Consider the following 558,615-nt stretch of genomic DNA (forward strand, 5'->3'; position numbering starts at 1 on the left):
TTAATCTCAACCCTATCCTTCCTGCTGGAGGGGGTCATCATCCCTATCCTTATATTTCCTGCAGAAAAAAAAAAGGGAAGATTTCCACCCTTATCCTTCCTAGAAGAGGGGGCTGGCAGGAAGGACCCCCCTCACCTGTCAGATACATTGTATCATATTATATATTGGCACCTCCCCCAGACTCCTCCCCCTCATCTATCATATACATTGTATAATATTGTCACTTCTCCCAGACTCCTCCCCCTCATCTATCATATACATTGTATCATATTGTGTATTGTCACCTCCCCCAGACTCCTCCCCCTCAGGTACATAATACCAGGAACCTCAGGTGACTCCTCAGGTACATAGTGACCATTCTTTTCTAGGAAATCCAGGCAGACAATTGTTCTACCTGTGCTGTGCGGAAAGATCCGGATCATTCTGTATACTCACACAAAAGAAAAAAAAACAAACAAAAAAAAAAAAACTTAAAGCCGACCTCCTTGCCTTCAGTCTCTTTCACAGTTGTAGCGGCTCCTCTCCGGGACTGAAATGGCTCACTCTGATTTCACCGCACACTGCGAGCTTCTCAGAAACAGATTGCAGGAGTGAAAGTCAATTCACAAAAAAAAAAAAAAAAAAATGCACATGGTAAATAAGCAGTGGTCCCGGAATGTGGAACGGGCAGCTGCCAGGATCCTTCACAACCAGTAAACAACATAGAGCGGTTGTCGTGTCCTTAACAACCAATAGTCTTCCTCTGTCAGCGGCTTCCCCATCAAATGGTAGCAAAGAAAAATTAAGCAAAAAAAAACAAACAAAAAAAAACACACCACCTGAGGTCCCCTTTCCCCCAATCCATACCAGACCCTTATCCGAGCATGGCACCACTCCCTTGTGACATCACAGACCCAGGATCCCCCGGCTGTGACATCACCAGGTGGCATTGCCCCTTAATTGTTTAAGAACTGTCAGAAATGTTGAGGACATGTGGCCTGGTATGGGGGGGGGGTTCTCACTCACCCCCCCCCCCTCCTTTCCTGACCTGTTGGGCTGCATGCTTGGATAAGTGTCTGGTATGGATTTTGGGGGGGGGGGGATACCACCCCATTTTGTTTTTAAATTTTGGCATGGAGTTCCCCTCAAAATTCATACCAGACCCAAAGGATCTGATAAAGGATTGGGGGTGGGGCATGGCATTTTCATTCTTATTATTTCATTTCCGGCAATTTTTTTTTTTTTTTTTTTTTACAGTCAGCTGTCAGCAGGGAACCCCGCTGACAGCTGATGACTTCATCGGTTGTTAAGGACGTGGCGACCGCCCATACACCAGTAAAAACGCCATCATTACTGGATCACTTCTTAATTACCGCCTGCATTTAACTATTTATTTCCTTCTGCGAATGGAGTTTTAACACCTTTTACTAAGTGTTTTCAGCCTTTTCCCGTAAATAAAGCAACAAAAAAAACAAACAAACAAAAAAAAAAAACGGTACAGTGAATTGACAGTTGCAGGATTGCATGCAATATTTAGGCAAAATGTGTCCGGACACCTAAATATCGCATGCGAGTTCCGTTTGAGAATGGAGCCCATGTGACTTACTTAAGGTGCTGAGGAAGTGCCCCAGTACAGCGAGGGGTGTTTCAGTGCCTCTTGGGACTTGTAGTTCTGCAACAGCTGGAGGGCAACATGTTGAGTACGCATGACATAGATAGATACAAGGAAACATTGTTTATAAACATTGATCAGACAGGAGATGGAGAGATACAGAGTAATAGGAATTGCACCAGAACACCGCGGACAAGCAAAAAGTTCTAGTGAACATGCGAACCCTATTAAAGTCTATGGGACATGAACATGAAAAATCAAAAGTGCTAATTTTAAAGGCTTATATGCAAGTTATTGCCATAAAAAGTGTTTGGGGATTCGGTATTTGCCCCAGGGGGACATGCATCAATGCACAAAAAAGTTTTTAAAAACTACAGTTTTTTTCAGGAGCTGTGATTTTAATAGTGCTTAAAGTGAAACAATAAAAAAATTAAATATTCCTTTAAAGATTGCGCCTGGGGGGGGGGGGTCCCCTTAGTCTGCCTGTAAAGTGGCGCATCTGTGCAATGTGTAGAACAGTGCCGCAGCAAAATTACATTTCTAAAGGAAAAAAATGTAATTTAAACTCCCAATTCTGATAAGGCCCCCCCGGCCGCAGACCCTGACAACCAATGGAAAGGGTTGTCAGGAAGAGGCCCTTTTCTCCATCAGTATATATATATATATATATATATATATATATATATATATATATATATATATATATATATATATACACACACACACTAGACCACCTGCATGCCACTAACTAACCTGCCTAATCTAGCTCAAGTTCTCCTCTCCACGTTATTACACTATACACGGCCGCTGTGTAGGCAACCTTATATAGTGTGGGCCATAGACTTACCCCCCCCCCCCCGACCCATGATTAGCCAAAGGCACCCTGCCTTTGGCCAATCATGGCTCTCACAGCAGATCGCGCTGTGATTGGCCAAAGCATGCAGGTCAAGTGCATGCTTTGGCCAATCACAAGCCTTCAGTGCATTATGGGGTGCTCCGCGATGCTCGAATTTGCTGCAAACAAACGAGCACCCGATGTTTGACTCAACGGGGCCATTCCTGCAAAGTAACATTGTTCATAAACATTGATCAAATGGGAGATAGAGCGATACAAAGTAGCAATGTTTATAAACATTGATGAGAAGGTATATAGAGAGATACAAAGTAACATAGTTTATAAACATTGATCAGACAGGAGATCGAGAGATACAAAGTAACATTGTTTATAAACATTGATCAGATATGATATAGAGAGACACAGAGAATGTATATTTGTATGTGGCATTCTCATATTTTTTTAAAACTAACTTTGGTCAAAGTAGAAAAAAAAAAAAAAATGTCATTCTTTTATTGTTTTTTAACACTTTTTTTGTCTATTGATTTATTTATTTTTTGCAAGACCAAAACAAAGCCTTGTGGTCTCCCTCCCCCCAAAATAAAAAAATAAAACAACCAATACATATTGGTTACACATGTTGTCTTGAGAAACGACAAATTTATTGGCGAATACATGGGTCCACAGCATAAATGTAACAATCGCTCAGCTCCATAGGGGATGTACAGAGAGGGGAGAGAGGTGAAGGGGTTAATTATGTAGGAATAGTCAATAATGTAACAAGTGGCTCTGGTTGCATCAGGCATGGGTGACACGGGAAGGGCAGCCCCCGAATCTTACTCTTCATTGGGCGCCAGGGATTAATGCATTAGAGCCAGTCTATTGCACACCGGTCAGTGCTGAGTACACAGTGAGGGGACGACGGGGTCCGGAGCTCTGACAAAGACACAATGGGGGGGAGGATTTACTAAAATCTGGTGCAGCTGTGCATAGAAACCAATCAGCTTCCAGGTTTTATTGTCAAAGCTTAATTGAACAAGCTGAAGTTAGAAGCCGATTGGCTACCATGCACAGCGGCACCAGATTCACAGTGCTCCAGTTTCCGTGAATCTCCTCCGATGCAGCACATACATTTTTCAAACATTTAACAATGAAATATGTACATTTTTTAAGGGCAAGGTTTTGCTACAAAAGGATAATTAATAGCAACAATAATTAATAGCAACAATAATGTAATAATTGTAATTTTTTATTTTTTTTTGGTGTATCCTCACAACAGGAAGTGAGTGAACATCTCTTCCAAAAGAAGGAAATCCCATTTATCAGAACGTGTCCCCCATTGGAAGATTTCCCCTCTGTTCCTCTTCTAGTGACAGCTATAAGACCCCTTTCACAATGGGGCATTTTTTTTTTTTTTTTTTTTTTAGGCGCTTTAGCATTAAAAAAGCACCTGTAAAGCGCTTGAAAGAAGCCTCATCTGCAATCCCAATGTGAAAGCCCAAGCGCTTAAACTAGCGGCGCTTTACCAGCGTTTTTCAAGCATTATTGTGGTGCTTTTAACCCCTGCTAGTAGCCAAATAAAGGGTTAAAAGCGGCCACAAAGCGCCACTGCCAAAAGCGCTTTCAGGCGTTTGGCAGGCACTTCCCATTGATTTCAATGGGAAGGGGAGCTTTAGAAGCAGTGTATTCACCACTCCAAAAACGCTGCAAAGAAGCTGCTTGCAGGACTTTTTTTGACGCCCTGCCAGCACAGCGCCTCAGTGTGAAAGCACTTGGGCTTTTACATTGGGATTGCAGTTGCGGCTTCTTTCAGGCACTTTTTTTTAAAGCTAAAGTGCCTGAAAAACGCCCCAGTGTGAAAGCACTTGGGCTTTCACATTGGGATTGCAGATGAGGCTTCTTTCAAGCGCTTTATTTAACGCTAAAGCGCCTGTAAAAAAGCCTGAAAAATGCCCCGGTGTGAAAGGGGTCTAAAACTCTGAAAACGCCATCACTTTTCTGTACCAGAGAGGGCGGACGTCCCCAGCAAGAGCAAAGAGTATTAGAGTTGCTGCCAAGGGCAAAGCCCATAATGAGGTGTTACTCTTTGATAAAGCAGAACAAACAAGCAGCCAAACTTATAGAGAAAAAAAACGAAGTCAGTGACTACAGTAGATGTTACACTCATGGAAGTAGTCACTAGTCGTAGTAGCGATGTACAACAGCGCACCACACGGCACACAGTCCGCTTTATTATTAGGTACACCTGTATAATTGCTTGGTAACACAAATTGCTAATCAGCCAATCACATGGCAGCAACTCAATGCATTTAGGCATCTAGATGTGGTGAAGATGACTTGAAGTTCAAACCAAGCATCAGAATGGGGGGGAAAAAAAAAAAAACAAGGGATTTAAGTGACTTTGAGCGCGGCATGGTTGTTGGTGCCAGATGGGCTGGTCCGAGGGGAATTTGGTGGAACTCAGATCCACCACCTCTGGCTCAGATCCTTGGGGGGGGGGGGGGCTGCTCAGCACAATCACTTGTAAACACAGAAGTCCGGTTTCTGTGTTTACAAGTGACTGCTCTGCACTCTGTCTGTAAGCCCCCCTGAGCTCTGCACTGGTATTTAATGCCCCTTTAAGACCCTCCTACTGTTCTTGAAATTTGACTGTCCACACCCACTATAGTGTCCAAACCCGGCACTAGCAAGGTGTACCTAATAAAGTTGGCAGTCAGTGTATATAACTGGCCAATAACAGCACAGTACTTGATGAACGCCATCACTCCTATAAAATGGGATTTTTGTACTCACCACAAAATCCTTTACTTCAGAGTCTATTGAGGAACACAAATCGTTTTTTTTTTTTTCTGCAGGTTATACGGCTGACTTCAGGATGATTGCAGAATCTGTAGTCCAGCCCAGTATATTAGCGAGGACAGTGCTGGTGGGGAGATGGGATCGGTGGCAATGCTTGTTGGATAGAGTTGCCACCTCATCCCTTTAAAACCAAACACATATGAATTACACAGGTTCTGAGGCTAATTTAATGCAGATAAGGCACCAAGTGAGTTTAATTACCACCTTAACCACTTCAGCCCCGGAAGGATTTACCCCTTTCCTGACCAGACCACTATTTGCGATTGGGCACTGCGTCGCTTTAACTGACAATTGTGCGGTCGTGCGATGTGGCTCCCAAACAAAACTGACGTCCTTTTTTTCCCACAAATAGAGCTTTCTTTTGGTGGTATTTAATCACCTCTGCGGGTTTTATTTTTTGCGCTGTAAACAAAAAAAGAGTGACAATTTTGAAAAAAAACGCATTTTGTTTTACTTTTTGCTATAATATTATTATTATTATTATTACAATAAAGGTTTTATATAGCGCCAACAGTTTGTTCAGCGCTTTACAACATGCTATATAATAAATATCCCCCGAAAATATATATATAAAAAAAATTTCCCTCAGTTTAGGCCGATACGATGTCACTGGCAGTGAAGAGGTGAGGAGGGGTTAAGTGTGTCCTGGGGAGTATTTCTAATTGTCTGGGGGATGGGCTGTGTGTGACACGACACTGATCACTGCTCCCGATGACAGGCAGCAGACGATCAGTGTCCTGTCATTAGGCAGAACAGGAAGATGCTGTTTACATTGGCATCTCCCCATTCTTCAGCTCCGTGACATGATCACGGGTGTCCCTGCGGCGATCGAGTCCGCAGGTCCCGCGGGCATGGTCATGGAGCCTGCGGCAGGTGCACGCCGCCAGCGGGAAATTAAAAGTAAAGTATCGGTACGTTACTTTGCCCAGCCGTGCCATTCTACCGACGTATATCTGCTGACAGCGGTTGGCAAGTGGTTAATCAGCCACAGTAATGAATTAATATGTGAGAGAGAGAGGGGGTGAGAGAGAGGGTCAGAGAGAGAGAGAGGGGTCACATAGAGGGGGTGAGAAAGAGAGGGGGTGAGAGAGAGGGTCAGAGAGAGAGGGGTCACATGGGGGGATGAGAAAGAGAGGGGGTGACAGAGAGGGTCAGAGAGAGAGGGGTCACATGGGGGGGTGAGAAAGAGAGGGGGTGAGAGAGAGGGGTCAGAGGAGGTGAGAGAGGGGGATGAGAGAGAGACCCCCAGCCCTGTCTGCAGTGCCTCCTCTGCTCCCCCTGTCTGTGGGTAGGTGATGCCCAGTACCTTCCATAGGACGTTCATGCTGGTCAACGCCCATTCTCCTTCTGGGTGAGGTGCTCTGATCTTTCCAGGGGATCCATTTTTATATAATAGACCGTGGACTGTCCCGGGCAGGTAGCAGTTCCTGTCTGCCTGTGCCTCCCGTTGGTTCTCGGAGTCCCCCGATCCATCTGTCCTTCAGCCGCTGTCAGAGCTGGAAGTGGAGAGGAGGGCAGGTAGCAGTCCCTGGCTGCATGCTCTTCCCACCGGTCCTTGGGGTCCCCTGATCCACCTGTCCCATGGGCCGGTGACAGAGCTGGGAGTAGAGAGGTGATTGGAGGAATCCAGGCTCTCTTCTCCCTCCCGGGCTCCTGCTTCACCCTACTCCCACCGCCACCAGTCCAGGGCTCCAAATGACAAGGGGCTCAAGGGGCAGCTGCTTTGGGCCCCTTGACAATAACTGGTCCCACAGAAGCTGCCCCTTTTGCCCTGCATTAAAGACGGCCCTGGCCACCCACCCATGTTAGTTGTACTGCGCGTGGGGGGTAGCTGCAGGCCAGGCAATGTACTGCTATGTTGCAGCCTCTCTGCTGGGTTTGGATCACGCATGCGCAGCCCGTGCCGTGGTTGAACATGGCACGAGTTTAGCAGCTGATTTTAACTGAAGTTAGCTGATCGGCTGTGGCCAATCACACACAGAGCTCTGTGTAAAGGGAACAGCGATCTGCATGCGCACAGAAAAGCCCCTTTCACAGAGAGTGTATCTCTCCGTTGATCCCCGTTGAGCAGGCGGATGACAGATCCGTATACAGTCCTTACATTCAGAGCCGACACGGACACAGTCCTCTCCCTATGGGGGGCTGGATGTAAATGGACCGCCTGTCTGTTTACACCCAACTGCCATCCAATCTGATCTACTAGACCAGGGGACTCCAAATTTTTCAAACAAAGGGCCAGTTTATTGTCCTTTAGGCTTTAGGAGGGCCATCTTGTGCCCAGCGGGGGCAGAAAATTCCAAGGGCCCAGCATCAGTGAGAATAAATATGGCCTCAGGGTTGGTGGTCAATAGGAGGAGGAGTAGTGACCCTAATTAGTCGCAGGAATAGTATAGGATTGGTGGAAGAAATAGTGGTCCGTTGTTGGTAGCAGTGGGACGAATAGTGCCCCAAGGGCCAGATAAAAGCTAGCAAAGGCCACATCTGGCCCTCGGGCCGCAGTTTGGAGACCCCCTGTACTAGACAGAATCCCCAATCATCTGTTTTTGGTGGACAGGATCAAATTGTGTTCGGACACATGTCCATTTACATCCACCGCTCCATAGAGAAGAATGGAGGTTCCAATCGGGTCCACCTGAAAAACTAAAAGGCGGACCCAATTGGAACGTTTGTGTGAAAAGGAAGACATCCTGGAGATTGGGCTGTGGACGTTCATTAGGCCATCCACACAATAATGCAGCACCACAGCCATGAGTTCCAGCTGTTGAAGGACAGAAGGAACCAAAATGATGGAACCCAGGTCCCTGGACATATGCTTGGCTCAGATACCTAGGGTTTGGCATATGGACATAGCTTCTTCAATAGCAGATCCTGCATAGGGAAAGGGCTTTGGAAAGAGCTTCTAGCCTGTTAATCTCAGGATCCCATGGGCAGGTGACAGGCAGGGGCGGACTGACCATTGGGCCACTCGGGCACTGCCCGAGGGCCCCGAGCCACTAGGGGGCCCCATCAGGGTTGCCAGCCTCAGTAAAACCAGGGACAGTATGTAAAAATCTGTGTTTTTTTTTTACATCTGTCTCTGAAATGTCCCTTAAGCCCCATACACACTATCAGATTGTCTGGTGATTTTTTCCATCAGATTTACCAAAACCATATAATATGAGGTCAAACCTTAGAGGTTTCAATGTGTATGCAATCAGGCAGGCCCTTGTACTACATGGTTTTGGTAAAACTGAATGTGTATGGGGCTTTACTGACATCCTTTTGGTCTTAAAATCCCGAGATTATAGCTCCCCCACCTCTCTAGTACCTTCTCAGCCAATAGAAAACATGTCTGTGTATACTGTGTGTGTGTATACTGTGTGGGCCCATAATCTTGGATTGCCTGGGGGCCCCATCATCTCCTATTGCCCGGGGGCCCCATGAGTTGTCAGTCCACCCCTGGTGACAGGGCCTCTTTATGAAGACATCAGAGTCTATTTAGACCCTCTAAGGTCTCCCTTGCCCTCCACTGCTAATCACACACAGATCATGCTTGGTTAGATGCCTCCAGAGCTACAGTAAGGTTCAATAGTCACAGAGGAGATCAGGGAATGGATATTCCCGACCTCCTTCAACTCTCCATCCTTAAACCATGGGTTTGCTTCTGTCAGGACAGAAGACGCCCATCTCCTAAGGACAATAGCAAAAAAAAAAAACGGCTATGTCTTACAGCCTTGATTGCCATTGTCTCCTGAAGGTGGCAGCGTAACCCTACCTCTCTGAACACCATCCTGTGTCTTGTAATGGGAGAGGCAAAGAGTCTGTGACCCCCACGGGAGATCCCATATTGGCTTTTGGAATTTACAAATGCAGCAATTTAGAAATCAGATGAAAGGTTTGGCTCTAGAAAACACTTTTTGATAGATAAAAAGTGCATTTTTATATACATCTATATAGATCAGACCAAAATGAGGGATAAATGAGGAGGAATGAGGGACAGAGGGACATTACTCCAAATCAGGGAAAGTCCCTCGAAATCAGGGACAGTTGGGAGCTATGCAGAACAGACAGTCTTCAATATGACTGACTGGAAAACCAATGTGGATGAATGTCAGGCTTACCACTGCCACCTAATGGTAAATTTGGAGAAGGACAGTTGTAATTGGTCTACCACTGCCACCTAATGGCAAGATTGGAGAAGGACAGTTGTAACAGGTTTACTACTGCCACCTAATGGTAAGATTGGTGCCATTACTGAGTTTAATAATTGCATTTCTTTTTATCACTCATTTTAAAGTGCTTGTTAGGGATGTCCCGATACCACTTTTTTAAGACCCAAGTACAAGTACCAATACTTTTTTTTATGTCATGTGACAGTTTTAAAAGAAAAATACAGACTAATGATAGGTGGCACTGACTGATTGCTGTCACTGATACGTGTTACTGATGGGCACTGATACGCGACACTGATTGGCAGGCACTGATTGGCAATTGCTGGCCTTGCATAATAAATGACTACATTTCCCATGATACTCATGCACTCTGCAGTGTAGTGGAGCATCATGGGAAATGTAGTTCCAAACCATCTGGGGTGCGAAGGTTCGCCATCACTGCTATATAGCATTGCAAAATCCTTCCTTTCCTCTCATCATCCATGTCATTTATCATATACAGTAGTATGCTGCGGCGCCCATCTTGGTACACCCTGCACTAGACCGCAGTAAGCAGCAGCGGACATCTTGTTACACCCAGCCCAAACCATATGGGCTGGGTGTAGCAAGATGTCCGCTACTGGCTTACTGCGGCCGAGAGCAAGGCGTACCAAGATGGGTGTTGTGATGTATAACCTCCGAGGGAGACACAGAAGGTCACTTCCTTTACCGAATGTGACAGCTCCGGTCTCAGATTTTTGACTGAATATGTGGCTTACCCCTAGTTCCACTGCTGGCAGCCTAGTTGCCTCGCTCTCCGCTCCGCCTGCTGACTTCTGGGGCCACCAAATTCCCAGGTATCCGATTAGACATCGGACGCATTTGTGTGAGGAAAAGTACTTGTAGAAATGCTCCGTATCGGTTCCGATACCGATACTAGTATCGGGACAACCCTAGTATGGTATGGTAGAAAACAGGTTAATACCGCGCTAAAGTACAACACAGAATAAAATAAAATAAAATAAAATATAGCTGCAACAAAAACCATCAAATATCTCTGTGGTGTAAGTGAAATAATAAAAAACATAAGTTGCACTAAAAATTAAAAATCACAAATGAAGTGACATATAGTGCAAATGAATGAATTAATAAATAATGAACATTCAAAATAATTCATAAACGCAAAAATAAATATAGAAAAATTGTTAGTGAGTACAAAGGACAACAAATTGATGAATGGATGAGAAAATGAATGAAAAATTAGTCAGTTGAGATAGTAAATTCCAGAGGTTATCCACCTTCACCAGAAGAAAGGAAGGAGAGGTGGAAAAGGAGAAAAGATCTTGCATGTGAGAAGATCCCACTCTGTAAGTGGGAACCCTTACCTGAACAGGTGGACCCCCCTCAAGAGCGAGGTCGTATGCGCAGGCAGATTAAGCCCTCTGTGGGGACTGGCACCTCCGAAATCCTCCTATTATGAACGGGAGCCACTCAGCGGGGTGTGATGGAACCAAACAAGCAGGCACATGCCCCAGGAAGACGTAAAGGGGTTACGAAACATGTAGGGCGGTGCTATGCGCTGACGCCATCATGCCACATGTGACCCCGGAACACGGGTCTTTGTCTTTGAAGCTTGCCGGCTGTTTTTATTTGCATTTGTATTATTGCGTTTTTTCCCCCTTTTTAAAAAAAAAAAAATTAAAAGGCTCCTTTTAAACATTATTTCACAGTTGGAGTCCCTCCTTTTTTATCTTTTTTACACTTGCGGCTTTGGGTTTGGGTGTATATTCCCAGATTGGAGTGCCTGCTTGTCTGGATCCATCATATCCCGCTGAGTGGCTCCCGTTCATAATAGGAGGATCCCGGAGGTGCTGGAGACCTATCTGTCCTCGCAGAGGGTTTAATCTGCCTGCGCATACGACCTCGCTCTTGAGGGGGTCCACCTGTTCAGGTAAGGGTTCCCACTTACAGAGTGGAATCTTCTGCTCAGATCGAGATCCTTTCTCCTTCTCCCCCTCTCCTTCCTTTCTTCTGGTGAAGGTGGATCACCTCTAGCGCTCGTATAGCTGAAATTTCTCGTTAGTTTCGATAGAGTAGGGAAGCGTTAAATCTGACCTCCGAACAACTTACAACACAATCTCCTGCGCTTGGGGGCTTAGTCTATAAATATGTGGTGCGACCAGCCCTTTGGATTTGTATGGAACGTCACTGGTCCTGCTGCCCTCCTCAGAACAATGGGGTATCCTTGGAACTGAAACATATAGAGAAGAAAAGAAGGGCGCACCGACCTTGTGCATTACGGTAAAATGTATTAAAAAATGTAACGGCAATAATCATACTCGCATGCAGACGAGATAAAAGGGCTTGTAAGTACAACAGCTAGTTGAATCGTTTCTCTAAAACCAGCAACCTGGACTGGACATTACGGAGGAACAGACAGCATCACAAAAACTGTTTACGCGTTTCGAGGGAGGGCCCTCTTCCTTAGAGTCAAAGCACGCCCATCACGGTGGGGCTCCACCATGCGGACAAAGCAGAGATTTATTCCAGCATATAGTGTCTCATATCTACCCTTTTGTTGCAGCAGAAGTGCTCCCCACCCCCGGACATGACGTGGCAGCCCCACACTACATGCAGGGAGCAATGCAAATGCAAAATATTAAATATAAAATACAAAATATCAAATGGAAAATCCTACCACCACCAGATACACTATTGTATTTAGTGTCATAGTCAAGTAAGTCATAACCTGCTGGTAGAGCAATGTCTCCCAGCTATGGATATCTCATCCTTATGCTATCGGGGGGGGGCTACCAACAGGTTATGACTTACTTGATTATGACACTACATACAAAAGTGTATCTGCTGGTGACTGGATTTTGCATTTGATATTTTGTATTTTATATTTAGTATCGTATTTATCGGCATATAACACACACTTTTCCCCCCTTAAAATCAGGGGGAAATTGAGTGTGCTTGTTATACACCGAACGGCTGTCTTGTAGGTGAAGGAGGGAGTGAGCGTTGCCGAAATAGACAGAGCCAAAACCCGCTATTGGACCGGTGTTATGTCCATCATAAGAGCTGGGCCAATGGGCAGGACTGGGCGGGACTGCGAGCCGAGTACACAGGAGATCCGGTGTTCTGCCGTATAGTGTCCGGCCATCATATAGCGTCCGCCCCGTACTGCACATGCGCAGTACGGAGCAGACGAAGCTTCGGAAAATTTCCGAAGCTGAACGGCGCCTGCGCCGTGAGTGGAGGTGGTAACCCCACCATCCAAGCGGACATAGGATTGTGAGTATTAAAGGGCCCCTCGCGGGTGAGCTTTGCTCGCCACGCTTCGGGCTCGGCCTCGCTGCGCTCGGCTGTTTTTTTATTCGTTACTCCTGAAAGGGTTGAGGGGGACTCAGAGGAGTGCTGCAAGGGACAGTGATGCAGGTCAACAGCATCAGAACCCTGGTGCCCAACATGAAGGCCTCTGCATAGCTATTGGGCACCAGAGTGTCAACCGGGTACTGGATGGAACACTGTGTCCATCCCTGCAAGTAAAAGCAGGCACTGTACTGTGGGCAGAGTAGAGAGAGTGACTGATATGTGTGATCAATTGATTGCCAAACTGGGGAAGGGGGGACAAGGGGTTAACTTTGACTACCATGACCACTAATGCTGGGGGGTGGGGTAATATGGATTAAATGTTATTGCCACTGACCAGTGTGTGTGTGATTAATAGTACTAAACACAAATACTGAGGGCTAGAACTGCGGCCACTGACAACAATGTTGGGGGTTATCATTGCATCCAATGACACCAATGTTGGGGGTTATTATTGCATCCACTGACATTGATGTTGGGGGTGATTATTGCATCCACTGACATCAATGTTGAGGGTTATCATTGCATCCACTGACACCGATGTTGGGGGTGATTATTGCATACACTAACACCAATGTTGGAGGTTATCATTGCATTCACTGACACCAATGTTGCGGGTTATCATTGCATCCACTGACACTAATGTTGGGGGTTATCATTGCATCCACTGACACTGATGTTGGGGGTTATCATTGCATCCACTGACACTGATGTTGGGGGTTATCATTGCATCCACAGACACCAATGTTGGGGGTTATCATTGCATCCACTGACACCAATGTTGGGGGTTATCATTGCATCCACTGACACTAATGTTGGGGGTTATCATTGCATCCACTGACACTGATGTTGGGGGTTATCATTGCATCCACAGACACCAATGTTGGGGGTTATCATTGCATCCACTGACACCAATGTTAGGGGTTATCATTGCATCCACTGACACTAATGTTGGGCGTTATCATTGCATCCACTGACACTAATGTTGGGCTTTATCATTGCATCCACTGACACTGATGTTGGGGGTTATCATTGCATCCACAGACACCAATGTTGGGGGTTATCATTGCATCCACTGACACTAATGTTGGGGGTTATCATTGCATCCACTGACACTGATGTTGGGGGTTATCATTGCATCCACAGACACCGATGTTGGGGGTTATCATTGCATCCACTGACACCAATGTTGAGGGTTATTATTACATCCACAGACACCAATGTTGAGGGTTATTATTACATCCACAGACACCGATGTTGGGGGTTATAATTGCATCCACTGACACCAATGTTGAGGGTTATCATTGCATCCACTGACAGTAATGTTGGGGGTTACTATTGCATCCATTGACACCAATACTGGGGGTTATCATTGCATCCACTGACACTAATGTTGAGGGTTATAATTACATCCACAGACACCGATGTTGAGGGTTATCATTGCATCCACAGACACCGATGTTGAGGGTTATCATTGCATACACTGACACTGATGTTGGGGGTTATCATTGCATCCACAGACACCAATGTTGAGGGTTATCATTACATCCACAGACACCGATGTTGAGGGTTATCATTACATCCACTGACACTAATGTTGGGGGTTATCATTGCATCCACTGACAGTAATGTTGGGGGTTACTATTGCATCCATTGACACCAATACTGGGGGTTATCATTGCATCCACTGACACTGATGTTGGGGGTGATTATTGCATCCAGTGACATCAGTCAGAGACAGTGATAAAGAGGCTGCATAAACCTCAGTAGAGTGTCCCTTCAAGTATAAAAGAAAATGGCATCAAATTCAATATCATTCTGTGCTCCAAACGCTGTTCTGAGACCAGAAGTGTCACAGCTGGTGGGTCTATGTTAACCCCTTAGGGGAAGAAAGGATAGTCATGCACCTGGAATTCCCAGGCTTACTGCTGTTGGTGCACCCTCCCCTCCCCCCACATAGACAGGGGATCTGTGACCCCACTGGAGAGATCCCCCCTACTTCCTGTCAGAACTATAGAGACCGATCACGCGAGAAAAGCTGAACTACGGCCAGAAAGAAGACAAATTCATGATTACATCAGTAGTAATGTGTAATGGATCAGTCAGTCTTAGCTACATTAATATTTATCCGATCATCAATGTCACGACCCCATGTTCGCACTGCAAAACGCACCCCAATTTAAAATGTTAGCGAAGTAAAAGAGACGCTGACACCGGATTGGTAGAATCATTTTATAAACATGTCACATTTACATATACAGAGGAATTACAGAACATACAATATGACTGAGTGCAAAAACAATGTGGAGGAATCTCAGTGTTCCAGGACTGGGACTGTAACTGGATTACCACTGCCACCTAGTGGTAAGATTAGAGGACAGTTGTAACTGGTCTACAATTTGCCTAATGGTAAGATTGTAGTTGTAACTGGATTACCACTGCCACCTAGTGGTAAAACTGGAGGAAGACAGTTGTAACTAGATTACCACTGCCTAATGGTAAATATTGTAGTTGTAACTGGTTTACCACTGCCACCCAGTGGTAAGATAGGAGAAGGACAGTTGTAACTGGTCTACAATTTGCCTAATGGGATTGTAGTTGTAACTGGTTTACTGCTGCCACCTAGTGGTAAAACTGGAGCAAGACAGTTGTAACTGGATTACCACTGCCATTTAATGGTAAAATTAGGACTGTTGTAACCGGATTACCACTGTCAACTGGTTGTAGAATTGGAGGACAGTTGTAACTGGATTTACCACTGCCAGCCACTGGTATGAATGGAGTAGGACAGTGGTAGCTGGATTAGCACTGCCACCCACTGGTATGAATGGAGGACAGTGGTAACTGGATTAGCACTGCCACCTAATGGTACAAATGGAGAAGGGCAATTGTAACTGGATTATCAGACACCTCGTGGTAAAACTGGAGGAGAGTTCTAATCAGATTTTCAATCTCATCTGACTGTAATATCAGAGGAGTATTCTAACTGGGGACACGACTGCCACCTAATGGAAAGATTGGAGAAGAGTTAGAAGTAGGTTATCACCATCACCACCTAGTGGCAATATCTGCGGAGGAGTGTTTTACATGGGATTACCAGCGCCACCTAGCGGTGAGATTGGAGAAGACATGCTGGAACTGGATTGGATAAGGAACTTGAGAAGGTAAAAACTAAAAGGAGCTAAAGATTTTTATTTACTTGCTCGCTACTTTTGAAATGGTTTGTATAGCTAAAGCTTCCCTTAGTTTTGGATAGAGTAAAGAAGGCTTTCTCTTCAGTCTTGCACAGTTGTATCAGCTCCTCTCCTGGACTGAAATAAATGGCTTGCTCTGCTTTCACTGCACGCTGTGAGCTTCTCACAATGTGCATCAGAAGCTGCACCAAGTCAGATAGAACCCCGGCTCTTTCTTAGCTCTAGCACTTTCCTCCCCAGCTCGACTGTCCCTGAGCCTGCCCCCTTCAGGGTGGGCTATAGAAGTGAATGGCTGCCCTTGTGCAAATGCCAATGCTGTTCGCCATCGCATAGGGCGTAATTATTTAAAATGTGACACTTCTGTACTTGCTAAAATAGACCGTATGTGCACACACGGGTAAATGCTGACCCAGAGAAGCCAGGGCATTTACACAAGTACAGAAGTCTACAACCATACACTTTTGGCCGGCTGTACACCCCCCCCCCCTCCTTTTTTTTTTTTTTTTACGTCCGTGTGCATGTGGCCTAAGGCTACATTCAGACATCCACGTGGGATGTAAACAATTCCTGGAGACCACGGGCATCATATATCAGTAAATTTGCATCTGCTGGGGGGCAGATCTCTACATCTTATACATATTGATAATTGGAATAGCTCTATAGCCAACTTCTATAGGGCGTTTATTTAGCGCCAACGGTTTATGCATACCGTACATTCACATCAGTCCCAGTCCCGACCATCTTCTATTTCAGTGCACTGAATGATGCTATGGAGATATAGAAGGTGGTCACCACCACTCAAGGGAGACAAGAGGAGTCTAACCATTTGTGGACATCAGGGTATACTACACACGCCCCAAAAAACAAAACAAAAAAACTTAAAGTGGAACTCCACACAAAACCTAACGCTAAACCTACTCCAAGCCCAATCTATCTAACCCTGTAAACAAAAGATACTTACCTATTCTGGAGGCCACTCCAGTCCAGTCTCCAGCAGTAGCTTCTGTGTAGAGAGAGAAAAAAGCCGACAATGGCTGGGAAATGAATAGGCGCTGTGCCCCAAAGACTTACTACGGGGCATCCATTGTAGGCTGCCCCTCCTCTACACAGAAGCCACTGCTCAGCCTGGGACCGGACCAGAGCAGCTTCAGGTTAGGCAAGCATAGCAATCATTTCATTACAGGGTTAGATAGATTAGGCTTAGATTGGGGGGTGGAAGTTGCTTTAGCGTTAGATTTTGAGTGAAATTTTAATTTAATGAACAAAGTACTCAAGACGTACGTGGTACGCTCTGTTCTACCGCAATTCAAATTGAATTGCTATTCAACCCTAATTACCTGCTTTTTTAAATTTTTTTATTTCCACGATATAGGTGGTAATGACTACTCAACAGAGACAAGAGGAGTCTAACCATTTGTGTACACCGGGCGTACTACAAACATCCCAAAAAAACTTAATGAAAGTGAATAGGACGTATGCGTTATGTGCTGTTCAACTGCTGCTCCCAGCTGTCAAAATGAATTGCTATTTAAACCTAAGCAATTGCTTCTTCCCCTTCTCCCTGTTATTTTTTTTTTTTTTTAGGTACACGATATAGAAGGTGGTCACGACCGTTCAAAGGAGACAAGAGTCTAACCATTTGTGGACACCGGGAGTACTACATACGTCTAAAAAGAGATGAAAGTACTCAGGACATATGTGGTACGCTCTTGTTCTACTGTTGCTCCCGGATGTCAAAATGAATTGCTATTCAACTCTAATCAACTACTTCTTCCCCTTAACTGTTATATATTTTTTTTATTTCCATTTTTTTAACCATTCATTTTAAATTTTTCTTTCAGATTTCTTTTTTGCATTGCATTGCATTAAAATAAAATTTAAATAGGGCCTTTATTTTATTTCTAAATAACGTTGCAACAGTTTGTACGTGAATCATTTTTTTTAGTGTCATTCGAAACAGGACAAGTTATGGACAAAAAAAAAAATGTATACTGTTTATCTGCAGTAACATTTTTTTTTTTAATTTTTAAACCTAATGATCAAAGTAAAAAAACAATTTCAATGGATTGCACAAAAAAAAATAAAAAAAAAATCACTGAGAACTGACGAAGTGTCCTCAAAATGTTGCCAGTATCCAATCACTTGAAGGTACGAGCCGTTAACGCAGTGTCTGAAAATACTCAGATATAGTTTTACCTTTTGTCCCACCAGCCCCTCCCTATTAGATTGTAAGCTCCCGGGAGCCCTCCTAACCCTCTTGTATTGAATTGTATTCTCTCCCTTTGTATTTTAAAGCGCTGCACAAACTGTTGGCGCTATATAAATCATGTATAATAATATAGTTATCCTTTAGGTTATTTATTCTTAAATTTTTTTTTAAATTTCCAAAATTTGGCATTTCCGATGGAAGTTTAAAAAAAAAAAGGGTACATTAGAAGTGTATCATTTTATATAGGAATTATACAATGACCAATATACATTAAGCTCTATTTATAAAACATCAGATGGACGAATGTCACAAGCATTCATACAGGCAACACACATTTTTGTGATCATTTCCTATGATTGTCAGCTCCATCTACTGGCCAAAATGAGACTTTATTTTAATATCTCCATTTGAAAATATACCACTTTTTTGATTGGAGCCGACAATCATAGGAGAAATGGTAGTACAGTATTTGAGGAAATATGGGGACGTTTGTGCAGCCTGTACGAACGCCTGTGATATTGGTCCAATGTTTTATCACTAGACCCCCTTAGTGTAGGGTAGTGCTGGGTACGACACAGATTTAAGTTGAAGCAACTCTCCGCCTTCTTCTATCTCTTATGATGAGATCTCCCCATCGGCATCCACGGGTCTACCTTACGGCAGTAGACACTAGAAGGTAGTCAGTTAGCGGCACTATCTCCAGATTATAAATAATTGGGGTCTCCCACCGGTGACAGAAGGACGTCTTCATTATGGGGTGGGACAGACTACAGAGAAATCCCACTAATAGTCTTTGAAAGAAAAAAATGGGACTCCATCACCCAGGCAGTGCCCCAGCTAGATTGAGATTATTGGCTTTGGGTAGAATTGGTCTTACAATCAGAGGCACCGTTGTCCCCATTTTCTGTCCACAGATTAATATACCAAATGCACAAGAGGAAACGTGTAGTGCATGCATGACAGGTATTGTAAACATGGAGGCCCACCCCCCCCCCCGCGCGCTTTGGGACACGTACACAAGGGCACAATAGAGGGGCAAGGCGATTGATTGGCAGAGGGGGTGCCCGCTCTACGGGGTCTCCAGTATCCCATCCTCGGTCTCCAGCTCGGCCAGCTGCCTCCTCAGTGCATTGACTTTGACTTGCAGCTCCTTGTTGTACTCAATGATGTGGATCATCTCTTCGTAGGCGTCCTCCAGGTACTTAGAGGGCCGATTCCAGCGCAGGAACACACCTGGGGGGGTCCAAGAAAAAGCATTACTTCTTAAAAGGGGGCTTACAGATTCCGACAAGCCCCCTTCCCACAGACCCCCCACAACCACTGCCCAGGAAGAGGTTAATTTGTGGTGGTGGTGGGGGGGCGCCAAAGCACCCCCCCCCCCCATGTTCAGGGCATGTGGACTTGTATGGTCCAAAAGGAGATGGGGGGGTCCCTTTCAAGATCCTTACCAGACTCAAAGGGTCTGGTATGGTCTTTTTTTTTTTTTTTTTTTTGGGGTGGGGTTTACCACCAACATCATCACATCAACAGAGCAAAAGTCAGAAGATCCAACTTGGATGCAAATAACATTCAAATCAATGGGCTGAGATCGTGCCCAAGTCGGACCAAAGTAGTGCAGGAACCCAAGTCGGACCAGTTAAGACGGCTCTCATAAAGAACCATTGATTTTGACATATCATGCGGTTTGTGCACTCAAAGTCACAGAGCATGTCGGACCAGTGTGAACCGGCCCTTAACAACAAGTCTGCCCCCTGCTGGCATATTGATGTAACTCCTGCTTATGGCACCAGCTAAGTGCCCATTCCTGGCTGCCCTAAGATTCACAAAGCGCCATTTTAACCTCTATTGAGGAGCTCTGCTCTCAATATTACCCTCTCCCATCCTGAAACCCCATGTGACATCACAGGGGGTTAGGCTATACTTCTTAAAGAAAAACCTAAACCTCCCCCATGTCATCCCAACCTCCCCCACATTATATTACCTGTATTACTAGGTTATCTTCAAAGTTCTGTGTTGTTCTGCTGCAATCCACGGTTAGGGTAACATAACCCGTGTCCAACGCCGCCATCTTGGTCCTCTTCAACTGGCTGCCCCTTCTGTGTTGGGGACCCGCACTCTGTGTGCCTGGTCCTTCTACCTCCTGGAAGTTGTAGGCTGCAGGACCAGGGACACGTCATCCTAGGCCACAATGGCAGGGGTGGGCCTGGGCTTTAACTCCCCCATATGTCCTTCTGATGAATACAAATTGCCAATTTGATGAGCTGTGACCTGGATGACATGTCATAACAGCAAATGATATAATAAATAAAATAAAAATAAAGGAAGAGTGCCAGAGGGGTGTCTGAATTCATTTACTGCTGGAAACCATATCAAACTAGGAAAATAAAAAAGGCATTCAACGTGTTTCAGGGCAGACAACCCCCTTCATCAGGGCTAGAACAAGTCAGAATCATAATCTTAATATAGAAAATAAATTCCATAATCATTGTCATTTGTAACATTTCTATTATTTTAAACAATGCTCATTACATTGGTTCTTTATATATATTAAGATTGTCTTGCTCTAGCCATCATGAACAGGACTGATTGCCCCACCCAAAACGCGTTGGATGTCTTTTATCTTTCGCTTTTGATATTGTTAGCAGCAATAAATAAGTACTGACTAAAACAACTCTCTGATGAGCTTCTTGTTGATTTAATTTGGTTTTATTTAATTTGGGAGGTCTTGGTACCAACACCTCCTGAGTGACGGACATAAGATCAGAGTCCAACACATCACATCTAAGCCATCCTGAACATCCCTGCACCATGGCAACTTGGAATGCAAAGCGAGGTGGGGGCTCCCCTGGACTGTTCATGCGCTGGATTTATTCACAGTGTCGGTTGAGGGGGAAATCCAGGTTATAAATATAGTCAGGAATTGGACTGCTGTGAGCAGCCTTCATCTGAAATAACCCCTGTCAGTCCCTATTGACAATAATTCGACTGCTGTAGCAGCCTTCACCTCTAATGACCCCCACCAGTCCCTATAGTACGGAATTGGACTGCTGTGAGCAACCTTCACCTGAAATGACCCCTTATCAATCATTATAGTCAGGAATTGGAATGCTGTGAGCAGCCTTCACTTGAAATGACCCTGCCAGTCCCTATTGACAATAATTGGACTGCTGTGAGCAGCCTTCACCTGTAACGACCCCTGCCAGTCCCTATAGTCTGGAATTGGACTGCTGTGAGCAGCCTTCACCTGAAATGACCCTGCCAGTCCCTATTGACAATAATTGGACTGCTGTGAGCAGCCTTCACCTGTAACGACCCCTGCCAGTCCCTATAGTATGGAATTGGACTGCTGTGAGCAACCTTCACCGGAAATTACCCCTTATCAATCATTATAGTCAAGAATTGGTATGCTGTGAGCAGCCTTCATCTGAAATGAACCCTGCCAGTTCCTATTGACAATAATTGGACTGCTGTGAGCAGCCTTCACAGACGTCTCATATGCCAGGCGCTCCTTCACTTCTTGAAGACCTGGAAGCGTACAAGTTCTGTGGGAGGGCACTATAGGAAAGACTGACATCCCTAGACACCCCCCCCCCCCATGCTTTCCATGTTATGAATAGCTAGGGGCAGACCAGGAGGCATGGCTGCCTACTAGAGCACATAAGAACCCTGTACTCCATACAAACACAGGGGCCGAGTAGGCTAAACTGACTACAGGAAATGCATTTCTCTTATCTGTGTGCAGGAAGAGTGGATTCCGGACTACAAAGATCCCCCTGGACTTGGAAAACCCATCATCATCATAAATGAGATCTGCAGTATCCATACCTTCCCATAACTGAAGGCTCTGGGGGGCCACCGATGGCCAGATCACCAGCCCATTGGCTTCGAATAAGGGATTGGTGAATTTGTGGAGCTCTGTTGGCTGGTTCATCCAGGACCAGAGGGACAAAGTCTTCTGCTGGAGCTTCAGTTTACTCCTAGAACACAAAAAATAGGTAAGAAGATTCAGTTTCGTGAAAATCACAATTTTTGGTCTGTTCATATTATCACCGGATCATCTCCATTCTGCTGTACATTCCAGCACTGTCACATGACCGCCATACGACAGCTCTGCTTTCCTGAGTGACCAATCACCAACGCTGTCAAGTGAGGGGGGGGCGAATAAGTCGCATGTTTCTCCAGACTGATGAACTCATCTCTGTCCCACTCTGTCTCTCCCCCTCCTAGCATGGTTCTTGTTCGCACATGTGCACTGTAGCATGCCTGATTGGCTCCTCCCACAGTCTGAGCTCTGCTGTACAGGGACTGCAAAAAGGCTTCTAACAAATCACATTCAAGTACATATGTTGATTTTATTTTAAAAAGTCCTTGTTTATACCTGTGGCCGAGGGGGTTGAAAAAAAAAATAAAAAATAAAAATAGGTGGTTGCGCTGTGGTTTTACCAACCCCCGACTCCCAACTTTAACCTTTCAGGCTGGCCAGCTGGGATGGTACGCATGTTGCGACTCTGGCGCTTTGCAGCAAAATTTTTACCTTAGTATGGAGATGTCCCTGTGCCCGCATATCCATAGTGGCACACTCCGATGCATTTTGCTCCGACCCTCAGAGCTTAGTCATGGAAAACTTTTACCCCCCCCCAAACCAGGTTTTGCAGGCAGTCCTGCTGCCAAATGGGACCACACCGCATCTGCTTGCATTTCACACAAACGCGGAGTGCCCCCATTCACTTGAACGGATCCCGTTTGGCAGCAGTACTGCCTGCAAAACCTGATATGGGGTAACATTTATGCCCAGGGCCGTGAAGCAAAGCATCGCTGCCAAGGCTTGTGTACCATCCCAGCTAGCATGTACAGTTGCATTTTGGGGGTTGATATAACCTCAGGCTTTCAATGCGTAAAACAGGCACCCATGAAGTGAAATATTACCGCACCAGCCGCTGGTCAACTGCCTTCTGCAAAGCAATCCTCTGCAGATTCCTTTTCAGATGGCAATGAAAGTTTGAACAAGTCCTGAATGATTTATGAACCCCTTTATGATCACCCAACACATATATGTGGCAACAGAAGGGTGGGCTTTGACACCCACATGTAGCACATATGAGTCACTGGGCGGCAATGTGTGCCCTCCTAGCACAAAGACCACACTAATACAACTCTTGGTCTTGACTAAGTATTAGTAGCCATCAGAAAAGGCTTCCGATCACATGACCACTGTTATCGCTGATCCTTCCCACCCACGGCATTCACAGAGGACGCTGGGGCAGGAAGGGGTTAATCAACATAAGCCTGTACAAACTGGAGTTTAATTCTGTTTAAAAGACAAATAAAACGGGGACAGACGGATTTACGTCCATTTCCCTGGCGGACTGGACCTGGGCACTGACCTCTCATACTCGTCGTTGCAGAGGAAGGACCCGAACTGAGAGGCGTAGGCGTGCTCGAAGAGCGTAATGAGAAAGCGTTCATTAAACTGGAAGGAGCACGGGAACTGACGGAGGATCTGCCACACGCAGTCCAGGAACAGCAGGAACGTCGGGGCCTCCCACTTCTGCTTGCTGTTGGAGTAAGCGGACTGTGCGCAGCGATGCCGGAATGGATGACCCGCCTGAAGGAAGAGAGCGGTTATTATTAGAAGGGTTGTATTTTAGGTTTAGATACGCTTAAAGGCTTCTTTAATACAATTCAAATGTAAACTTTACCCTTCTCCAACTGTTCTCCAAGAACTTTACTAAAACCTCAATAGCCTTGGTAGCTTAGTGTTGATCCCTTATAGCTGGTATTGGCATCTACAGAGGTTTCCAAACACAGAAATAATTACGTCTAAGCACCCCTTCTTGGAATCCAAGTACAGTGCATATTCCCATCCTCCAAGATACAGCAGGGATGAGCGAGCAAATTTAAAAATGATTTCCACAGATGTCCTCCACAAATGAGGATTCCGGGCCCTTCCTCAGGTTCTCCATTTTTTTTTCTGCCAGAAACCAATGGTTATAGGAATGGTGGACTGTAGAAAGGAGAACCATCTCCTGTAAATACCCCCTTCAAATCAAGGTCCATCTCTTTCCATAAATACCCCTTCAAAACCATGGTGGTCCATTTCCTTCCATAAATACAACCACCACCCCCCCAATCCGGAAGGTCATACTCTTCCTATAAATACCCCCTCAAATCAAGAAGGTCAATCTCCTTCTATAAATACCCCTTCCAAACCGAGAAGGTTCATCTCTTCCCATAAATATTCCCTCAAATCAAGGTCCATCTCTTTCCATAAATACCCCCTCCAAACCATGGTGGTCCATTTCCTCCCATAAATACAACCCCCCACCCTCAATTAAGAAGGCCCATCTCCTCCTATAAATACCCCCTCAAATCGAAAAGGTCCATCTCCTCCCATAAATACCCCTCCAAATCAAGGAAGTCCATCTCTTCCCAAAAAAAAACAAAAAAAACAAAAAAAAAAAACGTCCAAATGAAGGAGGTCCAGTCCCCCCTATGAACTCAAGGAGGTCCTCCCATAAACAACCCCCAAAACAAGGAAGTTCAGCTCCTCCCCATAAATACACCCTCCAAATCGAGGAGGTCCAGCTCCTATTACAAATATCCCTCCTCCCAATCAAAAAAGGTCCATCTCTTCTCATAAATGGCTCCTCGAATCAAGGAGATCCACCCCCTCTCATAAATACCTGCTCCAAATCGAGGAGTTCCATCTCCCCCTTTAAAATTCAATGAGGTCCATCTCCTCCCATAAATCCCCCTGCAATCCCACATAGAAAAACCAAGAAGGTCCAGCTCCTCCCATAAATACTCCTTTAAATCAAAGACATTCATCTTCTTCCATAAATACCCATCCCCCAGTTTAAAGAGGTCAATCTCTTGCCATAAATGCTTACCCCAAATCAAGTAAGCCCATGCCCTTCTAAAGCTCTCCCCCTCTAAAACCAAAGTCCACCTTTTCCCATATTCCCCCACCCCCTCAGGGAGGTGCATCTCCTCTCATAAACCCCTTCAAATCAAGCAGGTCCACCTCCTCCAATAATCCCCCCCCCCCCTTCCAAACCAAGGAGGTACATCTCTCCTTCATGTACATGAAGGAGGTACATCTCTCCTTGATGTACAGTTCTTCCCAAAAATCCCCCCACCCTCAAATCAAAGAGGTGCATCTTCTCCTATAAAATGCCCCACCCCACCCAAATGAAGGAGGCCCATCTCCCATAAATACCACACATGCAACATTTAAAATGGAATAACTTGTATAAAAATAGACATACTCCACATGTTCCCCCTCCCCAAATACCTCCGAATCTATACACTACCCCACTCACCTGTAACCATTCCTTCTCAATCAGGGCCTCAAAGCCACGGATGGTTCTGCATTTGGGGTCCAGGATGATCTGGGCTAAAGACGTCACCTGTAATGTGGAATCCATGCCTTCCGACCCATGGACCAACACCGACGCCCCCTCCCTGACACAAAGACATACAAAATGTACAATTACTTTAACAACAATCATCAGGGCAATTATGAAACAGTTCACTGACAAATCTGTACAGCTGTCTGATATGGCAGTAAGGCTATTTCAGTTATCAATGGGGGTCGTCAATCTCTCGTCACTACTGAATGCACATGAACATCAATCGCTGAACATCATTCAAGCCCGTCCTTTACACAGGTACTAGCACCCTCAGCCCGACTCAGTCTAAGCCATGCCTCCGACGTGCCATAGTCAAACCATTTCCCTTTGAGCCCCAGCCAAGATACCAGACTGAGAGTATGGACTTTCTACTCAACGTATTTCTATAATGTACATATTAGTATTACATACATACATATACATATACATATATATATATACATATATATATATATATACACACATACATACATACACACACCCATTCCTGTCGGATGTGTTCTAATCCACTCACCGATCGATGCACTGTGCCGCCAGGCAGGCAGTGGTTAAAATCTCCTTGATGTGGCTCAGCCAGTTAGAGGCCTCCACCTTGCTAAGCCAGCGATCCATGTTATGCGATTGATCATTGCAGGCCTCTACCAGTTTGATCAAACTTTCCTGCAGGATGTTAAACCTGAAACATAGAGAGCAAGTATAATATATACAAGATAAAATACAAAAAAATATATTATATATTATATATATATATATATATATATATATATATATATATATATATATATATATATATATATATATATATATATATATATATATATACACACACATACATATACACACATACATACATACGCGTTTTTTCCTTGTGAAATGACCATTGCATCCCCAACCGAACGGTTTGCACACATTTTTAAACTGCTTTCTGTGCTTTAACAATACAAAGTCCTATTTAGGTTTGCATCGCTGCTGAACAACAGTTACAACAAAAGTAAAAAAGTAAAAGTGGCAACATCTAAAATAGAATTTTTGTATTCACCGTCAAATCCTTTTCTTAACCACTTCAATACAACTATACACCTTTTCTTGCCCAGACCAATTTTCAGCGCTCTCACATTTTGAATGACAATTGCGCGGTCACGCGACGATGTACCCAAAACAACATATTTATAATTTTTCTTCCCCACAAAGCTTTCTTTTGGTGGTATTTGATCACCCCTGGGTTTTTTTTTTATTTATTTATTTTATTTCATAAGTGTTTTTTTTTTAATTTGTGCTACCAAAAAAAAAAAAAAAAGAAGAGGAAAAAAAAAAAAAAAAAAGTTTCTTTTACAAAACTTTGTAAATAAATTTTCTCCTTCACTGATGAGACAGCACTGATTGGCGCTGATGAGGTGGCACTTATATGCAGCATTGATTAGCAGCACTAATAGCTGGCACTGATGGGCACTCATTGGCAGCACTGATGGGCAGCACTGATAGGTATTACTCATGGGCACAGAGTGCCATCCCCAATTGGCAATGATTGCCATCCCTGGTGAGCTCTAGTGGGCTTACCTGGTGGTCATGGGTGGGCATCCTTGCTGCCCATGGGTGGGCATCCCTGGTGGCCAGGGCTGCACTGATAATCAATGCAGACCGCCCCCCCCCCATCAGGAGAGCAGCCGATCGGCTCTCTTCTACTCACGTCTGTCAATGCGAGTAAAGGAAAAGACGATACACAGCTCTGCTTTACACTGTGATTGGACACAGCTGATCACGTGGTAAAGAGTCTCCATCAGAGGCTCTTTACCTAGATCAAAGATGCGGTGTGTCAGACTGACACACCAGACCAATGATTTCAGCTTACACGTGGACACCACGTGATGCCCAGTCTGAATAAAACCACTTCCCGGCTGTCATTCTGCTATAGGCCAAGCGGGAAGTGGTTGAAATAGTTCCAAGAGTCCACTGAGGAACACAGGAATTAAAATACAGTCAGGTTAATCTGCCAACTACAGGACAATTGGACAATGGCAAAACAGAAAAACTGTAAGGTAGTCCTCAGTATAACCCACCTCAACCAAATAAGACTGGTCAACAGTACTAAGGATGGAACAAAGACACCGGCGGTAGGACCTGTGTCTTTCAATGAGTGCCAAGAAATGAATTTTACGGCAAGTACAAAAATCCCATTTTCTTTTCGGTCCATTGGGAGACACCAGCATTCATACACAATGGTAATGTAGAAAAGCAATCCATTTAAGGGTTGAGCAACACAGAATACAACAGACCTCATTAGGAGGACCGGGGCGAACCCGCAGCGATGCCTAAAAGGAACAACACCTGAGTGTGAAGAATGAATGAATGAATGGAGGATAGGCCCACTACTAGATAGGGGAGCCTACTAAAGACAAAATGGAAGAACACAGGATCAGATGTTCCAGACCAAGATGTGAAGGTCACTGCAAGTGGAGAATGACCTCAGAAACAAGGGAAACATATAGAACACGGGATAAATCTGATATCTCAGACCAAGATGGAGAAGGTCACTGCCAGAGGGGCATTACCTTACAAGGAAGTGAAAAACGAAGAACACAGGATCAATCTGATGCTCCAGACCAAGATGTGAAGGTCAATGCCAGTGGAGAATGACCTCAGAAAGAAGGGAAGCATATAGAACACAGGATCAATCTGATGTTTCAGGCCAAGACGGAGAAAGTCTCTGGCAGAGGAGAATGACCTCACAAGGAAGGGGAAAAAATGAAGAACACAGGATCAATCGGATGCTCCAGGCCAAGATGGAGAAAGTCTCTGGCAGAGGGGAATGACCTCACAAGGAAGGGGAAAAAAAAAAAACAATGAAGAACACAGGATCAATCTGATGTTCCAGGCCAAGATGGAGAAGGCCACTGCCAGAGGGGCATGACCTTACAAGGAAGTTTAAAATGAAGAACACAGGATCAATCTGCTATCCAATCTTTTGTTGGTGTCAGTAGGAGGAATAGCGTTCCATTGTTTTATGTCAGTAGGAGAAGTTATGCCCCAAAGTTGGAAATCATAGTGCCTCATCGTTGGTGTCAGTGGGTGGAATAGTGACCCAAGGACCAGAAAAAAGGCAAGCAAAGACCGCATCCAGTCTACGGGACATAGTTTGGAGACCACTGGTTTAACTCTTCACCACCCTATACAAAAAAAAAAAAAAAAAGTTTCCACTTTCCACAAAACTAAACCTAGAAAAAAAAAATAAAATAAAAACATGCTTCTTAAAAATGTTATTCAGCGTATTTACATCTAGATAAAAATCTAATTTATAAAACAGAAAGAGCAGCATTGATGTAATCTCTGACTGAGCAATGACAGGAAGGAAGGCACTCTTATCGTAATCTCCAGTTCTAGGAAGGTTTGGACACCTCAGGAGACATTACGTTAAAGTGTACTTTAAGGGTAAAGTGGAATTAAGCCCTAAAAAAAAAAAAAAAAAAAATAATAATAAAATGCCCCATGGGAGCTGTATGGTATAATATAATCGTATGCACAGCATGTTGGCACACTATGGTCAACTTACCTAACCAGTAATCCCCTCCAGCGATGAGGTGTCAGTGCTATTCCTTTCCAGGCTTCAAACTCTTCGCTGCAATCAGGGTGGCCACAGACATATACTGTATATTGGATGTCACAATAATGGCTGAGAAGGGGTCACGGGGCTCAGCTGAACCTACCTTTCAATGGATTTGTGGATTCTCCTCCATTGTGGGTAGTAGGCTTCCTGCTCGAAGCCACCCCCCCGGGCTCTGGCTTGCTGGGCCACATTCAGAGTGCGGGTGTCGATGATGTAGCCGCGCTTCCCTGGCCTTAACGTGGCGTTTATAAGCTTTTCGTCTTCCTTGCAGCGCCTGTTGTTGGTTCCGGTGAGAGGCTGACTGCTGCGCATCATCACCTGGGGAGGAGACCATCCGCAAATGGGTTAAAGCTGAACTCTAGCCTTACCAACCCCCCCCCCCCCCCCCACACACACACACACACACACACACACACACACACACACACACACACACACACACACACACACACACACACACACACACACAATTTCCCATTTTGAAACCGATTCATTTACATTTTTATTAAACTTGAACTTCTACAAAATATTTCCTAAAAGCTGCAACTACCACCTTCAGCCTTTCCTACCAGAATAACACCAACCATGATCAAACCCCTCCCCTTCTGATCAGTACTGTTGCTGGGCCGCCTCTCACAGCTATTAGCTTTCACTTCCATTAATCAATTTTGCTCTTCCTCATGTGATCTTTAAGGCTGGCGTCTGTCGCTGTGCTACTGTTTCTGAGCTTTAAATGAAAGAACACATCCCAGGCATTCTCCTCCCCACCGCCTGCTGTAGACTTTAGCTGTGCAATCTGCCGATCAGTTGCTAGAATTCATGGTCCGGCACCCATATACTGTAGATCAGGGGGGCCGGACGCATGGATGGATGGAGGGGGGGGGGGGGGGGCAGCACCCGTGTGCCCCTACTGGATGGGCCTCCACTGCCTGTCACCTATGTCCAGTGGCATTTTGCATTTCTCATTTTACATCACGGAGTTCCTCTAATGATCCGCACTTACAGCATCATTCACATTGTTCATGTGGTATAGTCTTACAGTCTTAGTGATCCGGTATGTATTGTCCTTTCTATAGCACTTCATTTACTGGAGATTTATAAAGTGAAGAAGCAGAGAGAAGATTGCGGTGAGTTTGGCCATTTTCCGAGAGAAGGAGACGGCCTCCGCACAGAGAACCCAGACATGAGTACGGGGCTGTGATTGATGAACTGATCTGCCGTGTGCCGAGAGCCGCTCTTCAATCAATTAATTTACTGCTCGACAACCAAACATCCCCAAGGGAGTTTGGAGTGATCTTATCCTGTTATGCACAACCTTACCAAGGACAAACGTCCACCAATTACAGTGACCTGAACTATAAAAATTAAAGTGCCACTAAAGGATTCCCCAGTGTCTCACACAGCCGATGACTGCCAGCATCAAAAGGCCTCAACTCGGCCCTGGCGAAGGTGCACTAACAAATAGGAAGCCGTAGTCCAGAAGACCCAGTCAAAGCACAAGATGCAGCTTCATCCTGTCTCCTCCAGGGCCATACATACAACATGTTTCACCTCATCCCCAGGGCTTAGTTATAGTGATATGACTAAGCCCTGTGGGTGGGGCGAAAACACGTTTCAATTTAATCATGGAGGCTCAGCATTACCCAGGGCAGTGTGCATGAAAATATAAGTTCAGAAAGAGTGTAACACTGCTCAGACTGTGGATAAAGATTTCCCCGTGGGTGCTGGCCCCGGCTCACCACAATCAATAGTAATTGAAAAAAAATAAGAAAATTGGTCTTCGGAAGGAAGAACTTCTGTAGAATAGTTACTTTATTGTCAAGGTGCCAAAGGACATAGACAGGATGTTACTGGAACATTGGTAGACTGGTTTCACAGATAACTCGTGCTTGTTCACAGCCATATATAGCCTTCCTAGGAATGTCAACGCCTCCAGACTGACAACCACCCATCAATGCACTTTGAGATTTACATAACTCCTGCCACTGCTTGCATCAGGGCTGAAGGTTCTTGAGAGAAGTCCACTTTTCACAGCTATTAACTTTCTCTGCCATGTGGATGTTGATCTTCAGCGCTGGCGCCAAATCACTGTACTGTTTCTCTTGAGCGTTATATGAAAAAAAAATAAAAAATACATCTCCGGCATCCCTTTGACCACTGGGTGCTGCAGAGAGGATGAAGCACCGACAACAGCTGGGATTGTGGGGGCCTATGGGTGACGTCACCACTTCCACTGATCAGTTGCCCGACTGCTATTCTATTAAAGTGTAATCAAGCAACTCATCAGCAGATTACACAGTTTAAAGTAAAATTCAAGTCTCAGCCTAACTAGTATTAAAAATGTCCCCTCTACGTGGCTTCCTTGCCCTCACCCCTATTTGGCGGAACGCAAACTATGGTGAACTTTTTAAGCTCAAGGGATTTGGTAACTGGAGTGGGAGTGGTCTTCAGTATCTCTCGCAACTGTATAGTGGACGGGTACTGAAGTCCTTTATGGAAATACAAGCGGAGTTTGACATCCCTCGTAGGGATTTCTTTAAATATTTACAGTTACGTCATGCGTTGCAGACACAGGCACGGAGTATGCAGCTCTCCCTAACAGACCATCCTGTGGTGAAGGAGATATTTATGCAGATTGACCGTAAAGGCATGATCTCTAGGGGGTATGCTATGCTTCTTGACGCGGTGCAGGACCCGGCACGTCTTCCATGTCGGCAGAGGTGGGAGGCGGACCTGGGGCCCATGGACGCGGAGACCTGGAACCTCTGCTTGTCCTCCGCTCCGTTGGTGTCGGTATCGGCCTCCCATAGGCTCTCCCACCTATATTTACTACATAGGACCTATAGAACCCCAGTTAAACTACACAGTTGGGGTGTTAGAGGGTCTCCCCTTTGCCCTAAATGTATGCGGGACCATGGGGATCTTATGCACATGTTCTGGAGGTGCCCGAAACTAAAACGATATTGGGCGGGAATTTTTGACACTATATCCTCAGTGTTCTCTGTTGGTATCCCGCGGTGCCCGGTGGTCTGCCTGCTGGGGGCCCTGGATGAGGAATCATTGACACCCTCGGCCCATACAGCCATTATCAGGTTACTATATGTAGCTAGAAAATTGATAGCGAGACTATGGATGACCCACAGGGTTCCCACCGGGCGGCAATGGATAGAACAGGTGAACCAGATGCTGATCAGAGAAAAGATAACATACCAACACAGAAACGCACCGCACAAATTTAATGCCATGTGGGGGGGGTGGCTTGAGGTCCCGGGACTAGCTCCCCACCAACTTATACAGGACAGACTTTTACAGGGTTAACTGAAGGTCCTAGGACCGGTATGTGGAGGTACATAAAGGGTCATGTTTCCAGGATGGGTCTAATTTTATGTCTCTCCCTTATCCGGTAATTGTACGGGGTGTAGGGAGACACCAATGGGACTGTGTGCTGGGCTGTGGGCCGTAGTATATATGTAAGGTACCTATGCGGCTGTTTCTTGATGCGGAGTGGTCTATGAGAGAACGATACTTTTGTTATTACTTTTGGTTCCTTTTTTCTTTTTCCTTATCTCCTTTCTTCTTTAATTTTTTGGTTTTATTGATATTTTCCATGTCTCAACAGTTTTCAAACCGAACCTATTTGTATCTCTATATTCTCTGTATACTTTTGGATGTAAAAACCAATGCTACTGTAAGACTGTACTTTACTCCTATGTTTGGTTTGTACCATAAGTGCTTTACAATAAAAACTTATTTGATTTAAAAATGTCCCCTCCCCTCGCCAAAAACCCATGCTTACTAACAAAGTAAAAAAGATGTATATATTTATTTTCAGCCAACATTGGTCCTGTCATATGAACTCCCCTTGTGTCAGTCAGTGGTGGCTGCAGGGGATAGGAGAGAGCAACGAAACAATGGCTGGGAATTCCAGAAGTGCTTACCCAATCAGCTCACACATCTCAGCTGTCGCCCATGCTCCCTCCTCTCCCCTGCAGCTGCTGCCGGCAGCTACAGGGGAGCCAATCATGTAACTGGACCAGAGCAAGCTGAAAATAAGTATATACATTTTCATTACATAGGTTAGTCAGCAAAGATGTTAGGAGAAAGGGGACATTTTTACATTAGTTAGGTTTAGGCAGAAAGTTGACTTTAAGCCTGCACAGCCCAGTCAGGATTCACATCTAAAAGGGATGCCAGAGGGATGTACTTTCATAGAATGCTGATGTTTACATGAACAGGCCCCTCCCAACAAACTTGCCTGGCCGAAAAAAAAAAACCCTGCTCCACCTGGACGCGATGTCACCTGCCACCGGGACCTGGAGCGAGTGGGAGCCTGGGGAAACCAGAACACCCGTAATGGCTACCTGTCTCCAAATCCTCAGGATTAAGAAAGGACCTTTGGTAAGCCAAAAGCCCGGGCTAAGATAAAAAGGTTCTCTGGAATACACCCCCCCTCCCCCCCCTCGATGGGTAGGGGGTGTTCTGGAGCATCGTTAATGGTGAGATGGTGAAAGTATCCTGCCTTCTAGGTTTAAAATCGCTGTTACTCCTGGGAAAGTGGGGGGAGCCACACTCTCTCTCAAGGTGCTGTCCTGAACGACGATTTGGGAAAGAGGCATTTCTTTCCAACTATTTATTTGGTGCAGATGTTTTAATTGCACGTTAATACAAGCAACACCATCATATAAAATCATAAAAATGTAAAAAGAGCCAGTTCTGGATGTGCAGTAGAATACTCACCATACCGTTCTTCCGATGGAAATAGCTGAGAACCGGGAATCTCCCCCCTTGCCGAAAGGCGGCTACTTTCCGTAGGGATTCATCATCGATAGATTTGGGTACAATGACGATGGGAGGGTACGACGGGCACACAGAGAAATCTTTATTTACGTAGCTCAGCTGCCATTCATCGGTCTGTAAGGGAACACAAGGTTATATTGTGAAGCTGCACAACCCACCTACAAAACTGTTTTCCTGACCTTTTAGAACTATGGAAGGAGAGGAACCCAAAGCCTTGGCTACTACTACCACACATGCAACACTTCTTCAGATATTTATGGAGAACTCCCCACCACGTGTACTAAAAAAATGTATACTATATGGATAAAAGTAGGTTGACCCCCTCTCCAAATGATGGAGTTCAGGCGTTTCCAGTGAAGGGTGCCGGTAATACTGCATGATACATAAGACATTGTAGACCTTCATGCTCTTCCAACCTTGTGGTAACAGTTTGGTGAAGACCCTTTTGTCCCAGCATGACTGTGCCCCTGTGTACACACACAGTGAGCTCCTAAAGACATGGTTTCACCAGTTTGGTGTGCAGGAACTCAAATATCCTTCACAGAACCCTACTGAAAACCTTTGGGATGAATCTCAACATCAACTGCAGGCTTTTTTTTTTGGTGCCCAATGTGAGGCTAGACAATACCGGACCTTACAAGCAGGCACAAATTCCCAAAGAAACACTCCAAAATCTTGTTTAAAGTCTTTCCAGAAAAGTGGAGACCGTCTGGATCCAAAAGAAGGTCAGCACTTCCAAATGAGGGACTGTTGGGAACTTTGTGTTTTTGGGGAGACATGGACCCGAATCTGAAGCAGTACTAATCCAAAAGGTCCCCCCAGGCACACACCTACAAAAGAAAAGAGCCCCCTCAAAATCCAGGGCCCATAATCAGTAGGGAAGAGGCTACCCTGCAGTTCCCTTCAAAAGCCCCTGCTGGGTCTGTCACACTGTTAAGGGGGGGGGGGGGGGGGCCCAACTCCTTATTATTGACCATAATTATGGCATGAGGGGTCCAACGAGTTCCAAGCCCTGACTTCAACCCTAATGAAGACCTTTGCGATGAATTGGAACATCCAACTGTGGGCCAGGACTTTTTTTTTTTGGTGCCCAACGTGAGGCTTGACATGCAAGCCTGGTCTTATCCAGCAACAATACCCAACTTCTCAAATGGGCACAAATTCCTACAGACATGCTCCAAAATTAAGGGTGCACCGAATGGAAATTTTGGTGCCAAAACTGAAACATGAAAACATAAAAAAAAAAAAAAATTATGTTTTTTAGAATTGTATTATATTCGCCAATAAATACTAATTACCGTATTTATTGGCGTATAACTTGCATTTTTTTCCCCCTTAAAATCAGGGGGAAATAGTGTGTGCGTGTTATATGCTGAACGGCTGCCTCGGAGGGGGAAGGAGCGCCGCCTAAATAGACAGAATCTCCTGTGTACTCGGCTCTGCTCGCAGTCACGCCCAGTCCCGCCTCCTAGCATTGACATCCCACCATTGGACCAAATTTTGTGATGTTATGTCCATCATAAGAGCCGGGCCAAGGGGCGGGCCTGCAAGCCGAACCGAGTACACAAGAGATCCGGCTCTGTTTATTTCAGAAATAACAAGGCTGCAGATGCGCACTGATCATGCTGCAAAGAGGGGCAAGACTGCAGATGGGCACTGATCATGCTACAATGAATGGCAAGGCTGCAGATGGGCAATGATCATGCTGCAATGATGGGCAATGATCATGCTGCAATGATGGGCAAGGCTGCAGATGGGCAATGATCATGCTGCAATGATCATGCTGCAATGATGGGCAAGGCTGCAGTTGGCACTGATAAGGCTGCATTGATGGGCACTGACCCTTATTTTGCTTCAAAAATTCTTTTTTTTTTAAATGTAAGTTTTTTTCCCCCTAAAACTGCGCTCTTGAAATTAAGGTGCGTGTTGTATGCCGATAAATACGGCAACATTGTCATTTTAAATCAATATGAATTGATTGTTGGCCATTACTGGCACCTTTAGTGCTAGAAACGTCAAGACAAATGCAGTCTGCAGTCTCCGACCATCTCTTGCATCATTTCCTCAGTCTCCGACCATCTCTTGCATCATCGGGTCACAGAGCTGAAGAACGGGGAGAGGTAAGTGTAAACAAACCTCTCCCCGTGCTTCCTAGTAAACCTGTCACTGATCGTCTGTTCCCTGTCACAGGGAAAGACAATCAGTGACGTCACGCCAAGCCACGCCCCCCTACAGTAAAAAAAAAAAAAAAAAAAACACACAACACACACTTAACGCCTACACTGCACCCTAGTGGTTAACCCACTTCACTGCCAGTGACATTTTTACAGTAATCAATGCATTTTTAAATCGCACTGATCGCTGTATTAATGCCAATGGTCCCAAAAATGTGTCAAAATTGTCCGGCGTGTCCGCCATAATTTCACAGTCACAATAAAAATCACTGATCGCCGCCATTAGTAGTAAAAAAAAAAAAAAATATTAATAAAAATGCCATAAAACTATCCCCTATTTTGTAGACGCTTTAACTCTTGCGCAAACAAATCAATAAACGCTTATTGCAATTTTTTTTTACCAAAAATATGTAGATGAATACGTATCGGCCTAAACTGAGGAAAAAAATAAATATATTTTGTTTATATTTTTTTGGGGGGATATTATAGCAAAAAGTAAAAAATATTTAATTTTTTTCAAAATTGTCGCTCTATTTTTGTTTATAGCGCAAAAAAACAAAAAAAAACACAGAGGTGATCAAATACCACCAAAAGAAATCTGTATTTGTGAGAAAAAAAGTACGCCAATTTTGTTTGGGAGCCACGCCGCACGACCGCGCAATTGTCAGTTAAAGCCTCACAGTGCTGAATCGCAAAAAGGGGCTTAGTCCTTTAGCTGCAAAATGGTCCGGGGCTTAAGTGGTTAAACAAACTGCTAATAGTATTAGTAAAATTTCCATTCGGGGCATCTTTAGCTGACACGATACAAGAGATGCTCAGAGACTGCAGACATGATACAAGACATCAATGCAGCCTCGCCAGCGCCATTGAGATGCAGCCTCCCAGTACCTGTGGAAGCAGAATTTCCCGGCCGCAGTAACAATGTCCCGCCTCCTGTGACCACGTCACACCGATTCATTGTCCTGCTATTGGATCGGTGTGCTGTCTGTCACCAAAATCTTGTGGAAAGCATTCTCTAAACATTGGAGGACATTCTTTTCCCTTACAGGTGTTAAACCCCCCCCCCCCAAAAAAAAAAAAAAAAAAAGTCAGGGGGTTTACTCCCGCTTTAAGGCTTGGAATGCAAACCTGGTCTTATCCAGCATCAATACCTGACCTCACAAACAGGCACAAATTCCCACCAACACTCTCCAAAATCTTGTGGAAAGTTTTCCAGAAAAGTGGAAGCTCTCTGGTTCCAAAAGAAGTCAGCACCTCCAAATGAAGGACCGTTGGGAGCTTTGCTTACCGACTGTAAGAATGTTGCACCAAAATCTTGTGGAAAGCCTTCTCAAAACAACCGAGGCTGTTAAAGTAACAAGGGGGAAATCCATATCAATGGCCATCATTTTGGAATGAGATGTCCAACGAGCTCAGGGCCCTGACCTCAACCTTAGTGAACACATTGGGGTGAAATGGAACCCTAACTGAAGCCAGATCTTCTCATCCAACATCAGTACCTGAACTTACAAATGGGCTAAAATTCCCATAGACACTCCAAAATCTTGTGGAAAGCCTTCTCAGAACAGTGGAGAACGAGATGTCCAATGAGCACAGAGCCCTGACCTCAACCATACTAAAACGCCATTGGGATGAATTGGAATGTCGATTGTGAGCCAGGTCTTCTCATCCAACATCTGTTCTTCGACTACACTTCTGCTTGATTCCAACCTGCAACCACTTGTTACCAACCTTAGGCTTGTTTACTGACTATGCTTCTACTCTCTCCCTACATGCTATATCTGCTACTGGACCCTGGCTTGCCTATCTCCTGGTGTGGCGATCCTGAGGACTGCGACCTGCTACTAATGCGCAGCAAAACCCATCTCCACCATCAGGAGCTCTGGTGAATACTGTTTAGTGCTTAGACCCCACACCTCGAGAGAGCCCATGTCATACCCCATGGTGACCTGTTTCTATACCTATCCTGGTGGTCAGTGGGAGGCTCTCTACTGCTATGGCTACTGGTCTCCAAGCCAGACTATGAAATGGTCATTGGCCGGATAGATTTTAGTGTTTTTTAAGATTGGCCGAGAGTACCCTTGTGAGATTTTCTTTTATATCTTATTATTCCAGACTAGGAAGGGAATAGTCAAATTAGTACATACCACCTAAATATTTTATGACTCCAGAGAGCTGAAAATAAAAAGCACCTAAAGTGCTCGTCCACCTGTCATAAACTCAGATCAGTTGGCTATTACAACCATTAAGGAGCAGATGACAATATCTAGGTAGCTTAATTAGAGAAAGTGATAGTAAAACTGGAATGACCATGAACTTAACCTGTCCACGGGAAGGCACCTCGTTGTCCGGGGTCACATGACTTGAACCCTGCGCTAGGTAAGCGGTGTGAAGTAGATCTGCATTCTGGGCTTCCATGTCAACAGAGCCTTTTTACTCACGATGAAAACTTTTCCCATAGTCCATGAAGACCCTGGCCATGGTCCACATCAGCAGAGCCTTTATTCATGATGAAGACTCTGGCCTTGGTCTAGGTCAGCAGAGCCTTTATTCACAAGGAAGACTCTGGCCATGGTCAATGTCAGCAGAGCCTTCATTCACAATGAAAACTCTGGTCTTGATCCATGTCCGCAGAGCCTTTATTCATGATGAAGACTCTGGCCCTGTCTATGAAGACCCTTGCCACGGTCCTTGTCAGCGGAGCCTTTATTCACAATGAAGACTCTGGCCTTGGTCCGTGTCAGCGGAGCCTTTATTCACAATGAAGACTCTAGCCTTGGTCCGTGTCAGCGGAGCCTTTATTCACAATGAAGACTCTGGCCTTGGTCCGTGTCAGCAGAGCCTTTATTCACAAAATGAAGACTCTGGCCTTGGTCCGTGTCAGCGGAGCCTTTATTCACAATGAAGACTCTGGCTTGGGTCCATGTCAGCAGAGCCTTTATTCACAATGAAGACTCTGGCCTTGGTCCGTGTCAGCAGAGCCTTTATTCACAATGAAGACTCTGGCCTTGGTCCGTGTCAGCGGAGCCTTTATTCACAAAATGAAGACTCTGGCCTTGGTCCGTGTCAGCGGAGCCTTTATTCACAATGAAGACTCTGGCTTGGGTCCGTGTCAGCGGAGCCTTTATTCACAATGAAGACTCTGGCCTTGCTCCGTGTCAGCGGAGCCTTTATTCACAATGAAGACTCTGGCCTTGCTCCGTGTCAGCGGAGCCTTTATTCACAATGAAGACTCTGGCCTTGCTCCGTGTCAGCGGAGCCTTTATTCACAATGAAGACTCTGGCCTTGCTCCGTGTCAGCGGAGCCTTTATTCACAATGAAGACTCTGGCCTTGGTCCGTGTCAGCGGAGCCTTTATTCACAATGAAGACTCTGGCCTTGGTCCGTGTCAGCGGAGCCTTTATTCACAATGAAGACTCTGGCCTTGGTCCGTGTCAGCGGAGCCTTTATTCACAATGAAGACTCTGGCCTTGGTCCGTGTCAGCGGAGCCTTTATTCACAATGAAGACTCTGGCCTTGGTCCGTGTCAGCGGAGCCTTTATTCACAATGAAGACTCTGGCTTGGGTCCATGTCAGCAGAGCCTTTATTCACAATGAAGACTCTGGCCTTGGTCCGTGTCAGCGGAGCCTTTATTCACAATGAAGACTCTGGCCTTGGTCCGTGTCAGCGGAGCCTTTATTCACAATGAAGACTCTGGCTTGGGTCCATGTCAGCAGAGCCTTTATTCACAATGAAGACTCTGGCCTTGGTCCGTGTCAGCGGAGCCTTTATTCACAATGAAGACTCTGGCCTTGGTCCGTGTCAGCAGAGCCTTTATTCACAAAATGAAGACTCTGGCCTTGGTCCGTGTCAGCGGAGCCTTTATTCACAAAATGAAGACTCTGGCCTTGGTCCGTGTCAGCGGAGCCTTTATTCACAATGAAGACTCTGGCCTTGGTCCGTGTCAGCGGAGCCTTTATTCACAATGAAGACTCTGGCCTTGCTCCGTGTCAGTGGAGCCTTTATTCACAATGAAGACTCTGGCCTTGCTCCGTGTCAGCGGAGCCTTTATTCACAATGAAGACTCTGGCCTTGCTCCGTGTCAGCGGAGCCTTTATTCACAATGAAGACTCTGGCCTTGGTCCGTGTCAGCGGAGCCTTTATTCACAATGAAGACTCTGGCCTTGGTCCGTGTCAGCGGAGCCTTTATTCACAATGAAGACTCTGGCTTGGGTCCATGTCAGCAGAGCCTTTATTCACAATGAAGACTCTGGCCTTGGTCCGTGTCAGCGGAGCCTTTATTCACAATGAAGACTCTGGCCTTGGTCCGTGTCAGCGGAGCCTTTATTCACAATGAAGACTCTGGCCTTGGTCCGTGTCAGCGGAGCCTTTATTCACAATGAAGACTCTGGCCTTGGTCCGTGTCAGCGGAGCCTTTATTCACAATGAAGACTCTGGCCTTGGTCCGTGTCAGCGGAGCCTTTATTCACAATGAAGACTCTGGCCTTGGTCCGTGTCAGCGGAGCCTTTATTCACAATGAAGACTCTGGCTTGGGTCCATGTCAGCAGAGCCTTTATTCACAATGAAGACTCTGGCCTTGGTCCGTGTCAGCGGAGCCTTTATTCACAATGAAGACTCTGGCCTTGGTCCGTGTCAGCGGAGCCTTTATTCACAATGAAGACTCTGGCCTTGGTCCGTGTCAGCGGAGCCTTTATTCACAATGAAGACTCTGGCCTTGGTCCGTGTCAGCGGAGCCTTTATTCACAATGAAGACTCTGGCCTTGGTCCGTGTCAGCGGAGCCTTTATTCACAATGAAGACTCTGGCCTTGGTCCGTGTCAGCGGAGCCTTTATTCACAATGAAGACTCTGGCCTTGCTCCGTGTCAGCGGAGCCTTTATTCACAATGAAGACTCTGGCCTTGCTCCGTGTCAGCGGAGCCTTTATTCACAATGAAGACTCTGGCCTTGGTCCGTGTCAGCGGAGCCTTTATTCACAATGAAGACTCTGGCCTTGGTCCGTGTCAGCGGAGCCTTTATTCACAATGAAGACTCTCGCCTTGGTCATGTGACCTGGAGCTAGCACGACCCTGGACTCCATGCTATGGCAGGCAGGTAAGGTTATGCTGATTGTATTGCCATTACCTAAAATCCCTAACTTTTTTTTTTTTTTTAAAGGGCCTCATTTTTAAGTTTTGAATGAAGAAGTGAATCTGAACTTGAAACATAGGAACCTTGCAAAGAGGTATAACTCAATGATATAGCAGTCACCATGTAGGAAGGAACCCATTCTGTGGAGAATTCACATGCGGTACTCCAACATGTTCAGAAAAGTAGTGCACAGTTAATGACATGGGTGCAAGAGATTTTGTTATGGCAACATATGACATAACTGTCAGCAGATCGGACCTTTATCTTCTCCTACACAGCCACTTCCTCCCATCACTTCCTTATCGCTACTCAGCTTATACACTCAGGAAGACGATACATTTGAGAGTATGCCGTACCAAAATATAGACGCCAACCATAAATATTAACAACCCCACCCCATATATTTTTTTTAAGTTTTCCTCTTACCTGTATTCCTAGGTTCTCTTCAATCACATTCCCCCACACAGCAAATCCAGAGTTAAGCTGATGTGATCTGCTGTTCAGGTGACATACATTGGGTCTCAATGCCGCCATCTTGGTCCTCTTTAACTGGGGGCCTCCTGCAGGCAGCCAGCCAGCTACCAATGATGCGCCTAGCCCATCCACTGGCCACTCTGTGTGCTGATCCTGCAGTCCCAGGAGGCTGCAGGACCAGTGACACGTCGTACATGGCGCAAGCCAAAATGGTTTGGGCCACTACCACTTTCGTAATCCTTGCCTAGGTGAGGATGGCGTCACTTGCCCCCGTAGAGTCATGTCACATGTCCCAGGAGGCTGCAGGACCATTCCCCCCGAGAACCACGCAAGCTCCGTGCTGCGCAGTGGGGAGTCAGCTGTGGTTCCCAAGCAAGCCAGAGCCGACTCCCATATCCAAGATGGTGACACTTGGTGAATACAGCGCTGGATTCCAGACACTGCTAAGTACCTTTCAAATGTCAGCAGCTACACCATTTGGATCCTAGTCTGAACCCTCATGAGCTTGTTTACCAGATAGCTATCACCTGTACTGGGCCAATCAAAAGCCCAGGTATCCCTTGCTGAGTAGACACCCATTTTACACGTGTGGCTGTGGGCACGGAATGTCCCAGGCAGCAGATGACTGGCACAGACTAGGATCCAAGAACTCCCAAGCTCACCTCTAATCTTAAAGTGTATACAAACCCCAAAAACTAAAATGTTATATGCTGCAGCTTATCAGTCCTTACATGTAGTGGTTTTATTTTTCTTTTTTAGGCCTATGATCCTCTTTATTTTTCACCTGGTGATCCCGCCAGCAACACTCTTTCGGCCATACAGTGACCATGCTTACCCACTCCATCTGTGTAGGAGCAGCGTTGTCACCCTAGGACAGTGAAGGCAAACCTTGGCACCCCAGATGTTTTGGAACTGCGTTTCCCATGCTCAACTACCCTTCAGAGTGCACGAGCATCATGGGAAATGTAGTTCCAAAACATCTGGGGTGCCAAGGTTCGCCCTCACTGCCCTAGGACAAGAAATGTGCTAGGATTAACAAACATGTTCCTTCTCTCTTTTTTCATAAAATAGGGTGGAGGATGTCCTGTAGACCAGTGTTTCTCAACTCCAGTCCTCAAGGCACACCAACAGGTCATGTTTTCAGGATTTCACTCAGATTAAATGGCTGTGGTAATTACTAAGGCAGTGAAACTGATTAAATCACCTGTGCAAAATAATGGAAAGCCTGAAAACATGACCTGTTGGGGCGCCTTGAGGACTGGAGTTGAGAAACACTGCTGTAGACCACTAAAGAGAATTGAGACAGATATCAGTTAATTGCATATGGTCACAAGGACACTGGATTTCTGGCAGGATCAAGAGGTATTTTCTGTACTTGCTGAAATGTTCTTAGTCTGAAAAAGAAAACTAACACAGCCAAAGCATCTAAGGACTAGCAAGCTGCAATATAGGACATTTTCTTCTCCTCCAACTCACTTCCTTAGTTCTGATGAGCTTCAGTAGATAGAAGTGCTGGGATATCTTTCTGAAGACGTTTGTGTAGCTTCTTCAAGCCACTTCTTCTAGGGGTGCGCCGATTGGGTTTTTTGGTGCCGAAACCGATAACAAAAATGAAAAATACACTAGGCCGAAAACCGAAAATGACAGTTTTTGAAAAATACATTTTTATGCAGGAGATGGTCAGAGACTGCAGACGTGGTACAGGACATGGATCAGAGACTGCAGACGTGGTACAGGACATGGATCAGAGACTGCAGACGTGGTACAGGACATGGATCAGAGACTGCAGACGTGGTACAGGACATGGTCAGAGACTGCAGACATAATATAGGAGATGGTCAGAGACTGCAGACACGATACAGGAGATCAATACAGCCTCACCAGGTTCCTTTAAATGCAGCCTACCAGTGCCCATCATGCAGCCTGCCTGTGCCTCACCAGTGCCCAGCAGCTTACCAGTGCCTATCATGCAGCCTGCCTTAGTATGTCAGACAGGGCGGTGCTCTATCTATGGAGGAAAGCTGTAAGCAGCACACAGCATTAAGGAGCAGCTTGTCGGTGTGATCAGTAGGAGGAGCATTATCAGTGTGCAGCACCGCGGGGGTTGAGAGAGCAGGACTTGTTGTTTGACATGCTGTTAGAAACAGTGACCCCCCGCGGTGCTGCACACTATTAATGCTCCTCCTGCTGATCACACCGACAAGCTGCTCCTTAATGCTGTGTGCTTATGACAGCTTTACTCTATAGATAGAGCACTGTTCTTGGCTTTCAGCCACCTCGTCGAGGAGGAAGGGAGGGGGAGGAGAGGAGAGGAGACGAGACGACTGGACTGGGGCTAAACGGAGACAGGGATGCTCCATAACTACATGCCCGTACTGGGCGGCACCAGGGGCGGGCCCCATTTTCGGCACTGTTATCGGCGCGATTTCCTTTTTGGCAAAATGCTGAAAAAGGCCATTTTTGGCCGATATGTTTCGGTGGCCGAAATTTCGGTGCATCCCTAACTTCTTCATTTCTGATGAGCTTCAGGAGGATATTCTGGCATTTATAGCCCCACAGGGAGCACAGACACCTTCATCCAATCACCGTGAAAAGACTGAGGTTATTGTCCAAAAACAGGAAGGGGGGGGGGGGTATGGAGGTTGTGGAACTCCCCTGTTTTAGTTCCATCATCCTATCCTTGGTGTCAGAAGTTCTATGTTGGAGTTAATAATTTGATTTGCATTGCTGAATGTGTGAACCATGTTCTTAAATACCAGTCCCAACATGAAAATGAAGTAACTTGGTATACACAGTGCAGCGTAGTAAGGTATAAATATACATCGAGGAGGCAAAACAACCCCTCAGTAAACCAACCGCCCAACGTAGGGGGACAAAAATTCTACAAACCAAGACACAGCAATCTTCAAACTTTACAGTCTTTACCGTCTTTCAGACTTTAGAGGGGCTGGACTATGTCCAGAGGGAGCAGAAAATATCCCGGGGGTTCAGTAGGAATAAATAATGACCTATCGTTGGCGTCAGCGGAAGGAATTGTGCCACACTGCTGGCATCAGCGGAAAGGAAGGAATTGTGCCACACCGCTGGCATCAGCGGAAGGAATTGTGCCACACCGCTGGCATCAGCAACAAGAATTATGCCTCATTGTTGGCGTCAGTGGATGGAATAGGGCCCATGGGCCACAGTTTGGAGACCTATGTCCTACAGCTTGAGAATGATGAACCTTCTTTTGAGGACAACTCAAAAGAAGAGGTCATCTATGTCAAAGTGGAACAAACATTGCGAAACAAGGGGTGGGGGGGGGGGGTGGTTTCAACGCCATCTGTCTTTCACATATTACGCCGGTTTAACATCAATTCACAACTTTAGCCACGTAGGATTAGCACCTGGGCAGACTTCCTAAAAACCAAGGATGAGATTATGGAACTAGAACGTGGTAGTCTGAGAACTTTCACACCTCCCATCCTGTTCCTGGACATCATAATTTGCCTTTCTATGTCGGTTGGTGGCTGGGCTACCTGTGTGGATATAAGTGATGGAGGAGGAGGTTTGTAGAAGCTACGAAATATGTAGTCATTACAGAACAAGTCCAGTTGAATGTGACCAACTACTACTAGATCCACCATGACCTGGATAAATGAGAACCTTCACAGAAGGCAAAGTACCTCTGAGCTGAGGAGTTCAAATTCTTGTTCAGGCAGGAAAGCGTGCCAGCCATCTTCGGTGACCTCGAACATTGGCCGGTAGAAGAAGGGGTACATCAGGGAGATGGTGTCCAGAGTGGATAAGGCCTAGAGAGATCACAAAGCACATATGACCATTTCAATCTAAAACAACCTCCCACCACTTTATATATAGGCCCCATACAAGAGTATTAAGGGGGGGGGGGGTCAATAACAGGTCTTCACCTCTATGGAACTAGCAATGTTGATACTTTCTTCCATCCCTGTGATCTCCAGCTGGATTATACGCAAGTCCTTACATTTTACCGTGATGGTCCCAGAGGAGCCGACAAACCTGGAAAATGACAAATATTCCACTTTGATCTCAACAACAGAGTCACGTGTATTAAAGATGCCATCAGCACCATCCCCCGGAGCTTCTTCCAAATGAGGGTAAATCATGCAAACAACCCAAGGAGGTCCTACGCTGAGGTCATATTTATAGAAAATTTGGAGAGAATGCTTCTTACATTAAAAGCACGCAGTGGGAGGAGCCATCTATGACATACTGGCACCGCCCCCCTTCACAGTGCACACAGGAGGCCGCGGTATAACGCAGCTGCTGTGAATCAGCTTCTAGGCCTGAAGATTTAAACCCTGAAAGAAGTGCACACAGAGACCCAGACAATGACCCATACCCTATAACCCTCCCCTCCCCCCCACAGACTCATATGATGACCTCCGCCCCCAACAGACCCCCTCTCCCCCATAGACCTAGATGAGTACCCCTCCTAACCCTCTCCTCGTAAAGCCAGGTGATGACCCCTTCCCCCTTGACCCAGATGATGACCCCTTCTCAATAGGCATCCCCTCCCCCAAAGACTCATATGATGACCTCCACCCCCAATAGACCCCCTCTCCCCCATAGACCTAGATGAGGACCCCTCCTAACCCTCTCCTCGTAAAGCCAGGTGATGAACCCTTCCCCCCACACACACACACACACCTATATAATGACCCCTCCACCAAAGACCTAAATGATGACTTCCCCCAGTAGACTCTGCTCTGAGGATGACGCCCCCCCCCCCCCCCCCCAATAAGGAGACTGTATAGAACGGCAATTTTTGCAATTTTGTGTGCCACATCCAGTATTTGAGAACTAACAAAATAAGAACCCCTAATGGTGGACTTTTAAGGCACATACAATAAATATAAATATATAGAATATAAAAAAAGATTATTTATAATATTATTAATAATCATAAAAACGTATAAAGCGAGAAAAAAAATGCATTAAAACAGCATGGTGTATATATATATATATATATATATATATATATATATATATATATTAATTACATTTTTTTAAAATATATTATTATTTTTTAATAATATTATATATATATATATATATATATATATATATATATATATATATATATATATATATATATATATATACACACACAGTACAATTTATAGTGGTTTTGCACCCTACGCGTTTCAGAACGCCCACGCCTCCTTCCTCAGGGGTAAGTGTTTAGCAAAAGGCTTTTCTATTCAAGAAACAAATATTAGAGAGTGAAGGCAGATCTCTGTATCCACATATATATTATGCGAATTTCTATACATTACACTACCGTATTCAGGGGGGTAAAGTATTAAACAGATATTCCATGATGTTTTTTAATTAAAAGCAGCAGCAGAGGGCAAGACAGGCGTGTCGAGTGGTTTCTCGACATCAAAAGCTCCCAAAGTGATCGGTATTTAGCATTTAAGCCAAAGCACCTTCAAATATGATGCTGCAGGTGAAGAGGGCCCAGCATTCTCCCGACCCCACTATATGGGCGTGAAAAAGATCAGAGGAAACTCTGGGGCAGAGCAGTCGGTCCTGTAAGTAATAAAAGAAGGGGCGGGGGGGGGGGGGGGGTACTAATCTTCAGGAGAAGGAGAGGAGGAGGTTATTGTGTAACTATAAGAATAAATTCAATTATTTTAGTATCCAGCATATATTTATTAATTGAATTTCTTAAACGAGTTTAGTGATGATAACAGGCAAATACCTGAAGGCAGTAATTTAAACTAAATTGTTATTTGTTTCTTGAATAGAAAAGCCTTTTTGCTAAACACTTACCCCTGAGGAAGGAGACGTAGGCTCTCCGAAACGCGTAGAGTACAAAAGCACTATAGGTTATTGTTATATATATATATATATATATATATATATATATATAAAACCATGCTGTTTTAATGCATTTTTTTCTCGCTTTATATGTTTTTATGATATCTACAAATAATAAATCTTTTTTATATTCTATATATTTCTATTTATTGTATGTGCCTTAAAAGTCCACCATTAGGGGTTCTTATTTTGTTAGTCCTTTTCCCCCACAGACTGAGATAATGAACCCCTCCCCTCCATAGATCTCCCCTCCCCCCACAGACCCAGATGATGAACCCCTCCCCAGAGATTTCCCCTCCCCCTACAGACCCAGATGATGAACCCCTCCCCTCCATAGATCTCCCCTCCCCCCATAGACCGAGATGATAAACCCCTCCCCCCCACAGGCCCAGATGATAAAACCCCTCCCCCCCAACAGACCCAGATGATCAACCCCCCCCACAGATCTCCCCTCCCCCACAGACCCAGATGATGAACCCCTCCCCCCACAGACCCAGATGATGAACCCCTCCCCCCACAGACCCAGATGATGAACCCCTCCCCCCCACAGACCCAGATGATGAACCCCTCCCCCCCACAGACCCAGATGATGAACCCCTCCCCCCACAACCCCAGATGTTAAACCCCTCCTCTCCATAGATCTCCCCTCCCCCACAGGCCCAGATGATAAACCCCTCCCCCTAGACCAAGATGTTAAACCCCTCCCCTCCATAGATATCCCTTCCCCCATAGACACAGATTTTAAACCCCTCCCCCATAGATCTCCCCTCCCCCATAGACCTCCTCTCCCCCCCAAGACCCAAACGTTGCCCCCTCCCCCTCACCTCTTCTCTATGGAGTCTATATTGGAGTGGAGCAGCCACAGCTCCTCACTGTTGTCCTGTCTGGAGCTCAGGATCAGATGGTGACCCGTCAGGCACAAGGTCCCGCCCACTGGCGGGTGGAAGGGTCGGTGCAGGACCACCTTGTCCACCCGGGGGGTCTTAATCAGCTCTGCGAACTCCATAGCGGACACCGGAGGATCACCGGGACCGGAGAAAAGCCCGGACCCAGGAACCCGCACTGCGCATGCGCCGCCTCTCCCACAAAGGCGCGCTCCCGCCACTCCGTGACAGCTGATCAGCGTGCGTCACCTTGTAACGTGCCCGCTCCCGTGTCTGACAGCTGAAACTGCTGCGCATGCGTAAACGATCAACACGTTCTCGGCAATGCGCATGCGTAGTTTAATATTTCCCACGCTGCGCATGCGCAGTTGTGGGCTAATGCCCGAGCTCAATTTCTTTTCAAACATTTGCTGTTTGGCGTCAGCTGTTATCATTTTATGATTATTGGGCCGCCGATGGGGATCATTGATCTGTTTTTATAATGATCTCAGTGTCGAGGTTTCTGTATAGGCGGCGGATGCATCGTGTTATTCATAGACTGTGCCGCCAGATGGCGCTGCTGTCCATCCTGTGCTGCCGGATGACGTCATGGCCTGCAGCCCCCAGGCATGCAGCATGTGGATGGGGGGCTGCAGGGAGGAGCCTGTATAAAGAGATCACATTATTTTATCAAGTGCAATGACCAATAGCAGCCAATCAGATTTCATCATTTCCCACATGTGGCAATTGAAACCTCACATCTGTGCATTGGGAACAATCACAGCGCAGGAAAAGGCATATTCTTCTCCCTACAGACAGACTATTGCACCATCCTTTTCTAATGGCACCCCAACACACCTTGGTAATGCACCAAAGTGCATGGTAAAGATAGCTTAATAGGCTCTGGTGGGACATTAAAAAAAAAAAATTCTCATATACTCCCATAGATCCAGGAAATGACCCCTTCCCCCTATTTAGACCTCCCGTCCCCCAAAGACCCAAAAGATGACGACCCCTATTTTACATATAAGATGACCCCCTCCCTCTCACATAGACTTCCTCTCCCCCATAGACACAGATAATGAACTCTCTTCCCCATTGACCTAGAAGATGACCCCTTCCAAAATATACTAAAGAGATTACCCTCCCCCATGGACCCAGGAATTTACCCCCCCCCCCACCCCCCATAGACCCAGACAATGACCCCTCCCTCCGCAGACCTCCCCACACCCTATAAATCCAGGAGATGATCCACTCTCCCATAGACCAAGTCACCAAGGAGATTACTTCCCCCCCCCCTCTTAGACCAAGGAGAAGACTTCTCCTCCCAGTAGACACCTCCTACAAACCCAGATGATGACCCACTCCCCCCATAGACCAAGGAGATGTTCCCTCCCCCCTTAGACCAAGGAGATCATCATCTGGGTTTGTAGGTGGAGTCTATTGGGAGAAAAAGTCATCTCCTTGTCTAAGAGGGGGGAGGAGAAGTCATCTACTTGATCTAAGGGGGGGGAGAAGTAATCTCCTTTGTCTATGGGGGGAGGGAACATCTCCTTGGTCTATGGGGGAGTGGGTCATCATCTGGGTTTGTAGCTGGTGTCTATTGGGAGGAAAAGTCATCTCCTTGGTCTAAGGGGGGGGGGGGGGGAAGGGTGAAGAAGTCATCTCCTTGGTCTATGGGGGGAGGGAACATCTCCTTGGTCTATGGGGGTAGTGGGTCATCACCTGGGTTTGTAGGAGGTGTCTATTGGGAGGAAGAAGTCATCTCATTGGTCTATGGGGGTAGTGGGTCATCACCTGGGTTTGTAGGAGGTGTCTATTGGGAGGAAGAAGTCATCTCCTTGGTCTATGGGGGGAGTGGGTTGTCATCTGGGTTTGTAGGAGGTGTTTATTGGGAGGAGAAGTAATCTCCCTGGTCTAAGGGGATTTCTCCTCCCAATAGACACCTCCTACAAATCAAGATCATGACCCACTCCCCTCATAGACCAAGGAGATGTTCCCTCCCCCTTAGACCAGGGAGATGACTTCTCCTCCCAATAAACACCTCCTACAAACCCAGATGACAACCCACTCCCCCCATAGACCAAGGAGATGACTTCTTCCTCCCAATAGACACCTCCTACAAACCCAGGTGATGACCCACTACCCCCATAGACCAATGAGATGACTTCTTCCTCCCAATAGACACCTCCTACAAACCCAGGTGATGACCCACTACCCCCATAGACCAAGGAGATGTTCCCTCCCCCCATAGACCAAGGAGATGACTTCTTCACCCTTCCCCCCCCCCTTAGACCAAGGAGATGACTTTTCCTCCCAATATACACCAGCTACAAACCCAGATGATGACCCACTCCCCCATAGACCAAGGAGATGTTCCCTCCCCCCATAGACAAAGGAGATTACTTCTCCCCCCCCCTTAGATCAAGTAGATGACTTCTCCTCCCCCCCTCTTAGACAAGGAGATGACTTTTTCTCCCAATAGACTCCACCTACAAACCCAGATGATGACCCACTCCCTCATAGACCAAGGAGATGACTTATCCTCACAATAGACACCTCCTACAAACCCAGATGATGACCCACTCCCCCCATAGACCAAGGAGATGTTCCCTCCCCCCCATAGACCAAGGAGATGTTCCCTCCCCCCCATAGACCAAGGAGATGACTTCTCCCCCCCCCTTAGACCAAGGAGATGACTTCTCCTCCCAATAGACACCTCCTACAAACCAAGATCATGACCCACCCCCTCATAGATCAAGGAGATGTTCCCTCCCCCTTAGACCAAGGAGATGACTTCTCCTCCCAATAGACACCTCCTACAAACCCAGATGATGACCCCCCCTCCCCCCCATAGACCAAGGAGATGTTCCCCCCCCCCCCCCCATAGACCAAGGATATGAATTCTCCTCCCCTCCCCTTAAAAAAGAAGACAAAAGACACCCCCTACAAACCCAGACGATGACCCACTCTCCCATAGACCAAGGAGATGTCCCCCCCCCCCATAGACCAGGGAGATGACGTCTCCTCCCCCCTTAGACAAAGGAGATAACTTCTCCTCCCAATAGACACCTCCTACAAACCCAGACGATGACCCCTTTCCCATAGACCAAGGAGATGACCCTAACCACCCACTTATTCTCATTTTCCACGATTGCGACTTATCATGCAATTGGGGACTGCAAAGTCAAATGACAAGTTATACCCCATGATTTCCAATGAGTACCGTTAAAATCTGTGCAACTTCAAAGTAGTCCCTGCAATACTTTGGTCCCGCTTTGATGCAACTTGAGGTCCATAGACCTCAAGAATACACAGGCATTGCTTCAAGTAGCATCAAATCATGCAAACTTTCAGCTTCGCAATAGTGGAAACATAGGGTTAGACCTCCGCACACCCCCTTAGAACAAGATAATGACCTCTCTTGCCCCTCCCCATAAACCCAAGAGATTTCCCCTTCCCCCCATGGACCCAGGAGTTGACCCCCACCACAAACCCAGATGATGATCCCCTCCCTCCACAGACCTCCCCATGCCCTATGAATCCAGGAGCTGACCCACTCCACCACATAGACCAAGGAGATGACCCTAACCACCCACTTAGACCTCCCCACAGCCTCATAGACACAGATAATGACCTCTTTCCCCCCATAGACCCAACAGATTTCCCCTCCTCCCCATGGACCCAGGAGTTGACCTCCCACAGAGCCAGTTAAAAAAACATCCCTCCATAGACCTGCCCACACATTGGGGATCCAGGAAATGACCCAATCTACCATAGACCAAGGAGATTACCCTAACTACCCACTTAGACCTCCCCACACCCCCATAGACCCAGATGATGACCTTTTCCCCCCATTTACCCCAAAAAAGACCCCTCCCCTTCAGATAGACTTCTCTTCCCCACAGTGGACCCAGGAGATGACGCCTCCCCCACTATAGACACCCCCTATAAACCCATATGATAACTCCTCCCCCATAGACCTTGATAATGACTCCTCCCCTTTTAGGTCTCCCCTCTCCCCATGGACCCAGGAGGTGACGCCTCCCACCACTTGGACTTCCCCACGCCCTAAGGATCCAAGAGATGACCCATTTCTCCATAGACCCAGATGATGACCCCGACTCTCACATAGACTTACCCTCCCCCATAGACCCCATCTCTAAACCCAGATGATGAATGCTCCTCTATAGATCCGCCCCCCCCCCCCCCCATGAACCAGACAGATGATTCCCTCCCCACCAACAGAGCTCCTTTATAGACCCAGGTGATTTCTCATCCCCATAGACCCAGAAGATGACCTCTGCCCCCCACCCCTATAGACCCAGATAATGACTGTTTTTCAGATGAAATCAGACCGAAACAGAAGTACAGTTAAGTCACACTTGTTTAATAATAAAAGTAAAAAGAATAAACGTAGTCAAAACATAGCCAGAGTTCAGTAAAAAGGAAAATGCTCATAGTACTCTCTTACACCAGCATGTGTATTAATGCTGGTGTAAGAGAGTACTATGAGAATTTTCCTTGACAATGGCAATAAAGAATCTATTTAAAAAAGGATACATTTGAGGATGTAATAATGAATACATTGATTGGTGTCTTCTAGAAGTGTTTCGTACTTGCTAGATATAATGGCACCTGTGTGCATCTGCAAAAAGCTGGCGTGAACATGCCCTCAAGCATTGGCACAGGCACAACAAATGATGCCTGTTATATTTGTAATATAATTATCTCCTATGGTTGCCTGCTCCATCTACTGGTCATAGTGCCATTTTTTTTGTTTGTTTGTTTATGGTGTATATGTGGTTGTCATATATTTTAGGGATCTAATTGTTTAAAAAAAAATCATTGGATGAATGTGACAAGTGTTCGCCCAGCCCTAACCATTTCTGACCATATTTTTCTTAATACAATGATTTCATAGAAGTGTCAGATCCATCTAGTGGCCATAATACAGTATTTTCCTGAATTGAGGTATTTCAGAAAAAAATATCACATTATGGCCACTAGATGGAGCGGACGATCTCAGGAAATCACTGTATTAAAGCGGGAGTCCACCGGGACTCCGCGTTTTTTTTTTTTTTTTAAAAGCCAGCAGCTACAAATACTGCAGCTGCTGACTTTTAAAATAGTGACACTTACCTGTCCAGCGCGCCCGCGATGTCGGCACCCGAAGCCGATCGCTAGGTCGTCTGTCGGGTCCTGCCGCCGCCATCTTGGGTATGGGAATCAGGAAATGGAGCCTTTCGGCTTCATTTCCCGGTTCCCTACTGCGCATGCACGAGCCGCGCGGCGCAATCCGGACGGTCCCCGCTGCCTCTGGGAACTGTGCGTTTCCCAGCAGGCAGCGGGGCACTTGCGCAAAGGGGCGGGCAGTTGCGGAAAGGGGCGTAATCTACGCCCCTTTCCGCAGACAGCTATCCCGGAAGTGGGTGCAGTTACCTAGATTATCCAGGTAACTGCACCCCCCTCCCCCCTGAAAGGTGCCAATTGTGGCGCCGGAGGGGGGGGGGATTCCGATGAGCGGAGGTCCATTTTAGGGTGGACCTCCGCTTTAAGATGCATACAGTCAAAATTCATCAAGACTGGGGGAATGCTTGTCACATTTGTCCAACATGTTTTCTAGGTGCCATTTTCTAGTGCTATTATATCTAGCAAACACAAAATGCTTGGTACTGCAGCACCATGTGTTTTAGTATGACCCAAATTTAAAAACCGTTTGCCATAGCTGAATTGGTGATTGCTCTAGTCCTCAGTCGGGACTGGAGCTCTCAGTGACAGCTAGCAGCCAAGCACAGTGCTGACTCCTAGCTGTCTGACAAAATGCCATCTATGCCAATGTTGGGCTGCTGGCTACACTGAAGGGGATATGCAATGAGAGGTGGTAAGTTTACCTGAGAGGTGTAGGCAGGGCCGTCTTTAATATTGACTGGACCCTGGGCAAACATTTTCTTGGGCCCCTATTCCATGCAATTTCGCTCTCTGCATGCTTTGAGACATAAAATAAATAGTAGCCAGACTCAAAATCAGTTTACTGAATCAGATCAGTCAGCGATTGCAATTGGTTGCCAAAGGTTACAGTGTATCATTACCGCTCACTGACTGCCTGCTAGAGATTACAGCACACATTATGGCTCTCTGTTATTTTCTAGAGGTTACAGCACGTGTCTTCTGCTTGTTGATTGGTTGCTAGAGATAACTGTACATCAATACTGCTCACTGATTGAATTCTAGAGGTTACTGAACATCTATACCACTCACTAATTGGTTGTTAGAGGTTACTGCACATTATTACTGCTCACTAATTGGTTGCAAGAGGTTGATGCCTAGCATTACTCCTCACTAGGGATGAGCTTCGTGTTCGAGTCGAACATACGTTCGACTCGAACATTGGCTGTTCGTCCATTCGGCGAAGTCCGAACATTTTGGTCCGTTCGCGCCAAATTCGTGTGGCGCTCACGGCCCACAATGCACTGCGGTGGCGCAGTGCATTGCTGGCTCATTATTGGCCAAGCATGCACTGTGACCCCGCATGCTTGGCCAATCGCAGCGCCAGCAGCGAGGAGAGCCATGATTGGCCACAGGCAGGATGCCTGTGGCCAATCATAGCTCAGGCTGTGTAGTGCACGCCCCACACTATATAAGGCCGCCAGCGCGGCGGCCTTGTGTAGTGTGTTGGCATCTGAAGCAGTGGGTGTTCTGTGTACCTTCAACACAGTACACACCGATTGTTTTCGGCCGATTTTCGATCTTGCTGTTGTGTAGTGGTTATTGTCTGCGTGCCCTGACCGCAGTATACACCGCTATATTCACCTCACCTATATAGCTAGTGATCTATCTTTTATAATAGAGCTTGCAGTCAGTAGTGTTAGGAGATAGTGCGTGCTGTCTGCATGCTCTGTACCCAGTACATACCGCTATATCCACCTACATAGCTCTTCTCTATTTGAGCCCACTTGCCATCTGCAGGAGTTATTGGAAGTTGTGTGTGCCTCCAGCACAGCACAGTATACATCTGTATATACCCCTTTATCTCTGGTGTTCTATAATAAAGGCATCTGCAGGAGTTAGTGGGTGTTATGTGCCTCTAGCACAATATACACTACCCAACTGCTTTTTTACCCAACTCCCTTCAGGCCATTACCATGTCTGGAAGGCCAGCAAGCAGAGGCAGACAGGCGCGAGCCGATAAAAGAGGGCAAGCAGGCTCTGTGTCTAGAGACAACAGTGCTGGTCATGGACGCGGTGCATTGTCATCAGCACGTGGCCATGGGACACGCTTGTCCTTCTTTTCGGCAGCTGGACATGTTGAACCGCAACATGCCAATGACTTGGTAGAGTGGAGGACCAAGCCCTCTTCATCCTCCTCATCCTCTCTCACCCGGTCTCAGGGTACTAGCAAAGCAGCTGCCAACACATCGTCGTCCCTCCTCTCAATGTCATCATCAGTGACTCCTTCCCTAGACCCACCACGTCCTCCTGAGGAGTCTCCTGAACTCTTTGAGCACAGTGTTGGGTACATGCTCCAGGAGGATGCCCAGTGTTTGGTGGGCTCTGATGATGACACTCAGCTAGAGGAAGGCAGTAGCGTGAATGCAGAGAGAGGGGATGCTCAAGAAGGACAGCAATCTGGCAGTCATGTTCCACAAGCTGCAGCATACTGCCAGGTTTGCTACAGCGATGAAGAGGGAGGGGATGATAAGGGCACTGACTCCACGTGGGTGCCTGGAAGGAGAGAGGAGGAGGAGGAGGAGGAGGAGGAGGAGAAGGAGGCACATGTCCAACGAGGCAGGATGCCCTCCGGGGGCCAGCTTAGGGGCAGCACACCGACTGAATCACACCGCAGAGCTCCGCCTGTGCAGAGCGCTGCCTCTGCGCGTTATTCTAAAAGTTCTTTGGTGTGGGCCTTTTTTGAGACGAGTGCATCAGATCGCACCGCTGCTATTTGCAACATATGTCTCAAGCGTATCTCACGTGGCCAAAACATCAGCCGCTTGGGCACCACATGCTTGACCAGACATATGTTGACCTGCCATGCAGCTCGTTGGCAAGTGTACCTCAAAGACCCACACCAAAGAACAAAGCGGACCTCTCCTTGCTCCTCATCAGCTGGCATCTCCAACCCCACTAGACCTTCAGTCCTCTCTGAAACCTGCTCTGAGAGGAATGAAGGTGTAGAATTAGGTGTGTCACAGCCAAGTGCTTTCCGGGAACTCTGCTAGCGGTACACCCACGTCCGATTATAGCAGGCAAATGTCCCTGCCCCAGCTGCTGGACCAGGGAAAGAAGTTCACTCCCAGCCATCCACATGCCCAGCGGTTGAATGCTAGCTTGGCTAAATTGCTAGCACTTCAACTGCTGCCTTTTCAGTTGGTAGACTCGGCCCCCTTCCGTGAGTTTGTACAATGTGCGGTTCCTCAGTGGCAGGTCCCCAAACGCCACTTTTTCTCACGGAAGGCGATTCCGGCTCTCTACCGGCATGTGGAAGGAAATGTCCTTGCCTCGCTGGATAGGGCGGTCAGCGGTAAGGTGCATATTACCGCTGACTCATGGTCCAGCAGGCATGGACAGGGACGTTACCTGTCTTTCACGGCCCATTGGGTCACTCTTCTGGCAGCTGGGAAGGATGCAGGACAAGGTGCAGTAGTGTTGGAGGTTGTTCCGCCACCACGCCTCCAAAATGCTACTATTGGTTGTGACACACCTCTCTCCTCCACCCCCTCCTCTTCTTCTTCCTCCATGGCCTCTTCCAGTGCTCTGTCCTCAGAACCAGCGGTGCTCCGTAGGCGTTCCAGGGGCTACGCAAGTACGCAGGCAAAACGATGCCATGCCGTGCTTGCGCTGGTTTGTTTGGGGGACAGGAGCCACACTGGGGCGGATGTTTTGTCAGCTCTGCAGGGGCAGGCCGAGAGGTGGTTGACGCCACGCCAGCTTAAGCCAGGAATGGTGGTTTGCGACAATGGCACCAACCTCCTCTCCCATGTGCCCTGTGTAGCTCACGTCCTTAACCTGGTGGTGCAGCGGTTCTTGGGCAGGTACCTCGGCTTACAGGATGTCCTGAAGCAGGCCAGGAAAGTGTGTGCATTTCCGCCGATCATTTAATGCCTGTGCTCGGCTGGCTGAGCTCCAAAAGTAGTTGAACCTGCCCAAGTGGGGCATGATCAGGGATGCATGCACTGTCCTGTCACCGTTTGAGGAGGCCACAAGGATGGTGAGCAGTGACAGTGCATGCATCAGTGACACTGTACCTCTTGTCCACCTCTTGGAGCATACGCTGCGTGGAATAATGGACAGGGCACTTGAGGCAGAACAGAGGCAGGAAGAGGAGGACTTCCTTGCCTCTCAAGGCCCCCTTTATCCAGACAGTGTTCCTGCTGTGCCACCCATCACACAGGAAGAGGATGAGGAGGAGGAAGAGGAGGAGGAGGATGATTGTGTCAGCATGGAGGTGGAGGCTGGCACTCAGCATCAGCAGCAGCAGCAGTCTTGTAGGGATGATTTACAGTCCCAAGAAACACGTGGACTTGTACGTGGCTGGGAGGAGGTAGCTGTGGATCATGTTGTCCTTAGTGACCCAGAGGACTCCGGACCGAATGCCTCAGCTAACCTACGCTGCATGGCCTCCCTGATCCTGCAAAGCCTGCGGAAGGATCCTCGTATTCTTCGGATCAAGGAGAGGGACCATTACTGGCTGGCCACTCTCCTTGATCCATGGTACAAGGGTAAGGTTGCCGACCTTATCTTGCCATCGCAGAGGGAGCAGAGGATGAGACATCTCCGGGAGGCCTTGCAGAAAGGTCTGTGCAACGCGTTCCCAGAGACTGGGAGGTTACAAACTCCTGGTCCTGGACAACGTGTTGCTGAGGCATCGGTCAGAAGGAGCAGTGGAGAAGGTGGCCGTCTGACTGATGCTTTCAGACAATTTTTTAGTCCGCAGCCCCAAGGTATGATCGGTTCCAGCACCCATCGCCAGCGTCTGATTTACATGGTGCAGGAATACCTAGGGGCAAGGTCAGACCTGGACACCTTTCCCACCGAAAATCCTCTGGCTTACTGGGTCTTGAGGATGGATCACTGGCCAGAGCTTGCACAGTATGCAATTGAGCTACTGGCCTGTCCTGCATCCAGCGTTCTTTCGGAACGCACCTTCAGTGCTGCTGGTGGCTTTGTTACCGATCACAGGGTGCGCCTGTCCACCGAATCAGTTGATCGACTGACCTTCATCAAGATGAATCAGTCTTGGATCACCCACAGCTACCAAGCACCTGAAGCTGATGTAACAGAATAATTTTTTTTGAAATATCACATCCCTTCAAGACTGCCTATGCTGATGCTGAGTGACTGTCCTGTTATGTTGATTGTCTATCCTCTTCCTCCTCCGCTGATATGTTGGAAGAACATTTCTGGTTCTGGTTGATGCCATCAGCCCAATTTTTCTGCCCCTGTTTAACAGGGGCGTTTAAGTACAATTTTTGATGCAATGCTTTGCAGCAGGGCTAATTCCTGCAATCAAACAAGAGTATATGGGAGAGGTTGCAGTGTGGTGGCACCAGCACCAGTGCCTAAGGCCCAATTTTTCTGCCCCTGTTTAACAGGGGCGTTTAATTAAAAATTTTGATGCAATGCTTTGCAGCAGGGCTAATTCCTGCAATAAAACTATAGTATATGGCAGAGGTTGCAGTGTGGTGGCACCAGCACCAGTGCCTAAGGCCCAATTTTTCTGCCCCTGTTTAACAGGGGCGTTTAATTACAATTTTTGATGCAATGCTTTGCAGCAGGGCTAATTCCTGCAATAAAAGTAGAGTATATGGGAGAGGTTGCAGTGTGGTGGCACCAGCACCAGTGCCTAAGGCCCAATTTTTCTGCCCCTGTTTAACAGGGACATGTAATTACAATTCTTGATATAATATTTCACAGGAGGGCCCCTTCCTGTGCCCACCCAGAGTAACGGTGAGGACTTATAGTGTTGTGGCACCAGCACCACAACCACCAAAGGTCAATTTTTCTACCACTGTTCAACCATGGCATGTAATTACAATTCTTGATATAATCGTTCACAGCAGGGTTGTGGCAAAACCAACACCTTGTTCCGCCATTTCTGCAGAGCATATAGGGCAGGCCCCTACTTTCAAACATCCAACTTACAAACATCTCCTACTTGCAAACGGAAGGAGACAACAGCAAGTGAGATGAAAAAAGATGGACGACAAAACAAACAGGGGTGATAACCCTTCCCTATGTTTTCCATAAAGCTTAAAAATCGTTTTTTTGACTGGAGCTACACTTTAAAAATGTACCAGTTGAAAATTACAAACAGATTCAACTTAACACAACAAACCTACACAGTCCCTGTCTTGTTTGCACCGCCTGTATACTGCTGTTCTGAGTATATAGGGCCTGGGGGCCACACGCATTTCCTTTTTTTAATATGGGTACGGGGTTCCCCTTAATATGCGTACAAGACCTAAAGGGGCTGGTAATGGGCAGGGAGGGCTACCCATGACATTTTTCTCAATGATTTTCAACCATATTGCAGGAACCAGATATAACATTAAAACCGCAAGCAGTTTTAAATGGTGTTATTTCCGTTTAATGTCATTTTGTGCAGGGACTGTTCTAAACATGGGAAACACGTGGCACTTCACAGGCATACTACAGACACCCCCCAGGCACCATATTTAAAGGAATATTTCACTTTTTTTTTTTCACTTTAATCGTCATTAAAATCAGTGTTCCCGCCAAAACGGCCATTTTTAAAAACATTTTAAGCATTGACCCATGTCCCCTGAGGCAGGAGGCAGGTCCCCAAACCCTTTTTAGGACAGTATCTTGCATATTAGCCGTTAAAATTAGCACTTTTCATTTCGAACGTTCGAGTCCCATAGACTTCAATGGGGTTCTAAAGTTCGTTCGAATTTGGGGTCCGTTCGAAAGTTCTGGTGCGAACCGAACCGGGGGGTGTTCGGCTCATCCCTACTCCTCACTGATTGGTTGCTAAAGGTTACATCACATCATCTCCTCACTGCCTGCCTGCATATTCACATGCATCAAAATTCAGGGTGTTGTGACACCATACTATTTTGAAGAATCCATCTCCAATGTGCTTACTTTTGCAAAACATGATGTTAAAGTGGAGGGCCACCCTGAAAACAAAAAAATATTAAAAATTACAAAAAAATCAAAAAAAAAAAATCAAAAAAATCTTTTTTTTTTACTTACCAGAAATGCCTGTTGCTAGGCACATAATCCTAATCTTCCTCTTCCTCCTCCGCGGAGATCTTCTGTCTTCTCTCCTCGTCGCGGCGTCTTCTGGGTAATGGGTCGCGCTGTGTTCTGGGAACTGTGTGTTCCAGAACACAGCGCATCCCATTCAGAATCAGAAAGTGCTGCGGGACTCGCACATGTGCAGTAGGAAACGGGCAGTGAAGCCATAAGGCTCCACTGCCTGTTTCCCTTAGAGGGAATGGCGGCGCCGGGACCCGAGAGCTGAGGGACGGGTCGGCCTCGGGCGGCCGACATCGCGGGCGCCCTGGACAGGTAAGTGTGTTTATTAAGTCAGCAGCTGCAGTGTTTGCAGCTGCTGACTTTTTTTTTTTTTTTTTTTTTTTAAACGGCCCTCCGCTTTAAGCTTAACCACTTGACCACTGGGCACTTAAATACCCTTAATAACCAGACCAATTTTCAGCTTTTGGTGCTCTCACATTTTGAATGACAATTACTCAGTCATGCAACACTGTACCCATATGAAATTTCTGTCCTTTTTTTTCACACAAATGGAGATTTCTTTTGGTGGTATTTCATCACCGCTGGGTTTTTTATTTTTTGCGCTATAAATGAAAAAAGACCGAAAATTCTGTTAAAAAATGAATTTTTCTTTGTTTCTGTTATAAAATTTAGCAGATTAGTAATTTCTCTTCAGAAATTTTGGCCAAAATTTATACTACTACATATCTTTGGTAAAAATTTGTACAAATTGGTGGATATTATTTGGTCTTTGTGAAAGTTATAGAGTCCACAAGCTATGGTGTCAATATCTGAAAATTGATGACACCTAAAGTACTGACGGCCTATTTCAATTCTTGAGACCCTAACATGCCGTAAAAGTACAAATACCCCCAAATGACCCCTTTTTGGAAAGAAGACATTCCAAGGTATTTAGTAAGAGGCATGATGAGTTTTTTGAAGTTGTAATTTTTTCCCACAATTCTTTGCAAAATCAAGATTTTTTTTCCTTTTTTTTTTCACAAAATTGTCATATTATCAGTTTATTTCTCACACACAGCATATGCATACCACAAATTACACCCCAAAACACATTCTGCTATTACTCCCGAGTACGGCTATACCACATGTGTGAGATTTTTACACAGCGTGGCCACATACAGAGGCCCAACATGCAGGGAGCACAATCAGGTGTTCTGGAGCACCCAGGACAATTCTGACATTTCTCTCCTACATGTAAAAAATCATCATTTATTTGTTAGAAAATTACATAGAACCCCAAAACATTATATACTTTTTTTTAGCAAAGACCCTAGAGAATACAATGGTGGTCGTTGCAACTTTTTATCTCGCATGGTATTTGCACAGCAATTTTTCGAACACGTTTTTTGGGGAAAAAAATTGTTTTGTGCTTAAAAAAAACAAAACAGTAAAGTTAGCCCAATTTTTGCATAATGTGAAAGATGAAGTTATGCTGAGTAAATAGATATCTAACATGTCACTCTTCAAAATTGCACACGCTCGTGGAATGGTGCCAAACGTCGCTACTTAAAAATCCCCATAGGTGACGCTTTAATTTTTTTTACTGGTTACATGTTTTGAGCTACAGAGGAGGTCTAGGGCTAGAATTATTGCTCTCGTTTTAACGTTCACGGCGATACTTCACATGTGTGGTTTGAACACCGTTTTCATATGTGGGCGGGACTTATGTATGCGTTCGCTTCTACATGTGAGCACATGGGGACAGGGGGAGATGTCTATGGCTGGGTATTGCAGGGTATGGCTGGATATTGCAGGGTATCGCCGAGTATGGCTGGGTATGGCAATTTATGGCAGGGTATTGGCGGGGTATAGCAGAGTATTGGCGGGGAATTGCAGAGTATTGGCGAGGTATTGCAGAGTATTGGAGGGGTATTGCAGAGTATTGGAGGGGTATTGCAGAGTATTGGTGGGTATTGCAGAGTATTGGCGGGTATTGGCAGGTATTGCAGGGTATTGGCCGGGTATTGCAGAGTATTTGTGGGTATTGCAGAGTATTGGCGGGTATTGCAGAGTATTGGCGGGTATTGCAGGGTATTTGAGTATTTGCGGGTATTGCAGAGTATTTGCGGGTATTGCAGAGTATTTGTGGGTATTGCAGAGTATTTGCTGGTACTGCAGAGTATTTGCTGGTACTGCAGAGTATTGGCGGGTATTGCAGAGTATTTGCTGGTACTGCAGAGTATTTGCTGGTACTCTGGAGTATTGGCTGGTATTGCAGAGTATTGCCAGGGTATGGAGGGGTTAAATTCGGTGAGCAGTGATGTGGGCACTGCAGATGCAGCCCACAGCGCTGCTGACACAGATCTCTTCCCCCTCCGCTGTACCGATCGGTACAGAGAGGGGAGGAACCGGCATCATAACATTTGACGGAGCGATCACGTGGTAAACGCCCGCGTTGAGCGGACGTTTACCTTGATCCGTGATGCAGATGCTCTCGAGTGCGCACCCCAGGGCGCGCGCGAGAGCAGAATTCTGGGAGGCCGTTAATTAACGGCCTCTCAGAGTTAAACAACCGCCCTGTAGCCGTTAATCAGCTATGGGCCGGTTGTTATGTGGTTAATGACCACAATTGTAGGCAAGACTTTCAAGCATGCTGCTTTACCTCCCCAGTGGGCAGCATTTAGCAGAAGTGATGGTGGATGTAACCTCAGGGGGACATGATATACATATGAATGCTGCCTCTATTTAAATATCAATGCAGGTTATTTACATATAAACATAGGGTCTGCAGGTGAGTCATCTGTACATGGCAATAGGGTAGCAGCAGCAGAAGTTTACACTGAGATATCGGGACACAGCACGGGACTAAAACTTCAAGGGATAAGGGAATTTAAACTGGGATAGTTGGCAAGTATTAGGCGGCTGATTTGAGCCCCACTACAATGATGGGGCCCAGGGCAGCTGCCCCTTTTGCCCTGCTTTAAAAACGGTCCTGGGTGTAGGTTGACAGCCTAGACCTAGAGATGGTCACACATGGAAACAGGGTTTCCCCAGGGCATGGAGTCCAGGGGCCAGCTGGTATTCACCAGGGACTCCCTCACAGAGGTTTGGGCTTCACTGTGTGCTGATCTCAGGTTTCAACGCTTGGATCATGCGATAAAAAAGACTTTCAGTATGCCGATGTGCAGCCGCTTTCCTTCACAGCAGACATGGATAACCAGGAACAAGCCAGAGGCCAGGATGGGCAGCAGACACAGGACATTTGCACTCCAAAAATTTTTTGTCTAATTACGGATACATTCGTTCATTGAAGAATTGAATTTCATCATATTCGTTACTTTGAACTGGTTTGTTTTCAGAACTTGTTTCATATATATTCATTGGTCTAGGTGGATTCCAAAAATCTTCCAGTTTTTTCTGGATGATTGCTATATATTCCATATATTATCGTATCACGTGGATTAGAATTAGAAGAATCCGATATTTTTGGACAGTGGCATCCGAATTAACGAATGAAACAAAATTCGAATCCATTCGTTATCCGAATCCAAATTATTGAACACGTACAAAAATTGAATTAATTTCCCATGGGCCCAAACTACTATCACATCATGTGATGTCATCCGATGAAACTAACAAAACTAATGCATTCGTTGGTTTCATTTATAATTTTTTTTCTGGATTCGTTGAAATTCGCTGTTATGTCCATTCAGAAATTCTTAAGCCCCGTACACACGAGAGGGATTAAGTCTGACAGACCTCCAAAGGAGTTCCGACGGAGTTCCGACGGAGTTCTGGCGGACTTTTCGACCGAACGGACTTGACCACACACCATCACACCAAACTCCGACGGAGTCGAACGTGATGACGTACGACTGGATTCGACGTAGGAAGTTCATAGACAGTAGCCAATAGCTGCCCTAGCGTCGGTTTTAGTCCGTCGGAGTAGCACACACACGAGCGAATTTTTCGAAGGGGACCGGGTCCGGCGGAGTTCCGTCGGGAAAATTTGAAGCATGCTTCATTTCTAAAGTCCGTCAGACTTTTGCGAAGCTAAAGTCCGTTGCAGCCCACACACGATCGGATAGTCTGACGGACTCGGTCTGACGGACTTTGGATGTTGAAAAGTCCGCTCGTGTGTACGGGGCTTTATACATCCGAAGCTCTGAAAATGAAATTTTCGTCTGAAAAATGATTCGTAACGAAACAAAATGCACATGTCTAGCAGACACAGATGGTTCGGAGCAAGCCAGAAGTCAGAATGGGCAGTAGGCACTGGTTACAGGTAACAAGCCAGAAGTCAGAATGGGCAGTAGGCACTGGTTACAGGTAACAAGCCAGAATTTAGAATGGGCAGTAGGCACTGGTTACAAGTAACGAGACAGAAGTCAGAATGGGCAGTAGGCACTGGTTACAAGTAACAAGCCAGAATTTAGAATGGGCAGTAGGCACTGGTTATAAGTAACAAGCCAGAAGTCAGAATGGGCAGTAGGCACTGGTTACAAGTAACAAGCCAGAAGTCAGAATGGGCAGTAGGCACTGGTTACAGGTAACAAGGCAGAATTTAGAATGGGCAGTAGGCACTGGTTAGTTACAAGTAACAAGACAGAAGTCAGAATGGGCAGTAGGCACTGGTTATAAGTAACAAGCCAGAAGTCAGAATGGGCAGTAGGCACTGGTTACAAGTAACAAGACAGAAGTCAGAATGGGCAGTAGGCACTGGTTACAAGTAACAAGCCAGAAGTCAGAATGGGCAGTAGGCACTGGTTACAAGTAACAAGACAGAAGTCAGAATGGGCAGTAGGCACTGGTTACAAGTAACAAGCCAGAGGTCAGACAGGCAGCAGACACAGATGGTCAGGATAGGCAGTAGGCATGGATAATCAGAAGTGAGTCAGAAGTCAGGATGGGCAGCAGACATGAATTACCAGGGACAAGTCAGAGGTCAGGATGGGCAGCAGACATGAATTACCAGAGACAAGGCAGAGGTCCGGATGGGTAGCAGAAATTAATAACCAGGAACAAGCCAAAGAGAAGAATAGGCCGCAGACATAAATAACCAGAAACAAGCCAGAGGTCAGGATGAGCACAAACACAGATAACCAGGAACAAGTCAGGATGGGCAGAAGACATGGGTAACCAATAACAAACCCAAGGTCAGGAACAGCAGCAAACACAAATAAGCAGTAACAAGCCAGAGGTCAGCTCAGGTGGCTGTGACAGAGAGGAGGTGGCTCAGATAGTTTAGGACCAGGGAAAGAAACAAAAGGAAGTGCCAAAGACAGGACAAGGGTCAGGGCAGGCAGAGGAAAAGTGTGGTCAGATACGGGTCTGAGGTCCCTTAACCAAAGAGATGAGAACTTGGGGACACTGGAACTCAAGAAAACAGACTTGAAGACACTGGGGGATGCAGGAGGCACAGAGTTCAGGGGTTACAGGTGACAGTGGGGTCAAAGGTTTATAGGGGCACTGAGGTTCTTGGAGAACATGAACACAGGGGTGAGGGTCTCTTGTTGAATCAGGGTGTTTGAAACACAGAAAAACTTCAGTTGAGGAATAACAGTCCCCGGAGGCACTGGAGTCACAGAAATTCTCTGGGTCATGAGGAAACACTGGAGCACGGGCCTGCAGATAGAAACCCAAACCATTGCTCAGGCCCCAGGTGGCATTCTGAGCACAGTTAGATTGGGAGGCTGGAGGGGAGGTGGCCATGAAGTAAGCTATATCAAACAGCAGGTGAGATGACACCTATAGCTTTTAAATGAAGTACCAGATCAGCTGCAAAGCTAATTTGTGACACACACCTACTGTGAAGCATGGAGGTGGATCTCTGCTGTTTTTTTGGGGGGGGGGGGGGAATTGATGGAAGATAAATGGAGCTTATTAACAGGAACTATAGGAAAATGATTTTCAATCATCAGCCCAGAAGTTGCATTTAGGGAGCACTTGGGCTTTCAAACATTACAATGATCCCCCATATATGGCTCATCTCCAGATGAAAACAGCCAAGGTTCTGGAGTGATCATCATAACCTGTGGACCTCAACAGCCTCTGAGCCACTTTAGGGAGATCTTCACCTTCCTCTAGATCCTCAAAGCAATGATTCACTGTTTTCTTCTGGAAACACAAAATATTTGATTAATAGACCCTGGCTGTCTCCATAAAGAGAACCTGTCACCTATATTGTATGCACATTTGCACTAGGCGTCACTTCATGTTCACACTTGCCACCACTGCATCACCATGCACAGTTCCACTGGCTGCCGTTGCACCACTATGCACATTCACACTTTCTGCCACTGCTCCATCATGCACATTCACACTTGCCATCATTGCACCACCATGCATATTTGCACTTGCTTACGCTGCACCACCATGCACATTAACACTTTCTGCCACCTCATCACCATGCACATTCACACTTGCCATCTCTGCACCACCATGCATGATGATGTTCGCACTTGCCACCACTGCATTTCCACACTTGCCACCACTACGCCACCATGCAAGTTCACACTTTCCGCCACTGCACCACCATGCACTTGCCCCCACTCCAAGGCCATGTATGGTCGCATTTGCCACCACTACAACCCCATGTATGTTTCCACTTGCCATCACTGCACATTCACACTTGCCACCACTGCACCACTATGCACAGGCGCACCTGCTGCTATTGCACCACCATGCACATTCACACTTGCCACCACTGCACCAATATGCATTTTCGTACTTGTCACCACTGCAATATGCATATTTATACTTGGCACCACTGCACCATCATGCATGGTTACACTTGCTGCCATTGCATCAGCATGCACATTCACACTTTCTGTCACTGCTCCACCATGCACATTCACACTTACCATCATTGCACCACCATGCACAGTCTTACTTGCTTCCACTGCACCACCATGCACATTCACACTTTCTGCCACCTTACTACCATGCACATTCACAACTTGCCATCTCTGCATCACCATCCATGATGGTGCTCGCACTTGCCACCACTGCATGTCCACACTTGCCACCACTACGCTACCATGCAAGTTCACACTTTTGACCACCTCACCACCATGCACATGCACTTGCCCCCACTGCAAGGCCATGCACAGTCACACTTGCCACCACTACACCCCCATGTACATTTGCCCTTGCCATCACTGCACATTCGCACTTGGCACTACTGCACCACAATGCACAGGCGCACCTGCCACTACTGCACCACCATGCACAGTTGCACTTGCTGCCGTTGCACCACCATGCACATTCACACCTGCTACCACTGCACCACAATGAATGTTCACACTAACTGCCATTACGACACCATGCACATGTGGCTCTACCCCCGTAGGGGCCGCTAGTAACCGACTCTCCTACTACTGCACAGCCAGGCATCACGCATTTTCCCACTTGCAACCAGACACAAGAAGTCAGTCCAGCAACTTGTTTTTTGTTATTTTTATTAGGGCATAACAACTTGGATGGGTGAAGGGATTCATGGGATGCCCAGCAGATGATGACCACAACAAAACTTGGGGACAATCTTCCTTTCTCTCTGTACAAAAAAATCCTGAACTGCTTCCTAAGTTCTGTACAAACTCACAGTCCTTTGTAGGCCAATACCAAAAGTCCATTACAGACTTAGGGCCCTGGGCCCTTCAAGAACGTAGCACAAACTTGAGGTAACTTGCACAACTTACTCTGTAGATCTGATCCCAGTTCCACTACTCAGCAGGTCCTTCTTGGAAATTTAGCACAGAATGCTGTAGAATTTAATAAGCAAACGCCCTTAACAGGCTAGGAACCCTGTGGCCCCCTGGTTGGAATTTAGCACCGTTTGTTGCATGTAGGAGTTTCTCTTCTCTCCTGAAGGACTGCTCCCAGTTCTTCAGCAACTACATGCAGAACATCTCTCTTCTCCCCTGTAAAACTGCTCCAAGCTCCACAGCCTGCAGACACTTAGCAGCCCCCCCGGCTGCTCTGGAGATCTCCCAGGATAAGGATAAAGGGTTAACACAGCGCCTCCCCTTGAAAGCTTGCTACGTGTGGCAGTTGTTCCCCTTGTTGATCCCTGGGTGTGCTCATGTACACTGCAGCCAGGCGGTAGTCCCAATCTCACCGCACTGCAGAAGGCATCCTTCCTGAGACAGCCCAAGCCCCCAGACCTAGAAGGCCCCTTAAGGCCACCGACAGACTCCTCAGCACTCCATCTCCATCTTCCTCCTGACCCGACTCCCCCTGCCAGCTTGACTCATCCATACTTAAAGTGGAATTCCACCCATTTAAAAGTCAGCAGCTACAAAAAGTGTAGCTGATGATCTTTAATAATTGGACACTCACCTGTCCCATGGTCCAGCGATGCGGGCGTATGAAGCACCGCTCCTCTTCCCCTTCACAGCCAGTGGCACAGTGGTGTAGTGGTTAGCACTCTCACCTAGCAGTAAATAGGGTTGCTGGTTCAAATCCCAACCACAACACTACCTACCTGGAGTTTGCATGTTCTCCTTGTGCCTGCATGGGGTTCCTCCCACACTCCAAAGACATGCAGGTAGGTTAATTGGCTTCTCTCCAAAATTGGCCCTAGTATATGAATGGGGACCTTGGATTGTGGGCTCCTTGAGGGTAGGGACTGATGTGAGTGTGCAATGTACAGGGATAGGGACAATTGTAGACAATCACGCAGGTTGAACTGGATGGACTGGTGTCTAACTATGTAATAGCTGGGCACACACTGCACATGCATGGTGAATGGCAGGGCAAATGTGATGTGTCCCAGAAGATTGCAGGAGGGGAGGGGGGAGAGGTCAACTTCCTTCTGGTCCTGCAGAGCCCCAGGAGGAAGTGGGAGCTGGATGCCTTGAAAAAGAGGGTATCCACCCCCCCAAAAAAAAAATAAAAAAAAATGATGTGGCATCTTCTTTGAGTGGAACTCTGCTTTAAGGGCTGGCTCAACCGCCCTACCAGGCCCACTGCATGGGGATTGGCCAAGCTCCTGAGTATGCAGAAAAGACTGCCAAGTCAAGCTTTATTGTCATTCTACTACACGTAAGAGCATACGGTAGAACGAAATGTCGTATCTCACAGGGCCACGGTGCTACATACAAATTAAACATAATTATAAATAAATATACAAAGAATAAAAATACCAATAAAAAAAACCTATACACATCTGGGAACTACGTAACTGTACATATACTATGTTTCCAAAAGTCTTTGTAGCAGCAAGTGTTTATAAAAGTGTCTAGTGCATATTCAAGATTAAAGAGGGGACGTGAGATGTTCCTGGTCACCATTTATAGGTTGTAGAAGAGGTTTCAAGTTGAGGGCACTCGCAGCCTGGGGGTTGGAGTTGAGGGCACTCACAGCCTGGGGGTTGGAGTTGAGGGCACTCACAGCCTGGGGGAGAAAACTGTTGAGCAGTCTGACAGTCCTGGTTTTTATACTCCAGTACCTTCTACTTGATGACAAGAGCTGAAATAGACTGTGGGAGGGATGGGTAGGATCCCTCACAATACTGGTAGCTTTGCTGGAGCATCGTGTATGGAAAATGTCCAGGATGGACGGGAGAGAGACACCAATAATTTTTTCACCTGTCTTTACTAGCCGCTGGAGGGCGGTTCCCATACCACACAATGATGCAGCTGGTCATAACGCTTTCAATGGTTCCCCTATAGAATGTAGTAAGGACGAGTGGAGGGAGACTGGCCTTTTTAAGGTGGCGGAGAAAATATAGGCGCTGTTGTGCCTTCTTGGTTAGTGACGTGATGTTAGTTGTCCAGGTAAGATCCTCTGATATGTGCACTCCCAGGAATTGAATACTGCTTACTCTCTCCACAGTCAAGCTGTCGATGGTCATTTCTCCTGAAATCCATCACAACCTCCTTTTGTTTTGTTTACATTAAGGAACAGGTTGTTTGTACTACACCATTTAACCAGTTGTTCCACTTCCTCTCTGTAGAACCTTTCATCACAGCCTCTGCCCTCCAGTTTCCAGAACATTCTCCTACTTTCCAGAACCAGGGGGAGGCACCAGAGACCTGCCTGCATAAGTCATCCAGCCCTGAACTCAAATTGACCCTGACCCAGATCTCATGACTAAAGGCTTATACACAGTATCGGATTTTCCGCAGACAAAACCTCGGACTTTTGTCCAAAGGCGTGTGCCTGGATTTTGTCTTGAATACAAACGGAAAGGAATTGTCGGCCAACAAACACGAATGTAGTGCCGTGCTACGCAGTTTTTCAGCTCTTTAGCGCCACCCTTTGGGCTCCTTTCGCTAATTTTATGTTAGTAGAAGTTTGGTGAGTGTTGATTTATGCTTTTCATTTCATGCTTTTCAGTTCGCTCTTTTCAGTTCATTCCTGAATGGACGTTCGTCGACCAGACATGTTGCGGAATCGGAGGAGATAACGTGTTATTTATTATTGGCCTTGGGGTTATTGTTTTGACCCAAGTCTAGTCCAGGAACAGGAGGAGGAGGAAAAAATTGGTTGCCTTTTTTTATTTATTTTTTTACATTTTTTATTTAAAGATTGCAGGATATACAAAAATAAACTGAAGAAAAACATGGTTCCCAGTTTTTCTGTACCGAACAGAACATAATGCACATTATACAGTATAGGTACATAACTATACAGCGTTAGTACTACAATCTGTTAAAGCCATGAGTTGCTGACCCAGAACCCCCTCACTGTCCTCCCTTGTGGCTGTTCCAGTACGGCAAGAGAAACCTCCAGTTCGCTCACATCCCGGGCTGCCCCCGGGTGGTAGCATCTACAGTAGGCATTTTCCATTGGGGGGCAGGGTTTAACCAGTATTAGTGATGGACGAACTTCCGACGGGACGTTTCGCGAACGCGAAATGCGAACGGACCCAAACGTTCGCGAAACCGACCGTTCGCCGCGGGCCCCATTGACTTCAATGGGAGGCGAACTTTGCAAACCTTCATGTCGAATTTGCGGCCACGTGGTAATTATTAGGGGGTAAAACGTAGTCCCACCATCTGGACAATGACATAATACATGTATGAGGTGAATTTGGGATCGATAACTACAAGCATTTTTATTTTATTTGGGAAATTGTTCTAACAATTCAGGACTATGGAGTTAATGAAGGCAATGGAGGAGAGGGAAGGTCAGGGACCAGGGTAGGCAAAGAAGAGGGTGCAGGAGATGATCACCAGCAGCGTGACATACCGGAATGACACATGCACCGTGATAGAGGCATCTGACAGCAGCACCGTAATACAGAGCACTGACAGCAGCACCGTGACATACAGCGCTGACAGCAGCACCGTGACATACAGCGCTGACAGCAGCACCGTGACATACAGCGCTGACAGCAGCACCGTGACATACAGCGCTGACAGCAGCACCGTGACATACAGCGCTGACAGCAGCACCGTGACATACAGCGCTGACAGCAGCACCGTGACATACAGCGCTGACAGCAGCACCGTGACATACAGCGCTGACAGCAGCACCGTGACATACAGCGCTGACAGCAGCACCGTGACATACAGCGCTGACAGCAGCACCGTGACATACAGCGCTGACAGCAGCACCGTGACATACAGCGCTGACAGCAGCACCGTGACATACAGCGCTGACAGCAGCACCGTGACATACAGCACTGACAGCAGCACCGTAAGCAGCCCCAGGAGGAAGTCAGCACAGCACAGGGATGGTGTGATCCCCTCATAATAAGAACCCCCAGGAGGAAGTCAGCACAGCACAGGGATAGTGTGATCCCTTCATAATAAGAACCCCCAGGAGGAAGTCAGCACAGCACAGGGATATCATAAGCAGCCCCAGTAGAAATATGACACCGCTCAACCTCTTCAAAGAGGAGGGTAGGGGCATATAGTACGGTGTGCTTTTTTGGGTCAAGGAAGTGAGCCAAATGAATTAAGAAGGTCTGTGTGCTTGATTAAAAAAATAGTTTATAGACATATACATGGTCTACTGGTCACATGTGTTGAATTCCTCCGAGATCCATGCCTCATTCATTTTTAGAAATGTGAGGTAGTTAACACTGTGGTGAGCTAGGCGAGTACGCTTATCGGTCACAATCCCCCCTGCTGCGCTGAACGTCCTTTCGGACAGGACACTGGATGAGGGGCAAGCCAACAGTTCGATTGCAAATTGGGCAAGCTCTGGCCAGAGGTCAAGCCTGCCCACCCAGTAGTCTAGGGGTTCATCACTCCTCAGAGCGTCCACATCGGCCGTTAACCCAATGTAGTCGGACACCTGACGGTCTAGGCGTTCCCTGATGCTGGATCCGGATGACACCTGTCGATGGGTCGGCTGAAAGAATGACCTCATATCCGAAGTCACCAACACATCTTCAAACCGGCCTCTTCTTGCAGGCGCTGTTGGATTGGTACCCGCAAATCCTTCTCTGGGAGTGGGAATTGCTCCTCTGCCAGCGCACGCAAAAGCAGAATGCAGCATTTCTCGAAGCAAGGCCTGGAAGTGCTGCATTCTGACAGCCCTCTGCGACGGCGGTAACATTTCCGCCATTTTGTGTTTGTACCGGGGGTCTAAGTACGTTGCCACCCAGTACTGGTCCTTGACCCTCATGCTTTTTATACGGGGGTCCCTATTAAAACACTGGAGCATGAAGGCCCCCATTTGCACTAAAGTGGAAGCGGTGTGGTGGCCTGGCTCCTGCTCATCATCCAGGATAATGTCGTCCTCTTCATTCTCCTCTCCCCATCCTCGCACAACAGGGATCCCAGAAAGGTTTAAAGCATGCTCTTCTTGCTCCTGCTCATCCGCCCCGGCACCATCCTCCTCTGACTCCTCATCAGACTCCTGTTGTTGACTTGTCTCAGATAGAGTAGCCCCCCCTGGGAATTCATCCAGCATTGCGACTTCCTCATCTTCCCGCTCCTGCTCCTCCACAGCCTGATCAATGACACGACGCAATGCACGCTCCAGAAAGAAGGCATAAGGTACCATGTCACTGATGGCGCCATGGCTGCGACTGACCAGTTTGGTGATCTCCTCAAATGGCCGCAGAAGTCTGCATGTGTCGCGCATGAGCAGCCACTGGCGCGGTGAAAAAAAACCCAGCTCCCCAGAACCGTTTCTTTCGCAGAGTTCATACAGGTAGACGTTAACTGCACGTTTCTGCTGGAGCAGCCTATCAAGCATATAGAAGGTTGAGTTCCATCGCGTCGGGCAATCGCAAATAAGACGTCTGACCGGCAGATGGTGTCGCCGCTGAATGTCAGCAAGGCGAGCCATGGCCGTGTAAGATCTTCTGAAATGGGCCGAGATTTTCCTTGCCTGCCGCAAGATGTCCTGGACCCCAGGGTATTTGACAAGGAATCGCTGCACGACCAAGTTTAAGACGTGTGCCATGCACGGCACGTGCGTGATTTTGCCCTGTTTCAATGCGCTAAGCAGATTGGCACCGTTGTCACACACCACTTTACCAACTGTCAAATTGAGCGGTGTTAGCCACTCATCTGCCTGTGAACGCAAAGCTGAAAGGAGTGCCGGGCCAGTGTGGCTCTTTGCTTCCAGGCACAACAGACGCAGCACGGCATGGCAACGTCTCACCTGGCATGTGGAATAGGTTCTGGGGAGCTTGGGCGGTGCAGTGGAAGAGACGCTAGCAGCGGAAAAGGAGGAGGCAGCTGAGGAGGAGAGGGAGGAGGATGGAGTAGGAGGAGGAGAAGAAGAGTCAGGCCTGCATGCAATCCGTGGCGGTAAAACCAAATCTACACGGGTGCCACGGGTTACATGCTTGACGGCCGTCAGAAGGTTCACCCAGTGGGCAGTAAAACTGATATACCTTCCCTGCCCGTGTTTGCTAGACCACGTGTCTGTGGTCAGATGTATCTTGGCACCGACACTGTGTGCCAGAGATACATTCACTTGCCGCTGAACATGGCCATATAGCTCTGGGATGCCCTTCTCTGAGAAATACTTCCTTCCTGGGACCTTCCATTGTGGTGTTCCAATGGCCACAAATTTGCGAAAGGCCTCCGAGTCCACCAGTTTATATGGCAGTAGTTGGCGGGCTATGAGTTCTGACAAGCCAGCCGCCAACCGTTGGGCAAGAGGGTTATCCGGCATCATCATTTTTTTACGCTCAAACATTAGGCCCACGGAAGCCTGCCTTTTTGCAGAAAAATGTGAGCTTGGCGTGATGGAAGGTGGAGTGGAGGACAATTGTGAGGAGAGAGGAGAAGGAGAAGTAGAAGACGAGGCTGGACGGTGAGAGCCTGCAGTGTGGCTTTGTGTGTTCCGTTGCTCCCACTGGGCTCGGTGATGGCTGCTCATGTGCCTTCTTAAGGCGGTCGTCCCTAGGTGAGTATTGGGCTTACCGCGACTAACGCGTTGACTGCAAAGATTGCAGATGGCAACGCTATTGTCAGCAGCGGACACGTTAAAAAAAGCCCACACTGCGGAGCCATGTGCCGGTGTCCTGGGAGCGCCAGATGTGACCGTACATGGTCGATGACTCGCTCCTGATACATTTGCAGTCTGCTTTGTCCCTGCTGTGCAATGTAAGTCATTGCTGCTTCTCCTCCCTATCTGCTGGTCCATATCTCCCTCTGAACTCCCCTCCTCTTCCTCTCTTGTGGGCACCCACGTGACATCACTAGACACGTCATCATCAACGTCACCTTCCCCACCGCTATAAGTAGAGATCTCGGAGTAGGCAGCAACACCGGGGACCAACCTCCTCCTTGGGCTGATCTGGGTACTGGCGTCAGACTGCTGAGTAGCGCTTGTTGCTACCTCCTCTTCCTGATCCAATACCAAGAGTGGCTGCGCATCAGAAATGTCCTCTTGATATGGATCGGAATATAATTCCAGTGACTCAAGCGGAAGGTATGTGGTGGTGGTGGTGGTGGTCGTGTTGTTGGTGGTAGTGTCTTTGGGGGTGCACATAGCAGAGAGTGAAGAAGAGGGTGCAGATCGAGAGGATGAGGAGGGTGCAGAAGAGTAAGGCTGAGCGAGCCACTCAACCAAGTCTGGTGCATCCTTTAAAGTAATTGAACGCACCTTCTGCAACTTCCCACTTTGGCTCAAGCCTGTTGCTCCTGCCCTACCCCTACCACCCCTGCGGAAGGGCCTGCCTCTTCCTCTGCATGTCATTTTTTAAATGACCCTGTGACAAAACTCTTAGTCCCTATACCGCTGAAGGACTGCTGCAGTATAGGTGAGCGGTCAGCAGTGGTGCACGTCAACCCTATCTATTGTGGACCTATAGCGGTCCTTACAGAACAGCAGACTGTACCGCACTCAAGCCTATGTACCGTAGCACCCTATACCAAGTTACCAGTCCTTATAAGAACTTTTGTGGACCAAGCAGGTTGTGTATTAGTGTTTAGCAGACTGTACGTCAGTCCCTATACCGCTGAAGGACTGCTGCAGTATAGGTGAGCGGTCAGCAGTGGTGCACGTCAACCCTATCTATTGTGGACCGATAGCGGTCCTTACAGAACAGCAGACTGTATCGCACTCAAGCCTATGTACCGTAGCACCCTATACCAAGTTACCAGTCCTTATAAGAACTTTTGTGGACCAAGCAGGTTGTGTATTAGTGTTTAGCAGACTGTACGTCAGTCCCTATACCGCTGAAGGACTGCTGCAGTATAGGGCAGCGGTCAGCAGTGGTGCACGTCAACCCTATCTATTGTGGACCGATAGCGGTCCTTACAGAACAGCAGACTGTACCGCACTCAAGCCTATGTACCGTAGCACCCTATACCAAGTTACCAGTCCTTATAAGAACTTTTGTGGACCAAGCAGGTTGTGTATTAGTGTTTAGCAGACTGTACGTCAGTCCCTATACCGCTGAAGGACTGCTGCAGTATAGGGCAGCGGTCAGCAGTGGTGCACGTCAACCCTATCTATTGTGGACCGATAGCGGTCCTTACAGAACAGCAGACTGTACCGCACTCAAGCCTATGTACCGTAGCACCCTATACCAAGTTACCAGTCCTTATAAGAACTTTTGTGGAACAAGCAGGTTGTGTGTTAGTGATTAGCAGACTGTACGTCAGTCCCTATACCGCTGAAGGACTGCTGCAGTATAGGTGAGCGGTCAGCAGTGGTGCACGTCAACCCTATCTATTGTGGACCGATAGCGGTCCTTACAGAACAGCAGACTGTACCGCACTCAAGCCTATGTACCGTAGCACCCTATACCAAGTTACTAGTCCTTATAAGAACTTTTGTGGACCAAGCAGGTTGTGTATTAGTGTTTAGCAGACTGTACGTCAGTCCCTATACCGCTGAAGGACTGCTGCAGTATAGGGCAGCGGTCAGCAGTGGTGCACGTCAACCCTATCTATTGTGGACCGATAGCGGTCCTTACAGAACAGCAGACTGTACCGCACTCAAGCCTATGTACCGTAGCACCCTATACCAAGTTACCAGTCCTTATAAGAACTTTTGTGGACCAAGCAGGTTGTGTATTAGTGTTTAGCAGACTGTACGTCAGTCCCTATACCGCTGAAGGACTGCTGCAGTATAGGGCAGCGGTCAGCAGTGGTGCACGTCAACCCTATCTATTGTGGACCGATAGCGGTCCTTACAGAACAGCAGACTGTACCGCACTCAAGCCTATGTACCGTAGCACCCTATACCAAGTTACCAGTCCTTATAAGAACTTTTGTGGAACAAGCAGGTTGTGTGTTAGTGATTAGCAGACTGTACGTCAGTCCCTATACCGCTGAAGGACTGCTGCAGTATAGGGCAGCGGTCAGCAGTGGTGCACGTCAACCCTATCTATTGTGGACCGATAGCGGTCCTTACAGAACAGCAGACTGTACCGCACTCAAGCCTATGTACCGTAGCACCCTATACCAAGTTACCAGTCCTTATAAGAACTTTTGTGGAACAAGTGAGTTGTGAATGTTTAGCAGACTGCAGCAGAAGGGCAGCAGTCAAGTATAATATCCTTTCTATATTTGGAAGAAAGAATATTATACATGTACAAGCCTATTACTGTACCACTGATACCAGTCCTGAAAAGAACCTTTGTGGAACTAATAATAACAGCAAGTCTTTAAAATTACCCTCACTGCCTGACAACACTGCTTCCTTCCTGTCCCTATACAAATTGGCAAAAAAAGAGAACGATTAGTGGTTACTGGAACAGCTCTTTTGTGGACCTTGATAGTAACAGCTAATGATGATGATGATGATGATGATGATGAAAGACTAATCTGGCTGTCCCTGTAGCATACACCGTCCTTTCCCTTTCTCTAAACTAACAAAAGACACTCAGGCTGCTGCAAGAATCAGCAGCACAGCAAACCTATCAACACCTAACACCTATACCAGTCCTGAAAAGAACTTTTGTGTACCAAATAGCTAGTGGTTTATCTCTCCCTACTCCACACAGGAACCTGTCCCTATCTTAACAGAAGAAAGAATGTAAAATGGCCACCGGATCGGGTGTATTTATAGGTTAGGGGGAATGTACAAGTGTCCATGTGCTGTCATGTCTCAATTGGCTGTCCTGTATCACATGATAAACGTGTCACCAAAGGTTAAAGTTCTTGTATACATTAAACACGTAAGTCCGCCGCGGCGAACGACGGAAAAAGGCGTTCGAACGTGCGGACCGCGAATGTCGGAAATTCGCCGCGAAACGACCGCCGGGCGAACCGTTCGGCCATCACTAACCAGTATGTCACTTGCGAGTTCTAATTTTCGGTAAGGGAGGTGAGGGGACAATATTAGAGATCTCCGGCAATCACAAGAATTTTTCACTTATGTGGGATAAGGGTATTAAAGGGTCGGAAGAGGGGAAGGGCAGGATAGGTGATAGGAAACCAATAGAGTAAGAGGGAAGAGAGAGGCAGACAAGGGCAGGTAAGAGGGAGTGGAGCAGAGGAGAGGGATTGGTTGCTTTTTTAATCATGACCAATTCTGTCAACTGCCTTTGCTGCGGGGGCTCCAGGAGAATAATCTGGATGATTATTGGAATTATCTCCAACAATCATCTGGATTATCCAACTCTTGGCATTGCTGATCCTCTATATTAAGAAGCAGGACATATGCATGAGGCTTTTATTTTATTTTTTGGTTGAATAATAATGTTATATTTTCTATATTTTTGGATGCATAGAATGCACTTTTTGGTTAAGTTCTATTGGCAGATAGCATGTATAATTTTATTTGTTTTCTTTTTTTAATGCACAATAAAAACATTTAAAAAAATACAATGTAAAATTGACAAGGGACACCAACACAGTTGTATCTTTGATCGGGATAATGGAGTTGTGGTAACTTGACCAAAAAAAAAACTAGTAATATTAGTAATATTAATATTAATAGTAATATTATTCTTGATATCACTAGAAAGAAAAAAGCTTTTGAAAATTTGTTTGCAGTAACTCCATCAGTATCACCAGCAAAGCAGCTTCATTATTATCATATTAATGAAGAAGAGAATTGTGCGCTGCATTTCGAGATTTCATAATTTGCCACGCCACGAATGTTAATTCTCCATTATGAACGCTAGTTTATAAGACCGACCGCTTCCGGCTCATCCTTGCTTCCGAGCATGCGTGTTTGTACTTTGGACTTTTGTCCGATGGACTTGTGTACATACGCTCGGAAAATCCGACAACAGAAATTTGTCAGCGGAAAATGTTAAAACCTGCCATCCAACAATTGTCCACGAAAAATGTGTCAACAGAGATTTGTGTGTTGAAAAATTTTAAAACCTGGCATCCAACATTTGTCCGCGGAAAATCCGACAACAATGGAGAGTACAAACGGTCGGATTTTCCGCCAATCATCGAAACATTTCCGGTCGGAAAATCCGATCATGTGTACGAGGCTTTAGACTTAACCATGAGCAAGACTATGTTTTGCCTACTCTAGCAGCACATTAGAGGGTGCTACACGCTTTCACACTTGCCACCACTGTACCCCCATGCATGGTTGCATTTGTTGCCATTGCACCACCATGCATGCTCGCACTTGCAGCAACCACACCAGTGCACACTTGTATTAGCTTATTTTGCAAATTACTTTAACTGCCATTTTGCTTATTTAAAAAAAAACAAAAAACTATTACATTTGTAAACGATAACCCTGATGAGTTTGTCCCTGTGTTTGCTGCCATGCGCTCAATGTGGTGAAGGAGGAGTTCAGCAATGTTTAGTAGTTGGAGCAGATTGTGTTTGTTGGCTCATTCTGGTGACTGGGAAGGGTTCACAAACTTTAACTCGTAACTGTGAAAAGGAAAAAAAAAGAAACGTGTTTATCTCAATGTAACTTATCCAGCAAAAACGTCGCAGTAAATAGTGCATCGAAATAAATAACTATTCAGCCTGTATGCATCTTTCTGTCGGCTCTCCAGAACAAGACTAATAGACCTATTTATCACGCTTTGTGACTCGCCGTTAAGTGGGAACGTTCGTCCCAGGTGATCCGTTTTGAATACGTGTCATAATATCTGTTTTGAGGGAATTTACTATTGATTTGTACAAGGATGTATGTACTGTAGTGGGAGCCTGGTGGAACCAAGAGTCTGCTTTCTGAGTGTGCCCAATATATATATGTGTATGTATGTATATGTATATATATATATATATATATATATATATATATATATCTATATATATATATATATATAGATATATATATAGATATATAAATATAATTAAGTTAAAGCAAAAAATCAAGAGTAGACAAGCAATTTTTGGGACTTTTAGGGGACTTTATCAGATCCAGACTTATTTAACTGTTAAAGTTCATACAAATGTATTTAATCAAATATACACATACATTGTCCACTCTGTTTTGTTACTATGGTTCCATATACACACCGATCAGCCGTTAACTTTATGACCACCCACCATAACCCATTGAAGGCGTGGACTTCACTAGACCTCAGCAGGTATGCTGTGGTATCTGGCACCAAACCATCAGTAGCAGATCCTTTAAGTCCTGTAATGCCGTGTACACACGACCAGACTTTCCGTCGGAATGAACTGTGGCGGACTTTTCAACGGAGTTCCACTGAAACGGACTTGCCTACACACGATCACACCAAAGTCCGATCGTTTAACGCGATGACGTACGACGGGGCTAGAAAAGTTCAATAGCCAGTAGCCAATAGCTGCCCCTGCGTCGTTGTTGGTCTTTCGGACCTACATACAGACTAGTGGTTCTCTTGATAGGAACTGGTTCCGGCGGAAAGATTTGAAACATGTTCTATTTCTAAAGTCCGTCAGGTTTTTCGACAGAAAAGGTCAGATGAAGCCCACACACGATCGAATTGTGCGACGTATTCGATCCGGCAGAACTTTGCTGTCAAAAAGTCTGGTCGTGTGTATACAATATAAGTAGAGAGGTGGGGTCTCCATGGGTCAGACTTCTTTTTCCAGAACATCCCACAAATGTTTCGATTGGATTGAGATCTGGAGAATTTGGAGGTCAAGTCAACACCTCAAACTCGCTGTGTTCCATCCTCAAACCATTCTTCAATTCATCAGAGCAGGCCACCTTCTTCCATTGCTCCATGGTCCAGTTCTGATGCTCCTGTGCCCATTGTAGGTGCTTTTGGCTGTGGCCAGGGGTCAGAGAGGGCAACATGGCCGGTTTGCGGCTACACAGCCCCATACACCAGTGGTCAACAACCCTGTCCTCAGGGCCCACTAACAGGCCAGGTTTTATGTATTACCTTGGGGAGATGCAGACTAGAATACTGCAATCACTGAGCAGCAAATTATATCACCTGTGATGTATTTCCGTTATCTTGCAAACCTGGCCTGTTAGTGGGTCCTGAGGACAGGAGTTGATGACCACTGTCATACACAACAAACTGCAATGTTCTGTGTGTTCTGACACCTTTCTATCAGCACCGGCATTCATTTTTTTTCAGCAATTTGAGTTACGGTAGCCCTTCTAATGGATCAGTCTACACAGGCCAGCCTTGGCTTCCCACATGCATCAGTGAGCTTTGGCTGCCCATGACCCTGTCACCAGTTCTCCTTCTTTGGACCATCTTTGGTCACTATAGACCACGAATAGCCCACAAGAGCTGCAGTTTTGGAGTTGCTCTGACCAAGTCAGCCAGCCTTTACAAATCAGCTCTTGTCAAAGTCACTTAGATCCTTATATTTGGCCATTTTTTTTCTGCTTTCAACACATCAATTTTGGGAACAATATTTTCCCTTGCTAATATATCACACCAACTTTCAGATGCCCTTGTAACGAGAAAAACAATGTTATCTCCTTTACCTGACAGTGGTCAGAATTTTATGGCTGATCGGTGTATTTTATTCTTCCATACATTTAATATTAAACATTATTGTTCACGTGACCTCCGTGGCTCCCCATTGAGGATGAGTCGAATTACTCTGATTTTGGTTCGAGCAGCGTTTATCGAACATCAGATGCCAAACCTGAACCCCATTAAAATCAATTGGAGCCAAATCTGTCAAATCAAAAATGGCCATTTTCGGAACAAATAGGCAAAAGACCTTTTGGGGTAGATTTAGTAAATCTTCTCCCATGAGTCTGGTATGGATTTTATATCTGTAATATATGTAATATTAAGGGTCTGTTTTGCTGGTTGGAGCATAGAATATCTTTATGAACTTCATTGGGCATTGGGATCTTTAAGAAAAGGGCTGGTCCTGTTTTATATATGGATTTTAAGAAGGTCCCCTATAAAACCCATACCAGAAAAAAAAAAAGTGTGAGGTCCCCCATAAAACCCTTACCAGACACATGAGAAGGAGCCTCAAAACAAAAGAAAACATGTGAGGCCCTCCTATAAATCCATAGACCCAAGTCCAGTCCCAGGAAACCTCCAGATGAGCATGCACAACCCCTTCAAGCTATACCAGGGCACATGCCCTCAACATGGGGACCATGGGAACCCCCCGGCAAAGCACCTTGTCCCCTTGTTGTTGAGGACAAGGGCCCTAATCCCCACAACCATGGCCCAGTGGCTGCGGAAGTTTGTGGGAAGATGGCTTATCAGAAAAAAAATAAAGGAGGCCCCCAGATGCCACCACCCATCCTTCCTACGTAAATGATTAAGGGGTACATAGTCCCCTTACTCATTCACCCAAAAACATTTAAGAAACCCAAGTGCTTTATTAAAAAAAAAAAATTAAATCCCTCAAAAACGTCCCTCAGTCTAAAGCCTCGTACACATGATCGTATTTTCCGCAGACAAGACTTCAGACTTTTGTCCGAAGGCGTGTGCCTGGATTTTGTCTTACATACAAATGGCAAGAAATTGTCGGCCTACAAACAGGAACGTACTATGTGGTTTTTCAGCTCTTTAGCGTCACCCTTTGGGCTCCTTCTGCTAACTTTGTTTAAAGCCCCATACACACTATCAGATTGTCTGCTGATTTTTTCCATCAGATTTACCAAAACCATATAATATGAGGTGAAACCTTAGGGGTTTCAATGTGTATGCAATCAGGCAAGCCCTTGTACTACATGGTTTTGGTAAACCTGAAGGAAAAAATCAGCAGACAATCTGATAGTGTGTATGGGGCTTTAGTAGAGATTTGGTTAGTGTTGATTCTCGCTTTTCATTTCGCGCTTTTAAGTTTGCGCTTTTCATTTCGTGCCTTTTATTTCACGCTTTTCATTTTGCGATTTTCATTTCAGGCTTTTCATTTCACTCTTTTCATTGCACGCTTTTCATTTCGTGCTTTTCAGTTCGTTTCTGAACGACCATTCGTCAAACCAGCCATGTTGTGTAATCGGAGGAGATAACATGTTATTTATTATTGGCCTTGGAGTTATTGCTTTGACCCAAGTCCAGTCCAGGAAGAGGAGGAGGAGGAGGATTTCTTGGACAAAAAATTGGTTGCTTTATTAATCGTGACCAATTATGTCATATGCCTGTGCTGCGGGAGCTCCAGAAGAATAATCCGGATGATTTTCGGAATTATCTCTGGATGACAGACCACTGCTTTCACCAACTCTTGGCATTGGTGACCCGCTATATTAAGAAGTAGGACACATGCATGAGGCTTTTTATTTTTTTGGTTGAATAATGATTTGATTTGGTATATTTTCTATATTTTTGGATGCATAGAATGCACTTTTTGGTTAAGTTCTATTGGCAGATAGCATGTCTAATTGTATTTGTTTTCATTTTTAAATGCACAATAAAAACATTGTGGAGAATAATACTTGGCTATGTGTTTTACTTCAAATGACAGTTTGGGAGTAGGCAGTTACATTTAAAAAAATACAATGTAAAATTGACAAGGGACACCAACATAGTTGTATCTTTGATCTTAAAAACTACGAGATAATGGTGTTGCCCAAAAAACAAAACAAAAAAAGAAAAATAAAAAAAAAGAAAGCATAATAATATTATTCTTGATATCACTAGAAAATAAAAAGTCTTTAAAAATGTGTTTGCAATAACTCCATCAGTATCACCAGCAAAGCAGCATCATTATTATCCCATTAAAGAAGAAGAGAATTGTGCGCTGCATTTTGAGATTTCATAATTTGCCGCATCACGAATGTTAATTCTCCATTACGAACGCTCGTTTACAAGGCCGACCGCTTCCGGCTCATCCTTGCTTCCGAGCATGCATGTTTGTACTTTGGACTTTTGTCTGACGGACTTGTGTACACACGCTCGGGAAAATCCGACAACAGACATTTGTCCGTGGAAAATTTTAAAGCCCGCCATCCAACATTTGTCCGCGGAAAGTCTAACAACAATTGTCTGGTGGAGCGTATAAACAATCGGATTTTCCGTCAACAGCCTGTCATCACACAATTATATATATATATATAGAAGTATTCTTACAGCTTCTGTATATGATGTTCAACTCCTGCCAAACAGGGGTCAAACAGCCATAAGTTTGGGTATTTGTCCAAACGGCCATAAAGCCAAAGTTTGGTTGGAACGCCTTTCATACTTCCCATCAGGAAATTTTTATTTATAATACTCCACAATGTATATCCACAGTACAATATACATGTCTAATTGGCTAATAGAAATATAGCATCTGAATGGGTCAGTATGTGGAGCACCACATCCCTCTATGACACACATCAAAGGGTGTGGAGCAGAGCTGGCTGAGGCCATCACATACACTGTACATGGGTCGGGCAGGTTGAGTGGGGTCCCAAACATTTACCCACATCCTAAGTACACTATATTGCCAAAAGTATTGGAAAACCTGATGAACTTTAATGGCATCCCAGTCTTAGTCCGTAGGGTTCAATATGGAGTTGGCCCACCCTTTGCAGCTATAACAGCTTCAACTCTTCTAAGAAGGCACCTTCCATGAGTGTGTCTATGGGAATGTTTGACCATTCTTCCAGAAGTGCATTTGTGAGGTCAGCCACTGATGTTGAACGAGAAGGCCTGGCTTGCAGTCTTCACACTAGTTCATCCCAAAGCTGTTCTGTTGGGTTGTTGTCAGGATTCTGTGCAGGCCAGTTAAGTTCCTTCACCCCAAACTTGCTCATCCATGTGTTTATGGACCTTCTTTAGTGCACTGGTCCAAATCATTTGGTGGAGGAGGGGATTATGGTGTGGGGTTGTTTTTCAGGGGTTGGGCTTGGCCCCTTAGTTCCAGTGAAGGGAACTCTTAAGGCGTCAGCATACCAAGACATTGTGGACAATTTCATGCTCCCAATTTTGTAGGAAGTTTGGGGATGCCCCTTCCTGTTGCAACATGACTGTGCACCACCATATGCCGCGTACACACGATCGGATTATCTGGCAGATTTGGTCCGGCGGACTCTGGTCAATCTGCCCCTGTTGGTGCTCTGGCGGACTTAGAAAGAAGTCTTGACTCAAAATTGTCGCCGGACTCGGCAGTCTGGAGGACAATCCGCCCGTCTGTGTGCTAGTCCGCCCGACTTTTGAAATGAACGGACTTGCCCTCACACGGAGTAATGTCCGTTCATTTTGAACGTGACTCCAGGTAGCCGGGACTAGTGAAGGAAGTGAATGTTGCCGCCTCCATCGGCGAGATTGACACCTCGCGAGCCCCGTCACCTGGTATGGATTTAAAGGGGAACCCCTATGCCAATAAAACGGCGTGGGGGTCCCCCCAAAGTCCATAGCAGACCCCTATCCGAGCACGCAGCCAGTCAGGAAAGGGGGTGGGGACGAGCGAGCGCCCCCCTCCTGAGTCATACCAGGCCACGTGCCCTCAACATGGGAATCTGCTTTGGGGAAAGGGGGGCCCTGTCCCGCTCTTCGGTTCTTCTTGCTGGGCCCTTGCTATCTTCTTGCAGCTCTTTTACTATCGTTGGCCCAGTCTTGTCGCTGTCGCCTTCTTTTTCTGCCTTCTTCTTCTTCTTCCTCTTCTCTTCTTCTTCTTCCTTCCGATGTTGACACAACGCTCTCTCCGGCTGTAATGGCAGGTTGGCGCGTTGTGCGGCGACTTATATAGGCATAAGGGGCGGGGTCACCAGGTGATGTCACCTGGTGACCGGGCCCCTTATGATGTCACGGTCCCGGAGGACCCCCGCCATAGTCCGGTTGTATGTGGGCATGTGTGGGCAAGTCCACTTGTTCGGAAAGTCCGGCGGACCTCTGCTGCAAAGTCCGACGGATTGTCCGCTGGACTAAGTCCGCCAGATAGTCTGATCGTGTGTACGCAGCATTAGACACGCTCCTAAAACTTGTGGACACCATTCCCAGAAGAGTTGAAGCTGTTATAGTTGCAAAGAGTGGGCCAACTCAATATTGAACCCTACGGACTAAGGCCTGGTTCACAACTATGCATTTTTTTAATGCATTTTCAGTTTGGCATAAACACACTACAGTCCATTTAACATGGTTTCCTATGGCTCATGTTCACATCTGTGCATTTTATGGAAAGGGCCCATTACTTTTTTTCTGGTTTTTGGTTCCATAGACTTCAATGGAACTGGGGGTTCCTTGAGTAATGAGCATTTTCTGTCTTTCAGATAAGTTCCCACTGCCATCAACCAGGGTTCCATGGAACGATAGGGTTCCTGCAGTGGTTGCTGGGGGTTCCTTGAATAATGAGCAATTGCTGTCTCTCAGATAAGTTCCCACTGCCATAAACCAGGGTTCCATGAAACCAAACCATAGGGTTTCTGCAGTGGTTGCTGGGGGTTCCTTGAGTAACGAGCAATTGCTCTCTCTCAGATAAGTTCCCACTGCCATCAACCAGGGTTCCATGGAACCATAGGGTTCCTCCAGTGGTTGCTGGGGGTTCCTTGAGTAATGAGCAATTGCTCTCTCTCAGATAAGTTCCCACTGCCATCAACCAGGGTTCCATGGAACCATAGGGTTCCTGCAGTGGTTGCTGGGGGTTCCTTGAGTAATGAGCATTTTCTGTCTCTCAGATAAGTTCCCACTGCCATCAACCAGGGTCCCATGGAACCATAGGGTTCCTCTAGTGGTTGCTGGGGGTTCCTTGAGTAATGAGCAATTGCTCTCTCTCAGATAAGTTCCCACTGCCATCAACCAGGGTCCCATGGAACCATAGGGTTCCTGCAGTGGTTGCTGGGGGTTCCTTGAGTAATGAGCATTTTCTGTCTCTCAGATAAGTTCCCACTGCCATCAACCAGGGTCCCATGGAACCATAGGGTTCCTCTAGTGGTTGCTGGGGGTTCCTTGAGTAATGAGCAATTGCTGTCTCTCAGGTAAGTTCCCACTGCCATCAACCAGGGTCCCATGGAACCATAGGGTTCCTGCAGTGGTTGCTGGGGGTTCCTTGAGTAATGAGCAATTGCTCTCTCTCAGATAAGTTCCCACTGCCATCAACCAGGGTCCCATGGAACCATAGGGTTCCTGCAGTGGTTGCTGGGGGTTCCTTGAGTAATGAGCATTTTCTGTCTCTCAGATAAGTTCCCACTGCCATCAACCAGGGTCCCATGGAACCATAGGGTTCCTCTAGTGGTTGCTGGGGGTTCCTTGAGTAATGAGCAATTGCTGTCTCTCAGGTAAGTTCCCACTGCCATCAACCAGGGTCCCATGGAACCATAGGGTTCCTCTAGTGGTTGCCGGGGGGTTCCTTGAGTAATGAGCAATTGCTGTCTCTCAGAAAAGTTCCCACTGCCATAAACCAGGGTTCCATGGAACCAAACCATAGGGTTTCTGCAGTGGTTGCTGGGGTTTTCTTGAGAAATTAGCAATTTCTGTCTCTCAGATAAGTTCCCACTGCCATCAACCAGGGTTCCATGGAACCATAGGGTTCCTCCAGTGGTTGCTGGGGATTCCTTGAGTAATGAGCAATTGCTCTCTCTCAGATAAGTTCCCACTGCCATCAACCAGGGTTCCATGGAACCATAGGGTTCCTCCAGTGGTTGCTGGGGGTTCCTTGAGTAATGAGCAATTGCTCTCTCTCAGATAAGTTCCCACTGCCATCAACCAGGGTCCCATGGAACCATAGGGTTCCTCTAGTGGTTGCTGGGGGTTCCTTGAGTAATGAGCAATTGCTGTCTCTCAGGTAAGTTCCCACTGCCATCAACCAGGGTCCCATGGAACCATAGGGTTCCTCTAGTGGTTGCTGGGGGTTCCTTGAGTAATGAGCAATTGCTGTCTCTCAGGTAAGTTCCCACTGCCATCAACCAGGGTCCCATGGAACCATAGGGTTCCTCTAGTGGTTGCTGGGGGTTCCTTGAGTAATGAGCAATTGCTGTCTCTCAGATAAGTTCCCACTGCCATCAACCAGGGTTCCATGGAACCATGGGGTTCCTGAAGTGGTTGCTGGGGGTTCCTTGAGTAATGAACATTTTCTGTCTCTCAGATAAGTTCCCAGTGCTATCATTGATCTTTTTAGCTATTTGTAAGGTGGGTCATTCTTGCCAGTGCCCATAAGTGTAAGGAGAATTCTTCCCACTGATCACACTAATGAATCATGAGTTGTAGATATAGTCATTTTTAGCAAGGGTTCCGCAAGACCGGAAAGTTATATCAAGGGTTCCTCTGTGTTGGAAAGGTTGAGAAAGGCTTCTCTACGCGTTTCACAGTATATTTTTTCTTCTTCAGGAGGACTTCAAGGGATATGAAAATTGAAACAATTATATAAAATAGCACATACTCAGTACAATTGTTATATACTATATTTCCAACCTCAACATGCAACATATTATGTATAGGTTTACAATATCCCATGTCCTACTCGATAGGATCAGGCTTAAATCCAAGTTTGGTAATGCACCAGGACGTCAATTTCCCGACTGGGCACCCCTAAGAAAATCGGCAACTTAACAGCAGTTTACGCCAAATAAGTTGATAAAAAAAAAAAAAGTTCAGAAGTTTAAATTGCTCCTCGCTGCGGCTCCCTGCACCCCCTTATGCGTCGCTTTAGTAAATATCCTCAGATGCCCCTTAAATTTCGGCACGCTAATTTCATTACACAGTCTTGGAAGTTTAAATGGTTTTTTATTCCTCGGGGTTTTATTGTGTTTAAGCCTTTATCTAGCCTCCTGCATTGAAAAATCTATTTCGGTAAGCACAAAAGGCTTGTGCAGGGACAGAGTAATGAATCAGCCAGACAGTGGCGATTCTGTCAGCGAGATTACCGTAGGCAGCCAGCCCAGCGTACCGGCAGGAGAGGGAGCCGCAGGGTCAGCGCCGCTGAAAAATGGACATCTCTTCTCATAAAACACAAATGCTGATCTGTAGTAAAGTTCAAACAAACATGGCAGACGCTCCTAAGTTCTGTTTACTTCCTTCCTTTAAGGCAGGTAAAATGCAACAGCAGAAGCAAACGGTGGCCACAGACCTACGGCTACAATTTAATGATGCACTCAAGCCTAAAAAAATATGCCATACCATCTCCTGTCTGAGCAATGTTTATAAACAATGTTACTTTGTATCTCTCTATCGCCTGTCTGATCAATGTTTATAAAAAATGTTTCATTGTATCTTTCTATCTCCAGTGTAATCAATGTTTATAAACAATGCTACTTTGTAGCTCTCTATCTCTGTCTGAACAATGTTTATAAACAATGTTACTTGGTATCTCTATCTCTGTCTGATCAATGTTTATAAACAATGTTATTTTGTATTTCTCTATCTCCTATCTGATCAATGTTTATAAACAATGTCACTTTGTATCTCTCTATCTGTCGTCTGATCAATGTTTATAAATAATGTTTCTTTGTATCTCTCTATCGTCTGTCTGATCAATGTTTATAAACAATGTTTTTTTGTATCTCTATCTCCTGTATGATCAATGTTTATAAGCAATGTTTCTTTGTATCTCTATCACCTGTCTGATCAACATTTATAAACAATGCTACTTTGTATCTCTATATGAACAATGTTTATAACAATCTTACTTTGTATCTCTATCTCTGTCTGATCAACGTTTATAAACAATGTTACTTGGTATCTCTGTCTCTGTCTAATCAATGTTTATAAACAATGTTACTTTGTATTTCTCTATCTCCTGTCTGATCAATGTTTATAAACAGTGTTACTTTGTATCTCTCTATCTCTCATCTGATCAATGTTTATAAACAATGTCACTTTGTATCTCTCTATCTCTCGTCTGATCAATGTTTATAAACAATGTTTCTTTGTATCTCTCTATCGTCTGTCTGATTAATGTTTATAAACAATGTTTCTTTGTATCTCTCTATCTCCAGTGTAATCAATGTTTATAAACAATGCTACTTTGTATCTCTCTATCTCTGTCTGAACAATGTTTATAAACAATGTTACTTGATATCTCTATCTCTGTCTGATCAATGTTTATAAACAATGTTACTTTGTATTTCTCTATCTCCTATCTGATCAATGTTTATAAACAATGTCACTTTGTATCTCTCTATCTGTCGTCTGATCAATGTTTATAAATAATGTTTCTTTGTATCTCTCTATCGTCTGTCTGATCAATGTTTATAAACAATGTTTCTTTGTATCTCTATCTCCTGTATGATTAATATTTATAAACAATGTTTCTTTGTATCTCTCTATCTCCTGTCTGATTAATGTTTATAAACAATGTTTCTTTGTATCTCTATCTCCTGTCTGATTAATGTTTATAAACAATGTTACTTTGTATCTCTCTATCTCCTGTCTGATCAATGTTTTTAAACAATGTTACTTTGTATCTCTCTAGCGCCTGTCTGATCAATGTTTATAAACAATGCTACTTTGTATCTCTCTATCTGAACGATGTTTATAAACAATGTTACTTTTTTTCTCTCTAACTCTGTCTGAACAATATTTATAAACAATGTTACATTGTATCTCGATCTCTGTCTGATCAATGTTTATAAACAATGTTACTTTGTATCTCTCTATCTCCAGTGTAATCAATTTTTATAAACAATGCTACTTTGTATCTCTCTATCTCTGTCTGAACAATGTTTATAAACAATTTTAATTGATATCTCTATCTCTGTCTGATCAATGTTTATAAACAATGTTACTTTGTATTTCTCTATCGCCTGTCTGATCAATGTATATAAACAATGTTTCTTTGTACCTCTCTATCTCCTTTCTAATCAGTGTTTATAAACAATGTTACTTTGTATCTCTATCTCTTGTCTGATCAATGTTTATAAACAATGCTTCTTTGTATGTCTCTATCTCCTGTCTTTGCAGCTTCTAATGCACATTGTGAGAAGCTCACAGTGTGCAGTGAAATCAGGGTGAGCCATTTCCGTCCCGGAGAGGAGCCGGTACGACTGTGCAGGACTGAAGGGAAGGGGGGAGGTCAGATTTGTGCCCACTTTTAAACACAACACACACATAGAGGTCCATGTATAAATTTTTTTTTAGCGCAAGCAACCTTCACTGTAATTTGCTTAGTCTGCTTAAGTCTCATTATCGCCATCTAGTGGTCATAAGGTGGCATTTTTACAGATCGGGCTACTTCAGGAAAAGCACCGCATTGTGGCCACTAGATGGCAGTGGGGAGCCTGGGAAAAAAATGTACGGTGCAAAACATGGTGAAGATTCTTTGCACCTGGGGAATGATTGCACATCGATTATTTCTAATACATACACCCCGTAGTACAGGCGCTCTTCTGCAAAAAACGAATGACGCCCGGTAGACTGTTGAATATGAAGGACTCAAAGGGGGAAGGCTGGAGTTCAGCTTTAAATGCGCTCCAGTGTTTCTTTTTTATTTTTCTTAAATTTCCTTTGCCGGTATAGCATGTAACAATTTTTTTTTCCTTTTTTTTTTTTTTTAGTTAAACAAAAAAAAAAAAAAGCAAGCAAGTTTAGTTGGTAATTAGCGGTTGGCGGAGATAATACGGGGCCGAGTCCGGCTCCTCGTCTATTTAGAAAGGAGTCGCACATCAAATAGCAGAAGGAAACATCAGTGCGCCTCACTCCCAGCTCCCAACAGCTGCCATTATGCTAAATTTAGCTCATTAAACACGCCGCTGTCCTCAATTCACATTTCTCTTCTCTTTGATATGAAAACTAGGAAGCCAATTAGAAGCTCTCCCAGCGATCGCTCCTCTGCGCCGTCAGTTTCAGAAGGAGGCCACTAGATGGGGGCAGCGAGGCGTGCCGGAGAATCAGTATTCTGCAGGCGTTCCGTTCTAGCTGGGAGGGAATGGAGTGGAATGGAGGAGAATGGAGGGGAATGGAAGAGAATTGTGGGAAATGGAGGATAATGGCAGGGAATGGAGGAGAATGGATGGGAATGGAGGAAAATGGAGGGGAATGGTGGGGAATGGCTGGGAATGGAGGAGCATGGAGGGGAATGGAGGAGAATGGCGGGGAATGGAGGAGAATGGCGGGGAATGGAGGAGAATGGCGGGGAATGGTGGAGAATGGTGGGGAATGGTGGAAAATGGAGGGGAATGGTGGGGAATGGAGGGGAATAGAGGAGAACGGAGGAGAATGGAGGGGAATGGAGGAGCATGGAGGAGCATGGAGGAGAATGGATGGGAATGGGGGGGAATGGAGGAGCATGGAGGGAAATGGAGGAGAATGAAGAAGAATGGGGGAAATGGAGGTGAATGGGGGAGAATGGCGGGCATGGAGGGGAATGGCGGAGAATGACGGGGAATGGACGGGAATGGTGGGGAAAGGCGGGGAATGGAGGGGAAAGGTGGGGAATGGAGGGGAATGGGGGGAATTGAGGGGAATGGTGAGGAATGGCAGGGAATGGAGGAGAATGGAGGAGCATGGAGGGAAATGGAGGAGAATGGAGGGGAATGGGGGGGAATGGAGGGGAATGGGGGAGAATGGGGGGAATTGAGGGGAATGGTGGGGGATGGAGGGGAATGGCGGGGAATGGAGGGGAATGGTGGAGAATGGGGGGAATTGAGGGGAATGGTGAGGAATGGCGGGGAATGGAGGGAAATGGAGGAGAATGTAGGGGAATGGGGGGGGGGATGGAGGGGAATGGGGGAGAATGGCAGGCATGGAGGGGAATGGAGGAGAATGACGGGGAATGGAGGGGAATGAAGGGGAATGAAGGGGAATGGTGGTGAATGGAGGGGAATGGTGGAGAATGGGGGGAATGGTGTGGAATGGAGGGGACTGGAGGGGAATGGAGGGGAATGGTGAGGAATGGCGGGGAATGGAGGGGAATGGCAGAGAATGGAGGGGAAAGGCGGGGAATGATAGGGAATGAAGGGGCATGGTGGTGAATGGTGTGGAACGGTAGAGAATGGGGGGAATGGAGCGGAATGGTGGGGAATGGAGGGGAATGGCGGAGAATGGAGAGGAATGGAGGGGAATGGGGGGAATGGGGGAATGGGGGGGGGAATGGTGGGGAATGGCAGGCAATGGCGGAGAATTGAGGGAAATGGCGGGGAATGGAGAGGAATGGTGGAGAATGGAGGGGAATGGCTCTGCACTGGAAGGGGCCTCATCTCTGGCAGTACAACCCATTCCATAGGATTGGGGCCCCCCACATTTCCAGTACAGGGGCCACATCCTATATTATAGAAAGAATCACCGACCACAAAACAAAATTACTTATAAATGAATGGAGACGTTTTATTTGGAGCGTTGTTTTGGGGAATGGAGGGGGAATAGAGGAGAACGGAAGAGAATGGAGAGGAATGGAGGAGAATGAGGGAAATGGAGGGGAATGGGGGAGAATGGTGGGAATGGAGGGGAATGGAGGAGAATGAGGGAAATGGAGGGGAATGGAGGGGAATGGAGGAGAATGAAGGGGAATGGAGGAGAATGAAGGATAATGGCTGGGAATGGTGGGGAATGGAGGGGAATGGGGATAATTGAGGGGAATGGGGGGGATGGTGGGGAATGGCAGAAAATTGAGGGAAATGGCAGGGAATGGAGGGGAATGGTGGAGAATGGGGGGAATGGAGTGGAATGTTGAGGAATGGGGGGAATGGAGGGGAATGGTGGGGAATGGAGGGGAATGGTTGGGAATGGAGGGGAATGGTTGGGAATGGAGGGGAATGGCAGGGAAATGGCGGGGAATGGAGGGGAATGGTGGGGAATGGCAGGGAATGGAGGGGAATGGCGGAGAACTGAGTTGAATGGTGGGGAATGGTGGAGAATGTAGGGGAATGGAGGGGAATGGTGGAGAATGGAGGGGAATGGAGGGGAATGGTGGAGAATGGAGGGGAATGGAGGGGAATGGTGGAGAATGGGGGGAATGGAGTGGAATGTTGAGGAATGGGGGGAATGGAGGGGAATGGTGGGGAATGGAGGGGAATGGAGGGGAATGGCGGAGAATGGAGGGGAATGGAGTGGAATGTTGAGGAATGGGGGGAATGGTGGGGAATGGAGGGGAATGGTTGGGAATGGAGGGGAATGGTTGGGAATGGAGGGGAATGGAGGGGAATGGCGGAGAATGGAGGGGAATGGTGGAGAATGGAGGGGAATGGTGGGGAATGGCAGAGAATGGAGGGGAATGGCGGAGAACTGAGTTGAATGGTGGGGAATGGTGGAGAATGTAGGGGAATGGAGGGGAATGGTGGAGAATGGAGGGGAATGGAGGTGAATGGTGGAGAATGGAGGGGAATGGTGGAGAATGGAGGGGAATGGAGGGGAATGGTGGGGAATGGCGGAGAACTGAGTTGAATGGTGGGGAATGGTGGAGAATGTAGGGGAATGGAGGGGAATGGTGGAGAATGGAGGGGAATGGCTCAGCACTGGAAGGGGCCTCATCTCTGGCAGTACAACCCATTCCATAGGATAGGGACCCCCCACATTTCCAGTACAGGGGCCACATCCTATATTATAGAAAGATTCGCCAACCACAAAACAAAATGACTTATAAATGAATGGAGACGTTTTATTTGGAGCTTTGTTTTGGAATCAGCCCCTGCTCAATATTCAGGCTGGTTATTTGAATTCTCCCTCCCTAAGCTCTAGAAACTTCTTCCAGAGGCAGGGGGAAGCAATCAAACTCTGTGAAGCTCTGAACAGATCCGACCAATTTCTGCTCCTGGGATTACAGCAGTCACCAAAAACTAAATTTACCCAGCAGCCCTACTAGGAGGGCGCTACATGTGGAAGAGGCTTTGGGCCTAGGACTGAGCATTTCTAGGGTGAGCTGGTCCAACTCGGTGGCGGCTTCTAGAAGAGTGAGGGAAGATGGTTGCAATTGGGTACCCAAAGTTCTGCACTGTCAGGGACTACTGCCAGGATGTTACTTCATATCACTGGTGTCCTGCACTGCAAGGTTCTGTCGGTATGTTGGGTGAGGTGTATATCGGAAATGGATACAGTAAAGTGTTGAAAATGAAATTGGAGTGGTCATTGCTTTATTTCGAATTGCAGGCCTTTGGCTGGGAATGTAGTGACCCCGGGCCTCTGGCCAGGAGAAATGTGCACAAGATGGTAGGCCAAAGACAGGTATGTGTTTTCTCTATCCCAAGAAGAAATAGGACGGGACTGGGACAGCTTTGCACCAACTGCTGTTCATTTCAGGTCCCTTACACACACTTCATGCCAACCATGGCCAGCCATAACACTGGTGGTAGAGATCGGCTCATTCTACAACATGGGTTCACAACAAGAGAGAGGGGCACAGTTCAAGACCCTCACCCTTGGCACTGGACAACCTCGGCCAAGTACTGGTCAGAAGGATGTAACAGAGTCCCATCTGGGGAAGGCAAAAATGTCCCTGTGTTGGCAATCCACAGGAAAAATACATAGGCCTTGGTGGTCAGTGGAAGGAAAAGAATGACTGTGGTCAGCACGTGGAAAAAATCTGCAACTTGGTGGGTGGAAGAATCCCCCCTCCTAAGGTAGGGGCGGTCAATGGATTAAACATACTCCCCCACTACTACTAGACATTGATGGTCAACAAGGACCCATTCATACTATGTAAGGCAAAGTATGGGCACCCGATGCGTCCCCAGGAACCGCTGACGTCACCAAGAATTCATGGCCGTGTAACCATAGGGGCGGGGACAGAAGTGACATCACTGCCCAAATATGTATGGCCATTGGCCATATTTTGTCAAGGCTTTTAACACTTTCCAAGCCCCCTCACTTAATTATCATTTGGCTATGAGTACCATGGGGATCAGTCATTTGCGCCTGGTTGTCAATTTATTATTCGGCGGGTGGCAGGTATTATGATTGATGATGGGTTTGCAACGAGGGGCATTTTTTTGGCGATGTTTTTATTTTATTTTTTTATGAAGGACTTGTCAAACATTTGGGTAGCTTTATTTTTAGGGGACATCTTTTTTGTACTATGTACCCATTCTCATTTAGGTGGTGAATATCTGGGGGCCCCTTCTATTATTAAAGGGGGCTTCAAGATTCTGTTAAGCCCCCATCTATAGATCCCCACAACCACCAGCCAGGGTTGTAGGGAAGAGGCCCTTGTCCTCTTCAACATGGGAACAAGGTGTTCTTCTGGGGGGTTCCCCATGGAAAGGCATCCCCCCCTAACTTGAGGAACTGTAGCCTTATGGTTTGGGGCTCCTATATGCTCAGATTAAGGGTCTGATATGTATTTTTAGGGAGACCTCATGCATTTTTTTTTTTTTTTGCCGTGGATTCCCTCTTAAAATCAGTACCAGTATTTTTTGGCCTTAGGTTAGTCCAAAACCAGACTCAAGGGGTCAAATATGCATTTTCGAAGTGTGATTTACAATTTATATGATATTTATTGTCATCCTTATGCCTGCTAGCACAGAAAATTGATATATTTTTTAATCTGACAGGTTCAGCTCGCATTGATTTAATTTGAGTTCAGCATCTGAGCTTTGAAGTTCACCAAATCCTGTTCAAACTGAAACCAGTGCAGTTTGACTCATCACTAGTGGTCAGTGGATCTAATCTCCCCCCCCCCATTCCCTCTTCCTTATGGGCATTAGGGGTCAGTGAAAGTCCCCACCCTCTTTAAAAGCCACAGATCAGCAGACCCCCCCCCCTCTTTAAAAGCATTGGTAGTTAGTGGGGGTTTCCCTCACCTATTTGAAAACATTGGTGGTCATCAGTGGCGTCCCCTCTTCCTATTAAAGGTATTTGTGGTCTGTGCTGCCCCCTCCTCCCTAAAAGCATTTGTGATCAGCGGCAATGCTATCCCCCCAAAGACATTGGTGGTCAGTGGTGTTTCCCGTTCCTCCACTAGGCATTTCTGGTCAGTGGTATTTCTCCCCTGAAAAGCATTAGTGGTCAGTGGTAGCCCCCTAAAGGTATTGGTGGTCAGTGGTATTTCTCCCCTGAAAAGCATTAGTGGTCAGTGGTAGCCCCCTAAAGGTATTGGTGGTCAGTGGTATTTCTCCCCTGAAAAGCATTAGTGGTCAGTGGTAGCCCCCCTAAAGGTATTGGTGGTCAGTGGTTTTCCACCTTCCCATTAAAGGCACTGATGGTCAGTGGTGTTTCTTCCAGGCCCCCTAAAGGCATTGATGGTCAGTGGTTTTCCACTTTCCTATTAGATGCATTGATCGTCAGCGGTGTTTTCTCCCTGCCCCCTAAAGTCATTGGTGGTCAATGGTATTTTCTGCCCTCCCCTAAAGGAATTAGTGGTTAGTGGTTTTCCATCTTCCCATTTAAGGCATTGATAGTCAGTGATGCTTCCTCCCTCCCCCAAAAAGCATTGGTAATCAGTGGTGTTTTCCCCCTTCCTTTAAAGGCATTGATGGTCAGTAGCGTTTCCCCCTTTCCCTCCTATTTTCCTCCTATAGGAATTGGTGGTTGGTGGTGATCCCCTTCCCCCCAAATGTAAAGGGTAGTCATTGGCTTTCTCCCCTTCCCATTAAAGGCATAGATGGTCAGTGGTGTTTCATCCCTCCCCCAAAGGCATTGGTGGTCAGTGGTTTCTCCCTCTCCCCTTTATAGGCATTGGTGGTTGATGGTGTTCCCCTTCCCCCCAAAGTTGTGGGTGGTCTGGTCAATGGTTAGTAGTGTTTTCCACAAAGGCATTGGTGGTTGGGGGTTAGTGGTGTTTTCCCCCTCCCCCAAAGGCATTGGCAGTTAGTGGTGTTTCCCCTTTTAATGGTATTAATGGTTAGTGATGTTTTCCCCTCTAGTGGCACCCTTTTCCCACATTGGTAATCAGTGATGTTTCCCCCCTGTCCTTCCTCAGTATCATTGGTGGTCATTCATGTTTCCCTCTTCAGTAGTATTAATGGTTATTGATGTCCCCACCAAAATCAGCCCCGTTTCCACCATGACATTGGTTGTCAGTGATGTTTTCACCCTGTCCCTCTTCAATATCATTGGTGGTCAGTCATTTTTACCTCTTCAGTGGACTTACTAGTTAGTGAGGACACCCCCTTTACCCATGTTATTGGTGGTCAGTGATGTTTTCCTCTTCAATGGTCCTACTGTCTAGTGATGCCCCCCACCCAGTGGCACCCACTCTACCCATGGCATTGGTGGTCAGTGATGTTTTCCACTTCAGTGGTCTTGCTGGTTAGTGATGTCCCCCTATTGGCACCCCCTCTATCCATGTCATTGGTGGTCAGTAAAGTTTTCCTCTGAAATGGTCTTACTTCTTAGTGATGCCCCGTTGGCACACCCTCTACCTATGGCATTGGTGATCAGTAAAGTTTTTCCCTTCAATGGTCTTACTGGTTAGTGATGCCCCCATGGGAACCCCTCTACCCATGGCAGTGGTGCTCAGTGATGTTTTCCCCTTTAATGGTTTTACTGGTTAGTGATATCCCCCTAGGTGGCACCCCCTCTACCTATGGCATTGGTGGTTAGTGATGTTTTGCCCCTCAATGGTCTTACTGGTTAGTTATGTCCCCCCCCCCCCCCCAGGTGGCACCCCTCTACCTGTGGAATTGGTGGTTAGTGATGTTTCCCCCCTCAATGGTCTTACTGATTAGTTATGTCCCCCCTGGTGGCACCAATCTATCCGTGGAATAGGTGGGCAGTGATGTTTTCCCCCTCAATGGTCTTACTGGTTAGTGATATCCCCCTAGGTGGCACCCCCTCCACCCATGGCATTAGTGGTCAGTGATGTTTTCCCCCTAAATGGTCTTACTGGTTAGTGATGTCCCCCCAAGTTGCATCCCCTCTACCCATGGCATTGGTGGTCAGTGATGTTTTCCCCTTCAATGGTCTTACTGGTTAGTGATATCCCCCTAGGTGGCATCCCCTCTACCCATGGCATTGGTGGTCAGTGATATTTCCCCCCCGGGGTGGTCAGTAGGTGGCAGCAGAGAACATCTGACTTACCCGTCTCCTATGCTGTGATGTCACCACTGGAACTATGCTCCTACTGTCAGTTTGGAGATCGCTCTGTCCAGCAATATGTCCATAGGTACAGAGAACGTTGTGGCATTCATATCCGAGACACTGGTATTTTGTAAATGGCGCCACGACAACTAAGGACTGGTAATCTGCAATATATCACAGGCAGGGTGCTATGACATTTTCAGGAAATACTATATGTGCAGCACCCAGCCTCCCCTCCTACCAGCCATGATCTTTCTGTATTGCTTAGAGAAGCACAGAGACCCAGTGATGCCATCTAAAATTTGGTATGTAATGAAAACTGAAAGGTTTTATTTGCATTAGGATGACTCCTGTGTGGGTCTGCAGCCAACTGTACACCCAGTTCATAGCACAGAGGCAGGTACACAGCCATGTAGCTGCACGTGCTTTGCTCTTAGCAAGCACAGTATGTGTGTCAAGCTGGTGTTCCCCTTTAATCTGCACCCATCTGCAAGCTCTTGCTGCGGCAGAGGCAGACACAATGTATTTAATCAATTAGTAATCCAGACTCCGATAATGAATACACCCCAGCCAGCCAAAGGCTTTGAAATCTGCAATTAAACAGTTAGTGATCCATTCCAGACAAGTCTAATGAATGGGATCTCCAATCAGATCTTCCGGAACACATTGTGCTGCCGCGGCGCTCTTTTCCGCGCTCAGCAGACTGTGTTATTATGTGTTTAATTCTCTCTTCTGATTTTCTATCTTTAGATCCCCGGCCACAACACCAGCCTCCTCCTGGAAGCTTCCTCCCCCCGTTACGCCGCCAGATTGTCGCCTGATAGTGACTGAGCCCCTCATTTACACAAATGCGTTGTGGTAATGCGCATGTTATTGCACGTTGCAGTAACACATATTATGCGCCATTTCATTTGAATGATGCCCCAAAACAGCAACGCACAACTCCCAACGTTGATAGCATTACATTGCAAAAAAAAAAAAAAAGGAGTTAACATCCGATATTTGGTATTTTAGGGTGCGTTAGCAGCTCATTTATTTTGATGAGCTGCCTTAAACACTTGCCGACCGAAGTTTATATCGGTATTTTTTGCTAGAAAATTACTTTGAACCCCCAATCTTATATATATATATATATATATATATATATATATATATATATATATATATATATATATATATATATATATATATATATATATATATATATATTTTTTCCCCCTGGAGAAAAAAATGACGACCGTTACAATATTCTATGTCACACAGTATTTGCGCACCAGTTTTTCAAACTCAATGGTTTGGGAAAAAATATATTTAATGAATTGTATTGCAAAAAATACACAACGCTTAACCCGATTTTTGATAAAGTACAAAAGATGATGTTATACCGAGTAAATAGACACACAACATGTCATGCTTTAAAATTCCGCAGGCTCATTGGATGGGAGAAAACGATGATACTTAAAAATTTCCATTTAAAAACTTTCAAAAACTGTTTAGTGTTACAGAGGAGGTCTAGCACTAGAATATACTTGAAACATTTCCATCACATAGCATTACTGTCCCTGTATTTTTTTTTGTATTCCTATTACAAAGAATGTAAACATTCCTTGTAAAAGAAATAAAGGATGACAGATCCTCTTTATGGAGAGATCTAGGGTCACTAAGACCCCAAATCTCTCCTTTACCTCTAGAAGCAAAAGATAAAAAAAAGAAAAAAATTGATCTTTTGCTTTAAAAAAAAAAAAAAATTGTTCCGCCACAGACAGCGCTCCCACCTTTCAAGACCATAGAGGCGATCAGAGGCGATCTGGTCTCTTGTAACCTCTATGGCTGTGCAAACTGTTGAATCGTTTCCTGGCTGAGAAGCGGAAGGAGGGGGGGGGGGGGGCTGGCGAACCCTTCCACCACTTCTGAAAGTGATCCAGTGGTTAATTAGTCGGACTGCTTTTATGAGAAATCCAATCACTGGGTGAAAAATAAAAGGTTATGGCTGTTGGTTGGGTACGTATTTCGGCCGGCAAGTGGTGTGACTCCACTTTTGTTGAGAAAAAAAGCATCCCCCCCGAGTGAGCTATGTACCTTGCAGTTATTTTACCAAACTTTGTTGCAGATTCCTACCTTTTATCATTACGAAGAAATAGCTTTTCGTTTGGCTGTCCATGTGCAAAGTGAATGTGAATGGGAGTGACTTTATAATTATCAATCAGCTTGTCAGGACCTGGATCACCTGCTGGTGGCACTGTGCTTCCCAGAGCGGGAGGTTGTAGTTCTGGTGTCCACCAGCAGGGGTCTCCTAGCAGTAGTAGAGGATGGACTAATAACCCTCCCAGCAGCCAGCACCAGGTGGAGACTGATTACTGCAATCTGCTGGCTGCTGGGAGGGTATTTAGTCCCTCCACTACTATTATACTTTGCTTCAGTGTCTTGCTTTGCTTGCCACATACTGCTTGCAATTTATCCTGCTCCTGATCCTGCCCTGCATTTTGTACCCTGCTGCTTTATGTCTGCTCTTCTTAGTTCCTGATCCCAGTTCTAGTTCCCCCCTCCTTTCTGCACCTCTGGTATTACCCTGTTTATCTGTGTTCCCCATTTTTATACAACTTACATATAGTTAGTTAGGCTTCCTATTATTTAGGTTGTTAGGCATTTTCATTATATAGTTATGGATCACTTGTATCTTCACATTTGCTTTGTTCCCTGTTTGCTGGTGTTTGGATGGCTTTTGGTTTCACTGTTAATAAATCTTACTTAATGCATTAACAGTCTGGTCTCAGTTTCCTAAATGTAGCCATGCAGATCTGGCCTTCTCTGCTGCTGATTCCTGACACAGCTGCAGCACCTGAGGAAAGTGGCAGAGCCTGCAACCCTTTAGACATGATTTCCCTTTGGAAGTATCTCATCAAAAATTAAACTTTTGTTGCAGAGGATGCCCAAATCTGACTTGTAGTCCAGACTTCTTGGAAAATCTATGAGCCAATCACACAAATCTGTGTACAGAAAATCTCCAGGTAGCCATGTTACATTGCATTTTGCAGAAAATTACAGCACTGCAGACTGGAAAGGAAAAATAATTTTTAATAACACTTAATTACAATATGACTTGTGTACCAATTGTATGTGATGTGTGTGTATATACAGTATCTCACAAAAGTGAGTACACCCCTTACATTTTTGTAAATATTTTATTATATCTTTTCATGTGACAACACTGAAGAAATTACACCTTGCTAGATGACCATTCCTATCAGCTTCTGAGTATCTCGCCAATAAGGAACGGGCGATTGTATAAGGCCCCACTCCACTAGAACCACATCCCCAGTGTAGTGACAGTGATGAACAGGGGGACGATGAGGAATCTACAGGAGTGGGGCCTTATACAATCGCCCGTTCCTTATTGGCGAGATACTCAGAAGCTGATAGGAATGGTCATCTATCAGCAGATGACAAAAGGGGGAAGCCACAACTGGCTGCCAAGTTTAACACCCCCTTTAAAACCCCCAATGAATCACAGAACAACTCTTTGTGTGAAACATTGAACCATAACGCAATGAGTGGGTCAAGGGGGAGAAGGCTCCCCAGTTCCAGGGATCATATACCATCAGAAGGGATACTTTTTTCCCCTCTGACGGAAGAACCTCCTGGATATAGTAACCCCCCATTTACTGGCAGCGAGCCAGCATTCTCCCCAAAACGGCAGTCAGCTAGCAATTCTGCTGCGGCAAGCAATATGGGCCGTTCTACTACAGAGTACACGGCCTATGTACCTTTATACCCCCAAGTAACTAGCACCCCACAGCAAGGACCTGTGTGGAGGCAATCAAATGGGGAAAGGATATCACCCAATGTGGGCACACCTGCGTATCATGGGACTGTTAATGCCACCCTTCAGGGCACTTTGCAGTTGGATAAAGTGCCCCCACCTGGCAGAAATAATATTCCCCAGTCTTATTGGGATTCTGCGACAGAATCCAAAAACACCAATCCACAACTGATTTCTTTTTCAGATGACATATCTGTCTATCCGGTAAGAGAACAGGTGGTTTATGACAACAGTGGGAGATCCACGGGAAAGATGACACATCATGTGCCATGGACTCCCTCAGAGATGAAGGGATTTCTGAGTGTTATCCCCCATCCAAGGACAGATCCTATTAAATTTTCCAAAGAGCTGCTGGACATCCAGGCCAGCTACAATGCAAACTGGAGTGATATGCTTCAAATAATGAAAAGGGTTTGTGGAGATGGGGACTTCGATGAAATCCTTAGTAAGACTAATATTCCACGGACCCTGTATGTTGACTCCAGCTAGCAAGGGGATATACTTACTAAACAATTGGCACAGTTAATTAAAACAGTCTATCCGCCCCAGTCGTGGACCAAGGTGTCAGGAGTGATCCAAAGTCCAAAGGAAGATTGTATGACTTATTACAATCACTTTAAACAAGCTGTGGAATCAGCTGGTGGAGACATCACTAACAGTGCCCTATCACCCGTATTGATACATAGCTTTATTACGGGGTTGAGAGGAAACATCCGGGAAAAACTGATGACGGCAAATCCAGACTGGAGAGATAAGCCCCTATCCTCTTTGTTGTCACTTGCAACTGCTATTGAAAGGAACATAGCAGATTGGGAGTCACAAAAACCTCAAAAGATCTGCATTGTCTCTGATCAGTTGAACAGTGTAGATCCGGGACAGAAACCAAAAGAGAAACCGGTTTGTTTCAACTGCCGTAAGCCTGGTCACTACAGGAAGAATTGTAAAGCTCCAAAACAAAATAGGCCACCACGCCAGGAGAGCGAATCTGAAAAAGACCTCAAGTGATGGGGAGAGCTCCCGGTGTTGCCTGTAATCTCGACAAATGAGGAAGGTAGTGCTTATGTACAAATGCAAGTAAATAATCAGACCCTAAACCTATTAATAGACACCGGGGCAGCTCGTACCATTTTAAAATCCAGTGAGGTGAATCTTCCCGTTCAAAATACCGTGAGAGGGGTTGGACTAGGGGGTATACCATATCCCCTATTTGAAACCACTCCCACAAAAGTTCGAGTTGGACCCTTTCAAACTGAAGCCTCTCTGCTCTTGAGCGATTCAGTTCCTTGCAATTTGCTGGGAAAAGATTTGCTCTCACAAATGAGAGCACAAATACAATTTACTGAGGATGGAGTGGAAGTAAACATCCCTTCCGATCCTGGCCAACACCAAATGGTAGAAACCTGGGATAGCATCATTGCTTTGTGTAAATTGGAACAGGATGCAAGCTCTACCGAGAGCTTGCCAAATGATTTAATCAAAAGCACCAATCCAAAGGTTTGGGCCAAAGAGGGGAACACGGGACTTATGATCCGCTGCCCCCCTGTTAGGATCAAACTAAAACCAGATGCTATCATTCCTAGATTACCTCAGTATCCCTTGAAATTGGCTCAATTGGAGGGAATCAGAGACCAAATCAAACACCTCCTTAAAGAGGGTATATTGGTGAAAGTGAGTTCACCAGCTAATACCCCGTTGTACCCTGTGAAAAAACCAGGCCGGAACGTTTACCGGATGGTACAAGATCTGAGAGCAATTAACAAAATCATCCAAGAGGATGCTCCAGTAGTACCAAACCCTCACACTATTCTATGTAACATCATCCCTTCTAATCAATATTTTACAGTTATGGATTTGAAGGATGCTTTTTTCACGGTACCACTCCATCCCGACTGTCAGTACCTCTTTGCCTTCAGTTTTGAACTGCAGCAGTATACCTGGACTAGATTACCCATGGGTATGGTATCTAGCCCTAATGAATACAGCAAAGCAATGAAAGAATGCCTGGACAGGTGGCACTGCCCTGAGGGTATCACTCTCCTTCAGTATGTGGATGACTTACTGATTGGAGACGACACAAGAGAGGCATGTAGAGAGGCCACTATCTCCTTGTTGAATCACCTTGGAGAGGAAGGATGCAGAGTATCCCCCGCCAAGTTACAATACAACTTGGACCGAGTTGTGTTTTTGGGGCATTGCATCTCCAAAGGAAAAAAACACTTGACACAAGACCGAAAGAAGGCTATTCTGAATAGCAAAATGCCACAAAATGCAAAACAATTGAGGGGATTCCTAGGGTTGGTTGGATATTGCCGACAATGGATACCAGAAATGTCCAATGTTTGTAAGCCCCTTTATGACTCGATAAACATACAGGGGAAATTGGAACTCAGTGAAGGGCAAATACAGGCTATACATACCTTGAAAGCTGCAATCAGTGAAGCCCCCGTTTTGGGCCTGCCCGATTATACCAAGGGATTCCGGCTTTACTGTCATGAGTCCAGAGGCCATGCGGCTGGAGTCCTGACACAGGAACATGGAGGACATGACAAACCCATTGGCTACTACAGTTGTCAGATTGACACCGTAGTCAATGCAATGGCACCCTGTCTGAGGGCGGTAGCAGCAGCTGCTGAGATGCTGACTAAAACGGCAGACATTGTGCTAGGGAACCCGTTAGAAGTTTATGTACCCCATGAGGTTCACGTGGTCATGCAGAACCTAACCACAAAACACATTTCGTCAGCAAGATTGACCAGATATGAACTGGCACTTTTAACGCCCACAAATATAACCCTAAAAAGGTGTGTAAAATTAAATCCAGCTACATTGTTACCAGAGACATCGCAAGATGAAATGGAAAACCATGACTGCAGTGCAGAAATGGAGGATCACTATCTGGAAGCACAGAGAGTAAAAGACACCCCCATTCACAATGCTGACCTCACCGTTTTTGTAGATGGGTCCCGCTTCTATACTGAAGACGGGCACCCTGTTACTGGTTATTCCGTAGTCACCAAGGATACAATCCTTTTCCAAGGAAAACTACCTGGGCATCATTCCGCCCAGGTAGCAGAGCTTATGGCTCTCATGCAAGCTTGCATAGTAGGGAAAGGAAAAAAACTCAATGTCTACACTGACTCAAGATATGCTTTTGGCATATGTCACGATTTTGGCCAACTATGGAAACTGAGAGGCTTCCTAACCACCTGTGGAAAACCTATCAAGCATGGTGAGCTTATTAAGAAAGTCCTTGAGGCACTTTGGTTCCCAGAGGAAATAGCAGTCTTAAAATGTGCAGCACACACCAGGGGCATGGATGAAGTCTCACTTGGGAATGCTAAAGCAGATACCGCTGCAAAGGCAGCTGCATTAACTGGTACTGAGTCTGTGGAAATCTTCCTGGTCACACCTTGCTCTGACAGTCCTGATCAGATAGATTTGACTGTTCTGGAGAAATTGCAAGTGCAAACAGATGAAAAGACAAAACAGAAGTGGCGAGACCAGGGATGTAGAGAAACAGCTGGACTTTGGGCCCATGAGGATGGTAGGTACTGTGCCCCCCCAACATTGTATCCATATTTGGCTGAGGCATCGCACGGCCCCTCCCATCTGTCCAAAGGAGCCATGGTCTCCACAATCACATCTCACTGGGTGGCCCCGGATTCACCACTGTTGCAGAGAGATTCTGTCAAGCATGTGAGACATGTCAAATACATAATCCTGGGAGGCTTGTCAAAACCCCAACTAAGCATTTGCCCAAAGCCCAGTATCCCTTCCAGAGACTGCAGATTGATTACATTCAACTGCCAAAATGCCAACAATTCCAATATGTCCTAGTGTGTGTAGACATGTTTTCACGATGGGTAGAAGCTTGGCCGGTAGCCAATGCCACTGCATCCGTCACCGCAAAGAAGCTATTGCAGGAAATCGTGTGCAGATATGGCCTAATGGAGACCATAGAATCGGATCAAGGGAGCCATTTCACCGGCCAAGTGATGGCTGAGGTTATGGAAGGACTCCAAATTGAACAAAAGTTCCATACTCCCTATCACCCTCAGGCATCCGGGAAGGTGGAAAGGTATAATGGAGTGATCAAGAATAGACTAGCCAAAATTTGTGAAAATACGCGCTTAACTTGGGTGCAAGCTCTCCCTCTGGTATTGAAATCCATGAGACATACTCCTAGGGGTCCGGAAAAACTATCTCCATTCGAGATATTGTTTGGGAGACCTCCAATGACAGGATTGTTTTTCCCACAAGAGATGACATTAATGCATTGTTCCTTAAAGATGTATGTGCAGGAATTACATAAGCAGCTCACCAAGTTGCATGCCCAAGTGTTCTCTTCTATTCCAGACCCCAATTTTGACGGTAAATCTCACTCCCTACAGCCTGGAGATTGGGTGGAGATCAAGAAATTTCAACGAAGAGGACTGGAGCCCAGGTTTGAGGGTCCCTACCAGGTATTGCTGACCACCCCCACCTCAGTGAAGATAGAGGGAAAAATCTCTTGGGTGCATACTTCTCATTGCAAACAAGTTCAAAAGGAGGTTTAGGACGCTGGGAGGGATGGGCACAACTCCCCTATTGTTGGGTTTACTCAGCTGGTACACTTTTGTTTCTGCTCAAGAACCATTAGCTCCTAAGAAGGAAATCCAAAAAGAACCTGTACCCTGGACCCCACCGGAGGAGTATAGTAAATGGGTAATAAAACCCGAGGGGTGGAGTCACACACAGATCCATAAGGCCGAGTGCAAGCAAGGACAACTACTCCCCCATTACCCAATGTATTTTCATGGGTATATACTGATTCATGCCATAGCAGGGATGGGTTTTGATGGGACCTTCCTAGAACATACCACCGGCATAGATCCCCACCCTTACAAATTTCATACAGCCTTTGGGGACATTGATGCAGGTTATTTACTAGATAGGCTTTGCAGTCTTGCATACTGGAAGACCAGTCCCGATGAGCGGGAACGAGTACAGCAGGTAGTGAAAGAGAGCCCTGATACCATATTGTATATAACATATCACCAAGATGAGGACATTGACTTATGTGAAGGAGATGGGGATCCCAAGGATGTGGAATGCCTGATCCCAGGAATTTTTCCTGAAAGATCAAATGACAGTCAGTCAACCAAGAGGATGTTTGTAGACCTTGATACTGAAACCTATGAAATGTCCATAACAAATTTAACTAAGGGGTTAGAGTTATGGAGGATAAAATGCAAAAATAGCAAGGTGTATCCCGTAGATCCCACTGGGGAGAACTATGAAGGGTGGTTTATTGTTTACATCATCTTCAATCAGGGGGAAGAGAAAGAACATAAAAGGTACTATTATGATTTTCCAGAACTTGTTCAAGGGTCCCTAGCGGACAAGTGTTTCCACCCTGCTGAGGGAACCCTTGAGATTCTGATTACAAAAAATCCCACCTATAATAGGAAGACACATCCACTAAATTACCTGTCAAAGAAAAAGGTTGTTTTGCAGTTGAATTGTAGTAACGCCCATCAAGCCAGGTGGTATGAACGAGCAAATGTGACTCTCTCTACCAAGTATACCAACACGGTAATCTTAAAAATTAGGACCGATGCTACAAATAAACGGTATGAGGTCCTGGATTTGCAACCAAGACTGTCCATACATGCCTTTGTATTGCAAGTAATGAGGGAGACTTGTGACCCCGACTTAGAGGGTCATTATTTCATTGACACCGCTTATTGGCCCCCAACTCAATCCTTGGCTTTTAACAGTCCAAACCCATGGAAGTGGGACGTCCTATGCAATGGTGTGGATCTGCCTAGCGTGAATGAGTGGATGAATGGAAGGCCAATGAATGAAGAAATGAGAGGCTTGCATATGACTGTAGACTGGCAGGATCCCCAAGGATATGATCTGGATTTAGACTTACATCTAGATGGCCCTTTTGTATGGCCATTCTGCAATGCATTTGACGAAGGTTGTTGGACCTTCATGCAAATGACAAAGCTTAAGAACGATGACATATTCCCTGGGGTAAGTACCCCCGTTATTGACCCAAAACGTTGGTATGCCTGGAAAGGGCGAGGAAAGATCTGTGTGACCGTTGTACGGGTACCCAATGAGTTAGTTGTTCTTGTGCCGGCAAAAATTAGTTCAGACTCCTGTAAGGCTCCTATAGTGAAGGCGGCAGATCTAGTCATCCCTTTACTCTCCTCCCACTGGACAGTATTAACAGACACACAATTTATGTTATATACATGGAGGATAACCTTATCGGATTTCCGGGTGGATAAGTGGGATAAACGGTGCGCAGCCTTCACAAAGAATCAGGTATACATGTTGAAGGGGTGGTTGCAATCTGGATATTCAGAATATTCCCACACTAGAGTAAAGAGAGACCTATTAGAAACGGCCTTAGGAGCAGGGGGTGTTGCCCTGGGTAGCCTCAACACTATGGATTTAGAAGTACTCAGAAACAAGTTAGGAGGGTTGGCACAACATGTGGGGGAAGGGGTTAAGGTACAGCTAGATGTGAATCATATTCTCGAAAATCTACAACATGCTCATATCGATGCTACTGCTTGACTATCTGAGGTAATGAAACAGAAGTTCACAGGATTGATAGCGGGTTTATCCAAAGTACAGGAAAGCATCCAACTTGCTTTATCTTGCACCCAGGTACAATCAGAACTGTCCCAAGACCTCAGAGTAATGATTGCTTCCTTTTCAGCAGGACAGTTTCCACTAAATTTGAGAAAACAAGCAGGTAGGGTAGTATCCCAGTTTGCTATGAGTCATATGGATTGGTGGATGACTCAATTCCATGGCTGTAAAAACTTGACTTGCACTGTCTCATCCCTGATTCCGGTTGCAGGGACTGAACATCGTGCTTATACCACAGTCAACTTGGGTACTATCCTATCGGGCTCTACCGTATTACACCCCCGAGTCCATCATAATCTGATGGTTTATGAGTCCGGACAACCTCAAATGATTGATACTGATGGGTGCTGGAGAAAGGAAGGGGTGGTGTTATGCCAAGGGAAGCAGGACAGAATCCTGAGACAACAATGCTGGCACAAAAAAGGGTCATGTCTTATGGATGCCGAGGAAATGTCCCAACCTTTTGTAAAATACTTGGGGCAAGGGTATTGGTGCTGGTATCAAATGTCCAGTGATGCCCTCTATTCTGCATACGGGTTGAACTGCACTCAGCGGGGCACACTACCTCAGGGAGTGTACTGCACATCTTCCCCTGTCCTTGGAATAGATATAGCAGGGACACAAGGGCGGACCCCTATTACCCCAGAGCAAAGGCTTGATATCAAACCTGATACCCCCATACATTTACAAAAACTTCCTCTGGGATTTGGGGCTGAGTTAAAAGCTTGGCTAGTTGATTTCGGACAACAGGATGAAATATTAAATGTGCTGAGAGAAACTGAGAAACAAGCCACCATACGTCTCACTCATGATCAAAATAAATTGATCCAAGTATCCCATGCTTTAGACGCAGACGCTAAAGTTTCCTGGTGGGAAAGTCTATTTGGGTACAGCCCTAATGCTACAGCTTTCCTAAACATTTTGCTCCACCCTGTTGTTGTCCTAATCTGTGCAGCCTTATTACTTTCCCTGATACAATTAATAATGTGCATTACTATCAGGAGAATGAACACCAAAGCTATGAGAATGTGTACCTCAACCAGGTATCTTCTCTCAAGGCCACTAAACTCCTAAACAAACCTCCGAGAGAACCTGATCCAATCCAGGCCAGTACAGGGTATTGTGTGCATTTAAAAGAGGACCCTTGAACTATAATTTTTTTTCTCTTTTTATTATTTTGGGAAAAGCCTCTAAGAAAATTTGAGCAACAAACTGCAGTCGGGTTTGACTAAATTCTAAAAGTTTTTTTGGCAACCATTGTTTTATTCTCTCCTTTTTTTAATATTCTTTTTGTACCCGACTTGTAAATTTTTTAGTGACAGTGATCCGGTTCACCTGTTGATCACTAATATGGGAGAGGAGTCACCTGTTTTTATTCTTTTGTTCCTCTTTTTTACATTTTGTGCTAAGTTGCTGCGATAACAGTGGCAATGTATCATTTTTCAGGGCACCTTGTAATAATTTTTATTGTTCGTTTTTTATGAATGCAGATTCAATGTTCTTTGACATCTGGGTCGAAGTAGCATTAAACCTGTATGTGTTTTTATTCTTTTTGCTTATTTTATTTTCTTGTTCCTACTTTCTTTACTTCATCTTATCTTTAATTACTTTAAGTGATGATACCAGTCAATTAGCTGATAATGTTCTTCTATATCTTTAAGAGTAAAATGTATTAGTCTTCTGGAACTCTTGTTTGAATAGCAGAGATGAGCTGTAAATTGGAAGGCTTTACCATTTCTGCCTTACTTAATGTAATTCTACTTCCTGCTTTAACCTGAAGCCCTGCGAGCAGGTGTGGTGAACCCAGGGACCTGGCAATAACAGGCAGTGTTGACTATCCCTACCATCAAGGGCCATGGATGATACTGGCTGTTGCTTGGACTCTATTCCCTGTGGGGAGCCCACTATACTCATCCACAATGCACCCCTTATAAGTATTTGGTCTCAATGGCCAACCCGCTGCTCCTGTCTGGCATTCCTCCACTATCTGTACACTGACATTCTACCTTTTTTGTTGTTTTTTTTGCATTCATGCACGACTGTCCGGAGGCTCACCCAACCCCCCACCAGAAGACATCCTCGAGACAAGTCATCTCTTGAGACAAATGTGCAACAAATAGGACTCTCCTGAACTGCCCTTCACCATGCTGAAAAGTGCTGTCTCGTGGTCCGATCCAATTGGAGCAACCGTTACAGGACCAGATATGTCAGGATCCCACTCTCAATGTTGGAGTTCCGCTCGTCCAAGGCAGAGGGGCGATGAAACATTGTAATACAGACACTCATGGTTTGGATGTGAAGTCTCAAGGGCACCAGGATTTCTTTTGGCTGTCTCAAGCCTACATGGAGGAGTTCCGGCGTGTTCAAGAAAGAAGGAGGCCGTGGTGGTGGGGAAGGATTGGGGCTTCTGGGCTGTTGTGGGTGGGTACAAAATCACTGAACCAGGGTGTCAGTTCAAGAATGAACTTCAGGGGGAACTGTGATGGCTATTTTGAAATATAATATTTATATCAACGAGTTTAAAAGAAACCATTCTGAAGCCCTTCTAATTAAATCTCCATGCCCCGTTATATGTGTGTGAATATGTATAGATATGTGGATATATATATATATGGGGATATAGGATGGTATGTATATGTATATGTATGTATGTATGTATATATATATATATATATATATATATATATATATGTATTTGGGAAGTGTTCCGGGTTATATGTAAGATGGCCAGCTCATGGGAATCATTGTATGACCTCAGGTGATCCTTTGTCCTGTCTTGTACCTGTGTAGACAGTAAGGCTCCATCTCAGCAGGGGACATTAACATGCTAATGTCGGAACTGTTTGGGGTTCAATGATAAAAGCAAATTGTTAGACAATCCGTCTCCGGTCATTCAGGCCTGACCTAGGCATGGTTCTGTGGCTTGAGAATCGACCAGTCAGAGGTCGATGCCATGTCAGAGCCAATGGGGCGTTCCATCTGCTGATTGGCCGAGAATGCATATAAAATAGGGAAAGAACTAGTTGAGCTGCCCTTTTTGAATTCCAGACCACCGGAAGTCCATGTAACGTATACCTGTATCTCCCTTTCTCTCTCTCTCTCTCTCTCTCTCTCTCTCTCTCTCTCCCTCATCATCATGTCTTTTTGCCATTTTTAATTATTTCTTCCCTAGGACTTATCTTGAACTATTGATAAATATATAGAAAGTGTATGTCTGTTGTAACCATATGACTTAAACTATCTTGGCAGCCTAAGCAACACTGTACTTGTAACATCACTTGAGTTATATGATAAGTTCTAATTATTCTAAAGTTTCTTTTCTGTATAAATAAATGTAATATTGTTTATCTTTTCGCCTTGTTATCGTTCGTTGTTATTCTTATGTAGACAAAGGTTTAATCACTTATTTTCTTGTATCGTTAGTCATTTAAGTGAAATATAAAAATCGCCATAACAATTATATAGTTATGGATCACTTGTATCTTCACGTTTGCTTTGTTCCCTGTTTGCTGGTGTTTGGATGGCTTTTGGTTTCACTATTAATAAATCTTACTTAATGCATTAACAGTCTGGTCTCAGTTTCCTAAATGTAGCCATGCAGATCTGGCCTTCTCTGCTGCTGATTCCTGACACAGCTGCAGCACCTGAGGAAAGTGGCAGAGCCTGCAACCCTTTAGACATGATTTCCCTTTGGAAGTATCTCATCAAAAATTAAATTTTTGTTGCAGAGGATGCCCAAATCTGACTTGTAGTCCAGACTTCTTGGAAAATCTATGAGCCAATCACACAAATCTGTGTACAGAAAATCTCCAGGTAGCCATGTTACATTGCATTTTGCAGAAAATTACAGCACTGCAGACTGGAAAGGAAAAATAATTTTTAATAACACTTAATTACAATATGACTTGTGTACCAATTGTATGTGATGTGTGTGTATATACAGTATCTCACAAAAGTGAGTACACCCCTTACATTTTTGTAAATATTTTATTACATCTTTTCATGTGACAACACTGAAGAAATTACACCTTGCTACAATGTAAAGTAGTGAGTGTACAGCTTGTATAACACTTTCAATTTGCTGTCCCCTCAAAATAACTCAACACACAGCCATTAATGTCTAAACCGCTGGCAACAAAAGTGAGTACACCCCTAAGTGAAAATGTCCAAATTGAGCCCAAAGTGTCAATATTTTTTGTGGCCACCATTACGTTCCTGCACTGCCTTACCCCTCTTAGGCATGGAGTTCACAAGAGCTTCATAGGTTGGAGTCCTCTTCTACTCCTCCATGATGACATCATGGAGCTGGTGGATGTTAGAGACCTTGCACTTCTCCACCTTCCATTTGAGGATGCCCCACAGATGCTCAATAGGGTTTAGGTCTGGACACATGCTTGGCCAGTCCATCATATTTACCCTCAGCTTCTTTAGCAAGGCAGTGATCGTCTTGGAGGTGTGTTTGGGGTCATTATGTTGAAATACTGCCCTGTGGCCCAGTCTCCGAAAGGAGGGGATCATGCTCAGGTTCAGTATGTCACAGTACATGTTGGCATTCATGGTTCCCTCGATGAACTGTAGCTCCCCAGTGCTGGCAGCGCTCATGGAGCCCCAGACCATGACACTCCCATCACCATGCTTGACTGTAGGCAAGACACACTTGTCTTTGTACTCCTCACCTGGTTGCCACCACACAATCTTGACACCATCTGAACCAAATAAGTTTATCTTGGTCTCATCAGACCACAGGACATGGTTCCAGTAATCCATATCCTGAGGCCGCGTACACACGGGCGGATTGTCTGCCCAACTAAGTTCGTCAGACAATCCGACAGACAGTCCGTTCAACTTTTGAATGAACGGACTTGACCACACACGATGAACAGACAGTCCGCTGAAAACTTGTGCGATGACGTGTACAGCACGTACGACGGGACTAGAAATACGACGTCCAATACACTGCAATGCAACCTTCGGCCGTGTAAACCCTTTCTGAGCATGCGCCATACTTAGTCCGTCCAACTTGCCTACACACGAGCGGACTGTCCGCTGAAACCAAGTTTGGACGGACAAAACCAAGTTTGGACGGACAAAATTACGGAAATTCCGAAAGACAAAGTCCGTCAGACTGTCCGCTGAAAAAGTCCGCTGAAGCCCACACACGAGCGGATTGTCCGCTGAAACACAGTTCAGCGGACTAAGTTGGGCAGACAATCCGCCCGTGTGTACGCGGCCTTAGTCTGCTTGTTTTCAGCAAACTGTTTGCAGATTTTCTTGTGCATCATCTTTAGAAGAGACTTCCTTCTGGGACGACAGCCATGCAGACCAATTTGATGCAGTGTGCAGTGTATGGTCTGAGCACTGACAGGCTGACCCCCCACCCCTTCAACCTCTGCAGCAATGCTGGCAGCACTCATACGTCTATTTCCCAAAGACAACCTCTGGATATGGCGCTGAACACGTGCACTCAACTTCTTTGGTTGACCATGGCGAGGTCTGTTCTGAGTCCTGTTAAACTGCTGTATGATCTTGGCCACCATGCTGCAGCTCAGCTTCAGAGTCTTGGCAATCTTCTTATAGCCTAGACCATCTTCATGTAGAGCAAAAACTTTTTTTTTCCGATCCTCAGAGAGTTCTTTGCCATGAGATGCCATGTTGAACTTCCAGTGACCAGTGTGAGAGCGATGAAACCATATTTAACACACCTGCTCCCCATTCACACCTGAGACCTTCTAACACTAACGAGTCCCATGACACCAGGGAAGGAAAATGGCTAATCGGGCCCAATTTGGACATTTTCACTTAGGGGTGTACTCCTTTTGTTGCCAGTGGTTTATACATTAATGTGTTGAATTATTTTTAGGGGACAGCAAATGTACACTGTTATACAAGCTGTACACTCACTACTTTACATTGTAGCAAAGTGTCATTTCTTCAGTGTTGTCACATGAAAAGATATAATAAAATATTTACAAAAATGTGAGGGGTGTACTCACTTTTGTGATATACCCTATCTTTGGTGTCATTGGGAGGAATAGTGCCCCATCATTGGTGTCAGTGGGAGGAATAGTGCTCCATCATTGGTGTCAGTGAAAGGAATTGTGCCCCATCATTGGTTTCAGTGGGAGGAATAGTGCCCTATTGTTGGTGTCAGTGGGAGGAATAGTGCCCCATCATTGGTGTCAATGGGAGGAATTGTGCCCCATCATTGGTGTTAATGGAAGGAATTGTGCCAGAATATTGGGGTCAGCTTGAGGAATAGGGTCCCATTGTTGGTTTCAGTGGGAGGAATTGTGCCCCATCATTGGTGTCAGTGGGAGAAATAGTGCCCTATTGTTATTGTCAATGGGAGGAATTGTGCCCCATCATTGGTTTCAGTGGGAGGAATTGTGCCTCATTGTTAGTCTCAATGGAAGGAATTGTGCCCCATCATTGGTGTCAGTGGAAGAATTGTACCCCTCTGTTGGTGTCAGTGGGAGGAATAGTGCCCCATTGTTGGTTTCAGTGGGAAGAATAGTGCCCCATTGTTGGTGTCAGTGGGAGGAAATGTGCCCATCATTTGTGTCAGCAGGAGGGATTGTGCCCTATTATTGGTGTCAGTGGGAGGAATTTTGCCCCATCATTGGTGTCAGTGGGAGAAATAGTGCCCTGTCGTTGGTTTCATTGGGAAGAATAGTGCCCCATTGTTGATGTCAGTGGGAGGAATTGTGCCCCATCATTGGTGTCCATGGAGGGATTGTGCCCCATTGTTAGTGTCAATGGAAGGAATTGTGCCCATTCATGGTGACGGTGGGAGGAATTGTGCCCCATCATTGGCATCAGTGGGAGGAATTGAGCCCCATTGTTAGTGTCAATGGAAGGTATTGTGTATGCAAAGTTCCTTAAAACAACATGTCTGGGGGATGTCCTGATCCTGCCTGGGAAGTGGTGCATCTGTACAATGTATCCAACCTACTACAGCAACACTGACATCTACAAAGAAAAAAGTTAGTTCAATCCCCTCTCGACTGCATAACATGTACAGTAAATGCAGTGTCCAGGAATTGGGCATTATGGGCTCTTGAGTTTGTGCTGGAAGTGCTCTTGATCGCACGCTGCCAGTACTGTCTTAGGCCGCGTACACACGCGGGGACTGTTCGCCCAACCTTGTCCGCTGAACAGTGTTTGGGCGGACAGTCCGCTCGTGTGTGGGCTTTCAGCGGACAGTTTTAGCGGACAGTTGGACGGACAAAGTCTTTCGGAAATTCCGAAAAACTGTCCGCTGAAACTGTGTTTGAGCGAACAGTCCGCCCGTGTGTGGGCCTGTCCGCTGTACTTTCGAAATGAGCGGACTGTTCCCGCTCGGAAAGTCCGCCCATTTCGAGCGCGTGTACAGGTAGGCGGGGCCCGCGAAGGAGACGTCGCGGGCTCCGCCGCCTGGAATGGGCTTAAAGGGGAACCCCAACGCCGAAAAAAATCGGCGTGGGGGTTCCCCCAAAGTCCACACCAGACCCTTGTCCGAGCACGCTACCCGACCGGCCAGGAAAGGGGGGCGAGCGAGCGCGCCCCCCCTCCTGAGCCGTACCAGGCCGCGTGCCCTCAACATGGGGGGTGCCTTGGGGAAGGGGAGGCCGCGCGGCCCCCCCACCCCAAAGCACCTTGTCCCCATGTTGATGAGGACAAGGGCCTCTTCCCGACAACCCTGGCCGTTGGTTGTCGGGGTCTGCGGGCGGGGGGCTTATCGGAATCCGGGAGCCCCCTTTAAGAAGGGGGCCCCCGGATACCGGCCCCCCACCCTATGTGAATGAGTATGGGGTACAATGTACCCCTACCCATTCACCTGTGAAATAAAGTACAAAAAAAAACACAACACATGGAAAAAGTATTTTATTGCACAGCTCCGGGGGTCTTCCGTCTTCGGGGGTCTTCTCGCCGGACTCCTCCGCTATGTGTGTGTAGCTCTTTTGCTAGCGGAGGAGTCTGGCTTTCTTCCTCCCCGCCGCCGGCCTCTTCTCCCGACTTCGGGGGTCTTGTCCCCCTCTTCGGTTCTTCTGCCGGGCCACCGCGCCTTCTTGTAGCTCTTTTACAGGCGGTGGCCCGGTCTTCTGTCGCCGCTGTCGTCGCCGCCGCCGCCGCCGCCTTCCGTTCTTGTTCTTCTTCTTCTTCTTCTTCTCCTGGAGATGTTGACTCGACGAGCTCTCCGGCCGGAATGCCAGGGACACGCTCCGCTGCCACTTATATAGTGACAATGGGGCGGTGTCACATGGTATATGTCACATGGGTTGGTCACATGGGTTGATGTCACATGGGGACTATGACATCGTAAGGGGGCGGGGTCACCATGTGACCAACCCATGTGACATATACCATGTGACCCCGCCCCATTGTCACTATATAAGTGACCGCACAGCGCGGCTCTGGCATTCCGGCCGGAGACCTCGTCGAGTCAACATCTCCAGGAGAAGAAGAAGAAGAAGAAGAAGAAGAACAAGAACGGAAGGCGGCGGCGGCGGCGGCGGCGGCGGCGACGACAGCGGCGACAGAAGACCGGGCCACCGCCTGTAAAAGAGCTACAAGAAGGCGCGGTGGCCCGGCAGAAGAACCGAAGAGGGGGACAAGACCCCCGAAGTCGGGAGAAGAGGCCGGCGGCGGGGAGGAAGAAAGCCGGACTCCTCCGCTAGCAAAAGAGCTACACACACATAGCGGAGGAGTCCGGCGAGAAGACCCCCGAAGACGGAAGACCCCCGGAGCTGTGCAATAAAATACTTTTTCCATGTGTTGTGTTTTTTTTTGTACTTTTTTTCACAGGTGAATGGGTAGGGGTACATTGTACCCCATACTCATTCACATAGGGTGGGGGGCCGGTATCCGGGGGCCCCTTCTTAAAGGGGGCTCCCGGATTCCGATAAGCCCCCCGCCCGCAGACCCCGACAACCAACGGCCAGGGTTGTCGGGAAGAGGCCCTTGTCCTCATCAACATGGGGACAAGGTGCTTTGGGGTGGGGGGGCCGCGCGGCCCCCCCTTCCCCAAGGCACCCCCCCATGTTGAGGGCACGCGGCCTGGTACGGCTCAGGAGGGGGGGCGCGCTCGCTCGCCCCCCTTTCCTGGCCGGCCGGGTAGCGTGCTCGGACAAGGGTCTGGTGTGGACTTTGGGGGAACCCCCACGCCGATTTTTTTCGGCGTTGGGGTTCCCCTTTAAGCCCATTCCAGGCGGCGGAGCCCGCGACGTCTCCTTCGCGGGCCCCGCCTACCTGTACACGCGCTCGAAATGGGCGGATTTGCCTCCTCCTTACGTGGGCGAGTCCGTTCATTTCAAAAGTTGAGCGAACTGTTTGGCAAACAGTTCGCTGAAACAGTCCGCTCGTGTGTGGGCAAGTCCGCTCATGCAAATTTTGAGCGGACTGTTTGACAAACTGTTTGCCGAACAAGGTTGGGCGAACAGTCCGCGCGTGTGTACGCGGCCTTAGCCCTTGTACACAAGGTCGGAGAATCCGTCGGAATGTGTCCTATCGGACCGCGTTGTCGGATAATCCGACTGTGTGTGGTATGCATCGGACTGATTCCGTCGGAATATCCATCGGACCCAATTTTCCAACTTGTTGGAAATATTTTCCGACCAACTGGTTCGATCGGACATACTCCGATCATGTGTAGAGAATTTTGATCGGACCAAGTGCCACGCATGCTCAGATCAAATTCCTACATCAAAGCTATTGGCTACTAGCCTGAACGTAGTCCCATCGTAACGAAATTACGTCATCACGTTCTCAATGATCAGATTTTTCAACAACTTAGTCTGACCGTGTGTATGCAACAGTTTCGGACAAGATCCGACGGACAAAATCCGACGGATTTGGTTGTCGAAATCTCTGACCGTGTGTACAGGGGCTAAGACTCTAGAAGCATTATTTTGATGCACATCAGCTCCACAAAATGAGATGTTTGATGTATCTGTAAGAGAGGCTTCATGGTCGGTTAGAATTGGCGCCAAGAGCACAAGTCCCTACCTCCGCTCCTGTCCAGCTCCCCTGCTGAGTCGAACCCTCTGCCATCTTGTGCCATATCCCATTCCAGAGGCCTCCACACAACATATCTGGCCCTTCATCTTCACATCCCCAAAAGAAGGAATGGCCACACAAAAAGTAGTTTGCTGCACTCTACTGATGGAATTCTGGATATGGCATAACAGTCACATTACATCAACATACAATCTGGAGACATTTGACATTACACATAACGTCTCCTGACGAGCACGCGCTATGTGTTTTTTTTTTCAGTTTAATGTTCCTAAAACCACAGTTGGGTTTTAGGGTTAATTATGTAAAATGATGGTTTCAGTACCAGTCTAGTTGGATTGCATTGGGTTCTCCTTGGCCACAGGTGTTGCTGTCACCACTGGCAAGTGTGAGAATGCAGTTTAGCTAAGCGTATTGAGTGCCATTCTTTCTCGGAACCAGCCCATTGGGAGTGTCATCCTGCTGTGCATTGCATTCTGGGAGAGGGTATTTAAGGTACTGACATCACGCGCTTCTGGGTTCCGATCCAGAAGATCTTTCTGTTTGGTCCTGGTCCTCCTGACCAGCCCCCATGGCCTGCGGTGTGGATCCATCCAATTCCGAGTCTCGGGGCTGGATAGCCCGAGGCAAAGTAACTGACAGGAGGATTCAAAGGTGGTCCAGTGCCGTCTCATCTGTGGAGAGGCCCAGCAACTGGAGAAGTACCCAGGGGAGGACTCTTCGGGAGAAGGCCATGCATAGGGCTGGCTTCTCGGAGGGAGCCTGGAGGCTCAACTGAAGGACACTAAGTGGATCTACACTCCTATGGTATCGCTTGACCGGCTGCGAGATACTGGTACCGTATGATAGCTCTCTAAATTTACCTACATCCCTCAGTTACATCCAAGTCTGTGGCAGAGACTTTAATTCAAGTGTTCTACATCCAAGTCTGTGGCAGAGACTTTACTTTACGTAAACACTCTATCGGCTGCTAGGCCTAGTGAGAGGAGGTCTATCCGGTAGCTGTGAGAATCCAGTTGTGAACGGTAATTCTCTGGATTTCTATAGCGTGAGACTTCCTATCTTTTGCAGTTCCAAAAAAAGTACATGAACTTCCTTCCTAACCCTCTACCCTTCATTGAGAAGCTGTGTTACTTGTCTTTTCAAATAAATATCCCAAAAAGAGGATTCAGTGTCAGTTCTACAATTCTTTGGGCCATCTACCTCGGGAAACCCCTAGACACACACGAAGTCAAGAAGGTAACGGTAAGCCCAATAAAACCAGCAGCTCCTTCGGGGGTCAGTGCTACACAGTCAATCACATTTAGTGGATGATCCACACCTTTAGCAGCCATCTCCCTTACAGTCTATACTCCACCTGGGGGTCATTAGTACTCATAGGACTGTGCTCTCTGTAGTCACCTCCTCCATAGGTACATCTCTCCCTTGACCTCCAGAGAAGCAGCCTCACCCATAGAACTCTTGGCCTGGCAATCTGCCCTAGCCCCCACCTCCATAAGGGACAGAGTGTATACAGCCAGCTCTTCATGTGTGCAGGTCTACTCCTCCTGCCCTGTCCAGAGCCTACCCATGCTGGTTACATCCTCATAGGTGTGAGGTGTTTTGCTCCCATGCCCTGAGTGTGTGTGTGCGCTCCTCCATACCCGATTGGGTGCTGACTCACCCCTAACATCACTGTAGGGGGCTCACCCTAAAAGGGGCCTAGCACCTGATAACACTGTCTGCTGTAACCAGACAGTATTATGGTACAGAGCCATCTAGCGGCAAAATAGCTAACTGTACCTGCCTATATATCTCTGTTTTATTGAAGACTCTAGCAGAAAATACTCTAGGTCCCACATGGCCTGCCTTTTAAAACAGAAGGGTGACATCCTCCATGCCTGTGCTCCAACCGAAAAACCAGGCACACAGCCTTCTCTAGAAAACAACCTTATCCCAGCAGTGGTAAGGCTGAAGGACCACCACTCACTAAGAGGGAGAGTTGGGCAAACACCCTTCCAGAGCATTGCATCCCTGTTGGTCAGGGAGGTAGTCAGTAGCGGTGTAGACAGACAGCAGGCAGGGTCAAAAGCAGAGCTGATATCAGGAGACAAGCTGAGATCACACCAGAAGGTAAGCAGAGGTACACAATATTCACGGTCTAGCCTTGTAAAAGTGGAAATCACCAGAGACATTCTGTTGCCATAAACGAACCGAGGTCAAGTGGGAATCAGCAGATGCAAGCCATGGGCTGTAAATGGCACTTTGAGGCCAGGCTCTTGGTCTGTGGCTGGTTAGAAAAAGTCATGCTTTAGCTTGTGTACAAAGTCTAACAAAAGCACCAAACAAAAGGTCTAGGAGCTCAATATTTTTTAATATTGGTATCAATTCATAACAAGAAAACATAAAAACAGTCAACCCATCCTAAAAACCTGGTGGAGATCAAATTGGAGAAGGGGCTTCTCTTGAACTTCTTGTCCAACACCTGGGCAGTGGTGAAAGGAGGTGTGAGGAAACAGAGTGACACGAGCACCGATGCACTGGGCGGCCCCAGCTGTTGGTTGCATTAAACAGACAACCATGGATCACCAGGCAGTGACCAGGGACTGGAACATGGTGGCACTTGATCAGCAGACAGGAGCAAAGCCAGGACACAAGCCAAAAGGTATTCAACATCCAGTACCATCAGACAGAGGCAAAGTTAGGTTAAAAAAACGGGATCAGTTCACATCTGAGCAGCGATCTATAGGGACATAAGGCAGAAGCAAAGTCAGGGTAAGAGCTGAGTTCACAACAGGTAGGCAGGAATCCAAAGGAAGGTCAGAGGCAAGCTGGGTCAGGCACGGGTAGGCAAATACAACAGGTCAAGGCATAGGTCAAACAGAAACTAGCTGGAGACCACCCATCAACCTGTTCATGTCAATCCAGCTTAAATAGGGTGTTTAGCGTTGTTGACAGTTCGAAAACGTGCACGTGTGCGTGTGCACACGCACACTAATATGTTTGCATGTGGATTCTAATACATGTCTTGCAGTGAGCCTTTGCTTGTATTTTTCTTTTAACCATTTTCGAGAGCTCAAAGATCTCCCACATCTTTATGACTCCAAACAGACAAAAAAATGGCTGTAAACATATGAACTCTTATATTGGTTCAATGCATATTATATTTAAGAAAATAATATTTAAATAGAAATATCCAAAAAAATAATAATAATTCAGAGTAAACAGAAAACACTTACGAAAAAAAAAAAAGGAGTCTACTATTACCGATTATAAAACGAGAAGTCTACAGATTGCTTAACAGAAGTAGATCTCATTAAAAATAGATAAGATTCCTTTAATTTATATTTTTTATTTTATTTAAAATGAAATTAGAACATACGCAACTATTTAAATAGTAAAATGTATTCGAAGTGAATGCAGATAAATAAAAAATGAATTAAACAACAAAGACCTACTAAACATTGATAATAAATCGCATAATACATTAAACAGAACCAAGTTATCAGCAAAGCAATTTTTATAACTTATTTAAATTACACTTATAAAATTGGTTTATGAATAGTAATAATAATAATGATACATTTAATAATAAACAAGATGAGTAATTGTTTAATACTTTAGCTTGTGTCAGACTAATTAATAAACAAGCTGTTTGCCAAGTGACAGGTTCTCTTTAGTTTTCGGTTATAAGCAGGAGATCTTTCATTATTCCAGGGATTCAGCAGAGAGGGTTCCAAGGCAGAGCCTGTTCTGTGCGTCTGAACAATATGCCAAGTAAGATTTGTGCCGAGCCGCATAATCAGTTGTATTCCGACAAATTAAAATTCAGCCTACTGCTTTGATAAAAGCGTTGGAAATTCTTTCAGATACAAGCAAACTGTTATCCAATGAGCCGATCGCAGGCAGAAAAATTTAACACATGAGATTCTTGAAGAGTCTAAACACATACAGTTAGTTAAAAAAAAAAAAAAAATATATATATATATATATATATTTTGGCTGTTGCAAAATTAAAAAAACCGATTGACTGAGTGTACATGTTAAATTGGGCCTTGTATGAAAAGGACAGATCTGCTTATCTGGGAGCACCTTACTGTCACAAACAATAAAAAAACAAAAACAAAAAAAATATTTTTTAAATTGTATTTCTAACATTTTTTTTTACACGGTCCCTTTCATTTTTATTTTTTTTTTATAAACTTTATTGCTGTCGCAGGGGATGAATAGCTTTATCCCTTCAAATAGACCCCAGATCTCCCCTCTGCAGTCATAACATCTGATCAAAACATCAAACCTGTCACAAACAATAAAAAAAAATATATATACATATATATTTTTTATTTTTTTATTTCTAAAAAATTTTTTGCACGGTCCTTTTAATTTTTAGTATTTTGTTAATCAGCTTTATTGCTCTCGCAAGGGATGAACAACTTGATCCCTTCAAATAGACCCCAGATCTCCCCTCTGTTGTCATAACATCTGATCAAAACATAAAACCCGTCACAAAAAAAAAAAAAATTATATATATATATATATATATATATATATATATATATATATATATATATTTTTTTTTTTTAATTTATTTATTTTTTTTTTTTATTGTATTTCTAAAAAAAATATTTACGCGGTCCCTTTCATTTTTATTATTTTTTAATCAACTTTATTGCTCTCACAAGGGATGAACAACTTGATCCCTTCAAATAGACCCCAAATCTCCCCTCTGCCGTCATAACATCTGATCAAAACATCAACCCTGTCACAAACAATAAAAAAAATTGGCTACAGGACCATTTATTTGCTACTTCCTTTTAGTGTTCTCTAGAATTCTATTGTATCTCTTGTTAAAAAAAAAAAAAACATATGTATTTTCTATGCCTCTTAGCTCCATCTAGAGACAACAATTCTAAAGAGCCATTGGTTACACTTATTTGCTCATTCCCTCCAGCGTCCTCTAGAATTGCTACTTTGTATCTCTTGATGACCATTTCAGCCCCGGAAGGTTTACCCCCCTTCATGACCAAGCCATTTTTTATTATTTTAAGTGAAAGTTGTGTGATCGTGCAACTGTACTCGAATACAATTGATATCCTATTTTCCTACAAATAGAGCTTTCTTTTGGTGGTATTTGATCACCTTTGCGGTTTTTTCATTTTTTGCGCTATAAACAAAAAAAGACTTTACACGGGATGAGAAAGGACACAGCTGATCTGCTCCCCCTTCTCCCCCCTTCCCTCTCCTGTGTGCTCCATGGGAAATGTGAGCTAGTTTGCTTCACACACTGCCCGCGGAGCACACAGGAGAGGGGAGGGGGGAGAAGGGGGAGAAGATCAGCTGTGTCCTTTCTCATCCCGTGTGAGAGAGGACGGACGGAGAGGGAAATAGAACTGTCAATGCCGGTGTCGCTGTGCTGATGTTCCATGAGAGACACTCTCTCCACTCAGAGCCGTGCTGTAATGAGAAGGCAGACGGCACTGATGGGCACTGATAGGATTCACTGATGGCCACTGATAGAAGGCACTAATGGGCACTGATAGAAGGCACTGATGATGAGCACTGATAGAAGGCCCTAATGGGCACTGATAGAAGGCACTAATGAGCACTGATGGGCACTGATAGAAGGCACTAATGGGCACTGATAGAAGGCACTGATGAGCACTGATAGAAGGCACTGATGGGCACTGATAGAAGGCACTGATGGGCACTGATAGAAGGCACTAATGGGCACTGATAGAAGGCACTGATGGGCACTGATATAAGGCACTGATGAGCACTGATAGAAGGCACTAATGGGCACTGATAGAAGGCACTGATGAGCACTGATGGCCACTGATAGAAGGCACTGATGAGCAGTGCCCCAGGACAAGGTCATCTAGAGCGCAGGGCGACCATGCCAAATTGCGCCCCCCCATATGTATGAGCATTATGTGTAAGCGAAAAAAAACCTCCCCTTCCAAAAAAAAATTATACTAATAAGTATGCTCAATTCCTAAGCAAGAATTCCCCCTTCTCTCAGTACAAATCCGCCCCCCTCCTGAAATTGCCTTCTGAGCACAAATCTTTGCCCCCTATTACCCCAGCTCAAATTCTCTCTACCCATATGGCCCTAGCACAAATCCCCCCCCCCCCCACAAAAAAAGTTCCCCCTCCTAGCACATATCCCCTAACCCTCAAAGCAAAAATCCTCTCCCCCACTCCAAATTCCCCCTTCCAGCACAAAGTCCCCTCCCCCAATATGGCACAAATTCCCCCCAGCACAGATACCCCAAACCACCCCTACTGGCACAAATCTTCCTCACCTATCCCCCTCCCAACACAAATCCCCCCAAATCACCATTCCTAGCATACCTCCCCATATTTGCCATCCTAGGACATTTCTTACCTGCTTCCTCCCCCCCAAATTCCCCTTCTCAACACAAATCCCATCCCCCATCTCCTTTGGTGCCCCCCCCCCATTTCACATGATACCACAGTGCCCAGGGCAACCGTCCCCTCCTGCCCACCCCTTGTCCCAGCCCTGCTGATGAGCACTAATAGAAGGCACTGATAGAAGGCATGTATGGGCACTGATAGGTGACACTGATAAGCACTGATAGGAGGCACTGATGGGCATTTATGGGCACTGATAGGAGGCACTGATGGGCACTGTTAGGATTCACTGATGAGCATTGATAGAAGGCACTGAATGGAGGCATTTATGGGTACTGATAGGAGGCACTGATAAGAGGCACTGATGGGCACTGATAAGAGATACTGATGAGCACTGATAAGAGGCACCAATGGGCACTGAAAGGAGGCATTGATGGGCACTGATAGGAGGCACTAATGTACACTGATAGGCCGCACTAATGGGACTGATAGGCAGCACTGATAGGAGGCACTAATGTGCACTGATAGACTGCACTGATAGGTGTCATTGATGGGCACTGATAGGTAGCACTGATGGGCACTAAGGAACACTGATAGGCAGAACTCAGGAAGTATTGATAGGCACTGATGAGCAACATTGAAGAGTACTAATAGGTGGCACTGATGGGCACTAATAGGCGGCATTAATGAGCACTGATAGGTAACATTGTAGGTGGAATTGATGGGCTCTAATAGGTGGAATTTATGAGCACTGATAGATGGCACTGATGATTGGGGCACTGATTATCAGTGTAAACAATTTACTTCTTGATAGTTAATTGCAGTCCTTTCCTAACACAGAGTGGGAGGAAAGGGCTGTGGATAACCGGCAAGTCTGTTTACATGTGATCAGCTAATCACATGGCAAAGGGCAGCTGTGATTGCAGAGGATGCATGTCCCAGGGGGCATGCGGGAAGCACGGTTTTGGGAGTATGTCCATGGACACCCTCCCAAAATTGGATGCCCCGGGGCTCGGATGGAAGGGGGGCAGGGGGCCCATCATGGTTTCTTGCACCAGGGCCCTGAAGGTTCTAGTTACACCTCTGGTTGGTATGCTGACGCCTTAAGAGTTCCCTTCACTGGAACTAAGGGGCCAAACCCAACCCCTGAAAAACAACCCCATGCCATAATCACCCTCCACCAAATGATTTGGAACAGTGCACTAAGCAAGGTCCATAAAGACATGGATGAGTAAGTTTGGGGTGGAGGAACTTAATTGGCTTGCAGAGTCCTGACCTCAACCAGATAGAACACCTTTGGGATGAATTAAAATGGTGACTTTGAGCCAGACTTTTTTGTCCAACATCAGTGCCTGACCTCACAAATGCACTTCTGGAAGAATGGCCAAACATTCCCATAGACGCACTCCTAAACCTTGTGGACAGCCTTCCCAGAAGAGGTGAAGCTGTTATAGCTGCAAAGGGTGGGCCAACTCAATATTGAACCCTACGGACCAAGACTGGGATGCCATTAAAGTTCATGTGTGTGTAAAGGGAGGCGTCCCAATACTTTTGGTTATATAGTGTAGATCAGAGTACAATCTCGGCACATGTAAGTGCTGGTAGCCAATGAAGATGGCCGGGGGAGAGATGGAGATGCCGGTTGAGGAAGATCAATGGAAGTCACAGTGCTGGAGGAGAGGTAGCTTAATACAACCCCACAATTTTTTGGAATTAGGGTCATATATAAGTGTGCCATAGGTGTTGGACCTTATGGGCGAAGCTCCAGCGAGACCGAACGTTTAATTCAGCTTTAAGCAACAAGGTGCCTCATTCCCTTATATCCTTCCAATTCATCCGCACTTTTCCCGTATCCTTCCCTGACCTTACACATCAAGCGGTGGATATTACACACGCACCCATACACCACGGGCAGATCTGATGGAATTCATTCAGTGCTCCTCGCTCCTTCACACTTCATCAAACAATCACCAACTGCAAACATTTCAGCATCTTGTTTCCCTCTGCCGGGTGATGTGTTGATAAGCACTGGAATTAGCATTGTTTTGTTACACTGTCTGCTAGTCTGCGTCTGCGACTCACATCACATTAACCTCTTGAGTCAGGGATGTGAGGAGCTCCAGCCACGAGAACATCCAGATGCATCCTAATTTCCTTGCCGCCCCATTTGTGGCACCAGGGGCCACATGTGGCCCTTACAGTGCGGCCCTTAGGGCCACTCAAGGCATTAAAGTGATATTAAACACTTGCCTACCGAGCAATTTTACCCACTTCCTGCCCAGGCCAATTTTCAGCTTTCAGGGCTGTCACACTTTGAATGATAATTGCGCGGTCATGTAACGCGGTACCCAGGTGATATTTTTTATCATATATTTACACAGAGCTTTCTTTTGGTGGGAGTATTTAATCACCACTTTTTTTATTTTTTGCTAAACAAACGAAAAAAGGCCCAAAATTGTGAAAAAAAACAATACATTTTTCATAGTTTGTTATAGAATTTTGCAAACAGGTAATTTTTCTCCTTCACTGATGTGCACTGATGAAGATGCACTGATGGGCACTGATAGGCTGCACTGATGGGCACAGATAGGCTGCACTGATAGGCTGCACTGATGGGCACTGATAGGCTGCACTCATGGACACTGATAGGATGCACGGATGGGCACTGATAGGCTGCACTGATGGACACTGATTGGCTGCACTGATGGCACTGACAGGTCAGGTGGCACTGATGGGCACTGATAGGTGGAACTGATAGGCACAAATGAGGCCGCATTGGTGGCACTGATGAGAAGGCAGTTATAGGTGGTACTGATGGGCACTGGTAGGTGGCACTGATGGGCACTGATAGGTGGCACTGATGGGCACTGATAGGTGGCACTCATGGACACTGATAGGCTGCATGGATGGGCACTGATAGGCTGCACTGATAGGCTGCACTGATGGGCACTGATAGGCTGCACTCATGGACACTGACAGGTCAGGTGGCACTGATGGGCACTGATAGGTGGAACTGATAGGCACAAATGAGGCAGCATTGGTGGCACTGATGAGAAGGCAGTTATAGGTGGTACTGATGAGCACTGGTAGGTGGCACTGATGGGCACTGATAGGTGGCACTGATGGGCACTGATAGGTGGCACTCATGGACACTGATAGGCTGCACGGATGGGCACTGATAGGCTGCACTGATAGGCTGCACTGATGGGCACTGATAGGCTGCACTCATGGACACTGATAGGCTGCATGGATGGGCACTGATAGGCTGCACTCATGGACACTGACAGGTCAGGTGGCACTGATGGGCACTGATAGGTGGAACTGATAGGCATAAATGAGACAGCATTGGTGGCACTGATGATAAGGCACTGATGAGAAGGCAGTTATAGGTGGTACTGATGGACACTGGTAGGTGACACTGATGGGCACTGATAGGTGGCACTGATGGGCAGTGATGAGGCAGCACTGGTGGCACTGCTGAGAAGGCACTGATGAGGTAGCACTGATAGGTGACACTGATGGACACTGGTAGGTGGCACTGATAGGTGACACTGATGAGGAGGCACTGATGGGCACTGGTTGGCAGCACTGAGGAGCACTGATTGGCAGCACTGTTGGGACTGCACTGATAATCAGGGCACTGATTATTAGTGTAGATGTCCCTTTCACACAAGCCGGTCATGCTGTCAGAGTGAGGAAAGAAAAGCCAATAACCAGCTTATGTTTACATCCATGATCAGCTATTATTTGACACAGCTGATCATGTGGTAAAGGGCCGCTGTGATTGGCCCTTTACCCCGATCTGTGATCAGCAATCACAGAGTGCACCGCCCATGCTCCGCAGGGGCATGCGGGATGAATGAGCACAGGAGGACATCATATGATTGCCTCCCGGCAAAGTAAGCCTACGCCGTAGCCGCCATTCGGCAAGAAGTGATCAAGCTGGCCATAGATGGGTAGAATGCAAAGATTCAAAGAAAATTTTGTTAATTTTTCTAATCATTAATGGAGTCGAATCAATGTTCGTTTTCAACCACAGGGACAAGAAAATTCTTGAATGAATGAATTTCTAACTGTGTATGTGGTTTTCAATCGCTAAAGTCCATTCATTACAAAATCAGATGTTAAAAGCAAACAAAATCTTTCGAATGATATTTTCATTTTCAAGCATTTTTGTACCAATTTTCATAAAATTTTTATCTTTCCACGTCCAGCTTTAATCTTACCAAGGTGAATGAAAAGACTCCATAGACTGGCTTCTATCAGGTAAATGCTTTGCTTCATTTATTTTACATTATCTCACTTTTTTTCTGCACTGGCCATTAGGGATGAGCTGAAACTCCCCGCGTTTGGGGAACATGAGTAAAGTTTGGGTGCCGAATCTGAACCTTATTGAAGGCATTGGGAGCCAAATGTTAACAATCCTTTCTGCCCATTTTCTAGACTAATAAGCAAGCGGTTGTCAAAGAAATAGCATGGGGGTCTAGGCACTGCTTTGGGGGGGATATAGACCAAAGTTAGGGGTTCGCTATTTACAACATATGTCTGGGCTCCTGTTAGGACTTAGATCACCTGCTGGTGGTTCTGTTGTTCCCAGAGCCGAAGGGTGCAATTCCAGAGGCCCCCAGCAGGTGTATAACATGTAACAGCAAGCTTATGCTAGTCATTAGGCTCCACCTGATACTGGCTGCTGGGAAGGTATGTAATCCCCCCCTTAAATGATACACTATACAGTCAAAAGTATTGCGACACTTGCCTTTACAGGCACATGAATTTTAATGGCACTCCAGTCTTGGACCTTGCTTTGAGCACTGGCCCAAATCATTTGGTGGAGGGGGGATTATGGTGTGGGGTTATTTTCCAGAGGTTTGGTCTTGGCCTCTTAGTTCCAGTGATGGGAACTCTTATGCCCCGTACACACGAGTGGACTTTCCGGCAGACTAGGTCCGACGTTCTTCCTGACGGACTTTCGGGCGGAGTTCCGGTGGACTTTTCGAACGAACGGACTTGGACACACACGAACGGACAAAGTCTGTTCGAAAGTCCGTTAGTTTTGAACGTGATGACATAAGACGGGAATAAAACAGGAAGTTTAATAGCCAGTAGCCAATAGCTGCCCTTGCGTCGTATTTGGTTAGTCGGACCAGCATACAGACAAACGGTTTTCCCAATAGGAATTGAGTCTGTCGGACAGATTTGAAACATGTTCTTTTTCTAGGTCCGTCAGATTTTTAAGATGATCGGATTAGCCCACACACGATCGGATTGTCCGCCGGACTGATTCCGTCGGACCTAGTCTGCCGGAAGGTCCGGTCGTGTGTACATGGCATTAGGGCGTCAGCATACCAATACTTTTTGAACAATTTCATGTTCCCAACATTGTAAGAACAATTTGGGGATGGCCCCTTCCTGTTCCAACATGTCTGTGCACCATTGCACAAAACAAGGTCCATAAAGACATGGATGAGCAGGTTTGGGGTAGAGGAACTTGACTGGCCTGTACAGACTCCTGACCCTGAACCCGACAGAACACCTTTAGGATGAATTAGAGTGAAGACTGAGACCCAGGCCTTCCCGTCCAACATCAGTGACTGACTTCACAAATGCACTTCTAGAAGAATGGTCAAACATTCCCATAGACAAAATCCTAAACCTTGTGGACAGCCTTCCCAGAAGAGGTGAAGCTGTTATAGCTGCAAAGGGTGGGTCAACTCAATATTGAATCCTACGGACTAAGACTGGGATGCCATTAAAGTTCATGTGTGTGCAAAGGCAGGCGTCCCAATACTTTTGGTGATATAGTGCATCTGCGCCTCAGTGTTCTGCCAGTGAGCTGTGTCCTTGCTTGATCCTGTGCCTTCTATCCTGTGACCTGCTTCCAGTTCCCTGCAGTGTTGTCTGGTGCTAAATATCTTGGGGGGGGGGGGTCAAACAAACCTGCCCCCCCCCCAGGAGACGGACATTGGCAATCAGCGGCCTTGCCTTAGGAGGCCGATGCAGCTCCTCGCTCCAGCTTGCCAAGGGAAGAGTCAAGGTCGTTGCTTCTCCTCCGCCCAACAGAAATTGGGTCCTGAGATCCGATTGGCGGAGATTCCTATGACTGCCTGGCCAATCGGGTCTCGGGACCCATTTCCTGATTGGCTGGGAATAGAAACAGGAAGACAATAGCGAATATTAATTCACTATTATCACACAATTGGGTGGGCTCAGGACACAGTGCTCTGTTCCCCGAGCCCACACATATTTGAAGCCAAATAGAGTCTCAGGCTCTAATCATGTGCTTAAAAAATAAACATTGGAATCCATGTGTCTGGTACCCTGAATGTAGGTTAGAGGCCGGGCACATAGATTAGGAGGGCAGCACCCCTGCACCCCCTAATGGTCGGGCAGCCACTGGTACCCTGTATCTTGTATTCTGCGTCCAGTGCCCATGGTCTCATTCTTGATTTCTTGTGGTGTTGCCACTGACCTGACCATCCCTGATGGATACCTGCAATTGGTAATGTAAGGGTTACACTGACCTACTACAGCAACACTGGCATTTACAAAGATAAAAGAGTATTTAACCACTTGCCACCCCATCACAATAGATTTACTGTGACAGAGTGGCATCTGCAGGCTCAGCAACGTAAAAAAAACACTGCAAGCCTGCTTCCGGGTTTGGGGCATGCTCACCCCCCTGGTAACCTGTGCTGCGGTTGGACACAATGGGATTTTGTCTGCTGGGCCCAGCCAATGATTTGTGTCCGAGACCTGCTGATTGGCTGTAGCCAATCACAGCACAGAATCCTGCGTGTACAAACACAGGACTCTGTACACAGATTAGCGATCTGGCTGTTTCTTCTCCCTGCAAAGCAGGAAGAAAAGAGTCAAATCTCTTGGTAAAAGCAGAACATATTACACTGGTTAGGCACACAGTTAACCCTCTGATTAAACCTAGATCTTAACCCCTTCCCAGCCAGTGTCATTAGTACAGTGACAGCATACAGTATTAGCACTGATCACCGTCACTGTTGATGTCAGTGTCAGTTAGTGTACCTCCCACCCAGTGTGAGCTAGCGCCAGATTGTCCACCATACAGTCCTACTATAAGTCACTGATTGCTGCCTATTACTAGTATAGTGTCATATCTGTGTAAATTCCTATATATCTAGGTATACCATAGTTTATAAACGCTATAACTTTCGCACAAACCCAATATTATACACTTTTTGGGATTTTCTTTTTACCAAAGACAGGTAGCAGAATACATTTTCCCTACATTTTGAAGTAATTAATTTTTACGTTTTTTTTATTGAATATGTTTTATAACAGAATGTAAAATATATATATATTTTTTAATCAAAAATTTCTTTTTTTGTTTAAAATTAAAAAAAAAAAACACAGTGGTGAGCAAATACCACCAAAAGAAAGCTTTATTTATGTGAAAAAAAATATACAAATTTTATTTATGTACAGCGTTGCATGATTGTGCATTTATAGAATAGCGCAGCGCTAAATAACAAAATAATTCTCTGGTCATGAAGGGGGTAAAACCTTCTGGAGCACAAGTGGTTAAATTGTCAGCAAATGACAGTTTCCAGCCTCTTCATTCTGTTGGTAAACAAAGCAACCAGGGAATTCCATTTGAGTATACCAGACCTTTTATTCTAAGGCCGCGTACACACGGGCGGACTGTTCGCCCAACTTTGTCCGCTGAACAGTGTTTGGGCGGACAGTCCGCTCGTGTGTGGGCTTTCAGCGGACAGTTTCAGCGGACAGTTTGACGGACAAGGTTTTTCGGAATTTCCGAAAAACTGTCCGCTGAAACCTTGTTTCAGCGAACAGTCCGCTCGTGTGTAGGCTTGTTCGTCAAACAAAGTTGCGCGCATGCTCAGAAAGGATTTTCACGCCGAAAGCTATAATGCAGTGTATAGGACGTCGTATTTTTCGTCCCGTCGTACGTGCCGTTCACGTCATCGCGCACGGTTTCAGCAAACTGTTCGTCCGTCGTGTGTGGCCATGTCCGTCCATGCTAAGTTTGAGCGGACTGTTTGCCGAAACTGTTTGACGGACAAAGTTGGGCGAACAGTCCGCGCGTGTGTACGCGGCCTTATAGTTATAGTTATAGTTAGTTATAATTAGTAAGGTTGAATAAAGACACCAGTCCATCCAGTTCAACCTGCGTGAGTGTCTACAATTGTCCCTATCCCTGTACATTGCACACTCACATCGGTCCCTACCCTCAAGAAGCCCATAATCCAAGGTCCCCATTCATATGCTAGGGCCAATTTTGGACAGAAGCCAATTAACCTACCTGCATGTCTTTGGAGTGTGGGAGGAAACCGGAGTACCCGGAGGAAACCCACGCAGGCACAGGGAGAACATGCAAACTCCAGGCAGGTAGTGTCGTGGTTGGTCTAGATGTGGTCTAGATGAGCGTCTGACATACAGTAGATCAGGGGTGCCCAACCAGTGGCCCGGGGGCCACATGTGGCCCGTGGAGCCCTCTGATGTGGCCCGTGACCTCCTGCTCTGGGATAGAATAGAAAGAATATGTCAGGACCTGTTCTACTCCCACTGGCTACATTCCTGCCCCCCTAAAGTCCAAACTGGCCCTTTGTTTAGAAAGTTTGGAGACCCCTGTTCTATACCAGACCTGTGATCTCTGACCACCCCCCATACCAGTGGTCTCCAAACTGCATGCCTGGGGGCCAGATATGGCACTTTGATTGCCCTTATTTTACCCTTGGGGCACTATTTCATCCAGAAATACCAATAATTCACAATTCCCCTCACTAACACCAATGAAGGTGCACAATTCCTCCCAATGACACCAACGATGGGGCACAATTAGGCACAATTAGTCCCATTGAAACCAATGATGAGACACAATTCCTCTCACTGACACCAATAATGGGGCATTGTTTATTCCCACTCATGTTGGGGCCTTTTTACTCCTACTGGCCACAATCCGGCCCCCCTAAAGTGTGAAAGACAGTGAACTGGCCCTTTGTTTAGAATATTTGGAGACCCCCGTCCTATACCATGCCTATACCATCCCACTCTGGCTATTAGTTTGTCTGCAGTCTCTGGCCATCTCCACCCAATGAAAGTAACCAAGAAACCAATAATTAAACCCTCAGTGGATGGGTAAGGACCTGTCCACATAATTTTTTTTTTACTGTTTTTACTGCTCATTAACATAATACACAATAATGCATCGAACACATTGCAACATATTGTGGTGCCATTCAGTCTGACCACAACAACAAAGGGTATTGCAACCAGCTCTCACTTTCATATGTGTCACCCCCAAACTTTGCTTATCTCCAAAAGTCCACTTCTTTGCCGACACCCCCTTCTTGGCACCACTTGCACAGGACCTGTCAGCACTGGCCAAAAAAGTTTTGTGAGGTTGCTCCTTTTTTGTGCTGCTGTGTAGGACAGGGGTCTCCAAACTGTGGCCCATGGGCCAATACTGGCCTATGACAAGGTTTTATCTGCATTTGAATGGCGCTGGTGAGGCTGCATTGATGGGCGCTGGTGAGGCTGCAATGATGGGCGCTGGTGAAGCTGCATTTGATTGCAGCCTGGGTGAAACCTGGCAAGCTAGCAGTGGATACCTCTGCCAGCCAGCCAGCTATGACCTTGTCCCAGAACTCCCTCTTCTCCTACTGTGGTTGGTTGCTAAGACTGACGGCAGTGATGCAAGTGCACTTCTTCAAGGTATGGAGGTGGAGAGTTGGGCCAGATAGCTAAATCTCCAGCAACCTCCCCTTAAGACTTGCACAGTTGTACAGGCTCCTCTTCTATACTGAAGTGGCTTACTCTGATTTCACTGCACACTGTGAGCTACCCACAAGGTGCATTAAAAGCTGCAGCAAGTCGATTATTGCCCCCCCCCCCCCCCAGTCTGAGCACGGGGAGACCCTGTAGCAGTTTCCTGCCTGGCCAAGCACGGGCTTACTTTCAATGTTCTGGTATTACCGCAGCTAAAAATGGGCATCTAAAAGTACACAGGACCAGCTATCCTACTATTCTTTTAGCTTACTGGTGATGTTTATCCTGACGAGAGGGTAGAGTGGGAAAATACATCAAAATGCGTAACAACTCTTCTGGTGTGAAAGAGCCCAAAAACTGCGCACAATGTAAGCGGGTGGGAAAAAAACAGAAGCCTCAAATAGAAGTCAAAATTATGCAGCATTACAATGAACATGGGAACACACTGAATATTTCACAAAGAAAAGAATTGTATCCATTAGTTAGAAATAATTATTAAAAATACTAGTGAAAATCACTGGGGGCAAGGGGGGGTGGGGGTACATATTTCTTACAGACTTTGGAAGCTCCACATGGCTATCCATGCACTTCAATAGACCTTGGGAGAAAAAGGAAAAAACAAATGTCACCTGCAATGTAGGGCATTCATACTTACCTCTCCCATTGCCTTGCCCCAATCGTCAATATCTTGAAGAGATACCAGTGGCCTAAAGAATCTTTGGTATCCAACATTTCCAGGAGTGTCAGATGCCTGATTCTTATGACCTCCCATTTAAGACACCATGGAACAAAAACAGAAAACAAAGTGCCCCCCTGTTAGGGCATTTATACTCTTTATACTCTCTCATTGCCTTTCCCCTGTCAAGAACGCACTGTTCATGGTTCTGCAGCAAATCTAAGGTGCACCGGATCACAGAGGCGAAAAGTCAGGCTAAAAGGCATCCAGCGCTTAAGAGACGTGCGCCAGTGCGCATGCGCATGCGCAGATTGTGGAGATCACGCATTCGCACAAGTAACTATGCCTTGGCGCCCAGTGGCCTTAAAAAAACTGTTGCATACACAAGGTCGGACAAAGTTGGTGAAAAATCCGATCTTTCAGAACGTGATGACGTAATTTCGTTACGATGGCACTATATTCAGGCTAGTAGCCAATAGCTTTGATGTAGGAATTTGATCTGAGCATGCGTGGCACTTGGTCCGAACAAAATTCTCTACACATGATCGGAGTATGTCCGATCGGCCCAGTTGGTCGGGAAATATTTCCAACATGTTGGAAAATTGGGTCTGACGGATATTCCGACTGAATCAGTCCGATGCATACCACACACAGTCGGATTATCTGACGACACAGTCCGATATATCGGGACACATTCCGACGGATTCTCCGACCGTGTGTACAAGGGCTTACAGAGAGGATTCCCCTATCCACATCAAATGTGTAGAAGAGGAAATTGAGTCATTTACTTTCAACCACTGGTTGAAGAAGAAAAAAGACTTGTCTATGGGCTACTTAAGTCTTTAAGGGTAAAATACATCAGAGAGGGACAATTATTTATATTGCAGCATGTGTTGTTCACCTGAATAAAGTTTGATGAAAGAAAGTGACTTGATCAGCATGTGGCCCTTTTTTTTTCCTATATGGAGTTTCCATGGAGCGAGGAAGGAATCCCATGAGGGGTGGGCAAAGGGGAAGACTAGAGATTGGAGAGGTGAGGTCTTCTTTGAATTGTATTGACTGAAAAGAGGTTCTTCTGTTACATTGTTCCAGCTCTTTGATGCTAGCATAGGACTACTATAGGCTCATGGCCTCCAAGAACACTGCATGTATGAGGGACAGACCCTCTAAGCTGAGAATCCAACACTACGGCCTTCCAACAGGCACACAGGGGAACCTTCTCTCAACTAACGACCTCTTCACAGAAGGAGGAGGAAGAAGGCCTTTTCTAAGTCAGGGCTAGAAGGGAGTCTCACTCATAAGCCCAAGGACCTTCTACATAAAGGCAATGAAAGAGAAAGAACATTAAATGGTTTGACTATATGGGGTCTATAACTATATGGAGGATATTAATGAAAAAAGACCATCTGTAAGTCATGTACTGGAATCATAAGCCCAGGCATGTACTGGCCATCGGGACTACCGGGAGTTTCCCGGTGGGCCGATGGCTCAGTGGGCCACTCTGATTTAAGGGGGCTGGTGATGGGCCACTCTGATGTAAGGGGGCTGGTGATGGGACACTCTGGTGTAAGGGGGCTGGTGATGGGACACTCTGATGTAAAGGGGCTGCTGATGGGACACTCTGATGTAAAGGGGCTGCTGATGGGACACTCTGATGTAAGGGGGTGCTGATGGGACACTTGATTTGTAAGGGGGTGCTGATGGGACACTTGATTTGTAAGGGGGTGCTGATGGGACACTTTTATGTAAGGGGGCTGCCCATGGGACACTCTGGTGTAAGGGGATGCTGATGGGACACTCTGATGTAAGGGGGCTGGTAATGGGGCACTGTGATGTAAAGGGTGCTGAGGGGACACTCTGTTGTAAGGGGGCTGGTGATGGGACACTCTGATGTAAGGGAGTGCTGATGGGACACTCAAAATGTAAGTGGGCCGGTCTGGATGAAATCCAGGGCCAAATTTCTGTCCCAGTCCAGCCCTGCATATGCCTCATCAAAATACAGAGAGAGAGAGAGAGAGAGAGAGAGAGAAAAAGGGGGGGGGGGAGATTTTGGGGGAAAAGAAAAATACCAGATACAGAATAGAAAAAAAAGTAGAGTAAAGTACAAGTTTATTGTGTACAAAATTATATATACACAAATTTTTTTAATAAATGTTGTATAGAATAGCTTAAAAACACAAAAAGATATTCATATGAAAGTTATAATAAACACAGTTGAACTCTAGACCATATGATGACTATATATTTTGACTTCCAAAACTGTGAGATCGTCATATGGTCTAGAGTTCAGCTGTGCTTATTATAAATTCCATATATCTTTTTGTGTTTTTAAGCTATTCTATGTGACATTTATGTCATTTTTTTGTGTATATATATATAATTTTGTACTCAATAAATTTGTACTTTACTATACTTTTTTTCTACTCTGTATCTGGTATTTTTCCTTGCCCATAAAATCCCTAGGGGCACCCCCTTTTTTCTCTATAACTATATGGAGGACAGAGCCATTGCAAATAATCCTTGTAATATGTCTAACATGTGTATTTCCTGTGATTGTTGGCTCCATCTATTGGCCATAATGTAGTATTTTCTTGAAATACCACAATGAGGAAAATACTGCATTATGACCAGTAGAGGGAGCTGAAGATGATAGGAAATAGCTGTGCGAAATTCTGTGGCATTCATACAGCGATTTGTTTTATAAATAGACCTCTACAAGTAACCACTTTTAAGTGGAAAACACATGAAGGTTTGAACATTGTTGCCTATTTGTGCCTCATGAGCTGTCAATAAACCTATTATCGAGCAGATGAGTAGAGTGGACCTAATTTTTTTCTTGAACATTTACTCCAGGGGGGAGTATTTAGGCAAATCAATGCAAATGAGTGTGCCAACATAGGAGCTGTCAACCTGTACTTATGGAGTCCTGGGAAGGATCGCAGATGCAGGGCAATCAAGTGGGGTTGTCACCCTTTTTTAGGAAGTGCTATACAGCTACGGGCAGGGGCGGACTGACAACTCATGGGGCCCCCCGGGCAATAGGAGATTATGGGGCCCCCAGGCAATCAGAGATTATGGGGCCACACAATATACACACACACAGTATACAATCACAGTATACACATACATGTACACACAGTATACACAGACATGTTTCTATTGGCTGAGAAGGTACTGGAGAGGTGGGGCAGCTATAATCTCTGGATTTTTAGACCAAAAGGAAGTCGGTAAGGGACATTTCAGAAACAGATGTAAAGAAAACACATATTTTTACATACTGTCCCTGATTTTACTGAGGCTGGCAACCCTGATGGGGCCCCCTAGTGGCCCGGGGTCCTCGGGCAGTGCCCGAGTGGCCAGTCCGGTCAGTCCGCCCCTGGCTATGGGTTCTCTAAAACTCATCAGGTATGTCTATACACTTATTCGGCATACACACGATCAGAAATTCGGCCAGCAAAAGACCGATGAGAGCTTTTGGTCAGAAAATGCAATCGCGTGTATGCTCCATCGGACTTTTCCTGGCCGAATTTCAGCCAGCAAAAAGATTGAGAGTATGTTCTCAATTTTTCGGTCAGAAAAAGTTCCTATCCGAAAATGTGTTTGTGTGTATGCAATTCCGACGCGCAAAATCTCATGCATGCTCAGAGTCAACTACGAGACGGAAGCTACTGGCTATTGAACTTCCTTTTTCTAGTCCCGTCGTACGTGTTGTACATCACCGCGTTCTTGACGGTTGGAATTTGGCATGACCGTGTGTATGCAAGACAGCTTGAGCGAAATCCCGTTGGAATTCCGTTGGGAAAACCATCAGAGCTTTTTCCAACCAATTAGCTACCCCAACAGGATTGTGTGAGAGCACTCTAGTTTTCATTTTTGAGTATAGGTGTCCTTTAACGCAGTTATGTATTAAAAAAAAACAAAAAAACTATTAATTCTAATGTAACTAGTGCCTGCATGTGAAGTGGTGTAAGCCTTCTTGTTGCCTAAATAAAACTCAGACAAGGTAAAAATGGTAAAGAAGAACGAGAGAGAGCAGGGGACCAATTCAGTCTTCTGCTGCTCCTTACATAGTTACATAGTAGGTGAGGTCGAAAAAAGACACAAGTCCATCAAATCCAACCTATATGTGTGATAATATGTCAGTATTACATTTTATAATAGTTTCTTGAAACTACCGTTGCCCCCCCCCGCTGAGACCACAGCCTGTGGAAGGGAATTCCACATCCTCGCCACTCTTACAGTAAAGAACCCTCTATATAGTTTAAGGTTAAACCTCTTTTCCTCTAATTTTAATGAGTGGCCACGGGTCTTATTAAACTCCCTTCCGTGAAAAAGTTTTATCCCTATTGTGGGGTCACCAGTACGGTATTTGTATATTGAAATTATATCCCCTCTCAAGCGTCTCTTCTCCAGAGAGAATAAGTTCAGTGCTCGCATCCTTTCCCCATAACTAATACCCTCCAGACACTGCTCAGTGACAGGCTAACAGGATTGCCGACCTCCCACAACTTTTTTTTTTTTTACTGAAAGAACATGGAAAATCTACTGACAGAGCAAATTTGTTACTGACAACCTGAAAAAAATAATTTGACATGTCAAGTTCCAAAGGCAGCATTGTCTGTTAAACATGCCTGTTGAGCTCAATGGGGATGCACAGCAGCCACAAGCCAAATGCTTGGCTTGCGGTTGTCACACAGTATTTCAATGTAAAATTCCCATTCAGCTGTGAAAAAAAAAAAATACATTCAAGAGGCAGCAGTATCACCTCTTGCACTAACAGTGGGAGGGTCTTAAAGAGCCATTAAATACTTGGAGTGTGTGCTGAGTACAGAGTGCAGGGTTCAAGTGTGAACTACATACAAAAAGCAGGTTTTAGGGGTGAGAACCCCTAAAACAGAATACAGAGTGCAGGGTTCAAGGGTGCACTGAATACAGAGGGCAGCGTTCAGGGGTGTGCTAAATACAGAGTGCAGGGTTCAGGGGTGTACTAAATACAGAGTGCAGGGTTCAGGGGTGTGCTAAATACAGAGTGCAGTGTTCAGGGGTGTGCTCCATACAGAGTGCAGGGTTCAGGGGTGTACTGAATATAGAGTGCAGGGTTCAGGGGTGTACTGAATATAGAGTGCAGGGTTCAGGGGTGTGCTAAATACAGAGTGCAGGGTTTAGGGGTGTGCTAAATACAGAGTGCAGGGTTCAGGGGTGTGCTAAATACAGAGTGCAGGGTTCAGGGGTGTACTAAATACAGAGTGCAGGGTTCAGGCGTGTACTGAATACAGAGTGCAGGGTTCAGGGGTGTGCTAAATACAGAGTGCAGGGTTCAGGGGTGTACTGAATATAGAGTGCAGGGTTCAGGGGTGTGCTAAATACAGAGTGCAGGGTTTAGGGGTGTGCTAAATACAGAGTGCAGGGTTCAGGGGTGTGCTAAATACAGAGTGCAGGGTTCAGGGGTGTACTAAATACAGAGTGCAGGGTTCAGGGGTGTGCTAAATACAGAGTGCAGGGTTCAGGGGTGTGCTAAATACAGAGTGCAGGGTTCAGGGGTGTGCTAAATACAGAGTGCAGGGTTCAGGGGTGTGCTTCATACAGAGTGCAGATGTCATGGTTATACAGTGATATGCGTCTGTTAGCTTACCCTCTCCATGTGTTTCTTAAGAGGCCAGCCACCTCCAACTGGTGGTTTTTATAACCTCTCCTCTAAGCATGGCTCCACCCCAGGCCCTATCAGGGAACCCTATATTAACTTATGCACTGCAAGCCAGCGGTGCTGATCAACCATTGTGTATTCACTGTGTGTTTGGCTTCCTGGTTCCTGCTTGCCGTGTGCTCTTCATTTGTCTCTGTTACCGACCTTGGCGTGTTCTCGACTATTCCTGTCTGCTTGTGACCTTGACCTTTTGGCGTGTCCCCGACCATCCCTGTCTGCCTGTGACCCTGAACCTTTGGCGTGTACTCTGTTGTTCCTGTCTGCTAGTTGCCCTGACCTCTGCCTTATCCCTTTACTATCCTTGTTGTTCCAGCCTGCTGCTTCCTTCTCCTGTAGTCTACCGTGAGCGTGAGCTGTGAGACCCTAGGACCGTGCCCTGGAGCCAGACTGCAGCAAAGTCCATCCTATCCTCACCACTGGAGGCTCTGGTGAACACCTGCTGGCTCTTAGACTCCATGCCCTGGGGAATCTATTCTCTTCCTCCCACTGGGATCTGTGTTAGTGATCCAGTAGATCTGCTTCCTGAATCTCCCTGGGTACAATCCGCAGCAGTCAGTCCTAAGGTCCACTACCTAGTGGTGCACTTCCGACTCCTACGGAGTGCACCTGTCATCTGGTCTCAGGTGACCTGACAGCAGGGTTCAGGGGTGCGCTGAACACAGAGTGTAGGGTTTAGGGGTGCGCTGAACACAGAGTGCAGGGTCCAGGGGTGCGCTGAATACAGAGTGCACGGTTCAGGGGTGTGTTCCATACAGAGTGTAGGGTTCAGAGGTGCAGTGCGCTGCGTACAGCATGCAGGATTCAGGGGTGCGCTGAATACAGGGTGCAGGGTTCAGGGGTGGCTGAATACAGAGTGCACGGTTCAGGGGTGTGCTCCATACAGAGTGTAGGGTTCAGAGGTGCAGTGCGCTGTGTACAGAGTGCAGGATTCAGGGGTGCACTGAATACAGGGTGTAGGGTTAGGGGTGCACTGCGTACAGAGTGCAGGGTTAGAGGTGCGCTGCATACAGAGTGCAGGGTTAGAGGTGCACTGCATACAGAGTGCAGGGTTCATGGGTGTGCTGCATACAGAATGCAGGGTTAGGGGGGCACTGCATACAGAGTGCAGGGTTCATGGGTGTGCTGCATAAAGAGTGCAGGGTTAGAGGTGCGCTGCATACAGTGCAGGGTTCACGGGTGTGCTGCATACAGAGTGCAGGGTTAGGGGGGTGCTGTGTACAGAGTGCAAAGTACAAAGGTGCCTCCTTTTTCCACTCAAATCCTCCCTCCCCCAGTACAGTGCTCTGCTCCCACCCCTCCTTGACAGCACCTGATAGAGAACTATGGCTGCAGAAGAGCAGGATAGGTTACTCAGGAGGAGAGTGTAGTGTAGCTGTGGGGCACATAGGGCCATGGTTACAGGCTTCAGGAGTTGTTGCCGCCAGACAAGCACCAGGTTCCAACTACCTATCTACGCAGGCAGAGCACAGTTGAGGTCACTCCGCAACCAGAACTAGAGGAGCGGGGTCGGGAAAGTATGCCGCCTGCTCCTCTAGCCCTCTGGCTCCAAACTCTGCCTGATGATGCTGCCATTAAGGACTGTTTTTTACTGACATAAAATTTCTATCAGTAAGTTTACTGATGATGGGCAACCAGTCAGGCTAGAGGAGGGAGCAGATCAGGATGGACTTGTGTCTTTTTTGGACCTCACCTACTATGTAACTATGTAGGTTGTTCAGCTTAATTGCAGTAGAGAAAAGGTCAGCTCACCAAGTGAGTAGAGCTGTATATCTTTCAAGACTGGATGAACAGAAATACAAACCCTAGGTAGGTAGGACGGCTCCTACATCTGTATTTCACAGAGCATTTAGCTGTTTGCCCAGAGCTTTATTCCCAGTTTCTGGTCAGGCCAATCAGGCGAATAAAAATGTAGCCAATCGGCTATTCTCCCAATTCAGTCATCACCAGGTGACCAACGCCATCCACAGCGCCCGCCACGCATGTTCAATCCCCCCCCCCAATAAATCAAGCTTTCCAATTTCATTTACCGATAAGCAGGACACACAGAGAAATATTAATTAGTTTCTCTTGAACTTTCTCCAAAGAATTTTCTAAAAACCCTTTCGAAGTTAATTAGTCCCCCTCCCCCTTTTCTACAACGCGACGCCGATTCCGTTTGTATCTTGGTGAGAAAATATTGCTGCCGCGACAATATGGCAAGCCTATCTCTACCTTTTCTTTTGGAGCTTCAAAAAAAAAAAAATTAAAAGCTTTACATTTCCTAGATGTTGAAGTTATCCAAATCCGTATAATAGCTCTTTCTATCGGGAGGAGAAGTCTAATTATTTAATTTATTCCCATGTCTTGTTGGCGTGTGCCGCTATGAGCTTTTTTCGAGATAAAAAAGCTGTGCATTTTTGAATAGATACGGCACTGTATCGGTTTTTTTTTAAATGTTTTTTTTTTTTTTTTTTTAACTTTAAAGAAATTACTACGGTGGAAAAAAAAAAAATAGAAAATGAAAATTGTCTCGACGCAACGTTGTCTGACTAATCTTTCCATCTTTGGTGGCGGTCTGAACTAGATCACAATAGAGGGAGGTCAGAGAGTAATCCAGCTCTTCACTGGCAGAGAAAGGCTGTGAGGACTCCTGAGGCAACACATCAAAAAGTTCCTCTGCAAGCCAAGCCGGGCTGTTCTTCCCGCGGAATTCTATTCAGTGATACGCGGAGTAATAAGTGCCATTGTGTCAGCTCCGTTATTGTAGGGAGAGAGACAGTACACGGATTGTGTGTCAGAGTTCTGTTCTCATTCATTATAATCACCTCCACTGTGTTAAATAAGATGAACTGGGGGTAGGCTGGAGAATCGCTTCACTACGGTGGTGTCACACGAGGACAAAGATGGGCTTTGATGGGAATTACCATATGGGAAAAGAGCAGTTCTAGGTGAATAAAGGACTAAAGAGAAATTGTCACCAAGAACATTCTGCAAGAACGATGATATTATTGTACTAGGAGTGCAGAATTTACCATTAGGTGTTTTTTTTTTAGCTGGAACTTGGTGGAACTCAGTTCCACCACCTCTGTCTCAGGCCCTCTGCTCCCTGCTGACCACTAATACTTGAAAAAACAGAAGTCCGGCTTCTATGCTTACAAGTGGCATGCAGAGGTGAGTGCTAAAGAGGGGTAAACATGAGATGTGGATGGGGGATGCAGAGGTAAGCAGCCGTGGAAGAAGGTCCGAATTCTGCACTCTGTGTGTAGCGCACCGCTAAACTCTGCACTCTGTATGCAGCGCACCCCTGAACTCTGCACATTCTTACATAATGCACTCCTGGTATTTAAAGCGGTTGTATAGCCAAATGTTTAACTTTGTCCAAATTGTATAGCCAAATGTTTAACATCCTCCAGGACTGTGACATCATAAGGGGCGGGGTCACTATTTGACATCACCCGGTGACCCCGCCCCTTGTCCCTATATAAGTCGCCGCACAACGCATCCCTGCCATTAAGGCTGGAGAGAGCGTCTGTCAGAAACCATGAATCAGACCGAGACAGAAGTACAATTAAATCACACTTGTTTATTAAATAAAAATAAAAAGGTAAATAGAAAAAGCGTAGTCAAAGCATAGCGAGAGTCCGGTAACCGGATCGAGTAGTCAGCCAGGCCAGAGTTCAATAACCAGATCGGGTAATCAGAAGGCCAGAAGTTAGGGATCCAAGTAGAGCAACAGCAAGCAGGAAAAGGAGCCCGAAGGGATGTCAGCAATCCAGTCTTTGAACAGAGCCGCAGGAGATGGTTTCTTGTGATGTGACCAAGGCGAAGGCAGAGGTGAAGTGAGCTGGACAGCTTTAAGTAGGCAGGTCAGACAAGCATGATCAGGAACCGCTGGTAACTGTGGAGAGAGATGAGAGCTGGCAATTAGCCGACAGCTGAGCAGCCAGCCCAGAGAAGGAAGGGCTAAGCCAGCCCTGACAGCATCGTGTCAACATCGAAGAAGGAAGAAGAAGAAGAAGCAAAAGAAGCAGAAGGCGGCGGTGGTGGCGACAGCGACAGTGACAGAAGACCGGGCCAACGATAGTAAAAGAGCTGGAAGAAGAAAGCAGAGGCCCGGCATGAAGAACCGAAGAGCGGGAGAAGACCCCCCGAAGAGCGGGACAAGACCCCCGGATGGCGGCGGCGACGAAGGAGGAAGCCGGGCTCCTAACCTAGTAAAAGAGCTAGCAGAAGATAGCGAAGGAGTCCGGTAAGAAGACCCCCAAAGACGGAAGAAGAGAAGAGAGTTAAAAACCTGTGTTGTGTTTTTGTTTATGTACACTTTTTTCCCCAGGTGAATGGGTAGGGGTACAACGTACCCCGCCCATACTCATTCACATAGGGTAGGGGGCCAGAATCTGGGGGCCCCCTTATTAAAGGGGGTTCCCGGATTCTGATAAGCCCCCCGCCCGCAGACCCGACAACCAACGGCCAGGGTTGTTGGGAAGAGGCCCTTGTCCTCATCAACATGGGGACAAGGTGCTTTGGGGTGGGGAGCCATAGGGCCCCCCTTCCCCAAAGCACCCCGCATGTTGAGGGCACGTGGCCTGGTACAGCTCTCGAGAGGGGGTGGCGCTCGCTCATCCCCACCCCCTTTACTGACCGGCTGGGCTGTGTGCTCAGATAAGGGTCTACTATGGACTTTGGGGGGACCCCCACACCATTTTTTTGGCGTAGGGCTTCCCCTTTAAATCCATACGAGGTGACGGGGCTAGCAAAGTGTCAATCTCACCGATGGAGGCGGCGACATTGACTTCCTTCGCTAGTTCCATCTACCTGGAGCCACGTTCAAAATGAACTGACTTTTCTCTGTGTGTGGGCAAGTCCGTTCATTTCAAAAGTCTGGCTTGAGTCAAAACTTCTTTCTATGCCCGTTGGACTTTTGGGGACAAAAAGTCAGCCGGAGCCCACACACGGGCGGACTGTCCGGCGGACTCTGGTCCGCCAGATAATCTGAATGTGTGTACGTGGCATTACAGAGACTGTGTAACTGATCCAGCAAGAGACAGAAGCCACTCCAGAGGGAGTAAAAGTCCAGGATCTATCCTTTTTTTTGTACAGAAAATAGGAAGTTAGCCCTGCAAGTTGTCTTTCCCAGTTAAGTTGGGCATCTCATATAGCCCTAGATCCCATCCAAGTAGTTTACCCCAAATAAAAACTACAAAAACAAGCCCATGGACTGGTTGCAGACTTTGGATGAAAGTTGGAAAATGCATGTTGCTTGGCTGTGCTGAAAAAGGGGAACCCAAAAACCCAACAGCCCTCTGGGGGGGGGGGGGGTAGAGCTTCATGTGTAAGCAGATGCTGTAGCGACCATCGGCTGGAACCAGAGATAGTCAAAGCAGAAGAATGTCACCAGCACACCATGGCTCTCCAATGTGGGTCCAAAGCTTTATTCAGCGATTGTTACAGCAAGAACAACGTTTCAGAGCCTTCCAGAACTCCTTCATCAGGCATGTGACATCACAGGCAGGTCACACACCTGATAAAGGGGACCTGCAAGGCTCTGAAACCTTGCTCTTGATGTAACAATGTGATCGCTGAATAAAGCTTTTGATCCACATTGGAGATCCATGTTGTTCTGGTGACATTCTTCTGCTCTGATGTATGTAGGCACTCTGATCTAAGGAACACTCTGATGGCAACCTGATGTAAAGGGGGACTCTGATGGGGATCTGGAAGAAAGGTGGGCTCTGATGGGGACCCGCATGTAAGGTGAGCTCAGATGGGGACCTAGAAGTGAAGGGAGACTCCTAAGATGCGCGGGGGCTCTGATGGGGACCCTGAAATAATGGGGGGCGCGGATGGGGACCCTGATGGGGACTGTGATATAAGGGGGACCTCAATAGAGACACTGATATAAGGGGGACCTCAATGGTGACAATGATGTAAGGGGGCACTCTGATGGGACACCAGATGTAAGAGGGCACTCTGTGAATAACCTGATATAAAGGGGGACTCTGATGATTACTCCTGATGTAAAGGGGGGACGCTGATATGGACATCTAATATAATGGGGCACAGGTTCTGTTTATTTACCCTGATCTAATGACAGCCTAATACATACTAATGTTTCCCAGATTATGACACAACTGTCAGTAACTCAAACACAGTGCTAACATTATGCCCCATTGACTTTTTTTTTCTGCACACCCAGATAGGCTAGATATGGCCTTGCTGGGATCAACTGGAAGCTCTTTTTGCCACAAGTAGCCCTAAAAGCTCCACTGTAGTTGCCGACCTCCTTCCACACTATGTGATCACTGGATTAAAAAAAAAAAAAATATATATATATATATATGCCCTTTTTACTTACCTTAAGCCAGGGTCATGTGACACTGCCGCCCAAGGTCTTCTCCTCTGCTGTGCCTGCAAGATGTAGACACTTCCTATTGGATGTCCAGTGGTTAGGTCCTCCAGAAGAGGATGACATCATCACAGAAGGGCAGTAGAGGACCACCGGTAGTGGGCTTCATTTGCACTGCTGGATTGGCAATATTTGGCACTGGCGGTTGCTAGGGACCTGGAAGGGGGCCTTAGATAAGCATATCCGGCTTCACAAGGTAAGGGGAAAAAAATCCATAGTAGGATAGGTTAGAGAGGGGTAAGAGGGAGGTATGGAATAAAAAAAAAAGGTTTAGCTGTGAATAGGGCTTTAGGGAAAAGTGGCTATAGAATAAGGAATAAAAGAGACTTAAGTGATATTTTATTTACAATCGGCAAGGAAAATCCAACACGTTTTTGGGGTTGTGGGAGCCCTTCTTCAGGGCTATAAACATATAAAACCTTGAATATGATCAATGTCTAATCAATATTAGAATACTTATTAAGTATTTGCATGTAAGAATTAATACACATAAATAATTTTTTGAAAGGGAAAGGGGAAACTGAAGAATTAAAATAACGAATAGCCTTTAGTTCCTTTACAGATTTGCTCTAGAACTATTGGGCGGCACAGTGGTGTAGTGGGTAGCGGCACAGTGGTGTAGCGGGTAGCGGCACAGTGGTGTAGTGGGTAGCACTCTCACCTAGCAGTAAAAAGGATCTCTGGTTCGAATCCCAACCACGATACTACCTGCTTGGAGTTTGCATGTTCTCCTTGTGCCTGCATGGGTTTCCTCCGGTTACTCCGGTTTCCTCCCACACTCCAAAGACATGCAGGTAGGTAAATTGGCCCTAGTATATGATCGGGGACCTTGGATTGTGGGCTCCTTGAGGGTAGGGACCGATGTGAGTGTGCAATGTACAGGGATAGGGACAATTGTAGAAACTCACTCAGGTTGAACTGGATGGACTGATGTCTTTATTCAACCTTACTAGCTTAGTAACTATATTTGACTAAAAGCAATAGAAGCGCCACTCAACGTATAAGAGTCTAAATTGATATTTTATGTAAAATTGGCAAGGAAATCCTACGTGTTTCGGGGTTGTGTGGGACCTTCCCCAAGGCTAGAAACATATATAACCATGCATATAATTAATATCTGATCTAATCGATATTAGAATTCTTACTGAGAATTTGCAAGTAAGAATGAATACATACAGTGCATCCGGAAAGTATTCACAGCGTTTCACTTTTTCCACATTTTGTTATGTTACAATCTTATTCCAAAATGAAATAAATTCATTATTTTCTACAAAGTATTCTACAAACAATATCCCATAATGACAACGTGAAAGAAGTTTGTTTGAAAACGTTGCAAATTTATAAAAAATAACGAAAAAAAAAACCCCATGTACATAAGTATTCACATCCTTTGCCAAGACACTCAAAATTTAGCTCAGGTGCCTCCTGCTTCCATTGATCATCCTTGATATGTTTCTACCACTTGATTGGAGTTCACCTGTGGTAAATGAAGTTGATTGGACATGATTTTGAAAGGCACACACATGCCTATAACTGGACCCACAGTAAACAGTGCATGTCAGAGCACAAACCAAGCCATGAAGTCCAAGGAATTGCCTGTGGACCTCCATTTACAGGATTGTATCGAGACACAGATCTGGGGAAGGGCACAAAAAAATGTCTGCAGCATTGAAGGTCCCAATGAGCACAGTGGCCTCCATCATGCGTAAATGGAAGAAGTTTGGAACCACCAGGACTCTTGCTAGAGCGGGCAAACTGAGCGATCGGGGAAAGAGGCCATTGTCAGGGAGGTGACCAAGAACCGATTGTCACTCTGACAAAGCTCCAGCATTTCTCTGTGGAGAGAGGAGAACCTTCCAGAAGAACAACCATCTCTGCAGCGCTCCACCAATCAGGCCTGTATGGTAGAGTGGATAGACAGAAGCCACTCCTCAGTAAAAGGCACCTGAAGGACTCTCAGACCATGAGAAACACAATTCTCTGATCTGGTGAAACAAAGATTGAACTCTTTGGCATGAATGGCAAGCGTTATGTCTGGAGGAAACCAGGCACCGCACATCAACTGGCCAATACCATCCCTACAGTGAAGCATGGTGGTGGCAGCATCATGCTATGGGGATGTTCTTCAGTGGCAGGAACTGGGAGACTAGTCGGGATCGAGGGGAAAGATGAAAGCAGAAATGTACAGAGACATCCTTGATGAAAACCTGCTCCAGAGCGCTCTCTGGACCTCAGACTGGGCAAAGGTTCATCTTCCAACAGGAGAATTACCCTAAGCACACAGCCAAGATAATAAAGAATGAATGAATATTTATATATATTACACGAAGAATAAATATATGAATTTGCAATTTCTTAATAATATTGATTAGACAAGATATTGATTATATGCATGATTATATATATTTTTAGCACTGAGGTAGGTCCCACACAACCCCCGAAATGTGTAGGATTTCCTTGGTGAGTAAAAGAAAAAAATCACTCTGGCCACTTATACGTTGAGTGATGCTTCTATTATTAAGTTATTATATATATATATATATATATATATATATATATATATATATATATATATATATATATTTTTTTTTTTGAATAATAAAAACATCACTCAACGTATAAGAGGCCAGAGTGATTTTTTTTATTAATCACCAAGGAAATCCTACACATTTCGGGGGTTGTGTGGGACCTTCCTCAGGGCTATAAATATATATAACCATGCATATAATCAATATTTTGTCTAATCAATATTATTAAGAATTAGCAAGTTTGCAAGGAAGAATTAATACACACATATATAGGATCGAAAATTTTCCTACAACAAAATCCAATAGTTTAAATTCCGATCGTGTGTAGACAATTCCGACAGACAAAGTGCTACACATGCTCAGAATAAATTATGAGACTAAATCTATTGGCTGCTGCCCTCTTTATAGTCCCGTTGTACGTGTCCTACATCACCGCGTTCTGAACGATCGGATTTTCCAACAACTTTGTGCAAAAGTATGACAGAGTTCCACCTTCCTGGAAGTATGGTTTCCATGTTATACTGTAGATGTGAGCTTTTATTGGTAGAACAAGTCTTTGTGAAACACTGTTGCTATTTATTGCAAGTGTTGTGCCCCATACACATGATCGGATTTGCCGACAACAAAACCATGGATTTTTTTTCCGAAGGACCTTGGCTCAAACTTGTCTTGCGTACACACGGTCACACAAATGTTGGCCCAAAATTCTGAACGTGGGAACGCGGTGACGTACAAGACGTATGACGAGCCGAGAAAAAGGAAGTTCAATAGCCAGTTCAATAGCCTTCTGCTTGATTCAGAGCATGCGTGAACTTTTGTGCAACGGACTTGTGTACAACACGATCTGACTTTCCGACAACAAAGTTTTCTTGGCGGAAAATTTGAGAACCTGTTGAGAACATTTGCGGGCAGAAATTCCCTTGTCCTCATAAACATGGGCGACCAAGTGCTTTCCCGGGGGGTGGGGGGGGGGGGGGGAAGCAGGGTGCATGCTTAGATTAGGGTCTGGTATGGATTTCCTGGGGGAGGAGGGGGGCAGATCCCATTCAAAAGGTCCTCCAATTTTTGGGGGACCTTTGAATGGCTGTTTTTGCCCTTTTTTTTAATAGAAGCCAGAAGAGAACTGTCATTTGTTGGTCATTTAAAACCATTTTCCTTTGTAAATGTGCAAAGGAAATTATACATTGATGCATGACAATGCATCTGTCTAATGCTACCAAAAAAACAACAACGCACCTCTACGCACACGCATAGATCTAAATGGGCCCTAAGTATGAGGCTTGGTTCTTAATTCTCTGTTTATAAACATGAAAATGAAAGCATTGATTATTCCAGGGATTCGGCAGAGAGGGTTCCAAGGCAGAGCCTGTTCTGTGCATCTGAACAATATGCCAAGTAAGATTTCTGCATAATCAGTTGTATTCCAACAAATTAAAATTCAGCCTACTGCTTGGATGGCGGTGTTGGAATTTCTCTCAGATTGAAGTAAACAGCAGAAGACAGCCCTACACACTGTCTAACAAGGCATTTGTAGGAAAAAAATATTTAACAAATGAGCTTCATCGAGAGCCTAAACACATATGGCTGAAAAATATGTTACTCTATGCCAGTTATCACGAAACGCGGACCCGAGAGGTGGGACGGAACATATGTATATTGCCTGCCAATAGCACAGGAGCCAGCCAAGAATTGGCACCTACCCTGATTATATCTGACCCACTGCTGTTTATTATGAATCATGTTATTATTTATTTGTATTATTAATATTAATATTAATAATAATAATAATAATTATTATTATTATAATAGCAAAGGAACCAGCCAAGAATTGGCACCTACCCTGATTATATCTGACCCACTGCTGTTTATTATTAATCATGTTATTATTTATTTGTATTATTATTAATAATAATAATAATAATAATAATAATAATAATAATTATTATTATTATAGCAAAGGAACCAGCCAAGAATCGGCACCTACCCTGATTATATCTGACCCACTGCTGTTTATTAATAATCATGTTATTTTTTATTTATATTATTATTATTATTATTATTATTATTATTAATAATAATAATAATAATAATAATAATAATAATAATTATTATTATTATTATTAGTTATTATTATTATAGCAAAGGGACCAGCCAAGAATCGGCACCTACCCTGATTATATCTGACCCACTGCTGTTTATTATTAAACAATTTATTATTTATTTATATTATTATGAATTAGTATTTTTAAAAATAATAATATTATTAATAATAATAATAATAATACGTAATATTAATAATAATAATTATTATTATTATTATTAATATTAGTATTATTAATATTAATATATTAATATATATATATTAATATTAGTATTATTAATATTATTATTATTATTATTATTATTATTAATATTAATTAGTATTACGCATTATTATTATTATTATTATTATTATAGCAGAGGAATCAGCCAAAGATCGGCAACTACCCTGATTATATCTGACCCACTGCTGTTTATTAATAATCATGCTATTATTTATTTGTATTATTATTATTATTATTATTATTATTAATAATAATAATAATAATAATAATTATTATTATTTATTATTATAGCAAAAGAACCAGCCAAGAATCGGCACCTACTCTGATTATATCTGACCCACTGCTGTTTATTAATAATCATGCTATTATTTATTTGTATTATTATTATTATTATTATTATTATTATTAATAATAATAATAATAATAATAATTATTATTATTTATTATTATAGCAAAAGAACCAGCCAAGAATCGGCACCTACTCTGATTATATCTGACCCACTGCTGTTTATTATTAAACAATTTATTATTTATTTATATTATTATGAATTCATATATAAAAAAAATAATAATAATAATAATAATAATTATTATTAGTTATTATTATTATAGAAAAGGAACCAGCCAAGAATTGGCACCTACCCTGATTATATCTGACCCACTGCTGTTTATTAATAATCATGTTATTATTTATTTGTATTATTATTATTATTATTATTATTATTATTATTATTAATAATAATAATAATAATAATAATAATAATTATTATTATTATTTATTATTATAGCAAAGGAACCAGCCAAGAATCGGCACCTACCCTGATTATATCTGACCCACTGCTGTTTATTATTAAACAATTTATTATTTATTTATATTATTATGAATTCATATATAAAAAAAAAAAATAATAATAATAAGTAATACTAATATTAATAATAATAATAATAATAATAATAATAATTATTATTATTATAGCAGAGGAACCAGCCAAAAATCGGCACACAATTTATTATTTATTTATATTATTATGAATTCTTATTTTTTTTAAATAATAATATTAATAATAATAAGTAATACTAATATTATTATTATTATTATTAATAATAATAATAATAATAATAACAATAATAATAATAATAATTATTATTATTATAGCAGAGGAACCAGCCAAAAATCGGCACCTACCCTGATTATATCTGACCCACTGCTGTTTATTATTAAACAATTTATTATTTATTTATATTATTTTGAATTCATATTTTAAAAAATAATAATATTAATAATAATAAGTAATACTAATATTATTAATAATAATAATAATAATAATAATAAGTAATACTAATATTAATAATAATAATAATAATAATTATTATTATAGCAGAGGAACCGGCCAAAAATCGGCACCTACCCTGATTATATCTGACCCACTGCTGTTTATGAATAATAATTTTATTCATTTTTACTTATTTGTAATAATAATAATAATTATTATTATTATAGCATAGAAACCAGCTAAGAATTGGCACCTACCCTGATTATATCTGACGCACTGCTGTTTATTATTAACCTTTTTTATTATTTATTTGTATTATTATTATTATGATTATTATTGTTATTTCTATAAGTATAGGTATGTCTAATTAACACGTAGTTCGCATTTTATATTTTCTTTATAGAACTATGCAGTATGACATATTTTAAAGAGAAAGTAAACCCCGCCAAAAAAAATCGTAATTTTCTAATACTACAATGTTGTTTTACATTGCCAATCAAGAGATCTATAAATGACTCCAAAATCAGTGTAATGCCGCGTACACACGACCGGACTTTTTGACAGTCCGTCAGACAATTCGATCGTGTGTGGGCTCCATCGGACCTTTGCTTGCCAAAAATCCAGTGGACTTTAGAAATAGAACATGTTTTAAATTTTCCCACCTGAACTCCGCCGGACCGAGAAATCCATTCGCGTATGCGCTAGTCCGATGGACAAAAACCGACGCTAGGGCAGCTATTGGCTACTGGCTATGAACTTCCTTATTCTAGTCCGGTCGTACGTCATCACGTTCGAATCCGTCGGATTTTGGTGTGATTGTGTGTGGCCAAGCCCGTTCATTCGGAAAGTCCATCGGAACTCCGCCGAAAGACCGTCGGACCTAGTCCCTCGAAAAGTCCGGTCGTGTGTACGTGGCATTAGAAGTACCTTTTTTTGTTGTTTGATTGTGGAGACTCTTCCGGGTATTGCCCGCGCCATTCCTTGTTCTGTTTTTCTGAAGCCGATGCGGACGTCATTTCCGCCCTTAGTTCGTATCCCTGCAGAAATCTCGCGCATGCGCCGCAGCATCGCAGCCAAGCCTCAATCTCGATTGCCGTTACTATAGCAAAAGAGCATTCTGAACCAGAACAGATTAGAATCCTTCCAGCATCGTGAGACTTCTCCTCTGTGCCGTTCAGAGGGGAAGCTCACACATAGTCAGTTACAGACATGCCGGAAATAAACAAACGGCACTATATACATGCAATGCATATACATGCATGAAAGTACACACTGCGCCAATCGCGCATGACATCATTGAAGATAAACTGACAAATTTCATGGAAAATACACAAGTAAGTGCACTTTCACAGGCAGCGATTAGCTGCCTATGTTATCTAGTATAGCACTAACCCCCGAAGGAGCTGCTGGTTAGATCTGGGCTTACCGTTACCTCCCGTTCTCCTCGTTGTAAATCTAGGGGTTCCCGTGGTAGATGGCCTAGTAACTTAGAGACAGGCAACAGATCCACTTGAATGGATTTTATTTGCAAAAATGTAGACAATGTAACAGTCTCTTGAATTGGGATCAGAGGGTTGGAAAGGAAAGTTCAGGTACACTAATGCCGTGTACACACGATCAAACTATCCGGTGGATTTGGTCCTGAGCCGTACCAGTCCACGTGCCCTCAACATGGGGGGGTGCTTTGGGCCCCCCCCACCCCAAAACACCTTGTCCCCATGTTGATGAGGACAAGGGCCTCTTCCCGACAACCCCGGACATTGGTTGTCGGGGTCTGCGGGCAGGGGGCTTATCGGAATCCGGGAGCCCCCTTTAATAAGGGGGGCCCCAGATACTGGGCCCCCAGCCTATGTGAATGAGTATGGGGTACAATGTACCCCTATCCATTCACCTGGTGAAAAAAAATGTAAAAAAAAAAAAACACAACACAAGGGTTTAAAATAATTTATTGCACAGCTCTGGTGGTCTTCTTCCGTCTTGGGGGTCTTCTCGCCAGACTCCTCTGCTATATTCTGCTCTTTTACTAGCGGAGGAGCCCGGCTTTCTTCTTCGTCGTCGCCGCCGTCCGGGGGTCTTCTTCCGACTTCGGGGGTCTTGTCCCCCTCTTTGGTTCTTCTTGCCGGGCCTCTGCTCCTTCTTCCAGCTCTTTTACTGGCGGTGGCCCGGTCTTCTGTCACTACCTTCTCTTCTTCTGTTCTCTTCTTCTTCTTCCTTGAGATGTTGACTCGACGCTGTCTCTGGCTGTAATGACAGGGATGTGTTGTGCGACGACTTATATAGGGACAATGGGCGGGGTCACCGGGTGATGTCCCCACCCATTATGATGTCACAGTCCCAGAGGATGCTGCTGAAGGTGGCGACATTGACTTCCTTCGCTAGTCCCGGCTACCTGGAGCCGCGTTCAAAATGAACAGACTTTCCTCTGTGTGCAGGCAAGTTCGTTCATTTCAAAAGTACGGCTGGACTCCCGCCATTGTGTGTGGGCAGGTCCGCTCGTTCGGAAAGTCCGGCGGACTTTCCGGCGGTTTGTCCGCCAGACTAAGTCCGCCGGATATTTTGATCGTGTGTACGCGGCATTAGTGTCAAAGTCAAATTTGTGGAAGAACTTACTTACTTTGACTGCATCCAGAGAATAGCCATTCGCAGCTGGATGATCACTCAGGTTGGACAGTCCCTCTCTCACAAGGCCTAGCAGCCAACAAGGTGCTTACTTTAGGAACAAGTCTCTGCCACAGACGTTGTTGTAGAACAGGGATATGCAATCAGCGGACCTCCAGCTGTTGCAAAACTACAAGTTCCATCATACTCTGACTCTGGGTGTCATGCTTGTGGCTGTCAGAGTCTTGATATGCCTCATGTGACTTGTAGTTCTGCAACAGCTGGAGGTCCGCTAATTGCATATCCCTGTTGTAGAACGTACAAGATAATGTCTCTGCCACAGACGTTGTTGTAGAACACGTAAGAAAACTAAACTTGAAACACTTGTGGGATACCTGGATGTTTCAGCCAGCTTGGCGATATCCACAAGACCGGATTCTCTCGGGTACCTTAGCCCTTCCAGGCTCTTGCTAAGAAACCAACCCGTACATGGTCTTCTTCTGAAGAGTCCTCCCCTGGAATGCTTGAAATTACTGGGTCTCTCCCGAACCGGAGACGGCACCCAACCACCTCAGAATCCTTCTTTTAGTTTCCTTGCCTCAGGCTAGCCAGCCCTGAGACATCAAAGTCAGGTGGATCCGCACCCCAGGCCACAGCCTTCCTGGGGGCTGGTCAGGAGGACCAGGACCATGAAGTCATTACAGTCCATGAAGTCATGACGTCCACATCTTAAAGAGGAAGTAAACCCTGATGAGTTTACTTCCTCTTTCATTCCCTGTAAAGGCAAAGCATAATGGACTACTATGCATCGCATAGTAGTCCATTATGTGTCACTCACCTGACACAGGAGCCAGCGAAGTCACCGCTGTCCCCTGTAGTTCCGAGCGTCCATCTTCTTGGTGGGTCTCCGTGGGTCTCGCTGCTCTGGCGCTGTGATTTGCCGGAGCAGCGAGGACGTCACTCCCGCGCATGCGCACGGGAGCCGAGACTCGCGGCATTGCCGTCATCGACGATGCCCTACTCAGTACGCCTGCGCGCCGCTGTCTACGGCGCATGCGCCGTAGATAGCGGTGCCCGTCTTCAGGCAAATATCTCCTAAACCGTATAGGTTTGGGAGATATTTCTTGGACCTACAGGTAACCTGTAGGTCAAAGTGGTTTGTAAGGGTTTACAACCACTTTAAGTACCCTCTCCTAGAAAGCACAGCGAGAACGCCACTCCCACTGGGCGGGTCCGAGAGAGAGTAACTTAAAGCGGAGGTCCACCCTAAAATGGACCTTCCGCTCATCGGAATCCTCCCCCCCTCCGGCGCCACAATTGGCACCTTTCAGGGGGGAGGGGGGTGCAGTTACCTGGATAATCCAGGTAACTGCACCCACTTCCGGGATAGCTCTCTGCGGAAAGGGGCGTAGATTACGCCCCTTTCCGCAAGTGCCCGCCCCTTTCCGCAAGTGCCCCGCTGCCTGCTGGGAAACACACAGATCCCAGAGGCAGCGGGGACCGTCCTTATTGCGCAGCGCGGCTCGCGCATGCGCAGTAGGGAACCGGGAAATGAAGCCGAAAGGCTCCATTTCCTGATTCCCATACCCAAGATGGCGGCGGCAGCACCCGAGAAACGATCTACAGATCAGCTTCGGGTGCCGACATCGCGGGCGTGCTGGGCAAGGTAAGTGTCACTATTTTAAAAGTCAGCAGCTGCAGTATTTGTAGCTGCTGGCTTTTAAAAAAAAAAAAAACGGGGAGTCCCGGCGGACTCCCGCTTTAAGCACCTAACCAGACCATAGTTCCATGCCTGCCAGAAGAGACAGCACCCCCTGTGGCCAGGTTGAACATCTTACGGTCCAGTCAGATGGATGCTGAAGTCTAATTTAGACAATTGTACCCAAAACAAACTGCAGTTTAGGCAAAATTTAACTTTGGAAAAACCGCATAGCGCGTGCTCTTCGGGAGCCGCCGCTACACTAGTATCTGATAACATTAAGTTGACTCAGAAAGTTTACAACCACTTTAAGTTATTCATATTTTATAATTACCAATCTGCAGCCAGCAGGTGGCACACTTTGAACCAAGATTAAAGCGATCCTTTCATATTAATTTACAATTCTGGTAAAAAGCTCCACCTTTTGTCGGTAAAAAAAAGCCATCTCTGAGCTCCGGCCAGTGACTTTGCCTAGGCTGAGATGATGTAATCAGCCTGCTGCAGGCAGAAGGAAGCATTTCTTCAGTCTCCCCTCCCCACCCAGTGATCATACTGAAAAGTGAGAGGTTGCAGCATGGAGCCAAAAACTGAACAAGCACCAGGATTTACTTTGTGTCATCTGTGAGTTGGCAACTCAGTCCAAGAAGTAGACAGTGAGAAACCCCCGAACAAAGATGGCTCTGTCCTTCTAGAGAGAAAAGCAGGTAAAGCCATTTCAGGGGTATAGTAAATACCTGGAAGTCTTATTCATTAAACTTTAAGTACTTTAGGTACTGCCCCCCCCCCCCCCCAACCTAGTACTAACAAAGTGTACCTAATAAAGTGGCTGGTGAGTTTACTTGAAATGAGCTATAAAATATGTTACTTTTAAGATCTTACGTACTTGCACGTCACGTCGCGCGTTACGTAACGCCTCACATGTTACGTCACACATTAACTTAAGGTAGCTCATTGAAATGAATGGCACCCTGGCATGTTTTTTTTTTTTTTTTGTAAAGCACGCTACAATGCAGGTACATCACATTAGTGCATTGGAATGTCATTTCGAAATGAATGACTTCACAACGCATTGATGCACGTTACATGCGTAACCCCAACATGGAAGTCAAAATAGGCCCTCAGGCTCGATTCACATCTATACATGTTGCTTTTTAGCGTTTTTGCAGTGCTTTTTGCCTCGAATTGCGTTTTGTGTTTTTTTTTATTTTTTTTATATTCAATGTATATAGGTGGTTGCTAAGAACTGGGATGGGAAGCCGGGCTGCCATGTTCATAACAAGTGATAAGTCATTAGCTGTTAGCGGGGTCCCCCGCTGACAGCTGAATGTAAAAAATAAGAATTTCCGGTAAAAAAAAGTTGTGAAAAAAAAAAAAAACAGCATGCCCCCCCCCCCCAGGTCCATACCAGGCCCCTCGGGTCTGGTATGGATTTGGAGGGGACACCCCCTACACCAGTTATTATTTTTTTCATTGGGTCCCACCCAAAATTCATTTCAGACAAAAAGGGCCTGGTATTCAGACTAAAAGGGCTTGGGGGGGACCCCATGCTGTTTTTTTCTCTCACAATTTTGGGTTTGCCGGCAATTTATTTTATTTTTTTCACCTTTAATGGCCGTACACACGATCCGAATATCGTCCAAAAACTGTCATCCGGGGAAGAATCGTATGATTTTAGGATCGGGTACTTTCGAGAGCCGATCAAGACAGTTCATCCGATATTATTCGATTGGACAAGCACGGAAATTTTCCTCGTACGAAACCAGATCGTACCATTTTCCTTTAGACAGTATAGTTGTGATCAGAAAATACAGTACAAATACATTACAACACATGACATCACTTACGTTTTTTTTCTGTCGTATGAGATTTTTCGTGACTTTATTTACCTATTCAATTTCTCCTTGCGACTATTAAAATGGTGTTTCACCCCCCCCCCCCAAAAAAAAAATGATGAAAATTCCTAAAAAAATAAAAAAATGAAAAATGTGGACATTTTTTTTAAACTCACCTCTAAATGCCTGTTGCTAGGGGGTCCCTCATAGTCTGCCTCCTTCAGTGCCCAGGCACCTGATGTCACTTCCCCTTGGCGCAGTCAGTCATCTGGGACACGTGACAGGTCCCAGATGACTGGGTGGCGTATCACGGCGCGAGGCGCCGCTTGAGCATGCGCAGTGGGTGCCCGGCTGGGAAGACCCAGCCGGGTGCCCACAGTAAGAATGCTTGTCCCGCCGAGCGGAGCGGGGAACGAGCCGGGCTTCATTCCCCCACATCGCTGGACCCTGGGACAGGTAAGTGTCCGATTATTAAAAGTCAGCAGCTGCAGTATTTGTAGCTGCTGACTTTTAATTTTTTTTTTTTAAGGGGCACCCCACTTTAAGCGAAAAAGGTCATATGATATTCAGATCGTGTGTACGGGCCTTAAGCTGTCAGCGGGGAACCCCACTGACAACTGATGACTCATTGGTTGTTAAGGACGCAGTGGCTGGCTTCCTGGTCTGCTTCTTAGCAACGGCTATATACAGAGAATATAAAAAAAAGAAACAAAACACAAATCGCTACAAAATTGCGGTAAAATCGCTGTAAAAACTCTGTACTTTTTTTAGATGTGGGTCCATTGAAGTCTGTTATATGTAAAATGCTGAGGGGGGGAAAAAGTCTTTGACCCTTTCTAAAAACGCAGAGGCACAAAAATGCATTGATGTGAACGTGTTCCATGGGAACCCATGTTTAACTGCTTCAGATCCGCGCTATAGCCGAATGACGGCTACAGCGTGGATCTGCTTTGCCGGGAGGCCGTCAATAGAGTTCCTCCCATTTGCAGGCTCGCCACGCCCCCTTGAAAAGACTCAGGTGATCACAGGTAATCAACTGTCAGCCAATGACAGCTGGTCACGTGGTTTAAACAGAAAATTAGTAATTGTTTTTTTTTCTTCTCACGCTGGCAGCGTGAGGAGAAAAAAAGCAGATCACCGGTTTCTGTATGAAGGTACATCGGTCCCGAAGAGGAAGAGGTGTGCCCACCAGTACTGCCTGCCAGTGCCATGAATCAGTGCCCACAGTGCCACGAATCAGTGCACACAGTACGTAAGTGCCAGCAATAAGTGCCACCTATCAGTGCCCACAAGTGCCACCTATTAATGCCCACCAGTGGTGTCAATCAGTGCCTCATCAGTGACACCTATCAGTGCTGCCTATCAGTGTCACCTACCAGTGCTGATCAGTGCCCATTACTGCCACCCATCAGTGCCCTTCACTGCCACCCATGAATGAATGAATGACTTGTATAGCGCTGCATATGCGAACTGAATCACCTCAAGGCGCTTGATCCGACCTGCGTTGATCCTTCTTAAAAGAGGTGGGTCTTGAGTTTTTTCCTGAAGGCCTGGTGGTTTCCTTCCAAGAGGATGTTCATGGGCCATCAGTGCCAGCTATCAGTGCCACCTATTAGTGCCATCAGTGCCACCTCTCAGTGCCCACCAATGGCACCTATCAGTGCCTACCAGTGCAACCTCATTAGTGCCCACCAGTGCCGCCTGTTAGTGCCCATCAGTGCTGCCTTATCAGTGCCCATCAATGTCGCCTTATCGGTGCCCACCAGTGCAGCCTATCAGTGCCCATCAGTGCAGCCTATCAGTGCCCATCAGTGTAGCCTCATCAGTGTACACCAATGAAAGAGAAAAATTACCTGTTTGCAAAATTTATTAACAAAATATAAAACGGTTTTGTATTTAAACCAAAAAAAAAAATCGGTCTTTTTTAATTTTTTTACGGAAAATAAAAAACCTAGAGGTGATCAAATATCACCAAAGCAAAGCTCTATTTGTGGGGAAAAAAATGATACAAAGTTAATTTGGGTACAGTGTTGCATGACTGTGCAATTATTGTTTAAATAGTGACAGTTCTGAAAGCTGAAAATTGGTCTGGGCAGGAGGGGGGGGGGGGGGGGGGGGGGGGTGGGGTTAAGGTGCCCGGTAAGCAAGTGGTTAAAAAAAGTCCTGCGTTTCTGCAAAAAACATGAAAAAAAAACGCATTGGTGCGAATGGAGCCTCAAGGCCAACTGCAGGCAAAACACAAAACTCACCAATAATCATATTCTTGTGCCACACTGATCAAAAGGCCGCTATGCAATCCCCCGGGAGGGTGATCTACCAGGTGCAACAGAAGATCTATTGCTCCCTAGAGAATGAACCGCCGTCTGACCACAGGTGGCAAGCGGCCGTCACTGATTTGTCCCTGCAACAAGCCTGACCACAGCCCATGATCTTCTTTTCTTGCACATCATGAAAGAAATAACCACTCGCTATGGTTAATATTTCAGGAGAAGAGCTAAACGTTAATAATAGCCTGGCCAAATTAATTGCTTTTCTAACGGTTAATTAAATAGACGTCAGTAAGTCATCGGCCCTTGACGACAGCAACCGGGGGAGCCCCGGCACAGCCAAACTGGAAGGGTCGCACGCCTGCACGGGCATCGGGATGGGCCTGCCTGCTTGTTATCCGATTTTCCAAGCATAATCTAGGAGTGAGATGGATTATAATGAGGAGTCTCCTCCCCCTCCTCCAGGGACCCCGGTGGTGACGTCTGCAATGGAACTTCACTTCAAAGGAAACATGAATCTGCAGAAAATGCTGATTCGTTAAGAGACTCCGGACGCGAGCAGATTCCTCTGTGTGCTTCACGTAATAATATTTTCAGCTGAGATCCTGTTTGCTTTTTTTTTTTTTCTAGGAACTTCTCTGGGCATGTGCAAAAAGTACGGAAGCTTCCAGTAGGGTCACATGAAACTATCAGACCTATGATATATTTAAAGCCTGACTTCAGCCAAATGTTTAAAAAAATTAAATAATCCCAAACTGATGTTAAAAATAAAACTGCAATATTCACCTTCAATCCAAAGATGCCACTACTTTTTTCGCCACAAGATGTACTCAGCCTAGGCAGACACCGTGAGTGTGGGGCGTCATGGGCCCGCCCCCCGAGGGACGCTACAGCGCCACTAACTGCATCATCCAAGACCACCCACCACTGGGAGAAAAGATGGAGAAATGTAGAGGTGTACATTTTATTGGTAGTATTGGTTAGTGTTCTAATTACTTTGTCAAAGACTGTGTCACATGATGTGGCGCAGTAGCTACAAAAGTGCCGAACTGAGGAAATTCACTACAAGTATTTTGGTCATTGAAGAAAGGATTTAACTGGCAGTAATTAGCCAGAGTACACAGCACAAGGTTCCGCCTGTCAGGAGCATAGGGTACATGTTGATAGGCCAGAGTACACAGCACATGGCTCCGCCTGTCAGGAGCATAGGGTACATGGTGATAGGCCAGAGTACACAGCACAAACTCCGCCTGTCAGGAGCATAGGATACATGGTGATAGGCCAGAGTACACAGTACATAGCTCCGCCTGTCAGAAGCATAGGGTACATGGTGATAGGCCAGAGCACACAGCACATAGCTCCGCCTGTCAGGAGCATAGGGTGCATGGTGATAGGCCAGAGTACACAGCACATGGCTCCGCCTGTCAGAAGCATAGGGTACATGGTGATAGGCCAGAGTACACAGCACATGGCTCCGCCTGTCAGGAGCATAGGGTACATGGTGATAGGCCACAGTACACAGCACATGGCTCCGCCTGTCAGGAGCATAGGGTACATGGTGATAGGCCAGAGTACACAGCACATGGCTCCGCCTGTCAGGAGCATAGGGTACATGGTGATAGGCCAGAGTACACAGCACATGGCTCCGCCTGTCAGGAGCATAGGGTACATGGTGATAGGTCAGAGTACACAGCACATGGCTCTGCCTGTCAGAAGCATAGGGTACATGGTGATAGGCCAGAGTACACAGCACATGCCTCCGCCTGTCAGAAGCATAGGGTACATGGTGATAGGCCAGAGTACACAGCACATGGCTCAAAGTTTGAAAACCATTTATCATTTTCCTTCCACTTTACAATTATGTGCAACTTTGTGTTGGTATATCACATAAAATCCAAATAAAATACATTTCCATTTTTGGTTTCAAGGGGTATGAATAATTTTTGGCACATTTCAATTGGCAAAAGAAATTGAAAACCATTTATCATTTTCCTTTCACTTCACAATTATGTGCCACTTTGTGTTGGTCTATCACATAAAATCCCAATAAAATACATTTACGTTTTTAGTTGTAACATGACAAAATGTGGAAAATTCCAAGGGATATGAAGGTACTGTAGCTCCACCGGTCAGGGGCATAAGGTACGTGGTGACAGGCCAGAGTATACAGCACGTGGGTCCACCTCTATGGAGCATAGGATACATGATGATAAGTCAGGGTACACAGCACATGGCTCTGGCTGTCGGGACCAAGGTGTAACTGGTGATAAGCCAGAGTATACAGCATGTCACTTCCCGTCAGGAGCATGGCGTACAAGGTGATAGACCAAAGTAAACAGCACATAGCTCTGCCTATGAGGAGCATGGTGTACCTGGTGATAGGCCAGTGTACACAGCACATAGCTCCGCCTGTGAGGAGCATGGTGTACCTGGTGATAGGCCAGTGTACACAGCACATAGATCTGCCTGTGAGGAGCATGGTGTACTGGTGATAGGCCAGTGTACACAGCACATCGCTCCGCCTGTGAGGAGCATGGTGTACATGGTGATAGACCAGAGTAAACAGCATATAGCTTCGCCTGTGAGGAGCATGGTGTACCTGGTGATAGGCCAGTGTACAAAGCACATAGCTCTGCCTGTGAGGAGCTTGGTGTACATGGTGATAGACCAGAGTAAACAGCACATAGCTCTGCCTGTGAGGAGCATGGTGTACCTGGTGATAGGCCAGTGTACACAGCACATAGCTCCGCCTGTGAGGAGCATGGTGTACCTGGTGATAGGCCAGTGTACACAGCACATAGCTCCGTCTGTGAGGAGCATGGTGTACTGGTGATAGGCCAGTGTACACAGCACATCGCTCCGCCTGTGAGGAGCATGGTGTACCTGGTGATAGGCCAGTGTACACAGCACATAGCTCCACCTGTGAGGAGCATGGTGTACCTGGTGATAGACCAGAGTAAACAGTACATAGCTCTGCCTGTGAGGAGCATGGTGTACCTGGTGATAGGCCAGTGTACACAGCACATAGCTCCGCCTGTGAGGAACATGGTGTACCTGGTGATAGGCCAATTTACACAGCACATAGCTCTGCCTGTGAGGAGCATGGTGTACCTGGTGACAGGTCAGTGTACACAGCACATAGCTCCACCTGTGAGGAACATGGTGTACCTGGTGACAGGTCAGTGTACACAGCACATAGCTCCACCTGTGAGGAACATGGTGTACCTGGTGACAGGTCAGTGTACACAGCACATAGCTCCACCTGTGAGGAGCATGGTGTACCTGGTGACAGGCCAGTGTACACAGCACATAGCTCCGCCTGTGAGGAACATGGTGTACCTGGTGATAGGCCAGTGTACACAGCACATAGCTCCGCCTGTGAGGAACATGGTGTACCTGGTGATAGGCCAGTGTACACAGCACAGCTCCGTCTGTGAGGAGCATGGTACACCTGGTGATATGCCAGTGTACACAGCACATAGCTCCGCCGGTGAGGATCATGGTGTACCTGGTGAAAGGCATGTGTACACAGCATATGGTTCTGCCTTCCAGGAGATTTAGGTTCATGGTGGTAGGTTAGAGTCCCTGTGGAGGGATTCACCTGAAGTTAAACAATACTGGGGGCATTAAATGTGGGAACAACATGGAAATAATTGGGCATGAGTTCCATGTCATTTCATGAAGCATTTCATATCTTAATGCTTTTTTTTCATCCAAACGATGTTCCCCTGTAGGCTTTTTATTACCGTTCTTCAATATCAATGGCATAAAACATCCCATAGTTAACCCTTTACGTCCCAAAGTGAAGGCCACGTGCTTACCTGATACAGCTCTAAATTCAATCGTTTACACCTCAACTTTATCCCTCTAATCCAGATCCAGCTGTAACCCTTAATGTGCCGGTATGAAAATCCCAACCCGATGTCTAAAGAAAATATTTCAGTAGTTGTTTTGGGGGTGCTGAGGGGCACTACTTAGGGAAGTTGTGGTGGAGATGCAGTGGTGGGGATGGGGGAGTGGATGGTCCCCCCATTCAGGAAGAATGGCAGAGAAAGCATAAAACTGATGGTCAAGACAAATTGCTTATGGCATGATACATGTTCCCGCAACGCCTAGAAATATTTGTACCCACTACCGCTGATAAATGCTTCCAGGGAGGAGGGCCACTGGGCACTCTCCTGAATAAATAATGGGAATGCCTTACCACCAAGAGGTTCTGGACTGATTTGTACCAATTAGAGTACACAATACTGGGCGTACGGGTGTACGAAAATCACCTAATGAATCATGGTTGAGCCTGCAACCATCAGAACTCACAGTTTCTTCTTCTGATGTTTCTGTTCTCTGTGGCAAAGCAAGCCCTGACAAAGGCATGGCGGTCCTCCATCCCTTCAATCTCACAAGTTGAAGCAGAAGATAACATAGTTTAATTGATCCACGAGGAAAATGGCTGCAATTCTTAAGGATAAAACTGAAAAATGTAGATGTGAAACTGCGCTAAGTGCCCAACTAGTGAACAATAACTAAATAAATAAATAAGTAAAAAAATCTGTATCAATAAATAAATGAATAACTAGACAGCTGCGCTGAAGAAACACAGAATACAAGTGTTATAGCGATCAACTAAACCATCTGTTGCACTGTCTGAAAACTCTCCTTATGCCGAGTACAGGCGACTGGACCTTTCGGCAGACTAGGTCTGACGAGATAAGTCCGTCGGACAACCCGATCGTGTGTGGGATAATCTGATAATTTTTCTTTAAAAAAATACGACGGACATGTTTTAAATCTGTCCGACGGACTCAATCCCTATCGGGAAAACCGCTCGTCTGTGTGCTGGTCCGACGGACCGAATACGACGCAAGGGAAGCTATTGGCTACTGGCTATTGAACTTCTTTTTTAGTCCCGTTGTACATCATCACGTTCAAAACGAACGGACTTTCGAACGGGCAAGTCCGTTCGTTCGGAAATCCGTCAAAAGTCCATCGGGAAGACCGTCAGACCTTTTCTGCTGGAAAGTCCGGTCATGTGTACGCGGCATTACTCTCATATACACAAATATTGTGTTTAAAGGGGTTGTAAAGGTTCGTTTTTTATTTTCTAAATAGGTTCCTTTAAGCTAGTGCATTGTTGGTTCACTTACCTTTTCCTTCGATTTCCCTTTTAAATTCCTCGTCAGTAAGCTGTTCTGAATAATGGTGTGAAGTTTATTGAGGAGAAACAGGAAGTGAGAAATTCAAACAAAGAAAAAAAACATTTAGAAGGGAAATCGAAGGAAAAGGTAAGTGAACCAACAATGCACTAGCTTAAATGAACCTATTTAGAAAATAAAAAACAAAACTTTACAACGCCTTTAACCACTTCAGCCCCGGAAGGATTTCCCCCTTCCTGACCAGGCCATTTTTTGCGATACGGCACTGCATCGCTTTAACTGACAATTGCATGGTTTTTTTGGGGGGGGGGGGGGGGGTTGGTTTTTATTTTTGTGGCTTTGTTTGTATTGTGTTAACGTTGTTTTCATATAAAATAATAAAAAGGATTTGATTTAAAAAACAAAAGACAATTGTGTGGTCGTGCGACTTTGTACCCAAACAAAATGTATATAATTTTTTTCCCCCACAAATAGAGCTTTCTTTTGGTGGTATTTGATCACCTCTGCGGTTTTTATTTTTTGAGCTATAAACAAAAAAAGACTGACAATTAAAAAAAAAAACATTTTGTATTTTTTGCAATAATAAATATAAAAAAAAAAGTTTCTTCATCAGTTTAGGCCGATATGTATTCTTCTACATATTTTTGGTAAAAAAAAATCGCAATAAGCGTATATTGATTGGTTTGCGCAAAAGTTATGGCCTCTAAAAAATAGAGGATAGAGTTATGTCATTTTTATTATTATTATTTTACTAGTAATGGTGGCGATCTGTAATTTCTATCGTTGCTCCGGACAGATCGGACACTTTTGACACTATTTTGGGACCATTGACATTTATACAGCGATTAGAGCTAAAAAATAGCCACTGATTACTGTATAAATGTCACTGGCAGGAAAGGGGTTAACACTAGGGGGCGATCAAGGGGTTAAATGTTCTCCCTAGGTGTGTTCTAACTATAAGGGGGATGGGACTGACTAGGGGAGGAGACCGATCAGTGTTTATACTTAGTATGAACACACGATCGGTCTCCTCTCCCCTGAGAGAACCGGGATTTGTGTAATTACACATGTAGTTCCCGGTTCTCGCTCTGTCACGAGCGATCGCGGGTGCCTGGTGGTTATCGCACGCGCCGGGCATACGCATCGGCTCCGAGGACACACAACGTGTTAAACGAGCAGCGTACAGCTACGGCAATTTGCGCAGCCGTGCCAACCTGCCGCATTGTAACTGCGGTGGCTGGTTGGCTAGCAGTTAAAGGCCACACATTACGTGTTAAAACAAACAAGTAACATTGCAACAATGTTGCATGAAATTAAAATAAAAGTATGGGAATTTTTTTTTTTTTTTAAATCATACTTACCTAGGTGGATGCAGCATTGGTCCGATTCTGAATCTGTCCCCGCAGGCTCTAAGACTGAGAACTGTACGATCAAACACCACTGATCACTCGGTTCTGCTCCATGATCAGAGAGCTGGTGACTATCAGTCATCGCTGTCTGCTCTGCCCCCCCCCCCGCTCACTGGAGCACTGGGCTGTGGAGAGGGCAGGAATGGCTGGCTCAACCTCTCAGCGGCTCACTGAGAGGCTGAGCCAGGTGCCCGTCCAGGCAAAAAGGGGGGTCCTGACCAAGGGCGGAGATAAGTGGGGGCAGGAGGGGCAGTATCATGTTGTGTTGGGAGAGGGAATTTGGGGGCAGCAGGAGGTAAGAATTGTACTAGGAGGGGAAATTTGGGTAGGTGTGCTAGGAGTGGTGATTTGTGAGGGATGGGGAAGAGGATTTGTGCTGGGGGCGGGGGGATTTGGGGGGGGGGACGTTGTGCTTTAAAAAAAGTTATATGATAGGGGAGAAGGGGGGATTTATTGCTAGGAGGGGCAATGTTGGGGGGGATTTGTGCTAGGAGGGGAAACGTATGCTAGGATGGAGGATAGGGGAAAGGGAGTTTGTGCTGGGAGGAGGGATTTTGAGTATGGGTGGGGGGATTTGTACTCAGAGGAGGGGCAGTATCATGTGTGGTACGGGGGTACCACAAATAGATTTGGGGGGATTTATGTTGAGAGGGGGAATTTGGGGGCAGCAGGAGGTAAGACTTGTCCTAGGAGGGGAGGGGGGGGGGGAGTTGTGCTATAATAAAAAGTTATATGGTAGGGGAGAGGGAGGATTTGTGCAAGAGGGGGGAAGTTTGGGGAGGGGGATTTGTGCTAGGAGAGGAAATTTATTTTAGGATGGAGGATAGGGGAAATGGAGTATGTGCTGGGAGGAGGGATTTAGAGTGGGGGGGAGGATTTGTGCTCAAAGGAGAGATTTGAGGGGTAGAGGACTTGTACTAGGAAGGGGGGATTTTATTTTGGGGTGGGGGGGGGGGTTGTGCTGGGAGCATACATGGAATGGGAGGATTTTAACTGTGGGGATGAGGAAGATTTGTGCTGGGAGGGGGGATTTCAGCATTTCAGTGGGGGGGGATTTGTACTAGGTGGAGGGGGAATTAATGCTTAGGGGGTAAGCATGCAGAGTAGTCCTCGATTTTGTTTGGTGAGAGGGGATTTTTGCTGACACATCGTGGGCGCGGCTGGGGCGCAATTTGCCAACATCGCCTTGGGCTCTAGATCACCTTGTCCCAGCACTGCTGCCGACCATATGGTCACAATCTTTCCCGAGCCTGGAACAGTTCCGTGACGTCAGCCGACAGCGGGGTGAAGCCTGCTGTTTGCTGAAAACGGGTCCTAAGAGTGCAGAACAGACTGCCCTCTTGTGATGCACAGGAGAAGTACAGCCAAGTGAGCTTTGGTTGTACTTCTCCTTTAACATTCCATGTATTTCATTGGGATTTTATGTGATAGACCAACACAAAGTAACAAATAATTGTGAAGTGGAAGGAAAATGATAAATGGTTTTCAATTTTTTTTTACAAATATAGGTGAAAAGTGTGGTGTGCATTTGTATTCAGCCCCCTTTACTCTGACACCCCTAACTAAAAATCTAGTGGAACCAATTGCCTTCAGAAGTCACCTCATTAGTAAATAGAGTCCACCTGTGTGTAATTTAATCTCAGTATAAATGCAGCTGTTCTGTGAAGCCCTCAGAGTTTTTTTTAGAAAACCTTTGTGAACAAACAGCATTATGAAGGACAAGGAACACACCAGACAGGTCAGGGATAAAGTTGTGGAGAAGTTTAAAGCAGGGTTAGATTATAAAAAAATATCCCAAGCTTTGACTATCTTACGGAGCACTGTTCAATCCATCATCTGAAAATGGAAAGAGTATGGCACAACTGAAAACCTACCAAGACATGGCCGTCCACCTAAACTGACAGGCCGGGCAAGGAGAGCATTCATCAGAGAAGCAGCCAAAAGGCCCATGCTAACTCTGGAGGAGCTGCAGAGATCCACAGCTCAGGTGGGAGAATCTGTCCACAGGACAAATATTAGTTGTGCTCTCCACAAATCTGACCTTTATGGAAGAGTGGCAAGAAGAAAACCATTGTTGAAACAAAGCCATAAGAAGTCCCAATTGCAGTTTCCGAGAGGCCATGTGGGGGACACAGCAAACATGTGGAAGAAGGTGCTCTGGTCAGATTAGACCAAAATTGAACTTTCTGGCCTAAAACCAAAACGCTATGTGTGGTGTAAAAGTAACATTGCACATCCCCCTGAACACACCATCCCCACTGTGAAACATGGTGGTGGCAGCATCATGATGTGGGGATGCTTTTCTTCAGCAGGGAAGCTGGTCAGAGTTGATGGGAAGATGGATGGAGCCAAATACAGGACAATCTTAAAAGAAAACCTGTTAGAGTCTGCAAAAGACTTAAGACTGGGGCGGAGGTTCACCTTCCAGCAGGAGAATGACCCTAAACATACAGCCAAAGCTACAATGGAATGGTTTAGGTCAAAGCATATTCATGTGTTAGAATGGACCAGTCGAAGTCCAGACCTAAATCCAATTGAGAATCTGTGGCAAGATATGAAAATTGCTGTTCACAGACGCTCTCCACCCAATCTGACAGAGCTTGAGATATTTTGCAGAGAAGAATGGGCAGAAATGTCCCTCTCTAGATGTGCAAAGCTGGTAGAGACATCCCCAAAAAGACTTGCAGCTGTAATTGCAGGGAAAGGCGGCTCTACAAAGTATTGACTCCGGGGGGCGCCATACAAAAGTACCCCACACTTTTCACATATTTATTTGGAAAACAAATTTGAAAACCATTTATCATTTTCCTTCCACTTCACAATTATGTGCCACTTTGTGTTGGTCTATCACATAAAATCCCAATAAAATACATTTACATTTTTGGTTGTAACATGACAAAGTGTGGAAAACTTCAAGGGGTATGAATACTTTTTCAAGGCACCGCGAGAGTGATGCCACGTACACACGATCGGAATTCTTGTTGGAAAAGCCTTGGATGTTTTTTCCAACAGAATTCCGCTCAAGTTTGTGTTGCCTAAATACGGTCACACCAAATTCCGACTGTCAAGAACGCGTTGACGTACAACACTACGACAAGCCGCAAAAAATAAGTTCAATGCTTCCGTGCATGCGTCAAATTTTTTTCCGAGCATGCGTCGGAACTTTGCATGTCGGAATTGCCGCTGACGATTGGAATTTCCGATAGAAACTTATTTTCGTCGGAAAAATTGAGAACCTGCTGCTCTCAATCTTTTTCTGGCCGAAATTTCCACCAGCAAATGTCCGATGGAGCCTACAAAGCTCTCATCGGTCTTTTGCTGGCCGAATTTCCGATCGCGTGTACGCGGCATAAGGAGAGTTTTCAGACAGCACAGCAGATGGTTTCATTAAACTCTTATGCCGCGTACACACAATCGGAATTCTCGTCGTAAAAAGCTCTGATGGTTTCCCCGATGGAATTCCGACGGAATTCAGCTCAAGCTGTCTTGCCTTTACATGGTCACATCAAATTCCGATCGTTTATAACGCGGTGACGTACAACACATACGACGGGACTAGAAAAAGGAAGTTCAATACCCAGTAGCCAATAGCTTCCGTCTCGTAGTTGAATCTGAACATGCGTGATTTTTGGCGTGTCGGAATTGCATACACACGATCGGAATTACCGATAGAAAGTTTTTCCGTCTGGAAAATTGAGAACATGCTATCAATATTTGGCTGGCGGAAATTCGGACAGCTAAATTCTGATGGAGCATACACACGGTCGCATTTTCCGATGAAAAGCTCTCATCGTTCTTTTTCTGTCCGGAATTCCGATCGTGTTTACGCGCCATAAAGGATGCAATGGGGTAGATTTACTAAAACGGGAGCACTCAGAATCTGGTGCAGGCAGCGGTGCACAGTAGCCAATCAGCTTCTAACCTTAACTTGTTCAATTAAGCTTTCGCAATAAAACCTGGAAGCTGATTGGTTTCTATTCAGAGTTGCACCAGATTTTGCACTCGCCAGCTTTAGTAAATAACCCCCAATGTATAAATTTGAGTGGCTATGACCCTGTAGGTAGAACACTATCTCCCTAAGGACTTTATTTGGTCCCTGCTGGCCCTTGGTAGTGGATTATCCCCACAACTGGCCCCCATGGCCAGCAAGGATTCACTCCTTGGCTTCCTCCCTACTCCCTACCCTGATACCCCTCCTAATGCCCTCCCTACCAAAGATCTTGTTTTCTTCTCCCTTTCTCCACCTTGATTATTCTTGTAACCTGTTCCTCACTATGCCGTCAGCTCCATTAATATGGCCCCTTCTCTATGGTTGTACGTTAAGCAACCCAAGAGAAACAAGAGTTGGACACTACCTTCTATTCCACCAAATGACCTTTCCTCTACAGAGGCACCTCACTCTTGAGTATTACAAAAGGCCTCTGTTTGTCAAACTTAACCACTACTAGGAAAAGCTATGTGCTTATGGTTTGGCTTGACACCGCTTGCCCAACTGAGCAATTTGTTGGTGATGTACCATGGAATTTAACATAACACTGGGCGCTGGGTTCACCCAACAACACAACCTGGAATTCCCATCTTGCACAAACTCATATTATCTTACAGGTGCTGCATCTACTATTTAAAGTAGAACAGAAGTTACTACTTTATGAAAATGAAACAGCTGTAGTACCAATGCACCTTGATAAATGCATAGCATCACGTTTGTCTCCTCTCCATGCTCCAGATTTCCAACAATTGGCGTCGAAAACTCCCTTCCATTTCCCAGTTTTAACTTGTGTCCCACTCTAAGTATTGGTACACCTGCCTTTACACGCACACAGGGGCGGACTGACCATTGGGGCACTCGGGCACTGCCCGAGGGCCTCATGCCACTAGGGGGCCCCCATCAGGGGTGCCAGCCTCAATAAAACCAAGGACAGTATGTGTCTGTGTGTGTATACTGTATGTGTGTATACTGTGTGGTCCCATAATCTCCTATTGCCCCAGGGGCTCCATAATCTTCTATTGCCCAGGGGGCCCCATAATCTCCTATTGCCCCCATGAGTTGTCAGTCCGCCCCTGCATGCACATGAACTTTAAAGACATCCCAGTCGTAGTCCGTAGGGAGGAGGCAATTTTGAACCCCCCCCTTGCATACGCACAATTATATACACCCCAGCCTGGACCTTTTAGCATAGACCAAGCTTTACCTCTTCATATCTAAATTTATTTAGCATTGGCTATGTTGGGGTTCAGCATGAGGGGGCACTTCTTAGGCGTGGGCGGCCACCTTGACCCCTCCAACACATAATCATGTACACCCCAACCTGGACCCTTAAACACAGCCCTAGCTTTAACCCTTAATTTCCAAGTCTAAATTTATATTATATTAATAATATTGGGGTTCGGGGGAGCCTTTCCCAGGGAGGAAGGCCATTATGAACCTTCCTCTCTACACACACAATCATATACACCCCAACCCGGACCCTTTAAAATAGTCCCATCTTTAAACATGCATGTTCCAATCTAAATCTATATTTCATTGGTTTTTTGGGGTTGCGTGTGGGGTCCCTTTTTTGGGAAGGAGGCCATTTTGACCCCCCCCCCCTTGCTTACACGCAATCATGTACACTACAAAATTAACCCTTTAGCACAGAGAAAGCTTTAACTCTTCATTATATTGTATTAATAATGTTGGGGTTTGGAGAGGCCCTTCCCAGGGAAGAAGGCCATTTTGAACCTCCACCTCTAAACACACAATCATATATAAGGGGGGGGGGACTTCCTAGGGAGGGAGGCCAACCCCTCCTACAAAAACAACCATGTACACCCCAACCTGATTTCTTTAATGCAGTCCCATCTTTAACCCTTCAGGTCCAAGTCTGGTTTTATTTTGAATTGATAATGTTGGGGTACTGGGGAGGACACCTCCCAGGGAAGGAGGCCATCTTGAACCCCCCATACACAACCATGCCTTATGCATTTCATTCATCTACATAATTGACCCTTCATGTCCCAGTTTGAATTGATATTGCATTTTTGTATGTTGAGGTTCGTGTAGGCCTTCCCAGGAAGAGAGGCCATCTTGAATCCCCCCCCCCCCCCCAGACACAACCACGCACACAACATCCTCATCCATTGCATTCATCTACATCAGCCTTTCTCAACCTTTTCAACACAGAGGAACCCTTGAAATAGTTTTGCGGTCTCAGGGAACCCCCTGCTAAAAATTAGAGATCTACAACTCGTGATACATTAGTGTGGTGGTCAATGAGAGGAATGGTCCTTACACTTGTGGTCATTGGGAAGAATTACCTCCTTATAGATAGTTAAAAAGATCAATGGTGTCAGTGGGAACTTATCTGAGAGGCAGAAATTGCCCAATGCTGAAGGAACCCCTAGCAACCTCTGGAGGAGCCCTAGGGTTCCACGGAACCCTGGTTGAGAATCACTGATCTACATCATTGACCCTTCATGTCGCAGTTTGAATTTATATTGCATTGGGTATGTTGAGGTTCATGTAGGCCTTCCCAGAAAGAGAGGACATCTTGAACCCCCCTTTCTCCTTACACACAATCATACAACCCTTTAATATAGACACAGCTTTAACTCGTCATGTCAAAGTTTGGATATATTTTGCATTTGTAATTTTGGGGTACAGGGGGGAACCCTTCCTAGGGAATGGGGCCATCTTGAACCCCCCCATACACAAACAACCATGTACACCCGAACTCTTCACATTATTTTGCATTGGTTATGTTGGGGTTCAGTATGAGGGAGACTCGTCTTATGAAGGTAGGCCAATTTTGTATGAAGATGATTACATACAATGACTAACCCGATCCCTCTAATACACCCCCATCTTTAAGACCCCCATGTCCTTGCATTTATAATGTTGGGGTTCAGGGGGTATTCTTAGAGAGGAAGGCCATTTTAAACCCCGCTCCCCCTGCTAAACATAATCATATAGAGCCTATTCTGAACCTATTTCATACAGCCCCATAATTAACCCTTCATGTCTCTGTCTGGATTTATTATGTACGGGTTATGTTCAGGGGGACCCTTCTCAGAGAGGAAGGCCATCTTGAATTCCATACATAACCATGTATATCCTGATCCCTGAACCTGATCCCCTTAATAAAACTCACTGAACCCTTTCATACAGCCCTATCAAAAATTATTTATGTCCCAGTCTAGATGTATCATATATTGGTTATTTTGGGGTTCATATGGGGGGACTTTCCACCTCAGAAAGGGGATCCTTCTTAGGAAGGGAGACCATTTTGAACCCTTGCTTACACTCAACGATGAACCTGATCCCTACCATACAGCCCTATCATTAACCTCTGTTGTCCCAGTCTGGATGGATCATGTATTGGTTATTTTGGGGGGGAGGGGGGTTCAGGTATGGAGGGGTACTGTCCCAGGGAGATAGGCCATTTTGAACCCCCTAGCCCCTCCTACACACAATGATGAACCTGATCCCTATCATACAGCCCCGTCATTAACCTCTTATGTCCCAGTCTGGATGGATCATGTATTGGTTATGTTGGGGAGGGGAGGGGGGTTTGGTATGGGGGAACCCCTATTCCAGGGGGGCATTTTTAACCGCCTCACATTCTTACATACAATGATGAACCTGATCCCTATCATACAGGCCCATCATTAGCCTCTTATGTCCCAGTCTGGATGGATCATGTATTGGTTATGTTGGGGGGGAGGGTCAATATAGGGTAACCCCTATTCCAGGGGGGGGCATTATGAACCCCCTCTCCCTCTTACTCACAATTATGAACCTGATCCTTATCATACAGCCCCATCATTAGCCTCTTATGTCCCATTCTTGATGGATCATGTCCCACTCAGATAGATTATATATTGGCTATGTTGGGGGGGTTCAGGTATGGGGGGACCCCTATCCCAGGGAGGGAGGCCATTTTGAAGCTCCTCCTCCTGTCTTACATGCAATGATGAACCTGATCCCTATCATTCAGCCCCATCATCAACCTCTTATGTCCCAGTCTGGATGGCTCATGTATTGGTTATGTTGGGGGGGTCAGTATGGGGGGGCCCTATCCTAGGGAGGGAGGCCCTTTTGAAACCCCCTCCCCCTCACACAGAATGATAATACCTGATTCCTATCATACAGCCCCATCATTTACATTTCATGTTTTAGTCTGAATGTATTGTGCATTTGGTATTTTGGGGTTCATTGTTGGAGGACCCTTCAAATGAGGGAGGCCATTTTTAACCCCTCCTCCTCTTACACACAAGGATGAACCTGAATCCTTTCATACAACCCTATCATTAGCTTCTCATGTCACAGTCTGGATTTATCACGCAATGGCTATGTTGAGGTTCGGGGGGGGGGGGATTTGCGCCCTTCAAGGGGAGGAACGCCATTTTGAATCTCTTCCCCCCTTACATGCAACCATAAACCTGAGCCTTATATAAAGCCCTATCAGAAATTCTTCATGTCCCAGTCTAGATGTATCATGTGTTGGTTAAGTTGGGGTTCATGGGTGGGGGGGCGACCTATCTTAGGGAGGGAGGCTATTTAAAAACCATTCTCCCCTCTTACACATAATGATGAACCTGATCCCTACCATACAGCCCCATGATTAACCTCTGTTGTCCTAGTCTGTATTGGTTATCTTGGGGAGTTCAGGTATGGGGGGAACCCTAATCCAGGAAGGGTGGCCATTTTGAACCCCCTCCCCCCTCAAACACAATGATGAACCGGATTCCTATCATACAGCCCCATTATTAGCCATTCATGTCCTAGTCTGCATGTATCATGCCATGGTTATTTTGGGGTTAAGTGTTGGAGGACCCTTCTAGGGAGGGAGGTCATTTTGAACCCCTCCCCCCTCTCTTACACACAAGGATGAACCTGAACCCTTTCATACAGCCCTATCAGAAATTCTTTCGGTCCCAGTCTAGATGTATCATGTATTGGTTATGTTGGGGCAAATGGGGGGGGGGGGGCTTTCCATCTCAGAGAGGGGGACCCTTCTTAGGAAGAGAGGCCATTTTGAACCCTCTCCCCCCTCTTACACGCAACAATGAGTCTGATCCCTACCATACAGCCCTATCATTAACCTCTGTTGTCCCAGTCTGGATGGATCATGTATTGGTTATGTTGGGGAGGGGGGTTCGGGTATGGAGGAGTACTATCCCAGGGAGATAGGCCATTTTGAACTCCCTCACCCCTCCTACACACAACGATGAACCTGATCCTTATCATGCAGCCCCATATTTAACCTTGTATGTCCCAGTATGGATGGGTGATGTATTGGTTATGTTGGGGGGAGGTGGTGTCAGGTATGGGGGGACCCCTATCCCAGGGAAGGAGGCCATTTTGAACCCCCTCCTACACACAATGATAGACCTGAATCCTATCATACATTCCCATCATTAACTTCTTATGTTCCAGTCTGGATGGATGATGTATTGGTTATGTTGGGGGGGTCAGGTTTGGGGGACCCCTATCCCAGGGAAGGAGGCTATTTTGAACCCCCTCCAACACACAATGATAAACCTGAATCCAATCATACAGACCCACCATTAACTTCTTATGTTCCAGTCTGAATGGGTGATGTATTGGTTATGTTGGGCGGGGTCAGCAATGGGGGTACCATGGTTGGTTATGTTGGGGGGTGTCAGATATGGGGGACCCATATCCCAGGGAGGGAGGCCATTTTGAACCCCCCTAGACACAATGATAGATCTGAATCCTTACCATACAACCCCACCATGAACCTCTTATGTCCCAGTCTGGATGGGTGATGTATTGGTTATGTTGTGTTGGGGGGTTCAGGAATGGGGGGACCCTATCCTAGGGAAGGAGGCCATTTTGAACCCCCCATACACACAATGATAGACCCGATCCCTAGCATACAACCCCACCATTAACCTCTTATGTCCCAGTCTGGATGCATGATGTATTGGTAATGTTGGGGGGGTCAGGTATGGGGGGACCTCTATCCTAGGGAGGTAGGCCATTTTGAACCCCTTCCTACACGCAATGATGGACCTGATCCTTACCATACAACCCCACCATGAACCTCTTATGTCTCAGTCTGGATGGGTGATATATTGGTTAGGTTTGGGGGGTCAGGTATGGGGGGACCCCCATCCCAGGGAGGGAGGCCATTTTGAACCCCCTCCTACACACAATGATGGACCTGATCCTTACCATACAACCCCACCATGAACCTCTTATATCCCAGTCTGGATGGGTGATGTATTGATTATGTTGGGGGGTTAGGTATGGGGGGACCCCTATCCCAGGGAAGGAGTCCATTTTGAACCCCCATAGACACAATGATAGACCAGAATCCTATCATACAACCCCACCATGAACCTCTTATGTCTCAGTCTGGATGGGTGATATATTGGTTATGTTGGGGGGTGTCAGGTATGGGGGGCCCCATCCCAGGGAGGGAGGCCATTTTGAACCCCTTCCTACATACAATAATGGACCTGATCCTTACCATACAACCCCATCATGAACCTCTTATGTCCCAGTCTGGATGGGTGATGTATTGGTTATGTTGGGGGGGGGGTCAGCAATGGGGGGGCCCCATCCCAGGGAGGGAGGCCATGTTGAACCCTCCCACACACAATGATAGACCTGATCCCTATCATACAACCCCACCATGAACCTCTTATGTCCCAGTCTGGATGGGTGATGTATTGGTTATGTTGGGGAGGGGTCAGCAATGGGGGGGCCCCATCCCAGGGAGGGAGGCCATTTTGAACCCTCCCACACACAATGATAGACCTGATCCCTATCATAAACCCACCATGATCCTCTTATGTCCCAGTCTGGATGGGTGATGTATTGGTTATGTTGGGGAGTGGGGGGGGGGGGTTGTCAGGTATGGGGGGACCCCTATCCCAGGGAGGGAGGCCATTTTGAACCCCCTCCCTCTTTTCTCACCCCTCCCTCTAGGGAAGTGACGTCAGCGGTCCGGAAGACGGCGGCCCCCCCCAGGAGGAGCGGAGAGAGGGTGAAGGAAGATGGCGGCCAAGTCGGACGGTGTGTTGGGCTCCGGCTTCGCTCAGCTCCGGGAGCCCGGGGCCGGGGTGGAGCGGGAGGAGGAGGAGGAGGGGAGCAGTTCCATCCATATCTGTCATTGCTGTCACACGTCGTCCTGTTATTGGGGCTGCCGCTCCGCCTGCCTGCGCTCCCTGCTGAGCCGGAGAGGGGCCCCCGGGGGCCCGGCGGCGGCGGCGGTGGTGGGGGCGGCCAGGGAGCGGGCATGGCTGGACTGCCTGTGGATCGTATTGGCCCTGCTGGTGTTCTTCTGGGATGTGGGCACCGACCTGTGGCTGGCGGCGGACTATTACCGGCGGAGGGACTACGTGCCGTGCGCCCTGACCCTTCTCCTCGTCCTCGTCCCCTCCGTCCTCGTCCAGATCCTCAGCTTCAGATGGTTCGCCCAGGACTACAGCGGAGGGGGGCTGGGGGCTGTGCAGGGGCTCAGCAACCGGGGGCCCCCCATGATGGGAAACACTCACCACCACTACCAGCACTACGGGCCCCCCCGGCGGCTCTGCAGACTCTCCGTCTGGGCCTGGCAGACCGTCATCCATGTCCTGCAGATGGGGCAAGTCTGGAGGTAAGGAGGGGGGCAATTCTGGGGGGACGGGGCAAGTCTGGATGTAAGGGGGGGGGTAAGTCTGGAGGTAAGGAGGGGGGCAAGTCTGGGGGGAGGGGGGGGCAAGTCTGGAGGTAAGGAGGGGGACAAGTCTTGGGGGAGGGGGGAAAGTCTGGGAGAGGGGGGCAAATCTGGAGGTAAGGAGGGGGGCAAGTCTGTAGGTAAGGAGGGGGGCAAGTCTGGGGGTAAGGGGGGCACTTGGGGCAAGTCTGGAGGTAAGGGGGGACCAGGGGAGGGAGGCAATTCTGGGGGACAGGGCAAGTCTGGAGGTAGGGAGGGGGGCAAGTCTGGAGGTAAGGAGGGGGGCAAGTCTGGGGGGAGGGGGGCAAGTCGAGGTAAGGAGGGGGACAAGTCTGGGGAGAGGGGGGCAAGTCTGGAGGTAAGGAGGGAGGCAAGTCTGGTGGTAAGGAGGGGGGCAAGTGTGGGGGTAAGGGGGGACTGGGGGCAAGTGTGGAGGTAAGGAGGGGGGCAAGTCTGGGGGGAGGGGGGCAAGTCTGAAGGGAAGGCGGGAGGCAAGTCTGGAGGTAAGGGGGGACTGGGGACAAGTCTGGGGGGCAAGTCTGGAGGTAAGGGGGACCAGCGAGGGGGCCAAGTCTGGAGGTGAGGGGGGCAAGTCTGGGAGGATGGGGTAAGGGGGCAAGTCTGGAAGTAAGGGGGATTGAGGGAGGGGGGCAAGTCTGGAGGTAAGGGGGGACCGGGGGCAAGTCTGGAGGTAAAGGGGGATGGGGGAGGGGGAAGTCTGGAGGTAAGGGGGGACAGGGGGCAGGTCTGGGGGTACAGGGGGGTGGCTGAGTGAAGAGGCAAGTCTGGCAGTAAAAGAGGAGAGGAGCAAGGCTGGGGCAAAGGAAAAGGGGCAAGTCTTGGGATAGGGAGGAGAAATCTAGAGGAAAGGGGAGGAAGAGAAGGTGCGGGTAAGCGGGGGGGGGGGGGGGGGGTGGTAAGTCTGGAGGTAGAGGGGTGAGGGAAGGAGACAAGATGGGCTAAGGGAGCGAATGGCAGAAAGGAGAAGGGTAAGGGAGGGGGAAAAGACTGGAGGTAAGGTGGGGGCAAGTCTTGAGGTAAGGAGAAGGAAGGTCTGGAGATTGGGGGGGGGGGGGGCTTAAGTCTGAGGTAAGGGGACGGGTGCAGTGGCAAGTCTAGAGGTAAGAAGGACAAGTTTAGAGAAGGGGGGGGGCAAGTCTGAAGAAAAGAGGGAGGGGACACGTTTGGAAGTAAGGGCCACATTTGAAGAATAGGGGAAGCAAGTATTAGGAAAAGAGAAAAGGGGCAAGTCTAGAGGTAAGGGGGGGGGGGCATCTGTGAAGCAAATGGGAGAGGGGCAAATATAGAGGTAGCGGGAAGGGGATTGGGGGTACTGGGAAGAAGACACCAGTAATGGGGTGTACTGGAAGAAGTGGCATGGTAATAGGAAGGTACTGGGAAGAAGGCACTGGTCTTGTGTATTTATTAGGAAGTAGGCACACTGGTAATAGAAGTACTCCGAGGAATTTATATAGTCACAGTGTTTTGAAGGGAAGAAAGTACTGGGGATAGGCCAACTCTTCCAGGTGGAAGGACGGCTCTAGTAATAGGACAAGACATGGGAAATAACTTTCTAGTTAAGCAAAGTTTAAGGGAGAGACTGTCCCACTGATGTGGGGTACAGGGGAGGACTCCCCCCACTGATGTGGGGTACAGGGGAGGACTCCCCCCACTGATGTGGGGTACAGGGGAGGACTCCCCCCACTGATGTGGGGTACAGGGGAGGACTCCCTCCACTGATGCGGGGTACAGGGGAGGACTCCCCTTGTGATTTGGGGTACAGGGGAGGATTCCCCATTGATTGGGGTACAGGGGAAGCCTCCCTTATTGATTGGGGTACAGGGGAGTCCTCCATTGATTGGGGTACAGGAGAGGCCTCCCTTATTTATTGGGGTACAGAGGAGGCCTCCCTTATTGATTGGGGTACAGAGGAGGCCTCCCTTATTTATTGGGGTACAGTGGAGTCCTTCTCCATTGCTTGGAGTACAGGGGAGGCCTCCCTTATTGATTGTGGTACAGGGGAGGCCTCCCTTATTGATTGTGGTACAGGGAAGGCCTCCTCCATTGATGTGGGGTACAGGGGAGGCCTCCTCCATTGATTGGGGTACAGGGGAGGCCTCCATTGATTGGGGTACTGGGGAGGCCTCCATTGATTGGGGTACTGGGGAGGCCTCCTCCATTGATGTGGGGTACTGGGGAGGCCTCCTCCATTGATGTGGGGTACTGGGGAGGCCTCCTACATTGATGTGGGGTACTGGGGAGGCCTCCTCCATTGATGTGGGGTACAGTGGAGTCCTCCATTGATTGGGGTACAGGGGAGGCCTCCTCCATTGATTGGGGTACAGGAGAGGCCTCCTCCATTGATTGGGGTACAGGGGAGGCCTCCTCCATTGATTGGGGTAAAGTGGAGTCCTCCATTGATGTGTTGTACAGGAGGAGGGGAGGACTCCCCCAGTGATTCTGCTTTTGGAGAATGTGGAATTGTCATATAATGTACATGTTGCACTTGCTCTAGTGATGTGGGATCACAGGTAGAATACATACTCTGTGTAATATAGAAATGTTTTAAATTCATTTTTATTAAAATAAATCCTATTTATGTCCTGATTGTGTTGGAATTCATAAAGTAAACTGCAATGCACTGTCGGGTGGTCGGGCAATGATATGCAGAAGTAATTATCAGGCAGCGATGTACATTTGTCTGGTGGTCGGGGAATGATATGCAGAAGTAATTATCGGGCAGCGATGTATATTTGTTGGGTGGTCGGGCGATGATATGGAGAAGTGATTATGGGGCAGAGATGTACATTTGTCGGGTGGTCGGGGAATGATATGAAGTAATTGTCGGGTGCCGGGAATAGGGATCCGGTAATTGTCGGGTGCGGGGAATAGGAATCCGGTAATTGTCGGGTACTATTAATAAGGTGTCAGCTGAAGTAGTTGTGTGTTACATGTCTTATAAGATTTTTGTTGGTAATATTTGGGTGCAGTCATGTCATAGCAGGGACTGTATGTGAATTTCTGTCCTGGTAAAGCTACAATATAATGCAAGGACAGGGGGATTGGGGAGTGAGGCTGGCATGCTTAATCCGTGTATAAGAAGAGGAATACAGTAATTTTGGGAAGGGGGGGGGGTGTCTTATATTGAGGTACTGAAAATCATCTGCATGGAGTGTGTATGATGTGTTGGTAAATACAATGTAAATAATTATCCGGAAGATCCTATCCAGGGGCTGGGAAGATCACACTTGGAATATGGAGTGTTGGATAGAAAGCACTGGCAAGGTGTTGGTTCAAGGAAGAGTCCACTTACTGTGAGGGGTTGCTGGGAATCACGCACTGTTTTTTTCTGGGTGGGGGGTTTAGGGGAGGGAAATGATGAACTGGCATTAGGGAATAGAGGATGTGGAGCTGTGTTATTTGAAATACAATGTCATGGTTGTGTGCCAGTCCAGATAATGATCTGGCAATGCATTGGGAAGGGGAATGCAGAATGTATTGTGATAATAATGCAGATGGCTGTGGGTTGCAATATATAATGCATTGCTAATCCTGGAGTATAATGATATATTGCAATGTACAATGCACTGCACATCCAGGAGTATAATGATATATTGCAATCCTGGGGTATAAAAATATACTACAATATATAATGCACTGCTCATCCAGGAGTATAATGATATATTGCTATGTATAATGCACTGCTAATCCTGGGGTATAAAAATATATTACAATATATAATACACTGCTCATCCAGGAGTATAATGATGTATTGCAATGTATAATGCACTGCTAATCCTGGGGTATAAACATATATTACATTGTATAATGCACTGCTAATCCTGGGGTATAATATTATATTGCAATGTTTAATGCACTGCTCATCCTGGAGTATAATTATGTATTGCAATGTATAATGCACTGCTAATCCTGGGGTATAATAATATATTGCAATGTGGGATTACATAGTATAATAGATGACAGCCCCAGGGCTGTGGAGGACAGTGCTGTGATAATATGCTGCTTAGACCATGCATCGGCAGTGTAAGGGGTGCAGGGAGTGAATTTACATTGATTTCTTCTATGATATTGGGAGATAATGATCTGTTAACCTTCTCTTATTGGGGATGTGGCCCTCGCTGGGTTTCTGGGGGCCACACTGGATAACCTTCCTGTACTTGGGATTACACTGCAAGGCTCACTCTGGCCCCCCAGCACATCTCCTGATCGCTTTGTATTTCCAGACACGCTGCACATTGGGGTGGAGGGGGGGGATGATGGGCTGCGTAGGCTGAAACGTTTGCTGCAATGTCAGGAGCTGGGCTTGGTGTGCTTGGCAGCCAGGTCAGGTATTGTGTGGGCGCTGGGAGCTGTCCTCAGTGCTGGGCTGTAATGACTGTACTGGGAGCTGTAATCCTAATGGGCTGCAGTGACTGTGTGCTAGGAGCTGTCATTGGGGCTGAACTGCAGTGACTGTGCTGGGCTGCAATGACTGTACTAGGAGCTGTACTGCTTCTGGGCTGCAGTGACTGTGCTAAGAGCTGTCCCTGGTGCTGAACAGCAGTGACTGTACTGGGAGCTGTCCCTGGTGCTAAACAGCAGTGACTGTACTGGGACCTGTCCCCTGGTGCTGAACAGCAGTGACTGTACTGGGAGCTGTCCCTGGTGCTGAATGGCAGTGACTGTACTGGGAGCTGTCCCTGGTGCTGAACAGCAGTGACTGTACTGGGAGCTGTCCCTGGTGCTGAACAGCAGTGACTGTACTGGGAGCCGCCCCTGGTGCTGAACGGCAGTGACTGTACTGGGAGCCGTCCCTGGTGCTGAACGGCAATGACTACTGGGAGCTGACCTCCATGCTGGGCTACAATGACTGTACTTGGAGCTGTAATGCTTCTGGGCTGCAGTGACTGTACTAGGAGTTGTAATGCTTCTGGGCTGTAATGACTGTACTGGGAGCTGTCCATGGTTTTGAACTGCAGCGACTGTTCTTGAGAACTTGCCATGGTGCTGAACAGCAGTGAGTGTACTGGGAGCTGTCCCTGGTGCTGAACTGCAATGACTGTACTGGGAGCTGTCCCTGGTGCTGAACTGCAATGACTGTACTGGGAGCTGTCCTCCATGCTGGGCTGCATTGACTGTACTAGGAGCTGAACTGCTTCTGGGCTGTAATGATTGCACTGGGAGATGTAATGCTTCTGGGGTGCAGTGATTGTGCTTGGAGCTGTCATTGGTGCTGAACTACAGCAACTGAACTGGGAACTTTCCCTAGTGCTGAATGGCAGTGACTGTACTGGGAATTGTCCTGGTTTATTGACTGTACTAGGAGCTCTCCCCAGTGCTGGGCTACAGCGACTCTGCTGTGAGCTCTCCCTGGTGCTGAACTGCAGTGACTGTACTGGGAGCTGTCCCTGGTCCTGATTAGCAGTGACTGTACTAAGATCTGTACCAGGTGCTGATCTGTAGTAACTGTACTGGGAGCTGTCTCTGGTCTTGAACCATGGTGATTTTACTGTGAGCTGTCCCTGATGCAGTGACTGTATTAGGAGAAATACCTGATGCATCGACTGTACAGGGAGCTGTCTCTGGTTCTGAACTGCAGTGACTGTACTGGGAGCTGTCCCCAGTGCAGTGTCTATACTGGCAGCTGTCCTCGGTGCATTAACTGTACTGGGAGCTCTCTTCGGTGCTGTGACTATACTGGGAGCTAAGCCATCCCTGGCGCTGAACTGCAGTAACTGTGTAAGTGGAGGTAGTAATGCAGCATACACAGCCTTCTGCCGTCCAGCACCTGGACTTCTCTGTCTTCTATTTCAGCGACCTGTTTAGTTGCACCCAACTGTCTTTGAGCTCAGGACGCTTGCTCAATAGTCTATCTTGCTTTATCACTTGTACTACTATGTCTACTACACCTTTGACTTGCTTTATCTTCTGTCTCCCATTGATTGGCGGTGTTGGTGCTTGCTCCTGAGCAAACTCTGTTCTCCTATCCAGTGTCACCGGTTTATACACTAAGTCCTAGTTCTGGCTCCTGGGGCAGTATCTGTATTGGCCCTTGCGCTACATGGCTTCTACTTCCCAAATCCTTGCTTTTAAAGCTTTGCTATCTCCACACTTTACAGCTTTCAGCTCTGTGGCCATTTCTTATTGGTGTCCTCAATTCTGATCTCCAACTTTCTTCTGATGCCCTACATCCTGATCTTTGACTGTCTCCTGATGCCCCACACCTTGATCTCTGACTGTCTTCTGATGTCCTACACCCTGATCTCTGACTGTCTTCTGATGTCCTACACCCTGATCTCTGACTGTCTTCTGATGTCCTACACCTACATCTCTGACTGTCTTCTGATGTCCTACATCCTGATCTTTGACTTCTCCTGATGTCCTGCACCAGTGATGGCAAACCTCTGGGGTGCCAAGGTTTGCCATCACTGTCCTACACCCTGATCTTTGACTGTCTTCTGATGTCCTACACCCTGATCTCTGACTGTCTTCTGATGTCCTACACCCTGATCTCTGACTGTCTTCTGATGGCCTACACCCTGATCTCTGACTGTCTTCTGATGGCCTACACCCTGATCTCTGACTGTCTTCTGATGGCCTACACCCTGATCTCTGACTGTCTTCTGATGTCCTACACCCTGATCTCTGACTGTCTTCTGTAGTCCTACACCTACATCTCTGACTGTCTTCTGATGTCCTACATCCTGATCTTTGACTTCTCCTGATGTCCTACACCAGTGATGGCAAACCTCTGGGGTGCCAAGGTTTGCCATCACTGTCCTACACCCTGATCTTTGACTTCTCCTGATGTCCTACACCCTGATCTTTGACTGACTTCTGTTGTCCTAAACCCTGATCTCTGACTGTCTTCTGATGTCCAACACCCTGATCTCTGACTGTCTTCTGATGTCCTACACGTTGATCTCTGACTGTCTTCTGATGTCCTACACGTTGATCTCTGACTGTCTTCTGATGTCCTACACGTTGATCTCTGACTGTCTTCTGATGTCCTACACCCTGATCTCTGACTGTCTTCTGATGTCCTACACGTTGATCTCTGTCTGTCTTCTGATGTCCTACACGTTGATCTCTGTCTGTCTTCTGATGTCCTACACGTTGATCTCTGACTGTCTTCTGATGTCCTACACGTTGATCTCTGACTGTCTTCTGATGTCCTACACCCTGATCTCTGACTGTCTTCTGATGTCCTACACCTACATCTCTGACTGTCTTCTGATGTCCTACATCCTGATCTTTGACTTCTCCTGATGTCCTACACCAGTGATGGCAAACCTCTGGGGTGCCAGGGTTTGCCATCACTGTCCTACACCCTAATCTTTGACTTCTCCTGATGTCCTACACCCTGCTCTTTGACTGTCTCCTGATGTCCTTACACCCTTATCTTTGCCTGTCTCCTGATGTCCTTACACCCTGATCTTTGCCTGTCTCCTGATGTCCTTACACCCTGATCTTTGACTGTCTCCTGATGTCCTTACACCCTGATCTTTGCCTGTCTCCTGATGTCCTTACACCCTGATCTTTGCCTGTCTCCTGATGTCCTTACACCCTGATCTTTGCCTGTCTCCTGATGTCCCTACACCCTGATCTTTGCCTGTCTCCTGATGTCCCTACACCCTGATCTTTGCCTGTCTCCTGATGTCCTTACACCCTGATCTTTGCCTGTCTCCTGATGTCCTTACACCCTGATCTTTGCCTGTCTCCTGATGTCCTTACACCCTGATCTTTGCCTGTCTCCTGATGTCCTTACACCCTGATCTTTGCCTGTCTCCTGATGTCCTTACACCCTGATCTTTGACTGTCTCCTGATGTCCTTACACCCTGATCTTTGACTGTCTCCTGATGTCCTTACACCCTGATCTTTGACTGTCTCCTGATGTCCTTACACCCTGATCTTTGCTTGTCTCCTGATGTCCTTACACCCTGATCTCTGACTGTCTTCAGATGTGCTAAACCCGGATCTCTGACTGTCTTAATTTCAGATATCTATGTTAATTATTACTAAGGGGATGCTATACTGTACTATATCTCTGCTGTCTGTACCGTACTATCATACACATACATGTCTCAATTTTCTCTTTTCTCTCGAATAATACTGTGTATGTTTTACCTCCTACAAGGCTCTCAAACTGCTCTATTTAGTAAAGAGATTGCTCACTTTTACCGCACTCTATCATTGAATTGCTTTTATGTCCGCCTTGCTGCCACTTTTTTTTTTTTTTAAAGTGCCTTAGTCATATATTATATACAGTTACTCTCATCTTTTATGGATTCTGCTGATTCTCCCAGGATATGACCATAATATCTGCTATCTGTAAACTAAAAGAGCCAGTAAGTCCCCCCACCCTGCCACCCACCAGACATCCTTCTGCCTAGCAAGGAGATCAGTCTGTGATATAAGACACCTTGCCCAGGCTGCAGAATGTCATTCTGTCTGAAACGAAAGGAGGAGAGGTTGGCCCTGTGCAGTATTCCTAACCGTTCGGTTGCCCGCTGTTTGAGGAATTCCAGATTTTTAAAGGTTAATGGTATTATCACCAGGGTCTGAGAGTGGAGCTTCTAAACAGATGCTGTTAAAAAAATAAAAAAAATAAAAATCCCCTAGCTGTTCATCGGTGACATGCTTGCATTGGTGCGATGTATTTCAGGCTGCAGGCTTGCAGCTGGGCGATGGATTCTAACGAGGGATGTGGGGGAGGTTAAGCACTGTGAAGGTAGGAGCCACTGCAGCTGGTGACAGCCCTGCCCCCTCCCCCTTGCTCTAATATGTATGTTTTTTTTTTTTTTTGGCCGAAGGAGATTAAAGGAACCTGTAAATGTCTTATTTTCTGTGTTGTTTAATTCATTGCCACTCTGCATTTTTATGTTCTTCATTTCCATCATAGAATATGTACTTGCTATAGGCATCGTACACTTTTTAAAGCTTTATATGCATATAAAACACCTGTGTATCAAGAAGATAAGAGAGAAGAACCTGGATGTCTGAGGCACCACATATTCTTGTATTTAGATTGGAAAAAAAGCTTTTTTTTTATATCGTTGTGTATATACGTAAAAATTGCAATAGCTTTATTGATATAAAATGGCAATAAAACAACATAGGATAACCTTCTATGCATGAATTGCAATAAGGTATGTCTTCCATATGTTAAGTCTCCCCATTTGTTCCCATCATTGCAGATAGAGGCACATAGTAGATTATTTGTGACTGTCTGTCCAGCAAGCCTGATCCAGGCATGCCCAAATTATTCCCTTATATAAGGGATGGCACAGGGGGTGCTCAAGGACTGAGGAGGGGGCGAAAAGACCCCCAGGCATTAGGACAGGAGGACTTGTGTTCACAAATGAGAGGACTCCAATATGGCTGCCATAGGTGTGTGCATCCTGTTTGATGCCAATTCCCCCTGCTTCCTTTTGCCCCCTATCTCCCCCTATCTCCCCCTTGCAGTGCTGCCAGCTTCTCTCTTCTCCTCCCGCACCGGCTGCTGCAGGGAATGTTTCAGGGTGGATGAATGAATGAGCACAGTGAGTGATCCGTACTGATTGCTCCTGTGCTCATAAGTGAAGCAGAGTAAACCATGTTTACAATGCTTCACTTTGTGAATGAACAGGAAGCTGCTCAGCACAGAGCACTCCCCATTCATTCACTGTCCAGTACAGCTGAGGCTGCAGAGAAAGGGACTGGAGAAGCTCTGTGCTCAGTCCCTTTCTCTTTGTTTAGATCCTTGATATTTTACTAAAGCCCCCCCCCACAGCACTCCTAAAAAGATAATATAATATATATTTATATTATATTATAATATATATATTATAATATAAAAAGTAATAATAATACTGTCAAAAATAATAAAAATTTTTTTAAAAAATAAATAAATAATAAAAATAAAAACTGACACCAACCTCTGCCCTACTGACACCGTCCACTGCCTTACTGACACCGTCCACTGCCTTACTGACACCGTCCACTGCCTTACTGACACTGTCCACTGCCCTACTGACACTGTCCACTGCCCTACTGACACCAATCTCTGCCCTACTGACACCAATCTCTGCCCTACTGACACCGTCCACTGCCCTACTGACACCATCCACTGCCCTACTGACACCAATCTCTGCCCTACTGACACCGTCCACTGCCCTGCTGACACCGTCCACTGCCCTGCTGACACCGTCCACTGCCCTACTGACACCGTCCACTGCCCTACTGACACCAATCTCTGCCCTACTGACACCAATCTCTGCCCTACTGACACCGTCCACTGCCCTACTGACATCGTCCACTGCCCTACTGACACCATCCACTGCCCTACTGACACCATCCTCTGCCCTACTGACACTGTCCACTGCCCTACTGACACTGTCCACTGCCCTATTGACACTGTCCACTGCCCTATTGACACCGTCCACTGCCTTACTGACACTGTCCACTGCCCTACTGACACTGTCCACTGCCCTACTGACACTGTCCACTGCCCTACTGACACTGTCCACTGCCCTACTGACACTGTCCACTGCCCTACTGACACCAATCTCTGCCCTACTGACACCAATCTCTGCCCTACTGACACCGTCCACTACCCTACTGACACCATCCACTGCCCTACTGACACCAATCTCTGCCCTACTGACACCGTCCACTGCCCTACTGACACCGTCCACTGCCCTACTGACACCGTCCACTGCCCTACTGACACCATCCACTGCCCTACTGACACCAATATCTGCTCTACTGACACTGCTTTGCTGATATCTGCATGTGTGTTTGTGCTGTGGGGCGCACACCCTAATGCAGTAGGCTGCGCACACTAATAATGGCCGCTATCAACTTTATCAGGTATGACCTAGAGCTGCATTATTCTGGCCAAAAATGACTGCTGCGCAAATACAGTGTGACATAAAATATTGCAACAACCACCATTTTATTCTCTAGGGTCTCTACTAAAAAAAAAATATTAAAAAATTATATATATATATATATATTTGATGGCTGATTGCAGCAGGGAAAAAATTGTGATAATGATTTCTTAAAGATTAATTGTGCAGCTCTAGTATGAGCAAATAATCCCCTATGTAAGGCAGACACAGGCGGTGCTCAGGGACGATGGGGGGGGGGGGGGGTTCTTTCACAAATTGGTTGATCCCCCAATATGACCGCTATCAACCTTACGAAAAATTACCAAAAATCCCCTATATAAGGCAGACTTTGGGGGTGATCAGGGACTGTGGGAGGACATTAAAGGGCAAGGGAACTTGCTTTCACAAACTGGAGTACCCAAATATGACTACCATCACTTTTTCAGATCCCCTATTATAAGCGATGAGATGGGGCTTTCAATGACTGGGGGGGAGGGGGGCATTATGGAAGGGAGATTTGCATTCACAAATTGGAGGACCCGAAGACGGCCGTTATCAACTTCATCAGGTATGAAAAAATAATCCCCTACATAAGGCAGAGACAGATGGTGAACAGGGAACAAACTGAACGACCCCCAATATGACCGGCATTAACCGCTATCAATTTTATGAGAAATTACAAAAAAAAAACTTCTATATAAGGCAGAAACAGGGGGTGCTCAGGGACTTGGGGGTGGGGGGGGGACATCCCCAGGCATTAAGGACAAAGGGGATTTTCTTTCACAGATTGGATTACCCCAAATATGACCGATGATACCTAGATGAGTTTTTGGACCCATGTAGGCCATAAAGAAAAAAAAGTTTCACGCATTTGTGGTATCTCCATACTCAGGAGACAACTTCAGAAAACTGCCCCTGCATCTTACTAAATATCTTGGATTGTCTACTTTCCAAAAAGTGGTCATTTGGGGGGTATTTGTACCGTCTTGGCATTTTAGGGCCTCATGAAAAGAGATAAGCTGTCAGTATATCAGGACTGATCAATTTTCAAATTTTATATAGATATATATATATATATATATATATATATATATATATACAGTGGTGTGAAAAAGTGTTTGCCCCCTTCCTCATTTCCTGTTCCTTTGCATGTTTGTCACACTTAAGTGTTTCGGAACATCAAACCAATTTAAACAATAGTCAAGGACAACACAAGTAAACACAAAATGCAATTTGTAAATGAAGGTGTTTATTATTAAAGGTGAAAAAAAATCCAAACCATCATGGCCCTGTGTGAAAAAGTGATTGCCCCCCTTGTTAAAACATACTATAACTGTGGTTGTCCACACCTGAGTTCAATTTCTCTAGCCACACCCAGGCCTGATTATTGCCACACCTGTTCACAATCAAGGCATCACTTAAATAGGAGCTGCTTGACACAGTAAGGTCCACCAGAAGATCCTTAAAAGCTACACATCATGCCGAGACCCAAAGAAATTCAGGAACAATTGAGAAAGAAAGTAATTGAGATCTATCAGTCTGGAAAGGGTTATAAAGCCATTTCCAAAGCTTTGGGAATCCAGCGAACCACAGTGAGAGCCATTATCCACAAATGGCGAAGACATGGAACAGTGGTGAACCTTCCCAGGAGTGGCCGGCCGCCCAAAATTACCCCAAGAGCGCAGCGACGACTCATCCAAGAGGTCACAAAAGACCCCACAACAACGTCCAAGGAACTGCAGGCCTCACTTGCCTCAGTTAAGGTCAGCGTTCATGCCTCCACCATCAGGAAAAGACTGGGCAAAAATGGCCTGCATGGCAGAGTTCCAAGGAGAAAACCACTGCTGAGCAAAAAGAACATCAAAGCTCGTCTCAATTTCTCCACAACACATCTTGATGATCCCCAAGACTTTTGGGACAACATTCTGTGGACCGATGAGACAAAAGTGGAACTCTTTGGAAGGTGTGTGTCCAAGTATATCTGGCGTAGAAGGAACACTGCATTTCATAAAAAGAACATTATACCAACAGTAAAATATGGTGGTGGTAGTGTGATGGTCTGGGGCTGTTTTGCTGCTTCAGGACCTGGAAGACTTGCCGTGATAAAAGGAACTATGAATTCTGCTGTCTACCAAGAGATCCTGAAGGAGAATGTCCGACCATCTGTTCGTGTACTCAAGCTGAACTGAACTTGGGTTCTGCAGCAGGACAATGATCCTAAACACACCAGCAAGTCCACCACCGAATGGCTGAAGAAAAACAAAATGAAGACTTTGGAGTGGCCTAGCCAAAGTCCTGACCTGAATCCTATTGAGATGTTGTGGTATGACCTTAAAAATGCCGTTCATGCTCGAAAACCCTCTAATGTAACTGAATTAGGACAATTCTGCAAAGATGAGTGGGCCAAAATTCCTCCAGGACGCTGTAAAAGCCTCATTGCACGTTATCGCAAACGCTTGGTTGCAGTTGTTGCTGCTAAGGGTGGCCCAACCAGTTATTAGGTTTAGGGGGCAATCACTTTTTCACACAGGGCCATGATGGTTTGGATTTTTTTTCACCTTTAATAATAAACACCTTCATTTACAAATTGCATTTTGTGTTTACTTGTGTTGTCCTTGACTATTGTTTAAATTGGTTTGATGTTCCGAAACACTTAAGTGTGACAAACATGCAAAGGAACAGGAAATGAGGAAGGGGGCAAACACTTTTTCACACCACTGTATATATATATATATATATATATATATATATATATATATATATATATATATATATATATATATATATATAAATACATACATATATATACATAAATACATACATATATATACATACATACATACACCAACCATAGTTTGTGGACACTATAACTTTGACACAGACTAAATAATATACACTGGTTTATTTACACTGGGTTACCTTTTACAAAATACTATAAATGTATCAAAATACATTTTGGCCTAAATGAATTAAAAAAATATTAATTTGCAAAATCTTATAACCAAAACTAAGAAATTTTTTATTTTTTTTAGTTTTTTTTCTGTATTTTTGCTCTTATATAGCGAACGATAAAAAAACCCCAGTGCTGATGAATTGCTTCCTACCCTGGGATATTACAAAATGATGACTGGGTGGCAGCCCTGTTATCCTAGAAGGGCGTCATATGACATCCACCCAGAATGGCGCCCATCCGAGAAGGACGTCATGACAGTGATGGCAAACCTTGGCACCCCAGATGTTTTGGAACTACGTTTCCCATGATGCTCATGCACTCGGCGGTGTAGTTGAACATCATGGGAAATGTAGTTCCAAAACATCAGTAGTGGCAAACCTTGGTACCCCAGATGTTTTGGAACTACATTTCCCATGATGCTCATACACTCTGCAGTGTAGTTGAGCATCATGGGAAATGTAGTTCCAAAACATCTGGGGTGCCAAGGTTCGTCATCACTGTCATATGGCATCCACCCAGAATGGCGCACCACAGGCCATGCTCCGACGTGATCTGTCACCTGCTGTGTCCGATGGACAGATCAGTCTACCAGCCTGCTGCCTGTACCAAGTGTTCTATCGAGTTGAGGTCAGGACCCAAACTCACTCATCCATGTCTTTATGGACCTTGCTTTGTGCACTGGTCCAAATCATTTGGTGGAGGGGGAGGATTATGGTGTGGGGTTGTTTTTCAGGGGTTGGGCTTGGCCACATAGTTTAAGTAAAGGGAACTCTTAAGGCGTCGGCATACTAAGGCCATTTTGGACAATTTTATGCTCCCAACTTTGTGGAAACCGTTTGGGGATGGCCCCTTCCTGTTCCAACATGACTGCACACCAGTGCACAAAGCAAGGTCCGTAAAGACGTAGATGAGCAATTTTGGGGTGGAGGAACTTGACTGGTCTCCACAGTAGAGCTGCACGATTCTGGGAAAAATGAGAATCATGATTCTTTTGCTTAGAATGAAGATCACGATTCTCTCACGATTCTCAAAAACTGAGAATAAATAAGAAAAAATAAGGCCCAATACAGGGCCATGGTGAGAGTTGTAGTCTTTCCATAACACAGAATCAGCCATGATGGGAGTTACACTGCTCAGGACTATACACTGAGCGCTAGAGGACCCGACTAAGGGTTGTAGTCCCCCCCACAAAACGATTGTGCTGGGAGCTGCAGTCCTCCAGCATGACTGATTTTGGCTTATGGGGGACTATAAAACCCCCCAGCATGATTCTGGTTTATGGTGGACTACTACCCTTAGCATGCCCCTATTTGGGGGGACGGGACATATAGCACTGAGGACTGCAACTCCCCAGCATGACTTATTCTCTATGAGGGACTACAATTCCCAGCAGGGACCTGTGTATAGTAGTGAGGACTCCTACCCATACATGAATAGACATTCATTCAGTCCATGCTGAATCAGATGAATTTCAATCCATGTATGGCCCCGCCATAAATCCAAGTCTCCTCTAAAGTGTGATCCTTGTTTAGACAGCTTTTCAGAAACAACTGACAGGCAGTGAGGAGGTGCGCGCTCACTGTGGTTTCCCGGCCACTGTACCCGCCCACGCCCAGGCAGTGACACGCCGCATCACACGCTCCAATGACTGACGTCAGTTCCGATATCCGCCATTTGTGTTCCACTAAACGAAAATCGCTGATTATCCAGACGCTAGATCATGTGGGGGGGGGGGGGCTGAATCGAGATCGTGATCGTTTCACGATTAATCGTGCACCTCTACTGCACAGAGTCCTGGCCTCAACCAGATAGATCACCTTTGAGATGAATTAGAGTGAAGACTGCAAGCCAGGCCTTCTTGACCAACATCAGTGCCTGACCTCACAAATGCGCTTCTGGAAGAATGGTCAAACATTCCCATAGACACACTCCTATACCTTGTGGACAGCCTTCCCAGAAGAGTTAAAGCTGTTATAGCTGCAAAGGGTGGGCCAACTCAATATTGAAACCTACGGACTAAGACTGGGATACCATTAAAGTTTGTGTGCGTGTAAAGGTAGGCGTCCCAATACTTTTGGTAATATGCTGTATCTTGTACTGACCTATGGCTGTAAATGATATGGTGTTTAATTCTAATGAGTGGCAATATCTAATCATTTGTAGCGCACTTTACGCACACGCAGTATGATGCGGTTTCTGTTTCTTAGGAAAAGGGCAGAAGGTAGAAGGCATCTTTTGTGAATCCAGCGGGGTTCTCTCACCTCTTTCACCCTCCGTTTCATACTTGGATGGAGCAGCAGTTACATGCTGAATATTTTGGTCAGGGATGGTTGGCTTAAACTCTGGCTTGCAAATTTCATTATGGATTCTGTGTTTCATTTAATAAACTGTCTCCCTCCTGTGCACATCGTTCGATGGATATAGTTCTAGCTTAGAGGTATTCTGTTAAAAAAAAAAAGTAGAGTAGAAATTTCCCTCACGTAGTTTCCTGCTGACCAGGACAGGATTAAGAGAAATCTCCCCAGCGGGTAAAAAAAGCGGCCATATATCTAGTCTATAACTCAGTTAAGAACAGTTTTCACACGTTAAAAGCAAACATTATATATTTTACAAAAGCAGAGGCCCTGGAGAATAAAATGGTGGTTGTTGGAATTGTTTGTTTTAGCGACGCATTGAAATTTCGGCCTCCCCAAATAGGGTTATTATTGACGTTTTGCAAATGAAAAGGTGCCGATAATGGCCTCCAAAAAATGCGCGCTTTTGCTGCAATCTTATCGCCATTTTTGGCAGCATTTTACTGCGTTTTTTTTTTTTGCAGGGATTATACCGCAGTGTGTTTTTCATAGATCATGTGACTCAAAAACTGCATCAAAAATGCCCCCGTGTTGTTGCGTTTTCAATGAGGAGGTGCATTTTTGGTGCATTTTTTTTATTCATTTTTTTACATTTTTTTTAACTGAGCAAATATGCACCAAAAAATGCAGCAAGCAGGATTTTGAACAGCGCAATGGAAGAACAACGGACCAGTGTGAAGACATGCATATTATTCTTTTTTAAAGGGATGCATTTTTCTGGAGCTTTTCTTGCGCCTTTTTTCTTTTAAAGCAAAAGCACCTCAAAAACTGCTCAGTGTAAGAGCAGCCTATCGGCCAAAAAGGTGCGGATAATGGAAATTAATATTTATATAAATATTCATTTAAATTCACGATATTAATTAGAAAACTGATTATAATACAAATATATATTTAAAAAAATAAATAAAAAGAAAAAAGAAAATGAGCCAGCCGAGCATCGAACCGTCAATGGCCCGGCTTTAGTTCCCACCTTCAGTAATTTTCCCCTCTGTTTCCAAGGAGAACAATCTCACTTCTGGGCTGTTGTAGAACAATAAAGCTACCCTGCTGATTTGCATTGTCACATTAGTCCAACACAATACAGCAGAAACAAAACTTAACACTGCTCTGATTAACTTCCCTTCCCTGTAGGATTGCACCGATACTAGTATCGGTATCGGTGCTGATACCGAGTATTTGCACAAGTATCGGTCCTCATGCAAATGCACTGATACCTGAAGCTGATACTTTCAGGCTCGGTTCTTTGAGCTGTCAGCGGGTCTTCCCTGTTGACAGCTGAAGTGTTAAAGTGTTGGTGTTTGCCAAAAATATGTAGAAGAATACATATCGGCCTAAACTGATGAAGAATATTTTTTTTTTTATATATATTTCTTTTTTTTTTGGATATGTATTATAGCAAAAAGTAAAAAGAAATGTTTATATACGCCTCGGAATGGGCTGACAAAAACCCATGAGCCAGGACGCAATTTCTAGTCGCCATGGCGACCTGACGCCTGGAATTTGACTAGCTATGTCAACATACACACACATGTGTATATATATATATATATATGTATATATATATATATATATATATATATATATATATATAATTTTTTTAATTTTTTTTATTGTCGCTCTTTGTTTATAGTGCAAAAAATAAAACCCACAGTGGTGATCAAATGGCACCAAAAGAAAGCTCTATTTGTGGGGGAAAAAAGTACATCAACTTTGTTTAGGTACAGCGTCGCACGACCGCGCAATTGTCAGTTAAAACCACAGTGCCGTATCACCAAAAAATGGTCTGGTCATTAACTACTTAAAGACCGCCTCACGCCGATATACGTCGGAAGAATGGCACGGCTGGGCACAATCACATATCTGTACATGATTCTTTAAGTGCCCAGCAATGGGTTGGGAATGCGCCGCCACCGGCACGCTCCCAACCTGGTCCTGAGCTCCGTGGCCGTGGAACCAGCGGACCGGATCGCCGCTGGTGTCCCGCGATCAGGTGACAGAGCTGAAGCACGAGGAGAGGTCTGTGTAAACAAACCTCTCCCTGTGCTTCCTAGTGTGGCTGTTCCCTTTTATAGGGAAGGATGATCAGTGACGTCACATGCCAGACCACACCCCCTACAATAAAAAAAAACACATAATGTCATACATAACACCTACACTGCCCCCTAGTGGTTAAATCCTTCACTGCCAGTGTCATTTACACAGGAATCGGTGCACTTAAATCGCACCGATTGCTGTATAAATGACAATGGTCCCAAAAATGTGTCAAAAATGTCCGATGTGTCCGCCATAATGTCGCAGTCACAATAAAAATCGCTGATCGCCGCCATTACTAGTAAAAAAATATATATTAATAAAAATGCTATAAAACTATCCCCCATATTGTAAACGCTATAACTTTTGCGCAAACCAATCAATAATTTTTTTTTTTACCAAAAATATGTAGAAGAATATGTATTGGCCTAAACTGAGGAAATTTTTTTTTTTTATATATATATTTTTGGGGGATATTTATTATAGCAAAAAGTAAAAAATATTGCATTTTTTTCAAAATTGTTGCTTTATTTTTGTTTATAGCGCAAAAAATAAAAACCGCAGAGGTGATCAAATACCACCAAAAGAAAGCTCTATTTGTGGGGGAAAAAAGGACGCCAATTTTGTTTGGGAGCCACGTCGCAAGACCGCGCAATTGTCAGTTAAAGCGACACAGTGCCGAATCGCAAAAAGGGGCCTGGTCCTTTGGCTGCAAATTGGTCCGGGGTTTAAGTGGTTAAGGGAGCAAATCCTTCCGGTCCTTAGGTGGTTAAAGTGTGACATGCTTGGTATCAATTTACTCAGCATAACTACATCTTTTATATTTTCATTTACAAACAAATTTAGGTTTATGTATTGTGTTCTTTTGCTTTAAAAATCCAAAAAAAAAATTTTCCCCAAAAAGTCGCGTTTGAAAAAACGCTGTGCAAATACAGTGTGACAAAAAAAAAGAGCAAAACCCACCAATTTATTCTCTAGGGCCTCCGCTTTAAAAAAAAAAAAAAGATGTAATGTTTGCGTGTTCTAAGTAATTTTTTAGCGAAAAATACAGATTTTTTTCACATGGTTTCAATGCAGAAACAGCCCCCATTGACGTCAATGCAAAATCACATCTCATTGACTTCAATGCAAAAATGCCAACCGCATTAATTAAATTTAAAATTCGTGTTTTATTTTTTTTTAAAACAACTGTCCGTTTCGGTTGCAGCCTGAATTTTTGGTTTCGGTCCAGAATTTTAATTTTGGTGCACCACTAGTACGTATGTGAGATGATGGTCTTAGATTGTACGCTCTTGAGGGCTAGGATTAATGTGAATGTGCAATATGTAGGTAAATTGATGGTTCTATATAAATACCTGTAATAAATAAAATATATCTGTTGATTAGTCAGACTTGATTTCCCAAGGGATAGGTAGCACTGGGGATGACTGATGACCGAGTACACCCATCCCCACCCACCCCCATATAGGTACAATCTTAGATTATCGTCTCTTGGTCATTGGGCCATACCGGAATGCCCACCTTCTACTTAGTGTCTGTAGGTAGCTAAAAACTGAACTTCAGGCATATATAAAAATATAAAAAACCCAATCACCAAGAAATGTGGTGACAATAAATGTTGACTGTCCAAGAGCCGGATGGGAAGTGTGAAAGTTGCGGTGCCATCCTGTCCTAGTTACATAACCCAGTGGGACAACGTTTCCGTTCTTGTCCAGGGATACCATGTGTATCAGGGTGTTAGAGGATGTCCCTAGGACAGGGAGTGAGGGGCAACCCAAACAGACAACGATACATAAAATCTGACCAATGTATCCAAAGCCTAATGCCCATCTCCAAGCTAATTTTAACCCCTCTAGCCCATCCTGAGCCTCTTACTTTGTGAGGAAAGATATATTCACCTAAGTCCACCATCCCAACCCCTCTCTGGTTCTAGATGCAGAGAACCACTAACCCAGTGCTGGTGATGCGGGTGTGCTGGCCCTTCCCCAACAGTCCCCTCAGACTGACACACTGTGGACTTCTTTGGATCCTGAGAGGATATGGCCACTGGACAGCCATTACACCGTAACATGGATACCCAAAGATGGAAACCCAGGACTGAAACAACACTTGACTGTAGGTGACTAGAAAGGGCATTTAGTTGGGGTGGGTGGGGGAAGGCTAGAACTTAGCCAAAAAAAGTTCTTGCTGAAGTTTGAGATGTGTATCCAAAGGTAATGCTTAATAGTGGGGAAAGGTTGGAACCCCTCTCAGGTTTTTATTATATATCACCATTGGGTAGATTCACTCTCTCTCTTTCTCTCTATCTGTCCATGTGACCATTGTCACTGCCAACGAAAAGGGAAATATATATCAGAATATTGGGGTGATCTTCCAGTAGGGAGGGACACCTGTTCTGATGACCACCAGAGAAAGATTAACCCTCAATTCGTATTTGTGTGTATGGGACAGGAAACGAAAGACATTCCCAATTCAACACAGGTGGCAAAATGGCACCTCGCAGTGGTTTTAACCATTCGCTGTTCTATCAAAAATGTAATAAAAAGTTCTGGCTTTAGATATACTTTTATGATTAATGTTGGGTATCATAATTTGGTTTTGGTAACCTCTGTTCCCTGATCTCCCTAAGGTCCCCTTTCACAGCCTAGCTTGTGCCACCATTGAAGCCCCATCTACCGATTTTAGTATTGTTTCTTGTCTGTAAGACAATCCATGGCTCTCATTTCTATGTTCATTAAAAATGAATAAAGTACATGTGTTGTCTTCACTAGAGACACAGCGTGCTGACCTCTCATTCACTGGCTCACTTGTAATGATTTGACAGCTCAGTCAACATGTATGAGGTTACAGAATAAACAGACTCCAGCTTGCCATAGATGGCATAGCTGTCCGAATATCGGATCATCCAGAAATCCTTCCATGGATGTCCATGATCTTAGTAGCCAAGCGTGCATGTTTATGCACTGAGCAGGAATCTTGTGAAAGGGCATTTATCCAAAATATGACTTTCCAATAATCAGATGGCAGCTACTGATAACTCTAAGCCCTTGTACATACGGTCGGACATTCCGACAACCAAATCCGTCGGATTTTGTCCGAAACTGGTGTTGCATACACACGGTCGGACAAAGTTGTCGGAAAATCCGATCATTCAGAACGTGATGACGTTATTTAGTTACGACGGGCCTACATTCAGGCTAGTAGCCAATAGCTTTGGTCTAGGAATTTGATCTGAGCATTCGTGGCACTTTGTCCGATTGGAATTCTCTACAAACGATCGGACAAAGTCCCATCAGACCATGTTGTCGGAAAACTTTATAGCCCAGCTCTAAAACTTTATCGGTCAGATATTCCGACGGAAACAGCCTGATGGAGCCCACACACGGTCGAATTATCCGACAACATGGTCTGATCGGACATTTTCCGTCGGAATGTCCGACCGCGTGTACAAGGGCTATGGCAATAGTAAGATCAAAATGTAAAAATACATGTAAAGCCACCCAAGGCTGCCATTAGAAATCACGGGCCCAGTACAACCTACCTGACAGCCCTCCCCATCCTGAATTATAAAAGTTTACAATTTTTAAAATGATATTTGTACAATTTTTAAACATTTATTTACTCTCTTTTTACAATTTGAAGTTATATTTATTTTTTATGTTTTGTTTACATTATTTTTTTTGGGGGGGGGGGTGTGTTAGATGAAATATCAGGCCCCTGTCCACTGTGTCCAAATCAGAAAAGGAAGGGGTTGGTAAATGACATATTTACCGCCCTTTCCCCCCCACTCTCCATCCACCTGTGTGCCCACAGCAGCTGGCGGGGGAGGGAGGCCAGCACAATGCTGTGTGTGTGTGTGGGGGGGGGGTGGACACACAGGGAGGAATCAGATGTGGGCAGCTCAGGGAGGGGGATTGGTGCGGCAGGATGGGTGGTCAATAACAGAACAATGCACTTTGTCTGTGTCTCTCTCTCCAGCAGCTGAAAGCTGGCAGGAGGGAGAGGGAGTGAAATTAGCTTTCAGCTGCTGGAGAGAGAGACACAGACACAGTGCACTGTTCTGTAATTGCCTTCCGGTCCTGCCACAATTATCCCCCTGCTGCGTGGCCCCCCCTGTATGCCCGCACCCCCTACAGGAGCACCGGTTGTACCCCCTTATCGGTGGTCCTGAACCTATCCTACCTTACCTTTTGCAAAGTGTAATCCCTATCTCAAAAATATCTGAACTCCCGACTATGGTACACATACAGTATCTCACAAAAGTGAGTACACCCCTCACATTTCTGTAAATATTTTATTCTATCTTTTCATGTGACAACACTGAAGAAATGACACTTTGCTACAATGTAAAGTAGTGAGTGTACAGCTTGTATAACAGTGTAAATTTGCTGTCCCCTCAAAATAACTCAACACACAGCCATTAATGTCTAAACCACTGGCAACAAAGTGAGTACACCCCTAAGTGAAAATGTCCAAATTGAGCCCAATTAGCCATTTCCCTTCCTGGTGTCATGGGACTCGTTAGTGTTACAAGGTCTCAGGTGTGAATGGGGAGCAGGTGTGTTAAATTTGGGGTTATTGCTCTCACTCTCTCATACCGGTCACTGGAACTTCAACATGGTACCTCATGGCAAAGAACTCTGAGGATCTGAATTTTTTTTTTTGCTTTACATAAAGATGGCCTAGGCTATAAGAAGATTGCCAAGACCCTGAAACTGAGCTGCAGCACTGTGACCATAAAGCGGTTTAACAGGACAGGTTCCACTCAGAACAGGCCTCGTCCATTGGTCGACCAAAGAAGTTGAGTGCACGTGCTCAGCATCATATGCATAGGTTGTCTTTGGGAAATTAGAGGTATGAGTGCTTCCAGCATTGCTGCAGAGGTTGAAGGGGTGAGGGGTCAGCCTGTCAGTGCTCAGACGATATGCCGCACACTGCATCAAATTGGTTTGCTTGGCTGTCATCCCAGAAGGAAGCCTCTTCTAAAGATGATGCACAAGAAAGCACACAAACAGTTTTCTGAAGACAAGCAGACATGAAATACTGGACATGGAATACTGGAACCATGACATAGGACCAAGATAACATTATTTGGTTCAGATCGTGTCAAGCATGTGTGGCGGCAACCAGGTGAGGAGTACAAAGACAAGTGTGTCTTGTCTATAGTTAACCATGGTGGTGGGAGTGTCATGGTCTGGGGCTGCATGAATGCTGCTGGTACTGGGGAGCTGCAGTTCATTGAGGGAACCATGAATGCCAACATGTACTACTGTGACATACTGAAGCCGAGCATATCTCTCTCTCTCTCTCTCTCTCTCTCTTTATTTATATATATATATATATATATATATATATATATATATATATATATATATATATATAAAATCTATATCGCTTGTCATATTCCAGGCATCATGTCGTCATGGCGACTAGAAATTGTGTCCTGGCTCATGGGTTTTTGTCAGCCCATTCCGAGGTGTGAGCAATTCCTATTGCTTGATGCCCCGGGACAAGCAGCTCTGGGCGCCGGGCAGTTGGTTGCCGACAGCACGATTGACTAGTTCCAGGAGGGTGTCTATTGATGTTGTTTTAGCTGATCACAGATCGAGGTAAAGGCCCAATCGCAGTGGCCCTTTACCATGTGATCAGCTGTGTCCAATCACAGCTGCTCACATAGTAAACAGCCTTGGCGGTTATCAGCAGTACTGTCACAGCGTGGGAAAAGGAAAGCCAGTAACTGCCAATTCTGACAAGCACATTTACACTGATAATCAGTGCCCTATTTATCAGTACAGCCCATCAGTGCCCATCAATGCCTCCTCATCAGTGCCGCCTGCCAGTGCCCATTAGTGCAAGCTCATCAGTGCCCATCAGTGCAGCCTATCAGTGCCGCATATCAGTGTCCATCAATGCCACCTATAAGTGAAGCCTTATCAGTGCCCATCAATGCAGCCTATCAGGGCTCACCAGTGAAGGAGAAAAAATAATAATTTGCAGAAATGAATGAACAAAAAATTCAAAATGTTTACTTTTTTTTTTAAGCAAAAAATAAAAACCCAGTAGTGATTAAATACCACCAAAATAAAACTCTATATGTCTCAAAATAATGATAACAATTGAATTTGGGTACAGTGCTGCATGGCCGCGCAGTTGTCATTTGTAAGTGAAAGTGCCCGGTAGGCAAGTGGTTCACATTTAAGAAAATAAAATAAAAAAACTTTAGCTCTGCTGCTAACCTGCAGTGGAACTAACATTTCACCCACCTCTGATCCCACCTCTTCCCAAAAAGGACTTCCCAAGGACTGGTGACAGAAATCCCGAAACCATCCCCTGAAACCAAAAATGTTGCCCAAATGTTCCCACCTATAGGGCAACCTCCTAATAATAAAAACAAAGAATATAAGAACGTAATGCCAAAAAGTATGTAAATGTAAAATGTGCCGTGCGTATCCTAAGTGTATGGAGATCCCCAATACCCACACACAATGTTTTTATTACGGAGTGCTGCGCTTTGTTCGGAGTGTCCTTTTATGGAAGAGAAAATCTCAGCGGTGGTCCAGGTTTGTCCTCTTGTTAAGATAAAAGTCACGTCTGTGTTCCTTCTGTGCAGTATATATTTTTTTTTCCTCCCCATAAAAATATAAAAAGCCCCAGGTTATTTAACTTACAATCAAACGCACGGAATACCCACTCATTTAGACGTGCAGCTTTATATCCTCTGCCTCAGCGAGAGTCCCCTACTTAATATTTCATCACCAGCCAGAATCAGGCGAGAATATTTGATGTTTTGAAGCAAAGGGCAATTATAATGCTAAATGGAGACAAAAGGCTACGTTCTACATACGTGCACGCACAGGGCTACAGATCAATAGCGAGCGAGGATGCTGAATTCATCAACTGAGCTCATGTGATTACTCTGCTTTCTTAAAGGAAGTCTATCATCTTCTTTTAGTGAAGTCATGGAGCTTAGGAAGGAAGCTGTGTTATGCTTCCAGGGAAGACACTATGAAACTAACGTTACTATTATAAAATGGACCAGAAAGTACTGCTTCCTATGTACTGATTTGACTAAAAGTCTCCCTAGGCATGGTGGCATTCTTGCAGATTGTTGAACTTTTTTTCTAAGCATGGTAGCATCCTTATAGATTGTTGTCTCCTCTAGACAAGGTGGCATTCTTACAGATCATCAGAAGTCTTTCCAAGGCATTGTGGCATTCTTACAGGTTGTTGAAAGCCTCCCCCAAGCATGGTGGTATTCTTGCAGGTTGTTGAGGGTCTTCCCCAGGCATGGTGGTTATCTTGCAGGTTGAGTCTTCCCCAGGCATGGTGGTATTCTTGCAGATTGAGTTTTCCCCAGGCATGGTGGTATTCTTGCAGGTTGAGTCTTCCCCAGACATGGTGGTATTCTTGCAGGTTGAGTCTTCCCCAGGCATGGTGGTATTCTTGCAGGCTGAGTCTTCCCCAGGCATGGTGGTATTCTTGCAGGTTGAGTCTTCCCCAGGCATGGTGGTATTCTTGCAGGTTGACTCTTCCCCAGGCATGGTGGTATTCTTGCAGGTTGAGTCTTCCCCAGACATGGTGGTATTCTTGCAGGTTGAGTCTTCCCCAGGCATGGTGGTATTCTTGCAGGCTGAGTCTTCCCCAGGCATGGTGGTATTCTTGCAGGTTGAGTCTTCCCCAGGCATGGTGGTAATCTTGCAGGTTGAGTCTTCCCCAGGCATGGTGGTATTCTTGCAGGTTGAGTCTTCCCCAGGCATGGTGATATTCTTGCAGGTTGAGTCTTCCCCAGGCATGGTGGTATTCTTGCAGGTTGAGTCTTCCCCAGGCATGGTGGTATTCTTGCAGGTTGAGTCTTCCCCAGGCATGGTGGTATTCTTGCAGGTTGAGTCTTCCCCAGGCATGGTGGTATTCTTGCAGGTTGAGTCTTCCCCAGGCATGGTGGTATTCTTGCAGGTTGAGTCTTCCCCAGGCATGGTGGTATTCTTGCAGGTTGAGTCTTCCCCAGGCATGGTGGTATTCTTCCAGGCTGAATCTTCCCCAGGCATGGTGGTATTCTTACAGGTTGTTAACCTCCCTGGCGGTATGATTATTTCAGATTTTTGGTGCTGAAAGTGGTACCATTATCTTGCATGGAAATTTGGTGTTTTTATATTGTAGGCCTGGAATTCTTAGGAATAATTCACTTAACTCTGTCCAAACCAGAGTCTAGTAGAAATCCCAGGTATGATAACGTTTAATGTAATCAAATCAAAACCACTGAAATTTGCTCAGTTGCAGAATTGTCACTGTCATTACTTTTCAGTGTTTGTTTGATGATGGATCTCCCCACAAATCACTATTGCTCAATTCTGCAAGTGATTCGCTGTTTTCTAGCTGGTCTAAAACCACTTTTGATGTAAAGGGACGGTTTTGGTTGCTATGGACAATCTCCAGTTTCCAGCCAGAGAGAACAGTTTTTATAATATAAAACTGCATGCAGGGCACTGGACAGACCACTAGGGACAAAAGGGATGTGAAATAATTTCATACAGTAATTTAATCTGTAAGATTACAGTATACTGTATGTATAGTGTGTGTTTCACTTTTTGTATTTGGCGTCGTTCTCCGTCCCCGTGCGTCGCAATGCTCGCAGGGAACGAAGCCCGGCTCCATAATGAATCGAGTGGAGGACGAGCCGCTCACACTGTGGGGAGACCGCAGGATCCAGGGGACAAGATAAGTAAGTTGTTCCTGGATCGGGGTTACCGCTTTTGGTTCTGAAATTCCACCCGGAGCCAGACTCGGGCATACCACCAGGGAGGTTAAGTCTTATCCAGGCATAATGGCATTCTTACAGCTTGATGAAAGTCTCCTCCAGGCATGGTGGCATTCTTACAGGTTGTCTAAAGGCTTCTCCAGATATGGTAACATTCCGACAAATTGTTGAAGGCCTCCCAAACATAATGGCACTTATACAGATTGTTGAAAGTCTCCTGCAGCCATGGTGGCATTAGTGCAGATTGTTTTGTGTCATTGTGGCCTACATTGGTCAAATGTCTTATTGAATGTACCCGGAAGATTTGTCATATGAATGTTTGTATGGAAATATACCAGTATATGACCAGCTTAACATATTTCATTGTAGGAAAGATATTTCTTCATCAAAAAGGTACACAAAGAAGAAGACACTAGATAAAAATGACTATCTCATGTAATGAAGTGACACATCTAATTAATCATGAAGGATATAGAGAAGTAGAAATGAAAGAGTAGGGAACAACAGTAGAGCATGAATCAAATACTCCACTTGTAAAAAAAAAAAATGATGTGAGACCTAGCTGTGGAAGAGTTCCAAGGCATACCACAAAGGAATCTCTACCTCATGGGGGACCTGTGACTTTGTAGACTTTTCTGTGTTTTATACCATCCAGCTGCTATAGAACAGCAGTGTATAATCACTGAAGGTTTTTATGGATGTTACTAGAGCAAAGTGTGTTTTACAGTTGTGAGACGCATATAAAAAATAAATTCCCAGGCGTGAATGTTTTTGCAGATGAAGCATTCGCTCAGTGGCTAGAACTTGTGCCAACACGTATCGTGAAGGCATCTCCACCTCCTTCGGGACCAGTGACGTCTTTCTGTAGACCTTTCTGTGTAACATCCATCTGTTGCAGATCAGCAGATGGTAACCATAGAAGGTTTATATGGGTGCTAGAAGAGCAAAGTTTGTAGTAGTGCTTGATATATCGAGTGAGACGCATCTAAAAACAAAACAAAACAAAAAAACACTTGCCAGGCGTGAATGTTTTTGTAGAAGAAGCATTCGCTCAGTGGCAAGAACTTGTGCCAACACGTATCGTGAAGGCATCTCCACCTCCTTCGGGACCAGTGACTTCTTTCTGTAGACCTTTTCTATATCGAGTGAGACACATCTAAAAAAAAACTTCCCAGGCATGAATGTTTTTGTAGAAGAAGCATTCACTCAGTGGCTAGAAATTGAGCCAACACGTATCGTGAAGGCATCTCCATCTCCTTCGGGACCAGTGACATCTTTCTGTGTAACATCCATCTGTTGCAGATCAGCAGATGGTAACTGTGACAGTGGGGTCACTTTGGACACAGGGTGAATAAAAGAAACCCCTGATATGGTCTGTGATAGCCATATTCAAGGCTGTATAATACATTGTATACTGTATGTGGGGGTTAAGTGTCATTGTTGTGAGGAATTAAGTTGTTTTGCATTTCTATTGTTCATTTAAGTCTATCCTTGTGTGTAGTGTAAAGTGCCAGACAGACTGGCTGCTAACCCTTTGTGAAAAGATGTGTATTGGGTGGGATTGTTTGAAGCATAGCAGACGTCTTGGGATGTGTGGGTGGAGCTGGGCTCTTGTTCATGTTAAAGCATATGCCGTGAATTGTGTATAAAAATACAATGTTGGTTTTTAATAAAGTCATTCCTACTACAGCAGAGACAGAGTGCGTCTCGTCTTTTTGCCAGAGGGATCGGCTCCTATAGGAAAGGGTCGTTTAACTGTGGATATTGGTACCGATTGGATGTGTGTCTCGGAGAGGGAACATCGCAAACGGCGTTAACCCCCTTTATATTAGGGGAGCCGTTACAGTAACCATAGAAGGTTTATATGGGTGCTCGAAGAGCAAAGTTTGTAGTAGTGCTTGATATATTGAGTGAGACGCATCTAAAAACAAAAAAAAAAAAAAACACTTGCCACGCGTGAATGTTTTTGTAGATGAAGCATTCGTTCAGTGGCTAGAACTTGTGCCAACACGTATCGTGAAGGCATCTCCACCTCCTTCGGGACCAGTGACTTCTTTCTGTAGACCTTTCTGTGTAACATCCATCTGCTGAAGATCAGCAGATGATAACCATAGAAGGTTTATATGGGTGCTCGAAGAGCAAAGTTTGTAGTAGTGCTTGATATATCGAGTGAGACACATCTAAAAAAAAACTTCCCAGGCGTGAATGTTTTTGTAGAAGAAGCATTCGCTCATTGGCTAGAACTTGTGCCAACACGTATCGTGAAGGCATCTCCACCTCCTTTGGGACCAGTGACTTCTTTCTGTAGACCTTTCTGTGTAACATCCATCTGCTGAAGATCAGCAGATGATAACCATAGAAGGTTTATATGGGTGCTCGAAGAGCAAAGTTTGTAGTAGTGCTTGATATATCGAGTGAGACACATCTAAAAAAAAAAACAACTTCCCAGACGTGAATGTTTTTGTAGAAGAAGCATCTGCTGAGTGGCTAGAACTCGTGCCAAGACATCAACGTCAGCTGCCAACGTGCGACAAATGAAATTATTCTTACTGTAACATTAGCCATAGATGAAGCAAATTGGTTGTTTGTCCTATTCTACGGAGACACGACTGGGTGATAATTCTCCTTGTTTTTTTGTATTCCGATGGCGGAGCAGATGATCGGAGGAAGGTTGGAAATAAAACCAGTAATTACTTAAGCCATTTATACTATTAGACTTAGCCATTTCTCTTTCTATTCACACACAATAGAAAAAAAAATGTTTGTTTTATGTCGGAGCAGCTGGTGGTGTTGGGTGACTCGGCTCAGCTGATGCAGTTTAATTCTACTCGTGTTTGTAGGCAGCCCGTTGAACGGGTTTGCAGCTGTTTAGTGTCTTAATGAGCTGGAGATCAGAGTTGGACCTGGAAAGTGTAAAGTTCAGCCGTTACATAGAAAGAGAAAGAAAAGTGAGTTACCGGTTTATCCGGAGCTACACGCATTACATAGTAGGTGAGGTCGAAAAAAGACACAAGTCCATCAAGTCCAACCTATGTGTGTGATTATATGTCAGTATTACATTGTATATCCCTGTATGTTTTGGTCTTTCAGGTGCTTATCTAATAGTTTCTTGAAACTATTGATGCCCCCCACTGAGACCACCGCCTGTGGAAGGGAATTCCACATCCTTGCTGCTCTTACAGTAAAGAACCCTCTAAGTAGTTTAAGATTAAACCTCTTTTCTTCATTAGTTTTAGACCAAGGGGGGCTTTCCAACTTTGAAAATATAGGGGGGACCTTAACCACTTAAAGACCAGGCCTTTTCTGGAACTAAGTTGAAATCAGTATTTTTTTTTTTTACACAATATTTACTCCAATTGTTTTGTATAATGTGAAAGATGATGTAATGCCAAGTAAATAGATACCTAACATGTCATGTTTTAACCACTTAAGGACCGCCTCACGCCGATGTACCTGTATGTTGCTTTTTAAGTGCCCAGTCCTGGGTCGGGAGCAAGCCGCCGGCGACCCGGTCCTGAGCTCCGTGACCGCGGGACCAGCGGACCTGATCGCCACTGGTGTCCCCCGAACGGGTCACAGAGCTGAAGAACGAGGAGAGGTCAAACAAACCTCTCCTCGTGCTTCCCTGTGTGGCTGTCACCGATCATCTGTTCCCTTTTATAGGGAAGGACGATCAGTGACGTCACATGCCAGGCCACGCCCCCTACAATAAAAAAAAAAAAACACATAACATCATACATAACCCCTACACTGCCCCCTAGTGGTTAAAGTGGAAGTAAACTCATCGATTTAAGCAGTTAAAAAAAAAAAGGCATGCCGGGGATGCTAACTGCACATTGGCTGTGCTCTCAGCCAAACTATCAAACCATCCAATGGCTGGTGTCATAACGAATCACATGTGCAGCACCATAGCAGTTGAAGATTAAACAGAGGCAAAGATGGCAGCTTCCTTGGCTGAAAACGATAGGGGAGTTTACTTCCACTTTAACTCCTTCACTGCCAGTGTCATTTACACAGGAATCAGTGCATTTAAATAGCACTAATTGCTGTATAAATGACAATGGTCCCACAAATGTGTCAAAAATGTCCAATGTGACCACCATAATGTCGCAGTCACAATAAAAATCGCTGATCGCTGCCATTACTAGTAAAAAAAAAAAAAATTAATAAAAATGCTATAAAACTATCCCCTATTTTGTAAACCAGTGTTTCTCAACTGCAGTCCTCAAGGCGCACCAACAGGTCATGTTTTCTGGTTTTCCATTATTTTGCACAGGTGATTTGATCAGTTTCACTGCCTTAGCAATTATCACAGCCGTTTCATCTGAGGGAAATCCTGAAAACATGACCCGTTGGGGCGCCTTGAGGACTGGAGTTGAGAAACACTGTTGTAAACGCTATAACTTTTGCACAAACCAATCAATAATTGCTTATTGCGATTTTTTTACTTTTACCAAAAATATGTAGAAGAATGCGTATCGGCCTAAACTGAGGAAAAACATTTTTTTTATATATTTTTTGGGGATATTTATTATAGCAAAAAGTCAAAAATATTGCATTTTTTTCAAAATTGTCGTTTCTAGCGCAAAAAATAAAAACCGCGGAGGTGATCAAATACCACCAAAAGAAAGCTCTATTTGTGGGAGAAAAAGGACGCCAATTGTGTTTGGGAGCCACGTCGCACGACCGTGCAATTGTCAGTTAAAGCGATGCAGTGCCGAATCGCAAAAAGGGGCCTGGTCCTTTGGCTCCAAATTGGTCCGGGGCTTAAGTGGTTAAAATTGCCCATGCTCATGGAATGGCGACAAACTACGGTACTTAAAAATCTCCATAGGTGATGCTTTAAAATTTTATTTTTTTTTACAGGTTATCTGTTTAGAGTTAGGCCCCTTTCAAAGGGGGCGGATGAAAAATGGACATCAATGCAACTCTATGGAAAAACTGATGTAAACGGATAAATGTAGTTATAGAGCAAGTCTAAAGGAAAAAACTCAATTTGAAAGCGCCACATCCCTCTTAAACTAGATAAACACACTTTTTAAGTGCATACATATACAAAAGGAGAAATATATAGAGAAAAATATAAATTTTATTCAATTAAAAATAAATAAATCCATAAACAAGGATAAATTGATCAGTAACAGATACCACTATACGTGTAAAGTGTTATCTCTACATGTTTCGCCTGTTAAGGCTTCCTCAGGAGATTCTTATGCAATGAACACTGTAGGTGTGGACTGATCACTACAATAAAAAAGATGTAAATCAAAACTAACAATTATACAAAGTAGATACATGTAAAAAACAACAAAAAAACTAATTGAATACATAGTTTAATATAGGACCGTGTGCTAACAAACAAAATGCATGCTCTGATCCGATACTAACCTTAAAAAGATCAATGATCATTCAAAACCGTGGAAAAGCAAGGCAGGACCATTTGACAGCATCATAGAGAGGGATAACATGTTTGGGAAGATCTAATAATCCATCTAGGTCAGAAGGTATATGTATATAAAATCAATAAATGTTAATGTTAAATAAGTGGTTGATCCTGCTAGGTAGTCACTGGCCCTCCCTCCTTGTCTTTGTCCCCTCTGCAGACTGAGATTGTGTAGACCAGCCAGTGCTCCCCCTAGTGCTTGCATACACACGGTCACACAAAAGTTCTCTGAACGCGGTGATGTACAACACTACGACGAGCTGAGAAAACAAAGTTTAATGCTTCCGAGCATGTGCCGAATTGTTTCTGAGCATGCGTAGGAATTTTGCGCGTCGGAATTTGTACAGGCGAGCGGAATTTATGATCTGAACTTTTTCCGACCGAAAAATTGAGCACCTGCTCTCAATCTTTTGCTGGCCGAAATTCCGCCAGCAAAAGGCCGATGGAGCATACACACGATTGCATTTTATGACCAAAAGAGTTCATCAGGCTTTTGCTGGTGGAATTTCCGATCGTGTGTACGGGGCATTTGTGAAGAAGACTACGTTACCCAGGGGTCCAGTTGGTCCATTACAAAATAGGAAGTTGATAAATGTTGGAAGTAGCACAGTGGAAGGACCCCTTATCAGATTTGCACTATTTTCCGGGTCTTGAGAGTTCAATAGAGGTCACCAAGGACCAGCAAGGTTTTTCCTGATAGGATTGTTTCACATAGTGCAAGGTGTGTTTAACCCTTGGCGGAAGCACTATGCACATAGAGCAGGGCTTGACAAATTTGCTTGGAATCTAGGAGCCAGCTAAAAAAGTTAGGAGCCAGGTCGGTAACGGCAATCCAGACCTGTCCCTGGCCTGACATGGAGACGAGTGAGGGGAGGATAGCGCGGCCCCCCCACCTGTCTCCATGTCATTGCCCATAGCTCTTAGAGGGACATTTTTTATTTATTTATTTTTTTTTTCAAATGACAATTTTTTTATTTTTATTTTTATTTTTTATTGCATTTTAGTGTAAATTTGAGATCTGAGGTCTCTCTGACCCCAGATCTCATATATTTAAGAGGACCTGTCCTGTTTTTTTCAATTACAAGGGATTTTTACATTCCTTGTAATAGGAATAAAAGTGACAATTTTTTTTTTTTAAAAGCACCGTGAAAAAATAAAAAGTTAAAATAAGAAAAAAAAAAAACGTTTTAAATGCGCCCTGTCCTGCCAAGCTTGCGTGCAGAAGCGAACGCATACGTGAGTAGCGCCCGCATAGGAAAGCGGTGTTCAAACCACACATGAGGTATCGCTGCGTTCGGTAGAGCGAGAGCAATAATTCTAGCCCTAGACCTCCTCTGTAACCCAAAACGTGCAACCTGTAGAATTTTTTAAACGTCGCCTATGGAGATTTTAAAGGCTAAAAGTTTGTCGCCATTCCATGAGCGGACGCAATTTTGAAGCGTGACATGTTGGGTATCAATTTATTCGGTGTAACATTATTTTTCACAATATAAAAAAATTGGGCCAACTTTACTGTTATATTTAATTAAAAAAAATAAGACTTTTTCCCCGAAAATGCGCTTGTAAGTCCGCTGCACAAATACGGTGTGACAGACAGTATTGCAACGACCACCATTTTATTCTCTAGGTTGTTAGAACTCCTAAACACACACACACATATATATATATATATATATATATATATATATATATATATATATATATATATACATACACACATACACACACACACACACACACACACACATTTTTTTTTTTTTTTTATTCTAAGTAAAGGTGAGATGGGTGGGCAGTGAAAGCTTCATTAGCATCGCTGGCTGTCATACCAACAGCCACCACTAGATGGCGCCAGATTACAGAACTAAACATAGGACCACAGAAGGCCTCAAAGCCGCGGCCTCAATTACCGGCCGGCGGCGGCGCAGCCCGACACGATCACGCCAGGGGGGGTGGAAGGAGACAGGATACCCCCGCTGTGCTGCCCCAGGCGCCAGATCACAAATTCTAGTCGCCAATGCGATCTGGCGCCTGGGGTTTGTCGAGCCCTGACATAGAGGCTGTGTGAAGTAAAGACATACTTTGCATCTCTCTGCATGTTTATAGAAGAACATTTCACTTATATTATTGGACTTTTATTTTCTTAAAAAATTTTTTTTGGGCACATCACATTCATCAATTTGGGGATTTGTTGTAGCGCTGTTGCTTTTATATTTTATTTAGACCAGCCATTGCCACATCTACTGAGCATGCTCCAGTTTCAGTTCCCTTGTAAGCTGTTAATTTCCTCCTTTTTTCCTTATTTGTGCAGCACAGTGGCTCAGTGGTTAGCACGTCTGTCCGGCAGCAGTAGGGTCGTTGGTTCAAATCCCAACCACAGCAGTACCTGCCTGAAGTTTGCATGTTTTCCCTGTGCTTGCATGGGTTTCCCCCCACACTTCAAAGAAATGCTGGCAGGTTAATTGGCTCCTGTCTAAATTGGCCCTACTATGTGTATGAATGTGAATTAGGGACCTTAGATTGTAAACTCTAATGCTGCGTACACACAACCAGACTTTTCGACGGACTAGGTCCGACGGTCTTCCCGACGGACTTTCGGCGGAGGTCCGACGGACTTTCTGAAGGAACGGACTTGGCCACACACGACTGGACTTAGTCCGTTCATTTTGAACGTGATGACGTAAACGGGACTAAACAAAGAAGTTCAATAGCCAGTAGCCAATAGCTGCCCTTGCGTCGCATTTGGTCCGTCAGACTAGCACACAGACAAACGGTTTTCCCAGTTTCTAGTCCATTGGACTTGAGTCCGTCGGATAGATTTGAAACATGTTTTATTTCTAGGTCCGTCTGACTTTTGGGAAAAAAAAGTCCGCTGGAGCCCACACAGGATCGAATTGTCCAGATTACGGTCCGCCGGACCAAGTCTGCTGGAAAGTCCGATCGTGTTTATGCGGCATAAGACCTAAGATTGAAAAGGGCTGTGCAAACTGTTGGCGCTATATAAATCCTAAATGAGCTACTTGAGGACTGATGTGAATGTACACTATATATATAAATTGATGACACTATACCTGTAATAAATAAATGTGCATTTGCATGAAACGCGTTGGGACAGGAGCTACATGCTAACGCCTCCCCACCACTTCCATGCTTGGCGGCTTTCTTTGGAAGTGAACTTTTTTATTTGTCACTGGCATTTGGATAAAGTCTTTTACTTTTTTTAGGTGGAATCTATATAATTTAATAAATATACTACACTATATGTGGTCCCTGCTCCGTGTAGTGAGCGCTTTTTTTCCAAGACTGTATCAAGCAAACCTTCTTACTGTCCCCAGTGGTGAGAAGCGGTACTGCATGGGTATCCCCATTGTAAGAATGGGGCTGGTTGACCACGTGTGAAGGATCCTGTTGGCACAAAACGCACATGTTGCTGCTTTCCTCTGTCCGTGTTGGTGAGTGCATTTTAGTTCTGTTGCTCACGTGTTGTGGAGAGGAATTTCATTAGTTGGCGGTAAACAGTTTCTTTGCCGTGATATCAAATATTTTGGACTATTTTGCATTGAACTTTATTCACACTGATTTATTTATTATTATAATTTTTGAATATTGTGGATTCTGTGTTGATAGCATATGCGGTTAAGTTGGTAATATTCTATATTTGGAGGAGCTGCGTTACTTTCTTTGTTGGTTTGTTTGGCTACTGTATTATTATCCACGATTATACACAAATTAACTGTATATTTTACCTATTGCAAGCTGCCCATTTCTTTTCTTTAGCGTTGACCCCCTTTAATGTTTTCAAATAAATGTGACAATAGTCACACATGTGGGCGTGGACACTCTGGATAAATGAGAGCTCACTCCCTTCCCTCCTCCTTTCATGCCCACCAAACAGTTCTACGCTATGGGAGCGGGATATTACATGTTGATTGATGGAGGAATCGCCTCCCTGTATTTCTAAGCACATGCAAACAATAGGCATGGGCTAGGGGGGTGTGAAACAGGCTGTGATTGGCAGAACCTCCCCCCCTAGTTTCAAATACATAATTGTATAACTATTTAAAACATTTATTTTGATATTAATTATGTATTTTTCCTTTATATTTCTAAGGCTTTTATTTTTTTTGAACATGTGACCGGCAGCAGAGGACTAAAAGCTCCTCCCTACTGATGTTTCCCCGCAGACGGGCTGGGAAAGAGCTGGGTCATGTGACATCTGTATATCGATTATGAAAAAAGGTACTTAGATTTTTTTTTTTGTATGAAAATAAATAGTGACATCATCCATATACATAAAGATGAGAGATGATGTAAATTAAAGTGTGTGATTAGTATCCCTTTAAATGCGACCCCTGATGTCACCAAAGGGCCCCATGTAATCTCCAGGACTACTACCTCCAGTACTTCCAGAGTTCCCAGTAATGACACGGACCATGCCTTTCCGACCAGAAAAGTATTTAAGGTCCTGCCTTTAAAGTGGCTGGTGATGCGTCTTATCACCAGCTACCTGTAAGCTAAAAGTGCTATGCTACCTGCCAGTTGCAGATTTGTTGCTGACCTGGATTTACCTTATTACGCTCTTGCCTGCCACCTACCTTGACCCTTGCTTGGACCTGACTACTATCTTGCTTGCCACTTGCTTCAGGCCCTGCCTGGACCTGACTGTTTTCTTGCCTGTCACTTGCCTGGTCCCAACTACTCTCTTGCCTCGACCCCTTCCTTGGCCTGATTACTCCCCCCTTCCACCCCTCCCCGCCCATGTGCCTGCCAAGGTGGCTTATCACCAGCTACCTGAGAGCTAAAAGCACTAATAAACATGTCAATTGCAGATTGTTGCTGACCTGGATTTACCTGACTACACTCTTGCCTTCAACTTGCCTTGACCCCTGCCTGGACCTGACTACTATCTTGCTTGCCATTTGCTTGAGCCTTTGCATGGGCCAGATTATTCTCTTGGCTGCCACTTGCCTCTGCCTAAACCAAACTACCCTCTTGCCTGCTGCCTACCTCGACCCCTGGCTGGGAGTCTGTCACTTGCCTAGCCCCCTGCCTGAACCAAACTACTCTCTTGCCTGCTGCCTACCTCGACCCTTGCCTTGACCTGACTACTATCTTGCTTGCCAGTTGGTTCAGCCCCTGATTTGAACTGACTATTCTCTTGGCTGTCACTTGCCTCCTGTACCTGCTTAAACCAAACTACTCTCTTGCCTGCTGCCTACCTCGACCCTTGCCTTGACCTGACTACTATCTTGCTTGCAAGTTGCTTCAGCCCCTCACTTGAACTGACTATTCTCTTGGCTGTCACTTGCCTCTGTCCCTGCCTAAACCAAACTACTCTCTTGCCTGCTGCCTACTCCAAACTCTGCCTGGGCCTGAGTGCTCCCCCCCTCCCGTGTGTGCTTGCCAAGGTGTCTTATCACCAGATACCTCCTATAAGCTAAAAGCGCTATCAAACCTGTCAAATGCAGATTGTTGTCGACTTGGATTCATCGGACTACACTCTTGCCTTCCACTTGCCTTGACCCCTGCATGGACTTGATTACTATCTTGCTTGCCACTTCCTTGAGCCCCTGCTTGGACCTGACTAATCGCTTGGCTGCTGCCTACCTCGACCCCTGCCTTGAGCTGACTACTATCTTGCTTACCACTTCAGCCCCTGCCTGGATCCGACTATCCTGTTGGCTGTCGCTTGCCTCAGCCCTTGCCTGGACCAAACTACTCTCTTGCCTGCTGCCTACCTTGACCCCTGCCTTGACCTACGGTTGCCTACCGCTGTATCTTATCTTCAGCTACCTGAGAGCTAAAAGCACCATAATACTTGCCAGTTGCGGATTTGTTACTGGGCCAGGTTTAGCAGACTATGCTCTTGCCGGTCACTTGCCTTGACCCCTGCTTGGACCTGACTTATATCTTGCTTCCCACTTGCCTTGACCCCTGCCTGGACTCAGCTACTCTCTTGCCTGCTGCCTGCCTCAACCCCCCACCTGAACTTGACTATTATCTTGTCCGCTACCTGCCACGACCCCTGCTTGGACCCAACTATTATCTTGCCTGCCACTTGCCGTGACCCCTGCCTGAACCTGACTAAACCACTTTGTCCTCCATAAATCTTCAAATCCACATATGTTAATATATATGCAATAATATTCCATAAAGTGACTCTTGTGATGAGAAAATCCTGGTTGATAAGAGGGGTGACTGTACACACGGGCTCCCGCCCCCTGTGAAGCTGCGCTCACCTCAAGCTGTGTGACCGCACAACTAAGTTTGGTCCACATAAACTGTTGAGCCGCTCCTGGGCCCTGGGTAAGATATTTTCAGCAGGATCCCACAGTGAAATCCAGGGAAGATATCCTCAAGGTTAAAGATAAGAAAGAGGCTGGATAGTGCATTATCGTTTTGTTTATAAATTTATTTAGAAAAAGAACATCAGGGTTCTCCATAGTGCTTCCAGTGCACCAAACTTTAAAAAACATTAGCCGCTTGCCGACCAGCCACCGTCATTATACCGCAGCAGGCCGGCGCGATCCTGCGAGCCGTCGTAGCTATAAGTGGTATAGCAGGTATGCGCACGCCCCCCTGCACTGCGGGTGTGCCGATGCTCTTGGCCGACGGTTGCGATGAGAGAGATTGTGAGTTCCTAATAGCTAGGAACCACAATCTGTCATCCCCTCTAGTCAGTCCTCTCCCCCTACAGTTAGAACACAGTCAGGGAACACAGTTAACCCCTTGATCGCCCTCTAATGTTAACCCCTTCCCTGCCAGTGTCATTTATACAGTAATCCGTGCATTTTTATAGCACTGATCACTGTATAATTGTCAGTCGTCCCAAAAATGTGTCTAAAGTGTCCGCCATATTGTCGCAGTGACGATAAAAATCGCTGCCATTACTTAAAGCGGTAGTAAACCCGCACATTTTTTTTTTTTTTAAACCTGCAAAGCAAAAGGCATAATGAGCTAGCATGCACCGCATACTAGCTCATTATGAAATACTTACCTTAGAACGAGGCCCCGACATCTGGCCCGATCCACGCCGAGGGAGCTGACATGCTTCCGGGTATCGCGGCTCCGGCGCTGTGAGTGGCCGGAGCCGCGATATCGTCACTCCCGTGCATGCGCGCGGGAGATTTCAGTCCGGCCGCTCGGCCGCTGCCGGATTTTGACGGCGAGAAACCCCTTGTGCGCATGCGCCGCTGCAGTCAGCGGCGCATACCGAGGGGAATATCTCCTAAACCGTACAGGTTTAGGAGATATTTTTTTTACCTACAGGTAAGCCTTATTATAGGCTTTCCTGTAGGTAAAAGTTAAAAATGTGGGTATACAACCACTTTAAATGTCATAAATGTATCCCCTATTTGTAGATGGTATAACTTTTGCGCAAACCAATCAATATTTTTCAAAATTGTCGCTTTTTTTGTTTATAGCGCAAAAAATAAAAACCGCAGAGATGATCAAATACCACCAAAAGAAAGCTTTATTTGTGGGGGAAAAAAAAGCATGACCGCGCAATTGTCAGTTAAAGCGATGCAGTGCCGAATCGCAAAAATTGCTCTGGTCATTGAGCAGCCAAATCTTCCGGGGCTGAAGTGGTTAGGTAGCAAAATCCTCTCCCAAGTGGCTTCAAATTTTGTGTGTGCCAGTAGTTTGCTCAGACTATTGAGACTGTTTCCTCCACCATCCTGGCCCCTCCCCTACGCATGACGACACAGGGCTAATCGCATGTCTTCCTCAGGGGGATCTCACGGCACTTTACACTCCTTTTTGAATCACACACCTGATGCTATATATATATATATATATATAATAGAGAGAGAGATAGATAGATAGAGATCTATCTATCTATCTATCTATCTATCTATATATATATATATATATATATATATATATATATATTAGATAGATTCATATTTAAACCTCATTATCCGCTTGCCAACTGCCTGATTTAGAAGTATGGCAGCATCTGATACTTGATCCAGCACCTCTGGATAGGGGGCGCAAGCCCGCCCTCCTGGCTGTACTGTGATTAGTCCCAGCCAACGATTGACCACCAGCACCCGCTGATGGGGTCTGTCATTCAGAGAAGGGAGCTCTGTGATGTAAACAGCTCTGGATAGTGACAGGAGATGTTATTGTTTTTTTTTATTCTCTGCGAAGCAGGAAAAAAAACAACAAGATCTCATAGTAAAATCAACACACATTACACATTGTTAGGCACATATTTAATACCTTGATCGCCCCTAGATATGAACCCCTTCACAGCCCAGTGTCATTAGCACAGTGACAGAGTATAGCATTAGCACTCATCACTGTATTGGCGTCACTATTGATGTCCAGGTAGTCAGTTATTGAACCCTCCCCCCCAGCCAGTGTCGGTTAGTGTCAGATTTCCCGCCATACTATCACAGTCCCACTATGAGTCGCTAATCACTGCCATTACTAGTGTAAAAAAAAAAAAAATACTAATTCCAGTATCTATACCAAATGCTAAAACTTTCACACAAACCAATTATTTTACACTTATTAGGGATCGACCATTATAGTTTTTTCAGGGCTGATATTGATTTTTTTTTAGCTGCCTTTCAGGCCAATGGGCGATATCCAGTGCCGATATTATGTAGATTAAAATTTTTTACACTGTCGTTTAAATTTTTTTATTTTTTTAATCACTTTTAATACAGTCATTAGGAATGTAAACATCCCTTGTGACAGTAATAGGCAGTGACAGGTACTCTTTATGGAGGGATGTGGGATCTATGAGACCCCAAACCTCTGCACTTGAAAGTATGCAGAACGTCAAGATCAGAGTATTAGTGCACAACTGCTGGGAGGGTTGTTTGCCCCCCCCCCCCCCCCAAAAAAAAAAACACCAGCCGCCACTGCCTTTGGCCCCATTCACATCTGAGCATTTTGTAACTTGAAGCCTGAAGCTACAAAACGCTGGAGGAGAAAAAAAATCGATTATTCTCAATGGAGATGGTTCACATCTCCACTCCAAGTCGCCTGAAGCTCAAACAAGTTCCGGACCCTTTTTTGTCACTCGAATTGGGCAGATTTGGGCGTTTTTTCTTCTTTTTACATTGGTGACCTTTTTTCCCTGCACAAAATCGCGGCAAAACGCCATAAAAAACGCTGCAAACTCGTGGTAAAAACGCAGCAAAATCGTGGTAAAAACGCAGCAAAATCGTGGTAAAAAACGCAACAAAAAAGCCACAAAATTGCGGTAAAATTGTGTGATTTTCTGCCTGAAAACGTGTGAATGAGGCCTTCAGGTGACAGGAAACTTGCCTGAGCCACACAGAAACCCTCCAAAAAATAAGAAAGGAAAGTTGTTTTTATTTATTTTTTTATTTATACAATTTCCAAAAAAGGTGGAAATGCACTTTAATCCTCTGAATGTTCCAGATAATATTATTATACGTTGATTAATTCACATGAAACCATGAACTGGTATAATGGCGGCTCCCATCCATAAGAAGAAGGAAGGGTCCATCTATCAATGTGTGAATACCTTCTAGTCCAGTCCTCTTCCTCTCCCTCTGCAATCCTTCTAGAAAAATACAGTAAATCTTTTATTATACATTGTTTCCTTTCTCTGGAGGGAGAAGCCCGCTGTTTTATTACCCATTTTTAGCTTTCTATCGATTTTCTGCAAGTTTACCGTTTTCTGTTTCCTAAGAAAATCATTCCTGATGTATCTGAATAGGCCGGCTGGAGGCTTCCTTCATCATGAATCATACCTCTATCTATTTATCTATCTATCTACAATTTTTCTATTTACTGTATCTACATGGCCAATAGAGGGAGCCTTTAGAAATACGAATGTGAAATCAAAATATGGAACAGCAAGCAAATAAAAGATGACTTTTGGATGAATATTACAACAAGAGCTGGAAATGTATACTTCTGTGAACAGTTAAGTGTAACCAGGCGTTCTGACGAGGAGCAATAAGAAAGGATCCTGCGTGGTGTGTCATGGCCGGTGTAATCTACACGTATGCTGTAGTCATTTGTCTTTTGCCTGTCCTTCCTCAAGGACATTTTAATACTACGCTTACAGATTCCTTTGCAGAGACCTCCAGATAATTGTCAGCAGCTCATTCCACACTGAGAACAATATGGCTTCCTCTTGTCAGTTCTGCATCGCCTGACGCTCCCTTTTCTGCAGAGCGCGCAGCATTGTGGATGAGTCCCTGTAGGCTGACTTCCCCATACATGTCATTGATTTAATACCACCTTCAGGATCATTATATACTGCTATGTCTTTAAAGCAGAACGCCAGCCTTCCCTTAAGTCATGCAGCATTGCTCCTCTCCTCCACTGAAATGGCTTACTCCGATTTCACTGCACACTGTGAGCTTCTCATGTGCGTTAGAAGCTGCCGCAAGTCAGATACAGGCAGCCCCATTTCCTGGCTGATGGCTCTCCAGCATCAAAAGGCCCTTTCCTTCCCTGCCTGACTTTCCCTTGGCCCACCCCATTTGTTCATTGGATTTCAGGTATTTGAACTTTGAAGGCTCAGCATCACATTTTAGGCATTATCTTGGACATCTGCATGCAAATGCAGTCTGCCTAGGAATGCCCACTCCTCCAGACTGCCCATCAAGGCATTTGGATATTTGCATAACTCCTCCTACTGCTTGCATCAGGGCTTTCCTCCAGACATGGAGCTCATTCTGCTTCTTTCATTAAAGAAAACTCGATGGGACGCCATCCAGTGGGCCATCCAATGCAGGCCATGGTGCATCAGGGCTTTCCTCCAGACATGAAGCTCATTCTGCTTCTTTCATTAAAAAAAACTTGATGGGACTCCAATGTAGACCATGGTGCATCCGGGCTTTCCTCCAGACCTGGAGCTCATTCTGCTTCATTCATTATATAGAACTCAATGGGACTCCATCCAGTGGGCCATCCAATGCAGGCCGTGGTGCATCAGGGCTTTCCTACAGACATGGAGCTCATTCTGTGTCATTCATTATATAGAACTCAATGGGACTCCATCCAGTGGGCCATCCAATGCAGGCCGTGGTGCATCAGGGCTTTCCTACAGACATGGAGCTCATTCTGTGTCATTCATTATATAGAACTCAATGGGACTCCATCCAGTGGGCCATCCAATGCAGGCCGTGGTGCATCAGGGCTTTCCTACAGACATGGAGCTCATTCTTTGTCATTCATTATATAGAACACAATGGGACTCACTTCCAGTGGGCCATCCAATGCAGGCCATTGTGCATCAGGGCTTTCCTACAGACATGAAGCTCATATTCTGTTTCATTCATTATATAGAACACAATGGGACTCCATCCAGTGGGCCATCCAATGTAGACCATGGTGCATCCGGGCTTTCCTCCAGACATGGAGCTCATTCTGCTTCATTCATTATATAGAACTCAATGGGACTCCATCCAGTAGGCAGTAGGCCATCCAATGCAGGCCATGGTGCATCAGGGCTTTCCTCCAGACATGGAGCTCATTCTGCTTTATTCATTATATAGAACTCAATGGGACTCCATCCAGTAGGCCATCCAATGCAAGCCATGGTGCATCCGGGCTTTCCTCCAGACATGGAGCTCATTCTGCTTCATTCATCAAATAGAACTCAATGGAACGCCATGCCATGATCTGCATTTTATGACTAGGCCATCCAATGCAGGCCATGGTGTTGACCAGTCTTATTACTGTCTCCCAAAGGGTACCTATGCATGGAGGCTGTTGCAAGATCTTTTTTGGTCTCATATCTCTCTAGATGGCAGTCATCCTCAGCCAATAAAAATAATTTCAACCAATGAGAAAAGGAGGTCTGGTATCTTTTTAACTGGGTACACTTACTGTACATAGGCAAGCCATAACCAACTTCCAAAGGTAGGGTTAATTTATATTCCGAGTTTTCACAGCTGCTGTCTAGGGATTGTTAGAGCTGTGACAGGAAAGAGGGAGCAGTAAAAATAATGATTTACTTATTTTGCATAGAAACCAAACAGCTTCCAGGTTTTATTTATTTATTTTTGTCAAAGCTTAATTGAACAAGCTGAAGTTAGAAGCTGAGTGGCTACCATGCACAGCTGCACCAGATTTTGCACTCTCCAGTTTTAGTAAATCAACTCCATTGAGCTCGCATACAGTACAGAGAGGTCTACACATGCTTACCAGATACACAATATGACCATCATAACCATGTGAAATAAGGTTGCCCGCCCCCCCCCCAAGTCCCCTTTGCAGCTATAACTTCCTCCACTCTTCTGAAAAGGCTTCACTAGGAATTTGTGGACTTTTTCTGGGCATTTTAAGGTCAGTTACTGATGTTGGATGAGAAGACCTGGCTCATCATTGGCATTCCAAATTACTCCAACCGCATTCAGTAGGGTTGAGGCCCAAAGGTGTTCAGTAGGGTTGAGGTCCAAACGTTTATAGTATGATTGAAGTCTAAAGGCGTTCAGTACTTTCTTTAAATACCCAAAAAACAACAGATCCTTTATATTTCTTTACCCCCCTCGATGGTCTCGACCTTACAAAACACTTAAGATGATCTTTCTACCTAGGATACTTTATTATTTTAGGACTTTACCAATTGCGGTCCCAAGGGGAGATATACAGCGATTACAAACAGATGTCCTTTGTTTTATTTGGGGCAATACGAAACCTCAAATGAATAAACTGGCATTGCACGTCTCAAAACTATCTGGTGAGCTTGGCCTTGCTAACTCACAAGCTTACTATCAAGCTGCTAAAATAACTCAGCTTTCTTACACAATGGCCAAAGGATCTACACCCCTCTGGACCTCTATTGAGGCTCTTTCGTGCCACCCTTTCGCCATAGGTTCCCTACTGTGGCTCCCTAGCCGTCTTCGCCCTCCTATTTTGTGTCCTACCCTGTCTCATTCACTAGCGGTCTGGGATAGAGTACGACATCGCAAACCTCTGTCCTCCCCACATACTGCACTAGCTCCCATGTTCTTTAACTCTGAATTCTCCCCTGGAATGACTCCAATGCCATTCCTATGGTGGCTCAACAAGGGATTTTTTAGGATAGGAGACTATCTTAATGGGGATGAACCATACTCGTTGCAATATTTTAAGGACAGATTCCAGATGTCCTCTGGCAGAGTATTTAGATATAATCAGATTGTTTCTATTGCATGATCTAAACTAAACTTAGGCTATTAGATGGACCCCTTATGCTTACAATTTTTGAACTATATTGTCAAACGAAGGGTCTCTTATGGGGACTGATATCTACAATATATGCTACTCTTACTGACCCAACTGCTAAGCTCCCTTACATGACTCAATGGGAATGGGATTTGAATACCACTTTGGAATTTTTCGAATTGGCAAGATATTTCCTATGTTTTATCCAAAATATCCATTAATACAACATTAATTGAAGCAAATTATAAAACCCTTTCTACATTGGTATTTGATCCCAACCAGATGGAGCAATTATGCATCTGTCTGCATCACCCACCTGCTTTAGAGGTTATGGCCAGATGGGTACAATGTTCCATGTTTGGTGGCAGTGCCCTGTAGTTACTAGATTTTGGATCTGAATATTTAACCTGGCGTATTCTGTGACAGGAGTTAATATAAGTAGGCCCCCGGGAACCAACGCTTTTTCAAAAGTTTCCTGATGAGGTCCCCAAAAAAATTGACAAAACAAATTACATATATGTTCTTGGCAGCTAGCATAACTATTGCTAAATACTGGAAGCAGTCGATGATTCCCCTTGATCACGGGAAGAATAAACTTAACTGGATCATGGTTAATGATAGACTTACCTGTATCCTTCGCAATTCTAAGAAATGTGATGCAACATGGGATCCGTGGATATGTTTATTTATCTACACCTTAAAGCATTTCTGGCTTCCTTCTCTCTCTTCCCTTTCCTCAATTTACTTCCTTTTTTTTTCTTTTACTCTATTCGATTTTAGCTGATTTGTTTTTGTTGATAACTGCAAGATGCTTTGACAGAACATGTATTTCTATGCTGATATGAGATTAGTAGAAATGTGCACAGAGGTTCCCTTTATATTGGCCTCTTTCCCCTCCCCTTCCCACCCTTTCTAAATTCCTTACCCCTCCCCCCCCTCCTCTGTTCCTTATGCCATATTCTTTCTCCCTGTGACAGTCATTCCTAATATTACATGTTAAAGTAGCTTGATGGGACAATATGCAACCGGTCTCTAGTTGATCGGAAATATATTTCTTGACTCTACAGTTAATTAAAAATTTTTATGTTATATGGTCATTTTTATTGGTACTCTCACCAAACACATCTTATGTTGAAATTGCTCTGTCTCTTATTCAAATGTATTGTGTTTATGACCAATTTGAAGGAAAGGCATTCTCTGTGGGTGCTCGATTTTCACCTTTGTTTATGTTATTGTTTGATTGTGCCTTAAATGACATTGTTACTTCAATAAAAATATTGAAAAGTAAAGGTGTTCAGTAGGGTCGAGGTTCGAAGGTGTTCAGTATGGTTGAAATCTAAATGTGTTTAGTAGAGTTAAGGTCCAGAGGTGTTTAGTAGGGTTGAAGTCCAAAGATGTTTAGTAGGGTTGAGGTCCAAAGATGTTTAGTAGGGTTGAGGTCAAAAGGTGTTCAGTAGGGTTGAAGTCTAAAGGTGTTCAGTAGGGTTGAAGTCTAAAGGTGTTCAGTAGGGTTGAAGTCCAAAGGTGTTCAGTAGGGTTGAAGTCTAAAGGTGTTCAGTAGGGTTGAGTTCCAAAGGTGTTCAGTAGGTTTGAGTTTCAAAGGTGTTCAGTAGGGTTGAGGTCCAAAGGTGTTCACTAGGGTTGAGGTCCAAAGGTGTTCAGTAGGGTTGAGGTCCACAGGTGTTCAGTAGGGTTGAGGTCCACAGGTGTTCAGTAGGGTTGAGGTCCACAGGTGTTCAGTAGGGTTGAGGTCCACAGGTGTTCAGTAGGGTTGAGGTCCACAGGTGTTCAGTAGGGTTGAGGTCTAAAGATGTTTAGTAGGGTTGAGGTCAAAAGGTGTTCAGTAGGGTTGAGGTCCAAAGGTGTTCAGTAGGGTTGAAGTCCAAAGGTGTTCAGTAGGGTTGAAGTCCAAAGGTGTTCAGTAGGGTTGAAGTCCAAAGGTGTTCAGTAGGGTTGAAGTCCAAAGGTGTTCAGTAGGGTTGAAGTCCAAAGGTGTTCAGTAGGGTTGAAGTCCAAAGGTGTTCAGTAGGGTTGAAGTCCAAAGGTGTTCAGTAGGGTTGAAGTCCAAAGGTGTTCAGTAGGTGTTCAGTAGGTGTTCAGTAGGTGTTCAGTAGGGTTGAAGTCCAAAGGTGTTCAGTAGGGTTGAAGTCCAAAGGTGTTCAGTAGGGTTGAAGTCCAAAGGTGTTCAGTAGGGTTGAAGTCCAAAGGTGTTCAGTAGGGTTGAAGTCCAAAGGTGTTCAGTAGGGTTGAAGTCCAAAGGTGTTCAGTAGGGTTGAAGTCCAAAGGTGTTCAGTAGGGTTGAAGTCCAAAGGTGTTCAGTAGGGTTGAAGTCCAAAGGTGTTCAGTAGGGTTGAAGTCCAAAGGTGTTCAGTAGGGTTGAAGTCCAAAGGTGTTCAGTAGGGTTGAAGTCCAAAGGTGTTCAGTAGGGTTGAAGTCTAAAGGTGTTCAGTAGGGTTGAGTTCCAAAGGTGTTCAGTAGGGTTGAGGTCCAAAGGTGTTCACTAGGGTTGAGGTCCATAGGTGTTCACTAGGGTTGAGGTCCACAGGTGTTCAGTAGGGTTGAGGTCCACAGGTGTTCAGTAGGGTTGAGGTCCACAGGTGTTCAGTAGGGTTAAAGATGTTTAGTAGGGTTGAGGTCAAAAGGTGTTCAGTAGGGTTGAGGTCAAAAGGTGTTCAGTAGGGTTTGTGGTCCAAAGGTGTTCAGTAGGGTTGAGGTCCAAAGGTGTTCAGTAGGGTTGAGGTCCAAAGGTGTTCAGTAGGGTTGAGGTCCAAATGTGTTCAGTAGGGTTGAGGTCCAAAGGTGTTCAGTAGGGTTGAAGTCCAAAGGTGTTCAGTAGGGTTGAAGTCCAAAGGTGTTCAGTAGGGTTGAAGTCCAAAGGTGTTCAGTAGGGTTGAGGTCCAAAGGTGTTCAGTAGGGTTGAGGTCCAAAGGTGTTCAGTAGGGTTGAGTTTCAAAGGTGTTCAGTAGGTTTGAGTTTCAAAGGTGTTCAGTAGGGTTGAGTTTCAAAGGTGTTCACTAGGCTTGAGGTCCAAAGGTGTTCACTAGGGTTGAGGTCCAAAGGTGTTCACTAGGGTTGAGGTCCAAAGGTGTTCAGTAGGGTTGAGGTCCACAGGTGTTCAGTAGGGTTTAAGGGGTTCATGTACACAGGCAGCTCCTAAACGCAACTCCAGTATAGCCTATGTGTTCGTGTACACATAGGCTTTCAGTAAAAGTTTATCAGCTGCCGCGTTTAGGTGAGGTTAAACCTCCCACTCCTGAACACAGAAGAATTCAGGTTCGTTCAGGATAGTAACACTTTGACTGTTGGTGGTAAACGCAAAATGTGGCATAAAAAATTAAAATGACAAAAACATGTGTGGTCAGGGTAGGCTAGTGTACATGTAGCCTAAAGAAGTTAAGTAGAGTCGAGTTCTGAAGGTGTTCAGTAGGATTGATGTCCACAGGTGTTACGTAGAGTTGAGGTCCAACTATGTACTGTAGAGTTGTTCCAAAGTAGTTCAGTAGGATTGAAGTCTAAAGGTGTTCAGTAGGGTTGAAATCTAAAGGTGTTCAGTAGGGTTGAAATCTAGAGGTGTTCAGTAGGATTGAGGTCTAAAGGTGTTCAGTAGGATTGAGGTCTAAAGGTGTTCAGTAGGATTGAGGTCTAAAGGTGTTCAGTAGGATTGAGGTCTAAAGGTGTTCAGTAGGATTGAGGTCTAAAGGTGTTCAGTAGGGTTGAAATCTAAAGGTGTTCAGTAGGATTGAGGTCTAAAGGTGTTCAGTAAAGTTGAGGTCCAAAGATGTTCATGTCAAAGCTATGCACAGGACACTGAAGGTCCTCCACAACAAACTGGTCAAACCTTTTTTATTTATTTTTTTATTTTTTAAATAGCTTCAAGGTTCAGGTCTGGTTACTGACTCAGACTATACATGTGCAATTCGTTAAGTTCAGAATTCATTTTTTGAAATTTTGGAAATATTCAACATTAAATGAAAACCCATTTAACAAATCTTTTTATGAAAATTTGTAAATTCTAAAATTTGTAAATCCGTAAATGCGAAAATTTTAAAATAAGAATGAAAATCCGAAAATTCCAAAGAACGAAACTCTGAAAATAAGAACGAAAATTGGAAAACCTGAAATAATAACTAATAGTAATAACTATTAAATTATAGGCATGGGAACTAACCCTCAAACTTGGCTGTCAGTGAACAGCCAAATCCGAAAGGAAACCCCAACACCCACAATCCAATAGTTAGTTATTACTAGTTTTTTTTTTTTTTTATTCTTTATTTTTCTTTAAATATTAACACTAAACCATGTCTTTAAGGAGCTCGCAGACAGATTACACCACGATTAGTTACAGACCGAGGAAGGACTTCAGTAGTGCCCTTTCTGCACCCTCAGGCTGCTGATTGGACTGTAAAAGAGTTGTCACAGACTGATGAGGTCCTTCTTCGGCTCTCTTACTACTATGTTCCCTGTCAGGCTCTCAGTCCTTTTTTCTTGCAAGAAACTGATATTAAGTCAAAATCACCTACTTACACGGCTTTCATTAAACACATTACATGATTTAATAATGAATACAGAACTGCATTAATGTATATCTTTTATACTTGCATGGAGTTCAGCTTTAATTATGAAATGCATTTAGTTGCAACAGGCCCCCCCCCTTTAAGGTTTTGCAAAGGGATGATGGGTTCACTTTGAGATGACTTAAGACCAAAATCATGGCTAGGAAATGACTCTAACAAGTGTTCTGTGGTTTCTGAGCCTAACACTTACTGACAGTCACATTAGTTAGAAGTTGTAATGATGCCTGGGGCTTCGTTGAGCGTGTGATAATAGGATTGTTCAGGACATTAAAGCAAGAGTCTTTCAAGTGGAATGTTATCTGCTGCTCTGTGTATTGCTGGTGTGTCACTACCGATTTATCCCTAGAGGTTATGGTGGTCTTCGGTTGGGAGGAGGGGAATTAAATAGCTGCAGTTGGTTGAAAAGGCTCATAAACCCATTACCGTCAGGCTTAGTAGCATTCAGTGGCCTTTCATTGCCCTTGTGGCCAACGTAACATTCAGACAAGTACAAGATGGATCAATCTATATCTGGGCTATAAGCCACTATTGGGTTTTGGGGCAAAGAAATGGTTTGTATGACTCAATCATCCAAACAAAAAGATCTAAACTCAAAAGCAAAAATGTTCTGTGCAGTCTTTGGATAGATCAATCAACCCTATTCATTTAAAAGAAAATGTAAATAGTATATAAAGATACCACACTTTTTAACATCCTTTAATACCAAACTCCAAATAAAAGTCCCACAATGTAAAAATCCATCATCAGTCACATCATCCAGTGATGGGTATCCACATCAATCATGAAAATGATATACACCGGGAGACTCGCCAAAAGAAAAAAAAGCACACATCCGATCCCATCACTACACTCACTGCGAGTAAGAGTTGTAGTCCCACTGCTAAATGTAAACAAAAGTAGGGACATACCTGGTGATGTCATTGACCAAACAGGGACGTGGCCAATTGGGTCAACATTCTTCCTCCAGCTCGATGCATATGCCGAGGAGGTACAAGCTCTCAGAGAGCTGAAGGAAGTGTCAATGGACTACGAGCATAGCAATCACCATACTTGTGTTCTATTGAGAACTACAAGTTTGTCTGTCGTGGGGACAGATGGGACTATTCATTCATTTAGACCTTCACAAAGGTGCTCAGTTGGGGGGTGTCACATTTGCGCTATGTTATATGATACACTCTAAATCAGCAATTCTCAACCAGGGTTCCGTGGAACTCTAGGGTTCCTCCAGAGGTTGCTAGGGGTTCCTTCAGCATTGGGCCATTTCTGCCTCTCAGATAAGTTCCCACTGACACCATTGATCTTTTTAACTATCTGTGAGGAGGTAATTCTTCCCAATGACTACAAGTGTAAGGACCATTCTTCCCACTGACCATCACACTAATGTATCATGAGTTGTAGATTTCAAATTTTTAGCAGGGGTTCCCTGAGACCGGAGAACTATTTCAAGGGTTCCTCCATGTTGAAAAGGTTGAGAGAGGCTGCTCTAAATATATGGGTATAACATGCAATATGGTAAAAAAAGGTGGAGCTAGCCTTTAACCACTTCCCACCCTTAGGATGTACCCGTACATCCTAGGGTTTCAGTGGTTATACCGGGGTCATGGCTGCAGCTGTGTCCCTGGTATCTTTTTTTTCAGCAGCGGATGCTGAATAATGTAAATGTGATCGGAGTGGCTATAAAGCCACTGGTTCTCTTTTACATGTAGTGGAAGATCCCCCCCCCCCCCCCCACTGCTGTCTTCCTGGGCTCTCCCGTTCCACCAGGAGCCAGGTCTTTTAAACTGGCGGTTTTACTGGCTGACCATATAGTCATATACACAAAGTTCCCCCTTCCTCTCTATGATCTATGAAACCGGTAGCAGCGAGCGTGTTGTCACATCCAGTTTCAGTTTGTTGTTTACAAGCCATTACTCGCTTGTAACAACATCTGATCAAACTCATCTCGGTTTGATCAGATGCTTTTGAGGGCAGAGGAGAGATCTGGGGTCTAATAGACCCCGTATTTTTCCATAAAGAGGACCTGTCACGACCCATGCTATCACAATGGATGTTGTTCATCCCTTGTGATAGCAATAACTTTGATTAAAAAAACGAGATGTAAGAAAATGAAAAAATGGAAAGTGTTTCTTTCCCCTCCGTGCAAATGTGAACTCACACGTCAATCCCACAGGTAAGTGATGATCGCACCACACATTGCTTCAAATGTCATAGCAAGAGCAATAAATCTAGAGTCAGATCTCCTGTGTAATTGTAAACTTCTAACCTGTAGGCTTTTAAAGCAGTGCTTATGTAGATTATTAAATGTCGGAATTTGTTGCCCTTCCGAGGGCAAACACAGTTTTAAAGCATGACTTGTTAGGCATCTTTTTACTTGGCTTAACATTATCTTTTACGTTTTACCAGGACATTGGGTATTATATTGTGTTTTGTTCACTAAAAGTCATTAAAATTAATTTTTTCCAAAAAATAGCATTTGAAAAAACGCTGCGCAAATATTGTGTGACATAGAATATTTTGCCTGCAGAAAATATGTAATGTAAGCTCTTATGAGAAGGGCTCTTAACCTTTGTGTATTTTATTGTATTGTAACTGTGCTTTTTCCCTTTTTATTGTAAAGTACTGCGCAAACTGCTGGTGCTATATAAAACCTGTATAATAATAATAATATTAATACTGTTTGGGGAATCTAAGTAATTATTTAGTAGAAAAAGAAATGTCAGAATTGGTTTTAGCAGCTAGTAGTTAAATATCCTTATGGTAAAGGGACATGCCATGTTGCTCTGCAAATCTTGGCAGGGATCCTGAGAGTACCATTGGAAGTACTAGCAGGGATTTTGAGAGTACCATTGGAAGTCCTGGCAAGAATTCTGAGAGTACCATTGGAATTCCTGGCAGAGATACTGATATTACCATTGGAAAGCCTGGCAAGACTTTTGAGAATACGATTGGAAGCCCTGGCATTGATTTTGTGAGTACCATTGGAAGTCCTAGCAAGAATTCTGAGAATACGATTGGAAGTCCTGGCAGGGATTTTGTGAGTACCATTAGAAATCCTGGCAGGAATTCTGGAAGTACCATTGGAAGTCCTGGCAGGATACTGAGAATACCATTGGAAGTCCTGTCAAGAATTCTGAGAGTACCATTGGAAGTCCTGACAGGGATTTTGTGAGTACCATTGACAGGCTGGGCAAGAATTCTGAAATTACAACTGGATGCCCTGTGAGGGATTTCAGGAGTACCACTGGAATTCCTGACAGGAATACTCAGAGTACCATTGGAAGTCCTGGCAAGTATTCTGAGAATGCCATTAAAATTCCTTGCAGTGATTTTGTGAGTACCATTGAAAGTCCCGGCATGGATTTTGTCAGTATCATTGGAAGTCCTGGCAGGGATTTTGACAGTACCATTGAAATTCCTGGCAGGGATACTGAGAGTACTATTGGAAGTCCTGGCAAGAATTTTGAGAGGTCCACTGGAAGTCCCAGCAGTGATGTTGTGAGTACCATTGGAAGTCCTGGCAAGAATTCTGAGAATACCATTGGAAGTCCTGGCAGGGATTTTGTGAGAATCAATGGAAGTTCTGGCAAGGATTCTGAGAGTATGGTAACAAAGACCAACCAAATGTAATTTAATCAGGTTTGACAACGTTTGAACACATCTCTAGTAATAAAATAATCGAAATGAAAACATTAGGCATTTGTTTTTCTTTATTCTTTGAGCTGTAAAGGAGAGCATACTTGCTTTGTTCATGGGCTGTAGGCTAAAGTATATTTATTGGCTTGATTTTCCTCTTACAGGGTTAAGACTGAAATTCCTCGGGTAAAATCAGAGCTGGAATCCTTGCAATGTAATTGCCCGGGCTTTACGTAACCTTTCCAAAGGCATTTTAATTAAAGAACTACTTTCACCATGTTACGCTGCCAATTAGTCCCTTAATCCAAGTGAAAGTCAAAGAAAGGCGGTGTGCAAATGTCAGGCATAGGGACCGAACGGTCTATTTTCTGCAAGCCAAGGCCTGAAGAAAGCCAGAAGGATATATATTTAAAGCAAATGTGAGAATAAAATGTATTATTATTCACAGGAGCAATCCAGTAAGGGTCAAATTTTCCAGTGTAATTAGGAATCCAAAGGTGAAATCATTCAAGGAGATTGAGATACCCCACCTATAGTTATGTAAGAAGGCCAGTGTGGTGGCCTGAATTTATGGGAGGAGCCCAGAGGGTATTTAACCAGCCCGCTCGCCTGTGGTCTTTGTCGGTTTCCGGTGCGCGGCACTACGTCACTAGGCCGACGGCTCGTGTTTCGTTTCCATTCGGACAAAACGTCTCTCTCGTGGTTTTCTTTCCCGTTCGTTTGTACAACGTCGCCGGCTCTGTACAATGTCGCCAGCTCGACTGCCGCAGGTAAGGGTCTCGATTGACCTTCCTGTACTATTTTTAGTGTCGTTAAAACCTGAAATATCGAATCGTTTGTTGTGATACCGGTTGTTATCACTCAATACGCTCCAATTTCGCAGCGCCCTTCATTTCACGGGCGTCATTTCGGTAGATATTGCTGGTAGGAAAAATTGCTCTGTTTTAGTACTTGTTATAGTCTCGTTACCGTGTTCCACAGTCAAAATCGTTGCCAGTCGCGTCTCACGGCACAACGACTCCTACCTCTGCCATGGCTGGCTCACGTAGGTCATTTCATCATTTCACTCATTTTGTTACGCACGGCGCTCCGATTCGAATCCAGTCGCATCCGCTAAATGCGCAGATTCATTCCGGTGTGCCCCTAACTGCTTGGCCACATTTCAGTACATGCTCCAGAGCTCGTTCGTGGCTAATCGATCGGGTCTCTGTCATGGGAATTCATTTCACTGTCACCTAGTACGTTCGAATCGAAACCAGTCGCAGTTCTCGAACGCACAGGTTCGATCGACGTGTCCCAGTTACGTTGGCCTCATTTCGGTACATGCTCCAGAGCTCGTTCGTGGCTAATCGATCGGGTCTCTGTCATGGGAATCATTTCACTGTCACCTAGTACGTTCGAGTCGAAACCAGTCACATTTCTCAAGAAAACGCACAGGTTCGATCAACGTGTCCCAGTTACGTTGGCCTCATTTCGGTACATGCTCCAGAGCTCGCTCGTGGCTAATCGATCGGGTCTCTGTCATGGGAATCATTTCACTGTCACCTAGTACGTTCGAGTCGAAACCAGTCGCATTCCTCAGGAAAACGCACAGGTTCGATCGACGTGTCCCAGTTGTGTTGGCCTCATTTCGGTACATGCTCCAGAGCCCGCTCGTTGCTAAGCGATCGGGTCTCTGTCATGGGATCATTTCACTGTCACATATCACGTTCCGATACGAATCCAGTCGCGTCTACGATGCACCAATTCGTCCCGGCGTGCCCCAGGTATTTTCGGCCTCATTTCTGTACATGCTCCGGAGTCCCGTTCGTCGTCAGTCGCAATCGCGGCACGACCGATTCGGGCCTCTGTCATGGCATACTTTTGTCACTCATTTCACTGTCACTTACCGCGCTCCGATTCGAATCTAGTCGCATCTGTGATGCACCGATTCGTTTCGGTGTGCCCCAGTTGGTTACGGCCTCATTTCAGTACATGCTCCAGAGTCAGGATTCATTGTTGGTTGCAGGTTTCGGTTCTCTGATTCATGACTCTGTCATGGGAAATCAATTTCACTGTCACGTAGGACGTCCGATACGAATCCAGTCGCATCTACGACGCACCGATTCGTCCCGGCGCCCCAGGTATTTCAGCCACATTCCAGTACTTGCTTTACAGCATGCACGATTAACGGATAGTCGCAACAGCGGCACGACCAACTCATGCCTCTGTCATGGCAATCAAAAAAAAAAAAAAAAAAAAAAAATTTTCACCGCCACGTACCGCGCTCCGTTTCGAATCCAGTTGCATACATGCACCGATTCGTTACGGTGTGCCCCAGTGCTTTAGCCTCATTTCAGTGCATGCTCCAGAGTCCGGTTCATCATCAGTCACAATCACGGCATGACCGGCTTATGCCTCTGTCATAACAGGTTTTTATTAAATGGACCGTAGTATACAGTGCCCCGTTTCGAGTCGGTCGCATCTGACATGCAAACACATCCCCAGGCACAGACTTCTGGCAATCGTTGCAAGCACGCATTCAAGCATAGACTTCTTGCAATCTTTGCATACACGCATCCAAGCATGGACGCACACAAGCGTAGACTTCTTGCGATCGTTGCAAACACGCATCCAAGCGTAGACTTCTAGCAATCGTTGCAAGCACGCATCCTAGCATAGACCTCTTGCAATCGTTGCTAGTACGCAGTCAAGCATGGACGTCTTGCGGTTGGTGCGAGTACGCATACAAGCCTGGACTTCTCGCAAGCGTTGCAAGCTCGCATTCAAGTGTAGACTTCTTGCAACCGTTGCGAGCACGCATTCAAGCATGGACGTCGTACAGTCGTTGCAAGTTCGCATTCAAGCGTAGACTTTTTCAATCGTTGCAAGCACGAATCCAAGCATAGACTTCTTGCAAATCATTGCAAGCATGCATCAAGCATAAATCTTCGTGCAATCGTTGCGAGCACGCATTCAAGTATGGAAATCTGGCAGTCGTTGCAAGCACGCATACAAGAATAGACTTCTTGCAATCATTGCAAACACGCATCCATGCGTAGACTTCTTGCAGTCATTGCAAGCATGCATCCAAGCGTAGATTTCTTGCAATCGTTGCAGGCACGCATCCAAACATAGACTTCTTGCAATCATTGCAAGCACACATTCAGGCATAGACCTCTGGCAAATCATTGCTAGCACGCATTCGAGCATAAGACCTCTTGCAATCATTGCGAGCAGATGTCCAGGCACAAACTTGTTACAATCATTGCTAGCAGGCAGTTCCGGCTGGCTCAATAGATTGCTTTGGGAAAAACCTGGATACCTTCCTAAATGTACATTGTAACGGGGTACTTATTTTATAGGTAAAGTTGATCCAGGGAAAATCCGATTGCCTCTCGGGGGATCAGGAAGGAATTTTTTCCCTGCTGTAGCAAATTGGGCCATGCTCTGCTGGGGTTTTTTGCCTTCCTCTGGATCAGCTGTGGGTGTAGAATTGGGTGTGTCGGGTTGTGCGATATTTATTTGTTTGATTTGTGGTTAGGACTGGATGGACTTCTGTCTTTTCCGACCTGGCTACCCATGTATCTTACCATAACTTCTTGCAATCGTTGCAGGCACGCATCCTGGCATAACTCCTTGAAATCGTTGCAGGCACGCATCCTGGCATAACTTCTTGCAATCATTGCACACACGCATCCTAGCATAACATCTTGCAATCATGGCAAGCACGCATCCTGGTGTAACTCCTTGCAATCGTTGCAGGCACGCATCCTAGCATAACATCTTGCAATCGTTGCAAGCACGCATCTTGGCATAACATCTTGCAATCGTTGCAAGCACGCATCTTGGCATAACATCTTGCAATCGTTGCAAGCACGCATCTTGGCATAACATCTTGCAATCGTTGCAAGCACGCACCCAAACACATGTTCAAGCACAACTCCTGCAGTTTTCGCAAAGCACATGCGATAACACGAATTTCTCACAGTCACTATGAACACATTTCCAGTGACAAACTCCCACGCAATTGTCGCAAGCACACGTTTAAACACTACTTTTGCAATCGTGCCAAGGCTCGCGACTTAGCATAACGTCTTGCAATCATTCTTTTGCAAGCACACATTCTCAGTGGCACACAAACTGGCTACACGTCGTTTTCAGCAGCACTTAGTTGGCCACTTGTCTCCTGTGGCTTTTCTTACAAGCCACTCACCGTTTCCTGTCTGTCGGTCTCTCCCTTAGGATAGTTGAGTTCAACTTCCATCCAGCACCTGGATCGTGTTGACACACGCAACTGGCTTCTTCCTGTAACACGCTCAGGCTATACCTAGCCAGCGCTCAGCATTTCTCATCCTTACAGGGCCCGGAGAGCCACCTGTCTTTATGGCTTATACAGCAAGATCCCCACTTCGAGGCATCCAGAGGCATCACCCATAGCCAACGGAAAACGCTCGCCCATCACAACTGCCATCTTTAGGGACATGAAATCCTCGCATATTCTCCAGTCTAGTCATCCAAGCGGCCATCTACCTGGCCCTTTGTGATTTTCCATGGCCTAGCCAATTTATTGTTGGTAGCACTGGCAGCCAGGTTCTACACAGACACTACTTGACGAATGTTCAAATCTGCAATACGGGCCATTCCCCAGGATCGATCTTTATGTCACGCCTCCTAGTCCTCCTCTCACGGACACAGGACCCTTCTTAGATCCTTAATTTGGATGCCATGGCAATAGCAGACCTGTCAATGTCGGAAGGTTCCTTACTGCATGGATTGATGTATCGGTGTTTAGACCGTCTACGATGCCCCTGTCGCCCCTGGTAGTGACAGATGCCACAGCCTACACAGGCTTCGCGGAAATTTTTGGCCACCACTGGTTTACAGGACCATGGCATCAGGGATACTCCTAAAACCCCGGTTTACCTGGACTTCCTCCCTCTTCAGGCTATACCCGGTCATGACAGCCTCTCGTATCTGGGGTCATGTCAGGACAGGACAGGCTGTGGCTTTCACCACCGACAACTGGGCCGAGGCTCATCTTGTTATTGAAGCCAGGTCTGGACCGCTCTCGGTTGTGTCCTTCCTGCGCAGACCGCTGCAGTTAGCCCAGTGGCACCAGTTTAATGTCCATTGTATGTTCATTCCAGGCCTTCAGCAATCCCGCAGGCCAAGTTCTGCATAGTCGTTACTTGGCTCGCTACCAACTTCATTTCATCCTCCTCCTTGCAGTGTCTAAAACCCAGAAATCTGACTCCAGGATGGACGTCCATTTCTATAGAGAAGCAGGGCTTGGTATCAAGTAACCGTACTTGACTACCTACTGTCACTCCTACCGGAACGCGTAGACTCTAGTTCCCTATTGCTTTCGTGCCAACACTTGTGTACCTGCCAGTTTCCCAAACACATGGGGTTCTTCTACACAGCCTACACCTCGTCCCCGGTCCATACCGTGGACACTCTTTAGTATTTGAGCACCCTTGGCAGCATGTTGGCGTGGGTCCCAAGTCACGTCATTGAAAGACTAAGCAGTTGGGACCCTGCCTACCTCGCCCGGTACATTCCCAATCCTCGGGTGGAAATGGCACAAGCGTTCACCAAACTCGCTCAACTAATTAAGCTAAAACTAATAAAACTGCACCCCTACCTGAATGTTTTGCCCCCTTATTTTGGTATACCGACCATCAGACCAGGGCACACTTCAGGTCCATTTCATGTGGTTAATCTTATGGTAGAGGCTACTTGATCATATCCGTATCGGCCATAGGGCTTTGACCATAAGTAAGAAGGCCAGTGTGGTGGCCTGAATTTATGGGAGGAGCCCGGAGGGTATTTAACCAGCCCGCTCGCCTGTGGTCTTTGTCGGTTTCCGGTGCGCGGCACCCACCCTCCCTTCCCCTTTTCAGGGCATTTCTCAAATTCATTTCTCTTCACATACATTAATTTCTAATCTAGGGTATGCCCCCTTATTTTGGTATACCGACCATCAGACCAGGGCACACTTCAGGTCCATTTCATGTGGTTAATCTTATGGTAGAGGCTACTTGATCATATCCGTATCGGCCATAGGGCTTTGACCATAAATAACTGTTTTGAACTTTCAGCTTAAATCGGCTCTATACATTTATATGCTTCATGATAAAATTTGCAGTCTAATGTCGCGTACACACGATTGGAATTCTCATCAGAAGAAGCTCTGATGGTTTTCCCGATGGAATTCTGATGGAATTCGGCTCAAGTTGTCTTGCCTACACACGGTCACACCAAATTCCGACCGGCAAGAATGCGGTGACGTACAACACTTATGACGGGACCTGAAAAAAGAAGTTCAATAGCCAGTAGCCAATAGCTTCCGTCTCATAGTTGAATCTGAGCATGCGTGATTTTTGGCGTGTCGGAATTGCATACACACGATCGGAATTTCCGATAGGAAGTTTTTCCTTTGGGAAAATTGAGAACATGCTATCAATTTTTGGCTGGCGGGAATTCGGACAGCTAAATTACGATGGAGCATACACATGGTCGCATTTTCCGATGAAAAGCTCTCATCGGTCTTTTTCTGGCCGGAATTCCGATCGTGTGTACGCGGCATTACAGTTCCTTTTCTTTAAAAAAGCAGCCAACAACCTGAGTAAATAAGCCTGTCCCCTGTCAGCAAAGAAGGACTCTTGGTCTGTGTGTGGAAGCAGTGGTCTCTCTGAAGAACTCTGATACTCTGCCCCCCTCTCCTGCTGAGTCAGAGCTAGAACTCTTTAATCAGTAAAGCTCTTGCTCCGTGCTGATTGAAGAAGAGCTCTGGCCGGACATCTTGCAGAGAGACCACTGACAGCACGCTGGCAGGCAGCAGGCTTTTCTACTCAGGTTGTGGCTACTTTCTGTGGAACACAAACTGTAGGACTTTTTGTACACTTTTTTTGTTTTGAAGTACTTGGAATGTATTTCGCTGATTTTAACCATTTCCCTACCCACCCATAGTCAAATGACACCTACAGATGGGATCTCCCATCCTGGGTGGGCGTCATATAACAGCGCGCACCTGCGGCGTCCCTCAAGACCCAGTGCGTGTGCCCGGCGGCCGCAATGTCCGTCAGGCCCCCGCGATTGCCCGGGAACACAGCAGGACCGTGGATCTGTGTATGTAAACACACAGATCCACGTCCTGTCAGTGGAGAGGAGACAGATGGTGTGCTCAGTACAGAGGAACACCGATCGGTCTCCTCCCCTTGTGTGTCCCCTCCCCCAACAGTTAGAATCACTCCCATAGGGAACATATTAACCCCTTCAGCGCCCCCTGGTTTTAACTCTTTCCTTGCCAGTCACATTTACACAGTAATCAGTGCAATTTTATAGAACCGATCGCTGTGTAAATGTGAATGGTCTCAAAAATTTGTCAAAAGTGTCTGATATGCCCGTCACAATGTCGCATTCACGAAAAAAAAATCGCAGATCGCCGCCATTACTAGTAAAAAAAAATGCCATAAATATATCCCCTATTTTGTAGACATTATAACTTTTGCGCAAACCAATCTATATACGCTTATTGCGATTTTTTTTTTGTACCAAAAATATGTAGAAGAATACTTATCGGCCTAAACTGAGGGAAACATTTTTTTTTTTAAAATGGGATATTTATTATAGCAAAAAGTAAAAAATATTGTGTTTTTTTTTTTTTCAAAATTGTCGCTCTTCTTTTGTTTTTTAGCGCAAAAAAGAAAAACCGCAGAGGTGATCAAATACCACCAAAAGAAAGCTCTATTAGTGGGAAAAAAATTACGTCAGTTTTGTTTGGGTGCCACGTCGCACGGCCGCACAATTGTCAGTTAAAGCGACGCAGTGCCGAATCGCAAAAAGTGCTCTAGTAAGGAAGGGGGTAAAATCGTCCGGGGCTGAAGTGGTTAAACTAAACGTTCAGTTGCGCGTTAAACCCTTATGGATTTCCGGCATATTGTAAAAATATACAAGTAGCTTTATTAGCCGTTAATTATTAATAAAAGCATATAAAATCAATAACTTGCGGTTGGCGTCCCGCTGAGCTTGGTTACTTAACATAGTAGCATAGGAGTAACATGATTGTATTATTAATATGATAAACTGAGGTTCATAAATAGTAATAAAGGTATAAATTCTCTGCCGGTAACTATGTAGAAAAAGTCCAAACTTCTGTGTCTGTAATATCGTGCAAATCTGAGACTCCCTAGACTGATAAATGTGCATAGTCTTGTATCATTGGGGGACTTCAGCGCTCAAGGGATGAGCCAATGGTTTGGCTCAAACTGTGGCTATTCAAACATATGCCTGAACGCTTGCCTCTTCGGCCTCCTGTTTGGCCGTGCATTATATATAGAGGAGGTATAATGAGGGGAAAGGAGAGGGGTTGAGGTGGGAGCACTGCCCTGAGGAACATGTACCAATACAAAAAATTCTAATTTAAATACAACATTCAGCAAGGAGCAGTGAACATTTACAAAATAAAAACAGTGTTATAAATTGTTGGCAAATGACATTTCATTCCCAGCGTCTTTTAAAAAAAAAAAAAAAAAGCCCCCACCCATTGACTCCCACAACCGCCGGCCAGGGTTGTGGGGAAGAGGCCCTTGTATTCATCAATACGGCCAGGTACCACCACAAGGTTAGGGCGTGTGGCCCTCGCAGACCCCTTAAGGGGTATTTTGTGTGTTTTTTTTTTTTTTTTTTTTTAATAAAATAATCTGGTAATTAAATGTTATTTAAACTATGTAACTTTTGTAGAGTCTCACCCAAAATATATATCAGACACTGGTGTAGATTTTAAGGAGGTACCTTACACAACCTCCACAAAAAAACTGAAAATGCATAAAGCCACCCTAATAATCTATACCAGACCCATAATGCAAGCATGCAGGATGGCTGGCCAGAAGAAGTAAAGGGAGGAGAGTGCCCCCCATCCTTTCTTAACCATACCAGGCCACATTCCCTTAACATGGGGGGGGGGGTACCAGGCCATATTCCCTTAACATGGGGGGTACCAGGTCATGTTGATGAGGACAAAAGTTTCTTCCCCAAAACCCTGGCTGGTGACTGTGGGGGTCTGCAGGTGGAGGATTATCAGTAATCGGAAGTTCTCTTTCGTAATAAGGGGGCCCCCAGATACCGCCTTCATGTGAATGAGTAGGGGAACATAGTACCCCCTACTCATTCACAAAAAAAGATGTAACTTAGAGATAGACACCCAAATGTTTGATAAGTCCTTTATTAAAAAAAAAATCCCCAAAAATGTCCCTCGTTTTAATTCTCTTGCCAATCATGATGCCTGTGGCCTGCTGATTCCGTAAAAGAAAAAAATAATTCTGACAATGCTGTGCACACAACCTATTCCAATAGTACCACTAGCAGTATGACACCTCCCCAAGCTGTCATCAGTTATATCCGGGAAGGGGCAGGGATAGTGGTGACATCATTACCCAAATATGGCCAGTGGCAGTATTTGGGCAGTGATGTCACTGCTATCTCCTCCCCGCCCCTTTTTCCTTACGTAGATTGGAAATCCTGATCATGTAAGGCAATGTGCCGTGATGTAACTGGTTCCTAAGGACATGGTGGGTGCAAGCACCTGCTGCTTTACTAGGAACCAGTCATGGTGAGACCTGTCACTGCTGCTTTCACTCCTTGCGCAGGGTGACCGGTCTTGTCTCCGCCCCCCCCCCCTCCTGGCCTTTTCTATAGTGGGTGGAGCCTGCTGTGTCCCTCCATCAGCACCGCTTCCCAGACAGGCTGCATACAGAACAGTGATGATACCACTACTACTTTTACATGGTAATATCCAGGTTTGGAAAGGCACCTGTTGCACGCAGAGGGGATTCATATCAATTGTGGCTATTGCAGAACACATTTAAATGACAGTTTGTGTTCCTGGATTTTATTTCCAGGTACTGTACAGTGGGTCTGTGTCAGAGTGGCCTTTGTATGGAAAGTGTACTTTGTAAGGAAAGGTGCTTACAAGGGTCTTTCCCCCCCCCCCCCATATATCACAGCAAGAGGACCTGCAGAGGATCCTGACACAAATGCACCATTGCTTTTTAATTTATATGTAAATGCCGCAGTTGAGAGCACACACACGCGTGTGCAGGGGTGGGGGTAGGGAATGTGTCGGCACCAATTTATGCAGATAATTTCATTTGCTTTTCTCCATTATGCAATGTGCTGGCAGCTTTTCAGTGTCGTTGAGAATTGACTATAGAGCTGCAGTTTAAAGAAAACCAGTCATGTCCCGACTTATGTGACAGCCAAAAGGTTGAGCCTTAAAGCCATTTACTTTCACTCTAAATCATTTGTTTGGGCCAGCTTGGCTTGGAGTAGTATAACTGTGTAGGCTTAGACATAAGAAGGCAAGACGCTGAGCCACTTCACCATTTAAAGGCAGCGCCAATCAAAAGAGTTGTCTTTTCACTGGCCGCGGCACCCAAGGTCAAGCCTAGCAGTGCCGGTGGCTGTGCTCCAGAGAGCAGACCCAGCATTGGAATAGAGGTAAGTTACATCACATTTTGGAAATCAACTTTGTACACAGCCCCCTTACCCCTGATCACGGTCGCCTTTAAAAATCATAGGGCTTAGCACAGCCTACATGACAGAGCCCCCCTCCCTTGCCCCACTTGGTGTAACTGCAATGTCAATGCGGAGCAGTGCATAGAGAAGTGCAATGAGCAGCATGCAGGGCAATAAGAAATGGCAGTGCAGAGCTGTGGAGTGTATGGTATGGAAAGTGTAGGGCAGTATGTAGTTGCAGGGCAGTGAGTGAGCAGTATGTAGTGGCAGGATGGTGAGTGAGCAGTATGTAGTGGCAGGGCCATCAGTAAGCAATATGTAGTGGCAGGGCCGTCGGCTGTATGTAGTGGCAGGGCCGTCAGTGAGCAGTACGTAGTGGCAGGGCCGTCAGTGAGCAGTATGTAGTTGCAGGGCGGTCAGTGAACAGTATGCAATTTCAGGGCGGTCAGTAAGCAGTATGTAGTTGGAGGGCAGTGAGTGAGCAGTATGTAGTTTCAGGGCGGTCAGTGAACAGTATGTAGTTTTAGGGCGGTCAGTGAGCAGTATGTAGTTACAGGGCTGTCAGTGAGCAGTATGTAGTGGCAGGGCCCTCAGTGAGCAGTATGTAGTGGCAGGGCCGTCACTGAGCAGTACGTAGTGGCAGGGCGGTCAGTGAGCAGTATGTAGTTGCAGGGCGGTGAGTGAGCAGTATGTAGTTGAAGGGCGTTCAGTGAGCAGTATATAGTTGCAGGGCCATCAGTGAGCAGTATGTAGTGGTAGGGCGGTGAGTGAGCAGTATGTAGTTGAAGGGCGGTCAGTGAGCAGTATGTAGTTGCAGGGCTGTCAGTGAGTAGTATGTAGTGGCAGGATGGTGAGAGAGAAGTATATAGTGGCAGGGCCATCAGTGAGCAGTATGAAGTTAAAGGGCAGTCAGTGAGCAGTATGTAGTGGCAAGGCAGCCGGTGAGCAGTATGTAGTGGCAGGGAGGTCGGTGAGCAGTATGTAGTGGCAGTGAGGTCAGCGAGCAGTATGTAGTGGCAGGGAGGTCAGTGAGCAGTATGTAGTGGCAGGGCGGTCGGTGAGCAGTATGTAGTGGCAGGGAGGTCGGTGAGCAGTATGTAGTGGCAGGGAGGTTGGTGAGCAGTATGTAGTGGCAGGGAGGTCGGTGAGCAGTATGTAGTGGTAGGGTGGTCGGTGAGCAGTATGTAGTGGTAGGGTGGTCGGTGAGCAGTATGTAGTGGCAGGGAGGTCGGTGAGCAGTATGTCATGGCAGGGCGTTCAGTGAGCAGTAGTATATATATATATTGAGTGTGTATATGTGTGTGTGTGTGTGTGTATATATATATATATATATATATATATATATATATATGTAAGGCGTATATGTATGTGTGTGTATATATATATATATATATATATATATATATATATATATATATATATAAAAATAATAATTAAATGTTAAATGAAAGAAAACTATAAAGTATACACGATGAGAATTGTATATAATACAATATATAAATAATATAAAATAAATATATAAAAAAATGATGCTTAATAAATAAATGAATAAAGTGAGACAAATACAAATATATACAGTATATCTGTCTGGAGTTTATTGATCATCTTCCAGCGATGTGTCCTGAATTGATCCCATTGGCAGTGAGACAGCTAAATTGGATTCTCTCACTTTGTTTCGATTCACTAATGCTAAGGTTCCAGCACAGCACAGGGATGAAGGTGGCCAATTTTTCCTGACTGGCGTCTATTCAGCTGGCTGAAATGTTGGATTCAGCTTTTTTTTTTTTTCCTGTACTGCAATTCTGGCAGAGCAGCCTTTTAGATGAGAATGTGTTTTCCTGACACCTATCCTGTACGACATCCAAGATTCATCGTTCATGGGGAGAAGGTACTGCAGGACGTGGGAGGATTTTGCAAACATTCATGCAGTTTTGTCGGTTTCTGTTGGGCCCCATTAAAGCACACATGCAAAAAAAATGAAATGCTCCCAAGCCAAACTGTACATGAACCTGAATGAAATGCCCTTTAAAGCCATGTGATGTATCCATACTCTCCGACGTTGTGGTCTACAGAATCTAGAGATACTTAACCTTGCTCATAGTATGCATTTCACCTGCCCACTTTCCAGTTAGGCACTTTATGGTTTTTGTCCTGTCCATACCCCACCACTAACTATGTGGGGTATGGCCATTGTGCCCACTTTATGGAGTTAGTCCGGCCCACACCCCTCCTTTAAATATGTGGGCCAGGAACCTCCAACTCGGTGCCTCCATGCTTGCTACTGAAGCATTTTTGAATTAACTGTACATGTTCAGTAACTCAAATAAGGTTGATGCTGTGACCCAGAACAACATTGACATGACAGAGGGCCAAGATGATGGGACCGTTGCCACCTATTGATATACCTGCTAATCATGATAATATGGAGCTTGTGACCCTTTCCCCTACTTCCCATGAAGCGGCCCTGAGTCCCTAAGCACTGTTATTTGGTAGCACAATGAGACTCCTCACCCCTGTCTCATCATATCACCTGTTGTATGTCTAAACACTTCCCCTCTGGCTCCCTGTGCGTGAAACATGTTTGTTTGTTAGCATTGTGAGGGCACTGACTGACCGATAATTTCTCATATTTGCTCTGAATTGCAAAGGTAATACAAAGAGAGTTTAGGTAGTTGTGCCACTGGTATTTTTCGAACTTTATGGGTTAGTCCCATCCATAACACACCTCCTAAATATGCGGGGACGTCCCACCTCATCTTCTTTATAGAGTTGGTCCTGCCCACACTCCTCTAAAAATGTGGACCAGACATGGCTAGCCCACAATGGACGCCTTTTTGAGTTACTACACACGTGCAGCATCTAAATCAAGGTTTATGCTGTGATCCCAGGACACGCCCCCAGATATAGCAGTGGCATGACAGAAAGCCAATATGCGGGACTGTCCCAGAAAATGTCAGGACAGTTGGCGTGTTTGGATATACCTCCCAATCCTAGGACATGCCCCTAGACACAGCAATGGCATGACAGGCTACAAGATGTGGGACTGTTGCAGAAAATGTCAGGACAGTTGGTATCGATGGATATACTTGTTAATCCCAGGGTGTGCCCCCAGACACAGCAGTGGCACAACAGGGAGCCAAGATGCAGGACTGTCCCTGAAAATTTTGGGTCAGTTGGCATCTTTGGATATACTAGCCAATCCCAGGACATTCCTCCAGACACAGCAGTGGCACAACAGGGAGCCAAGATGCAAGACTGTCCCTGAAAATGTTGGGATAGTTGGTGTCTTTGGATATGCCAGCCAATCCCAGGACATGACCCCAGACACAGCATTGATATGACAGGGAGCCAAGTTGCTGGACTGTCCCAGAAAACGTAAGGGCAGTTAGCATGTTTGGATATACCTGTCAATCCAAGGATATGCCCCCAGATACGTCGTGCCATGACAGAGAGCCAAGATGCAGGACTGTCCCTGACAATTTTGGGTCAGTTGGCATCTTTGGATATACTAGCCAATCCCAGGACATTCCTCCAGACACAGCAGTGGCATGACAGAGAGCCAAGATGCAGGACTGTCCCAGAAAATTTTGGGACAGTTGGCATCTATGGATATACCTGCCAATCCCAGGACATGCTCCCAGACACAGAAGTGGCATCACAGAGAGGCAAGATGTGGGACTGTCCCAGAAAACATCAGGATGGTTGGCAACTAAGGATATACCTGCCAATCCCAGGACATGCCCCCAGACACAGCAGAGGCATGACAGAGAGCCAAGACTGTCCCAGAATACGTTGGGAAGGTTGACATCTGTGGACATACCTGCCAATCCCAGGACATTCCCCCAGATACAGCAGTGGCATGACAAAGCCAAGATGTGGGACTGTCCCAGAAAACGTTGGGATGGTTGACATCTATAGATATACCTGCTAATCATGGGCATGTGACTCTCTCCTCTCCCTCCCGTGTCCTGCAACTGTTGAATGCCTAAACACCACCTCTCTGGCTCCCATTGCTTGAAACATGTTAGTTTGTAGTTTTGTGATACCACTAGAGTTCCAATTGACTGACAATTTCTCACAATTGGTCTGAATAGCAACAGAGTTGCAAAGATAATATGCAGAGAGTTTGGAAAGTGATTTTGTACTATTTATTTTACAATTAACCCAGAGTTCTGCTTTGAAATAAGTCTATATAAACATGTGTAAACATATTAGAATTTTCTTGGAAACCAGAGAATAGGTGTCTAGCATTAGCAGGAAAAGATGTGTTGGTCGCAAGGAGTGGAATGGGCTGTTACAGGCGCCGTGCCCTGCAGGGATTTCAGTGTCAGTATGCAGGAACTTGTCCGAGTGATAGAAAATGGAGACTGCAATCTCATTACTCTCCTTACACAGAAGTTACGGTGCCCTCAGGATAGTCACCTGCCTTCCGATTTTACGGCAACTTCGATCCATTGTTAAATTAGTGTTTTTTTTATGGACTTAGCCAAAGTCGGAGTTAGCACCATAATCTTGATGGTTTGACTAACGTCATAGGGGACCCCGTTCTGTAGCTGCATCAAAATTCACATCTAAGGAGATGTTTAAGGGGAAAGTAGAGTGTAATCTTCAGCTTGTGCGTATTTTGTAGAGTTATTATAGAAGGGAATAAATTCCTGACATGTCACAATATACAACAACAGTTCTAAAAGGCTTTTACCATTATGGTCATGATGCATGACGGGTGGGCCCTGCGTATTTAGAGGTGAAGTCTGGGCAGGATGAAATTTAAAGTTTGTATGGTGAGTGGTCCCTGCATGTTTAAAGGTGTGTCTGGGAAGAATGAACAAGCAAACTGTGTGTGATGGGTGGTCTCCGCATATTTATAGGTAGAGTCTGGGCAGGATCAGCTCCTGAAGTGTTCATGATGGATGGTTCTCACATATTTATAGGTGGGGTTTGGGTTGGATGAACTCATAAAGTGTGCACGATGGATGGTCCCAGCATATTTAGAGGTGGGGTCTAGGTAGAATGAACTCATAAAGTGTTTGTGATGGGTGGTCCCTGCAAATTTATATGTGAAATCTGGGCAAGATAAACTCGTAAAATGTGATTGATGGGTGGTCCATGCAAATTTAGAAGCATGGTTTGTCAGGACAAGATCAAAAGTGTGCGTGACAGGTGGTCCCAGCATATATAGAGGTGGGGTCTGGGTAGGATGAACTCATGAATTGTGCATGATGGGTGGTCCCTGCATGTTTAAAGGTTGGTCTGGTCACAACGAAGACGTCAAGTGTTTGTGATGGGTGGTCCACTGGCATAAATCGAGGTGGGGTCTGGGCAAGATGAACTCATAAAGTGTTTGTGATGGGTGGTCCCACAACCTTTAAGCGGTGGGGTCTGGTTAGCATGAACTCATAAAGTGTTTGTGATGGGTGGTCCCAGCATATGTTGAGGTGGGATCTGAGTAGGATGAACACAGCATGTTTGTGATGGGTGATCCCAGCAAATTTAGAGGTGGGGTCTGGGTAGGATATACTTATATGTATATATGAGTGGTCCCAGCATACTAAGCAGTGGGGTCAGCATATTTAGAGGTGGGGTTTGGCAGGACAAACTAAAAAGTGTGTGTGTGGTGGTCCCTGCATATATAGAGGTGGGGTTTGGCAGGACAAACTAAAAAGCATATGATGGGTGGTCCCTGCATATATAGAGTTGGGGTCTGGGTAGAATGAGCTTGTCAAGTGTGAGTCATGGGTGGTCCCAGCATATTTAAAAGTGGGATTTATCAGGACGAACTTGAAAGTGTGCATGATGGATGTTCCTGGCATAGATATAGAGGTGGGGTCCTGGTAAGATAAACTGATAAAGTGTGTGTGTGTGATGGGTGGTCCTGGCATATTTAGGTGGGGTTTGAGGTGAGGTTTGGCAGGACGAACTTAAAAGTGTGCATGACAGGTGGTATCGGCATATTTAGAGGTGGGGTCTGTGTAGGATAAACTCATAAAACATTCATGGTGGGTGGTCCTGGCATATTTTCAAGTGGGGTTTGGCAGGTCGAACTTGAAAGTGTGTGTGAAGGGTGGGTGGTCCTGGCATAAATAGAGGTGGGGTCTGGGCAAGATGAACTCATAAAGTGTTCGTGATGGGTGGTTCCATAACATTTAAGCAGTGGGGTCTGGGTAGGATGAACTCAAAGTGTCTGTGATGGGTGGTCCCAGCATATTTTTAGGTGGGGTCTGGGTAGGATGAACTCACAACGTGTTTGTGATGGGTGGTCCTGGCATAAATAGAGGTGTGGTCTGGGTAAGATGAACTCATAAAGTGTTCCTGATGAGTGTTCCCAGCATACTAAGCAGTGGGGTCTGGGTAGGATGAACTCACAATGTGTTTGTGATGGGTGGTCCCAGCATATTTAGAGGTGGGGTCTGGGTAGGATGAACTCACAATGTGTTTGTGATGGGTGGTCCCAGCATATTTTGAGGTGGGGTCTGGATAGGATGAACTCATAAAGTGTTCCTGATGGATGGTCTCTCTTATTTTTTGTTTTGGATTTTCGGTGGTGGTGGGGTTGTGGTGGATCCCTGCATATTTATAGGTTGGGTCTGGCCAGGATGAACTCATAAAATGTTGGTGATGGGTGCTCCCAGCATATTTAGAGGCAGGGTTTAGTAGGACGAACTTGAAAGTGATGGGTGGTCCTGGCATATTTAGAGGTGGGGTCTAGGTAGCATGATCTCCTAAAGTGTGTTTGATAGATGGTCCCAACATATTTAGATGTAGGGTATGGGTAGGATGAACTCGTCAAGTGAGCGTGATGGGTGGTCCCAGTATATTTAATGGGATGGTTTCGTAGGACAAACTTAAAAGTGTGCATTATGGGTGATCCTTGCATATTTAGAGGTGGGGTCAGGGTAGGATGAACTTTATGAACTCATGAAGTGTGGCAGAACAAGCTCAAAATTCTACATGATTGGTGGTGCCAGTTTATTTAGAGTTGGTGTCTAGGCAGGGCAGATTTGAATGTGTCCGTGATAGGTGGTGCCAGCATATTTAGAGGTGGGGTCAGGGTGAGACCAACCCCTAAAGTGAGAGTATTTTGGGCATGCCCATCCAGAAAGTGGGAAAATAAAATGTCCATCATGTGTCACGTTAGTAAACTTAATAACTTAATAGTTTGCAAAGCAAACTGAGGATTATTAGTGAAAGCTGTGCCAAGCTGTAGACACAAGAGGATTACAGGGACATTATCATTAGACGAAAACAAAACACACAGAGAGCTGCTAAACACCTTTGCTGAAACCTGAGAACAATCCTGCTCATTCGATCAATGGATATTTCTCACCAGTTTACATAACTGTTATTTTTTTTTTTTTTTACAATTGGATAATTATAATGCACATTTTAAAGGTGCGTTCCAGTGGAAAATGAAAACAAAAGCCTTTAAAGCTGAACTCCAGGCAGACAGATACAGTAAATACGCACAGAATAAATGCATATCTGGGGGGCTGCTTCACTTGCCAAAGGATTTGTATTTTTTTCCATCCAGTCCTGAGAATTGCACAGCACTGCCACACAGCGCAGTCCTGTCTGGGTGGGCAGGGGGCCAGGTTATTTTTTTTTCTGCTGCTGTACCGTTACACTTACAGGTGATGTACAACACTACGACGAGCCGAGAAAATGAAGTTCGTTGCTTCCGAGCATGCGTCGAATTGTTTCCGAGCATGCGTAGGAATTTTGCCCGTCGGAATTGCTACAGACGATTGGAATTTCCAATCGAAAATTGAGAACCTGCTCTCTATCTTTTGCTGGCGGGAATTCGGTCAGCAAAAGTCCGATGGAGGATACACACGGTCGCATTTTCCGATCAAAAGCTCTCATCAGTCTTTTGCAGGCTGAATTTCCAATCGCGTCTACGCGGTATAAGAGGTGGAAGGACATACACGGTGTACATGTGTACTATATACTGTATGGCCTGTGTACATTAATGATGGTTTTGTTTTGTTTTTTTGTTTTTTTTGGTGTGTGTAGTACAATAAGTCTCCACAATTGGTTAAGTTGCTTTAGGCTCCTGGAATTTATTCTCATCTAATGAAGACCTTCTCCAAAGGACTGGGGTCTTTATTTTTATTTCAGCAAGACAATTTTGATTGATGCGGTGTCTGTTCGCCAGCAGTAAGGAGCCCCGGCGTGTCAGTGAGATCTGGCGCAGGGGAGAATAAGTTAGGCCTTTAGAGCAGACACGTCCCCAGGGAGTGGAGCAGTTGGCTGGAAGCCTTCCAGCTGTGCGGCTCCCTGTTACAAATGTGGGCTGTAAGTGCGGCCCACTGATCATTCTGTCACCTGGGAACAGAAAGCGTTCCGGGGGCCGTAGAGACTCCACTCCACCACCAGCAGCTCCCAGCTGACTAGATGAAAGTGTTATTAAACTCCCCATGCCCAAAGCCCATATATTACACAGGCATGATCACATAAATTGCTGGCAGTGTGTTTTTGTTTGAAGCCTTTCACACTTTTGTAATTATTCTTTAAGGACTGGCTCACCGGTGTCTCTCCCTTTTGGGTAAATACATTGCATTGCAGGGTCTCTACTGTAGCCACCTTAATGTGCTACTTACTGGGACTACAGCCTGATGTGCCAAAGTTCCAGACAGCCCTAAAGCCCTTGACTGCAAGCCATTCCCCGATGGTCCAGACAGCCCTGAATCCCCTGACTGCAAGCCATTCCCCAATGGTCCAGACAGCCCTGAATTCCCTGACTGCAAGCCATTCCCCAATGGTTCAGGCAGCCCTGAAGCCCCCTGACTGCATGCCATTCCCTGATGGTCCAGGCAGCCCTGAATCCCCTGACTGCAAGCCATTCCCCCGATGGTCCAGGCAGCCCTGAAGCCCCTTACTGCAAGCCATTCCCTCGATGGTCCAGGCAGCACTGAAGCCCCTGACTGCAAGCCATTCCCGATGGTCCAGGCAGCCCTGAAGCCCCCTGACTGAAAGCCATTCCCCGATGGTCCAGGCAGCCCTGAAGCCCCCTGACTGAAAGCCATTCCTCGGTGGTCCAAGCAGCCCTAATCCCCCTGACTGCAAGCCATTCCCCGATGGTCCAGGCAGCCCTAATCCCCCTGACTGCAAGCCATTCTACTGATGGTCCAGGTAGCACTGAAGCCTCTGACTGCAAGCCATTCCCAGATGGCCCAGGCAGCCCTGAAGCCCCCTGACTGCAAGCCATTCCCAGATGGTCCAGGCAGCCCTGAATCCCCTTACTGCAAGCCATTCCCTCGATGGTCCAGGCAGCACTGAAGCCCCTGACTGCAAGCCATTCCCCGATGGTCCAGGCAGCCCTGAAGCCCCCTGACTGAAAGCTATTCCCCGATGGTCCAGGCAGCCCTGAAGCCCCCTGACTGAAAGCCATTCCTCGGTGGTCCAGGCAGCCCTAATCCCCCTGACTGCAAGCCATTCCCTGATGGTCCAGGCAGCCCTAATCCCCCTGACTGCAAGCCATTCCCGATGGTCTAGGCAGCCCTGATGCCCCTGACTGCAAGCCATTCCCCGATAGTCCAAGCAGCCCTGAAGCCCCTGACTGCAAGCCATTCCCTGATGGTCCAGGCGGCCCTGAAGCCCTTGACTGTAAGCCATTTCCCTGCTCAGGATTGCACTGATAGCTCCCAAGTCTGTCCATGCAGTGGGAAATGAAGTCCCAATATGGGCAGTCATGTGTTACAGCCATACACACTTGATCAATTGTGATCAATGATCAATTGTTTTCAGATAGATCTCCTCTGATAGGAATAATCAATGTACAGTTGAAAACCCATCAATATGCCATGTATTGGTGATTAAGCTAGTTACAGTGAAACACGTCAAAGAGGAGTGGCCCTAGGTTTGGAACAATATGAAGAAAGCCACCACAACAGTAAATATCAGCTAGTGCAGTGATTCTCAACCAGTGTTCTGTTGAACCCTAGGGTTCCTCCAGAGGTTGCTAGGGGTTCCTTCAGAATTGGCCCATTTCTGCCTCTCAGATAAGTTCCCACTGACACCATTGATCTTTTTAGCTATCTGTAAGGAGATAATTCTTCCCAATGACTACAAGTGTAAGGACCATTCTTCCCACTGACCATCACACTAATGTATCATGAGTTGTAGATTTCTAATTTTTAGCAGGGGTTCCCCGAGACTGGAGAACTATTTCAAGGGTTCCTCTGTGTTGAAAAGGTTGAGAAAGGCTGAGCTAGTGGTTGTCCTTTATTAAATAATGTAGAATACATCCATAAAAATCCAACACGTTTTGGCCGTTCAGGTCTTAATCGGCCGTGAGTAAGGCCTGAGCCGAAACGCATTTCATTTTATGCCTGTAAATTACTTTGTTTACTAAGAAGCAACCACTAGCTGATATTTATTGATGTGTCGAGGTTCCCAGAGACCGTTCCACATGAGCACTGGGTTTTAGGCCATGGAGCTGTTGAGATATTCCAGCAGTGGTTGTAACACTACATTTGTCTCTCATAGGTCTGGAATGGTGCTGTGTGTTTTCCTCAATTAATCGTTAATTTTTTTGATCGATCAAAATACTCACCTCTCCGCCAGCTTCCAGATCTTCGGGAAGTTCTGTCGGAGATCCGGTGACATCACGGACATTGACATCACCGGACTCCTCCCCCCCTTCCCCAAGTGCCTCTGTCTGCCAACAAAGGGAAGGGGGGAGGAGTCTGGTGACGTTGAAGTTCTGATTGAACGTAACACGTACAGGGAGGAGCTACACATGACGTCACCTGCTGCCGCCCTACGGAACTAATACGACTGTCAGCTTTACATGCTGTCTTTTTATCATCTTTATGTGAGTAGTTTGTGTTTGAACAAAAAAATGTAATCTTATACTTAAGCGGTGATCACTTAGATCTTTTCTTTCTACCCACGACCTGGCATCCTTGTTGAGATCTAAGGAGACGTGAGAGAAGTTTATGGTCCGTGTTAACCCTTTTGATACCTGCTTATATGACCACCTGTTTGCACAGGGGTCCATGCCATAAGGTGAGAGTGATTAGTTAGACCAGAGGTGGAGGGATTGTCACGCTACTGTGGAAAAAAAAAATGACTTATGTCATTTAAAATGTATTTGTGTGAACTGTGAAGTTAAGTCATGGATTGTGGAAACTAACTAGTGTCGAGTGATTGTATATAGTGTATACCACATTTACCACTGACTAATGGAGAGCTGCAATGCAAGGAGATCAGCTAAAAGTAGTTGGATCTGTATGTGCATTATAATTAATCGAAATTAGTCGAATAATCGATTAAAAAATAAATTGATTAATCGAACATGAAAATTTTAATCAGTAACAGCCCTATATATATATATATATATATATATATATATATATATATATATATATATATATACACTTCACCTTTAAGCTGCCATTTCCCAATCAATGTTGGAGCATGGTAATCTGTGAATGTGTATCATCGATGGAAGAAAGAATTCCACGGAAATAGAGGCAATCTTTGTGACTCAGTGGAGAGTAAATGTGATATTAATATTATTTATCATGTCGCCTTTCCGCTGGCTGTCAAGTCTTTGGAGGTTCAGTTGTAGCTGGAAGGAAGATTTTGACAGACCTCCAGGAATCGGGGGGCGCCGTACTCTTTCGCTTTCACGCATCATCCCGGCAGTACCCCAGTGACAGGAAACAACTCCCGGGAATAATACCAGATCATACATTAGAATATCAAGTCATAGTGCAAGTGTCCAGGGAAGCTTGATACTTTCTATTAGATGAGAGCTTACTCTACGCCGACTCCGGAAAGATAACTCTTTGTGATATTTTGTCTTGGGAGTCATAACCTGAGAGGAAAAAGAAGACTCCAAATAGGGATGGATAATATTGAGGTAGTCCTTACATGTGATCCTAGAATGGACTTCAGTTCGTTCAGTATCTTAATCCAGTTCGCAACACAGGATATAGGATCTTATTTGTGTACAGGTCTTGCCTCGTCCATATGATTGGTAGCCATGAGAAGATATGACCACTATTGCTACAGTCCAATACTGTCTACAACGGTAACCACCTTTTGAGTTTACTGGTATAAATTGATGTTAGATAATGATGCATAGATATCTGCTATCTCTGTAGAGCGCCATCACCTATTAACAGGTGCCATGATGATGCTCCAGTATAACAGTGTGATACATAGACATAGCCTATCTGCTGGGAATATAGAACCCCATTATATAGGAGAAGATGGCCAACCATATCATAATAAAGTCTCTGTGAAGCAGAAATAGAAGTGTAAACTCCATATAAAGGTAGTGAGGTATTCACTTCAACTCAGCTGCCAGAAAATACACAATGATACTATGCAGAGTGTGCCATGATAAAAAAAAAGTCATGAAGATTATAGGTCACCAAGGTCCAAGAGTCACCTCAAAAAGAAAAATTCATATCAAGTCCATCCAGCAGGGGCAGTCAAGAAATATGGCCAAGGAAGACCACAAGGCCAGAGTCCTAAGACATGTTTTGGTGCCCTGTGCGGCAGCTTTCTCAAGAAAGCTGATGAAGGTATCTACCTTGAGTCTCCAGCATATTGGGGTTGATTTACTTAAACTAGAGAGTGCAAAATCAGGTGCAGCTTCCAGGTATTTTTTATCAAAGTTTAATTGAACAAGCTGAAGTTATAAGTTGGTTGGCTACCATGTGGAGCTGCACCAGATTTTGCACTCTCTGGTTTTAGTAAATCAACCCCACAGTCTCAACAAAAGCTTTTGATGCATGAATATTGATGGATTGTTTTATATTCTACAACAGCTATTATAAACGAGGGTACTGTGGAACCCTAAAGTTCCTACCGAGCTTGCTAGTGGTTCCCTGAGCTGTGGCTGCTTGACCTCCCATATGATGATCTATGGATATTGATGGATTGTTTTATTACCTAGAGCAGCTATTAACCAGGGTTCCGTGGAACCCTAAAAGGTCCTCCAGAGCTTGCTAGTGGTTCACTGAGCTGTGGCTGCTTGACCTCCCATATGATGATCTATGGATATTGATGGATTGTTTTATTCCTTAGAGCAGCTATTAATTAACCAGGGTTCTGTTGAACCCTAAAAGGTCCTCCAGATTTTGCTAGTGGTTCCCTGAGCTGTGGCTGCTGACTAGGGATGAGCCGAACACCCCCCCAGTTTGGTTGGCAGCAGAACATGCGAACAGGCAGAAAATGTGTGCGAACACCATTAAAGTCTATGGGATACGAATGTGAAAAATCTAAATTTCTAATTTTAAAGGCTTATATGCAAGTTATTGTCATAAAAATTGTTTGGGGACCTGGTTCCTGCCCCAGGGGACATGTATCAATGCAAAAATATGTTTTAAAAATGGCCGTTTTTTTTGGGAGCAGGGATATTAATAATGCTTAAAGTGAAATAATAAAAATTAAATATTCCTTTAAATATCATATTAGACACTGTGTACACCACCAGAAAAGTAGTAGAAACTGTTCACCCTGTATTAGATACTGTGTACACTGCCTGCACTGTATTAGAAACTGTACAATGGCCGCACCGTATTTTATACTGTGTACACCACAAGTGTAGTAGAAACTGTACACACTGAATTAGATACTGTGTACACCGCCTGAAGTGTATTAGAAACTGCACTATGGCTGCACTGTATTGTGTACTATGTACACCACCAGAAGTATAGTAGAAACTGTACACACTGTATTAAATACTGTGTACACCACCTGCACTGCAGTAGAAATTGTACTACGGCTGCACTGTATTGTATACTGTGTATACTATCAGAAATGTAGTAGAAACTGTACTCGCTGTATTAAATACTCTGTACACTGCCTGAAGTGTATTAGAAACAGTACACCATGGAATGCACTGTAGATATAGGCTACACTGGATGCAGAGTGTGTGTGTGTGTGTATATATATAATATATATATATATATATATTTTTTTTTTTTAATACACTGCCTGCACTGACTGAATATCGAGTAAACACTGAATATATATAGTCTATGCTAAATGCAGAGTGTGTATATGTTTATGTAGATAGATATATATATATATATATATACATAACACATATGTATATAATACACTGCCACTAACTGAATAACCTACCTGCTTAATCTAATTCAATCTATGTCTACGCCAAAAACACTACACAGGGCCGCGGTTTAAGCAGCCTTTCATAGTGTAGGGCTAGGACTTAGTCCCCCTGAGCCATGATTAGCCAAAAGGACCCTTTGGCCAATTATGGCTCTCTCAGCAGAGCACTCTGACATTGGCCAAAGCATGCTTTGGCCAATCATCATACAGCAATGCACTGTGATCTCGAAGTGCAGTATGGTGCGTTCCGCGGCTGTCGAATTTCCCACAAATGCCCCATGATGTTTGCTGTTCTGCGAACGGGTGAACACCCGATATTTGGGGCAAACACCCGATGTTCGAGTCAAACTTTAGTTCAACCCGAACATCGAGCTCATCCCTACTGCTGACCTCCCATACGATGGTGTATGGATATTGATGGATTTTTTTATAACCTACAGCAGCTATTATCAACCAGGGTTCTGTGGAACCCTATAGTTCCTCAAGAGTTTGCTAGTGGTTCTTTTAGCTGTGGCTGATTGACTTCCCATATGATGGTGTATGGATATTAATGGATTGTTTTATAATCTAACGCAGCTATTCTGTGGAACCCTAAATTTCCTCCAGAGGTTGCTAGGGGTTCCTTGAACTGTGGCTGATTAACCTCCCATATGAGGGTGTCTGCATAGTTCCAGGTCCAATGCCACTTGGCCAATCCAGGAGCATGGTACCAATGATCCGCTTAGCAGCCTGCTATTCTGACCACTACTTTGAAGGCTGTATTGTTTTAATGTCTAATGTAAGAGGCATTGTTTGCCATTGATCCCTCATGATCTCAATTTAGAAGGGGTTCCGTGTGATCTGAAATTTTTTAGGGGTTCCTCTGGGGTTAAAAACCTTGGGAAAGGCTCATCCAGAGGTTGCAATTACCTTTTTTTACAATACATCATATCTACCTTACTCTGATATTTGGATCTTGGTTTTTATTTTTTATTTTTTTATTTTTTTCTATTTTCATTGCTTTCATGTTCTATGATATATTCGAGATACAATTTACTTTGTCTGTTCTGTGCCCATCTCCAGCATTCACCACCTGTCATATAGAACCAACTGTTTTCTGAACTCGCTTATTTCCAGCGGTCAAAATATAGATAATGGAGTTTTTCATTTTAAATGTTTTTAAGTATTTTAGGGAGTTTAGTATGTTTCTCTGCAGAACAATTGGCTAATTACATGATATCTTTTGGTTACAATTTATTTTTTTCTGATTTTTTTTTTATTATTACCGTATTTACTTGTACTTTGAATCTAGGAGAAATACCAGAAGCACTTTTTCTTCAGTTTTGCTATTTTGTTTTAAGTCACAAAGAAAAAGCCAGAAAAAAAAGAAAAGCTATCATTTTAGAATGAGCAGTAAGGTATAACACATGTCATTAGCCATAATGCCTGTTATTTTCAGGGTTTTGACTGATAGTTGCAGGAAACATTCATGATAGCCTAATAGTTGGATTCCAATGTCAGGCGTATGTGGGGTATGTCAGGGGTATGTGCACCCTAACAATAATCTTGTCGTATTTCCTCCCATTTGGTCTGTTTAATAAACCATCGGAAGCTTTTTGTTATTTATTTATTTTTTTTGCACTCGTAAGTGCAAAAAAATACCCGTTGATCACAGAAATTCAAAGATGTGCTGTGTTCTTCTTACGTTTCATGTGTTATCTCAAAGAGCCCTGCTTATTCTTGTCTTGAGATCATCGGCAGGAGTTATTGTGCAAATCAAAACTTCACGCAGATGCTATTGGTTCCATTGCCTATGAGTCAATTTGGTCTTTTGTGGAGATTTCGAGTGCTAAAGCTCAGGTCGATGACTTTCAGAATTGGTCAACAAAGTGGGTCTTCTTATTGAGCTCTGTTCGAATCCTATTTAGTGAGTATGAGTAGACCTCGGTCCTTCTTTTGAGTCAGATTGTGTTAGAGCTTGAGTCTCCTATAGCTCTAACCTCAATGACCCCAGTGGCTCCTACTGCCCCACTGGTCCGATACTCAGCCCCCTGGTAACACCCGTTGATCATGTTGGAAATTCAGAGTTGCCATGTGTCTTCCTCAAACTTCCTGTATTATCTCGAAGAGTCCTCTTAGTTCTTGCTTCGAGATCATTGCCAAGAGTAAGCCTGTAAATCAATCCATCACACAATTGCTATGGGTTCCAGTCCCTATGAATCAGCTTGGTCTACTGTGGAGATTCAGTCTGCAAAAGCTCTGGTCGGTTATTTCAGAATTAATTGATAAAGGGGGGTCTTCCAATTAATATCTCTTCAAATTAGGTTTACTAAAGATGAGTAGTCTTTCATCTCTTATATGAGCCAGATTGCAGTAGAGCTTAGGTCTCCTATGGCACTAACCCCAATGCTTTGGCTCCTGCTTGCCCCACTGATATGCTACTCATCCCCCTGATATGGGGCTTGGAGTCCCTCTAGTGTTATTCAATTCCATTCCTATTCTGAAGCTTACACATTAAGAGGTAGTTTTGGGAGGGATGAAATCTCTAATGTTGGGTCCAGATTTCGTGGACAACCAGAACACCGCTTAAGCAGATGCATGGACTTTTGTTAAAGATGTACAACCACACGGAATAGGCGCAATGGATAGCACACCTAGACCATTAAAGGTCTAATGAGATAAATTAGTATTGTTAAACCTATAGAGTCTCATTAAACTAAGGTATCATTTAGGACAATTTAGAAAAAAAATGTCCAAAAAGTCCATCCACCAGGCCAATTCTCATCATTGGAGCAGAAGCTGGCTCTAATAAACAAGAAAACAAAAGGAACAGGAAAAGCGCCTTTCAATGTAGACTTTAGTACAACTTTATTAACTCACAAATTAGGCCACTCACATTGTAGAAACAACAATAATGTTACTATTCATATTTATTGTGTGCTATCTTAGCATTATGATTTTGCGCGCTGAGTGATGTTGTCCCGCCACTATTTGAGCCATGCTTCTGTTTGAGTATATATACGGATCCATCGGTTTCCTTCCACTAGCTTGACAAGAGTGCGCATGCCCACAGCCGACATCGCGAATGCTCAGAAACATGCCACTGCTTCTTCCCCCTGGCAGGGCCGCTGATAGAAATCATGGGGCCCCGTACAGCCTACCTGACGGGGCCCCCTTCAGCTCCACCCCTGGCCCCGCCCATGGTCCCTCCTTCAGCCCCGCCCCATCCCAGCCCCTCCCCAGACCCCGCCTTGAAACAACGTGCAGGTTTGTCTACAAGCAATAGGCATGGCTGGCACTGTCTGTAGCACATTACGGCATTGGCGGCATGGGTGACACTGTCTGTAGCACATTACGGCATTGGCGGCACAGGTGGCACTGTCTCTGCAGGCAGCACATGCGTTATGGGCCATAAAGCATGTGCTACCGGCAGACAGTGCCGCCAATGCTGTAACGTGCTGTAAACAGTGCCAGCCGTGACACTAATGGCATAACGCATGTGCTACTAGCTGACAGTGCTGACATAATGCCATTGGCAGCATGGATGGCACTGTCTCTGCAGGCATCACATGCGTTATGACATTAGCGTCATGGGTGTCACTGTCTGCAGCACAATATGGCATTGGCGGCATGGGTGACACTGTCTGCAGCACATTACGGCATTGGCGGCATGGGGGGCACGGTCTCTGCAGGCAGCACATGCGTTATGGCCCATAATGCATGTGCTGCCTGCAGAGACCGTGCCACCCATGATGCCAATGCCATATTCTGCTGTAACAGTGCCACCCATGCCGCATGCGTTATTGCCCATAACGCATGTGCTACCTGCAGACAGTGCCACCCATGCTGCCAATGGCATAATGTAAAGATGCTGCTGCAGTAGTAGTAGATCTTGAATCCACCCCCCCCCCCCCTCAGCAAGCACACACCTGTGTTCTGTGTTAGCTGTGCCCCAGGAGTCACTTCTTCCTTGATCCTGTTGCTGGTGGCTGTCTGGACTGGAGTGCGAGTGTCCACAAAAGTTTCCAGTCAGATGCCAGATCGATCTGCTTCTTTTTTTTCTTCCGGTACCCGCGCTCGTCTCTCTGCTTTTTCTCCGCTTCTCTCTGCTTTTTTTGGCCGAGTGAAGAACATAGCAGAAGGGGAGGAATCGCTCCGCGCCAGGGAAGGCAATATAGAGGACGCGCTGGCCGGAACTTGAGCCAGCATGAGGAGCGGGCGCAGAGAGGACATTCTTCCGTGTCCGAAATAGAGAAAATAGTCCCTCCCCCTGCCTATTGAGCTATCGGCCTAAAAAAAAATGTAAAAAGAACGGCAAGGGGTGGGGGGGGGGGGGGGTTTGGGGGCGAGTGTTCAGTTGGTTTGGTGTAGTTGATAGTGTTCAGTCAAGGTGGCTGGGGGATTTTTTTTTTTTAACATTAATTAGGTCTCTGTTTAGGTTGCCCGGGCCCCCCTGCTGGCCGGGCCCAGTACAACAGGGCCAGTGTACTGGCCTATCAGCGGCCCTGCCCCCTGGTGACATCATCACGCCTGCTCTGCGGTCCACGTTGCATTTAAGCCCTCACTCTGGATGGTGGATGATCTCGGCTGGCTTCCTCAACCCAGACCCCATGGTACCTCGCTGTTTAGGTTTTTTTGGCTTCTTGCTGGGAGTTTTATTGATGAGACTTCTTGTTTTTTCCTACAATGTGAATGGCCTAATTTGTGAGTTAATAAAATTGTACTAAAGTCTTTTTCCTGTTCCTTTTTGTTTTGTTTTTTGTTTGTTTTTTTGTTAGAGACGTGCTTATAGTTTAGGGCAGGGATATTCAATTAGAGGACCTCCAGCTGTTGCAGAACTACAAGTCCCATGAGGCATAGCAAGACTCTGACAGCCACAAACATGACACCCGGAGGCAGAGCATGATGGGACTTGCAGTTTTGCAACAGCTGGAGGTCCGGTAATTGCATATCCCTGTTTTAGGTCTTCAACCCAAGCGGACAGTGGAGGCCCCTGCAAAGGAGTCAGAAGGGCTCCACCTAGAACACAGGATTTGGTTTGCATATGTAGCGCTATACAAGTTATTCATTTGTTCATTCATTCATTCTGTCTGGGAATTACACCCCCTTCACACTTGTCATACTACTTTGGACCTCAAAGTCGCATTACATTCATGCACCATGTTTTCCAATGATAACTATTCATATATGGGCGACTAAGGCTCCATTCACATGTGTGTGACTTGTCATGCAACTTTGGACATCAGAGTTGCATGACAAGCCATTCCCCATGTTTTCCAATGATACCCACTCGTATATGTATGACTTAAGGTTGCAGTGACTTCAAAGAAGTTCCTGCTCTACTATGGTCCTAATTTTATGCAATTGAGGGCCATAGACTTCAATGTTAACCCTTAAAAGTTGCATGAAAGTCATACCTGAATGTTATACAGGGCAACAGTTGTCCATTATCACTGGTCAAACCCAAAGTTGAATCAAAGTCACACCCATCCAAAGTTGTGTCTAAAGCCCCATACATTTTCTGCTGTTTTTTTGTCTTCAGGTTTACCAAAACCATGTAGTGCCAGGGCCTGCCTGATTGCATACAAATTGAAACTCCTAAGGTTTGACCTCATATTATATGGTTTTGGTAAATCTGAAGGAAAAAATCTGCAGAAAATCTCATGGTGTGTATGGGGCTTAAGTTGCATAAAAGTTGCACTCCAAAGTTGGGGCAACTTTGGAGTCATCCAAGTCTTAAAGGCGCCTTAATGTCGTAGCGCCTTCAAAATAGTTCACGCACTACTGTGTTCCGACTTTCATGTAACTTGAGGACCAAAAACGTAAATGTTAACCCTCAAAAGTTGCAAGAAAGCCATACCTTAATGTTTTACATGCAACAGAGGGTCAGATTTTGCAGCGAGACAACAGTTAATATCCAAGTCGCACCCATTCAAAGTTGCGCCAAAGTTGCACTCTAAAGTTGGCGCAACTTTGGATTTGTACAAGTGTGAATGGAGCCTTAGGGGCAGAGCAGCAGTGCTACAGTAAGCCAGGCTGATGAACATAGAGAAATGCTAAAAACCCCTGCGAGGGGAACCCATGTGTTGTAATTGAACTTGAGGGAGGTCCATTTTTATAATACTGGTTTTGTCTTTAATGCTTTTTGATTAATAAAAAAAAGGGCAAGAAAAGGCTGCGTCCCTAATGCTCTACTGTTTGAAGCTGGTTCTCGCACAACTTATAACCAAAGTCTGGGCTTGTCTTTGGCTGGCTCCTTATAGCACACTCCATTTAGTTGCGGCAAACCTCCACCAGTCAGGCCTAGGTCACGGTGTGAATAACACTTCCTCTCCCAGACCTCACCATCATTACTAATATTCTGCTGGTGATGATGGAGATCCGTGCGATGTGATAGGCCGGGTCACCTTCAGTTGTCTATTCTTCATGTGTGTACACCGGCACACTGGCTCTGCCGTCATTTGTTCCTGTGACAGTTTGTCAATATTGAGCCTGTGCAGAGTCATTGCAGATGATTTCAGCGATATTGGCGGGTTACAGCTAGAGATCATCCAACATCCTTGGAGCCTAGGTGTCAGAAATGCTTTGTGATGGCAGGAGAGCACACCAACAATAAAATTGTGCAAAATTTTAGGAGCCAAAGGGCAAACCTGAAATGAACAGACTGCTAGTGGACCTTCCATTCCTGATCATTTGTGGACAAATATTAAGAATTTACAAAAGGCACCAACATCCTATTTTAGCGGTTTAAAAAGAGAAAAAGAACAAGATGGACTTTTAAGGTTCCAAAAGGGACACCCAAATAAAATCAATACATTTTATTATGCCACCATGTGTAAAAGCATAAAATACAAAACCAGTATTATAAAAATGGACCTCCCTCAAGCACCTCCCACAGAATGACAAACACCCAATACATCAAATGAACAGATAATTCATAACTGAAAGTAGAATAACAGATGAGGTCTTCCAATGGTAGGTAATCCTTGCTCAGTTTCGATCTTGGGAATACCCTGCTTCTTCCGGAGGTGAGGGTAGCCAAAAGGTCCCTGTCCATTTTTACAAAACCGTGCCCTCAAAAACGGGAATGTTAGAAGATGCATAGGGGGGCCATTAACGATTAATGACATTGAGGGGTGTGTGGAGGTGGGGGAGTTCCATTAACACTTAATGGCAATGGGGGGGTCACATTAACAATTCCATTGAGGAGTGCATGGGGGTGGGGGAGTTCCATTAACACTTAATGGCAATGGGGGGGGGGTGCCATTAACAATTAATGCCATTGATGGGTGCCGTTAACAATTAATGGTACGGCCACATGTCTGCTAAAGGGAACATGTTTCTGTGCATGTCGGAAAAGCATGCAAGTTTGCAAGGTGTGAATCTAAATATTGAGTATTCAGTTGGGCTTTAAATTCCATATAATCCATCCCACCTAGAGTCATCTTTTAGTGCCACGTAGGACTAGAGCATGTTACTACATGGTCTCGTGCTCCCTATTTTTCTAAAAACTAAGGGGGGGATGGGGAGGGGTGCCTGGAAATAGGGTTTCACCTTTTCTTCGAGTCTTCGAGCCAAACATGAGCACTGTAGTGGTGCATGGCATTTTTTTTGTAGTATGTACTATAAGATTGTAAAACGACCAAACATGAAAATAGCACGAACTTTATCAAAACATGGCAACCATGGCTGATCTTCACGCTCTCCCCTGAATTCCGCACCCTTAGGGATTAAACTCCTCAGCAGCTTTTGACACTCATCACGGTGGGAGCAAAGCTTAAGCCGACATAGAACCTTTCGAATTAACGGAGTTTTATGAATGATAGCAATGGGCTGATCACACCCCACACCCCCCCTCCTTGCCCCCACCCCCCCCCCCCCACACCCTCCACACCGTTCTCAATTGTCCCCAAACATCATGCGCCACTTTACGTCTTCAATTGTGTTCTTACTCCAACCTTGCCACTAACCGAATCTGAACACAGTGGAGATGTACTTATATGTTATATTGTTTACAGATTGATTGCATTGCTATTTGTATTCAGACTTTGACTGTAAACCTGATCTTATTTTCAATAAAATCTTTGATTGAGAAAAAAAAAAAAAAAAGATTGTAAAAGACCTGGGACACCTTTTGGATGCCCCAAGGAGAGTAGTAATGCTCTCTAGCCCCCTTCCAGCACAATTCCCCCTTTCCGCCAACTCTTCCCTTCTAGCACTATTCTTCTCCCCTTCCTAATTGCCCCCAGCACATATCCTCCCCACTCTGACCAAATCACTCCTTCCAGTACAAATATTTGTTATGTGCTACTCCCAGGCCACTGAAGACCCCCCCCCCCGTATATTTCTACATCCCAGAGTGTGCTCCCCTCCCACCCAGAGCACTCCCCCTAGTGCAGGGGTAGGGAACCTTGGCTCTCCAGCTGTTTTGAAACCACAAATCCCATCATGCCTCTGCCTCTAGGAGTCATGCCTGTGATTGTTAGGGTTTTGCAATGTCTCATGGGACTTGTAGTTTCAAAACAGCTGGAGAGCCGAGGTTCCATACCCCTGCCCTAGTGCAATCCTTCCAGCATACTCCCCCCAGTGCAATCTACCAAGAGTAAATCCCCCAGTATAATTTGCCCCCCTAGTTTAAAACCTCTGAGTGTAAATCACCCCCCCTGTGCAAATTCCCTCAGTGTAACAGTGTACTCCCTCCAGTATACTCCCCCCAGTTTGGCAGCCAAGTTTAAATCCCCTGTATAATATCCCCCTAGTGTAAAAAAAATCCCTCCAGTGTACTATTCCTAGTGTAATTAACCAAGGATAACCCCCCCAAGTGCAACCCCCCCCAGTAAAAATTCCCCCCAGTGTAATCCTCCAAGTGTGTACCCCCCCATTAATCCCCTCAATGTGTCTGTGTAATCCTTCCAGGTGGCAACCCTACTTGGAACGTTTGACCTACAGCTGCAGAGTGGGTGCACTAAAGGCTTTTTTCTGCATTTTTGCAAGTGTAGCCATCCTCTAGTGCTAGAAATAGATGCAGGCTTGGCTGGTAGCCAAGCCTGTGTTTTTGTTTCTTGGGTTGGCAGAAATCTAGGAAAAGACAGATGACTCACAGGCAGCATCGCTGCATTCCCCCCCCCCCCCCCCTCTTTCTAGAATGCACTAGAACCTCCTGGAAAGGAGGAGGGGAGGTAAGGTGGAGCTGCCTGGAATATGCTGAGAGCCCTGACCAATCCCCAACTTGGGTTGGCAGGGGGCAGGCCTCCTCAAATACTCAGGGGAGTCGGGAGGTACGCCTGAGAGGACTGGCTGCAGGCAGTCTGGGATGTGTGCAGAGCCAGTAAAGAAGACTCTATGGTGGTACGGGCAGTGAAAAGAGGCAGCTGCAGCCAGGAGGGCTGACAGGGCCTGAAGAGGTGGTGCTGGGGTCAATAGCCATGTGGGACAGCTAGCACTAGGACTACCATATTTTGCTACACCATATGGGCCCTCTGGCCCTGCCTGCAAAAGGCATTTGCTTTGGGCCTGCCTGAGCCAGTGTCAGGCCTGAAATTCAATGCTAACTGGTCCCAGGAATAGTAGTTCTACAAGCACGTCTGTGCTGGAGATAGAAGAGAAGTGGTGTGTATATACCGGATGTTTATAGTTAAGTCCCTGAAGAATTCCTATTGATCACATGGGCATCCCGTATGTACCCTATCCCCATCCAAGTTAGATACCTTCAATAAAAACAACAAAAAAACAAGTACAAGGGCCATTTCTTGACTGCTGTATGTCTGGAAATTTGTGTGCCTGGCTTTGCAGGGTGAGAAATGGACCAATCACTAGCAGCCACTATGGGGATACTGCTACAAAAAGGCAGTTTTTTTGGTCATTGAAAAAAAAACAGTTGGTCTTTCACCTAGTTCTATGATAGGGCTAGAGCCTCTTTTCGAAAGATTTTGTGATGTTCCAGTGGGGTCCCAGACAATGGATGTGATGTTCCAGTAGGGTTTTCAGACAATGGTGAGATGTTCCAGTAAGGTTTTCAGACAATGGTGAAATGTTCCAACAGGGTTTTAGAGAATGGTGAGATGTTCCAGTAGGGTTCCAGACAATGGTGAGATGTTTCAGTAGGGTTTTCAGACAATGGTGAGATATTCCAGTAAGGTTTTCAGACAATGGTGAAATGTTCCAACAGGGTTCCAGACAATGGTGAGATGTTCCAGTAGCGTTTCAGACAATGGTGAGATGTTTCAGTAGGGTTCCAGACAATGTTGTGATGTTCCAGTAGGGTTCCAGACAATGGTGAGATGTTCCAATAGGGTTCCAGACAAAGGTGGGAGCTTCCAGTAGGGTTCCAGACAATGGTGAGATCTTCCAGTAGGGTTCCAGACAATGGCAGCGGCTACTGCTGCTTTATTTTAAAAAATGTATTTAACTTTTTCACAAAGTAAAACTACACATTTCCTTTAGAGCCCTGGTGCCCAACCTGGGGCCTGAGGGCCGCATGTGCCCCTTATGGAGTAGGCCTCAGAAACCAGCAGTGGGAGCATCTGAGCAATCTCTGACAATCCAATATAGAACACCTAGTAAATATTAAGTGTGGACCCCTATGGATGTCAGGGGCCCTCTTTGAGGCCCCCTATTGCTAGTAAGTTGACTGCCCCTGCTTTAGAGGCAGCTGTGTAAGAAGAATCAATGACACAATATCTTGGTTTCCTAAACCCTAAAAAGAAAAGGAAATAAAGCAGCCAGGATCTGGCTAGCTTGGGGTTAACCTTCTCCTTCGATGCCAACTCCTTCCCCACAGGCGCAGCGGTATATTTGCGCCCCCCCCCCCCCCCCCCCCGAGTGGCGTTCCGGGGCATGAAAAAGTGGAGCACCTGCCCTGAAGAGGTTACAGGAATAAGAGGTCCTTTTATTAATTCTAACAATGCAGCGCAACAAAACAAGAGATAAACACAAGTGAGCCCCGAGCACGAGAGCGGTACCCCCCCCCCCCACCCCCACCCCCAGCCCTGAGATTAAAACAACCTGGGTTACCGTGGTAACGGAGACTGCGGGAAAATTACAGGCAGGTGAACACGCGGCAAGAAATGTTAATGTCGAAGACAAAAAAAAAATAGAAAGGAGGAAGGAAAAAAAATAAAAAAGAAATCTCTCAACGCCACGTGAACCGTCAGGTGATTTCATGATTTGATTGCCCTGATAATTTGTACAGCGCTTTTCTGCTCGCTGCTTTTCATGAGGCTGGACCTCATCATGCCTATCAAACCTGGAGGTCGCCTGCAGACTTCATTTCATCAGCTTCCCCTTAGTTAATAAATCAGAATCATTTCATAATTTGCTAAATACAAATAATAATTACAATTTAAACACATTAAACATTTTAAGAATTAAAACATAAATAAAACAGATTACAATTTTAAAAATTGAAAAAGATAAAAAAAATAAAAAAAGATGTAAAATATGCCGAAATCAGCACACTGTGTTGATACAACAGGAGCTCGGCTGCACAACTAGAATACAGTCACAAAATCACCATCACTTTGTAGCAAAGTTTTATGTGAAAATAAAATGCAAATTCCTGCTTAAGTAAAATGAATGGTAATACTGTATACACTCACCAGACACTTTATTAGGTACACCTTGCTAGTACCGGGTTGGACCCCCTTTTCCCTTCAGAACTGCCTTCATTCTTCATGGCATAGATTCAACAAGGTGTTGGAAACATTCCTCAGAGATTTTGGTCCATAGTGACATGATAACATCACGCAGTTGCTGCAGATTTGTCGGCTGCACATCCATGATATGAATCTCCCCGTTCCACCACATCATAAAGGTGCTCTATTGGATTGAGATCTGGTGAGTGTGGAGACCATTGGAGTACAGTGACCTCATTGTCATGTTCAAGAAACCAGTGGTGAGATGATTTGAGCTTTGTGACATGGTGCATTATTCTGCTGGAAGGAGTCATCAGAAGATGGGGACACTGTAGTCATAGAGGGATGGACATGGTCAGCAACAATACTCAGGTAGGCCGTGGGGTTTAAACAATGCCCATTTGGTACTAAGGGGCCCAAAGTGTGACAAGAAAATCTCCCCCACACCATTACACCAACAGCCTGATCCATTGATACAAGGTTGGATGGATCCATGCTTTCATGTTGTTTACACCAAATTCTGACCCCACCATCTGAATGTTGCATCTGAGACTCGTCAGACTAGGCAACTTATAAAGTGCCAGAATAATAATATGACATAATATATCCTGTTTAAAAAAAATTGATGTAACCGCAAATAGTGCAAAAATTAATATAAAATTAAATTTAAAAAAAACATAAACGGTCCAAACAGGAGGGAGAGAGACAAGGAGATGAATTTCAGTCCATTAAAGTGACTCCATAAAACACCCTTCAGGTATATAGCAGGTGTACCCAGAGAGAGAGGTTCATCCACCACCAGATTCAGTAAGGCTTACCAGCTAACAAGATCTCTTTTTAGGGAGATCATACGAGCTTGCAAACAAGACAATCACTCCTGGTCCCTTTAATAGGCTCTGCTGGTGTCTCCAACTCCTGTACCCCTTTCTCAGAGCGGTGGTGGATGAACCTCTCTCTCTCTGGGTGCACCTGCTATATACCTGAAGGGTGTTTTACGGGGTCACTTTAATGGACTGAAATTCATCTCCTTGTCTCTCTCCCTCCTGTTTGGACCGTTTATGTTTTTTTAAAAATTAATTTTATATTAATTTTTGCACTATTTGCGGTTACATCAATTTTTTTTAAACAGGATATATTATGTTATATTATTATTCTGGCACTTTATAAGTTCTAGCGCAGCTTTTCTTTTGGGTTATGGTATTCTGCATACCTTGTGTGTAGTGGTTATTTTGAGTTACTGTTGCCTTTCTATCATCTGGAACCAGTCTGCCCATTCATTCTCCTCTGACATCACCAAAGCATTTTCCTCCACACAGCTGACGCTCACTGGATATTTTCTCTTTTTCGGACCATCCTCTGTAAACCCGAGAGATGGTTGTGCGTGAAAATCCCGGTAGATCAGCAGTTTTTGAAAACCTCAGACCAGCCCGTCTGGCACCAACAACCATGCCACGTTCAAAGTCACTTAAATCCCCTTTCTTCTCCATTCTGATGCTCGGTTTTAACTTCAGCAAGTTGTCTTCACCATGTCTAGATGCTTAAAGTACATTAAAGAGGGATTCCACCTACAAAAAAAATATTAAAAGCCAGCAGCTATAAATACTACAGCTGCTGACTTTTAATAAATGGACACTCACCTGTCCCGGGTTCCAGCGATGCCGGCAGCCGAGGCCGATCGATCGCTCGGCTCTCGGCTTCTGCCGCCACCATTCTAGGTGAGGGAATCAGGAAGTGAAGCGAATCAGCTTCACTTCCCGGTTCCCTACTGCGCATGCGCGAGTCGCGCAGCGCAATAGGAATTGTCCGCGCTGTCTCTGGGACCTGTGTGTGTCCCAGCAGACAGCGCGGCAGGACAGGAAATGGCGTAGACTCCCACGGGAGTCTATGCCTGGAAGTGGGTGTAAATACCTGTCTTTGACAGGTATCTCCACCCCCTCCCCCCTGAAAGGTGCCAATTGTGACACCGGAGGGGGGGAGGGTTCCGATCAGCGGAAGTTCCACTTTAGGGTGGAACCCCGCTTTAAGTTACTGTGCTTGGCTGATTAGCAATTTGTGTGACCAAGCAATTGAACGGATGTACCTAATAAAGTGATCGGTGAGTTTATAGGTGTGGTGGACAGGTGTTCACCAACTTTTGGACATACGGTGTATATTACGTCCCTCTTCACAAATCTCAGGCTAGCTTTGCTCAGAGGTCCAATAACTGGTTGGGGGCAGATTTCAAGTGGTCCCTGTTGCTTGGTGGCCAAGTTGAGCGAAAATTGGCTTATTATTGAGAGAATTCAGAGAGTGAACCTACAGATATGTGTTTATTTTACCGCTGATAGCAGGTATTACCCAGAGACAACAGGATCGGTTCATGACATTTTCCTATCTCCCTGATCTAATGATTTGTAGCATTCAGGCTGAACGCATGTTCCGAGTTCTCAGAAAATGACAAACTCAACCACCCATAATCCTTCAAATGTCACCGCTGCGAACGCGCTGCCTCCATGAGCTTGTACGCTTGGCATGTTTTTAACGATGTATACAAATGCCACTTACCAGTTCTTGATTTGAGGCAACATTATTATCTGTATTGTACAATAATCTCGGGGTCATGGAGTGAAAAGAGGAGATGATTAAAAAATTCCAGACAGTAAAGTCAGTTATTGCCGTAGCTTGTAAAACCTTTTATGTGTTCGTTCTTTCTGTTAGTGTCTCCCAAGCTATGGAGGGGGGTTAGAAACTCTGATTGTCAGTGTGCTCTGCTTTCCCTTTTGATAGGTCTCCCCATTTTGTCCTGGAGATGTAGAAGAAGCGGGAGTGCCACACTGATGGTTAGAACAACCAAACTCCAAAGAACACTTTAATACAGAGCTTCATCTTACTCCCATCAGCACTTTCGGCCCCGATGAAGGATCTACCCAACCCTGAAACGTGTTGGCTTTTTATAAAATGGGGGTTTCAGAGCCTGGTCTCCAGCCAAGGCTCACCAAGAACAAGGAAAGGAGCAAGACTATCTCGGTACAAGAAGGATTCAATGGAATGCATAGACAATCGTAAAAATTTAAGAAAAATGTATTAATACATTATATATAACAGTAGAGTTAAAACAAAAGTGAACTCTACTGTTACGTATAATGTATTAATACATTTTTCTTACATTTTTATGATTGTCTATGCATTCCATTGTATCCTTCTTGTATTTTACTGAGATAGACCACTTGCTCCTTTCCTTGTTCTTGGTGAGCCTTGGCTGGGGACCAGGCTCCCAAACCCTGATTTCATTAAGTCTTGGATGATGGTACAACCGCTGTTCTAAATTTTACACTCACTGACGTTACCTTTAGAGGCCACCCAGTCTTTTCAATATCAAATAGTTGTTGGACATTTTAAGGTTAAATAAATGATCTCCTGGATTCCTGTGTCCTTCTACGCAGGATGTGGGAACCTTGCAAGAAGACCTAAATAAATTAATGGGGTGGGCAGCTACGTGGAAAATGAGGTTTAATGTGGAAAAATGTAAGCTAATGCATTTTGGTGGCAAGAATATGCATGCAAGTTACTCGCTAATTATTTGAGAACCATTATGGAGGAAAAACTCAAATTTTTTTGTTGCCACCATCCCAAATATATTGTATATAAAGAATATAAAGGGATTTTAAGGGTAAACTTTTGAAGACAAAATATATATATATAAAAACTAGAAAAATGTATTATTTCACAAAAACGGTGTAATGGTCAAAGATAACAACCATACACAAAGTGATACATAATATCCATATATAGTATATAAGAAAAGAGCAAGTAATGCTGCGTACACACGACCGGACTTTTTGACGGACTAGGTCCAACGTTCTTCCCGACTGACTTATGGCGGAGGTCCGACAGACTTTTGGCCACACATGACTAGACTAAGTCCGCTCAAAAGTCCATTTGTTTTGAACGTGGTGACGTAAACGGGACTAAACAAGGAAGTTCAGTAGCCAATAGCTGCCCTTGCGTCTGATTTGGTCCGTCGGACCAGCACACAGACTAACGGTTTTCCCAAATTTTTAATCCGTTGGATAGATTTGAAACATGCTTTATTTCTAGGTCCATTGGACTTTTGGGAAAAAAAAGTCAGCTTGAGCCCACACACGATCGAATTGTCCGCCGGATTCCAGTCCGCCGGACCAATTCTGCCGGAAAGTCCAGTCGTGTGCACGAGGCATTACTCGCTAGGGGGAGAACCTCTGGGGAAATTTAGGATGGAAAAGGACTCTTGGGGTCCTAGTAGATGATAGGCTCAGCAATGGCATGCAATGCCAAGCTGCTGCTTACAAAGCAAACAGAATATTGTCATGCATTATAAAGGGGATCAACTCCAGAGATAAAGCGATAATTCTCCCGCTCTACAAGACTCTGGTCCGGCCGCATCTTGAGTATGCCGTCCAGTTCTGGGCACCAGTCCTCAGGAAGGATGTACTGAAGTTGAAGAGAGTCCAGAAAAGGGCAACAAAGCTAATAATGGGACCAGAGGACCTCGGCTATGGTGGAAAGGCTGCAAGCATTGAACTTATTCTCTCTGGAGAGGAGATGCTTGAGAGGGGATATGATATTGTTGTACAAATACCATAGTCTTACATATGTGTTCGTTTCTGCGTGTGAGCACAGAGGGACGGGGCACTTTAAAAAAAAAATTAAAAAATTCTCATTAATTTTACTTTTTTATTTTTTACACCGTCCTTTTTTAAAAAAAAATTGGGATCACTTTTATTCTTATTACAAAGAATGTAAGAATCCCTTGTAATAGAAAAAGCATGACAGGACCTCTTTAATGTGAGATCTGGGGTCAAAAAGAACTCAGATCTCACATTTACACTTAAAAGCAATAAAGAAAAAGTGTTTTTTTTACATTAAAAAAAAGGTCCCTTTAAGGTTGTTGGACGGAAGTGACGTTTGACGAATGGCACAAAGTCAAGCGGGGGGCCATCATCCCCTCACTTGACTTCCTGCCCATCAGGAAAAAGGATCGGATTGTCTCCGCCGTTACCGACAGCTCTGGTAAGCGGCGGGAGGGGGGGGGGCACCTCTCCCATCGCCGATAAGTGATCTCACGGCAAATCCGCTACTGAGACCACTTTTATTTTAAAGCGGACCGCTCGCTGTTTAAATAAATACCGGGGTTATGGCAGCTATCTGCTGCCATAACCCCAGTATTTAACATCAAAATAGTGACGTATATATCGACAGTGGGCGGTCAGGAAGTGGTTAAACATCATCATCCAATATGAACCAAGAGTAGACAATGTTGTAATCTTAAATTATGTCAGTGTTGTAAATTTTTCTATCTTCACGTCATCCACGGCTATATTTATTTTTGTGTATATAATGATTGAATCAGAGTTAATTTCTACAGGCGGCGGAGAAAGAGGATTGTTTGCTTGACTGAAAATGGAAAAAAGGCAGCAAAACACAATCCACCGCGGCAAGGGGGACCCTGGAAGAACCTTCCCAAGCTGACCGGGGCTAACCAGCATAAAACCCGCGCTCGGGGCCATCCACAGACGGAGTGGTGGCCGGCCGGCACTGACCGCGTCCATCCGCGGCTTCCCCGGGCAGGCAGAACCCTCCAGAATCCGTCCCAGACCTGTTAAAGCACTAGGCTTTGGTATTTCCTTAAGCGGACCTTCAACCATTCAATATTGATTGCAATTTCACTTATTCCTTTCCTCCAACCACTCTCGTACACAATTGCAAACTATTTTCATTTTCTGTGTATCGTTTACCCCATTTTTTGATTCTTCTGTCCTCCTACTTCCTCACTTCTCACCTATGGGGAGGGTGACGTACCCTTATGCCCCCTACACACGTTCTGAGTTTTCGTCTTAAAAATCTTGGATGGTTTTTCCGAGGGAATTCCGCTCAAGCTTGGCTTGCATACACATGGTCACACAAAAGTTCTCTGAACTTCCGACTGTCAAGTACGCGGTGACGTACAACACTACGACGAGCCGAGAAAATTAAGTTCAATGCTTCCGAGCATGCGTCAAATTGTTTCCGAGCATGCGTAGGAAGGGAAGTGTTACCTATAATTGGGAGTGAATATAATTACCTGCACGTTGCGGGAGTTTTTTCACGTTGCCATGCTTTACTTCACCTGAATCTGTTGCCATCTCCTATGTACCATGAATGACTATCTAAGCAGATTGGATCAGTATTGTGCATTTTATGCCGTTTATCTCCAGTGATGTTGTATCTCCTTGTTCTCAGTGACTACTTACCTGGATTAAGCTTTACATTTTTTAGCTGTCTTTGAGCCATTATTTAGGAATGGGGGGGGGGGGGGGCTTTGCATTGGGAAGGGTGGCCTTGCTTATTGTGGGGGGGGGGGTTTTTTGCACCTTTTTGACCCTCGGTCATACAAGGGGTATTTTTGTTTGGATTTAAGAGGAATATTTTTGGGGAGGGTTGGATTATATGGGGGGTCTTGGGTCATTGAGCCAATAAATTGTTGTACATCGCTTCTTTTATCAATAAATTATTTTTGTAGTTTAACTCTTTAGGGTGTGTAGAAGTCTTTGCCCTTGTACACACAGTCGGACATTCCGACGGAAAAATGTCCGATCGGACCGTGTTGTCGGATAATCCGACTGTGTGTGGACTCCATCGGACTGTTTCCGTCGGAATATTAGGCGCATAAAGTTTTAGAGCTGGGCTATAAAACTTTCCGACAACATGATCCGATCTGACTTTGTCCGATTGTGTGTAGAGAATTCCGATCAGACAAAGTGCCACGCATGCTCAGATCAAATTCCTAGACCAAAGCTATTGGCTACTAGCCTGAACATAGTCCTGTCGTAACGAAATAACGTCATCACGTTAAGTACGATCGGATTTTCCGACAACTTTGTCCGACCGTGTGTATGCAACACAAGTTTCGGACAAAATCTGTTGGACAAAATCCGATGGATTTTGTTGTCGGAATGTCCGACCGCGTGTACAAGGGCTTCGTGTTTTTTTGTTTTTGTTTGTTGGTATAGTATAATACTGGTTACACCCCATGATATTTATTCGGTGAGCTTTACATATATATATTGGGCAAGATTCTCACCTACTCCATATTTGTTGCATATACAGTCTCTGGTTGGGTCTGAAGCAGATTTGGTGCTGTGTCCAGGAGATTGGGACACAAATGGTGGTATGTCTGCAGTTCAGCCTCCATGATGGTTTCAAGTGGTTGCTGGCAGTAAGGCTTCCCCATAGGAATGAGGAGCACAGCATGAAAGACCGAGTGGTTCCAAGAAGGGCCAACATGGTTGTGCTTGCTGGATCGGGGCTGAAGGTAAGTATAATGCCCCGTACACATGAGCGGAATTTCCGTTGGAGAAATCTTGGATGGTTTTTCCGACGGAATTCCGCTCAAGCTTGGCTTGCATACACTTTTGACCGTCATTTGTATCGTTTACCCCATTTTTTGATTCTTCTGTCCTCTTACTTCCTCATTTCTCACCTATGGGGAGGGTGACGTACTCTTATGCCCCCTACACACGCTCTGAGTTTTCATCTGAAAAATCTTGGATGGTTTTTCCAACGGAATTCCACTCAAGCTTGGCTTGCATACACACGGTCACACAAGTTCTCAGAACTTTTGACCGTCATGTGTATCGTTTACCCCATTTTTTGATTCTTCTGTCCTCCTACTTCCTCATTTCTCACCTATGGGGAGGGTGACGTACCCTTATGCCCTCTACACACGTTCTGAGTTTTCGTCTGAAAAATCTTGGATGGTTTTTCCGACGGAATTCCGCTCAAGCTTGGCTTGCATACACACGGTCACACAAAAGTTCTCTGAACTTTCGACCGTCAAGAACGCGGTGACGTACAACACTACGGCGAGCTGAGAAAATGAAGTTCAATGCTTCCGAGCATGCGTCAAATTGTTTCCGAGCATGTGTAGGAATTTTGCATGTCAGAATTGCTACAGATGATCGGAATTTCCGATCTGAACTTTTTCCGACCGAAAAATTGAGAACATGATCTCAATCTTTTACTGGCAGGAATTCGGCCAGCAAAAGTCAGTTGGAGCCTACACACGGTCGCATTTTCAAAAACCGCTGGCCGAATTTCCGATCGTGTGTACGCGGCATAAGACTAGATGAGCAGCACTCAGGGAGGTGGTACTTTAGTATATCAGCACCACTATTACTCTATATTGATCCATCCCAGCAAAATGGGAAATATATATATATTTTTTGGTTTAAGATTTAAGTGGAAGTCTACTTTTACCTTTCAGTGGTCGTAAAATGGTACCAATATTTGAATTGCATTCAAGATGTTTTGTGGGCTTTGCTATAGTAGGACTTTGAGGCTCCCCCCACAGAAAGCCTCTCCACATTCGCAGCTCTCAGGTCACGACTTGGCTTGTAACTGCTTTTTATCACTCATATTAGTAATAATGTATTACTTTCCATGTGCGGCAGTTATAATAGGATCTCTCAGAGCATCAGATGGCTCACATTACAGTGTTATGATTGCCGCTGTGTTCTAGATCAATAGATAGGCAAGGTTAACAGCTGCACTCGAGGAAGTATCACGGTCTTCTTCCCTTTCGCCGCGCAGTCACCTGACCCCGTGTCCTCCGAGCAGAGGAGGTAGCAAAAGTAAATGTCTTTGTCTCACGGAGAACGTGGAGGAATCTGAGGAGGCACAGAGGAACCACGAGAGGTATTGGAGCCGTTCACACCTGTGTTCACCTGCGAGAGACAACACGTTCTAATACAGGGGCCTACAGACTTTCCCTATGAGGGCCACTTTGTGTATTTTACAAACATTCACAGGATGAAAAAAATCCCCAGTAGAGTCCCCCCAGCCCCCCCCCCCCCTTTACATCAGGTTCCCCATTAGAGGCCCCTTTGCATCAAAATCCCCAAAATAGTCCCTCTTACCTCAGAGTTCCCTCTTACATCAAGGTCCCCATTACAGTCCCCATTTACATCAGGGTCCCCATTACAGTCCCCCCTTACATCAGGATCCCCATTACAGTCCCTCTTTACATCAGGGTCCCTATTACAGATCCCCCTTTATTTTAGTGTTCCCAATACAGTCCCCCTTTACATCAGGGTCCCCATTAGAGTCCTCCCTTACATCAGGGTCCCCATTAGAGTCCTCCCTTACATCAGGGTCCCCATTACAACCCCCCCTTACATCAGGATCCCCATTACAATCCCCCTTACATCAGGGTCCCCATTACAGTCCCCCTTTACTTCAGGGTTCCCATTACAGGTCCCCTTTACATCAGGGTCCCCATTACAGTCTCCCCTTACATCTGGGTCCCCATTACAATCCCCTTTTACACCAGGGTCCCATTACAGTCCAGGTCCCCATTACAGTCCCCTATTACATCAGGGTCCCCATTACAGTTCCCCTTTACATCAGGGTCCCTATTACAGTCCCCCTTTACATCAGGGTCCTCATTAGTGTCCCCCCTACTTCAGGGTACCCATTAGTGTCCCCCCTTCAGGGTACTCATTAATGTCCCCCCTCACTTCAGGGTCCCCATTACAGTCCCCCCTCACTTCAGGGTGCCCATTACAGTCCCCCCTTACATCAGGATTCCCATTACAGTGCTCCCTTACATCAGGGTCCCCATTACAGTACCCCTTTAAATCAGGGTCCCCATTACAGTTCCCCTTTACATCAGGGTCCCCATTACAGTTCCCCTTTATATCAGGGCCCCCATTACAGTCCCCCTTTACATCAGGGTCCCCATTACAGCCCCCCTTTACATCAGGGTCCCCATCACAGTCCCCCTTTACATCAGGGTCCCCATTACAGTCCCTCTTTACATCAGGGTCCCCATTACAGTCCTCGCAGACACCAGGTTCTCCATTATAGTCTCCCCCTTACATCAGGGTCCCCATCACAGTCCCCCTTTACATCAGGGTCCCCATTAAAGTCCAGGCCCCATTACAGTCCCCTATTACATCAAGGTCCTCATTAGAGTCTCCCTTTACATCAGGGTCCCCATTACAGTCCCCCTTTACATCAGGGTCCTCATTAGTGTCCTCCCTTACTTCAGGGTACCCATTAGTGTCCCCCCTTCAGGGTACTCATTAGCGTCTCCCCTCACTTCTGGGTCCCCATTACAGTCCCCCCCTCACTTCAGGGTCCCCATTACAGTCCCCCCTTACATCAGGATTCCCATTACAGTGCTCCCTTACATCAGGGTCCCCATTACAGTACCCCTTTACATCAGGGTCCCCATTACAGTTCCCCTTTACATCAGGGTCCCCATTACAGTTCCCCTTTACATCAGGGTCCCCATTACAGCCCCCCTTTACATCAGGGTCCCCATTACAGTCCCCCTTTACATCAGGGTCCCCATTACAGTCCCTCTTTACATCAGGGTCCCCATTACAGTCCTCGCAGACACCAGGTTCTCCATTATAGTCTCCCCCTTACATCAGGGTCCCCATCACAGTCCCCCTTTACATCAGGGTCCCCATTAAAGTCCAGGTCCCCATTACAGTCCCCTATTACATCAGGGTCCTCATTACAGTTCCCCTTTACATTAGGGTCCCCATTAGTGTCCCCCTTACTTCAGGGTCCCCATTACAGTCCCCCCTTACATCAAGATTCCCATTAAAGTCAGTCTTTACATCAGGGTCCCAATTACAGTCCTCCCTGACATCAGGGTACCCGTTACAGTCCCCCTTTACATCAGGGTCCCCATTAGTGTCCTCCCTTCAGGGTCCCCATTACAGTCCCCCCTTACATCAGGATTCCCATTACAGTCCATCTTTACATCAGGGTCCCCATTACAGTCCCCCTTTACATCAGGATCCCCATTACAGTCCCTCTTTACATCAGGATCCCCATTACAGTCCCTCTTTACATCAGGGTCCCCATTACAGTCCCCCTTTACATCAGGGTCCCCATTAGTGTCCTCCCTTACTTCAGGGTCCCCATTACAGTCCTCCCTGACATCAGGTTCCCCATTAGATCCCCTTTTATATCAGGATCCCCATCAGAGTCCCTATTACATTAGAATCCACAAGATGGCCCCCCCATGCGTCAAAGTCCCCCTTACATCAGGGTCCCCATCATAGTACCTCTTATATCAGAGTCCCCTATACATCAGAGTTCCTATCAGAACCCCATTTACATTTGAATTCCTATCAGAATCAGTTTTCCTTTACATCAGGATCTCAATTAGAGACCCTCCTTACATCAGAGTCTCTATTAGAGTTCTTCCTTCCATTGGGGTCCCCATCAGAGTCCTCTTTCCATCTGAACCCCCATCAGAAGAGACCCCCTTACATGTGAGTCCCTAGCAGAGTCCCCCATTACATCAGAGTTCCCCCTTTACATTTGAATCCCTATCAGAGTCAAAGGGGTTGATCTACTAAAGGCTAATAGACAGTTGCCCTCTGAAAGTGCAGTTGCTCCAGAGCCTAGTAAATAAAGTAAAACTTCACGTTGCAAAGAATACCCAATCACGTGCAAGTAAAAAAAATCAAAATAACATTTTTGCTTGCACATGATTGGATGATAGAAGTCAGTGGAGCTTCTGCACATTTACTAAGCTCTGGAGCAGCTGCACTTTGCAAAGTACACAGTCTATTTGCCTTTAGTAAATCAACCCCAAAGCGTTCTCTTACATTATGATCCCCGTTAGAGTCCACCCTTACATCTAAATGCTATGCGGTTCAATACATACTCCTGACCCCCTACTCTCTCTATACACTACTCTATACCCTACTCTCTCTATACACTACTCTATACCCTACTCTCTCTATACACTACTCTATACCCTACTCTCTCTATACACTACTCTATACCCTACTCACTCTGTACACTACTCTATACCCTACTCTCTCTATACACTACTCTATACCCTACTCTCTCTGTACACTACTCTATACCCTACTCTCTCTGTACACTACTCTATATCCTACACTCTCTATACACTTGTCAGGTCACCTTGAGGCGAGGTGACAGGTGCACACCGTAGGGATCAGGAGTGCACCGTAAGGTTGTGGACCCTACGGCTGACTGTTGCAGACGGGGGACAGATCTCACTGGGGTAAGAGCGTAAGATTCCCTGGGGCGCAGAGTCTAAGAGCCAGCAGGTGTTCACCAGCGCCTCTGGTGGTGAGGATTGACTTGGCTGCAACTGGCTCCAGGTCGCGACCCCCAGGGTCCCCCAGCTCACACCCACAGTAGGCAACAGGAGGATAGGGATGGTGAGGGACAAAGCCAAGGTCGGGGCCACAAGCAGACAAGAATAGTCGGGTACACGCCAAAAGGTCAGGAATACAGGCAAACAAGGATAGTCAAGACACACCTTATTCTGTAACGGAAACCAGTAGCAGAGCACATGGCAGGAAACAGGAAGCTAACTCACAAAGAAATACACAATGGTTGATCAGCACTGATGGCCTGCAGTGCACAGGTTAATATAGGGCTCCCTCATAGGGCCTGGGGTGGAGCCATACTTAGAGGAGAGGTTATAAAAACCACCAGGTGGAAGTGGCTGGCCTCTTAGTCTGAAGACATGAGGGGAGGTAAGCAAACACAGGAAGATCACTGCATAATCATGACAACACTACTCTCTCTGTACACTACTCTATACCCTACTCTCTCTATACACTACTCTATACCCTACTCTCTCTATACACTACTCTATACCCTACTCTCTCTATACACTACTCTATACCCTACTCTCTCTATACACTACTCTATACCCTACTGTCTCTATACACTATGTTGTGTGTTACATAGCCCTATGTTACATAGCCCTGACCCCTGCACGCTATATGTTATGTTATACATACATAGTCCTGACTTCGACACGATATTCGCTATGTTGTACTTTACATAGTCTGGAGCACATATTAAGTTGTGCCCTACATTACATACCCCCGACCAATGGGTGTATCACCCAAACATTTCCTATGTGTTTTTTAGTCCTTAATTGTTTTAATAAAATATTTTGGCTTAGAAGTCTATATTCTGTGTTCAGAAAAGCATACTGTATGTAATGGAGTTTTTTAAATCGGTCTTTTGTTCTGAGGTTTATACTTGTCTTTTAGACTCTGGACATAGTATTGAAGTTGAATTACCCACAAAATTCAACTTAAATACTATGGGGGTTATTTTACTAAAGGAAAATCCACTTTGCACTGCAAGTGCACTTGGAAGTAAAGTCACTGTGGACCGAGGGGGACATGCAAGGAAAATAAAAAACAGCATTTTAGCTTTCACATGATTGGATGATAAAATCAGCAGAGCTTCCCCTCATTTATGATCTACCCCTTAAATTTAGAGCGACTGCACTTCCAAGTGCAATTTCAGTGCACTTTCAAGTGCACTTGCAGTGCAAAGTGGATTTGCCTTTTCGTAAATAACCCCCTTTGTCCAGAGTCTAAAAGACAAGTATAAACCTCAGAACAAAAGACCCATTAAAAAAAAAAAGGCCTTTTGCATATATGTGCCGTAGGTACTAGTAGGCTCAGACTCTAACCATGCCCTTTAAATCAATTCCAATTTCCAGTGAAATTTAGCCACACCTAATTTTGGCACTACCTGTGCCACCTATGCTCCCTGTGCCACACTGGCGCCCCTCTTATTGAAGTCGGGGGGTATGTTTGAGACTGACTCCTAAATATTTTCCTCTGGTTACAGTTTTTGCCATCTCTGACCGGTAATTATGTTTATTGCTTGCGTTTTTTTATATAAACATGATTTGTGAGAGTTCAGCCTGCGGGTGAATTCGGATGCGCTTAGGGTAATAGGTGGGCGTACGGTCCTTTGTGACTCTGTGCCCAGCTACAGTCCTGCTGTCCTTGCGTTCCACCATTAGTTTGCCGGCTCTGTGTGGCGCCCTTTAGATACCGTCTTCCTTTCACCGGGATCCCGTTTATTCTGAACGCCCCTAGAAAGGAATAATAGGGATTTTGTTACCATAAAATAGATGAAAACAACATTAATTATCTGTTTACCTTTTCACTGCCTGGCGTATATATATTTTTATCCACAGATACCCTATATTTCCAAAAGTATTGGGACGCCTGACATGCACATCAACTTTTAATGGCATCCCAGTCTTAGTCCGATCCAATCAAGCTTCTAAATTGCAGTCTCTTCAATGTCAGGAGTTCTGCCTAACAACTCTGATGGCTTTAGCCAAGAGTTGTGAAGGGTATATACAGTATATTGTCAAAGGTATTGGGACGCCGGCCTTTACACACACATGAACTTTAATGGCATCTCCAGTCTTAGTCCGCAGGGTTCAATATTGAGTTGGCCCACCCTTTGCAGCTATAACAGCTTCAACTCTTCTGGGAAGGCTGTCCACAAGGTTTAGGAGTGTGTCTATGGGAATGTTTGATCATTCTTCCAGAAGAGCATTTGTGAGGTCAGGCATTGATGTTGGACAGGAAGGCCTGGCTCGCAGTCTCTGCTCTAATTCATCTATTGGGTTGAGGTCAGGACTCTGTGAAGGCTAGTCAAGTTCCTCCACCCCAAACTCGCTCATCCATGTCTTTATGGACCTTGCTTCGTGCACTGGTACGCAGTCATGTTGGAACCGGAAGGGGCCACCCCCAAACTGCTGTTACCACTAAGTTGGGACCATAAATTTGTCTAAAATGTCTTGGTATGCCGACGCCTTAAGAGTTCCCTTCACTGGAACTAAGGGGCCAACCCCAACCCCACACTCCCACACCATAATCCTTCTCCACCAAATCATTTGGTGGTGGGGGGATTATGGTGCGGGGTTGTTCTTCAGGGGTTGGGCTTGGCCCCTTAGTTCCAGATAAAGGGAACTCTTAAGGCGTCAGCATACCAAGACATTTTGGACAAATTTATGGTCCCAACTTAGTGGGAACAGTTTAGGGATGGCCCCTTCCGGTTCCAACATGACTGAGCACCAGTGCACAAAGGTCCACAAAGACTTAGATGAGCGAGTTTGGGGTGGAGGAACTTGACTTCCATAAGGCAAGGTCCATAAAGACATGAAGCTAGAATATAACCGTACCTCCCAATATTATGAGATAAGAGAGAGAGACCCAGACATTGTCATATCTTATTGTCATGATACATAGTCCTTAGCTCTGCTCTTCTGTACCTTCCAGCATTCAGTGGGAAAGAGGCCTAGGGGTCATCCAGTGGGGTGTAGGTTGGGAGCACGGCTGACTCTCATGAAGTCTATAGAGTCTGTATTTTCATTGAAACGTTCAGAAGCTTCCCAGGGCACTTTAAGTGCATCCAAACCCAAGAACAAAAATGCCATGTATTGCAGCTTACCAGTCCTTTGATGTGGTGGCTGCATTCGTTTTATTTTATTCAGGCCAAATACATTGTCTGCAAATACAGAAAATGCCTCTCGATCCTAACAGAATTCCAGTATTCCTGGAGTAGTTGGAATAGCAGGTGAAAGGATGAGAGAGCCAAGGGTTTGTATCAGGTCCAGGAGAAGTTTAAGGCTCAAAGGATACTGACGCGTTTCGATGTCAGGCTGGCCACTTGCGATCTCTCCAATTCCCATTATGTATTTCTTGCTGTCCAGGACATACAGTATAACTGCCAGCACACAGGCACTGATGATGGGGGTGCAGTGAGCCCCTGAAATGCATTGGCTTCATCCCCTGACCTGTATTAAACTTCAAATGGACATTCTTTAAAAATGTTTCTGAGTAAACCGGAAGTGATGTCATATGATCGCTTCCGGTTTACTATTATGAACAGCCAATCACGGCTAATCCAAGAGAGACGATTCTAAAAAATTATACTGGAGCAGCTGCAGGCATCATCTGAGTATAACTACCATAGGGGTGTGTCGCTGGAAGAGACATGGTTAAAGTGCTGGATATGCTTTCACGTGTGGCTGCTGCGGATCATCCACTAAATGTGATTGACTGTGTAATGTCAAGTGACTCCGGAATGTATGTCAATGTGATGTGACTGGTGTGCCATTCCCATCAGTAAAGTGCAGCAACCCTATTCATGTGTAGACAAGGTCGGGAATGTCACATGAAGGCCTCTGGCATGGAGTGGGGCAAAATATGGTGGAGGGCGCAGCCTCAGCAAGAGGGATAGTGTTCTCGCATAGACCAGAGATCTCTCCATTAAGAGTACCGGTCACTGCCCATTGCTATCACAGGGAATATTTATATCCCCTGTGATAACAATAAAAGTGATCCAAAAAAAATTAACGTTGTGTAATTAATTTTTACGCAATAGCGTAAAAATGATAAAAAAAACTAAAACAAATTAAGTATAATTTTTTTTAACCCATTTAAGATACAGGCCTTTTCTGGAACTTTTTGTTTACAAGTTTAAATTGGTATTATTTGCTATAAAATATGATATATATAAATAATAATAAATATATATTTTATATATCTATATCTCTCTCTCTCTCTCTATATATATATATATATATATAAATAAATTAACGTTGTGTAATTAATTTTTACGCAATAGCGTAAAAATGATAAAAAACTAAAACAAATTAAGTATAATTTTTTTTTTTAACCTATTTAAGATACAGGCCTTTTCGGGAACTTTTTGTTTACAAGTTTAAATTGGTATTATTTGCTATAAAATACGATATATATAAATAATAATAAATATATATTTTATATATATATATATCTATATCTCTATCTCTCTCTCTCTCTCTCTCTCTCTCTCTCTCTCTCTCTCTCTCTATATATATATATATATATATATATATATATGTGTATATATTTATTATAGATTCATTTTTTTGATCGGTACTCACCTCTCCGCCGGCTTCCGGGTCTTCAGGGAGTTCCGTCGGAGATCCAGTGACGTCACGGACATCAACGTCACCGGACTCTTCCCTCCTTCCCCAAATGCCTCCGTCTGCTAACAAAGGGAAGGGGGGAGGAGTCTGGTGACGCCGAAGTTCTGATTGAACGTAACGCGTACGGGGGAGGAGCTACGCATGACGTCACCTGCTGCTGCCCTACGGAACTAACACGATTGTCGGCTTTACATGCTGTGTTTTTATCATCTTTATGTGAGTAGTTTGCGTTTGAACGCAAAAAATAAAATCTTATACTTAATCGGTGAGCACTTCGATCTTTTCTTTCTACCCATGACCCGGAGTCCTTGCTGAGATCTAAGGAGACGTGAGAGAAGTTTATGGTCCGTGTTAACCCTTTTGATACCCGCTTGCATGACCACCTGTTTGCACAGGGGTCCATGCCATAAGGTGAGAGTGATTAGTTAGACCGGAGGTGGAGGGATTGTCACGCTACTGTGGGGAAAAAAATTACTTACGTCAGTGCTACAGTTTGAATTTAAAATGTATTTGTGTGAACTGTGAAGTTAAGTCATGGATTGTGGAAACTAACTAGTGTTGGGTGATTGTATATAGTGTATACCACATTTATCACTGACTAATGCAGAGCTGCAATGCAAGGAGATCAGCTAAAAGTAGTTGGATCTGTATGTGCGTTATAATTAATCAAAATTAATTGATTAATCGATTAAAAAAAAACATTTGATTAATTGAACACGAAAATTTTAATCAGTAACAGCCCTAATTTATTATATATATATATATATATATATATATATATATATATATATATATATATATAATATTTTAGCAGAGACTCTAGAGAATAAAATAGAGATTGTTGCAGTATTTTATGTTGCATTGTATTTGCACAGCGTTTTTTTAATTATTAAAGAATAATAATAATTAAAAAAAACACTAAAGTTAGCCCAAATTTTTTGTAGAATGTGAAAGATTTTGTTACGCCGAGTAAACAGATACCTAACATGTCACGCTTTAAAATTGCAAATGCCCGTGGAATGATGACAAACTACGTGACACGGTGTGACATAAAAAAATTGCAACACCCACCATTTTATTCTCTAGGGCCTCTGTTTAAAAAAAAAAATAAATATATATATATATATATATATATATATATATATGTATATATATAAATGAAAAATGCTTGGTCTTAAAGTGGATATGAAAGTAAAAACGACACTGTGTTAAAAATGACACTGATATCAATTTGACATTGATAACATGAAATGAACGCTTTAATGCGACATAGGGGGTTATAGCCTTTGCTATGTTTTTTTTTTTTTTTTCTAAGTTGATCTTTAAAACAAGCAGCGGGCTGGTAAAGGACATCTGCCCTCTCTGCTGATCCGGAAAATGCATGACTCAGAAACTATTAATGTGTATGACAGCGCTGGAGATGCAGGAATAAAATTTCAACAAATAATAATAAACGGGAATGAAAGCGGCGCGATGCTTTAGCGAGGTCATATATCCGAGAACAGTGGGATTAGCTGGAGGGGAGGAACGGATTCCGCGCAAACCGCGCACTCCTAGGACGCCCGTGACATTTTGCCAGGCTCTAGGGGATCCTTGCCATCTATCACAACGCTCGTAGGGTACACGACCTTCTAGTCCCTCTGTCCTCATTATCGGCGTCACATCGTTAGCAATCAGCGCGAGACGGCGTAAAGCCAAAGTGTAATGTATTCATATAATACCTTCCCTCGTTCCCCTCCCCCCACCCCCAGCCTGATCCACATGCAATTATAATTTTTCAATCAAATCTTTTTATTTTTAACAAATACCTCCTTTCTGCTATTGAGTTTGTTTTAGGCGAGCTGTAAACGCCACAGCACCCTGCCTCAGACATTCGGAGCGTTGTGTGAAAGAACATGTCCATGAAGCTCCTTTTAGATGTGCATGCTCTTGCCTCCTGGTCACTAGGCGTTCGAGACTTGTCTGTGAGCGTTTTTTATCCCTGTGGATGGATCCATAAAAGGAAGATTTTATTGCAGCTTTCTGGTGTGCTGATCGATTTGTATGAACTTAACCAGTGGCGGCTCGTCCATTAGAGGCGGACGGGCGCTGTCCCCCCTATCCATGCTTGACCCTAACACTAACCCTTGACCCTAACAGTAACCCTAACACTAACCCTGACCCTAACACTAACCCTTAAACCTAACACTAACCCTGCTAACTTTAACCTTGTTGTTTTTTTCTTTATTTTTTTCTTTAATTCTTTATTGTTTATACTTGATTTTCTTTTTTATTATTATTATCAAAGAAAAACTGTCCCAAAATAATAATAACAAAATATATATATTTTTTAAATTAAGCTGAATATTTCTTGCTATTATCGTAATTTTACCATCAAAGAACAACCCCAATATAAATTCTAAAAGTATGAAATACTTGAGCGCTGCTATGCAAGTAATACAAATGGGAAACCAGAACATCTGAAGCATTACATAGTGATCTCACACCAGCATCAATTATAAAACATTCAAAGAATTGGTTGGAAAATAAATTCTCCTGATGATTGCAGCGATACCACATATGTTTTTTTCTTTATTCTACCCAAAATTGCTGACCATGACCTTTGACTCTCAACCTTGACCCTAACACTAACCCTGGCAACCTTAACCTTGTTGTTGTTTTTTTTCTTTAGTTAATGCTTTATTGTTTATACTTTATTTTTTTATTTTATTTTTTTACAAGCTTTGATTTGTTTACACTTCTTCTCCTGCAAGAAGTGATAGAGACGCAATGTATCTTTCTCTTCATTCAGAACAGCAAAGAAACCCTGGGGTGGGCTCACAGTGACCACTGCTATATTTTTTTTATTCTTAATTTGTACTTGATTTGCGTTATTTATTTATTTATTTATTTATTTATTTATTTATTTATTTTTTTACAAGCTTTGATATGTTTACACTTCCTCTCCTGCAAGAAGTGATAGAGACGCAATGTATCTTTCTCTTTATTCAGAACAGCAAAGAAACCCTGATCACTGCTATTTTTTTTTTTTTATTCTTTATTTTTAATTTATGCTTGATTTGTTTTTTTATGTTTATTTTTTATTAATATTTTTTTTATTTTATTTTTTATTTTTTTATTTTTTTTTACACACTTTGATTTGTTTACACTTCCTCTCCTGCAAGAAGTGATAGAGGCGCAATGTATCTTTCTCTTCATTCAGAACAGCAAACAAACAGCGGGGCGGGCTCACAGTGACTGATAACTGCTAATTTTTTTTTTTATTATTATTCTTTATTTTTAATTTATACTTTTTTGTTTTTTTGGTTTTTTTACACTCTTTGATTTGTTTACACTTCCTCTCCTGCAAGAAGTGATAGAGACGCAATGTATCTTTCTCTTCATTCAGAACAGGAAAGAAACCCTGGGGTGGGCTCACATTGTTATATTTTTTTTTTTATTCTTTATTTTTAATTTATACTTGAATTGTTTTTTTTATTTAATTTTTTTATTATTATTTTTTAAATGTATTTATTTTTACACGCTTTGATTTGTTTACACTTCCTCTCCTGCAAGAAGTGATAGAGAATGTATCTTTCTCTTCTTTCAGAACAGGAAAGAAACCCTGGGGCGGGCTCACAGTTTAATTTATATTTGATTTGTTTTTTTTGTTCTAATTATTTTTTTTATTTTTTTTTACACGCTTTTGATTTGTTTACAATTCCTCTCCTGCAAGAAAAGAAAAATACATTGGGGGTTATTTACGAAAAAAGCAAATCCACTTTGCGCTGCAAGTGCACTTGGAAGTGCAGTCTCTCTAAATCTAAGGGGAAGATCTGAAATGAGGGGGAAGCTCTGCTGATTTTATCATCCAATCATGTGCAAGCTAAAATGTTTGTTTTTGTTTTTTTTTTGTTTTTTTTTTCCTCGCATGTCCCCCTCTTATCTACAGCGACTTTACTTCCAAGTGCACTTTCAGTGCCAAGTGGATTTTCCTTTAATGAATAACCCTCCATTGTATCTTTCTCTTATTTATTTATTTTTATTTATTTATTTTAGGTACTTACTCTTCACTCAGAAGAGAAGGGAAACCCAGGGGCTAGACATTAGTTGTGCAATCTGTTGACCAGTTTGTCCAGCAGCTGATCAGCAGATTGCACAGCTAAAATCTGCACCATCTATGGGCCGCACATCTAAAGGGATGCTGGGGGGGGGGGGTTCTTTTATATAATGCTCAGAAATGCAATGACTGATGCCAGCCCTAAAGAATAGACCTACACATGATGGAGAGCACAAATGATTGATTTCAGAAGAGTGTGGGGGAGGAGGGGGGAAATGTAGGGACCATTTTATTTCCCAGGGCCTCTGCTTATAGAAAATATATTATTGGGGGGGGGGGGGGGCACTGGGGTTTCTCGCAACAAAAAACAGATTTTAACCTGTGTGTAAAATATATAATATTGCCCTGCTAGGCAAGCGATTTAAAAGGGGGTGTGGCCTTAATCGGAAAGGGGGAGTGGCCAGGTATAATCAGTTATCCTATGGACCAATTTATTTCTTTTTCCTATGTAGAGTTTGCTTTGGATGGATTCTTGAAATACAAGGATTGTGGTAGTCAGCGGTGTAGCCGGGCGCGCTTTACCTGGTGATTTTATTATTATTATAATTATTTTTTTTTACAATGCATATTAATTGTTGTTTGCGGCGTTTTTACAACTGATAAAATATGACTGTGTTTTCTTAAGTATGCTATTAGCCGCTAATGTTTCCTAGTGCTGTATTTTCAGCACCTCACCTTCCACAAGTGCCAAAAAGACTGCAAGAAAAAATATCACACGAGTGATAGCGAGTCAAGCAAATAAAGCTGCGTGTTAAAGCTGGAAACAGGCCGAAAGAAGCGATTTCATTTTAAATCTATTCCTCAAAAGCCGCAAAAGGATATAAATGCACTTCGGGTGCACCAGACACCTTCGTGAACCCGGATATGATCTTTCTAGAAAGTAGCAGTGACATCATCACTGTGCTGTACACAGCCTATGCGGCGAGCAGAGCTGTGGGAGGGGCTTAGCAGACCCCACCCACTACAGGCTGCCTGTAGAAAAGTACAGGAGGGGGGGCGGAGACGAGACCAGTCACCCTGCACAAGGAGACAGAGCAGCAGTGAGCGGTCTTTATTACAGAGTGCACTAGGACAGCGGTACCCAACCTCCCTGTCACCAGGGACTGGTCTAACCGTCCAAAACTCCACTGACTGGGGTGTGGGTGTACTGCCCGTCACCACATGGGGGGGGGGACTGGGGGATTAGGGGGCTGGGTTGGTGTGGGTGTACTGCCTATCACCTCCCTTGTGGGTGCTACCTGTCATTGGGTGGGGGGGGCTGAGGGTTTAGGGGGCTGGGCTGGTGTGGGTGTACTGCCTGTCACCTCCCTTGTGGGTGCTACCTGTCATTGGGTGGGGGAAGGGTGATGAGGGTTTAGGGAGCTGGGTTGGTGTGGGTGTACTGCCGGTCACCTCCCTTGTGGGTTCTGCCTGTCATTGGGTGGGGGGGAGCTGAGGGTTTAGGGGGCTGGGTTGGTGTGGGAGTACTGCCTGTCACCTCCCTTGTGGGTGCTGCTTGTCACTGGGTGGGGGGGGGAGGGGGTATTTTGATGCAGACTGTCACCTCCTGGTGGTGTGCACCTCTCTTGTATGTGTGCCACCCCTGTCACCTGTGGGTGGGGGTTGATGCTGCAACCTGTAACCTCCATGGGGGTGTGTGTGTGTGGGGGGGGGGGGGGTTTGTGCGCAGCATGTCACCTCCAGGCCGGCAAGGCTTCTTTTCCTCCTTCCCCTCCATAGGTAAGGTGACCAGGGAGACTGTTGTGGGAGAAAGGGAGCGGGCACCCTCTGGTCTCGCCTGCTGCCCACCCACTGCCACACGGCCCCAACAAGCCTGGCCCATGGCCCGGGGTCTGAGGTCCCTTGCAATTAGGTGACAATAGATGACATGGGATGCTCTGAGGTACACTGGAGATACGGGATGAAAAAATGGAGGGGCACTGGGGTCACAAGATAACACTGGCCTCTCCGGGCTCTGGGAAAGTCATGGGTTGCATTGGGGTCATTAAATAATGTTGGGGTGCACTGGAGCATTCTAGATGATACTGAGGTCCACAAGAGGTCACTCAGAGCTTCTAGATGACGTGGGATGCTCTGGGGAGCAGTGACGATACGAGGTGCATAGGGGTCACAAGATGACAGAGAATCACCCTTAGGGTCACTAAGTGAAAAAATGATACTCTGGCGTGCACTGGAGTCATGGGGTACACAGGAGGTCACAGGATGCTTTGGGGTTCTCTGGGAGCATTGAAGGCACAGGGTGCACAGCAGGTCACTAGATGATAAAGCATGCTCTGGGGAGCACTGGAGTCACTGGGTGCATAGGGCATCCTGGGATCAATAGTAACAAAAGATTTTTGAGGTGCATTGGAGTCATGGGGTACACAGGGGGCCACAAGATAGCATAGGATGCTCTGGGGTATGCTGGAGTTGAGGGTCGCATAGAGGTCACTGGATAATAAAGGATGATCTGGGGAGCATTGGAGTCACTGGGTGCATAGGTGGTCCTGGGGTCACGAGAAAGAAAAGTTGCTTCAGGGTGCATTGGAATCATGGAGTTCATTGGAGTCACTAGTTAATAAAGGATGCTCTGGGGAGCATTGGAGTCATATGGTGCACAATCACCCTTAGGGTCACTGGGTGACAAAGGATGGTCTGGGGTGCACCAGAGTCATGTGACGCATAATCACCCATAGGTTCACTAAGTTAAAAGGATGCTCTGGGGTGCGCTGGAGTCACATGGGGCACAGGGACCACAGGATGATAAAGGGTGCCCTGGGCACAGGAGGTCACAGGATCACAAGATGCCATGGGTGCTGTGGGGTGCACTGGAGGCACAGGGTGCACAGGGACCACAGGATAATAAAGTATGTTCTGGACACAGGAGGTCATGGGGTAACAAGATGCTGTGGGTGCTGAAGGGTACACTGGAGGGACAGGGTGCACAGGGACCACAGGATGATAAAGGGTGCTCTGGGCACAGGAGGTCACAGGGTTACAAGATGCCCTGGGTGCTGTGGGGTGCACTGGAGGCACAGGGTGCACAGGGATCACAGGATAATAAAGGGTGCTCTGGGCACGGGAGGTCACGGGGTAACAAGATGCCGTGGGTGCTGTAGGGTACACTGGAGGCACAGGGTGCACAGGGACCACAGGATGATAAAGGGTGCCCTGGGCACAGGAGGTCACAAGGGTTACCTCATGGGGCACAGGAGGTCACAGGGTCACAAGATGCCCTGGGTGCTGTGGGGTGTACTGGAGGCTCAGGGTGATAGGGTCACTAGATGATAAATAATTCTCTAGGGAGCCCTGGAGTCACTGGGTGAATAGGTGGTTCTAGGGTTACAAGTGACAATGATGCTTTAGGATCACGGGGAGCACAGGAGTCACCAGATAATAAAGGATGTAATGGGGAGCATTGGAATCACATGGCGCACCATCACCCATAGGGTCACTAAATGAAAATGATGCTCTGGGGTGCATTGGAGTCACTAGGTGCATAGATGGTCCTGGGGTCACGAGTAAAGAAGCATTGGGGTGCATTGGAAACATGGGGCACACAGGGGTCACTAGATGACAAAGGATGTTCTGGGGAGCATTGGAGTCATACAGTATGGTGCACAATCGCCCTTAGGGTCACTAGGTGCTAAAGGATGCTCTGGAGTCACACAAAGCACAGGAGGTCACAAGGGTGCAGAAGGTGTCCTGGAGTCACTAGTTACAAAAGATGTACTGAGGTGCATTGGAGTCATAGGGCAAACAGGGGTGCACAGGAGGTCAAACGATAACACAAGATGCCCTGGGTGCTGTGGGATACACTGGAGGCACAGTGTGCATAGGGGCACTAGATGATAAAGAATACTCTAGGGGGCCCTGGAGTCACTGGGGGCATAGGTGGTCCTGGGGTTACAAGTATCAAAAAGGCTTTGGGATGCATTAGGATCACGGGGAGCACAGGAGTCACCAGATGATAATGGATGCTCTGGGGAGCATTGGAGTCATGTGGCGCACAATCACCCATAGGGTCACTAAGTGAAAAGAATGCTTTGGGATATGCTGGAGTCAAAGGGTGCACAGGAGGTCACAAGAAGACACAGGATGCTCTGGGGTGCATTGGAGTCACTAGGGCCATAGGTGGTCCTGTGTAACAAGTAACAAAAGATGCTTTGGGGTGCATTGGAACCATGGGGCACACAGGGGTGACTAGATGACAAAGGATGTTCTGGGGAGCACTGGAGTCATGTGATGCACAATCGCCCTTAGGGTCTCTAGGTGATAAAGGATGCTCTGGGGTGCGCTGCAGTCACACGGGCACAGGAGGTCACAAGAGTGAAGAAGATGTCATTGGGTCACTAGAGACAAAACATATTGAGGTGGATTGGAGTCACATGACACACGGGTGCACAGAAGGTCAAAAGATAACACAAGATGCCTTGGGAGCTGTGGAGTGCATAGAGGTCACTAGATGATCCTTGGAGTCACGTGACACACAATCATCCATAGGGTCGCTAAGTGAAAAGAATGCTCTAGGGTTCACTGGACTCACGTGGTGCACAATCGCCCATAGGGTCACTAAATGAAAAGCATGCTCTGGGAGGCCTTGGATTGACGCGCGGGGCACGCGGCGTGGTACGGCTCGGGGGGGGGGAGGGGGCGCTCGCTCCCCACCCCCTTTCCTGGCCGGCCGAGTAACGTGCTCGCATAAGGGTCTGATATGGACCTAGGGGGGACCCCCACGCCATTTTTTTAGGGTAGGGCTTCCCCTTTAAGTCCATACCAGGTGACGGGGCCAGCGACACTTCATTCGCTGGTCCAGGCTACCTGGAGCTGCGCTCAAAATGAATGGACTTTCCTCCGTGTGTGTGTGGGCGAGTCCATTCATTTCAAAAGTACGGCGGATAATAAAAGTCACGTGTGTGGGCAGGTCCACTCGTTCGGACAGTCCGGCGGACTTTACGGCGGTTTGTCTGCCAGACTAAGTCCGCCGGATAGTCTGATTGTGTGTACGCGGCATAAGTGTAAAGGATGCTCTGGGAAGCCTTGGAGTCACGTGGCGCACAATCAGCCATAGGGTCACTAAGTGAAAAGGAATCTCTGGGAAGCATTGGCGTCACGTGGTGCCAAATCACCCATAGGGTCACTAAGTGAAAAGGAATTTCTGGGAAGCATTGGCGTCACGTGGCGCACAATCATCCATAGGGTCAATAAGTGAAAAGGATGCTCTGGAAAGCCTTGGAGTCACGTGGCGCACAATCACCCATAGGGTCACTAAGTGAAAAGGAAGCTGTGGGAAGCATTGGCGTCACGTGGCGCACAATCACCCATAGGGTCACTAAGTGAAAAGGATGCTCTGGAAAGCCTTGGAGTCACGTGGCGCACAATCACCCATAGGATCACTAAGTGAAAAGGAAGCTCTGGGAAGCATTGGCGTCACGTGGCGCACAATCACCCATAGGGTCACTAAGTGAAAAGGATGCTCTGGGAAGCATTGGCGTCATGTGGCGCACAATCACCCATAGGGTCATTAAGTGAAAAGGATGCTCTGAGGTGCACCAGGGTCAGGAGTCACACAGGGGTGCACTGAGGTCACTAGATGATGCTGGGGTGCACAGGAAATCTCGGGGTCTTGGGTAAAGTGTAGAGATGAGTTGCTCAACCACCGCCCCATACATCATATCGCAGTTTGAAGCTGCCCCATTCAGCAAAGCTGTCTCCTGATTGAAAATGGCGCTGGCACTCTGGGTGAAACCTAAACGTACTGGCAAGTATGACAGCTGCAGTGCACTGTGGGTCCTATATTGACAGGCGGTAAAATTTGCAATCTACTTAAGTCACTGACCCAAATCTCAAACCCGGCGATTTTAGAAACCTTTGATCCCAGCGGATCAACATGCCAGCCTGGCAATCGGCATTTTCAGAAGCGGCGGTCATCAATCGCCGCTTTCTTATCTTTTCCCAATACCGGCTTTCTGCTTTAGGAAATACAATTCACGCTAACCGTTCATTTCCTGTTTGCAAACATCTCCTTTAAACTGGCAGCTGAGTAATTGTTTGCTTCCATCAGATGTGTTTATTTACCCCTAATTCAGCGCAAACGCCTGTTGGTTCCCATGGCATCTGCTAAAGTTCGGCCACCCTCTGCCCCTAAATAACTTCACGCAGGCAGGCGATGTCTCACCAATAACGGATACAAGCGGCGTACAGTATATCTGTCAGTGAGTTTGTGTAATTGCCAGATGGCGCGGCAAATCATAGCTTAATGCCTGATGGTAAGCGAAACGTCACGCTTCTGCCTAGCTGGAGATGGCGGGATAATGGTAATTTCACAGAGATATTTAGGTATATTGCACAGAGATAAAATTCATGAACATTGCTTCGCTCTCGGGCAGTCGATGACTCCCGAAAATAAATAACCATCATTAGGGAACCCAAGAAATTAGAAGGTAGCGAGTTATGGTCCGGAAACCTGCGATCCTGTGATCCTGCCTTCCTAAAATATTCAAATAGTAAATAGGAGCAGTCTAAGCACCGTTAGATTTAGACCCCATTAACACCAACACTACCGAGGCAAAAAGTCACCTACACTGGTATGCGGATGGAGTTGGGACCTGTAATGATAGTATTCAGTATATGAATTTTTTATTTTTTATTTCACATGCCTTTTATTTAAATTGTCTTTACGTGCCAAGCTGTCCAGCCAAAGTGACGTAGGAGGTATGCCCACATAACCTTCCAAAACATTTCTAGCATTAATCTTGCTTGTCCTGCTTCTCTCCCCTTTTTACCACTCCCCCTTTGCAAACAAATCTATATATTGCTCATTTACATGCAGGCTAAGCTGCCCAGCAAAAGTGGCAGTTACAGGGGTTTGGACAAACTATAAAACACCTTAGACGTAGGATTCTAGGATGAATAGGACATGGATTCTAAGATGAATTTTGTATGTCCTGCTTCCCCTCTGCAAACATCATAAGAGATTTCAATATACTACATATGTTATACATTTACATGCAGGCGTGCAGCAAAAGTGGAAGTTACAGGCCTTTGGACAAACTATAAAACACCTCAGACGTAGGTGGTATGCCCCATATATATTTCCACAAGGATTCTAGGATGAATTTTGTATGTCCTGCTTCTCTTCCCTTGCTCCTTCTTCCCCTCTGCAAACATAAGAGATTTCAATATACTACATATGTTATACATTTACATGCAGGCGTGCAGCAAAAGTGGAAGTTACAGGCCTTTGGACAAACTATAAAACACCTCAGACGTAGGAGGTACGCCCCATATATATTTCAACTAGGATTCTAGGATGAATTTTGTATGTCCTGCTTTTCTTCCCTTGCTCCTGCTTCCCCTCTGCAAACATGATAGGAGATTTCAATATATTATACATTTACATGCAGGCGTCCAGCTAAAGTGGCAGTTACAGGCCTTTGGACAAACTATAAAACACCTCGGACGTAGGAGGTATGCCCCATATATTCTTCAACAAGGATTGTAGGATGAATTTTGTATGTCCTGCGTCTCTTCTCTTGCTGCTGCTGCTGCCCCTCTGCCAACATGACAGGAATTTCTATATATTACATATTTACATTCAGGTGTCCAGCAAAAGTGGCAGTTACAGGGGTTTGGAAAACCTATAAAACACCCTGGAAGTTGGAGGTACACCCCTATATACTTCAATGACATTTCTAGGGTGGATCTTGTAATTTCTGTGTATTAGACATTTACATACAGGCCAAGCTGTCCAGCAAAAGTGGGAGATACAGGCCTTTGGACAAACTATAAAACACCTCAGACGTAGGAGGTATGCCCCATATATATTTCTTTTAGGATGAATTTTGTATGTCCTGCTTCTCTTCCCTTGCTGCTGCTTGCCCAAACATGACAGGAGATTTCAATATATTACATATATTATACATTTACATTCAGGTGTCCAGCAAAAGTGGCGGGTACAGGGGTTTGGACAAACTATCTTGTGTGTCCTACTTCTGTCCCCCTGCTGCAAATATGACAGCTGAGAATTGCTGTCCAGCAGAAGTGGCAGTTACAGGGGTTTGTATAAACTATAAAACACCCTGGAATTGGAGCCGGAGGGACACCCCTATATACTTCAATCACATTTCTAGGGTGGATCTTGTATGTCTGCCTTTGTCCCCCTGCTGCAAATATGACCGCTGAAAAGTGCTGTCCAGCAAAAGTGGCAGTTACAGGGGTTTGGACAAACTATAAAACTGCTAGGTGTCCTCGGCTTCTATTCCTATAATCAAAACCTTTCTTTCTCAAGATGGTATAACTGCTTAAAAAAACATTAGCTGGAGTCCTGCTTTAATTTTATCAAAGACCCTGGACGTTTCAGGTACATCCCGATTAACCTCAGCAGCGTTTCTAGGATGTATCTTGTACATCCTGCTTCTCTCCCCGGGCTGATGCTCCCCTGCTGCAAATATGGCAGCTGAGAGTTGCTACCCTGTTTCCCCAAAAATAAGACCTAGCGTGATTGTCGGTGATGGCTGCAATATAAGCCCTACCCTGTTTCCCCCAAAAATAAGCCCTACCCTTAAAATAAGACCTACTTTAACTGGGGCTTATTTGGGGGGTAGGGCTTATATTGCAGCCATCACCGACAATCATGCTAGGGCTTATTTTCGGGGGAAACAGGGTATGCATTACACATTTACATTCAGAACAAGCTGAAGCGGCAGTTACTTCAACAAGGAGTTTGGAGAAACCTTTAAAACACTGCTAGGGGCTAACAGTCAAATTTGATTCCTATGGTTTAAACCAGCGATCCTCAAATTTACGGCCCTCCAGCTGTTACGGAACTACACATCCCATGAGGCATTGTAAAACACTGACATTCACAGACATGACTAGGCATGATGGGAATTGTAGTTCCTGAACAACTGGAGGGCCATAATTTGAAGACCCCTGGTTTAAACCTTTCTTCGACGAGAAGGTGTTGCTTAACGGAACTTGGTTTTTAATTTGTCACTCGCTTACCCACCTGTGAACTTTAGATGTAGGAGGTACACCGCCGATAATCTTAACAGTGTTTCTAGGACGTATCTTGTACGTGCTGCTCCTCCTTACTTGCTGATGCTCCCCCACTGCAAACATGACAGCCAAGAGTTGCTTCTGACAATTAAATAAAAGTTTCGGTCTCTACTTCTATGTCCATCCGTTGGGGCAGGACAGAACGTACTTGTCGAGAACTGCAGCACATAGGATTACTCCACCTGAGACTGGCAGGATTACTGTGCATGGCATGGGGGGGGGCTGGCTCTGTTAGGCAGGCTGTATGGGGCCCTATGGTTTCCAGTGGTGGTGTCAGAAACCATGAAACAGACTGAGACAGAAGTACAATCAAATCACACTTGTTTATTAATAAAAATAAAAGGTAAATAGAAAAAAGCGTAGTCCAGTAGCCAGATCGGGTAGTCAGCCAGTCCAAAGTTCATTAACCAGATCGGGTAATCAGCCAGGCCAGAAGTCAGGGATCCAAGGAGAGCAACCGCAAGCAGGATAAGAAGCCAGGTGGGATGTCAGCAAGCCAGTCTTGAAACAAACAGCAGGAGATGGTTCCCTGTGATGTGACCAACGCGAAGGCAAATGAAAAAGTGAGCAGGAAGGCTTTAAATAGGCAGGTCAGACGAGCATCATCGGGAACAGCTGGTAACTGTGGAAAGAGAAGAGAGCTGGCAATTAGCCGACAGCTGAGCGGCCAGCCCAGAGGAGGAAGGGCTAAGCCAGCCCTGACAGGTGGTCCTGATTATTTGCAAAACATCGAGAGAAGATTTGTCCTGGAATTTGCATTTGATTGAAGGTAACATGTTCCCATATGTCTCCTGCACAGCGATGTGATATAATGTTCAGGTCAGTGGTGGAACTCTCAGGGTCGGAAAGGTCGCACTTGCGACCAGGCCTTGGCCTTCCACCACCGTAGACAGCAGGAAGGGGGCCTGCTGAAGAACATGTGAAAAGGTTCCAGCTATTGGACTGTAATAAAGGGAGTAAAGGGACCCGGGATTAGTGGGAAGAGCCCCAGGCTCAGAAGGAAGGGCCCTGGGCTTAGAGAAAAGGCCCAGAGAGTCATGGGGACCCTTCATGGTTCCTTGCACCGGGGCCGAGAAAGGTTCTAGTTACACCTCTGGTTCAGGTCTATGGATAGATAATGTTTATGTCTGCTCTTGGAGGAAAAAACAGTTGTTCAGCTTTGGGTTTTTGCTGCACCCCTGACTGCATCTCACATCTATGACCAGATTCACCCTCAACTGCAGGGGGTTTATTAGTGAATAGGAACTTTCAGTGGATTACAGTCAGAAGACGAGACTAAAGTGAACATCACTTGACATCATGCAAGCTACTGGTGGCTTTTATCCTGAAGGGATAGCGTTCTATGTTCACCTCGTTGACGATGAGCTATAAAACATTTGTCCCCTTTTTTTAGTTATGGCTAGTGTGTAATTTTCCCGTCATTCTCCCGGTTATTTTTGTAACAGCGTTACTTCACCTCCTCTGAAGATGCTCCCCTTGGTGATGGGCACTTAAAGCTCCATCACTCGGCTCTTTCTCTACCCCGCTGGTGAGGGAAGAGGATGAAAGGCTCACTGAAGACATGGGGTGGGGAGGAGGTGTACACGATTTGCCATGGGTCAGGAAAGGAGCTCTATCTTGAAACGTGGAAGCATCTTGGAATTTGTTAACCCTTTGGAAAGCTCAGGCTTCATGTAGAGAATATAGGCTAGAATGTGAACTCGGTGATTCTTTCTTAACATCAGCAGCTCTTTTTTATTATTTTTTTTCTACACCGAATGTTTCACGGATGTTACACAGTAGTTCCTGGCATCCAGCCACCCCATGCAACTGCCAATCTGGCTGAATCAATAGACGTGACCCTATTTGCCTGTCCTATGAACTATTGAGTGCAGGTGGACAAATTCATTTTCTTAAAGACATTGCTTGACCAGTTTGGTTTGAAGGAACTTGATGGACAAGATCCTACCTCCCTGCCTTGTACACACGGTTCCGACCACAAAATCCATCCGATTTTTTCCGACGGCTTTTGTCCGAAACTTGTGTTGCATACACGCGGTCGGACAAAGTTGTCTGAAAATCTGATAGTTCTGAACGAGGCGACGTTCATTGCATACGACAGGACTATGTAGAGGCTAGTACCCAATAGCTTTGGTCTCGTAATTTGATCCGAGCATGCGTGGCACTTTGTCCATCGGAATTCTCTACAAACAATCGGAAAAAGTCCGATCTGATTTTTTTTGTCGAAAATTTTAGATCCTGCTCTCAAATTTTTTCTGTCAGAAATTCAGACGGAAAAAGTCTGATAGAGCCCACACACGATCGGACCTTTTTTTTTGTGTACAGGGCATAAGAACTCCAATGTCAGGACCTGCCACACTCAACATCTAAGCAGCATGCATGTGGTACATTCTATTATCAAAATATGTGGACACCCCTATAGACTGCTCACTTCAAGTGTACAAAGCCAAAGAGATGGTTTGATTAGTTTGGTGTGGAGAAACTCAATGGATAGGGCCTGATCTGCCTGCCTTCTAAGAAGTCCAATGCTACACTCTACCTCTGAGCAGCACACACATTGTACACTATATAGCCCAACCGTGTTGACAGCCTTACAGATTTTTCAGTTCAGGTGTACAATACCAGCTCCATAAAGAGATGGTTTGACCAGTTTGGTGTGGAGGAACTCAATGAACATAGCCCTATCTGCATGTCCTCAAGAAAGTCCAATGCCAGGACTTGCCATACTCTACCTCTGAGCAGCACACACATGGTACACTATATGGTCCAACCATGTTGACAGCCCTACCACAGTCCATATATGATCAGCACATCGATATTACAAATAATGGTCAAAATAATTGTACACTCCTACAGATTATTGAGTTCAGGTGTACAAATCCAACTCCATAAAGACATGGCTTGTCCAGTTTACTGTGAAGAAACTTGACCCTATCTGCCTGCCTTGTAAGAACTCTGTCAGGACCGGCCACTCTCCACATCTGAGCAGCACACATGTTGTACACTGTATAGCCCAACCGTGTTGACAGCCCTACAAGTGATTCATTTCAGGTGTACAATGCCAGCTCCATAAAGAGATGGTTTGACCAGTTTGGTGTGGAGGAACTCAAAGGACATAGCCCTATCTGCATGTCCTCGAGAAAGTCCAATGCCAGGACTTGCCATACTCTACATCTGAGCAGCACACACATGGTACACTATATGGTCCAACCTTCTTGACAGCCCTACCATGGTCCACATATGATCAGCACATCGATATTACAAATTGTGGTCAAAATAATTGTACACTCCTACAGATTATTGAGTTCAGGTGTACAAATCCAACTCCATAAAGACATGGCTTGTCCAGTTTACTGTGAAGAAACTTGATGGACAAGACCCTATCTGCCTGCCTTGTAAGAACTCTGTCAGGTCCGGCCACTCTCCACATCTGAGCAGCACACATGTTGTACACTGTATAGCCCAACCGTGTTGACAGCCCTACAAGTGATTCATTTCAGGTGTACAATGCCAGCTCCATAAAGAGATGGTTTGACCAGTTTGGTGTGGAGGAACTCAAAGGACATAGCCCTATCTGCATGTCCTCGAGAAAGTCCAATGCCAGGACTTGCCATACTCTACATCTGAGCAGCACACACATGGTACACTATATGGTCCAACCTTCTTGACAGCCCTACCATGGTCCACATATGATCAGCACATCGATATTACAAATTGTGGTCAAAATAATTGTACACTCTTACAGATTATTGAGTTCAGGTGTACAAATCCAACTCCATAAAGACATGGCTTGTCCAGTTTACTGTGAAGAAACTTGATGGACAAGACCCTATCTGCCTACCTTGTAAGAACTCTGTCAGGACCAGCCACTCTCCACATCTGAGCAGCACACATGTTGTACACTGTATAGCCCAACCGTGTTGACAGCCCTACAAGTGATTCATTTCAGGTGTACAATGCCAGCTCCATAAAGAGATGGTTTGACCAGTTTGGTGTGGAGGAACTCAAAGGACATAGCCCTATCTGCATGCCCTCGAGAAAGTCCAATGCCAGGACTTGCCATACTCTACATCTGAGCAGCACACACATGGTACACTATATGGTCCAACCTTCTTGACAGCCCTACCATGGTCCACATATGATCAGCACATCGATATTACAAATTGTGGTCAAAATAATTGTACACTCCAACAGATTATTGAGTTCAGGTGTACAAATCCAACTCCATAAAGACATGGCTTGTCCAGTTTACTGTGAAGAAACTTGATGGACAAGACCCTATCTGCCTGCCTTGTAAGAACTCTGTCAGGACCAGCCACTCTCCACATCTGAGCAGCACACATGTTGTACACTGTATAGCCCAACCGTGTTGACAGCCCTACAAGTGATTCATTTCAGGTGTACAATGCCAGCTCCATAAAGAGATGGTTTGACCAGTTTGGTGTGGTGGAACTCAATGAACATAGCCCGATCTGCATGTCCTCGAGAAAGTCCAATGCCAGGACTTGCCATACTCTACCTCTGAGCAGCACACATATGGTACACTATATGGTCTAACCATTTTGACAGCCCTACCATGGTCCACATATGATCAGCACATCGATATTACAAATTATGGTCAAAATAATTGTACACTCCTACAGATTATTGAGTTCAGGTGTACAAATCCAACTCCATAAAGACATGGCTTGTCCAGTTTACTGTGAAGAAACTTGATGGACAAGACCTTATCTGCCTGCCTTGTAAGAACTCTAATGTCAGGACCGGCCACTCTCCACATCTGCGCAGCACACACTGTATAGCCCAACCGTGTTGACAGCCCTACAAGTGATTCATTTCAGGTGTACAATGCCAGCTCCATAAAGAGATGGTTTGACCAGTTTGGTGTCGAGGAACTCAAAGGACATAGGCCTATCTGCCTGCCCTCTAGGAAGTTCAATGCCAGGACCTGCCACACTCCACATCTGAGCAGCACACGCGGTACACTATATGATCCAACCATGTTGACAGCCCTGCAGATGATTTAGTTCAACGTATGTTCAACGTGTACAACGCCACCTCCATAAAGGGATCGTTTGACCAGTTTGGTGTGGAGGAACTGAACGGACATAGCCCTAAATGCCTGTCCTGTGAAAATCCAATGGCAGTACCTACCACACTCCACACCTGAGTGGCACACGTGGTACACTATATGGTTCAAATTATGTTGACAGTCCTACAGATAATTCAGTTCAGATGTACAATGCCAGCTCCATAAAGAGATGGTTTGATCAGTTTGGTGTGGAGGTACTCAATGGACATGGCCTGCCAGGTCCTACCACACACTCCACGTATGAGCAGCACATACTGTACATATTACAAATTATGGTCAAAATACATAGATAATCCTACAAATTATTGAGTTCAAGTGCACAAAAGCTATCATCTTCATAAAGACGTGATTTGACCAGTTTTATGTGACCAATCTTGAGTGCCCTTCATAGAGCTGACCTCAACCCTACTGAACACCCTTAAAGTCCTTTATCCTTAGCGTAACCAGCAGTGTCTTTTTATGTTATAAATGAGCGCCTGGGGTCGCATGGAGTCCCGCTTTTCATATAGAAGTCTTTTATTTGTGTGCCGTCTTTTGGAAAGGTCACATATCACCCTGGCTATGTTTTATACAAGCAATATATCAAGAGTCGACTATCCAGTCTATTCACCGGCCAGCATTAACCCGCATTGTGCGAGAGCTCCTCTCTCAGAGATTCCTAATTAGCGGAACATGTTTTGACTTTTCAGATCCTTCATAGTGGTGACAGATTTAATGAATTCATGTTCACCGATCAGCAATAACATTATAACCACTGACAGGTGAAGTGAAGAACATTGATTATCTTGTTACAATGCCATCTGAAAGGGGGATATATTAGGCAGAAAGTGAGCATGTTGTTCATGAAGTTGGTGTGTCGAAAACAGAAATAATGGGCACGTGTTGATTTGGCCTCTAAATTCTCCAGATCTCAATCCAATCTAGCATCTGTGCTGAAAAAACAAGTCCAATCCATTGAGGACCCACCTCACAATTTAAAGGATTTAAAGGATTGGCTTGGTGTCAAATACCACAGCATACCTTTGGAGGTCTAGTGGAGTCCATGCTTTAATGGGTTATGGTGGACATAGCATCTCTGCTATGTCAGTAGTTACATCTTGCCTGCTATTTACCTTGCATGGTATGTTTCATATTCCAGGGGGGCTGTGAATAGATTTTTTTTGGATGGCTCGGGTAAGGATCTTGTGAAAGTGCTTGGTTAGGATTACAGGGTTAGGTTCCTGTTAGAATTACAGGGTAGTTTAGTGTTAGGATTACAGGGTAGGTTAGTTTTAGGATTACAAGGGAGAGTTGATGTTAGGATTACAGGGTAGGTTAGTGTTAGGCTGACAGTGAGGGTTGATGTTAGGATTAAAGGGAAGGTTAGTTTTGGGTTTACAGAGAGGGTTAGGATTACAGGAAGGGTTAATGTTAGGGTTAAGTGGAGGTTATTGTTAGATTATAGGGGGGTTTAATTTGTTGATTATGGAGGGACAGTTTGAGGGTTGCGGGGAGGGTTGGTGTTAGCTTTGCAGGAAAGGTTAATGTGTCAGTTATAGACAGGACTGGTTTTGCAGTTACAAGGAGGGTTAGTGTAAGGGTTACAAGGAGGGTTAGTGTTGGGGTTACAGGGAAGAATATTACTAGGTTACAGGGAGAATTACTGTTACAAGGAGGGATAGTGTTAGGGTTACAAGGAAGAACATTGTTAAGGTTACAGGGAGAATTAGCATTAAAGGGAGGGATAGTGTTAGGGATACAGGGAGGGATAGTGTTGGGGTTACAGGGAGGGATAGTGTTAAGGTTAGAGTGGGGGCTAGGATAACAGGAAATGTTTCTTTTATGCCGCGTACACACGGTCAAACTGTTTGACGTACTTAGCCTGTTGAAACACATTTCAGCGGACAATCCGCTCGTGTGTGGGCTTCAGCTGACTTTTTCAGCGTGCAGTCCGGAGTGCTAAGAATTTCGGATTTTCCAAAAATCTGTCCGTCGTACTTTGGTTTCAGCGGACAATAAGGTCGTCAGTATGCTAGTTCGACGGACTAAGAATGGCGCATGCCCAGAAAGGATTTACACGGAGGAAGGGTGCTTTGCTGTGTCTTGGACTTCCTATTTCTAGTCCCGTCGTACGTTCTGTACACGTCATTGCGCAAGCTTTCGACGGACTGTTTGTGTATCCGTGTGTGGTCAAGTCCGTTCAGTGGAAACTACGACGGATTGTCCGTCGGATTGTATGACGGACTAAGTACGCCATACAATCCGCTCGTGTGTACGCGGCATTAGTGTTATAGGGAGTGTTAGAGATGCAAGGAGGGTTAGTGTTACAGGGAGGATTAGTGTTAATGTTAGAGGGAGTAGTGTTAGGGTTATAGGGAGTGTAGTGTTACAGGCAGAGTTAGCTTTAAGGTTACAGAGAAGGCTGAGTTAGAGTTAGGTTTACAGCAAGGGCTAGTTTTGGGGTTAGACGGAGGGGAAGGTTACAGGAGAGAATAGTGTAAGGATTACAGGAAGGATTCGTTTTGGTGTTACGTGTGTAGTGTGAGGGTTACAGGAAAGGTGTACAGCAAGGGTTAATATTAGAATTATAGGGTTTGGTTAGTGTTAGGATTACAGAAAGAGTTATTGTAAGAATTACAGGAAATGTTAGTGTTAGGGTTGCAGGGAGGGTTAGTGTTACAGGGAAGGTTAGTGTTAGGGTTACAGGGAAGGTTAGTGTTACAGGGAAGGTTAGTGTTAGGGTTACAGGGAAGGTTAGTATTATAGGGAAGGTTAGTGTTACAGGGAAGGTTAGTGTTAGGGTTATAGGGAAGGTTAGGGTTACAGGGATGGTTAGTGTTACAGGGAAGGTTAGTGTTAGGGTTATAGGGAAGGTTAGAGTTACAGGGAAGGTTAGTGTTAGGGTTATAGGGAAGGTTAGTGTTACAGGGAAGGTTAGTGTTAGGGTAATAGGGAAGGTTAGGGTTACAGGGAAGGTTAGTGTTACAGGGAAGGTTAGTGTTAGAGTTATAGGGAAGGTTAGAGTTACAGGGAAGGTTAGTATTACAGGGAAGGTTAGTGTTAGGGTTACAGGGAAGGTTAGTGTTACAGGGAAGGTTAGTGTTAGGGTTACAGGGAAGGTTAGGGTTACAGAGAAGGTTAGTGTTAGGGTTATAGGGAAGGTTAGTGTTACAGGGAAGGTTAGTGTTAGGTTTATAGGGAAGGTTAGTGTTACAGGGAAGGTTAGTGTTAGGGTTATAGGGAAGGTTAGTGTTACAGGGAAGGTTAGTGTTACAGGGAAGGTTAGTGTTACAGGGAAGGTTAGTGTTAGGGTTACAGGGAAGGTTAGTGTTACAGGGAAGGTTAGTGTTAGGTTTATAGGGAAGGTTAGTGTTACAGGGAAGGTTAGTGTTACAGGGAAGGTTAGTGTTACAGGGAAGGTTAGTGTTAGTGAACAGGGAAGGTTAGTGTTACAGGGAAGGTTAGTATTACAGGGAAGGTTAGTGTTAGTGAACAGGGAAGGTTAGTGTTACAGGGAATGTTAGTATTACAGGGAAGGTTAGTGTTAGTGAACAGGAAAGGTTAGTATTACAGGGAAGGTTAGTGTTAGTGTTACAGGAAAGGTTAGTGTTACAGGGAAGGTTAGTGTTACAGGGAAGGTTAGTATTACAGGGAAGGTTAGTGTTAGTGTTACAGGGAAGGTTAGTATTACAGGGAAGGTTAGTGTTACAGGGAAGGTTAGTATTACAGGGAAGGTTAGTGTTAGTGTTACAGGGAAGGTTAGTGTTACAGGGAAGGTTAGTATTACAGGGAAGGTTAGTGTTAGGGTTATAGGGAAGGTTAGTGTTACAGGGAAGGTTAGTGTTAGGGTTACAGGGAAGGTTAGTATTATAGGGAAGGTTATGGTTACAGGGAAGGTTAGTGTTACAGGGAAGGTTAGTGTTACAGGGAAGGTTAGTATTACAGGGAAGGTTAGTGTTAGGGTTACAGGGAAGGTTAGTGTTACAGGGAAGGTTAGTGTTAGGGTTACAGGGAAGGTTAGTATTATAGGGAAGGTTATGGTTACAGGGAAGGTTAGTGTTAGGGTTACAGGGAAGGTTAGGGTTACAGGGAAGGTTAGTGTTAGGGTTACAGGGAAGGTTAGTGTTAGGGTTACAGGGAAGGTTAGTGTTAGGGTTACAGGGAAGGTTAGTGTTAGAATTACAGTGCGGGGGGTTAGTATGAGTAATTATATTTTTGCACAGTATGTGCACGTTTCTTTGTGTTTTTTTCTTTTGGTATTTTCTCTTCACAACAAAACTGTTGTTTCTATTATGGGAATCCATCAAGAAGCAGTCGGAATGTACAATGCATTCCTTTGTACTTGCTCCAAAACCTTCCCAGAGGGCCTGAAAACACTCATAAACACTGCAAAAAACGCTAAATGATTTTCTTTTTAAATAAAAATATGTGCTAGTCATCTTTATTTTGTCATACGTGCCGCCGTTTTCACATGGTGGGGGGGGGGGGGGGGGGGTGGTGATGGGGGTTACACGGCCTAATGCTGTGCAAGTGTGCATTGGGCCTAACAGCACTGATGAGCAATGAGAGAGAGAGAAAAATCTGTTTCTTATTTATTTATTAGTTGCGCGGATACCACTTTTTAAGACAGAGTACAAATACCGATAATTTTTTTTTTAATGTCATGTGACAGTGGCACTAATATGCAGCACTGATAAGCAGAAGTTTACCATAGAGAATACCGCAAACTAGATGGTCCCCGGCAGACTCTATGACCTTCGGAGGCCCGGTGTGATGTTATGACGTCACATCCGACATCGGCAGATGTAAACACTGCCATGTGCACAGTTGGAAAGGCCTAGATCATTTTTTTTTTCTACCACAGTCTTTCCTGCCTAGAGGAGATAGGTGGGCTCTTGTAGACCCCACATCTCTCCGTAAAGAGGACCTGTCATGTCCTATTCCTCTTACAAGGGAGGGATGTTTACATTCCGTGTAAGAGGAATAAAAGTGATCCAAAAAAAAAAAAAAAAATAGTAAAGGGAAAATGTAAAAATAAACTAACAATAAAAAAAAAAAATTAAACATAGCGCCCACATATGTACACCGCGTTCAATCCACACATGTCAGGTATCGCCGCGAACTTTAGAGCAAGAGCAATAATTCTAACACTAGCCCTCCCCTGTAACTTAAAATTTTTTAGTGTCGCCTATGAATATTTTTAAGTACCGAAGTTTGGCGCCATTCCACGAGTGTGCATAATTTTAAAGCGTGACATGTTGGGTATTTCTTTAATCGGCGTAACATTATCTTTCACATTATACAGAACAATTGGGCTGACTTTAGTGCTGTTAATTTTTTATTCATTTTTTTTCCCAAGAAAAACACGTTTGAAAAATTGCTGTGTGACATAAAAAGTTACAACAACCTCCATTTTATTCACTAGGGTCTCTGCTAAAAAACATATATAATGTTTGGGGGTTCTGAGTAATTTTCTAGCAAAAAAATTATGATTTTTACATGTAGGAGAGGAGTGCCAGAATAGAGAACGGTATGGAAGTGGTTAAATTCCCATTTTGTGTTTTTTACTATAGATATATATTTTTCAGTTGGGATGATGCCAATGAGAATCCGAATAACATTTACAACTGGCATCCCACCCCGACTCCTAAAACAGTAGATTAGGCGATAGTTGGACAGATTGGAGTAGGGAGTTCCAGAGGATGGGAGAAGCTTGGGAGAAGTCCTGGAGGCAGTGCCAGGACAAGGTCATCCAGCGCCCAGGGCAAAGATGCCAAACTGCGCCCCCCTTTCCCTTAGTGTTAGGGTCAGGGTGCCCCCTACTCCTGCAATAAACCGTTTTGCCAGGGGCAGCCGTCCCTCCTGCCCACCCCTTGTGGAGGTGACATTTTTTTTTTTGTAAATGTCACATGCACTTTGGCGAATTTCATAGGAAGAATGAAGAAAAACAATGCATGGAGTCTTCCTCCAAAACACATACCATCTTTGATGTTTTGAATATGTTATTCATTTTAAAGTATATTCTTTGGGAAGAACCATTGTGGAGAAAAAACGCCATTTGTCGGTGCCACCGACCCACTATATTATATATAAAGGTACCCCCTGGTAGAAAAAGGGACTTAAAGGGGTAAATTTTTTGAAGAAATACAAATATTTTGAAAAATAGAAAAATTATTAAGTAAAAACCTCTGTCATGAACAGACATGACAGTGATGCATTGAATAATATACAGTATTCATGTGTAGCATATGAGCAAAATAGCACAACACTTCTCCCGTAACCCGACGCGTTTCGTGATATTCAAGAGAAATTCCTTTCTTCGGGGGCATGGAGGAGACAATAATTGGAAATGCTCTGAAACAGAAAAACAAAATAAAATCTAGACTTACAGAAAGAAGAAAGACAATGTCGAACATGGAAAACATCATGGTTATGGTTAGAGATGGTACCAAATGGGTGACCCTTGTGAGGGATCTCTCAAGTCTTGAGGACTCACACTTTTTGCTTGGGCAACCATCTTCCCTGCCCGGATATACACCCATTGGGTACCATCTCTAACCATCTAAGTTTAATATTTTATTTCATGAAACGGTACCGGTATGTACATTCTCCCTAGCCATGATGTTTTCCATTTTCAACATTGTCTTTCTTCTTTCTGTAAGTCTAGATTTTATTTAGTTTTTCTGTTTTTCAAAGGATTTCCAATTATTGTCTCCTCCATGCCCACGAAGAAGGGATTTATCTTGAATATCCCAAAACGCGTCGGGTTACGGGAGAAGCTTTGTGCTGTTTTGCTCATATGCTACACATGAATACTGTATATACTGTATATATTGGGCTTATCCCAAAACCACTGGGCCAGGGTTGTGGGGGTGAGGCCCTTGTCCTCATGTGAATGAATATGGTACATAGCACCGCTTCTCAGTCACAAAAAAAATATATATAGAAATACTGATTGTACACATATCATTCTATTCAATAAAACTTATTGTGACAAAAAAAAAGAAATACTGGGGGTCAAACCGGCCTCCAAACAGCCAAAGTTCAGGCTGAACCATCAGCACATTCCTACTTGATCATCTGTAATCTCCTGTACAGTATTGGATGTGTTGCAACCACATGTGCCGATAGGGAGCATGTTGACCGGAGGAGAGTGCTAAGTGATGATTTCATTACTGCACTGTTGCCCCCTCATTGTCCAGTCAGTAGGATTGAGGTGTGTTGTTGACCAGGCTCTGCTCCTGTTATAGTCTAGGACAGTAATGGCGAACCGTGGCACCACAGATGTTTTGGAACTACATTTTATAGGACAGTGATGGCAAACCTTGTTACCCCAGATGTTTTGGAACTACCTTTTCTAGGACAGTGATGGTGAACCTTGGCACCCCAGATGTTTTTGAACTACATTTTCTAGGACAGTGATGGCGAACCTTGGCACCCCAGATGTTTTGGAACTACATTTTCTAGGACCGTGATGGCGAACCTTGGCACCCCAGATGTTTTTGAACTACATTTTCTAGGACAGTGATGGCGAACCTTGGCACCCCAGATGTTTTGGAACTACATTTTCTAGGACAGTGATGGCGAACCTTGGCACCCCAGATGTTTTGGAATTACATTTTATAGGACAGTGATGGTGAACCTTGGCACCCCAGATGTTTTTGAACTACATTTTCTAGGACAGTGATGGCGAACCTTGGCACCCCAGATGTTTTGGAACTACATTTCTTAGGACAGTGATGGCGAACCTTGGCACCCCAGATGTTTTGGAACCACATTTCCCATGATGCTCATGCACTCTGCAGTGTAGTTGAGCACCATGGGAAATGTAGTTCCAAAACATCTGGGGGGGCCAAGGTTCACCATCACTGGTCTAGGACTTACCTATGCTATCTGGCAGGGGTGTGTGGACCACAAGGCTGACTGAACAGAATTACAATTCTTTTATCAGGCGAACCTTTTCCTTTGTATATATTTTGAGTTTTGTTTTTAGCTGCTTTCCTACAGTTCATCTTTAACTAACAAGATTGTTTATGACAGCCAGCAAGAGAGAGCCAGTGTAATAAAACAAAGATCGTTTTTGAGTCTTTTTTTATCCTTTCCTGTGAAGGAAAAGCCGGGTTCCACGGAGAATTGTCATTCTGATGAATATCCACGTGCAGTTTGATGACAATCCCTTAAAACATGTCAGCCTCAGGTGTATAATGACTCTGTGTAATGAACACATATGGCAGTGTGTACCGTCAGTGAAGTGACAGCGGAGCAGCAGAGATCTATTCCGAAACGCCACGTTCATTATCTCTGGCGATTTACGGCACGGCAGAATCACGGAATAAACTGCTTTTTTTTTTTTTATGAAACTGTTTGCATTTTCATGAAAGAAAATTCAGCATACACATCTGAATTCATCGGATATTTATTGTGCATGTCCATGGATTCCCACTGTCATCTCTTCAAACGAAATTGGCAAAAATGGGGAGATGAAGGAAGGTTACTGTATTCTCAGAGAAAAAATGGCGCTAACACTTGAGGTACACTTAACACAGTACTTGCCTGCATGCATTTGAAGGATAACTACACTTACGTTTAATTATTAACTTTCCCAACATCCACAAAAATGGTATACTTACCTGTCCACACTCATTAGGAGCCATGTTGCCGCCCCTGCAAACTCTTCATCAGGTCCCTCACTTCTACTGCTCAAGCAAGGAACAATTCCATTTACTCCCGTCTTACTTTGGTAAGCTTAATTAATCAAGGGCGTAGATAAGGAGAGGGGATGGGGGGTTTGAACCTCCACTCATGCATTCCACAGCCAAAGCTGACAGTCACTACACACCTGAAGCACTGCAGCCACACTCCTGTTGTTAGTTCAGAGTGAGGACGGCTCTCTTTAGCTCCTCCTTGACTCTGGTCACACGAGACAGCCAAGGGGAAGTGGATGGTGACCCTGGTGATGACTGAACAAAGATGGCACCATCTTTCTAGAGAAAAAAAGAAGGTGGTTACTGTATTCTCTGTGTTTAGAAAATACTGATAACACCGGTGATACTCTTAGATGGTACTTGCTTGCATGGATTTGAAGAATACCTACGCTTATGTCTAATTATCTATTAACTTCCCCAAGTTACTCACCTTGTCCACACCCACGAGGAGCTGAGCTGCAGCCGCTGCAAACGCTCCAACTGGTCCCTCACTTCTTCTGCTCAAGCAAGGAACAATTGCTTTTATTAATCTGGATAGGGTGTCTTACTTGGCTCACTTTGGTAAGCATAATTGATCAGGGGTGTAGATAAGGGGGTGTAGGGGGTCCGAACCCCATCCTCAGTACATCCAAGGGTATAGATAAGGGGGGTAGGGGGGTCCGAACCCCATCCTCAGTATGTCCAGGGGTGTAGATAAGGGGCGGTAGGGGTCCAAACCCCATCCTCAGTACGTCCAGGGGTGTAGATAAGGGGCGGTAGGGGTCCAAACCCCATCCTCAGTACGTCCAGGGGTGTAGATAAGGGAGGGTAGGGGGTCCGAACCCCATCCTCAGTACGTCCAGGGTGGCGCAGCTAGAGCTGACAGTCGCTGCACACCTGAAGCACTGTAGACACACTCCTGTAGCCAGTTCAAAACGATAGAGGATCTCTTTAGCTCCTCCTCAACTATGGTTACATGTCACAGCCAAGTAAGGACCCTCGATCTGAAATGAGTGGTCTGATGAATGGATTTTAGGGAGCAGGGCGTACTACATTGGTAGTTGGAAGAATATTCCTTACATTGGTGGCCATTAGGAAGAATGTCCCTTAAATTTGTGGTCAGTAGCAAAACAATGTTCATTACATTGGTGGTCAGTGGGAAGAATTTTCTTTACATTGGTGGTCAGTGGAAAGAATGTTTATTTACATTGACGGTCAGGGAGAAGAAATCCCCTTACATTTGTGTTTAATGAGTAGACTGTTCCTTACAATGGTGATCAGTTGGAAGAATGGATCTTACACTCGGGGGTCAGTAGGAAGAATGCCTGTTGGTCAGGGAGAAGAATTCCTCTCACATCGGTGGTCAGTGGAAAGAAGGTCCCCTGCATTGGTGGTCAGTAGGAAAAATGCCTAGTGGTCAGGGAGAAGAAATCCTCTCACATTGGAAGAATGGCCCTTACACTAGAGGGAGGCTTGGAAAGTGTATTCACCATGACGTACCACTAATTAGGTGGTACGTCATAGAGGTAGTTGAGGAGGACTGTGTGTGTGATGGGCAAACATGTCTGCTCTCATATACTATAGATGCTAACTGTCCTATATTTGCAGGGACAGTCCCATCATGTTGACCTCACTCCTAGTGATGGCATTTCCTGGGCAATATCCAGGCACCACAGTGTCACCCTCACTTGAGTTACTGCTCATGCGCATTGAGGCATTCATTACAATGACTGGTGACCACAAGTGGGTGAACCTTTTGTAATTAGGTTTGAGTGGGCCACTCAGGTGGTCAGGGTCTGGATGAGACTACCTGATCGTCGGGGGGGGCCCAAGGGGGATTATTAGTGAGAGTAGCTTTCTCCTGGTGGACTGAGCGAGTCTTTATGGCACTGGTTTCCAAACTGTGGCCTGGGGGCCGGACGTGGGCTGCCTTTATCTGGCCCTTTGGGCACAATTCCTCCCATTAATAAGAGACTATTTCTCCAACTGACACCAAAAATTGAGAAACAATTCCAACACTCACACCAACAATGATGTACTATTTCTCCCACTGACACCCAACGATGGGGCACGATTCCTCCCGCTGACACCTAACGATGGGACAATATTCCTCCCGCTGACATCCAATGATGAGGTACTATTCCTCCCACTAACACTCACCAATAGGACACTATTCATCCCCCCCACTGACATCATAAATAGAGCATTATTCCTCCCACTGACACCAACAGTGAGGTACTATTCCTCCCACTGACACCAACAATGGGGTACTATTCCTCCCACTAACACTCACCAATAGGACACTATTCATCCCCTCCACTGACATCATAAATAGAGCATTATTCCTCCCACTGACACCAACAGTGAGGTACTATTCCTCCCACTGACACCCACCCATGGGGCACTATTCCTCCCACTGACACCCGCTAATGGGGCACCACTATTCCTCCCACTGACATCAACAATGGGGTACTATTCCTCCCACTGACACCCAACAATGGGTCACTATTCCCCCCAGTGTCATCAACGATGGGGCACTACTGCTTGTCCATTACCGATGCTGGGGCATTATGCCTCCCACTAACACCAACAGTAGGGTACTATTTCTCCCAATGACACCCAACAATGGGACACATAAATGATGGGGCACTATTTCTCTCACGACACCAATGATGGTGCACTATTCCTCTCACTGACACCAATCATGGGTCACTGTTTCTTCTGCTGATACCAACAATGGGGCACTATTCCTCCCACTGACACCCAATGATGGAATGATGGGACACTATTCCTCCCACTGACATCCAATGATGAGGTACCATTTCTCCCACTGACACCAACAATGGGGTACTATTCCTTCCACTAACACTCACCAATAAGACACTATTCATCCCCCCACTGACATCATAGATAGTGCACTATTCCTCCCACTGACGCCAACAATGAGGTACTATTCCTGCCACTGACACCCACCAATGGGGCACTATTCCTCCCACTGACACCCGCTAATAGGGCGCTATTCCTCCCACTGACATCGATGGTGGGGCACTATTCCTCCCACTGACATCAACAATGGGGTACTATTCCTCCCACTGACACCCAACAATGGGTCACTATTCCCCCCAATGACATCAACAATGGGGCACTACCGCTCGTCCATCACCAATGCTGGGGCATTATGCCTCCCACTGACACCAAAAGTAGGGTACTATTTCTCCCAATGACACCCAACAATGGGACACATAAATGATGGGGCGGTATTCCTCTCGTGACACCAACCATGAGGCACTGTTTCTTCTGCTGATACCAACAATGGGGCACTATTCCTCCCACTATCACCAACAACAGGGCACTATTCCATTAACTAAAACCGATGATGGGGCACTATTTCTTCCAATGACACCAATGATGGGCCACTACCCCCCCCCCCATTAACACTAATGATGGGGCAATATTCCTCCCGCTGACACCGATGATGGGGCATTGTTGCCTCGTGGGTGCGGACAATTTCTACTGCCACTGGCCACAGTTTTGACCCGCCTAAAGTCTGAAGGAAGCTAAACTGGTCCTTTGTTTTAAAAAGTTTGGAGGCCCCCTGCTTTATGGCACCTTTGTACCTGGAATGCAAATATTCCTCTAGTATGGACGTATACAAAGAAATAACATAATATCGATTTTCCATACAAAGGTTATTTGGGCTTACGCTGCAGCTGTTCCATATTCCAGCTACAAATGCCACCAGCCCCACAGGAAGCCAAGGTAATACAATCCTATACATTATAAAACTATCCCAATCGATTCCTTCGCCTTGTCCATGACGTTCGCCTGCGTAGATCCTCAGCGTTTTAGTGAAATAGATTTTTAACTGGCAGGATTCTTGTTTTTTTTTTTTGTCTTATGAAATGCCAGAAGACTGACCTATTTTATGCGCCGTGTCTGCTGCTACGCGTTCCGCAGACGGACTTCTGCGTTCTCTAGAAAGAAAATTCCCACTTGTCTAGCAATGTATTACCTCCGGACATGGTATTAATAATGCGTAATTGCTGTAACCTCTACAACGCTATACACTGCATATTAATATATCCCTATTCAAGCAATTAAATATAAAGCGAGTCGCGTTGGTATTTAAATGAGCGCACATGGATATGCTATTTAATACATAAAATGTCTTTTTATTTATGAACACATCTCAGGCTCTGCCATGGGATTCAACCATTAGAACCACTGCTGAGCTATTCAAAAAAATTCCCATCATGCATTTTTAGTGACTATCTTTTTTTACCTAAACTTTAATATGATCATATTGTACCTTCCCTGGTTCCTCCCTCCCCCTCATTAACATAATTACATTTGTAAATAAGACCCTTCCCTTACGGTTTTCATTAATTAACCTTATTTTTGATGATATCACTAGGTCTCTACCCAATGCAGGCAGGTCATGGCTGGTTGGAGGGGCCACATAGTGTTTCTTGATAGACATTTCCCCCCCTCACAAGGTATACATATGGTAGGAGCCCACCCTGGGTAAGCTCTAGTGTCAGGGCTTACCTGGGTGGATGACATCACCAATCTCTTCCATGCCACGGTTTTCAGGCCTGGTGATTGGCTGCTTAGGACCAAGAACTTTAACATATGGGAGTCCGCATGCTCCCCCATACCTGGCAGCGGTTGTCTTTGAAATGGACAAGGGCTCTGATGGAACAGGGAGGTGTCAACAGAGGTTTGAGCTATAGCAGTGGTCTCCAAGCTGTGGCCCTTGGACTGAATGCAGGCCTTTGCTTGCCTCTGTTTGCCTTGGGGCACTATTCCTCTCACTGACACCAACGATGCAGCATTTTTCCTCCCACTGATACCAATGATTGGGCACTATTCATCCCACTGATACCAATGATTGGGCACTATTCATCCCACTGATACCAATGATGGGGCACTTTTCATCCCACTGATACCAATGATGGGCGCTATTCCTCCCACTGATACCAATCGTGGGGTACTATTCCTTCCAATGATACCAATGATGGGCACTATTCCTTCCACTGATACCAATGATGGCCGCTATTCATCCCACTGATACCAATGGTGGGGCACTATTCCTTCCAATGATACCAGTGATGGGGAACCTTTTTTCCCACTGATACCAATGATTGGGTACTATTCATCCCACTGATGCCAATGATGGGGCACTATTCCTTCCACTGATACCAATGATGGGTGCTATTCCTTCCACTGATACCAATGATGGGCGTTATTCCTCCCACTGATACCAATGGTGGGGCACTATTCCTTCCACTGATACCAATGATGGAGCACTATTCCTCCCACTGATACCAATGATGGGGCACTGTTCCTTCCACTGATACCAATGATGGGGCACTATTCCTCCCACTGATACTAATGATAGGGCACTATTCCTCCTATTGACACCAATGATGGGACACCATTCCTCCCACTAATACCAATGATGGGTCATTTTTTTACTCCCACTGGCATTTTCTTCTTCCGCTGGCCACCCTAAAGTCTGAAGGACAGTAAACCGGTCATTTGTTTAGAAAGTTTGGAGACCCCTGATCTATGGGATTACCTGGCTGGCACGATGTACTAGCCGAAGACATACTTGATAAATGAAGGTTGTTATATTATATTGAAAATATGGATAAATTAATTTTGCCTAAGCAATACTCTTAAAATAATCTACCTTTTGTCATGTCCTGAGAAACAGCAATGCACTTCTGATATCACTTAACTTCCTTGTTTCCCTCACTGCCAGACAATCCTCTCTCTCTTGGCCCTTACTTTTTTCCGGGTTTTTCGCCCATTGTCCAGGACAATGATATAGTTGGCGTGTGATTCATACAGAGGAGGAACTCCATCCCAGCTTCTGTTGTCCAAGCAACATTTTCTACTTCTTAGCGCCTTCTGGTGACTCCTGCCTGTTGTCTCCTTGGATTGATCTCCAGTGAACCAGCCTCAATTTCAATGATTAAGTTGTCTGTTGCCCACCCTGACCCTTTACTTGTTTCTTCCATCTTTTTCATGATGACTGCCCATTTCTGTTAGTACTCGGGCATCACTTCCGTACCTGCTTAAACAGGTTAGTCTCCGCAGGCTGTCACTTGGCTTGGACTCCCTGGGGGATCCCATGCCACCTGCTCACTTGTGAGCTCACTCCCCAAGGTGGCGTAATACCTGAGCTTCCATCCTCCCAGCTGTATATTTGCAGTGTGAGATTATCTAAGGCAGAGGTTCCAAGACTTATGTGACCTGCTGCCCCCTTTTCCAATAAAAAATGACACCCCCATGGTAATCTACCTTCTTTAAGTGAACAAACAGAAAGATGCAGTGACAAATTTCCTTTCTTTTATGTATCTATATTTCTATATACTGTTCGTCCTACAACATAGTGGGGGAAAGCAGATATACTTACCTGATCCTCTGCTCCTCTCCGCACAAAACCAGTCTCTGGATCTCCTGCAATCCTATGCTCTAGCGGTCTTGAGTTCTGACATCATCAAGCCTGGAGCAATGTCCATAGCCATGAACTGAACATGATGATACCAGCAACAATCCCCTGCTGGATCGTGGGGAGCGCCATTTGCTGGGCGAGGTTTGGGTAATGCCGTGTACACACGAGCGGACTTTTCGACAGCAAAGGTCCAACGGAATGAATCCGTCGGACAATTCGTGTGTGGGCTTCATCGGACCTTTGCTGTCCAAAAATCTGATGGACTTTAGAAATAGCACATGTTTCAAATTTTTACGACAGAGTCGAGTCCGGTTGAAAAATCAGTTCATCTGTATGCTAGTCCGACAGACAAAAACCGACGCTAGGGCAGCTATTGGCTACTGGCTATGAACTTCCTTATTCAAGTCCGGTCGTATGTCATCACGGTCAAATCCGTCAGACTTTGGTGTGATTATGTGTGCGCAAGTCCGTTCATTCGGAAAATCCTCTGCCAAAAGTCAGTTGGGAAGACCGTCAGACCTAGTCCGTCGAAAAGTCCGGTCGTGTGTACGCGGCATAAGTAGAAGGGTTACTCTTCTTTTTGTTCTTCCACTGCCCCCTTATTATTATTTAACACCCCCCAATTGCACCCAAAACTGCTACCACCCTTCTGGATCAGTCCACTCCCCCCAACCCCCACATTGGGAAGCACTGATCTAAGGCACTGCTGCTTCTGATAGCTAGTCTTGTGAGATTTGGAGTGGGATTTACTGGGCTGCTCATTGTTCTCCTTGCTGGAGGGGAAGCTGTACCAGAGGACCTGCAGTGCATGGATCTCTCTGCTTCCTTCATTCTGTGGATTGTTGCCTTCTTCTCCGCCTCTGCTGCTGCTTCTTGCACATTCCCAACTTTCTCAGATTCGGGGGAACTGCAAATGAGAATGTTAGTCTATGGATTTCAGACTTCTAGTCAATAACAATATGCCAAGTTGGCTTGTGTCGTTTTAAATCCGTGTAACTCAAACGTGTCAAATAAATGAGCAACACAATCAATACTTTGTTAATAAAAGAACATATTTGAGATGATTTGACCTTAGAATTAAAAAAAAAAACTATGCTTTTCCAATATTTTTAGGCCATTCTATCATTCTTTCGGTATGTGATGCAGCAAGTTGTGTGTATTACAGATGACCTTGAAATGTTCTTGATTTTTCTTTTCTTGCCTGTGTGTGATTCGTCTCCTTTGAGTTATTTAGACATATTTGGTCTAAAGCACCAGGTTCGAGGTGATCTTGGCCACTGGCAGATTCTGTAATTTGGCCTTGAAGTCCCCTCTATACCTCGCTGCCTGAAATGTCTGTCTCTTTCTATTTTTAGCCGTAGAACAAGACCTATATATAGCTCATCAGAGACTTCACTTGTAATAGGCAGCTCCGTCTCATTTATAGGTCATGGCGTTTTCATTTTGATGATGTCTAATATGCAATAAAGATGGCCGCTGCTTTGTAGGGGATAAGCCCCCGTATGGGGAAAAAAAACTACAGCCTGCTTGATTGTGGAAGATCGCAAGTCCCAGCATTCTCTGCCAATACTAAGGCACTGCGATGCTCAATATCAAGATTTCCAATGTGTTCAAAGGTTGCCCATTCACACATGAACGTTGTACTGCTTAAAGCTTGCAGTTTGAAGCTTGAAAAAAAAATAAAAATACATGAGCTTCAATAGGGCAAAGTCAGTAGGAGCTCCTGAAGAATGCTTGAGCCTACAGGCACACAACCTTTGTTACCTAAAGCATGTTGGGTTTTACCTCCTCTTTATTTCCCTGCAAAGGTAAAGAATAATGCGCATAGTAGCCAATTATGTGTCACGTACCTGAAAAGGAAGCCTGCAATGTCACCGCTGTCCCCACTAGCATTGAGCATCCATCTTCACCCCACTTCCTTCCGGGACCGCGAACTCTGGCTCTGTGACTGGCCGGAGTCGCGTGATGTCACTCCCGCACATGCCTGCATGAGCCGCCAGTCACGGCATGACCCCCTTTTAGAAACGGCACGATCTGCCCTTTCTAAAGTGCGCTTGCATCGTAGATATCGCCACACGGCTTTATTGTAAATATATCCTAAACCGTGGATTTCCAGCACCTACAGGTAAGCCTTAATATAGGCTTACCTATAAGTAAAAGTGGTTTTACAGGGTGTACAACCACTTTAAAACAAACCCTTACTGATCTCTGTAGCTGTAGGCAATGTGGAACAATTCACCCTTAATTCCAGTAGTGACTCACCAGATCAACCCTCTCATAGCAGTAACTCAGCAGTTCAGCTCCCTCTGTTACCAATTCCCAGCTATGCTCAGCCCCCCCTGTTCCTCCCTCCCAAGAGTTACTTATCAGGTCAGCTCCACCTCCAAGCAGTGACTCAGCTGCTCAGCTCATCCTGTTTTCCACTCCCAGCAAGGAACTCAGTAGCTCAGCCCCCCCCCCCCCCCCATGGTTCCCCTCTCCCAGTAGTGACTCAGTAGCTCAGCACACCCTTTTTTCCTTATCTCAGCAGAAACTCAACGGCTCAGCCCCCCCCCCCCCCATGGTTTCCCTCTACCAGCAGTGACTCAGTAGCTCAGCTCACCCTTTCTTCCTTATCTCAGCAGAGACTCGTTGGCTCAGCCCCCCCCCCCCCATGGTTTCCCTCTCCCAGCAGTGACTCAGTAGCTCAGCTCACCCTTTTTTCCTTATCTCAGCAGAGACTCGACGACTCAGCCCCCGCCCCATGGTTTCCCTCTCCCAGCAGTGACTCAGTAGCTCAGCTCACCCTTTTTTCCTTATCTCAGCAGAGACTCGACGACTCAGCCCCCGCCCCATGGTTTCCCTCTCCCAGCAGTGACTCAGTAGCTCAGCTCACGCTTTCTTCCTTATCTCAGCAGAGACTCGACGGCTCAGCCCCCCCCCCCCCCATGGTTTCCCTCTCCCAGCAGTGACTCAGTAGCTCAGCTCACCCTTTCTTCCTTATCTCAGCAGAGACTCGACGGCTCAGCCCCCCCCCCCCCATGGTTTCCCTCTCCCAGCAGTGACTCAGTAGCTCAGCTCACCCTTTTTTCCTTATCTCAGCAGAAACTCGACGGCTCAGCCCCCCCCCATGGTTTCCCTCTCCCAACAGTGACTCAGTAGCTCAGCTCACCCTTTTTTCCCTATTTCAGCAGAGACTCAGTAGCTCAGCCCCCCACGGTTTCCTTCTCCCAGTAGTGACTCAGTAGCTTAGCCCCCCCATGGTTTCCCTCTCCCAGTAGCGACTCGGTAGCTCAGTCCCCCATGGTTTCCCTCTCCGACTAGTGACTCAGTAGCTCAGCCCCCCACGGTTTCCCTCTCCCAGTAGCGACTCAGTAGCTCTGCCCCCCATGGTTTCCCTCTCCCAGTAGTGTCCCCCATGGTTTCCCTCTCCCAGTAGTGACTCAGAAGCTCAGCTCCCCCTTTTTTCCCTATCTAAGCAGAGACTCGGCAGCTCAGCTCCCCATGGTTTCCCTCTCCCGGTAGTGACTCAGTAGCTCATATCCTAGCCATGACTCTGCAGCTCAGCTCACCCTGCTTTCCATTCTGAGCATTGAGTTATCAGCTCAATGCCTACTTTCCAGCAGTGACTTATCAACTCAGCTCCTATTCAGCAATGACTAATCCTCGCAGCTTCCCTTCAGCGGTGATTTAGATTCTCAACTCACCCTGTTTTTCCCTCAGAGGGATTAATTATCAACTCGGCACCCCCTCCCATAAATGATTCAGCATCTCAGCCCCTTCCCCTTTGCTCCCCTCTCCCAGGAGTGACTGAGCGGCTCAGTTCCCACTCCCAGAAGCAAACTATCAGCTCAGCTCCCCCTGCTTCCCCCTCCCAGCAGCAGGCATGCACTGGCCATCAGGACTACCAGGAGTTTGAGGGTGGGCCGATGGCTCAGCGGGCCAGTTTTCAGTAACAGCGGAGGTAGAGCGGGCGGGAACTCCCAAATCCTGTCCACAGATAGCTAATCTCTTGCTGTGCAGCTGTTTTGAAAAAAAACTTCTCCGGGCCCCCTGTGTTCAGTGGGGGCCGGGGGACAGAAAGCAGACTATTTCATCACTTTCGGCTTTGGGCGGTTAATCAGTTGAAGGCTGGCCTGTGCTATATCAGTACACTGGAGCGGGCCGGGAGCGCTGCTGTAGATTAATCTGCCTAAAGCCGAAAGTGATGAAATAGTCTGCTCTGTGTCCCCCGGGCCCCACTGAACACAGGGGAGACACAGGGAAGTTTTTTTTCTAAACAGCTACACAGCGGGAGTCAGGTGATTAGCTGATTGGTGGACCCCCCCCCCCCCCCCCCAGTTTCCTCCAGCCCTAGTTGGTGCCCAGGAGGAAAGGAGAGGATTAGATGTACCAGCAGTGCACAGCTGGTCCCAGGGCTCCCAGCTCTAGAGGAACCACCTGCAGGACCCGGGTCCCAGGTAGAAGAAGCTGTGCAGACCAGGTACTGATGATAAGCATTAAAGGGCACTTATGAGGCTGTGCTGATGGGTAATAATCAGGCTGCATTAATGGGCACTGGTGTGGCTGCGCTGATGGGCACTGATCAGGCTGCATTAATGGGGACTGGTGAGGCTGCATTAATGGGCACTGGTGTGGCTGCACTGATGGGCACTGACCAGGCTGCATTAATGGGCACTGGTATGGCTATACCCTGTCCTATGCCCACTAGTGGAACGTTTTTACTTATTTTTTTTGGACAATTATAGTTTATGTACTGTTTTTGTGCGTGTTTGCAAAATTAAAGTGGGCCGGTCTGGATGAAGTTCAGGGCCACATTTTTCTTCCAGTCCACCAGCCCTGCCCAGCAGTGACTCAGCAACTCAGCAGCTCCGCTCCCCTTCCCAGCTGTGACTCAGCAGCTCCACTCCCCTTCCCAGCCTTGACTCAGCAGCTCTGCTACCCTTCCCAGCCTTGACTCAGCAGCTCAGCTCCCCTTCCCAGCTGTGACTCAGCAGCTCAGCTCCCCTTCCCAGCTGTGACTCAGCAGCTCAGCTCCCCATCTCAACCGTGACTCAGCAGCTCAGCTCCCCTTCCCAGCCAGGACACAGCAGCTCAGCTTCCCTTCCAAGCTGTGATTCAGCAGCTCTGCTCCCCTTCCCAGCCGGGACTCAGCAGCTCAGCTCCCCTTCCCAGCCGGGACTCAGCAGCTCAGCTCCCCTTCCCAGCCGTGACTCAGCAGCTCAGCTCCCCTTCCCAGCCGTGACTCGGCATCTCAGCTCCCCTTCCCAGCCGTGACTCAGCAGCTCAGCTCCCATTCCCAGCTGTGACTCAGCAGCTCAGCTCCCCTTCCCAGCTGTGACTCAGCAGCTCAGCTCCCCGTCCCAACTGTGACTCAGCAGCTCAGCTCCCCTTCCCAGCCAGGACACAGCAGCTCAGCTTCCCTTCCAAGCAGTGACTCAGCAGCTCAGCTCCCCTTCCCAGCCGGGACTCAGCAGCTCAGCTCCCCTTCCCAGCTGGGACTCAGCAGCTCAGCTCCCCTTCCCAGCCGGGACTCAGTAGCTTAGCTCCCCTTCCAAGCAGTGACTCAGCAGCTCAGCTCCCCTTCCCAGCAGTGACTCAGCAGCTCAGCTCCCCTTCCCTGCTGGGACTCAGCAGCTCAGCTCCCCTTCCCAGCCGGGACTCAGCAGCTTAGCTCCCCTTTCAAGCAGTGACTCAGCAGCTTAGCTCCCCTTCCAAGCAGTGACTCAGCATCTCAGCTCCCCTTCCCAGCAGTGACTCGGCATCTCAGCTCCCCTTCCCAGCTGTGACTCAGCAGTTCAGCTCCCATTTCCAGCAGTGACTCAGCAGCTCAGCCTCCCATGCTCCCTTCTCCCAGCAGTGACTCCTCAGTTCCATACCTGTCTCTTTTAGATTTTGAAGAAAACCTCTACTGACAAAAATATGTAGGCACCTCTCTTTCTGAAAATGCTGCTTGCCTGGCTATCATGTGGGATCCTCTGTCTTCAATGCTTTATAAGTCACTGACTTTCTAATGCAGCAGCTCAGATCCTGGGTTAACCTCCAGTAAGGACAGTAAAATTTCTACTCTTAGTCAATAAAGTATTAACAAGAGCCGGAGTCCACCGGACACAATCTGGTCACCGGGGTTTATTCTCTGTATACCCCGAGAGTGACGCACGCAGCGTAAACTCACTGCCAGGAGAAGTCGGCTTGTCAATATGGCATTAAATCGTCATACGTGTGACTGGCATTAATGATCACACCTGGCAGAAATCCATTTCAGGCGGCGTTGTAAATCTCCAGGCCTGTCTCAGGCCAGGCAAGATCTATCGTCTACTCAGGCGAGAACGGAGATTAGTAGTACGGTCACGTGACCGCTGCAGTGCGGAGCAGGTTGTACACCCGTGACAGCGCCCGCAACAAGATGACCAGCTGGGATTAAAAGGAAACTCTATACAAAAAATAATCTTCAAGCAGCCAGCCTGCAAGCTTTCTGTTGTTTTAGTGGTGCCAACAATTTTTTATTTTAGGACCAACGTCTTTTTTTTATTGGGACAAACCGTCATTTTTTTATTAGGACCAACCGTCATTTTTTTATTAGGACCAACGTCTTTTTTTTATTGGGACCAACCGTCATTTTTTTATTAGGACCAACCGCTATTTTTTTTATTGAGACCAACCGTCATTTTTTTATTAGGACCGACCGTCTTTTTTTTATTAGGACCAACCGTCATTTTTTTTATTGGGACCAACCGTCATTTTTTTCTGTTTCAATATGTTTATTGTGAATTTTTGAATAAACAGTAATAAACAAAAGAGCATAATCATCTCCTTGTGAGCCCTCGCAGGGGCCACTAATCACGAATATAAATCCAAAGGGCTAACCATCATAATATATTTCTACAACCGTCATTTTTTTATTGGGACCAACCGTCATTTTTTTTAAGTGGACCAATCATCATTTTTTTTTTATTAGGACCAACCGTCATTTTTTTATTAGGACCAACCGTCATTTTTTTATTAGGACCAACGTCTTTTTTTATTAGGATCAACCGTCATTTTTTTATTGGGACCAACCTTTATTTTTTTATTAGGACTAACCGTCATTTTTTTATTAGGACTAACCGTCATTTTTTATTGGGACCAACTGTTGGTTTTTTATTGGGACCAACCATCGTTTTTTTATTGAGACCAACCTCCATTTTTTTATTAGGACCAACGTCTTTTTTTATTAGGACCAACCGTCATTTTGTTTATTGGGACCAACCTTTATTTTTTTATTAGGACTAACCGTAATTTTTTTATTAGGACTAACCGTCATTTTTTTATTAGGACTAACCGTCATTTATTTTATTGGGACCAACTGTCATTTTTTTTATTGGGACCAACCGTAATTTTTTTATTGGGACCAACCCTCATTTTTTTTATTAGGACCAACTGTCATTTTTTAATTGGGATCAACTGTCATTTTTTGTTAACCACTTGCCGACCGCCGCACGCTGATGTACGTCCCTACTTTGGGGACGGATATCGTTGTTATGACAGCAGCTAGTGTTCCCAGTATTCGGCCGGCGGTTCGCCGCAAGATCAGTATCTTTCACAATATATAAAAAAAATAATTGGGCTAACTTTACTGTTGTCTTATTTTTTAATACAAAAAAAGTGTATTATTTTTTTTTTTTTAAAGTGCGCTTGTAAGACCGCTACACAAATACGGTGTGACAGAAAGTATTACAACGACCTCCATTTTATTCTCTAGGATGTTAGAAAAAAATATATAATGTTTAACATAATTTTCTAGCAACAAAAAATAAATATTTTTAACGTGTAAACAACACATCTAAAAAAAAAGGGGCCCGGTCTTAAAGTGGTTAAGACCCATTTACAACATTGTGGTGTGTTCACCTGCATTGTGTTAAAGTATAATTCTTTTTTCTTTAAAAATAACAAACATGTCATACTTACCTGCTTTGTAAAATAGTTTTGCATGGAGCAGCCAAGATCCTTCTCTTCCCGGGTCCCTCTCTGGTGCCCCTGGCACCTCTCTCTTGCCGAGTGTCTCCCCCCGCCCCCCCCCCCCCCACAACAAGCAGCTTGCTATGGGGGCACCCTAGCCGAGCTGTAGCTCTGTGTATCCATTCAGACACAGAGCTCGTGGTTCGAGCCCCCGCCCCCCTCACTCTCCTGATTGGCTAACTGACTTTGATTGACAGCAGTGGGAGCCAAAAAGCGCCACTGCTGTGTCTCCGCCAATTAGGGGGGAGAGTCCCGGATGGCTGAGGCCCTCGTGGACATCGCTGGATAGAGATGGGGCTCAGGTAAGTATTAGGGTGGCTGCTGCACACAGGTGTTTTTTTTAAATTTTAATGCATAGAATGTGTTAAGATAAAAAAAACCTCTGACTTTACAATCACTTTAAAGCAGCCCATTGAAATAAATGGTTTGCCAATTCACCAAAAGGGGCCATAAATTTCCTAACGCAACGCACGGCAATGCCCTATAGTGCATGTACACCGCCTTAGTGCAAGGACCCCCAAACTACAGCCTGCCTGCTATGAGATGTTTTCCGGCTAGGGTCAGTGGCGGATCCTCAGGCACAGCTTGAGGATTCAGATCAGATGGACTCCGCCTTCTGATGAGGACCCTGATGTGTGGGAGAACTCTGATCAGGAACCTGATGTAAGGGGGGACTCTGATGGGGACTCTGATGTAAGGGGGGACTCTGATAGGTATTCTGAAGTAAAGGGGGTGGCTATGAAGTGATGGGGGTCTCTGATGTAGGGGGGCTTTGATGTTAAAGGCAGACCTGTCATGGGGACTCTGATGAGGAACCTGGTGTAAGGGGGACTCTGATGAGGAACCTGATGTAAGGAGGGACTCTGATGAGGAACCTGATGTAAGAGGGTAACTCTGATGAGGAATCTGATGTAAGGGGGGAACTCTGATGAGCAATCTGATGTAAGGGGGGAACTCTGATGATGAACCTGATGTAAGGGGGAACTCAGATGAGGAACCTGATGCAAGGGGGGAACTCTAAAGAGTAACCTAATGTAAGGGGAAACTCTGATGAGGACCCTGATGTAAGGGGGGAACTCTGATAAGTAACCTGATGTAAGGGGGGACTCTGATGAGTAACCTGATGTAAGGGGGGACTCTGATGAGTAACCTGATGTAAGGGGGGACTCTGATGAGGAACCTGATGTAAGGGGGGACTCTGATGAGGAACCTGATGTAAGGAGGGGACTCTACCTGATGTAAGGGGGGACACTGATGAGAAACCTGATGTAAGGGGGAACTCTGATGAGGAACCTGATGTAAAGGGGGACTCTGATGGGTAACCTAATGTAAGGGGGGAACTCTGATGAGGACCATGATGTAAGGGGGGAACTCTGATAAGTAACCTGATGTAAGGGGGGACTCTGATGAGGAACCTGATGTAAGGGGGGAACTCTACCTGATGTAAGGGGGACTCTGATGAGGAACCTGATGTAAGGAGGGACTCTGATGAGTAACCTGATTTAAGGGGGGGACTCTACCTGATTTAAGGGGGACTCTGATGAGGAACCTGATGTAAGGGGGAACTCTAATGAGCAACCTGATGTAAGGAGGGACTCTACATGATGTAAGGGGGACTCTGATGAGGAACCTGATGTAAGGGGGAACTCTGATGAGTAACCTGATGTAAGGGGGGGACTCTACATGATGTAAGGTGGACTCTGATGAGGAACCTGATGTAATGGGGGAACTCTGATGAGTAACCTGATGTAAGGGGGGGGGGACTCTACCTGATGTAAGGGGGACTCTGATGAGGAACCTGATGTAAGGGGGACTCTGATGAGGAACCTGATGTAAGGGGGGGACTCTACCTGATGTAAGGGGGACTCTGATGAGGAACCTGATGTAAGGAGGGACTCTGATGAGAACCCTGATGTAAGGGGGGAACTCTGATGAGGAACCTGATGTAAGGGGGGAACTCTGATGAGGAACCTGATGTAAGGGGGGGACTCTACCTGAAGTAAGGGGGACTCTGATGAGGAACCTGATGTAAGGAGGGACTCTGATGAGGAACCTGATGTAAGGGGGGAACTCTGAGGAGGAACCTGATGTAAGGGGGGACTCTGATGGGGACCCAGATGTAAGGGGGACTCTGATAGGGGGGGGGCTATGAAGTGATGGGGGGCCTCTGATGTAGGGGGCTTTGATGTTAAAAGCAGACCTGTCATGGGGACCCTGATGTAAGGGGGGAACTCTGATGAGGAACCTGATGTAAGGAAGGACTCTGATGTTATGGGGAGGTTTCTGATATGGAGGAGGGACACTGATGGGCATCCTGATGTAATTGGGGAACTCTGATAGCAGGTGGCATATGGAACTGCTGCAGAAAAATACCCTTCTCTCTGTGTGGAAGCCGTGGTCTCTCTGCAGAGGTCTGGCACGCCCCCTTCATGCTCCCTGCTGATTATAGATCTCTGCAGAGAGACCGCTGCTTCTACAGAGATGTCTATGGTCCTCCCCTTTGCACACCATTTGGGTTGACCTTAATTTGTACTTCACATTTTTGCCAAAAACACTCTGTGCTTTCCCTTTAACACCTCTTTGTAGCATAAATAGAACTTTAGCAATCAGCCTGGACTCCAGAAGGGATTCTCATCCTCCCCGTCTCCTGCTGTGGTCTCCCCTCCTCCCGCTGCACTCATCTCTGTGTGCCAATCAATGGCTTTGTTTTCTTGGCTTTTGCGGTGGTCTCTGAGGGAAGTGCCGCCCTGCTTACCGCTATCCATATTCCCAGAATCCTGCCTGGGCTAACCACCGGAGGAAACGCATCGATCGGGGTGTTTAAAAATACATCAGTCGTTGTCTTGCACTCTTGCGTGCGCTCGCCTAAATCTCGCTCATTTTGATGCGTCCGCAGCCCTTTCCGTCTACACCTCTGGGCATGTGCGGCCGCAACACTGAAAGCTGACTTCCGGCCCTTCCCTCCAGTCTTGCACAGTCCTCCACTGAAATGGCTCACTCTGATCTCACCGCACACTGCGAGCTTCTCACAGTGTGCATTAGAAGCTGCAGCAAGTCCTATAGAGCCCCCTTCATATCCTGGCTGAGGGATGCTCGGCACCATCTAGCACTTTCCTCCCTAGCCTGCCCCTTTTAGTCATGGCGGCTCTGAACCACAAGAGGGCGTTATCTAGTCTGTATGCAAATACAGCCTGCCCAAGAAACACCCGCACCTCCACACTCACCTCCACCCATCAAGGCATTCTGAGATCGGTCTAACTCCTCCCAAGAGTTTGCCCGCCGCTTGCATAAGGGCTCTTGGGAGGAGAACTGATGTTTTCGGGAAGTTATGTACATCACCCTGCCAACCCCTCCCGCCAGCCACGATCTTCCTGCATTGCATAGAGAAGCACAGAGACCCGGTGACAATGTCAATCAAGGTCAACGAAGGTATGTAATGGAAAGGTCAGGCCCCATTTATACTATGCGGAACTCACGTTCCCGCTCACCATTATGTGTGGGCGATTTTTTTTTTTTCGTAATCACGCATTCATTTGAATAGGTTGCCCTATGTGCAATTGTGCGCTTTGTTTCGTGACAGTCGCGGCAAAATCGCACCACGTTTGTGGATGAATCGTGCGTTGCGCCGTTTGCTGCTATTTGAAATCTTGGGCAGAATCGACGCAATTCCAAGCCGGCCGAAGTGTGAGCAGGGCCTAAGGCTCGGTTCACACTGGGGCGACTCAGATCCGACTTCAGGTCGCCCCTAGTCGCCTCAGGTCGGACAACATTTAAAAATCAATGTAAGTGAATGAGAGCCGTCTTAATGCACGCTACTGAAGTCGCTCCGACTTCAAAAGAAGTTCCTGTACTACTTCAATCCGACTTGTAGGCGACTTGTACCCATTGATTTCAATGGAGGTCGCCTCCAAGTCGGATCTCTGTCTATACGGAGGCGACTTTGACAGAATTATTAGCTCTGAAGGGGGAACTCCACGCCAAATTTATGAAAAAAAATTGGCGTGGGTTCCCCCTCCGAGAGCATACCAGGCCCTTAGGTCTGGTAGGGATTCCAAGGGGAACCCCCTACGCCGAAAAAACGGCGTGGGGGTCCCCCCCAGATCCATACCAGACCCTTATCCGAGCACGCTACCCGGCCGGCCAGGAAAGGGGGTGGGGACGAGCGGACGCCCCCCCCCTCCTGAGCCGTACCAGGCCGCGTGCCCTCAACATGGGGGGTGCCTTGGGGGAGGGGGGGCGTGCGGCCCCCCCACCCCAAAGCACCATGTTGATGAGGACAAGGGCCTCTTCCCGACAACCCTGGCCGTTGGTTGTCGGGGTCTGCTGGCGGGGGGCTTATCGGAATCCGGGAGCCCCCTTTAATAAGGGGGCCCCCGGATACCGGCCCCCCACCCTATGTGAATGAGTATGGGGTACAATGTACCCCTACCCATTCACCTGTAAAATAAAGTACAAAAAAAAACACAACACACAAGATAAAATAGTTTATTGCACAGCTCCGGGGGTCTTCCGTCATCGGGGGTCTTCTCGCCGGACTCCTCCGCTATCTTCTTCTAGCTCTTTTGCTAGCGGAGGAGCCCGGCTTTCTTCCTCGCCGCCGCCCTCTTCTTTTTCCGACTTCGGGGGTCTTGTCCCCCTCTTCGGTTCTTCTGCCGGGCCACCGCGCCTTCTTATAGCTCTTTTACAGGCGGTGGACCGGTCTTCTGTCGCCATCGCCGTCGCCGCTGCCTTCCGTTCTTCTTCTTCTTCTTCTCTTGGAGATGTTGACTCAACGCTCTCTCCGGCCGCAATGCCAGGGGCGCGCTGCGCGGCGACTTATATAGGGACAAGGGGCGGGGGCACCGGTTGATGCCACATGGGTTGAAGAGTTCCCCCTTCACAGCTCATTCTCTGATTGGCCACGGCAAAAGTCGCCTGGCCTGGGGCGACTTCTAAGTCGCCCCAGGTCGTGTCTAAGTCGTGTTCAAGTCGTCTCCAAGATGCCTCACAAAGTCGTCCTGAAGTCGTGTCGCCCCTGTGTGAACCAAGCCTAAAGGTTTTCATTTTTATTACTTTTTTAAATTTGTTTATTTATATGTTTATTATTTGTATATATGTGTTTATTATTTGTGTATATTTATTATTTGTATTTTTTATTTTATTTGTTTATATTTACTCATATTTACTCATTTATTATTGTTTTATTATTGTTTATTATATATTTGATTTTTATTTATTTATATTTGTTTATTATGGGGAGTTTATTTTGTTTATTTATTTGTTTTTATATGTTTGGGTTGTTATTTGTTTATTTACTGTTAGGATTATTCTTCTCTTGTGATCAGTCGAACTCCAGGTGTATTGAGAAGCAGACAATTTATTTCAGATATGTCACACAAAATCCCCCCCATATCTATAATAATATAGCTACAAGCTTCTATTGGCTGAGGAAACACAGATAGCGTGCCTGGTACAAAATGGTACTTTATTTGGCTAATTAGTGTTTCCTGTACAGTGTTGTTCTACCATATATGGTTAAGCCTAATCATCCTGCAACTTACTATGGAGTTAGTTAAAGCAAAACTATACAGCAAGTTAATACAACGTGCTCAGAAGTCATCTTAAAAATCAGTCTCAGGGTTATTGTTTTTCGAATAGTTTTTCTAATAGTCAAACAATAAACATTTAAAATTTTTCTAACATTTATATTTGTTTATTATTGGGGGTTTTTTTGTTCATTTATATTAGTTTATTATTGTTTATTACATGTTTGTTTTTTATTGTTTGTTATATGTTTGTTTTTCTGTCTTTATTCATTTTTCCCCATTTTGTTTATTTATATTTGTTTATTACCAGGCGAAGACGAAACATAATCAGATTGAACTTCAGCTTTAGACACATTTTGTTTATTTGTTTACTATATGTTTGTTTTTTTAATTGTTTATTGTTGTTTATTATATGTTTTTTATTTTTTTCCATTTTGTTTATATTTGTTTGCTGTTTGGTTTTATTCTTTGTTTATGTATTTTAAACTGTATTTAGGCTGGGTTCACACTGCTGCGGTGATAAGATCGGAAGTGATTCGCACCGCACTGCAGTGCAAATCACATGTGATCTCTGTGCGATGCGAGTTCAGCCATATAGATAGTATGTCTGAATTTGCATCGCATCCGGCCCAAACTCGCACATGACCCTTTTTTTGGTTCGCGGCAGAATCGGATCGCATGGGTGTTCATACCATGCGATCCAATTCCTGTCCGAGTTTGCAGATCGCACAGCGATATGCGAACTAAACTGGGGGTGTCATTAACGTTTCACTGACACTCCCAGAAGTTCGTATAGGGCAGTGTGAACTGCCGCCGGGAGGCATGCGATGGGGGAACCCGCAGCGGATTCGCAGCGTTCCCGCATCGCAGCAGTGTGAACCCAGCCTTATTATTGTTATTATCGTGTTAATGAGGGGGAGGGAGGAACCAGGGAAGACAAAACATAATCAGATTAAACTTCAGTTTTAGACACATTTAGTTTATTTATATTTGTTTATTATATGTTTTTTTAATTTGTTTATTTTTTTTTTCATTTTGGTTATTTATATTTGGTTTTATTTTCTTTTGTTTATGTATTTTATATTGTATTTATTAATGTTATTATCATGTTGATGAGGGGGGGGGGGGGGGAAAGAACCAGAGAAGACAAAACATAATCGGATTAAACTTCAGCTTTAGACACATTTTGTTTATTTATATTTGTTTATTATATGATTTATTTATTTATTTATTATGGTTTATTATATGTTTATATTTATTGGTCTATTTTTTTTTTTTCATTTTGGTTATTTATATTTATTACTTGTTTGTTTTTATTTTCTTTGTTTATGTATTTTATATTGTCATATATATTTTTTATTAATGTTATTATCATGTTAATGAGGGGTGAGAGAGGAACCAAGGAAGACGAAACATTATCAGATTAAACTTCATCTTTGGACACATTTTGTTTATTTATATTTGTTTATTATATGTTTGTTTATTATATGTTTGTTTTTTATTTATTGTTTATTATATGTTTGTTTTTGTTTTTTTGGTTTTTTTTTTCATTTTGTTTATTTTTGCTACCAGGGGAAGACGAAACATAATCAGATTGAACTTCAGCTTTAGACACATTTTGTTTATATTCGTTTATTATTTGTTTATTGTTGTTTATTATATTTTTGTTTTTATTTTTTTCCATTTTGTTTATATTAGTTTGCTGTTTGGTTATATTTTTTGTTTATGTATTTTATATTGTATTCATTAATGTTATTATCATGTTGATGAGGGGGGAAGGAGGAACCAGGGAAGAAGAAACATAATCAGAATAAACCTTAAGATTTAGACACATTTTGTTTATTTATAATTGTCTATTATATGTTTGTTATTTATTTATTATTGCTTATTATATGTTTGTTTTATTTGTTTTTTCCATTTTGTTTATTTTTATTTGGTTATTTGTATCTTCTTTGTTTATGTATTGTCTATTGTATTTAATAATGTTATTATCATATTGATGAGGGGGGGAGGGAGGAACCAGGGAAGGCGAAACATAATTCGATTAAACTTCAGCTTTAGACACATTTTGTTTATTTATATTTGTTTATTATATGTTTGTTTTTTATTTATTATTGCTTATTATATGTTTGTTTTATTTGTTTTTTCCATTTTGTTTATTTATATTTGGTTATTTGTATCTTCTTTGTTTATGTATTGTCTATTGTATTTAATAATGTAATTTAATAATTATAATGTAATTTTATTTGTTTATTTTTTTTTTTCATTTTGGTTATTTATATTCGGTTTTATTTTCTTTTGTTTATGTATTTTATATTGTATATATTTATATTGTATTTATTAATGTTATTATCATGTTGATGAGCGGGGGGGGGGGGGGGGAGGAACTAGGGATGATGAAACATAAGATTAAACTTCAGCTTTAGACACATTTTGTTTATTTATATTTGTTTATTATTGTTTATTATATGTTTTTTTAATTTGTTTTTTTTTTCATTTTGGTTATTTATATTTGGTTTTATTTTCTTTTGTTTATGTATTTTATATTGTATTTATTAATGTTATTATCATGTTGATTAGGGGGGGGGAGGGAGGAACCAGGGAAGACAAAACATAATCGGATTAAACTTCAGCTTTAGACACATTTTGTTTATTTATATTTGTTTATTATATGTTCGTTTTTATTTGTTTATTTTTTTTTTTCATTTTGGTTATTTATATTTGTTTGGTTTTATTTTCTTTTGTTTATGTATTTTATACTGTATTTATTATTGTTATTAACATGTTGATGAGGGGGGAGGGAGGAACCAGGGAAGACGAAACATCAGATTAAACTTCATCTTTGGACAAATTTTGGTTATTTATATTTGGTTTTATTTTCTTTTGTTTATGTATTTTACATTGTATTTGTTAATGTTATTATTATGTTGATGAGGGGGGAGGGAGGAACCAGGGAAGATGAAACATAATCATATTCAGCTTCAGCCTTAGACACATTTTACCAAAAAATAACTGGATTAAAGGAAAATAAATATTTGTATCAATATTGCTGGAATGCTGTCCATAGAAAGGCTGAAAAGAGTTGCCCCGGTCTCGGGGAAGGGACAGTTATGAGCAAAGGGCACTATGAGTTTATGAAAGGTCCTCCAAGCTGTGAAGACCAGAGTGACCCCGGGATCATTACCCCCCTTCCCATCCACCCCCATGATGTGACTACAGAGAGGTGACTCACCCTGGCCCGCATCCTCTCGGCGGGGGCTCTGGTTATATCAGAGTGCCATGAATAATGAATCCACCTCTTCAGCCTGCCGGTGACTAAGCTCCAGGCTGATCTTCCCTGGAGGGAGTTTATCTATGTTCTAGTACAAGCTGGAGGAAGAAGACGCTGCTGACCCCCCTGGGATGGGAGAATGGCGTATATATTACCGGGGGCCGGTCAGAATCGATCACTTCCTACTGTATATGGAACATTATCTGGGAGATATCCTCGAAGAAAAGCTTCTTAGCTACGTAGTTTGAAAAAGAGATACGAGTGCAACCAAAGTATAATAAACCATGAGGCCATAATGATATTACGGAGAACCCCCTTCCCCTGGGGAATGGGCAGCTCAGGAACGTTGTAATTATGGGATGATATCTGAGAATGTGGGGTACCGGCCCTGGGAAAGAAATGGGTTTGATCCCATCTCCACATCACACCCCACTCCTCCTTTTCCTTCTTCTTCTCTTTCTTCAGCTCTCCTTCCACGCTTTCTTGGTAGCTCCCTTCCTTCTCGTTTTTCTTTTTCTCTCCCTTAATTTCTTACTTTCTGTCTTGGGATCCAGGTCCTGTCTTTGGTGTGTGGCCACGGGCAATTCCAGGCTTTGCCCGGAGTGCCAGCACCGCAGCCAAGCAGGAGGCACCTCCTCCAATTTTGTGCCACCATGGTGACACTAGGCCCTATGCTTTAAGCTGAGCCTCCCTGCTGCAGGCCTATACCAGCATCATTATGCCCCCTCTGTTCTCTGTTCCAGCACCTGGGTACCCAGTGGACCCCAGAACATCCTGTGTCATCTAGTGACCCCAGTGAGCCCCATGACTTCAGTGCACCCAAGAGCATGCAGGATCATCTAGTAATCCCATTGTGCCCAGAGACTCCAGTGCGCCCTAGAGCACTAAATATCAACTAGTGACACCAATGTTCCCTGTGACTCTAGTACACTCCAGAGCATGTTATCTAGAGCCCGCATGCACCCCAGTGTGCGCCCCAAGACTCCAATGTATCCATAGAATTCAATGTTATCTATTGACCCCAGTTCACCCCAGTATGCACCCCATGGCTCAAGTGCATTCAGAGAATCCTATGTTATCTAGTGACCCTAGTGCACCCCAGTATGTGCTCCAAGACTCTAGTGCACCTAGAGAATTCAACATTATCTAGTGACCCAAGTGCACCCCAGTGTGTGCCCCATGATTCCAGTGCACCCCAGTGTGTGCCCCATGATTCCAGTGCACCCCAGTGTGTGCCCCATGATTCCAGTACACCCCAGAGCATCTTATGTCAACTAGTGACCTCGGTGCACCCTGTGTGGCTTGTGACTCCAGCGCACCCCAGAGCACCCAATGTCACCTAGTAATTTCATTGTGCCCTGTGGCCCTCCTGCACTCCAGAGCATCCAGTGTTATCTAATGACCCAAGTGCACCCCTGTGTGGCCTCCATGACTCCAAACTCACCTTAGAGGATCCAATGTCATCAAATGATTTCAAGTGTTCCCCCTGTGTGCCCAAGGCCCTCCACTCCGTACACTCCACTCCGCACCTCCGTGGCACCTCTATACCAGCCATTCTCAAACAGGGTTCCTCCAGAAGCTGCTATAGGTTCCTTCAGCTTTAGCTGATTGACCTCCCATCTGAGGGTACCCGATTAGTTTGGGGTTTAGTGCCACCTGCCAGTGCCAGGACATCAATGACCTTTTTAGATGCCTGGAAGGTAGGCATTTTGACTGTAAATGGAGTGTTCTTCCCACTGGCCACCAATGGAAGGGGGTATTTTTCCAGCTGACCCCTGAGTTTACCAGGGGTTCCCTGGACCTCACAATTATTTCAGTGTTTCCTATGAGATGAAGAGATGGAGAAAGAATGCTCTACACCGTCTCTGACACACCACTGCATCATCTGGACAGTTCTTCTCTCGGTGGATTTGGACCCTTCTCCGTGACCCTCTCCTTCTCATTTTCTCGATTCCTTTCTTCTCTCTTTCGTTCGCTCCCTCTCTTCCATCCTTTCCCTTCCTCTCCCCCCTCCCCCCTTCTTCTCTGTGCTTTCAGTGTGCATTTAATAGCAGCAGTGTAATGCTTTGGAGCTCATCCCATTGATGCTTCTTCTTCTTCCTCCCTATGAATGAAGTAAAAGCCCTGGCAGGCTGCCCATCTCTGACCGTATCTTTATACTTTTATCAATGGGGCTCGGCTGTTTATCAGATCACTAATGGCTCATACTGATCTCTCATTACTGCACGTTAATTGAGGCAGATCTGGAGGTCATTCCACTCCTTCTTCTGTCAGCAGTTTCAGGGCCCGGCGAGACGGGCAGGCCGACCGCTCTTCCCGAAATACACTGGGCGCGGTGCTTACAGGTCATCATTCATATGTGCACCAGTATTTGTATGCCGCTGGCTCAGGGGCTGGGATATTATTTTTAAGTGCAATTGTCTTCATTTCAATGCAAAGTTCTGAAAACAGAAATGCCCCTCTATATGCAAGATGAGATCCAATCTAGGTACCTGTCATTGACTGTAGGGTAGAACTGTGGAGGTAAGACTTTATACCAAGGGTGGCAAACTCAATTTCATTATGGGCCACATCAACATTATGGATGGTTCCCTTCAAAGGTCTGGTTGTATCTGTAAGACTAGATGTCCAGAACACCCCCCCCCCCCCTCCTTCCATCAAAATTCAAGAGTCCCCCACCTTCCTTTTTATCACAGGGCACCCACTTACCTTGTGCTGTTGCCAGGAAGAAGCTGGGAAGCAGAAAGTGCAGGGTCTGGAGCAGGACCAGATGAGATCTGGAGTCAGCTACCAGAGTTTGCTGAATGCTGAGAACAGGGGAGGTGGAAACAACGGGGCCGAAATGAGAAGAGCAGGATCTTAAGAAAGAGTCCTGTCCTCCTCTGCTGCCGACTACTGAGACAAGGTGGGGGGTGGAGACAAGCGGGTTCTGCAGATGCAGGCCTTGTGTTTGGAGGGGCAGTGACAAGCCTATCCGCAGCTTCATGGAGAAGCGCAGGATCTGGTGGAGGAGTTCTGTCCATCTCTTGCCGACTACTGAGACAAGGGGGTTCTGCAGCTGCAGCCCTTGTGTTTGGTGGGGCAGTGACAAGCCTCTCTGCAGCTGCATGGAGAAGTCCAGGATCTGGTGGAGGAGTTCTGTCCGTCTCTTTGCTGCAGACTACTGAGACAATTGGGTTCTGCAGATGCAGGCCTTGTGTTTGGTGGGGCGTGGTGGGGCAGTGACAAGCCTATCCGCAGATGCATGGAGACGCGCAGGATCTGGTGGAGGAGTTCTGTCCATCTCCTGCCGACTACTGAGACAAGGGGGTTCTGCAGCTGCAGCCCTTGTGTTTGGTGGGGCGTGGTGGGGCAGTGACAAGCCTCTCCGCAGCTGCATGGAGAAGCGCAAGATCTGGTGGAGGAGTTCTGTCCGTCTCTTTGCTGCCGACTACTGAGAGAAGGGGATTCTGCAGATGCAGGCCTTGTGTTTGGTGGGGCGTGGTGGGGCAGTGACAAGCCTCTCCACAGCTGCATGGAGAAGCGCAGTATCTGGTGGAGGAGTTCTGTCCATCTCCTGCCGACTACTGAGAGAAGGGGATTCTGCAGATGCAGGCCTTGTGTATGGTGGGACAGTGACAAGCCTTTCCGCAGCTGCATGGAGAAGCACAGGATCTGGCGGAGGAGTTCTGTCCGTCTCTTTGCTGCCAACTGCTGAGACAAGGTGGGGGCAGAGACTAGGGGGGTGCCACGGCTTCCAGCCTTGTGTTTGGCACATGTGCTTTATGCTATGGTGGAAAGCGGCTGGGTGGGTGAGCACTGCCCTCTGATTGGGCGATGTGGTGCATAGGCTGTGGCTGCTTTGGGCCATGGCCAATAGGGAAGAGCACATATTATTGAAATCTGAGGCACTCTAAGCATGTGGGCAGGACACGGAAATGGCCAGAAAGCATTGTGGCTCTCATCCTACAAACTGTTGTCTGGATATTGATGTTACCTGCTTTTATTGGATCGAATAAAGATATAAATTTTGATTGAACATGGCTGTGACGTGCTGTTCAAATCTTGGATTTAATGATGGAAAGTTGTGTTTACTGTGGGGGTTGTGTGATTCTCCCCATGGGGGTAGTGTGCTTACAGCTGAAGTGTAATTATCAAGGTCCATAAAGACATGGATGAGTGAGTTTGGGGTGGAGGAACTTGACTGGCCTGACCTCAACCCGATAGATCACCTTTGGGATGAATAAGCGCGGAGACTGTGACCCAGGCCTTCTCATCCACATCAGTGCCTGACCTCACAAATGCGCTTCTGGAAGCCTGGTCAAACATTCCCATAGACACACTCCTAAACCTTGTGGACAGCCTTCCCAGAAGAGTTGAAGCTGTTATAGCTGCAAAGGGTGGGCCAACTAAACACCGAACCCTACAGAATTAATCCCAGTAAACACGATCAGACTCTCTGACGAGAAATGTTGGCTGTCAGGCTGTTGGCGGTAAATCCGACCACATGTACACTCCATCGGACAATTGTTTTTGGACTTTCCGCCAACAAACTTGGCTAGCATGTCTTCAAATTTTCCGCCAAGTGTTTGTTGTCAGATTTTCCGAGCGTGTGTACACAAGTCCGTCAGACAAAAGTCCAAAGTACAAACACGCATTCTCGGAAGCAGAAGCAGTCGGTCTTGTAAACGAGCGTTTGTAATGGAGAATTGAGATTCGTGACGCGGCAAATTATAAAATCTCCAAATGCAGCACACAATTCTCTTCTTCTTTAATGGGATAATAATGAAGCTGCTTTGCTGCTGATACTGATGGAGTTATTGCAAATTATCAAAGGCTTTTTTTTTTTTCTAGTGATATCAAGAATAATATTATTATGGTTTTTTATTTATTTATTTTTATTTGTGCAAGTTACCACAACACCATTATCCCGTAGTTTATAAGATCAAAGATACAACTATGTTGGTGTCCCTTGTCAATTTACATTGTATTTTTTAAAATGTAACTGCCTACTCCCAAACTGTCATTTGAAGTAAAACACATAGGCAAGTATTATTCTACACAAATTTTTTATTGTGCATTAAAAAAAGAAATAAAAAAAATCTGCTAATAGAACTTAACCAAAAAGTCCATTCTATGCATCCAAAAATATAGAAAATATACCAAATCAAATCATTATTCAACCAAAAAAATAATGTCAAAGCAATAACTCCAAGGCCAATAATAAATAACACGTTATCTCCACCGACTACGCAACATGTCTGGTTGACGAACTGAAAAAGAGTGAACTGAAAAGCGCAAAACGAAAAGCGCTAATCAACACTCGCCAAACTTCTACTAACACGAAATTAGCAGAAGGAGCCCAAAGGGTGGCGCTAAAGAGCTGAAAAACCACGTAGTACGTCACTACGTTCGTAACTGTTAGCCAACATTTGTGTGACTGTGTGTATGCAAGACAAGTTTTAGCCAACACCCTTCGGACAAAATGCCACGGTTTTATTGTTGGAAAGTCCGAGTTGCGTTAATGGCATAAGGCTTAGATGCCATTAAAGTGTGTGTGTGTGTGTGCGTAAAGGCCGGCATCCCAATACTTTTGACAATATAATGTATATGCCCTTCACAACTCTTGGCCAAAGCCATCAGAAGGGTTAGGCAGAACTCCTGACATTGAAGAGTCTGCAATCTAGAAGCTTGATTGTTCATTGGAATAATCTGACCTTGCATGAACCGGAAAGTGGAACAATAATATAACGGTAACGTTGCAATCATGAGGTCACAGCGTAACACAGAACTCTCGCATACTGCGTCTTCCTGGCTTAAAGATATCTAGAGATCGGTGACCTTGGGGTCATTGTAATATGTTCCCCTTCTTACGGGCAATAAGCTGACCTGCACCAGAGCCGTCACAGTAAAGATTTAAAGAACATCTCAATCACTGGCTGTTTTATGGGATGTTTTGCTTTTCAGCGGAAATTCAGAAGTCCTTCTAGGATAAAAAAAAAAAGGCCAGCAAACCTACATGCTATTAAAGCGGAAGTCCTTTACATTTTCATGGCATACTTTATTTTTAAACTCATTGAATTCATCACTAGGTCTTTGTGCTTTTCTTTTCAATATAGGCAGATTATGGCTAGTGAGAGGGTCCGGCAGGATGCATACATTATATCTGTTTATCTTTATGTTGTATTTGTAGCCTTGATGAAGAAACCCTGGTCCCTGAAACGTGTTATTATCCAATAGTGTGGGAGGGTTGCTTGAACGGGCTGTCTGGATCAATTGTGGTCTATATTTTGATTGCATTTTATATGAGAAATAGGAACCATATACTCATACACTATATTTATTTACCTTTATGTTGTATTTGTAGCCTTGATGAAGAAACCCTGGTCCCTGAAACGTGTTATTATCCAATAGTGTGGCAGGGTTGCTTGAACGGGCTGTCTGGATCAATTGTGGTCTATATTTTGATTGCATTTTATATGAGAAATAGGAACCATATACTCATACACTATATTTATTTAGCTTTATGTTGTATTTGTAGCCTTGATGAAGAAACCCTGGTCCCTGAAACGTGTTATTATCCAATAGTGTGGCAGGGTTGCTTGAACGGGCTGTCTGGATCAATTGTGGTCTATGTTTTGATTGCATTTTATATGAGAAATAGGCACCATATGCTCATACACTATATCTATTTACCTTTATGTTGTATTTGTAGCCTTGATGAAGAAACCCTGGTCCCTGAAACGTGTTTTTTATCCAATAGTGTTGCAGGGTTCCTTGAACGGGATCAATTGTGGTGTATGTTTTGATTGCATTTTATATGAGAAATAGTAACCATATGCTCATACACTATATTTATTTAACTTTACGTTGTATTTGTAGGCTTGATGAAGGAGTCCTGTCCCCGAATTTTTTTATTATCCAGTAGTGTTGCACAATTGTTTGAACGGGTTGTCTGGATTAATTGTGTTCTATATGTTGATTGTATTTTATATGTGAAGGGAGAAATAGGAACCATATGATCATACACAGCTTCAATTAATCCTTTATGTTGTATTTGTAGCCTTAATGAAGGAGCCCTGGTTCCCGAAACATGTTATTATCCAATAGTGTTGCCTGGTTTGATGGGTGAATATTAGTCTGAAGGATTGGGTGTTCTTAAAGAGGCTGTATTTGGATGCAAACCACCCTCACAGGGGTGATTAATTGTATTTTATATATGTCCAGTGTGAAATAGGGACCATATGCCCTCATACTGTATCTATTTATCTTGTATTTATAGGCTTGACGAAGGAGCCCTGGCCCCCGAAACATGTTATTATCCAATAGTGTTGCAGGATTGTTTGAACGGGTTGTCTGGATTAATTGTGTTCTATATGTTGATTGTATGTTATATGTGAAGGGAGAAATAGGAACCATATGATCATACACCGGTTCTATTAATCCTTCATGTTGTAGCCTTGAAGGAGCCCTGGTTCCCGAAACATGTTATTATCCTATAGCGTTGCAGGGTTGCTTGAACGGGCTGTCTGGATCAATTGTCGTCTGTGTTTTGATTGCATTTTATACGAGAAATAGGAACCATATGCTCATACACTCTATCTATTTATCTTTATGTTGTATTTGTAGCCTTGATGAAGAAACCCTGGTTCCCGGAACATGTTATTATACAATAGTGTTCCAGGGTTGCTTGAACGGGCTGTCTGGATTTATTGTATTTTATGTATTGATTATATGTTATATGTGAAGGGAGAAATTGGAACCATATGGTCATACACCGCTTCTATTAATCCTTTATGTTGTATTTGTGGCCTTGATGAAGAAAACCTGGTCTCTGAAACATGTTATTATCCAATAGTGTGGCAGGGTTGCTTGTACGGGTTGTCTGGATCATTTGTGGTCTATGTTTTGATTGCATTTTATATGAGAAATAGGAACCATATGCTCATACACTATATCTTTTTATCTTTATGTTGTATTTGTAGCCTTGATGAAGAAACCCTGGTCCCTGAGACATGTTATTATCCTATAGTGTTGCAGGCTTGTTTCAATGGACTGTCTGGATTAATTGTGGTTTATGTATTGATTGCATTTTATATCTGAAATGAAAAATAGGAACCATATGCTCGTACACTGTATCTATTTTTCCTTTATGTTTTATTTGTAGCCTTGATAAAGTATCCCTGGTCCCTGAAACGTGTTGGCTCTTTTAGAACATGTCAGAATGTTCTTATGTTTGTCCGATATGTATTTCTTCTGCAAGCTACCTGTGAAATTCATTATGAGGATTTAATGGTCAGTTCTGGATCCTTAGGATTAGACTTTTGGTGGTATTATCCAATAGCATAGTCTATGACTAAGCCCATGGGATGGTGAAACTCGTCAAAGGGGAATGGTTTGGGGGGAGACGAGCTGAAGCTGTTTTTCTACACATGGTGATTAGGCTGCCAACTGGTGTGCGGTTCTCTATTCTCTTCTGCAGGCTGGACAAGCCCTGTTGGATACTGGCACCCAGCAGCATTAAAGCCATCGGGTTGGTGCCTGTTTGTGCTTGTTTGTGCTTGAACCAATGCTCTTCATTATTTCTTAGGGTCACAGTGTTGTTTGGATTGATTTGCTTTTTATGTGTTGATTGTATACTATATACAGTATGTTGTATGTGCATATAGGTACCATATGCCTTTACACTTTATCTATTTATCTTTTATGTTGTATATGTAGTCCTGATGAAGGAGCCCTGGTCCCTGAAACATGTTGGCTCTTTTAATACATGTTTAGAACACAACAATGATGCTGTTAAAGTCCAGATGTGGAGCCCGACTTGTAGGAGGAGACCTCTCTTACAGCGCTGGTTCAGGAGCCGCTGGAATGGGAACAGCGGTCTCGAGAGCGCAGTGGGTAGGAGGGCCTGCTGGATAGGGCCGCTGGAGCTGGTAGAAGAGCGGAGATCCCTCTGAAGGCTGAGTGGACTGCGGTTTGCTGGAAGCAGGCAGTAGCTTCAGAAGCCGAAGATTGGAACTGGCAGCAGGCTGGAGAAGAGTCAGACGGTCCGGGTCAGAAGGTAAGCAGACTGGTGGTAACGGAAGGCAGAAGAGGTGTCGGTAAGCAGGCAGAGGTCGGCAACGGAATCACAAGCAGAAGAGGTTTCGAGGTCAGGCAGGCCGGGTCGGGATTGGAGAAGGCAGAGAAGTCAAGCAAGCCGGGTCGATAACGGTAGCAGGTAATCAGGTTCAGGATCAGGTATTCAAAGGTAACCGGGTTCAGGATCAGATATTCAGACACACGGAAGCTGAGACGAAACAGCGCCGCACCGGCGCACTTGAGGGTCCTTTAAACGCTCAGTGGCGGGAAGGAGCGCACGCACGCCACGCACGACCACGTGAACGAGCACGCGTACGAATCGCCACTCGCGAACGTGCACACTAACGCGTAAACGAACGCGTACGCGAATGCGTACGCGAACGCGCAGAAGACACACGCCGACGCCTGTGTGCACGCAGCTGTACCTGTCTATTGCTGGTAAGTTCCTGACAGATGCTCAAATACAAACATTTGTCATTACATAAGTATTTCACGTCACCACTTATATTGATTATTCTTAGTAGGTGTTCCATTTCACAGTCTTGTTACCTGAGAATTGGAACACCTACTGTGACGTGACTCTGTCAATATATATACTTTTATACAGTATGTGCTGTGATTAATAAAGCAGGATTCTTTTAGATGTGTTTTAGATATGTATTGTTCCCTGAGAGCTATCTATGAAAGTTTCTTCATTATGAGTTTTCAAAGATCAGTTCTGGATCCCTAGGATTATCATTTTTGTATATTATCCAATAGTGTTGTAATATTTTTTTTCAACAGTGTGTCTAGACTGATTGTGTTTTATGTATTGACTGTATTTTATATAAATCCAATGTAAAAAAAGGGACCTATTGCCCACACAATAGACATATCTATTTATCCTTTTATGTTGAATTTGTAGCCCTGATGAAGGCGTCCTGGTCCTTGAAACGTGTCAGCTCTTTAAAAACATGTCAGGATTTTCTTATATGTGTGTTCAATATGTATTGCTCCCTGGGATCTACCTGTGAAAGTCCCTTTTTGATCACCTTTGGGATGAATAAGCACGGTTTTTGATTTTGAGGAGTTAGCAATTTGTTTTGAAACCCTAGGATTATCCTTTTGGTATTATAATCCAATAGTGTTGCAGTGTTGTTTGAGCAGTGTGTCTGAATTGATTACTTTTTACGTATTGATTGTATTTTATGTATGTATAATGTGAAAGGGTCCCAATTTCAATTTCCTTAGGTTTACCCTTTAGGTATTATTATCCAATAGCATTGCAGGATTATTTGAAGAGGGTGTCTGGATTGTGTTCTATGTATTGATTGTATTTATATATATATATATATATATATATATATATATATATATATATATATGCAGTGTAAAATAGGTCTCTAATGCTCACACAATAGATTTATCTATTTATCCTTTATGTTGTATTTGTAGCCCTGATGAAGGCGTCCTTGTCCCTGAAACGTGTTGGCTCTTTTAAAAAAAAATTCTGAATTATTTTTTATGTGTGTTTAATATGTATTGCTCCCTGGGAGCCACCTGTGAAACTCCCTGCAATATGAGGATTTATTAGTTACTTACTGTATCTCTAGGATTATCCTTTTGGTATTATTATCCAGTAGCATTGCAGTGTTGTTTGAACAGATTGTCTGGTTTGATTGCTTCTTATATATTGATTTTTTTTATATGTCCAATGTTAAACAGGGACCATATGGCCAGGCACTTTGTTTATTTATCCTTTTTGTGGTATTGGTAGCCCTGATGAAGGAGCCATGATCCCTGAAATGTGTTGGCTCTTTTAGAAAACAACAATGATGTTCAAATACACACACTACATTACATAAATATCTCAAGTCACCACTTACATGAATTTACCATAGGAGCTGCCTGTGAAAGTCCCTGCATTATGAGGATTTATAAGTTAGTTCTGGATCCCTAATATCCACAGTTGTGTTGCCTGTGAATTGGGACACTTACAATGACATTATCCTATATGTTGTATTTGTAGTCCTGATGAAAAAGTCCTGGTCCCTGATACATGTCGTTTAAAAAAAAAAAAAAAACATGTCTTTCCAAGTCCTTCTCAATGCGGATTTAATGAACCGTTCTGGATCCCTAGGATTATCCTATAAGGTGTCTGGATCGATTGTGTTCTGTATATTGTTTGTATTTTATATATGTCAAATGTGAAAAGGCACCATATGCCCATATACTTTATTTATCGTTTATGTTGTATTTGTAGCCTTGATAAAAGAGCCCCAGTCCCTGAAACATGTTGGCTCTTTTAAAACCTGTCTTTTAAAGTCCCTCTCTATGAGGATTTAACAATCAATCGTGGATCCCTAGGATTATCCTATAGGGTGTCTGGATTGATTGTGTTCTATGTATTGATTGTATTTTATATTTTTACTTTATAGTTTGCATTTTATATATGTCCAACGTGCAATAGGGACTATATGCCCACACAGTAGATTAATCTAATTATCCTTTATGTATTTGTAGCCCTGATGAATGCGCTCTGGTCCCCTCTTTTTAAAACATGTCTTTCAAAGTCCCTCTCAATAAGGATTTGGTGATCAGTTCTGGACACCCTATAGGGTGTCTGGATTGATTATGTTCTATGAATTGATTGTATTTTATATATGTCCTATGTTAAAAGGCACCATATGCCCATGCACTCTATAAATCCTTTATGTTATATTTGTAGTCCTGATATAGAAGCCCTGGTCCCTGAAACATGTTGGCTCTTTTAAAACATGTATTTCAAAGTCCCTCTCCAACAGTCAATTCTGGATCCCTGGGATTATGCTATAGAGCATGGGTCTTCAAACTACGGCCCTCCAGTTGTTCAGGAACTACAATTCCCATCATTCCTAGCCATGTCTGTGAATGTCAGAGTTTTGCAATGCCTCATGGGATGTGTAGTTTCGCAACAGCTGGAGGGCCGTAGTTTGAGGATCCCTGCTATAGAGTGTTCTATGTATCGATTGTATTTTATATATGTATTTTATATTTTGTACTTTATGTCCAGTGTGCAATAGGGACTATATGCCCACATGATATATGTATTTATTTATCCTTTATGTTGTATTTGTAGCCCTGATGAAGGCATCCTGGTGCCCGGTTGGCTCTTTTAAAACATGTATTGCTCCCTTGGAGCTTCCTGTGAAAGTACCTGCATTGTGAGGATTTATCAGTTTAGCTCTGGCACCCTAGGATCCACAGTGGCATTGCCTGTGAATTTTGACACCTACTATCACATTATTCTTTATGCTGTATTTGTAGCCCTGATGAAGGCATCCTGGTCCCTGAAACATGTCAGCTCTTTTAAATCCTGCATTGCTCCCTGGGAGCTACCTGTGAAAGTCCCTGCATTGTGAGGATGTATCAGTTAGTTCTGCAACCCTAGGATCCACAGTGGCATTGCCTGTGAATTTTGACACCTACTATGACATTATCCTTTAGGTTATATTTGTAGCCCTGATGAAGGCATCGTGGTCCCTAAAACATGTCGGATCTTTTAAAACATGTATTGCTCCCTGGGAGCTGCCTGTGAAAGTCCCTTCATTGTGAGGATTTATCGGTTTAGTTCTGGAACCCTAGGATCCACAGTGGCATTGCCTGTGAATTTGGACACCTATTATGACATTATCCTTTAGGTTGTATTTGTAGCCCTGATGAAGGCATCGTGGTCCCTGAAACATGTCGGCTCTTTTAAATCCCGTATTGCTCTCTGGGAGCTACCTATGAAAGTCCCTGCATTATGAGGATTTATCGGTTAGTTCTGCAACCCTAGGATCCACAGTGGCATTGCCTGTGAATTTTGATACCTACTATGACATTATCCTTTAGGTTATATTTGTAGCCCTGATGAAGGCATCGTGGTCCCTGAAACATGTCGGCTCTTTTAAATCCCGTATTGCTCTCTGGGAGATACCTATGAAAGTCCCTGCATTATGAGGATTTATCGGTTAGTTCTGCAACCCTAGGATCCACAATGGCATTGCCTGTGAATTTTGATACCTACTATGACATTATTCTTTAGGTTATATTTGTAGCCCTGATGAAGGCGCCCTGGTCTCTGAAACATGTTGGCTCTTTTAAAACATGTATTGCTTCCTGGGAGCTGCCTGTGAAAGTCCATGCATTGTGAGGATTTATCGGTTTACTTCTGCAAACCTAGGATCCACAGTGGTGTGAATTTGGACACCTACTATGTCATTTTCCTTTAGGTTGTATTTGTAGCCCTGACGAAGGCGTCCTGGTCTCTGAAACATGTTGGCTCTTTTAAAACATGTATTGCTGCCTGTGAAAATCCCTGCATTGTGAGGATTTATCGGTTAGTTCTGCAACCCTAGGATCCACAGTGGTGTTGCCTATGAATTGGGACACCTACTATGACATTCTCCTTTATGTTGTATTTTTAGCCCTGATAAAGAAGTCCTAGTCCCTGAAACGTGTTTTTGAAACATGTCCTTCAAAGTCCATCTCAATAAGGATTTACTGATTATTGACTATTTAGGATGGTAGCCCCCCAGGGCCTGTACTGGTTTCATCAATTAAAAAATTGCATCATTTAAAACAATAAGGATCCAGCACTACTCTTCTGAAGCTCACCTCAAATCCCATGCATGGGAAATGTGGAAGTCTTGCGGTTACACTGTGGCAAAGAGTCTCCTGACAGAGTGTTGTGTAGCTCAGAAGCTAATGGACTCCCGGGACGAGCATTGGCCCTGGTCTTCATTGACATCTGGCGGTTCTAGTACCAGATCTATTTAAAAAGGGCACTTTGCGCAAAGTGGTTAAGTTATGGATAAACGGGAGACAGGAAAAGAGCCACGTTGCCGGCAGACTATTCTTTTGTATTTAGGAGAGATCTCTCCATCCTTCTAAATATCTCCTGCCTGGCTTGGGTTGAATGCGGTTAATTGTAAGAGGCTCTTGAAGGAGGAAGTCAATGGAGCCCAGTCTCAGCTGGCACCTCGCACCCCCCCCCCCCTCGTCCCTCCCGACTTGCGTTTCCCAGAAGCGGAGATGGCAGATGGCCACTTCCTCTACCTCTCGTGCTCTCAGGATAAACTTAGCAGCTAATGATCTGGGCTCTGGCAGAAGCTTTCATCTGACTCCAATTCTAGAATATAGGAATCTCAATACTATGCCGACAGACTGATCACATGCAAACATATGGCTACATTGCTTGGCAGCTCCAGTCAAAGTGCGAAGGGTAAAGTTTTAATACTTAGGTAGTGTGGCGCTGCCCTCGAAGTGGGCGCTGTGAAACTTTTCCAGGGATTATGGGTGAAATAAGATACTCCAAAACCATTGCCAAATAGCTGTTCGAGGACAATCTTCTCCTTAAGTGAATGTGAATATTGAAAAGTCTATTTATCACAGCTTGGGACCATGAGGTAGGATGCAGAACAGGTATAGCTAGTTAGGTTCATGGCTGAGGACCATGAAGTAGCTTAGCACAAATACAGCTAGTGGGGCTCACACCTGTGGACCATGAAGTAGCTTAGCATAAATACAGCTAGTAAGGCTCATGGCTGAGAACCATGAAGTAGCTTAGCACAAATTCAGCTAGTAGGGTTCACGGCTGAGGACTATGTAGTGGCTTAGCACAAATATAGCTAGTAGGGCTCACATCTGGGGACCATGAAGTAGCTTAGCACAAATTCAGCTAGTAGGGTTCACGGCTGAGGACTATGCAGTGGCTTAGCACAAATACAGCTAGTAGGGCTCATGGCTGGGGATCATGAAGTAGCTTAGCACAAACACAGCTAGTAGGGCTCATGGCTGGGGACCATGAAGTAGCTTAGCACAAATACAGCTATTAGGGCTCATGGCTGGGGACTAGTGATGGCCTTAGGCATGTTTGAAACCCCACATGCCCAATCCCACCAGGAAGCCAACACTGCACAGGGCTAATCACAGACGGTGAGACATTTCCCGGTCCGCAGATGCAGAGATTGGGAAATGTTTTACTGCCTGTGATTAGCCCTGTGCAGTGTCAGCTTCCTCACAGGATTGGGCATGTGGGGTATCAAACACGCCCGAGCCCATCTCTACTGGGGACTATTAAGTAGTTTAGCATAACTTCAGCTAGTAGGGCTCATGGCTGGGGACCATGAAGTAGCTTAGCACAAATACAGCTAGTAGGGCTCACGGCTGGGGACCATGAAGTAGTTTAGCACAAATACTGCTAGTAGGGCTCACGGCTTGGGGCCATGAAGTAGCTTAGCACAAATACAGCTAGTAGGGCTCACGGCTGGGGACCATGAAGTAGCTTAGCACAAATACAGCTAGTAGGGCTCACGGCTGGGGACCATGAAGTAGCTTAGCACAAATACAGCTAGTAGGGTTCACGGCTGAGGACCATGAAGTAGTTTAGCACAAATACAGCTAGTAGGGATCACGGCTGAAGACCATGAAGTAGCTTAGCACAAATACAGCTAGTAGGGCTCATGGCTGAGGACTATGCAGTGGCTTAACACAAATACAGCTAGTAGGGTTCACGGCTGAGGACTATGCAGTGGCTTAGCACAAATATAGCTAGTAGGGCTCACATCTGGGGACCATGAAGTAGCTTAGCACAAATTCAGCTAGTAGGGTTCACGGCTGAGGACTATGCAGTGGCTTAGCACAAATATAGCTAGTAGGGCTCACATCTGGGGACCATGAAGTAGCTTAGCACAAATTCAGCTAGTAGGGTTCACGGCTGAGGACTATGCAGTGGCTTAGCACAAATATAGCTAGTAGGGCTCACATCTGGGGACCATGAAGTAGCTTAGCACAAATTCAGCTAGTAGGGTTCACGGCTGAGGACTATGCAGTGGCTTAGCACAAATATAGCTAGTAGGGTTCACATCTGGGGACCATGAAGTAGCTTAGCACAAATTCAGCTAGTAGGGTTCACGGCTGAGGACTATGCAGTGGCTTAGCACAAATATAGCTAGTAGGGCTCACGGCTGGGGACCATGAAGTATCTTAGCACAAATACAGCTAGTAGGGCTCATGGCTGGGGATCATGAAGTAGCTTAGCACAAACACAGCTGGTAGGGCTCACGGCTGGGCACCATGAAGTAGCTTAGCACAAATACAGCTAGTAGGGCTCACTACTGGCGACCCTGAAATAGTTTAGCACAAATACAGATAGTAGGGCTCATGGCTGAGGATCATGAAGTAGTTTGGCACAAATACAGCTAGAAGGGCTCACAGCTAGGGACCATGAAGTATCTTAGCACAAATACAGCCAGTAGTACTCAATGCTGAGAACCAAGAAGTAGCTTAGCACAAATATAGCTAGTTGGGTTCACAAGTTTAGTAGTTTAGCACAAATACAGCTAGTAGGGCTCATGGCTGAGGACCATGAAGTAGTTAAGCACAAATACAGCTAGTGGGGCTCATGGTTAAGGACTATGAAGTAGTTTAGCACAAAAAATACAGCTAGTAGGGCTCATGTTTAGCATAACTACAGCTAGTTGGGATTATGGCTGAGAGCCATGAAGTAGCTTAGCACAAATACAGCTCAGCGATCCATTCCCACAAGATTTCCTCAGGGCCCCACACTATTTAACAGTTCTCCCAGCACCAGCTGGGCACACCTCCACAGAGATTGTCTGGGCCCTGCTCAATATTTCCTTCAGTCTTTTAAATTCACCCTCCCTAAACTCTAGAAACTTCTTCTAGAGATGGGGGAAACAATCAAACTGCGGCCCTGTGCAGACAAAACTTAACAATCATTGCTCCTCCAGCCAAAAACGAAATGTGCCTAGCAGCCTAACTAGGAGGGCTATCAAACTGCTGCAGGGAAGGTCATTTGTTCTCTGCATGGAAGCAGTGATCTCTCTGCAGAGGTCTAACACACCGCCTGCTTTATTTAGAGCTAGAGCTTTCCAATCAGCAAAGTTCATGCACTTCCACACAGAGAGCAAGGGTCATTCTCTGCAGACAGTAAGAGTCCTTGTCTGCTGCATGCTGGCAGGGCACAGGCTTTTCTACTCTAGGGCTGTGGCTGCTCTTGTTGCACACCTTTTGTTTAGATGCACCTGAAATACATTGAGCTGTGATCGCCGATACAATAAAATAACACACAACAGACATAGAGATCATTGTATCTTTATTGCATTAGGAGCGTCCATCTGCCGGCACGAGTCGGCTTTGTGTGAAAGGTTACCGGGTGCCCTCCGATCCATCGTTTATTCCACTAATGTGTGCCCGTTCTGTCTGGTGGCTCACACGGGATGACAGAGCGGGGAATTTTTCTGACATCTCTCCCCTTCCCTTCTGATGCGGGATGACAGTTCCTCTAGGCGTGTATCCTACCATCAGTCATGCTAAAATCAGACCTGCATGACACAAGCACGCCACGCAGCCCCTGCCGACCGCGACCTTCCCGTCCCGGATGAAGCCATCCCCAGACAATTATCTCAATGCACGTCTGGCTGAAGTGACCCCGGCCAACCCAAAGCCATCCGTCTGAAAATAACCGTCACCGCTGAGATCTTCGGAAATTGCATGAAACTGTTGACTATTTTTAAATAAAAGAGCCTTGAAAATTACAGTAATGAAAACATTCAGTAAGTGAAAAGGTGGCGTGTCCTTCTGGAGATGGAGAACCTGAAGCCTCCTTAGATATCCTGAGCGGAGTCTCCTTAGATATCCTGAGCGGAGCCTCCTTAGATATCCTGAGCGGAGTCTCCTTAGATATCCTGAGCGGAGCCTCCTTAGATAGCCTGAGCGGAGCCTCCTTAGATAGCCTGAGCGGAGCCTCCTTAGATATCCTGAGCGGAGCCTCCTTAGATATCCTGAGCGGAGTCTCCTTAGATAGCCTGAGCGGAGCCTCCTTAGATATCCTGAGCGGAGCCTCCTTAGATATCCTGAGCGGAGCCTCCTTAGATATCCTGAGCGGAGCCTCCTTAGATAGCCTGAGCGGAGCCTCCTTAGATATCCTGAGCGGAGTCTCCTTAGATATCCTGAGCGGAGCCTCCTTAGATATCCTGAGCGGAGTCTCTAGATAGCCTGAGTGGAGCCTCCTTAGATATCCTGAGCGGAGCCTCCTTAGATAGCCTGAGCGGAGCCTCCTTAGATAGCCTGAGCGGAGCCTCCTTAGATATCCTGAGCGGAGCCTCCTTAGATATCCTGAGCGGAGTCTCCTTAGATAGCCTGAGCGGAGCCTCCTTAGATATCCTGAGCGGAGCCTCCTTAGATATCCTGAGCGGAGCCTCCTTAGATATCCTGAGCGGAGCCTCCTTAGATAGCCTGAGCGGAGCCTCCTTAGATATCCTGAGCGGAGTCTCCTTAGATATCCTGAGCGGAGCCTCCTTAGATATCCTGAGCGGAGTCTCTAGATAGCCTGAGTGGAGCCTCCTTAGATATCCTGAGCGGAGCCTCCTTAGATATCCTGAGCGGAGCCTCCTTAGATAGCCTGAGCGGAGCCTCCTTAGATAGCCTGAGCGGAGCCTCCTTAGATAGCCTGAGCGGAGCCTCCTTAGATATCCTGAGCGGAGCCTCCTTAGATAGCCTGAGTGGAGCCTCCTTAGATAGCCTGAGCGGAGTCTCCTTAGATATCCTGAGCGGAGCCTCCTTAGCCTGAGTGGAGCCTCCTTAGATAGCCTGAGCGGAGCCTCCTTAGATATCCTGAGTGGAGCCTCCTTAGATATCCTGAGCGGAGTCTCCTTAGATATCCTGAGCGGAGTCTCCTTAGATATCCTGAGCGGAGTCTCCTTAGATATCCTGAGCGGAGCCTCCTTAGATAGCCTGAGCGGAGCCTCCTTAGATAGCCTGAGCGGAGCCTCCTTAGATATCCTGAGCGGAGCCTCCTTAGATATCCTGAGCGGAGTCTCCTTAGATAGCCTGAGCGGAGCCTCCTTAGATATCCTGAGCGGAGCCTCCTTAGATATCCTGAGCGGAGCCTCCTTAGATATCCTGAGCGGAGCCTCCTTAGATAGCCTGAGCGGAGCCTCCTTAGATATCCTGAGCGGAGTCTCCTTAGATATCCTGAGCGGAGCCTCCTTAGATATCCTGAGCGGAGTCTCTAGATAGCCTGAGCGGAGCCTCCTTAGATATCCTGAGCGGAGCCTCCTTAGATATCCTGAGCGGAGCCTCCTTAGATAGCCTGAGCGGAGTCTCCTTAGATAGCCTGAGCGGAGCCTCCTTAGATATCCTGAGCGGAGCCTCCTTAGATAGCCTGAGCGGAGCCTCCTTAGATAGCCTGAGCGGAGCCTCCTTAGATATCCTGAGCGGAGTCTCCTTAGATATCCTGAGTGGAGCCTCCTTAGATATCCTGAGCGGAGTCTCTAGATAGCCTGAGCGGAGCTCCCTTAGATAGCCTGAGCGGAGCCTCCTTAGATAGCCTGAGCGGAGCCTCCTTAGATATCCTGAGCGGAGCCTCCTTAGATAGCCTGAGCGGAGCCTCCTTAGATATCCTGAGTGGAGCCTCCTTAGATATCCTGAGCGGAGTCTCTAGATAGCCTGAGCGGAGCTCCCTTAGATAGCCTGAGCGGAGCCTCCTTAGATAGCCTGAGCGGAGCCTCCTTAGATAGCCTGAGTGGAGCCTCCTTAGATATCCTGAGCGGAGCCTCCTTAGATAGCCTGAGCGGAGCCTCCTTAGATAGCCTGAGCGGAGTCTCCTTAGATATCCTGAGTGGAGTCTCCTTAGATATCCTGAGCGGAGCCTCCTTAGATATCCTGAGTGGAGTCTCCTTAGATATCCTGAGTGGAGCCTCCTTAGATATCCTGAGCGGAGTCTCTAGATAGCCTGAGCGGAGCTCCCTTAGATAGCCTGAGCGGAGCCTCCTTAGATAGCCTGAGCGGAGTCTCCTTAGATATCCTGAGCGGAGCCTCCTTAGATAGCCTGAGCGGAGCCTCCTTAGATAGCCTGAGCGGAGTCTCCTTAGATATCCTGAGTGGAGTCTCCTTAGATATCCTGAGCGGAGCCTCCTTAGATATCCTGAGCGGAGCCTCCTTAGATATCCTGAGCGGAGCCTCCTTAGATATCCTGAGCGGAGCCTCCTTAGATATCCTGAGTGGAGCCTCCTTAGAAATCCTGAGCGGAGTCTCTAGATAGCCTGAGCGGAGTCTCCTTAGATATCCTGAGCGGAGCCTCCTTAGATATCCTGAGTGGAGCCTCCTTAGATATCCTGAGTGGAGCCTCCTTAGATATCCTGAGTGGAGCCTCCTTAGATATCCTGAGTGGAGCCTCCTTAGATATCCTGAGCGGAGCCTCCTTAGATATCCTGAGTGGAGCCTCCTTAGATATCCTGAGTGGAGCCTCCTTAGATATCCTGAGCGGAGTCTCTAGATAGCCTGAGTGGAGCCTCCTTAGATATCCTGAGTGGAGTCTCCTTAGATATCCTGAGCGGAGTCTCCTTAGATATCCTGAGTGGAGCCTCCTTAGATATCCTGAGCGGAGTCTCCTTAGATATCCTGAGTGGAGCCTCCTTAGATATCCTGAGTGGAGTCTCCTTAGATATCCTGAGCGGAGTCTCCTTAGATATCCTGAGCGGAGTCTCCTTAGATATCCTGAGTGGAGCCTCCTTAGATATCCTGAGCGGAGTCTCCTTAGATAGCCTGAGTGGAGCCTCCTTAGATAGCCTGAGTGGAGCCTCCTTAGATATCCTGAGTGGAGCCTCCTTAGATATCCTGAGTGGAGCCTCCTTAGATATCCTGAGCGGAGCCTCCTTAGATATCCTGAGTGGAGCCTCCTTAGATATCCTGAGTGGAGCCTCCTTAGATATCCTGAGCGGAGTCTCTAGATAGCCTGAGTGGAGCCTCCTTAGATATCCTGAGTGGAGTCTCCTTAGATATCCTGAGCGGAGTCTCCTTAGATATCCTGAGTGGAGCCTCCTTAGATATCCTGAGCGGAGTCTCCTTAGATATCCTGAGTGGAGCCTCCTTAGATATCCTGAGTGGAGTCTCCTTAGATATCCTGAGCGGAGTCTCCTTAGATATCCTGAGTGGAGCCTCCTTAGATATCCTGAGTGGAGTCTCCTTAGATATCCTGAGTGGAGTCTCCTTAGATATCCTGAGTGGAGCCTCCTTAGATATCCTGAGTGGAGCCTCCTTAGATAGCCTGAGCGGAGTCTCTAGATAGCCTGAGTGGAGTCTTACAGGTTTATGGAAATCATTCAAATCGAATTTATAGCTGAAGTTGAATCTGCTCATGTGTTACCTTCCCTGGCTCTCCTCTCCCGCCCCTCCCCCCCCCCCCCTTTCCGTTTTTATAGTACACCCTATTTTTTAGACATGTGCAGAACAAAAAAAATTGGTTTAGCTTCGGATCGATTCGTTAAGTTACTAGTTTTGATTCATTGCATGTGTTTAGTTTCTTTTCGTTTATTCATTTTCAGCCCGATTAGAATTTTTCCAATGGATTGGAAGTATTCGAATCAAATTAAAAAAATATTGAATTCATCCAAATTCATTGTGAAGAGTAGCTGGTATTCGAAATTTGAATTTCAGAAGACGACTATATTCTATTTTAGTCTATTCTGTTTTTTTGGTTGTATTCTTTTTTTTATTTTATATTCAATTCTTTTCTATTCTGTTTTATTCTATACTATCCTTTTATAAATTCCAATTTCGGAAGACAACTATATTCTTTCTATTGTATTTTATTATATTCTATTTTGTATTCTATTCTTTTCTATTTCTCTTTTTCTATGCTATTCTTTTATATTCTACTCTGCTCTGTTTTATGCTATTTTATTCTTTTAGAAATTCTATGGCTATATTCTTTTTATTTTATTCTATTCTATTTTTTTCTATCCTTTTATTTTATTTAATATTCTATTCTTTTCTCTCATATTCCTGTATTTTCTATTATATTTTATTTTCTATTATTTTTTTTATGCTATTCTATTCTTTTAGAAATTTGAATTTCAGAAGACGACTATATTCTATTTTATTCTATTCTATTTGATTTTTTCTATTCTATTCTTTTTTCCCAATTCTATTATATTCTTTCCTATTCTGTTCTATTATTTTCTATGTTATTATATTGTTTTCGAAATTCTAATTTTGGAAGACACTATATTATTTTGAATTTATTCTACAATTTTTTTATTCTATTCTTTTTTTTCTATTCTATCCTTTTCTATTCCTTTTCTATTATGTTCTATGCTATTCTGTTCTTTTAGAAATTTGAATTTCTGAAGACAGCTATGTTATTCTGTTCTAATTATTATTATTCTATTCTTTTCTATTCTATTCCTTTATTTTTATTTTTTTTATTCTATTCTGTTTTATGCTATTCTAAACTTTTAAAAATGTGAATTTTGGAATACGGCTATAGTCTTTCTATTTTATTCTATTCTATTATTTTTTTTTATTCTCTTCTATTCTTTTATTTTCTATTCTGTTTTATTATTTTCCTTTATTTTATATCCTAATCTTTTATTTTCTGTTCTGTTCTATTTTATACTGTTCTATTCTTTTAAAAATTAGAATTTCGGAAGACAGCTATATTATTTCTATTTTATTCTATTATTAGATTTTTCAATTCTATTCTATTCTTTATTTTTATCCTATTCTATGCTTTTCTAATCCTTTACCTTTATTTTCTGTTCTATTCCATTCTTTTAGAAATTAGAATTTTGGAAGATGGCTATATTCTATTTTATTCTATTCTATTATTATTATTATTAGTATTATTATTTTTCTATTACTTTTTTATTCTATTATTTTCTATTCTATTCTTTTATTTTCAATTTTTTTCTGTTTTCTATGCTGTTCTATTCTTTTAGAAATATGAATTTTGGAAGACGGCTATATTCTTTCTATTTTATTCTATTCTATTCATTTTCTGTTCTTTTCTATTCTTTTATTTTCAATTTTTTTTTCTTTATTTTCTATTTTATGCTTTTATTTTCTGTTCTATTCTGTTTTATGCTATTCTATTCTTTTGGAAATTCCAATTTCGTAAGACGACTTTCTGTTTTATTCTTTTCATTTTTTTACTGTATTTTATTCTTTCCTATTCTATTACTTCGTTTTCTATTCTATTTTATTTTCCATTGTATTATATGTTATTTATTCTGTTTTATTCTATTCTTTTCAAAATTTGTATTTCTGAATGCGGCGTTATTCTAACACGCATACAAGTATCTTTGAAGGAAATCAGCATTAATCAGCAATATGTTTTACATTTGTTTTCGTTTTAATTTAATTTAATTAGTTTTAATTTGTTTTCGAATTCGAATAATTTATTATTTTTGACTAAATTATTATTATTTTTTTTTATTGTCTTATTATATCGTATTTGTTTTAAATTCGCTTGTTGTCATTCGGAAATTCAAATACATCTCCAAATACCGTAAATTTTCAATACAAAGCTAAACAAACCGCACGTCTACTTATATTAGTTGCAGAAATATCATCACTAGATCTCTGTGCTTCTCTATGCAGCGCAGGCAGATCGTGGCTGGTGGGAGTGGACGTGTGCTTTCAGGCACCTCCACTGATTGCAAAAGGATAGAGAAACTCTACATGCACTCTAGTGCTTCAGGGATCGCTCAGCTGTTGCACCTCACTTTGTTAGGGCGCCCATGAATCTCATATACACAAGCACTTCCCATCCCATTGAAGTCTATAGGGGCCATAGACACGAGACTTAGCCCCAAAAGACGCTTGTTCACTTTTACCTAGTTTCGAGCAAGAGGCTTCAAGAGAATGGGCACCAGAGGATGCAGTGAAATCCTCGTGTTGACAGTAAAGCTCTTTTAGATGTTATCAGGACCATTGGTGGTCAGTGAGAAGAATGTCCCTTACATTGGAGATCAGTGGGAAGAACGTTCCTTACATTAGTGATCAGTGGGGAGAATGTTCCTTACATTGGTGATCAGTGGGAAGAACGTTCCTTACATTGGTGATCAGTGGGAAGAATGTTCCTTACATTGGTGATCAGTGGGAAGAATGTCCCTTACATTGGTGATCAGTGGGAAGAATGTTCCTTACATTGGTGATCAGTGGGGAGAATGTTCCTTACATTGGTGATCAGTGGGAAGAATGTTCCTTACATTGGTGATCAGTGAGAAGAATGTCCCTTACATTGGTGATCAGTGGGAAGAATGTTCCTTACATTGGTGATCAGTGGGAAGAATGTTCCTTACATTGGTGATCAGTGGGAAGAATGTCCCATACATTGGTGGTGAGTGGGAAGAATGCTCCTTACATTGGTGATCAGTGGGAAGAATGTCCCTTACATTGGAGATCAGTGGGAAGAATGTTCCTTACATTGGTGATCAGTGGGAAGAATGTTCCTTACATTGGTGATCAGTGAGAAGAATGCTCCTTACATTGGTGATCAGTGGGAAGAATGTTCCTTACATTGGTGATCAGTGGGAAGAATGTCCCTTACATTGGTGGTCAATGGGAAGAATGTTCCTTACATTGGTGATCAGTGGGAAGAATGTTCCTTACATTGGTGATCAGTGGGAAGAATGTTCCTTACATTGGTGATCAGTGGGAAGAATGTCCCTTACATTGGTGATCAGTGAGAAGAATGCTCCTTACATTGGTGATCAGTGGGAAGAATGTCCCTTACATTGGTGATCAGTGGGAAGGAGGAGGAGGACACACCCAAAGAGCTCTCTCTGAGAACCACACCTTCTTTCAAGCCTGGGCCTTGCCTGCTAGCTTGGCCCAGGAACAATGCCTGATCCTGGGGGAGGCCCTGAGATGGATCCCCTTGATGACACGGGGCCCAGCGAGGAGGAGGTGGAGGATCTGACTATGGGTCCGGGCCCTGTTATGGATGTAAGCGTTTTTAGACAGAAGGTTGTCAATCGCTTTAAGGAGATTGGAAGAGCGGAGGAGAAACTGAAAGTTTTGAAAGCGGAGCTTAAGAACTTCAAAACCAAATACTTCCAGGCCTGGAGTAAAAATCGCACCGCCATGAAGCCTGAGTTACAGGAATTGGAGGAAAAGGTGAAGCAGCAAACTTTATTGTTGGAGAAGTTGAAGGATAAGAGTGGTGCATTTAAAGAAAAGTTTGAAAACGAAAGAAGGTTTGCCAGCCAGTCCTCAGCATGTTCAGTGGATCAGCCTCAGGTAATGGATGACCCGGGTCCATCTGCCTCTGCTCCTCTCCCCCCATGTAAGGCCTTGGAATCGCCAGCGGCAACCAGCCAGGGGGTTGAGAGTGAGCATGGCACCCTGACCTTCATACAGCGGATGGAATCCCCCCTGAGAGGAGGCAAGTTTCCTATTTGTGATGATCCATCAGAGGTCCCGGAGGATGTGCAGAAAAATCAGCCAGGGAATGAGGATGAACCTGCACCAAATCCCCTGAGTGTGGATGTTGCTGCACCTGCATGTGCTGAGACCTGTAGTCCCACTACCATGTTTGCTGCATGTGTTTCACACACTGTGGCTGACACCTGCAATGTGATTGCTTCACCTGAGCCTCTCTGTGTTCCAGCAGAGCTGATTGATGCTGGTGGGGGAGGGGGTCAGAATACTGCACCATGTGCAGTGGAAGCCATGGATGTGTCAGTCCAGCCTGCACTGTCCTCTGCAGAAAGTCCTGTCCTGATGGAAGAGAACAGGCCAGATGAAGATTCCACCAGCACAGCAGTGGGAACTGACACTGCTGGGAAGACTGCAGGACGTGTGAATATACCAGCAAGTATTAACAATGACAGTCATGATAAAACAATGAATGTGGTGGGTGGTGATGGTGAAGGGGTTAATACTGCTGGGAAAAATAAAAATGACATTTCTCTCTCTGCTCAGAGGAAAGACTCATCGATTGTACAGACCAAATCTGTACAATCGATATCTACTAGAGATGTCTCTTCTGCTGGGAGGAATATGGGGAGTTATGCGTCTGTTGTGGGGAGTCGCACCAAGGAGGGTGGGGGGAATGTTGTAAATATTGGTGGTCACAATTTAGGGAAGTTTGGTGGTGGGTATAGGAGGAGAAATGTGGTTCAGTTGAAGTGGGAGGGGGAGGGGACGCCACCAGTGAGGGGGAGGGTGGCTGAGTTGGTTTTGGAAATGGGGTTTAAAGTTTCAGATATTTTTGCTTTGATTTGCCCAGTGGGGAGTTATGAATTTGATTTGTCCTTTGTAAAACCTGAGGGGTTGGACTTATTTTGGGAGCGACATAGGAGGTGCCAGGGCCTTCCGCAGTGGAGTGGTTTGGTGCCAAAGGTGATTTCCAGGCAGCCTCTGATAAAATCGGTGACCATCCTGGTGCGTAACGAATCCATACCAGAGGCTGATTTGATAGTATGGCTACGCCGATATGGTGAGGTCCTCACTCCACTGCGGAAGGTCCTGGATGAACATGGGATATGGACAGGGGCCTGGACAGTGTCGCTAAAATTGGGGGTGCTGGGCAATGTAGTCCAACATCTGCCCTGTTCAGCTTTTCTGGGAAGAGATCGGCTGACTATTTTCTATCAGGGACAGCCCAAAGTCTGTAATAAGTGTGGTGAAAAGGGTCATTTTGCCTCTACCTGCACCCGTAAAAAGTGTTCTCTATGCCAGGATCTGGACCATTTGGCAAAAGATTGTACCCAAATTCGGTGCAATCTGTGCCAAAAGCTTGGCCATCCTTACAGTAAGTGCCCAGAGGCTTTACATAACCTGCCAGGATTGGAGGCTGAGCTGCAGAGGCTGGATAAGGAGGATGAGGCCGCTGTAACTGTTGTTGTCCCCCCTGTGTCAGTTCCATCTGTTTCAGGTTCTGTTTCCCCTGGTAATGTTGTCCCTGAGTCTGTCCCTCCTGTGTCAGTTCCATCTGTTTCAGGTTCTGTTTCCCCTGGTAATGTGGTCCCTGAGTCTGTCCCTCCTGTGTCAGTTCCATCTGTTGCTTCAGATTCTGTTCCCTCTAGTGATGTGGTCCCTAAGTCTGTCCCCCATGTGGTGGTCCCTATTCCTGCTGCGCGTAGATCTTCCAGGCTAGCGGAGGCTGCTGGGGGGGCGGGTTTGGCGGATCTTCCTTCTCAGCCTCCAGTCCCTGTCCCACGGCAGCGCAAACGTGGTCAGGGGGGTGTGGGGGTGCTGGATGGGGGTGGGGCTGATGGAAGGGTGTCCATATCCCATGTCTCACCCTCTGTTGGGGGGGATTCGGATGATGAGGGGTGGGAGACGTTTAGGAGGAAGAAAAAGAAGAAGAGGAAGACAAATAAAGTAGTTATTTCTTCCTCAGAGTCGGACCCAGGAGGGGTTCCTCTTGGTAACCCTTTTTCAGTTTTGTCGGGTGATGGGATGTCTGATTTATCTTTTTCTTTATCATCCATGGATGAGGGGGAGTCACATAGTTTGAAGAGAGCTGTTTCTGGTGATGAGAGTGTGGCAAAGGTTAAGAAACGACTACCCCAATCATCCTGATGGCAGTTCCCACTCCGATAAAGGTGGCGACCATTAATGTCGCCAGCATGAAATCTGCAAGAGCTCGTGATATTGCCTTATTTTTGCTCAGCGAGTTTGATGCCGAGATTTTATTTTTGCAAGAGACCTGGCTCAATACTTTGGCCGATGTCCATCTAGCAAAAAGGGAGTGGAGATGCGGTCCCTCCTTTTGGTCTCTTGCGGCAGAGCCCTGCAGCGGAGTTGCGGTCCTTTTTAAAACCGATATGGTAACGTGCCGGCGGGTAATTGAGGTAGAAATTGGGAGATGCATGGTCTTGGACGTCTCTGTTAGGGGGCAGGACTTGCGTCTGATTAATATCTATGGACCGCAGTCAAGATGGGGCAGGAAATGCCTCCTCACAGAGATCAAGCCCTTCCTTTTTACGTCCCAGCAGGTTGTCTTTGGAGGTGATTTTAACACCATAATTAGGCCTGAAGACAGGAGAGGCTCCATAGACAGGCTGGCGTATGATAGCGTTTTTCTTAGAGATATGGTGAGACAAGCAGGCCTGGTAGATGTGCATATTAAGCACTGCCCTGGCAGCACGGGATTCACATTTCAGAGAGGGAATAGTCAGAGTAGGATAGATAGGTTTTTTTTAAAGGAGAACTCTGCTTTCTCGGCTCCTGAGTTGAGGGCGGTGGAGTTCTCTGACCACTGTATGCTGTCTGTGACTCTGAATGCCTCGGACACTCCACCCAGGGGAAGGGGTACCTGGAAACTGAATTCGGCTCTCCTGGAAGACGTAGAGGTAAGACAATCCTTTGAGGATTTTTTCCAGGCACAGGTTTCTATTCTGGACTTTTGCAGCACTAAGTCAGAGTGGTGGGAGCTTGTGAAACAAAGGGTGATTGGACTTTTCAAGGCCATAAGTAAGAAGAAGCAGCTTGGTATGTACATTGCCTACCAGCATTTGCGGAGGAAGCTTGATCGTCTTGTCTCGTATAGAGGAGATCCAGGGGAGATCTCTGAGGTGAAGTTTCTTCTTAGAAAGTGTCAATACGACCGGCATGCCTCCTTGGTTCTGGAGAGGGATTATGGAAAATATCACTCGCCTGATCCTTACCAGAACTGTAAGCAAGGCATAGCAGTTAAGACGGTCATAGGCCTGAGGGATAGTACGGGTTCCCTGGTGAAGTCCAGATCAGGGATCCTGGAGATCTTCAGATCATATTATGCAGACCTTCTGGGAAGAAAGGACCTTTGTCGGGACAAGATGGAAAGCTTTCTGGATTCTACTCCAGGATTGGGAAATGGTACATTGCCTTTGATGGATTTGACAGAACCAATTTCAGTGGATGAGGTAGTTCATGCTATAGAGAAGCTGGCTACCAAAAAATCGCCTGGGCCAGATGGGTTGACAGCTGAATTCTACAAGTGTTTTAAGTCCATTCTGGCTCCCTTTTTAGCGGAGGTTTATAACAGCTGTCTAGAAGAGGGTTCGCTCCCTCCCTCCATGAGGCAATCCGCTGTGATTCTTCTGTCAAAAGGTAAAGACCCCTCAATGATTGAGAACTGGCGCCCCATCAGTCTTCTCAATGTTGATAGAAAGATCTTGGCGAAGATTCTTTTTTGGCGCTTGTCGTCAGTGGCAGGCGATTTGTTGTCCAGTCATCAGCACTGCTCGGTCCAAGGTAGAAGTACCTTTTCAGCGGTTTTAGCTGTCCGGGAGGCTTTGGAGCGATGCAGGGCTGCTGGATGGAGAAAGTACTTGCTGGCACTGGATCAGGCGAAGGCTTTTGATAGAGTCAATCACGAGTACCTGTATTTGCTACTTGGTAGATACGGCCTGCAGGGGAGGTTTATAGATTGGCTGAAGACATTATATAAAGGGGCTGAGAGCTTCCCACTGGTTAATGGTTGGGTTGGACGGCCTTTTGAGGTTGGCTCTGGTGTGCGCCAGGGATGTCCTCTGAGCCCCCTGTTATATGTATTCGCAATCGACCCCTTCATAAGAAGGCTAGAGTGTGGATCTTTGTGCGGGGTGCCTTTGGGCATTGCTGGTGTGCCACCTTTGAAGGTCGTGGCCTATGCCGATGATGTGTCTGTTATTGTCTCTGGAACGGAGGAGGCGCAGGAGGTGGTCTCTATGATAGAGCAGTACACGGAGGCTTCTGGTTCTAAAGTCAACCATGAAAAGAGTGAAGTTTTCTGGATGGGTGAGGAAGGTGAAAGCTTCGTACTTCCGGATGCCTTCCCAGAGCCCCAGCAGGAAATTAAAGTGTTGGGCATCAAATTTGGTCCTGATGACTATGGTCATCGAAATTGGGAAAGCAGGTTGGTGTGTGCCAATGCCAAAGTAGCAAGCTGGAAGAAATGGAAGCTTTCATTGAGGGAGAGGGTTGACTTGATCAAAACGTACCTGGTCCCAATTTTTTTATATGTCAGCTTCGTCTGTATCTTGCCAGTATCTCTCTATGCAAGGGTGTACAGCTGCTTTTTCCAACTGTTATGGGGAAGTAGGCTGAACCTGATCAAACGCAATGTAACTTACCTGTCTAGGCGGGAGGGTGGCCTAGGAATGGTCAACCCAATAGTTTTCTTTTCTCTGCTGTTTTTAAAGTACAATCTTGGTAACATGCTAGCAGAGAACCCGCCGGGATGGGTGGGTATTTTTCAATCTTGTTTTAGGCCTTTTCTGCGATGCTGGGAAGATGGCGGGCCAGTGAAAAGTCTGAGAGTCCGACATGGCAAGCTCCCGGCTTATGTTGCCCCGTGTCTGAAAATACTTCGGCAGTGGCAGGTGACAGTGGAGGATATCAAGTCCCTCCCCAGGAAGCTTCTGGAGAAGAGGATTTTGGGCTCTGCTTTCAGTGTGTCACTGGCCTTAAGGGATTGCCCAGGCTCTGTAATGAGGGAGGGATTGCGTTTAATCAATTTAGAAAGAATCCCCTTGAAGTTTAGGGATCAAGCCTGGCTCGCTTTCCATGGAAGGCTCTATGTGAGAGGGAACTTGAAGCATCGCCCTGTGGATGATCGGGATTGTCCTAGAGCGGAGTGTGTTGGTAAAGTGGAGTCTATGGACCACTTTTTGCTCCAGTGTCCCTTTAACATAGAGGTGTATAAAAGGGTGGGGAGGGCTCTAGGCATCCCCTTTTTCTATCGCATGAGTTATGCGGAGTGGGTGTATGGGGCATTCCCGATTCACTGGGATTTTGATTTCGATACACTGTTTTTAGTTAGTATAGTTGTCCGTTACTTCACATGGAATGCACGGTGCCAGATTACCCTGCGGAAGAAAGTCCTCTCTGTTGAGGTGGTGGTGCACGATATTCTGGGTGAGGTTGGGAAAATTCGGGGTCTTGAGAAGGGCAGGGAGCCTCGGGCAGTCTGGATAAGGGCGTGGAGGAATATCAGACTTGCCTTTGGTGAACTGCCCATCTCTGGGTGAGGAGCTCTTTTCTTTTTCTGTTTCTTTCACTCCCTTAGCTTTTGTTGGTTAGTATCTTCTTTTTGAAGAAGGGCTGCATGCATAATGGGTGCGGGATTGTTTCTTAACCTCACAAGTTTGATGTCTGGTGTAATGGTGTGAGTCGTAATAGGATTTATGTTATTGCTGTAAAGTATTTTTTTTGTTTTGAGAGCAGTTTTGCTATATTTATTTTAATTTATGTAAATATGTATATATTTATGTATATTTATATATTGTGATTTTATGCTTAATGATTGCAAGACTTTTAATAAAGAAAAATTGGGAAGAATGTTCCTTACATTGGTGATCAGTGGGAAGAATGTCCCTTACATTGGTGATCAGTGGGAAGAATGTTCCTTACATTGGTGATCAGTGGGAAGAATGCTCCTTACATTGGTGATCAGTGGGAAGAATGTTCCTTACATTGGTGATCAGTGGGAAGAATGTCCCTTACATTGGTGATCAGTGGGAAGAATGTTCCTTACATTGGTGATCAGTGAGAAGAATGTCCCTTACATTGGTGATCAGTGGGAAGAATGTCCCTTACATTGGTGATCAGTGGGAAGAATGTTCCTTACATTGATGATCAGTGGGAAGAATGTCCCTTACATTGGTGATCAGTGGGAAGAATGTCCCTTACATTGGTGATCAGTGGGAAGAACGCTCCTTACATTGGTGATCAGTGGGAAGAATGTCCCTTACATTGGTGATCAGTGGGAAGAATGTTCCTTACATTGGTGATCAGTGGGAAGAATGTCCCTTACATTGGTGATCAGTGGGAAGAATGTTCCTTACATTGGTGATCAGTGGGAAGAATGTTCCTTACATTGATGATCAGTGGGAAGAATGTCCCTTACATTGGTGATCAGTGGGAAGAATGTCCCTTACATTGGTGATCAGTGGGAAGAACGTTCCTTACATTGGTGATCAGTGGGAAGAATGTTCCTTACATTGGTGATCAGTGGGAAGAATGTTCCTTACATTGGTGATCAGTGGGAAGAATGTTCCTTACATTGGTGATCAGTGGGAAGAATGTTCCTTACATTGGTGATCAGTGAGAAGAATGTTCCTTACATTGGTGATCAGTGGGAAGAATGTTCCTTACATTGGTGATCAGTGGGAAGAACGTTCCTTACATTGGTGATCAGTGGGAAGAATGCTCCTTACATTGGTGATCAGTGGGAAGAATGTTCCTTACATTGGTGATCAGTGAGAAGAATGTTCCTTACATTGGTGATCAGTGGGAAGAATGTTCCTTACATTGGAGATCAGTGGGAAGAATGTTCCTTACATTGGTGATCAGTGGGAAGAATGTTCCTTACATTGGTGATCAGTGGGAAGAATGTTCCTTACATTGGTGATCAGTGGGAAGAATGTTCCTTACATTGGTGATCAGTGGGAAGAATTTCCCTTACATTGGTGATTAGTGGGAAAAAAATCCCTTACATTGGTGACCATTGGGAAGAATGTCCCTAACATTAGTGGTCTGTGGGAAGAATGCTCCTTACATTGGTGGCCATTGGGAAGAATGTTTCTTACACTGGTGGCCATTGAAAAGAATACTCCCTTCACTGGTGGTCAGTGGGTGTAATGTCCCTTACATTGGTGACCAGTGGGAATAATGTCCCTTACATTGGTGGTCAATGGGAAGAATGTTCCTTACATTGGTGATCAGTGGGAAGAATGCTCCTTACATTGGTGATCAGTGGGAAGAATGTTCCTTACATTGGTGATCAGTGGGAAGAATGTTCCTTACATTGGTGATCAGTGGGAAGAATGTTCCTTACATTGGTGATCAGTGGGAAGAATGTTCCTTACATTGGTGATCAGTGGGAAGAATTTCCCTTACATTGGTGATTAGTGGGAAAAAAATCCCTTACATTGGTGACCATTGGGAAGAATGTCCCTAACATTAGTGGTCTGTGGGAAGAATGCTCCTTACATTGGTGGCCATTGGGAAGAATGTTTCTTACACTGGTGGCCATTGAAAAGAATACTCCCTTCACTGGTGGTCAGTGGGTGTAATGTCCCTTACATTGGTGACCAGTGGGAATAATGTCCCTTACATTGGTGGTCAATGGGAAGAATGTTCCTTACATTGGTGATCGGTGGGAAGAATGTCCCTTACATTGGTGATCAGTGGGAAGAATGTCCCTTACATTGGTGATCAGTGAGAAGAATGTCCCTTACATTGGTGATCAGTGGGAAGAATGTTCCTTACATTGGTGATCAGTGGGAAGAATGTCCCTTACATTGGTGATCAGTGGGAAGAATGTCCCTTACATTGGTGATCAGTGGGAAGAATGTCCCTTATATTGGTGGTCAGTTGGAAGAACGCTCTTTACATTGATGGCCGTTGGGAAGAATGCCCCTTACATTAGTGGTCAGTGAGAATGTCACTCCAAAAGGATCAAAGGTGCCATGCAGCTGCCTCTGCCAAGTGGCATATGCTTAGGAACTATGCTGGCACCATGAAATGGAAGGTCAAGTAGCCACATCTCAAGGAACCTCTTGCAACCTCTTGAGGAACCTTGGAATTCCACAGAACCATGGCTAAGAATGGTCACACTGGATGAACTGATCTTCTCCTTCCATAATCCAGCGGAAATCATTAAGCGAACAAAACGTCCCATACAAAAAAGTTATGTATGGGAACAGGAAATGTCTCCTTATTTTCCATAAAATGTGGGACCTATGGTGCAACTGTACTCTTCCTAGGCTAGGGATGACCTCCCGGGTCTCCAAAAGTTACAACTATTATTGTCAATGCATGTTTTCCTCTTTGTGTTGTATTTCATAATGTATCTAATAAAGACTCAAAGGGACGATCACTGCTTCCTCTTCCTTACGCTGCCCACCTGTACCACGTCTCTGATGGGAACTGAAGCCAGGTTTCCAGTGCTGAAAAGCGGTGTTGCAAAGAACTGAGCCGCAGTCTGCCGTGCCATCCATCCCTTGTTCTGTAATTGATTCCCAAATCCTTTTAGCATTCTCTCCCTCCAGGAATAACTTCAGTATTGACTCTTTTTAATAAGTTGGATTTTAGCTAAAAGCTTGCACAGTCTATCAGCGGAAAGCAAAGGTTACGGCATGGAAGAAATCTGAATCTGTCCATTAGATCCCGCTACAGAAACCCAATCTTCAGCTGTGTCTCTGCGTGACAAATTATCATTATATTGAGTCTGGAGGTAGCAAAAGGTTTAAAGCAGAACCATGTACACAGATATCTGTACAATCTTTTTTTTTTTTTTTAACCTGCCAACTCTGTTCAGCCGGTCTTGTGACCTAGGCACGGCTGCATTCGTAGTTCTCTGATTTGAGGGAGCCTCAGATGGGGACTCTGATGTCAGGTAGACTATAATGGGGACACTGATATAAGGGAGACACTGGTGAGGACCCTGATGGGGACACTGAGGTAAGGGGGACTCCCCTAGAGGAAAGAACTTGGAAATAGCATCACCATATGTAGTACTCACTTGGCTCTCCCCTCCTGCCAGTATGCTTTGGTGTTAGATTGGCAGCGCTCTGGCGAGAAGTTTCTGTGGTCAAGAGCCTTTCCTGTATTTGTCTGTTTCCAAGACCTTCACGGCAATAAAAAAATAAAACAAAACCTTATGTCAAACTAAATTAATAGAAGCGTGTCCTTTTATTGTCACCTTGAAAATTTAATAAAATGTCTTGTTTTCCCCATAAAAAAAAATATTCTCCACGCCAAGAGCTGTGAAAATGAAACTAAACGTGTTTGAAGGATAACTATACTTTCAGCGCAGATCTCTCCGCTGCTACTGTCTTTGCTAGTGTCTCTTTACGAAAATCGAATGTTGCTAGACAATTTTCTCTCTGGCGCCATCCTCAGGAAAATACCATATTATGGCAAGTTGCCAACTATTGGGAGCTGATGATCAATGGGAATCAGTATAGTATACCATCTAGTGGCCATAATGCTGGATTTTCCTTAATGGTGGGTCGGTAACCCTAGGCCACTGGGTTACTTTGCTGCAAGATGTCACTAGGTTGCATCCTTTAGGATCACCCCCCACCAAGGTGTAGCAGGAATGGAGCTGTTATGAGGTGAGGCAAAGCTTCCCCTACAACTGTTTAGAGTTCAGGCAAAGGTAAAGGCAGGTGGCAAGCAAGAACAGTCACACAGTCGCTTCAGGTGGCAAGCAAGAGTAGTCAGTGTCCAGGCAGAAGTCGAAGCAGGCAATAGTTAGTGCCCAAGCACAAGTCGATGCAGGAGGCAAGAGTAGTCAAAGTTCAAGCAGAGGTTAAGGCAGAAGTCAAGCAATGATATCCAGTGTCTAGGCAAAAGTCCAGGCAGGCAAGAATAGTTAGTCCCCGGGCAGAGGTCAATGCAGGAGGCAGGAAAGAGTAGTCCCGTGTCCAGACAGAGGATGAGTCAGGCAGTGGGCAAGGATATTCAGTGCCCAGGCAGAGGTTCAGGCAGGTGTCAAGCAAGAATTATTAGGGTCTAGGCAGAGGTCAAGGCAGACAGGAATAGTTAGTGTCCAGGCAGAGGTCAATGCAGGTGGCTGGCAAGAGTAGTCAGTTTCCAGACAGAGGAGGAGACAGGTGGCAGGCAAGGATATTCAGTGTCCAGGCAGAGGTCGAGGCAAGTGTCAAGCAAGGATTATTGGGGTCCAGGCAGAGGTTGAGGCAGGTAAGAATAGTTAGTGCCCAGGCAAGGGTCAGTGCAATTAGCCGGCAAGGGTAGTCAGTGCCCAGAAAGAGGATGCATCAACCAGTAAGCAAGGATAATCAGTGTCCAAGCAGAGGTCGAGGCAAAAAAAAGGTAGGTACAGCAGATGTTAACGCATTTCAGCTATGACAGCCTTGTTCACAGCAGAGGTAAAGCTTCCCCTACATCTGGTCAGAGTTCAGGCAGAGGTAAAGGCAGGTGGTAAGCAAGAACGGTCACGGTATAGGCATAGGTCGCTTCAGGTGGCAGGCAAGAGTAGTCAGTGTCCAGGCAGAGGTCGAGGCAGGCAAGAATAGTTAGTGCCCAGGCACAGGTCGATGCAGGAGGCAAGAGTAGTCAAAGTCCAGGCAGAGGTTGAGGCAGACGGCAAGCAATGTCCAGTGTCTAGGCAAAAGTCCAGGCAGGCAAGAATAGTTAGTGCCCAGGCAGAGGTCGATGCAGGAGGCATGAAAGAGTAGTCCCATGTCCAGACAGAGGATGAGTCAGGCAGTGGGCAAGGATATTCAGTGCCCAGGCAGAGGTTCAGGCAAGTGTCAAGCAAGGATTCTTAGGGTCTAGGCAGAGGTCAAGGCGGGCAAGAATAGTTAGTGTCCAGGCAGAGGTCAATGCAGGTGGCTGGCAATAGTAATCAGTTTCCAGACAGAGGATGAGTCAGGTGGCAGGCAAGGATATTCAGTGTCCAGGCAGAGGTCGAGGCAAGTGTCAAGCAAGGATTATTGGGGTCCAGGCAGAGGTTGAGCAGGTAAGAATAGTTAGTGCCCAGGCAAGGGTCAGGGCAATTAGCCGGCAAGGGTAGTCAGTGCCCAGAAAGAGGATGCATCAACCAGTAAGCAAGGATAATCAGTGTCCAAGCAGAGGTCGAGGCAAAAAGCAGGTAGGTACAGCAGATGTTAACACGTTTCATCTATTCCAGCCTTGTCTACAGTTGAGGTAAAGCTTCCCCTACAACTGGTCAGAGTTCAAGCAGAGGTAAAGGCAGGTGGTAAGCAAGAACAGTCACTGTACAGGCATATGTCGCTTCAGGTGGCAGGCAAGAGTAGTCAGTGTCCAGGCAGAGGTCGAGGCAGGCAAGAATAGTTAGTGCCCAATTACAGGTTGAGGTAGCTCGCAGGCAAGAATATTCAAAGTCCAGGCAGAGGTTGAGGCAGGCAGCAAGCAAGTATATCCAGTGTCTAGGCAGAAGTCGAGGCAGGCAGCAAGCAAGGATATTTAGTGTCCAGGCAAAGGTTAGGGCAGGCAAGACTAGTTAGTGCCCAGGCAGAGGTCAATGCATGAGGCAGGAAAGAGTAGTCTATGTCCAAGCAGAGGATGAGTCAGGCAGTGGGCAAGGATATTCAGTGTTCAGGCAGAGGATGAGGCAAATGTCAAGCAAGGATAATCAGTGTCCAGGCAGAGGTCAAGCAGACAAGAATAGTTAGAGTCCAGGCAGAGGTTGATGCAGGTGGCTGGCAAGAGAAAGTGTCCAGACAGAGGATGAGTCAGGTGGCAAGCAAGGATTATCAGTGTCCAGGCAGAGGTCGAGGCAGGCAAGAATAGTTAGTGCCCAGGCAGAGGTCAATGCAGGTAACTGGCAAGGGTAGTCAGCGCCCAGACAGAGGATAAGTCAATCAGCAAGTAAGGATATTCAATGTGCGGGCAGAGGTCGAGGCAAGGGGCAACCAAGAATATTCAGTGTCCAGGCACAGGTGGAGTCAGGCATGAATAGTTAGCGCCCATGCAGAGGTTGATCCAGGTGGCAGGCAAGATTAGTCAGGGTCCAGGCAGAGGTTGAGGCAGGTGGCGGGCAAGTATATGCAGTGTCCAGGCGCAGGTCGAGGCAGGCGGCGGGCAAGTATATGCAGTGTCCAGGCGCAGGTCGAGGCAGGCAAGAATAACTAGTGCCCAGGCAGAGGTCAATGCAGATGGCAAGCAAGATTTCTTTCATACATTAGTCCCCATCACTGGCCCCTTAAATCTGTGCACCCATCTGAGTCCCCTTTACATAAGAATCCCCATTAAAGTCCCTCTTACCTCAGTGTCCCCATCAGGGTCCTCACCAGAGTCCCCCTTATATCAGTGTCCCCATTATAGTCTACCTGACATCAGAGTCCCCATCTGAGGCTCCCTCAAATCAGAGAAAAAGAACTTTGGTGAAACAAAGCAAAGTCCCCCACTTACAGCAGGGTCCCCATCAGAGCTCCCTTTACATTAGAATCCCCATCAAAATCCCCTTTACGGCAAAGTTTCCCCCTACTTCAGTGTCCCCAGCAGAGTCCCTCTTACGTCAGAGTCCTCCTCAGGGTCCCTCGTACATCAGAGTCCCTATCAGGCTTTTCTCTGACATCAGAATCCCCCCCTTACATTAGAATCCCTATCAGAGTCCCCTTCTACACCAGGGACCCCATCAGAGTCCCCCTTATGTCAATGTCCTTGTCAGAGCCCCCCTTACATCAGAGTGACGGCTAACATTAGACTCCCTATCAGAGTCCCCCTTACATCAGATTGCCCTCCTACATCAGAGTCCCCCTTACATCAGCCCCCCGTCAGAGCCCCCTTACATCAGATTGCCCTCCTACATCAGATTCCCCCTTACATCAGCCCCCCGTCAGAGTCCCCCTTACATCAGATTGCCCTCCTACATCAGAGTCCCCCTTACATCAGTTCCCCGTCAGAGTCCCGCTTATGTCAATGTCCTTGTCCAAGTCCTGCTTACATCAGAGTGACGGCTAACATTAGAATCCCTATCAGAGTCCCCCTTACATCAGATTCCCCTCCTACATCAGTGACCCCATCAGAATCCCACTTACATCAATGTCCTAATCAGAATCCTGCCTAACATTAGCTCCCCCTTTACATTGATGTCCCCATTAGAGTCCTCCTTACATCAGGATCCCCATCATAGTCTCCTTTACATCAGTGTCCCCATGAGGGTCCCCTGTTGCTTCTGGGTCCAAATCAGAGCCCCCCACCCCTTACATCAGGGTTCCCATCAGTGGAGACCAGCTGTTGTGGATCCCCTACCTTGTGCCCTTCAGCTGCAGGCCAGATAGAATCTTGTAGCGGGTTGGATGTGGCCATAGTGTGAAGACCCCTGATTTATGAGCTGCTACTTGGAGATGTCCCCAAAGCTGGAAGCACACTTTATATCTCAGATTGATCTATCTCTCTCTATAAAAGGATTGTTGCTCCGCAGAGATGAAGATATAAGACACAACCGCCCATCTTCATGTATTATTTATCTGACCCGAAATGAATTCATTTAGTCTAACAGTCCACTTAGTGGCTACGGTTCAGCGAGCTGGAAGGCATTCGGTGCGGAAGGCGCGGACCAGAGAGAATCCCGCGTCTGTGTGTTTTCTCTCTCCGAACGTGACTTTGATGATCAAGGCGGCAGTAAAGAGAGAGTGTTGTCTAATGCTCTCCGGAGAGGATGTCTGACTTTCATCTTCCACGGCTGGACCAGAAGGGAGATAACCAGACAACGTGTAACCAAGATGAATGGCGGGAGGGGGGGACGCACGTCTATACACCGTACAAGGACGCCTGCAGCTCGGCTCTGTCTTATTTCTTTAGTAGTTTACATCTGATACATCGTATGAAGGACCTGGATGGTCCCATCCAGTGATTGCCACGTTTTACCCCCTTCATGACCAGCCCAATTTGTTTTTTCTCAGCACTGTGCTACTTTAGCTGGTAATAGCCCGGTCATGCAAGGCTGTACCCAAATGAAATTAATATTTTTTTTTTACACTTTTGGTGGTATTCGATCACCACTGGGTTGAAAATGTTGAGAAAAAAATCAATATTTTCTACTTTGTTATAAGACATATCAGATAAAATAAAATGTATTAATTTTTTTTAGAGCAAAATGTATTTTGCTATATGTCTTTGGTAAAGAAAAAAAAAAAAAGTAGAAAAAAAATCACAATAACTAATAATGTACATGCGGACGGGCTGAACGCACAAGCAAAGCAACATAGCCGCATGTCTCTGGCTATTTCTGGGTTTAGGGCATGCGTCTCTGATTCTATCGGAGATCTTCAGGAATTTCCACCTACAACCAGAATTCCATTTAATCATTAGAAGTGTCATCTCTGAGAAGCGCTGTTATGCCCCGTACACACGATCAGACTATCCGGCGGACTTAGCCCTTGTACACACGGTCGGACATTCTGACAACCAAATCCGTTGGATTTTGTCCGACGGATTTTGTCCGAAAATGTTGCATACACACGGTCGGACAAAGTTGTCGGAAAATCTGATCGTTCAGAACGTGATGACGTTATTTCATTATGACGGGACTACGTTCAGGCTAGTAGCCAATAGCTTTGGTCTAGGAATTTGATCTGAGCATGCATGGCACTTTGTCCGATCGGAATTCTCTACACACAATCGGACAAAGTCCGATCGGATCATGTTGTCGGAAAATTTTATAGCCCAGCTGGAAAACTTGGTCCGTCGGATACTCAGACGGAAACAGTCCGATGGAGCCCACACACTGTCGGATTATCCGACAACGCGGTCCTATCGGACATTGTCCATCGGAATGTCCGACCATGTGTACAAGGGCTTATAGCCCTGCTCTAAAACTTTGTCCGTCGGATATTCCGACGGAAACAGTCCGATCGGAACAGCCAACACATGGTTGGATTATCCGACAACACGGTCCGATCGGATATTTTCTGTCGGAATGTCCGACTGTGTGTACAAGGGCTTAGTCCGGCGGACAATCCGCTGGACTTTGCAGCGGAGGTCCGCCGGACTTTCTCAACGAGCGGACCTGCCCACACACGACCGGACTTTTCCGGCGGACTTTTCAAATGAACGGACTTGCCCACACACGGAGTAAAGTTAGTTCATTTTGAACGTGACTCCAGGTAGACGGGGACTAGCGAAGGAAGTCAGTGTCACCGCCTCCATCGGCGAGATTGACATCTTGCTAGCCCCGTTGCCTGGTATGGACTTTACTCCGTTTGTGGGCAAGTCCATTCATTTGAAAAGTCCAGCGGACTAGCGCACAGATGAGCGGATTGTCAGTCTGGCGGACAATTTTGAGTCAAGACTTCTTTCTAAGTCCGCCAGACTTTTGGGAAGAAAAAGTCAGCCGGAGCCCACACACGGGGCGGATTGTCCGAGCCGGAGTCTGCCGGACTAAGTCTGCCGGATAGTTAGAACGTGTGTACGCGGCATAAGGCCTCATGCACACTGGACGTTATAATAACGTTATAAAAACGCCAGTAGCTTTGCAGTGAGTTTTTCAATGTTTTTTTTAGCGTTTTTGCAGTAGCGTTTTTTAGCGGTAGGGTTTTTAAGCGTTTTTGTTTTTTTAACTACCTAAATACAGGGCACTTTCGCACCTTCCTGCCCAGGCCGATTTTCAGCTTTCAGCGCTGACGCTTTTTAAATGGTAATTGCGCAGTCATGCTACACTGTACCCAAACTAAATTTTTATTATGTTGTTCCCACAAATAGAGCTTTCTTTTGGCGAACATTTAAAAAAAAAAAAAAAAAAGTTTTTCTTTGTTTTTGTTATAAAATTTTGTGAATAAGTAAGTTTTCTCTTTCACTGATTTGCACAGATAAGGCGGCACCGATGAGATGACACCGATGAGGTGGCACTGATGATGGGCACTGAGAGGTGGCACTGATGGGCACTGATATGTGGCACTGATTGGTATTGATAGATGGCACCTATGGGCACTCATAGGTAGCACTGATAGGCGACACCGGTGGGTACTGATAGGCAACACTGATGGGCACTGAAAGGCTGCACTGATGGGTACTTATGGGTGGCATTGATAGACAGCACTAATGGGCACTGATAGGCAACACTGATGGCTGGCACTGGATCTCACTGATAGGCATCACTGGCACTAGCAGGCATTTTTTTAATGGCACTGATTGGCAGCTGCCTGGGCACTGATTGGTATTTCACTGGTGGTCTGTGGTGGCATACCTGGTGATCCAGTGTGGTCACCATCCCTGGTGGGCCTGGTGGCATCCTGGTGGTCCTGGGCGGGCATCCGAGGGGGTCTGCGCTGATAAACAGGAGAGCAGCCGATCGGCCCTCCTCTACTCGCGTCTGTCAGATGCAAGTGAGGAAAAGCCGATCAACGGCTCTTCCTGTTTACATCGTGATCAGCCGTGATCGGACACCGCTGATCACGTGGTAAAGAGTCTCTGTCAGAGACTCTTTACCTAGATCAGAGTTGCGGTGTGTCAGATTGACACGCCTCAACAACGATCGCCGCGATGTGCGCCCCCCAGGGGCGCGCCGGCTTGATATGCTGGTGATGTCATATGACATCCGGTCAGGATATAGCAACCACTTTGCCGACATCATATTGCTAATAATATAAATAATAATAATATAATATAACATTATTATTAAAACACTGTCACTGACTACTGCCCTTTAAGGTAGATTTAGATGTTAAAATTAAACTCCAGCTAAAAGAAATAACATAAAATGAATAGCCCTGATAATAGTAAATCATTTTTAAAAAGTTTCTTTTGACACAACACTAACCTTCAATCCAGAGCTGACTCCCCCCCCCCCCCCCTGCAGTCTTTTCAGTTGAATAAGGACCAGTGCCATTTAACCTGCTTCTTGTGAGGTCAGGGTGTCATGGACCCGCCCCCTGGAATAGCATATCCTGCAGCCTGAGCTCAGGGTATTAGCCCTTGTACACACGGTCGCACATACCGACGAAAAATGTCCGATCGGACCGTGTTGTCGAATAATCCGACCGTGTGTGGGCTCCATCTGACTTTTTCTGTCGGAAAGTCTGACCAACAAAGTTTGAGAGCTAGATATAAAGTTTTCCGACAACATGATCCGATCGGACTTTGTCGTTTGTAGAGAATTCCGATCGGACAAAGTGCCACGCATGCTCAGATCAAATTACGAGATCAAAGCTATTGGCTACTAGCCTGAATGTAGTCCCATTGTAACGAACGAACGTCATCACGTTACGAATGATCAGATTTTCCGACAACTTTGTCCGACTGTGTGTATGCAACACCAGTTTTGGACAAAATCCTCTGGAAAAAATCAGACGGATTTTGTAGTCGGAATGTCCGACCGAGTGTGTGTACGGGGGCTAACGCTACATATTTTTGCATTTGTGCCATTATGTGCAGCAGTACGTACCACCGCTATTGCAGGGAAAGAGCCAATACCTTTGGTATAAAGGTAGTGTACTGCGGGATGGGTGGGGAGTCATGCATAGGGGAGGATAGAAGAAGTTGACTTTCTTTTTAAACATGGCCAAGCTCAAATGCCATCCAACACAGCTTGCCCAGGGTTAGGACTGGCTCCAACAGGAAGGTGCATATCAGTGGTTGGAGGCTAGTTCCTACAAGAGAACCTGTCGCTTTGCCATAATGGCACTGCCCACATAGACCATCATTACATTGTGTCGACAGTTCCTACATGGCAACAAGCAAAACTGAAACATTCTTACATTGGCACAGCAAGCAGAAACTTCAACAACTCCCAACAAACATAATGATACAAAATAACGAATGTATCCTATTTACAAAGCCGATCGTTTTCCTTCCCAATTTAGCTACAAAAGAGCAATTACCCTTTAATAAGTTTACTGGATGAAGGAGTTTCATTTCATAAGAAATGTCACCATGTCCCTTTAAACGCTGCGCGCCGTCCGTGAAATTTACAGCTCAATAGCCGATTTGGCTCCCTTGTTAAGCACGGCCTAATCTCTTGTGATTTGAGTGAAAGTCAGTGTCACATCCCCTTAGTGTCTTGTCTCCAATCTCCTGTGTTCTCCATCTGAAGGCTGGAGATGAGGATTTCATCCGGGGGGCAGAATACAACATTTAATATATGTATTCATGACATTCCGCTGAAAGGAGACAAGCACGCACCAATCAGTGATTGGCCCCAGGGAACCGGCAAGAATTGAGTTATTGATGAACTAGAAAGCCCAGCATCACAAGACTTGGCACATTGTTTTATATATTAACCATTATTGTTGAAGCTGAACTCTAGGCAGATATGAATGCCAATGCAAAGGTTGTCTGCTGGGCTTAGAACAAAAGTCTGCCAGTGAATGTTGGAACTATGCCAAGTGTGCTTGGGGCAATCCACATATACAGCCATCTAATAAGCCTTGGAGCCGGTAAGAGTATCCAAATGTTCCTGGGATTCACACGTAAAAAATGCAGACTTTTTAAGCACAACATTTGCTAACCTTACCTAAGTGGATTACAATTGATCAGAATTGTTTTTTATCATTCTAATAGGTCATAAAAAGGGATGAGCTTGGGTTTGGTTCAAAAAGGGCAAGGGTTCTTGGGACAGCATAGACCTAATATGGTCACGTGGCCTCAACTAGGCAGTCAATAGGGATGAGCTTGGGATTTGTCCAAAAAGGGCAGGGATGCTTGGGATCTAATGGACCTAATATGGCTACATGGCCATGTTAGATTAATGATGTTGACCTAAGAAGGCCATGTGGCCATCTTATGTCAATGGCTATGACCCAATATGTCCATGTGGCCCTATTAAGTCAGTGATGTTACCTGTGTACATCAAGCTGAGGGGCAAGGAACCCCCCCCCCCCCCCCACAGCTCATTGGCCCAGCACTGACAGCTGCCCCTGGCAAAAGGCTGTCAGCGAATGATGGAACTATGCCAACTGTGCCTGGGATACAGCCATCCAATGAGCCTTGAAGCCAGTAAGAGTAGCCAAGTTTTCCTAGGATTCACCCATAAGAAATGCTAAATATTTGCTAAACTTACCTAAGTGGATTACAATTGATCAGAATTCATTGTATTATTAAAAGCGGTCATAAAAAGGGACGAGCTTGGGTTTGGCTCCAAATAGACGGTCAATAGGGATAAGCTTGGATTTTGTTCAAAAAGAGCAGGGATGTTTGGGAAATCATTGACCTAATATGGCCATATTAGGGTAATGATGTTGACCTAAGATGGCCATGTGGCCATCTTACATCAGTGACATTGACATAATATGTTTATGTGGCCATATTAAGTCAATTATGTCATGAGCATCCTTGCCTCTTTGTTTACATAAAGCTGAGGGGCAAGGAATCCCCCACCCACAGATCATTGCCCCCACTGACAGCTGCCACTGGCAAAAGGCAGCCAGTGAATGATGGAACTATGCCATGTGTGATTGGAGTAATCCACATATACAGCCATCTAATAAGCCTTGAAGACAGTATGAGTAACCAAATGTTCCTGGGCTGAGCTTGGTTTTGGTCCAAAAAGAGCAGGGATACTTCAGACATCATTGACCTAATATAGCCATGTTAGGTTAATGATGTTGCCCTAAGATGGCCATGTTCAATAGGGATGAGCTTGGGTTTGATTCAAAAGGGCCAAGGATGCTTGGGACATCATTGACCTAATATAGCCATGTTAGGTTAATGACGCTGCCTTAAGATGGCCATGTATGTGGCCATATTAAGTCAATGATGTCTTGAGCATCCCTGCCTCTTTGTTTACATTAGGCTAGGGGGCAAGGAATCCCCCACTCACAGATCATTGGCCCCACTGACAACTACCACTGACAAAAGGCAGCCAATGAATGATGGAACTATGGTAAGTGTGCTTGGGTCCATCCACATGTACAACCATCCAATGGGCATTGAAGCTAGTAAGAGTAGTTCATGGGATTCACCGCTAACAAATGGTGACTTTTGAAGAAGAGTATTTGCTAACCTTACCTAAGTGGATTGCAGTTGATCAAAATGTATTGTTTTTATTGAAATAGGTGGTTAATAGGTATGAGCTTGGGTTCTGCCCAAAAAAGGAGCAGGGATGCTTGAGACATCATTAACCTAATATGGGAACGTGGCCATCTTAGATCAATGACATTGACCTAATATGTCCGTGTGGTTAAATTAAGTCAATGATGTCATGGACATACCTGCCTCTTTGTTTACATCAAGCTGAGGAGCGAGAAATCCCCCACCCACAGCTCATTAGCCTGGCACTGACAGCTGCTGCTGGAAATTAGCTTCCAGTGAATGTTGAAACTGTTCCAAGTGTGCATGGAGCTAGCCACACATACATACATCCAATGTGCATTAATGCCAGTAAGAGTAGCCAAAGGTTCATGAGATCCATAATAAGTGCTTACTTTTGAATAAGAGTATTTGCTAACCTTATCTGTGTGGTTTACAAGTGATCCAAACTGATAAATATTATTGAAATAGGTGGTTTACGGGACAGATTGTAGAATTGGTCAAAAAAAGAGGCAGGGATGCTTGAGATAATATCGACATAAGATGCCCACATGGCCCCAAACAGATAGGCAATAGGGATGATCTTGGGTTTGGTCCAAAAAAAGGCAGGGATGCTTGGGACATCATTGACCTAATATGTCCACATGGTGAGGATGTTGACTTAAGATGGTCATGTGGCCATCTTAGGTCAATTATATTGACCTAAGATGGTCATGTGGCCATCTTAGGTCAATTATATTGACTTAAGATGGCCATGAGGTCACCTTAGTTCAATGACACTGAGCTCAGATGGCCATGTGGCCATCTTAGCTCGATTTTGTCATGAGCATCCCTGCCCCCTTGTTTACATCAAGCTGAGGGGTGAGGAATCCCCCACCCGCAGCTCATTGGCCCAGCGCTGACAGCTGCCTTCTGGATTCTGCTGGAGTTCGGACCGAGCCTGGTTAAAAATGTATAAATATTTTTGAAATAGGTGGTTTATGGGACAGATTGTGGAATTGGTCAAAAAAGAGGCAGGGATGCTTGGGATAATATCGGCATAAGATGCCCACATGGCCCCAAACAGGTTGGCAATAGGGATGATCTTGGGTTTGGTCCAAAAAAGGCAGGGATGCTTGGGACATCATTGACCTAATTTGTCCACACAATGAGGATGTTGATCTAAGATGGTCATGTGGCCATCTTAGGTCAATTATATTGACTTAAGATGGCCATGAGGTCACCTTAGTTCAATGACACTGATCTCAGATGGCCATGTGGCCATCTTAGCTCGACGTTGTCATAAGCATCCTTGCCCCTTTGTTTACATCAAGCTGAGGGGTGAGGAATCCCCCACCTGCAGCACATTGGCACCCGCGGCTTGACGGCCTGACAGCTGCCTTCTGGGTTCTGCTGGAGTTCGGACCGAGCCTAGAGCTGAACCCAAGCTCATCCCTAGTGGTCAAGATTATTTTTGACAAGCGTGTTGACTAGACCAATGCCTGATGAGAAGTGAGTGGGTTACTGTCATACACAGTGAGAGATGGTGTTTGAACAGGCAGGGAGCCTCCACAGTCCAGAGTGGACAACTAAATAGCCAGGAGGATGAGTCAGTGGGAAGAATGTTTCTTAGGCCAGCCATAGATGGAGCGAATTTCTTTTCTGCAACCACAGGTTGACAGGGGATGGTGTTGACAGGGGAATCCCCCCCCCGCGGAGCCATTGTGTCCTCCCGACGAGGAGAACCCCACACTTGATGCTGCACAAGGAGAATTCGTTGTGTCCAAGATAACAAGCCATGGAAGATCCAAAGCTGTACAGTTGTCTTCAGAACAGCAATCTTCTACTGGGGACAGCTGATACGGTGACAACTGATTTTTTAAGGATCTGTTTTTTCACTTTTTTTCCTCGTGCTGCACGTAGGGTGCTGCAGTACCATCGGTATTGTTCATAGCAGCCCTTCCAGCATCTCTCTTCATGCACATGGCCTGTCTGCCCACACACTCTAGCTGCGGTCTCACAAAGCTCCGCCTCGCGGCTACGTGACTAAGCTCCCCAACGCGTTTCATCACTATTCACTTTGTGCAACTTACCCATTTCATGTTCTATTGTATTTATCTGCTTTCATATTATTTTCACTGCATGAGGTGGAATGTAATTATATACGAGCGCTACATTGTTTTTTTATTTATTTATAAACTAATTATTTTCTATTTCTTTGTTTAGATGAAAGTGTTTTTTTTCTTTTTTTTTTTTTTTACTTATTTGTTCTGTTATAAAACATATGGGAGTGACAGTACACCATCCAGCGATTGCGCATATGGGACTAGAAAATGGTAAATATAGTAAAAAATAAAACAAAAATTCATAAAAATGAATAAAATAAAAAAATGTACTATTCGGATATATTTGTCCTATTATTGTTGGGGAGGTTCTATTGCTGCTGAGGTTATCTATTGTTGCTGGCTGCAGGGGTTCTATTTTGTTCCTAGGGGATATATTGTTAATGTGAGGGGTCTATTATTGCTTTGGTGAGGGGCTGTAGTTGCTGAGGGGTTCTATTGTTGCTGAAGGGTTATTTTGTTCCTGGGTGGATCTATTGCTGCGGAGGGGGTCTATTGTTGCTGGGGGTGAGCTACTGATAAGGGTGTCTTTTGTTCCTGAGGGATTTATTGTTGTTGATTGGGGTCTGTTGGGGAGGTTCTATTGCTGCTGATGTGGATCTATTGTTGCTGGAGTAGATCTATTGTTGCCTGTGGGGATCTATTGTTTCTGGGAGGGGTCTAATATTGTTGGGGAGGGTCCATTGCTGCTGAAGGGATCTATAGTTGCTGGGGGTTTATTGTTGCTTGCTTCAGGGGATCTATTTTGTTCCTGGGGGATCTATTGTTGCTTGGAGGGTTATTTTGTTTCTGGGGGGGTCTATTATTGCTGGAGAAGTTCTATAGCTGCTGAGGGGATCTATTCCCCCCTAGTGTTCTCTGAGCACACAGGGCATCCATATGAAGGGGGCTGAGCCTTCCCCCTCAGGTTCTCTGAGCACACAGGGCATCCATATGAAGGGGGTCGAGCCTCCCCCTGGGTCCTCTGAATACAGAACATCCATATGAAGGGGGTTGAGCCTTGAGCCTTCCCCCCTAGGTCCTCTGTGCATACAGGGTATCCATATGAAGGGGGCCGAGCCTTCCCCTTTGGGTCCTCTGAGCACAAAGAGCATTCATATGAAGGGGGCTGAGCCTTCCCCCTTCAAGTTCTCTGAGCACACAGAGCATCTATATGATGGGGCTGAGCCTTCCCCCCTCGAGTTCTCTGAGGACACAGAGCATCCATATGAAGGGGGCCGAGCCCTCCCCCCTCGGGTCCTCTGAACACACAGAGCATCCATATGAAGGGGGCCGAGCCTTCCCCCCTCGGGTCCTCTGAACACACAGAGCATCCATATGAAGGGGGCTGAGCCTTCCCCCCTTGAGTTCTCTGAGGACACAGAGCATCCATATGAAGGGGCTGAGCCTTACCCCCTTGGGTCCTCTGAATACACAGAACATCCATATGAAGGGGGGTTGAGCTTTGAGCCTTCCCCTGGGTCCTCTGAACACACAGAGCATCCATATGAAGGGGGCCGAGCCTTCCCCCCTCGAGTTCTCTGATGACACAGAGCATCCATTAAAAGGGGGCCGAGACTTCCCCCCCCTTGGGTCCTCTGAACACACAGAGCATCCATATGAAGGGGGCTGAGCCTTTCCCCCTCGGTTCAATGAGCACATAGGGCATCCATATGTAGGGGTCGAGCCTCCCCCCCCCCCCGGTCCTCTGAACACACACAGAGCATATGAAGGGGGCCGGAGCCTTACCCCCCCCCCCAACACACAGAGCATCCATATGAAGGGGGCTGAGCCTTTCCCCCTCGGTTCAATGAGCACATAGGGCATCCATATGTAGGGGTCGAGCCTCCCCCCCCCCCCCCCGGTCCTCTGAACACACACAGAGCATATGAAGGGGGCCGGAGCCTTACCCCCCCCCCCCCCAACACACAGAGCATCCATATGAAGGGGCTGAGCCTTACTCCCTCGGGTCTTCTGAATACACAGAGCATCCATATGAAGGGGCTGAGCCTTACTCCCTCGGGTCTTCTGAATACACAGAACATCCATATGAAGGGGGTTGAGCCTTAAGCCTTCCCCCCCAGGTCCTCTGAGCACACAGAGCATCCATGTGAAAGGAGCCCCCCCTCGGGTCCTCTGAACACACAGAGCATCCATATGAAGGGGGCAAAGCCTCTTCCCCCCCACCCCCTTCCCAGGTCCTCTGAACACACAGAACATCCATATGTAGGGGGCTGAGCCTTACCCCCCCCCCCGGGTCCTCTGAACACACAGAGCATCCATGTAAAGGGGGCCAAGCCCCCCCCCCTTCCCCCGATCCTCTAAACATACAGAGCATCCATGTGAAGGGGGCCGAGCCTCCCCCCCTCCCCCGGTCCTCTGAAAACACAGAGCATCCATGTGAAGGGGGCCGAGCCTCCCCCCCCTCCCCCGGTCCTCTGAACACACAGAGCATCCATGTGAAGGGGGCCGAGCCTCCCCCCTTGGGTCGTCTGAACACACATTATAGCCCGTTCCAGGTAGCAGCCAGCAATCCGCAGCCTCCGCCATATGGTAATCTGTGTGTTCTATACGGGCAGGCCCCTGTAATTTATTCTCTCTTTATAAATAAATGATACAGACAAAATTGTTCTTCTGTAAAACCTCTTAACGTTGAGATGTGGAGGGGCCCCAGTGGACAGGGGGTGGGGGGAGTGCGGTGCATGGAGGCACGCAGCAGCCGCCACGGCCGGGGAGATGCAGTGGCCGTAAAGGGCTATTGATGATTAAGATGGATGTTTTGGAGAGTAGCATTCAATGTGAGCGGAATAGAAAGTGCTGCAGCTGCTACTGGCTGGCTCGGAGGTGAAGGACCAGGAGACGGCTGCATAGGGATGGGTCTGTGCGGGGCATATTCAGAGCAGTGGTTGGCGTAGTGCAGCAACCTGTGGCAACCAATCAGCTTTTGTGCCGGACAATAAAGGCCCGTTATAGAACAAAATACTGGGTTCTGGGGGTTAATATTAATGAAAAGTGTGTTGAGCTATCAATATAAAGTGCATAAATTAAGTAAGACATTTATATATATCAAAAATTCTAAATAAGAATGTGTTAAAAAACATTAATAAATAATCCAGTAGTCCATCAGAAAAAAAGAAGAAGAGAAGTGTTCTTGTGCAAAAGTAAATTTATACTTGTGTAGCAACAAAAATCCATATTTCAGTGTTGAGAGCAAAATCTTCACACCCAACAACCAGGATGCACAACAGTGGGCTCAGCTACTCTGACCCCCAAGATGGGGGTGTGGCTACATTTTATCTCAGTAACCCCATGGGAAGGATAGATATCTGGAGCCAAGATTCCAGAATGGGTTACCCTACAACTAGGATGTTCAACAGTGGGCTACTCTGACCCCAAGATGGGGGTGTGGCTGCATTTTATCCCAGTATCCCCATGGGAAGGATAGATATCTGGAGCCAAGATTCCAGAATGGGTTACCATACAACCAGGATGCACAACAGTGGGCTCAGCTACTTTGACCCCCAAGATGGGGGTCTGGCTGCATTTTATCCCAGTATCCCCATGGGAAGGATGGATATCAGGAGCCAAGATTCCAGAATGGGTTACCCTACAACTAGGATGTTCAACAGTGGGCTACTCTGACCCCAAGATGGGGGTGCATTTTATCCCAGTATCCCCATGGGAAGGATGGATATCTGGAGCCAAGATTCCAGAATGGGTTACCATACAACCAGGATGTACAACAGTGGGCTCAGCTACTCTGACCCCCAAGATTGTGGTCTGGCTGCACTTTATCCCAGTATCCCCATGGGAAGGATGGATATCGGGAGCCAAGATTCCAGAATGGGTTACCGTACAACCATCATGTTCTTATGCCCTGTACACGGTCGGAGAATCCGTCGGAATGCGTCTTATCGGACCGTGTCTTCAGATAATCCGACTGTGTGTGGTATGCATCGGACTGATTCCGTCCGAATCTCCGTCGGACCCAATTTTCCAACATGTTGGAAATATTTCCCGACCAACTGGGCCGGTCGGACGTAATCCGATCATGTGTATGTGTAGAGAATTTTGATCGGACCAAGTGCCACGCATGCTCAGATCAAATTCCTACATCAAAGCTATTGGCTACTAGCCTGAATCTAGTCCCATCGTAACGAAATTACGTCATCACGTTCTGAAAGATCGGATTTTTCGACAACTTAGTCCGACCGTGTGTATGCAACAGTTTCGGACACAATCCATCAGACTAAATCTGACGGACAAAATCCGACGGATTTGGTTGTGGAAATCTCCGACCGTGTGTACAGGGGCTTACAGTGGGCTCATCAAAAGGAAGAGACAAAGGAGGAACTCATAGTGTAGTAATTCACAATCCAGGCTTTTTAATGAAGATTAAAACTACTTACAAGAAGGTAGAGTCACCACTGTAGCTCCTCCCAGCTAATTTCGATCAAAAGAACACTATCAAAGGATAAAGGAGTATACACGGGGTTAATGCCTGTCTACGGGGGTGACAACACTGCTGAGTGATTTTACCGCACGCACGTGCACCAGCGTGCACGGAAATGCTAGTACGCGTGTTCCTGTGCAAACATGGCCATATATAGTATTGGCAACTATGTCAGGTCTTCTTAGCACATGTACATTTTTGTTCTGAAGTCTCCTTTGCAGCACAAGCCCACCTTTGCTCTGGATGGTGCCCTGACAATTTCCATGAGGATTCCATAGGCATGGTATGGAAATTGGAAATGTATTCATACCCCTTGACATTTTCCACATTTTGTCATGTTGCCACAAAAAATGGAAATGTATTTTATTGGGATTTTATGTGATAGACCAACACAAAGTGGCACATAACTGTGAAGTGGAAGGAAAAACGATAAATGTTTTTCAACATTTTTTACAAAATATGTGAAAAGTGTGGGGTACGTTTTGTATGGCGCCCCCCGGAGTCAATACTTTGTAGAACCTCCTTTCACTGCAATTACAGCTGCAAGTCTTTTTGGGGATGTCTCTACCAGCTTTGCACATCTAGAGAGGGACATTTTTGCCCATTCTTCTTTGCAAAATAGCTCAAGCTCTGTCTGATTGGATGGAGAGCATCTGTGAACAGCAATTTTCAGGTCTTGCCACAGATTCTCAATGGGATTTAGGTCTGGACTTTGACTGGGCCATTCTAACACATGAATATGCTTTGATATAAACCATTCCATTGTAGCTCTGGCTGTATTTTTAGGGTCGTTGTCCTGCTGGAAGGTGAACCTCCGCCCCAGTCTCAAGTGTTTTACAGACTCTAACAGGTTTTCTTCTAAGATTGTCCTGTATTTGTCTCCATCCATCTTCCCATCAACTCTGACCAGCTTCCCTGTCCCTGCTGAAGAAAATCATCCCCACAACATGATGCTGCCACCACCAGGTTTCACGGTGGGGATGGTGTGTTCAGGGTGATGTGCAGTGTTAGTTTCCACCACGCATAACATTTTGTTTTTAGGCCAAAAAGTTAAAATTTTGGTCTCATCTGACCAGAGCACCTTCTTCCACATGTTTACTGTGTCCCTCACATGGCTTCTCGCAAACTGCAAATGGGACTTCTTATACTGTAGCTTTCTATCAACAATGGCTTTCTTCCTACCACTCTTCCATAAAGGTCAGATTTGTGGAGAGCACCACTAATAGTTGTCCTGTGGACAGATTCTCCCACCTGAGCTGTGGATCTCTGCAGCTCCTCCAGAGTTACCATGGACCTCTTGGCTGCTTCTCTGATGAATACTCTCCTTGCCCGGCCTGTCAGTTTAGGTGGACGGCCATGTCTTGGTAGGTTTGCAGTTGTGCCATACTCTTTTCATTTTCGGATGATGGATTGAACAGAGTTCCGTGAGATGTCCAAAGCTTGGGATGTTTTTTTTATAATCTAACCCTACTTTAAACTTCTCCACAACTTTATCCCTGACCTGTCTGATGTATTTCTTGGCCTTCGTGATGCTGTTTTTTGACTAAGGTTTTATAACAAAAGTCTGAGGGCTTCACAGAGCAGCTGTATTTATATTGAGATTAAATTACACACAGGTGGACTCTATTTACTAATGAGGTGACTTCTGAAGGCAATTGGTTCCACTAGATTTTAATTAGCGGTATCAGAGTAAAGGGGGCTGAATACAAATGATCTAGGAGGACCAGAGCGACATCATGATGTCACTTCCAGGCTAGGGAGGAGAGGTAAAGCAAAAGATCAACATTTTTGCTTTCATGGGGTCTTATAGACCCAAGATATATGGCCTTATAGACCCAAGATCTTATAGACCCAAGATATATGGCCTTATGGAGACCCAAGATAGTTATGGGGTCTTATAGACCCAAGATCTTATAGACCCAAGATATGGGTTGATTAACCGCTGGATTGCTTGTAAAAGCAATAGGAGGGGTTGACCTCCCTCCTGCCATGTGCTGACGTTTCTTGGGCTTACCGGCGAGCCCTGGAAACAATTGACAGTTCGCACGGCTGGTCACAGAGGTGAGGAGAGGCCAGATCGTCTCTCCCCACCTCTATGATCTAGGAGGACCAGAGCGACGTCATGATGTCACTTCCAGGATAGGGCAGAGTGGTAAAGCAAAAGATCAACATTTTTGCTTTCATGGGGTGTTATAGACCCAAGATATATGGCCTTATAGACCCAAGATATGGGGGATTATAGACTCAAGATCTTATAGACCCAAGATATATGGTCTTATAGACCCAAGATCTTATAGACCCAAGATATATGGCCTTATAGACCCAAGATATGGGGGATTATAGACTCAAGATCTTATAGACCCAAGATATGGGGTCTTATAGACCCAAGATCTTATAGACCCAAGATATGGGGTCTTTTAGACCCAAGATATGGGGTCTTATAGACTCAAGATCTTATAGACCCAAGATATGGGGTCTTATAGACCCAAGATCTTATAGACCCAAGATATGGGGGTCTTATAGACCCAAGATCTTTTAGACCCAAGATCTCTCTGTAAAGAGGACCTGTTAGGTATCTATTTATATAGCGTAACATTATCTTTTATATTTTTGGGTTGCATATTGTGTAATTTCGCATTCAAATTCATTAAAGTGTATTAAAGAAAAAAAAAAGCTGCGCAAATACCAAGTGACATAAAAAATTGCAACAATCGCCATGTTATTCTCTAGGCCATGGGTTCTCAATCTGTGGCCCTCCAGCTGTTGTGGAACTACAAGTCCCATCATGCCTCTGCCTTTAGGAGCCTTTGGGATAACTGTCAGCCTTGCAATGCCTCATGGGACTTGTAGTTCCGCAAGGTTAAGCACCCATGCTCTAGGCTCTCTGCTAAAATAAATATATATATATATATATATATATTATATGTGTGTGTGTGTGTGTGTGTGTGTGTATATATGTATATATGTATATATATATATATATATATATATATATATATATATATATATATATATATATATATATATATATATATATATATATAATGTTTGAGGTTCTAAGTAATTTTCTAGCAAAAAATATTGATTTTTAATTGTAAACATAATGTGCCAGAAAAGGCCTGGTCCTTAAGCGGGTTATGTCTACAAGACTGCAGGTTGGTCACCAGGGCCTTTACCAAAATCAAAAGATGAAATCTCATAGATAAAGACAACTGATACAGTTTTAGTTGTGTATTGTCTGGAAGAGACTAGACATGACAGCTACTGTATATCATTATTTTTTACAGAATGGTAAAATCTGCAAGCCGATCTATTTCAATGCCAGCCCGAGGCGAAAGGAGCTCCATTCCCTTCAAATTCTGTACATAGTAGACAGAGGTGTATACATGCTGACTGCTGCATAATGTCAAGTACAACTTTGCCAACCTTAAGCGGGAAATTTGCGTCGCCGCCTCCATCACAAATCCCGAAACAAATGTTCTGGTTTTCTTTCGTCCCTGGCAAGGACTACATTGTTCTATATACCGATAATAAAAGATTGACTTACATGACTCTGCTTTTTACTCTAATTTGCGCGCCAAACCTATGTACTCTATATTGTCAAAAGTATTGGGACATTTGCCTTTACATGAACTTTAATGCCATCTTCGTCCGTAGGGTTCAATATTGAGTTGGCCCACCCTTTGCAGCTATAACAACTTCAATTCTTTTGGGAAGGCTGTACACGAGGCTTTGGAGTGTGTCTATCTTGAATTTTTGACCATTCTTCCAGAAGCGCCTGAGAAGCGAAGCGTAGGGAAAGCCTGGCTTGCAGTCTCCGCTCTAATTCATCCCAAAGGTGTTTTATCGAGTTGAGGTCAGATTCAGGACTCTGTGTAGGTCAGTCAAGTTCTTCCACCCCCAAACTCGCTCAGCCATTTCTTTATGGACCTTGCTTTGTGCATTGGTTCTAATCATTTGGAGGAGGGGGGATTATGGCGTGGAGTTGTTTTTCAGGGTTTGGACTTGGCCTCTTAGTTCCAGTAAAGGAAACTCTTAAGGCGTCAACATACCAATCTATATCTTCTAGCAAGGTTCATAGTTTAGGGAAGTTGGCTCTTTTGAAATTCAGTCTTTTTGCATATGCCTTGTTTCCTATTTGTGTGATTTATACTGAAGCTAATTGACCTGTGATCGCTGTTTCCTAAATTATACATTATTTCCATATATGTGATCAGGTCTGTATAGTTGGTAATCAGTAGGTCTAGTAACGCTTTGTTTATAGTTGGTGCCTCTACCATCTGACCCATGAAATTGTCCTGCAAGACATTTAGGAACTGGTGAGCCTTAGACAAATGCGCGATTCCTTCTGCCCAGTCTATGTATGGATAATAAAATTCCCCCATTATGATGACACTTCCCATCCTTGCTGCTAATCCAGATTGTGATAGGGGATCTGTCTCCCCTTACTCCCTCAGGTTAGGGGGCCTATAGCATACTCCCAGTATTATTTTCCCCTTACTTCCATCCCTTTGGAGCTCAACCCATAAGGATTCCACCTCCTCCCTAGCTCCCTTAGTGATGTCATCTCTCACATTCACTTGTAAATTATTCTTGATATACAGGCATACCCCTCCCCCTTTTTTACCCTCTCTATTCCTGCGATAAAGGGAATACCCTTGAATGGTTGCCAGCCAATCATGAGAGCTGTTGAACCAAGTCTCTGAAATTCCCACAAAAACAAAATCCTCTTCTTACAACAGTATCTCTAGTTCCCCATCTTGTCCGCCAAGCTCCTGGCATTGGTGAACATGCCAAGTAGTTTAGACTGGTCGCATATTGTCCTCTTATTGGGTGTTCCGAGATTGCAAATAGGACTTGTTACTATACTTACCTCGGGTTTATGTGCTTTAGTCAACCTACCACTAATGCCCCCAATACTACCCTCTGGAATATGTCTCGCGCTGACTATCTCTACCTCTGGTCCCTCCCCCCCGTCACCTAGTTTAAAAGGCCCTCTAATTTTTCAGCCATCTTCATTCCCAGCAGATCTGTACCTTCCCCATTTAGGTGCAGTCCATCCCTTCTATAGAACTGGTGACCCAGTTCTCCAGGAACCCAAACCCCTCCTTACTACACCAGCTCCTCACCCACTTGTTTACTTCCCTAATCTCCCTCTGCCTTTCTGATGTGGCTCGAGGTACCGGTAGTATTTCTGAGAATACTGCCTTGGAGGTCCTTTTCCTCAATTTAGCTCCTAAGTCCCTAAAATCGTTCTTTAGGACATTGCATCTGCCTCTGACCTTTGGCATCGGTGCCAAAGTGCACCATGACAGCTGAGTCTTCCCCAGCCCCTCCCAGTAATCTGTCCACCAGATCCGTGATGTGCCGAACCCGAGCGCCCGGTAGACAACATACAGTTCGGCACTTCAGGTCTTTCTCACTTATTGCCCTCTCTGTCCTTCTAAGAATTGAGTCCCCTACCACCAGAATCTGTCTTTCCTTTCCCTTCGCTCCCCCCCCCCCCCACTCTCACTGGAGGAGTTCTTCCCCCGGCAGCTAGGAGAGTCCCTCAGCTCCAGCAGTGCTGGTCTCTGATTGGTTTCACCAATGTCACTCAATGGAGCGTACTTACTGGGATGTTGCAGCCCAGGATCAGCCTCCCTGGCACTTTCCCCTCTACCCTTCCTAACTGTCACCCATCTACTCTTTTCGACTTCTCAGTGCTGACAGTTGCTTCCCCATATTCAGAACCTGGGCTTCAAGGGAAAAAATGTGCTTACATTTGCACAGCAGTATTCGCTCTCGATCAGATAGTCAAGGAATGCATACATGCCTCAAGATGTACACCGAGTTGCATCTCCACACCCACCGCCGGACGTCATATCTACTAATTTAATGAGGATTGGGATTATACCCTCGCAGCCCACGTATACTCGCAGTCCAGGTGTACTCACAATCCACGTGACTCACAGTCCACATGCACTCGCAGCCCACATGTACTCCCTGTGCACGTGCACTCGCAGCCCATGTGAGCTCGCAGTCCACATGCACTTGCAGCCCATGTGTAGTCACAGCCCACGTGTACTCGCAGCCCACGTGTACTCGCAGCCCACGTGTACTCGCAGCCCACGTGTACTCGCAGGCCACGTGCACTCGCAGGCCACGTGCACTTGCAGGCCACTTGTACTCCCATGGTCTGCATAATTGGAGTGAATGACAAATGGGGCTTATTATTCTCTGCTACAAGTTGTCCTCCTTTTCTGTCTTAGAAGGTCAGGAGGTAAGCACCAGAGCGTGTGTATTACTTTAAATGTTTTGCCGGGTAAGCAAGAATTCCTGTATACTGGAAATGTTTCCACGGAGCTTTACCTGTTTGGATGGAGTTGCTCCTTCAAAGCAATTAGAGAGGAGCCCATACATAAAGCTTTGGAATTTCGGGTTGTATTGTGATTTATTGCCTTTCCTCTCACGAAAAAAAAAGACATTACATATGTAGAATATTGTGCGGAGCTGTCGAGTCAGCACAGTTGTTATTCTTTTATCCCCACCATTTTTATTCCTCCATACGCGTGTCAAAACCCTTGTTTGTCATGTGAAACTGAATGAATTCTGGGAATCCTGTGTATATAATCCCATTTCGCGGGGGTGTACTGTCCTCCTTCGATTGGTTCTTCCACTCTGAACAGATAAACTGTGGCATACAAAGTCCAATAAGAGCACCAGATCAATTAACTTAGAGGCCCAAAACTCTTAATATCAGTGTTTTATTCAACGAGACAGTATAAACTATCTAACGTGTTTTGAGGACTCAGAGGTGGTGCTCTTCTTCAGGGCTCAAATATTTGAATATATTTGGAGGACTCAAATGGCGGAATCACAACAAGTCATTTTTTTTTTCAAAGAAAAGACCAAAAATGGCCAGGAGCAAGAAAGTAGCAACTTGGTGGAAACCTCAGAGCCGCCCAGAACAAGTTGGATGTTTTATACCATCTTGTTGAACGAACACCTATAACAAAACCTTAGTTCATTGGTTTGACTTTGAATATGTGGGTTCCAAACTTCGAATCCCCCAGTTCAAGAGTTACCCTGTGTATGTTTAAGAGCAGCCTCACCAGAGGCATTGTGTCCCATTAGATTTTTTTTTTTTTTTTTACCTTCTCTTAATTTTTTTGGACTTCTAGATCATTGGTCTGGTGCTCTTATTGTACTTTGTCCACGTGGATTCTAAACATCAAGTCCCTAGTTCAGTGATGGCGAACCATGGCACCCCAGATGTTTTGGAACTACATTTCCCATGATGCTCATGCACTCTGCAGTGTAGTTGAGACCCCAGATATTTTGGAACTACCTTTCCCATGATGCTCATGCACTCTGCAGTGTAGTTGAGACCCCAGATATTTTGGAACTACCTTTCCCATGATGCTCATGCACTCTGCGGTGTAGTTGAGCATCATGGGAAATGTAGTTCCAAAACATCTGGGGTGCCAAGGTTCCCATCACTGCCCCTAGTTCAAAGGATTCCCTGTCTGCCTTAAAGAGCAGAAGTTGCATCCCATATCAATTTGTTTGACCTGCTCTATTTTTTTAGACTATTAGTTCATTAGTCTGGTGCTCTTGAATGAATGAATGAATGAAATACTTGTATAGCGCACAATGCGAACTGAATCGCCTCTAGGCGCTGTGGCGAGCTTTGATCATCTGCTAAAAGAGGAAGGTCTTGAGTTTTTTCCTAAAAGCCAGGTGATTTTCTTCCAGGCGGATGTTGATTGGTAGAGCGTTCCATAGCCGAGGCCCTTGGACAGCGAATCTCCGATCCCCCTTGGATTTATACCGGGCTTTGGGCACGAGGAGGAGGTTTTTGTTGGCTGATCAAAGACTGCGGTTTGGTGTGTAATGGTTTATTTTCTCCATTAGGTATTGCTCTTGTTGGACTTTGCCTACATGGATTCCAAACTTCGGGCCCCCAGTTCAAGGGAAACCCTGTTTCCCTTTAAAATCAGCCATAATGCTTCATATCAATTTGTTTGGACTCTAATTTCATTAGTCTGGAGCTTTTGCTGTACTTTGCCCAAGAAGATTCTAAACTTTGAGTGCCTAGTTGTTTGCCTTTAAGAGCAGTCATTGGGGCCCATCTAAATTTGTTTAACCCTCTGTAAATTTTTGGACTCTTATTCCATTGGTCCGGTGCTCGTACTGGACTCTACCTATGTGGATACCATGTTTGTCTTTAAGAGCTGCCATTGTGCCCCATATAAATTTGTTCAACCTCTTCTAATTTTTTGGACACTTAGCCCATTGGTCTGGTGCTCTTTTTGGACTTTGCCTTAGTGGATTGCAACCTTTGGGTGCCCCAGTTCAAGGGATACTCTGTCTATGTTTAAAAGCACCCATTTAGCCCTATGTGAAATAGTTCGACCTTCTCAAATTTTGTTTTGGGACTTTTAGCACATTGGTCTGGTGCTCTTATTGGACTTTGCATATGTGGATTCCAAACTTGGTCCCCCAGTCCTAGGTATACCCTGTCTCTGAGAGCAGCCTTACCTAAGCCATTGTGCCCCATATGTTTTTTTTGACCTTCTCAAATGTTTTGGACTTCTAGTACATTGGTCGGGCACTCTTGTTGGACTTTTCCTACATGCATTCAAACTTCGAATCCCCAGTTCAAGGGATACCCTGTTTGCCTTTAAGAGCAGCCAATGGGCCCCATATCATTTTTTTGACCTTCTCTAAGTTTTTGGACCCTTGGTTTATTAGTCCGGTACTCTTGTTGGACTTTGCCCACATGGATTTCAAACTTCGGGTCCTCAATTCAAGGGACATCCTATTTGTCTTTTTAAGAGCAGCCATTGCACCCCAAATCTTTTTTTTTGACCGTCTCTAATTTTTGATTTGATTTTTTTATCTTAATTAATTGATCAGGTGTTCTTATTGGACCTTTCCCACTCACATTCCAAACTTCGAGACACCAGTTCAAGGGATAAATTGCTTTTAAAGGCAGCCTTTGGACCCCATATGATCTTGTTTGCCACTTACCACCAATGTTAGAAACATTCCTCCCACTGACCACCAATATAGGAGCATTCTTCCCACTGATCACCAATGTAAGGAACATTCTTCTCACTGATCACCAATCTAAGGAGCATTCTTCCCACTGATCACCAATGTAAGAGAAATTCTTCCCACTGACTACCAATGTAAGGAACATTCTTCCCACTGACCACCAATATAGGAGCATTCTTCCCACTGATCACCAATGTAAGGAACATTCTTCCCACTGATCACCAATGTAAGGAGCATTCTTCCCACTGATCACCAATGTAAGGAACATTCTTCCCACTGATCACCAATGTAAGGAGCATTCTTCCCACTGACCACCAATGTAAGGAACATTCTTCCCACTGATCACCAATGTAAGGAGCATTCTTCCCACTGATCACCAATGTAAGGAACATTCTTCTCACTGATCTCCAATGTAAGGAACATTCTTCCACTGATCACCAATGTAAGGAGCATTCTTCCCACTGATCACCAATGTAAGGAACATTCTTCCCACTGATCACCAATGTAAGGGACATTCTTCCCACTGATCACCAATGTAAGGAGCATTCTTCCCACTGATCACCAATGTAAGGAACATTCTTCTCACTGATCTCCAATGTAAGGAACATTCTTCCCACTGATCACCAATGTAAGGAGCATTCTTCCCACTGATCACCAATGTAAGGAACATTCTTCCCACTGATCACCAATGTAAGGGACATTCTTCCCACTGATCACCAATGTAAGGAGCATTCTTCCCACTGATCACCAATGTAAGGAACATTCTTCCCACTGATCACCAATGTAAGGAGCATTCTTCCCACTGACCACCAATGTAAGGAACATTCTTCCCACGATGACCAATGTAAGGAACATTCTTCCCACTGATCACCAATGTAAGGAACATTCTTCTCACTGATCTCCAATGTAAGGAACATTCTTCCCACTGATCACCAATGTAAGGAGCATTCTTCCCACTGATCACCAATGTAAGGAACATTCTTCCCACTGATCACCAATGTAAGGAGCATTCTTCCCACTGATCACCAATGTAAGGAACATTCTTCTCACTGATCTCCAATGTAAGAAACATTCTTCCCACTGATCTCCAATGTAAGGAGCGTTCTTCCCACTGACCACCAATGTAAGGGACATTCTTCCCACTGATCACCAATGTAAGGGACATTCTTCCCACTGATCACCAATGTAAGGAACATTCTTCCCACTGATCACCAATGTAAGGAACATTCTTCCCACTGATCACCAATGTAAGGAGCATTCTTCCCACTGATCCCCAATGTAAGGAACATTCTTCCCACTGATCACCAATGTAAGGAACATTCTTCCCACTGATCACCAATGTAAGGAACATTCTTCCCACTGATCCCCAATGTAAGGAACATTCTTCCCACTGATCACCAATGTAAGGAACATTCTTCCCACTGATCTCCAATGTAAGGGACATTCTTCCCACTGACCACCAATGTAAGGAACATTCTTCCCACTGATCACCAATGTAAGGAACATTCTTCCCACTGATCACCAATGTAAGGAACATTCTTTTCAATGATCACCAATGTAAGGAGCATTCTTCCCACTGATCCCCAATGTAAGGAACATTCTTCCCACTGATCACCAATGTAAGGAACATTCTTCCCACTGATCACCAATGTAAGGAACATTCTTCCCACTGATCCCCAATGTAAGGAACATTCTTCCCACTGATCACCAATGTAAGGAACATTCTTCCCACTGATCTCCAATGTAAGGGACATTCTTCCCACTGATCCCCAATGTAAGGAACGTTCTTCCCACTGATCCCCAATGTAAGGAGCATTCTTCCCACTGATCACCAATGTAAGGAACATTCTTTTCAATGATCACCAATGTAAGGAGCATTCTGCCCACTGATCACCAATGTAAGGGACATTCTTCCCACTGATCTCCAATGTAAGGGGCATTCTTCCCACTGATCTCCAATGTAAGGGACATTCTTCCCACTGATCCCCAATGTAAGGAACATTCTTCCCACTGATCACCAATGTAAGGAACATTCTTCCCACTGATCTCCAATGTAAGGGACATTCTTCCCACTGATCCCCAATGTAAGGAACGTTCTTCCCACTGATCACCAATGTAAGGAGCATTCTTCCCACTGATCACCAATGTAAGGAACATTCTTTTCAATGATCACCAATGTAAGGAGCATTCTGCCCACTGATCACCAATGTAAGGGACATTCTTCCCACTGATCTCCAATGTAAGGGGCATTCTTCCCACTGATCTCCAATGTAAGGGGCATTGTGTCCACTGACCACCAATTTAAGGCTCATCCTTCCCACTGATCATCACATTAATGTATCTTGAGCTGTTGACATAGTAATTATGAACAGGGGTTCCCAGAGACCTCAAAGTTATCCTCGGCTCCGCCATGTTAAAAAGGTTGGGAATGTTTGCTGTAAAGATTGCAAAAAAAAAAAGGTAAGTATATGTAACAGAAAATATAAATTGAAAAGGCATGGTGTGAGGATGGAAGACTGGGATGCTGGGGGGGATTTAAATTTCCCAGACCTTTTATAAAGGGGTCCCTATGTGTTTCCTTGATGTAGTGAAATAAAACCAGTCTGGGTCGATGGCTGTTGTCAGCGCCTCACACATCTGGATTGATTTGTACATGTATGGGCAGAGCCCCTCCCGCCTCCGCACACACACAACACGCACACGGGAGATGACAGTCTTGTGATGCCTCAGTGCACAATCAATAGCTCAATCACACTGGGGCCGAGCAGTCAGCTTATGTGCGTTAACCTCTTGGCCTGATCGCGGTTCCCGGCGCACACCTACCTTTCTTTTACCAAGCTGCAAAAGGAAAAAAAAACTCTATCTTCTCCGGCTGTTTTACTGGAACTCACCGCATGTTGTGCCAGCCGGCTTCATGTGCCCCTCAGGGTTCAATCTACTTATATGTTGCCTTCTCTGGTTCTTCCTCCCCCCTCATCAAAAGGTGACATGTGTAATTAAAACCTTTCCATCTTCACTACATTTGCTGTAGACCCATCACTGGGTCTCTGTGCTCCTCTATGCAATGCGGGCAGATTGAGGCTGGTGGGAGGTGCCAGCAGGGTGCAGTACATAGATCCCTGAAAACATTCCGGCACCCCGCTACTTGGGGGGAGTTCTGCAAATATTGAAATGCCCTTTTTATGTGGGCAACTGCATGTAGACAACCCCCGGAAATGACCATGTGTGGTGCTGGGCCTCCATGATACAAAGAACTAAAATCCAGAATAGTCATTCCTGTTCTCCTCTCCTTCATTCCTATCCTCACTTCCGTTCTTCCTTCTTTCCCTATTCCTGTTCTCTTCCCCTCCATCCTCCCCTATTCCTGCCTTGCTGTCTTGTATTCCTTCCTCTTCTGTTCTTGTTCTCCTCTCCTTCCTTCCTTCTTTCCTTGCCCCTCATCCTTGTTCTCCCTACCTCTCCTCTCTTTCCATCCTCCCTCATTCCTGTCCTCCTCTCCTTCATTCCTATCTTCCCTTCCTTCCGTTCTTCTTTCTTTCCCTATTCCTGTTCTCCTCACCTCTTCTTTCCTCCCTTCTCTCCCATTCACATCCCCCCCCCCCCCATTCCTGTTTTCCTCTAATTTCCTTCCTCCTCCCCAATTCCTGGTCTCCTTCCCTCCTTTTTCTCCCATTCTTGTTCTAATTTTCTCTCCTTGCCTCTCCTTTTTATTTCTCCTCCCCCATATCTGTTCTCCTTTCCTCTTCTTTCATTCTTCTCCATGTCTGTTCTACTTCCCTCCTTCCTCCAACAATTCTTCTCTCCCATTTATCGTTTCCTTTCCTTTCCTTTCCTTTTCCCTTTTCTCTCTCATTCGTCTTTCTTTCCTCTCCTGATCCCCCTCCTCCCTCATTTATGTAATATTTTCCTCTCCTTTATGCCCTCCTCCCCTATTCCTGTTCTCCTTTCCTTTACTTCTTTCTCCCATTCTTGTTCTCCTTTCCTCTCCTTTTCATTGTCCTCCCCCATATCTCTTCTCCTTTCCTCTAATTTCTTTATTTCTTCTCCATTCCTGTTCTCCTTCCCTCCTTCCTCCCCCATTTATGTACTCCTTTCCTCTCCTGCCCCCCTCCTCCCCCATTCTTGTTCTTCTTTCCCCTTTCCCCCTCCTTTCTTCCCTCCTCCCCCATTTATGTATACTCCTTTCCTCTCCTGCCTCCCCCCTCTCCCATTCTTTTTCTTCTTTCCCCTCCTTTCTTCCCTCCTCCCCCATTTATGTACTAATTTCCTCTCCTGCGCGGCCCCCCTCCCCACCATTCTTGTTCTTCTTTCCTCTCCTTTCTTCCCTCCTCCCCCATGTATGTACTCCTTTCCTCTCTTGCCCCACCCTCCCCCATTCTTGTTCTTCTTTCCCCTCCTTTATTCCCTCCTCCCACATTTATGTACTCCTTTCCTCTCCTACCCCTCTCCTCCCCCCATTTATGTACTTCTTTCCTCTCCTGCTCCCCCTCTTCCCCATTCTTGTTCTTCTTTCCCCTCCTTTCTTCCTTTCTACCCCATTTATGTACTCCTTTCCTCTCCTACCCCTTCCTCCCCCATTCTTGTTTTTCTTTCCCCTCCTTTCTTCCCTCCTCCCCCATTTATGTACTTCTTTCCTGTCATGCCCCCCGCCTTCCCCATTCTTGTTCTTCTTTTCCCTCCTTTCTTCCCTCCTCCCCATGTATGTACTCCTTTCCTCTCCTCCCCCCCCCCCCCATTCTCGTTCTTTTTTCCTCTCCTTTCTTCCCTCCTCCCCATTTATGTACTCCTTTCCTCTCCTGCCCCCCTCCCCATTCTTGTGTTCTTTCCCTCCTTTCTTCCCCTCCCTCCATTTATGTACTCCTCTCCCCCCCCCCCCCCCCCCATTCTCGTTCTTCTTTCCTCTCCTTTCTTCCCTCCTCCCCATTTATGTACTCCTTTCCTCTCCTGCCCCCCCTCCCCATTCTTGTTGTTCTTTCCCCTCCTTTCTTCCCTCTTCCTCCATTTATGTACTCCTTTCCTCCCCCCCCCCCCCATTCTCGTACTTCTTTCCTCTCCTTTCTTCCCTCCTCCCCATTTATGTACTCCTTTCGTCTCCTCCCCCCCTCCATTCGTGTTGTTCCTTCCCCTTCTTTCTTCCCTCCTCCCCATTTATGTACTAATTTCCTCTCCTGCGCCCCCCTTCCCCACCATTCTTGTTTTCTTTCCTCTCCTTTCTTCCCTCCTCCCCCATGTATGTACTCCTTTCCTCTCTTGCCCCACCCTCCCCCATTCTTGTTCTTCTTTCCCCTCCTTTATTCCCTCCTCCCACATTTATGTACTCCTTTCCTCTCCTACCCCCCTCCTCCCCCCATTTATGTACTCCTTTCCTCTCCTGCCCCCCCTCTTTCCCATTCTTGTTCTTCTTTCCCCTCCTTTCTTCCTTTCTACCCCATTTATGTACTCCTTTCCTCTCCTACCCCTCCCTCCCCCATTCTTGTTTTTCTTTCCCCTCCTTTCTTCCCTCCTCCCCCATTTATGTACTTCTTTCCTGTCATGCCCCCCGCCTTCCCCATTCTTGTTCTTCTTTTCCCTCCTTTCTTCCCTCCTCCCCATGTATGTACTCCTTTTCTCTCCCCCCCCCCCCCATTCTCGTTCTTCTTTCCTCTCCTTTCTTCCCTCCTCCCCATTTATGTACTCCTTTCCTCTCCTGCCCCCCCTCCCCATTCTTGTTGTTCTTTCCCCTCCTTTCTTCCCTCTTCCTCCATTTATGTACTCCTCTCCCCCCCCCCCCATTCTCGTTCTTCTTTCCTCTCCTTTCTTCCCTCCTCCCCATTTATGTACTCCTTTCCTCTCCTCTCCCCCCCCCCATTCTCGTACTTCTTTCCCCTCCTTTCTTCCCTCCTCCCCATTTATGTACTCCTTTCGTCTCCTCCCCCCCATTCGTGTTGTTCCTTCCCCTTCTTTCTTCCCTCCTCCCCCATTTATGTATACTCCTTTCCTCTCCTGCCTCCCCCTCTCCCATTCTTTTTCTTCTTTCCCCTCCTTTCTTCCCCCCTCCCCCATTTATGTACTAATTTCCTCTCCTGCGCCCCCTTCCCCACCATTCTTGTTTTTCTTTCCTCTCCTTTCTTCCCTCCTCCCCCATGTATGTACTCCTTTCCTCTCTTGCCCCACCCTCCCCCATTCTTGTTCTTCTTTCCCCTCCTTTATTCCCTCCTCCCACATTTATGTACTCCTTTCCTCTCCTACCCCCCTCCTCCCCCCATTTATGTACTCCTTTCCTCTCCTGCCCCCCCTCTTTCCCATTCTTGTTCTTCTTTCCCCTCCTTTCTTCCTTTCTACCCCATTTATGTACTCCTTTCCTCTCCTACCCCTCCCTCCCCCATTCTTGTTTTTCTTTCCCCTCCTTTCTTCCCTCCTCCCCCATTTATGTACTTCTTTCCTGTCATGCCCCCCGCCTTCCCCATTCTTGTTCTTCTTTTCCCTCCTTTCTTCCCTCCTCCCCATGTATGTACTCCTTTTCTCTCCCCCCCCCCCCCCCATTCTCGTTCTTCTTTCCTCTCCTTTCTTCCCTCCTCCCCATTTATGTACTCCTTTCCTCTCCTGCCCCCCCTCCCCATTCTTGTTGTTCTTTCCCCTCCTTTCTTCCCTCTTCCTCCATTTATGTACTCCTCTCCCCCCCCCCCCATTCTCGTTCTTCTTTCCTCTCCTTTCTTCCCTCCTCCCCATTTATGTACTCCTTTCCTCTCCTCTCCCCCCCCCCATTCTCGTACTTCTTTCCCCTCCTTTCTTCCCTCCTCCCCATTTATGTACTCCTTTCGTCTCCTCCCCCCCCATTCGTGTTGTTCCTTCCCCTTCTTTCTTCCCTCCTCCCCCATTTATGTATACTCCTTTCCTCTCCTGCCTCCCCCCTCTCCCATTCTTTTTCTTCTTTCCCCTCCTTTCTTCCCCCCTCCCCCATTTATGTACTAATTTCCTCTCCTGCGCCCCCTTCCCCACCATTCTTGTTCTTCTTTCCTCTCCTTTCTTCCCTCCTCCCCCATGTATGTACTCCTTTCCTCTCTTGCCCCACCCTCCCCCATTCTTGTTCTTCTTTCCCCTCCTTTATTCCCTCCTCCCACATTTATGTACTCCTTTCCTCTCCTACCCCCCTCCCCCCCCCATTTATGTACTCCTTTCCTCTCCTGCCCCCCCTCTTTCCCATTCTTGTTCTTCTTTCCCCTCCTTTCTTCCTTTCTACCCTATTTATGTACTCCTTTTCTCTCCTACCCCTTCCTCCCCCATTCTTGTTTTTCTTTCCCCTCCTTTCTTCCCTCCTCCCCCATTTATGTACTTCTTTCCTGTCATGCCCCCCGCCTTCCCCATTCTCGTTCTTCTTTCCTCTCCTTTCTTCCCTCCTCCCCATTTATGTACTCCTTTCCTCTCCTGCCCCCCCTCCCCATTCTTGTTGTTCATTCCCCTCCTTTCTTCCCTCTTCCTCCATTTATGTACTCCTTTCCTCTCCCCCCCCCCATTCTCGTACTTCTTTCCTCTCCTTTCTTCCCTCCTCCCCATTTATGTACTCCTTTCGTCTCCTCCCCCCCTCCATTCGTGTTGTTCCTTCCCCTTCTTTCTTCCCTCCTCCCCCATTAATGTATATACCTTTCCTCTCCTGCCTCCCCCCTCTCCCATTCTTTTTCTTCTTTCCCCTCCTTTCTTCCCTCCTCCCCCATTTATGTACTAATTTCCTCTCCTGCGCCCCCCTTCCCCACCATTCTTGTTCTTCTTTCCTCTCCTTTCTTCCCTCCTCCCCCATGTATGTACTCCTTTCCTCTCTTGCCCCACCCTCCCCCATTCTTGTTCTTCTTTCCCCTCCTTTATTCCCTCCTCCCACATTTATGTACTCCTTTCCTCTCCTACCCCCCTCCTCCCCCCATTTATGTACTCCTTTCCTCTCCTGCCCCCCCTCTTTCCCATTCTTGTTCTTCTTTCCCCTCCTTTCTTCCTTTCTACCCCATTTATGTACTCCTTTCCTCTCCTACCCCTCCCTCCCCCATTCTTGTTTTTCTTTCCCCTCCTTTCTTCCCTCCTCCCCCATTTATGTACTTCTTTCCTGTCATGCCCCCCGCCTTCCCCATTCTTGTTCTTCTTTTCCCTCCTTTCTTCCCTCCTCCCCATGTATGTACTCCTTTTCTCTCCTCCCCCCCCCCCCATTCTCGTTCTTCTTTCCTCTCCTTTCTTCCCTCCTCCCCATTTATGTACTCCTTTCCTCTCCTGCCCCCCCTCCCCATTCTTGTTGTTCTTTCCCCTCCTTTCTTCCCTCTTCCTCCATTTATGTACTCCTCTCCCCCCCCCCCCCATTCTCGTTCTTCTTTCCTCTCCTTTCTTCCCTCCTCCCCATTTATGTACTCCTTTCCTCTCCTCTCCCCCCCCCCCCCCATTCTCGTACTTCTTTCCCCTCCTTTCTTCCCTCCTCCCCATTTATGTACTCCTTTCGTCTCCTCCCCCCCCATTCGTGTTGTTCCTTCCCCTTCTTTCTTCCCTCCTCCCCCATTTATGTATACTCCTTTCCTCTCCTGCCTCCCCCCTCTCCCATTCTTTTTCTTCTTTCCCCTCCTTTCTTCCCCCTCCCCCATTTATGTACTAATTTCCTCTCCTGCGCCCCCTTCCCCACCATTCTTGTTCTTCTTTCCTCTCCTTTCTTCCCTCCTCCCCCATGTATGTACTCCTTTCCTCTCTTGCCCCACCCTCCCCCATTCTTGTTCTTCTTTCCCCTCCTTTATTCCCTCCTCCCACATTTATGTACTCCTTTCCTCTCCTACCCCCCTCCCCCCCCATTTATGTACTCCTTTCCTCTCCTGCCCCCCCTCTTTCCCATTCTTGTTTTTCTTTCCCCTCCTTTCTTCCCTCCTCCCCCATTTATGTACTTCTTTCCTGTCATGCCCCCCGCCTTCCCCATTCTCGTTCTTCTTTCCTCTCCTTTCTTCCCTCCTCCCCATTTATGTACTCCTTTCCTCTCCTGCCCCCCCTCCCCATTCTTGTTGTTCTTTCCCCTCCTTTCTTCCCTCTTCCTCCATTTATGTACTCCTCTCCCCCCCCCCCCCATTCTCGTTCTTCTTTCCTCTCCTTTCTTCCCTCCTCCCCATTTATGTACTCCTTTCCTCTCCTCTCCCCCCCCCCCCCATTCTCGTACTTCTTTCCCCTCCTTTCTTCCCTCCTCCCCATTTATGTACTCCTTTCGTCTCCTCCTCCCCCCCCATTCGTGTTGTTCCTTCCCCTTCTTTCTTCCCTCCTCCCCCATTTATGTATACTCCTTTCCTCTCCTGCCTCCCCCCTCTCCCATTCTTTTTCTTCTTTCCCCTCCTTTCTTCCCCCCTCCCCCATTTATGTACTAATTTCCTCTCCTGCGCCCCCTTCCCCACCATTCTTGTTCTTCTTTCCTCTCCTTTCTTCCCTCCTCCCCCATGTATGTACTCCTTTCCTCTCTTGCCCCACCCTCCCCCATTCTTGTTCTTCTTTCCCCTCCTTTATTCCCTCCTCCCACATTTATGTACTCCTTTCCTCTCCTACCCCCCCCCCCCCCCCATTTATGTACTCCTTTCCTCTCCTGCCCCCCCTCTTTCCCATTCTTGTTCTTCTTTCCCCTCCTTTCTTCCTTTCTACCCTATTTATGTACTCCTTTTCTCTCCTACCCCTTCCTCCCCCATTCTTGTTTTTCTTTCCCCTCCTTTCTTCCCTCCTCCCCCATTTATGTACTTCTTTCCTGTCATGCCCCCCGCCTTCCCCATTCTCGTTCTTCTTTCCTCTCCTTTCTTCCCTCCTCCCCATTTATGTACTCCTTTCCTCTCCTGCCCCCCCTCCCCATTCTTGTTGTTCTTTCCCCTCCTTTCTTCCCTCGCCCCCCATTTATGTACTCCTCTCCTCCCCCCCCCCCATTCTCGTTCTTTTTTCCTCTCCTTTCTTCCCTCCTCCCCATTTATGTACTCCTTTCCTCTCCTGCCCCCCCTACCCATTCTTGTTGTTCTTTCCACTCCTTTCTTCCCTCTTCCCCCATTTATGTACTCCTTTCCTCTCCCCCCCCCCATTCTCGTACTTCTTTCCTCTCCTTTCTTCCCTCCTCCCCATTTATGTACTCCTTTCGTCTCCCCCCCCCCCCCCATTCGTGTTGTTCCTTCCCCTTCTTCCTTCCCTTCTCCCCATTTATGTACTCCTTTCCTCTCCTGCCCCCCCCTCCCCCATTCTTGTTCTTCTTTCCCCACCTTTCTTCCCTCCTCCCCCATTCTTGTTCTTATTTGCCCTCCTTTCTTCCCTCCTCTCCATTTATGTACTCCTTTCGTCTCCTGCCCCCCCCCCTCCTCCCCCATTCATGTACTCCTTTCCTCTCCTACCCCCCCATTCTTGTTTTTCTTTCCCCTCTTTTCTTCCCTGCTCCCCATGCTCATTCTCGTTTCCTTTCCTTCTTTTCCTAGCATTCTTGTGTTCTCCTTTCCTCTTCTTCCACCTTCCTTCTGCAATTCTTGTTCTCTTTTCTTCCTTCCTTCCTCATTCCTGTTCTTCCTTCCTTCCTCCTTCTCTCTTTTCTCTTATCGGTCCTTGCCTTCCTTCTCCTTCTGTTTTCCCTCCTCGTTCCTCTTCTTTTTTTTTCATATGTTGATGATGTTTCCTTCTTTCTTGCTCCTCCATCTCTTCGGGGTGGGGATCATTGCACCACGTCATCCCTCCCCCGGTCTCCGCTCAATAACAGCAAGTTTTGGCATCTCGATATCTTTGTAGGATCATGTTTGTTGAATGGAGGGCGGTAAATACACACCGAGAGATGTGCAAAAGGTGTGACGGCTCCCTCCATAGCTCCCGGGATGTAAAGGTTGCTAAGCAACAGTGCTGACAACTGTGCATGAAATAACTCCCCCCCGTCCGATATTCCGACAGCAGTATGGTGGAGGCTGGGGATGGTGGGGATCACCTGAGCCTGGGAAAACTCTGCTCCCTACCAGTACAGTCAAGGCTCCATTCACACGTGTGCAACTTAAAAAAATCGTGCAATTTCCATTGCGATTTGATGCAATTTTGATGCGACTTCAGTGATGAGCGAGACCTTTGCAGAACTGAACTAATTCGTTAGGTTTCTTCTTCGTTAGCTGTTCTTCACAAGGAATTCAAATCAGTCAAACAATTATCGAGCGATTTGAATTCCAATCGTTCTGAAAATTTGGAATTCTTTCCCCCCCTCCTTCCTTCTTCCCTCAATTTCCTGTTCTCCTCTCCTTTCGTCCTTCTTCCTCTTTTCCTTTTCTCTATTGTTGCTGGCTGCTGGGAGAACTGTTGTTGCTGCTGGGGGGTCTATTGTTGCTGGGGTGGATATTGTGTTGCTGTGGGGGTATTTTGTTGCAGGGGGCATTGTTGTTTGGGCAGTCTATTGTTTCTGGAGGGGTCTTTTATTCTTGGAGGGTTAGTTTTTGCTGGGAGGGATCTACTGTTGAGATAGAGGTCTATTGTTGCTGTCTCCTTGAGGGTCTATTGATGCTGGCTGCTGGGAGATCTGTTATTGCTGCTGGGGAGGAGGGGGGCTATTGTTGCTGGGGTGGATATTTTTCTGCTGTGGTGGTATTTTTTTGCAGGGCGGATTGTTGTTTGGGTGATCTATTGTTGCTGGAGGGGTCTTTTATTCTCGGAGGGTTCGTTTTTGCTGAGGGGGCTCTACTGTTGAGAGAGAGGTCTATTGTTGCTGGCTGCTGGGAGATCTGTTGTTGCTGCTGGGGGAGGGGGGTATATTGTTGCTGGGGTGTATATTTTGTTGCTGTGGTGATATTTTGTTGCAGGGGCATTGTCGTTTGGGCGATCTATTGTTGCTAGGGGGGAGGATTTCATTCCCAGGGGTTTAGTTGTTGCTGGGAGGGGTCTACTGTTTGAGAGAGAGGTCTATTGTTGCTGGCTGCTGAAGAGTCTGTTGATGCTGTGAGATCTGTGAACAGTGCTCGGAGGTAGGTAGGGGGTCGAGACAAGGAACGGTGCTCGGAGGTGGGTAAGGGACGGAGACTAAAAATGGTGCATGGAGGTGGGATGGAGGCGGAGACCAGTAATGGTGCTCGGAGATTGGTAGGGGACAGAGACCAGGAATGGGGCTCGGAGTTGGGTAGGGGACGGAGACCAGGAAGGGTGCTCGGAGGTGGGTAGGGGACGGAGACCAGGAATGGTGCTCGGAGGTGGATAGGGGATGGAGACCAGGAACGGTGCTTGGAGGTGGGTAGGGGGTGAAGACAAGGAATGGTGATCGGAGATTGGTAGGGCACAGAGACCAGGAATGGTGCTCGGAGGTGGGTAGGGGATGGCAACCAGGAACGGTGCTCGGAAGTGGGTAGGGAAACGAATACCAGGAACGGTGTTAGGGGGTGGAGACAAGGAACGGTGCTTGGAGGTGGGTAGGGAACGGATATCGGGAACGGTGCTCGGAGGGGGGTAGGGGACGGAAACCAGTAATGGTGTTCGGAGGTGGGTAAGGGACGGAGACCAAGAATGGTGCTTGGAGGTGGGTAGGGGACGGAAACCAGTAATGGTGTTCGGAGGTGGGTAAGGGACAGAGACCAAGAATGGTGCTTGGAGGTGGGTAGGGGACAGAGACCAGGAAAGGTGCTCGGACATGGGTAGGGGACAGAGATCAGGAATGGTGCTCGGAGATGGGTAGGGGACAGAGACCAGGAATGGTGCTCAGAGGTGGGCAGGGAGCTGAGACCAGGAATGGTGCTCAGAGGTGGGCAGGGGGCCGAGACAAGGAACGGTGCTCGGAGGTGGGTAAGGGACGGAGATTAAGAATGGTGCTTGGAGGCGGAGACCAGGAATGGTGCTCGGAGATAAGTAGGGGACAGAGACCAGGAATGGTGCTCGGAGGTGGGTAGGGGACGGAGACCAGTAATGGTGCTCGGAGGTGGGTAAGGGACGGAGACCAAGAATGGTGCTTGGAGGTGGGTAGGGGGCGGAGACCAGGAATGTTGCTCGGATGTGGGTAAGGGACGGAGACCAAGAATGGTGCTTGGAGGTGGGTAGGGGACAGAGACCAGGGAGGGTGCTCGGAGGTGGGTAGGGGACGGAGACCAGGAACGGTGCTCGGAGGTGGATAGGGGACGGAGACCAGGAATGGTGCTTGGAGGTGGGTAGCGGGTGAAGACAAGGAACGGTGATCGGAGATTGGTAGGGCACAGAGACCAGGAATGGTGCTTGAAAGTGGGTAGGGGACGGCGACCATGAACGGTGCTCGGAAGTGGGTAGGGAAAAGGATACAGGGAACGGCGGTAGGGGGTGGAGACAAGGAACGGTGCTTGGAGGTGGGTAGGGGACGTATACCAGGAACGGTGCTCAGAGGTGGGTAGGGGATGGAGATCAGGAATGGTGCTCGGACGTGGGTAGGGGACGGAGACCAGGAAAGGTGCTCGGAGGTAGGTAGGGGACGGCAACCAGGAACGGTGCTCAGAGGTGGATAAGGGACGGAGACCAGGAATGGTGCTCGGTGGTGAGTAAGGGATGGATACCAGGAAAGGTGCTCGGAGGTGGGTAGGGGACGGAGACCAGGAATGGTGCTCGGAGGTGGGTAGGGGGCGGATACCAGGAAAGGTGCTCGGAGGTGGGTAGGGGACGAATACCAGGAACGGTGCTCAGAGGTGGGTAGGGGATGGAGACCAGGAATGGTGCTCGGAGGTGGGTAAGGGATGGATACCAGGAAAGGTGCTCGGAGGTGGGTAGGGGACGGAGACCAGGAATGGTGCTCGGAGGTGGGTAGGGGGCGGATACCAGGAAAGGTGCTCGGAGGTGGGTAGGGGACGAATACCAGGAACGGTGCTCAGAGGTGGGTAGGGGATGGAGACCAGGAATGGTGCTCGGAGGTGGGTAGGGGACGGAGACCAGGAAAGGTGCTCGGAGGTAGGTAGGGGACGGCAACCAGGAACGGTGCTCAGAGATGGATAAGGGACGGAGACCAGGAATGGTGCTCGGAGGTGGGTAAGGGATAGATACCAGGAAAGGTGCTCGGAGGTGGGTAGGGGACGGAGACCAGGAATGGTGCTCGGAGGTGGGTAGGGGGCGGATACCAGGAAAGGTGCTCTGAGGTGGGTAGGGGATGAATACCAGGAATGGTGCTCGGAGGTGGGTAGGGGACAGAGACCAGGAATGGTGCTCGGAGGTGGGTAGGGGACAGAGACCAGGAATGGTGCTCGGAGGTGGGTAAGGTGACTGATACCAGGAATGGGGCTCGGAGGTGGGTAAGGGACGGATACCAGGAATGGTGCTCGGAGGTGGGTAAGGGACGGATACCAGGAAAGGTGCTTGGAGTTGGGTAGGGGTCGTTCTTGCACCTACTCTCTGAGATAAAAAGCAGCCCTACTTACCTTGCCCCAAGCTGGACCAATGTAACGAAACAAGAAAATGTACCTAGAGTTCACCTGTAAATAGCATCGGTCCTGCCGCCTACAGCTTTCCCAGCATGCCCCACCACCTGTCGGCTGGCCTGACCTGCTGGGACTTGCACTTCCCCAGAAGCCTCAGGATTTCGAGTCGCCCATTCGTGATGCAAATAAAGAGGTGCAGGTGATACCATACTTAGGAGTCGCTCTTGCATTGAAAAGCAGCTGCTGTGTAGCTTGGAATTACCCAAGCAGAGAAGGAAGCAGCTGCTGAAGTAGCAGATGAAAGAGATCCGTCTTCCACACTTCTGGTAATGATCAGACCTCTGCAGGAGATTGCAGGGAAGTGGCCGCTCTGGAGGAGACCCATTCGCTGGAATCCTACACAAGTATTGGGCTATTGGAAGGGAATATTCTGCTTTACTTGTACCTTGTAATAGTTCAATTCCTGCAAGACTTGGGTTTCCATGTTATCACTCACCCTTACTGTCCAGAGGAGAAAAAAAAGTAGTAGTAGCAGAATGTTGCTGCAGATAATCACCTTGTATAAGCTACATTCGTATCAAGATCCCTACATATACACTATATTACCAAAAGTATTGGGACACCTGCCTTTTAAGACAGTCTTAGTCCGTAGGGTTCAATATTGAGTTGGCCCACTCTTTGCAGCTATAACAGCTTCAACTCTCCACAAGGTTTAGGAGTGTGTCTATGGGAATGTTTGACCATTCTTCCAAAGGCGCATTTGTGAGGCCAGGCACTGATGTTGGGCGAGAAGACCAGGCTCCGCTCTAATTCATCCCAAAGGTGTTCAGTTGGGTTGAGGTCAGGACTCTGCGCAAGCCAGTCAAGTTCCTCCACCTCAAACTCGCTCATCCACTCGTACATACAATGATATCCTATGAAGGTACATCTGGTGTGTGAATAACGTTCCATCATCCAGGCCGCTAATTTAAAAAAATATATCAGGCATTATCATTGTGCTGTTATTTTAATCCTCCGCCGCGTTCTGTTTCACCGTCTTCTCCGGGAACGTTGGCTGATTAGGTCGCCGCATCTTTAGCGGCCTCTCTCCGAAGAACACTTTATTTATGTAAATATGAAAGATGGGAGGTGAGGAGTTATTGGAGGTGAATAGAAACATTCATCCTGCGAGGCCTATTCATTCTCCAGAGCGCCGTGAACGAAGAGCTCCAGCTCGGTGATCGATGGACCGTTAGCAGGGCGCCATCCATATGACCAACAAGAACATCAAGAGGGAAATGTATGATCTCTACCTACAAATGCCAACACTGCCAGCTAAGACAGGTACCAATCAAGTCAGAGCACTGAGGACATCTTGTGGCCAAAAGGAAGTACTGCAGTGTACAGCTTCAGATTGAAGGTGAATATATTCACCGGACATATGTGTCCACAGCACTGCGTGCTCCCAGCACGCTGACCAAGTTGTCACTGACAGATTCTGATTGGGAACCAGAGAGATAGGCTCTTGATCATGTAACTGCTTCTGATCATGTGACTACTTCAGATCGGAAGCCAGTTGGAAGGGCTCCTGATCATGCGACTGCTCCTGATCACGTGACCAGTTCTGACTGGAGGCCAGCAGGAAGGGTCCTAATCAGGCGAATGCTTCTGATCGATAGCCAACAGGATGGGCTCCTGATCATGTGACCGCTTCTAAACAGGAGCCAGCGGGAGGGGCTCCTAAATTATTAGATTGCTACTGATCAGAAGCCAGCAGGAACGGATCCTGATCATGTGACTGCTCCTGATCATGTAATCACTTTTGATTGGAAGTCAGTGGGAAGGGCTCCTGATCATGTGACCACTTCTGATTGGAAGCCAGCAGGAAGGGTTCCTGATCATGTGAACAATTCTGATCGGGCGCCAACAGGAAGTGCTCCTGATCATATGACCGCTTCTGATCAGGAACCAGCAGGAAGGGCTGCTGATCATGTGACCACTTCTAATTGGAAGCCAGCAGTAAGGGTTCCTGATCATGTGAACGATTCTGATCGGGCACCAACAGGAAGTGCTCCTGATCATGTGACCTCTTCTGATCAGGAACCAGCAGGAAGGGCTGCTGCTCATGTGACCACTTCTGATTAAAGAGGAAGTAAACCCTGATGGGTTTACTTCCTCTTTCATTCCCTGCAAAGGTAAAGCATAATGGACTACTATGCATCGCATAGTAGTCCATTATATGTCACTTACCTGACACAGGAGCCAGCGAAGTCACCGCTGTCCCCTGTAGTTCCGAGCGTCCATCTTCTTGGTGGGTCTCGCTGCTCCGGTGCTGTCATTCGCCGGAGCAGCGATGACGTCACTCCCGCGCATGCACACGGGAGCCGACACTCGCATCATATAGCCGTGATCTGTGGCTTACCTAGTGCGCCTGCGCGCCGTTGTCTACGGCGCATGCACCGTAGACAGCAGTGGCTCTCTTCAGGTAAATATCTCCTAAACCGTATAGGTTTAGGAGATATTTCTTGGACCTACAGGTAAGCCTTAATCTAGGCTTACCTGTAGGTCAAAGTGGTTTGTAAGGGTTTACAACCACTTTAAGAGCGAGCAGGAAGACTCCTGATCATGTGACCCCTTCTGACTGGGAGGCAGCAAGAAAGGCTTCTGATTTTGTGAAGGCTTTTGATTGGGATCCAGCAGGAAATTCTCTGAGACCTCTCCTGATCATGTGATGGTTTCTGGTCATGTGACCACTTCTGATCCTGGAGCCAGTGGCAAGGGCTCCTGATCACCTGATAACTCCTGATTGGAAGCCAGCGGGAAATGCTCCTAATCATGTGATGGCTGCTGATCAGGATCCAGGAGGAAGGGCTTCTGATCATGCGACTGCTCCTGATCATATGACCACCTCTGATCAGGAACCAGCAAGGAGGGCCGCTGATTATGTGACCACTTCTGATTAAGAGCGAGCAGGAAGGTGTGACTGCTTTTGATTGGGATCCAGCAGGAAATTCTCTTGCTGGATCCCAATCAGAAGCAGTCATGTGACCTCTCCTGATCATGTGAAGGTTTCTGGTCATGTGACCACTTCTGATCCGGGAGCCAATCGCAAGGGCTCCTGATCATGTGAATGATTCTGATTGGAAGCCAGCTGGAAAAGGTTCCTGATCATATGACTGCTGCTGATCAGGATCCAGGAGGAAGGGCTCCTGATCATGTGATCGTTTCTAATCATGTACCAGCAGGAAATACTCCTGATCATGCAACCGCTCCTGATTGGAATCCAGCCAGAAAGGTTCTTGATCATATGACTGCTGCTGATCAGGAACCAGCTGGAAAGACTCCTGATCATGTGACCAATTCTGATTGGGAGCCAGCAGGAAGGGTTCTTGATCATGGGACTGGTTTTGATCAGGAATCATCAGAAGGACTCCTGATCATGTGACCACTTCTAATTTGGAGTCAGAAGGAAGGGCTCTTGATCATGGCACTGCTTCTGAACGGGACCCAGCAGGAAGGGCTCCTGATCATGTGACCGCTCCTGATCATGTGACCACTTCTAATCGGGAACCAGCAGGAAGGACTCCCGATTATGTGATTACTTCTGATTGGGAGCCAACAGGAAGGGCTCTTGATCATGGGACTGGTTTTGATCAGGACCCAGTGGGAAGTGCTGCTGATCATGTGACTGCTTCTGATCATGAATCATCAGAAGGACTCCTAATCATGTGACCACTAGTTTGGAGTCAGCAGGAAGGGCTCTTGATCATGGCACTGCTTCTGAACAGGACCCAGCAGGAAGTGCTCCTGATCATGTGACCGCTCCTGATCATGTGACCACTTCTGATCAGGAACCAGCAGGAAGGACTCCTGATCATGTGGCCACTTCTGATCGGGACCCAGCAAGAAGGACTCCTGATCATGTGACCACTTCTGATTGGGAGCCAACAGAAAGGGCTACTGGTCATGTGACTGCTTCTAAACGGGATCCAGCAGGAAGTGCTCCTGATCATGTGACCCCTGTGAGAGCCAACATTAAGATGCTGCAGGGGACTATTCCTTTCCTCCCTGGGGTTGAGGTCTTTAAATTGTGATCTGTAGACCTTGTAACATCCTACAGCCAAGGCCCCCTCATAAAGACAGGATAACAACAAGAAAAAAAATAAGCGGGTTATTTATGGTATGCAGCTATCAACGCCAACATATGAATGCAAACAAATTCATCTTAAGTTAAACATAAATAAAAAAATAAAAAAATTCCAAGCTCTCCTGATTGAAACAATAAACAACATCCCATTGCAATTTCATAATTACATGGTATAAATGTCATTATCCTGTATGTAATAGTTTCCAAGCCAACGTGTTTCTTGGAAAAGTCCACTTTTTCCTTTTTCAGGGATGCATATTTAGTTCTGTTCAAGTGACAGTTATTTTTACTCCAATCCATTGAGATTTAAATCGGAGAGCCTTATCCTTGCGTTAATGTTTTGTGAATTGAGCCCAATGTATCTTAGAAAAGGGGAGAGTATAAATTACGACCCTTTCCATTTTCTTTTCACTCCGGACATTATTTGGTGCATATCTATGAATGGATTCTGTTTTTTTCATCCTTTATACCCCTTATGCAGCCCAACAATCTTTACATTACTGGAATGGTCCTCTTTATGCAGTAATAACTTTCTTGTTACTTCAAACAAAAAAAGCAAAAAATAAAAAAGTAATATATACATTGCATTTTGAGGAATAACTAGGCTCTTATTTGGTAATATTGTCCTGCAAAAACATTATTTTATATTATTTCAATTTTATATTGTGTGCATTGTACAGACATCAAGACGTAAAATAACAAAAAATGATTTTTCTTTGACTAGTATAAAAAAAAAGGAAATAAAATGTATACTATTTATTCTATAATTTTTTCCTAATAATAAATTTAGTTTTCTGGCACAAAGCATGACTTGGTTATTTGCAAATAAAAAAAATCAATTTTTATTTTATTTTGCATTATTTAATGCAGCAGCAGCAGCAAAAAAAAATACAAAGAAAATAAATAAAAAAATTTAAATATTAATGTAAAACTAAAGGCAAGGCTTTTTTTCATTTTGAATACATTAATGGAGGGTTATAACACCTGTCAGCTTTTTTTTATGGCCAACTGCTTTCCATTAAAGAGACTTCTCTTCACTTCCTGTCTCATAACCAAAAACAGGAAGCGAAAAGAAATCCCTCCAAAGTGAGGGAATCCCTGGTGTCCCCATTGGAAGATTTCCTCCCTATTCCTGTTCTGGTGAAAACCCCAAATGTGTGATTTCACTTTCACTCTCAGGGATGATGGTAACCAGGACAAATGATGAATCTCCTTTTATTGCATAGACACCAATAAAATCCCTCTCCACTCTGTCCAAAACTAAAAATAAATGTGTTGTCTCCAGTTATACTTTAATGGTAAAAAAATAATAAAAAGAAGTATAAAAATGTGCAGAAAAATAATAGCTAAGTGGAGAAGGAGAAGGAGTCGTTATTCAGGGCTGATCAGGGCAACTAGGGGTTAATAAGGAATACTGGGCTCAATTCACAAAGCTTTAACACAAGGATGGGTCTCTCGTATATATATTGTATATAGTCATGTGTCTGTAATGTAAAAAAAAAAAAGTATACTTATCCTGGTGTGCTAGCTTTGTGAATTGAGTCTATAGAGAGAGTGTATGAAAAACAGAAGAAAATATCAGTACTCGTAGTGGTTAGTAGTCCTGTAAGCTTGGCATATGTCTAGTTCAATTTGTCTTAATTTATACCAGGGGCGTAACTATAGGGGGTGCAGCAGTTGCGACCGCAACCGGGCCCTGTGATGCAGGGGGCCCATGCAGCCCCCTCTACATATGGCTGCTCTTTAGTTGTGCAATATCCGCATGACCTGTGTCCTCAGCCGGCTCCTCAGAGTACCCCTCTCCTGCTCCATGCATTGCTGCTCAGTCCGATGGCTGTTCTCCCCAGCCAGAGTCCCGCCCACCCCGAGTCCGGCCCACACTGCACTGCATACTTCTCCCTGGTAAACAAATTTTAAGCACACAGATGCAGTGCAGCCCTATGAGAGCCGGCTCCCCGGAGGACACTGCAGGCTTGTCTGCCAGCCCCCCTCCTCCCCCGTCATACACAGATGATGAAAGGTCTTTCTGGGAGATATGCTGATCACCCGTCCAGAACATTGGATGGAGCCCAGGCCAACATGGATGAGTGCGTGGCCTACAGCTTGGTAATGGTGAGTGAGAGGACCCCATCCCCCAAACACCATTAAATACCCCCTCCATCTCCCACCTGGGGACAGGGACCCCTTCTCACGTGGGGACAGGGACCCTCACCTCCCCTGGGGACAGGGACCCCTTCTCACCTGGGGGCAGTAACTTCATCTGCCCTGGAGAAAAGGACCTCATCTCTTCTGGGGACGGGGACCCCATCCTGCCTTGGGACAGTCCCCCAATGGGGCACTTAAAAAAAAAACAAAAAAAAAAAAACACTACTGATACCAGTGGTGGAACTACAGGGCTCACAAAGGGCATACCTGTGACCACGCCCTGGAGTTCCACCACCAGACTCGGAGGGAAGGGTCCTGGCTGGGGTTCAGGGGGGCCCTTCATGGTTTCTTGCATCGGGGCCCTGAAGGTTCTAGTTACGCCACTAATTTATACATTTGTCTTCTGCTTTGGTTGGTGGTGTTGGTAGGTGGAGGGCAGCAGCCACCTAATTTGGAGATCGGTGGGTAGAGAATAACTTTTCCTGGCAACTACCAGTGTCTAATGGGAGCTGAAATGTTAAACTGTCTATTGTACAGGAGATTTAGAATACCCTCAGGCAGTAAAAAACAGCTACTTATTAGCTATCCTCAGGCGCCTGCACTGCCAAATTTATTTTTTGAAGGCATGACAAGTTAATTTTAGGAACTGTGCTGGTATTTAAGTCAGATTGGTTTGGGAAAAATTGATTTTTTAGGTGCTTTACTTTAAATTAAACTCCATTTTTTTATATTTTGGGTAGAGTGGGGCCAGGTTTTCATAACTGTCTGGGGGTCCTACCCTTCCCTTGGCTGGGGTCAGGTTTTCATAACTGTCTGGGGGTCCTACCCTTCCCTTGGCTGGGGTAAGGTTGTCATAGCTATCTGGGAATCCTTCCTTTCTCTTGGCTTGGACCAGGTTTTCATAGCTGTCTGAGGGTCCTTCCCTTGGCTGGGGTCAGTTTTGCATAGCTGTCTGTGGTCCTTCCCTTCCCTTGGCTGGGATCAGGTTTTCATAGCTGTCTGGGGGTCCCTCCCTTCTTTTCACTGGGGTCAGGTTTTCATAGCTGTCTGAGGGTCCTTGCCTTAGCTGGGGTCAGGTTATCAAAGCTGACTGGGAATCCTTTCCTTCCCTTGGCTGGGGTCAGGTTTTCATAACTGTCTGGGCATCCTTCCCTTGGCTTGGGTCAGGTTGTCATAGCTGTCTGAGGGTCCTTCCCTTGGCTGGGGTCAGTTTTGCATAGCTGTCTGTGGTCCTTCCCTTCCCTTGGCTGGGATCAGGTTTTCATAGCTGTCTGGGGGTCCCTCCCTTTTTTTTTTTTTACTGGGGTCAGGTTTTCATAGCTGTCTGAGGGTCCTTGCCTTCCCTTGGCTGGGGTCAGTTTTCATAGCTGTCTGCGGGACCTTCCCTTCCCTTGGCTAGGGTCAGTTTTCATAGCTGTCTGGGGGTCCTTCCGATCCCTTGGCTAGGGTCAGTTTTCATAGCTGTCTGGGGGTTCTTCCCTTCCCTTGGCTAGCGTCAGGTTTTTTAGCTGTCTGGGGGTCCTTGCCTTCTGCTGGCTGGGGTCAGGTTTCATAGGTATCTGAGGGTCCTTCCCTTTGCTGAGGTAAGGTTGTCATAGCTGTCTGGGGGTCCTTTCCTTAGCTGGGGTCAGGTTATCAAAGCTGACTGGGAATCCTTTCCTTCCCTTGGCTGGGGTCAGGTTTTCATAACTGTCTGGGCATCCTTCCCTTGGCTTGGGTCAGGTTGTCATAGCTGTCTGGGGTCCTTCCCTTCCCTTGGCTAAGGTCAGGTTTTCATATCTGTCTGGGTGTCCTACCCTTCCCTTGGCTGGGGTACGGTTGTCATAGCTATCTGGGAATCCTTCCTTTCTCTTGGCTTGGATCAGGTTTCATGGCTGTCTGAGGGTCCTTCCCTTGGCTGGGGTCAGTTTTTCATAGCTGTCTGGGGATCCTTCCCTTGGCTGGGGTAAGGTTTTCCTAGCTGTCTGGGTGCCTTCCCTTCCCTTGGCTGGGGTCAGGTTGTCCTAGCTGTCTGGGAGTCCTTCCCTTGGCTTCTTAACCTAATGACACTGTCATATTGTGGCACAAAAAAAAAAGAGTCCAGCATTAGGTTCTGTAGACCAGACTTTCTCAACCCTTTTATCACAGAGCAACCCCTAAATTAATTTTCTAGTTTTGGGAAACCCTTACTAAAATGAATTTACTTGGAGGGCAATGGGGAAAATGACACTTGCTTCGATGACCAGTAGGAAAAATACCCCTTACAGTGATGGTCAATGGAAAGAATGTCCCTCTTTTAGTGGTGGTCAGAAAAGAAAAAGCATTGATGTCCTGCTGCTGGATTACCCAAGTAGCATTGGATAAACCCTGGGGTTCCATAGAACCATGGTTGATAATGTCTGCTGTAGACTAACAACCTTAACCCCAGTGCAAGGGCCTGCTTGATGTTTGGACAGATTAGGTAGGTCTTCATAATACAAAATTTTGGTAAATGTAAAGTTGATTGTACAAATTTGTATTGTATATGGTGACCCTAAAATAATGTTGTGCCTAAAGCTTGGGAACCCTTGGATTGCTTTTTCACAGCCTCATATTTAGGGTCATGATGCCAAGGATCCTAAAGTTTCAGGTAGCATGTAGGCAGGTACAGTCTACTTTCTCCATTCCAGGTGGTGCTCACCCTAAACGGCATTGTAGGGGGAGAGGAAGTCAAGAGGAACATGGCTCCTCTATGGTTTTCAGGGTCACTGGGGAAGCTATCAGATTGGATGCCCCCACCCCATGGGACTAGCAGCCCCCTTGGTTCAGGCAGAGCCTATTTAAGGCTACACATTCCTTATTTTCCCACGAGTCCACCTGGCTGGGTGTCTTCCCTCTGGATTTGTTGTGAATTACTGGATTCTGCATTAATACAAGTTCTGTTCTCTGCAACCGGACTCTGTGTGTTTACTGCTGCCACACCACACTACACCTCCCCACAACCAAGGCAGCCATGTGGAAAATGTTACCAGCTGTGTCCCATTATTTAAATGTACAATTTTAATGTCGGACTGGATTGTTCTTTTAAATGTATCCCTATCACACATATGCGGGGGAAAAAAAACCTGATTTCCATTAGGCTGTGCATGAGCCGATACCACTGTGAACCATGTAAAGCATTTTCTTGCGCAGCTGTCTCTTCTGGAAGACGTGTCATTCTTCACGTGTTTGAACATTTTCGTTTTTACAATAAAACATTGGGTTTGCTGTCAGTGATGCAGGCGGAGGCTTTATGCACCACCCGAATACACGCCGGCTGTATTCGCTGTAATGTCTTCAGCTCGCTGAATTGCTAATAAACCACAAGATGACTTTAGCGCAGAAGAGAACGATGTGCAGGCAAGTGACTATGGAGATCGTCAATCTTAATATCTCCCTGCCTGCGTTCCCATCTGCAAATGAGTGAATGCGCAGAAAAGAGCATGGGGGGGAGGGGGGGTGGAATAAATGCATTGAATGGAACGTGGTGGCGGAAGATGTCTGGAGAGACTTAGACAGAAGCTGTGTTAAAATCCACATATGTCTGTTGTTTTAACTGCCAAAATATTTGTGAAGGCTCACGTATGTGGGCGTTCTTGTCAAAGGCAGCGCTGTGTTCCATTGTAAAATGCAGTGCTTGACAAGCAAAGGCTCAGTATGGCCTGCTCTGGCTGCAATTCAAGCCCACTTCATTAGGACATGCTGTTTCCGAAGAAATGCAACCCAAGCCAGGTGCTGCCCTAAGTTTGACATGCATTTCAAATGCAGAACAAAAATACCTGTCTATCTAAGCCGTAGTGCTGTTCAGCCAGTCTTATGATTCACACACTCCTGCCAAGATGTATAACCAGAGTTTGGAGTCCATATTCTAAGCCTGTAGATCTACAACTCTTTGGGTTGCCTCCCTTCTTTGGACTTTCACTATCACTCCATTAGTAAGGTCATCCCATTACTCCCCCCCAAGAAACAACTGGACTGGGAAGCAGGAGGCATTTGTTCCCCCCGCCCGGGCCAGTACAAATATTGGTAGCCTTAAATTAAGATATTCCCCCATTCAGACCTCAGTCATAGAGGGTCCCAGGAACCAAAAAGGCATTAATTGGAGGGATTGGGACCACAAGTGAATTGTTCCCCACATATTTAGATGTTGGGATCTGTGTGGAACCAATGCATACAGTGGGAATAATGGGAAGCCCCTGCATAGTTTGAGAAAGGGTCTGGGCAGGACCAGCCTGTAATCTGAGCATGATTCGAGTGCCCCCACCCAGAAAAAAGGTAAACAAGGAGGACCTGGCTGGGGAGGAGTGGGACATTTGCCCCTCCAGCATAGTACAAATATTGGCAAGTAGAGATAATCCCCACCCAGACCTCAGACAGAGTGGGTCCCAAATTCATAGATGCCAACTGTCCCAGCTTTGCCAGGACAGTCCCACAGCTTGGCCCTCTATCCTGTTGATGCTGTGTCCTAGGCCTCATCCCAAGGTCACAGTATCAGCCTTGTTTGGGTTACTGCCCATGTACATTAGCTAAAAAAAGCATTCATTGTGGGGATCAAGGCTGCAATGAGTTGGGGGGACCAACCAGCAGAGTGGCAATGATGGGCAGTTCATATTTAAATGCTAATCCGGGGTAGGACTAAATGGTAGAGTGGAAAAAATAGATGGTTCCCAGAGTCTGGGCAGACTGCAATGGGTTGTTCCCCACAAAGTTTAGTAGCTGGGTATGGGTGCGATCAACCTGTAAGGTAGGAATGATGGGTAGTCTCTTCATATTTAGAAACAGCACCTGGGCAGGACCAACTAGTAACATGGGCATAATTTGGGTGTGTTTACCCAGAAATGGGCGCACCATGGTTTGGGTACCCAGGAAGACTCTGCTGAGGAGGAAAGGGGCAGTTGCCCCTCACAATTACAAATATTGGCACCCTTGAGTGGGGATAATCCCCCATCCAGACTTCAGACAAAGTGAGTCCCAAATTCATAGGTGCCAGCTGTCCCAGTTTTGCAAGGACAGTCCAGCATCTTGGCCCTCCAATGTTGTGTCCCAGACCATGTCTTGGGATCACACTATCAACCTTATTTGAGATGCTGCACATGCATAGTAACTGAACAATTCAATAATTTTGAGGATCCAGGCCGAAATGGGTCGTTCCCCACATATTTAGAGGCAGAGTATGGGTGAGGCCAACCAGCAGAGTGGGAATGATGGGCGGTAATGATGGGCGGTTTCTACACATTTAAATGCAGGGCCTTAGTGGGACCAAATGGTAAAGTAGGAATAATGGGCAGTCCCCACATATTTGGAGACAGAGTCTGGGCAGGACCAACCCATAAAGTGAGCAGACTAAATGCAGACTGTGACCAGGGTCAATAGTACATCAGGATTTGGGACCATAATGTTGGAAATTGGTAAGTATGTCAGCTGTTGGGTGTTGTATGTCTATCTGCTTCCAATTCAGAGCTAAAATCTTCTAGTATCGGCTTCCTTTGCGGCTCAGCGATGTGATGCATGGCAAGAGCTGCAAAGGAAGTCAATGCTTGGGGAACGCAAAATTGCGAAATGCATGGAGCTCATTTTCTAAAGAAAGATGAATGTAATGTATTATTTACAACAATGGTTTGGGATTTTGCTTAGTGTTTTAATTAGGGGAACCCATATTTTTTCGGAGCAGCAACTCATTAATTACTTTTTTGTTTACAATTTATCCCTTAAAGTGGACTTTGAGGTAAAAAGCAAAGTGGCTTAATGAAAGGAAAGTGGGTCTCTACAAGATCCTTTCAACTTACTATACACCGATCAGCCACCTAATATTGAGTAGGTCCCCCTTTTACCACCAAAACAACCCTGATTTGTCTCAGCATGGACTCCACTAGACCTCTGAAGGTATGCTGTGATATCTGGCACCAAGTGGTCAGTAGAAGATCCTTCAAGTCGTATAAGTTGTGAGGGGAGACCTCCATAGATCAGATTTGTTTTTCCAGCACATCTCACAGAAGCTCGTTTGGATTGAGATCTGGATAATTTGGAGGCCAAGTTAACAACTCAAACTCATTGTTGTGTTCCTCAAACAATTCTTGAACCATTTTTGCAGTGTAACAGGGAGCATTATCTTACTGAAAGAGGCCATTGCCATCAGGGAATACCTGTTTTAACCACTTGCCGACCAGCACACGACGATGTACGTCGACAGAATTGCAAGGGCAGGCAAATGGGCGTACATGTACCTCCCTTTAAATTTGCCGCCCTGCCATCGGGAGTACGCCGCCGGCGGCGCGCTCCCGCGCTGGTCGGGACCCCCGTGAGTCCGGTCGCGGGACCCGCGGACTCGATCGCCGTGGGCATCCCCGCGATCGTCTCACGGAGCGGCCGAATGGAGAAGTGCCGTTGTAAACAAAATTTCTCCATTCTGCCTAGCAACTAGTGACGCTGATCTCTGCTCCATGTGATTGGAGCAGAGATCAGTGTTCACTAAATGAAAGCACAACCCCCCCACAGTTAGTAACACACCCCTAGGAACACTTAACCCCTACACTGCCACCCACTGGTTAACCCCTTCACCGCCAGTGTCATTTACACAGGAATCACTGCATTTATATAGCAGTGATTACTGTATAAATGACAATGGTCCCAAAAATGTGTCAAAAATGTCCGATGGGTCCCCCACAATGTCACAGTCACAATAAAAATCGCTGATCGCTGCCATTACTAGTAAAAAAAAAAATAATAAAAAATTATTAATAAAAATGCTATAAAACTATCCCTATTTTGTAAACGCTATAACTTTTGCGCAAACCAATCAATAATCGCTTATTGCGATTTTCTTTTAGCAAAAATATGTAGAAGAATACGTATCAGCCTAAACTGAGGGAAAAAAATGTTTTTTTATATATTTTTGGGGGATATTTATTATAACAAAAAGTAAAAAATAATGCGTTTTTTTTCAAAATTGTCGCTCTATTTTTGTTTATAGCGCAAAAAATAAAAACCGCAGGGGTGATCAAATACCACCAAAAGAAAGCTCTATTTGTGGGAAAAAAAGGACGTCAATTTTGTTTGGGAGCCACGTCGCACGACCGCGCAATTGTCAGTTAAAGCGACGCAGTGCCGAATCGCAAAAAGTGGTCTGGTCTTTGACCAGCAAATTGGTCCGGTCTGAAAGTGGTTAATGATGGGTTGTACTTGGCCACCAACAAAGTGTTTAAATAGGTGCTACGTGTAAAGTGACAGCCACATAAATGGCAGGAGCAAGGGTTTCCTAGCAGAACATTGCCCAAAGGATCACACTGCCTTTACCGTCTTGCCTTCTTCCCATACTGCATCCTGGTGCCATCTCTTCCCTGGGTAAGTGACACACACACACCTGGCCAGCCACATGATGTAAAGGAAAAACGTGATTCATCGGACCAAGCCACTTTTTTCCATTGCTCCGTGGTCCAGTTATGATGCTCACGTTCCCATTGTAGGTGCTTTTGGCTGTGGACAGGGTCAGCATGGGCACCCTGAACGATCTTCGACTACACTGTTCCATGCACAACAAACGGCGATGACCATTTTTTCTGCTTTCAGCACATCAACGTCAGCCGACGACAGATTCACTTTAAATATACTCCTCCATGCGGTTCTACAATGACTGGGTATCTCATCTTTGCCATCCTCCAGTTGTTTTTTTTGTTTTGTTTTTTCTTCTTGAAGATTCATGTGTTTTCCCCGTTCCTCCAGCCTCCGAATGAAATAAACTCTAGTGGGCATAGATGTATCATTTCACAGACAGAGCCGTTATTAGATTCCAGAGGTGACCAGGCCAGCGTGCAGTATCTAATCACTATCTGTCGCAGAAGACTTATCTTTGTTCAGTTCTTTTTTTTTTTCTTTTTTGCCCGAAAGCCAAAACAGCAACAAACTGAAATGATAGTACACAAACAGAAGGCGAGGCTCCAGCCTGCAGCAGAGGAGAGCGCACGTTGGGTAGAAAATGGGGCCAACCAGGCCATGTATTATCTTTTTTTTTTTTTTTTAAAGCAGCATTCATTGTTAACCGAATACAATGGTTAAACAGTCTACATGGTAGAATATGAAGTGCTGGGGTTGCCTGAGTTGTAACTTCCCAAGCCATAATACTTTACAGATTACCGTATATACTCGAGTATAGGCCGACCCGAGTATAAGCCGAGGCCCCCAATTTACCCCCAAAAAACTGGGAAACCTATTGACTCGTGTATAAGCCGAGGGTGAGATATGCCTGTCCATCCCTGTGTGTGTGTCCATCCATCCATCCATCCCTGTGTGTGTGTGTGTCCATCCATCCCTGTGTGTGTGTGTCCATCCATCCATCCATCCATCCCTGTGTGTGTGTCCATCCATCCATCCATCCCTGTGTGTGTGTGTGTCCATCCATCCATCCATCCCTGTGTGTGTGTCCATCCATCCATCCATCCCTGTGTGTGTGTGTGTCCATCCGTGTGTGTGTGTGTGTGTGTGTGTGTGTGTGTGTGTGTGTGTGTGTGTGTGTGTGTGGCCTTGTGTGTCCAGCCTACCTGTGTCCTGAGCCTCCGTCCGGTCCCGAGCCTCTGTCCGGTCCCGTCCCGTCCCGAGCCTCCGTCCGGTCCCGTCCCGAGCCTCCGTCCGGTCCCGTCCCGTCCCGTCCCGAGACTCCGTCCGGTCCCGTCCCGTCCCGAGCCGAGCCTCCGTCCGGTCCCATCCCAGGATCACCGCTCTTCGTCGGCGCCCATTCCCCTGTTCAAATGCCGCGCCTCCCTGTCTGTGATAGGCGGAACACAATTTCCCAGCAGCCTGTGTTCCGCCTATCACGGACATCGTCTCATCCTCGTCCGTAGTACGAGGATGAGACGATGTCGGTGATAGGCGGAACACAGGCTGCTGGGAAATTCAGTGTTCCGCCTATCACAGGCGAAGGCGGAGCCGGAGGCGCGGCTTTTGAATTATAGAATGGCCGCTGTCTGTCTGCTCGACACGCTGATCGAGCAGGCAGACAGCGATGACTCGAGTATAAGCCGAGGGGGGCACTTTCAGCCTCAAAAAAGAGGCTGAAAATCTCGGCTTATACTCGAGTATATACGGTACTCATAAATTATGAATGGGCTGCCCTATGCGTGTTTGTCATGCCAAAGTTCAAATTTTGTCCCTGAGCCAGATGCAGTCTTGACAATCCAGGCAAAATAGCTTTGTGTTTGGGGTGGCATTTATAATAAATGGCACCCAAAAGCAGTAATCATAAAAGTGGGTGCAACTCCAAATCTCCATTCCAATGCCCTGGTTATTAGCACTGAGGATGGTGGCAGCTTGGGGAAAGTCCATCCTGGGGAGAGCCCATCCAGGTCTATACATACTCACAAAGCAGAAGAAATCCAAACTGCCACACTCGAAAAAAGTCCAGATAATAAAGAAATTAATGAAAAGCGGACCAGACCCCAACTTCCAGGCCAAGTCCACAACGCGTTTCATCCCCATGACTAAACCTTGTGGGTGGGGTGAAATGTGTAACGGGGGTATGGCCTGAAAGTAGCTGGGCTGAAGCCACTTTTCATTAATTTGTTAGACATCTGAGCTTTTTTGGAGTGTGGTGGTTTGGATTCTTTCTGCACCCAAAAAGGGGTTGTGCGCTTTGTCGCAATTTTAGCGTAATTTGGCAACAGGGCAGAATCTAGTCAATTCTGCCCACAATTCTAAATCACTCAGATGTGAACGGGGCCTAAAATAAGCTCATGTACTTTTTCGAGCAACAGGCGTTTTACTACAGGCGACAACACGCTTAAATGTGAACAGGGCCATTGAAATGAAATGAATGGAATTTTGCTTGTTGAGCATCTTCGAGTTTTGAGCTACAAAATGCTCAAATATGAATGGGGCCTAAGTGATGTTGTATCTTTTGGGTATCCAGTGGAAGTTTTCCCATGCTACATTTTAACATTTAATGGAACTTGTCCTCTGGGAACTAATACAGTTGGGAATATAGTTTAGGACTTGGACTAATGGATAGAAAGGTGGCATCTTCTCAAGTGGGTTGAGGGCTGAAATTGAAACAAGAGGATAGGATTGAAGGCCCGCAAAGGAGTCAGGAGTGGGGAACCCAGCCGAATAGGTAAACACCCCCATCATTGAATGGAATGGGGTGGGTGAGGCATATATAAGGTTAGAGAAGGTGAAAGAGGGGGCTGGAAAAAGATGGGGGGATATTATAAAAAGGCAGCATGAGAATGTGCATTGTAGAAGAGGCCATTATTAGCTTGATGCTGAAGAGGTGGCTGGGCTGGAGAGGAGGCTTTTATATACTTCTATGAAAAAGGAAGGTTATCCGGTAGTGCCAGATCGTTTTGAATATTGAGTTAGGACATTTAACAGGGCTGGAAAGGTCCTCCATTTATTCAAAACCATCAAATTGGAGCCATTGTTGTAATGTAGGTGGGGGTGGGCCTTTCTCCAATGCAGGCATACAAGAGTGTGCTGTACTGACTATGTGGATCATGATATCAGTGCATTGGAGCCACTGTTGTAAAAGTGGAGGTGGGAGGGGGACTTTTTCACCATGCGGGAATACAAGAGCATGCTGCATTGGCCATGTGGATCACGACATCAATGTGTTGAAGCCATTGTTGTAAAATTGGTGGGTTGTGGGCCTTTCCACAATGCGGGAATACAAGAGTGTGCTGCATTGACCATGTGGATCACAACATCAATGCACTGGAGCCATTGTTGTAATGGAGGTGGGAGTGGGCTGTTCCGTAATACGGAGATAAAAGAATGTGCTACATAAACCATGTGGATCATGACCTCAAAGCGTTACAGTCATTGTTGTAATGGAAGTGGGAGTGGGCTGTTCCACAATATAAGGATATAAGAGTGTTCTGCACTGACCATGTGGATCAAGTAATCAATGCTTTAGAGCCATTGTAATGGAAGTGGGAGTTGGCCTTTCCACAGTGATGGAATACAAGAGCATGCTACATTGACCATGTCGATCATGACGTCAATGCTTTGGAGCCATTGTAATGAAAGTGGGAGTGGGCCCAGAGTGTGCTGCATTGACCATGTGGATCATAACATCAATGTGTTGGAACCAAACATAATGGAGGTGGGAGTGGGCCATTCCACAGTTCGAGAATACAAGAGTGTGCTGCATTGACCATGTGGATCATGACATCAATGCTTTGGAGCCATTTTTGTAATGGAGGTGGGAGTGGGCTGTTCCACAATACAAAGATACAAGAGCATTCTGCATTGATCATGTGGATCATGACATCAATGTGTTGGAACCACATGTAATGGAGGTGGCAGTGGGCCTTTCCACAGTTCGAGAATACAAGAGTGTGCTGCATTGCTCATGTGGATCATGACATCAATGCTTTGGAGCCATTGTTGTAATGGAGGTGGGAGTGGGCTGTTCCACAATACAAGGATACAAGAGCGTTCTGCATTGACCACGTGTATCAGGCAATCAATGCTTTAGTGCCATTGTAATGGAAGTGGGAGTTGGCCTTTCCACAGTGCTGGAATACAAGAGTGTGCTGCGACCATGTGGATCATGACATCAATGCTTTGGAGCCATTGTAATGGAAGTGGGCCTTTCCAAAGTTTGGGAATACAAGAGCATGCTGCATTGACCATGTGGATCATGACATCAATGCTTTGGAGCCATTTTTGTAATGTCGGTAGGAATGGGCTGTTCCACAATGCAGGGACACAAAGAGCAGCGAGCTGCATTGACTATGTAAGTCACAACAGAATATTTGTATGTTTTAAGGGCAAGGCATTGCAAGGAAAAAAGGCTGATTCCATATATGTTTAAAATATTCCTTATAATATTCAGGTCTTGATTAACCATGATATAGATATTATCCCAATGTGTTTGTTTTCAAGTATATTTCATCCTCACTACTGTGCGTCCCCTCTGAAAAGCTCCTTTTTGACCCCATATTTCTAAGTAAGGTCAAATTGCACCTATGTATTAATATCCTGTGGTTTCCCTTAAGACATTTTCCATATAGGTTCATCCATTAGTTTACTGGCTCGATACTCATCGCGTTGCCTGCAAGCCAAAACAGTAGCACTCTAAAATGATAGTATACCATCAGAAGATGAGGCTCAAGCCTGCAGCAGAGGAGAGCGAGCGCCAGGTCTAAGATAGGGTCATCAAGTCCATTTTTTTTCCCCCTACAGGACTCGCATCTTTTATAAATGTATCTAGAAGCTGGCAACATGGCATTGGGAAGGCATCTTTTTCAGGTTAAAGCACCTTTTGCTAACCTCCCTTATCTCCTGCTGGTTTGTGTTTCGTAGGGAACACATAATTGCTATAGAAGCCACTTTACTGTGCCTGTAAATATCACCTTTCCGTTTCATTCTGCACCTAGCTAAGATTTCTAGAACTGCGAAAAAAAAAAAAATTAATTTTCTCTTACGTTTTGCGCTAGTACTTTGGTGTATATTTGAATTTGTATATTTGAATTAATTGGTTTGTGCTGTCTTCAGTATCTACCCACCATTCCTGAAGAAGTGGCCAAGGAGCCACAAAGCGTCTAGCAGGTGTTGGTTAATGTACTAAAGCTGCCCATTCATGGTTTTCAACCAGTTGCTGATGAACAAAATTTGCTTATTGGATGATCCTGTCCATTGAAATATTGAAGGAACTTGGTGGAAAATCAGACATTACGTGCGCTGTTGTACTGCATGTGTTGCTTTTGGCTCAATAAAGACGACTGGAGGAGTTGACGTCATTGGACGGGGGGGCTCATTTTATATTGCAAGCTTTGATAAGCGCTTTGTTGGCACCGCAATTTGCGGTGGAGGAAAGGCTCCAGTCTGGAACAGTTTGGATGGCTATACAGCAACTGCATCCAATCAGACACAAGCACTATTTGGGTATTTTGGCAGCTGGTGGGACCATACATATTCTGCACATTTTCTTATACAGGTTTTTACTAGTGACCTGGAAATTTATAGATAAGCAACTCCTATCCTCATATTGATTAGTGGTTCCAAATTAATAATAACTACTGCAGTAGGGAACAGACATAAAAGATACGCTCAGCGTCTATCCAAATAAATGTTCTGCTTTATTATGACGCCATTGAGGGTTTTTATACACATGATTAGGTAGGTATCGCATTCATATTCCAATTGTACTTTTATGGTAACAAGGGACGTAACATAGACAGGCTAATTCTAATCAGGACTCGAAAGAATGCAAACATGTACTGAAAACATTATTAGTGCCATGTACACAGTGAGGGCAGTGTGCAATACATGTACAATAGAATACAATTATATATAGAACTTACAAATTTCCTTTACACTAGGGAAGCATGGATACCAGTTTTTTAACGAGTACTGATACTTTTTCTCACGTACTCACCGATACCAATTACTGAGACCTATTTTTATTGTCATGTGACAGTTTTTTTAGCCTAATCGGAAATTATTAACGTTTCTTTATAATTATGAAGAACTGTAATGCAAAAGAAAAATTATCCCACCAATTTCATTGAAAATTGATTGGCAGTGACCATCTCCTAGCACAGTTTGTAGTGGAGTGGGCTCAGAGATTGCCTGGCCATCCACTTTCACCAGGCAACCCATCTAGACTCTCTCATCAAGCAGCAGTCTTTGGCCAGGGTTCCTATAGACATTTACCTCATAAGACATGATGTCCAGAAAATCAGAGAAGACACCTTATCTGAAAGGCAGGGTGGGAGACTTAGAGGATAATGCCATAACCCTGAAAAAAAGATGTAACTCCGTTAAGGGCCAAGACCAACAAGCATGATATGAAACTGGAAGACTTGGAAAGACTCAGAGAAAGTAACCTCAGAGTTATTGGTGTCTCTGAAGAGGTGGAAGGTGCAAATCCCACCAAATTAATTGAAAATCGGTTGGCAGTGACCATCTCCTAGCACATTTTGTAGTGGAGTGGGCTCACAGATTGCCTGCCCATCCACTCTCACCAGGCAACCCATCTAGATCCTCTCTCATCAAGCAGCAGTTTTCGGCCAGGGTTCCCCCAAAGGTTACTGCAGGTTCTTCAAGCTGTGGTTGTTGACTATCCACCCGATGGTGCCTGTATAGTTCCATGTCCAGCCCAACTTGGCAGTGCCAGCAGCATTACACCTGTGATCTTTTTAGCTAACCCCCATGAATTGGTTTTAGCATTATCCCCCCTTAGACCTGAAAATTAGAGTTCCTCTGGAGTTACAAAGTAGAGGAAGGCTGTACTAAACTACAGAGTCAGGAATTCCATCCTAGGATCCAACGATTTGCTGATCAACTAATGTCTCAGTCTTGCATGATTTTTCCTCCGAGGTTCAAGAACATCTCCGTGAAAGGTTCACTTTAATTTACGGTGCCGGAGAAGAGAAAACAAGGGGGAGCCTGAATGTAAGGCATGGGCTTTTACTGTGATATATACTTATAATTATGAACCACAGAACAGAGGACATAAAACCATATTTTAATTTATCACAATTGTAAAATTCAATTAAAAGTTATGCAGAAATTCTCACTATGAAATGATATGGAAGGCTATGTAGACATAAATTGTGCTTCACTAGTGTTGCTTGAATATAACATTGAGAACCAAAGTAGAATGGGATTTAACTAGGCTTGTGCAGATGAGTCAGGCTTAAGTCTACATACAGCCTATAGCAGTGATGGTGAACCTTGGCATCCCAGATGTTTTAGAACTACATTTCCCATGATGCTCAACTACACTGCAGAGTGCATGAGCATCATGGGAAATGTAGTTCCAAAACATCTGGGGTGCCAAGGTTTGCCATCATTGGCCTATAGACATTGGAATAGCTAGGTGTAAACCAGAACTGAACGAAATTTTGTTTGCTCATTTCCTGTAGCGTCATTGCAGCCACTTCCTGTCTCTATCCACACCGGCATAGTTTTTCTCAGGGCGGGTTTCCTGATGGTGACACCAGTGGACCATGTCTGTGTAATGTAATGACCACTTGCATCCTCTATGGGAAATCCATGTGTCAGAGTTACAATGCAAGAGCACAATTGGGAGAAAGGGAGTATTGTCGCCTTATAACAGGAAGTCTACAGGCAGGACCAACAGCGACTTAATGTTCTCACTTCGACGTTCATGGTGATACCTCACATGCATGGTGCAATCACTGTTCATATATGCTTGGCAGATCTACATGCAGGGGGCTGGGGCTGTTTTTAAATACTTTTTAGATTAATTTTCTTAATATAATTTTTTTTTTACACTATTATTTATTTATTAAATTGTATGATTATTATTATATTCTTTTTTACTTTACCTTTAACAATTTTTTAATTTAGCTTTATTGCTATCACAACGATGTGAACAAGCCCCTTTGTGATATTTTTCGGAAGTGCCGGGTACTCTTTATGGAGACATCCGAGGTCTATTAGACCCCTGAGGTCTCCCCTGTTCTTCAAAGCAGCTAACCAAGCAAACATAGTGTTTTGATCAGCTGCTTTACTTTATCTTTAACAATTGTTTGATTTAACTTTATTGCTATCACAACAATGTGAACAAGCCCCTTTGCGATATTTTTGGGAAGTGCCAGGTACTCTTTTTGGAGACATCCGAGGTCTATTAGACCCCTGAGGTCTCCCCTGTTCTTCAAAGCAGCTAACCAAGCAAACATAGTGTTTTGATCAGCTGCTTCCCTGGCTGTAACAGCTAGGAAATGACAGCCCTAAAACTGGAAGCGATGAAATCTGGGTCGCCTCCTGGGTCATTCACCACAGAGGAGATATTGGAATGGATATTCCACCATCTCCTCTGTGGGCAGCTGTCCTGACTACTTACTGCAGCCCTGAGCTCCCCAGAGAAATGGGAGAACCTGGGAACCACCAGTGGTGGAGGTAGGAGGGGGGTCCTGCAGTAGTGTACAGCAGTACCCCCCTGATAGTTTTATGGCATTTCTATTAATATTTTTTTTTTTTACTTGTAATGGCGGCGATCAGCAAATTTTATTGTGACTGCTACATTATGGCGGACACGTCGGACAATTTTGACACATTTTTGGGACCAATACAGCAATCAGTGCGATTAAAATTGCACTGATTACTGTAAAAATGTCACTGGCAGTGAAGGGGTTAACCACTAGGGGGCAGTGTATAGGTTAAGTGTGTGTGTGTGGTTTTTTTAATTGTAGGGGGGGGGGGCGTGGCTTGGCGTCTGAGGTCACTGATCGTCTTTCCCTACAACAGGGAAAAGACGATTAGTGACAGCTTCACTAGGAAGCACGGGGAGAGGTTTAATTACACTTACCTCTCCTCGTTCAGCTCTGTGACCCGATCGCGGGACACTGGAGGCGATCGGGTCTGCGGGTCCCGCGGCTACTGTCACGGTGCTCAGGACCGAGTCGCGAGTGCGCCACCGCCGGCACCGCGCGCGAGACCCACGGCTGGGCACCTACAGGCAACGTACCTGTACGTGATTGCGCCCAGCCGTGCCATTCTGCCGACGTATATCGGCGTGAAGCGGTCCTTAAGCGGTTAAACAAAATTTTTAATTAAATTGTATAAATAATAAAATTAAATGAAATTAAAAACATTTAAAAACATTCAACCAGTACAGGAAATAACATTCATCCTTTTTTTTTTGGCCCTATTTGCATAGAACTAAAGTACATGCACTTTCACTGGGTGCATTTCTGTGCAATCTTTGTCATATAACGACCCCCTTGGCATCAGAATTGACTGGCATTACAAACACAGCAGAAGCCCCCCCTTTAGACACCCATGTGTAAGGGTACAAGTCATTGTATCAACTGTTTATCCTTATTCCTTCTCTGTGCTGAAAGCCTCGAATCTTGTGTTTTCCACTTTAATATATTGTCCCAGGGTAGCCTCACATGAAATGAGGTCAGAAGATTTGGAAAGACGCCGCGTATTCCCAGCATGGTCTCGTCGGCTCGCCTTGCGGATCAAACGTGCACGCGAAAAAAAAAAAAAAAAACATCTGTACACGAGCAGCTACTTTTACTGAATAGTACTCAGGCTCTTAATTAACTCCCGTAACCTCATCCATTGGCTGTATTATCGTCCACCACTGTTCTGGGGATTGTGAAAAATCGCTCAGACTCAGAACCGGAGTCTTACGCTGAGCCGCCAATGAATGAAAGAGATGGAGATCTAACCCGAGAACAAGAAAAGCTTTATCTGTCCCCAGACACAATGCATCGCTGCCGGGGGACCCCCAGAGATTTTATGCAAAAGGCTTGGGGCTCAGGAGGTGACATCAACTGTACTTACATTAAGGAAATGACTGGATTTAGGAACCGGATCTGTCTCGTGAGCCGATTACATGCAATTTTATACCGACCTTATTCATGTCTTTTTATTTAATGCCTCTTAAGCTTAATACTTCAAGGGAAAGCCGGCGAAAAAAAAAAAAGTCTGTTTAACTGGTCACTGCCTACCTGGAATATAATTTTCATTTTATAGAGATAGTCATCATCTGTGCCGGCATTGGCTGCCATGCTGTTGGCACAAGAATCGGGGTGTAGCCCAACCTACAATACATATGTAACCCATACCAACCACCCATAGCAGAAGTCAAGCTCACTTCACTTATCTTCATTCCAGCGCTGCAAGCTCCCTCGTTGGTGCTTCCATCTTTGCCCTATCTCAACATATGAAGAAGTCGAGAAGGGCATCAGTTCGAGTCACTCTAAGCCCCTGTACACACGGTCGGAGATTCTGCCAACCAAATCCGTCAGATTTTGTCCGTCAGATTTAGTCTGACGGATTGTGTCTGAAACTGTTGCATACACACGGTCGGACTAAGTTGTCGAAAAATCCGATCTTTCAGAACGCGATGACGTAATTTCGTTACGATGGGACTACGTTCAGGCTAGTAGCCAATAGCTTTGATGTAGGAATTTGATCTGAGCATGCCTGGCACTTGGTCCGATCAAAATGCTCTACACATGATCGGATTACGTCCGACCGGCCCAGTTGGTCGGGAAATATTTCCAACATGTTGGAAAATTGGGTCGGACGGAGATTCGGACGGAATCAGTCCGATGCATACCACACACAGTCGGATTATCTGACGACATGGTCCGATAAGACGCATTCCGACGGATTCTCCGACCGTGTGTACTCGGCATAATAGAAGCCACAATAGTAGTAGGCAGCATCTTGTTCTGAATGGAGAAGGAGAGCATAAACCATGTTGTCCTCCTCCATGTCTCTCTTTCTCCAACAGCATTCTCTCAACCACTCGGTGCTTCCATCTTTGCCCTATCTTCACATACGAAGAGGTGCAGTAGGACTCACTGCAATAGCGGCCAGCAAAGTAGTAAGTAGCATCTTGTTCTGAAAGAAGAAAGGAAGCATAACCCACGTTTCTGTTCCTCAAGGTCTCTCTTTCCCCAACCGAATTCTCCCAACCTCTTGGTGCTTTAATGTTTGCCCTGTCTTGAAGAAGGCAAGAAAGATATCACTCTGAGTCACTCCAATAGCAGCCAGCAAAGTAGTAAGCCTCATTCTGTTCTGAGGAGGAGGAGAGCATAACTCCCATTGTCCTCCTCCAGGTCTCTCCTTCTCCAGCTACTCCTTATTTGACACATTTCGGCATCTGAAAAAGCAGAGAAAGATCTTACGCCAAATCACTCTAATAGCAGCCAGCATAACAGTAAGCAGCTCCTTTTCTGAATGGAGGAGAGCGTAACCCATGTTCCTCCTCCTCCTCCTCCTCTTTCACCAACAGCTCTCTTCCAAATATTCTATGATTCCATCTTGACCCTACCATGACCAGCCTGGGGTAACTTTATTCCTGCGCTTGCATACTTGGAGGAGCACTCAACTGGCACTATACCGATTGCTCATGTGGGTACAACTAACAGGATCTAGGTTTGTGTGTATATACAGTATATTGAACTGGGAACTTAAAGTTCATATATGGCTTGGCCTAAGCGAGTAATCTGGCATATCGAGATCTCCCATGAGCACTGTAGAAGCCTAGTAGATTCATTAAAGCTTTTTATGAGCATCCTAGGACCCCCTTTATGTCCCCAGCGAACCTCCCTCCCTTGAAGTGGAGTGAATCCCTGGTTCCTTGCATGACTGGTTGTCTATCCTAGTGGTCTATACATACCTCCTATATCTCCTGATGAAGCAGATCGGTGATCTGGGAAATGTGTTGAGAATTATTCTCATCCCACAGCAGCAATCGCCTTTTATGAGCATCCTAGGACCCCTTTATGTCCCCAGCGAACTTCTCTCCCTTGGAGTGGAGTGAATCCCTGGTTCCTTGCATGACTGGTTGGCTATCCTAGTGGTCTATACATACCTCCTATATCTCCTGATGAAGCAGATCGGTGATCTGGGAAATGTGTTGAGAATTATTCTCATCCCACAGCAGCAATCACCTTCAACTGAATGTAAATTAAAGTTTGTTTATACCTGAGTTTGGCGGGGGGGCAGAGGGTGTTTGAGCGCATATATTGTAAAATAAAGTGATATTTATATACCAACTTGGCACCTAAAAACTCCTGTAAGAGGATTTATGAGGTTAAGGAGGATATATGATAAATGAGGATGTTCTATGGAATTGCATGTTTTAATGAAGATTTGGTTCTTAGACAAATTAAAAGTCCAATAAAAGTGAAGGGAAGGTTGGGGTCCAGCTTTAAGTATTGTATATCTACCTTTGGTTCCTTTCTTTTATATGATGTTGTTTTCCTGGATGGTGTCATTATATATGCTGTGTTATTGTCATTCTCCAGAGAAATTTATGTGCGGCACAGGTGATATTCTATGGAAATTGGAGGCCCCCAGTGTAGTCAGTTACCTTTCACTTAGTGCCTGTAAATAACCTTTCCCGGGGGACCACCGGCATCTCTTCTGCTTGCAAACTGCTTAAGAGCCGAGAATTAAGCTTATAATCAGTCATGGAGGAGTATGCATAATACAATCTGCACCTCTACACCATACTAATACTTGCATTTGCACAGAGCATCTCCAGGGTGGCACAGCAGCCAAGTGTAAAAGAGCAGCTACAAGTCATACACAAGATCAGTCAATGAACCGATAATGCTAGTGTAGCACTGGGACACCATAAGCAATGTCCCAGGCCAGGCCAAACCTTAGTAATAGTGCACAAGGGCTAACAGCAGCAACAGTCACCCATATCCTGCACTCAGTTCTGTACACACAAGGTCAATTATTACTTGGATGCCTCCTCCAGTATCAGACAGACACCTCCATAGTGATCCTAGGTGAAATCCCCTTGTTTGGCTTCATGGATTCTTAGCAGGCAGGCCCCTCAGCTTTAGCATAGCTGGGACCTCAATGAGCTCAGCTAAATTTCAGCTGGACTGCCCTCCAACCTGGGAACTTCTTCTCCTGGACAAGACCTGACTGCTTCAGGTTCCAGACTATTTATTGTCTCCGCAGCCACATACTGGGCACACCTCCCCAGGGATTGGCTGAGACCCCATAGATATTTAGACTACTCATTCGACCTGCCCCACTCCTATGTTCCGGAGCCTTCCAGAAGGTGTCATTGGAAAAAATAGTGTCCCATCATTGGTGTCATTGGGAGGAATAGTGTTCCATTGTTGGAGTCATTGGGAGGAACAGTGTTCCATTGTTGGTGTCATTGGGAGGAATTATGCCCCTTCTGTGGTGTCAATGTAAGAATTGTGACCCATCATTGATGTCATTGGGTACAATAATGTTCCATCAGTGTCAGTGGGAGAAATGATTCCCCCTTGTTGGTGTCAGAAGGAGGAAATGTGCCCCTTGTTGGTGTTGGTAAATGTAATAGTACCCCAAGGGCGGGATAAAGGCAAGCAAAGGGCAGCTTCCAGCCCCTAGTCCACAGTTTGGAGACCACTACACTACATCAAAGAGCTCACTGGTTCCAGCACGGCTGCTCGTATATAAAAAGGATCCTCTCCAGTGGGCACCAAGGAAACAACCAGAAGCACCAAGTCCCAAGATAAAGAGTTTAAAATACTTTATTAGTTCCTTAGCATCACCATATAAAACAGCCAACACGTTTCGGGAGCCACTCAAGAAACCCCTTTAACAAAACAGTTTGTATTCAGATGTATGTTAGTGATTCAAAACAACCAGTAATGCCGCGTAAACACGATCGAATTGTCTGGTGGACTCGGTCCGCCGGACAATGTGTGGGCTCCAGCGGACTTTTTCATCGTAAAGTCTGGCGGACTTAGAAAGTAGTTGTGACTCAAAATTTATCTGCCGGACTTGGCTTTCAGCGGACAATCTGTTTGTCAGTGTGCTAGTCCGGCGGACTAAGAATGACGTATGCTCTGAAGCAAGTACGAGAAGGAAGCTATTGGCTACTGGCTATTGAACTTCCTTTTTCTAGTCCCGTTGTACGTGCTGTACGTCATCGCGTTATAAATCGCCTGGACTTTCGGAGTGTCCATGTGTGGCCAAGTCCATTCGTTATAAAGTCTGGCGTTTTGTTTGCCGGACCAATTCCGCCGGACAATTCGATTGTGTGTACGCAGCATTAGTGGTTTTGCCATTTTTAGTGGCACTATGCTGACAGCAGGCAGATGTGAGTGCATCTGTACACACAGTGAGGAGAAGACTTTTGGAGGATGGACTGGTGTCAAGAAGGGCAGTAAAGAAGCCACTTCTCTCCAGGAAAAACATCAGGAACAGACTGAGATCCTGCAAAAGGTACAGGGATTGGACTGCTGAGGACTGCGGTAAAGTCATTTTCTCTGATAAATCCCCTTTCCGATTGTTTGGGACATCTGGAGAAAACCTTGTCCGCGGAAGAAAACTTGAGCGCTACCATCAGTCCTGTGCCAACAGTGAAGCATCCTGAGACCATTCATGTGTGGGGTTGCTTCTCAGCCAAGGCAGAGGGCTCACTCACAATTTTGCCTAAGAACACTGCCATGGATAAAGAATGGTCCAAAAACATCCTCTGAGAGCAACTTCTTCCAACCAAGAACAGTTTGGTGAGGAACAATGCCTCTTCCAGCATGATGGAGCACCTTGCCATTAGGCAAAAGTAAAGTGGTTTGGGGAAAAAAAAACATTGAAAACTTGGGTCCATGACCAGGAAACTCCCCAGACCTTAATCCCATTGAGAACTTGTGGTCAATCCTCAAGAGGCGGGTGAACAACAAAAACCCTGCAAATTCTGACAAACTCCAAGCATTGATTATGCAAGAATGGGCTGCCACCAGTCAGGATGTGGCCCATAAGTTGGTTGACAGCATGCAGGGCAAATTACTGAGGTCTTGAAAAAGAATGGTCACCACTGAAAATATTAACTCTTTGCATAAACTTCATGTCATTGTCAATAAAAGCCTTTGACACTTATGAAATGCTTGTAATTATACTTCAGTATACCATAATAACATCTGACAAAAAGATCTAAAAACACTGAAGCAACAGACTTTATGAAAATGTATATTTGTGTCATTGTCAAAACTTTTGGCCAGGGCTGCACGGCTCAGCTTTGTCCAAGGAATCCCACCTGGCACCACGACCTACACAGATTTATGTTTCTAAGCTTTTAGCCCTGAAGAATGGGTTCAACCTTGAGAACTGTTGGAAATTTCCTTTTATTTATTTATTTTTTTACACGTTTTCCAAATAGATAAAATGTATTGGTCCCCTAAACTCATAATGGTTTACAAGTCTTGTTTATTACAAAAACATGTAAGCATGTAATTTCCAACGTGTTTCGGGGGTTGAACCCCCTTTTTCAAGGCTAAAAAGCTTGAAAACATGGAATGTAGTGCCAGGAATGTAGTGCCAGACAGGATGGTTGAACAAAACTGAGCTGAATATCAGTGCTCATGTTCTGTATGCCCGTGTGGAAGGAGGACCAGGAGTACGGATATACTGTACAGTCTACCCGTGTCCAAGATGACACAACCTTTAGTGGTGTTTGGGTTCCGACCCTGAAACAGGCTGTTCACTTTTGTTATGGCTTTTAAAACTTTTGTTTATTCCCAAAACATGTAAGCAGAAAATGTTCAATGTGTTTCAGGGTTGAACCCCCTTCTTCAAGGATAAAAGATAAGAAACACTGTAGGCTGAAGTGTTTTTTTTTTGTTGTTTTTTTACATGTTTTCTGAATAAACAAGGTTTTTAAAGATTAGAATCTCTTTGAGATCTTTCTTTGCAGAGCTCCTCATCCGCTACGACACATAATTACAAAATCACACAAATATAAATTGGCCGGATCTGGAGTTTTCCTTTAAAAAAAAAAAGTAGCCATTCATGCCTATAAATAGACTTTCCTGTTCCCTACAGCTACACTTTAAATGCACCATAACTTGTAGCTAATCCTGCTTATAAATAGGCTTTATTGTTCCCTATAAAAGGCTTTCTATTATTAGTTAAGCACCAATTATCTGAATTAATCTTCCGATATTCAGATTCATCAGAAATATTTTTTTTCCCCTCTTCCTCTCTTGGCACCGGTCTCCAGATAGCTCATTATTCTGCTTAGCATGTTCATTACACTTGATGTATCTCCGAGCATTCCATAGCATTGCGCGTTCAGGCAAATTGTAATAGATTAATGTAAGTACAGACTTGGCCAAGATATTAGTTGTACAGTAAATTAGAAGAAGGATTTAATGGCCCGTGTGAAGATTTACTGGGATAGTCTCACAGCTGTGAAATGCATCGGTGTATTATATTTACTTACTTACTAAGAAAGAAACATCTTCAACGCCGTGAGAAAACTTCAATGACTCGGCTAAGCCACGCAGCCACGCTTGCTTCTACACTGGCCACATGCTGTACTCTGTTCACTGAATATAAAAACTGGGATTCCGGGTTCCTCTTGGCTCTATTCACATTGGTGCAGTCCATTAGTGCATGTAACACTATATTCTCAAAAGTATTGGGATGCCTGCCCTTACACACACATGAACTTTAATGTCATACCAGTCTTAGCCCTTGTACACATGGTCGGAGATTCCGACAACCAAATCCGTCGGATTTTGTCCGTCGGATTTTGTCAGACGGATCTTGTCCGAAACTGTTGCATACACACGGTCGGACAAAGTTGTCAGAAAATCCGATCTTTCAGAACGTGATGACGTTATTTCGTTACGACGGGACTACGTTCAGGCTAGTAGCCAATAGCTTTGATGTAGGAATTTGATCTGAGCATGCGTGGCACTTTGTCCGATCGGAATTCTCTACACATGATCGGAGTATGTCCGATCGGACCAGTTTGTCGGAAAATATTTCCAGCAAGTTCGAAAATTTGGTCCGACGGATATTCCGACGGAAACAGTCCGATGCATACCACACACAGTCGGAATATCCGACAAACCGCTCCGATCGGACACATTCCAACGGAATCTCCGACCGTGTGTACAAGGGCTTACTCTGTAGGGTTCAATATTGAGTTGGCCCACCCTTTGCAGCAATAACAGCTTCAACTCCAATGGGGAGGGTGTCCATGAGGTTTAGGAGTGTGTCTATGGGAATGTTTGACCATTCTTCCAGAAGCGCATTTGTGAGGTCAGGCACTAATGTGGACAAAAAGGCCTACCTTGCACTCTCCGATTGAATGCATCCCCATGGTGTCCTATCGGGTTGAGGTCAGGACTTTGTGCAGGCCCGTCAAGTTCCTCCACCCCAAATTCGCTTATCCATGTCTTTATGGACCTTGCTTTGTGCTCTGGTGCACAGTTATGTTGGAACAGGAAGGGGTATTAAGCACAAGATGTATGTGTGAAACGCGTCTACTTGACCACAGTTTGGTGTCTTTCTTTGGTGTTATCTATGTGATACAAAATAAAAGGCAATTGGAAGTTCTGGATGTGAAGCCATTTCTTTCTTCTTTCCGGGCCATCCCCAAACTGTTCTCACAAAGTTGGGAGCATGAAATTGTCCAAAATGTCTCGGTATGCTGACGCCTTAAGAGTTCCATTCACTGGAATTAAGGAGCCCAACCACTGAAAAACAACCCCACACCATAATCCCCCTCCACCAAATGATTTGGACCGGTGCACAAAGCAAGGTCCATAAAGACATGAATGAGCTTCTGGAAGAATGGTCAAACATTCCCATAGACACACTCCTAAACCTTGTGGACGGCCTTCACAGAAGAGTTGAAGCTGTTATAGCTGCAAAGGTTTGGCCAACTCAATATTGAACCCTACAGACTACGACTGGAATGCCATTAAAGTTCATGTGCGTGTAAATATAGTGTATGTTATGCATTGCTTTAAAAAGACCTGTTTATCTGAATGGGTTGCCATTGCACCACCACAAACCAGAAAATGCAACTGTACTATTTTTCTTAACCTGGCGCACCACAACACGCGGTAGTGCTGGTATGATGGCTTTTTGTTTACTGTAAAAAAAAACTCTTAAAAAAAAGAACATTTTTGTACTTTATACTTCTCTGGTGCATTCCTGCCTGTACTCTAAGCCAGTATGGGGGGGGGGGGGGCACATTGTATATTTTATAAATATTCAGGGGCCGAAAAAAAAAACTATTTTATAAACAAATGAAGAAGCATGGAGCCTTTTTTAAATGAGCATACTACAATTCAGAACAGACAAAGAACTTCAGTAAAACAAACAGTGAAGGTTCCAAATAAATATTGTCGAAAAAAATTTAATTTAATCTTCACTTTTACATCATGGTCCTCAACACAGCCCCCACTGTCCCAATCAGAGGCCCTTTTACATCAGTGTCCAGATCAGAGGCCCTCTTACATCATTGTCCCGATCAGAGGCCCTCTTACATCAGTGTCCCAATCAGAGGCCCTCTTACATCAGTGTCCCCATCAGAGTCCCCCTTACATCAGTGTCCCGATCAGAGGCCCTCTTACATCAGTGTCCCGATCAGAGGCCCTCTTACATCAGTGTCCCCATCAGAGTCCCCCTTACATAGGTGTCCCGATCAGAGGCCCTCTTACATCAGTGTCCCGATCAGAGGCCCTCTTACATCAGTGTCCCGATCAGAGGCCCTCTTACATCAGTGTCCCAATCAGAGGCCCTCTTACATCAGTGTCCCGATCAGAGGCCCTCTTACATCAGTGTCCCGATCAGAGGCCCCCTTACATCAGTGTCCCGATCAGAGGCCCTCTTACATCAGTGTCCCGATCAGAGGCCCTCTTACATCAGTGTCCCGATCAGAGGCCCTCTTACATCAGTGTCCCGATCAGAGGCCCTCTTACATCAGTGTCCCTCTTACATCAGTGTCCCAATCAGAGGCCCTCCTACATCAGTGTCCCGATCAGAGGGCCTCTTACATCAGTGTCCCAAACAGAGGCCCTCTTACATCAGTGTCTCGATCAGAGTCCCCCTTACATCAGTGTCCCAATCAGAGGCCCTCTTACATCAGTGTCCCGAACAGAGGCCCTCTTACATCAGTGTCCCGATCAGAGTCCCCCTTACATCAGTGTCCCCATCAGAGTCTCTCTGACATCAGTGTCCTGACGAGAGTCTTACATCAGTTTCCCCATCAGAGTCTCCCTTACATCAGTGTCCCGATCAGAGGCCCTCTTACATCAGTGTCCCGATCAGAGGCCCTCTTACATCAGTGTCCCGATCAGAGGCCCTCTTACATCAGTGTCCCGATCAGAGGCCCTCTTACATCAGTGTCCCAATCAGAGGCCCCCTTACATCAGTGTCCCAATCAGAGGCCCTCTTACATCAGTGTCCCGATCGGAGGCCCTCTTACATCAGTGTCCCGATCAGAGGCCCTCTTACATCAGTGTCCCGATCAGAGGCCCTCTTACATCAGTGTCCCGATCAGAGGCCCTCTTACATCAGTGTCCCGATCAGAGGCCCTCTTACATCAGTGTCCCGATCAGAGGCCCTCTTACATCAGTGTCCCGATCAGAGGCCCTCTTACATCAGTGTCCCTCTTACATCAGTGTCCCAATCAGAGGCCCTCCTACATCAGTGTCCCGATCAGAGGGCCTCTTACATCAGTGTCCCGAACAGAGGCCCTCTTACATCAGTGTCTCGATCAGAGGCCCTCTTACATCAGTGTCCCGATCAGAGGCCCTCTTACATCAGTGTCCCGATCAGAGGCTCTCTTACATCAGTGTCCCCATCAGAGTCCCCCTTACATCAGTGTCCCGATCAGAGGCCCTCTTACATCAGTGTCCCGAACAGAGGCCCTCTTACATTAGTTTCCCGATCAGAGTCCCCCTTACATCAGTGTCCCCATCAGAGTCTCTCTGACATCAGTGTCCTGACGAGAGTCTTACATCAGTTTCCCCATCAGAGTCTCCCTTACATCAGTTATATAATTCAGCTGTCTTTTAAGTTCTGTGAGTGCCCGTTGTTTTGAAATGGACACCTACAAACAAATATGGAGGATAGATATAACGCTAGTAATGGCCCAATCTGCCCAGGTTTAATTCTGAGTGGCCATAGTTTAAAGGCCATGCAATGCACATATTTTACACAGCTTGTAAATCTTGAACCTGCAGGATTCCCCTTTAACCCACGGCAACGGCAAACCCAAACCTCACCCCTATATAGCATTCCCATTGTTAGAATACAGGGCTTTGTTTTATTGTATTTTTGAAGTACCGATCATTTCTATCCCATATTTACAAAAACCCATGTACTAAATTATTAAAAAAAGATTGCCTGGTTTTCACCACATGTGAATTTTATAAATGTTCCCCTAGGTGCGTAAAACAATGTGAACATTCCACAATTTTACGGTAATGTCTCAAAATGCTGAAGACAGAATGAAACACGGCAAATTTGAAAGCTTGTAAAAGAGCAAAACTAATAGCAAATATACTGTAGCTAGTAATAGTCAGTCACGTTCAACTGGAGCGCCGAGGGAGGTTTCCCGCAGGTTCCTCCTCTGCTCTGACGTGAGAAGACAGGAGGAGGAGCCTGGGAAGGAGATATTTCGTTGTTCTGTCAAAAAGTTGTTCCGGCCATCAGATAGTGTCCGCCCCGTAATGGGCAGGCGCAGCGCTTGTGCAGTATGGAGGAGAAGGAGATTACGAAAGTCTCAGAGAGAAGAACGGCACCTGCGCACTGAGTCCAGGTGCAAGCCCCACCATCCAAGTGGACATACAGTAGCACATAGTAACAGGGCCCCTCGCTGGCTCACTTCACTCGTCCCGCTTCTGGCACGGCCTTGCTTCTCTCGGCTATTTTTCATTCTAACTCTATGTCCACTTGGATGGTGGGGCTTGAACCTGGACTCACGGAGCAGGCACCGTTCATCTTCAGAGACCTTCGGAATCTCCTTGTCCTCCATACTGTGCAAGCGCCGTACAGGGCGGACACTATTCGATGGGGGACACTATTTGACACTACACCGGCGCTGAGGTCCCGGTAACTGGTAAGTCTGTGAAGGAATCTGAGTATTTGTGCAAGAAGGGGGAAAGGGAATTTATGCTGGGAGGGATTAAGATTTTAATTTTTTTTGCTGGGAAAATCTGGAGGCGGGTGCCTTTGTGTTGGGATGGGGGGATTGTGCTTGTAGGGGGGATTTGGCGAGGAGGGGGTTAAATAAAAAGATGTGTGCTGAGGGTTGGCTTGGGTGGGGGAATAAGAGAATTTGTGTAAGAAGGAGGGGTTTGGGGGGATTTATGCTGAGTGGGGGTAGATCTGTGCAGGGAGGGGGGAGAAGAGGGGATGATTTGTACTGAGAGGGGGAAAAAATAATTTGTATAAGAAGGAGGGGCTTGGGGGGATTTATACTGGGAGGAGAGATATGGGGGGGGGGCATTTTGTGCTGAGAAGGAGGATTTGTGCTGAAAGGGGGTATATGAGGGTGATGATTTGTACTGAGAGGAGGGATTTGTGTTGAAAGGGGGGAAATGGGGGTGATGATTTGTGCTGAGAGGGGGGATTTGTGTTGAAAGGGGGGGTGGATGATGGCGATGATTCGTGCTGAGAGGAGGGGTTTGTGCTAAAAGGAGGAAATGGTGGGGAAGTAGTATGGAGAGGGGTTATTTATACTGAAAGGGGGGCATATGGGGGGTGAGGATTTTTGCTGAGAGGGGGGAATATGGGGGGGGGGATTTGTGCTGAGCGGGGGAATGGGGGAAGGAGAAAGAGGAACTGCGCTGGGAGGGGGTATATGGGGGTGAGGCTCACCCAACACATAGTTCTTTAAACGATGGGGGGGGAGGGGTGACACAATGTTTAAAAAATAAAGGTGTTGGGTGCCAGACCTTTTTTCAGGTATGCAGCCTGGGTGGCCAGGAAAGGAAGGGCAGTGAGTGTGGAACCACCACTTTTTTCCTTTACCATACCAGACCACATCCTTTTCAACATTGGGGGTTACGTTGCAAGAGGGGGTGGCAAACTATCCTTATAAGCCTTACCTTGTGGATGGGGCAAGGAGCCTCATCCCCCTATCTGGTCCCCAAGGGTATATGGTGGTTTGTGGGATACTTATTGTAATCTGGACAAGGGGCCTCATCCTTCAAACTGGTCCCCAAGAGGATATGGTGGTTTGTGGTGTCATCATTGGAATCTGGACAAGGGGCCTCACCATTTCCCCCATCCAGTCCTCAAGAGGATATGGTGGTTTGTGGGGTACTTATTGGAACCTGCACAAGGGACAAAGAGCCTCATCTCCCTATATAGTCCTTTAGAGAATATGGTGGTTTGTGGGGTACATATTGGAGCCTGGACAAGGGGCCTCATTCCCCCATCAAGTCCCCAAGAGAATATGAAGGTTTGTGGGGTACCTATTGGAATCTGGACAAGGAGCCTCATCCCCCCATCCAGTCCCCAAGAGATTATGGTGGTTTGTGGGGTGCTTATTTGAATCTGGACAAGGGGCCACATCCCCCCATCCAGTCCCCAACGGGGGTTTGTGGGTACTTATTGGGATCTTTTATAATAGGCGAACCCCAACATTTTAAGCTCCCTCCCCTAAGGGAATGAGTATGGGGCGTTAGAACACCTTAAAACTCATTCCCCAAAAAGTTAAAAAATAGACACACCCACCCCATGAAAAAGCTCTTCCATGCAAAAAACAGTAAAAGCTTTCCCCACCTGTCAGTATTCAGACAAGAAGAGGGACATCATCTGGGATCAATGGCCAAATATGGCCAATGTGTTTAGTGTTTTGCTCAACTCACGTTCAACATAAACCTGAAGCTCATCCCTGTTGGAGGTCACAGAGCCGCTATCAAAATCGCTATGATTCTCTCAACCGGATCTTTTTTTTTTTTTCCAGGATTTGAAGGTATAATAAAATAACAGGCTACCAAGGACTGACATCTGATAACCGTACCAATTACACATCTATAACAGGTTTATTCCGTGGAGTTCCCAGCGTTTTGCAGTTTTCTAGGCAATTACAGCAATGTATGAAAACTGTGTCAGAGGGCAGAGTCGTGGGAGACCGGGAATTGTAATGCTCAAGATCCGCACAATGGTAGAATCCCAAACATTTGCCGATTAAAATGTACAGTCATGTAAGATAGAGGTTACGTATTTGAGTGTGATTTTTGAAATTTCAAATTTCCTACAAATCTCAGTGTCATTTTGGGTGGCGTTTGAAAGGTTCGGCAAGAAGGTGGGGTTGTCCTGTGTACTCCCAACAGATGGTTGTTATATCCGCAGAGGAAACGAGAGTCTCTGCCCCCCGTTTTTTGGAAATGTGCCATAAATGCATTAAAACATGTGACATTCTTGAGGTGCTATTAGTACCCCAAATGTGTATAGTGGTCGCACGCCTTTCATAGTTACATAGTTAGTAAGGTTGAATAAAGACACCAGTCCATCCAGTTCAACCTGAGTGAGTGTCTACAATTGTCCCTGTACATTGCACACTCACATCGGTCCCTACCCTCAAGGAGCCCACAATCCAAGGTCCCCGTTCATATACTAGGGCCAATTTTGGACAGAAGCCAATTAACCTACCTGCATGTCTTTGGAGCCTTTGTTGCATATTTTCCACTTGACAAGACGTGCATAAACATGAATCGCCAGTGGCTCGGTGGCAAAATTTGGCCAAAGACACACTAAAACGTGGTGCGCCACTACGCTCAGATGTGGACGTAGCCTTAAGCTGTACCATACAAATAACCTGAGAAACATGTTGAGCAAATAACTTCAGCTAATCTCTTCCGTAGATAGATGACATGGTCTAATGGTTGCAAATACTTCCTTAATAATGTCTCAATTTTCAATTTTATGAATTAGAGAAGGGGAGTATACCATCATTAGTGGCCAGAGAGGGGAATGGTCCCTTGCCACAGTCATAAGTCCTTGTCATGTTAAGCTATATATGGGGGATACAGTGGGCATGAGGGGCTGGATATGGAAATGCAAGAGGGATGAGTTTGGGTGAGCATTAGGCTGGGTGAGAGTTGATTACTCAAACGTTGGTACCTAGGAGAAACAACGTTAATTAAGAGAGGAGGAGAACAGTGGTGATAAGGTTAAGGAGGAAGGGATAAGGGGATTCCTCAACCTGCATTGCCCAACAAATAATATCATAATACTACAAAGTTCCCGGTAAATGTAACAAGATAAGTCTGCTTTAATTAAGGCTAGGCTCTACAGATATTCTGTTGTACTTGTGAAAGTATTCCAAGAGAACCACTTCTTTCGAAAGGTTTCTTTCTTTCCTTTGATAGTTGAGGAGATATCCTCCAATATTTCCGCACCGTTTGTTCATACAAACCACTGTTGTAAAGTGGGGGGATTGTGCTTAACCCAACGCAAGCTCAAGCAGAATTTACGCTAATTAGGGAGTTTTTGTAATTTTTATTTTTTTTGGAATAGCATTGTGGTGGAGAAGGAAGAAGCCGTGGTCATGCAGAGCATGGAGATCCATAAATTATAGGGATTTTTCCATCACCTTCTGCCAGAACTCTGTTAGTCTTGGTCCAAAAAAGTATGCAGTAAGGTTCCCTCACCTTCTTCAAAACACCAGGTGGAGGGCTGGGTTGGAGAGAAAGTATATAGTACACTGGGGACTCTGTAAATCCTTTGACCATTTCTATGTGAATCGTAAAGGCTGTGAGTCATCCCTAATAATAATTAGAGAATAAAGAGAGGAAAGTGTATGTCTGACTGGACCTTTACCACCGCCCAAGGCTTCAAAGGATGTGGAGGGGGGGGGGGGGGGGATAAAAGTTGGAAAGTGATGAAGTTGACACTTTCTCAAAAACCCAAGGAAAGAGTAAAGGGCATCTTTAGACAAATGCCACCAATGATGGCCAGGTGCATTGCCAAAATGAGACTCTATCCCAATTTCTGACAATTGATGATTCTCAAGGTCCAGTCAGTTGGCACATTCTCCAGGACCAAAAAGGGAAGAATAAAGGGGATCTTTGGACAAAGTCACCAATTATAACCAGGATGGAGCATTGCCAAAATGTGAGACTGCATTCCAATTTATGACAATTGATGGTAGTCAAGGTCCAGTCAGTTGACATGTTCTCCAGAACCAAAGAGAAGTGTATGGCCATCAATGATAACCAGGACAGTGCACTGCCCAAATGCGAGACTGTATCCTAATTTTTGACGATTGGCAATGGTCAAGATCCAGTCAGTTGACATGTTCTCCAGAACCAAAAAGAAGAATATAGGGGGGTCTCTTGACATAGCCACCAATGATACCCAGTATAGTGCATTGCCAAAATGCGAGACTGTATCCCAATTTTTGACAATTAACAGTGGTCAAGGTCCAGTCAGTTGAGACATTCTCCAGAATCAAAAGGAAGAGTAGAGGTTTTTTTTGGACAAAGCCACCAATAATAGTCAGGATGATGCATTGCCAAAATGTGAGACTGTATTCTACTTTCTGACAATTGACGATGGCACAATTGACACATATTCCTGAACCAAAAAGGGAAGAGTAAAGGGGGTCTTTGGACATAGCCAACGATGTTTTGCTAGGATGGTGTATTGTCAAAATGTGAGACTCTATCCTAATTTCTGACAACTGACGATGGCCAAGGTCCAGTCAGTTTTCACATTCTGCAGAACCAAAGGGAAAAGTAAACAAGGTCTTTGGACATAGCCACCAATGTTAGCTAGGATGATGCATTGCCAAAAATGTAAGACTGCGTCCCAATTTCTGATAACTGACGATGGTCAAGGTCCAGTCAGTTGACACGTTCTGCAGAACCAAAGGGAAGAGTAAAGGGGGTTTTTGGACATAGCCACCAATGATAGCTGGGATGGTACATTGCCAAAATGTGAGACTGTCTCCTAATTTATAAAAATTAACTTCCACCAATGCTGATCACGTTTTAAAATAATTACTAAAGGCTCATTCAAACCTCAGGAATACACTCCTGCAACCTTCACAGCACGTGTTGCACCGCATTGCTACACTCAGTAGTGCACTAGTTGGTAAGAGAAAAAATTAGGCATGTCTGATTTTTTTTGGGCGTTGCTTTGAATAAGCTGTAGTGATGCAAAGACTTGTTGACGTACAATGCGCCGTGCAATAATGCATTGCAATGGACCAGGACGTTTTAAACGGGCCCTGTTACCATCCTAGGAGGCAAGCTTGGTCGTTAATTATGAAGGTTTATTGATTCTGATTGGGTGGGGTTCAAGTTTTATGGTCCTCAACAAACAAACATTTTTTACCTAAATGCAAATACTGTATTTGCTGGCGTATAAGACTACCTTTTACACTTAAAAAAAATGCCCAAAGATCGGGGGTCGTCTTATACGCCGGGTATACAGGTATACAATGCTGCCCGATGGATGTCAGCCCCCAAATGTCTGCTAATACTGTATGTGGTTTTAACTACAAACAGTATACGCCGTTGAGCCAATCCCGGCGAGCAATGTATTCTATTAATGAATACAGAGCCTGCTTGGATTGGAGTAACAACCTCTGCCAATCCAAGCAGGCTACATAGAGTAGCCTGCTCGGATTGGCTTTGAGAGAGAGAGAGAGAGGTAAGGGCTGATGATGCTACAGCCTCTGCCAATCCAAGCAGGCGTTGTATTCATTAAAATAATACACCGCTCACCATACTTCCCTGGGTAAATCCATTCACTGATCTACTACTATACATCCTGCTGTTTGCCTTTCAAGTCCCAGGCACCCAAGAGGGACAGGTAAATCTGGGAGATATGACAGGGGGGTTATTAAATGCATTTTGGTGGACAATTCCCATAGAATGTAACCCAAAAGTGGTATAGGTTTGGTTAGTGAAAAATTCTACTTTCCAGAGTTGTGGTATTCAATAGATCTCTGTTTGTGTTATTATTGTTTGATTTACTTTATGACATAACACAGCATCGCGTATGAGTAGTTGGCATTCTTGCTTTGTATTTTTTAATCGTTCTAATGTTTTTTTAAAATGGTGTTGCCTCAGAAGGGGGGTAGTCTTATACCGCGAGTATTGCCCAAAACCTATGTTTCACTTGAAAAATAGGGGGTCGTCTTATACGCCCAGTCGTCTTATACGCCGGCAAATACGGTATTTTAAACAGCGGTAAAATGAATACTCTTCAAATCTATAAAGTGGCAAACACTTTGAATTAATTTCCATTGGTACACTGATAGGTTCTTGCTGGTATTTTTTTGGCTGTCCTTACATGACCCCAATTTTTAAGTGTTCCTTGTTGAAAAGCTTATGGCGCAGGGTGTGCTAGTCTTGTGCTGGATCGCCATCTAGTGAACACATTCAGAAATACATCATGACACTTTTACAATGATTATCATGAATAGCCCCAGCTAAATTCACTAAAGGATAGTCAACCTTTCACAATTTTTTTTTTATATATTTTCAGGAAAAATGTGCATTTATTTATGTTTTTGCAAAGCATTGTAACTACGATTAGTGGACGGTGGGTCCATTGCCAGGCTCCTGCAGACGCTTCCTCCAGCTCTCTGTCCATACTGAGGTGTGGGGAGCTGGAGAACATGTCAATGGATTATGAGTGTGATGGTCGTCACACTTTGTTTCCATTGAGAACCACATGTCTGTCTGCTATTGTGGTAGTTTATTTATTCACAGAAGGTTTGTTTAAGTGATGGCATATGCACACCTTCGATCTACATATGAATGCGATAGACTCTTTGCAACTGTTAGTTTACCAAAGCACCCAAATGGCATTAACCTTTTTTTTTTGTTTTGTTTTTTTGTGTTCTCTTTAGATACATTCGAACCATGTACTTGGGCATTCAGAGCCAGAGGCAAAAGGAACACCGACGTCGCTTTTATTGGGCTATGATGTATGAATATGCAGACGTCAACATGTTACGCCTCCTGGAGACATTCCTCGAGAGCGCCCCCCAACTGGTGCTACAAATCTGCATAATGATACAGAAGAACCGGGCGGACACGCTTCCATGTGAGTTATCCTCGTGTTGGGTAGAGCGCATACACTGTGCTGAGAACATCGTCAACGTACCATTCAGGTTCTTATCTTGCAGACAGGGTCAGGGAATGCAGTATGGCAGCTGTACCAGTCATGGAATGGGTCTATGGGCTGAGGCGATGAGTTCATCCTTCAAGTTTCCTCTCCTCACCCAGGGTTGTTGGTTATGGGTAATGACTCAAAGGGCAGAATTGTAGATACAGCTGGATGAAATGAACTTGTAGTAGAGGGTCACATTCAACTGGACTTGTTCTGTAATAGTGAAGATGTCTCACAACGAAACCAAGTAGACTCTCCATTTCTAATAAATGTCCGGAACATACTTCAGCATTTTTTATCCACATGGTCGCCTTATTCTAATAACCATGGAATGTGTCAAGATAGATGCTTATTGTGCAAGAATAAAGAAGCCACTTGGACAAGAGAGGGGCGGGAAACATCTTCAACATTACAGAACAGGTTCAATTTAATGTGACTAATTCTACTAGCACTAAGAGTACTAAGGGTCAGCAAAATGTTTCACATTATGTGTCACACCCAATTTCTGCACCACCATACCTAAGATCACCCCAATTCCTGCATTTTCACACCTAAGATCACCCCAATTCCTGCATTTTCACACCTAAGATCACCCCAATCCCTGCATCTTCACACCTCAGATAACCCCAATTCCTGCACCTTTACACCTCCGATTGCCCCTATTCTTGTATCTTTACATCTTGTGTCACACCCAATTTCTGCACCACCATACCTAAGATCACCCCAATTCCTGCATCTTCACACCTCAGGTCACCCTCACTCCAGCACCATTACATCTCTAATCGCCCCAATTTCTTCACCTTCTGGACCCCAATTCCTGCATATTCTTACCTCAGATCACCTCAATACTTGCACCATCAGAGCTCAGATAACCCCAATTCCTGCACCTTCACTCCTCACATCGCTCCAATTCCTCCACATTCACACCTCTGATCACCCTATCTCCTGCACCTTTACACCATCCTCAGATTATCCTAGTTCCTGCAATCTCACACCTCAGATTTTCCCAATTTCTGCACCATCAAACCTCAGATCAATTCCAGCATCTTCTGACTTCAGATCACCCCAATTCCTGCACCTTCTGACATCAGGTCACCCCAATTTTGGTACCTTCACACCTTAGATCAGCCCCAATTCCTGCATCACCATACCTCAGATTACTCCAAATCCTGCACCATCACACCTTAGATCACTCCAATTCCTGTACCTTCTGACCTAAGATCACCCCAATTTCTGCACCTTCTGACCTCAGATCACCAAAATTCTTGCACCTTCTCACACCAGGACACCTCAATTTCTGCACCATCACACCTCAGATGAACCCAGTTCCTGCACTTTCAGACTTCGGTTCACCCTAGTTCCTGCAACCCCACTCCTCAGACCCCAGTTCCTGCACCTTTACACTTCAGATCAGCCCCAATTCCTGTACCTTCACACCTCAGATCACCTCAATTCCTGTTCCTTCACAACTCAGATCACCCCAATATCTGCACCTTAATGAGAGTTATCCTTGTGTACACACTGTACTGAGATAATCATCAATGTATCGTTCAGGTTCATATCGTGCAGACTGGGTCTAGGATTGCAGTATGGCACCAGTCATGGCATGGGTCTATGGGCTGAGGTGATGAGTTCATCATTCTAGCACCCTTTCCTCATCCAGGGTTCTTGGTTATGGATAATGACTCAAATCCCCCAATACCCCCAATTGCTGTAACTTCACACTTCATATCAGACCCAATTCCTTCACCTTCAGACCTCAGATCACCCCAAATCCTGCACCTTCTGACCTCAGATCACCTCAATTCCTGCACCTTCACACCTCAGATCACCTCCACCCCAGCACCATCACATCTCTGATCCCCCCAGTTTCTTCACCTTCTGAACCCCAATTCCTGCATATTCTTACCTCAGATCACCTCAATACTTGCACCCTCAGATAACCCAAATTCCTGCACCTTCACACCTCTGATCACCCTATTTCCTGCACCTTCACACCATCCTCATATTATCCTAGTTCCTGCAATCTCACACCTCAGATTTGCCCAATTTCTGCACCATCAGACCTCAGATTACTCCAAATCCTGCACCATCACACCTTAGATCACTCCAATTCCTGTACATTCTGACCTAAGATCACCCAAATTCCTGCACCTTCTGACCCCAGATCACCCCGATTCCTGCACCTTCTAACCTCAGATCACCCCAATTCTTGCACCTTCAACATCAAGTCACCTCAATTTCTGCACCATCACACCTCCGATCACCCCAGCTCCTGCACTTTCAGACTTCAGATCACCCTAGTTCCTGCAACCCCACTCCTCAGACCCCAGTTCCTGCACCTTTGCACTTCAGATCAGCCCCAATTCCTGTACCTTCACAACTCAGGTCACCCCAATATCTGCACCTTAATAAGAGTTATCCTTGTGTACACACTGTACTGAGATAATCATCAATGTATTGTTCAGGTTCATATCTTGCAGACTGGGTCTGGGATTGCAGTATGGCACCAGTCGTGGCATGGGTCTATGGGCTGAGGTGATGAGTTCATCATTTTATCACCCTTTCCTCATCCAGGGTTCTTGGTTATGGATAATGACTCAAATACCCCAATACCCCCAATTGCTGTAACTTTACACCTCAGATCAGACATAATTCCTTCACCTTCTGACCTCAGATCACCCCAAATCCTGCACCTTCTGACCTCAGATCACCTCAATTCCTGCAACTTTTGAACTCAGATCGGTCCCAATTTTTGCACCTCCCTACTTCAGATCACCAAATCCTGTACAATTAGACCTCAGATCACCCCAATTCCTGCACATTCACAATTTAGATTGCTCCAATTCCTGCACCTTCACATCTCAGATCATCCCAATTCCTGTAACTTCACACCTCAGATCACCCCAATTTCTGCACCTTCTCTTCTCAGATCACCCCAATTCTTGCACCATCATACCTCAGATCACCCCATTTCCTTCACCTTCACACATAATCCTAGTTCCTGCAATATCACACCTCGTATTGCCCCAATTCCTGCACAATCAAATGTCAGATCACCCCAATTTCTGCACCATCAGACCTCAGGTCACCCCAATTCTTACACCCTCTGACCTCAGATCACCTTTCAATTCCTGCATCATCGGACTTCACATCACACCAATTCCTGCACCTTCAGACCTCAGATCACCCCAATTCCTGCATCTTTAGACCTCAGACCACCCCAATTCCTGCATCTTCAGACCTCAGACCACCCCAATTCCTGCATCTTCAGACCTCAGATCACCCCAATTCCTGCAACTTTAGACCTCAGTCCACCCCAATTCCTGCACCTTCAGACCTCAGATCACCCCAATTCCTGCATCTTTAGACCTCAGACCACCCCAATTCCTGCATCTTCAGACCTCAGATCACCACAATTCCTGCACCAACAGACCAGAGGTCACTCCAAATCCCGCACCTTCTGACCTCAGCTCACCCTAATTCTTGCACAATCACACCTCAGATCGCCTCAATTCCTCCATCTTCACACCATAGAATGCTCCAATTCCTGCACCTTCATACTTCAGATCAGATCACCCAATTCCTGCACCTTCGCACCTCTGATCACCCCTTTTCCGCTATCTTCACACCTCAGAATACTCCCAATTCCTGCACCTCCATACCGCAGATCATCCCAATTCCTGCACATCCATACCTCAGATCGCCCCAATTCCTGCACCTTCACACCCCACAGCTTTCACTGGTTCCTCTTAATGACCTCTACATGATTAATGGCACCTGTAGTGAAGTGCACGTCAGCAAAAAGAACCAATGAGCTGCAGGGGACTCCGGAGATTGACCCTGCCGGAATTGTTACTTACCCGGTGTACTTAAGGACAACTTTTCATAAACATAGAGAAGTGGCAATCATCAGTGTACCTCAATCCGATCTGATCCAGCAAAAACAAACGGGAGGGTATGCGTTCCCTTCCACCTGGCCGGATCAGAGGGTAGTCAAGTGTAAATGGACAGCTGGTCCGTTTACATCTGATGGCCCATAGAGCAGAGCAGGCTGTGTCACTCTCTCTGTATTAGCTGAGCAGACACAGACCTGTCATTTGCCTACTCCACTCAGCTCAGCAGATGATCAATGGACAGGATCCCCTCCTGAGAAAAACAGATCCCGTATGAAAGGGGCCATTAAGTTTAGCATAGTGACAGGCCACTTTGAAATTAAGATTTTTTTTTTCCAGGGCCTTCTATAAATCCTTAAAGGACCTTAAAAAAGTTTACAATTGCTGTTGCTTCTTACAGAGGGTAACACAAATCATAGTATTTTATAAAGTGTTCAGTAAGGCAGGCCATACAGAGAGCAAATTTCTTTCCTGCAACCACAGACAGTGTTGACAGGGGAATCTCTCCCGCCAAGCCATTGTATTCTCCCAGCGGGGGATCGGGGAAAGCCATCCCTGCCGGGAGAAGACAGTGATTATTGCTAGCGGTTATACCAGCCGCTAGCAATAATCGTATGTAAAATCCGGAAAGGTTGGTTGTACCCAAGTTGATTGATGGATCAATTCAGCCTGCCCAAATATGGTTTGAACCTTGGAGATCTGAATCGTCTATGGCCGGCCTAGGGGTAGCCTGTTTTGTTCCTTCTCTGCTCCTGGGGTCGGGCCAACTCAATGTGAGAGTAAGATGAGATATGGAGTAGTGGAGAACGTTACTGCTATAGGCACAAATACAGCTGAATCTCCTGAACAAATTCCTGAACAGGTCAGCTGAATCTCCTGAACAAATAACGCAGCTACTCAACTAGATAGCTATACCATGCCATTGGGAGTGGGAATACACTCACACCCACCCGAGAATGTGTGCCTGGTTTCCAACCCCCTGAGGTATGCCGTGACCTAGATAAATGAGAACCTTCACAAACATACTGGAGGGAATGATTTTGTATATAGAGAGAGAGTAGACTTCCCATGATAAGGTTGAAAAAATGTCTATTGCACCCTGATCTGCTATTATTATCTGCTACATCTTCCAACCATGAGAGCCCATTCACACAGGGGCAACACGACTTCCAGCGAGACTTTGGGAGGCAACTTGGACACGACTTGAGTATGAATCACAGCACGACTTGAGGCAACTTACAAGGCAACTTGATGTTGCCTCCAGGACAGGGGACTTTGCCAGTGGCCAATCGCATAATAATCGGCTCTGTGGGAGGGAAGGGTTTGCCTAGAAAACTATTTTTACTTCCTGGAAAGTTGCTTCAGTTAAGACAGGGGTTCCGACTTGGAGGCGACTTTCATTGAAATCAATGGGTACAAGTTGCCTAGAAGTCGGATTGAAGTAGTACAGGAACATTTTCTGAAGTCAGAGCGACTTCAGCAGTGTGCTTTAAGACGGCTCTCATTCACTTACATTGGTTTTATCATGTTGCGCGACTTGAGGCAACTTGGGACGACTTCAAGTCAGATCCAAAGTTGCCCCTGTGTGAATGGACTCTGAGGAGCAGGGTAAGTTACATTAGCCACCCTTATTGATAAGTCCTGGAAGGTTCAACTGGAGGTGCTTCATGTATGGGAGAAGGTCCCAATGTAAACAGAGGTAATGAATTTGCCAAAATGAAAATGATAATATAAAACAATTTATAGATTCAATTATATAGATCAGGAATGCCAAAAATTGTTTCACTGCTCCAGGTTGACCCTTCAGGTTTAGATCTCAGGAACATAGCCCAACACTTATATCTTCATGGATAACTTGGTTACCTTTATACAATCACCGTTGAATCTGTCCAAGCAGATGTTGGTTGTTCAAGATGGAACAAGATGACAGGCATGAAAGTCTGTGAAACTAAAATTTTCTAATTACATAATCCAATCACCATGGTGCCAGGAAATATGGAAAAGGTGTTAATCTTTGACAGTGATGGGATTAGGCCATTTAGTACCTGGGTAAAAATGCCAAACTGCACCCCTCACTCCCATTATTTATGAGTTTGATTGTCTTCTGCAATTGGGATCCCACTGCCAGGAGCCATCTGTTTGCCTCAGCTACTGCACAGCTCTTGATCTGCCAATCAGGGTTCACACGGAGCCCAGAAGTGCGCATTGATGTTGGACATGGACCTTCCATGTAAAACGGCAGAAGAAACCCTGCACAGTCCCAATGTGACGGCACTCCTATATTAACAAGCTGGCAACTATAGAAAAAAAAAACAACAAACTTCTGCGCTCAAGGGTGCTGTAATGGTGGTGGATGGATCACGGGTCCTTGATAGTTCCAGTTCTAATAAAAGGCACAGGCTTTTTTTCTGCCCTCTATGGGTCGGGGAGAACCCATTGGGAATACTGCAAAAAAAAGAAAAGAGGGCGCACCAGCCTTGCACATTACCCAAGTGGTGTCTTTTGAAAAACTTTTTTCGTAACAAACACAAAACAATACACAACATTTAAACCAACGTCTGACTATTAACAGGGAAGGGACCCATGCAGGGGAAACAAGATATTGTTACAAAATCAAGGACCATTAGAATATCTATGACTAGTATAACAACAATAGGTTGTCATGGCTCCTGCTCCATGGGTGGACTGACAATGAGCTAGCTCACCTAGAATATCTCGTTAATCCGGGTTGGTCTATTAGGATGTTAAAGAGGAAGTAAACCCTGATGGGTTTACTTCCTCTTTGATTCCCTGCAAAGGTAAAGCATAATGGACTACTATGCATCGCATAGTAGTCCATTATGTGTCACTTACCTGACACAGGAGCCAGCGAAGTCACCGCTGTCCCCTGTAGTCCGGAGCATCCATCTTCTCGGTGGGTCTCGCTGCTCCGCCGCTGTCATTCGACAAAGCCGCGATGACGTCACCCTTGCGCATGCGCACGGGAGCCGCCGCTCGCGGCATAGCGCCGTTGACAGCGGCACACTCAGTGCGCCTACACGCCGCTGTGCCTATATTTTGGCAAATATCTCCTAAACCGTGTAGGTTTAGGAGATATTTCTTGGACCTACAGGTAAGCCTTAAGCTAGGCTTACCTGTAGGTCAAAGTGGTTTGTAAGGGTTTACAACCACTTTAAGGAGAGCCATCATATATCAGAGAAGTAACCTAATTTGTTGCAGCAGTGTTGGGTTCCACTAACCCCTTACTCCAGACTCTGTCATGTTTCTTCGGACAGCCTCTATAGCTGTCTCTGTAAAGGGGTATCACATTGTTAACAAGTGTTTTCCATAAGCCTATAGAGGTAGGAGTCTTTCGCTTCCAGCATAGGACAATGGATTTCTGGGCATAGAACAGCAGGAGACCCAACAAGGTTCTCTCAGCCACTCTGGGCACCAAGTTCTCCACCAGCCCCAGCAGTCATATTCTTGGGGATAGATCAATAGAGATACTTAGCAGACCATTCACGTCTAGAAGAATTTGTAACAAGAATCCTGTAATTACCAGGCAGGACCAAAAGATGTGGATTAAGTCCCCGGGGGCATGGTCACAATGCCAGCATTCTGGGGAGAGAGAAGACTTCATTCTGTGTACCCGAGCGGGAGTAAGATATGACCTATGGATGATCTTGTATTGAATGAGGCGGTCTCTCAGGGAAACCAGTATTTTAAATGGGAAATCCCACACATCATCCCAGTCCTTGGAGTCCATTCCCAAAACATCCCGGCCCTAAGTGGTATCTTTAATACTAAATAAAAGGAAGTAAACTCACAAACAAATCAATGACAAAAGCATATCAGGGTCCACAGTGGACACAAAGAAACCAGGTCACCAAGACTAATCCCATCAAGCCGGGGGACCTTCCAGATGGCTTTCGAGGGGAGATCCCCTCTTGCTCTGAGCCAATTTAAGATGTTGCATTGACAGTCTTAATATAACAAATAATTCCAATCACATGATGTTGTAGAAGCCCCGCCTATCAGTGGGTGGGTGTGGTGACCTCGCAAAGGGCAACTGGCCGCACCCAGTGACATTAAAATGGAACTTATGCATACATTCATAAGGGTGCTCCAGAAATGGATTAGGCAAAAATAACATGTCCGTTTAAAGCCTAGTACACACGGGCCGAATGTCAGGCTGCATCGGTCCCCGTGTATGGCAGCCGGTCCAACAGAAGCCTTCTTTTGAACGGTCATGACCGAAAAAAGGTCTGCCGACCAGATCCCATTCAGCTGACTGGAGTGTGCTGTCGGGGGGCCGTCCCCCTATCAGACCACAATAGCATAGCAGGGGGGATCGCTGTATAAAAATTGGCTTGTTAGTACAGCGGCTCCGACATGAGCTGTCATTTCATTCAGAAGCTAGTAATGTGGGTGAGGCTTACTGTAAATCTATGAACAATAAACATGTAAACAGTACGCATATGAATGTATAAAAACCATACAGTGCATCCAGAAAATATTCACAGCACTTCACTTTTTCCACATTTTATGTTATGTTATAGCCTTATTCTAAAATTAATGAAATTCATTATTTTCCTCAGAATTCTACAAACAATACCCCATAATGACAACGTGAAAGAAGTTTGTTTGAAATACTTGCAAAAAAAAAAAAAATTACACTATGGTGTCAAAAGTATATGGACACCTGCCTTTACATGCCCTACTTAGTCCGTAGGGTTCAATATTGAGTTGGCCCACCCTTTGCAGCTATAACAGCTTCAACTCTTCTGGGAAGGACGTCCACAAGGTTTAGGAGTGTGTCTATGGGAATGTTGGACCATTCTTCCAGAAGCGCATTTGTGAGGTCAGGCACTGATGTTTGACGGGAAGGCCTGGCTCGCCGCTTCGGCTCTAATTCATCCCAAAGGTGTTCTATCAGGTTGAGGTCAGGACTCTGTGCAGACCAGTCAAGTTTCTCCATCCCAAATTCACTCATCCATGTCTTTATGGACCTGGCTTTGTACACGGGTCAAAATAATTTGGTGGAGGTAGCAGGGGTTATGGTGTGGGGTTGTTTTTCAGGGGTTGGGCTTGGCCCCTTAGTTCCAGTGACGGGAACTCTTAAGGTGTCATCATACCAAGGCATTTTGGACAATTTCATGCTCCCAACTTTGTGGGAACAGCTTTGGGATGGCCCCTTCCTTTTACAACATGACTGCTCACCAGTGCACAAAGCAAGGTCCATAAAGACGTGGATGAGTGAGTTTGGGGTGGAGGAACTTGACTGGCCTGCACAGAGTCCCAACCTCAATCCAGTAGGAACACCTTTGAGATAAATTAGAGCAGAGACTGCGAGCCAGACCTACTTGTCCAACAGCAGTGCCCGGCCTCACAAATGCGCTTCTGGAAGAATGGTCAAACATTCCCATAGACACACTCCTAAACCTTGTGGTCAGCTTCCCCAGAAGAGTTGAAGCTGTTACTTTTGACATAATATTGTATATACAGTATCTCACAAAAGTGAGTAAACTCCTCACATTTTTGGAAATATTTTATTCTATCTTTTCATGTGACAACACTGAAGAAATGACACTTTGCTACAATGTAAAGTAGTGAGTGTACAGCTTATATAACAGTGTAAATTTGCTGTCCCCTCAAAATAACTCAACACACAGCCATTAATGTCTAAACCGCTGGCAACAAAAGTGAGAACACCCTTACGTGAAAATGTTCAAATTGGGTCCAATTAGCCATTTTCCCTCCCCGGTGTCATGTGACTCATTAGTGTTACGAGGTCTCAGATGTGAATGGGGAGCAGGTGTGTTAAATTTGGTGTTATCGGTCTCACTCTCTCATACTGGTCACTGGAAGTTCATTTGCCATTAGGTTCATGGCACCTAATGGCAAAGAACTCTCTGAAGCTCTGAAAAAAAGAATTGTCGCTCAACATGAAGATGGCCTAAGCTATAAAAAGATTGCCAAGACCCTGAAACTGAGCTACAGCATGGTGGCAAAGACCCATACAGTGGTTTAACAGGACAGGTTCTACTCAGATCAGGCCTCGCTATGGTCAACCATGGTTGAGTGCTCGTGCTCAGTGTCATATCCAGAGGTTGTCTTTGGGAAATAGGCATATGAGTGCTGCCAGCATTGCTGCAGAGGTTGAAGGGGTGGGGGGGGTCAGCCTTTCACAGCTCAGACCATACGCCACACGCTGCATCAAATTGGTCTGCATGGCTGTCATCCCAGATGGAAGCCTCTTCTAAAGATGATGAACAAGAAAGCCCACAAACAGTTTGCTGAAGACTGGATTACTGGAACCATGTCCTGTGGCCAAGATAAACTTATTTGGTTCAGATGGTGTTGAGCGTGTGTGGTGGCAACCAGGTGAGGAGTACAAAGACAAGTGTGTCTTGCCTACGGTCAAGCATGGTGGTGGGAGTGTCATGGTCTGGGGCTGAGTGAGTGCTGCTGGCACTGGGGAGCCACAGTTCATTGAGGGAACCATGAATGCCAACATGTACTGTGACATACTGAAGCAGATCATGATCCCCTCCCTTCAGAGACTGGGCCGCAGGGCAGTATTCCAACACAATACTGACCCCAAACACACCTCCAAGATGACCACTGCCTTGCTAAAGAAGCTGAGGGTAAATGTGATGGACTGGCCAAGCATGTCTCCAGACCTAAACCTTATTGAGCATCTGTGGGGCATCCTCAAACGGAATGTGGAGGAGCGCAAGGTCTCTAATATCCACCAGCTCCGTGATGTCGTCATGGAGGAGTGGAAGAGGACTCCAGTGACAACCTTTGAAGCTCTGGTGAACTCCATGCCCAAGAGGGTTAAGGCAGTGCTGGAAAATAATGGTGGCCGCACAAAATATTGACACTTTGGGCCAAATTTGGACATTTTTACTTAGGGGTGTACTCACTTTTGTTGCCAGTAGTTTTAGACATTAATGGCTGTGTGTTGAGTTATTTTGAGGGGACAGTAAATATGAATTGTTCTACAAACTGTACACTCACTACTTTACATTGTAGCAAAGTGTAATTTCTTCAGTGTTGTCACATGAAAAGATATAATAAAGTATTTACAAAAATGTGAGGGGTGTACTCACTTTTGTGAGATATTAAATGTGTGTAATATGTATATTATGTATATTGTATTAGTAATGGATCGCATACTCAGCCTAGTGCTAGCAAGTGTGTTTGCCCTAATACAGGAGCACTGCACAGGAGAGGAGCTGAAAAGTGAAAGAGTACAGCCCACACCTCCTCCTGGCTCTCTCCTCTCCTCACCATTTCTAGCACTCGACTGACAGGAGTAGTGATGCTGCTGTCACTACCTCTGTCAGTCTGTAGATGGGGGAGCGATTTTCCGCAACAATAAAACACTGCACCTCCTCCATCCCCTTTTCCTGCAGTCTCAATCCTGATCGTTGGAGCCACATGGCTGGAGGTGTGATTCATTATGTGTGGGTGACAGATGGTGTTGAAGTTCACCTCTCTATTCCTGGACAATCAACATCTTCCTTGACACATCCCATGGTGATTGGATTAAGGTAATTTGAGTTACCCGTGTGGCTATAAATACTGAGGCAAGTTTTTGACACGTCTTTGAATTGAGGAAGCTACATGGATGACCTGCAAAACAATATCAGCATTACAAAACAGGCCCTGCTGAATGTGAATACCTACTACAGAAGTATACCTACTACAGAGGTATACCTGTCTATGGGCAGCATGTGACATTGTGCATCATGACCATGAATAATGTAATCATCCTAAGCTTCTTCTATGATTATCTCCTGGCAGGTGTCTCCTCTGTGGCCTCTCTGATGTCCCTAGCTTGGGTGCTAGCCTCCTATCACAAGCTTCTACGGGACTCCCGGGATGACAAGAAGAGCATGAGCTACAGAGGAGCGCTCATCCACCTCTTCTGGCGACTCTTCACCATATCGTCCCGGGTTATCTCATTCGCGCTCTTCGCTTCAATCTTCCAGCTCTATTTTGGGATCTTTGTAGTCGTCCATTGGTGCATCATGGCCTTCTGGATCATTCATGGTGGGACAGACTTCTGTATGTCTAAGTGGGAGGAGGTCCTCTTCAACATGGTGGTAGGAATTGTGTACATCTTTTGCTGGTTTAACGTAAAAGAAGGCCGGACTCGTTATAGAATGTTCGCTTACTACACTGTTATCCTGACAGAGAACGCTGCCTTGACGTTCCTGTGGTACTTCTACAGAGATCCTAACACAACTGACTCCTATGCTGTGCCAGCACTGTGTTGTGTTTTTCTTAGCTTCGCCGCCGGGATCGCATTCATGCTCCTGTATTACGGCGTGTTGCATCCCATGGGGCCACGAGCTAAGATATTTGCCAGCTCCTGTTGCGCCGAGCTGCTCTGGGGCATCCCTTTGCCTCCCGATGTTGAGCCCATGGCGCCACAAACCCCCGGGCACCGGGGGGCCCAGGCGACGCCCACCAGAGGAGTGGCGGAGCAACAGGATGATCTGGCGACTGACACGTGCTTGCCCGTTTTCCAGGTGAGACCAATGGTGCCATCGACTCCATCCGGGCGCCCTTATTACCCAGAAGGGCCCCTCATAAAGATTGACATGCCAAGAAAAAGATACCCAGCCTGGGATGCTCATTTCGTGGACAGACGGTTAAGGAGGACTATCAACATTCTTCAATATATCACCCCCACAGCTGTAGGTATTAGATATAGAGACGGTCCTCTCTTGTACGAGCTTCTACAGTATGAGTCTTCTCTTTAATGCTCGTTGTTCAGAGGAACCTTATTTTTGTTTACGAGAAAAAAAAAAAAACCCACAGCTTATTGAAAAGACAAAAAAAACACAAAAAAAAAACCACACAAAGAAAAAAAGCTTGCCAACAGCTTTTGTTTCTGGTTGCTGTAGGTATACAAAGATATTCTCTATGTTTTGTAAGTAACAAATGAAAAAAAAAAGAAGACTATTCTTTGTTGTTCTACATAGGAGAAAACAGTATTGAACCATCCACGCTACGGTCTGGGGTGGGGAAAAGTTGTCTCCACTCCATATTTTATACATTATACACCAAGTGTAGAGAATTTATGGGATTGGTGCTGATAGAAAACAAAAAAAAAAAACAAAAAAACTAACCTTCAACTGCCTTATGCCCTTTTGGTGCTGAGTTTCATTAACTACTGTCACCTCTCTAATGCAAAATCGGTGGTGGTAGTCAGGAAAGAGATCAAGCCTTTTTCTCTTCTTTTTTTTTTTTTTTTTTATTATTTATTTTATTTTTTATTTTTTTTTCCGTTTGTTGACTGGCTACTTTCAATGATTTCAAGGTCTGGAGCGCAGCCGAGACTGAACGCGGCCCCCCCCCATACCTGCCCCTCCCTCCCCCCCCCCCCCCCCAAGAAGTGTCGTCTCACACACCGACTATCCGACTCTTGCTTAACCCTTTTACTGCTGGCCTCCCCTACAACAGCCAAAGGGTTACCGCGAAGGGACGAGACCTCTTTGGACGGTCGCTATGTGACGATCAGCTGTATTTTGCTTGCACTGAATTCACATAGTAATACCATTTTTACTTCCAAAAAAAAAAAAGAAGGAATTAAAAAAAACAAAAACAGCAAACAACAGTTGACTTTTGATCGAACGCCAAAAAAAAAAAAAAAAAAAAATCTGTTACGTTCTACTCCACAAAAAAAAACACAGGTCGAAAAATCAGTAATAATCAAACTCAGCATGGTAGCAAAAAGAACGAAGACAATTTAAAGGCACAATACTTGGTTGGTGACTGCATATTTTTCTTTTTTCTTTTTTTTTTTTGTGTTACAATTATCCACTAAGGTCCTGTTTGTGTGTCATATTAAATCTGAGCCTTAAGGTAAAATCTAGTGCTAATTTTTTTTTTTATTATTATTATTTTTTTTGTGTTTCTACAACAACAGGTTGTTTAGGTGTTACATTTTTCCTCGAACAGAGATCAAACAATTACTGGTGCTTTGTACTTTGATTTTGTGATTGGCTAAGGACCCTTCACATACAACTTGGTGCATTCAAGAACTGCAGCGAACTAATTCTCCTTTGTACAGTGTGTATATGACAGAAATTATTGAGACTGCTGCTATATATATATATATATATATATATATATATATATATATATATATATATATCTATATATGATTTTTTTTTTTTTTTTTAGACCTGCAGTTCTGAAAGATAACAGATCTTTTTTTTTTCTCTGTGATGCTTGACAAACTGTGTTGTGTTTAGTTAAACAAATTGAAAAAAAAATGTTATTTTTTAAATTGTGTTTCCTTTTATGTATGTAGTTTTCTTTCTTCCAGTATGTGCACAAAACATTTGTTTCTGGTATGGTACTAATAACCTTGCTGGTATATTGCTTTATTTTATTTTTATTTATTTATTTATTTATTTATTTTGTTGTTGTTGTTCACAAACACCTCAGTATTCGATTTTGTAATCTAGAGTATTGCTCCTTTAAACGGCCATCTTGATTCAGGGCATCTTTTCCCACATTCGCTCTACTTGGCAAAAAAAAAAAAAAAAAAAGTTATATAAATATATATATAAATACATATATATACAGAGAGTATATTTAAGTAAATACTGTAAGTCTTTTCCTGTGTGTGCAATTGAAAGAGTTCCGTTTGAGTTTTTTGTTTTTTTTTAAATGATTATAATTTATTGATGGAAGAATTGTCTGTGACTTGAACCGATGTTGAGCTATGCTAGGGAGTTGTTCAACATTGTCAGTTTGCAATGATATGTCTTGTTTGTTGTTTCTTTTATAACTTCAAAGTCCTAGTTATTCTACAAAGTGATGCAGCATTTTAAACATCAAGAGAACAATTATTTTTAATTTATTGTTCCTGGTAAAAAAAAAAAAATATATATATATATATATATATATATATATATATATATTTTTTTTTTTGTATGTACCTGATATTTCTCTGCAGATATCATAGGAATACATCAACCAATTGATTAAGGGCTACGTCTCAGAAATGTAGTCTGTATACCAAAAAAAAAAATTTTTAATTTAAAAAAGGCTTTAATTTGAGCCAGACATTCCTAAATTATTAGCAGATGTCCTGTAATGCAGAGAAACAAAATATAATTTTGTGTTTACGGGCTCATTGTATATTTAACTTTTTTTTTTTTTGTGCATCTGTTGATTCCATCCAGAATTGTTTTAGATTAAATTTAGGCAGCGCGGCTTAAAATACATTAGACACACGTTTTAAAAAATTAAAGTGGTATCCCCATACTCTATTTTGTTTGTTTTGTCGATTGACACCACACACAAAATTTCTAATTGAAAAAAATATATATATATAATATTCACAAACTATTTGAACTTTTGTTGTACTGACACAGCAGCCAGTGAAAATGATTTAACACCAAAGCATGAAATGTATCAAATTCTAGATGTGACAGTTGAATTTATTTCTTTATTTTTAAGAATACTGCTAGATTTAAAAGTGCATTTAAAGCCATTTTTTAAGTATTGGATAGAGTAAGAAAAGGATTACAACCCATATATATATATATATTCTATCTATGTCCCATTGGGAAATTTTTTTTTTCTATCTATGTCCCATTAGGAGATTTTCTTTTTCTATCTATGTCCCATTGGGAGATTTTTTTTTCTATCTATGTCCCATTGGGAGATTTTTCTTTCTATCTATGTCCCATTGGGGGATTTTTTTTTCTGTCTATGTCCCATTGGGAGATCTTTTTTTTCTATCTATGTCCCATTGGGGGATTTTTTTTTTCTATCTATGTCCCATTGGGAGATCTTTTTTTTCTATCTATGTCCCATTGGGTTTTTTTTTCCCTATCTATATTCCATTGGGGGAACTTTCCTTCAAATTTTCTCTCCCTGAGACAACACAACGTTAACCAAGAAAAAAAAAAAAGAAAGTTGTTGTCCCACTGAAAAATTTAGGTGACAACTCAAATTTTTCAATTGTTCTATCACTTTAAGTCCCAGCGACACAAGTTACCAAGGCAAAGAGAGGGAGAATCTCTTTGTCTTGAATCAGCCATTGACACTAAAAAATAAAAATGGGTGCTAATCCTTTTACACTCTAATCAAAACTAAAAATAAATAATATAAAAATAAAAAAGTTTTGGCTTTAGGTATACTTTAAGTCAGATATTTGTCAAATGTGTTTTTTTCTTTGGTGTATATTAAAATTAACTGATAATTTAAAGTGAGCTTTGCATTAAAATGCTAGGCCTCATTATGCTTCCAATACCCCTCTTCACAAAATACTGCATTATGTAAAAAAATAAAAAATAAATTGGAGAAAATGCATTAAAAATACTCACTTTACGCCCATGTTCTGGTCACTTTTAGCTTTCTGTCACTGATGTCAATGGGCCTCACAGGGGGATCTTGGGAAAGCCTTGGAATTCAAATCTCCTGGGATTTTGGATCCCCAACTTTCCCAGGATCTCATGTCACCTTGTCCAGGTAAGCCTACCAGAAGCCTAGCATTAATGATAGTCTTTTTTTAGAATTTTTTTTCAAATATTGCAGCATTGTTTTTTTAAAAACATTTTATATATTTTTTTTCTGAATATTTTCTTTACAAATGCAAACAAATTAATTACACATTAAAGAAAAAAAAGGGAGCACAATATTTAATAACATAAATTATCACAGTCGTTTCCTGATTCCTTCACTCCATTACCCAAAACCAAACCAACTCTGACCACTAAGTTCCTGCTTTATTTATTGGTAATTTCTTGCTTCTACCACTCTCTCTTAGTATATAAGAATTTTTTTCTCCTATTTAAATTGGAAATATAGCATATAAAAATTGTAACAAAGGAAAAAATGTAAATAAAAATAATGCAGCATTTTGACAGCAGAGGGTTAGAGGAAGTCACATAAGTAGACTTTGCATTTTAACAGGCCCACATTACACTTTACTAAATGAATTTATGCAAAAATAACAATATTTTTTATTTTTATTTTTTTTAAGGCAGAGGGGAAATCATAAGCAAATTACGGCTAATAGAATCTGCGCCTTTTACCTTTATTGTGTGGGGTTACTACCTGTTAAAATTACTGGATCGATCAACACCTCATTGTTAAGCAGCAAATATTCAAAGACTGTGTTGAACAGTTTAGTGCAGTATGATTTTTTTTTTTTTTTGTAGCACATCCGTTGATGCAAAATTTTTACATATATAATTTTGAATTATATAATTATATTTATATATCATTTTAGTTTAATTTTAAAAAAAAATGTTTTTTTTTTTTTTTTGCAATTTGGTGCTACTGTTATTAGCAGGGCAACAGTCAACCGTTTCTATCCGTGCCTGCAAAAACCAGCAATTTTTTTTCCCTTTTTTTTTTTTTTGCTAAAAAGATGGTGGGCAAATAACATAATTGGTCACCTGACTTGGAAATAGCCTAGCTGGTATTGCATGGGATTGGGATCAACTTTTGGTTTTAACCGGATCCTGCTTAAAAAATAATATCACAATAGACAAATTGATATTAAAAAATTTTTTTTACAAAATCTTGTAAATAATATCAACTTTAGCTTACAAACTCATAATTCATATTTATCATATGTATAAAGTATAATGGGTAAAAAAAAAAAAATATGAGAATTCTCCGCCCCTTTTTTTCTGTGATAATCCAAGTGGCTATTCACTAACCCATAAAAAAAAGAAAAGGATTTCCAGCGTTTTAACAGAAGGATGACGATTTTTTTTTTTTTTTTGATTTTTTTTCTTCTCGTATCACTGGGAATGTAGCTGTTATCTTGTCCAGACATGTTCCGGAGAGCTTGTATTTGTAATTATAAGGAAATTCTTGAAAAAATATTAATATTATATTTTATACTTCAGGTTATGTGGTCCAAGTTCAATTATGTAAATAGAAATTATTGTTCAGCTAGACTCAATGATCCTCCCTTGCCATAAAGCAGAATGGCACAAAGGGGTGTATTTATTAAAAAAAAAAAAAAAAAATTGCAAAGTTGTCCGTCCATCAAAAGTTAAGTATGTTGTGTGCGAATAGGGCAAGAAAGAATGTGTGAATGGCAAAAAAAATAAAAATAACATATCATGGCCAGTAGATGGCACTGAGCAGCTCATTTATTTTCCTTGAAAGCCAGCGCCAGCTACTGTCCATAATGCAATACTCCCCCCCACCACCACCACCCATTAACACATTCAATCTGTAGAGAACATAGCCTGAGAACATTCGATTTCACCACATTCGCACAGAATAAAGTTTTGATGGATGGTCAGCTATGCAATTTTTTTTCTTTTTTTTTTTTAACACACCCCTAAATGTTTTTGGACAGTGAGATACTGGTTAGAGTTGATGTTTTATCTCTATGTTCCTGTTTCCGTGCCAAATTTTATTAGCGCAATCATACTAATAATTACTAGTGGTGTAGTATCCCAACAGTCCCCAACCTCCTCTTGGAAAGGCAACCCCCTCCATGAACCTGGGGGGGGGGCAGCCTGTTACCTTGTGGGAGGAGGTGTGGAACCCAGGACATGGCAGCCTCACTCTCCTATAGACCGCAATGGTGTACGGGGGTCACCAGTGCTCTATGATGAGCTCTCCTCCCTCCCCTTCTCCTTATCTCTGTTCCTCTTCTTCCGGCGTGTTGCCGAGATGACCGTAAAAAGTGAGTAGTAGTATTGGGATAATGGGAGTGGGCGCTCTCTGGTGGTTGTAGGGTGTCAGTGCAGGATGTACTGGGTCACTGTAGACAGGCGGTGCATGGGTGTCTCCAGTGCTTTATGATGATCCTGTCTCCGGCCTGGCTCTCCTCCCTCCCCTTCTCCTCATCTCTGTTCCTCTTCTTCCCGTGTGTTGCCGAGATGACTGTAAAAAGTGAGTAGTAGTGCTGGGATCATGGGAGTGGGCGCCCTCTGGTGGTTGGAGGGTGTCAGTGCAGGATGTACTGGGTCCTTATAGACAGAAGCGGTGTACAGGGGTCTCCAATGCTCTATGATGAGCCTGTCCCCGGCCTGGCTCTCTTCCCTCCCCTTCTCCTCATCTCTGTTCCTCTTCTTCCCATGTGTTGCCGACATGACCATAAAAAGTGAGTAGTAGTGCCGGGATAATGGGAGTGGGCGCCCTCTGGTGGTTGGAGTGTGTCAGTGCCGGATGTACTAGGTCGCTATAGATAGAAGAGGTGAATGGGTGTCTCCGGTGCTTTATGATGATCCTGTCCCTGGCCTGGCTCTCCTTCTTCCCCTTCTTCTTCTCCCCCTTCTCCTCCTCTCTGTTCCTCTTCTTCCCGCGTGTTGCCGAGATGACCGTAAAAAGTGAGTAGTAGTGCTGGGATAATAAGAGTGGGTGCCCTCTGGTGGTTGGAGGGTGTCAGTGCAGGATGTACTGGGTCCTTATAGACAGAAGCGGTGCACGGGGGTCTCCAATACTCTATAATGATTCTGTCCCCAGCCTGGCTCTCGTCCCTCCCCTTCTCCTCATCACGTTCCTCTTCTTCCTACGTGTTGCCAAGATGACCGTAAAAAGTGAGTAGTAGTGATGGGATAATGGGAGTGGGTACCCTCTGGTGGTTTGAGGGTGTCAGTGCAGGATGCACTGGGTCCTTATAGACAGAACGGGGGTCTCCAATGCTCTATAATGATCCTGTCCCTAGCCTGGCTTTCCTCCCTCCCCTTCTCCTTATCTCTGTTCCTCTTCTTCCCGCATGTTGCCAAGATGACCATGAAAACTGGGATAATGGGAGTGGGCGCCCTCTGGTGGTTGGAGGCTGCAGGATGTACTGGGTCGCTGTAGACAGTGGCGGTGTACTGATGGTGATCCTGTCCCTGGCCTGGCTCTCCTCCCTCCCCTTCTCCTTCTTCTCCCCCTTCTCCTCGTCTCTGTTCCTCTTCTTCCTGCGTGTTGCCGGCATGACCATAAAGAGTGGGAGAATTGGCGCCAGTGCCCTTTGGATGTTGGAGGGTTGCAGTGCAGGATGTACTGGGTCGTTCGCCCGCCACGTGGCCCGGACCCCAACAGGCCACAGACTGGCACCGGTACGCGTCCCAGGGGTTGGGGACCACCGTAGTAACCTATAATCACATAGTCCTCCGAAAGAATTCAATTGCTACAACCTTGTTGTGCATGGTATGGTGTAGCTCACACCATAGGGAGCAATGTGTTCCATCCCTGCATCAAATTTAGTAGCACAAGTTGAGATAATAAATTTAAAACCCAGAATAAAGAAAAAATATTGTCTAAGTACGGAAGTGTATTTTTTTTTTTTTAATCTAAATCTTCTTTTTGTAATTCTTCCAAATCTGTGCATTAACTTAGCATGAAATCATTGCTGCACTTTGCTTCCTGTAAAAAAAAGACCAGCCTCTGCAGCCGTCTCTCCATGTGCAGGGTGACTGGTCTTGTTTCCGCCCCTTCCTGTAGTTTTCTATAGTTGAGCCCCTCCCACAGCTCTGCTCTCTGCACAAGCTATATACAGCACAGTGATGATGTCACCTCATCATAGGTGGTCATAGAGGTCATATCTGGGTTTTCAAAGGCATGGTGGCACACAGAGTGAATTTGTATCCTTCCAGCTACTGGGTAATATATTTAAAGGAAACGTTTTTTTTCTTCCTGGATCAACTTTTAAAGATCACCCGCCGATGCAATAAAAAAAAAAGTATTGCATGTTCCTTTAATTAAAATCTGAGTATTCCACATGGTATAAAGTTGACAACACGCCGTCTGCACGACACATTCGAGCACGTCTTGTGTCAATTGAATCAGCAGTAATGATTGCTACCAAGCGTGGGAAGCACTCATTATCGCAACCAGAAATGTTCCAGCATGTGACCTGGTGCTAATTGTTCCCTTTTTTTTATAGAGGGAAAACAGAACAGATCTGCCGCAACCACAAATCAGCTAAATCTGGGAAAAGCAAAACATCTTCCAAATGTGTGTTTTTTTGTTTTGTTTTTTTGGGCTTTTTTTCTCAGGTAATCAGTAACTTAAATTGTACACAACCTCAATCTAGTGTTGAAGCCCTTAAAGTGAACCTGTGGCCCAGCAATGGTAAAAGTCTAAGAAGCCACCAGGTGTCCACCTGCCAGGTTCACTTGTTCTGTGTTTCTCAAATGGAACCCGCTAGGACGCTTCCGTAATTCTACCGTCATCCTTGGTCACTACCTCTGGCCTGTTCTCTTCCAACTGGGGTCCCTTTTATGGGGCAAGTGGACATTAAATATATATATTTTTTTTTTGGTGGCCATTTTAAAGTGAATTTTTGCCATTTTGATGTTAGCTTTAAAGTGAATCAGTCACAGTTGGGCTTATGGGAAAATCAGAATGTCCGGTCGTACATTATTAAGACTAGGATTCATTTATTGATTTATTCTATTTGTTGAACTCAATGGAAATCTGCATTCTTAGCCCACGTACACACGGTCGGAGATTTTGCCAACCAAATCCTTCGGATTTTGCCCGTCGGATTTAGTCCGACGGATTGTGTCCGAAACTGTTGCATACACACGGTCGGGCCAAGTTGGCGAAAAATCCGATCTTTCAGAACGTGATGACGTAATTTCGTTACGATGAGACTACATTCAGGCTAGTAGCCAATAGCTTTGATGTAGGAATTTGATCTGAGCATGCGTGGCACTTGGTCCGATGAAAATGCTCTACACATGATCGGATTAGGTCCGTCCGGCCCAGTTGGTCGGGAAATATTTCCAACATGTTGGAAAATTGGGTCGGACGGAGATTCGGACGGAATCAGTCCGATGCATACCACACACAGTCGGATTATCTGACGACACAGTCCGATAAGACTCATTCCGACAGATTCTCCGACCGTGTGTACAAGGGCTTAGTCTCCCTAGATGGCTGGAATTTTGGGCAATTCTTGCTGAAAGTCAATTTAAAAATCCACTGAGCTGAGTGGAAAATTATCGGCCCAACAACCTACTGGGGAATAGAAGATATATCGCTCCCTCTCCTCCGGGCCACAGGATGTCATTGCCTGAGCCAGCCACTTTTCCATGGTCTTGGCCTGGGGCCAGGGGTCAGGATTCCAATGTTAGCCTGGATTGGGGAATTTTCTTGGGATGAACAAGAGAAAATCAAGCCATGTATGCCCACCTTTAGGTTTACTCACCTCTGCCTGACACTTTAGAGGATCAGACAACACAGTTCTGCCATATTGGTTGATTCCTGCTGAAAGTCAACTTAAAAATCAACTGAGCCAGGTGGAAAATTATTTGGTGAACACCCCACTGGGGGGCAGTAGGGACACCATGGTCCTTTGCCTCCAGGCCGCAGGCTATCACCACCTGGGCTAGCTGCTTTGCGCTTGCTAACAGATTGTCCTGCAGACTCCATGTAGGCTTGTGGCCAGACCAATACAGTGGGACTGAGGTGGAGTCAATGAAAAATCCTGCCTGCCAATTACTGATACTGAATACAGTAGCCGGAAGTGAAGAATCCATTGTTGTTGGGTAATTGGGTAACTAATGATTGATTTGGTAATCAATGGATTATTGGGTTGCATGGGAGAAAATCAAGCCATGCATGACCGGTTTTAGGTTTACTCTCCCCACCTCTTTCTTATACTCTGCCATCTTAGCTGCTTCATCAAAGATACTGTTTCACAAGTGCAGAGTAGGCAGATTTTAATGTCAGGCAGTTAGCGTGGCCGCAGCTACAAGATCTTAGATAACCCTGGAGCCTCACAAGCTGGAATTTCAAGGTCAAGCAAAACTATGTGAAGCTATAAAAGGAGGCAAGTAAATGTAAGACTATAGTTATACCAATTTAGGACTGGACGTTAAGATTATTGCATAAGCCCAACTAAGCTGATTAGATTCAAAACTACAAACTAGAGTAAAAACAGAAGTCAGTTGTAAACCGGCCCCAATTACCCACTAGGTATGTGCTACATTCCAGTTCCAAAAACACCCCAAAAAATCTATGAAGAGGTTCCTCTCTACTGAGAGGTTCAATAGCAACCCCTACAATAGAAGCCTTTAGTGGTGTGAGAATTTCCATTGTTAGAGATACAGAAGATGGGAAATTTTGTGGGTTCAGATCATTTTCTTGTAGGGTGGCCAGAGGAACCGTTGGACTTGCTAGTTTTAACATGCTAATTTTGGGTATATCATGAGAAAAACAAATTCCGGAACTTCTGCTCTTACATCGTATTCATGAAAAAGCGTAGAAGGTGTAGTCTTTCAAATCATTTTATTTAATTTACTAGAATTGTATAGTTAAGATTGTTAGTATGTGTGGTGCTTCTCACCTCAGGCAATATCTTCCAGTTAATGCCAGAGAACACAATCCCCTCTTGTAGTGGAGGCAACAAATTACTGTTACTTTTTGCAGCTGCTTCCATCACCAAGTGAATACTGAAGTCTTGCCTTGCTCTCTGTGATGGGAAGGAGGTTGGAATAGGAATTAGGCTTTTTTTTATCATATAATCCATTTTGTCAGAACTCCAATTGGGTCACTTCCTGCCTTTCTTATCCACCCTAGAAAATGCTCTTTACCCCCCTATCCATGTCCATGGCAGTAGTTTGGTAACAAAAAACATTCATACTCCTTTCTTGGCTATCCCAGTTTTGACAGAACAGTTTGCCAGACGTTGCAAAGAAAGGAAACCCAAGGATTGACCTAAATATTGGGTTGGTTTACCAGGTCAAGGTAGCTTTGGGCAAACTGTGGTGAATCGTAAAACTATCCCAACTTTATCATTCAAAATGTTGGGTATTTTAAAGACGAAGATGCTACTCCCTGTACCCTAGAACAGCGGTCTCCAAACTTTGTAGTATGAGGGCCACCTTATATATTTTACAAATATTCACGGGCCGAAAAGAAATGCCCATCAGGGTCACCATTAGATTCCATTTTATATCAGGTTCCCCATCAGAGACCCTCTTTAAATCAGAGTCTTCATCAGAGTCCAACCTTACATCAAGGTCCTCATTAGAGTCTCCTTTGCCTTTCAACCCCAATGGGTCAAAAACTCTGAATTGAATTTGGAAGACAACTCAGTCAAGCAATCTTCAAGCAAGTGGTTATTTTTATGTATAGGAAATTATAAAAAAAAGAGACAGTGGTTAGACTTGTGATTTGTTATAGACAATTGTCAATTGGCTGGAATGATAGTAGCCACTTTACAATGAACCCCTCTTTTAGGGGATGTGGCTCTGGAAAAATAACGGTCCAATTTCCAATGTGTAACCTCAGCATTGAACCTCATTGATCTTGCATGATAGCCCCTGGTACCTAAACGTTATCCCTACTACTTACATCTGGCTTTGGACTTATTTATTTTCATTCATTATTTTTCGTGATGTTTCCTAGTCAGCTGATTCGCAATAGCCAATAATTTGAAGGGAAGGATAACCTAGCCCTCTTTTCTGTTAGTTCTACAAATGGGCAGAATTGAATCATAAGATTCACTCTCCCACTGACGTCAATGGGGTTCACCCATGAGCACAAACTTCAAGCAAGACTCGCAAACCTGTTCACGAACCGTACCCAGGCAGATTGGTTCAACCCGTAAACCTACATCACAATCTTTGGAATTCTTACTCTTCGTTCATTAAAGGCTATTTGAACATGTATTTTTTGCTCAGGGCATCTTAGAACCTTCCATGGTTTAGCAAGGACAGAGGAGGGGCAATTTTATTTGCAAGGCGTGTGGGTATCACTGAACGGCCCCTATAGACAAATTTGGATAGTGGTTGGCAGAAAGAGAGCTTCATTTAGAAAAGACATACAGAATTAGCACCTTTAATTGGTTAACACAGACTAAAGCCTTCAGGTTTCTTCTTTGGGCATATTAACTAATATATCAATATGCTTGAAGCATGAACAACAGACTTTTATGTTTGACCAGCAAGAAGAAAGAATGGTTCTTGAATTTTACTACCATGTATTTTTATTGACCTGAAAAAGTTCTAAGTGTAAAACAAAATGACAAAACACAACCTAAGCCTCAAATGCTTATAGATTTTACACTGTGATACTTAAAGTATACCTGTAGGGCATTTCGATTCTTACTCACTACTAATAGCAGGCACATCTATCTGGCTGGATGCTATATTTGATCCTCTTATAGCTCCCTGCACCATAGGGTGCAAATATCAACAAGAATTCTGGCCACTAGCTCTTGTCTAGCACCCTCCTGCCATATGCATTGTAGTATTGGTCCATCACTTTGATGATCTGGTCCACTACAGTAATGCACATGTGGGTGAGGGGGAGATTCAGAGCTTTCATTCAGAGTGTTGTTGGATTTGCACCATGGGTTTCAACTGGTGCAAATACCACCCAGAATTCTGGCCACTTGCGCTTGTCTAGCACCATCCTACCATATAGATTATGGTATTGGTCCATCACTTTGAACGGCTCCACTAATCAACAGTAAGGAGCATGTGGATGAGGGGACGACATTAGCATTTCCATTGAGAGTGCTGGTTGGTTTTTGCACCATGGGTTACAACTGGTGCAAAAGCCAAGCAGAATTCTGGCCACTGGCTCTTGTATTGCACCATCCTGCCATATACGTTGTAGTATTGGTCCATCACTTTAATGAACTGCTCCACTAATCAACAGTAAGGCACGTGTGGGGGAGGGGGCAGCATCCGTGCTTCCATCGAGGGGGCTGGTTGGTTTTTGCACCATGGGTTACAACTGGTGCAAATGCCAAGCAGAATTCTGGCCACTGGCTCTTGTATTGCACCCTCCTGCCATATACGTTGTAGTATTGGTCCATCACTTTAATGAACTGCTCCACTAATCAACAGTAAGGCACGTGTGGGGGAGTGGGCAGCATCCGTGCTTCCATCAAGAGGGCTGGTTGGTTTTTGCACCATGGGTTTCAACTGGTGCCAATACCAACCAGAATTTTGGCCACTGGTTCTAGTCAAGTACCCTCCTGCCATATGCATTGTTGGATTAGTCCTTCACTTTGATAAGCTGCCCCACTGATCAACACTAAAGCACATGGAGGGAAGAATCTGCGCTTATATCAAGGGTGCTGGTTGGTGTTTGCACCATGGGTTGCAGATGATGCAAATCCAGACTATAAGCAACTGGTGTTGCCTGCTCTTAATAAGTGATTTTAAAAATATCCCCCACAGGTTTGTGGGTAAAACTTGCACTTGCATTCTATAACAGCTCCTCCAAGAGCCTTGACCTTAAGTTTCAAATTCCTTTAGAGTCTCCAAATTGCAGCTAGCAGTCTGACTCCTGGTGGTGATTACTACAGGGTGTAAATCCTTGTTTACCACCTTTCGAAAAGCCCACAGGTTTGCTTCAATTTTTTATGCATATATACCTTCTTTAATGGTTTGATGACCTCATATAAGAATCCACTGCATTGGCAGGAACAAATGCATGTGTAAGTTCATTATAGTTCTCTATTTTTCTTTGAGAAGAAATGCTTGTTACCTTGTTGACCTAGTTGTGGATAGGACAAACAAACACATGTGCTATTGAACTGTATTATTCCTGCTCTGGGGAGCATTTTTGAGAATTGTTATTTTTGGGTTTTGACCTACTTGAAATTCCGTTGTTCATAATGAGTTTCAGAAGCAGCCCCTAAGCAAATTCAGAATTGTCTCCACCTGAAGTTCTAGATATGCCACATCTGAAATTTTGCTGAAAGACGGGGACCATGAAAAAAGTATTGCAAAGGTTCCCGGTTTGTTTACGAACTGCCATTTGGACTGTTTTGATGTATACAATAGTTTGATTGCTGCTTTCAAGTTCTCCCTACAGACCTTTGCAGGTTCGCTTAGTGGGCAAATATTTTTTGCCAACATTGCAATAAATTTTCTTTTTTTTGAAAATGCCAACAAATAAATAATCTGGATCAAAAAGGAGAAAGAATAGAGCGCACATTAAAAAAAAACAAAAAACTGTAAGTTGGAAGTGTAAACTTACCTTGCAGATAGATGGGTGAATGTACACTGTGAAGATATATGCTTCACATTTTTTCTAAATCTCTAGACTGTTACTTACTTGTTTATTTATCGTTGGTCACTCGTTTTACGAGCCCTGCAATGTCTGGTGTTGGTGGGATGTACTCCTGTCTTTATAAAGTCTGTTTTGTGTAGTACTTGTGCCATACCAGTTACAGTCTGATATAACACTTTACTGATAACAAAGCAAACAAAGTGCTGAAACTTTGTAGTAGACCCATAGAACATGAGCAGATCCTGACCTTCTGAAATATGTTATTTACTAATGGTCAGGCATGCCCCAGGGAATAATGCTGAGGCCCATTGATTGGCTGTTCAAGAATGGGGCTGAGGCCCATTGACTGGCTGTTCATTTTACAGGCCTTCAATACATCCGGCAGTGCTGTTGGATCAGAAACTTTATGGTGTCCTCTACAAAGCATTACTTTGTTCTCAATATAGGATTTATGATTACATTCAACAAATTTTTAGAATTTTTTCTTGTATCTATTTAGCACATTTTTATTTTTTTTCCCTGTCAATTTATATCCATTGTGTTGGAAAATTAAACTTTTTGTATACTAAGACAGCCAAGTATTAAGTAGTAAGCAGGAGCATGGAAAGGGCACAATGTGGGGGTTTTGGGGAAACCAAATGATGAGGTCATGGGACCGTATCTCTAAATCATTTTAAAATAGAATTATAACTGGATTTTCTGCATTATTGAACATGTAAAAGAAAGTGGAGAAGTCCATTTGATGTGTTAAATGACATGAAATAGTTCTAATGCCTAAGAAGACTGGTGGTTGACAAGTGATAGATTTGGCAATCTATTGGTAAAAAGGTTAGGAACCCTTGACACAATGGGTTCTCAACATAGTCATTTTGGTGTCTCAGAGCAATGGCAAACTGGCATTTGGTGCCGTAAACATTTTTTTGTCTGGTGAATACTTTAGATAAGTTAAATAAATCTACTTCATTGGCATTTTTTGCCTATGAATGCTGTTCTTGGTATCTGAAAAAATGCATACGTAAACTATATAATGTTTTTTTTTTGTATAAAGTACTGTACATTCATTAGATCAATATGCTGTATTCTTTTGAATATTTGCATATCACAAGTTTCTAGTGAATTCTTATTTATATTTCTTACAGTTGGATAGTCCACATTCTTAAGGCTCCCATGCATATATTAATTAGCAGCAAAAAAAACACAAAAATTTATTGCGCAGTTTAACATAAACGAACAAGTGTGTGGATTTCCCGGCTCTTTTACCCACATGACATTTATACTATTAACCATATGATGATCTGATAATTCTGTATTTTTTTTTCTTCTGAAAGTTCTGGAAGCCATACAGGTGACTAGATGCATATTTGGTCATATTTATTCACTGGCCTAGTCAATAATGGTACAGTAGCACAAGGTCATGTTGAAGTTGGGTAAGGCTTTTCTATATATACGTCTGCTTTTCCCAATGATGTCACTGGTCTCTTCTGAATGCATAGGCTGCATTATCAGTGATACCGCTAGTCCTTGGTGAATGGAAAGTCTTCTTTATCAGTGATGTCACTGGTCTCTTGTGATTTGATTTGGTTATTTTATCATTGATCTTTCTAGTCATTGGATAGGCTGCAATGTCTGCGGTCTCTAGCTGAATAGATTTTTGATGTCACTATTTCCTAGTGATCTAATAGGTTGTATTTATTAGTAGTGTTTTTTGGTCTCTTGGGATTGGATAGCCTTCAAACCAGTAATATTGCAATTGGATACTGTTGGCTCCATTCTTATTGATGTAACTGGAGAGTGGATGGATAGACTGACTTCTCCATAATTCCACTTGTCTCTAGTGAATGGATATGCTGCCCTATTGACGGTGTCCTTGGTTTCTATTCATAAGCTGTTTTCTCGTCAGTTTTGGATCAGTCCCAAAATAGCTGCCTCCACAGTGCAGTAATTTTATCTGTCAAAGCACTTCCTCACGTCAGTGAAAAGCCACAATCACATCTATGCAATATCTCAAACAAGACCTCCCACAAACCCTCAGTAGGTGTGGAACATGAAATCTATTATGTACCACACTTTTTATGGTCCTACTCATATTACTGCTGCTTGTTCAGAGAAAATAACTATATATTTCTTCACCGAGATGGAATTATTTTTGTTGGTATCTAGACTTTTAATGAAAAAACAGTTGTAAATATTCTACTTTATCAATGAAGGGCAGTTTGATATGAATTTGGCTTATGAATTTGGCTTAATACAGATATTTTGTTTCACCTATTAATGGAATGAAAATAGGAAAATTTGGATTTAGCGTAAACACAAAGACAAAGGAGGATGGATTATACATTTGTCCAAACTAACCAGTGCAAATGCATTGATGTTCAAAACAAAGTTAACTATGGATAATAATCACCTACATAAGTACAGGCTATTTCCAATGGTACCATTTAAGGTGTCCTTAGGGTGACCACTGGCCATGGGCTCCAGGCCCAGTATGGGATCTGTTTCCTCCCTGTGGCCATGATCAAACAACAGTCCATAACTTGAAAGCCTTTGTATTTCTGTGAGCCACCACAGTGATGGCGGGAGGGGGGGGGGATTATTTAACAAACAGTATGATCAGACCCTTTATATTGCTATTGTCCATTGTTAAAGATGCCCTAAGTGAGACCACCAGCCACGGATTCCAGCTCCAATATGGGATCTGCCTCTTCTCCTTAGCTATGACCAAACAAAAGTCCATACCCTGAAAGCTTGGTGGTTCTGAGGGCCACCACAATGATGGCAGGTTATGTTGTTATTATCCAGTGCTAACTTAATTTAAAATGTTTTACACAGATATAGGTTAATGTTAAGGTTATTAAATATCTTATTGCAATCTACTTTTGTCGTACGATGGTGGACTATTAGGAAAGCACGTGTTTGTTATTTGTAGGATGGTATTAAACATACAACTACATACAGTACTAAAACGGTAGCAGCAGGGGATGTCTGCAAACACTAATAATCAGAATTCTATTAGCATTGCTAATGTTAGCCACACAGATGAAATTAACAACTAGCTGAACACGCAAGTGACCAAAGCCATCTGAAAATACACATAAATACATCATCAGATGTCCTCACCCTTGCCTGCATGTCTTATAACCTTTGAGACATCTACGGGCATCTTTAAGGAACTCTGTGCTGAGAGAAGTATGGTGGTGACCATTGATGTCCTCCTAGAAATGGTAGTTGGCTGGCTTTATCTGGCTTCAAAATTCCATTAATCAAAAAGGTGATTTTAGGACTCCTGTGTTCCAGGGAATACTTGTTCCAGGTGAATAACTCAGAAGATTCTGAAGCCACTGGATCAGAATGATAGTTAGAAGGCTAGTATTTCAGAAGAAGAGGTCAGCTATGGCAGCCTCAATGCTTCTACAGTACAGGGTTGCTTTAAAACTTAACTCCAGGCAGATATTTAAACAAAACACCAGACTGAAAGAGGGATGTTCAGCACTTAGGCAGCACTGTCAGTCTAACACGGTTAAGCTTACCTTAACAGCTCTTTACCTTAACCTGTCGTTACCCAACATTTTTCCAAACCGGCATAACTGGAAAATAAGCAAGTAGATACTTACCTTTCCTGCTCCCCACATCGCCATTTGTTCCTGCCGACCTCCAAATATTTATTGTGTCCAGTAGAGATTGGTAGGAAGAACTTGCTTATTTAGTATTGACAGTCACTTTAAAGATTATGTAAGTCAACTGAGTTAATATAAAGTGCACTAGCTTGGGTGAGGCCACTTTCGACAAAAGCAGGGTGTCTCTTATCCAAGGGACCTAAGCTTTACCATCTAGGTGTAAACATCTAATGATAATGCCAGACCAAAGACCTTTGGATATAAGCGTTTACTTCCCCACCCCCTTTCAACAGTGCTGAAACTAGTTGGTGAGCCTGTAAACAGAACTCAGTTTGAGTTGATGGGTGAGAGAGGGAGGCAGAATAAACTCACAGTAAAATCCCTCTCAGTTCATTGAAGAACACAGCTTGAATAGAATCTTGACCTTAGGGTTTTAGAACCATTGCCAAGATTCTTGCCGGGCTTACCACAAAATCCCATTCTCTGAGTTTGTTGAAGAACACAACCTAGCAAGAAACTTGGCCTTGGTGCTAAAACCCTATGGTCAAGATTCTCGCCAAGCTGTGTCCTTTAATGAATGTAAGAGAAAACAGGATTTTTTTTCTACTTGCCACAAAATCCTATTCTCTAAGATCATTGAAGGACACATCCCAGCAAGAATCGTGACTATGTGGCTAAAACCCTAAGGTCAATATTCTTGTCCTGCAATGAATGTAAGAGAAACATTGGTTTAATGACTTTGGCCTGGTGGTCTCGTTATGACTTTTTACACTTTAAGGATTACGTCCAGTGGTCTTCATTTTCTACTTACCATAAAACCCCTTTCTCTAAGATTGTTGAAGGACATAGCCTGGCAAGAATCTTGACCATGGTGCTAAAAACCCTACAGTCAGGTTTCTTGTCGAGCAGTTCTCATTCTTCAATGCATATAAGATAAACATTGGTGTAATGACTCTCCAATAAGTCCTTCAATTAATGTAAGAGAAAAATAGATTTTTTTACTTACCGTAAAATCTCTTTCTCTAAGATCATTGAAGGAAACAACCAGGCAAGAATCTTGACCATGGCACTAAAAGCCCAAGGTAAAGATTCTTGCCAAGCTGTGTCCTTCCATGAATGTAAGTGAAACATTGGTTAAATGACTCTTCGGTCTGGTAGTTTTGTTATAGTTTTTACACTTTAAAGATTATGTCCAGTAGTCTTTATTTTCTACATACCGTAAAATCCCTTTCTCTAAAATCATTGAAGGACACAGCCTGGCAAGACTCTTGACCATGGCGCTTAAACCCTATGGTCAAGATTCTTGCCGAGCAGTGTCCTTCAATGAATGTAGGAGAAATATTGGTTTAATGACCCTTTGGTCTGGTGGTCTCGTTAGACTTTTTACACTTTAAAGTTTATGTCAAGCGGTCTTCATATTCTACTTACCGTAAAACCCCTTTCTCTGAGGTTATTAAATGACACAACCCAGCAAAAAATCTTGACCATGGTGCAACAACCCTACAGTCAAGATTCTTGCAGTGCTGTGTCCTTCAGTGAATGTAAGAGAAAACAGAGTTTTTTTCTGCTTACCGTAAAATCTCTTTCTCTAAGATCATTGAAGGACACAGCCCAGCAAGAATCTTGACCATGGCGCTAAAACCCTGTGGTCAAGATTCTTGCCAAGCTATGTCCTTCAATGAATGTAAGAGACACATTGGTTTAATGACTCTTTGGTCTAGCAGTCTCGTTAGACTTTGTACACTTTAAAGATTGTGTTCAGCAGTCTCCATTTTCTACTTAATGTAAAATACCTTTCTCTAAGACCATTGAAGGACACAGCCTGGTAAGAATCTTGAACATGGTGCTAAAACCCTACAGTCAAGATTCTTGCCAAGCTGTGTCCTTCAATAAATGTAAGAGAAACATTGGTTTAATGAATCTTCGGTCCGGTAGTCTCGTTAGACTTTTTACACTTTAAAGATCATGTCCAGCGGTCTTTAACATAAAATCTCTTTCTGTAAAATCATTGGAGGACACATTTCGGCAAAAAATCTTGACCATGGCGCCAAAACTCTACAGTCAAGATTCTTGTGGGGCTGTGTCCTTCACTTAATTTAAAGTGGTTGTATACCCTAATTTGTCATTTCTACCTAAAGATAAGCCTATAATTAGGCTTACCTGTAAGTAAAATTAATATCTCCTAAACCTGTACTGTTTAGGAGATATTCCCTTTGAATGCAGGCGTTGATGTCAGCGGCGCATGCGCTCTGAATGCCCGGCTGAAGGTCCAACAGACACCGATGGACCTTGTCGGGAAAAAGACTCCCATGCGCATGCTCGGGAGTGACTTTATCGCGGCTCTGGCCACTCACATCCCCAGAGCCGCGAACCCGGAAGAAGTGCAAAGGGCAAGATGCCAGCTCCCACAGCATGGACTGAACTACAATACGGGGACCTCGTTCTAAGGTAAGTATTTCATAATGAGCTAGTATGCTGTGCATACTAGCTCATTATGTCTTTGCCTTGCGGGGGGTTTTTTTTTTCTTTTCTTTTTTTTTGATGTGTGGGTATACAACTGCTTTAAGAGAAAACTGGATTTTTTTTACTTACCATAAAATCTCTTTCTCTAAGATCATTGAAGGGCACAACGCGGCAAGAATCTTGACCATGGCGCTAAAACTCTAAGGTCTAGATTCTTGCCGAACAGCGTCTTTCAATGAATGTAGGAGAAATATTGGTTTAATTACTCTTTGGTCTGGTGGTCTAGTTAGACTTTTTACACTTTAAAGTTTATGTCCAGCAGTCTTCATATTCTACTTACCATTCTACTTACCACAAAATCCCTTTCTCTAAGGTTATTAAGGGACACAGCCCAGCAAAGAATCTTGACCATGGTGCAACAACCCTAAGGTCTAAATTCTTGCCGAGCTCTGTCCTTCGTTGAATGTAAGAGAAACGTTGTTTTAATGACTCTTCGTTCTGGTGGTCTCACTAAACTTTTTACACTTAAAAGATTATGTCCAGTGATCTTGACTTTAGCAATATGCCTGGTGGCAAATTTAACTTTAGGAGATGGGAAAGGAAAATGTTTTGTAAAGTCAGAGCATTATATAGCAGAAGGTTTCTTGTTAGTTGACCCATTTGTAAAGCTTACATTGCTCTTATTTCGACACCATAACATGGCCAAAAATGAAATATTGAGCAAAAGGACACAAAAACATATTAAAATATTTACATTAAGCCAAATTTACAAAATTATACTTCATGTCCCTTACTGATCATTATCTACCTCTAACAGAAATGTACACATACAGTCTAAATAAACACACACACAGTTTGCATTTGCAATAAAGACTGAAAGGAAAACATTATTACGTAACTGAAATAAAACTAAAGTAGGTTTGAGAAAACCTTTTATTTAAGTTGAGCTGCTACTGTTGAGATTGTTTTTGGGAAGGTTTGTTTTATCTCAGATTTAATGGGTGAAATATGCTGCTGTTCTAGGATGATATGCTGCTTGAAGAGACTCTGCCACCTTACAGGGCAGAATGACAGTGTCTCTCAAAAGCCCCCCTCCCCATCGACCACATATACTAAGCTTACCTGTCCACCCATGCAGCTCCTTGCTCCTCTGCTATACATAGGCTTTAAAACAATCCCCCACTCACCTCTGTAGCTACAGACACTGTGGAGCAATTCATTCATGGGAAAAATCATTCAGGCCAGGTCTCAGAACCCTGCTCTGACCTCTTCCTGTGCTCTATGGTTCCATTAGAAAATAGTAGGCTGCCAGGTTTAAAACATTTGCAGTCCCAAGCTGCAGGAGGGGGTTAGCCCAGGAACCATGGGGGTATTAGGTCTTGCTTACATACCATTACTAATCAAAAGCTTGTTAAAGGTTGTAGCACACAAACCTCTGCAGATGCTAACACTATGGAGTAATTTATTCTCAAACTCTAAAACAGAAAGTATGAAATGAAACTGAAAATACTTTCTGTTTCAGAGTTTGAGAATAAATTACTCCATAGTGTTAGCATCTGCAAAGGTTTGTGTGCTACGACCTTTAACAAGTTTTTGATTAGTAATGGTATGAAAGCAAGACCTAATACCCCCATGGTTCCGGGGCTAACCCACTCTTGCAGCTTGGGACTGCAGAAAGAAAAGCAGAAATGGGAAGCAGGGGGAGTGAGAAAGGAGCATGGGCATTGACACCCATCTCTGTCAACTCTTATTAAAAAATAATACATATTTAATAACACATTTACCCAATTTAAGTCTTTATTTTTTTCATTACTACCATGTGTTAACATATTCTAAAAATGTGTATATATACTATGGGCAGATTGTACTGTCTACTTGGTAAAAATCTGCTGCAAAATAATCCTGGTCAGGAGAGGTTGCTATTGTTTTTTTTTTTTTTTAGAATTTCCAAGCATATGCTGGGGTGGCTGAAATAAGACAGGATCACCTTCCCAAAAGTTAAAAACAAAATTTCAGCGAACACCGAAATGCAGCTGAATGTGTCAAATTTTAAATATATATAGGGTGTTCATACGGGAATTTTAGCTCAGCTTGTGAAACTGTAAAATATTGGTCTGCTAGCGAAAAATGTTTGATTTGTTAAATTATTAAAATGGAGAATGGAGAAAAAGTACCGTATATAGAAATACCTTTTTATTTTTTTATTTCTTTTAATGTTAATTGTTAATTTTTGTTTTGACTAACTTTTATGATTCAACAAATGGAAACACTTTCGCCTGCAGTAGTTAAAAAAAATAAAATAAGTGTTTGATTTTATAATGAAATATTTATTACAAGTATAAAACAATTGTTGTGGACTGTGAACGTGCTCACGAGTAGACGTGCAATTTTAAATCTTGGTTTGAAGTTCACATGTAAATAAGCAATTAAAGAGGTGATCGTTAGAAAAATGTATAACAATTTGTGTGTGTTATCTACGATATAAAAAAGAAGCAATTTTTTCAGTGAGCCAGAGGTGGTTAAAGAATAATTAGTGTAATAAATTGTTTTTCCTTATATCTATTTTTTACTGCATTTTATTTACTGAAAAACAATCTAAAAGCAGTGCACACTTTTTTTTTTTTTTTTTATCAAATGGCTGTTGTTTAACTAGCATACAGTATTAGTGTTGTTTAATGCAGTTTTCTCACTTGGCGACCTCAGAAATATTGGTTTTATTTAGTACTGATATTTCTTTTGCAAATCAAAAAAAAAAAAAAGCACAATTAATTTATGGCACAATGTTAATGCTCATAAATAAAATAAGCATTTATTTATGTATTTTATTTTTTAGAAATAAAATAACTGAAACATTTTTAAGCTATTTCTCCCGGTCCCTGGAGAAGTACATTTAAAGACTGTGTTTTTAATTAGTAAGGTTCATACTGACTTACTGTGTCTTGTGAAGAATGTAAAAAAAAAAAAAAAAAATTATATTTTATTTATTTTAAAAGCAAAAATCACAAAACACATAAAAAGCAATAAGCACAGCTGGTTCTGCAATAGCACAACTAAACCACCCACTCGGAGAAAATAAGACTTTTTTAGCCTGATTAAAAAAGTGTACATTTAAAAAAAAATTTAAAATCACTTTTGAGAGTATGAAATGTATAGATTTTTTTTGGGTGTATTGAATTGAATTGCAGTAATTGTTTTTGTATTAGTCTTCTTCCGGTTCTGTAGTGTGATGTTTGATTGTCCCTATATGTAAAATGTTGGAAAAACACTTTTTAATTATAGTACACTAAACTTGTTTACCAGTTTTCCTTAACTGGTATTTAATTATAATATTTCATGTTCCCAGGTTAAATATTATTAGACACAATGTTAAAATGATCAGAATTTAGCAAGTATCTTAAAGCTCAGCTCCGGGCTCAGCCTCTCCCCCCGTTTTGGAATACTTACCAATTTTTCATTTTTTTTAACTGACTCCTTTCTCTTTTGTCTATTTCGGCATTGGACAGCCATTGGTGATGTCAGCATCGCTCTCTGCATCATTACACCGTGATGGCGATGATGCCTTAGGAGGTGGGGCCGTTATTCCCTGCAATCACAGTCCAACCTGGAAGGCTGAGGACAAAAGAAGGAGTACTGGGGGGGAGGGGCAGCTTTAGATTGAAGGTGAGTACTGCAAACCGGGCTGCTTTTAGGTTAGGAGGGTTTAGTTCCATTTTAAGTGATACCCTTTATTGGTTGACTTACAGCGTCTTGAAAAAGTATTCATACCCCTTGAAATTTTCCATATTTTGTCATGTTACAACCAAAAATGTGATAGACCAACATGAAGTGACATATAATTGTGAAGTGAAAGAAAAATGATAAATGGTTTTCAAACCTATTTACAAATAAATATGTGAAAAGTGTGGGGGGCATTTGTATTCAGCCCCCTTTACCCTGATACCCCTAACTAAAATCCAGTGGGACCGATTGCCTTCAGAAGTCACCTAATTAGTAAATAGAGTCCACCTGTGTGTAATTTAATCTCAATATAAATACAGCTGTTTTGTGAATCCCTCAGAGGTTTGTTAGAGAACCTTAGTGAACAAACAGCATCATGAAGGCCAGGGAACACACCAGACAGGTCAGGGATAAGGTTGCGGAGAAGTTTAAAGCAGGGTTAGGTTATAAAAAAATGATCCCAAGCTTTGAACATCTCACAGAGCACTGTTCAATCCATCATCCAAAAATGGAAAGAGTATGGCACAACTGCAAACCTACCAAGACATGGCCTAAATGACCTAAACTGACAGGCCAGGCAAGGAGAGCATTAATCAGAGAAGCAGCCAAGAGGCCCATGGTAACTCTGGAGGAGCTGCAGAGATCCACGGCTCAGGTGGGAGAATCTGTCCACAGGACAACTATTAGTCGTGCTCTCCACAAATCTGGCCTTTATGGAAGAGTGGCAAGAAGAAAGTCATTGCTGAAAGAAAGCCATAAGATGTCCATTTACATTTTTGTTGTAACATGACAAAATGTGGAAATTTTCAAGGGGTATAAATATTTTGTCACTGTAAGTTATTAAGGAAACAAGTTTTCATGATAACTTAGATCCCTCTTCAGACTTCAAAAGGGTGGCCCTTAAACTTCAAACCTTCTAGGCAAATCAATCGCTAGTAGAGTATAGTCTACTCCCATGTCTATGTATGTATATATATATATATATATATATATATATATACTCCTATAGACTATAGTCTAGTCTACTCCTACTTATTTTAGGAACCTGACCAATCCCAGAGCTGGGCTTTAAATATATTAGCGACAGTTGATGAACTTAAGGGTAAAGATTAAGGTTAGAAGGCCTTGTCTGATCACTGTTGCTTCCCCCTTAAGATAAGCCAGTGGCGGAGGTTTATGACCCACTCCCAGCTTCTTACAAGGAATGTATAGTGAATTTTATATATATAGATATATATCTATCTATATATATATCTATCTATATATATATATATATATATATATATATATATATATATATATATATATATATATATATATATATATATACAATTTTATTTTATTTTTACTTTGTTTTGTTTTTATTATTTTTTTTAAAGTTATTATGGTCAGGACTACAAAAAATATGCTGTAGTCAATTAAACAAAATATTGCATATTAATATTATGCAGGACTAAAGAAAAAATAAAATGTAGAAAATATAATTTAGTCAGCAAAACAAAACAGAAAATATTGCATATTTATATTATGCAGTCTTCTATCTGTCCAGCAGATAGAGCTCTGGTCCCCTTTTCGCCTTTTTAACTATTTCCCTTTTCAGCTGTGATGGAAGAAGCTGTTTGTTTTGCAGAAACTTCAACGAGCCATCACAGCTCAGTAGCCGTTTTTAATTAAAACGAAGGGAGCTGCAAAGCAAGCTTCATTTACTATACTGACTCCTTAGCCATTCCATAGTGCTAAAGGAATCCTGTGTTATAAATTATTTGTCATTTGTATCTGTTATATGGTAAAGACTGAATGTATATAAAAGAAAAATAATATAAAGCAACAATTAAAAAAAACTTCAATAAACTCATAAACCTAAACTGAAGAACAAAACAACTAAAAAAAATAACTGTTCCCAAAACCATATTTTTTTCTCTTTAAGAATAAGCATGCTTGCCTGGCTGACCCAAACATGCATGGTTATTGTCAAAGCTTCTGTAAAAGACCTTTGCCAATGATTGAATCGTGCCTGAAAGGTCCGACCGTCTTAGGAGTTCTAGAGCCATCTGAGGAACTAAAGTTCCTTGAACAATGATAGGTGGGTAAACTTAATAGATAAATAATGTTTTGTCTCGTTTAATCATGTTTAATTTTAATTAAATGTTTTGGTCTTGTGCTTCCTTTTTTATTCAGCACAGTATTGTCTTTTTAATATGTATGATGCAGAGTACAGGCATCCAGCTTCCAATATTTTACTGCAGTAATTCACTAAATAATAAAAGCAAAGTTGAAAAGAAAACCATGAATTTTTTTTTTATTATTATTATGTATATAGTATAGGCATACCGCCTTATGATAACAGTGCAGTACTATAAAAAGATACATTTATCATATTACTTAAACTGAAAAGATTTACTAAAGGCAAATAGGCTGTTTACTTTTCAAGCGAACTTCCACTTAGCTTAATGAATGAGATGAAGCTCTGCTGACTTCTATCATGCAATCACATGCAAGAAAAAAATACTGTAGGTTTTTTTTTTTTTTCATTTTTCTGGCACGTGATTGGGGATATTTTTCAAAGTGAATTTCCTCTGACTCTCATAATGGTCAATTGGCCTGTTGATCAACTACTAGATTTAATTGTGTTTTTTAATCTGATAATATTTGCTTTATAATGGTTGAACCCCATACCATTAACCAGTCCTTCTGTATGTAATACAAATCATGAAGACTTGCATGTACCTCTTTTACATTTATCTAAATTCTAAAATAAATAATATGAAATTAAATAATTAAAAAAACAAAAAACAAATTTTTTAATATATATTTAATGGAACTGGGTGATTTAAAGCCGAACTTTAGGCAGATATAGAAGATACAAATTAACACAGCTCTGTGATCATTAATACATCCATAAAAGTATTATTATTATTTTTTTTTATGCGAGCACCTGAAATTGACTTGGTATCAGCCACTTGAAGATTCAAAGATTCTGCACAATAGAACTCAGGAGAGGAAGAAATGGCATAACAAGGCAGTTAGGTGTGCTGCTTGGATAGAGTAGAGTGACAGAGCTCAACATTGTGCTGCTTCTCCTTTCACTGTCCAGTCACAGGGTCATGAATAGCCTGAAAGGGAAGACGGAGTGCCTCAAAAGCATACCACCAGTAATTTTAACAGTACAACTGGGGTTGCAAAATGTGTTAGGCCCCTTTCACGCCTGTGTAATGCATGTTTTCTTTTAGTACATCTGTCACGCCACAGCATAGGGCAGCCGATACACTTTAATGGGCTGTCCTATGTGCAACAAATGCACCAAATTAGCCCCAGCTCCTTTTTTGGCAGTAAGACTTGCGGTTTTTGAAATGTGTGTTTTGACGCATTTTTTCATGGGTTTTATCGTGTGAAAAAACACGCCACTGCTACAGGTGTTTTGAATGCTTTTAAGAGCTAATGGCACCGCAATAACGGGGCAGGTTTTGGCAAGTTGTTTTTGCACATTTTCTGGAACATGCGCAGAAATTCCCATTTCTGAATGCGTTCCCAGAACACCAAGGTGTGAATTTGACTTCAGCTAAGCTACCTTGACAGGAGGTACTGTAAGGTACTCGATCATAACTTTATTTAGGCCTTTTTTATAGCACCAGTGGAGCATACTGAAGTTCATAGGCCAACACCAACTTTTGAGAATGGGAAAAGACCAAAAGAAGACCTTCCACCTTGGATGGCCCCCTTCCCTAAAAAAAAATCCATAAAAGTGTGTGGAGAAAAATAGTTATATAATATCCTCACTTTTCCCCATTTCTGTAGGGCAAGGAGTGTCATCCTCCTGTCTACAAGATCCCTGGGAATGCAGAGTAGCCCAAAACTTGTGTGAAGATGCTGCAGCACAGGACTGTCTTCTTGTGAGACTTGGGCTACTCAACATTCTCCATGAGCTTGCCGGAGGGATGATGACATAAACTTCACCTAGGCACAGTGGGAAGAAGTTGGGGAGCTCAGATGCACCCTACCCCTCCTTAAAAAACTGCATAAAGGAATAGGGGGGGAATAGTTGGATGTTATCCTCACCTTTTCCTGACTTCTGTAGTGCAGAGAGTGTTATGCTCCTGCTGACAAGATACCTGGGAATGCTGAGTAGGCAAAACCTTGTGAGAAGATGCTGCAGCACAGGACTGTCTTCCTGCGAGATTTGGATTTCTCAACATTCTTCAAGAGCTGGGATGACATCAACTCCACCTATGTATCATGGGAGGAAGTTGAGGAAAGATGAATATAATATCTATGTTGTATTCCCCCCTCCCCCCCCCCCCCCAATAGGTGCAGTGTTTTAGAGAGGGGAGGACAAGGCTAACTTGAATAAGAAGAACTTGCCACCAAATTGGAAGGCCCGCTTTAAGCACACAGTCTTCCCCCTACACATACTCAGAGTGTTTGTTTTCAGATATTGGTAGTTTTTGCCCTTTCACAGGGAAGAAGATGGGGTGATATATGTATGCATACTTTGCCAATGTCTTCAAAGGTGAGGTGTTTCAAACTCCACTAGCGTAGTAAAGATTGATGGTAAAAGTAAAAGGTAAAACCTGGCATGTTAGGATGCATTCTTTTTAGGGAGTTTAGTTTAGTATGTTCTGCCAGACTATAAGTATTTTTTGACAAGTACAAGCTGTATGGATGTATGTCAGTTGGTGAAAGCATTTTATCACAGTTTTTGTGAAGATTGTCTCCTGGCATATTTTATGTCAATGCCAACATACTGTTGTCCCAATAAGGCCATAAGTACTTGGTGGTGCCACTCCAGGCTGAGGTGTATAGCCCCATTGGCACTCAGAATAATAGGGATGGAAGCGTAAGACTCATCCAGTGAGCAATAAACATTTAAGCATGAAACTCACCATAGCCAGCCCTAGTATGGATGTATACATGTGAAAGCCTCAGTCAATGCTGCTCCTCAGGGCCATGCCCCTTGACATAATTTTCCCCACCCACCAGGGCTTAATCAGAAGGGTCCCCTCTGATTAAGCCCTGGTGATTGGGATGAAACATGTCAGGGGCATCTCCTGAGGAGCGGCATTAACTGAGGCTTGCACATGTATACATCCATACTAGGACCGTCTATGGTGAGTGGTGGTTTCATGGTTAAACATACTGTTGTTGTTATATTACAGTATGTTTTCAATGGTGTAAGAACTTTTTGGACACAATAGAAACTTCTGCTGTAGGACTCTACCTACCTTATGGTAATACCTAGAGTTTGTGGGTTGTGTTCTCGGATCTGGGTTAGAATTAAGGTTTAGGACGTTGATTGACATAATAGGGTTGTGTTTGGTTGAGGTTCAGGATTAGGGGTTAAATTTAGTTTTGGGGTACATTTCTTAGCTTTAGATCTTCTGGTATGGTTATTGCCATGCCAAAATGTAAATGCCATTAGGATCAGTGCCAAAGACATGTCAACAAGGAAATTCCACTCCTATATCATTTATTGGTGGCAAAAACGTTCTGTGCCGAAAACTTCCAGGAAAACAACCATAACAGTTTTCAGAAGGTGAAAATCAATGCAGTTATATCAATCTCATTTAGATGGTGCAAAGGTAGCTTTACATTGTGTAACTCTATTATAGATTATTTGACACATTGGACTTCTTTAATGATTAGTGTGCTTTCATGCATTCAAAATACTGTATCTGGAAGAACTTTCAGTCATAGATAAAGCTGCAGCTTTTTGGTTTATGGAATCAAAGGGATCCATATTTGCACTGAATGACCAGCAACTAGTCTGTTGCTAGTTGTAGATATACACATTCAACAGGAATGGTTGAATGTTGAAGATCCAATGCTATGTCACAGTTTATGGACACTTGCATCTTTCTGGACTCAATCGCTCCACTGGGGGACCAAAAGTTCTCTGGTGGGGGGAGAGTGTAGCCGGGTGCTGGTGGTCTGAGGAGCATTCGGTCTTGTCCTCCCCCCACCCTCACCGTGAGCAGTGTGAGGAACGGCTTATCGAGCAGCATCCTCAGTTTTGTCTGAAGAAGATACTTGGAGTATCAAAACACTCAACATTACAAAACTAGTCTTGTTGAATGTGACTAACTGCTACTAGCTATAGACATATGAGAACCCTGGCAAACAATGGCTAGTGCCAACTTTTCACCTATTTTCAATGAAAAGTTAATTATTTTCCATTACTTATACCTCAAATCAGTGCAAGACAACAGTGACATATATTCTGTGCAGCTTTTTGGATACCAGGAGTTTATTATTTTTCTCTACAACATGTTTTTATTTTTTTCAATTTCATAACAATGCCCTTATCTAAATATTTAAATGAGTCTAAAGTTGCCTACCAACTATGTAAGCCTCATCTTGTCAAATTTGTGTGTTTTGTGGATATGGAGAGGAAGGGGGAAGCTCTGCAGACGCTGTCCTTTCACGCGGGGGGGGGCACCAACAGCAATTGGCTAGGGAATACCCATCCTAGCCAGTGAATGCCCCCTCAGCAGGCTCGGCCACCCAGGCCATGGGAAGGTCTATACATATACGGCCATTCCTCTGACTGTAATGGGTTAGATCAGGCATCCTTGAAATATAGGCCAAAGAGAAACTATTCCCATAGTGGAAAGGCTTGCCTACAATGATTATCTTTCTAGCGTGTCTTTTTATTGGATGTATGGTAGCCAATGTGCCACCAGTCTGGAAACAATCCAGCTTGCTGCACATTCTCTACAGACTTCTCATCTATTGATTGGAAATATTTAAGTGTTTCGGTCCAAGCCTTGAGTTCAATTCCTGCAGAACAGGCTAGCCATTTAAGTGTTGCTTTTTTCTAAGATATAAAAAACAATATAAAATTGCACCAACTGTAATCAAATAACCTTCTCAGCAAAGTTTTTAATATATTTTTACAGGCTTCCCCCAATGTTGGTGTAGCTGGTTCACCAACTTCAATGCAGTATATCTGCTCCAGTGCCAGGACAGTGTTGATATTTTGCTAGCCTTTCATATTACTTCCTCCCATGATACCTGTAGTACGGAGCTTTAAGGGGACTTATAATAAAATAATTATGTAGGCTGCCACTGCTGACCTTTTTCTGAAAAGGCCACTTGCCCAAATGTCTCCAGTTTCAATACTCTTCGTCTTTTTAGGTTCAGGTGGAATAAATGAGTGGCACTGGCAAGTAAAGTCAGAAATGCAGTATTTTGTGAGTGACTGACCAGGAACATAATCAACACATTCCTGGCCAGTCACTTACAAAATCTAGCAATTCTTTAGAACAATATGATAGCCAGTCAAATTAACATTTTTGAAAGGAGGGTTCAACTGAAACAATGTGCAAATTCCGCTCATTCCAGGTTTTCTTTGTCTTTTAATCGTGGTTCCACTTTTCAAACCAAAAACAGTAATAGGTAGCCATGCAATCACTGCAAATAAAAATATATTATTACAGCCAGCATGGAAGCAATGCAAGTACTTACACAGCAGTTGGGGCATAAAGGGTTGGCTTCCGTGAACCAGAGAGAGATGGTTTGGTTTGAGTTTGAATGAGCATTTTGAATCCAGCAGAAATTGATCTGGTTCCACTCCTAAAATTATTTTAGCATTTTTCAGCTTCATTAAAAACGATTAATAAAATGTGAAAAAAAAAAATTTTTTACTCACCTCTTAATGCCTGTTGCCATCTGTGAAGCCACTACGGGTGCCCACAGTTATGATGCCGGCGCTGCTGTGCAGAGGGAGAGACGAGCAAGGCTTCGATCCCCCGCATCGCTGGACCCTGGGACAGGTAAGTGTCAGATTATTAAAAGTCAGCAGCTGCAGTATTTGTAGCTGCTGACTTTAGATTTTTTTTCGTTAATAAGGGTCCCTTCCCCTTCTTTGCTGATATATCAGCCTCCATTCTTCTGAGAACACTTTCCACAAGACTTTGGGAATTTGTTCCCACTCAGCAAAAATAGATTTTCATGTGAAGACCTGTCTTTCAGTTGATATTCCAGTTCATTTTAAAGGTGTTCAGTAAGGTTGAGGTCAGGTCTCTGTAAAGACCACTCGAGTTCCTCCACACTAAACTAGTCAAATCATGTTTCTATGGAGTTGGTCAGTAAGACTGAGGTCAGGACCCTGTGAAGACCACTCGAGATCCTCCACATCAAACTGGTCCAACCATGCCTGTATGGAGCTTAGTAGGGTTGATATCAGGGCTCTGTAAAGACCACTCAAGTTCCTCCACACCAAACTGGTCAAACCTTGTCTTTATGGAGCTGGTCAGTAGGGTTGAGGTTAGGGTCTTGTGCAAGGGGTTCAAGTTTGTCCACACCAAACTGGTCAAACCATGTCTTTATGGAGCTGATCAGAAGGGTTGGGATCAGGGCTCTCTGAAGACCACTCAAGTTCCTTCACACCAAACAAGTCAAACCATGTCTTTATGGAGCTGGTCAGTGGGTTTGAGGTCAGGGCTATGAAGAACACTCTAGTTATTTTACACCAAACTGGTCAAGGCAAGTCTTTATGGAGCTGGTCAGTAGGGTTGAGGTCAGGGATCTGAAGAACACTTGAGTTCTTCCACATCAAACTGGTTAAGCCATGTCTTTATGAAGCTGATCACTAGGGTTGAAAACAGGACTGTGTGAAGACGGCTCAAGTTCCTTCACACCCAACTAGTCAAACCATATCTTTATGGGGCTTGTCAGTAGGGTTAAGAGTAGGGCTCTGAAGAACACTCAAGTTCTTCCAAACCAAACTGGTGAAGCCATGTTTTTATGGAGTTGATCAGTAGGGTTGAAGTTAGGGCTTTGTGCAGGTGCCTTAAAATCTAGACAAACCTTGTCTTTATGGAGCTGGCTTTGTGCAGAGAGCCACTCTCATGCTGAAACAAACTGTTACCACAAAGGTTGGAAGGGCAGAATCGTCTAAACCAGGGTTTTTCGACTAGGGTTCCACGGAACACTAAGGTTCCTTCAGAGGTTCCTAGGGGTTCCTTGAGCAATGAACAGTTTCTGCCTCTCAGATAAGTTCCCACTGACACCATTGATCTTTATAGCAATCTGTTAGGGGTTAATTCTTCACAATGACTACAAGTGTAAGGAGCATTCTTCCCATTGACCATTACATTAATGTATCATGAGTTGTAGCTATAATCGTTTTTAGCAGGGGTTCCCTAAACCTGGAAAGTTATTTCAAGGGTTCCTCTGTGTTGAAAAGGTTGAGAAAGGCTGGTCTAAAATATTGTTGTATTTTGTAATATTCTCAGCACCCTTCAATGGAGACACCTGAACTTCACATACTTTTTTCCATATACTGTATTTTGGTTCACAGTTGGTATAATTTTATATAAAAATAATTTGGATGCTTTTAATAACCGCCTTTTAAGTTGTATACAGTATCCTACATATACCAATAATGCAGTTATACAATTACTAAGCCATTTTCCAAAAAAAAAACGAAATGTCCTAAACATAACATTTTTAAAATAACAGCTGTTGTGTTGGATATTATAGATTTGCCTTTGGAAACACTCTTAGGCTATTTTAACCATCAGGATTCTGTCATTGCATGCAATAAGGGTTCTTCAGAGATACAATGTTTCTTTTTTTATATATATATTTTCTATATTGCTTTTTATCTCTGAATATTTTTTTTATTTGGTTTGAGTGTTGGAAATGTATGCTTGATTTAAAATGTGTTTGGGTAATTGTGCATTTTTTTTTTTTTAATATGACAAATGTTATTAAAGTGCAACTGACTGAACAAAAGAGGCCAAGTCGATATTCATGAAAATTCTGCTTATCTCGAACATCATCCATAGGCCTATTAGTGAATGTTCGAAAATGTTATTTTAAATTGGCCGTCTCTGTTTGTGTGTGTGCACTTTAACCATTATTGTGCTAGGGTCCTCTTCAACTGGTGCAAAGCAAACTTCCAAAATCAGGGAGCGGACGCTTCATAAGCTAAACGGTGTTACTGTAATACAATTACACAACTTATACTGTAATGAACCTTGCACTGTAATGGTTAGTATTCAATTAAAAAAAAATCTGAAAGTCTCAAGACTAATTTTTTGTATTTTTATTATATAATCTAAGAACTGAAACATTTTTGTACATTGTAACTATGAGGACAGTACTTCTTTTTTTTTTTTTTTTTTTTTATAAGTTAACTTGTGTGTTAATACACAACTAGTCGTGTTATCTAATATTAAGAAATATATATTTATTAATAAAATGTGGAGATCATACTGTAAATGCCTTGTAACCCAAAGCGACCAAACCAATATTAGCTTTCATTTATTCATCCTACACTGGTTGCTGTAACGTACACTGCATTTATGGCAGCATCATGGTATTAAATACAATTCCGTGTGATTTTTATTTATTTATTTATTTTTAGTCAACCCGCCGTCTTCATAATATTGTCTCGCCAATTTCGCCAACCCCATTGTCGAAGTTATACATCTAGTGTATGTGTAGTTAATGGTTATCGATGATATACTGTTATTATGTTTAGATGATTTCATTTCTTCAGCTATTTCATTTTTCACTTTCAGAGATTAGACTGCATTGCCTTTAGGGAGATCATAACTCATTGTACAGACTTATTTTTTATTTTATTTTTTTTCTATTTATTTATTTCAGTTTGGCTGGGCAATATTATAGATATAGCAGAATTTTACAGCTTAAAAGTCCAATTGCCTGGTATATTATACCGCAAAGGTTGCCTAACCATAGCTTAAAGTATGTGCCAAGTAAAAACTTTTTTTTCAAGTTTTTGGTAGAGTGGGGGAAAAGTTAGAAGCCCTTTCATGTTTTTACTGCTCTGTGAGACCCCATTGGAGAGATGGTTAGGGTTTCCCTTTACATCTTATTATGCTTACAAGGTTTTACCAGACAATAAGGGAAGGAAAATCTGAAACAAGGACACAGACAAAAATACAAATCTAAATATTTAAGATGAAGTAAGTCCTTGTTCATCTGGACACCTGAGGGATGCTAAAAACAGGGGTTAAGCCATGGTTTTACCACCTTACCCTCAAGCCACAAGTTCACATGGCCAGTGGCAACTACGACGAGATGAAAACAATACAACCTGTTGCATTTACAGGCAAATCCGCCAACAAACACGACTCTTTCAAGTGCATGGGTCTGCACAGCGATGTAATGGACATGATAGGGGCATGTTGCTGTGGGTTTTCACGAGTTGTACCAAGAGTTCAGGAGGTTGCCAACTGTCAGTAAATTCAGAGACAGTTTGCATAATGCATCATTTTTACTTCTGTCCTCGAATGTCCATTACGGACATGCCATCTGCATGTCCATAATGAACATTCTTGGACATTTGTAAAAATCGTGGATTTCACAGACTGTCTGTGAATTTACTGAAAATTGGCAACATTGATGGTCATAGAGTCCAGAAGTTGTCTTATTAAATGATTATTAGGATATGAGAACAACGTGTTTCTAGAGTTTCAAGAGTCCCTCTTCTTCAGGGATTAAAAAATTCTGAGATCTGGACAGAGCAGGATGATCAAAAGAATACATACCTGATGATAATGATTGTGGAATGCCTGTTCCAGCATCAATTATTGATTGCTTTGCTCTTTCATTCTAGTCCAGATCTCAGAATTTTTTTCTAAGGCCTGAAGAAAGAGGATCCATTCAACCCCCAAAAACTATTGGGGTTAATTTACTTAAATTGGAGAGTGCAAAATCTGGTGCAGTTCTGCATAGAAACCAACCAGCTTCCAGTTTTTTTGGTCAAAGATTAATTAAACAAGCTTAAATTAGAAGCTAATTGGCTTCCATGCACAGCTGCACCAGATTTTGCACTCTCCGGTTTTAGTAAATATACCTCTATGTCCCTTGTATCCCCTTTTAATGTTGCTTATGTGTTCTACCCATGTACTGCGAGCCACAAGGGCATTCCAGAAGGTAAACTATGTTAGTGAAGGCACAAGTGACAAAGCTCTTTTAGTAGGATATGTTTTAGAAGAGGCTGTAGATGTAAATGTATACACCGATTGATCTGGCAAGCTGAGCATTTCTTGCACGGAATAAGCCATTGCGGTCATCAAAAAATGAAGGCCTAGAAGGCTGGTTCAGTATACTGTGGGCACTTTCCAGTTTTAGTAAATCAACCCCATTGGCTCTCCAATAGACTCTGTGACCATTGGCATGATGCCCTTATGTATTTGGACTTTGGCGTTCCCTTGCCTGTGGGTGCTTTGGTTCTCCCCAATATGAGTTGGCTTAATCAATGAGATGGTCATTCACAAACTTAGATATTAATATCAGGAGATCTAGCACCTATTATGCATGTACCCAAACAGCCAAAACTGAAAATATGACAGGTGATCTATCCTTTCTCTACTCTGCTAAAAAAATGTAATTTAAATTAAAAAAGAAATCTAAATTAAATTAAAACATATTTATTTTTGCCTGTGTTTCTGCGGGAAAATTCCTTTTACTTTGTGTCTGGTAAAATGCCACAATAGGACAGGAAGTAAGGAGAAATCTCTCTGAATAGCAGTTAAAAGAGTTATAACCCTAACTCCACTCTATCCTAAACTAGAATAAAATATTTTGGCTCGACATATATTTTGAGGCAGCACATTTTCATGTGAATCCAAACCGTATCAGTTCATTAATAGCACGGTAGTAGTCTAATTCTTGTCTTCAGGACATTTCTTGTAACTTCATTTGCTTAAAAGTTAATCTGAACATCACAACTTGCAATGCATCTTGTCAAAAGACAAACTTTATTGCAATAACCATTGGCAGTTTTTTGTTTATTTGGTAACCAAGAATGATCAGTCAAATTATTATTAAAAAAAGCAAATTATATTATAATGAATTATTATTCTTATCCTTGATTATTATTATTTGTAGCCTGGTTGAAATTTAACAGTTGTAGACTAGTGAAATATTATACAAGATAAAACAAACTTACCCAATGGCTACTGTATGTTTGCAATTTTTTTTAAAGGATATCGAAACCCAAAAACACAAATTTAATAGATTTCAAATTATATTCCTTATATGTGGTGGCTGCATTCTTTTTTTCGACTAAGAACTTTATCAACAAGCATGGAAATTTGGTGTCCCACAAAGGACTTGATCTTCTTTCCATTTTGTCTGTAAGCTACAAAATCCCAGACTTCATGTAATGGAGATGAAGAGAGGAGAACATGTCTGTAATCCAAATCAAGAGAGAAGCCTGTGATGACAACATTGCTCCTCAGTAGATACAGTACAGTGAGAAAGCGTTGTCACCCTACAACAGGAAGTATGTTGCTGGTAGGATCATTAGTTGAAAATGAAGAATAAAAGCCTGAAAAAAAATGCAGCCTCTACCTCTAAGGACTGCTAGGTTTTCTTTTTAATAGCATTTTTGTTTTTAGGTTTAAACATGCTTGATGTATCAGACAAAGTGCACTCTACTGCTACAGATCAAACCAGCAGGAGATAGTGAAGTGCTGAAATCCGATCTATGGATGTCTGTGTAAACCTACCTAAACATAAAGATTTATGTTTTTTTAAAGAAAAACAAAGAACTTCTTGGGTTGTTTAATATTGCAATCCTACTTGCTGAAATTTAGCAAAATTAAATTTATTTTTGAGGAAAACACTTGCAAAAAAATGTTTCAGATGTTTCCTGAGAATAACGACCCTTTTATATAAACTTTTCAGAAACTTGTGTAATGGAAGAGTTTCACTAGGAAAGAGTTAAATTCTTTAACTTACAAGAAGGTGATGGAGACAAACATGCCTTAGCTCATAGCTTCCATATTGAGGGGTTTTGTGAAATCTCATGTCACCTCTGAATATTGGTCTGGCTTAGGACCTGCCAATGGGCTTTAGGTTTGTGCTGATTGGCAGATACATTGTGCTTTCAAGGGCATTCTATTTGCAATTGAGGTCAGTTTGAGATGCTTCTGAGGTCAATCAGAGTTCACTGACAGGTGTATTGACTTGCAGTTGACCTCCTCCTGACTGGGGACATGCTTGGGTTTGGTCCGAAGCCATGTTCAGCCGAATCCATAAGAAAGCTGTGACACGACTTAATATGACCAAGTGGCCATATTCGGTCAATTATGTAATGAGCATCCCCAGTCAAACTATACACAAATTAATTCAGGAGATCAATCAGAGTTCATTCACAGGTGCATTTACCTGCAGTTGACTGCCTTCTGACTAGGAATGAGCTTGGGTTTGGTCCAAACCAATGCTTGGCTGAATCCAGAAGAAAGCTGTGACATTGACTCAATACGGGCAAGTGGCCAAATTAGGTCAGTTATGTCATAAGCATCCCTGGCCCTTTATGTACATGCTAAGGGACTGTGAATGTCATCTGATTAGGCCAGCAATGACTGCTTCCTTCAGGGTTTGGACCAAACCTAAGCTCTTCTCTACTTCTGCTTTGCATTTAACCTTCTTATAAGCTTCATCAAGCTGTTTTTGACTTAGTATTCACTTGTATAGGTAGGGATGCAGTTTTTAAGTGAAAAAAATTCCCTTTTATTGGCACAGGCCGTAAGATGACTAGTGCATTTGAGGATCTTTTCTAACAGCCAGTCCAACTAAACACAAATTGGTTCAGGAGATTAATCAGAGTTCACTGACAGGTGAATTTACCTGTAGTTCTGACTAGAGATAGGCTTGGGTTTGGTCCAAACCTATGTTTGGCAGAAGAAAGCTGTGACATTGACCCAAGATGGTCAAGTGGTTGTATTAGGTCAATTATGTCATGAGCTACTGAAATTTTTTCAATTATGTCATGAGCATTCCTGGCCCTTTATGTACTGTATGTGCTAAGGGATGGCGAAAGGGCCCTGTCAAAACGAATTAGGCCAGCAATGATTGCTTTCTTCAGGACCAAACCCAAGCTCATCCCTACTTCTGATATGCATTTAACCTTCTTATAAGCTTCATCCAGTTGTTTTTGACTTCTCATTCACTTATATGAGGAGTAAGCAGTTTTGAAGTGAACAAAAGACCCCTAAGACTCCCTAAGATGACTAATAAATTAGAGGGTCTTTTCTAACAGCCAATCTAACTCAACACAAATCAGTTCAGGAGATCAATCAGTTTTCATTGTTGACAGGTATATTTACCTGCAGTTGACCTCCCTTTGACTAAGGATGAGCTTGGGTTTGGTCCAAACCTATGTTTAATGTACAAAAACCCACTAAATCAGAATCCCGGGAGTGGTAATCCTGCATGTGCCAGACCCTATTCTGGGGCGGTACATCCAAGAAAACCATGTCAAAACAAAGCACCATAAGGATAGAGCACCTTTAAGGCTACAAATGCAGTTTTATTAAACTAAAGAACATAACAGTGTATGCCCGCAACCCAGTATGGGAAGTCCTCCCTACCACCTTACCACACACCTCCCCATGTCAACCCAGAACCCCCCAGCTGACCCCCTCCCCACTCCAATATACCTTAAACCCACACCCGTCCCTACCTATCCCTCCTAGAACCCTATTTCCAAACCCATGTTTGGCTGAATCCAGAAGAAAAGTGTGACATTGACCCAATATGGCCATATTAGATTAATGATGTCATGAGCATCCCCAACCCTTTGTGAATATACGGGAGGCGGGTAATGCCACAGCGACATCTGACTAAGTCAGCAATAGCAGCTTCCCTCTGGGTTCAGACCGAACCCAAGCTCATTCCTACTTCTGATCTGCATTTGACTTTCTTATAAGCTGCATCAAGCTGCTTTTGATTACTTTTTCTCATGTATGGAAAGGCATGCAGTTCTGAAGCAAACAAAAAGGCCCTATTGATGACACAGGCCCCAAGATGACTATTGCGGCCTGTGTCTAACAACAAGTACAACTCAACACAAATGATTTCAGGAGTTCATTGACTGATGCTCTGACCTGTAATTGACCTCCTTCTGACTAGGGGTGAGGTTGGGTTTGGTCTGAACCCATGTTCTGTCGAATCCAGAAGAAAGTTGTGACATTGACCTATAATGACTATGTGATCCTATTAGGTTAACCGATTGCCGACCGTATACTGTACATATACAGCAGCAAGGTGGCTTTCTGGTGCAAAATCACATACAGGTACGTCATTTTGCACTTCTGGGTCTGGGGTGCACACACGTGTCTCCAGTGACTCGCCCCTGCTGTGGTTCGACACAGTGGGAGCCAGTCAGCTGGTCTGATGGACTCAATGCCCACTGGGACCCACCCATCACTTCCGAGAGAGGCAGAACGGCGGTCTGCCTATGTAAACAGGGCAGATCGCCGTTCTGTCAGTAGGGAAGGTGGAGATCCTGTGTTTTTGCTAAGCAGGAACATGGATCTCTGCCTTCCCCCAGTAAAAACACATCTCCCCACAGTTAGCAAGCACTCCATAGGAACACATTTAGCTCTTTGATTGCCTCCATGTTAACAACTTTCCAGCAAGGGCCGTACAGTGATCACTGTATTAGTATCACTGATCCCCAAAAAAGTGTCACTTAGTGTCCAATTTGTCCACCACAATGTCACAGCCCTGCTTTAAGTCGCTGATCACCACCATTACTAGTAAAAATAAAAATTGTCACCCCCCCCATCTCCCCACCTTTTGTGTATGTCTAGATCAGGGATCGCCAAACTACGGCCCTCCAGCTGTTGCGGAACTACACGTCCCATGAGGCATTGTAAAACGATGACATTTACAGGCATGACTAGGCACGATGGGAATTGTAGTTCCTGAAAAACTGGAGGGCCATGGTTTAGAGACCCCTGGTCTAAATCTAGGGAAGGAAATGCCCAGGCCACAGCTTATTTAACCAGCTTTCAGGTTCAACCGAACATGGGTTTAGAACAAATCCAAGCCCATCCCTACTTCTAGCCTGCATTTGACCTCATAAGTTGCATCAACCTGATTTAAGCTGCCTTTGCCTTCCCTTTGGCTTGTATCTGAAGGGATGCAGTGCTGACACAAACAAAAGGTCCTTTTGATGACATAGGCCCTAAGATGACTACTAGGTTTTGATGGTCTTCTCTAATCAGTCCACATCAACACAAATGATTTCAGGAGCTTTAGCCGAGGGTTGTAAACACTGTGGTGAAGAAAACACCTCTGTTGTATCATACATTATATTGTCACAGGAAACCTTAAAATAAAATAATATATATACAGTATACTACAATAGTAGAAAAAGCTTTAATTTAATGTACCCCGCTACCAATCTGACATTATCTGCAGTTAACTTGAAACAAAATAGTTATCTCTCTTTTTGAGTTCGTCTATGTGCATTGCATATACACATCATGACTATCTGAAAGATTAGGTCAATTTTAGGACGTTTCTCTATGCCTCCTTTACATCTTTTAGATTGCTGCTCACACTTAAAGCTGAACTCCGGGCTAAATAAATATGGTCTATTTACAAAAGGTATGTATTGCCTTACTTGAATCTTGGTCTCCTTTGTGTATTTCTTCCAGATCGGTGCAGTAATCCAGCATGAAACAACTCCTGTACTTTCCCTCTGTGCAGGAGCTTCCTGTAATACAGACCGGTCACTGCTGCTCCCTCTCCTTGTGCAGGGTGACTGGTCTTGTATCCGCCCACTCCCATAGTGGGTGGAGCTGCTGGGCCCCTCCCACAGCTCTGCTCTCTGCACAGGCTAGGTACAGCACAGTGATGATGTCACTGCTTCTTTACAAGTTATTATCTGGGCATTTGGTGCACACAAAGTGGACTTATAACCTTTGTAGCCATTGAAGAATATCTTTGAAATGAAAGTTTTTGTGGCCAGAGTTTAGCTTTGAAGGTGCTACTCAAAACCACAAGTGCCCCGATGTCATGGCACTGCAGGGGCAAGTGGTTTTTAAAGCTGAACTCCAGGTAGATGCAAAAACATTAGACATTTAAGCATTCTTTATAAAAATCATTAAAGGTATTTTTACATAGAAATTAGCAGCATTTAGACTTGGGGGGGTGGGGGAGGGGTGGGCTAGCACTAGGAGCCAACCAGAGCTTTAATGCTTTCTACAATGCTACCATTCTAGCAGGAAGGACAGAGCACAGGTATAACTTATCAATGTGGTGCTGCTCAATTGTCCAATTGATGGAAGGAGATGGCGGGTTCTGGACTATACTGCATTGTTTAACTGCAACGTGGTCTGCAGGGACGTCCAGGACCTTGCTTTGCTATTTGGCAGGGGTATTTGTAACAGTTTGCATGCATGTATTTTAATTGCGTATTTGCTTGGGGTTCAGCTTCAACATGTAGCAGTAAAAAAAAAAAAAAATCCCTGCGTTGAATTCTTGTGTATTAAGAGGTCTGGCTTAATGCGTCATTTCAGTGCTAGCGGAGGTGAAACGCGTCCTCCTAAATTTCGACACCCATACCTATGGGTCTTTGGACCTGATCATATCAGATAATCATTCCATGTATAGACAGCTACTGTCCTTTCTCATTGAACGATTAACAAATGGTTTCAAAAATGGAGCCATAGGATGACCACATCTACCCATGTATACAGCTACTCAACATTCCAATAACCCCCGCCATGATCAAAAGGTTTGACTAAGATGACCATCCCATTGGGCCACCCACATTTAGTCTTTTGTATGCAACTTTATATTTATACAAAGTGAGTTGTTTTAGGTTTCTTGATATAAAAACTTATGTCCCTGTTGCTAGTTCTTAGAGGAGTGCTCCACCCCACATTAGCAATTCTCGTTTGGGTTCAGAGTACTAAAAGAAAACAAAATCACAAAAATGATACAGCCGTAACTCCGTTCCTTAGGTGCCCTGATTCACCCAAACCTGCAAATCTTCCAAACACGCTCTGCACAAGCAGTGATACCAACTTCCAGGGCATAGAAGTATGAGAACGGGGCTACGGAGGCAACTTTATTTACATTGTTGAAAATTTTAAAAACTTGACCCTGACCATTTAATTTTGGCTGGAGTTTACCATTTGCTTCTGTCAGCATAACTGGATATTAGAAAAAATATATATAATATAGTCAATATATTATATATTTTTTAATGGTTAAATGATAATATATACAAATGTGAGTGTATAGTTGTTCCCATTTTTGCCTGTTGCCATACCAAGACTTTCATCATTTTAGCGACAGACAGGTCAAGCATTTCGGCAAGTGGTTCAAGCCATTTTTTAAAATGTTATAATAATCATTTTCGAGATGGTTTGTTTTTATCCTTTCCAATCTTCCGCTCAGAATTTTTTTTTTTTATAAAAAAAAAAAAAAGTGTAATGTTGTTTTGTCCAAATTATGTATAAAATATGTATATGATGTATCTGATTACTGACAGCCCGGGCTGTAATTTTAACCAGTATAATTAAAAAAACAAAAACAAATGCATAATGTTGGTGTTTAAAAATAAATAAAACATTACAAAAAATATAATTAAAATGTTTGTGTAATCTTGCATGGTAAAAATGTACTTAGTGCATTGAGAAATGTTGTTTAGGTCCTCGTGAAAGGATGGGTTTTTATTTTGAATTTTTTAAGTGATTGGTTTGTTAACTTGATTCCCCACCTATTCCCCTTCAGATGTATACCTTTTGAGTTTATTTGACATAATTTTTTTTTTTACTTAATTTGTTTTATTCCAATTCCATCATAATGTAAAAATGTTCCTTAAAACCAGGTTGTGGTTTTTTTGTTTGTTTAAGAATATGGAAAGTGAAAATGTTTGTGTCTTTTTTTGTGTGATGGTCACTGTACGGTGTATCCTAGTTTGGCCCAGTTATAAAGGACTGTTGTTGTATTCTCTCACCAAGACTGTTAATGGAAACCGAAATTGGCGATACTCTAAACTAGAGAATTAATTCAATGGGGTGGACATCTGTGGCATATTAAGCATAATAATGCTAATCCTGCATATAACACCAGACATGCAAGGTACACATGTTTAAAATGTTTTCCATGGAATTCTACTGGCTTTGGGTTTTAATTGAAATTGGTGAAGTGAATCTTTTTAATTGTTGGGTAGCAATTAGTAAAACATACTAAGGAACATTCTTCCCACTGATGTCTAATGTATGACGCATTCTTCCCACTGACCACCAATGTAAGGGACATTCTTCCCACTTACCACCAGTGTAAGTGATGTTCTTCTCAATAATCCCCAATGTAAGGAGCATTCTTCCCACTGACCACTAATGTAAGGAGCATTCTTGTCACTAATCACAAATGTAAGGGGCATTCTTCCCAATGACCACCAATGTAAAGGACATTCTTCCATTTTGCAGATGAAAGGAACCACATAGCACTAAGGGGGACTTAAAACATGTAAGGACTCTGAAGACCTCTTAGCCAACTTAGTTATTCAACAAAATTGAGTTTATCGGTGCGGGCAGTGGGACAGTTGAGCGTTCACTGTTTTCTTTGGCTTCACCTTTCTTACATTTTCTTATATGGCAACAGAGTCGCTTTAATGTCAGTAGCAAACATGTGGGCCTCCTGGCAAATTATGCCAACATCACATTCAACTGGACATGTTCTGTAATGCTCAAGGCATATTGTAGCTTCTCCAAGCAACTTCTTCAGAAGATGATGAAGAAGTGGCTTGGAGAGGCTACGACATGTCTTCAACAGTACAGAATGAGTCCAGTGGAATGTGACTACTATTAGCTATACGATGGGCTAGATAAATGAGAACCTTCAAAAACAGTGAGTGAAAGGACAGGGGAAGGGTCAGTACCAGTATTGTAGATATTGAACAGTTACAACGGTATGGTTGTGCATAAAAAACAGTGTAACGGACAAAAGTGCTATTGTAGTGAAACAACACATTTGTCTTTAGGACTCCAGTGGCTAGATCTTACATCCACTGGCCCTGGCTATGTTTAGACTGATCCTAAAGTTCTTCAGCCTACCTGTGGGTGTTCCCATAGCTCCGGTTGCATTTTCCATAATTTAAGATAAAGTAGAACTCCCAACAGGGAGAGAGATTGCTTTGCAATGGGCATGACCTTGGATCTCAATTCAATAGTCCTCACCATTAAAGGCTTAAAGACTTTATGAGAAACTGCAAGGCAGGTTAAAGAATTTGAAGGGTAGAAACAAGGCCTTAGACACAAACGGTGCTATTGTAGTGAAGCAACCCTTTTGTCTTCAAGACTCCTGTGGCTAGATCTTACATCTACTGGCCCTGGCTATGTGTAGGCTAATTTTGAAATTCTCCAGACTACTTTGGGATGTTCCCCTTATTCCTGTTGCATTGCCTATAATATAAGATAAATTAGAGCTCTAACAAGGAGAGATGGATTGCCTTATAATGGACATGACCTGGGAAGTCAAGTCAAAAGTCCTCACCATAAAGGCTTGAAGACTTTAAGTGAAACTGCATGGCAAGTTAAAGAAGTGTGATGGTAGAAACAAGGACCTAGACACAAACATTACTATTGTAGTGAAGAAACGTATTTGTCTTCAGGAGAGCTCCAGTGGCTAGATATTACATCCATTAGCCCTGGCTATGTTTAGGCTTTTCCTGAAGTTCTCCAGCCTACCTTGAGGTGTTCCCATTGTTTCTCTTGCATTGTCCATATTATAAGATAAATTAGTACTCTAATAGGGAGAGAGGGACTTCCTTGTAATGGCCATCGCCTGGGAAATCAATTCAAGAGTCCTCACTATGAAAGGCTTGAAGAGTTTATAAAAACCTGCTAGGCAATTAAAGAAGTCTGAGGGTAGAAACAAGGCCCTAGACACAAACAGTACTATTGTAGTGAAGAAACGTATATTTGTCTTCAGGAGAACTCCAGTGGCTAGATCTTAAATCCACTGGCCCTGGCTGTGTCTAGGTTGTTTCTGAAGTTCTCCAGCCTACTTTGATGTGTTCCCATTGTTCCTGTTGCATTATTCATAATATAAGATAAATTAGAACTCTTATAGGGAGGGAGGGACTGCCTTGTAATGGGCATGACCTGGGAAATCAAGGTAAGAGTCCTCACCATGAAAGGCTTGAAGACTTTATGAGAAACTACCAGGCAGGTTAAAGAAGTTGGAGGCTAGAAACAAGGCCCTGGACACAAAGAGTGCTATTGTAGTAAAGAAACCTATTTTTCTTCAGGAGAACTCCAGTGGCTAGATCTTATATCCACTGGTCCTGGCTATGTTTAGGCTGTTCTTGAAGTTTTCCAGTCTACCTTGAGGAGTTCCCATTGCTCCTGTTGTATTGTCCATAATATAAGATAAATTAAACAAGGAGAGAGGCACTGCCTTGTAATGGGCATGACCTGGAAAGTCAAGAGTCCTCACTATAAAGGGCTTAAAGACTTTATGAGAAACTTATAGGCAAGTTAAAAAAAAGCCCAAGGGTGAGTAGAAATGAGGTCCTAGACACAAGTCTTCAGCCTGTAAAAAAAGTAATCATTTGAGCCTGATGTTACTCTTTTTGTGAGATCAACGTATCATTGAGCCAAAATGAGCACCAAACAAATGTCTTGGGAATTTAAAGTCATTTATTACTTCCTCAAGTAACAACAAGAGAACAATAGGCAGCCAATTCTCTTCAGGTGCCACAAATCCCCCAACCACGGAGCTTAAAAAAAATACAAATGACTGTAATAGTAATTGTTTTAAAAAAAGGAAGGACAATGCGATTTACCTATACAAAAAACATTTATATTCACATAAAATAGCAAATGGTCTAAGATATATATTTATTTATTTAAGCTATTTGCCTTTTTTTTTAAACAAAATCATCATTCTCACTTTCGTTCATTGTTTCATTATTATTACAACCTTTGTATTGTTTGTAGTGTTGAGAAAGGGGAATTTGTGGCCCCTGAAACATGGCTTCCTTTCGCTTTCTTGTCATGCGTGTAATTTACATGCCTGCATGCGGCATCCATCCATCCTTATTTGCGCAAATTATGCCAGTAGGCTTCTGTCTGAATGAAACTTTGGGGCATTTTATTTATCCTCCTGAACGCATGAGGCCTTAAAAAAAAAAAATTTACGTGCAGATTTTTAAGTAGAGATGTGCATGCCAAAAAAAATGTGTTTAGTTTTGGATTAATTTGTTAAATTTCATCATACACGTTATGTTAGAAGGCTTAGTTTTCAGAATTCGTTTTGTATACTCAGTTTCATTTCGTATATTTATTGTTCCGAATCTATTCACTTTTTCGGGAAGTTATTTCATAAGACTGGCTGTATAGTATTCCTTTTAACGTGTTAATTTGGTATTTTGGGAGATTACTTATGCACTCTGAGTCAACCCTGCTAGTCCAACCCACAAAGGGAAATGGGATGAGCTCATTGGACGATATCGACTGGAGTCACGTGTATCCGAAAGAACGAATGGAATGAAATTTATTTTGAATTCCTTCGTTATGTTACGATTCTGATGGACAGTGGCGGCCCATCCATAAGGGGTCCCCCTAATCCATGCCTCCGGCCCCTAATCTATATGCGGGGCACCAGACGCATGGATTTTTTTTAAGAGGCAGGTGATTAGAGCCAGAGTCTCTAATTGGCTTCAAAAAAGGCTGGGCTCGGGGCGCAGAGTACTACTCCCAGAGCCCACCCAGTTGTGTGACAATAGCGAATTAATATATTTGCTATTGTCTTCCTGATGAGTCTCCTCCTGGCCATTCAAGAAGTGGGTCCTGTAACCCGATTGGTTGAGAGGAGAAGTGATCGTATTGGCCACCGAGGAGGAGGATAAGATGTAAGGGGTAAGCCACCGTGAAGCCGAAGAGATGTAGGGTAAAGCCGACAAGGAGGCAGCGCTGCCCGCAACCTAGATGGGGTTAGTGCAGGGCTGGTGGGCTCACAATCGAGCGACGGGGGTTTTGTAACCGACCTACCAAATGGGGGGTTGCTTTGGGTGGTTTTGCCCCAATAAGGGAGCACAAGCCACCACTGCTAATGGATCCACCTCCATCCAACCCAACCACCATAAGTAGGAATCATCTTCTTTGTTTCACTGTTATACCTCACTGTATTTATTGCAATATGTTTCCATTTCATATTTCTTTACTATTGTGACTCTGAGATTCGGATACATCTAAATCCCCGAATAACAAAAAGTTCATCTAAATTACCGGTTCGCAACAAATCGATTCGCACATGTCTAGTGACAGGGTTGCTTTAACTCTCCACCATCTACCAAAAGCTACAAAAATAAATGTAAGAATTAAATACTACAAAAAATGAAAAATATTAAAAAGAAAAATGGTATGTTTAGTGTTGATTTTTTTTTTTAATCCCTCTTTTCTAAAATATCACAATAGAAATACCTAGAGTTAAAATAATGGCAAACACAGATTAAAATAATTTTTTATCTGTTTGGATTGTGTAATATTTGATACAATGACTTCACACTTAGAACAATTTCAATATACCCTGTAAAAAAAAAAAGTGATCAGGACATATAAATGTAAAAGGAAATAAAAATCTGTGCAACAAATTTTTTTTTGTACATCTTTAATACTATCACATGCACACTTACATATTTATAGGGAAATATTCATCGCTTTAATGTGCCACATCCCCAAAATACTCAATAACAAAAAAATAAAAGAACACTTTATAGGCACAAACAATGAAGCAACACACTTTTACAAGGTACAATCTAAAAATATAGGAGGGTTTTTCAAAAAGTTTCCACACTTTTGTTTAAACTCTATTATATTATAAAAAGTGAAGAAACTTTTTGAAGACCCCTTGCATTACAAGTTTTATTTTACAAAATTGTTTGACAAAAGCACATTCAGATAAAACCAAGAGACTAGATGTTTTATGTAAATGCTATGTAGACCACATGACCTGAGATGTTTAATAAAGGCCAGACCCTTATGAGGTCCCCAAGTGGCGACCCAACGCGTTTCAAGAAGCTCTTCCTCAGGGTACAGATTATCCAATGTCAAGAATTGTAAAGAAAAGCATTCAATTAAAAACAAAAAGGTTCAGCTAGCTGGAAAACCTCCCCGTTGTATGGGGAGTATAAGGTATAGCCCTGGAAGCCAAGAAACAACTGTCAGTTGTCCTCTTTAATCTTGAATTCTATCATGTTTGTACTAAAAGAAGGTATTTGAGTCTGCCAAGGGGAGCACAGACCCTATAGAATCCTGGAGTGCCATATCCTGGGCTGAAGCTCTCACCAGCTAAAATACCGTCCCACTCTTTGTTCAGCTGGTGAGAGCTTCAGCCCAGCATATGGCACCCCAGGATTCTATAGACTCTAGGGGCCCCTTGACAGCCTCAGATAACTTAATTTAGTACAAATATGATAGCATTGAAGACTAAAGAGGATAAATGACAGTTGATTGTTAGCTTCCAGGGCTATTCCTTCAGGATATGATGTCTTTTTATTTTTTTTTACATTTTGGGCTATATTCCCCTTTTTCTTTCAGCGCACCTCTATACTGTAGGATGTCTATACATTATTATTATTATTATTTAGGATTTATATAGCACCAGCAATTTACACAGCGCTTTACAATATAAAAAGGAGACAATACAGTTACAATACAATAAAATACAAGAGGATTAAGAGGGCTCTGCTCAGAAGAGCTTACAATTGAATAGGGTGGGGCAGGTGGTACAAAAGGTTATAACTGTCGGGAATGAGCTGATGGAAATGGTAGGAGATTAGTTGGAGACATGATAGGCTTCCCTTAATAGATGAGTTTTCAGGGATCGCCTGAAGGTAGCAAGAGTAGGGGATAGCCGGACCAGTGGAGGTAGTGAGTTCCAGAGGATTGGAGAGGCTCTGGGGAAATCCTGGAGACGAGCATGGGAGGAGGAGACGAGAGAGCTTGACATGAGACACCATGTGCAAATACTTATTTTCATTTGGATCTGATGCATCGTAAGATAGGAAAAATTTCCAGCTGGCTAGAACCTTTTTTGTTTTAAACTGAAGGCTGATGGTTACCTTTCTGTACAAACCTTGACCCTGGGTACTCTGAACCCTGAGGAAGGGCTTATTAAAACGCGTTGGGTTGCCACATAGTGACCTCATAATTGTCTGGCCTCTATCAAACATCACAGGCCGTGTGGTCTACAGAGTATTCACATTAAGCATCTAGTTGTAATGTACCATTGCAATATCTGCCTCTGGGTTTTATTATAATGAGTCTTCATTGAATTATTTTGTATAATAAAGCTTGTAATATATTTTTATTTGCACCTTGTGAATGTGTGTTGCTTAATTATTTTTTGTGCCTAAAAAGTCCTTCCCGCAAATGTTTTTTTTTTTTTTTCTATATTCACTAATATCACTATTCACTTTTTTTTATACTGTATTATTATCACTACCATTAGATATTTTTTTTTTCATTAAATAACTTCTTTTTTTCTTTTTCTTTTTTTTTGCATTGAGACTTGTTTGGAGATACCAGTTGTTGGTTTCTACCTTTTATTTATTTATTTTATATTTATTTATTATTTATATTTATTTTTTTACTTCTATAACTGGGCCAATCATAGGATTCTGTGCCTCGTTGAAAAATGAATTACTATGTTTTTTGTTATGCTTGAAGCTACGGCCCTCACTGCTGGGGAAAGTGCAACGCATTAACCAGCCTGCATTCTCTAGCAGTGCAAGGTTTGGATGTATTGTTTATGTATGCTGTTTATAACTGTCAGTTTGTTTGGGTTTTTTTTCTAAAATTATTATCTGAAAAAAAAAAAAATACAGTTTTCCATAATCTTCTCGGAAGTCTGTGGCCTGGCCGTCTTCCTTGACAAAATGAATGTATATATTGTAAGTGCAGACTGTGCAGAGAGATTCAAAGGACAAATAGGAATTTTTTTGTAAAAGTCTGTTTATTTTTTTAAATGAGTTCGACATATCTATTTTGCTGCCACTTACGTGGTTTTGGGGAACCCAGGTAGCGTCAAGAGATCATGCCAAAATGAGCCAGAAAATAAGAAAAAAAAAATTTGTTTCGAATTTTCTTCCATTCATCTTTTTTCAGTAGTTTCATTGCCATTTTAAATGTTATATCAATACGTGCTAATGAAAAAAAATAATAATCAAAAATCGTCATCTTGACAATGGATTTATACATGAATCAGAAAGGATTTATTTGAATTTTGTACCTTTCCATTTTAATACATTATAATGTACTGACTTAACTGAAAAATATAAACAGTTCATTTTAATAAAACTTGAGTGTGTGTTGTTTTTAATCATTTTGATACTAAGAAAAAAAATGCCGAAATCATTGTATGCAGTACTGTAATACCCGTGTAAGTATTAAAGAGGACCTGTACCATGGAAGCTTTGCTCATAAAGGGCAAGCAGATGAGAAAAGACCTATCACCAGTATATTTTATGGTCTTCCTGCAGCTAAACTTTTCCCTGTTACTTACCATGCCTTGTTCTGCCTTATAGAACAAATATCCAACGAGGCGCTGGTAACTTCTAGACTTCTCAAATGAAGGAAAACTCCAAACAAGCTCAATAGCTTTGGCGAGGTGGCTCCCAACACAGCAAGGCTTCCCTCAGCGGTCATCCAGCAGTAGATCAAACCATAGAAATACAGAAAGGAATGCCAGATGAAAAACAGATATACTGTAAGTGTAGTGCAGACCCCCGACGGGCCCCGCTGATTTGCCCCAGGTTTTCTTCCCTAAAAGTTGTACAAGCAGCCAGGCACACAGCCATTCAGTCTCACGATTCAATGACTAGAAATTTCTTTTTTGGATTTCATGCTCGTTGAACTTGGGTTCTGTGCGCAAAAAAGCAAAGGACACTCTTTGCCTTGTCTTCTCTCTTCAGGACAATCCCCCTCTTGGCAGACAAAAGAACGAGTAACTTTGGGACTTCAGGCAAAGGTAAGGTCCCAATGCAGCAACAATACGAGTCGGTGTCTGTGTGGTGGTGGCCATCTTGGTAGATCTTCCTCATGTCAGCACTGTCCCCCCTGATGACTGGTAATCTGAGGACTAGTGTGGGTAATGATCAAGCAGCAGCAGGAGAGGTGGAGGAAGCACAGAGCCACAGAATGAAACAGGGAGATCCTTGCACTCCAGGTTCTCAGGTACAGCTTCCTTTTCACCCAGGAGAACAGTGAGCAGCACTGTAGTGACATCACCAAATCACACTCCAAATTTCTTGAGGCTACCAGGTTTGGAAGCAGGGGGATCCTTGCACTGCAGGTCCTCAGGTTCAGCTTTCTCTTTAGCAAGAACAGTGAGCAGCACCATAGTGACATCACCAAATGTCACTCCAAATTTCCTGAGGCTACCAGGTTTGAAAGCAAGGAGATCCTTGCACTGCAGGTCTTCAGGTACAGTTTCCCCTTCATCAAGGAGAACAGTGATCAGCAGTGTAGTGACATCACCCAATCTCAATCTAAACTTTTGGAAGCGTCCAGATTTAGAAGCAGGGAGATCCTTGCACTCCAGGTTCTCAGGTACAGCTTCCTTTTCAGCAAGAAGAACAGTGAGTAGCACTGTAGTGACATCACCAAATTACACTCCAAATTTCTTGAGGCTACCAGGTTTGAAAGCAGGGAGATCCTTGCACTGCAGGTCCTCAGGTACAGTTTCCCCTTCAGCAAGGAGAACAATGATCAGCAGTGTAGTGACATCACCCAATCTCAATCTAAACTTTCAGAAGCGTCCAAGTTTAGAAGCAGGGAGATCCTTGCACTCAGATACAGCTTCCTCTCCAGAAAGTGACATCACCAAATCACCTGAAACTACCAGGCTTTAAAATAATCCATGAAGAAAAATTACACCAACAATATTGCGCAAAAGAAAAAAATAAAAAAATATAAAGAAAAAATATTAATATATACTAGGAAGTGTACAAGGCTAGCAGCCCGCACGCTAAAACTAGGGATTTTTTAGCTAAGAAATTGATGAGAGGTATAGTGCAAGCGCTCAACCTATATACACTTCCTGTAGTGCTACAAGGTGATATAAATTACAATGTATATATATGATAACCCAAAAGACAAAAAAATGAATATGATATTATACAAAGTGCAAAATATAAACATATATATAGTGACTTATATGTGTATATATAAAAAATAGTAATTAGTAGGGTATTGTGTCCCAAAAGAAGAAAGCAAGGTTTGCAGATACCCACAGTCACTGCTTTCTTCTTTTGGGACACAATACCCTACTAATTACTATTTTTTATATATACACATATAAGTCACTATATATATGTTTATATTTTGCACTTTGTATAATATCATATTCATTTTTTTGTCTTTTGGGTTATCATATATATACATTGTAATTTATATCACCTTGTAGCACTACAGGAAGTGTATATAGGTTGAGCGCTTGCACTATACCTCTCATCAATTTAAAATAATCCATGCACTGCAGGTCCTCAGGTAAAGCTTCCTCTCCAGCATGGAGATTAATAAGCAGCACAGTGGTGACATCACCGAATTTCACTCCAAATCTTGTGAAACTAGTTGTTAGAGGCTGCAGTGTCTTAGATGATCTCACACTGCAGATTTACAGCTACGAGGCTACAGAACAGGAGTGCCACAGCACAGAAAGTGCATTGATGTTTTTCAGGAGGAATTCAAGACAAGTAAAAAATTTAGGATACAACTTGGGCAAACAAAATTTTCTAGATGTTACTTATAATATAACAAATATTCACTTTTCCAAGTTTAAGTCCTTTTTATGCAATACAGATTCAACTAAATAGACATTTGGGAAGGTAAATTGTCTACTAGCTTTTTTTTGCGTCTTAATTCTTGGATACTCCAGCACAAGGAATTCACTGTTAAGACTTCTATTCATGTTCCTACCATCATCTCGGATCTATGCTTCATGCACCTTTTTGAGAAGTTTTTCCTGAAGTCCCTGGGAGATATAATGAGCAGGAAGGTCATTTTAAATGCACCTAACTCAATTTTAGACTTTTAGAAATAAATGTCCTGCTTCAGACACTACAAAGTTACTATTATTATCTTTATTTGTCAGAACAGCCTGTGTACTTCTCAGATTTAGTCTCACTTTGTTTTCAGGGCTGAACTTTATGGCTGTCACCCAGTGGCCATCTTGTGTCAGCCAGTGATTACCAGGAATCCTCTATCAGCCAGTGACCCAAGAACATCCAATGTTGCCCAGTGACCCAAGAGCATCTTTTATCAACCAGTGACCCCAGAGCCTCCTATATTGCCCAGTGACCCAAGAGCATTCTGTATCACCCAGTGACCCCAGAGTTTCCTGTGTTGCCCAGTGACCCAAGAGCATCTTGCATCAACCAGTGACCCCAGCGCCTCTTGTGTTGCAGAGTGACCCAAAAGCATCCTGTATCAGCCAGTGACTCCAGAGCCTCTTGTGTTGCCCAGTGACCCAAGAGCATCCTGTATCAGCTAGTGACCCCAGAGCCTCCTGCATTTCACAGAGACCCCAGAGCCTCCTGTGTTGCTCAATGACCTAAGAGCATCCTGTATCACCCAGTGATCTCAGAGCCTCCTGTGTTGCCCAGTGACCCAAAAGCATCCTGTAACACCCAGTGACCCTGGTGTCTCCTGTGTTGCCCAGTGACTCAATAGCATCCTGTATCAGCCAGTGACCCAAGAGCGTCCTGTATCAGCCAGTGGCCCCAGAGCATCCTGCAAAAGCTAGTGACCCCAGAGTCTCCTGTGTTTCCCAGAGACTCAAGAGCCTCCTGTGTTGCCCAATGACCCAAGAGCATCCTGTATGACCCAGTGATCTCAGAGCCTCCTTTGTTGCCCAGTGACCCAAAAGCATCCTGTATCATCCAGTGACCTTAGAACCTCCTGTGTTGCCCAGTAACCCCCGAGCATCCTGTATCACTCAGTGACCCCAGAGTCTCCTCTGTTGCCCAGTGACCTAAGAGCATCCTGTATCAGCCAGTGAACCCAGAGCCTCCTGTGTTGCAGAGTGACCCAAGAGCATTCTGTGTTGTCCAGTGACCTCATAGCATTCTGTGCTGCCCAGTGTCCCCAGAGCATTTTGCGTTATCCAGTGACCCCAGAGCATCCTGTGCTTCCCAGTGAAATCCTACTTTAATACTATACTTAGCTGGTGCCTTCCCCCTCCTTTCCTTTATGTCTTTTCAGAGTTTAACACACTCTTGGGATGGCTGCTGCTGCTACTCTAATGACATTTAAATTAGGACTTTTTATTTATGCACTTATGGACTGAGGTTCCTTTCCTTTCTTAAACAGTTACTCAGAGACTAACTTTGATTTGGGACATACACCCTCTGTGCACCAGAACTTTATGTATTTCTTTCTGTATAGGTCCTCAGGATCTGCCCCACCAGGAGGTGAGCAAGCCAGGTGGTCCAGTAGCAGTTATAACAGGTAGGGATCAAGCAGAAGTGTAGTCAGTAAACAAGCCAAAGGTCAGTAGCAATGGTTGCAGGTTGGGATCAAGCAGAAGTGTAGTCAAAGAACAAGCCAAAGGTTGGTAATGGGTAGTAGTGAAGATATGGATGGCAGCAGAGGAGGCAAGAGCAAGATATTGACTGGAGAGAGGAAAATATTCTGGCAAATAGAAAATGCAAAGGCATGGCTTAAATAGGAAGTTCATGGGAGGAGTTCAAAGTTCACCAGAAACAAGGCACAAGGCAGGATTCTCCAAAGGTTCAGACAGGGTGGTATCCAGCATCTCAGGTGGCTCAGCAAGAAGAGCTATTGCTAAATGCCGCAGAGGTCATGGGATCAGATCCCGGTCCTGACATTTACTGACCCCAGAGCATTCTATGAACCTGTATCACCCAGTGACTCCCGAGCACCTTGTTTGACCCTGTGAACTGTCTTTCTCTGGGTACATACAGACCCCCTGTTGGTGGCAGGGGGAATTACCATTTTAAAACAGTTGTCACCAGAACACATCTCCCCAATTAAAGATTTCCCCTCACTTGCTCTCATGACAACTCTAAAGTTTGGATTTCCCCTCACTTTCTCTCAGTGCAATGGTCACCATGACAAATAGGGAGATAAATCTTTCCAGTGGGGACACAAACAGCAATAGAAACTAAGCAGAGGACTTAATATTCCCCCTCCCCCCACTACTATATTTTACATACATTTTAAGATACTTTAAGGTTTATAAATTTTTAACTCCTTCAAGACTGGGACCATCCTAATTCTTACCAGCATTTTTAAGCCCTGATGAAGTGATTCCATTAGGACCCTTGAAACGCATTGGCTTTTCCTTTTGACATTTTATGATGAAATAAACTCTTCATGGTCTCCTAACCATTCATCTGGTGCTCCTCTTTTTTCTCTCCACGTAACGGAAAAAAAGCTTGCAGGGCTAAGCCATGGAGGCATAGGAAGTCAGGCCCCATTAACAACTAACTCCGGCTGTGATGTGGAAGAAACGTTCCTGGGTAGTAAACTTCACAGCAAGCATCCTCTTCTTAGACAGTATTTTTATCTAAAAACTTTAGCATGGGTTCGCTTTAACGCAACATCGTCAGCCTAACGCTGTAATATCCTGGCTAAAGCAATTCAAGGCAACAGCTTTTCATCTGAGCCAAAAGTTGGCTCTGATGAAGAGCCATTGCCTCGAAATGTGTTTGCCGGTATATTAGAGGTTGGTCTTTGAATGAAGAACTAATGGACAGATGAGATGTTCCTTATGGAAATGAAAGAAGCATGTCTTTTTATCACTTTTATGAGCATACTATAGATATTTAGAGGATCTTCACTGTGCCAGTGCACTCTCTCTTTCCTTTACAGATATAGAAAGACGAACAAAGTCATGACAACAATTTTTACCAGCCAATGTCCTCATTTCATGAAAGAAAAACTATAAAAATGTGAAAAGGAAAATATTTCCACAACCGTAAGCTAATAATAGCACCAGACAAACACAAAAAGAAATGGTCACTTTTTTTATTTTGACCAAAATACTCTTTGTCCCATGTTCCCACTACCTATGCTTCTTTTCTTCTGGTTCCCGTTTGTTTCATCTGGTTTCACTTCCTTCAGTGTATTTTGGTTCTTCAGTTTATTACCAGTTTTATTTGCCTTGATGTCTTATCTTGTCCAGATACAGGAATGGTTTTGACATGCTTGGAAGACATCTGTGAAGACCTGGACTCCTCGCATCTGCTGACCTTAGAAAATGTCAAGATCTGGATATTTGGTTGGGTGCCAGACAGATTTCTATACCTCTGTTTCTGGTCTCAATTTAATATAGCTAGTCATCGAATCATCTGGGCTATATCCTTCAGCTTGTCATCAATGATGAGGAAGGCATCTTCTAAAGCCCAGCAAAGAAGGTCAGATGTTACCACGCAACCCAGTATCTAGTGCATCTCCAGTACACAGCCCATCCCACCCGCACATTTCTAGAACATGGCACCCGACATCTTCAGGACATGGACTATATCTCCCTGACATCTCTAGGCCATGGCCCCTCTGCCTCTAACATCTCCAGAACTTGTTTCTTCACCCGCTGACAGCTCCTCTCTCCCTGACATCTCAAAGACACAGCTCCCATCCACAGAACATGGCCCCTTCACCCCGAGATCTCCAGGACATAGCTCCTTCACCCCAAGATCTCCAGGACCTGGCCTCTTCACCCCCGAGGTCTCCAGGACCTGGCCTCTTCACCCCGAGGTCTCCAGGACATTGCCCCTCCAACTCCTAAGATCTCCAGGACATGACTCCTCACTCCCTGATATATCCAGGACATGGCCCCTCACAGTCTCTTTTCTCCAGGGCATGGTCCCTCACCCCCTGATATCTCAAAGACATGTCCCTCACCCCATGACATCTCCAGGACACAGCTCCTTCACTCCCCAAAATATGCAGACATCAATAGGACATTATTTTATCACCCCCTAACATCTCCAGGACATGGCCTCCTCACACACTGATATCTCCAAGACATAGATCCTCACCCTCTGATGTTTACAGAATGTAATCCTTCATCCCTCTGATTTCTCCAGGACATGTCCCATAATCCCCTGACATCTGCAAGCTCTAAGAAAGATATGCCCTGGTGGCGACCTTTGGCATTCCTCTATTGCCATGATTCTGCCCACAGTTTCTGATGCTGACGTTTTAGGAATTAAAACAGCTTAAGACTAGAAGACAACCCAAGCAATTTTGTATGACTGTTCACACATCACAAGATCATTTGGTATTAACCTGTTTTTACCATACCTCCATGTCCCTAACGATCATAAAACCAAGATGCCTTCAAAGTCGGGTTCACACTGAAATCGGATGCGTCTCAGAGCAGTGGTCCGGCTTGTCCCTGTTCTCTGTTTCAGGGGTGAATAAGGCCGAATTTTTGCTTGAATTCAGTCCTGAAACAGAGCCAAAGATGCAGAGCACCCTTGTGCAATCTGCTCCGCACCCTCCCGGAGATATGTGAACCAGCTCCATTGAAAACAGGTCACAGTCTCCCGTCATGTTTCTTAAACTTGTCTTACAAGAATTTTTTGGGTTTGCAAAGATATAGATATCAAAATGTTTTAGAAAAGCATTGGTTATAGTGCTGGGCCTGGGGCAAAACTGGACCTAATAAGAGTGGATTTTCTGGGGAAAATTTAGGGTATTTATGAAGCTAGTTCCCCTTGGATGCTGGGTTATTGAATTCCTGTCAACCAGTATCCCTGATCCTTTGAACGCAATAAAGGCAGATTTCATTTCTATATTCAGCAGACTGATCAACCTGCTTGGTTTAGTATAGTTCCGACCAATGAAGAAGCTTTTCCAAGACCATCAATGTTTTTTAGGCAGTCCCATTTGTCAAAGCTACACTATATTTTCAAAAGTATTGGGACACATGCCTTTTCACGCATATAAACCCTAATGGCATCCCAGTCTTAGTCCGTAGGGATCAATATTGAGTTGGCCCCCGCCAACTCTTTTGGGAAGGCTATCCACAAGGTTTAGGCTGGGTTCACACTATTGCCGCATGTGCCTCACAGCAGGGGTCCGGTGTGTCCCTGTTCACCATTTCAGGTCCGATTTCAGGCCGAATTTTTGGCTGAATTCAGACCAGAAATGGGCCAAAAGATGCAAAGGGTTTCTGTGCAAATTCGGACCGGACCTGCAGCAGAGATATGTGAACCGGCTTCATAGAGAGCCGGTCAAAATCTCTTGCTATTGCGAATTGGATGTGGGGAACCCAATAGTGTGAACCCAGCCTAAGGAATGTGTCAGGCACTGATGTTGGACGAGATTGCCTCAGTCACCACTCTAATTCATCCCAAAGGTGTTCTATTGAGTTGAGGTCAGGACTCTGTGCAGGCCAGTCAAGTTCCTCCACCCCAAACTCATTCATCCATGTCTTTATGGACCTTACTTTGTGCACTGGTGTGCAGTCATATTGCACCCAACAGTCCCTGCTCTCTCTGCGCCCAACAGTCCCTCCTCCTATTGCGCCCAACATTCCCTCCTCCTTCTGCACACAACAGTGCCTCCCCCTTGTGTGCCCAACAGTCCCTCCCACTTGTGCTCCAACAGTCCCCCCTACCTCTGCGTCCCACAGACCCCCCACTGTGCACCACACAGTCCCTCTCCCCTGTGTGCCTAATAGACCCCCCTCCCTCTGGGCTCAACAGCCCCTCTCCCTCTGAATCCAACAATTCCTCCTCCCTCTGTGTCTAACAATCCTCTCCTCCCTCTGCGTCCAACAGTCCCTCCCCCTTGTGCACCCAACAGTCCCTCCTCCCTCTGTGTCCAACAGTCCCTCTCCCGTGTGCCTAATAGCCCCCCCTGTGTGCCTAATAATCCCCCCTCCCTCTGCAGTCAACAGCCCCCCTCCCTCTGCATCCAACAATCCCTCCTCCCTCTGCATCCAACAATCCCCCCCTCCGCGTCCAACAATCCCCCCTTCCTCTGCATCCAACAATCCCTCCTCCCTCTGCATCAAACAATCCCTCCTCCCTCTGCATCCAACAATCCCCCCCTTCCTCTGCATTCTTAGCCCCCCTCCATCTGCGTCCACTAATCCCCTCCTCTCTCTGCATCCAACAATCCCTCCACCCTCTGCATCCAACAATCCCCCCCTGTGTCCAACAATCCCCCCTCCCTCGGTGACCAACAATCCCCTCTTCCCTCTGCGTCCAACAATCTCTTCCCCTCGTGCGCCCAACAGTCCCTCCTCTCTCTTTGTCCAACAGTCCCCCCCATCTGTGCGCCCAACAGTCCCTCCCCCTGTGTGCCTAATAGTCCCCCCTCCCTCTGCAGTCAACAGCCCCCCTCCCTCTGCATCCAACAATCCCTCCTCCCTCTGCATCCAACAATCCCCCCCCCCCCCACATCCAACAATCCCCTCCTCCCTCTGCATCAAACAATCCCTCCTCCTTCTGCATCCAACAATCCCCCCCTTCCTCTGCATTCAACAATCCCTCCTGCCTCTGCATCCAACAAACCCCCCTCCCTCTGCCTCCAACAATTCCTCCACCCTCTGCCTCCAACAATTCCTCCACCCTCTGCCTCCAACAATCCCCTCCTCCCTCTGCGTCCAACAGTCCCTCCCCCTTGTGCACCCAACAGTCCCTCCCCCCTGTGTGCCTAATAGTCCGCCCTCTGCACGTAGCCCCCCTCCATCTGCGTCCACTAATCCCCTCCTCTCTCTTTGTCCAACAGTCCCCCCCATCTGTGCGCCCAACAGTCCCTCCCCCTGTGTGCCTAATAGTCCCCCCTCCCTCTGCAGTCAACAGCCCCCCTCCCTCTGCATCCAACAATCCCTCCTCCCTCTGCATCCAACAATCCCCCCCCCCACATCCAACAATCCCCTCCTCCCTCTGCATCAAACAATCCCTCCACCCTCTGCATCCAACGATCCCCCCCCCCTTCCTCTGCATTCAACAATCCCTCCTCCCTCTGCATCCAACAAACCCCCCTCCCTCTGCCTCCAACAATTCCTCCACCCTCTGCCTCCAACAATTCCTCCACCCTCTGCATCCAACAATCCCCTCCTCCCTCTGCATCCAACAATCCCTCCTCCCTCTGCATCCAACAATCCCCTCCTCCCTCTGCATCCAACAATCCCTCCTCCCTCTGCATCCAACAATCCCCCCCTCCCTCTGTGTCCAACAATCCCTCCTCCCTCTACATCCAACAATCCCTCCTCCCTCTGCATCTAACAATCCCCTCCTTCCTCTGCATCCAACAATCCCTCCACCCTCTGCATCCAACAATCCCTCCTCCCTCTGGGCCCAAAAATTCCTCCACCCTCTGCATCCAACAATCCCCCTCCTTCTGCGCCCAACAATCCCTCCACCCTCTGCATCCAATAATCCCTCTGCACCCAACGATTCCTCCACCCTCTGCGTCCAACAATCCCCCCTACCTCTGCGTCTAGCAATCCCTCCTCCCTCTGCGTCCAACAATGCCTCCTCCCTCTGCATCAAACAATCCCTCCTCCCTCTGCGTCCAACAATCCCTCCTCCCTCTGTGTCCAACAATCCCTCCTCCCTCTGCGTTCAACAATCCCTCCTCCCTCTGCGTCCAACAATCCTTCCACCCTCTGCGTCCAACAATCCCCCCCACCTCTGCGTCCAACAATCCCCCCCACCTCTGCGTCCAACAATCCCTCCTCCCTCTGCGTCCAACAATCCCTCTGCGTCCAACAATCCCACCTCCCTCGGTGACCAACAATCCCCTCTTCCCTCTGCGTCCAACAATCTCTCCCCCTTGTGCGCCCAACAGTCCCTCCTCTCTCTTTGTCCAACAGTCCCCCCCATCTGTGCGCCCAACAGTCCCTCCCCCTGTGTGCCTAATAGTCCCCCCTCCCTCTGCATCCAGCAATCCCTCCTCCCTCTGCATCCAACATTCCCCCCCCCGAGTCCAACAATCCCCCCCTTCCTCTGCATCCAACAATCCCCCCCGCGTCCAACAATCCCTCCTCCCTCTGCATCCAACAAACCCCCCTCCCTCTGCCTCCAACAATTCCTCCACCCTCTGCATCCAACAATCCCCTCCTCCCTCTGCATCCAACAATCCCCCCCCTCTGCATCCAACAATCCCCCCCTCCCTCTGCATCCAACAATCCCCCCCCTCTGCATCCAACAATCCCCCCCTCCCTCTGCCTCCAACAATTCCTCCACCCTCTGCATCCAACAATCCCCCTCCTCCCTCTGCCTCCAACAATTCCTCCACCCTCTGCATCCAACAATCCCCTCCTCCCTCTGCATTCAACAATCCCCTCCTCCCTCTGCATCCAACAATCCCCTCCTCCCTCTGCATCCAACAATCCCTCGTCCCTCTGCATCCAATAATCCCCTCCTTCCTCTGCATCCAACAATCCCTCCACCCTCTGCATCCCACAATCCCCCTCCCTCTGCGCCCAACAATTCCTCCACCCTCTGCGTCCAACAATCCCCCTCCCTCTGCGCCCAACAATCCCTCCAGCCTCTGCATCCAATAATCCCCCCTACCTCTGCGTCTAGCAATCCCTCCTCCCTCTGCGTCCAACAATGCCTCCTCCCTCTGCGTCCAACAACCCCTTCTCCCTCTAAGCCCAACAATCCCCTCCTCCCTCTAAGCCCAACAATCCCTCCTCCCTCTGCGTCCAACAATCCCTCCTCCCTCTGCGTCAAACAATCCCCCCTACCTCTGCGTCCAACAATCCCTCCTCCCTCTGCGCCTAACAATCCCTCCGCCCTCTTCATCCAATAATCCCTCCTCCCTCTGCGCCCAACAATCCCTCCACCCTCTGCGTCTAGCAATCCCTCCTCCCGCTGCGTCCAACAATGCCTCCTCTCTCTGCGTCCAACAGCCCCTTCTCCCTCTGAGTCCAACAATCCCCTCCTCCCTCTGCATCCAACAATCCCTCTGCGCCCAACAATCCCTCCTCCCTCTGCGTCCAACAATCCCTCCATCCTCTGCATCCAACAATCCCTCCTCCCTCTGCATCAAACAATCCCTCCTCCCTCTGCATCCAACAATCCCCCCCTTCCTCTGCATTCTTAGCCCCTCCATCTGCGTCCACTAATCCCCTCCTCTCTCTGCATCCAACAATCCCTCCACCCTCTGCATCCAACAATCCCCCCCTGTGTCCAACAATCCCCCCTCCCTCAGTGACCAACAATCCCCTCTTCCCTCTGCGTCCAACAATCTCTTCCCCTCGTGCGCCCAACAGTCCCTCCTCTCTCTTTGTCCAACAGTCCCCCCCATCTGTGCGCCCAACAGTCCCTCCCCCTGTGTGCCTAATAGTCCCCCCTCCCTCTGCAGTCAACAGCCCCCCTCCCTCTGCATCCAACAATCCCTCCTCCCTCTGCATCCAACAATCCCCCCCCCCCACATCCAACAATCCCCTCCTCCCTCTGCATCAAACAATCCCTCCTCCTTCTGCATCCAACAATCCCCCCCTTCCTCTGCATTCAACAATCCCTCCTGCCTCTGCATCCAACAAACCCCCCTCCCTCTGCCTCCAACAATTCCTCCACCCTCTGCCTCCAACAATTCCTCCACCCTCTGCATCCAACAATCCCCTCCTCCCTCTGCGTCCAACAGTCCCTCCCCCTTGTGCACCCAACAGTCCCTCCCCCCTGTGTGCCTAATAGTCCGCCCTCTGCACGTAGCCCCCCTCCATCTGCGTCCACTAATCCCCTCCTCTCTCTGCATCCAACAATCCCTCCACCCTCTGCATCCAACAATCCCCCCCCCCCCCCTTCCTCTGCATTCAACAATCCCTCCTCCCTCTGCATCCAACAAACCCCCCTCCCTCTGCCTCCAACAATTCCTCCACCCTCTGCCTCCAACAATTCCTCCACCCTCTGCATCCAACAATCCCCTCCTCCCTCTGCATCCAACAATCCCTCCTCCCTCTGCATCCAACAATCCCCTCCTCCCTCTGCATCCAACAATCCCTCCTCCCTCTGCATCCAACAATCCCCCCCTCCCTCTGTGTCCAACAATCCCTCCTCCCTCTACATCCAACAATCCCTCCTCCCTCTGCATCCAACAATCCCCTCCTCCCTCTGCATCCAACAATCCCTCCTCCCTCTGCATCCAACAATCCCCCCCTCCCTCTGTGTCCAACAATCCCTCCTCCCTCTACATCCAACAATCCCTCCTCCCTCTACATCCAACAATCCCTCCTCCCTCTGCATCTAACAATCCCCTCCTTCCTCTGCATCCAACAATCCCTCCACCCTCTGCATCCAACAATCCCTCCTCCCTCTGGGCCCAACAATTCCTCCACCCTCTGCATCCAACAATCCCCCTCCTTCTGCGCCCAACAATCCCTCCACCCTCTGCATCCAATAATCCCTCTGCACCCAACGATTCCTCCACCCTCTGCGTCCAACAATCCCCCTACCTCTGCGTCTAGCAATCCCTCCTCCCTCTGCGTCCAACAATGCCTCCTCCCTCTGCGTCCAACAACCCCTTCTCCCTCTGAGTCCAACAATCCCTCCTCCCTCTGCATGAAACAATCCCTCCTCCCTCTGCGTCCAACAATCCCTCTTCCCTCTGTGTCCAACAATCCCTCTTCCCTCTGTGTCCAACAATCCCTCCTCCCTCTGCGTTCAACAATCCCTCCTCCCTCTGCGTCCAACAATCCTTCCTCCCTCTGTGTCCAACAATCCCTCCACCCTCTGCGTCCAACAATCCCCCCCACCTCTGCGTCCAACAATCCCCCCCACCTCTGCGTCCAACAATCCCTCCTCCCTCTGCGTCCAACAATCCCTCTGCGTCCAACAATCCCACCTCCCTCGGTGACCAACAATCCCCTTTTCCCTCTGCGTCCAACAATCTCTCCCCCTTGTGCGCCCAACAGTCCCTCCTCTCTCTTTGTCCAACAGTCCCCCCCATCTGTGCGCCCAACAGTCCCTCCCCCTGTGTGCCTAATAGTCCCCCCTCCCTCTGCAGTCAACAGCCCCCCTCCCTCTGCATCCAACAATCCCTCCTCCCTCTGCATCCAACAATCCCCCCCCCCACATCCAACAATCCCCTCCTCCCTCTGCATCAAACAATCCCTCCTCCTTCTGCATCCAACAATCCCCCCCTTCCTCTGCATTCAACAATCCCTCCTGCCTCTGCATCCAACAAACTCCCCTCCCTCTGCCTCCAACAATTCCTCCACCCTCTGCCTCCAACAATTCCTCCACCCTCTGCATCCAACAATCCCCTCCTCCCTCTGCGTCCAACAGTCCCTCCCCCTTGTGCACCCAACAGTCCCTCCCCCCTGTGTGCCTAATAGTCCGCCCTCTGCACGTAGCCCCCCTCCATCTGCGTCCACTAATCCCCTCCTCTCTCTGCATCCAACAATCCCTCCACCCTCTGCATCCAACGATCCCCCCCCTTCCTCTGCATTCAACAATCCCTCCTCCCTCTGCATCCAACAAACCCCCCTCCCTCTGCCTCCAACAATTCCTCCACCCTCTGCCTCCAACAATTCCTCCACCCTCTGCCTCCAACAATTCCTCCACCCTCAGCATCCAACAATCCCCTCCTCCCTCTGCATCCAACAATCCCTCCTCCCTCTGCATCCAACAATCCCCTCCTCCCTCTGCATCCAACAATCCCTCCTCCCTCTGCATCCAACAATCCCCCCCTCCCTCTGTGTCCAACAATCCCTCCTCCCTCTACATCCAACAATCCCTCCTCCCTCTGCATCTAACAATCCCCTCCTTCCTCTGCATCCAACAATCCCTCCACCCTCTGCATCCAACAATCCCTCCTCCCTCTGGGCCCAACAATTCCTCCACCCTCTGCATCCAACAATCCCCCTCCTTCTGCGCCCAACAATCCCTCCACCCTCTGCATCCAATAATCCCTCTGCACCCAACGATTCCTCCACCCTCTGCGTCCAACAATCCCCCCTACCTCTGCGTCTAGCAATCCCTCCTCCCTCTGCGTCCAACAATGCCTCCTCCCTCTGCATCCAACAATCCCTCCTCCCTCTGCATCCAACAATCCCCCCCTCCCTCTGTGTCCAACAATCCCTCCTCCCTCTACATCCAACAATCCCTCCTCCCTCTGCATCTAACAATCCCCTCCTTCCTCTGCATCCAACAATCCCTCCACCCTCTGCATCCAACAATCCCTCCTCCCTCTGGGCCCAACAATTCCTCCACCCTCTGCATCCAACAATCCCCCTCCTTCTGCGCCCAACAATCCCTCCACCCTCTGCATCCAATAATCGCTCTGCACCCAACGATTCCTCCACCCTCTGCGTCCAACAATCCCCCCTACCTCTGCGTCTAGCAATCCCTCCTCCCTCTGCGTCCAACAATGCCTCCTCCCTCTGCGTCCAACAACCCCTTCTCCCTCTGAGTCCAACAATCCCTCCTCCCTCTGCATCAAACAATCCCTCCTCCCTCTGCGTCCAACAATCCCTCCTCCCTCTGCATCAAACAATCCCTCCTCCCTCTGCGTCCAACAATCCCTCCTCCCTCTGTGTCCAACAATCCCTCCTCCCTCTGCGTTCAACAATCCCTCCTCCCTCTGCGTCCAACAATCCTTCCTCCCTCTGTGTCCAACAATCCCTCCACCCTCTGCGTCCAACAATCCCCCCCACCTCTGCGTCCAACAATCCCCCCCACCTCTGCGTCCAACAATCCCTCCTCCCTCTGCGTCCAACAATCCCTCTGCGTCCAACAATCCCACCTCCCTCGGTGACCAACAATCCCCTCTTCCCTCTGCGTCCAACAATCTCTCCCCCTTGTGCGCCCAACAGTCCCTCCTCTCTCTTTGTCCAACAGTCCCCCCCATCTGTGCGCCCAACAGTCCCTCCCCCTGTGTGCCTAATAGTCCCCCCTCCCTCTGCAGTCAACAGCCCCCCTCCCTCTGCATCCAACAATCCCTCCTCCCTCTGCATCCAACAATCCCCCCCCCCACATCCAACAATCCCCTCCTCCCTCTGCATCAAACAATCCCTCCTCCTTCTGCATCCAACAATCCCCCCCTTCCTCTGCATTCAACAATCCCTCCTGCCTCTGCATCCAACAAACCCCCCTCCCTCTGCCTCCAACAATTCCTCCACCCTCTGCCTCCAACAATTCCTCCACCCTCTGCATCCAACAATCCCCTCCTCCCTCTGCGTCCAACAGTCCCTCCCCCTTGTGCACCCAACAGTCCCTCCCCCCTGTGTGCCTAATAGTCCGCCCTCTGCACGTAGCCCCCCTCCATCTGCGTCCACTAATCCCCTCCTCTCTCTGCATCCAACAATCCCTCCACCCTCTGCATCCAACGATCCCCCCCCTTCCTCTGCATTCAACAATCCCTCCTCCCTCTGCATCCAACAAACCCCCCTCCCTCTGCCTCCAACAATTCCTCCACCCTCTGCCTCCAACAATTCCTCCACCCTCTGCCTCCAACAATCCCCTCCTCCCTCTGCATCCAACAATCCCTCCTCCCTCTGCATCCAACAATCCCCTCCTCCCTCTGCATCCAACAATCCCTCCTCCCTCTGCATCCAACAATCCCCCCCTCCCTCTGTGTCCAACAATCCCTCCTCCCTCTACATCCAACAATCCCTCCTCCCTCTGCATCCAACAATCCCTCCATCCTCTGCATCCAACAATCCCTCCTCCCTCTGGGCCCAACAATTCCTCCACCCTCTGCATCCAACAATCCCCCTCCTTCTGCGCCCAACAATCCCTCCACCCTCTGAATCCAATAATCCCTCTGCACCCAACGATTCCTCCACCCTCTGTGTCCAACAATCCCCCCTACCTCTGCTTCTAGCAATCCCTCCTCCCTCTGCGTCCAACAATGCCTCCTCCCTCTGCATCAAACAATCCCTCCTCCCTCTGCGTCCAACAATCCCTCCTCCCTCTGCGTCCAACAATCCCTCCTCCATCTGTGTCCAACAATCCCTCCTCCCTCTGCGTTCAACAATCCCTCCTCCCTCTGCGTCCAACAATCCTTCCACCCTCTGCGTCCAACAATCCCCCCCACCTCTGCGTCCAACAATCCCCCCCACCTCTGCGTCCAACAATCCCTCCTCCCTCTGCGTCCAACAATCCCTCTGCGTCCAACAATCCCACCTCCCTCGGTGACCAACAATCCCCTCTTCCCTCTGCGTCCAACAATCTCTCCCCCTTGTGCGCCCAACAGTCCCTCCTCTCTCTTTGTCCAACAGTCCCCCCCATCTGTGCGCCCAACAGTCCCTCCCCCTGTGTGCCTAATAGTCCCCCCTCCCTCTGCATCCAGCAATCCCTCCTCCCTCTGCATCCAACATTCCCCCCCCCCCCCCGAGTCCAACAATCCCCCCCTTCCTCTGCATCCAACAATCCCCCCCGCGTCCAACAATCCCTCCTCCCTCTGCATCCAACAAACCCCCTCCCTCTGCCTCCAACAATTCCTCCACCCTCTGCATCCAACAATCCCCTCCTCCCTCTGCATCCAACAATCCCCCCCCCTCTGCATCCAACAATCCCCCCCCTCCCTCTGCATCCAACAATCCCCCCCTCTGCATCCAACAATCCCCCCCTCCCTCTGCCTCCAACAATTCCTCCACCCTCTGCATCCAACAATCCCCCTCCTCCCTCTGCCTCCAACAATTCCTCCACCCTCTGCATCCAACAATCCCCTCCTCCCTCTGCATCCAACAATCCCCTCCTCCCTCTGCATCCAACAATCCCTCGTCCCTCTGCATCCAATAATCCCCTCCTCCCTCTGCATCCAACAATCCCTCCACCCTCTGCATCCAACAATCCCCCTCCCTCTGCGCCCAACAATTCCTCCACCCTCTGCGTCCAACAATCCCCCTCCCTCTGCGCCCAACAATCCCTCCAGCCTCTGCATCCAATAATCCCCCCTACCTCTGCGTCTAGCAATCCCTCCTCCCTCTGCGTCCAACAATGCCTCCTCCCTCTGCGTCCAACAACCCCTTCTCCCTCTAAGCCCAACAATCCCCTCCTCCCTCTAAGCCCAACAATCCCTCCTCCTTCTGCGTCCAACAATCCCTCCTCCCTCTGCGTCAAACAATCCCCCCTACCTCTGCGTCCAACAATCCCTCCTCCCTCTGCGCCTAACAATCCCTCCGCCCTCTTCATCCAATAATCCCTCCTCCCTCTGCGCCCAACAATCCCTCCACCCTCTGCGTCTAGCAATCCCTCCTCCCGCTGCGTCCAACAATGCCTCCTCTCTCTGCGTCCAACAGCCCCTTCTCCCTCTGAGTCCAACAATCCCCTCCTCCCTCTGCATCCAACAATCCCTCTGCGCCCAACAATCCCTCCTCCCTCTGCGTCCAACAATCCCTCCATCCTCTGCATCCAACAATCCCTCCTCCCTCTGCATCAAACAATCCCTCCTCCCTCTGCATCCAACAATCCCCCCCTTCCTCTGCATTCTTAGCCCCCCTCCATCTGCATCCACTAATCCCCTCCTCTCTCTGCATCCAACAATCCCTCCACCCTCTGCATCCAACAATCCCCCCCTGTGTCCAACAATCCCCCCTCCCTCGGTGACCAACAATCCCCTCTTCCCTCTGCGTCCAACAATCTCTTCCCCTCGTGCGCCCAGAAGTCCCTCCTCTCTCTTTGTCCAACAGTCCCCCCCATCTGTGCGCCCAACAGTCCCTCCCCCTGTGTGCCTAATAGTCCCCCCTCCCTCTGCAGTCAACAGCCCCCCTCCCTCTGCATCCAACAATCCCTCCTCCCTCTGCATCCAACAATCCCCCCCCCCCACATCCAGCAATCCCCTCCTCCCTCTGCATCAAACAATCCCTCCTCCTTCTGCATCCAACAATCCCCCCCTTCCTCTGCATTCAACAATCCCTCCTGCCTCTGCATCCAACAAACCCCCCTCCCTCTGCCTCCAACAATTCCTCCACCCTCTGCCTCCAACAATTCCTCCACCCTCTGCATCCAACAATCCCCTCCTCCCTCTGCGTCCAACAGTCCCTCCCCCCTGTGTGCCTAATAGTCCGCCCTCTGCACGTAGCCCCCCTCCATCTGCGTCCACTAATCCCCTCCTCTCTCTGCATCCAACAATCCCTCCACCCTCTGCATCCAACAATCCCCCCCCCCTTCCTCTGCATTCAACAATCCCTCCTCCCTCTGCATCCAACAAACCCCCCTCCCTCTGCCTCCAACAATTCCTCCACCCTCTGCCTCCAACAATTCCTCCACCCTCTGCATCCAACAATCCCCTCCTCCCTCTGCATCCAACAATCCCTCCTCCCTCTGCATCCAACAATCCCCTCCTCCCTCTGCATCCAACAATCCCTCCTCCCTCTGCATCCAACAATCCCCCCCTCCCTCTGTGTCCAACAATCCCTCCTCCCTCTACATCCAACAATCCCTCCTCCCTCTGCATCTAACAATCCCCTCCTTCCTCTGCATCCAACAATCCCTCCACCCTCTGCATCCAACAATCCCTCCTCCCTCTGGGCCCAACAATTCCTCCACCCTCTGCATCCAATAATCCCTCTGCACCCAACGATTCCTCCACCCTCTGCGTCCAACAATCCCCCCTACCTCTGCGTCTAGCAATCCCTCCTCCCTCTGCGTCCAACAATGCCTCCTCCCTCTGCGTCCAACAACCCCTTCTCCCTCTGAGTCCAACAATCCCTCCTCCCTCTGCATCAAACAATCCCTCCTCCCTCTGCGTCCAACAATCCCTCCTCCCTCTGCGTCCAACAATCCCTCCTCCCTCTGCGTCCAACAATCCTTCCTCCCTCTGTGTCCAACAATCCCCCCCACCTCTGCGTCCAACAATCCCCCCCACCTCTGCGTCCACATCCAACAATCCCCTCCTCCCTCTGCATCAAACAATCCCTCCTCCTTCTGCATCCAACAATCCCCCCCTTCCTCTGCATTCAACAATCCCTCCTGCCTCTGCATCCAACAAACCCCCCTCCCTCTGCCTCCAACAATTCCTCCACCCTCTGCCTCCAACAATTCCTCCACCCTCTGCATCCAACAATCCCCTCCTCCCTCTGCGTCCAACAGTCCCTCCCCCTTGTGCACCCAACAGTCCCTCCCCCCTGTGTGCCTAATATTCCGCCCTCTGCACGTAGCCCCCCTCCATCTGCGTCCACTAATCCCCTCCTCTCTCTGCATCCAACAATCCCTCCACCCTCTGCATCCAACGATCCCCCCCCCTTCCTCTGCATTCAACAATCCCTCCTCCCTCTGCATCCAACAAACCCCCCTCCCTCTGCCTCCAACAATTCCTCCACCCTCTGCCTCCAACAATTCCTCCACCCTCTGCATCCAACAATCCCCTCCTCCCTCTGCATCCAACAATCCCTCCTCCCTCTGCATCCAACAATCCCCTCCTCCCTCTGCATCCAACAATCCCTCCTCCCTCTGCATCCAACAATCCCCCCCTCCCTCTGTGTCCAACAATCCCTCCTCCCTCTACATCCAACAATCCCTCCTCCCTCTGCATCTAACAATCCCCTCCTTCCTCTGCATCCAACAATCCCTCCACCCTCTGCATCCAACAATCCCTCCTCCCTCTGGGCCCAACAATTCCTCCACCCTCTGCATCCAACAATCCCCCTCCTTCTGCGCCCAACAATCCCTCCACCCTCTGCATCCAATAATCCCTCTGCACCCAACGATTCCTCCACCCTCTGCGTCCAACAATCCCCCCTACCTCTGCGTCTAGCAATCCCTCCTCCCTCTGCGTCCAACAATGCCTCCTCCCTCTGCATCAAACAATCCCTCCTCCCTCTGCGTCCAACAATCCCTCCTCCCTCTGTGTCCAACAATCCCTCCTCCCTCTGCGTTCAACAATCCCTCCTCCCTCTGCGTCCAACAATCCTTCCACCCTCTGCGTCCAACAATCCCCCCCACCTCTGCGTCCAACAATCCCCCCCACCTCTGCGTCCAACAATCCCTCCTCCCTCTGCGTCCAACAATCCCTCTGCGTCCAACAATCCCACCTCCCTCGGTGACCAACAATCCCCTCTTCCCTCTGCGTCCAACAATCTCTCCCCCTTGTGCGCCCAACAGTCCCTCCTCTCTCTTTGTCCAACAGTCCCCCCCATCTGTGCGCCCAACAGTCCCTCCCCCTGTGTGCCTAATAGTCCCCCCTCCCTCTGCATCCAGCAATCCCTCCTCCCTCTGCATCCAACATTCCCCCCCCCCCCCGAGTCCAACAATCCCCCCCGCGTCCAACAATCCCTCCTCCCTCTGCATCCAACAAACCCCCCTCCCTCTGCCTCCAACAATTCCTCCACCCTCTGCATCCAACAATCCCCTCCTCCCTCTGCATCCAACAATCCCCCCCCCTCTGCATCCAACAATCCCCCCCTCCCTCTGCATCCAACAATCCCCCCCCTCTGCATCCAACAATCCCCCCCTCCCTCTGCCTCCAACAATTCCTCCACCCTCTGCATCCAACAATCCCCCTCCTCCCTCTGCCTCCAACAATTCCTCCACCCTCTGCATCCAACAATCCCCTCCTCCCTCTGCATCCAACAATCCCCTCCTCCCTCTGCATCCAACAATCCCCTCCTCCCTCTGCATCCAACAATCCCTCGTCCCTCTGCATCCAATAATCCCCTCCTTCCTCTGCATCCAACAATCCCTCCACCCTCTGCATCCAACAATCCCCCTCCCTCTGCGCCCAACAATTCCTCCACCCTCTGCGTCCAACAATCCCCCTCCCTCTGCGCCCAACAATCCCTCCAGCCTCTGCATCCAATAATCCCCCCTACCTCTGCGTCTAGCAATCCCTCCTCCCTCTGCGTCCAACAATGCCTCCTCCCTCTGCGTCCAACAACCCCTTCTTCCTCTAAGCCCAACAATCCCCTCCTCCCTCTAAGCCCAACAATCCCTCCTCCCTCTGCGTCCAACAATCCCTCCTCCCTCTGCGTCAAACAATCCCCCCTACCTCTGCGTCCAACAATCCCTCCTCCCTCTGCGCCTAACAATCCCTCCGCCCTCTTCATCCAATAATCCCTCCTCCCTCTGCGCCCAACAATCTCTCCACCCTCTGCGTCTAGCAATCCCTCCTCCCGCTGCGTCCAACAATGCCTCCTCTCTCTGCGTCCAACAGCCCCTTCTCCCTCTGCATCCAACAATCCCTCTGCGCCCAACAATCCCTCCTCCCTCTGCGTCCAACAATCCCTCCATCCTCTGCATCCAACAATCCCTCCTCCCTCTGCATCAAACAATCCCTCCTCCCTCTGCATCCAACAATCCCCCCCTTCCTCTGCATTCTTAGCCCCCCTCCATCTGCGTCCACTAATCCCCTCCTCTCTCTGCATCCAACAATCCCTCCACCCTCTGCATCCAACAATCCCCCCCCTGTGTCCAACAATCCCCCCTCCCTCGGTGACCAACAATCCCCTCTTCCCTCTGCGTCCAACAATCTCTTCCCCTTGTGCGCCCAACAGTCCCTCCTCTCTCTTTGTCCAACAGTCCCCCCCATCTGTGCGCCCAACAGTCCCCCCCCCTGTGTGCCTAATAGTTCCCCCTCCCTCTGCAGTCAACAGCCCCCCTCCCTCTGCATCCAACAATCCCTCCTCCCTCTGCATCCAACAATCCACCCCCCCCCCACATCCAACAATCCCCTCCTCCCTCTGCATCAAACAATCCCTCCTCCTTCTGCATCCAACAATCCCCCCCTTCCTCTGCATTCAACAATCCCTCCTGCCTCTGCATCCAACAAACCCCCCTCCCTCTGCCTCCAACAATTCCTCCACCCTCTGCCTCCAACAATTCCTCCACCCTCTGCATCCAACAATCCCCTCCTCCCTCTGCGTCCAACAGTCCCTCCCCCTTGTGCACCCAACAGTCCCTCCCCCCTGTGTGCCTAATATTCCGCCCTCTGCACGTAGCCCCCCTCCATCTGCGTCCACTAATCACCTCCTCTCTCTGCATCCAACAATCCCTCCACCCTCTGCATCCAACAATCCCCCCCTCCTTCCTCTGCATTCAACAATCCCTCCTCCCTCTGCATCCAACAAACCCCCCTCCCACTGCCTCCAACAATTCCTCCACCCTCTGCCTCCAACAATTCCTCCACCCTCTGCATCCAACAATCCCCTCCTCCCTCTGCATCCAACAATCCCTCCTCCCTCTGCATCCAACAATCCCCTCCTCCCTCTGCATCCAACAATCCCTCCTCCCTCTGCATCCAACAATCCCCCCCTCCCTCTGTGTCCAACAATCCCTCCTCCCTCTACATCCAACAATCCCTCCTCCCTCTACATCCAACAATCCCTCCTCCCTCTGCATCTAACAATCCCCTCCTTCCTCTGCATCCAACAATCCTTCCACCCTCTGCATCCAACAATCCCTCCTCCCTCTGGGCCCAACAATTCCTCCACCCTCTGCATCCAACAATCCCCCTCCTTCTGCGCCCAACAATCCCTCCACCCTCTGCATCCAATAATCCCTCTGCACCCAACGATTCCTCCACCCTCTGCGTCCAACAATCCCCCCTACCTCTGCGTCTAGCAATCCCTCCTCCCTCTGCGTCCAACAATGCCTCCTCCCTCTGCGTCCAACAACCCCTTCTCCCTCTGAGTCCAACAATCCCTCCTCCCTCTGCATCAAACAATCCCTCCTCCCTCTGTGTCCAACAATCCCTCCTCCCTCTGCGTTCAACAATCCCTCCTCCCTCTGCGTCCAACAATCCTTCCTCCCTCTGTGTCCAACAATCCCTCCACCCTCTGCGTCCAACAATCCCCCCCACCTCTGCGTCCAACAATCCCTCCTCCCTCTGCGTCCAACAATCCCTCTGCGTCCAACAATCCCACCTCCCTCGGTGACCAACAATCCCCTCTTCCCTCTGCGTCCAACAATCTCTCCCCCTTGTGCGCCCAACAGTCCCTCCTCTCTCTTTGTCCAACAGTCCCCCCCATCTGTGCGCCCAACAGTCCCTCCCCCTGTGTGCCTAATAGTCCCCCCTCCCTCTGCATCCAGCAATCCCTCCTCCCTCTGCATCCAACATTCCCCCCCCCCCCCGAGTCCAACAATCCCCCCTTCCTCTGCATCCAACAATCCCCCCCGCGTCCAACAATCCCTCCTCCCTCTGCATCCAACAAACCCCCCTCCCTCTGCCTCCAACAATTCCTCCACCCTCTGCATCCAACAATCCCCTCCTCCCTCTGCATCCAACAATCCCCCCCCTCTGCATCCAACAATCCCCCCCTCCCTCTGCATCCAACAATCCCCCCCCTCTGCATCCAACAATCCCCCTCTCCCTCTGCCTCCAACAATTCTTCCACCCTCTGCATCCAACAATCCCCCTCCTCCCTCTGCCTCCAACAATTCCTCCACCCTCTGCATCCAACAATCCCCTCCTCCCTCTGCATCCAACAATCCCCTCCTCCCTCTGCATCCAACAATCCCTCGTCCCTCTGCATCCAATAATCCCCTCCTTCCTCTGCATCCAACAATCCCCCTCCCTCTGCGCCCAACAATTCCTCCACCCTCTGCATCCAATAATCCCCTCCTTCCTCTGCGTCCAACAATCCCCCTCCCTCTGCGCCCAACAATCCCTCCAGTCTCTGCATCCAATAATCCCCCCTACCTCTGCGTCTAGCAATCCCTCCTCCCTCTGCGTCCAACAATGCCTCCTCCCTCTGCGTCCAACAACCCCTTTTCCCTCTAAGCCCAACAATCCCCTCCTCCCTCTAAGCCCAACAATCCCTCCTCCCTCTGCGTCCAACAATCCCTCCTCCCTCTGCGTCAAACAATCCCCCCTACCTCTGCGTCCAACAATCCCTCCTCCCTCTGCGCCTAACAATCCCTCCGCCCTCTTCATCCAATAATCCCTCCTCCCTCTGCGCCCAACAATCCCTCCACCCTCTGCGTCTAGCAATCCCTCCTCCCGCTGCATCCAACAATGCCTCCTCTCTCTGCGTCCAACAGCCCCTTCTCCCTATGAGTCCAACAATCCCCTCCTCCTTCTGCATCCAACAATCCCTCTGCGCCCAACAATCCCTCCTCCCTCTGCGTCCAACAATCCCTCCATCCTCTGCGTCCAACAATTCCTCCACCCTCTGCGTCCAACAATCCCTCCACCCTCTGCGCCCAACAATCCCCCCTACCTCTGCGTCCAACAATCCCTCCTCCCTCTGCGTCCAACAATCCCTCTGCGTCCAACAATCCCTCCACCCTCTGCGTCCAACAATCCCCCCTACCTCTGCGTCCAACAATTCCCCCTCCCTCTGCGTCCAACAATCCCCCCTCCCTCTGCGCCCAACAATCCCAACACCCTCTGCGTCCAACAATCCCCTCCTCCTTCTAGGTCCAACAATCCCCCCTCCCTCTGCATCCAACAATCATCTCCTCCCTCTGTGCCCAACAATTCCTCCTCCCCCTGCGTCTAACTATCCCTCTTCCTTCTGCGTCCAACAATCCCCTCCTCCTTCTGCGTCTAACAATAATTTCCTTCCTCTGCATCCAAAAACCCTCTCCTCCCTCTACGTCCAACTATTCCCACCTCCTTCTGCATCCAACAATCCCCGCTCCCTCTGCGTCCAACAATCCCCCCTCCCTCTGCGTCCAACAATACCTCCTCCCTCTGTATTCAACAATCCATCCTCCGTCTGCGTCCAACAATCCCCCCTCCCTCTGCGTCCAACAATCCCCCCTCCTTCTGCGTCCAACAATCCCCTCCTCCCACTGCATCCAACAATCCCCTCCTCCTACTGCGTCCAACAATCATCCCCCTCCCTCTGCGTCCAACAATCATCTCCTTCGTCTGCATCCAACAATCCCCCCTCCTTCTGTGTCCAACAACCCCCCCTCCTTCTGCGTCCAACAATGCCCCCCTCCCTCTGTGTCCAACAATCCCCCCTCCTTCTGCGTCCAACAATCCCCTCCTCCCACTGCATCCAACAATCCCTCCTCCTTCTGCATCCAGCAATCCCTTCTCCCTCTGTGCCCAACAATTCCTCCTCCTGCGTTCAGCAATCATTTCCTTCCTCTGCGTCCAAAAATCCCCTCCTCTCTCTACGTCCAACTATTCCCGCCTCCTTCTGCGTCCAACAATACCTCCTCCCTTTGCATTCAACAATCCCTCCTCCCTCTGCCTCCAAAAATCATCTCCTTCGTCTGCGTCCAACATTCCCCCCTCCTTCTGCGTCCAACAATCCCTCCTCCCTCTGCGACCAACAATCTCCCCTCCTTCTGCGTTCCAACAATCCCCTCCTCCCACTGCGTCCAACAATCCCCTCCTCCTTCTATGTCCAACAATCATCTCCTCCCTCTCTGGCCTACAATCCCCACTCCCTCTGCATCCAACAATCATCTCCTTCCTCTGCGTCCAACAATCCCCCCCTCCTTCTGCGTCCAACAATCCCCCCTCCCTCTGTGCCCAACAATTCCTCCCCCCTGCGTCCAACAATCCCCTCCTCCCTCTGCGCTCAACACTCCCCCCTCCCTCTGCGTCCAACAATCTCTCCCCTCCCTCTGTGCCCAACAATCCCCCCTTCCTCTGCGTCCAACAATCCCCCCTCGCTCTGCGCCCAACAATCCCCCCTTCCTCAGTACCCAACAATCACCCCCTCCCTCTGCATCCAACAATCCCTCCTCCCTCTGTGCGCAACATGTCTCTGGCCAGGCCTGCTGTATTTTTCAGGGAACACTCAACCGATAATTTTATAGTCGGCTGGTGTCACTCTGCCAGTTTCCAATGACAGGATTCCTTTTGTGATGAAGCTGTTGTCTTATCGTGTGATGTCCTGTTTCAAGATTTCAATACCGGCACTTTCACCCTCTTCCTGCCCAGGCCAACTTTCAGCTTTCAGCGCTGTCACACTTTGAATGACAATTGCCCGGTCATGCAACACTGTATCCCAAAGACATTTTTATAATTTTTTTCACACAAATGGAGCTTTCTTTTAGTGGTATTGAAAGTGATACTAAAGACTCAGTTTTTTTTTTTTGTAAAAAATAACAAACATGTTATATTTACCTCCTCTTCTCGGGTCCCCTCCCAGCACTCTTGGCCCCTCCCTGTTGCTGAGTGCCCCCACAGCAAGCAGCTTGCTAGGGAGGCACTCAAGCTGAGCCACTGCACTTTATGTTCATTCAGACACGCAGCCGTGGTTTAGCCACACCTCCTCCTCTCTCCTCATTGGCTCACTGACTTTGATGACAGCATGAGCCAATGGTGCCACTCTGTCTCAGCCAATGAGGAGGGAGAGTCCCGGGCAGCCGAAACACTTCTGCAACATCGCTGGATCAAGAGGGGGCTCAAGTAAGGGGGGCTGCTGCACACAGAAGGTTTTTTATCTTAAAGCAGAGAATGCATTAAGATAAAAAACCTTCGGACTTAAACACTTTAATCACCACTATTTTTATTTTTTTGTTACTAAAACAAAATAAAAAAGACCAACAATCTTTTGGGGAAAAAAAACATTATTCAACGTTTCTGTCAGAAAATTTTATAAATAAGTACGTTTTCTTCTTTACTGATGTGCGCCGATGAAGCTGCACTGATGGGCACTGATAGGCATTAATAGGCTGCACTGAAGGACACTGATGTGCATTAATAGACTGAACTGAAGAGAAGGCACTAATAGGCTGCACTGAAGGGCACCGATGAGGTGGCGCTGATAGGCATTAATAGGCTGCACTGAAGAGGAGGCACTAATAGGCTGCACTGATGAAACTGCACTGAAAGGCACAGATGAGGTGGCACTGATGGGCTTTAATAGGCTGCACTGAAGAGGAGCCACTAATAGGCTGCACTGATGAAACTGCACTGAAAGGCACTGATGGGCATTAATAGACTGCACTGAATAGGAGGCACTAATAGGCTGCACTGAAGGGTACTGATACCCTGTTTCCCCTAAAATAAGACCTAGCGTGATTGTCGACGATGGCTGCAATATAAGCCCTACCCCCCAAATAAGCCCTAGTTAAAGTCCTTCTATGTCTTATTCTCAGGGTAGGGCTTATTTTCGGGGAAAGAGGGTGGGGCTTATTTGGGGGGTAGGGCTTATATTGCAGCCATCACCGACACTCACGCAAGGTCTTATTTTAGGGGAAACAGGGTAGGCATTAATAGGCTGTACTGAAGGGCACTGATGAGGTGGCACTGATGGGCATTAATAGGCTGAACTGATGAGGTGGCACTGATGGCCATTAATAGGCTGCACTGAAGAGAAGGCACTAATAGGCTGCACCGAAGGCCACTGATGGGCATGAATAGGTTGCACTGAAGTGGAGGCACTAATAGGCTGCAATGATGGGCACTGATGAGATTACACTGAAAGGCACCGATGAGGTGGCACTGATGGGCATTAATAGGCTGCACTGATGAGGCAGCACTGATGAGAAGGCACAAATATGCAGCACTGATATGCAACACGGATAGGCGGCACTGATGAGATGAAGGTGCAGTGAAGGGCACTGACAAGATGGAACAAATTTGCAGCACTGATGAGATGGCACCAATGTGCAGCACTGATGGGCACTGATGATATGACACCAATGAGCAGCACTGATGGGATGACACCAATGTGCAGCACTGATGAGATTACACCAATGTGCAGCACTAATGGGCACTGATGAGATCACACCAATGTGCAGCACTGATGGGCACTGATGAGATGACACCAATGTGCAGCACTGATGAGATGACATCAATGTGCAGCACTGATGGACACTGATATGCGGCACTTATGAGATAGCACGAATATGCATCCCTAATGAGCAGACACTGAAAGGCAATACTGACTTGCATCACTGATGGGCACAGATTTGCATTACTGATGGGCACTATTGGGGCTGCACTGATGATCAGTGCTCTGATTATCTGTGCATATCTCCCCTTTGGGGTGATGCTGCTGATCGGCTCTCCTCTCCTCATACACTGTCAGTGTGAGGAGAGGAAAGCTGATAACCGGCATCTCCTTGTTTACATGTGATCATCTGTCATTGGACACAGCCGATCACATGGGTAACAAGTCTCGTCATTGGCTCTTTACCAAGATCAAGGTTGCGCCGTGTGCCAGTCATATGATGTCACCCCAGAACAACAGAGCATCCCGCCTGCCATTATCAAAGCAGATCTTGATCTGCATCTGAGCACCACAAACCAAAAACACTATTTGATTCAATTTTAACATTCAAAACAATCCCCATCCATCCATCCATGTGTCCATGCTTTATTCTGTTGAGAAATCACCCCCGCTAGCATTTCTGACTCCATGGTCATCTTGAGTAAGGACAGGTGATTCATGTTGCATTTACTTCCTGGAATTCATCTGCCTTTAGCTCAAGTATTCAAGCATAAGAGTGTGCTTAGCTGAGAAAACCCCTACTGAAGACTCCTGGGCCTAGGCAAGAAACCAGAATGTGACTGAAGAAATGGAAAAAAATTAAATAAAATTTAAAATAAGTAAACACGAAATACTGTCCTATCTATTTACTATTGCTAGCGGCATAAGGATTAAAAAAATGATTGATGTTGATTGGGAGAATGAAATTCTACTTTAACCGATGTTCTGTTCCAGGGTCTCAGGGCTCAGGAACAAGGATCCACAAAGCACGTCAAAAGTTCAAGTGAAGAACAACACTCTGGGTCTTGGAGCTTCCAACAACTATGTGGTACTGATGGAGTATTATACCAGACAAGAGTATTGGTGTCCTACAACTACAGTGTTCTCCGTCAGCGCATGAGGGATAAGGGGCCCCTGACAGCTCTAAAGGGCCACGCACATAATATTCCTTATATGACAGAAGAGACTGCCATGGACCTCAGATATATTGGAGTAGATGGTCAGAGACTGTGGACATAGACCAGGTGTGGTTGGAGACTGAAGACGTACTGCACTGGACAGTCAGAGACTAGAACCATGGTGCAAGATCTTATCATTTATCAGCACACATCACCACTTTAGCCCTGGAAGATTTTACCACCCCCCCGCTTCTTCTTAATGACCAGACCATTTTATTGCTATTCAGCACTGCATTACTTTAACCTCTAGAGATCCACGCTATAGCCGAATGACAGCTACAGCGTGGACCTGCATTGCTGGGAATACGTCTATTGACGTTGTCCCGTGCATGAGCGTCCTGCGCGCCTCCTGCAGGGTGCGCGTGGCACGCTCTGTGATCAGCGAGTCTATGAGACTTGCTGAATCACAGATCGGAGTAAGGGGTCGATCCTGACCCCTTACCACGTGATCAGATGTCAGCCAATGACAGATGATCACATGATGTCAACACAGCCGGTAATTGGCTGACATCGCGAGGAGAAAAAAAAAGCCAATCACCGGTGGCAGTGAGCGGGACATAAGTCCCACTCACTGCGATGTGCCCCATGTCCTCAGGGCCCACCTGTGCCCCCTACCAGTGCCCACAGTGCCATCTGTCAGTGGCCACAGTACCACCTATCAGTGCCCACAATCAGTGCCTGGAAAGTGCTGCTGCACATCAGTGCCATCTATCAGTGCCACCTACCAGGGCCCATCAGTGCCACCTATCAGTGCCCATCTGTGCCATCCATCAGTGCCATCTTATCAGTGGCCATCAGTGCCGCCTTATCTGTGCCCATCAGTACTGAATTATCTATACCCATCAGTGGCACCTTATCTGTGCCCATCAGTGCCGGCTTAACTGTGCCTATTTGTGCCCATCAGTGCAGCCTATCAGTTCCCACTAGTGCAGCCTATCAGTGCCCACCAGTGCCGCTTAATCAGCGCATATCAATGAGCAGAACAATTACCCGTTTGCTAAATTTTATAACAAACTATTAAACATGATTTTTTTTTTTTCAAAATTTTCCATCTTTTTTTGTTTGTTTAGCAAAAAATAAAAACCCAGCTGTGATTAAATACCACTAAAAGAAAGCTCTATTTGTGGGGAAAAAAAAGATAAATATTTCATTTGGGTACAGTGCTGTATGACCGCGCAATTGTCATTCAAAGTGCGTCAGCGCCAAAAGCTGAAAATTGGTCTGGGCAGGAGGGGGGTTTAAGGGGCCAGTAAGCAAGTGGTTAACTGGTGATTGCTCGGTCATGCAACAATGAAATTGTAAACAATTGAAATTTATATAATTTTTTTTCACACATATAGAGCTCTATTTTGATGGTATTTGATCACCACTGGGTTTTTTATTTTTTGCGATTTAAATAAAAACAAGATGAATGAAAAAAAATATATATATTTTTTTTTAACTTTTTGCTACAAAACATATGCAATAAAAAAAATAAAATGTCTTCATATATTTTGGCCAAAATGTTTTTTGCTATGTCTTTGATGAAAAAAAAAATCCAAATAGGTGTATAATGATTGGTTTGTGTGAACATTATAGCATCTACAAAACGATGGGATATATACTGGAGCTTTTATTTATTTATTTTATACTAGTAATGGCGGTGACCAGCGACTTCTAGTGGGACAGCGATAGTTCGATGGGCAATCTGACATTAACCTCTTCGGCTCCGGAAAGGTTTTACCACCCCCCCTTTTTTTTGGCGATACTACACTGCGTTATTTTAACTAAAAATTACGCGGTCTTGCGGCGCTGTACCCAAATAAAATTTATGTCCCCCCCCATAAATAGAGCTTTGTTTTGGTGGTATTTGATCACCTCTGCATTTTTTATTTTTCATGCTATAAACAAAAAAAGACCGACAATTTTGAAAAACAAAACAAAAAAACAAAACAAAAAAACAAAACAATATTTTTTACTTTCCGCTATAATACACATCCAAAAATTTATTATTTTTTTTTAAATCAAATGTCTTCAGCAGTTTAGGCCAATATGTATTCTGCTACATATTTTTGGTAAAAAAAAAATCCCAATAAGCGTATATTGATTGGTTTGCGCAAATGTTAGCGCATCTACAAACTATGAACCATGGGATACATTTATGGAATTTTTTGGGGCGATCAGCAATTTTTAGCGGGACTGCGTCATTGCGGCAGACAAATCGGACACCTAACTGCCACTTTTTGGGGGGAACCAGTGACATAATTACAGTGAAGACAGCTGGGCAGGGCTAACAAGACTACCTGGTATTTCATTGCAGCAGAGGCACTGTGATGTCAGCTAAAACAGGAAGTGCTGGCGTTTGTGGCAAGAAGAAAGCCATTGTTGAAAGAAATCCATAAGAAGTCATGTTTGCAGTTTGTGAGAAGCCATGTGGAGGACACAGCAAACATGTGGAAGAAGGTGCTCTGGTCAGATGAGACCAAAATTGAACTTTTTGGCCTAAAAGAAAAAAAGCAATGAGTGTCGGAGAACTAACACTGCACAATACCCTGGAGGCGATAAAACATGGGGGGAATAAGCTTAGATTTTTTTTTTTCCCCCAGACATTCTCTTTAAGAGATCGCAAAACGGTTATGTGTATTGGAGAAAACTGGCCCTCTAATCAAAACTTGTTTCTGATCTAGTTGTCTACTTCTTCTCTTTTGCCATGTCTGTCTTCTCCGTGTCTTTGACTTCTTCTTGTCCAATTTTCTCACTACTTCTGGCTACAGTTTGTTTCATCTGGTTCCACTTCCTTCAATGTATTTCTTGCAACACGATCATCAGTCTGTTGCCTATTTAATTTGCGTACTTACCTTTTTCATGCCCAGATACAGGGATGGTTTTGACATTCTTGGAAGACAACTGTGAAGACCTGGACTCCTTGTATATGCCGACCCCAGCAAATGTCAAGATCCAGACCTTGGGTTGGGTGCCAGATAGATCCCTAAACCTCGGTGTTGGTCTCAAATTATATAGTCATCCAATTATCTTGGCTATATTCTCAACTATGGTGAGGAAGGTATCTTACAGAGCCCAGGAAAAGGGTCAAATGTTATCACACAACCCAGAACTTGTGCCTCTCCAGGACACAGCCCATCCCACCCTCACATTTCCAGAACACGCCACCTGCCATCTCCAGGACACAGTCCCCCAGCCCTGATAAAGTAAGCAGCTGGACTATCTTTTCCTGACATCTCTAAGACATGGTCCCTCTGACATCTCCAGAATTCATTCCTTAACATCTCTGGCACACAGCCACTCACCCCCTCACATCTCCATAACCTGGTCCCTCACCCCTGATATCTCCAGAATACATCCTATCACCCCCTGACATCTCCAAGACATGGCTCCTCACCTCTGATATCTCCAGAATACATCTTATCACCCCCTGACATCTCCAAGACATGGCTCCTCATCCCTGTTATCTCCAGATTACATCCCATCACCCCCTGACATCTCCAAGACATGGCTCCTCACCCCTGATATCTCCAGAATACATCCCATCACCCCCTGACATCTCCAAGACATGGCTCCTCACCCCTGATATCTCCAGATTACATCCCATCACCCCCTGACATCTCCAAAACATGGTTCCTCACCCCTGATATCTCCAGAATACATCCCATCACCCCCTGACATCTCCAAGACATGGCTCCTCACCCCTGATATCTCCAGAATACATCCTATCACCCCCTGACATCTCCAAGACATGGCTCCTCAGCCCTGATATCTCCAGAATACATCCTGTCACCCCCTGACATCTCCAAGACATGGCTCCTCACCCCTGATATCTCCAGAATACATCCTATCACCCCCTGACATCTCCAAGACATGGCTCCTCAGCCCTGATATCTCCAGAATACATCCCATCACCCCCTGACATCTCCAAGACATGGCTCCTCACCCCTGATATCTCCAGAATACATCCTATCACCCCCTGACATCTCCAAGACATGGCTCCTCAGCCCTGATATCTCCAGAATACATCCTGTCACCCCCTGACATCTCCAAGACATGGCTCCTCACCCCTGATATCTCCAGAATACATCCCATCACCCCCTGACATCTCCAAGACATGGCTCCTCAGCCCTGATATCTCCAGAATACATCCTATCACCCCCTGACATCTCCAAGACATGGCTCCTCAGCCCTGATATCTCCAGAATACATCTTATCACCCCCTGTCATCTCCAAGACATGGCTCCTTACCCCTGATATCTCCAGAACACATCCCATCACCCCCTGACATCTCCAAGACATGGCTCCTCACCCCTGATATCTCCAGAACACATCCCATCACCCCCTGACATCTCCAAGACATGGCTCCTCACCCCTGATATCTCCAGAATACATCCCATCACCCCCTGACATCTGCAGGACATGGCTCCTCATCCCCCGATATTGCCAGAATGTATGAAAAAAGAGAGAAATGTTGGGACTTTATATAAGACCATGACCATCCAGTACACAGGTCTCCATCCCTGTTTATATGAGGGAAAAAAAGGGAAATGTAATCCCTCACCCCGATATCTCCATGCCATGTCCCCTCGCCCCCTTACATTTCCAAGTTCTAAAACGGATATGTGCTGGCTCTCGACCTTTGGCATTCCTCTATTGACATTGTTTTAGGACCCTCGTGATTCTGCCCACACTTTCTCAAGTTCAAGTCTTAAGGATTAAAACAATTTAGAACTAGAGGACAACCCAAGTTTCACATATCACAAAACCAATTGGCAGTAACCTGTTTTTACCATATCTCCATGTCCCTAACAATCATAAAATCAAGGTACCCTTGAAGCAGGGTCATACCTACAGGGGTTGCAATTGCGACCCAGTCCCCCTGTATGCGTATATAGGAGGAGCGGTGGGGACAGCTGCATATAGGAGTAACTAATCGTCTCCATGTTCCTCCTGCAGCCACTGAATGCCTGTGGGAGGGAGAGGAGGAGATGTGGGCATTCAGCTGGTGCAGGAGGAACATGGATGGGATTGGTTCCTCTATATGTAGACCCAGCACCCCTCCCTGCTCCTCCTATACAGATTTTTTCTGCTGCCCCCAGGTGCTCTCTGCCCCGCCCCAACCAAGCTATTTCCTAGCCGCCTTGTTCTCCTCTGCCCCCTGCAGCTCTGCTGGAATCCTCTCTTCCCTCTCCCGCTGGCCACTGCGGGGTATCTGTCAGAATGGAGAGCTGGGAAGTAAATGTGTAATTTACCGGCCCCTTCCTTTTCTGAATGCAGAGCATTGTTTCTAAACTCCAGTCATCAAGGCGCCAAAAACAGGCCATGTTTTCAGGCTTTCCATTATGTTGCACAGGCGATTTTATCAGTTTCTCTGCCTTTGTAATTACCACCGCTGTTTCTTCTAAGAGAAATCCTGAAAACATGACCTGTTGGGGCGCCTTGAGGACTGGAGTTGAGAAACACTGATGTAGAGTATGTGATTTGCACCAATCACTGACTCTGTCCATTCATAACTGCAACATAGTAAACTGTGTTTACTAATTTCAGTTTGTGAATGGAAGGGAAACTCTGTACAGAGCCATTGCTGTCCATTCAGTCTGTGCAACTTAGTCGCAGGAGATCGAGATTGAGGACTGTGTCTCCTTTCTCTGTCTCAAAAGGTGGAACATCAGAGGTCTGTTTAGAACCCTGATATTTCACTGAAGCCCCCAACATGGCTCATATTTTTTTTTTAAATAATAGAATAATGGTTATAAATAAATAATATTAGTGAAAAAAGACAAAAACTACAAAAAAGAAAACTACTGACATCAGTGGTGAACTTATCAGGCTCACAAAGGCCGGACCAGGCTCGGAGGGGAGGGCCTCAGTCAGAGGGGAGCCCTTCATGATTTCTTGCATCGGGCGCCCTCAAGGTTCTAGTTACACCACTGCCTCTAAGGCTCGGTTCACACCTATGCAGTTTGCTTTTGATGCATTTCTGCAGTGCTTTTTGCACGTGTGTTTTCAACTCATTTTCCACCGCTTTTGTTTTGTTTTTTGCATTTTTTATGTCTTTTTTTGGGGTTTAAAAACACACAAACCACAGCAAAAACAAACTATGTGCTTTTCTGCAGCTTCTCCATTGTAGCCTATTGAACCAAAAACGCACCATTTTGCTTTTAAAAAACACAGCAGCTGAAAGAAACCTAGATGTGATCATGTCCCATAGGAAACCATGTTACATGGACTGTAGTGCGTTTCTGCAAAGAGCAATGAAAAACACATAGGTGTGAACCAAGCCTAAGAGTTCATAGTAACGTTCATTGTTCACTAAAGCTTTTGATTAGGGCTGAAACAACGAATCAACATAAACCGATTATAAAAATTGTCAACTATTTTTATAAATTGATTAGTTGGTCTGCATAGACAATGCATATTAATTATATATATATATATATATATATATATATATATATATATATATATATATATATATATATATATATAGCAATACAGTGCAGCACACATACAGCTCATTACCCCGTCCATACAGGTCAGTATACACAGTGCAGCACAAATGCAGCTCAGCACACCCTTCATACATGTCAGTAACTACCCGAGAACTTGTGAATATGAATATGTATAGAACAATGCCTCTTGGGACATGTAGTCCTGAGCAGGAGAAGGAAGTGATTATTAAAAAGGCAGAAGGGTTTTTTTTTTATACCCTGCTATAGGGACACTCTATACTAGACTTTGGTGGCTTGCTATAGGGACACTATACTATACTTTGCTGGCTTCCTATAGGGACACTCTATACTATACTTTGCTGGCTTCTTATAGGGACACTCTATACTATACTTTGCTGGCTTCCTATAGGGACACTCTGAAGGCAGGAGGAGCCAGAAGCACTGGTGGGGACCCCAGAAAAAGGTGAATTGGGGCTGCTTTGTGCAAAACAATTACACAGGGTGGGTAAGAATGACGAGTTTTTTTTTTAAATCCAAGCATTACAATCACTTTAAATGCTCCGTACGGGAAGATCACCTCTCAACCCAGAGAAGCTGGAGGCTGATAGACTGGAGGCAATATAAGGCACTAAAAATTACATTTAGTGCCATGAAAAAGTATTCCTACCCCTCGACATCTCCACACATTTTGTCATGTTACAACCAAAAACATAAATGTATTTTATTGGGATTTTATTAGGGCTGTTACCGATTAAAATTTTGGTGTTAAATTAATCTATTTTTTTTTTAAATCAATTAATCGACTAATTTCGATTAATTATAAACGCACATACAGATCCAACTACTTTTAGCTGATCTACTTGCATTGCAACTCTGCATTAGTCAGTGGTAAATGTGGTATGCACTATATATAATCACCCAATACGAATTAGTTTCCACAATCCATGACTTAACTTCACAGTTCACACAAATACGTTTTAAATTCAAACTGTAGCATTGACGCAAGTCTTTTTTTATTAAACTTTAAGAAAAACTTAGAAAGTTAGTTTAACTTTAATTATAAAACTTATCTAGTATATTGACTGTCAGTCACTTTATAGTAGGCAAGTAGGCATCACTTTAGCCGGTTATGCAGACATACCAGAGTGTTTACATTTTGTTTTTTTTACAATGTTAAAAATGGAAGTTATCAAATTTGCCTACACTTAGCTCACTGATGGATACCAGTTAACCACATCCATATTTACCATCATTGTCCAGGCTGTCCGGTGATGTCATGGACATCAACGTCACTGGACTCCTCCCCCCTTCCCTTCATTAGCAGACAAAGGCACTTGGGGAAGGGGGAGAAGCCCGGTGACATCGACGTCTGTGATGTCACCGGATCTCCGGCGGAACTCCCTGAAGCCGGTGGAGAGGTGAGTACCGATCAAAAGAATTTTGATTGGTCAAAAAAAAATGAACGATTAATCGAGGAATTAATCTTTAATTTTCCCAGCCCTAGATTTCATATAGACCAACACAAAGTGGCACATAATTGTGAAGTGGAAGGAAAATTATTCTCAACATTTTTTACAAATATGTGAAAAGTGTGGGGTACATTTATATTCCCCCCCCCCCCCCCCCCACACAAATAGAACCACCTTTCTCTGCAATTACAGCTGCAAGTCTTTTTGGGGATGTCTCTACCAGCTTTGCACATCTAGACTAGAGAGTGAAATTTTAGCCCATTCTTCTTTGCAAAATTGCTCAAGCTGTCAGACTGGGTGGAGACCGTCTGTGAACAGCAATTTCAAGTCTTGCCACAGATTCTCAATTGGATTTAGGTCTGGACTTTGACTGGACCATTCTAACACATGAATATGCTTCGATCTAAACCAGGGATATGCAATTTATGGACCTCCAGCTGTTGCAGAACTACAATTCCCATGAGGCATAGCAAGACTCTAACAGCCACAAGCATGACACCCAGAGGCATGAGGGGACTTGTAGTTTTGCAACAGCTGTAGGTCTGCTAATTGCATATCCCTGATATAAACCATTCCATTGTAGCTCTGGTTGTATGTTTAGGGCCGTTGTCCTGCTGGAAGGTGAACCTCCGCCCCAGTCTCAAGTCTTTTGCAGACTCTAACAGGTTTTCTTCTAAAGCCGCGTACACACGGGCGGACTGTCTGTCCAACTTAGTCCCGCCGAAACACATTTCAGCGGACAGTCCGCTCGTGTGTGGGCTTCAGCGGACTTTTTCAGCGTGCAGTCTGGCGGACTAAGTATTTCGGAATTTCCGTAATATTGTCCGTCCAACTTTGGTTTCAGCGGACAGTACGCTCGTGAGTAGGCTAGTTGGACAGACCAAGTATGGCGCATGCTCAGAAAGGATTTACACGGCGGAAGGTTGCATTGCTGTGTATTGGACGTCCTATTTCTAGTCCCCGTCGTACGTGCTGTACACGTCATCGCGCAAGCTTTCAACGGACTGTCTGTTCATCGTGTGTGGTCAAGTCCGTTCATTCAAAAGTAGGACGGACTGTCCGTCGGATTGTCTGACGGACTTAGTTGGCCAGACAGTCCGCCTGTGTGTACACGGCTTTAGATTGCCCTGTATTTGGCTTCATCCATCTTCCTATCAACTCTGACCAGCTTCCCTGTCCCTGCTGAAGAAAAGAATCCCCAGAACATGATGCTGCTACCACCGTGTTTCACGGTGGGGATGGGGTGTTCAGGGTGATGTGCAGTGTTAGCAAAAAGCTATGAATGGCGTAAAACTTTTAGGCCAAAAAGTTCAATTTTGGTCTCATCTGACCAGAGCACCTTCTTCCACATGACTTCTCACAAACTGAAAACAGACTTCTTATGGCTTTCTTTCAACAATGTCTTTCTTCTTTCCACTCTTCCATAAAGGCCAGATTTGTGGAGAACACGACTAATAGTTGTCCTGTGGACAGATTCTCCCACCTGAGCTGTGGATCTCTGCAGCTCCTCCAGAGTTACCATGGACCTCTTTGGCTGCTTCTCTGATGAATGCTCTCCATGCCTGGCCTGTCAGTTTAGGTGGATGGCCGTGTCTTGGTAGGTTTGCAGTTGTGCCATACTCTTTCCATTTTCGGATGATGGATTGAACAGTGCTCCGTGAGATGTTCAAAGCTTGGGATATCTATTTTTAGAACCTAACCCTGCTTTAAACTTCTCTACAACTTTATCCCTGACCTGTCTGGTGTGTTCCTTGGCCTTCATGATGCCGTTTGTTCATTAAGGTTCTCTAACAAACCTCTGAGGGCTTCACAGAACATCTGTATTTACACATAGGTGGACTCTATATAAGGATTAGGTGACTTCTGCAGGCAATTGGTTCCACTAGATTTTAGTTAATTGTATCAGAGTAAAGGGGGCTGAATAGAAATGCACGCCACACTTTTCACATATTTGTCAAAAATGTTGAAAACCATTTATCATTTTTCTTCCACTTCACAATTATGTGCCACTTTGTGTTGGTCTATCCCATAAAATCCCAATAAACTACATTTATGTTTTTGGTTGTAAAATGACAAAACGAGGAACATTTCAAGGGGTATGAATACTCTTTCAAGGCACTGTATCTCCATGAACGTCAGAATGAAGGTAGTAATTCTGGCTCTAGACCTCCTGTGTAAATCTAAAGTGGTAACCTGTAAAGGCTGTTAAAGAGTCGCCTATGGATAATAAAATTTACGTTTGTTGCTGGTGCATGGGTATGCGCAACTTTAAAGTATGACATGTTTGGTATCTAATTACTCTAAGTAACATCATCTTTTATATTTTACCAAACAAGTGGGTATTATATTGTGTAATTGTGCATTAAAATCCAAAAACACACTGGCATACACCAATATGACATCACACATCGGCAGGGTGTAAACAGAACTTCTTTAATAATAAAGCGATAAATAAACAAACTTCAGCCATCACTGCTCTCCGCTCTTCAATCGCAGGACCACAGGAACTGACGTGCAGGGGATCATCCCCAGATCCGTGATCACCAGGTCTACCAGGTCGGGGGGCGTAACGTCGTACACCAAGTTCAGCAGCCGCAGCGAGCGGGTCTTTTCCCACCCCTTCAATGGAGTCTGCCCCTT

The 558,615-nt window shown here is 45.2% G+C and overlaps 3 protein-coding genes across 3 annotated transcripts in view; 1 reads left to right on the plus strand and 2 right to left on the minus strand.

Annotated features, from left to right (window-relative positions):
• Positions 1 to 15,008: 15,008 nt before the first annotated feature.
• On the minus strand, positions 15,009 to 48,719 carry MTMR9 (myotubularin related protein 9). The gene is made up of 10 exons (XM_077489281.1): positions 48,449 to 48,719; positions 45,689 to 45,797; positions 45,446 to 45,571; positions 33,944 to 34,117; positions 29,307 to 29,524; positions 26,120 to 26,281; positions 25,516 to 25,657; positions 23,578 to 23,798; positions 22,019 to 22,170; positions 15,009 to 19,426 (listed from the first exon to the last, which is right to left on the minus strand). The coding sequence occupies exons 1-10, from the start codon at positions 48,628 to 48,630 to the stop codon at positions 19,263 to 19,265; spliced, it is 1,650 nt and encodes a 549-aa protein (XP_077345407.1). The 5' UTR covers positions 48,631 to 48,719; the 3' UTR covers positions 15,009 to 19,262.
• A 131,922-nt stretch (positions 48,720 to 180,641) lies between these two features.
• Positions 180,642 to 467,786, plus strand: XKR6 (XK related 6). The gene is made up of 3 exons (XM_077489282.1): positions 180,642 to 181,247; positions 454,687 to 454,883; positions 466,640 to 467,786. Exons 1-3 carry the CDS (start codon positions 180,646 to 180,648, stop codon positions 467,602 to 467,604), a joined length of 1,764 nt encoding a protein of 587 aa, XP_077345408.1. The 5' UTR covers positions 180,642 to 180,645; the 3' UTR covers positions 467,605 to 467,786.
• A 90,601-nt stretch (positions 467,787 to 558,387) lies between these two features.
• Positions 558,388 to 558,615, minus strand: part of EIF2B4 (eukaryotic translation initiation factor 2B subunit delta) — a 27,107-nt gene continuing 26,879 nt past the window's right edge. Inside the window, exon 13 of the mRNA XM_077489283.1 lies at positions 558,388 to 558,612. Within this exon, the coding sequence (XP_077345409.1) occupies positions 558,445 to 558,612 (168 nt within the window). The 3' untranslated portion in view covers positions 558,388 to 558,444. The remainder of the gene's footprint in view (positions 558,613 to 558,615) is intronic.

Source organism: Lithobates pipiens, unplaced genomic scaffold (assembly GCF_037356315.1).
Source record: "Lithobates pipiens isolate NorthernLeopardFrog02 unplaced genomic scaffold, aLitPip1_a1.2 Scaffold_18, whole genome shotgun sequence".
NCBI classification, from domain to species: domain Eukaryota; kingdom Metazoa; phylum Chordata; class Amphibia; order Anura; family Ranidae; genus Lithobates; species Lithobates pipiens.

What these genes read in the sequence shown, in the direction of transcription:
- MTMR9 (XM_077489281.1), bottom strand. Translation starts at nt 48,630, where the DNA reads ATGGAGTTCGCAGAGCTGATTAAGACCCCCCGGGTGGACAAGGTGGTC. An exon ending in ACATTGCTAGTTCCATAGAG is followed by an intron (nt 45,572 to 45,688) that starts GTGAAGACCTGT and finishes TGATCTCTCTAG; the next exon opens with GCCTTATCCACTCTGGACAC. An exon ending in TCCATCGGAAGAACGGTATG is followed by an intron (nt 29,525 to 33,943) that starts GTGAGTATTCTA and finishes TCTCCTCCCCAG; the next exon opens with GTGATGATGCGCAGCAGTCA.
- XKR6 (XM_077489282.1), top strand. Translation starts at nt 180,646, where the DNA reads ATGGCGGCCAAGTCGGACGGTGTGTTGGGCTCCGGCTTCGCTCAGCTC. An exon ending in CAGATGGGGCAAGTCTGGAG is followed by an intron (nt 181,248 to 454,686) that starts GTAAGGAGGGGG and finishes TGTTCTCTTTAG; the next exon opens with ATACATTCGAACCATGTACT. An exon ending in CCGGGCGGACACGCTTCCAT is followed by an intron (nt 454,884 to 466,639) that starts GTGAGTTATCCT and finishes ATCTCCTGGCAG; the next exon opens with GTGTCTCCTCTGTGGCCTCT.